The sequence below is a fragment of the Argiope bruennichi genome, chromosome X1, assembly GCF_947563725.1.
Source record: "Argiope bruennichi chromosome X1, qqArgBrue1.1, whole genome shotgun sequence".
Taxonomy (NCBI): Eukaryota; Metazoa; Arthropoda; class Arachnida; order Araneae; family Araneidae; genus Argiope; species Argiope bruennichi.
Window position 1 is genome coordinate 126,173,272 of NC_079162.1, and position 576,716 is coordinate 126,749,987.

The 576,716-nt window shown below is 29.0% G+C and overlaps 3 protein-coding genes, 2 long non-coding RNA genes and 1 pseudogene across 8 annotated transcripts; 3 read left to right on the plus strand and 3 right to left on the minus strand.

The window, feature by feature from the left end:
• The first annotated feature begins 67,074 nt into the window (after positions 1-67,074).
• On the plus strand, positions 67,075-105,485 carry LOC129958054 (uncharacterized). Its single transcript, XR_008783119.1, has 9 exons — positions 67,075-67,392; positions 70,052-70,190; positions 74,450-74,559; positions 85,277-85,636; positions 85,744-85,846; positions 86,597-86,668; positions 101,111-101,187; positions 104,316-104,362; positions 105,349-105,485. It is a non-coding gene; the product is annotated as an uncharacterized LOC129958054 (long non-coding RNA).
• A 25,229-nt stretch (positions 105,486-130,714) lies between these two features.
• LOC129958055 (uncharacterized) lies at positions 130,715-256,409 on the minus strand. Its single transcript, XR_008783120.1, has 4 exons — positions 256,187-256,409; positions 228,732-228,965; positions 132,486-132,632; positions 130,715-130,935 (listed from the first exon to the last, which is right to left on the minus strand). It is a non-coding gene; the product is annotated as an uncharacterized LOC129958055 (long non-coding RNA).
• On the plus strand, positions 144,437-327,800 carry LOC129958053 (hepatocyte nuclear factor 6-like). Of its 3 annotated transcripts, XM_056070212.1 has the most exons (4): positions 144,437-145,909; positions 176,135-176,206; positions 270,420-270,452; positions 326,910-327,800. In XM_056070212.1, the coding sequence occupies exons 1-4, from the start codon at positions 144,562-144,564 to the stop codon at positions 327,290-327,292; spliced, it is 1,836 nt and encodes a 611-aa protein (XP_055926187.1). In that variant the 5' UTR covers positions 144,437-144,561; the 3' UTR covers positions 327,293-327,800. The 3 variants fall into 3 exon arrangements, with proteins under 3 accessions (XP_055926187.1, XP_055926188.1, XP_055926189.1); XM_056070213.1 differs by lacking the exon at positions 270,420-270,452; XM_056070214.1 differs by lacking the exons at positions 176,135-176,206; positions 270,420-270,452.
• Positions 327,801-341,723: 13,923 nt separating this feature from the next.
• On the minus strand, positions 341,724-360,525 carry LOC129959000 (intracellular coagulation inhibitor 1-like). Its single transcript, XM_056071766.1, has 2 exons — positions 360,352-360,525; positions 341,724-343,329 (listed from the first exon to the last, which is right to left on the minus strand). The coding sequence occupies exon 2, from the start codon at positions 343,316-343,318 to the stop codon at positions 342,113-342,115; it is 1,206 nt and encodes a 401-aa protein (XP_055927741.1). The 5' UTR covers positions 343,319-343,329; positions 360,352-360,525; the 3' UTR covers positions 341,724-342,112.
• Positions 360,526-404,353: 43,828 nt separating this feature from the next.
• Positions 404,354-461,314, plus strand: LOC129958211 (leucine-rich repeat protein soc-2 homolog). Of its 2 annotated transcripts, none has more exons than XM_056070492.1 (14): positions 404,354-404,447; positions 423,776-423,922; positions 430,328-430,396; positions 430,493-430,708; positions 435,184-435,279; positions 435,363-435,483; positions 435,665-435,773; positions 436,094-436,187; positions 444,161-444,265; positions 444,358-444,472; positions 445,807-446,019; positions 454,012-454,149; positions 455,386-455,555; positions 456,695-461,314. In XM_056070492.1, the coding sequence occupies exons 1-14, from the start codon at positions 404,439-404,441 to the stop codon at positions 456,728-456,730; spliced, it is 1,638 nt and encodes a 545-aa protein (XP_055926467.1). In that variant the 5' UTR covers positions 404,354-404,438; the 3' UTR covers positions 456,731-461,314. The 2 variants fall into 2 exon arrangements, with proteins under 2 accessions (XP_055926467.1, XP_055926466.1); XM_056070491.1 differs by lacking the exon at positions 404,354-404,447 and adding an exon at positions 414,902-415,346.
• Positions 461,315-508,565: 47,251 nt separating this feature from the next.
• On the minus strand, positions 508,566-531,047 carry LOC129959399 (uncharacterized; annotated as a pseudogene).
• Between the last annotated feature and the right edge of the window lie 45,669 nt (positions 531,048-576,716).

Below are 576,716 nucleotides of genomic sequence, written 5' to 3' on the forward strand. Positions count from 1 at the left end.
ACTTCGAAAAAAATAAGGTCGTCAGGTTTTACATTTTCCTAATAATACCAAATTAAGTAACTTGAAACAAATAAAATACTTCCTATGGACACATTAAATGATTTAGACAAAAAAATATGTAGTTCAAGCTTATTTTAAGACTATTTATAACAAAATCATGTTATCTGATAAATACCGAGGGAGTACAGTGAGTAAAGAATATTCAGATATACCTGGTTGTACTGAAGACTTTTAACGATATCTTTGTACTAATAGGAAAGAAATTTAACTAAAACTCATGCCTTTTCATTACTTATATCAGAACAGCTGTTTTATGCAATTTAATCGAATTTTTGCTGTCTTGAATGCATTAGCTTACTTATATTTTCTGGTAAGTTACTTAAGTAATTGAGATAATTAGACGTGTACTTCAATGAATTACTAAAGTAATTGAGATAATTAGACGTGTACTTCAATGAATTACTAAAGTAATTGAGATAATTAGACGTGTACTTCAATGAATTACTAAAGTAATTGAGATAATTAGGAGTGTGCTTCAATGAACTGGATGCCTCACTTAAAAAGTATGGTAAAACTCATGTGAATAAGCAATGATTGAAAAGACAAATGTGATCTTGTCACATCAAAATGAGACTTAGACAAAGTACAGTTTCAAGAACCCTTAACATTGCCGTTGTTTTAATAGTCAATGTTAAAATGTATAGACATTTCGATTGTCAGATCAATTTATTCATTTAAACTGCAAATTTAAAAGTTACAAATAATTATTTGAATGAATCAAAAAGAAGAAATCTAGAGCAATGAAGGTTTATTCTCTTCCTAGAAAGAACTAAAAGAAAACAAGCAAAGATACTGTATGACAAAACAAAGCGATCGTGCAGGAGTGATTTTCAGATTTGTATACACAACGCGAATCCTGATTATCTAGTTTTGAGCAACCGTTTTTACACTTTCTCCGCAATCATTTGTCAACATCTCTAAAGATGTATTACATTTGTTGTGGTTCACTGAAATCATTTTTAAGTAGCTCATCGATTTCATTTGGCATGAAAAAAAAATAATCTTGCACTTCTTTCCATCAATCATTGAAACGCATATATATCCTCCATGTTTATGATTTTTTTTAAACTCTTGATAGATGTTTCGTGAGCTGTGGGATGTAAGCTTGCTATTCGTCTCTTTGTTTCTAACTGATGAAATAAGAAAATTAAAGCGTAAGGAATCAGTTATGATTTTTTGTTATTCTTCACTCAGCTTCTATTTTATATTTTTTAAAGGATATTTTTCTGCTTGAAGAATAATTTTTTTTAAAACTTATACATACTTATGCATAAAGTTAAATAATTTTTCACAATGCCTTAAATCCCCTAACATTTTCTTTTCTTAATATTTGATAGACTTTTTCATCCTTTGAAATTAAGTAAGGAAATCCATAATGGAAATTTTCGAGCGAAATTTTAATTATTAAAAGAAATTAACGCTGTTATTACACAGACGCGAAATTAAAATTCATCATAGCTTTTAATCATCCTACAACTTTTCTTCAAAATATATTCATTCATTTTAAAAATATGATTTTTTTTTTCTGGAAATTGCAAGAAAATTAAAACTATTTAAACGTATTAAAATTATTCTAATCACTGAAAGTAAGAGATTGCATGTATCCCCTTTTTTGTTAAGAAGTCATATTTTTTCATTTAAATGAAGAATTGGTTGCTGTGCATTTTGATAAATTAATCAAGAATTCAAGTTAATCTTTAACCTATAATAAGTTGACAATTAACTATTATTTCAATTTTTGAATTAAAAAAATTTCGAAATTCCAACAACGATTTTAAATGTGTAATATTTTCTGGAATATTATGCTTTAAAGTGTGAATTATTCTATAATCGAATGAAGTGTTAATATCGTTAATTTTTGTTTAGTTCCTACAATTTAAAAAAAGGACAAGCTGCTTCTTAAAGTTAGCTTTAGAAACGCTAGTTGGATTTGATTACCTTTTATACTGCATTGATTTTTATTGATTAACTGTATACTATATTGTTTGATTAGTCTTTATACTGTATTGATTGATTATTTTTTATACTGTATTGATTTACTTTTATTTGCTTGTATTCTAATGTTATTACATATGAATTGAAAAAATTTTAAAACTAAAAAAAAAAAAAAAAATCATTCTTTTTCGAGTTTTTCTTTCTTTAAACAATTTTAACATGTGAACCCCTCCTCATAGTTAATTTTTTATACTCTGAAAATTTAAGGATCGAATTATTATATCAAAGAATACTTTGGCAATCAGCGTTATATATTTAGATCTGAAAAGTTGATCTCCACTCCCTCACAAATTTATCTTAATTTTAAGGGAACAAATAATGTGATTATAAATAAATGTAGTGAATTCTTATGATTTTAATCAGAAAAGGGGGGGGGATTTGTGGAAAAACTTCAAATCACTATTATGATATGCCAATGATATGAACAGAATAAAAGTTCACATTGAACATTTATTCAGTGTCATGACTTTGTAATTGTGTGAGCTTATAAAAATGTCATCTAAACTTAACTGCATTAAATACGTAATTTAGAAACATTTTTTGACAAATTTTACTGATATGAAAAGCTTCATCATATTTCATAGAGATTATATTTTTTGCAATAAATTGTTTTTGAAAAGTAGGTGATGCAGATGAATTAGTACGATCAACAAATGATATGTAATTACCATTTTCCAAATATAAAGGCTGGAACTTTCGTTAATTTCTCTATTACTTTACCTGGCTGTTTCTTTTAATTTTTAAATTTTTTTTTAATATTTTAATAAATATGTTATTTAGTCAATTATTTAAAATATTTTGTAGTAAAGTATTTTTAAAGTATTAGCATTTTCCCATACATAAAGACTAAAATCCACTGGATGTAACATAGTTAATTACAGTTTTAGTCAACAATCATACAGATTTTCATGTTTATCTAAAAGTAAGAGTAGGAATTATAAATATCTTTTTTCAGATCTGTCTAACGGAATCGTTTTAAATTACTTACTACTCTAAACTTCTTTAACAAAAGTTTTGAACTATGAAAAGGTTATTGGTGGGGACAATATCGTTTTTCTCAGCAGTGAATTAATGTGCGACATCACCGCGACGTGAGGACTGTACAGTACATTCATCTTATAACGAGTAAACTGAGGAGTCAATCTTTAATGATTAGTACTTGAAATTTCATTTGCGTCTTTTGATTTCATACGTTAATAATATTTAAGGTAAGGCGAAAGGTTTCGTCTGAACAACCTTAAGAGTTAACAATAATTTATTTTGGAAGAGGATTATTTCAAATATGAAATTTCTACAAAATGAATCAGAATTTTTTACAAAGTACCGTTTTTATGTATTAAAAATCTTTTTAATCCCTCCTTTCAATAATATAAAAAAATTAGAATGAATAAAATAAATTGAATGAAAAGACAGCAGAAGCACTTTTTTACTCAGTTTTGTTAGAAAATCTTAAAATATATTGAATAAGATACGAATAATAAATAAATACTTTTAAGAAGAAATACAGAACCATTAAGCTTCTCGGCTGTATAAGACTATATAATAATATTAATTATTATATAGTCTTAGAACAATGCTATCGAATGAAAATCATTTTACGGCATAGATAAGTGAAACCTCCCCTTGAAAAAAAACTGATTATTTTCTTCCTGTAATATATATTGTCTATTTAAGAAATGCAGGCCTGGAGTCTTTATAGAAACAGTAGTGTTTTAAATAAACATGCCATATTACGATACTGTATAATAAATAAAGGAAGATTGAATTCAAATATAAGTAATTTGCAAAAAGATATCTCGGCCCCGAAGATGAATATTGCCGGCCAGATTAACAACTGAAAAATCTAATTGCAGTAATATTAGTTATTCAGCTGCTAATCTAGAGGTTTGAGGATTAAATTTAGGCAGAGCGATAACTGAGGAGAAAGTTACTAAACCTTGTTGCTTTACCTGTGAGATATTATTTTTAGAAAGGCTAAATATTTCATTGATTCTCATGACATGACTTCGGAAAAACTTCTACATATCTTCGTCTATCACTATTCCTAGTACCCAAAAGTCTATAGATATACATACACATATACCCGATTTAATAGTACAAGCTATAAGGATTGGTACAAGGCACTTTGCAATAATTTATTGTATAGGAATGTATGACCTCAAGTGACGAAGGGGGAAGCGCAAATGCAGGAAATAAGCAATGAAGATGTATTTATTAATATAGGCGACAACGTTAGCAAAAAATTGTTCAAAATTATGTCTTCCAGCAGTGATATATACTTGGCGGATGTTGGTGAAGGGATTTGCATGCAAGTTTAAAGACGGCAGATATTTTAAGAACACTTGCAACAGTTACGGATTTTCGAGTAACGTTATCCTCTCCCAAGTCAGATAGAGTAGCATGAACAAAATTCTTCAGATGTATTCATAAAAAATAATCAAAGTTGGATAAATCGGGAGATCGAGGTGGTCATGGGATTCGTTCACCATGCTCAATCCATCTCACCTCAAAACCCTCTATTCTCTTTCCTTTCCATTAATTCCATTTCTGCTATTTTAATCTCTTATTTCCTATGTCTAAGCCTCATCGCATGACTTCCGCCCATTCATTTCTTAACAATAAATGATAGTTACAATGTCTTGTGCCAACATTTAAATTTGTAACATGAATTCTAGATACCCTTCTATATGCGTGTTACCGTGAAAGACTGAATTTAGATAATGACAACATTCCCAGGTAAATATCGAATGTCGATATCTGCCTGTCTTTAACATAATATATATTATCGCACTTTATTGGTGGACACACGAAAAACATTGAATTAACAAATTAGGTAGCTACAGCCCGGGGACATTCCGTTTCCATTCTTTGTGTGCTTGCTTCAATCAAACTCCTGCCCTTTAGGCAGTGCTGAATACCTAACAAGACAGACCAAATCTAGGGTTGCTTGGCTGTGGGAGAAAGGCAAACAAATCAATTAAAGTAATGTTATTAGTCTAACTGTCAAATAAATAAATTTATAGAAATATAAATTATATATGTAAATTTTATGATTCGGGGTTACCGTAAGAATATATATTGAATTCTTCAAACCAGTAAAAATAAACTAAGGAATGATTAGTTATTTATTTATAATTTAATATAAAATTGATATTTCATTTAACTGATTATGTTATAATTCATTTAACAGATCCTGTTAAATAATAATTTTTTATTGTTGTATTTGTTTGAAATTTATTATAAGCTATCATATTAATAAAATGGTTTTAATTATAATTAAGGAAATCGTTAAATAATGTTCATGGCTATTTTTTCAAGAATTTTATTTCTTTACTCATCTTCCCGTAATATATTTCCATTTCCATGTGTGTGTGTGCGTAAAACATTCTTTGATGAAACAGATGAGGAATTATTTAACCCTTTTTTTCAGGAAATTGCCCAATTTTTCCTATCATCAAAATATTTTTTTAAAAGCTATGACAAGCACAGTGTTGCATATCGAATAGAAAAGCAGGAAGCGGGGAAGAGAGGAGGTCGCGAGAAAGGCATTTTAAACTTATATAATTTCAGAAATGAATTTTTTGGTTCCGTGGGAAGACACTAAGCCCATACAAATCAGAAATTAAAGTTATAGTGAAGTCGAGAGATTAGGAAAAATTTTAGAACTTATATCAATTAGAAATTATTAAAATTTCTCCCCTCCACAATCCTCGTAGCTGGATAGCTGGGCTCTTGAAATCATAAGTTTCTGCGAAGATGTAGCAGCTTAGTAAATATGTTTAAACAATTATTAAAACTTAATTGTTCACTGAACACGTCTTGAAGCAATTATGTAGTATGCAAAAATACAACAAAATAATTATAAATGAACAAAAATTCAAATACAAAAGAATAAATAAAATGGAGATGTAACATAACAATAAAATTAAATTGCAATAAATTATTTTAATTTCAATAAGAGGCAAACAATAATCCACCAAATTTATTTCAAAACGGGAAAAAATAATGTTAATGTTAAAATATGACGCTTTGATTAGGTTGTTTAGTCAAGAATTTATAAATTTTTCATAAGTATTTTCGAACATTATTTAATTTAATTTAATTATTTCCTTAATCTACGATTATTCTTTGTGACAATCTGTGGTACGAAATTTTTACGTTTAGAATTTGAAAAAAGCAAAAATAAATCTTTTTATTTCTCTAATTATGTAAGAAATAGTTTCGTTTTTATCTGTCATTTTTTAAAGTTAGCTTTTAATTTTTTATTAACTTTTTTTAATAGAAATAGCAAGAAGATATAACAGATTTAAGAAGACGAGAGATTATCGGCTACAGAAATGAATATATTTGGATTTTTGTATAATCATATCTTTACTAACCAACATTGCATATATCTCCTAAGAAAATATTTTTATTTTTTATTTTTTTTTGTAAATTAACTTCAATTTATGTTCTTATCTATAATCTATGGCAAACTTGGTTTCTAGAGGTATGAGAAGATAGAAATTCCAAAATGCTCTTTTTTTTTTGTAAGTAAACAAGAAAATCCTTTTCTTTAGCAATCAAGGGTAAAATTTATTCCCAGAGGTTTGAAAACAGTTGAAACAGAGAGTTGAAATTTTTTATAAGTAAAAACATTTGTTTCCACTTTAACGATAATTATAGCTTAATACTTTGCACCGAATTAAATGTTTACAGCCAAATAATATTTGTGAAATTTTCAAAAACAAGTAATGTTTTTTAGAATATATTTTGTAAATTTGGTTTACAAACATTTTAAATATATTTTTTAAACAAGCAGTACTTCTCAATGATGATACCAAATAATCATCTATGGAGATTTTTAAAATAGCAATAACTCAAAACATATAAAATAGAATTTAATTTATCACCATTATTAGAGGAAATTTTTTTAAATATAGTAACACATCACAGTAACACTAAAATTTAAAGTGTATCTTGTGCTATATTTCAAAATGTAAAAATGCTATTTAAATATCTTTCTATTCTTCAATGTGATATATCTTAAAACTCAAAATTTTTAATACACAATGAAAAAAGCCACATTTTTTCAAAGTAAAAAATTATTTCAATTTTTCAAATGCACAAACATTTAAATTAGTAAATTGAAAAAATCAGTACATTGAAAATGAGTTAAATATTTAAAAAAAAACATTACAAATTTATTTTTGACATTACTAATCAGCTGCATGTTTTAATGTTATGCACAACATTATTTTGAAGTTGCTGGAATAATGTTTTCACTTATTTCTTATATTATCCTGATAATTTAGCAGTAATATTTTTTCTATTAATTTTTGTACATGCTTGAAGATTTTTATGGTTTTAAATACAAGAAGATTTTAACTATTTTTTGTAGAATTTATCACTTCTTAAAAAAGCAGTAGGACTTCCAGAGCAATAAATTTTAAAGAAGGTTGAAAAACTGTTTTATTTTTTACTTGTAGAATAAACCATTATTTAAAAACATGTGCTGGCACCCAAGCACTCACCTTTTTTCCTGGTATCGGTGCATTTTTATGAACTACCTGGAGAACGGCAAAAATGGGATAAGTGTGGTAGATTTAACTCATAGTGGATTTAACTGTGCAGATAAGATTCATTTGCGGGCAGGAAATTATGAAAGTAGTTTGAAGTAGGGATTGCAATACCGGTATACCGAGATACCGAATACCGGTATTTTGAGGCATTTGTACAATTTTGTAATACCGGTATTCACAAGTTTAAATACCGGTTTTTCGGTATTTACTAGAAATTTTAAAAATTGTCTCCACTATACGTTCAGGTATCGCGAACATTGCAATATAGTATACGTTTTTGTTTTTATGTCTCCCTAACGGGCGAAATTAATTAGATAATTAATGGCTTAATTAATTGCTTAAATCTAAATTAGCGAAACATGGATTATACCTGAAAGAAAATATTGTATCCATAACGACTGATGGAGCAACAATTATGAAAAAAGTTTGAAAGTTGATTGGTGCAAATCAGCAGTTGTGCTATGCTCATGGAATTCAATTAGGAGTAATAGATGTATTATACCAAAAATATAAAGAACAAAAGAATCCAAATACTGTGGATATAGAAACTTCGGATTCCAACTTTGAAAAGAGTAAGAGTGAGAGTGATATTGACAATGAAGATAATGACAATGTAATTGTTGAAGAAGATATTGCTAATGAGGATGAAATATTAACCTATCAAGAATTGCTTCCTATAATTTATAAAGTTCGAAAAATTGATAAAATATTTAAACGTTCCCCTATAAAAAGGATATATTACTAAAATATATACTAACTGTAAATAAAACAGAATATATGTTAATATTAGATTCTAAAACACGTTGGAACAGTTTACTCCTAATGATGGAACGATTTTTGAAACTGAGAAATCCAATCCAAAAAGTAATAATCGACTTAAACCTGTAAATTAATTTTTCAGATAGTGAATTCGATGTAATATCCACAACTATATCAGCTCTACTTCCAATAAAACTGACTATTGAGGCATTATGTCGGAGAGATTCTAATTTATTAACAGCTAATGCAACAATAAATTTCATGCTGCAGTCACTGAAAGAACAGCACGCATTAGTATCTGAAGAATTATATATTACTTTGAAAAATCGCACAGAAGAAAGGCATACCGAAATAGAAAATGTCTTATGGTATTTACATAATTCTAATGATTTTAAAAATGAAAATGAAAAAGAAGAAAAGAAAAGAACCAATTCAAATCTGATTAAGTTTAGAGTAAATTTTCTCAAAATTTTTTACCCACAAACTTATCCACATTCAGAAGAATTCGGTTCAATTATCGAATATTATGATGTCACTACTGTCGATAGTGAAAATGAATTGTCTCTTGAAGAAAAATTAGAATTAGCGATAAATAAAAAAAATTTCAACGAACCAAAATACAATACAGAAATCAGCTATATTCAAAACCATCCGACGAGAAATCGATTTATTTGAAGATGAGGGATTTAGAGGTAAATACTTGGAAAAAGTATATCGTGCATTGCTAACAGTATCATCAGCTAGCGTAGATGCCGAAAGAGCGTTTTCGACAGCTGGTAATTTTTACACAAAATTACTTTTCAGGCTTAATGACAGTACTATTGATGCATTATGTTTTTTTAGACCACATTTCAAAAATTTGGAATAGTACCACTAACTGAATAGTGATATTTACACTTTTTTTGTGATTTAAATAAATAAGATGTTTCTTTACTTTTTTGTGATTATATACTGTTATAATTTATAAGTTACAAATTATTTTTTGTGATATTTACACTCTCTAACAAAACTGGCAAATAAAAAAAAGAAACACCTGTGTTTTCTTTCTTTTTCCAAAATTTCTAATACCGGTATTAAAACCGGTATCCCTGTATTAAGATTTAAAAAATACCGAATACCGGTATTGAAATTTTGGTCCGGTATTGCAATCCCTAGTTTGAAGTTTTATGAAATTTCAGACGAATAATTGAGGCACATTGAAGACTGTCTGGTGTGGTTGGTCAGTGGAATCGATATTCTGAAACTTTTTTTGGTCAACACTTTGCATTTTGTATTATCGAATCCACTTGCACTCTAATAGAGAAACAGACATATTTCCTTTGAATATATTTCTTTCAAAATTTGTAATTTCTACAAATTTGGTCCTAAGTTCATATACCAAATTTCATTTGTCTAGGTCAAAGGGTTTTTGAGTAATCGAGTTCACAGATAGATATAATGTCAAAAATGTGTTTTCGAACACATGGAGGTCTGAAACATGGAATTTCATTAAAATCTCGAGTTTGAATTTTTTGGCCATTACAATACTTTTTCTATACTTCGAACACGATAAAGTATTGTAACCGTAAAAAAAAAGCAATACAATGAATTTTACAACACTTCTTTATCAAAATGTAAATTACAATGCATCAGTAATGTAAATTACAATGCATCAATTCAACATTATCGCAAACCTATATTTAATCTTTATAGCGTTAAACACTAAGAGATTTTTATTATTATTTATTTATTAATTTTTTGATATTTTCGCAAGTTTAGTATTTAAACATAGTTCTATTCACTTGGTAAGCTACATGTTCTTATGAAAATTCTTAACTAAACACAAGATTATTAAATTTTACGGGGGATATATTTAATTTTAAATTTGTGTTTTATATTTGAGGATTTATCGCGTAGTAATAAATTAAATCGCGTATTGAATAACAGAATGAAATACATTCAGCCATTTCAACTTCCAAGATAATTATTTTATTCAGCTTTCAGATAAGCGTCATTGTAAATGCACTCCATGAAGATATAAACAAAAGTAATTCCACCCTCAACTTTCTTACATCATTTCATAACACGAAACGCTGTATATTTATTTTATGCTGTGAAGTCGGGTCCCTTTGCAAGATCAAAATTTGACAGATAGCTCGAACTGTGATGTCAAATACCAGTTTTACTTACTCGTATACGAAGTAATGAGAAAGCATTGTGATCGTCAAAAAATTCGAACTTGAGATTTTGACGAATCTCCACGTTTAAGACCTACCTGGATTAAAAAAAAAAAAAAACTCATTTTTAAAAAATGTCTGTCTCTCCATTTGTGACAAAAATAACACAAAAATGGCTTGACATACCGGAATGATATATGGTCCTTAAAAAAAATGTGTAGATTTTTATCAAATTTTGAGAAACTTCTATCAGAGGAAATCTGTCTGTCCTCCTGTTCGAATATAAGTTAAGATGAAAACTACAAAACGAAGAGAACTAAATGGATAAAATTCTGTGCACAAATTTAACATCTATAGTGTAGACACCTATCAAATTTTGTGCCAAATTCAACGAGGGGTTGAATGTCTATTGGTCTGTGCTTTCAGAACCATGTAAACGCGATCACTCAAAAACGCAACAACTTAAATATATTAAAAATTGTATGTGATTTTGTGACTGAAATTGTAGTTATGTATCGAATTCTGGTTTGGGGAGGCTGGTTTTCTTATCACGTATATGTACACTAAGCGTTATGTACGTTATGTATATGTACACGAAAAGACAGACCAACAGGTAGCTAACCAGTTAATGGATTTGATATAAAATATGATGCGGATCTACAGTTTGTTAATATAACTATGTATCAAATATCATCCGTTTAGCTCTTTACATTTTTGAGGGGAGTTATCATGTTCATATGTACAAGAACACACGTGCGGACCTCCCTTTGAGGGATTTCAACCAACATTTGACGCATATCTTAACTTTTAATGTTAAGATTACTTATTAAATTCCAAACTTCCATATAGTTGCGTCTCGGGTTAAGATAGACAGCAAAACATATATATATTCATTTTTTTTTTTTTACTCAGGATCATCTAAAACTTGAAGATTTATCAAAACAGGGTCTAATGATCAAGGTCGATATTTTCTTTTTTTATTACAATATGAAAAAATAAAAGTCGGAGAGCTTTCAAGATGACACAGTCTTATGCGCAGTGTGTTTCTAAACTAAGTTCGCGTCGGGTTAGTGCTACGATATTATACAAATAGCAAGATTCGTTGAAATTGGCATCTGTTTAATCTTGTAAAAATTAAGCAATATATAAAGACTGATTCGAAAATAAATACATACAGTGTGAACTAGAGGAACTTAGCGAAATATTTTATCTTAGTTTTTTCATCCCAGATAATTATTATGAGAAACATCAACAATAAACACTCGCACTTGATTAGTTATTATGATATCACCTATTTTATTAATGATCATTGTAATAAAGTTTCCAAATGTATCTATGTATGAGTAAATATAATACTACCACTTTACGAGCTGCCTATCATTACTACTTACGATCGAAAGTTAGTCTTCAAGACACTTCTACTATTTATAATATAAATATTAAAGAATTTTTATGACTTTTATTTTGTTGTAAAGTAACTTTTTGTCCGTATTCTTTATTATCATGCAATGACTAAAATTTGCTGTGTTGTATAGTTATTTTCGAATTATAAACAAACAAATACCCTCAAAATACGCTCCTAACAGTTGTTGGGGGGATAAATATTCTCCCGTAGTGGATGAAACCTCTCTTGGTTTTATTAACTAGCATGATGCCTGTTTTCGATAAAACAACCATAAAAAATGTCCGTTCGCCCATGAACTTACAAGATCAGATAATGCCCATGAACACTTCATACAGCCTCTATCACTGTAAACTTATGTATTTATGAGCCCATCGTTGAATGTGTATCTCGGTCTTTTACGTCCAGTTTCTCTGAGCTTAAAGATGGGTTACCGCGTTGTTACCATGACAACAGGGAACTGAAGAGTGTGGAAACAGCAACAGCAGTCTCTGTCTCAAGTAACAGAAAGGGAAGAGCTTCAAAAATTACCAAATTCCACAATCGGAAAAATTTCCTCTCTACATCAATTCGTGTGGATTATTTCGGTACAGTGCTGCCAAGGATTTGTATTTTTTTAAAAAAAGAGTTGTTTAACAATTTCAAAATCCTGCTTTTGTTTTAAAATTTCGTCTTATAGTTTCTAATGCTTTTTTTTTACTTGGTTATAAAAATGAATTGCATTGAGTTTTGTATGTTTATATTTAAGAGAAATAAATCCATGCAATATATATTACGAACTTTTTCTCCATCGTACAAACAATCTTTTTTTACATAGAATAAGAAAGTATTGGGTTAATCAGAAAAGTATTTTCAAGAGAAATAAATCTGCATAATATATAATACACATTTTCTTCTCCATCTTATAAATAATTTTTTTTGCAAAGAATAAGAGAGTATTGGGTTAATCAGAACAGTATTTTTTAAGAGAAATAAATATATGTAATATATATTACACAATTTTTTCTCCATCTTAAAAACAATTTTTTTTAAAAATCTAGAATAAGAAAGTATTGAGTTAGTCAGAAAAAGTATTTTCAAGAGAAATAAATCTATATTAAATATATTACACATTTTTTTCTTCATGTTACAAATCATTTTTTACATAGAATAAGATAGCATTGGGTTAATCAGAAAAGTATTTTTAAGAGAAATAAATCTATGTTATATATATTACACATTTTTTTCTCCGTCTTATAAACAATCTTTTTACATAGAATAAGAAAGTATTGGGTTAATCAGAGTATTTATAAGAGAAATAAATCTATGTATTATATATAAAACATTTTTTTCATCTTACAAATAATTTTACTACATTGAGTAAGAAAGTATTGAGCTATATCATAAAAAAAAAAAAAGATGACAGAATGTAAAAACTGTATTTTTCAAATAATGAATTAAAACACGGACTTAAAGATTTTTTTCTCTTATCTCTAAGTTTTATTAGTAGGACATATATTTATTCATGAGTAAATTGACAGTTAAAACTGATTAAGCATTTTAATCTAAGGAGACAAATAAGCATTTTCAGAAATTTTGCTAACTCTATTCGAGAAAAAAAAACTGCCTTCGAGGATTAAAATAAGATGTGTACTGATACATTTCTGATATCTAACAATGGGGTTCGTTTATCCAATACATATATAAAATTTAGAAGGACATTCAGTGTTTCTATTATATTATTCCATAAAATACATAAAACATAATATATAAATACACTAGTCTCGAAATATGATTCAATTTATTATAAACATTGAAGAATAAATAAAAAGCGTTTTGGAATATATTTTGATTTTATGTCCATGATGATTATATAATTATGAAAGCCACTGTGGTAAATAATGATTATATCAAAAATTTCATGTTCATTAATTAAAGAATTAACCAATCTTTAACAGGTTTAATATAGTTAAAAAGTCAGAATTCTAATTCCAAGCTTTTTTTTAAGATTTTTTATTAAAAATTCAGATATGTATAAATAAGTTAAAGACGCCCCTTATTTGACATATCAAATGACCGACATGACATGTCACTACAATAAGTTTTTCGTATTATAATAAATATTATGATACAAATTCCAGCAGAATTTATAATATAATGTTTATTATAAAACAAAGAATTTATTATGTAGTGTTTATCACAAATTATTTTGTAATATAATGCACATTACAGAACAAATAAAATATACAAAATACAAATATACTTTTCTGCGAATATCAAAAACTTATTTAAAACTTAGAAACGTCTATGATTATGTCGCTAACTAAGAAAAATTTTCGCTTAATTCATACAGATCTCAAACCTAATTGTCATATACATAATTCAGAAAAATGGATTATTTGAATTTGAATTTCATCATTATTTAAAAAATGTGAGTTTTCAGATTTATGGATTTGCTATTGAAGTGAAACACATTCATGCAATAATTAAGGACTTGTTTGAATATCAAACTAAAAACAATTTTAAATTCATTTTATGTATTTAATTAACTTGATTCTGATTATTTCTGATTAAATGCTATAATAAAGAAATGTTAAGATTCATCAACATTTTAGCATATAATGGCAAAATAATTTTCGCAATTCATTCAAAACAAATGAATTGTAAAATTTTTTTTCTTTCTTTTTTTTAGGCATTATCTCTCAGGGCAGATATGATAATTCCTTTGCTCAAAATAATCTACGAGAAATAAACAATTATACGATTCATATTATCCTTTCAGTTTGATTATTATTTTTTACCAGACTTTAATTTGCTGGGATTTGATTTTTGGCAGATTGTCATTATATCATTTCTGAAAGTGCAATTCGATAAGTTTTATGTAGTATAACCAAATTTGGTTTTTCCGACGATAAACCGCAATTTCCTATCCTCCTGAAATTGGAAAAGGTCGTATTTCAGAAATTGCATTTGATTAAAATTCACAAGCTTATACCTTTCCTAATCGCTAAAGAGTTCTAAATAACTAAACAATTCCGATTATACCAATGCTAAAAAGCATAATGACAGTACAATATGGTAAATACGTTAAATATAACATTGGAAGTTTTAAAAAAAATATGTGAATTCTGCGATTCAAACAAAAATTCTGTTCATCAATCAACAGTTAAACTTTAACCATTATTGGCTATTATTTTTTTCCCGCATTAGCGACTTGGTATCGATTGGCTATAAGAAAAAGTACCGACTAATTTATTTGAACAAACTAGAAGTTTTGATATATGACGTTGTGTACTTTCAGCGACGATATTATCATCCATACGGGATTGCAACAATTTTATAGTATTATTTGCCTTAAATGAAACTTGGACAATTTTTTCTTCTTTACATGATGGCACGATTGATTAAATTCAAACTTACCCAAAAAATATCGTTTTTAACATTTTTCTGAACTTATATCCCACTTCTGCCATAGAATTATCGATTCGATTATTGCCATAGTAATTTCTTTTTTCAAAGTGAGCCGCGATGGCCTGGTGGTAAAAGTATTGTCTGGAGAACCGGAGGGTTCTAAGTGCGAGACCTTATTTCTCCGAAACCCGTCATGTAAGCAGGTCTGGTGCACGTTAAATGCCTCGGGTCCGAATGCCCTTCCGCTGGTGTGGTGTGTAAGGTTGGAGAGGGGATGCCAGCTCAGGTGTTGTTCTCGTCATCTGCCCGAGCTTTAAAATTACGAGGTCCGTCCCAAACTTATATAGCTTAACTTCTTTTTCAGATAATTTTAAAACAATCAGTGAGCGAAATGGATAATTCGTAAAATTTCCTGAATATACATTTTATCCAGTGAAAGGCTTGCGCTTGGGGAACTCTTAATTTTTTTATTCCAACCCCCCAAACCTCAACTATTTTAAGTGTATTAATATAATCACTTTTTTATTTGCGCTATATATAAATTATTACGCATGTAGTATTTAAATTCATTAACAATCTAAGATTATTCCTTTTAGAACTATCAAAGTTCTGGGAAAAACTCAGAAAATTATCTTTTACCTCTTTTCGCCGATAGGAAACGGCCAAATAGTACAAATTTTTACCTCTGCGTATGTGTAGTAACAAAGTATGTTCGATCAGCAATGGACGCATGCTTACCAAAAAAGTTTTAGTCAAATTAAAAAAATATATATATCGAGGTTTTTCAGAATGGCCCCCAGAATGTTTTTTTTTTTTTTTTTTTTTTTTGTCCAAAACGAAGATTTTTTAATTACAAAAAAATAAAGAAAGAAAGCAAAATTCTGTTTTCAAGTACAAAAATGTATAGTTTAGAATACTAATCAACAATTAAATAATTATATATGTGAAATGTAAAATTTTGATATCCCGGGTAAGCTGTAAAATTATCAATTTTCTACAAGAAAAAAAAAAAAGATTTATTGTTGACGGTTTCATTTGCTCTTACTTTACTTTTTTATTCGCAAATTTCTTTCACCATACAAATGGAAACTATTTCAAAACTGAAATAAGTTCACGAAACCCGTCTTTTTTATTTTTTTATTTATGAAATTAAGTCTATTTTAGGAGCAAGAGAAAAAAAGAAACTGAATAAAAATTAAAAAGAAATTTACTAATAAAGGAATTATACATATGAATCATACATAAGGAAATATCATAATCATGAATAATGAAGGTTTCATAATGAAATAGAAGATACATAGAGAATTTTCAATTTGAAATTCAGAATACTAATTAAAAGTAAACAATAGTTTATCAGTTGTGCAAAATTTAGGTCTCCCAGAATCTGCATGACAACTTTAATATTTGTTTTGCAACCAAAAAAGCATATTTTCCACCCATCCATTAGAGTAATACCACGTCTTTTATTTATTGTCTATATAGCAGTGCGGCTTTTTGAAATAATGAAAGATTTATTTTGTGAGATAACGAATAACTATATTCAGGTATATGTCTTCTTGTTTCCCTATTACCTTGGGGATAGGTGCCAAAAAAATCCATTTTCTTTTTCTTGAGCAAGTGACTGTAAAAACAGTTCCAATACAGCAGGATTTCATCAAGGAAGTGCTTTTTTAAAGGATTCAAATATTACAATGCCAAAAAAAATCAGTTAGTAGTAATATATAAATAGATAGTTTTTTGTGAATGGGGGAAATGCTGTCAAGATATTAAATCAATTCGCGCATCAGAAATAATTATATTCATCATGATTGTCAAAAATACAAAACAATAAATAAAGAAGTTATAAAAGGTAAGTAAGAGAAACGCATGTCTTTGGCTGACGAATACAATTCAACAAGCGTTGGCAAGCAGAAACCCTGGTAACCACTCCCATGCAAGAAGGCCTTGCAAAAATTAGCTTTCTATTTATTTATTTTTTAAATTGAACGTTTTTGTCCAAAAAAAAATTCAAATTTCAGGGCCATTCCGGAAAACCTAAATATTTTTCTTTTGATTAAATCTTTTTTGGTCAATATGTGATCATAGTGACAACTTTTTATCGAATTCAAGTTTTAAATTTCAAAGAAAATTTTTTGTGATACACCCCAGTACACCAGTCCATGGGCAAAATGCATTTGTTTTGCGCCACAATTTTTTAAAATGTAGAAAGTACTGTTTGCAACATCACCTTAGATTCCAAAGGCGGTATAAACGGGTTTTAAAAATTTTCTGCAGTTGAAAATTCTTTCATGAATCTAAAATTTAAATATGAATTAAAAGTGACGGATAATAGTTTAAAAATAAAAATCCATTAAAAATGTTATACCGTGAATAATTATTCATAAATAAATACGAAAGTAAAATTTCTATATGTGGATTTGTTTTTATCTTCAAGTTTCATTATTTATTTTATTGCCCAAATGCGTTGAGTAAAATTTTATAAACGAAAGTAAGGAATGTAAGAAAACACATTTATTTTGAAGTTTAAATTTAATTGAAATTAATTTAAAATTAATTCTTTCTTTGCTAAAGCTTATCGTCTGTTTTGCAGTTTTGTTGGTTAATAATTAAATTATTCAGATCCAATGAGAAAAGACAAAATCATGTAGAAAGATATTACTGTGTATATAGGTTAGATCACAACACATTTTGAAGGCGTGGAAAAAATTTTCAAATCCATTTTGTAAAGCATATTTATCAAAAACACAGTGTTAAGAATACGATGCAATTCTTAGGCGTACACACGGTCATAGTTCTAGTTGACTTATACTAAGTAACAAACTCAACTTACATTGAATTATTAGGTGCTTGCATGTATCTTAATACTTTTTTCACTTTAAATAAGCATTTATTGAGAAAAATTGGTAATATATATATATATATATATATATATATATATATATATATATATATATATATATATATATATATATATATATATATATATATATATATATATATATATATATATATATATATATATATATATATATTTCATCATTTTCTACAACTTTTTCCCCATTTTCGTCCAATAAATCTTGCAACTGATAGTAATCGAATTTTTTTGGTCCTCGAGGTTGTTCTTTGTCATTGACATCGAAATCACCACTCTTAAATCGTTGAAACCAAAACCGTCAATTGAAATATGACGGAGCAGCATCACCATACATTTCTAAAAATGTTTGATGGGCTTCGGCAGCAGATTTCTTCAAATCAAACAAAAAAAAAGCAATGAATGTCGAAAATGCAATTTGGAGTGTTCCATGATTGGGATCTTTATACACTGAATAACTCGATAATACTAAATGGAAAACTTTCAAAATGCTAATAATAAAGTAATAATAAATTGGAAAAACTTAAAACCATTATCGTTTATATAGATACTTCGCATGTTTATCAATAGATGTCGCTGATTAAAATACATGCAAGCATCTAATGCAACTGAACTATTGTTTCGCCGAGGAAGAGAGCTAAATACGTAGAAGCGAGCAGAACGATGCAGCCAATCAGAAATCTTGAATTTGCATGAACTGCTATGTTTTGCCAACATTTTGGTCAAACACATACAAGGTAATAATCCACCGATTTTAATTTTTTTCACTGCTAATTTAAATTCATGTACTTATCCTAATACTTGAAAATTATAAGTTCGTCATATAATGAGTTTAAAAATATAATAGAAAAAAAAGTACACTGATAAATTATTAAACTTGGATAAAGTTTTGGAATTAAACTTTTTTAAATCAGTGTTAAATTTGAACTTCTTTGCATATATATATATATATATATATATATATATATATATATATATATATATATATATATATATATATATAAATTTAGGTGGGATTTAGGATTTTCCAGAATTTCTCTTAAATCTCTCCGATATAAAGGGAAAATGCGATTAAAAATTGATATTTCGCAGTTTCTCACCCCCCCCCTTTATTTACATAGTCCCTTATACTTTCCTATCAGCATTTTCGTTGTTCATCTGCTTTACTCATTGAGTGAAATCGCCAGTACTCGACGAACCAGTTTCGAAATTCCTTTCTGGCGGCCAAAAAGTCAAGGTCTTTATCGCATCAACACAGAGAAGTGACCAACGCCGATAATTAACAGAACAATGTCCGAAAAGTATGTGAACTAGACTCTTAGGATTCTAGCGGGTATTTTATTTTGAATGAGAAGTTTTGATTTTGCGTGTTTATTTTCGTTTGTTTGATCTTAGTTTCCTACGGAACAAACTTCTTCCTCTTGAATAATATTTCATCTTTTCTCTTTTCCCTCACGAGAACATCACATACAGTGAAACTTCGCAAAATATGTCTGCTAATGGCCCATTTTACAAGATATAAACAAAATATTTCCCTGTCTTATTATCAATTGAAAACATTTAACGATCGTATACATATACATATACTTACTGCACTTCTATATCTAAAAGTAAATAAAAAGAATAAATGAAACGCTAATTAACGGCAAATAAGATTGCATTCGTTTTAACAGACATTTCACAGATTTAATTGAAATATTTTAATCTCAAATATTTGGCATAGCTAGCTTTGTCTTTTAGCAAAAAAAAAAAAAAAAAAAAAAAAAAAGAAGACAAATTTAATACTGTTTCACTCCAATAAAGGGTAAACTACAAAAAAAAAAAGAAAAAAGAAAAACGTTAAGGGAGAGCAGGCAACCAATCGATTTAAAACTCGATGACATTGCTAAATAAAGTGGTAATTAGAGTTACAGTATGAAAAATAATATCGCTGCAATCTGAATGTTTCATACAGAATGAACATAGAATGTATACATGAGCATAAGATAACATTTGTAGCTGTGATCTGAGGTAATTAATGTCAATTTACGAATTTTTTTATTCTCGGATTCAGAAACCATCCATGTTTCTGAGCATGCGCCATGATGCGTTAAAAAGGTGTGAGAGGAAGGATGAATACATGTTTACATTTACATTTGACAATAGCGTTGGAATACATGTTTACATTTGGCAATAGCGTAAACTCGGATTATTCGTGGATTTAAAAGGCGTAATAATTGCTCATTTTTGTGTGCGCCATTCCTCGAAGTAGAATCGTTGAAAAGTGCTAGTCTGGAGATCCTGAAACGAAAGTAAAATCGGTTACTTAATGATCGTTATTCGAAATGTTATTTTACTACACGTTTTCTTGCACTTTGCAGTGATATCACGTCCTTCTTTCGCTTGCAGAAGCACAATGGCTCCCAGAATGAAATTGGGGTGCTTGATTATATCAGCCAATATCTTTCAGCAGAAGTAAATCAATAAATAGCATGTTGTTATCATTTTTTTAGTAATTTTCTTTGAAACTAAGTATTTTGAAAATGTGCAATGATTCAACCAGTAGACATTGAAGCCTCAAGACGATTGTCTAAATCAGATAGAAAATATTTCTTAGATAATAAATTACCGGAAAATAGTTTTGAAATATCTTAATTAAAATCTGAAAAAATATTTTTCTGTTATTGGAAGAAAAATTGTCTTGTTTGCATTGTATCTCGTCTGTCTAAAATCAAGAATGGGGTTTTGTGAGCTAAAATTTTCAATAAATTTGTATTCTTTTCTGCTACTTTTGCTCTTATAATTCGTTTTCAGTATTTAAAGTTGTATAGTGCATTTTAACTGATATTCTGTACAACATTTATACTGTTTATTCGAATGAAATGATATTTTTTCATCATTAACCCTAACGGACGATTATTTACAGTGGTAACTAGAACTTCTGAGCACTAATCTCTTTTTTCGGGAAGAAGGAGTTTTCATTTAAGCATATCCAGAAATCCTTAAATACAGCTTTACATTTTTTATATTATTTTTTAGACTCAAAATGGTAATTATATTAACATTTTAATTATTTATTAACAATTTAATTATTTAAGAGATTTACAAATATTCTGTAGATTTGATCAAATTAGTGCACCGTAGCATGAAAAGATTATTTAATATGAGCATTTATATATAATCTAATTTTAATATGTCCGAGGAAAACGAATGTAATGCATAAATTTCAAATATTATAATGAATATTAAAACTTCAATTGTACGATAAGACAGTCACTTAAATATTTTTGATAGAAATTTAGTTCTATTATGTCTCTACATTAAGGATTTCTTGTGGAATCTTAATCATGAACTGCAGCATATCAATCCTGCAAGCTTCCTATATTTCAGTTAAAGCAAACCTTCTGTAAACATTCTTTTTGTAAAGTTTCTGTAAAAGCAAACCTTTCTTTCTTATAAAGTTTTGCAGAAAAAGACGTGAATTACAAATATAATCGCAGTATAAACAGTATGATCAACAGTATAAATGAGCCTTATGTATAACTAAACGCTGTAACAAAAGTATTCTACCTTTAGAAGGAAGTTGTATTTTTTAAATAAAGTGAGGGTACTATAACAATTAAATAAACTTAAAGATTTATAATAATTAAAATCTAAAATAGGCTACTTAGCTCTTTTCACTTTTCTTTCACAGAGAGAATTCATATCTTTATATAAAATTCTAAAAAAAAAAAAAAAAAAAAAAAAAAACCTTTACAATCTAACAAAATCAGCAATAATCATTTAACGATGTATTTTCATCTTTATTAAATATTTTTAAAAAATAGAGATCGTATTTTCTCTATTTGATTTTTTCAAATAAGCTTATTCTCTCCAAATCAAATCAAGAATCAACTGTAAATTAGTCCGTTGCGCATAAATAAAATCAACCATCCACCCAACGTGAAATAAAAGATTTCTAGTGTAAAAAGAGAAGTTTTTGCTTTTGTTTAATTGAATCGATACTTTGGCGTCTTGAGACTCATATAGCTTACAAAGCTTTAGAAATAACAACCTTTCTTTGAAATGTTTGATAGAAAATATCGAATTTTGAATTGCAAATGAAATGAGTCTTTCAAAATAGTTATCTCTTTGAAAACTAGTTCACAACATTCAATTAAATCGTCTGACACGGTGTTTTGAACATAACAGTATTCATGAAGTCGGCGAAGTGTAAAATGTCTCTGTTGTAGAGATTCGGAATCCTTTCATCAAATAGTCTACAGTCTCATATTGGCAATTACACTTCGAGGAGAAACGAATAAACATTGTGCAATATTCGTTGGTGAATTATTCTAACGTGAGCAAGAAGCTATTTCTGAAATCTTAGAAAGGATTTATGCTAATATCATTGCAACCGTGCTTATTTTCATTCTTATAATGCTGTCCCATCTTATTTTTAATAAATTTCCACTTAATATATTTAAAATATTACTATTAGTTTAGAATATTTATAATAACTATCAAATCCACTGTGGTAATCCATAGATTATATAATATTACACACATAAGTGCACAATATCTAATTATTAACCGAACAACATTTTGTGCAATACTTGTACTCATTTTGCTGTGAACTCATGTTGTGTTTGCTGATAAACGTTCGAAGTACAAGAACTATTGTATTAGGAAGAGTGACAATGGACTATTCACGTTACGTCAGAATCACGTGACAAGCATAACTGCGCACATCGACTAATATTAAAGTGTTTAAAGCTTTTCCTTTTGGGAACTGTGCAATGGATTTCAACATTCTATTCGCGCAACGCTTTTCATATTTATTACATCAATATGAGTAGAAATTCTAAAAACTAGAAAACCATGCGCTAAATAGAACCATTTGCTGAACCATTGTTATGTTCATATGTTTTTTTCCCAATATATTCCTTTAATTTATATAATTTGTAACAAATAGAAGGATAGAACTCTAGCAGAAATAGAGGCGAACAGGCAGTCAACCGTTAGCCGTCAGAAATGTAGAATCGTTAGAATTTGTCTAAATTGTTTTATGTGTTAATTATGTTGCATATAATTGTTTTTGACTATAGATCATTAGATCTTAAATATAATTTTATTTGAATTAGCCAGCGTCTGTCATTCTTTAATCACTGCATCACAAATTGTGGGGCCACTACAAAATGTGACTTATGGTTATGGGACTTTTATGGGACCAGAATTATCACCCTGTGTGTCTTTCTTTTCCCTAAACTATTTTGCATTTATTTTCTCTTTTTTATAAAGAATGATTGTTTTATTTTTTTTTATTTAATAAAGGCTAATCATATCACTTTAAATATTTCTTGCTCACGTTTTGTGTCATTAGAACGAATAGTGCCTGCTCCACTGCTCTCTGAGTTGGTGAATTTTAATCTCAACAGTTGTGAACATGCGGTAATATAATTTATAACATGCGTTGCGCAATGTTCATTTTAAAGCATTGTCATAAACTTTATACATTTCATATTTTTTTGTTGTTGAATAAAATTTTAACTGACATTTAGTAATTTTTCAATTTAAATTTAATTCTTTTTGCCATAAAAATAGAACTCAACCATTTCTCCATGTTTTCATATTTCAAAATTATTCGTCATTTAACAGCAAATGTGTTGATCACAAGCCACTTAAAGTAGTTTCTCATCTATGCATCACAGTGGAAATTATTCTTACAACGGATAATTACTGCACTGGTCAAATAAACGTATAAAATTATTTTTGGCATGGCTAATTTTAATATGATCATGTGAAAATTACTAATTGCTTATATTCTAGCGCAGTGAACTTCAACCTTTGGGTCTTTCCCTTAAGGATTCATAAAGTAACAAAAAAGGAATAGATAGGAAAAGGTGCGGAAAACATTTATCTGCAGCCAAGTTGAATATATTTAAATATCAAATTTCAAAACAGATAAATATGATTAAGTACCACAAAAATATTTTATCTTTATTTATTTTAAATTCCTAAATTTATTGGATGGGGATCGTTCAGATTCGTATAAAAGGTTTGTTTGAAAAACAGTGAAGGTTTGGAAGCTGCTTTTTAACAAGTTTGGAGGATGCTGTTAGTTTTTATATCCAATATAACCCTGCTGAGTATCTTTTGGGGGGAAAACTTATCATAAACTTTGTTAATCTATCTTAAATATAATTTTTTGCTTCACTTTTATAATTGAATTTACATTTTGCTCTATTAAACAAAACTAAAAATATTCGAAACCGAATGGTGTTTCATTTTAATATGAATAAGGGTCTATGTGTCTATGTTATGCATGCATGTTCCACATCTCTTCCTCAACAGCTAACTGGGTCGAATTCAGTCAAATTTTGCACGCATCTTATACAAGCCTTGAGAAAGAATACTGTTACCTTTTCGAAATACAAAAAGTAATGAAATGTTCAATTAATTAGGAAATAAAAAAAAATCTTTCTTTCTTATATTTTGAGCTACTCTACCGCTAATTCCTTAAATTTCATTTCCTCATTTATAAGTCTCTTTGATATGTTTTTTTTAAATCGTAAAATAGTGTTTGAACCATGTTTGAAACTACGTCAATCGCTCAAATGAAAGCAACCTTCCTTTAAGTTTAAGGTTTGTGTATAAAATTTGCAATATTAATATAACAAATATTAACAACTTAAAAGAAAACTAGCTATCAGTTAATTTTAAAAATCGTCTGATTCAATTGATATTCTAATTTTAACTAAGAGCTATAAAAAGATTTTGTATATTATAATATTTTGCGCAAAAGTATTTTTTACGTTAAAAATATCTTACATGAAAGTATTTTAATCCCAAGCAACGCCGGGTATATCAACTTAGTCCTTCTTATGTGTCCTTAGTAAAGAAAGTCCTTGAACAAATAAAAACTTTCGACGTCGCTTACACTTGCGTTTTACAACGAAAAATCATAGAAGTATGCTCACTGAAAAACAGCTGTGGTTTGTTCGTCATTTTCAGTATTTGGATGTGATTATCACTTTCACGTTCTCGATAAACGTGTCTAATTTTAACTGAATGGCGAGTCTCTTTTCTTTTGTGTACTATTTTTAACAGAACATTTTGTGTACTATTAACAACAGAAAAAAATCCATGAAATATTTTATGATTTCTTTCTATCTTTTTAATTTATTGCTTCAAATCCTATGATAGAAAATACAGTACTAATGATAATATTAATTTAAATAAAATCAATCATTTTGGCTATGGATGTATATATGTATCTATATACCACATCTTCTCCTAAAAAACAGGTGGAATTCAATCAAATTTTTCGTACCTGTTATATTAGACATAAGAAAGAATACTGTCAACTTTTCAAAGTAAAAAAAATATTTAGTTAATTAGAAATAAATAAAAACTTAGCTTTTTTACTCTTTGAACTACTGTACCACTGTTTCTTTAAATTTTTCTTTTATTATAATAAGTCTTTTGACAATGCTTTTATAGTTTTAAAGTCTTGATTTAACTCGTGATTAAAACTAAATTTAGTTAAACTAATTGCCGTTTAAATATAACAAATGTTAGTAACATCCAGAGAAAATTAGCTGTCGATAATTTTTAAAAATCAGTTACTTCAATCAGTATTCAAACATTAATTAAAAGCAGAGATAAGAGGATTTTATATTTTATAGTATTTTATATAAAAATATTTTTAAGTTTAAAAGCATTATTCATGAAAGAATTTTAATTCCAAGAAACGCCAGGTATATTAACTAGCTATATGTAATAAAAGAAAAAATAATAGGGATAATATGCTTGTTTACGCATAAAATCAATTAAAACATCTTTGTTAAAAATAAAATAGCCTGTTTCAATTAATTCTTTTTTTTTACATCTAGAAACATAAAAATATTAATATTTCAATGAGCTTTTTGACTTTTGATTTTCCAAGTCTATCTTTTAGAATAAAATGAAAGTTTCTTCTTAATTTATAGTTTGTCCCAGACGACTCAATTTTATTTATGATATATTAATGTTTTTTCAATAAAAAGTAAAAGAAAAATCTAGGTGCAAATTTCTCTTGATTTAAAAAAATCCTATCATATCTTTGTTAGAAGGGATGTACAAGAAGTATAATAAGGAAATATTTTGCAAACTAAGTCTTTTCGTTCTCCAGAAATACTGAAGCATCAATGATTAATAAAACGATAACAATAATAAAAAGCCGTGAAAAATTATATTTGATGAATTTTTGGCATAAAATGTTTGATGTTTTTAGCCGTAAATATGCCATTTCCTACTTTGTTTTCAAAGATTATACAAAGTTTCAGGGAATAGAAAGTTTCAGTTTCATACAGTTTTCAGGGAATTTCTACACATCTTAGATGGCACTTAATCACTGGAAATATATGATAACATACTTAAAAGCAATATTCAAGGAAGGAATTTCTTATTTTATAATTTTCAGATGCTTTCTATAAAGACAAACATTAGATCCAAGAGCAAGTGCGTCTATGTCTAATCCTGTTCCAAATTTGTGGCAACATGGAAACCATCGATATCTACTCCGACCCACCCGAAGGCACATGGATGGCCGGACACTTCAACAGCATAAGCAGGAACTAAAGTTGAGTCATAATTTGCCATCACCGATCACCGTGCAACCCCTCCAATAGAAGGCACTTCCCGTCATCGATGGCCTCACATCCTTTCTGTGCCCACCAGAGTGGAGAGAATCAGCTACCTTATCGGAAACTTCTCATCTCCAGGTTTGAGGTGTCCCCCGGCGGGACTGAAAACTTGGAAAAGTGGGCGGAGACTCCACTAAATGGTAATTAATTAACAGCTATATTCTCTCAAATGCGGTTTGGTCTCTAAGAAAGGTAGGCGGCAAAATAATATAAGTTTATTACAGATAATCAAAGTAAGCATAGTTTATTATCAATATTTAAACAATCTTTAATTTTCTCTTTAAATCAGTGACATCATGGCATGCTTTTGAATGTAAAAGCAAGACGCCATTCAATATGTCTACAGATACTCAGAAGAATTGAACCGTCATCATACAGTGAATCCAAAATTTACATATGTTGATGAAGAGTTGATGTAGGTGGTGAGAACAAATTGCATCACTAAATAATGTTGGCTGGACAGAAAGACAATTATTAAAAAAAAAAAAATCCTAAACTTTATTTGCGTTAACGTGTGACTGATGCAATATTGGTGTAATCTAGTGTTTGGTATTCCTTTGTTTTTGAAGTCAATTTTTACATTGTTAAAAGATCCACCATTGCAAGATTTTCCTATGCGCTTTTAATTTTTTTCACTTCTAATTTAATAGATATCAAGATACATCATCTTCATCTAAAGATGATCAATGAATTTAATCTTTCAATTCAGTTGAAAAATTTAGTATTCAGTCAGAAAAGAATTTTTTACCTATCAGGACCTCTTAGCAGATAAAATGAATGACTTAATGTGTCTCTACTACTTGCAGTTAGTTATTCTTTTATTAAAAAAAAAAAGTGGGTGTGTACGTATAGAGTAATGAACGGATGAATTAGACATGATGCTTGAGGTTTTGTCATTAAAACTGCTAATCTCAGTACGGATTGCTGTGATTTAGCAGCTTGAAGTGATTGAATTGTTGTATTGAAAACTAATATTTAGACATCCGATTAAAAATTTCAGACTAAAATTTGCAAATTTAGACGTAATAATGTTTATGTCATCATAAATGTTATTAGAAAAGAACGGGAGTTTATGTTCTTAAAAATAAAAGTGTAAAAAAGGACAGCTAATAAAAATAAAAACTTAATTTTTGTCTTGAAATATAGAGATCAATATGATTTGTACAATTTTATTAATTCATTGACTTCCAAGTGCACTAATTGAAACACTGTCATAAAATTGAAAGAAGCGCCAAAACCAGTTCGATTTCAAAAGAAAGGACATATTACGATATAAATGATTCCATAAAGGCATATTTCATTCCGCTAAGCATATTGAACATGCACTAATGCCTGAGAATAAGATTTAAATATTAAAAGAAATGAAAAAACAGCGAGGCAATACAAAATGGTCCTAAAATTGGGTAAAATGCTGGAGCACTATTAAAAATGAAAAAAAAAAGAGTAAGGCAGTTAAATATCTTCTGAGTTATTTAGTTTTATTATTATTTGTTTCATAGGTGGCTAATAAACAATTAATAATAATACATGCTTAGAAAGGATAAATTATGTTTATTCTTATAAAGTTGTATTCAGCCGGGTTATATTTTAAAGGGAAATTTGGTTGACTGTTTATCTATTAAAATAAAAATTATGAAACCCAGCAAGAATCATTGAAAATAAAAAACAATTAATTTCCTTCAATTGATACTAATTATTTGTTAAAATTTCTAAAAGTTTCCATAATTAATGTAATACGGAATACATTTTTTATACACAAGCGAAATTCAATAATTGAGAATGCTCATTAGACACTTAATTAGGATCTCCAAATGGACTCGATCCCCATTCGTTAGTCTTTCAAGGACGAAAGAGGGAAGAAATGAAGATCACGGATAAGAAAGATTCTAGGCAATCCTGATGAACCGTGGGCGATAAATAGGTTTTTATCAGAAAATGGCCCACTACAATCAAGGAGGTGATGATTTATAGTTCCCGCTCATAATAAAACAATTCATCGAAGGAAGATACTTGAAGATAGCACCTAAACATCTTATTTTCTCAAGACTGTCAGATCAAGCATAAATAGCGCTATCAAAGTTATTTCTCCTGAGAAACTATGTGAGCATCCTCCAGTGTAGCTTATTTTAGCTGTATCAATGTCCCGTTTTTTAGAGAAACACTAGGGCTATTTTGGGATGGACCTCGTCATTTTGAACCGCGGTCAGATGACGTGGGCGACACCATAGCGAACATCCTTCCGCGTCTGACCCCTTAGTGAGATAAAATTGTCGGAAAAGAGTCCTCTCGGGATACTGAAACGAACAGTAAAATATTGCTTTAATTTTATGGTTTGTAAATTTCCTATCTTTATAGAAGAAAGGAATTCCTAATAACAGACATGAAGATAAAATTAAATCATTGTTATTCATACAGATGCTAATATTAAAATGAAGTCCATAAAATAATAACCTTAAGGGGCATTTAGCTTATTATAAATCTGCGGGTGGATTATCCACAAATTTTGATCCAAAATGCTAATTGAAAAACTTCATCAAAAATAAAAAGAGAGAGAGAGAGAGATTTTGATGCAAAAACAAAAATGAATGTCCAAATTTTTTATAAAAAGTAAAATAACAACTTGTAAATGCAAAAACCTTCTGTTTATTAAAACGTAATTGAATATATACAGGTGGTTATCAAAATAATGGAAACATCTGTGAATAAAAGCTACATTTAAGAATGCACTTCGTAAGCATTAAAATATGATGCTAGTGACCACATTTTTTTTTCTTTTGATATAAAAAATATACTTCATGGTAGCACCAAGTTTCCTTAGTGATGCTGTGTAAGTCTTGGGTTTATGTCAAAAGTGCAAAATGTTAGAACTTATAGACTTTCAAGGACCCAAATTTAGGAGCCCGATTAGCTGGAGCTACTGTGAAAGAAACATTATAACTTTTAGACGTTTCTGGAGTGTCTAAAGTCATGATAGCGCACATACTGCGCAAAAAAACAAGCTCGACAAAGCAAAACAGTGGACGGAAGGAAAAGTTGAGTGAAAGAGACCAACGGGTATTGAAATGGATTGTAAGATCTAACTTGTAGAAGTGATATCCCCGAAGTTTTCTCGCATATTCCCCAATAAAGTTCTTAACCCTCCCTCTTCCTTCTCCTAAAATTGGGGACATTAGTACTAAACATGGATCCACGGCGTGAATCTAGAATTTTTATTGAATCTATCTTGAGAATATATATTTTGGACGCCTTTTTGCCCGCCGGATAACACCAAAATTTGGCAATAAATTATAATTGTAATCACAAGATAATATACCGAATTTCATTGATTAGTCATTTCATTCATGATTTTTTGCGTTTAAATGCATACGAAAGTACATACTGACAGACGACCAACTTTTTGACAGATCTGGTAAAAATTTGTTAAATATCTACATTTAGATATGAAACTAATGTACCAAATCTTATCGACTTAGCTCTCTGCGTTTTGTAGTTGTCAAGTCCACTTGTACAAATCCACGAACAGCCAGTCTGACATCCTATAAATGGATTTCGTTCAAAATTTAATAGAAAACAACAAATTTTGTCTTAATTCCATAAACCAAATTTTAGCCATCTAACTTAAAGCGTTTTTGAATGAGACGGCTTGTTCTTGTTCACAGACAAACAGAAAGACTGACAGGCAGATAGACATAATATTAAAAATATACTATAAATGTAAATTGTTTTATTTCTGTGAAAATTGATTTATCTCTAAGGCCTCAATTTCAGGTGATTTTCGGGTCATGACGAGTCCATATTGTTGGACGAAAGTCAGACCCCTCACAGAAAAAAAAATCCCTTGTTTGAATCCCTGCCTAAGGGTGCCCCTTGAGAAGGATTTCAGGTCGGATTCTTAATTTCTTTTTTCATTCTTTTTACTTATATTAACTTAATATTTTTACTAATTTGGTTAAATACAATTGCATCTTCTTAGTTTGATTTAGAAATAATTTTTTAGTTTGACTCAGAAATAAGTTTTAATTGAGATTTCATAATATTTGTATTTTTGATTATTTCTTATAAATGTAAATGTGTCATAACATTAAAAAGCTGTCATAAGCTCCCAGAAAATTTTTGATGAAACAAAAACTTAGATATTTCAATGTCCTATCTTAAACCATAACGAAGTGTTGTGATTTGTCAATTAAATATTAACTAATTTAATTAATAGGTCATATTAATCTTATCTAAGAAGCTATTTTCCTAAACTCTTATCTTAAATCAATCCCATTCTCAACAATATGTTAATATGTCATTACTGGAAAAGAATGGCCATTTTAAAGTTAATGTTAGTTATTTTTAGACAGAAATCAGAGAAAGTAATGGTAATGAATTTCAAAAAAACTAGAAATTCACATCATTTGTACTAGAGTAGGTTATCTGTAATTCAATTCAATGTCTTATGAAGATGATCGATAATGATGTGTTTCACAGCATTAAATTGAAATCCTCTTTCCCTATTTTGATGAAAGTTAAAACCTTGTTTTTGATGAAATAAGGATCGGTGTCTATTGTTACTTTATGAGCTCATTTATTTTAAGGGTTTCTTATAAGATACTTTTTATCCTTATAATGATACAAACTATTTTATAATATACTTTGTATCATTATAATGATACAAAGTATCTTATTATGAAGAATATTTTGAAAGTTTTATTACTTTCCAACTAAATTTTAAATTTATATTTTATATTTGCCGTCAATTTTCAGTTATCTAATTTCATTTACTTAACATCTGGAAGCCTCGAAAAAATCCGCCAATCAATGTACGGAATTTTCTCAAGGTTTCTATTGAGGTGCCTAAAATAATGAAATTCAGACATGGGGTGATTTTGTCTTCTAAGGACCATGATCCGGGATCGATTTCAAAGTCATATCATGAGAACCATTGCAATAGGGAAATTTCTTAACCCTTTAAAGGGCCATTTTTTTCTAGTCATATTATGTTAAAATATTTTTAGGCTTGAAATTAGAATAAGAAAAGGGATTCATTTAACTTAGTAGATAAATTTAATTTGATTAATTAATTAATTTGGTTAATTAATAATTAAGTAACAAATCAAGGCACATCATTTTGTCTGAGATAAAGGACTGAAGCATCTAAGTTTCTGACTTATTAAAAAAAATTGTCAGAACTTATGCCAACCTACATAATTTCATACAAAGATTGATAAATTTGGTGGGAAGCATACTTTCCACGGCCCTAGAAAGGGTTAAAAGAAAATATAGAAGCTTTTAAATTAGTATAATTTGAGTGAATACCATAAAATATTTAGCTTTAGTTATAAGTCAAATTAAAAACATGTTAATTGAAAAATAGTAAATCAATCTACTTTCTACACAATTCCGATGGTAGAGATTTCCATTTTCCAACTATTCTTATTATAATATATAGATAGTTTCATTTCATTTTCTTACGATTCATACAGGATCCATCGAATATATATATTCCATAAAATTTCTCATAGAAACAAAGTAATATTAACCCCTTTGTATACAGTGACGAACCTGACTCGCGCATCAAATTACTGACTTTTTAATTTTAAATCTGCAATTAATCGAAATTATTAAGTAATTTAAAATGCAAAAATCATTCATAAACACCACAATATCTCATATGCCCTTAAATTATTATAGGAACTAAAATAATAATAAATGTCCCAAATGGGATGTGTCATCTAATTAGGAAGTTAACTAAATCAGTAGGTCAAGGGCTTAAGAAAATATTTCCTGTGAAACCTAAGTAAAAAAAATAAATCGATTCATGAAGAAAAGTATTTTGTGCAGAGAAAAATAACATAATTAATATCAAAAGAATTATAATTCTTTGCGCATCTGAACTATCTCTGATATCTTGCATCGGCCGGCGTCCTGGCATAGGGGTAGCACGTCTTCCCTGTGATATGGACATCCCGGGTTCGAGTCCCTTTTCGGATATGGTTGTTCTCCTTCTGTGTTCGATCTGTGAGATGTGTGAATTTGCCCACCTGTAAAAAGGGGTTGTGCAAACGAATGTAAAGCATGAAGTAGTTAATTCGTACTGTTGGCGCTACTTAAAAAACAAGAGACGCTCACTCGGCTTAAATCACTGACAGAAAGTGCCATAAGTAACAATAACAACATATTTTGTATCGATAATGCTATCTCTGGTTGGTGATTAGAAGATCACAGATAAGGCAGGAAAAATCAGTCCTACATAGGGTCCGTGGGTCTCTTTAATTCTTTGAAAAGTACATTTCAAAATATCTATTTCCAGAGGGATCGATTGATTAAGCATCAGCTAAATAAAAGTTTTACTGGAAAGAAAATCCCTTGATAACGAATTAAACTTTAATTCGTTAATTAAGCCATTTAAAAATAACGAATTCGTAAATAACAGAAAGTTTCTAGTAGAAAAGAATCTGAGCCAAACTTGTGTGTCAGTTTGGGTCAGTGCTAAAGTTTTGAGACAGAAAGCAAAAACTATATACAGTAAGAGGAGGCAATTCTGCCCTCATTTTTGCTCCTTTTGTCTAAAAAAAAAGTTTTCTCCTGTCAACCTATTACTAATCGAAATTTTTTTGAAGCAGTGATTGATTACCACTAAAGTAATTAAATTAAACGAAAAGTATTTTCCGTTCGAAAAATATTGTACAATTAAAAACGGTTCTTCAAGTCATGAAGATAATGACAAAAAAATGTAGGGGGGAGGGAAGGAAGAAGGGATGAGCTTCCGAGCTAATTTTCCTTAATGTTTTTCTAGATTTTATGACTTTTTAAGAATTTCTCACTGAGGATTTTTTTTCTTTGCTATTATAGCAATATTTGAATGAATTGCTTTTTTATTTTTGAATTGCAAATAATGCTAAAGATTTTTTCTTTCATTTCTTTAAGTTATTTAAGAATAATTTTCGTAACAGGTATTTTGGCATTTTTACTGCTCTCGAAAAAAAGTAAAGTTACATGTTTTTGCATTTTCATTAATTCAAAAACCTTTTATTTTGAGGTTTTAATTACGCATGTAAGATTTATAATTTTAGTCCATTATTATCTTTGTTTTTATACTATATCTCTTAAGACATTGATACCATTTGATCTATAACTGTGAGTGTGATAGTCATCAACAGATAAGTGAAAGAAACAATAGTAATAATTTTATTTAACAAAAGGTTTTATAATAGAAAAATACATAAAATAATTTAATATCGAATGCGCAATTTAAACATTTCCTTCAGTTTGTCAGGCAAGCTGTTTTATTGTCTTATCATCAGTTCAGTGTCAATTGAGTTATTTAAATTTGATGTGTTAATAAATAATTGCAATAAACGCAGTTAAATATGGTTAATTTATTAAATTTATTATTAAAGTTGAACGCTTCTGCCCTTCCAATTAAAAATCCACAACTTCATTCAAAGTTTGTCCAAGAAGGAACATTTTCAAATGAAAGATTAAGTATTGCCGCAAATAAAAACTGCTAGTAAAAATCAGAAAGTAGAAAATTTCTCACAGTTTTCGTGAAAACACCGCGTTTTTTATAGGCTTATAATGTCACAAATTAAAAGACATAAACACGCAAATTAAAAATACTGTTCATTCTTAACATTCACTTTAAAAGGACTGGTACTGTATTTAATGATACTTTAACAGCTAAAATAGGCAATGAAACCTTTTTCTTTTTATGTATTAAATACTTGAAATCCCATAAATTGCAAATCAATAATGTAAAATTTAACTTTCAGAAGGAACATTAGCTCTAAATTGCTAATGAAAAAAACCCTGAAAACACAGCTCATCTCACTGGAATTTATAACATGAATTTGTTATTAAATCATGGTATGAAAATGCTGCGCATTGAAGAATCGATGAGACTTTTTAAAATGCCGCAAAAAAACTTTTTTTTGAAGTATCGATAATTTACGAAAATTCTGATTGCAGTGCGATATCTTCATTTTCTATTTCAAGAATAATTTTATTACCAGTTTCCCACTCTGATGGTGAAAGTTCTCATTCCCCTCCCAAACAAAACGAGTGCTCAGTAAAAGTAAGACTAAATTGACATAGATATTGCAAACAAACAATAGTTTATAAGCAATATCTGGAAAACCGAACTTGGCTCAACAGTTTTTTTTATATGAATGTTTTTGAAATATATATATATATATATATATATATATATATATATATATATATATATATATATATATATATATATTCCAAAACTTTGTCTTCGTTTAGCCCATCGTAATTTCATTCTAAAATATTCTCTTATTTCGTGATCCAATTCCACTTTCGGTTTAATTAATTCCTCTGTAAAACTAATGCGCCATCATTACTACGCATCAAATGAAAGTGATACTTTTGCCCTTGTCAAAGGTCATCATATGTATTCCAACCACGCTTGGCCGAAAATCCTATGTTATATAAGACTAGTGATCATTTGTTTCGTCCCTTTTCGCTTCTTTCATACTTCTGCTTTTGTGTCGCACTGCATCTGCTTGTATATACATTGCTTACCGGAGATGGATATTAAAGAGAGAATAAAACGAAAGTAAAAATACAACGTCTCGTCTATGTCTTCAAACCTGCACTCTGCTTCAAACAAATAATGTTATATATATATATATATATATATATATATATATATATATATATATATATATATATATATATATATATATATATATATATATATATATATATATATATATATATATATATATATATATGATATATTAAACTCTAATTTAAATCCAAATTAATTCCCAAGGTTTTATCTTAATTTAGCCCATAGTAACTTCATTCTAAAATATTCTCTTATTTCCTGCTCTATTCAACTTTTTCTATTTAATTAATTCAAGAGAGGCTTTGTAAAAATGCTTCCGTCAGCGGTTCCCACGCTGCGAGTGAAAGGATAAAAATTGCTGAGCTAAACAAATACTTTTTTAAAAGACGTGGTTTCCTTGCCTGGTTTGCGCGTGTGTCGGAAATCCCTATCAGGATCTTAATAGTATATTAGTACTATGAAAAAATATTTTCCCTATCCATACCTCATGTTATATAAGACAGGGATAATTTATTTCTCCCTCTTTTTACGCACTTCTTTTGCCAAATCTGTTGCTGTGAGCATGCTTTGTCCGCGCCTCTTGTAAATAAATTATGCCTTAGATTAGAATTTGCCATTTCAAGATAACAGTCCAAGATTTCAACCCATTTATCATAATAAATACAAGTAGAATCAAAAGAAATTTATGTCATTTTTAATTTGAAATTCTTTAAATGAATGAAACAAAACTAGATAAATTTGAATTGTTTCTATAAATATTTCCATTTAAATAAAAATGAATAAAATCTACTAAATTCACTATTCATGGTCATTTTTGTTCTTCGATTCCAAATTCACACAAATCTCATCAAATGCCTCTTTAACTTAATCTCAAAATTAATTATTGTTAGTGAAAAAAATCAGGTTTTAAAGACACGAAGGTTTTACATATGATTGCTGTCCGAGTTATGTAAAAACATGTATATATATTTAAATTACTTCTGAACAACTGTAGGTTTACACATTTTCAAAAAAGCAAATTATGCTGTTGAAAAGGGGGTTAAAATCGTTTATATTGGCAACCAGGAATGTTTATAAACTTTAGGTATAACTTTTAGATTAAATTGACATTGTGGTCTGTATTATACATTATTTTTAGCATAATAAATTGCAATACCTTTAAATATAAGATATAACTATATAACTTTTCCAAAATAAACAGCATAATTTTGAATAAACTAAAGTAAAAGCAATGTTTGTCTCTTTCATATTTATTCGTTTTCGTAAAGACGATATGGAAATAAAATCGTGTCAGTTATGATAAATAACTACTCACGATCGACTTCTTGTTTCTTACGTAAGTGAAAAAAATTGTATTGACTTGTTAAAAATATTAACTTGTTCTATATGGGAGCGTTTGAATTTATCTTACAGGCTGGTGCGTTGGAATAATGGATTACCGGTCGTTTCCCAGATGACTCACAAGGAGAGGGCACGAGGTTGAAAATTCAATTCAGGATGAGATTGAGTATAAAGGTAGTATACATTTAGAATGTATATTACCTTTAAATAAATCTCCCTTGAAAATAAAATAAATCTCCCCTGAAAATAAAATAAATCTCCCTTGAAAATAAGTATTGAATTATAATTTTATTTTTAAGCAGGAAAAATAATTACATATATAACTTAAATGATCATAAATGTTAATTAAATTACGGAATAATAAAAATATTTTATTAATTTTTTATTACATACAAGAGAGAAAATGGTAATTATCGTAAAAACATTTCAAATAAGATAGATATATTTTGACATCTTGCAAAATTCATAAATAATGATTATCCACAAGAGAAACCTTTAAAGAATCTATAAAAAAACAAATTTTATTTACCTTCAAAAAATAATTGTTTTTCTTCAAAAATTCGTGTTGCGCACAAAGCATATCGTATGTTACTACAAATTTTGAACCAACTGCCTATGCATTCCATAACTTAACACCTGCTTCCTACTTTTCCTTTTCGAATATTAACATTTTGAATGTTTGCGGATATAATTTTATTTATTTCAGCTGCTCTTTTTAACTCCCAATATAATTACAGCTTCGTTGAGTAATTATAATTAATTTATTCAAATCCAAATATTTAGCACTTTTAATGATTTTAAGATAAAAATAGTTATTTTGAAATATTTTTATAGTTAAAAGTATATTTATAATTATCTTAACACTTAAAAATTAAATTATAATTATAATTCATGAGCAATATACATGAACATAATTTCTTTTCTTTTAAAAAATGTTATAACTTATGTATTAAGAGAAAATACATTTATTTTTTCATGTAAAAATTAATATCATATTAATTGAAATTATTTTTTAAATGTTAATTTCATTTAAGTAGTTCTGAATATTTTAAAAAATGCATTCTTGCTTACATTTATTTTTTCATAAAAAATGAAAAACGTATTAATTAAAACTGTTTGTAAAATGCAAAATTAATTTGAAATAAATTAGAAAAAAAATCGAATGAAAAAAGAAAAAAATGCTAGTCCAGGATCGAACTCGTATCTCCAATTCGCTACCCAGTTTCATAACCACCATACCTAGGTAAAGGCGACACATTGTTAGTATATTAGCTATGCAGAAAGTTGGAGGACCATTTTCTCGAAATTGACTGGCCATTGCGTTTTAATATTTTCGTGATGAACATTCTAAATGTATACTACCTTTATACTCAATCTCATCCCGAACTGAATTTTCAACATGATGTCCTCCCCTTGTCTGACTTTTATCACAATTAGAATGAATGTATGAGTATAAGATACATAAAAAATGCTGGTAAAAGGATTATTTGTTCAATATTCCTGTAAATTTTGTTGGTATAAAAATATATATACAAATACTGTGTCAATCAGTATATTTCTCAGACTGATCTATTTTATATAAATAGGAATACAGTGAAATTAATTTTTATCCTCTGTTGAATTTTTTCCGGATTTCTATAATTAATTTCCAATACTTTCCAATAAGTCGCTTGGGTAGAATTAATTTACATGTCATGCAAAAAATAAATAAAGAATGAATAAAATGCAGAATAATGGATCATTTCAAGCTTTTACCCCCAGAGCATTGCGCTAATTTAATCATTGCTAAAGGAAAAGTGACATAATAACATAGAAAATTCACTTGAAATTCACTTTCTTATGCGTCATTAGAATTAACACCATTAAGAGTCAATTCATTATTTGTATATTATACACCGGAATATCCACTACTAATTTTTCAAATATTTTGATAATTTCCATGAAAATGGTTATAACTTTCATTGCACTTTGAATAAAAGTAAAACAACTTCGATGTTTCTTCTTAACCCTTCTTTGCATGACGATGGAAATTTCAGTCATAACGTTTAGTGAACAAAAAATTGTACTCAAAACACGTGTATTGTAAATTGGTTGTTGCCGGCAACTTTTTTCACGACTATTGCGTAATAAGAAACGTTGCTGTAAAAAAAAAAAAAAAAAAAAAAAAAAAATCAAATGTCGCAATCATTATAGCGAGTTTGAACTTGTCATTGTTGTTGTTGGAAGAAACGTGCGATTTCTTGAATATATATTTATAACTAATCTGAGATTTTTTTGCTAATAAAAGCGGTAATAAGTGGAGAAATTTAGAAGAGGAGGACATTGAATATTATGTACAGAGTTTAACATGTAAATTTGCATGATGATGGATATTTCCATCAAACCGTTTTTTAAGTATTTTATATTATATATTTATACTAGGATTTTTTAAACATTTTCCTTTAATCTAGAGCATGTATTATATCACCCTGATTTACTTCACAAAAAAAAAAAGAAAAAAAAATTATGCAAAGAAGAGTTAAAATCGTGTGAAAATCAATTACTAATACTGATAAATTCTGATTTGATTCAGGCTATTTCACTTAGAGAACTTAAACATTTTTTATATATATCTCTTAAAATTGACATAGACTGAAAAATGACATAAATCGTTATAATAAAAAGCACGCCATTGACAATTTATTGAATATAGAGTCAAATAGAAATTCCCTCCCAAAAAAGAAAGCGATTGATTTAAAAATTGCAAATCAACTCTTTGTTTTTCTGAATCATCTAATTGATTGAAGATATTCGAAATAAAGACAGATCGCACAAATTGAACTCTTATTAAATAGCACTCGAAACATCTGAGAAGAAATAAAAGTTGTGGAATGAAAGATTTTTTCTTTTCTTATTATGTGCTTTCTTGGTCGATATGTCGATCAGATCAATCTTTACTTTGGTCTTTCCTGCTGATTAGTTTTCTGTAGTTGAGTTTGCCGATTCACTTACTTCTATTTTTTCTCTGAAAATATTGCGCTTACGTGTAATCACATTACCAACTACAACTAAGTAAGAAAAATAAAAATAGTGGATTGTACAAAATGGATTCCTAATTTAAGTTAGATAAAAAAAAAATCTTTGTTTTTTTATTATAGAACTCATTTTAAATTTTTCTTATATGCCGTTAGCGCATGAAATGACAACTAAAATAATTGTTGCCATTCTTTCACTCAAGTTCTTAGGAGTTGACTTATATCATTTTGTAAATATCGATCCGGGTACTTGATAGACTAACTGCATTTTACTATGGCTGGAGGATATAAATCATTGCAACAGAAAAATATATAGACCTGTCTATCTAGGCAATCATCATGGCGCCTTATTGCTTGATGACATCTGTAAATCTGAACTGCATTAATTCAAGTTTATAGAAAAATTGTTCTTCAAATATATTTCTGTAATATTCAAAAAGTTATGTTTCTTGTAATGCATGAAAAAGTGATTTCCTGAAATAAGGCTAAATTAAGGCCATGCTTATGATTTCAAAGCTATGGGATCTGATATCTGTTGGGAATAAAACAGGAAAAATATTAAGTAAATCGTATTGTTGTGTTCTAGAAAAAAGTTAACTTTTTTTAATTTCCATGTCTATTTTTTTATTTTATTGTGTGCATGTAGACTTGGAGGTTCAATAATACTGTCAAAGATACATCACTGGCAAAGAGAATGTTTTCTAACTGAAATAAGATGAAATATGTAAGGTAAAAGAAGTATAGCTTTTGCATATCAATTAATGAATGGGTTGAATTTGAGATGTAATGAATTTGAAGAAGTAAAGTTAGGCGCTGTTGTACTTTGTTTGAAAAGGATAGACTAATTTATTAATGCCTTTGAAATTATGAAAAAATGCTTTTGAAAGTCAACTTTTTGAAACAACTGGAGAGCTATTTAGGGAAGGACATCGTTGTACTGAACAATGGTAAGAAGGAGAAAATAATAAGTAAGAGAAGACAATAAGTTTTTCCAAACTTCTTCACTTTACTAGTTTAAATGCTTTACTAGGTTCACTTTACTAGTTTAGGCCGTTTGACCTCGAATGTGCGCGAGGCCCTCTTTCAGGGCGGATCTCCGGTGATTAGGAGTCTCGAAATCATGACCCTCCAGTCCAGTGATCCAGAATTTGTCACCAACCACCAATAGTTTATTGAACCAACCACCAATAGTTTATTGAAAAAGGTACCCTAGTGAAGCTATTCAAATTTATCAGGAATCATTAATACATCAGAGTATAATTTCAAAATAATTTTAAAATCATATATGTCTTTTTTATGCGCCTCTTTTGGAAACAGATATTTAAACAATCTGAAAAAGGATAAAAATTGACTTTTGACTACTTTTATATCATTCATTATATGTGCAGAAAGCTTTTCTATATTATTTTGAAAGCTTCTTAAATTTCATTAAAAATGATAGATTACTTTGGGGATTCTAACTTTAATTTATTAAAGGCAGTTTTTGAAAAGGATCATTATGAATATTACGCTTTTGTAGAGATGAAGCCAATAAATGTTTTTAATATTCTAGAAAATTACAAATATATGTAAAATGTGTGTTCTGATATGATTATTAAGAAATATCAAAGACTCTAAATTCATTCTTTCAAACACGTATTATTAAACTTTTTTTCCAAGACACATTGCAAGTATTGAGGTCATCTTTCCATAATCAGGATCTTTTTACTACATAGACATTTTATTATTTAAAATAAGAAGAAAAATGGTGAACCTAAAATTTAAATTTTGTCATTGAACAAGAATTGAAATAAATATTAATTATAAAATTTTATGAAAACAAATTAAAATTTTTTATGCATTTTCCCCTACAAAATAAATTATAATATTTTCAGTAAACAAATGAGGTGCCAAAGGCCAGCTTTGCTGTATGAGCAGTCACTTCGAATTCAATTTCTTTTGTTCCAGCATCAATCTTTCTATTTCCGAAACATTTCATTAAAATTTGGACTGTTATTTAATAAATCAAACATAAAGATTAAAAGTGGTATATTATATTTCAATGTACACTTTTTATGTGAATTTCTCCATTTGATATAAAATACCCGGCATTCTTTGAATCACTTTGAATCACACTTTTAAACCGGTTAATAAGATTAATCACTGATTGCTGAATCTATACGGAAATTGATTCCAACTTCTGATTGTCATCTGGATCAACAACTGAGATAAACCTCCTCCGCTTCTAAGATAACTCTGCTAGTATCAGGTGGATCCGGATATCCGGTTAAGAAGCTGGCGGAACTCCTGCTTTGTTGAAGATCATTTCATCCTCTTTTCTCCTCTCTTCCATAAATACTACAAGAAAAAGAAATTTATAATACTATCTGACATCAATTATTAAAAAAAAGAGTCTATGTATATCTATGCTAATAATAAAGATGAATGTGTGTGTATGTTGGTATTGTATGAGATAGACCATTTGACTTACAGCTACCAAATTTGGAACGTATATACCTTGAAGGGTAGGAATGTGCAGCTCTGAGCGATTTTTTAAAATTGTGATTAGAATTTTAATTATTTAAAAATGAATTTGAATTTTAGCGTTTTTCCCGATAGCTTCCGAAAATATTGCTGCACAAGAAATAAACTTTACACCGTTTTAAAATTCAAAAAAATTGTCTTTTGAATAATATCAGTTTAATAGTCATGTGAATTTTTGCTAAATTTTGCTATTTTTTAAAAAATAATTTTTTGCCTGATTTCTAATAAATTACATTATTATCCTGAAATTCAAAGCGTTTTCATTGTTTCATCAAATATTTAATCACTTGGATTTTCTTCCATTGGTGAACCTTAAAGAAGAAGGATTCTGTTTAATATCTGCGTATTTGACGAGACGGATAAAAAAATGAAGTTACATTAATACGAAATTTAGAGGAAAGATGAACTGGGTATTTATGTTTTTACTAGCCCTATGATGCTCTGGGACTGTCTCCGATAGAAAGGCTCATAAACGCGATTAACAGAAGTAAAATAAAGCAGTTAAAATAACAAGTCTTTAATGTAAATTAATTTGGAGGAATCATGGACATGAAGTTATATCTAAACGATTTATCTAAAAACTAATATATAATTAAAATGCCCAGCAAATAAATAGGTCGCCTGAGGCAACTATATATATATATATATATATATATATATATATATATATATATATATATATATATATATATATATATATATATATATATATATATATATATATATATATATGGATTATAAATCAGCAGTTATTAAAACCAGTAAAATAAAGCATTGCATTACAACTATGATATGGTACTAAAATAACAGCAAATATAATTTAACAGTTCAACTCTTAAGGGAATCCATACTTCCATACTTATAAAAAGAAAAAGGTACCATGTTATAATTCGTAATATTTTTAATTTTTAATCTTACTTTCGAATCTCATAACGCACATAACATAACGCACTGAAGTACAGATATAATTGCATTATGTCATTTCATTTAAAAGATGTATAGATGGAAAATAAACTTTAAATATTACCAGAAACAATCACATTTCGGTTAAATGTAAAAGTTCACCTGATTATTATCTCAAACGGCTCAAGCACTAAAAAAAAGTACTCTTTAATGAGTTGGTAACTTGTCTTTTGTAAATGCGTATTTTGAAACAAACATCTAAACGATTTATTGTAAGAATGAGATATTATAAATATACTTTTTATTCATTTAATTTTAGAGTAACTCTGTACATTTATTTTTCATAACTTCGAGTTTTTAGTAGGTTTTGTTAAGTTCTTCAAGTCAGATATTTGAAAGATTTTTTGCAGCTTGCACTTTTTCTTTTACCGTTATTTGAATTAGTTTCATCACAACAGGATCATATTAATGTACGAGTTACTATCGATCACTGGTCGAATTATATCATATAATTATCTGGTATATGTATAAATACCTTGACTGCTTTTTTGAAATTAAACGCTTTTTGAAAAAAATGCATGGTAGTGGTATCGAAAGATAATAGTTTGTTTGACCGATAAACCATGCATGAAAATCGAGGCAATGGCAAGCTGTTGGGCTGCTTACTGAGGAATATTTATCAGGCATCAGGATGGTTATACGGCAAATAATAAGGACCACTTAATTGAGAGGTCTTAAAAAAGCACATTACGAAAATGGAAAGGACAGTTTCTTTCTTTCTCAAAGAAAAAATAACATTCTAACAAAGAGATGGAAAAAAAAAAGGAAAAGGATTGTTTTACAACAGGAAACAAAAGTTCCTCTTAATCGAATGTCTTTAAAGAAAAATTTACGGATCTCATTTGAAAGCTCAATAAGTCTTTTAGCACTAATGAAAGAATAATATTAACACCAAATTTATTTTTTAAGAAATAAATTTAAAATTCTCAAAAAAATTATAAAACGTATTGAATAGCAAATAAACGAGCTTTACACTGAATGTTCAATGATAAATGGGCCTTAATTCAAATAAAATTTATTTACAGAAGAAACCGAAACGTAACTTTGAAGACATCTGGGAAGAAAGAAAAAAACAAAAAATTAAAATGAAATCTACGATCGCAAATTTCACGCTATCATGTGAGAACATTTTTATTTTGTAAGTCATTATTTGTCTTAATTAATTTAAGTCATTAATCAGTTTAAACCGGTTTGAAACAATCATGAGACTTCTCTATCAGTCTCTCTCTCTCTCTCTCTCTCTCTTTATATATATATATATATATATATATATATATATATATATATATATATATATATTGATAATTTTTTTAACTTTTATTTTCAATTTTTCTAGATGGCAAACAAAATTTTGGAGCTGGACCGATTTTGAGATGAGATAACAGCTATGATGTCATAGTTCTACGTCAACCTTTTAAAAACGCATCTGCCGTCAAAGAAGCATACGTAGTAATAAAGCAATACTGGTAAAAGCAGGTAAACCTTTTAAAAATGCATCTGCTTTCAAACAAACATACATAATAATAATGCAATATTGGTAAAAGCAGGTAAAAAATATATGCTATTAAAAGATGTTGATGAAAATTGCCATTTAGGCTTCATTCACTACGCGATTTCGAGCTTCAAAATCCTCTAGCCAAAACAACGTCATGTTCTCACATGATAATATATGTTCTTTTTACTTTTAACATCAGCATGAATTTGGCAAGGCTTCCAACTAATCTAGGAATATTTAGTTATAACAAACATTGTATCTAGTCTAAGTTTAATGCACCTGGATAAAAGAAAAACAATGCATGTTGGTTGACATGCTATGGCTGGCTTACTAGTGAAAGGATCGAGGGATCAAGTTGGGAAATTCAGTTCAGGATGAAATTTAATATAAAGATAGTATGTCTTTAGGATGTATGTTCACTCATAAAAATATTAAAGTACAAAGCCAACAAATTGTGAGAAAAAAACCTTTAAACTTTTGACATGCCTTATATTATAATAAACTGTCGTCATCGTTGAGTTAGTGCCATCGTTTTCGCACTGACTTCGTATCCGCGATGACAGGATTTGGTCATCCATGTGTTTTTAAAATTACATCCAAATTATTTAAATTAAATTAATTATTTAAATTAAATTAATTATTTAAATTAAATTAATTATTTAAATTAAATTAATTATTTAAATTAAATTAATTATTTAAATTAAATTAATTATTGACAAATAGTTTTATTTATGTTACTCTTTTTTATGCAAAAACCATTGTACATTTATCTCATACTTAAATTATAAAAAGAATTTAATTTTTAGTAAAATAATCATAAATACAGCTTTAATAATGATAAATAATTTAAATTACTATTTTCCTCTAAAAATAATAACTTTTTAATGTTTAGAGGGATAAATTATTTGTTTCAATCCACTCTCAGAAATGTGTTTGTCTCAGAAATTAAAAACAGCAGCTAATTATTCATTAAATGCATAAGGAAACGTTTCTGACTTTAATAATCGAAAGAAAATTGTAGAAAGTAGGTGTTAAACTATTGAATGCGTTGACAGATGGCCCCAAATTCTAATGATAGTTGAAATTCGAACGAAGGCTAGGAAAATAATGCTTTTTTCACAAATTCAAAAAACTCATTTCTACATCTAGATGATATGCAAATACGTACAGCAAAAAATAATATGATAAAAAATCCAAACAATGAACTGTTTCAGATCCCACTAGAAAAATCCTTTAAAAGCATAATAATAAAGTTTAAGCATGTATGGCACCTCAACTATATTCTGAAATTCTTGTTTTACAACTTTTTCTCTGGAAATTTTGGGCAAACGTGTCAATTCTTCTTGGATTTTACTATGACTGGAGTGTTGCATATATTCTTTTACTCAGTTCTGCATAATGTAAATAGTTAAAATATACGGAAATTCATATGCCTGTGACTAATTATGACCAATATATTTAATAAAACTATTTGCAATCTGTAATTTAAATTAAATAATTTTGAAAACAATAAAAAAGACATCTATATTTATAATTATTTTTTTATTTAAAAGTTAAATTATAATTCAAATATTAGGAAAATAATTATATACTTTTATTTAAAAAATGAAGTTATAATAATTAATTATGAACTCATTATAAATCGCTAGTCCTTAATTATGTATTCGTTATAATTATTAAGCCTTATTTGAAAATTGTTGATCATTTTAAATTTCGAAAAATTAAAAAAAAACACATTCATATTTATACGAATTTTTAAAAAAAAGATTAATTATAATTCAAGTATTAGTTGAATTCACATTTATTTTTACATAAAAAATGAGAAACTTAAATTAAAACTAGTTGCAAGTCGTTAATTAAAATAATTTTGAAAACATTTTACAAAATACGTCAAGGGTCGAACCCGGAGCTCACGGATACAAAGTCACTGCCTTGACGACAGCATTAATCGGCTGGTGTCGGGGTCAACCTACTAGCATATAAAAAAGTTTCATATGCCATTTTTCATATGCCAAAAGTTTGAAGCTTAATTTCTCAGAATTGACTAGCTATTGCGCTTTAATATTGTTTTTATGACATGAACATCTTGACAGCACATTACCATTATACTAAATCTCATCCAGCACTCCAGTATCCCACTCGTGCTCTTCCCTTATTAATAATCAAATATTTGGTTTTACTTTGGCGATCTTGGCAGCATTCAATCTGTTTCTTCTTTTTACTAATTAAAATATCTCTGATTGTCTACCAGTAGAAAACTGCAAGTTGTAATGAATTTTCAATCCAACTTACAATGTAACCCTTAGTATATAGTCTGAAGCACAATTCAATGATTAATTTTTTTCGCTCAGTATCTTTGTTGGTGAAATATTTCTTCTGATTCCAATAGCAGAAAATATTCACAGGAAAATAGATCCGCAAATTGCATATAAATCCTAGGTAAATAAAAAGAAATTTAACTTTGTATAAGTTCATGCGGTAAATGTTATGACAATGCTTTTAATTAAAATTATTTCTGTAAAATTTACTTATTAATATTCAAATATTTAACAAAAAGACTTAATGTAAGACCTTTGAGAATCGAATTTTTCTTCGAGTTTTCACGTGGTATCGTAATCCACTTTGGCGGTTCTTGGTCTAAAATTGAATTCATAACTTCATAAATTTGGAGAATACTTCTAGTAAAGGCGAAATGACGAGGAAATGACTCGAGAGTATGAGAAAATGATGTAACTAACGGAAACGATATGAGGAATAGATAATTAAATAGGCCACGGGAAATGTGTGTGTGTGTCAGTAATAAACAGTAGCAACTAACTTACATAGACACCATACTCAGAAAGAAAAAAGAAAAAGAAATGACGCTGTTGATAGCAGTAACTTCTGCCGATTACTAACAAAACACTTTTCTTGGTTTCGAAAAAATTACTCATTATCGTATCGACAGACCTCTAAATCTCATTCGGAGTAATGTAAAATAAAAAAAAACCTTCATTCGTTAACTAATCGATATTTCTTTTTACAGTAAACGTCACAAATGTTTCCTGAAAAAAAAGTATCTATTTGTTTGTATGTCTCTAAATTTTCTTTTCCTTTACTTAAATATCGTTTTAATTTACTTTTGGGGACGTTGGACAATTTTAACCAATCTCGATTTAAATGGTCTTATATATACAATTTTTTTTCATAATCTTCAAAATAAAAATTTTTCATGAAAATCAAATCAAAATAAAAAACTTTCATAATCGTGAAAATAATCTTAATCTTAAATGGAAATAAAATTTTTTTCATAAACTTGAAAATAATCTTAATATTAAATAAAAATTAAAAAAATTCATAATCTTGAAAATAATCTTAATCTTAAATCAAAATAGAAAATTTTCATAATCTTGAAAATAATCTTAAAATTTTCATCATCTTGAAAATAGTCTTAAAATTTTCATAATCATATTTCATTTGATATGTGCCATTGAAAAAGTATTACATTAGCCATAATCATCTCCTTCTCACTTAAAAAAGTTATTTTATGAATATTAAATTTTCATCTCCGTAATTTTCAAAAAATATCCAGTCTTATTTTTTATTTATAAATACCTTCTTTCTAAACGAGTCCTTCTTACCAACAATCGAAACTAGTAAGTTTCTGAAGAAACCAAAAAGAAAATATTTGTACCATTATTGTACCAAACCAGAAGGGAAACATTGCTGCGCCCTTGAAGCGTATTGTATAGCGGAGAAAAATTCGATTATATTCCTTCCTTTCCATCTTCCACGCTGCTGAGATTCCTACTGAGAAGCTTTCGCTTGGAAAATGTCGTTTAACCCGAATCCTAAGTATAACACCAAATCTCTGTAAATATGGAAACCCCCGCTGCGGCTGCTTTTATTTTTTACAAGGGTCACCCGCAAATGGTCGTTCGTATAAGTATGTTCGAAATGGCGAGAAAAAGCACGACATCTTATTCAGATTTAAATTATTCAAACAATTTCTATAGTTTATGTCGATTGTTATTTGAAATGGATTGAAAAAGAATTATTTCCGAATAAGGGTAAAAATCAGTGCTAAAACAAATTTTAATTCTGAGTAAATTAATTTTCAGTAAAGTCATTTTATGAATATAACTTCGTCTAGTTTTAATAATACAGATAAAGGTATCTTTCTGATTATCGTCTGATTTTCATTTTGATTTCAATAACGTTAAAAATCAGTGCTATAATAAATTTTAGTTCTGAATAAATTAATTTTGGGACAGTAAAGTCATTTTACGATTATAATTTCGTCTAGTTTTATCAATACAAATGAAGATATCTATTCCGATTATCGTCTGATTTTCATTTTGATTTCAGAAATTCCTTTGAAAAAAGAATCGAACATTTTAAAGCGAACATTATTTTTAAAAATTCTGAATGAGATTATTTAACTTTAATTTTACGAATTAACTAATATTTAAGAATGAAATTTTTGCAAATATAAGATAAATTCTTGCAACGGATTGATTCATTTCATAATAAAAGACGAGAGGTTGAAAGAGTATATCAGTATAAATTTCGATAAGTAATCATGTAATTGTGCCGATAAATGTGCTCAGATATAGTAATGCGTAAGTGCATGATTTCCTTCTACCACATAATTAGATAATGGAATCTGTTGATAGGTAACAGAGATAAGTAAACAAAATATATTTGCAGGTTTTTACTTATAACGCTCTTGATTTAATATCTTATTATGTAATATACAAACCACATTTAAAGACAACAAAAGACTTCATTGGCTGTTCTTAGGGTTCGTAAATTAAAATGAATGAAAGAAATCATTTTATCTCCAAGAAATAAAATCTCTTCGGTTAAGCTGGTATAAGGGTAAAGCTAAGAATTGCAAATCATTCATCAAACCCTCATTCATTTTTTTATTTCCAAAACTGCGGACAGAAATTTGTGTTTGGAAAACGATAAATGCAATCTTTTTTAGAGAAACAAGCCCGAGCTCACCAAATAAATGTACCCACGTTCAAAAAAAAAATTCTGCTTGGATATGAAAATTAAATGCAATTAAAATTCCACGGAACGAGAAAAAAAAATTGAAGCTTTACAGAAATTACTGTTCAAGTAAAAAGGAATAAATAAATAAAGAAATTTTTAATGTGTTTAAATTATTTCTGATTCTAGTGCTAATTGCTCTATGTAGGGTCACTTTTCTGATTTGTTTAAAATAAACTTTTAGGATTACGCATGTCGATTATGCTGTTAAATACCTCTTTATTGTTGATACCTCTTTATTTTAGTGCCTCTTTATTGTTGATACCTCTTTATTTTAGTATATTGTTATTGTTGATACACTGTTTTCCTAGATACCAATTTATTCTCAATAATTTCAATTTCTTAAAAAATCATCAGTATATAATGTTTCAAATATTCGATAGTACATTACCTTCTTAGAACTTTTAACCCGTTAATTTTCCTTTTTTGAGTTCCCCCCCCCCTCCCATACAGAACGCAATTATCCGAAGGTCAAATTCTTGTATAAGACATTCGATCTGAACAACTTCAAACAATTAAGACAAAATACCGTTGTTGAGGATTTTTTTTAAAAAATTTAATTCCATATAAAATGCGATTCGGTTGAGGAAATATTCCTTGTGTGATGAAAATGGAAATGATGAAGAAATAAATCATTCAACTAACTTTTCAAGACGTATTCGAGAATTTCTTTATATGCCATCAAAATACTGGGAAAAATTTGTAACTTTAATAAAATTTAAAAAAATAAGTAATAAAATTAAGAAGTAATAAAACAAGCATTTATTTACAGATTCCCATGTAAAAAAGAAAATAAATAAAGATGATATATTGAAATAAATATAGTTATATTAATATCTCTAATGAATTAACATCCTTCCGCTACTGTGGTGTGGTGTGGAGAGGGGGATGATAGCTCAGGTGTCGTCCTCGTCTTCTGACCGAGGTTCAAAATTACGAGGTCGGTCCCAAAATAGCCCTAGTGTTACTTTGAAACGGGACATTAATGTAACAAAACTAAACATAGTAATGTTCTGTTATAAAAAAATTAAAAAAACAAAGAAATATTCATATATGATTACGCAAGAAATATGATTACAATAAAGGTATTAGAGTTATCACATTATTTCATAATAAACCTCAAATTAATATTTGTAATTGAGGAAACTTCAGCCTCTTATTTAATTTCATATTTAAAAAATACGTAAGAATTTTAAAATTTAGAAATATTGTTTGAATTTACATGAAAAGTACTGTTAAATCCTATTAAAAATAGATTTGTACCTTTATATTTTACGGTAAAAGGTGGCAGTTTCGAATCAAAATTAATAGTAACTCTCGTTACTACGTCTCTTCAACGATGTACTAAAGAGATGTTGCTGTATACTGTAAAAAACGTTGCAAGTTGAGGAAACAGTGCACAGTCTTTTTTTATATTATTGTGTGACGTTGCGAAACCTCGTATGAATTTGAATAACTTATGATGCCATAGGGTCCCTAAATATCACATAAAAATCAATGTTGTATAAGTAGGCATTTTCTAGATATTTTGAAAAGTTCACAGTGATTCAGTTATTCAGCCATTCTTGGTTTTTCAACTCATAGTCCATAAAAATTCTTATTTTATAACATATAAAACATCTATATAACATGCAGCGTAGTTATTGCAGTGTTTTCTACTCGTCATGACATGAAAAAGGGCATTTTAGATGTTTTAAATTTTAAACCTAATTTCCCGGAGATACTGGAACACTCCCTTCCTCCGAAACATAGTCATCCAAACCTGAAAATCACATTAAGAAATCTACGACCAGACATTATTTGAATTATTAAATTTGTGGAATAAAATTGGAAAACATTGCAGTCAATGCATAATAAAAATAAATATATCAAAGAACAATTTCTAAATTTGCTTACGTATATATCTATGTCTTTCAATAATATCTATTCATATATATCTATCTGTTCCTATAATAAAATCTGTGGGAACTAAATTAGATAGAAAAATCCTGAAAACTGTAATACGGCATGTTTTTATTCAGGTGAATTTTCCTTTCCTTTATAGAGCTCCACTAGATGTTATGCATGTCAGATTTTTACTACATAGGAATGCTCATGATTTAAGTGCAATTTCATCTATTTTCACATACGGGTTCACTATTCCTAAACCTAAACTTGTCTTTGAAAGTTTTTTTATTTCACTTTAGTCTTTAAATTGTATATTTTATTTTCAAAGCATTACTCTCAATAGAATTATGACCAAATAATCTAGTAAAATTTTTGCTTCATTGGCATTTTATTTTTAATTTTAGCAGATTATGAACTAAAGTTGAAAGGCACTATATTTTGTGATACAGTATAAATATTAAAAGATATTATAAATTCAAGGCGAAGTGAATGTGAAATTTTTTTTTTTTAAATTTTAGAAACTATTCATAGCAAAGCTCAAATTTTAAATCGCGTGCCAACATGTTAAAAACAGACATGATTAATTTCCCTATAAAAATATCTGAAAATGGCCCGAGTCGGAATTTTGGATCATGGTACAATGCATCCTCTGTATTCCAAGGCCACATTGAGCTTTGCAGGGGTCTTTAGGCAATGCAAGACTAAGACCCCTCTCCCACCCCATAAAAACTTCAAAAATCCTATATCTTTTATTGATTTTAATTTGAACTTTATGTACTCAGTTTTTAAATAATGCATTTTGGAAAGAAAAAAAAACTGAAAGAACATAAGTTTAATTAAGGGTGCCTTACAGAGAATTGTTTTCTGTATCATGCGTATAAAAGATTAAAATAAGATTTTCAAAATTTAATTTTAATTATTAAACTAAATTGTGTTAAATATTACACAACTTTTTTGACAAATTCTAAATTCTTAAAAGCAAAAGTTACCAGTGCTGTTGACTCATTGGTCAGTCAATCAACAACCAAAAAAAAAAAGAAAGAAAGAAAGAAAAGAAAAGAAAAAAGAAAAAGAAAAGAAAATGCTGCTATGTAAGTAATTTTGAAAATGAGAAAAAAAATCATAAAAATAATGTTCTAATATTTAAATAATACTGAATTTTAATTTGAATATGTCGAGCACATAACTATAATAGTTAATTAAATGAAAGCATAAAATTGGATAAACCTAAAAATACTGCAAAAAAATCATGGTTCAGAATTTTACAAAGTTTCGAGGCTTCTAGGAAGTTACCTAATTTGTCTGTTTGTTAATCTGACCCTGCCTGTATATAGCCCATAATGTTATTTGTAAAATTTTCTTAATTTAGCAAATTATATAAAAAAATGAAATTAGAAATATTCTACAATTTTGAATGTCAATTTAAATTAAATTTATCTGATTTAAATTTTAAGGACAATAGCCTTATTAAAGGCAGCGATAGTTATAAAAAATTGGATTTTTAATTTCGATTTCAAATATGACTGAGCAAATAACTGTTTATTGTAAATATCTTGTATTTTATTCCACGGAAACTGTAAGCTTTTAGATCTATCTTATGTTTAATTTAGTGATGTTAAATCAATTTCCTGCATTGTAATGACTTTAGAAGCCGATACTCTATCACATGTACAGTAGCCCATGGAATTTTACGAATTTCTTTCTTATTTCAAAAATTTCATAAGATTAAATTCGAATTTTTTGCAAAAAAAAAAAATCATACGTAGTACTGAAAAAGAGCTCTATATATTTCTTTTTTATAATTTGCGGTGTCTGGAAACGCTTTTTGAAATGAAAACTGAACATTTAAGCTTTTACACCAATTCTAACGAAAAAAGAATCTCTTAGTGATCTTAAATTTGGAATATTTTGGCTTTTTCCAACGTCATAATCCGTCAAACGACAGCTTTTGTGTGCAAAGTGTCATGGGGATTTCTTATTTGGATATGCTACAGGTGTAGTTTTTCCCTCAGATGCAACAACCAAAAACCCGAAAGTTTATTTAGTAACGATATCAGGTTCTGTTCTATTTTTGAGGGATGCCGCCACTTCGTTAAACAACATTCTTTCTCAAAAGCGGGTAGTCACCCCAAAAAAGCGTTGTTTGCGAAACACTCTGCGCGGACATTTTATGTCGTACTATTTCAAAGATATAAGTTTTACAATTTTTTCTAATAATCACACATTTTGCATGATTTGAAGTAAGCTCATTTCTCTTCCATAATAATAAAATATTTACCAAAGAAAATTAAGGTTAAAATAAATTCTGACAAATGTGGAAATGATTCTTAGAAATTAACGTGATTCGTATGAAACCAGCAGTATGAAAAAAAGAAGAGGTAGCAAAAAATGATTTAAAAATTCATTTATATGAACGTTTTCTATCTCTCTTACTTAATACTGTCTAGTTTGCGTGTAGACAGTATTTTTAATCTCTTGCATGAATTTTAGGACATATTTTAATTACAAACAACAGAAAATTCAAGTACAATATACCATAAAAATCTGCAACATCTTTAAGTAATTATTTCCTGCTACAATATAATAGATTGCAACTTAATTGCTTGAAATAGCGATCTTCACAGTGCTTAAATATAATGAGATTTCGATAGGGATTTGGATTTTCGCTACACGCGAAGACCCAAACAAAGGAAACACAGAGGTCTTTTTTAAAAGAATGTGCTTACTGGACATTTTTCTATCCCTTCACGCGGAGCGTGTGAATTGCTGACCTAAGCATTTTACAAAGCTTCTCTTGAATTAATTAAATATAAAAAGTGGAATGCGATCAGGAAATAAGAGAATATTTTAGAATGAAGTTACTATGGGCTAAATTAAGATAAAACCTTGGAAATTAATTAAATTGAAATTAAGGTTTAAAATACCATTACGTATATATATATAATTTAAACATCTATAGGTGAAAAACTTTAACAAAAGTTAAAATCCCTACCGTAAATCTGAAGGTGCGTATGCCACTTCCAGTCAAAAGTGAGTTGGCTATTAAATTCCACAGAAAGAGGGAAAATTTTCGGATAGTCTCGTGACATGAGGTTCTGATGAATCAAGAGCGAGCGAGTAAGGTATTCTAGCAGTCTATTATTTAGATAATCTTTTAAATTAAAAAACTAGAAAGGATAACAGTTCTGCCTAGGCATCCGAAATTTTGCTGGTTACCAACCGAGAAAGGAACAACTCTGCTAAGAGAACCGGGTAGACATGGTGGAACAATATTCTAATATCACAACTCTTCCATTCTCCTTGCTTCAACCTCTGACCAGGCATAAAAAGAGAGAAAATCTGGACTAAATTTTGCCAAAATTCACGACATTAAAATTCCAAAATTTCATGTCTGTTTATCGAAAATCAATACAACAATCACCAACCGGTAGATCCATTAATACCTATGCTTATTCCTCATATACCAGAAAGTGTAAATAGCACTTAAAAGACCAAATCAAAAATTTAGCTCATCTTAGGAAAATTTTGTAAAAAATTTTAAACAGCACATTCAAGTTTAAATTCCAATTTTTTAAAGATATTTCTATTTTGAAATTTATCAAGATTAAAGAAATTCGGCACAAAGCTTCAGCTCCAATTCTACATCATATAACAATAATCACTTTTGTAAAAAAAGGCATGAAAAATAATTGAAACTATTTAAATAGTACCGTACAGAAAAGATACTTCTAGTTTATAATCTGCTAGAGATCTGAGAAAACACCAACCCTTAATACTGTTAATATAAAAGCCACTGAACAGCCTCAAAAAATTGCTACCGGGAAGATGAAAGATGAAATTTTAGAAGTCGGATTAGCGTTCTGCAGAAAATTCTGGAACCTTCTGAAACTTCAGCATTTTAGCAACTTTAAAAACAGAAGTTAGAGAGGAAATTTTGTAACATCATGGACATTGTCGTTGACAAAAATGCTTCAATATATTCCATTTCCTAAAGAAGATTAAAGCTTACAGCGATTGCAAGAACAGGCAACGGATAAAGAATGTGGATCTTTCAGCAGGCACCATTACTTCAGCATTAATTTATGATATCAATTGGGAGAAAACAATTGATGAAAACGTTCAAATAATTGTTGACAGAAGTAAGTTTTAAGAGAAAGATCGAAATCCAGACAAAATCTTCAAGAACAATCACCAAGGGAAGATAATGGAATTCTCCGAATATTCACTTCGATAATTGGGAGGATAACATTTTGGCAATGGAAAGGGCGGTAGATGTTCAACGAGAGATACGTTTCAGTTCTTCAAAAATTATGTTCTTAGGCATATGTTTATTGGTCAGTACAGAATATCAAAACAAAGATATTATATTTCTTCAACCAAAACATCTGAACTTGTAATGGTTACGTACTATGACACAGTTGTTGATACAGAGCATAGTTGAATTTTGTGTGCTTTCTCGAAAAGAAGATTGCTATATTCTTGCCGTGGATAATTTCAGCTTTCGGAAGGCATTTGATAAAATGTTTGGACAGAGCATTAATTGGTCCTCAAGAGTCCTCAGGGCCAATTAGCAAAATATTAAGCAACAGCAAGCATTTACCAATTAATAAAAAAAATTCCTGTTCCTACAATTGAAAAAATGTCAGCCATAATTTTAATATGGGCCAAAATCACTAATGGTATGTTGTTTGACTATTATTTCAGGGCGCAACTTGCCCAAATTTGCCTTCAAATACTCTAGAAAATTATCACATATAAGATGATTCATATCTGCCAACAATTGCTTCGAATTTACCTAAATATGAGACAGGCATCTGAAAATTTGAAGGGAATTATTAATATCATAATAAAATGCAATGTATATTTGTTTTATTCATAAAATGTCATCACATTAATTTCAAATTAAATGCAACCCTACTTTCACAGAAGCTCCCGTTCACCTACTTCACCTGTAAGCCTCTCGCGGTACAGAAGAGTTGAACTACAACAAATTCAGATACTAACATTTATCGAAATTATTATTTTCCACTGCCAGAAAATATTTATATAGCTAGGTTCATTGACGGAAAAAAGGTTCTCATATTTGGGAACTGTGCTTGCTCAAAATTCTGCAAGCTCAAGGAAATCACAGTATCATCTATCCGTAAGATGAAATGCCAAAAAATTTTAAAAAATCAATGCTGAATAATAGTTATAAGAAAGCATATTTTTGAATAATAAAAAGGAATTATTAATTTTGGTTGGTTACGTCAGTAATCACAGACAATTGTCGCTAAATGCAAAATATATAACATTTCTTGTAAGTAATAAAATTTTGAGGCTATCGGGGGAGGGGGGAATGAAGACGAAGCGCAAAGATTCAGAAAAAATGCGAGCATTGATATGCTAGTCAATAGAACAATTTTGCTACTTAGTGCTATTTATTAGAAATTTTTTTTAAATCCATTTAATCCATATTTTTTCGATCCACCTTAACATTTTCTTATTCGAATCATCAATACTTATATTCTGGGAGATCCGGTTCGACTCCCATCCTCCATAAAATGCGAATAGATTCTCATGGTGAGAAGATTTCATTTTCAGAATAATCAAAGTATACTTTTTATCTCGATCTTTAAGGGGATTTTCTTGTAAAAGGACTTTCTTGATTTTGTTTTGATCCATAAAAGTGTCAAGAATTGCAGGCTTGAAATTCTGAATAAATTCGTTTTCGGTAACAACTACGAATATCCCAAACACAATGAAGAGTTATTTGTTTTTAAAAGGGACCATGGTTTTGAGAGAGTTATTTTTAATAAGTGAGTCATTAAAGTTTCTAAACACTCTTGGCTGTGCATGGGATGATCTATCGTTGTGAATGTCTTTCGTAGACAATACAATCGTTCGGGATTTAAAGAATCTATGATTTCAAATTTGAACTAGTGTAATTTAGGAATATATTTTTGGAAATTTTACAATACATTAAGCGAAAACTTGAATTTTAAAATTATTGGGGCATCCAGAAATTTAATTTGATTTAGCTGAGTTTTTACATTATGAAAAGGTTTTCCCATAAGCAACTTTTTCACATATAGACATTTTAGTATCATGATTTTGATTTTTTTCATTCCATCTTAACACTTTTGTATATATAATGTTCTATCCATGTTATCTTGCAAACACGATAACTAAAGTAACTTTCATTGAATTCGAATCAGCGTAGGATATGTTGGAGGGAAGGTGAAAGACTCGGGAAAATACATTCAGACTATCCAGCTCGAAGGAGGTGAAAATATGAGGTTTTAAAATTTTCATTTATCTGTAAACTCCTTAATATTATCTTAAGATAGAAAGATAACATGCATTTGGATGGAGAACAATTGTGAACATTGTTTCTTCGGTTGACAAAAATTGGCATACTAATTCTGAGACTGCATCTAATTTTCTTGTACCAAGTCAGGTTTTTTTCTTTGTCGCTTATCTGCATGTGATTTCTTTAGATGAGACAGAGAAGATATTTGTCAAAATCCAAATGACTCCTTCCTGCGGAAAAGGATGGAAGACGATCTTGCTAAACGCTAAATAGTTGTTAGTTGTTTGGGATATTGTGTTGCACACGCTCATAGCGTGGTTTTAGGTGGTGTCTGTATAAGTTTTTATGTATCATGTCTGCCTCTTCTGTTTTTTGTCGGAATGCATAAACAAACCTAATTAACTTTGCGGCATATGTAAAAGTTTCACAGTTCTTAGTCAAAAGCTGAACATCAGTGCATTTGTAAAGCAAGTCAACTTCCCGGACTTTAAAGTTAAGCTCAGGGATCAGGACAAGACCATCGGCCTTTCATTGGGTGACCAAAGTAAACTCTCCATAAGCAATTTAGATGAGTTTATAGAAGTTGAGAAACGTAATAAAATAGTTATTTGGAATACCTACGATTTTTAAAAAGTCAACAGATCATGTAAGTGACTTATTTTTGCATACTGAAATCAACAAAGTATAACAAGAAAAATAAATTTAATATAAAGTGCCCTAATCTAACATCAGCTATACGTTGATGGTAAACTTCTTCAGCTGAAACTTCATGATCGGTTTTAATTTCAAATCTCTCGCTTGAAGTACAAGATTATAGTGATGAAATGTGTGATAGTAGCGATTCCGATTTTGTAATCGAAGAGACTATTTTGCAAGGATTTGATCAATGTGAATTGGGTGATTTGGTTCGAGATTTGGGACTGTTAAGAAAGTCTTCATAACTCCTAGAATTGCCAGAAAAATCGGTATGAGAAAAGATTGAGAGTATTTTTGTTGAGAATCAGAGAAAATGAATTTTTATAGCAGTTTAAAAGGGAGATCGGATTTATATATTGCAATAGTATAAAGTGTTTAATGGATGAAATGAGAATTGCAAAACGTACGCAACTGAAGAGCAAATGTTCATCTCCAGCTCGAGCAAAACTTAAAATGTGTCTTCTTTCACAACAGCGATTTATTTGGATCACTCTCAATTGGAAATTCTATTTCTCTTTGTGAGAAATGGGGAGATACAAATATAGCCATTCATTATAATACTATACACACACTATTTGGTCATATGTGTCAACCTTAAAGTAGTACGCTTTCTTCTTAAGCAGAAAATATGAGGCACAAAGTGATTTGGTTCATTGCATATATTAGATAACAGAGTAAGTCTTAACTGGCTTAACCACCTGATCATCAGATGTAGAGCATTTTTGCATCAGTTGCGTTTCATGGGCTAATAGGAAATAATAGAAGTGGTCGATTTTTTGAGTTGTCTAATTTTCCAATGCATGGAGAAAAATGGATAAGACACTTAAAAAAAAGGATTAGACTTTTTACTCTATGGCAGCATACATCAATGACTGGGAAGGATATTGTTGCAGCAGTTGGAGTAGGAAAATTCAATGTTTCCAGGATTATTATTTAGCAACCTAATTTAGCGCGATTTCTTTTAAATGGAAGAGTAAATGTGGACGCAAATTTAAGACAGCATCTCGGATAGACAAATTTCTTTACAGAATAGTAAAAGGAATCCTTGCAAGTTAAAAGCATATCTTCAGACAAAATTATTGGCTACTGGCATGAGTGTTGATTCAACGACGGCATGACGAAGACTATTGATGTAAGAAGATGGGCAAGAATACCAGTGCGAAAACTTTTATTAACACCTGAAGGGAAGAGGAAACATTTGTTCTAGACCAAGAAATATAAAGCCTGGAGGGCACAAGATAGGAATAAGGTTATATTCAAAAGCGAAACGAATTTTTACTTTCTCCGGTATATTGTAATTGTCAAAAGAAACTGAACTCAAGATTTTGACGAATCCCCAATTTCAGATCTCCCTGAGTTAGAAAAACACATTTTTGACCGTATGTATGTCTGTGAACACGATAACTCAAAAACGCTTTGAGTTAAACTTAAGTATATGAACTTAAAACCAAATTTGTAAATTTTTATCAAATTTTGTATGAAATCCATTCAGAAGAAGTCTGTCTATCTGGTTGCTAGACTACAACTGAACTCAATAACTACAAAATGTAAAGAACTAGAGCGATAAAATTTGGTACATAGGTTTTGCATCTAAAGTGCAGATGCTTATGAAATTTATATCCAAATCTGTCAAAGAATTGGATGTCTTTCAGTCGTCTGTACTTTTGCATGCATGTAAACGCTGCGACTTAAATCAATGAATTTCGGTTTTTTTGGCAACAACTGCACTTTCATGTCAATTTTTTTAATATATCAGAAAAAAAGCCGTCCAAAATACATATTTTTGAGTTAGATTCAGTAAAAATATTAAATTCAAGTCAAAGATCTACATTTCATAACTATCGTTCGCAAATGCCATGCAAGGTATTCACGGCTTTATCCAGATGCGGTTAAACAATTTTATGCGGTGAAAAGGGGGAGAAAAGACATTTATTGGAGAGTATTTGAGTTCATGGAGACATTCCCGCTTTTGTGTAAGAATTGCGATGTACATTTGTCAGGCGAAGCGCTGGAGAACTCACCAGGGAACAATATCTTAATCAAACAATTACGAAATTTCGAAACCAGTTGTTTTGGGATTATTTTACATCTGACGGACTTGCAGCTCAGAATTAGTTCAAGAAATGATGAACTCTAAAGAATACCATTAAATACTAAAAAACAAATTTGTACCTTTTATACAAACATTCGCCGGCGGTGATTATCAGTTTCAATAAGATCTTGCTCCATGCCATAATTCTAAGTTAGAAAAAAAATTCCAGATAAGAAACTAAAAGTTTGAGATTGATCTTATAATTCTCTAAGTGTAAATCCTTTAGAAAATTCGTAGAGATTTGTGAAGAAATGTGTGAGCAAGATGGACTGTCCAACCAAGAATAAAACGATACAGAATACCATAAAAATTTCTTTTCATAATGACAGGGAAAACAATTCATAATTTAAATTAATAGAATCCACGCCGAGAAGTGTGCAGGATGTCAATAAAGGTAGAAGAGAACATATTTTCCACTAAATTGCTGTGCCATGCATGAAAATGAAGTTATATTAACTAAACTACATAGGTTAAAATGTTTGCATTTGTCCCAATAAATTTGCACAGTACTGTAGAAGGAGCTCAAATCAAAATTGTTTAATTTATTTCAAAATGTAAGTTTAATAAAGTCAGTTGACTTTCGAGTTATCGACACATAATGAAGGAAAAAGATTCTTGAAGCAAAATAACAGTTTTAATCAAAAAATGTATCTCATGAGAGCTTGGTTTGATACTTTCACACTTAACACGTTGACTGCAGTGTCACCCATGTTTAAAGATGACAGAAAAAGTTCTTATACGGTGTAGAATTTGATGCGAGTAAAACACGCCAGTGTTCTTACTTTATATCTCCTTGTTTTAACAAGTCATTCACTATGTGAATAGTTGGTGATTCATACATACTACCTAATGAGACTACCTACATACTTAGATTTTCTCTTCTCTACTGCAATTAAGAAACAGCAAAGAAATAAGAATCTTATTAGACAATGGTCGAAATTACAGTCGTGAATCAAGGCAGCGAACGCGTTAATTCGTAGAGAATAGGGAATTTTTGTAAAGAAAGATAAAGACAAAAAATCCTTCGCATAACAAAAACGTGCTGATCTTTCAAATATGTTTAGAAATAGGAGGGACTGGCTTTACGTTGCACATCTAAAAAGTAAAAAGCCGATGCAATATTATGCAGAATCTATCTTGAAATGGATTCTCGACGACACTCAAAGCCATTCAAAAGACGCGAGTAAACAATACGGGTGATGGAAATGCTTGCAATCGGAATTGAAAATTGAACAACGTTTTATTGATGGCAAAACTCATGCGGGTGATTGATTACGATAAGTAACGGGCGAACTATCAACTGCGGTTGGCAAGAATGACAAGGACGATGTCAAGTACGGTTGCGAGAATTCGAAGAAAAACACATGATGCATAACTAATCCTTCGTCCACCATAACGATGCAATGATAAGAAATAATAGTAATAAGCATTAAAAATAAATATATTCAATTATATGATAGATCAAATAAAAGATAATGAATAAAATTGCTACAGAGAACGAAAAATAAAAACCAGCTATTGGAAATTCAGTAAATTCTCAATTATTTACGTGCTACTTTCGATCAATCAACATAAAAAAAGAGGGTTTTTTTTTTTAAATCGACTTATTTGTAGAAAAGAAAAGCGACAGTTTCTAAATACAGCAATCTAATGTTTAATAAATTATAATTTTTTGCATAGGGCTGCTACAGTAAAGGCAAATTTTTCAAAGGCAATTTCCTGTTGTTTGTGATCATTTTACTGGTTATCATTTATCGCTACCTTTCTCAGTTCCTCGAATAAGGCTGAGTAATTAAATATTGAGAAACATTTACATATGTATTTCGTAAACGTGACTTTTTTAGTACAATCTGGTTAGTTTCCTTAGTATATTTGGTGACTAAATCTGTAGTAAATAATTGTTTCACAAAATAGATCATATATATCAATTCAACTTATGTATTTCTATGCTAAATCGGTTATTCTAAATATTTATGCACATGTAAATTCGCTTTATTGAGATATATTCCAAATATTGATACACAAAATGTGCTTCCGCAATGTACATGCAATGGCATAAACTAATTTACACATTGGTGTCGCTATTACTTTTGAAGCATGCCGGACAAATTATGACTGCAATTTTCTTTAATGATACGACTTTTTCTGTATCTTTATAAATAAATAGAAAAGTCGTACTACCATTATAAAAACTTAATCCTGAAAAATATCTCGAAAATAAAATTTTCAAATCTTCACCCTTTAATTGTTCAGTATTCGATCAAGAGCCAAAGATTGAAGAAAATGTGGATTTCGCACACCGATTCATTACAGCCACTGAATTTCTATGAAAATCATTCATAAAAATTTAGTAGCTTAAAGGATTTGAACTTCTTTCCTCATTCATGTATGGATTTGCATCGGAAATGCGTTTGTTTAATATATTGATGGGGAAGCGCTTACAAGCAAATAATGGTAATAGGATAAAAGTAGTACAGTAGCCGTTAATCACTAGTCGTTTTGAAATAGCATTTCTTTCTACCTTTCAGGTAGTTTTTTAACAGGAAGATTGCCTATCGCAATGTCTCTATTTACATAATTTTAGGGGAAATGTTGACAATATCGCCGACCATGGCTCCTACAACCAAAACCAATTCACATCGGTAATAATGTGTGTGTGTGTGTGTGTGTGTAAGGAACTATTTTTGTCCCATCTTTCAAAATATAAGTACTTTCAATTTCAAAAACCATTTGATTTTGATCGACTGTCCTCATACCATACCATACCATAGAACATGTCTATGGTATTTTCTTTAGTTAAATTTGTCCACCATAATTGTGAAAATTTAGCTGAATTCCGCCTTAGACAGCCATTGATTTACGAAATATAGATTTTTTGTGTTCATACTATAGATTAATGAAGAAGCTAACATAAAACTGACAGATTTTACACTGTACTGATATTTTGTTTTAAAAAATTTCATTGAAGAAGGAAACGTAAAATGAACTTCCTATTCGATTTACCCCCGCCCCCTCTGATGTAGGGACCTGGGGCAACTGCCCCGTATGCTCCTGCCTTAGTCAGACTCTGGTTGTTAGAAAATTCTCATAAATTGATTTATCATCCATCCTCTTTCATTCTCATAGCTGCTTATGAAATTATATATGAAAATAGCGGGGGCGGTGAAATTTTCCTTCCGGTTTATATCCGGAAAAAAGGTGAAATAAGAATTTATTTATTTATTTTTGGATCTACCTATCCACATTCTTCTAAAAGCTGTGTAATGTGGCATTCATGGTTGAAAGGAAACGGATAGTAATTAACATTCGAAATGTTTAAGAGAACGCCTCCTAATGATGCTGGAACTTCAACAAAACCAGCGAGGATGTTCTTTGACCCTCGACTTGTTTATATACACACACAATTTCACGTTAAATTTCGAGTACAGTTAAGATAATCGATTATACAAATGAGCCTTTTTCCTTTGGCCCAGTGTAAACCGACAGACATTCGGCGATTTTGATCCAAAATTTGATCAACATTTGTAATTGTGAGATAAAAACTAAATGTTAAATTTTTCTTCTTAATTTTAGTTCTACATATTCCTAACTTTAGCTGATAATTTTCAATTTATATTCTTGAAATTAGTCAACATTTCAAATTTATAACTTAGTTATAAATAAAGTGCATCCTTCTTCTATATTTCAGTGTACGATTCCGTTATTTTATAGAATTTCAAATTATTTCATAACTGCATTCTGTGAAATAACGTATTTCATATGTAGCGATAACATATGTATGTTTCCAGTAAGTTTACAAATAATTAACAGATGGCACCACAGTATTATGAAAATCTTTTCGGAGCTTAATGAGGCATCAGGCACAAAATAGGGCTGAGCCGGGGCTCCTGCTCTGAAATACATACTGAAACGATTTTAATCCTTTCTTGGAGGCCCCGGTTGAGCCCTTTCTCAGAAATCTTTGTTGGTTCATGAGAGAAACAAATCAAACTACTTACCACATATATTAATTATATCAAATATGTTGAATTAAAAAAATAATGAATGATGATCACATGATGTCTACCTTAATAATTTATGAACTTCAAATGAAGGTAATATTTCTTCTTTTTATAGCAAATGAAATAAAAAAATTTAGAAATAATTGATTCACAATAATATAAGTTAAATACAAAAGTTTCAGGCATTTTTTTTAAATGTATTAAATTTATATGATGAATGTTCTACTTCTACGTTTCTTCTTTATTCAATAAGTAATTAATTTATAATTTCGAATGTATTGTTCTTAACTGCCAGACATTCTTGTTTTTCAGTTTCTTGCATTATTATTACATATTCCACTTTATCAAATTAATTAAAACTCTATTCGATTTGCAATCTCCTGTTAAAAAAATCTTAACTTCTTTTGGATTTAAAGAGAATCAATAAGACTTTTTTTTTTTTTTTTTTTTTTTCAAAATATAGACAGAGCTATAAGAAAAATTTACTATTCATAGTGATTAAAATATAAATAAATCAAACAATTTTTTAAAATTCTTTTGAACTAAAAGCTTTATTTTTTAAAATTAAAAGATTTCTATTAAATTCTTTTAATGTTGCAAGCGATCTAATTTTCAATTTTTCATTTGATTTGTTTATTATTATCATATAAAAATACATTTCGGAAAAGAAAATGCCGTTTAAAATTTTGTAATTCCATTTAATATTATCTATCAAGATGAAAGACTATTTACAATTATTAATTATGTGCAGTTAGAAAAGATTCTGGTAAAGATCTAAGCACAGAACCATTTAAATACTTAAAAAAAAAATTTAATATTCCATTATCTGTTTAGTTCGATTTGTGATATTATAAATAAATTAATTGAATAATTGGTCCAGCATTTGAATATAAATTGAAAATATGATTATATCTCATAAACCGCAGCTTAAGTTTAGTTAATATCTCTGGGAAGATTATTTTCCGCATTTTAAAATGCCTAGAAATTCTTTTAAGTTCAAAACGTGGCTAAAAAGAAAGAAAAAAATAATGAGTATCAGAAATCATCATTTTGATTTCCCTTCTTCTTTTAATTCCGTTGCCGATCTATGATTTCAATTCTTCGAATTTCATTCTTTCCTTCGGTTAGGAGGAGCTCACCAAAATCCCTTTGCGTGCCTTGACCGCAGTTCAAAAGAAGTGTAGCATACAAAGTAGTGGGACGGCTCACATTTCTTCTTCTTCTTCTTCTTTTTTTTTTTCCTTCCTTTTTTTTCTGTACTCGTTCTTCACATCTGGACACTGCAGTTTTATTGGGTAAAAGTATGACAGTGAATTATTTAGCAAGTATAAAGTGTAACTTTGTGAAAAGAAAATTTCATTTCAGTACGGATCGTTAATTAACCAATCTGAGAAACCATAATTCTGTTTTCTTTTACAGAGTTCGATACGTTATATTTGAAAAGTTTTTTTGCGCTTATATAATGGATCCTTTTTCTTGCTTTTCAAGCTATTTTTATTTGATGACAAACTTTTTCTGTATTATACAACATAATTATTGCATTATAGAGCTGAATTTTGCTGTTAAATTAACTCTAGACTTATACTGTCAAATAAACGACTGATCTCGAAGATTAATATTCATGAAGTGAAATTATTCGAGATAACTCAGATCTGCAGAAGTTATTTCATTCCTTCCAAGGCAATTTTTACGAAATTATGATATTTTGTTTAATGTTGAAATAACTTCCTAGAAACTATAAATTAACAATCGTATTATATAGTTTATTATTTAATTCACCGATAGATGGCGACGGTGGTGTTTCGTTCGAAAATTTGAAAACAGTTTAATTTGTGTAAGTAGTAAATTCATGAATTTTACTTATAAAATCAGCCTTTTTGAATATTATCATCATAAATTAGATTGCGAATTGTACTTGTCCGGGTATTTAAATTTACTTCTAAATGATTCAATGGTTTTTAATATCAAAATCAATACTTTTTACAGTGAAAGTTTGCAGGCGTAACAAAGCGATTTTTTTCCCTCCCAAAAGTTTTACATTATAAACTTTATTTCGCTTAGAAATTGTAGTATTAGCATATTTTAAATTGAAATATTTTTTTTCGAACATTCTGGATGAATCTCATTGTGTTATGGAATATTTTTTATTTGTGAAATGTTGAAACTTTTTAATTCTTTTTACTGAATATAAAACGATATTTTTTATAGTATATTCAGTAAATTCACTTACGCATTAAAAATGAATTTTTGAAAATAATTAATTATCATGAGAAGTAAAAACATATGAATTTTTTACTTACTCTTGAGGTAAGGAGTGCAGGGTTTGTGTTGTATACCAGTCAATCAATTGTTTGCAGATCAATATCAATCATTAAAATCATGGTAGAAGTGTTTTCTGCAGTGCGCGTTTTGAATCTGTGCAAATGAATAATTCTTAGATGTATTTTGTACCTTTTAAAAGATTTAAAGTAGTTTCTTATGAATTTAAAACCCAAGAATTAATTTTTCACTTAGGATAATAGTATGAATTTATTATAAGATTGTGATTATTTTTAAGCAACCTGCAATGCCCTTCTGCTATGATATTGTCATCAAGTTTTTCAAGTGATTTCTAAATCAAAATTGTGAATGTGAGTAAATAATTTCTTCATAATAATCTATTTGGAACATTTAAATTAGTATTTCCTGGTATATTATGGAAAATTCATATTTGTTTTTCTACTAATCAGTTGATTTTATGAGCTAGCTGAAAAATATCTTGATATAAAATACATTTTTCAGAAATATATTTCCTTGCCAATGCTTTTCCCCTTTTATTTGCAATTCAATGGATTTATTCTTACTGTTATATGATATACATATTTTGTAATTCATTTAATTGCTGCATTTTTTAGCAATGTAATAAATCATAGTATATTTGAATTTAACAAAATTTATGATTATAAAATTGTATGACTTTCCAAATTTTAACTAAGTAAATATTTTAGTGTTGTATTTACTTTGATATTTTAATCCTACCTTTATGTATGAAAAACAGCTTAATTTTTTTTTTCAAGTTTTCCATTATTCTATACAGTATATTAAAAATAAGATGAGGGTCATAGTAGTAAAAAGTTTATTGATGGTATTAAAATATTATTGAAATAAAAAAGTTTTACTGTAAAACTGAAATAGTATTGTGAAAATAATTATATTTAATTGCATTAATAATTAATTTATTAATTACTGGCAACTGCTAAATGTATGATAAATAAAAAGTAAATGATAATTGTCCAATCCTTAATTTTAGTTATTCAATTTAAATACTATTCTTTTTAATAATATCACAATTAAGTAGGACTTTTGACTTAAGCAGTAGCTCACAATTACATTACAGATGGAACTATTTACTGAACTAAATACATAGAACCAAACTACTTTATCCTAACAGATCAGTGGATCATTACACTTGTAGAGAAGAAAATAGTGGATATCCAAAATCAGTGAGTTAAGGCTGCTTTGTTTACTATATGACGATAAACTCTTGATGACCATCCACAACTTCAGGAGTATCCCGACACCAGAAAAAATTTAAATCCTTTTTGACTGAAATGGAATAGAATATTTCAAAGGGGACAAAATTTGGTTTGATATATCAGCAATTTATTTACTTTTAAAATTAAAAGAAATCTGAAAATAATTATAAAAGATCATTAATATTTTAAATTATGTTTTAAGGAAATTCAAGTAAATAATTGGAGTTACATGATCATTAGCTATAAATAATTCTCTGTCTTCTTTTTATGTTAAGTTACAACTTCATTTCACTACATATATTAAGCCTCTTATTTTTGAAAATATTAATTCTCTTAAAGGCTGTTTCTTACCAAATTTTATTAGTGTCTGCAAAATACATGGACTTTATTTAATGTAATTATTTATGGTGCAGTACTTTAGATGGATATATATATAAGTTTAAGCTATAACATTAATAAATTATAATTTAAAAAATTTGTTGCACTGAAATTAAAATTTTGAATAATATCAGTCATTGGTTAGATGAAATTAGTTTTGAAATCAAGAATGTAAATGACTGACGAGTCTGTATTTGTATAAGTAGGGGTGCCAATTTAAAGAAGCAGTTCTCTTTTCAATACTTATTTCTTTTACTATGTATAATCAGTTTTGAACAGAATGTATTATTCTTCTGGAACCCAGCATATCAGTAGTAAATGTACCACAGGAAAAGTAAAAAATGTTCCAATTTTCTGAAGTTCATTATGAGGATGGTGATTATTAGGCAGCACTTGGTGCAATCTTCTAATTGTGAAGAATTACTTTTTATAAATAAGCAGGAATTGGGTTTTCATACCTGAGAAAGTGGTTGATTACTCTGGCTTGTGTTTATCTTCTTTTTTTTATTTGTTCTTTTGAAAGATCTCTAGTTTCTCATGTGACATACAGTGTTAATTTCTGAAGTGTGTTTCTGCCTTTTTATGTGTCTATATTACTATTAGTACAAGTATTATACAATATTTATTTCTATTTATTGTATGATGCTGATTTTGTTTAATATTCTGAATGCTAGATAATGTCACAATATTGTGTCGAATATTTTGCTATCAGGGCTATACAGTATATAATATCTGGTGTCACCATTTCAAAAAGAAAAAAAAAAAAAATAATAATCAGTGATTCTGGGATGCTGGGCTCTAGGGATGTGTAGAAGTTATTGTCAGTAGCCAAAAAATATGTAAATAAATAAAAATTTGGGTATAATGAAAGCTACTTATTTAAGAATAAACAAAAATACATGCATAAAATCTTTAAATATTTTATTGTAATTTTTAAATTGTAAATGTGTAATTTATATATTTATTTATTTCAGCTCTAAAATTTTTACGCTACACAGAATCAACTGTGGATATTGATATGTTAGTTGTTTGAAAATCTTGTCATAACAAAGACAATTTTATATTTTCACAGTTGACATTAAAATCAAAGGGTCTTAAGTTTGAGCATGATTTCATCCAAGATCTATAATACATCTAGATCTAGTTTATATTAAATTTTACCCTAAAGATCAAGTATACTATTACTGGTGTGATGTAAAAGTTTGGAACAGAGTAGTCTTAACTCAAGTATTATATTGATCATCTAGCTATGATTCAAAATTATTAGCTTTGTCACAAGTAACTTTTGTGTTTCTTCAAGATAGGATGTTGATATAATTAAAATAATTTAATTCTCATAATCTGAAACTGATCAACATACATCTGTTTATTATAATTTACTTAAAATCTTTTGCAGTGCAGCTTCTAATTACCTGCAGTGATGTCAATCTTCCCAGATGCTGCAAAGATGGATGTTATTTTCGAACAATGGATATCATTTGAAAGTTATTTGAGAATAAAAATTCTGGTTTTTGCTGTCACTTAAAAATGAAAAGGTAAATCAGCTTTCTGAAAATTAAAACATTTTTTACATATTTTTATATTAATGCATATCATTTTAATTAATAGCTGCCTCACATTTTGAAATTTTTTGTTCATAAATTTTATGGTTTAATCTGATCTTGCCTTTCATTGAAGTTTTAAAAATGGAGAATAACATTATTTTATTCAAAATTAAAAAAAAAAAAAATGTTTTTTCACATGATTTCATTTTGCAGAAATTCTAACATCAAGGGAAAAAAAGATTTGAAATTCTAAAATCAGCTTTGAATCTTCACTCGCAATGCTAACATTTAATTTTTTAAATCTCAATTTAAATTCTTGCAAATACCAAGTTGTGGTGATAGCAATAAATATGCTGTAATATATTCCTAACTTTAACTATATATTTTTTTTCTTTCTAAATTTATATAAATTTATCAGAATGTGCTTGTTTAAAAGCTGAAAATTATTTTAATGAAGATAAAGTAATCTCTTTGAAAAAAGATACAAGTCAATAAACATTTACTAATCAATAACAATTATTTATAAACACTTATTTTGTAGCAGAATTGTTTCATTTTTTTTTTTCTGAAGACAAAAAAAATTGTTTCCTTTTCTCTACTTCACAGGTAGTTTATTTTAAAATTTAATATTCATTTCTGTTTTTGATATAAAAAATGATTTTCTTTTTATATGTTAATTCTGCAATACTTTTAATATCACAAGCCCTTTTTGTATAAATTTATTCTTATTTTATTGCTCAGTTAATTTTATTTTACTTCTCTGTGTTTGTATTTAGCACAGTTCATTATTTTATAAAGCTCAAAGAGGTTTTTTTTTTTTTTTTTTTCCGTTTTCTCCTTTGTTACAACTTTTGTTTATTCTTTCACATGGCAAAATGAATTCAAGAAAGTTTGGACGTATTTAGAATTCTTTAACAAATTGTTTTCCTGGAGGTTCAGCTTTTCTTTTCACTGAATTTTACGGTATCTTCTAGCTTATTTAACTGCAAGTGACTGCACCCTTTTCTAAAATATTCTCGTAAATTCTATTAAATAAAATATTTTACTTGTAAATGCAATTCTCTTAGCATTTATACTGAAATTGGAATTTTAAATTTTCACAGCACCCATTATATACTTTCTTAGCTCTAAATATTGTACAATATCATTACAATGTTATTCAATATTCGAAACAATATATAATATTGCGAAGATGCCATACTATTATTGTTGGGTATTTTCATAATCAAATATTGTGAGTATATATTTGTGATCTCAACTTTTTTAATTTACTAAGTAAGATTTTTTGTCTTGGATTTCTGCTTCAGATTGTAATTAACATTGAGTGCAAATGTAACAAATTTATTACCTTATTTGTATGAGTTTAAGTTTCAGTCAATAAAAATTTCTTATTAATATTGAAACTAAACTTACTGAAGTTCTGAAAAAATACTGAGCTAAAATTTTCTTTTAGAAATTCTCATTTTATTTGTCTTAACAGAAATTTTTTCCTATAACAAAAACTTTTAATTCATATTTTTTATTAATCAAACAGGCTATATCTGAATCTTTATATATGATTGTACTCTTGTTAATTCTTTGCCACAATAATCATTTTCAATTATTAAACTTATGTGGGACTTATTGAATCAAAAGTTCTCAAAAATTAGTTTTAAATCATTTTCCATTTTGTTCAGAAATCACGATCATTTGCAATTATTTTATATATATATTTAAAATATCTAATAGATATTTCATGTATTCTAGTCTTTTTGCTTTAAAAATATTGTAAATCAATTATTTATATATATTACACTACAAATACTTGGCACATTGATTTATTAATTTTTTTAAAACACTTTTAATCAGTAGGTAATTTATGAGCAAGAGTATTAAGTATACAGTTGTTATTAAAAGTATTTAAAAATTGTTTAATGTACCTTATATCAGGGCCTTCAAAGTACTAATTTTTATCCAGGTGCTTATTTTTCTTCCTTTCCTTATACTTTAGATCTCCCAAATTATATATATATATTTGTGGTCTTTGATGTTTCATCTCCGGTGGAATGATAATTAGCTTGGAGGTCAGTGTAAAAGGTTTTTCCTTGGTTTAGAGAAATACTGATACTGTGGAAAAATATGTCCCTTTCATTGGCTTGACTCTTTTTTTTTTTTCCCCCTTTAGCATGACTAGGTAGAGAAAAATTCATTTCTTTTCAGGGATAATTTTATGTATTCCCAGAAATGATACCAGTTTGTTTTTACATGATTTTGATTGGTTGTTGGTTTTCTGCAAGTTGTCAGGATTTTAATGATTTTTTTTGTAGTTATTTTAGCATTATTATTAATGAATTATTTAGAAACTTTTGCTGCAAGAAACTTTTGTACACAAATTTTAGATTTTTTTTTATACAATATATCAGGAAAATGTGTAATTAATTCATTGTGGACTTTTGAAATCAAATACACTGAATGGTTGAAGGCCATCAAAAATAGAAGTAAACAAGCAAACATTACTAAAGATTTGAGAATATCAGTAACTTCAACCAATTCAAAATGTCACCTATTTTTGGAAGAACAGAGGGCTAAAAAAAACTGCTGCCAATGACATAAAAAAAAGGAAGTTTGAGTCTGATTTCTTGATCTCTTTACAGAAAAAGAAATATATCTTAGAAAGCGAAATTGCTGAAATTAAAACTAAGAACTTGTTCATCAACCAGAGAATTTCTTTACTAATATAATCTAATTAGTTGTGGAAGGCTGTTTATGAGAAAATTGAACAAATGGAAGAGCAGGCAAAATAATTGTAAAAAAGTTTTGTTTACATAGTTAATAAAATATGCACGATTTTTATACCTTAAATAAACAAATCTATGTTCGTAATTATCATTTTTCTTTCAACTAATTGAAATGTTAATGAAGTGGCACTGTATTGCTTTTTCTCTAAAACAATTAACAAAGTTATTTTGGATGTGCAATTAAAATGCTTTAGTAAGATCTTTTATAAGAAATTTGCTGAAAAACAGTTTTAATAACTTAGCTACAATGTTTGTGAAAAATACTCAACAATTATGGTGATGTTTTTTGCTTTTACGTATAAAGTTGGATACTTTTTTGTTCAGTTTATCGAATTTCTAAGTAGTACATAGTTTTATAATCAAGATGACTTTATTAATGCTAGTTCATATTTATTCTTTTTTCTAAAGTTGCTTAAAAAGTACATATAAAGCCCTTATTTTTAAATTAAAATCTAACTACTCATCCTGATACAATATATTTGCCTTACTGAATGGTTATGATATAAAAAGTTACAATTTTTAAGCTTTCATATAAGAGCATGCAATTAATCTTATTTTTCATTCATTTTCCATTATTACTGAAAAAAATTCAATAAATAAGCAAGCAAAAAATATAGTTAAATCTTTTTTTTTTCAAAAGAAAAAAATATATATTTTTAAAGAAAAGTATATTTTTAAAGAAAAATATATATTTTAAAGAAAAAAATATATATTTTTACTCTTTTGCAGTTTTCATGTATTCCTGAAAGAAGTAAGATAAAAAAAGTAATACTGTAGTATCCAATAATATTGATTGATTTATCAATAATATATATTTATTATCACAATTCTGAACAAATTATGATAGTAGAAATGATTACTGTAAATACAATTTCTTAAAAAAAAAAAAAAAAAAAAAAAAAAAAACTGACATTGTTTCAAAAATAATTATCTTGGCAATATTATTTTATTCATATAATTCTTGTTTCTTCTCCATTTGAATTGCATTCACAAATTCATCTTAGTGATGCTGTTTGTAAAATTTAAGATATGCTTGTAGGCTCATTAATTTTTATTAATTTTATGTAACTTAAATATTTATCCTTAAGCGGGCTAAACTGTTATCACATTATTACAAGACAGTCAGGTGTAATCAAGATAATAAATGAATTTTTGGTATCCTATTTTTTTTTTCCCCTTAATAAATTTTAGACATGGCTTAATAATTTTTTTTTTACTATATGAACATTGAAAATATATCTTGCAAGTATTTAATACCAATAAATTAGGCAATATTAATGCAAGAGAATTTGTTTAATTCAAAATTAAGAATTAAATTGATAACCAAATCTTTAAATTTCTGATATGTGATAATTTATTGAGGCAAAATATGTGGTAATTTTATAATTAATTATGTTTTAAATCTTTTAAGTAAGATTTTTTAATAAGATTACCTATTCTGGAGTAAAAAATTCTGGATCTATCATTTCTAAGGTGACTGCTGACAGAGAAAATGCATCTTCCCTTCCTTTGCTGGAAGCATGCTTCGGAAAGTTCTTGACATTAATGCTGATTTCTTGCAGTTCTTCTGATTCATGAACCTGGTAAACATAAATAAATGTGTATTTCTACAATTGTTCCTAATATCTTATTATTTCTTTTTCTTCCCTCCCTTTTATATTGATTCATTTATAAATTTTTAGCTTTTTTTTTTTGCTTAGATTATTTCTTTTGAATATTTATTTCTGTATAAAAACAGTATCTTTCTGTCTGTTTACAGAATAGGTGTATCTGGGTCATTTTCAAAATTCGGTGCCATTTGGAAATTGAAAAGACAAAAATAAAAAAATTTTAATTAGTAAATTTTTTTAATATTATTAAACAGACATTATTTCTGTATATTACTTGAATATTTTTGATACATTTTTTTCTTTTATATATTTTTAATTGATGTTTTTTTGGTCAGATATAATGAAAATTGTCATGTCTGTTACCGGACATTTTTCTTTAAATTTTTGTATTTAAGTTCAGTGTACAATAATGTAAAGCTATATTTAATATAAGTATAGAGTCATTTTACCCATATAATAAAGACTTTCGAATAAAAAAATATTTCTTATGGTATTTTTATACTTTTGTTTGTCATGTCTGTTACTAATATAGAATTCTTACAAGGATTTTTTTAATATAAAATACTATAAAAAACAATTAATACAAAATGTCTGTCATTCTTATATATACTAGGCAGAGTCAATTAATATGTAACTCTAATTGTAGCAATATTATGTCAATTTAAACTTTTTAAGGAACATTTTGAAATGGTAACAGACATGACACAAAGTAACAGACGTGACACTGAGTAACAGACATGACATAAATTCAGGAGCCAAATTTTGATGTAAAGCTTGAAAGGTAGAATTATGCTAAAATGTGTTTCTCTTTTAGTACATAACTTTTTACTATAAAATAAAAAAACAAAACAAATATTTATATATTATTTGAAATTCACAGATACAGAATTGGAACATGTGTACACATTTTATTTTTTAGTATTTTCTTGAGTTACAATGCTATTTATTCAACATCATATTTGGAGAGATCCACATCAAACATCAAATATTGTAATTGGCGAAAAGAGCATCCAGTTAGATTTGGATATGGAAGTTTCATTACAATATCCTCTGCTTCAATATTATATTCTTTATCATCGTCTCAAAAGAACTTTGCATGATTCCTGACTTTTTTTAAATACTTAACTGTAAAATTGTTGTCCTGGATGTCGATTATTTCTGAAACGAAATATTTTATCGATCGTTTACCCTCCAATTTTACAAGTACGAAGCTTCCTTCTTGAATATCTTGTTGAAAATTGTTGGATAAAGGAGAAGAAAAAGATTTACAATTATTTTCTGCGTTATTTATTGTCATGGCTGTGCTTTCTTGTTCATTTTCTTTTAATGCAAATACATTAAGTGTAAAACAGTCACAGACATTTTTCTGTCTGCAGAAACAGCTTAAATCCCTAAAAAACATTGAGTCGTTCCCAAAAGAAAAAAATTGATGTACGCTCATCGTTCCTTTTAAAACCGGAATATCAGATGGAATTATTTTTTTAAACATTTCTACATCTGTTTCACAGATATAATGAAGCTGAATGTTTGTTTTATTTATTAAAACATTAAACAGAGTTTTTGCATCGGGTATATCTGTCCCCTGTGCAACTATTTTGTCAGCAGTTCTCTTAATGGCTCCCCCCTGTTCCATCAGCAGCACCCTTGCCGTGACCAGCCTCAAAAAAAGACCATGATCCATACTTATAACCATTATTTGCTATATACTCATTCAAAAGGAAGAAATTTTTCTTCTGCCGATATTGTGTGGTAGGGCTATCAGAAAAAAAAGTGGATAATTTCAACTTCGGGGGAAATTCTCTTAAGCTTGTTGAATATTGGCTGAAGGTGAGCCCAAATTGCTGCAGGACCATGGTCGTAACATTCGGAAATTGTGCAGAACGAAATTGGTTCATGCTGGTTTCTTAGATATAAAACGCCAGTATGCAGAGTTGCCTGCTTTCTCGATCCTCCGAAATGAAATGCCTGCACTTCTGTAGCATGTTTGCACACGTAATTTTCAGAAATAAAGTTTAATAAAGCAAATGATTTGATAACATTGCAAACATTAATCAATTCAGTAAATACAATGTGATAATAAAAAACAAAGAAGATAAGAGAAAAAATGAAAACTGTAACAAATATGCACTTTTCAAAAGTAAGAACTTACATTTATTCCCTCACCCCCCCCCTTAAAAAATTCTTCCTAAAATATCAACTAAAATTTAAACAAAACAAACCCAAAAATTGAACCATATTTCAAATCTTGAAACATGTCAAGTCTGTTAAAAAGATTGTCATGTCTGTTACTATATAGAGTAACAGACATGACATTTCAAAGTACAAAAATTAAGGAAACTAAATAATTCCATAAAAACATAAAAATACATTTTAATTAAAATTAAAAACCTAAAAATCTAAATTAATCAGTTGAATAAATTAATAAATAAATATATTTTATACAAAATATTAAGGTAACAGACATGACATGCAATAAAAATACTAACCACAAAAATGCTTCAGCTTCTTCAATCAAACATCAAACATTCAAGATGGCTGCTTGCATTTCTTTCTTAGAACATGTTTCATTGGTATACAAGTGTTGTCATTTCAAAATTTTAATCTTGTTGCTTAAAATGTTGAAAATATTGTATGGTAACAGACATGACTTAATGTCTGGACAGCTGTATTTAATTGGTAAAAATCATCTATTCTTCTTAAAAGGTTATTAAAACCTTCTTTATAACATAATTAAAAGTATATTTCACAATAAAAAAATATGTCAGAATAAAAATTTTAATTTTTGAAAAGTAATGCAGCAAAAAACATTTTGAGTTTTATGATTTGGACAGCTAAATTTTTGTTTCCTCTCAACTTCTTTATTAGAAAAATAAATAAAAAATCAGATGAATTATTTTAATTGTATTGTTTCTCCACTGGAAATTGCCTGCTAAAAAGCATGGTAAAAAGAAAAATCATTTAAACTTTATAACATCTTGTAAAAAAAATGTGTTTCACATGGACAACAAATGGCACCGAATTTTGAAAATGACCCATCTACAAAATTATTCCATTTACTGGTTCTGTAAATTCTGAAGCTTTCTTTAAATTTCATTGCACATATTATTTGTTTCAATACTAATTCCAAAAACTTGTATTCTATATCTACTGAAAAAATATTCTGAAAAATGTACTGCTGAAACTTTTCACCTCCTGAAATAATAGCTATGTTTTTTTATTGTGAATATGATTCTTTTGAGTTTAACTTTCTGGTGTGGAAGTATAACTAAATCTCTTATTGTTTTGAATTCTTCTATCTACAGAAAGTGTTGAGAGTATTTGAATCGAAATATTTTAAAATTCATTTGTAAATAAGAGTGATTTTTAGAATATTAAAATGCTGTATCTGCCTATTTACCTTATTTAGATATTTCACTTTTTCTAAAAAAGGAGTTAAATTAAAAAGACTATTGTTAATTAATTTGTTCTGGATGCTGAATTCAAACAAATAACATCATTTTTAAGTATGCATTTAAATTAAAAATCGTATCTTTTGTGTAGTTTCACCAAAGGTTTTTTAAAACTATAGATAACATTTTTGTGAATCTTTATGCTTAGTCATGGAGGGAAAAAGCGAACTTTATTGTGGTGTCTTTTAGGGTATGTTCACATGTAGCAGATGCGGCAGACAGCAGAACGCGCGTTGGTCTTGCTCACACGAAGTGTTTAGCTAAGCGGCGCTGACATGCGGCTTTCCATGTTCGGCTAGTTCGGTTCTGCCCATCCTTATTTTCTGAAGTGATGGACGTCGCAGCAAAAATACTGGTGAATCGGTAGAATAGTTTGCACTATTTGATATTAAAAATAACTTAAGAGCTCATGAACCCCCGAATGTAAGAGATAAAATTGCAAAGCTTTTTCGTTCATAACCCATTAGTGTTACAAAATGAAACAAATAAGTTTAAAATTTATATGTAAACCTTATTAAACACGAAAATATATTTGATAATAAATGTGACAAAATTTATTGTTAAATGCTTATCCAGCGTTCTCACGTTTCCTCATTTGAAGATTATAGTTCATTATACTACAAATTCAGTGACAGGGAAAGTACTGTTTTGTTTGTATTTGCCAAGATTTCAGAATCTTATTCTGTTGTTTAAAATGCATGTTAGGGTGGAACGAAAATGGCTTTTTTTTTGGTAATAGTGGGGGGAAAGCTGCATTTTAAGTTTAAAAAAACATTAAAAAAAATTCATTGCAATATTACATTATTTTGAAGTGTCACAAAGAGCTTGAAGTTTGTAAAAAAATTGAAAAATTATTAACTTTGATAAAATATTCTTTATGAATTTTTCGTACATTATGTTACAAAAGACAGTTTTAAATATATATATATATATAAACATTACAATTGAAAAAAGTTATTAATTACGAAATATAATAATAGTAATAAAATATTTTTTAATGTCAAATTTTTTAATTCTTCAGTATCTTGAATGGTTACAAATGTTACAGCTGCAAAATGTTTGTTTCTACTTCACTGCCACATTAAATTTTTTTTTTTTTGTATTAAATTTTGGCATATTTACACGTGAGTCAATTTTTGTTTTTATGTATCCTTCTCTTGCAATTGAACCGAATCTGTCATCAGTTTCACAGCTCTTTCCATTGCTTGCGTGTGGCAAGGAAGTCGGGGAAAGTTGATAACCGGGTGCGCTATACTATTTGGTTCAGCTTCAGTTGCCTTCCGTATTAAGCCTTTGAGAGAGTCACAGGAAATATATTTAAAAAGGGGGGGGGTCAGTTACGTTATTTTCAAGCCGTGAGATCGTGCCAATGTAATCTTTTGCATCGAGAGTTATTTTTGGAACTTTAAACTCTCTGACGCCGCCTCTATTTTCTGTTCTTGCTTTTAAAACACGTTATAAATGTTCTCTTTAAATTTTATGTTCATCACTTAGCATGGACAAAAAGATATTTTCTGGAGCAGCAAAGTACCTATTTTTTTTTTTTTTTAAATAATCGGGTCTATAATGTTTTTGAAATCATCAGCGTGATAAGGTTAAACATATGTTTGGAACCATAAATACATGCAGGTTTTAACTTAATATTAAACTACACAAGCACATACACTTTCACAATGTTTTTCAGCCAGTCTTATAATATATTTGAAGAATCTGGTTAATTTGCCTCTTCTCGTAAAGAACATTGTTTTTCTTCAGCGCTATCATTGTCGCCAGTAACCAGTTCTGACACACTAGTATTTTTTTTGTCCATCCTTGATTAAACTCAACTATTGTGTGTAGTTAACTATTCTCTGTTCTTTCTTCCTCAAAGCGCTTGTGGTAGTTATATCAGTATTGCTTATAACTATTTTTCTGTTTGAGCGTTGATCATTTAGAAACTCTTGTTCCATAACTGTTTTCTTTTTTCCTTTTATATGTATACAAGTAAAAAAGGTTTACACACTTACATGCAGCAATATCAAATAAACGTTTAGCACTTTCTCTAAATTTTGTGAGGCCGGAATCAAACTTATGTGACCCTTTTCTGATTTTAGACTAATAAATTCCAATATTTAGCATGTTAAGCTTTTACCATTTGTAAAATTATTTGGCTAGAAACAATTAGAAGTAGCTCTTGACCATATTTGTTCTATTTTGGGAACTAAAGTATGACATATGTCACTTACAGAATGATCTTCCTCTGAAGCAAATTTGAAGTTATGTCTAATATAAAAGTACATAACAGATTCGTAAGTAGGCAGTTCAACTTTAAGAAAATCACTAAATTTCCAAAACATGGGACATTCCGACATTTGTCTTGTCTTCGCTATTTTAGTCTGGGTCATTTTTGCTCAAAATAAAGCACACAAACTAACAAATAAGTTGCACATTAGACGGAGTGGAGACGCCAACTCAACTTAATTCGGCAAAGCTTCTTGCTTGACACCAGTTCTGAACTTGTCACCACATGCAAACAAATCTTCGCCGGCGATGACTCAGTGTTCTGTATTCCATGCCAATGTAACAGAAAAGCTGTTTTTATATTTCAATTTATATTATAACACCTATTTAAAACTTTTTATTTCTTAATCGAGGCAAGCAAAAATTTTTGAAAAAATTCCAAAAGTGTGTTTTTATGAAATTTTAACGTCCTTGCCGCACCTCAAGACGTACTGCAATATTTTTTATATTTTTAATTTATTTCATCTACACCAAAAGGCAATTTTTCGGTGCTATTACAAATTAAAAATCAAAAGTTGGTTATTTCGTTAAAAAAAAAAACTTGTAGCAAAAATTTCGATTTTAATTAAACTTCAACGTTTTTGCGATGCCTCAAAATGTACTCCAATATTTTTCATATTTATAATATGTTTTATCTACGCGAAAAGACAATTTTTCCACGTTATTACAAATTAAAAATCAAAAGTTGGTTTTTTTCGTTCCACCCTAATGCACATATTATTAAGACAATTGTAGATGAAACTAATTTTAATAATACTGTTTTTTTTTCTCTCCCTCTCAGTTTCATATATATAGAATGTTAAACTTGCTTGATAAATCTTTGTTTCCCACTTTAAAAGATTGTTATATATTTATCATAAGCTTAACGCTTACATATAACCTGCATATGCACTAAATATCTATTAATGAATGCATAAGTTGTATATTTTAATCTACAAAATGTGCGTTCATATTTAATTTTTGTGTGCAAGTATTTTAAGGATTATTAAGATTATTATTGTTTAAACATTCCAGTAAATAAAAATGATCTCAAATTCAAATAATTTCTGGTAAATGATATCTTAAAATTAATGAAGTACTTCTAATGAATTAAAAGCTGACATTTAGTCCACATACTCATTGAATTCTATTAATGTTTAATTATTATTACATTTGAATAAATTTCTATATTTAACGTTTTAAAAATTTTATACTGTGCCAAATATCTGTAATTAGTGTTAAGATAAATAACATTTCATTATTGTCAATTGTTATGTAAATCTAATGAAAAGCCTTTTACATGTTACATTATTAAAAATTCAAATTCATTTAACATGAATCCTTATCAACAGTTTATTAAGTACTACTTACTACCTAACAATGACTAAAAGTGCTGTTCAGTACTCATACAGACAGTGGCACATTATATCAATTTCTATAAAATAATGCATGTTTGCTGTTTCAGCTGTGCATTGTAAACAATTTTAAGATTTAAAAATAAAAAGCATGTTTAATTTTGTTTATGACATTAAACTCAGTGTGAATGTGTGAAAAAAGGAAGAGGGGGGGGGGACAACCCTGTTCATTATTTTCTTATTTTGACTTGGTAAAAATGATTAATGAGCGTCTACTGCTGTATGATATTCTACCTTGAAGCATTTGATTTTATCTGGAATGTCAATAAATTGTCTACTTTGATTATTATACTTTAAATTCTATTTCTGTTTCAAATAGTTTATAAGTATTAAAAAAATTAATTAGTTTTTGAATCATTTTAAACTTTTTCAATTAATTACTTTATGTACTAAAATTTTTAATATTTTCTCATGCTTTCAAAATGTATTTCTTCTCAGTTGAGTTGATTTTGATATGGTATAGCAATTATTTCATATTTTATTACATTTTATTTATAATTTCTATTTTTGAAATTTTGTTGATTGAAATTATTACCTCTTGCCTATTCTTTGGTCATTATATGTTGCTGCTTTAAAATGTTCTTTAAGTTTTTATTCTTTACTTGTATACTTTTTTTACATCACTATACATATTCACAGGCTTTTTTTTTTTTTTGAAATCATTTATGAATCATCATAATAACATATCATAACTGAATTTTTTTAATAACTGGTTGAAAATTATTAATGTTTTTCGGATGTATCCCAGAAAAGCGAGATCTCAGAAAAATGTAATAATGTTAATAAATCAGTTGAATATTAGTTGATATCTTTGAAACTGTCTATGATTTTGCATGTTCTCAGTTTCATGTTAGAAAGTCAATAAGTTGAATTTTACACAAATTCTCTCTTTCTAAGAGATAACTTGGACGATTTTTGTTAACAATATTCATAGTATATATTTATACTTATGATCTCTTATTTGATTTAATGACAAAGGATTGTTCAATTTATTCAAGTTATTTGATTGAATTTTTGACGGAAATTATTTCTCGATGCTATTATCTCAAGGTTTGCGATTAATCTTTATTCCATTAATGACTCAATTCCTTTTCAAATTTAAAAGCTTACAATTTTAATGAATATCACAAATGAAGGAATTTCATGTGCAGACGTTATACACTTTTTATTTCATAAAATTAATTCATATTGTGTTTAATATCGTGAAATGATCGACAATCTAAACAAAAATGTATCATTTCAGAAATATTGTCTGTATATGTTAGTGCAAATACCTTTAATCATGAATCAATTTACATATAGGGTGTTCCAAAAAAGTGTAACAAGCGTTTATTTCTTTAACTGTTGCAATTACAATACTTATATACTTCAAATTGCAAAGTTTCATCAAAGTTATGGAAATACTTCTTCAGAGGGTAAAAATAAACGATTATAAAAATTTTAATTTTTATTCGGTCTCCGTATAAAAAAAATGCCGATGAGCAAAATATTTTTCTTACACTTACAAAGTTTCTGTTAGTTTCAACGCAAAGTTGCATGCTTCTGCCTGTGATATCACGAGGCAAATTTACTGATTTAGATCATTTTTTCATTCTTGTGACCGGTTTATAAGCGATACTTTCATTGTATTTATCAGGGATAATATGCATACTACAAAAGACTTAAAAGAGGATAATCGAAAACTAATAATGCATTATTAAACTTATATGCAAAGCATATAAACAATACTTGTGTATATGCGATCCATTTCATCACTTATGACATAAAGGCAGGATTTTGGATTTGTCGACAAAGATCTCCAGAGTGTATACTGCCAAAACCTATTCATCCCTTATTTCAGACATTATGACGATCAAAACTAACTGAATATATCGATCATCATTTAGCATATTTTTGTAAAAAATGGACCAAAGAATTTCTAAAAATGACACACTACACATTTACAAAAAATTGCCCTGTGATTAATCTCTTGTACGAAGAATGGATTCTAATCTTTTGAAAGTGATCGTTTTGAAGATTAATGTTTTTATCTCCATTGTAACAACATTCATCTGTTGAAAATATATTTCACTGAAGAGAAGGACCTAATTTTCAAATTCTGAACGTCGATTTTCCATTCAACTGTTATCAATCCAAGGACTCCATAAATATTATATGGATACCAATAAGCACGTTGGAATATTTCCCACACTGTCGATTTTCCAGTGTTGAATTCTAGACTGATTGTTCGTACACTAGTGTGAGATTAACTTAATAAATAAACCAAAATGTCGATTTTTATCCCATTTATTTTGCGCCTCATCTTCGGGGAGTAGAGACACGGTAGTTTGCTATCGCACGGTTAGAGAACGGTTTTGCTATCGCATAAACCGTTCTGTAAACAGATTTCCTAGAAGGATTTCGATGATTCAGAAAACGACGTTTGTTTTCTTCGACAGTATTATGATTATCTGTGGCATCAAATAAGATCAGTACTTATTTCCAAACGCTCCTAGCTATGAAATATATACTTCTTTTAGAAAATGTACAGTTGTGTCCAAATAATTTCATTTTCGTATTCGGCAATCCAATATTTCTTTGCAGTTTGTTCAATATTCAATTGATCTTCTCTTTCTTATAAAGGCGAAGTTACAAATGTCGATCTATAAAAGTGAGCTACATTATGCATGATTAGTAAATTTCTTTTAAGTTAGATTTGATGATGTTACTACGAGACAAATACTTGCATATGACAGTTTTTCTATATTGAATAAATATGCATTTCTGAAATAAATATTTCTATTTAAATTTGTGATTAGTCCTTTCAAATTTAAATTTAAACATATCCCTGCTAGTTTTGTTGGTAGAAACCTGATTGTATGTGTGTGTGCGCGCACATAGATGAATGTAAGGGAAACATTTTATTATTTGACCTTTTTTGCTCTATAAGGGGTGTATAAAAATTTATTTTAACTTTTTACTCTCAGTCACCGCAAAAGTGACAGTGTTTTTTTCATACAATTTTCCACCTTGACTTTTTGTAACTGCTAATATGTGCCGAGGTGCAATATTTACAAAAATTAAAAGCTTGTTCCACTTTTTTAGGCCACTCTGTGTACATCAGTAAATGTCATAACGTGGTAATAATTTGAAGAAGTTTAACAAGATTTGACAGTAAAATAAAATCTCTTACAATTCATAAGATTAATTATATACTATGAGTGTTATTAGCAAAATCTGCCTTTTGCATAAAAGGTAAAATTTACATTAACAATCTAATGTGAAATTGAAGATGAGCAAAATCGCAGACAATTGCAAAATTGTATTTTAGTGATTAATAATTTTCAACCAGTTACATTAACGTAACCGAATATTGATCTGTTATTATGTTTCATATATATGTACCTTCAGGGTTAGCAAGAAATAGGTTTCACACTTCAAAGTGTTGTGGAATTTGTTGCTCCAAATCATATAAAATGTGAACTTCAGATAATTGAAATGATGTGCTAGACATTTATTAAATTAAAAATTTTAGTATTAAAATTCACCAATAGTTAGTTCTATTACACAAATGGTATTTATTTGCAGATATTAAAGATGTGAAACATTATTTTCATCCCAGCGGATGCTAGGTAGCATCATTCTTTGGATAAAAAGAAGGCAGATTCCGCACTAGTAGTAGTTTCTTTTCTGCACATCATGACTACGTTGCAAGAAAAAGCACTACTTGTAACATTGCTCTACCGGAACCAGTAGAATGTAACAGATTTTCTTCGTTTAAAGAAGATAAGAAGCTCAATTTCTCCATGTACAGAAGATGATACAGAAATTTGAAAAAAACGTGGCATTCTTCCAGGTAGAGGACGAAAGTGATAATGGCCCATCTAATAGTGTCGAAAATGTTCTGCTGCGGTCATTAAAGACATCAGTCAATCTCCGCATGGTAGTGTAAGTATGCTAATTATTTCTTATGTATTAGATATACCATATTCTACTGTACAAAATTTTTTTTGCATTTTTATCCCTACAAAATCAAGCCTGTGCATCTATTGCAGGATGGCTATTCAGAAGTCCGTGAAACTTTTGCACTTCACTTCCTTACTAAAATAGTGATTGATATCACATTTGGAGTGACAAAGCCCACTTTTGCTTCAATGGGTAAGTTAATATATACAATTATAGAATTTAGGCAGCTGAAAATCTTCACACTATACATTAGCAGTCTGAAAAATCACGGCTACCTTTATCATTAGACTGTATGTTTTTAAAGAGATAACTGTAAATGGAATCCAAACCATTTCTGTTATAGGACAACGGTATCGTGACGTGTTGAATGATTTTGTAATCCCACTTGGATGCCTCCTTTATCTTCTTTTATCTTCAACAGCGTGAATGCCCTCAAGATATTATTTTCATTCAGGATGGCACACCCCTTCACATTGACCATTATGTAAAGCAATTGCTAAGATAGTATTTGACGGATATACAGGTTATCAGTCGTCATTTTCTAATAGAAGGGCCTCCTCGTTCACCATATAACACACCTTGTGGCTTTTGGTTGTGAGGCTTCCTGTAGGAAATTATTTACCATCAAAAGTCGGCATCTGTGCCAGATCTGAAGGACAGCATTCGGTGCCAATCTTGATATTCAGGCATTATACATATTCAGGAAATATTCAGGTTCAGGAAAGTATGGCTCTGCGATTTGAGCACATTGCTGAGCATGAAGGGGGGCATATTGAGCTATCTGAATGCTGCTTTTTTTTACATTATTTAACGCTTCAGAGGCATATTAAATGTTTTATATGTATTACGGTACCATATTTTGGCTGATTTTTGTACCATGTTTTTATTTAATAAATGTTAAGCGCGACATTTGAATTATCTATATTTCACATTTTATCCTAGCTGGACCATTAGAACACATTCTAGAGCTCTCTGAAGTGGGAAACTTATTTCTTGCTGACGCTATGTGTGTGTGTAAGTAATTATATTTCTTAATCTAATTTAAATTCTAATTAATTTCCTATTTTTTTATCTTAATTTAGTTCATATTAACTTCATTCTAAAATGTTCCCTTATTTCCTCACCCAATTCCATTTTTTTTAAAAATTTTATTTAAAAGATACTTACATTTTCCTATCCTAAATCGACACGAGCCAAAGAAATCGCTATCAAAATCTCATTGTAAAAACTATTGAAGAGAAAATTTCAGTTTTTTTTTGCTTTTCTGTTCTTGTGTCGCCATGTAGACTGACGTAAATTATGCCTGACGGAATGGAATAAATCGAAGTTAAAAATTCAGAAATTCCTTCTATTCGGCCATGCGTCTGCTAAAATAGGTGTGTGTGTGTAATATATAATAAAATCTACAAATAATAAGTGTAAATACACAAAAGAAAGAACATAGTAAAATAACATATTCGACTACGATGATTTAAGTAGCATTTTCTGTAAAAATGCAATATTTCATACCAAAATAAACAATGCGTAGAAGAAACAAATTCTAAATGAAAGTATTTTTCAAAGTATACATAAAAATTTATTCTAATATTTGTTAAAATTAAAGGAATAATCATATGACAACAAAAAGTACATCATTGAAAAGATTTTATTTGAATTTTGAGATGGAGTGCAGAAATTAACCTTGTGCAGTAATATTTTGATTAACTGTTGCTATAATTGATTTTACATTTCTCTCCTCCGCAGATACATACTCATTCACTTTAAATATTAAAAAGAAGAACATAATCTGTAAATGTTTTAAAAAATTAAATGACCCAAATGCTCATACGTTTTTACCTGCTACGATATTCGATTTAGATGCATCAGATGCCGTGTTTGTAATTATTGGCCATTTTGCCCGAAAACATGTGAAAACAAGGTGTGAACATTGTCTCTTCTTTCCATGGGAGCAGGCACCAAATTGGCAATAAAACCGGTGTGTTCTCATTGGAAAACCAGGGTATACTTTGGACGCGGCTATTAGAAAGGGAAGCAACGTTGCGTTTGAACACCATCATTAAATAGTACAGGATCCTGTGTCGCCTACGAGAATCGCACGCACTGCGATACCGTCATGTGAACGTACCTTTGTGGTATACCCAGACAAAAAGATACTGCTTCAGAAAATTATTTCTTTTGTGAGATTTGGAGTCTAAACATTTCATAAAGGCTTGTCTACATATTGAAAATTCCAAAGGTAATGCCCATTTTTAATATCGTAAATAAATTCCTGATGGAAAAATTATTCGGAGTGTAAATTTTGGTTAATATACTGTGAGGTATTTGAGTTTTTTTTTTTTTTTTTTTGAAAGAATAGGAATTGTTTAGAAATTTTAGGGCGTAAGTGGAGGAGAAGATATCATTAAAAATTTTAAAGATAGTATTTCATTATGTATACTTCCCCTTGTGATTTTTTTTTTTTTTTTTTTTGTATAAAAGTCATGTAGAGAATATTCATTTTTTAAATGACAGACGTGAATGATTTTACGATGAAAGGTTCAGAAAAAGATTTGGAAATTCTATTTCTTCTTTTTCTCCGGCGATTGTACGCTTTACCCTCATTCAGTTGTTAACAATTAAAATATATATATATATATTTGTGAGAGTTTTTGAAGCAGTAGTATTGCAGTTTTTAAATCAGTACTCATCTTATGAGGGAGAAATCTTGAAATATTTTAATAGTTTCAATAATTCAAAAATTTCATTAGATTTCAAAACACTACATATTATATTACTTTCCGGTTTTATAGTAGTTTCTACATTTATTTAACTAATATAATACATTCCAAAAAAATATTTTGTTTTAGTTATTAAAGTTTGAAAAACTAATATAGGTGTAGAAGATCATATATTAAAAATAATTTATAAGGAGATAATTTAATACAGACATATTACGAAATAAATATTTTATATCGGTCTGTTAAAGTTCAAAAGCGGTTATTAATTCTTTTGATGTGTGCTGTATCATTTATAAAATAAGAATTAGCTGCATTTTATTTTAATTAATTGCATATTAATATAATCTGAATCATTTAAGTAAAAACCTTGTTTCTCTTTTCTTTTCTGCCCATCCTTCTTTTTCTAGTTTTTAAACCGTTTGTTACCTCGTATTCAATTTTGTTATGTGTGTGAGTGTATAAAAAAATTTATTGTTACTTAAATCAATATCTTGATTTCGCTTTAACAATGCTTAATAGATTATGCACAAATTATCTAGATAATCTGCAGTTTAATTGGATAATGAGAGAAATGAAACCTTCAACGAATTAGTCTGCATGACCTTCGCATTACCTGATTTTTGCATTTTTATGTTAACTCATTAACCGTTATTAAAATGCTTCTGAGATTTTCCTTTTTTTTTTTTTTTTTTTTCTTGATTATCACTTTTACTATTTAAATGCGTCCTTTAATTTTATGCAAAATTTTTATTAAATTAGCTTGAACTATATAATTTTTATATTAAATTAACCCATATATTTAATTTATACATTTCAGCAAAATGATATAGTCTTTTAAATGCCTTACAAATTTTGTTAAGAGCATTTTTTCGAAATGGTCCGTATTTGATTGATTACAATTATTTACAATTTTTTCGCAAATGACCATTAGCATTTCATGGTTTAAAAAAAATAATTTCCTCTGGCTTTTTGACGATTTTACTTCTAGTTTATGAAATTTAGTAAATGATGCATATTTTCGATTTTCTTCCTTTCATTTAGTGGGCTTTGTTCTACTAATCTAGTCACTTTATATGTAATGATACATTAGTTCAAGATTAGATTCTACGAATTAATGAGATTTTTATTGTGTAATGTAAATTCCAATGTAATATTCTCTTGATAACATTTTCAAATTATCAAACCTAGATGAAGAAGTTTATTTTTTAGGGAAGAGTGAGATTCATTAAATTATTTCTCTCTCTTTCCATTTTTTGGGGAATACTTAAAGTTTAATAATTTCATTTGTTTATAGTGTAAAAAAGTTATCTAAGTTTCCATAACTTGATTAAAGTATTTTTTGCTGCCTGACTCGAATTAGAATTGTTAAACTTTTTCGAGTTCTTTCTGTTCTGTTCCAAATGTTTTGCAGCATAGCATCTGGGTCTTCATGCTTATTATTTCCTACTACATTCATATATAAAATAGTTTTTTTCTACTGTTTTTTTCACTTCAATTTTGTCTACATTTCTTCAAATATCAATACTTCTATAACTGATTTTCAACTTCTTTTTATGGTGTAATGTTTCTAAACTCTGTTTGAAGCTTGAAGGAATCTAGGGTCACAGCATACTGATTATATTATAAATGTAATGAATGTTATGTTTTATTCTATATTTAACTATGCATATGTTTTGAAATTTTCCTTTCTACTGCAGTGTATTACAGCTAAAGCTAATTGGTATGTGTATAGAAACACTGCGTATGTTTTGACACTAAATATCAAAGAAAATATAGAAAAAATTGATAGATAAATACATTCTTACTTCAAATGTTATACTCTGGGAATTAATGCGTTTTGTAAAATTTGTTTATAAATAATATTAGTGAAATTAAGCTTGCATTTAATAAAAAGTAAGACCAATAAACTTTTTGTTGGCTCTATGACTGAATATTTTGGAGATAGCAATTAAAAGTCATTGAAATTAGAAATTTCCTTAAAAATGAATTTAAATATGCAGTTTTGAAGACAGTGAAAAGACTTTTGATTTCGTGACGTCGTATTATTTCATTTTCGATAAGCACACACAACACAGAACGACACAGAGAGGAATGAGGAAAACGCGAACATTTTATCCCTCGTCTTATATAAGCTGAGATTTTGATAGGGAAAATATTTCTACATAGTGCTAATATATAATGAGATTTCGATAGGGATTTTCGTTACACGCGTTGAAGAGGTAGGGGAAACACGGGGATCTTTTGAAAGAAGAATGTGTCTCGTCAGCGGTATTTTGTCCCTTCACTCGCAGTGTGGGAAAGTTAGGCTTTTAGCCGATTCAGCAATTTTACAGAGCTCCTCTTGAATTAATTAAGTAAAGACAGTGGAATTGGATCAAGAAATAAGAGAATATTTCAGAATAAAGTTACTATGGGCTAAATTAAGATAAAACCTTGAAAATTAATTAAATTGAAATTAAAGTTTAAAATATCATTACACACACACACACACACACACACATACACACACACACACACACACACACACACACACACACACACACACACACACATATATATATAATGAAATATTTACATGATTTTGAAAATGAGAGGAAAATCAGCATCTTAAGCTTGTGCATATAGCTTCACTATCTAACATGGTCGAAATAATCTTATAGAAACTAGTGATTATTCTAAAAGGACAGTGACATTGAAGTGGGGATGGCTGTAGCTGCTGTTTCTATTATTACTAGAATAAGATTCAGAAACTTTTATAGTTTAATATAACTATACGAAACAAGAAAAGCATTTGTGTTTTAAATGAAATGCAGATAATTTCATTAACCATAATTAAAGTTTGTATATTTTAATTGAAATCTTATAATTTCTTTTTGGCTTTCAGCTTATTTTTAATTTAAAAACAGATAGAAATGTGAGATTTCAAATGTCAGATATTTAGTGCATGTTTGTTAAGAAGGAATTTGCAATCTGATCGAATGATGCATTGGGATTAAATAATTAATATTACAAAAGTGACAAATTCTTCTTAATATAAATTGACAGGTATAAAGCATGTTGGCGAATGTATAATTCCATTTTTTTTTTAAATATATAAGGGTCCCCCAAATGAAAGTGGCACTATAGTTGGTTTGATAAGTAGTTTAATGGTACTAATATAAATTAGTATATAAAGGAACGAAGTACTGCAGAGTAACAGTTAGGCTAGCCAAGTTTCAACCTACAAGATGATAAAGTGTCCCAGCGGTCCACATGATGATGGATATCCTGGTTGAAGAAGCGCCGGGGTTGGTTGTGGAACCAATTTTCTACCGCAACTTGAACCTCATTATCGTAGCAAATCGCCGCCCCTTTAGAGCTTTCTTGAATGGACCGAAGATGTGGTAGTCATACGGCGAGAGCGGACGGAACGGTAAAGGGGATGTTCGAGAACATCCCAATGGAATTGCCGTAACAATGTTTGGCACGCCACAGCCACATGAGGACGAGCATTATCATGCAAGAGGATACCTCCGCATGATAGCAAGCCATATCGGCGGTTCTTTATAATCTTTTCCTGTTCAGGCAATGTGGCACCGTACGTGTCAGCTGTGACAGTTGTGCTCGTAGGTAGCCATTCCAACAGTAGGGGACTATCGACATCGAAGAAGCACGTTAACTTACCAGTTCTAGTTGACGAGTGAACCTTCTTCGGCCGTGAGGATGAAGGGTGTCGCCATTCTATGCTCATGCTTTTGATGGCTGGATGAAAGTGATGGCACCATGTTTCATCAGCGACAATGATCCTGGAAAGGAATTAGTTCCCCATTTCGCGATCTCGTATAAGGTGTTGCATGGATACAGACATACGATGAATCTTCTGCTCCCCTGTCAAGTGTTTCAACACCCATTACCTTTCGGTATTGTAAACTTTCATGTAATATTGTGTGAACACTTCCTTTGCTCATAGACATTTTTTTCGCTGTTTCTCGAGAGTTGATACGTCGATTAATTCTCACGAGACGATCCACATCTGCAACTGTTTCCTTAGTGATAATCACATGCTTTTGACCAGGTCGTGACCTGTTGTCAGTACTGCTTCTTACATTACGAAAATCCCTATATCATCGGAATACCGATCTATAACGCCTACACTGTGTCATACACATTTTGCATTCGACGATAGATTTCACTAGCACTCACATATTCCGCTGTTAAAAATTGCAAGACCGCTCGTCGACACCGTTTGAAGGCATCCATGATGCGAACGATGCCTTTTAACGTGCTCCCACGCTATCTATCACACACACACACACACACACACACACACACACACACGCACGCACGCACACTTCTGGCGGAATCTGAAGATATCGCATGAATTCCCAGCACTCTGGGAATTCATGTTATTACAGCAGTACCACTTTCATTTGGTGGACCCTTATATAAATAATGTCATATCTAGATTTTACTCAATCTAAGCAATATAAAACATTATGTAAAAGTTATATTATTACTAATAATTTATATATATATACATTCACTATTTCACAATCATTAGCAGCAAATGTGATTGGAGATTTATATATCGATGTTTGAGACTGTTCTTTCAAAGTTTCAACAGTATACTTGTGCTATGAAATAACTCACATATCTGAAATATATCATTTAGTTAGATTGAATAGAATATGAAATCATTCCTGTAGATTCATATTCTGCAAGAATATCTTCATGTATACAATTATTTCCTTGTCCTTCCTCAGAATTTGTGTTCCTAACATTCCTGTCATAAAAGATGCTGAACTAGGTTATTTGTAGTTATTTCTTTAGTCTAAAAATATAAGTATTTTATATAAATTAACATTCTTAACTTTACATTAGGTTGTATCAATTAATCTATTATTGAAGATAAATTTTGTAGTCAAGCTATATGAATTAGTTTGAAAATATTTCTAAACATTAAAATTTATATGTTTATTTGACCATTCTGTTAAATTTAAGAAGAGTTAACAAATGCATTACTATTTTCTGATTCCATTATTTTAATAACATTGTGATATGTCTATTACCTTTGAAATTTGCAACGAAAGATTTTTCCTACGTTGTGAAGTAGGAAAAAGTAGTCAAAGTGGATAAATTGACATTTTAAAACCTCTGTAAATTTTGTAGAAGAAGCTCAAAAGTTTCTATATCTATAGATAAATGTAAGAAGCAATTTACTAAGCGACGTTTTTACACTATAAGGGTACGCATAAATATTAAATTTTTATAACATTTTATTATCAATCTTCGTAGAAATCAATGTATATCCTTACAATTTCACACTTTATTTAATGAAATTTTATAGATGGAAGTTTACATCTAGGTGCAATATTTAAGGTAATAGACGCTTATTCTAATAATTGCACACATGATGTTCCAAAATGTGGAGCAAGTGTTTATTTCTTTAACTATTGCAATTAGATATACAGTTGTATATACAAGATTTGATTAAATAAATTACCCAAATGCATGAAAAAATTTGACTTCTGTAGAGAAGGAGAATAAAAGATTGCAAATTTTTTTTGCCGGGCGGCTTCCATAGCGAAAAAGTGTCAACGAGTGTAATGTTTTGTTTACTCTCCCATATAAAGATACAAAATTTCTTGCATCTGTCTGTAAATTTGTGTGAGATCGTACAAGGAAAATTATTAGATTACTTTTTCATACTGCTGACCGATGTTTAAGTAAAACTTTCATTGTAATTATCAGGGATAATATGCATATCACGAAGGATTATTAAAAGGTCTAAGTCAGGAAATAATAACGCATTTATTAAATTACATTAAATTTTAAAAAAAGGAACAGAAAATATATTAATTGAAGTTCTTAAAGACTTGTTCAAAAAGAACACCTTCTACACCAGTACAAAGCTGCATTCTTTTAACAATACTTCCTCATATACGATCGAGTTCATCATCACTTGTGACTTTAACCCTTTCTTGAGCCGTGGGAAGTATGCTTCCCACCAAATTTATCAATCTTTGTATGAAATTATGTAGGTTGGCATAAGTTCTGACAAATTTTTTTAGTAAGTCAGAAACTTAGATGCTTCAGTTCTTTATCTCAGACAAAATGAGGAGTCTTGATTTGTTATTTAATTATTAATTAACCAAATTAATTAATTAAATTAAATTTTTCTAATAAGCTAAATGAATCCCTTTTCTTATTCTAATTTCAAGCCTAAAAATATTTTAACATAATATGATTAGAAAAACTGGTCCTTTAAAGGGTTAAAAGAAACTTTTTGAATGCTTCGGCAAAAATTTAATGAAGATGCACTGTCAAATTCAATTTATCCCTTAGTTCAAACATTATGCCAATCAGAACTAACTGAATATAGCGGTAACCATTCAGCATCCTGTTCAAAATTGAACCTTCCGAAAAGTTTCTAAAAATGCAAATCACACACATATAAAAATGTTGCTGATAATGTCCTAGTACGAAGAATGGATTTTTCTCGATTTAAAAGTGATAATTTTGAAGATTAATGTGGCTATCTCGATTATAGCAATATTTGTCTGTTGAAATTATATTTCTCTGAAGAGAAGGACCTAATTGTAAAATTCTGGATGTCGATTGTGTAATTGTCCACATAGCTATTTTATCAGTCAGTGGACTGAAGATTATATGGATGTCAATGAGTACGTTGAGTTATTTTCTCCACTGTTCGGTTTTGCAGTATTAAGTTCTGGACTGATTGTTTGTGCACTAGCATGAAGATAACTTAAAAGAAAAATTTCAGTTTTTGCTTCATATGCGTAATGTTGTACCTTCCCGTTTCTCTCCGGAAGAATAACGATCCTGTAATTTGCAATTCCTAAACTTTTCTGTAAACACATCTAAAAGAATGCCGGATTTGTATTCCCTTTTTGCTAGAACAACAATATGATTACATACAATATAAATCGTCAGTATATTCAAACGTTTCTTGTTACTGAAATATGTTATTTTTTTAGTGCAAGCGAATAATTTTATTTTCTCGCTCGGCATTCTTTGAGATATCTTGAATATTCACTTTCTCATTTTTTTCTTCCCTTCTTTACAATGTCAATGTTAAACTCTCGAATAATAAAGAAGGCAACATTATGCGTGAATAGGAAATTTCTTCAAAGTCATGATTGTCTAGACAAATATTTAAATATGCAGTTTATTGAATAAATTTATATTTTTTCTAAATAATTTATCCATCTAAATTTTTGTTTCATTTCTCTTAATTTAAAAATAAGCATATCTCTTCAAATTTTGTAAATAAAGATGTAAAATTTTTTGTATTCATAGAAGAATACAAGATAAACATTTTATTAATTAACACTTTTACATTATGGAGGACGTATAAAACTTAAATTTTAAACTTTTTACTATCAGCATCCACAAGAGTCAAAGTATTTTCACACAATTGCCCATCTTATATAATAAAATTTTGTAATCTGGAAATATATGTCTATGTGAAATATTTAGGGAAATAAAAGTTTATTTCGATTTTTTTAAACCCTATGTGTGTGTAATGATATCACTTAATTTAATTTAAATCCTAATTAATTTCCTAAATTTTATCTTAATTTAGCCTGTATTAAATTCATTCTAGAATGTTCTTTTATTTCCTGATCCAATTCCCACTTTTTTATATAATTAATTTTACACGCGCTCCATAAAACTGCTGAATGCAGCATGTTCTCTTGCTCTGAGCGAAGGGATAAATATCCCTAATGCTTACAATATTCTTTTAAAGATACCGAAGACTCCCTTTCCTAAATCGACATTAGAAATCTCTATCAAAATCTCATATTAAAATCCTTGAAGGGAAAAATGCCAGCCTCTTTTGCTCTTTTGTTGTGATGTAGATTGACGCATTCTTTTGGACCATTGGTTTCTTGTAAGCCTCCCGGGATGAAATAAATCGAAGTTTAAAAATTTCAAAAAATCCTTTTTCTTGGCTAAGCATCTGCTAAAATATTTTTTACATTTAAAAGTCGATACGATGTAATTGACCAGAATAGGCGGGCTGTGTTAGAACAGCTTCAATGCTATCTGAGATGCATGACAAAAAACATGAAGAGGTAAATTAGGGTTATATAGCTATAACACTGATGTCTATTTAGGGAAAGAATTCTTAGATATCTTTAAAAAAATAGTATAAGAATTAGGGACTTTTATCCCTTCGCTCAGAACGTGAGAACATTTTGAATTCAGCAGTTTTATAGAGCACATGTAGAATTAATAAATAAAAAAAGGTGGGAATTGGATCAGGAAATAAGAGAACATTTTAGAATGAAGTTAATATGGGTTAAATTAAGATAAAATTAAGGAAATTAATTAGGATTTAAATTAGATTAAGAGATATTATTACACACATATAATATAAAATATGCCAAACGTAATTTTGCTGCTGCATGGCCGAAAAGAAGAAACTTTTGGAATTTTACCTTCGATTTATTTCACCACGGGCTTCGTAATTTATACAGGAAAGAGACGATGATAAACTGACATCTGTTTACATCGATATTTATGAGCTAAGTGCCGAAAATTTTCCCTTCAATGATTTAACTAAGAGAACACGTGTCGACTTAAGCAAAGGAATCTTAGCTATCTTTGAAAATTGTGTGAATGCTAGGGATTTTTATCCCTTCGTTCCCAGTGTGGGAACGACGGAATCAACTATTTTATTAAACGCGTGTTAGAAGTAATTAAATAAAAAGGTGGGGATTGGATCGGGAAATAAGAGAACATTTTAGAATTAAATTAACATGGACTAAATTAAGATAAAAATTAGTATATTAGTTAAGATTTAAAAACGCACTATCTCTCTCTCTTTTTCACACACTCATATATAACATAGTTTTACAAATGAGTGGCCGAAAAGAAGACAAGTTTGGAATTAACTTAAATTTATTTTCCCACGGGGTGGACAAGATTTTTACACTAGGATGATCGATGAAATGCGCCCGTTTACATCGGACGCGAATAGAAAAGTGTGTGAAAATTTTCCCTCAGTGCTTTTAATGGAGGGATTTCTTTGACATGTGTCGATTTACGAAAGGAAATCGTGGGTACCTTTGAATGAAATGTTTTTGGGCGTTAGGGTTTTGTCGTGAGAATTGTAGTGTCAGCAATTTTTTAGAGCGCTTCTTAGAAAAATTAAATAAAAATTGGGATTTCAGTGTGGAAGTGAGAGAAAATTTTAGAATAATGTAATATGGGCTAGTTTAAGATAAAAACAGGGAGTTAATTAAAATTTAAATTAAATCGAAAGATATCATCACATATTATACGTATATATACATGACTTTCAAGGGAAATGCAGAATATTATTCCAGCCTAACCGAAGTCATACGGGCGTCATTGCAGACTTTCACGAAGTAACCATTTCTAGTAACAGAGTTAAACAGTGCCCCACAGTTAATCAAAAAATCCAGTCGGGGACTATCAATTAACTCCTTCAGTTTAAAATATTCCAGATCACCACACAATAAAACAATCCCCTCAAGAAGATTGATCATTCATTCGCCAGAAGGCAGGGAGCTCCAATGGCTGTAAATTAAAAGTAAAAAATGTTCAATATCTAAAGCTGGCAAATAGCCCTTTTAATTTTTTTTTTTAAAGATTGGAATAGATGAAACGCTATTAATCAATTTTCAAGGTGATAGTTACAGAAATAATTTCTTTGATCAAAAAGATGACCATCGCATTCTTTATTAATGCTTTGGTGTGTTGCGTTTTCCAATTATCTGGACATTAACTACTTTTGCTTTGCCAGAATTCACATGTCTTAATGAAGCGATCAATATTTTTCACTACCTTTCTACGCTGTTATTTGTCGTCTTTACCAAGAAATCTTTCGTGGTGAGTTCTAAAAATCTCTTGTTCTGTAAAGATATGGTTGAGAAATGTTTTTCCTTTTATTCGATTAAAGTCAAGTTTTTTTGTTTAGATCCTTTTTTTAGCATAATTTTAACGATATCTCCATTCTACTTTAATTTTATTTCTGTCTTCATTTCTAATCTTGCTCTATTGTAGTGTATGTCTGCTTAATCTGATAGAAGAGCTGGTTTTGCCAATTTATCTCCTCTTTCTTTCCCTTTGTGCCAGAATCCACATTAGTTGCAAATAATCTTCTTTCTTTAATGTAGTCTTTTAATTTGTTTATTGTGTTTCTCCTGTCATTTACGGAATTAAAGCCTTTAACTGCTGAATGAATTTTAATTTTTAAAAAATATTTTCTTTTGCCAAGTCATTTGATTTTCTAAGTGCCTCAATTTCCGCAAAAAAAAAAAAAAAAAATTACTACTGTAACATTGTCTTTTTTATATTTCTATTCCATTCTTCTATTCAATGCACAGCCCACCGTATTGTCCATCTTAGAACCATTATCCTAAATACAGTTACAGCGTTACCTTCCTCATTACTCTCATAAGAGCATCCATGTTTTAGATTTAATCTTCCAAGATGACCTCCATAATCAAGATTTGCATTTCCATTTGTGAGTACTTTCCTTTTTGCTTGTTTAATATTTTTGAGCATTTTATTTTCAACGGATATTTTGATATCAATTGGTGGGCAACCACTGAGATTTTGGAGTGCTTCATTAAAAGCTGATTTATATGGTTTTATTATAGCAAGTTATGGTAAACTTTGAATTTCGAAGATTTTGATCCTTCGTGTTATTTGCCTGTTATTCCATATTTATGAATCATGCATTATCATTCTTTCCAAAACGTTTTTGTTAATTTCCTTTATATCTGTTGAATTGAACCCTGTCTTTAGTAATCCTTCTCAGTTTCCCGTTAATTTTACCAATTTTCTCTTGTATGTGATAAAAATGGAGAATAAAAGATAAACTAACGATAAAAGTAATTCCAAGGTGCTTAAGTTTTTTTTAATAATTATTTCTAGGGTTATACAATTCAATATTCGGGAGATAAATTATATCTTTAAAAAAAATGTACTGCGATGTTCCTTTCTTGATTTTAAGTTTTAAAAAATTGGCCCAGTCTTCTAATTTTTCTTATTCTTCCATGACTTTTCTTGTGCAAAGTGAGAGGTGATAGTTGATTTCATTAAAATGACAATATCATCTGCAAACGCTGACATTTAATAGTCTTCGTCCGGATCAAACGCATTTAAGAACTGATTGGCAATGAGTAACCACAACGGCGGACCAGCGCTTGTCTCCTTTAAAACGCCTTGGTTATATAATTTGGTTCATATCCTTATAATTTAATTTAATATGTATACACCACTTACACAAAGTCCTATTTTCTTACTAAGCATTTTTCTAGATTTGGCCATCTTAATAAATACCTTACCATCCTCATTCTGATGCTTTTCTTTGTGTATGAATTACTTGCGTATCCCCGAACTTTATCCATACCACTAAGAAATCCACTTAATTTCTGAGAGTCTTTCAAGAACTCTTTCAAGAAAAACAACCTCTGATTTCTCGAGGTCTTGCTTCATGAGCTGTATTCAGTTCAAGTATTAACTTCACTTTAATTTTGCTTGTTTTAAATTCTTGGTCTTTCCATCTGCATATCCGTTGAATCTTTGACTGGAAGAATGTGTCGTATAATTCAGAATCTAAAATATAGATCGTCCACCTCATAACCTATTTCCTGTAGTTTAGCTGCTGCAAATTTTACTCGACATAGGAAGATAGCCATTTCTTCTGGTTAATAATTCGTTCTGAAGAATTCATCTAATAATTGAATTACCCTCGCTCTTGTTATGGGTTCGAAATGGTCTTTAAACATTTACCACGTTACCGTCTCATCAGTCGTGTTCACGATCAGACTTATAAGTTCAGGACTAACATTCGTATAAATGAGAGTATCTTCGGTCTTTGCTTAATTGAAATCCTATTTTTGCATGTAGGTTGTCCCCACATCCGGCTGTGCTCTTTCCGTCTTTTTGATACACTGCCGGCCTCCATTATGCATCAGTATGCATATATCAGTATCTCCATTATGCATCAGACTTACATATCAGTTGTTAGACGTAAATGCTGGAATTGGGTTTCAAACTTCCAAATCTAGTGCAACTTTGATAGACGTTATACAAAAAGCTTTTCAATACTGGATTGGGCTTGAACTTGCGTATGACCTTTTTGATATCAAAATAACTTTTTATTGAAAATTAAAAAAAAATGATCGCAGTGTGTTTAATATCCTGACCTGAAATCGGATCAAAGGAAAGATGAAATTTGCAAATAACTGAAATTTATACTAAACCGGTTTGAATCAATTAGTTGGAGGTCACGGACAAAAATCGGATAATAGAAACATCGGTCTAAAAAACAATCATTTTGAATTTCAAAAATTAATGGCTAACATTTTTTAGCTTGGATTTTTATTTTAACAAGGATATTTAAGATTTCTCTAAAATTTGTGTCCCTCATATTCATAAATAAGTAACTATTTATCCGATCTACATGGTTGGTCAAAACCATGGTCATTTTTAATACTATTATAATTAATGTATAATATGTATATGTAATAAACAAAATTGTGTGTTTGTACAATACGTTATCAAATAAATGCATTTATCTAAAAAAAAATATATTCAAATTATCAATACACTTTTTTTCCTGTACGTGAGCAAGCTACAAATCTAAGTTCATTTTTTTTTCTAGTGCTCAGTTGTCTTATATTTAAACTTTAGTTTGGAATTTTTTACTAAGTAGAAATTTCTTTGATTAAGTACAACTTTAATCTTTCTTCCATAGATACTGACAGAAATGTTGGGCGATGAAATGTTTTTAAGAATGCCTTGAAATCCAAACCGTGTGGCCAAAAGAAATCAGTGAGTAATTATTTCAGTAATTTATCAGATTTGCTGAATCTATTCTTTAATCGGAAGATTTAAAAGTATTTCTGATCTCTTCTTTCTTCTTCTTCTTGAATTTGTTTTTCATTGTGGTCAATTACTTTATTCTTACGAGTTCTGTGCTAAAAAATTTCACACAATAATAAGGTGTGAATTACATCCAAAGTGTGTGTATTTTACCGACACTTACCCTTTAAAATTATGCCTAAATAAAATTCCGAAAGAACAGACTATCTAATGTTACATTTGAGATGACCTCAAACCGCAAGCTATTGAGACTGCCCGAAGCTCCCGAAAATTGAGCATATTGGTGAAATACAACCAGGAAAACTGTATACAGCAATAATCTGCAAGTTAATAAATGTTCTTTAATGCGACTAACCTGAATTCCCAAACATCCAGATGTTACAGTTCTTAAGGTAACAGAAGAAATTCCAGTATAGAAGAGAGAAAGCATCCTAATTTTGAATAAAATGCTTAATGCTACGAAAAATATATCGGCATTAACTAACCAACTAAAGAAAATAAAGCCCTTATGGGCAAAATATTTATCTTAAGCCAAAGTCCAATTTCAAAATTAAGTGGCCATTTGGTATACAACTAGGACAAACATTCTTACGTCACGTTTGAAAATATTCCCCACCCCACTTGATGATCGTATAGCTGACTAACAAAAAAATGAATTCGTCTCAAACTATTATGTAAATAATGTAAATAAAAAATTATTCTGCTTTATGTAAATTCACCAATTATTTTAAGTCCTCTCAGCGAATTTTGACACGCCATTGTTTTTCAAAAATAATTTAATAACTTTAAATATCGCATATTCGATACAATAGTAGGTGCAACTTATAGTTCTCAAGACACTAATCTTTCCTTCTATCAAATAGTTGGAAATTAAAATCTTTTGAGTCGTGCGTGCCACTAGGACACACCTGTATAAAAAGTTATGTTTAAAAATTGCTATTTTTAAAAAAATTGGAAATATCTGTTTATTTTCATGTAGTGGATATTTAATACCTACCTTTTTCGATACATTTGAAATATTTTATTCTGCTTTATACTTCATGCATTAAAACGGAAAACCCAAATGATTTCTAGTTTTTACATTTTTATCATCTGATTTAAATTATTTTTTTTCGAATAAATATTGGAGAAAAATATATTCTACCAAAGAAAAATCTTTACGCAATATTTAAATATTTGGTGCCTTCATTTTTGTCACCAAAACAATTTAACAATTTATCTCAGTTATGGAAAATTAAGTAATCATCAAAATATTTTTCTGTAATATCTGACAATGTTTTCTGATAGGATTATTTATAGTGCATATTTTGTTTTTAGATTATTTAGAAGTATATTTTAGAAAGTCTTTTAAGACTGCAACATTTAGGCTAACTAATACTTTAACAAAGATAATTGTAGTACTTGTGCATTTATTTCACTCAATTACATCATATAGTTTTACGCAGTTTCATCTTAAATTAAATTGGCGTAATTGCTTAATTCATTAAAAAATGTATAGAAAAGTTAAAAACAGTTTTCTCAAATGCATAGCAATTCCTCTAGTTATCTGGAGGACGTCAGATCAGCTATCAGGTTAGAAGAAGTTCATTTTAAAAACATTATAATAGTGCGATCTATTTATTGTACAAACTATTACAAAATTGTACTGGAAATTATGCTATTTATAATATATAATGAATGGAAAAACGGAGAAGCATCCTAACTTTTACCTCACGCCAATGTCACTAACATCGATATGCAACGACTCGAATTCCACTTCACACTCCTCATTCGCTTTTCTGAAAACGTCGACCAGTGCAGGGGCTTGATTGATGAAGTATCGGATTATAGAGACAACTGTATTCATGTATTATTTTAATTTCTTTGATATTTTATTTCAAAAGTTTGAAATAAATATCTTATGAATTCCTGAATTCGATTTCTTTAATGTTGCGTAGCTTTTATATTAAACGCATAATAAAGTAGAATAATAATTATATTTTACATTTTAGTATTATTAAGAATTAAAATCACAAATATTTTGACTCGCTGACTTTAATATTTAATTTCCTCCTTTTAGAAGCAAGGGTGTTTCTGTTCTTTTATATAATGTTTTTCACCTATAGATGAATTTTCACACCTTAATCTTGTCTGAATGTTACAATTCGTATTACACATATTTTAAGTAAAATTTCTATTTGTGAAATTCTTGTTTTATTGATAAATTTTTAAATATTTATTTCGCCATTTAACAAGCACCACCGCCTATCTCAATTTTCCAAATTTTACAATAGGTTAAAAAAAAAAAAAAAAAGAATTTTTTGCAACTAGTGAGGAAAGTTCTTTTTTTTTTTTTTTTTTTTTTTTTTTTCCCCTCTCGCATCGTGTATAAACATGAGGTTGCACGTTTATGCCGAATGTGAAAAAAAGTCTGAAATATTCATTACTTTTTTCAGATAATTTAGTTTCTTCTTCCTCTTACAGGCATTTTGAAAATTGAGATAGATGATTTACATAATTAAGGGACAATTTTTAATTATTAATTTTTATGAATAACAGTTCGGAGAGACCAAATATTTAATTTACTATTTAAATGTTGTAATATTCTATATCAATTGTTTCAATTTCCATAGTTTATAACTTCATTATAACGATAATATTGTTTGGTGATATTTTATAATTTTAAGCAGTTCAGTTGTTTAGTTTTGTTCTACATAGAAAGTTGCATTTGTTAAAGTAGAAAAAGCAAATACTTTTAACTGTAGACTGATTCATAAAAATGTGACATACGAATTGATTGAATATAATTATTTAATTGACATATTAAGAAATAGTTCTTAGTAAGTGTTTCGAAGTGTATTTTTCTCTTTTATTTATGCTTTTGAAGATATATTTGCATTTATATTCTTTCACAATAAATTTCTTGTTTGTCACTGATTTAGAACTTATTTAGTATGATTTTATGTAAGAAATTTGGATTTTGCATTTTTAGGTTAAGTTGTAAATTGTTTTTAAGTTTGCTTGTTAAACTAATTAAAACTTTTCTTATTTCTTTCTATTTTTGGTATGCCAAATAATATTTCTTCATATTATTACAGAAAATTCTTCCTGCTTTGTCTGTTATACGAAAGGCACAGAATTACAGGTTTGTAAATTATTAAATGCATGTTTTAACTTTTTTCAACATTATTCTCCCTACTTTTCTAAAGATCCACTGAAAGATAACTTTAAAATGTGCTTGTTCAGTAGGTGTAACAGAAAGCATGCTGCAAATGATAATGATATTATACTAAGCATAATAAATGAAGTTTGTGGAAGTTTAGAGAAATTTCAAATGAATTTTTTTTTTTTCTTTTCTGTTTTAAAATGGCTGTATTACTTTTTAACAAAGAATCAGTTGGAAACTTGTATTTTATTACAGTAATTTTGTTTTTTATGTGTGTTGCATCAATTTGAAACATTTTCCACATACAGATTTATTAAGGATATTAAAATACTTGTTTTATTTAAATAAAATATTTTTGAATTTCATTCATTTTATACTATTCCGTTACTATAAAATCACATGACACATTATGTTTAAATTCGCTTATAACTTTTTTTTAAATATTGCTATGTAATGTATATAAGATTATTTGATAATCTAAATTTCAAGAAATTTCTATCAAAGTGGCACTTAGTGACTTTGTGATGGACTATTCTAAACTTTAATATAAAATTCGTGAGTTTTGATTTTTAGTTTTATGAAATTCGAAAGCTTCTTTTGAATAAGCCGTTTTTGTGCAAAGCTACATTATTATGTGTTTTGCTGGAAAAGAGACATGGATTTTTTTTTTATTTATTTTTTGTATTAAAGTCTACAATCTTAAATACCAGATTATATGACTCATAATATAACAATTGCCTGTTCTCTCATTTTACACCATGCTATTATATAATGAGAGTTTTCTTGTATTAGTAATATCCAATCTAATCTAAGTATATTTTGTTTCTTTTTTTGAATTTTCCATGCTTATTAAGAAACTTTGTTAAGAGGGAAGAACGAAGGAATAGTGCGAACATATGTATTATTTTTAAAGTATATTTAACGTGTATTAATTTTTTTTTATTAAACTATATTTTCTTTTTCAGGACAGCTGTGCCAATCTACTCCATCTGTCGAATTTGAAATCCAAATTTTTAGTTTCTGAATTCGTCACTTTTCATAAGTGGTATCAGTTTACCTTCTTTTGTAATGGCTTTAAATAAAAAAGCATTTACTTGTAAAAATTCGTCCAAATTTCATTTAATCACATTATCATATACTTGTAACTAAATAGCCACGCTGTGTTATTTGAATACCTGAAGTTTCGTTTCATTGGTAAAGATTTTTGTGTGCAACATAAGAATCTTAAATCATATGAAGCTAACGTATGTCTATGTTATGCTGCTGTTTAAGATCTGAATTACCAATCGATGAGATGAACATTTGGGGGCACACAACTTTGAGGTTATTATTCTGAGCATATTATTATTAATATCATGCTAAGGTTTTGATTTTCTGCTTATTATTTAAAAGAATTATTTTTAGTTTGTAAATCTTCATAATATCTGATTACTTGTAGTCTGCTTGTCCATTTAGTTAATATATTAATCAATGTTTGAAAAAGTTCATTTTTCATGTAAATATTCAACAAATATTGTTGTTACCCATGTTATTGGCATTTCAATGACAGATTTATGTTAAAGTTAATATAATTTTCGTAAAATTCGGTCATTCACTGTGTTAATTAATGCTACAAAATTTTAAAATGTTGTAGTTAATGAATATTTTTTAAAATACCGAATTAAACGTTAGATCAATTATATTTTCATCATATAAACATACATTCGATTAGATAACTGACTAATGCTGTTACAAACAGCAAACCTTTTAGTTTATTAATATATACATTTTTGTAATTTTTATACTAATTTTCGCATTTTAAATTATTCTTTGTGTAATTAGAAAAGAACATTTGTGTTGCACCTTTATCTTGATTAATTTTACATTCTTTTTAAATCAATGATTACTTTTGTATTTTAAACAATGATTAATTTTATTAATTGCAAGAAGTAAAAAGATTATACTTCTGGAAGAGGTCGTCTCACTGAAGCAAAGGGTCACATATGTGAATTTTCTGAAACACTGCAAAAAGAAATTATATTTTGATTAAAAAAATTCCCTTTCAATAAAGTGGTTTTATGTCATTATTATGGCCTAACTCATGTTCATTTCTTTTTTGTAACAAAAAATTACAAAAATTCTATTCCCTTAGTGTTTTATACACTAAAGATTGAAATATTCAGATAATCCTAATTTCGAGATCTACACGTTTACTTTCCGTAACATATGTGTTTTTCAGGGGGTTTTTTTCTCCCCTGAAAAAACCATTATTACTAAATACTTTTAGATATATTTGAATATGGCTTTTTAGTTTTTATATTTATGCATTTGAATAATAAAAATTTAATGAAGACAAATTTTAATCGGACATTTTTATTAGTGTGCTAAATGTATATTTTAATTATTTTTACTTTTAAATCCTACATTAATTATTCATTTTCTGCAATATTATGATTTTTTTTTTAAGTTTACTACCAGGTTGCACACTCGTATGAAATAAAATTTAATTGCGTAAAATGAGTAACTTAAAATTAAGCACTGAAAATATTAAAATATTATTCTGCCATCAAGAATATGTAATTGTTCAAAATTTCAAAACTCAGCACATCAGAAATTTTTGTGTAGTAATCTGTTACAAAATTTCATCCTTACTGATATGAAACAAGTTGAACAAAAATCTATAAAAACTAATCCAATACTTGGATTGCACTTTGTGTTTTCACATGGAAATTAAAATGCTCTTAATGATAAGTGGAACTTTAATTTAACTACTGTGTTGTATTTGATTACACTATAAATTATTAGACTATTTAACAAATTTCGATTAAATTTAATTTGTTTTATTCAAATTTAATAAATTTCAATTAACAAACAATTACAAACAAACAAAACAATTACAAAATTTTTAATTTTTTTATTACGTTTTTATGAAAGAGCCATTATATTTAGTGAATGAATGTATTCACACAGAGATTGGCTATTTACATTTTACAACTTCTTTCAGCAAATGATTGATACATTATGGAAAAGAATGTAATATATTTCAACAGCAATTAATAATAAATTGTTAAAAATCAATATTAAAGTTGTTATGATTTTGAACATTTGAATAAAGATTTCTCTATGCATCATTTTCTGAGAATTTTTTTTTCTTGGTGGAGGAGGCGACTATAAGGTAATCAGGAACACTTATTTTGTATTCTAACTAAGGTAAGAGATTATATTTCAAATGATCAGAAATTACTCCTTATTGCCACAGAATTTATGTTGGTATCCATTCCTACTTACTCCAAAGCACTTTTTTTTTTACTGTTATTCAATAAAAATATATTCTATTTCATATATAAACTACTATAATTAATTAATGCCTTCAACCGAATAATTTATGATCATTCTATCCTCAATTTTGTTGGGAAAAAATAATCGGAAATAAATGACTGATTATTATAAGAAACGAAAAGAAAATATCTGAGATTTAGAAACGCTCTTTATTATGAGTAAAGACTAGTTTAACTTAGTAGTTGAAAATTCATTAATCCCTGCCGGAAATTTTATGTAACGAATAGTATAATATGTAGGTCCAATTCTTAGAATGAAATATGTCTTCGCACGTACGCATGCATACACACAACAGATAAATTGATGAGTAAAATCTCTATTAAAATGCTGAAATAAATTACTTTTATTTTGAAGTGATTTGTTGAATTTCAGTTAAAAATATAATAATTGAACGAAAGTATCCAGGTACTTTCAAAATTATACTTGATACAATGCACTTGAATTTTGAACTCATATTTTGCAATGAATATTCGTTTGCGAGAAAATTTTGGGGGGTGAGCAGAAATTGGTGGAGATAGAAAAGATTTAGATACATCCCCGTTTCACAGAAAGTTGCAGCAATAATCTGCAACTTTCTCCAAAGTTTTTGTTTGCTGTGTGCAATATTTATACGAATTTTAATAAAAAATAGCACTATATTCGGGAAAGTATAAGGGGTTTGTGAAAAAAAAAAAGTCCTAGATTTCCTTGCATGTTTTTTGCTTATAACATATATTGTTTTCAACCAAATCATACGAAACTTACAGAATATGTTCTATCAATATATTATAATCAAAAGTTAATATCCCTGAAAATATGAGTATTTGTACTTAATAAATTTTAAAAGCTCCTATGAAAAGCATAATATATTTTTAAATTCTTAATTTTAAAATCTGTAATCAACGTCTAATTGATAAAAATTTCCATTGGATATAGTTAAGATTCTGGCATTGCAGCAAGTTGAATTTTAGCTGCTCTCCATAAGGAGTTAAGTGATAAGGGGTTTTTCACACATTGATATTTTGTATACTTGAATCATTGAATAGCTGAATTACAATATATGTACTTGACATGCTCTATTTAATTAACATCGTCCCCATATCTTTAGATAATGGGAAATGGAGTCACATTTATGATGTTTTGTTGATTAGATGAGAATAAAAGAATGTATAACATTTCTATATTTCATTTATTATGCGAATGAAGGAATTTTTAATATGAAATGGCCCTCATCTTGTGTGCAGTGATATCTGATACTGTTAGGTAGACTATCCGTTAATTTCTGAAAGGATTGCACGTCATTCTTGTTAAAGAAAATTGGTAATCTATGTCATTAATGTGAACCGTTATAATGTAGCTCGAATTTTGCGTTTCAGTTGTTTTCACAAATATTTATGGTATTCAATTCATATTAGTTACCTCCACTTCGCATTAATTTGTGGCGTATTTGCATATAAAATATGCAAAATATAAGGTTAGCAAGCTGCAAGAATATGCAAAATATAAGGTTATCTGGATGTCTTTTAATTATATAGAGTATGTCGAGTTATATAATATTACAATTCTATAAAAAATGGGAATGAAGTTATAAAATGCTTTATTATTTATGATGTCTAATTTATTGAGATATAAATTAGATAATTTATACATATAAAAGGGAAATTGGCTCATTTCTGACCTTTATGCAATTGAATTCAAGTATTTGATGATTCGATATCAGTTTGTGGAAAATCCCTCTTCATTTAGAGCATCTTTTTTAAAGAGCAAATGAAATTCAATTATTGCAGTGCAAAAGCCCATCTGAACCATAATTGCCTTTAGCTTAATTTTGATATAAATTGTCTTATATCTCTGATTTTGAAATTATGAAATAAAAGACATGCTATGTTTGCACATATATAGTTAGAAATTATTGACTACACATACTCACATTCCCTGGAATATTTAAAGCAAAGTATTGACAATCTATTGTCACTTACTCTATAAGTTTCGTATGATTGAATTGAAAATAATTCATGTTATGAGAAAAAAAGATACAGGAAAATCTGGAATTTTTTTCATAAGCCCTTTATATTTTTCCGGAATACAGAGATAGTCAAAAATTTATACAAGTATTCCGCATAACAACCAAAAGCTTTGAATAAAGTTGCATATTATTAATAGTTCTTTATGAAATGGGGCGAGTTGACATTTTTTGTTTCTTCACCAATTTTTGATCGTCTTCTAAATTTCCTAGTTACCGAATCATGTCCATAAAATGTGAATTTATGTATATTTTCGGATTATCTAAATTTAAGAGCAGTTTGTCTAATTTTTATGCAAAAATACGAAAAAGAAAAAAAAAATGTAAGTTTGGAAGTACCAGGATACTTTTGATCGGATAATGTACTTTTCTGCTTGAAATTTCCTATTAGATACAAATAATTTCTTCTACTGTCATTAAGTGTCATAAAATCCTACAAAATTATCTTTATTTGAAACAACAGTCTTGTACCATATAGTAAGCAAATTTGAATTTTTTTTTATTAGTCGCTTAAAGGAAAATAATTTTCGCAAGGATTATTTCCAATATACCTAATTGATACTTTCCTCTACTAAAATGCTACTCGATATAGTTACAGGAAGTTTTTTTAAGAAGAAACTCATTTTTTCTAAGAATTTTTTTATTGAAGCCATAGAAAAGTCTTCTCAATCTCTCTCCTTTCTTCTTTTACACCGACAGGAAAGAATTTCTTCTACAAGAAGTCTTTTATTGTCATCGAAGCTACTAAATTAGATGACATGAAACGTAAATAATGCGTAAGAAAGTACAATCCTGAGTTCCTTTCCCCGAAATAATTTCTTCCACTTCACAGAATGTTATTCCAAATATGTACATAATATCATAGTGATCTCTTAGATAATCGGATTTATTCTATCGCCTTTCAGGAGTCATACAATCTTCTCTATAAATATCATAAAATTCCTAACATTTTGATGCTTGTTTGCGGATACTCAAGAAGTCATATCGATGTAACCAATCAGCCGCCTATCAAGATGTATTCAGAACATTGATTATACTAAATTTATGTTATGGCATTCCTAGTAACCGGATTCTCGACTGCTCAAAAGATGGGGAAGCTATTACAGTTAATTGTATCTCTTTATCCAAATATAACTTCATGATTTTAACCGGAATTCAAACTCAAAATCTAAAATCCTGAACTCTATATTTTGGTTTAAATAATGATAAATTAATTACGATTAACATGATTTAATTTATTTGTCAATAAATTATTGTAAATGCGTTTATAATATATATTAAGATTGCAAGTCAAATTGATATGAAAAAGAAAGCAGCGAAAAAATGTTGACTTGTGTATTTTTAGTTCAATTTGTTTTTCTTATAAAAATGAAAATTGGACCTAAAATGCAGAAATAGGCAAATATTTCCTTCTCGGTCCCCTCTTCTATAAGTATAAATTTAAGCATAAAACAATTTTCTTTTTAGGACGTGCAATAAATTGAATTATTTTTAGTTTATAACACAGAATTTTTATTCCTAGGTTTGATTTCTGAATGGTTTCTTAAAATCTTACCTTCTCAATTTTCAAGCTTCTTTTTAAACATATATAATTAAAAATGAATATAATTTCCGTTTTATTAATTTTTGCACCTCTAACCATTTGATATAACTGAATCACCCGAAAAATTTCTGATTGAATTCAAATTAAATTAAAAGAAGTATATCATATTTTTGATAGTCTCCTCATTACTCTGTAGAATATGCTAACTATAGGAATTTTATAGTTTCGCTTGAACTGAAACTTTTAAAGTTGTCTATTGAAACATTTCAAAACATTGTTTATAAAAGCAAATGTTATTTATTTTATTCCATCGTAAGAGACAGATTTGAAAAATTGTGTTTACATTATTATGTCAATCAACTTTCTGCAAACTTTAAGTTATAATAGGATATATTCTTATGGTGGTAAGTGGATGATATTGTTGTGAAAATTTGAAAATATTGTACGCCAAGAGAATAAAAATATAATCTCAACTGCACAGGATAATTTATCGAAATTTAAATTTTTTTATTTTGAATATGTCAGTTGTTTCAGAATTCTAATTCTCAAGCACCAATAAGTGTATTTGGCCTTACCAAGGACATTTAATTTCTTCTATTCTGCTACATGTTAACTAACGTTTCTCTGTAATAGAGAAAAAAAAAATATAATACATCGTTTGAATCACAGACGATAAATAGACATCATGGCAATTATAGTCATTATTATTTACGGGTAAATCAGTTTGTCACATTTTCCAAAATCGGCTATAGTGTGAAGAAAAAGCAAAATTACTCAAGTGGTTTCCATATAAAAGTGCGAAATAAATTTATGCTTACATCCTGATATAAACATGCTTATGAGAGTATGGATTTATTATAATCATTTTAATTCTTTATCAAACAGTCTAACAGCATATTTTTATAAAATGTTGCCAAAACAAACAGGCTAAATAAAAAAAAACATCATTCTAATCTACTCGGTTATATGATCTGTGATTTTAAACTTAAATTAAAGATCTAAACAAAAATCGTTCTGGAATATATCAATCATTCAAAATAAAACTCTGCTCTGTAATTCAATAAAATCTTAAATTTTGAAATTGGAATAATTTCAGAGTAATAACTTATAACTGAAATCTGACAGACTCACAATTATATTAAAACCTAAGATGCAGTCATTTAATTTCTTGCGTTTGAATCATGTGACTAATAAGATAAAACTGTTACATTGTTAACAGACAGGTTCATATAACAGGCTTTAGTAAAAAAACCAGCGCTATAAATAACACGTTTTGAATCTACGTGTTTCAAAAATATTTAAGTAATTAAAATGGAAAATGAAAACATAATTTTGATGTTTCGAACCTACGAGTTTCAAAAATATTTAAGTAATTAAAATGGAAAATGAAAACATAATTTTGAATTTTCGAGCCTACGAGTTTCAAAAACATTTAAGTATTTAAAATGGAAAATGAAGACATAATTTTAAGTTATAGAAATCCAATAAAAAAATAGTATAATATACTTCCTGCATATTGTGAGGTCTGTCTTGATCTACCATCAGAAAACATGGATAGAAGGTTGCAAAATCTACACAAGTTTGCACAATGAATGCTCAAACTCAGGAGGGAAATTTGCTCAATTTTTGATAATTAAAAAATACCAGTTTTGAGTTAAATTAATTTATTAAGAGTTATAGTTTTAACCCTTTAGACCTCCCTCCAGAAAACATACAAAACAGCTTGTTAATTAATTAGCATGGTGTCTTATATTTTCTAAGAGTAAAAATATATTAAATTTTTATCAGGATTGTCATCTTTCTTCGAAGTTAAATTCATTTTGCCCAAGATGATACTTTTTACATCATTTTATAAAATAGCAAAATAATATTGATTATATTAAAAAAAAAATTTGTCCAATTAAGGACAATATAAGAAAAGACTATTCTAATAATATATGTAAAGAAAAATAATATATGTTAACTTGAACTATAATTTTACATATATATTTAATTTATGTAAGGAAAAACAATCTTATCTCAAAAACTGAATTGAATGGGAATGGTCAATTGTTAACACCATCATCTTATTCCGGTCTCCTCTACTTAATTCTGAAACTCAAAATAAAAATTTTGTAAGAACAAGAATTTTATTTAATACTTTTAAAGAATACTTTAATCAATATACACAGAACATAAAGTTTTTAAAAAATAAAAACGCCTATCTCACACAAAAAAAAATTAGGATGACTTGCTTTTAGAACACCCTGAATTTCATCACGCCAAGCTATCAGCTATATATTAATAAAGATTAAATCACTCAAATGTTCGAATAATATTGTTGTTTTATTTTTTCTTCCGTAATCTGAAAACATATCTGACTTAGAGACATTCGTTGAAAATTACATATTTTGATATTTTCCTTAAATATGAGAATAATAACTCTAATTCCTTTTCTTCCTATTTTTATTTGTGTGATTGCATACCTATACTTATTTATCTCATAGCAAGTTATATATTTCCGCTGACTTTGCAAAGCCGTTCCATTTATCCTTGTGTCATCCTTTAACTTCAAGCAATTGAGACGTAAATAACATTACTGTTTACTCTTATCTCTTAGAGCAAATTATGGAGACATAAATCAGGCATTTATCATCTCTAATTCTGGAATCGCATATAAATAATTGAGCAAGATCCTGTGCTTTATATTTACTTCGATTAAAAGCATTTGTTGATGATTTTGAGAATTTCAACTTGGGAGACTATTGGAATGAATGCACAACATAGCAATTTTCGGTAAGTAAATGCTCAGCGTTTTAGAATGCCCGTATTGCTAAGATGTCATAACTTCTGATTTTATGCATTCACCAGAATTTACAAGATTTTTTTTTTTTGTTTAGGATAATTATTAAAAATTCATGAAATCATTCATAAAGTTAACAACAGAAAATTTTTAATCAGACTTTATTATTGATATATCTTATGCCCGCATTTTTATCCCTGCATATTAAACGAAACTGAATATATAAAGACTTGAACCCCTTCGAACTCGGAGCCAGTGTACACGTAAAGAAGGAAGCCTTTCCATAAAAGTTATTATTCTTGCTTTAAAAATAAATATTGTTATTTATTTTCCTTCCATACTGACGGTATTAAATGATCAATGAAAATATTCTCCAGGCACTGACTGTATATCAAAATTTCTGATTAAAAAAAACTACTCGCATTTAATTCAATAATGCATAAAAGGAAGCAAGAATTTTAAAATGGAAATATTTTAAATTACTGATACACGAAAATATTCATTTCAGCCCATTCGACAAAACTCATTAAATGCGGTGAATTATTTATTTAGTACTACAGATAGCTAAAAATGAATTCGTGAGCAGTTGTATTCCGTTCCTACTTTTATTGGCTTATCTTTCAGTAGTCAGATATGTATAAGCGAAGTCTCGTCTTTTTAATATTCTAGATTACAGCGATTTTTAATTTTTTTTTCTATCTTTCCTTCACTTAAATGAAACAAAGCTATTCAGTGGTGACTTAGCCCAGGGGAAAACTTATTCTCACATTAAAAAATAAAAGAAAGAAATTTTGTGTGTGTTCCAAACCCTTTCCTCCCCTCTCCTTTTCCTATTGTGAGGCCGACAGAAACCCCTCTCCTCGACTATTTCGTTGCTATGGCAACCAGCTGCTACACTAGGACCCTCTCTCTTTTCCCTAGTTTAATTATTTCTGTATTCTATGTGCCAGAAAAGCTGAAACATTCAACTCACGTAGAGTTAAGGTTGTAATCAGCATTGAAATAGATGGCTTTCATTTCTGTGTACACTTTTTTTTCAAATCCTTGTGTCATCTTAAATAAGTTTTTCTCTCATCCTTTATAATTTTTATTTATTTACAAACCTCTTCTCATTTTTATGCTTCGGTTATTAAAATTTCTTGCAAAGAGACTAAGCTGGGAAATTCTATTCATCTTGATTTCGACCGCGTCTCTTGTGGTGGTGGAATACTTTAAATGCTTATGATTTAAAGACCCTGAAATATTTCTGCATTTCATACAATTGCTCGGGAGATGCGATCATGCAGTAAACTCGACTTTTATAAGCAATTCCATACTAAGAAATGAAATGGCAATCGGTATTAATATTTAGCCCTGAAGTATTATGTAGGAAATATTATTTAATATTTTCATTTCACAAACATAAACGTTCTATATAGAATTTACTATGCTCAGAAGCATTTTGAGTTAGATAAAATTTCTTTTAAAATGCAATTTTTGTGATTTAAATGTTACTGTATATGTAATTAAAAGATTAATTTTAAGAAGCAAAAGAATTTTTTTAAAAATCTTGATTGTATTAAAATCTTTCTTTTACTTCGAAAATGCAACTTGTCTCTCTTGGTTTTTTATTTAGATTTTAAAAAAGGGCAAAATATCTTTTAATTTTTGATTAGTCTATTATTCCACGCTGAGTACTTACATAGACTTCTTTTTCTAAACATTCTATTTTTTATGGATGTCAGGAATTATCAAATATATTTATTGCTTTTAAAAGGATTGATGGTAAATTTTCTTTAAAAAAGTGTAACATTTTTTATCGATATTTCTTTAGTAGTTTTAGGAGGGGGAAACTTCATAAAAATGACTGACGTATTGATTCTATATATTTTCATTTCTTTAGGGAAAATTTCGACAAATGCATAAAGTGTTTAAAATTTTTATAACCAGTCTCCATAATATTCGTATATTAAATTTAGAAAATAATACCTCACATCATTTCATTTCTAGTCTAAATATTCAGCATTTAATAGATATAATTATCATTTATAAATGGAATTAAACTTAACATTTTATATTAACACACACACACACACACACACACACACACACACACACACACACACACACACACACACACACATATATATATTATATCAACATATATATATTTTATGTTAACATAAACTTTTATATTAACATATATTTTAAAGGAATTCATTGTGACTATCCGTAGGATTCAAAGACCATTACAGCAGCTGTGTTATTTGTTCACATTTTCAAGGATTGACTATGGATTTGGCTTAAGGAGATGATATAAATAAAAAATTAAAGATTAACAGACCACATGATTAATAATTGAAGCCAAAAATGATTAATAATTCCTGGAAATTTTTATGTCGTCCTATTGTATGGTAGATTACTACTTATGCAATAACTATCTTAATCATGACAATAATATTATTAGTCATGACATATTAATATTATGATCATTACAATAATATACGCATAATACATATTAATAATCATGACAATAATATACGCAACTTTCTTTCGTAACTTTCAGATGTTTTATTCTGTTTTTTTTCCCACATTGTGTCAAAAATAAGCAGAATGAATAGGTTTTTATATGTTTAAATTTCTTTAATAAGATTAATTTTGTCAATTCTTTGTAATTCATTATATAACAAAACTAATGCTTAGAAATATTCACACAAAGATGTGTAATTGAGAATTTTATGCATTAATAAAACGTATTTCCAGGGGAAAAATCATAAATTCTTATAAAAATTCGTGTTTTAATTTGCTTTGTCGCTTGTGTTCCTTGTATGTTTTTGAATAATATATATAAGTATTTAAGAAATATTAATAAAAAGTAGTAAGGAAGAAATTTATCGGTGAACATTACAAGAAGAAAGCAAGAAAAATTTTTTGAGCAAGAAAAAAACCCCTTTCACCACATAAATTCTAGAAAAACGTAGATTTTGGTATATTTTTCATTTGATATTAACCGGAAAAATATCTTGCAGGAAGCATCTTGTCTTTATTTTCTGAAATTTCAAATAGCATCTATTTAGTATTAAATGCTTTTTTTAGAGAATACATTTAATTGTTTTCCATACAAACCCAATTATGGATAAATTTGTATACTTTTTCCATTTGATTGATTGCCATATAATAAGCATTTATCTACTAGATTATACGAATGCTGTCAAGTTTATTAAAATAATCGTTCATCCAACGAAGCTCTTACAATTAGTGCGTTTCAACATTTATTATGATTCTCTCAATAAGTAATGAATTGGCATACTATGTAAATAACGTAGTCTACACAAATTTCTATCTTTTTTACGTCCACCTTTTTGAACTGTATTTAACATCTTTGCTACAATGTGCCATTATTTTATTGCAGAAATATCCAGCTTTTTAAGTTTTTAGGGAAGTATGGCGCTGTGTATTTCTAAAAGTGATCGAGTGTCATCAATTTCAAAATCTTAGCTCATTTTTTTAGATAGTTTTGATAGTACTTTTATTTACAAAAAATACAAAATATTCAAATAATGGATAGACATACTAGGAGTAACAGATTAACACTCACTTATTCTCAAAATTTGTAGTGATCTGTAAGATATATATATAATTTTGTCATAAAAGATAATTCAAATGACTTTATTTTTGTTTTCAACAAGTTTTTACTCTTAGAGTTCTGTAAATTGAATAATGGTAGTGTATTTTAGATAAAACGGAATTTTAAAAGGTAAAAAGTATAATAATATAACAATATTGGACAATCTTTGCAGATTTTTAACAATAGAATTTCTTAAAAATATGTATAAAGTTTGTCTAAAATCTTTTAATTAATTCTTCATATTTTTATGAGTTTTGTATTTCATTCTTCGAAAATTGAAAACATCTCAGAAATACGAAAAATATTTCCGCAATAATTAGACAAATAAATAACATTTTTATGGGAGAACTTTTAATTAAAAAAAGTGCGTTCACTTTTTTCCAAATAAATCAAAATATAGATATAATAATTTTTTTTTTTACTTTGACATCAGACACAGTATTGTGAATTAATGTCTCGAAATTAATGAAATTCAATACACTAATGAAATAACATTCAAACATGTATGTCAAAAGCTGAAGGTATTTAAAAAACATTTTTCAATTAAAGTGTTCTAAGACTATCCGCCCTTTTCGTGTTTCACTAGATTAAAATTCAGAACAATATTGATGATAAACCAAAGTGAGTTATCGATTTAACATGTTTTAAAATCGCAAACGTTATTATATTTTGTTAAGAGTTTGGTATAAACTATTTCGATGATTCGGAAATAAGGTTTCATGCATTCACAAAATTACTCTTCATTTCATAAGCTTTTCATTTCCAATTTCTGTTGAGTAAATTTACGGGAAATGAGTGTAAGGGACGTTGGTAAAATTATTTGAAAAGTTAATTCTGAACAGACTTGTAAGGAAATTAATTAATTAAAAAAGAAATTATTTTTCAATATTTCTTTATTAAAAAAATTTCTATTTTAATTCAAAACGTAGTTATTTCAATGAAATATTTTATTAATCGATTTTTAAATTTCCGAGAATAAATTTAAAAAAAGATTGAGGTGTAAATGGCCTAATAAGGCATTACCAATCAGTTTAAATGATCAGATGTTTAAAATAAAACCCCAATAAGCATCAGAATTGATTTGGAATGAAATGAATGTTTTATGAAACTTAAAGTTTTCACTTATGATTTAAAATTATTGATTGAACTTACTATTCTAAATAGATAAATTATGTCAATTAAAAGCAAATGGGTTTTATCTTGAGAAGTAAATTTTGAGTTTGTTAAAAGTCTCGGCTGTTTCTAGAGATATGAGGGGGCTGTCTTTTTGTCATCACATAATCATGAGATCTTAATGCTGGTATAAAAATTATATTAATTTAAAATGGCTCCATTTTCTTATAAAAGAGTTGATCTTATTGGTACAATATCGTAGAGACTACAGTGAAGGATAACAAATTAATATGGTCACTTTTTGTTTGAATGACTTTGAAAAATGTAGCAGTAGAACAGCAAAAAATTAGTTTTGTTTTAAATATAATAATATATAAATTATGAAAAAGCATTCGATGCAGAGTATTTACCATATCTATTATCAAATACTAAGACGAAGAATTATTTTAGATTTCAGTTTAAATACTGATTAATATTGCCACATTGAAGAAAGACAGTCGAATCTTCATGGCCGAATGGTCATGGCACTGGTCTCATAATCAAGAGACCTTAAGTTCGAATCCCGCTAGAAACAATGCGATTAATAGTATATGTAAATATTTAATCCCTTGGTCTTATGTTTTCATTTATTTCATGTTCCAGAAGATACTGGACATTTCTTTAATTTACCAGACAAGTGTTCTGGACTTTTCTTATTGTATCCAGAAAAGTATTCTGGAACTTTCCCTGCTAGTATATAAGCAGAAGATTTGTCAGTCACTGTATTCTCTTAGTTCTGAGTTCAGTTAATAAATCGGTTTAGCTCTATCTCTTGTGTGTGTGTCATTGAATTCTATACCATAGTATCTACGTGACAATATTTTATACAGCTTTTCTACTAAGATTCTTTGAAAAGGGCCTTTGGTTCTTCTGTCAAATCATATCAATCCATCTCACTTACCCAGAAGTAAGTTTTCACACCATGAAAACAACTCCCAGTCATTCTTCGTCTTTTGTTCCCTTTTATTTTAATCTTTCTTGCCGTTGTCATAAAAAAGAATTTTATTAACTCGGGGATTTCTCGCATTTAGCAAATTTCATAAATTCATTACCCGAACTCTAATCTTACTTTTACCTTCATCTGCTAACAAATATTCATTCCCAAAAACCATGAATATTGAACATCATTAAAAATAATTTTATTAACTTGGCTATTTTTCGTATTTAACATATTTTATAAATTTATTACCTGAACTCTAATATTACTTTTGTTTTCATCTGCTAAGAAATATTCATTAACAGTAAGTCTAAATAGTGAACATTTTTTTTGTTGATAATTTTGACTTATATTCGTTGTTTTCTCTCATACCTAAAGAATATTTCCTATGTATAAAATTCGATGCAACATGAGCTCTCAGTATTTAGTCATAAATTTATTTTCAAAATAGGAGAGGTCATTCGATCTATCCATGTTTTACACAACATGCTAAATAAAATTTAATAATCCGAATCTTCCTCAGAAGATCATTCAGAAACGATGCCAAAAATTTTGTAAGTAATTGCAGAATGCAAATAATAAAATGAAATGAACGATGAGAGAAAATATTCGGATAATATTTTACCCAAGTCTGTAGGTTACTCGTAAACCATTAATCGCTTCAAATAAGTAAATAGTCGAGCAACACTAACCTTATTAATTTTCAAACTGCCATACGAGCAAGAAGAATCGAAAGGCTTTGCAACAAATAACGAATTTTTCTGACTTTTCTTTTCTTATGAAGCATGAATATGCTGCCTTACAATCATGCCAGAAGTAAAAAGAAAGTCAGAACTATTTATTATTGATAGTGAAAAACTCAGTTTTTTTCTCTCTATTGTAAAATTTGTAAAATTGAGACGCGCGATATTGCTTTTGAAGCGAAATATTTATTTTAAATATAAAAAAATTATCAAACAAATTATTTTCTTTCCAATAAAATAGTTTTTGTTAAATTTAGAGTGGGTGATATTTTACAGAAAAATAGGAGCGCAATAATTCTTTGTACACTATCGTGGATTTTAAAATGAAGTTATAATTAGAATCAGGAGTGAATTATTTTGGGACCAAAGGAAACGATTTCTAAAATCTCAGAGAAACATTTTGTCAGACAAGTCTAAATATAATTGTCTGATTAATAAGAATTTTATTCAAACCGAAATAACTACAAAATACTCATCGCTGTGATATTTTAATCTATTTTCTTAACTTCATCAAATTTCAGTGACGACGTGACTGTAATTTTACAAATTTTTATGATAGACTACTATAAAAAGGTGGGCTTAAATTATAAATCCTTTATACATTTAATATAAATCATCTATTGATGCTTTACATCGGAATTAATGTAACAAATCTAATGTTTTTAAAGGATGTTATTTGGGAAATTGTCTTTCTATAAGATTATTTTCGAATGGGGTGATTCCTTAAGTTATTATCTTTTAGAGCTTATTACTATATCTATATAATGAATTCTTAATATTATTACAGAATTCTGCTCAACTTTTGAGTATACGTAAGTGTATATAAAAAGTTTCTACAATGAGTTTCTGTAAGAAGTAATAAATCGCTACATACGCGCAAAACCCATTCCCCACTTTCACTCTTACCAATTTAGAGTTTAAAAAAAGAAATTTGTTTTAGAAAGATTAAGATGGTGAGGTTATTATCGCTGCCATTTTTTGGATCTTTACAGAAATTCTTTATATACCTTCGTATATCCAAACATATGTAGTAAGATATCATTTGTTGGTTTCTATAAAAATTTGATGGATTCCCGAAAACAAAGGATAAAAGTTCAGTTGACCTTGAAGAAAATGATATGTTACAACTTGGTTACATGCTCCAGAAAGCATGGAAGATATCAATGAAAAAAAAAATTTCGATGTCAAAAGAAGGTGACCTCGTCAAGTTCAAAAATACGAAATCATCTTTTCTGAATGATTGTCTGAGTTAAGAGGACTGCAAGTTCAAAAATAAATTAATGAAAACTCTTTCTCTCAATTATTTTCTCTGATTTATTCAAAACATATATATTATAAATGGCCATGAAATAATACGCTATTGTAAATTCTAATTTCAATACATAAATCGTGCTATTCTATGCTTTTGTATTTTCGGCATAATTTCAATGATAATTCAGATTTCATTAATTGACTTTTAAGTTAATAATCAATTTTTAAAATGATACTACAGTTATTTTGAAGAGAATTTGAATCTCAATTAATTGTAAAGCATCGTAAAACAGCACTTCTCAACTCCCACTCAACAGTCGAGGGAAAACGTTTGATCTATAACGACAAATTAATTTGCATAGGTTCTTAAAGACTTCGTAACAATCTTCCGGTCACGATCTCGAGATTTTCTAGTTATGTTGCTAAGAGTCCTTCAAAGTTATTCTAGAAAATGGGCGTGATAATGAATGCTATTAAAGAATACTTAAGGGAACACGATTTGTATCAAATTTTGCTATTGTCTGTCTATTGTCTGCTATTTCAGAGGCATGATATATTTATTTTCAAAATTGTTCTTTTAATAATTGCTTACTACAAATGTTTCCAAACACCAAGCACTTTGCACTCGTGTAATCGAACTTGTATCAATTGCTTTAAATACAAATTATTCGCATAAATTGATTATTATTTCAATAGTATTAATTCTATGCGATAATGTTTGATCAATAATTGATTTGCCGTTTGGCTGTTAAAATTTTATTTTCAATAAAATGTAATGTAAACTTTTAGATATTATATATGCCATTTTTCGTCTCATATGAGTAATCATTATTCGATCCACTCATATAAAAATTGGGTATTATTTTTTGGACAGTTTAATACACAGTTTAAAACCTAAGCCTTTATTGTCAGTGGACTTAAGAATGAGGACTTCACACCAACTTGAGGAGACACTTAACAAGTTAATTGCTCATCATATCTCTTTAAACAAATGTATCTTTCAAATAATCTGAACTCGAATCCATGATCTAACCATCAAAGAGAAACTGAGCCAAGCAATGACTTTTAACCAGAATACGTTTAATTATGGTTTGAGATGCTTTTAGAAGTAGTTAGCAACGCGCCAGCATTTCAATATTATGAACTTTGAATTATTACTTAATTTTGAAATTTAATAATAGTCCATTTTTTTTGTCATTACATTTCAGTACAGCAAACGTGTTAACTGAAAGTGCTATACTGATTGTTATGAGATAAAACTCAGTAGAGTAGTATTTTTCTCTAAATAATAATAAGAAATAGATTATTTTATAACGAACTTTATTTTTGCAGTGATTAGGTTTTATTGATTTATTTTTCAAAATTTAATTCAAAAGCACTGATAAATGCATTCACTGTAGGCCCTTATTACGAGAAGTTGAAAGCACACACTCGCGCAAACAGCACGCACACATATGCACACGCACAAACACAACTACTGTGAGAAAGTTCGCGTTTATTTTTACTTTATAATAAATAACTGCATCAGTGGTTTTAAATAAACATGTATTGTAAGTAAATGCTGCACACTGGTTTCCGGTACAAATCTTCAACAAAAACTGAAGCGATGATCCTATTCTGTGATCCTCTCTGAAAGTCAGTAGTTTAAATAAACATGTATTGTAAGTAAATACTGCACACTAAATTGTAATGCAAATCTTCAGCAAAAACTGAGGCGATGATACTACTCTGCAATCCCCCTTCTGAATGCTTCCCCTCCACTCTTTGTACAACACGCCGTTGTTATTGATATAAGTTTGAACAGAAATAATAGAAGGCTCTGTCTAATTCGTGAAATGTCAAAAAATGTGTCTCATTTTGATGAAACAACGAGTTTAAACCGCAATTATGCATTTCGTTTTAAATTGTAGGTATCTATCTTTCGAGACCTGATTTACATTCAGTCTTTTAATTAAGAGATTCTTAAGTAGTAAATTTCATAACATAAATGACGCAAGTAACATAAAGGTAAGAAGAAAATAAATATATATTAATGCATAATAATCATGTTGGAATTCAAATCATGATAGATTCCATTCAAGCGACGATACTGTCACATGACAAACGTAAATGTGCAGGCTTTAAGTCACATTCTTTCCACCCAGCAAGAAGCGCATTTAATACCAAAACATTTGGTATATATTTGATGTACATCACTCGGATACAAATAATTTTCTTGAAGTTTTTGAGATTATCATAAGTCAGGAATTTTTCTCAAGTAAATGCATAAAATGCCAATATTTTCAGTCCCATTTTGCAGGGGGGAGGGGTTTATATATATTTTTGCTTATAAAAAGTACGATTAATAATATGGTTGACTTCACCAATCATCATTTCTACTGAATATTCCAGGAATAAAAGATATGCAGTTTTAGGAAATAAAGATGGCAAATAAATACTAAGTTACTTGTTTCCCAGCTAAAGAAACTACGTTATTTACGTCAGCTGACTCTAAGCGCTCCAAACCCAACGAAACCTCACAATGCTTTCATCCATTAATTCCGGTCAGCATTCCCCCAATCATTCTGTGAATTCTTCTGGAATGAGATCACCCAGTTGCAAAGTCTTGGCTTTGGAAACGGAATCTTTGGGAGAGGTTCGGATTAAAACCTTTAATCTTAACCTAAACCTTAATCTTAGCTCGAATCTATCCGAAGATGGGAAAGGCTCGAACCAAAATGAAAACGAGCTCAGTCAATACATACGAGTATGTTACTCGTTAATTCCTTCTAGAGTCAAATATCCTCTCACTTGTGCAGTGGGGAAATTTGGATTGGGTTCACTGTTTTAAATGTCTTGAGAATTATGAGATGCGTTCGAAATGAGCCCTTGGATGGCTTCAAAAAAGGAATGTTAGAATAACTAAATCTCCTAAACATTTCTTTAATTTTAACCAATTTCAAAAGGATCAGAAATATTAAATGTTGGTTTATTACAAAAAGCGTTCTAATCACTAATAGTCACTCTATATTTCTTCTAACAAACGTTTTTCCAATGAAATAGAAAGTGAACCTCTTTTAATAAGATACAGATGGAAAGTCCATTTTGAAGAGATTTCCAGCATTTTCTCATTTACGAAAATTACAAAATACATACACACTCACCTTGAGACTGAAGATATCTTGCATTTTTCTATTTACTTAAAAGAATTCAAACAGATATTCATTTCATTGTAAATGTTATTTTTTAATGTAGTCATATATGTGTGTGTGCATCTTTTCAGTAAATCGAAAAATAGAAGATATCTTCAATCTCAAGGTGTGTGCGTTTTTTTTTAAATATTTATTCATGAGGAAAGGCGATATATATATAATATATGTATAGTAATCGCTCTACTACTTAACTGTTTCAATTACTTTCATTTCCTAAGATAAAAAAAGAAAAATTAAATAAATTACTGACTGCATTTTAATATATCGCACAAGTGGTTGATTGTTTTTAACACTTTTCTATAAAAATTTAGCATTTGCAAATAATTTTTGAAAAGCAATTGCTAAAAGTGTTTGAACAAAAACTAATAATTTGATTGCAAAATTTGTTTAGAAATTTGTTTTGTTTACATGATGTTCCTATGAATAACCAAAGTGTAAAGAACAATTTGAAATAATTATTTATTTAAAATAATGTCTGAAAAAAATTGTTTGGCAATTTTAAAATTTTCCTTAATATTTCCATATTTTTTTTCCACTGAAAACGTTTAAAATACCAATTTTGTAAAATACATTGAAATCCAGGAATTATTCTGAAAGCTGTATCATTGGATTTTTGTATAAGAGTAACGGAAAGAAATTGAAACAAATTTCATGTTTCTAGGCTCTTTGAAGAAAGTGATATCACATATTAATAAATGAAATCTTATAATTTATATTAATATTATGTATAATTTAGAGAATTTATAGACTAATTAAAAAACAAAACTTTTCTTTAAAAACTTTAAAAAAAACTTCACATAATAAAAACTAAAAGCGTATTTTATTAGAAATCAAAAACGTGTAAAAACTCTTTGCATTTTGTGAAAAGAATAGGAATTTTCTTATATTTATTGGAAAATAGAACAATGCAAAAATTTCCTCAAACAATTCGAAATCCGATCAAAATTCTTAAAAACAAAAGAAAAAAGACTTAAGAAATAAAAAGTATTTTTAGAAAGCTTCCATGACACCTTATTAAGCACCATAATTTCAACAGAATATGTAATGATAAAAATATAACGATTGTGTATCGAAAACAGTTTAAAAAACTTATTTCCCTTCGAAATTTTTCCTTTTTTCGAAATCAAAGAGGAATTCTTTTAAGTATTGACTGTTATGAAAAGACTTACTTTTGTAGCTTATATATGAAAAGGCGAATATTTCCAACTTTTAATTATTTGAGACTTTTCAGAAGGAAACAGTAATTATGTGTTGATTTTTATCCAAGAGGGGATCAAATTACTTGACGCGCGTTTAAACATTTTGACACGCTAATAAGCATCTTCTGAAACGATCTTATTATTGGTTATTTTAACTTTCAAAACATCCTTGGCATTACTTTCTATTATATTTAAAAAAATTATTGCAGGGATAGGAAATATTCTTTAGAAAAGATCAACCATCAATTTTAACTTAATGTAACTCTTGATGCGTATTTTGGAAATCTAGATTAAAGTGAATAATTACTATAATTGTATTATTTACAATAGAAAATAAAATTTTAACTGTAGCATTTATAACTGCAATTGCAAAGAAACTTCAATATCTGTAATCTTGTATTTGAAAGGTGCGTTTTAAAATTAAAATAAATTTGCGAAGTTTAAATATCCAATATAATCTGAAGAGTCTTGCAGTTTTTATTTTTACGTAGATCCATCTCTGTTTTTTTCATCAATTTGTTTTTATTCATAAATATAATTTTGCATTCTGTAAAACTAAACGAACTAATAAAATACCAATGCAGAAAATCATCTAATGGTCACGATTAAAAACAGATAATATTCAATCATATACGGAAATGTTTTGCATGAATGATGTTTAGCAATCATTTAATATTCACTATTAAAAAATAAATAATATCCGATCATCTAAGAAAATGTTTTGCAGCACAATAAATGTTTTGAAATCATTAAATAGTCAAAATTAAAAAATTAATAATATCCGATCATTTAATGAAATGTTTTGCAATCATGCAATATTCACGATTAAAAAATAAATAATATCCGATCATCTAAGGAAATGTTTTGCAGTTCAATAAATGTTTTGAAATCATTAAATAGTTAAAATTAAAAAAATAATAATAATATCCGATCATTTAAGGAAATGTTTTGCAATCATGCAATATTCACGATTAAAAAATGAATATTCGATCATCAAAAGAAATGTTTCGCAGTACAATAAATGTTTTGAAATCCTTTAATAGTCATGATTAAAAAGTAAATAATATCCCATCATCTAAGGAAAGGTTTTGCATCAATATTGTTTTGCAGTACAGTAAATGTTTTGAAATCATTTAATAACCACGATTAAAAAATAAATAATATCCGATTATCTAAGGAAATCTTTTGCAGTACTTTAGATGTGGGTTTTTTTTTTAATTTTTTTTTTTGTGAAATATTTGATGGGTGTTAGGATCAGAACTCGGTTTTTGATTAAGACATGGCTAAAACAATATCTAATCTGTCATAACCCCAACTGAAATTAGCGCCACACCAATGTCAGTAATTCCTCCGAAAGCTCAGAGAAAAGGCAGTAAATTACTACACTGATTTTATCATGTTTGATTGCTTGCAGATTAATTTATTTTGATAAATTTATCATTTTCTATCACTACTTTTCAAATACCACTGTCTTCTACAATAGGTTTTTTTTTCTGATTTTCATTGTTTACTATTTTTTGCGACTTTTTTTTTCAAATGTAGTAAATGCATGCTTAGAGTTCCAACTTCTACAGCCATTTGCTTCTGATTAGATGCTTGGAGCTGTTTTATATGAAACTAAAGCATGAAGCTGACATTTTGTTTCTTGTGAAAACAGATAGCTTTTATCTTCATTGTAGATTCTACAGAGACAACTTTATTTTATTGAAAGAATTTGATGAAAATATTTTATTACATAAAAGTTTGTTTTATTTCTTTTCTCTTTATATGACTTTTACAGCAGCTATAAATATCAGAATGTACCGATTCTCTGGAAAAAATATTCTACAAAATATTTGCTTTTAAATTCTGAAAAAAATATTAGGAAACGAAACAAAATTGTGAAATTTATCTAAAAACCATTACCTAACAAGCATGCATGTTGTAAGAAATAAATTTATTGTAAGTGTTATTATAATGAAAAAACTTAATTCCTTTTCTTTTAAAGACTGCGATGCTTTTTCTTAAGTGCAGTGGGAAATAAAATTTTCTTACAGCTATCTCTTAATTGCACATTGCAGAGCCACCATCTGTCTGATGGAAAGATTTTTGAAAGTCGGTTGGAGCTCGAAGTTAGGTCTGGACTATTACAGATTTGTTTTAAAGATTGCCCGGAGAACATGCAATTTACAATGCATTAAATTCTCATCATTGTTACAAGGTGTTCCGTTTTATGCAAGTCTAGACTTAATCAAGAACGCTCTTTCGGCACGTGAAAGTATAATTAAGATCAGTGCGAATTGATGATGGAGAGAATAAACGATCTCTTTACGAATAATGATGGAGGAGAGATGCAACAAAGAAGAAAATGGATAAACTGTAGAGATAAACTCCGAGAAATATTTATGAAACCATATTTTAAATTGTTCGGCAGGAGGCGGTAGTGTAATATAAATATACAAGTAATTACCGGATTTTCTCTCATTACCAATACTTTTACATAATTTTCATTTTTAAAATAAGCATTAAATCTTTAAATATCAACTTAAAGCAAGTTTTTCAATGGTAAAAATTGAATTCAACACTAAGCTATAATCTTCATTCGAAAAACTGGAAAAGTGGGCCTAGTTCATCAGAATTGATAAAAAGTAGAGATAAATTCCAATAAATATTTAAGAAACCATATTTTAAACTGCTCGGGAGGAGGCGGTAGCGTAATATAGATATACAAGTAATTACAGGATTTTCTCTAATTACCAATATTTTTACATAAACATTAACTATTTTATTTTTAAAATAATCTCTAGGCCTTTAAATATCAACTTAAACAAAGTTTTTCAATGGTAACAAGTTATTCAATGGTAGCAAAATTTTTATATTGTATAAAGATAGAAATATTTCGAAATGATAAATAAAGAAAACACATAAAGAATAGTATACACAAAGTTAGTTATAATTTTATTTAGTTCAATATCGTTGGATATAGAAAATAATTCCAGAAATTACTCAGTATGATAGTACATGAAATAATCAATGTGTACAGACACGCGATAGTTATCAAACTGATAAAATGAATCTTTATCTTTTTTTTTATGATAAATGTACACAATGTTCAGGATCTTTCCTTGGTGAAGTTTTTTCAATAAGTATTAGAAAATGGCCAGTAAATCTTGATGGCAATAATGAACAGGGTATAATTTCTTATGTTGTTGAGTCTTTTATTTTTACTTTAACTCGTTCAATTATTTCTTCTCCTAATTTTTGTTTGTAGATGGGAAAGGTTTAACGTTATGAATAAGTTTTTGCATCTCAAGGATCATTCATTAAAAGGGTCATGCCAAGGTAATAAAAAAATGAATATTTTGTTCTTATGCATAATAAACTAGCGTGCATATTTACCCCGTGGTGATAATGGCCAGGATAATTCAGTGCATATTGTCACTGTGATGATAACGACCAGGGAAATTCCTCTAATATATGCACCCGTGATACAAATAGGTTAAGTAAGTAATAATTTCAGCAAATCCAACAAATTAAGCTGATCATCAGGCTGTAAAATTGATTAAGACATTTACTAATTTATCTCTAAGTGCAGCTTTTTGTAATTTTTTTCATACGTAGAGTAGAATGAAGTTAAAAATAATTCTGAACACATCAAATATAAAAAAAGGGCAGAGTTATAAACTTATCAAGAAGGCGAGGAGAAATCTTTCATTTCAATTGAATTTTTGTTAACTGAGTAACGGCTGAAATTTTTGTTACCCATTTTGAAAATGCTATTTATGCATGAAATGTTTATTATTTCCTATATATATTGCGAATTAAATATTCTGATTAAATCAATTTCTGTTAATATTAAATTAAATATTATAAAATATATTTAATTTTTCTATTTTAATTCAAAGTTTTGATTCATTTTTATCGATAATTTTCATAAAATTTTAAATTCAGTCTTTACGTGATTATTGAATCCATTATGAAATCCATTTTTTTTTCTTTCATATGAATGTGAGTACTTATTCCCCCCTTAACTTATATAATGGAAAACTCCCATATTTAATGTTTAATTTTTCAAATGAATTTAAATTTTAGAGATACACTACCGAGTATTTCATTTTATTATTTATAAAAAACTGAAAAGCTTTTGATTAATATGAATTAAATACACTTTCCTACAGAGGAACTCTCATTTTGCATTAATTATTTTATTTGCTTTCTATTCTATATTTAGAATTCTGTATGTGCTAACATGTTTGAAAGTACATGAACATATATGACTGTTAATTTTTCAGATTCTACGAAAAGAAAGACATGTAAAATATTAAAAGCAAAGGCCAGAGGTAAATAGATACCGATATCTTATAGGTAAAAATTGTTTACCTAAGAAAACTGCATTTTATTTTCTTAGTTTTGATTACGTATTTTATAACTTAGCAAAATGCTTTTAATATTTCTGCTAGAAACCTCTAATTGAGTATAATTTTTTTAAAATATAGCTAATTTCTGATACGAAATTTATTACAGATTGAATTTATCATATAAAAAGATATCAATCTTAATGCTCATTTAAAATAACTGAAATCTGCAAGGTACAGTAATACACGCACATATGTTCAAATAAGTAAAAATAAATAAATAATAACTACTTTGTTCATAATACTTTTTTGGGCCGTGGTGACAAAATTTTCTGCAATGGACTGGAAGGTTTTCTCTCAAGATCTTAATTCCACCAAAAGTCCATTCAACCGCCTTTTCCTCTGTAAAGTGTGGAGGTTTTGAAGTAAGTTCCGGAATCGTCCACTTCATCTGATTACGCTTCAAAATGACGAAGTTTTTCTCTAAACAGCCCTATTAAAGTTTTAAAACAGGACATTCATTAACAAATCAAATCAAGCAGTTTTCCGCACTTTAACAGACAGCTAATAAATTTAAAGATTTTAGAATTTTGTATAAATCACATCTTTGGCTTTCATCGTTGTCATGGCCAAAGCAAATTATTACTTTAAATAATTAATTTTAATGGTTAATCAAGAGCAACACATAACAACAAGAAGTGAAGCACTAAACAAAAACAACAGAAAAATATTTTAGTTTAGCTTTTTTCAATTATCAAACAAATATGCTTTCATTTAGAAAAATGATCCAAAAGAATAAAAACAAACCAAATTAAGAAGAATGTTGCTGATACAAACAAACATCAAATCCCTTAAAAGGGAAGAAAAAGAAAAAAAAATGGCCCTGTATTAAAGCTTTACTTTCTATAAAGAGGAGATGTTTTATCACATTTTACTTACATTCACAATTTCAAATAGTCATCAATGCGCAAAGAATTTCATTTTGGTTATTAATATTCTTACATTTTATTTTTATGTATATTTTTTATTATTTTTTAAAGATATTTTTTCTTTGAATTTGCTTTTCTACTTCTTTACTATATTTCACTTGATTTCAGAATTCTGCCTTTTCTTTCTTTAAATATGAATAAAAAAATAGTTTATATTATGAAAAGTGAAATGTTTGAACTTTAAAATTCTGTATATCTGTATGCATATTACTTTCAATGTGCACAAAATAAACAGAGTTCTTAAGAAAAAGAGCATTTCTCTTGCATCTTGAAATAAATTTCTTCTTAAATTATGAATTGAGGAAAACAACATTCTTTGCCCTTAAATATCTTTAAATGTTCATAAAGAGAGTGAAAACATTCGTCTCTCAGCTTTTTTTGTAGATTAATATTTGCACTTGACAAGCTGAAAAATATGCAAGGTAAATTCTTTGAATTAAGTCATGAAAAAACCGGTAGATATTATATAGATGCATTACAAATAGGTAGTTACAATTTTTCTGTCTTACAAGCAAATTCCAATCAGAGGTAATTATAAACTAATTGAATGTTAATCATGTTCAATAAACACATATGCTTTCCTGAGTCTACTTACATTTGAAATACCTTCAAACTTAAAAAAAACAACAATATTATTTCTAATTTTCAATAATTCCGTAGCATGGTTACTACGAAGGCGCTAACAACTAAATTTTTCCAAAATAAAAGTGTTGTCTTTTCGCCTTTATTTCTTTTTGGAATTTTTATTTATTTTTTTATTTTAGCTGAAAATATAAGCATACACATTTGTCAATTAATTTCTACACCACTCTGCCCATAATGCGCATCTTCTCATTTGAATGAATATGACTACAGTTTGAATAAAAATCTTTTTATTTTAGCTCATTTTTTAAATATTTCAACATATAGATACATATTATTGTATTAGTAACAAGTTGCTGACTTATGCTAATCGTATTCTATCTCTATTTTTGCGTTATCAGGATTTAAAGTAAAATCCACTTAAAGATATAATTTACTTTTTTTTATTTTTTAGAAAAATATAAAATATTACTTCATTGAATACCACTGAAGTTTAGCACGATTCCAGGTTGAAGATCAAATTCAGTGCAGCCTGAATGTTGCACCTACCAACTATATTATTGCTTTCACTAAACCAGAACTTAGATCGATTCTAGGAGTCCATGAATTCTCAAATAACCTAAAAATAATTAGGAACTTATCAAAATATTGCCTATAAGAAAATATAACTACATTAGAATATGAAAGAGAGAGAGGTTTCGTCAACTTTATCCTTCTTAAATATTTGATAAAATTTGGGTTCTTGTTTGATGACAAGACGACTAATGATAACACAAAATTTATACGAGAAATGCGTTTATTTTTCAACAATATTTTAAATCAGTAATTATCAGAATCCCAGAATTCAATCAAGAAATATTAAAATCCTTAATTCGCTATTTTGGATGGTCTCAAAACAATGTTTGATGTTTCTTCAAGTAATATTAGCGTTATGACTTGAAAAACACCAAATATCAAGAATTCAGTTACTAACAAGTATCGAGAATTCACTGACGTTATTCAACTAAATTTGAATTGTTTCTATAGAGCAATAAAAGCATTTACAATGAGCAGTTTAAGAAAAGACTCTGTTTATCGTATATTATAATTTTTATAAGGCCTTTTAAAATGATTTAATATGCAAATTAAAAAATGATAAAATCTGAAGTAAATGTTGCTTTCTAAATTTACCTTTGTTGTAATATTCTGCTACATATGAATTATCCTTCCTTGTTACATCATTTATAAATAACCAAATTTATTGCCAATAATATTCTTCGCCTGTTTATTTAATATCTACAGAAGTAATATATTTGTTTCTAACAATATTTATGTTTTTTAGTAAATGGAAGCAGATGAGGTACAGAGAAGAAGATGAAGATGAAGTTAAAAATGAAGAACAAAGATGAAGATGAAGTTAAAGATGAAGTACAGAGAAATATAATATTTTGCCGGAAAATAGAAAAAAAAAATAAACAATGAATTAAAGGACCGGTCGCTCATGCGTTTTTCATGCGTTCATCATACCTACTTTTCACTGCACACCATTATTATGGCAGGTTGTCCCCTCTTTGCTACATACAGTTTTAACTAATCTTTTTCAATTTGTGATTAGTCCCCAATGTGAATGTGAATCCAGCAGTTGTGTTCATCCAATACGGATACGGACACAAAGGCGGAGCCAGCTGCTTTTGGCATTAGGCAGCCTCACGCAAAGCATGTGACGCAACTAGGTACACAAGCCACTTTTGTAGCGAAGCGTTTGGAGTTTACCGAAAGGGAAATTCAGTTTTATGGCTTCAGGAGAAACAATACAATCTAACTTTTAAATGAGTGTCTTCAAATCAAGCCGCTTTCAAGCGCATGCATTTTTACCAGACATTTTTCGAGCCAATTGACACTTGACGCTTTTCTCTTGCAATGCTCCTTTTTTACGGCATGTATGTACGGGAAAGTTGTTTTAACGGTGCATTAACTCGTAGAAAGCAGAGATACATGTTTACTTCGTTCAGAGAAGCACATTCATTGTTTATTTGGGTTCCGAATTTAATTACTAACCTTCCCTTGAAAATTCATCGATTTTTAATGCTGAAAAAACCGGCAAATTGTTACACGTTTATGAGTAAATTACAAGAAAAATTAAAACATTAGATACAACTACATATTTGTTATATTTCGTTCTGAGAAGCACATTAAATGCTTATTTGGATTCCGAATTTAATTACTAACCTTCCCTTGTAAATTCATCGATTTTTTTATTCTAAAAAAATAGACAAGTGTTTACACGTCTATGAGTAAATTATAAGAAAAATCATAACATTAGATACAACTAACATCCTTATTTACAGTTTTTGTATTCGAAAAAATCCGAAAAACGTAACCATTGATTTGTTTTATATTATAATTTTTAATTTTATAATAATAATAATCAGATAAAAGAAATGATGACCTATAAGATAATTTTTTCGTTTGCTTTCATTTTGTTGGAAATCTAATTAAATGTTTATAAGAACTTACTTAGAAAGTTAGACTTTATTGCCAATGAATACTTACTAAAATAATTTTTGAATCAAAGGAAAGTATTGTTACGTTATATCCTGAATTTCTTTAAAAAAACTTATTTTCTACTGTTGAACTCTTTAAATATTAAATGTTTTTGAAATTTTTACAAAGTTTTGATAATGGTTTTATATCAAAGATAATTTTAATAATCATCCTTATTGAATTTTCAACCTGAAAAGTCAATCACTTTGCGGAATGAATTATAAAAAGGAAGGTAATGTATGGTGAGAAGTTTTCTTCAACGCTTGACTTAAACTTACAAATATCAATACATAAGTAAAAAAATGATTTCTTTATTCAGTTAACCCTTTAAAGGGCCATTTTTTTCTAGTCATATTATGTTAAAATATTTTTAGGCTTGAAATTAGAATAAGAAAAGGGATTCATTTAGCTTATTAGATAAATTTAATTTGATTAATTAATTAATTTGGTTCATTAATAATTAAGTATCAAATCAAGACACATCATTTTGTGTAAAATAAAGAACTAAAGCATCTAAGTTTCTGTCTTTCTAAAAAAATAAAAAAATTTGCCAGAACTTATGAAACCTACATAAATTTATACAAAGATTGATAAATTTGGTGGGAAGCATACTTCCCACGGCCCTAGAAAGGGTTAAAATAAATACGTTAATAAAAAAAAGAACCACAAATATGAAATTTCTTTCAATTAGATCGGATTGTCAAGCTGAAGAAAAATTGTTATGGCAAATTATTAATGCTGAATTTTTTTACAGGTGTATTTTTAACAGATGGACATCGATCCCCGGCAATACTTTCTAAGAAAAATAGAAATAATCCATTTAAAAGTTAAAATGAATATGAAATTGATATACAAATTTTGCATAATTACCTGACGAAAAATTATTAACGAATTATAAGGAAGGGGCATTATAAGGCAGTTTGCATTGATTTTTTCTCATATGTATTATCATATGCATTTTGAGTATATTCAATACATATGATGTATTAAAAATCTGAAATACTTATCTTGAACATATTTAAATATAAATAATTATGCATTTTCAGCATAATATTATATATTTAAATATTTATGCTTCGTATCTTAAATACACTTTAGTTAAATAAATAAAAAAAAAAATTATAGGCACTTATTGATGGAAGAAATGTATCGATTTTCGTGTTGCAAATTTTCTAAAACAAGTTTAAGAAAAATGTGTTCGTATATTATAAAATATGCATATCCAAAAATATCTGCTTATTATCGCTCTTAATTTAACGAGAAACAAATAGAATGAAAATACTCAGCGGGACGAAGTGATATAATTTTGTTACTAGTTGCATGAGAAATGAGAAAGGAAAGAAGAAAAACGATTATGGTTCTTTTTTTACACGAAATTTACTATGCGGGCAAGATCGAATTTTACCAACAAATGCAAAAGATTCTAGAGAAGAAAAAATGTTTCTTATACAGCATTTCCCATCATCATTTCATCTATGGAAATTCTACTATTGGGACAAACTATTCAAAGCAAACCCATAATCGCCACGCAATTCTTTTAGTTGTCAAGGAAACCGAAAAACTCTTCTAGAATTTCAAAGCATATCTAAAGGTACATTTAAAATGTGTTTATTTGATACTTGTTGTTTATTAAGAAAACTTTCTCTTTACAGTTATTGGCTTTACGTCAATCGTTGAAATATAAACGGAATATTTAACATCGGAATTTTTCCTATTCAAATACAGGAAAAGGAAACTCATTCATTCCGTCTTATAATGATTAAGGAGTTTTCAGGTTTAAAAATTTTATCTTCTGCCTTCATTTTTTTTTTCATTTGACATCTAATTTATATTTTTGATGTTATTTTTTAAACATTTAATGAAATATGCAATATAAAACATTTTAGTACATGCATAAGCGTTCAAAATTTGGGACAAAAGTTTTAAAAATTGTGGTTTAGTAGCAATCTTTTTGTACGTAGCCCTCTTAAAGCATATTCTCTGGTTGGATCTGATAATTTGTTAAAAAATAATAAATATTAAAAAAAATAAAACATTTCTTTTGCTTTTAAGTATATTAAAAATTAATTCATCTATTTTATTGCAAGAATATGTTTTTTTAGTTTAAAAGTTGCATCATTCATTTCAAAAATTATTATATTTAAAAAATTTTGTGAAAAATATTAAATATTTTTCGAAATTTTAAATTAAGTAAATCTTCGAAAATTTTAATATTTAATATTAAAATTTTCGAAGACTTGCTTAAACACTAAAACAAAATATTATTTTTTCCCTTCTTTGATTCTCTTTTTCCTTTCCCCTTTTTAAAATTTAATTTTCCCTCATTTTTAAAAATTTATTTTTAATACAAATAAATTGAGATTCTTTTCTAATACAAATTATTCGAGAAAAATACTTTTAAAACGAGTGAAAATAATATTTTCGTTATTATTAGAGTGGAAAGAAATGGGAAAATTACATTATCCGTTTTACTGAATACATGTCTATTGAATTGCTTTTGAATAAAAGGCATCTAGACACTTCAGAGCTTTTTACTTTTCCTTCATTTTGAATAACAGATCATAAATATTCAGCGGATGCGCAATTTTAATTAAACTAACTGCATATGCAATGCATTCGTTTTGAATGATTATTTTTTAATCTTTTTAAAGAATACTAAAAATGAAATGAATGATTAAAACTTATATTAATTCAGTCCAGTATACATAGATAAATGAACGTAGATGTACAACCTGAATAATCAGAAATTAATAAAAAGTATATTTAGAAATAATTTAAAGTGTATATAAATGTAATTTTTGAAGTCAATTCAATGATATTTTAATACTCATTTTTTAAATTAAAAAACTGCAAGCAATTAAAAATAAAAACACTTTCAAATAATTAAACAAATAAATAAGTCAGATAACTGCAAAAATCACAATGCATGAAGTAGAAACATGGTGGGGTGAACTTCTGGTGGTTTGTAGAGCGGTACCATTGTTTTAACAAAAGGACCCCCTCCCTTCCCGTACAAAGTCGATAACCCCTAATGACCCTTCACAAAGGGGGATCTTTTTTTCTTTCGTAGCATAACAAAATACTAAATTCTATAAAAACTGGAAAAGCTAGATTTTTTTTTTAAAAAAAAGGTGAAAGTATAACGGACCTGTTAGCAGAATGTATGTGAAGTTGCTTCTTTGCTTAAAGTTATTTATAAAGTATGTCCTACGATTATAGGCCACTAGCGAAAAATGGTTGAGTGATGTGCTCAAGAAAGAAACATTACTATCCATAGAATTTCAATAAAATAAGAAAGAAAAAGTGTGAAATTAAGCTTTATTGGAAATATGAAAGTATTTTTTCTTGGGGGGGGGGAGGAAAGGCTTAGATGAACTTCGGCATTGATATATGGCGTAATGTTCACTATTAAGATGATCAATATGATCCCAATATGAACCCTAACGAGATACACATGACCACTTTGAAGTCAGCGAAAATAAAAATAATGTCTCCATTTGAGTGAAGCAAAAAGCACAGTCAAACGAATCAAGTTTGTATTTGGACCACTTCTGGTCAGTCGATTTGAAAAGAGGGTCGAATATCAAACTATATTAAATTTTGTTTATTGACTTATTGTATTTTTGAGTTATCCATGAATAAACAGACGGCAGGCAAACACCTTCTGCAAGTTTTGAACCAAAATAGGATGCACATTTACAATTTTGGTGATAAAATATGGCAAATGTCACTTGTCTGGCTCTGCATGTTTTTGGGTCGTATTTATATAGATGCGAATAGATAGGTAGATAGACTTTCTTTTGGTGTATTTCTTACAAAAAAATTGTTATAGAGTTTATGCATAAACACCGGGTACCAAAATTCATCCGTCTAGCTTGTTAAGTTTTTGAACTATCGAGTTTACAGACAGACATATTTAACTCCAAATAAATTTTTTTCTTTACTCAGAGACATCAAAAACGTTATAAATTCATCAAATGTTGAGGTCGAATTGTTGATGATTTAATGCTTTATTTCTATTTTTGTATTCGAGAAAATAAAAAGTGTGGATGGCCATTTATTCTTTCAAAAAGAAAACTAAAATGGTAAAGATAATTTATCAAGAATTTCATGCAGAGATGCTGTTAGAACGGTATAGCAACAAACTAAAAATGTCGACATGTGGATGTGCGGAAATATCACAATTTTTACCTCAGGGGAATGTCCCTTTGAAAACAATAGTTAAAACAGCACCTGCTGTTTTAAAACAATATCAGTTTACATAAAAATATATCCGTAGTTTCTGTACGAGAGTATCGTCACGGTGATATTCAGAACAGATAAAAATAATATATACGAAACATTTAGATGCATAAGAAGAAATAAAATAAAATTTTCCGTTGCTATTTGCTAGAAATCATGATGATATAAAGTCAGAGAATTTAAAGTCGAAAAAAAAATCAATGTACAAAATAGGAACGCTCATTCTTTCAAATCCCTATAAAAATTAGTCATTGTCTTTAAATTTCTGACGAATTTTTTCTATTTGCTTTAATGACTACATGTGACTCCGAATGCCAAATCCATACCAAGAACACTACTGTCTCCCAAAGCTAATTGCTTCCCTTCTTGTTTAAAAAGATTGGAAAAATATTTCAAATTTTATAAGAGAAAAATATTCAGACCAATTTTGACAGTTATTGCATTTTCGTGGTCAGTGGTACTTACTTAGTTTTTCACTTCAAAACCCCTCGTTCCAGTCCTGAAAGCAGGTGTCTTGATATCCCGAAATTTCTTCAGGTCACATTTCGTGATACTAATATCATCGGTAACATATATCAATGTGTTTTTAAATTATTTAAAGTGGTTTAGGAACCACCATTTTTTTCCAAATTCAAAACTCTGATAATTGCTATACTTTGGAAAGGAAAAAACCTTTTTTGGCACTAAATGTTTTTTTATTTTTCCGTTTGTTAATTCACTTTTAAATCCAATTCCCATGTCTAAATCAATAGATTTTTACCAAACTCCACATTTTTTTTCTAAATAACTAAGCAATACTGAAACTAATTAAATTTTATTCAAATAAAAAAAAATTATATGTTTTTTGTTGACTAAGAGAATGTGAGGAAAATGATTGATAGTCTTGAAGCTGAGAAAACACAGAAAAGAGGACACAGATAAAATATATACCGTTGATGAAAAATATAACACACTTAGACAGTTTGAAAACGATTCAAATACTTTATTTTCTAAATTAGAATGGATTTTTTTTTAAATTTCTTCAATACTTTAGCAAACAAATATGTACTAAAGTTATTAATACACAGCAAATAGTTGTAATAAAAATGTGAATATTTTTAATTTCCTCTCAGAGTTTAAGCAAATTAAGACAAAAAAATTCATTCAGCTTCCAAGAAAGAAAAATAAGAAAGAAAAAAAAATCCAATCTTTTCAGTAACCTCCTTTGGATCACAAACCGATAAAACCGCAATTTTTAGACATGAAAAAATATGTTTAAGGTTATTCTAAAAATTGAACTAAATTAAGATTAAAAAAAAGTTTATTCAGCATCCAATAAAAAATAATAAAAAATCCAATCTTTTGCAGTAACCAGCTTTGAATCACAAACTGATAAAAAACCTCAATGTTTAGACATGACAAAATATCGAATGATAATAATGAATACATTTTAATTTTCTCTCAAAATCGGACTTAATTAATTGAAAAAAAATCTTTCAGCGTCCAAGAAAAAAAGTCAAAACAGAACCAAACCTTTCGCAGTAACCTGCTTTGGATCACGAACTGGTGAAACCGCAGAAATGAAGAATATGTGAAACTATCGAATGGGTAAATAAGATTCAATTAAATGGCGAAGAGGAATGTTATCGTGCCGTCGAATGCATTCCAATTCTTTCGTCTTTAAATAAGAATTGATTCTTCTTAAGTTTCTCGCAAAATTCAACCACGAAAATTGCTCCATTCCTACACGTTGAATCCACGGCGATTATCGATCCTTTGTTTCTCAATAGTAGAGGGAGAGGATTTCCCGCGTGGTATGACCAACATGCTGTCTTTGTTTACATTTTGCCTTATGCCACTGTCGTTCGAGAGGAATTCGATCCTGTGGATGAATCGGCACATTTTGCACCGTTCTTAGCAAGTGGGAGGAGGGGATGGTGTGAGGTGATGGATTGGATGGAACATTTAGAAGCGGAAAAATTGACTCGCACTGCATAGCGCTTGTTAGTTTGTATTCTCGTGTTGGACTGTGGTATTATGCGAGAAATAATTAAATACTGTTCATTCAACGAATAGGATCTTCACGGCGAGAATTTGGACACATATTTATCAAATATAATATATGATTGAGCAAAAGTATATTTTGCATGAAGAGCAAAAGTGCATTTTGCATGAAGAGCAAAAGTGCATTTTGTATGATGAGAAAAAGTGCATTTTGTATGATGAGAAAAAGTGCACTTTATATGATGAGAAAAAGTGCATTTTGTGTGATGAGAAAAAATGCATATAACATACTATTCATAATAAAAATTTTGAATGCCTGGTAAATTTAAAAAAAAAAATGGAAAAAAGATTGAATTTTTTGCCTTATTTAATAACAAAATAAGACTGCTTAAAAATACTAAAAATGCAAATAAGTGTTGATATTAACTTTTTTTAAATATGTTATTGTTCATCTGCATTTTGTTTTCTTTTTTTGTTTTTTTAAATAGAAAGCCTATTAAAAATGGAGCAGACCTTTCCAAATTAGGAGAATTTTGGAAGTATTTATCAAATATAATATATGATGGAGCAAAAGTACATTTTGTATAATTAGCAAAGATGCATTTTGCATGATGAGTAAAAGTGCATTTAACATGCTAATCGTAATAAAAATGTTATGCTTAGCAAATTTAAAAAAAAAAAAGCTGAATATTTCGCCTTATTTAATAACAAAATAGGACTGCTTAAAAATAATAAAAATGCTAATATTTCTTGATGTTAATTTTTTTTAAATATGTTATTGTTCATCTGCATTTTGTTCTTTTAACATTAAAAAAGCGTTAAAAATGTTAATAATGGAGAAGACCTTTCCAAAAAAGGAAATATTGAGAATATGTAAGGAAAAATTGAGGAAAAAAGGAAATATATATATAATATATATATAAAAAGAAATATTGAGAAAGAAATACTATAAAACTTTTGAGCAATTAACACGAGATAATTTATGAACAGACTAATGCTTGTTACTATGTAATTTTCATGGAATCATTAGAATAATAAATACAAGCGTTCATGATTTTAAACTAGTGAAAAAGTGGCTAATAATTAACTAACAGCTTATTGCAATTGTTTTAGCAATTCAAATAATATGTATATTAAAAATCATTAGCAAAAGTGAATATCCTATTTGTAGGTAGTAAAAACATAGAAATACAAAAGTTAAAATGTCACTTCTACCGAATGGATTCCATTAATTCTTTTTTAATTTTTCTACGGAGTTAATATATATTCACAAAGATTTTCAATTGGCATAAGACATCCATTATCCAGACTTTGAAATCATTTTGAGATACTTTGCTTTTTTATTTTGTTTTATCTTGTTTGTTTAAATTATTCAGGAAATGGTTTGGTTTTAGGTAATGCAGAAAATATGAAAATAATTTTTATTTTTTGATAGTTTGCACGTTTTTCATATGTATACTTAATAAAGTTTTCCAAAATGACTTTTTCACACCGATTTTTCAATAATTTTACCAAGAAAATAAATTAAAAAACAGTTAATGAATATAAATAAAAAATAGACCCCCTCCCCAAATTATTTGTTTTAATTTGCTTCAGGGTTTTCTTAATCTTTGCATAGTTTGAAAGAAATTTACCGAGATCTATTTTTTAAAATGAGGTGAACTTTAACAGGTTTAAAAAAACTCAAACGATAATTATTTAAAAATCAGGAATGCTATCAATTGAAATCGCGTTCACTTCTTATATTTCTGAGCATCTCATTTGTTTTTATTTTTTAAAGCTGAAGTTGTTACTGTCCACTTCCGAAAAATATTTTCTGCTAATATCTTTTGCCTTTTTTATCACAAAACTGTTAGATGAAACACTTAAAATTTTATTCGAATTTTTTATAAACAAGTTTATTAGAATTTTTAAAAAGTTGTTTTTTATTAGGGAGTAAAATTTCCGAAAACATTACACTTGTTCTAATGTATTAAATTTGAGTCTGGCTAAAATGTAAAATTGGAAACAAAAAATAAAGTTCTAACTTTTCCAAACATTTTTGAAAAGTGGAAATGTACTTCAAAGTTGACAATCACTTTTGCCCATGTGTGAATTTAATATCTGCAGATAAGTTTAACAGTTTGCATGAAAATATCTCACTAAATATAATAAACGCAATTGAAAAAGTTAATATGCAGATATTAAAACGACATAATTTCTACAAATACGATTGAGTAATTTCGATATTTTCCGAGTCTAAAAATACTACAGAATTTGCCCGGGAATTTCTTAGCTAACATTTGCAGAATATTTTGAGTAATGAAACTTCAATTATGACCTGGTTTACTCTGAAAAAGAAATGTATTCAGAAGGAAAAGAAAATACAATTATTCTTCAAGTACGTCCTGTTATGTACAATGTACTTCAAAATATCTTGAAATTTATGATGAAATAACATAAAAGTAGATTATGTTAGTAGAGATATTTGGCGTTAAAAATTCTTCTCCAACTAGTGCTAATTCAACTTTGATTAATCTGACACTGAAATTGCGGTTAAAATTCTAGAGAACTGGATAGGCTATTTTAAAGTAAAAAACAAACGGATTTAGTCATAAAAAATAACACCGTTTGAGGACTAAGCAATAGCTATAAGTCTCTAGTTGCCTTTACTTAATACGTTAGCGTGCTTGCAAATTTACGGAAAGATTTAAAACTATTCTGATCTTCTTTTAAATTTTAAGTGAATGATTCATTATTCTAATGAGTCTAAATTCGAAGAGTTAAAATATAAAAGAGAAATTGCGGTGACACAGAACTCGCACCATACTGACATTTTCTTTATGTCATTATTTAATAATTTTATTAAATAATATGCATTTCAATGATATTCTATATCTTAAAATATTGATATTTATTGTAAATGCTGCTTTTTCTCTTTTCTTGTATTATTTTAGCTTTTATGATATGGAAATTATTATAAAACTTCTTTGCTTTCTTTTGAAAACCTTTTATTTAGAAGAATGAAACAGAAAATGCGCTAAATGAAAATAATTTATTAATTTTTTGATTTAGAGGAGGAAAATATTAATCTTCTCATGCTACATTTTCCGCAATATATTGAGAACACAGAAAACTAAATAACTAAGAATTATTTTTTTTTCCAAAGATTAGTTGAAAAAAATAACTTTTTTTACGTTTTATTCTAATTTTTCTTTCTGTTCTTAATGTTTGATTAATAGTTAATATTAATAATTGAAAAAAAAAACCTAATAAATAGTGATTGTGCTATATTAAACAATCTGAAAAGGTTTAATATTTAATTCCTAGAAACCGCCTCCTTTTCCGAAGGCACTGAACTCCCACTAACTTTTCCGCAAACCCGAAAGATTGCCGTTTCTCCAGAAAAGCGAATTTAATAAAACAAACCCAAATATTTTCCTGTTGCAGGGAAACAAGTTTTCTGTTGAGTGTGCGACTGAGAAGCGTTCAGGGTAGGAAGGTATAGCGTGCCCTTTTAACGCTGTGAAAAAGAACAGGGGGTTGGGGGCAGACAAAAGGACTCATGGGGGAAGGAGAGAATGAACCAAACAAAAAAAGATTGGGATGGGGGAGGAGAGCGGCCGGGCGCGTGCGCAGCGGGGCCAGAAGGGAGCGTGCGTCGGGAGAGGTGCGCAGATGCGGTCCTCCCAGCAACAAACATGGCGGCAATCTCCTGGCGTCTGTGGTGCGCGCGGCGTGGATAAATCCCTTTCCCAGAAAAGAGAGCTCTCTCCCAGTGTGAATCCTCTCGATGTTCGGATGAATCGAGCCACCTTCTGATGAACGAGGAAATGGCCGAGTTGGTGGGTCGTGAGCGCATCTCTCGTGTCGTGGTAGTGTCCGTAGAATCAGAGAACAGCGCCCCACCGCTCGAAGCCGTCGTGTCGCGGCCAACCGACTCCGATGACGAAGAGGACGCGGTCGTCGACAACGTGGAGCCAACCGTGGAACTGCTTTCCCGATCTGACTCCGAGGAGGTCAGCGGCAACATGATCGAGGCGTCCGATTTCCGATCCTTGTCCGAAGGTCCGGCCTATGCTAATCTGAACGGCCGACTCAGCCCCGGTTTCTCGACGGCCTCCAGCTATGCTACGTTGACCCCTTTGCAACCTTTACCACCCATCTCCACCATGTCGGACAAGTTTACTCACTACGCCCATCACGGCAATGTCAGTGGGAGCTTTACTCTCATGCAGAACAACTTGGGAATGAATTTCCAGTACGAAAAACTGGGAACTATGGGAGTGATGAACATGAGCCCGACTCTCGGGGTCACACACGCGTCAGCAGTCTCGATGCTGGCAGCGAACGGACTCAACTCCCAGTCGCCGTCGTATTCTCAGAACGGTATCCACACTCCAGAGAAGTCGCTCAGTCCTACTGGATTTGAGTCGTATTCACACCGCGACCTGGGCTCGCCACAGAGCCCAGCTCTGCACACCCCAACCTCGATGATGCAGACTTTGAATGGCCTTAATGTACCTAGTAGTCCCCCACCCGCCCAAATACAAGTACCCAGTCCACAGAGTAAACCCTCGCCGGGACCCATGACTGTGCCGGTGGTCAGTTTGGCCCCTTCGGCTGCCCTTAATGTAGCCCTGTCCCTCGCATCGGCGATTCCAGTGCCGGTGCACGTGACTGTCCAACCGGCGGCCACTATTGTGAGCTCGCCGCCACAAACCCAGCAGGTCGTTGTGGCCACCCCAGTGGTCCAGCAACAGCAGCAACAACAACAACAACAACAGCAGCAGCAGCAGCAGCAACAACAGCAGCAATCTCAGCCTCAACAACAACAACCAAATCCTCAGAACTCACCCCCAAATATTAAGCCCGTGATGGTCGCGACGGCCGTCTCTCCATCCTCAGCGAAGAGCAGCGGGGATGAAGTCGAAGAGATCAACACGAAAGAACTGGCGCAGAGGATTAGTGCGGAATTGAAGCGCTATAGCATACCTCAAGCAATTTTTGCCCAAAGGGTGTTGTGTAGGTCCCAGGGGACGCTCTCAGACCTGCTGAGGAATCCGAAGCCTTGGAGTAAACTGAAATCGGGGAGGGAGACGTTTCGAAGGATGTACAAATGGCTAGAAGAACCAGAATTTCAGAGGATGTCTGCCCTCAGACTGGCAGGTAAGTTGTTGCTTTGCAATGCTTGTCCTTCTAGAATCCGTAACAGAAAATCCGACAATATTAACATCTGTTTCAGGGATTCATTCTACTAGTTTCAGCTGATATTATTTATATAATCTGTTACTGCACAATTTCTGCCACAATTTTTGTTAGATAAACTGCACAGACAATTTTTAAGAGTGTAACGTAGAGTCATTTTCATTGAATCCTGGTTTATATCGAATCATTTGAGTCATTCATTTCTCTATACTTAGTGAAATAAAAGAATTTCATGCTAAATATGTTGAAAGAGAATGGCGGTTGCTCTTTATGCTATTAGTATTTTACAAATGTTTTAAAGATTGAGTTTGAATACAGACATTGATTTTATATTTGTCTTCCTTTATTTGTTGTTTCAAGAATGTTAAAATAAAGTAGTAAATGTTTTCTGCCGGAATTTGTGTTTACTGATATAATGAACTATATTATCTTTTAAATTTCTCCTCATAATTTGATAAAGGTGACTTTTGGTATAAAATGTTTAAGTTTCTTCATTTTGGAAAGTTCTAATAATTGATATGTCTCATACGGTTCACATCATGTAACTATTATTCTCTCTTTAAATACAATGTGTAACAAAAGGATTTGTTTTCAAACTGGAAAATATTTTCAACACTCTATCAAATGCTTTATAGTTATTTTCTATAATACTCAGTTATTTTTAAAAGTCTTGTTACAAATTTAAACAAAATAAACAGTATATTGTTAACAGTGTTAATCTCCATGTATTTCAACATCTTCAACCCAGAAAAATGCTGATTTCTGGAATTTAGTATATATATAGTTTATATGAAGTATAGTTTATATTTAGTATAAATGAACAAGAACTGTTAGATAAAATTTAAAGGATACAAATATAGGGGAACAGTATGCTCAGATGTATCTAATTATTAGAAATATTAACATGATTTTATGTTTCGTTGTAAGTTCAAACAGTTTCGTGTGAAATTATCTTGAATGAGTTACAATAAATGTTTAATTAAAGCATTTATGAGATGAAGTTAAAGCCAAAAAAAATGTGCTATTGAAAATCATTTATTTACATTTATGTGTTTTAAAAATGAATGAACGTTTGTGTTTACATTTCATTTATTTATGTATTATATTTATTTAATGTAAGACATAGTAAAATGCTTCATTGTCGTTTTCCATATAATCTCATTTCTCTATAAAAAATGCTTATTTACTAAATGTTATAAATGTTTTACTATTCTTCAGCACACAAATAATGACAGAATAGTTGCTTTTCATGATATCTTTAAATTGGCATAAATGTAATGCCAATTATATTTTTCAACGTGTTAACTTTAAAATTTAAATAAGAAAATTTTTTAAATGTAAAGTTTAATGTAATGTTTTAAAATCTTATATTTTTATTTGTTAATAATTTTGGGAAGCAAAACTGCTTTTAAAAGCCATTTCCGTGGAAATAAGACAGCACGGATGAGAAATCTGTGTTATGGAGTTTTTTCGCACACTAAGTAATCTAGCAGTAAAACAGATGTACAGTTGAGCTTGGCATCGTTTGCTTCCAATAAAACTTTTCCCTGTCAGCTTTATTTATACAATTTGTAGAAAAAAAGTCTTTGTATTTTGTTTTTAAAACAATGGAGGGGCACCAGTGAGTTTTATTTATTCTGAAATAAATTTAAAATTTTGTTTATACATTTTCTTGACTTTATATTGATTAATAATATTGTGCTTATATTTTAAAGCAATAAGTGACTGTTAACTTTTAAACGCGAATCAGAAATAATTAAAATACATACCATCATATTTTCCCTTTCTTTTTTACACATCGGTCATGAGACAACACTTTTAAAATGTATTTTAACAAATTGAAAATAGCCCACACAGTGATGAAGTCTCTACTTTTGGGCTTCATTGCATACTAAGTAACCTAGCAGTAGAACAAATGCGCAGTTGAATTTTTCGTATGATAGCTCCAACATCTCAAATAACTTCATTTAATTATTAGTTCCTTTTTTTTCATTTTCGATTTAATTATTTTATTCTCATTAGAAAGGTTTGTTGATCTACTTTGCAAGCAATGTTATTTTGTGAAATATGATTTGGTTAAATATAACAATGTGATGTCAAGACAATCTCTTAAACTAGCATAGAATACAAAAGACGTATAGAATTCTTGGTTGGAAATGTTTCATTTGTAGTTCGGATCTTTTGTTTAACAAAGATTTGTAAATTAGGTCTGAATAAAACTGCCTCTTTTACAAGTTCCAAAAATAAGAGTTTATGTAATATCTTTCATGAAAATTTTATAATCTGATTTTACCATAGATTTGTCAAATTTGCTCCAAATAGTAATCAAATGAAAATGACCAATGTAAGTTCAATTAGCTATTTAAATTTCCATCAACTGCTTTGTGTCCTGTCATTTCAAATTTTTGTTTACATTCTTTTAAAATGAACAAAAATCATTTTCATTTATTTATCTTACCAATTTTATACGCGATTATAAAAAGGTTTTAAAAAAGTAAAAAAGTATTTGAATCTTATTCACCTTTTCAAGGTTTTCTAAAGTAATCTCAAACATTTAACTGTTATAAAAGTGAAGGTATTTAATTTATGCATATTGAGTGCTGAATAAAAAGAAGTGAATTTAATTCATAGTTCTTTTACTGTTTAAGAATACATATATATTTGTTTCGCATATTTTTTTTAAATGATGCGTTTATCTTGTAAAATTATATTAAATCACAGCATTCCTTATCATATTTTAAGATATGCCATTAAATAATATCTATAAATAAAATATATTTATCAACATGCCAACAGTCACAATAACATATCTCTTATATTACTTTCTACATATAATACAACTTGCATTTTTATCTTTGAATATGACCATTTTTTAATGTGAACTAATATTATTTCATAAAGTAAGTCCCAAATGACAGGCGATTCTCTTTTCAGTGGTTTTTTTTATCCCTTCCGTTTATATTTTAAATAACTATTATTTGATAAAAATTCAATTTTTGATCTTAAAAATCTGAATCTGATGAAAAAATGAATTGAGAATTTTAAATTGATATTTTCTGATTTAATTTAGAAACCTTAATGATAATTTTCAAAATAAATCCATCCTCAAAAGAAAATTGCCGAAGTCTCAGTTTTACATTCTCTCCATACATTTCAATAAACAATTAAAATCACGAAAAATATAAAGAATTATGAATTTCATCTCGTATAAAGAATTTAAATGAAAAATATAAATAAAAAATGAATAAATAGCATGAAAAACAATTGATGAAACAAAATCAGAGCAGCTCTATTATACAAATTATATCTATAAATGCCGAGTAGTTCCATTTGATTTTTAGAATGCAAGCAGACCAACTTAAATTTTTTCTGTATATCATGATTCTATGGAGGTAAATGATCAGAAAACATATTCAGAAAAATTCCTTAGTGTTTTAAAAAAGTTTTTTCGAAGTCTTTGATTTTACAGGAATTGTTAACACTGAAACTATGCAACATTCTAATTTAAAAAATAATGATATTTCCAAGATATTTTCCAATCATCAAAGTGAAAAATTTCATTTACACTTCGTGAAACGTAAGAATGAATAAACTGCGTGAAATTTAACAACGAAATAATTTCATGAATTCCACTTCTTATAACTTTTATAGTTAACTTTCTTTATATAGGTGAATTAGAATAAAAATAGACTATATAATATAAGAATAAAAGAAGATAATTTAATGAATTATATTTTAGGAAGCAAACATATCAAAGCAGAAATTTCAAAATCTGCTTTGATAAAAAATTGTATGTAAAAGGGCAATAAAAAGCATTACATTGTAGCTAATAAAAAATAATATTTACATGTCTTTACTCCATTTATAGCCTATTTAAAGATTTTAAAAAGCAAAATTATTATTTAGAATCTTTAAAAAGGCTATAAATGAAGTAAAAGTATGTAAATACAATTTTTTATTGGCTACAATGTATCCGTAATGCTTTTTATTGCCCTTTTGCATACAATCTTTTATCAAAGCAGCTCTTGAAATTTCTGCTTTGATAGGTTTGCTTCCTAAAATATAATTCATTAAATTATCTTTTAGAAAGCAAAATTATTATTTAGAGCTTGTGTTTCTTTTAATGAACCTGCATATAAATGGACACCCTCTTTCTTTTAACCCGACTGAGAAACTCACTTGTGATAATCTGAACAATAAATGTATTACTTTAATTAAACAGAAAATAAAACCGCCGAGACAGCTTAACATTTAAATACATTTATTTAAAAAATTCTTCATCTAATCGTTTTCTTTTCTTTTCGTTTTCTCCCCTGTTCGATCAATATGTTTCCGTATAATTGGCCTTAGGTCTTTATTTTGTTCTATGTAAACAATTAAACGCAATTACTTTCTTCCCAAAAAAATTAAAATTTTAGATTAAATCATTAATTTGAATCTTTTTGGGAATCGATCGGCAGTAAAAATAAAAGGCGGATTTTCCTCCTTCGGAAATAGCTCTATTAAGGGAGCATCTTGTTATTGCAAAGTAAAAACCGAAATCTATTAAGAAAACACCTGCATCATTGGAACTAAACTTAAGTTTGAATATTTTATGCAAGGACAGTTAAGGATGTTAATTTTATGTGCGAGTATAAGTTTTAGGTTACACGAGAATAAAATGGTTTCTACAGAATACTATGCAATGCGAATGCGTGTTACATGAAACAAAGCAATAGTAAAGAAGGTGAAATATCTCTTACAATGGGCTAGTCAAATAAATACAAGCCTTAAATAAATAAAAATTAATATAAAGTGGAAAAAAATAAAAAAATAAATATGTATAAATCAGAAGAAAGCAGAATTTCAAATCCAAGCAATATGTGAATAAAAATGTTTTCAATATTATCAAGAAATGAAAATAAAAATTTTCCGAAAATAAGTTAAGATATTTGGCTTATATATCTGCATTAAAGAAAGTTTTCGGTTGTGTACCAATTCAAACAAAAAGGTACAAAAACAATTTGGAATGTTACTTTCATTATACTAAATCGGAAAAGGATTAGCAGTCAGTGCCATAATGTTTAGCTTCCACTACCTTTTTTAGATATATTGAGAAGAATCTGGATTTCAAGATTATAAAATCCAATCATTTAACTTCTTAATTACTTACTTATTAATCACATTATATAGTCTTATAATCGTTTATCAATCTTTTTCTGTACTTATTAATCAAATGTTATATACGAAACAGTTAACGCTCATTTAAAATGACTCGACATCATCATTTATCAGTGTTAAATATTTGCAGTTATTCCCATGCAATTCTTTCAAAGAGAGAAATTTATCTATTTCAAATTGCGAATTTATGGTCATAAATTGGGAAGATAACAACAGGAGTAATATCAGTGTACCAGCTTTATTTTGTATTGAAACAAACGAAGAATGATTTTTATATTTTTTTTTCCAACGAGATTTCTTGTTACTGAAAGAGCTTTCAAAGGCAGCAGCAAACTGTACTTTTTCGGGAGCGAATCTTAATAATTGGGAGCATCTCACCGCTCTTTCAGTTTTTAAACTTGACGAATATTTTGGAGGTAATTATGTAGGTGTAGACAGTAGAAACTTGTGCCGTCGTTATAAGGAACTGCTGCCTCATTAATATTCCATAGAAATGAAAACAATGCAAGATAAGATGTGACATATTAATCAGCGAGCAGGGGAATGTTTTATCTTTTCCTTTCTTTAACAGTTGGACAAATGCCAAAACGACTTATTGGGACATCTTTTTCCAAAGTTTAAATGTGCAACACATTCTGCAACTTTGCATTTTTAAAGATGCTTATCAAGGTAATTGTAAAATCATTTTGAATGGTTTATTCAACGTACTAAAACAATAGTTCTCGTATCAAACTTTAAAAAAAGAGCTTAATTAACGTAGTGCAAACATTGTTGATTTCAAACGAAATTTGCCCAAAGTTCAAAAGATTATGAAATTATCAACTTAAAAAGGTTTGTCAAAGAATATACATACACTATTTCAAACAATTTTTTCAACAATGTGAAATAATTCTTCTTGCAAACTTTTGATTAAACTACAGCTAACTAAGAGAATCTAAGAAGAAATACTGGAAGATTTTCCTATTTTAAAATTGAATGTTTGTTTAGAAAACTAAAGTAATTCGAATTATAATGAAACGAATTCGGTTTTTGTAAGGAAATTATTATCTCCTCTTCCTAATCAATTTCATAACCCAATTCAAGCAGGATTTCTATAATGAAATAGTAAATGACTCCTTACAGAACTCGCTTGTCTGTCTTCTAAAGTTTTGAGAATAATTAACATCTCAATCGGATGACTAAAAGTAATTTTCTTGTCTTATAAAGAATTTCGAGACAGAAATAAAACACATGAAGAAGTGAAGCGAGTGCAATCTATGATTTAGACAGAGATTTTTGAAAATTCGAACTTTGCTTAAATCAGTGTTGATTTTCTTTGACAATATGTGAATTAATTGATAGTACTATACCTTTATTAATGTTAATAAATTGTTATTTCATATTTATAGCGTTAAACATTCGCTTACCTTATATAACTTATAACAATTACCCTATATACTATTTATTTGCATACATTATTCAGGAGCTACTATTTATAAAGTATAAAATATGCGTAACGTCATCAGATTACTAATCATTCGATATAATTTTGATAATTGATTACTTATTATCAATTTTTAACTTTCATATATAACGAGCTTATTAATTTATCCGAAATTATAAAAGTGAAGTATTTACGCAGGAGCAAATCAATATATGCCATATTTAATTATAAATTTATCACTAATGCCCGGGTTGGAAAATTTTTGTTTTTGCTTTAAATATGCTAACAACTTATATAGGTTTTTCAGCTTTTATATAAAAAAAACCATTCGATAATGTTTAAAATAACTACGGTTAAGTTTTGCATTCATATTTATTTTTATAAAATGCTTATAAATTTTAAATAACCCCAGTTACATTTTTCAAGTTAAGCTGATAATTCTTTTTAACATGAGCTAGATTTAAAGAGGAGCGTTACAAAATAGCCATTTAATTTGAAACGTTAATTCTCTTATAACTTTTTAGTCAGATCTCATTTTGTTTTATGATCTCAGTTCAATTCGTGTTTTAGATCAATGTAAACCGGATGGTAAAGAAGAGACAGCCTTGACTTAAAAGGAAAGCAAAATCTAAAAATCAAAAGATTTTTCTAAACTGGAAGGAAGATTTTAAAGTGTAATCATCGCCTTTTTCATCTTTATTTCTCTTAATTAAATTATTCTGAAGAATAGTTTAATAATACGCTGTCTTCTTCTTAATTTCATAAATTTTATACGTGTTTTATATTAGAAGTATTACAATTTTTGTACATTGTATGTAAAGCCTATTATCAGTAATATTACTGATTCACCAAATGCAAAAAGCTATCATCTTCACTAAAACTTCTTATAGAATTCTTTTGTTTCGTATTTAAATCACTATTCTTGATTTTCTTATCTATTTAGTTAAGCAGATATTATAATTGATAAGCAGAAATATTATTACCCTCCTTCCTTTATCTTCGTATTGTATCTTTAAAATAAAATCCAGTAGATTTGCCAATTTCAAATAAAATTTTAACTATTTTGATAAAAATCAGTATTTGACTTTTTAAATTTAACTACATTGTGAAAATAGCCAGTAATAAACGTAAAATAATAATAAAATAGTGATGACAAAGAATATTTATTCTTTTAACATTACTTTTTATATCTTAACATGTCAAACTCAAACAAATTTAATATTTGAAAACAATACTTCTTACCTGAATAGTTACAATAAAATAGTAATAACTGAATAATTAAATTTTTTCATTAAAGAGCATTGTTAAACAAAAATTTAAATGTTTAAATATGTTTGAGAAATTTATTGAAATAATTTTTTTAAAAAAATTTCACAAAATTATCCGAGAGCTTAATAAAGAGCTAAATAAAGCTTAAATTTTAACAATTACTCTTCTTTAAATTTAAGACAAATATGACACTTATAATCAGAACATAAAAACTAATCTATCATAAACATCTTATTTTCTTATTTCTAAAACAGTAGTCCCTTCTTAGATAGCACCGAAAGCAAATACGCTTCCAAAAATACAGAAGGCAAAAAAAAAAAAAATATTCGATCCAATAAACAAAATGAGATGAGTTATCACTCGATAAAAATTCCTTGTTTATATTCTAGATGCAGATGAAAACAATGAAGTCTAGAACTATTACTTTTACTCTTATCATGCTCATACATTTTGTTTATCTCGCCTCCTTGCCGAGCCACAGGCGTCGATTATAACGAAGATCTCGATAGAAATTGTTTCGGCGCTCGATCATAATCTTCATGGCCCGAAGAATGTACTTTATTCTTATCACTTCATTCAAAGGAGAGATCAATGCTCAAGACATGCGGCATCATCATTCTTAACGAGCCTTTCTAATCTCTGGCACCGAAATGGACTTTTCCTCGGGTTTTGAGAAATTGAATCGGAAAGTCTTGAAAGTTAAATATCAAATTATTGTTATTTATAAGCGTCAAATGATTATTTGGTTTATAGAGAAAGCACTTACTTTAAATTTTTGATTAAATTGTTTAACAAGAAAGAGTGAGAGAGAATGACTTCTGACAATTTAGCTTAATTGCTTTTTGTTTAATACAAAACATCAAGTTAAAATAAATATACTTTGAAATTTTAACTAACATATTATTAATTAATTATCTACTATTTTAATAAATTATTATATAAATCTACTTTCAATTTTGAAGATTTCTTTTAAAATCATACTTTTATAAATATATAATTAAATATTTTGTTGCCTCTTCAGATGCGATTTCTTTATAAGAATTTTATTTAAATGCTCTTGCAGTTGTTTATCAACTTCATAATTGCTTGATTTCATAATATAAGTTCATTGTTTGACAAAACAAAACAGAGAGCGAAGTTAATTTTTCGCATTCTTCTTTCCCAGTATGTACAGGAAAAACAATATTTGCAAATTTGTATAAGAAAGTCGCATGCTGATGCTGAAAAAATATTACGTCAATGCGCTTAAAAAATAATTTAACGTATTCTATTCATTTCGTTTATCATTTATTATTTTTTTAAATAATAAATATTAATTAATAACATTTTACTCTATTTTTAAAACGCTTTTAAAGTTCAGAGATTATTTCAAGTACGTTTTAATATAAAGCCCAGTTCTGAATTTTACTAACTTAAAATTCCATTAAGATAGTGGATTCCAGAAAATATTTTTCTGTATTTACTTTATGAATTACTCCTTTATATGTAGTACATTAAAATGAATGGAAAGAATTTCAGAATTTTTCAATTGCATATTATGCTATGTTTTGAAAATTTAATTTGTTTACGTTGCTGTAAAACTATTTGCGTGTCCTGCTTTAAAATTCAAGTAAACAGTTGGTGAAATACAAGAAAATATGTGTGAAATAAAGAGTAATGCGGGAGGGGGGGGGTATGCATGAAAGTATTGAATTGATAAAATCTATATCACAAATAATGGATACTTTTCAGAGCTCTTTGGCATTAGTCAGTGAAGTTATTTTGTAGTTTGGTGAAGGTAAATGTTTTCGTTCAAAAGATATTGTGTGTAAGATTTTTTGGAACCAGATTACAAAAAGCTAAGCACAGAAAAGGAAGCTCTAGTAATAATACAAAGGGCAACTTTTCTATAAGAGAATTTTTAGACTTCAAAATATTTTATTAATGTTTTTACTTGGAAAGTATCTTATATACTGAACTTGATACTTTGTAACAAATGCTATATCATTTTTTCCTCAAATACTTTCATTCAAATAAGAAGCAAAACCTATTTTGGAAATAAGAGGTGGTACGATTGTAAGAACACATTTGAAACATGTGACTTTCAAAAGAATTCTGGGAATAATATTGCTCTGAAATATATCAAACAGATTTTTATTTTGAAATCGATCTTCGGATTGCGTCAGATATGAAAATGAGTAATACTGTATTGATCATAATAATAAAATACTCTAATGATATTGATGTAAAAAGTATTAATCATTGCAGTTTGAGATTAAATAATCATACTAAGTTAGTTGTAACTATTTTTTCACCATAATGCTTATTACTGTTATGTCGTAGGATATGAAATTAATTTTTTTACAAATATTAGATTAAAATTGCTATATAACATATACTGTAATTTTTTTTTATTTTAGAATAAAAGAACCAAAAATCTTAATTTTCATCATTTTGAAAATAATAATTCTCATTTTTTTTTATAGCTATTCCGAATTTTTGTGTATAACTATATAAAAAAAGTGAAAAGTAGCATACACTTTAGAGTATTTGTAGGGTCATAAGAATATCGGATCTAAAATATCGCTTTAATATCTACATTACATTAATAGATGCTAAGAAAATGCAGTGCACTTTAATTTATAGTTCGTAATAAATTAATTCTTGGGGAAAATCAAAGATTGTTTTCTTTCTTTTTAAAATAAAAAACTTATGCTAGAAAGATACAAGTTTTAGTTTTGCAAAACTTCCAGAGCAGACGATTGCAATAATTGCGTCTCTTTTGAACCTATTAGAAACATAGACGATAAACAAAAACATATTCTATTTGAGTTGGTGGATGCACTCAGGGTCAAAAATAATTATCACTGTCTCTCTTCGCGCTATTAATAGCTTTTATCTTCGTATTGGCAATTAAATGCTCCAAGATAAGAAGAATTAAGGTATATTTCATTTTTTTGATGATGACTATAATTATTTATAATTGCAGATCGAGTGAAATCACATTCACAATCCAAATTACTTCATAATAAAGATTTTCCCCCTATATACTTAAGAATATCAGTGTCAATTAATGGATGTAAATATAGAAAATAAAGGTATTTGTTAGCTTATATCTAAATTATTAATAATCATCAAATTAAGCAATAGCCAGAAAAGAGCAAATTGATAAAAAAAAGCAATAAATTAGTTTAACAACAGAAGGATACATTATATAAAATACCTAGTGCTCAGTAACTTAAATGCTTTCTTTAGATTTAACGGCGAATTCAAAATACCTTTAAATTTAAATATTTAAAATACTGATGCAGTTTAAAGACTTTTAAATGCGTGAAAAATGATATCATAAAAATAAAAAAGGTATGGAATTGCTGAATTCGGGTGGAATAGCATATAAAAACAGATTATAAAAAACGCGTGACACAATTCTAAAGATATGAAATAAAAATAAATTTTGAAATTCTAATTAAATAAAAACACTTTTCAATAATTCAAGTTAATTTAATCTTTTCAATATGTTAAATATATAAAATATTTTAAAGGATTCTTAGAGCAATTTTAGATAGTAATGCATGATAATTGACTGGAATTTTGGACCAAAATAAAGAAGCAGAATAATACCTACATGCTAACAACGCTGACCGATGATCCGAATAAATCTATATTTGACTATCATCAACAATATTCAAACCCAAAACAGCCTATGTTTGACGTGTACTATTTCAACATGTCTTGTGATAACACGCTGACCTAGTTTAACAGTCTCGGTTTCGAAAGCGCAAACCTGTGACCTGATTAATTGAAGATCCGTCTTGTACATATTAAATTTATCTTGAGGATAATACGTTCTCACAATAATATGGTATAGGAAGAGGGAAATGTCACCCTCACCATTTAATCATACCCCCAAATAACCATATATAGCCATGTATAATTACAAAATGGGATGTTTATGCTATCATCAGTTTAGCTTCCTTACATTTAGCATTTAACTCAGAAATCAAATGCTCTTTTTCCCAAATGGTTCATAATGTCATTACAAAAATTCTGCCTTGTAATGAATAGAATATATCTTAAAAATCAAGAAACACTTAAAATTTTCTGAAGCAAAATATCAAACATTTCATTTCTTTACAGGCAAAAACTGATAATTTCCAGGAAAATATTCTGTATTATATATTTAGAGTTCGCATAAATTATTTTCCCTTAATGTCAATTTCTTTGATTGTGTTTTGATCAAAATATTGTAATCCTAAATTATAATCACACATTCAGTTTTATTTATTGACCAATTCTAAAATATTTTTTGAAAACAAAAATTTACTAATTTTTTATTTACGTTTGTTTACAAATAGAGATCTTTTAGATTTAGTTGTCAATTCTATTATATTAGATTACAAAATGGATAATATACTGTTAAATTTTATACTGTTTGCTTCCATTGGTTGATTTTCTTCAGTATCTTTGCATTAATAAAAATCTAGATATCAAATTATAAATATTGTTATAATCTAATTTAAATATCAAATAATAAACATTGCAATAATCTAATCTAAATATCAATTATTTTACACAAAATTTTAAAGCATATCGTTGTGGAAGTGAGATATTTTTGTTTTATAAAATTTCTTAAGTATAATGCATGATAGATTTTCAGAAATTGAACGTTGTTGTATTATTTTGACAACTTATTTTTCCAAATAAATTGAAACTGGGTTAATTTTAGTACATTCATTTAAGGAGCTGAATAACATGACAGGAAGGCTGAATAGTATTTTTCTTTAACATATTTTCATTTGTCATTACTATTGATTCTTTTTCTTAATTTTTTTTCATTCTACCGAAAAAAGTTATTACTTCTGTATATTTACCAAAATGGATTATTCTTTATAATGGAATGTGAAAGCAAAGCCTGAATTAGCTTCTGAAATTAAAACTTTATTAAGACCTAAACATTAGTGGTAATTTCAGATTTTTTGAAACAATTTAGAGGTATGAAAAAATCTTATACAGTGGCTCTCAAAAGTTTTCGTACTCTTACTTTTTCTATTTAATACTAAAAAAAATTGATATGTCGGAATGAGAACTTTTTTAGAATATAAAAAGCTGGTTTTTTTTTTTTTTTTTTTTTTTTAAACAAAAGTTTATTAAATATTTTAGGATGTGCAAACATTTTTATTTTGAAAAATCCGTAAGCAAAAGAAGTAAAAAGTTATCTCACAAAAGTCTTCGCATACTTAAAAGAAATCTATGCATACTAATGTTTAGGTGTTACATTGCGATATTTCGATAAATTGGTATTTAGCAGCACTTTCAACAGCTTTTAAACATCTGTGCATAGAGCGTACTAGTTTATTATTTATGTACAATATTCCTCCATTCTTAGATCATTACTGTTTTTAGTTTGATTTTCATATTAATGTTGTATCGTCGTATTCTAATTTCCAGTTCTCTCCAAATTTGTTTTATTGGGTTTAAATCTGGAGACTGAGGTGATGTTTTCAGTTCGTGAACACCATAGGGGAGCGGTGTGCTTAGGATCATTATTCTGTGGGGGAGGGGAAGCTTTCTGCAGTTCCCAAATTTTGGGCTGATGATTGTGAATTGTCTTTTAAAATATTTAAATAATTTATTATTATTTAAACACGTATTATTTTATTAATTAATACCAAATAAAATAGTCCTGAAATTGACTTGCACTCCCAGATAAGGACACTTCCACCGCCAAGTTTTACTTCACCAATTAAGTTATTTGTGTTAAGTCCCTCTTTTTTTTTTTTTTCTTCTTAATAAATTATTCATCCACCAAAACCAAAAAATTTACATTTGTTTTCGCCTTTAAATAAGACATGCTTTCAATAAGACGTTTCGGACCGATTTATCATTGATTCAAAAAGAAAAACCTAAGCTTCTTATTTTTTGCAATAAGAAAAACATTCTCCGGGCTCAATGTCATTTAAACACAGCTGATCTGAGCACTCGTAGAACAATTCCCTGTGAATCTGAAGAAAATACTTTTCTTCAGAAATCTTTACAGTTTTACAATATTTTTATAAATCACTTATTACATTGAATCAAGACTTTTATGCTAGATGATCTTTTCTCATCGTTTTTTCGATTCGAATTTCTTCTTCCAAGCGGTTTATGACAACTTCATAGTAGAATAAGATAAATTTGCTAATTTAGCGGTACGCCGAATTTATTTACCACTTTTGGGATGAAAAATAATTACTTTTCGAAAGTTGCTTATTGTTTCCTTACGACTATGACGTGTTTTAAAAATAAGTAGGACATAGAGAATTAAACAAGTCAAAAGTCAAACGATTTTTAAAATGTAACCAAAATGCAAAAATAAAAAGAATGTGGCAAACGAAAATTTTCGAATTAATTCAAAAATTTTTGGTGTACGAATATTTTTGTAACGAGCATTATCTCCGTCTTCTTACATTTGCATTTTTATTAAAAGAGTAAAATAAAATCTATTTCCTCCCCCCCCCAGAGAAATGACAAAATCATAGAAGATATGAAAAAAAATACTGAGTTTCACATTTCATTTCAGTTCCTGGCGACAGCACTTTTCTTTAACGTTTTGAAAATATACGAATACGTTTGGGAGCCACTGCGCATTATCTTCATCGTTTAGTAGTAACTTATTTTTTCAAAATAAATGTGTTCTGTTGTTTACCTGTTTTCGCGTTCCACTCTGTAACTTGATATTTGTGCTCTTAGGCTGGAGATTTTTAAAAGGCCACTTTAAATGAAACATTAAAAATAGCACACACAAAAATAAACAGTTAGATGAAGACCATTTCAGAATCTTATTTTTTTATATGATTATTAGATAATTCTAAAAGCTGCCGGTAATTCAACCCTACAGGCTTTGCATGGTATCTGAATTATTCACTAATCCGTATTCATAATGTATACTAACATTTATAATCTCTTTAAATTTAATGACAAATATTAAGCGTTATTTAAAATTAATATTCGGTGAAAAAATTAAAGAAAGAAACCTACGCAATGTTTATATTTTGAGAATAGTAGACTCTTACATCTAACAACACTATTTAAATTCTAAATCTTTATATATCATTAGGAGTTTTCTAAAATTTTAATAATAAACTACGATATTAAGTATATTGTCTGAGAGATGAAATCTCTTTTAACGTTTTTATTTATTATACAGCATAAATACGGCCACTTTGAAATTTTTTTAAAATCATAGAGTGAAAAATTATCCACAGGTTCTAATTTAGTCATTCATTGATTTTATAGAATTAAATGAAAAAATGTAATGAGATAAGCTTTTTTTACATATATAACATTATTTTATAGCATACGAATGGTAAAACATGTAAATAATAACACATAAAAAATATTGGAATAATATATTTTTAAGAACCAAAACAAATCATGCATACTAATGTCAAATTATGTATATCATAAAGAAAAATATTCAAAGATTTTGAAATGATTCACGATAGATAAAAGTTTTAACAAATTCTGAATAGAAAAACTGCACAAAGTCAAATTCTTTGAACCATTCAAAGTTGCAGAATTTACGGTTTCGTTTTGACTTTGACGGGTTGACGAATAGAAACTTTGATCTCGAAAGAAATTGGGGATCTATGAAAAAGAATGCATATGGGGATCAATACTAAGAGAAGAAAGAAAGACCACATTGTCATTTTTTTCTAAGTTTGAGGGTTATATAAGTATTTTTCGAATGACTAACATTCAGAGAATTATATTTCCAAGGCTTTTATGGATAATCAATGTTTATATGCGTAATTTTAAATTCGAGAAAGTATTTTTTATGACTATTATTTGTAGGCTTTTAAAAGAAAAAAAATTATTTTAAATCAACTGAAATATCTTATTGTTCTTAATGAAAAGACACGTATAGTATTAGTTTAGTCGAAAATACGACAAGAGATAAATATGTATAACAAAATAATTCCAAAAGTGTTTTTCAACATACTCTCGTAAAAATGCTCTATATACAATATATATATCATTGCTAGGAACTGAATTAGTTGAATTAGAAAAAAAGGAAACACTTTAAACAGATCAACAGAGTACAACTGCAAAGAAATAATTAATATAAAAATCAATATATATAAATAATAATATGTAAAAATTATGAATAAAATATGCCGTTAAATAGAAATGAAAAGAAATAATCTAATCATTAAGTGTTATAAATCATTAATAAAGGAAGAAATTAACTGAATCTACTGAAAGTAAGGGGGGTTTTTTGTCCTCTTATATAACATATACCTTGTCCTCTCGTATTAAAGCATGTACCTTAATCCAAATTTTTTCATAAACTACCTACTTCAATGGCAGAATTTTTAAATCTATATAATTTCACATATTAAAAAATGCTCTCTTTTATTAGTACATTTAAGAAGCAAAATACCTGTATGCTAGAAATGCCATATTGACTATTGCCATAGTCAGAAATATAAAATTAAATGAAAATTTGGAATATAATTTTCTTGCGATTCTTTGTTCTTTTTGTTCTTAAAATAATTTAGGGTAGTGATAATGGGTGGAAACAGAAAAAAAAGTCCTAAACGATCTCAAAAATAAATAATTCTGTTGCTGTAGTCAGAGATATAAAATTAAATAAAAATCTGGAATATAATTTCCTTGGGATTTTTTTTTTCGTTGTTAAAATAATTTAGGGTAGCGATAATTGGCGGAAACAGGGAAAAAATATTTCTACCAGGAATAGTATTTTTGCAATCTCCTTTTGATATCCAATTCCCTAAACCAAACTAATGCGACAAAAAACTTATCTAATCTGATAGTATAAAATACAATTACTGTTAATAATACATCTGTAAATTTTTGAAGGGATAAAATTTTAAAGCGGGTGAGTAAATAACATTTAAATTTGAAAACATGTTTATTCCATTATTTTTTTAAAAAGATTAAATAATGTTCTATTAATTTAATAACAAAAAATACCAATTTTTCAATCGATTCATTTAAAAAAATGTTACTGTTAAATCAAATGATATATGTACTTAACTAAATCGCTTCTCTCGGTAATTAAATGACTTTAGTTAATTCTCCCGAGCACTTTTGATTTGAATATTAGAAAAATAAATGTAGGTAATGCAACAATTTGTTCAAGTAAAGATTTCTTTCAGTCATTAGCGATCCGGCATTCATAGCTTTATTTTAAAATAAAGATTTTGATTCATCACTAAAACCTTTTTTTGTTTCTCATAATATCATTAAGTTCTTGGATCTGGATTTTTCTAAAATAGTCACGAAATTAGCAATTGTAATCAGGAAGGACAAGATTTCTTTAAGAACGCTTTTATGTACTTTCTTTTTTTCCGGGCAAAAAAACTTTTTTTCAATGTTAGAAATGACTTCATTTATCTCTTGCTCGTTAGTTGAAAGCTACATGTAAGCTAAAAGCATAAATGAAAAATTTATTTATTTTTCCTTTTGTCTTATGTAAGAACTTAGGAATTGCATTCATGATTCTTATTTTTTGCGTGTTTGCTCGCGAAAATTCCGAGACGGCTCGCAAAAACATTACACGATCATTCAACCTGTTTTGCGTTTTTCTTTTTTAAATTAATTTGAATTTAATTAAGTTAAAAGATTTCTGTATGTTAGGGGAGGACTTTTTAAATCCCTTTTAAGTAAAAAATACTTACTACCTCATACCCGTCAGAAAATTTTACAACTCTAAAATTGAATTATAAATAATGAAATGAAGCTTTAAATAGTGAGAATCAGAAGAAATTTCACTTAAAAATATATTTTATCCATTTTAACAGAATGTTTTCTGTTTAATATTTCAGGAAATTTTTTTCGACTTCCCATGTTGACCCAAAGTTACTCTAAAAGTGTCAAAATGTATTTTGTTTACAAATGATTTAAAATACGAGAAAAAAAAGGTTCTATTGGAATGTTCGTGACTCCAATATTTTTCTTTGCCATTCCAAGTGAGGTCGGTCTCGAACCACTTTTTAAGAAAGCTCTGCTTTAGAGTAAATATAATAGTAATTGATTCGATCCTAGTTATTTCAAAAAAGTATTTTAAATGTTTAAAATTTCAAGTTTAATACTTGAAATAAATTCAACGGTATAAGTTGAAATAAAATATTAATTTATATCAAACATTATAATGAATTTTTAAAAGTTTTTATTTTAAAATCTCTGCTCTACATTGACTGATATTGGTAAAAACTTTAAGGTTTTATCTAGTCCTAAATTCAAAGGTAATAAATAGGTTTGATTGTCTAAAATACTGACGGTCAGTATAGTTGTATTTAATATTTGAATAGAGATATTTTAAAATATGAAATCAAATTAGAAAATCGTCACGGTTCAATGGCTTATTTTCATGATCTAGTAACAATATGTCATTAAAAATAGTAAAGCTTTGCAATATTAGATGCCGATATTTCAGATTCTGATCATTTAGAAATGTCGGGAAATTTAGGCCCAAAATATTTAACCCATGCGGAAATTAAATATGAGATAATATAAATCAGATCTGATCAAAATGCCCCATTTCCCCCATTAGATCACTAAAACTTCGAAGCAAATTAAAAGCTTTGTTCTAAAGAACCTATTAATTCTGTGACAATTCAGAATGACAAGTTGCGTTTTTAACTTCTGTTAAGAACGCAAATTAGCCATTAGTTTGGGGTTCTTGAGATATCTGCCCTCGTGACCACTTTTCGGTTACAAAAGTATTCTTCACCACAGGCTATTTATCAATCTTTTCTCTATTACTCGACAATATAAGGTGAAGTTAAATTATATTTATAAAGTTTTATTTCAAATCAAAATAAATTTTTGAATTAATTTTCAATTTTATTTATTAATGGCAGAGTTTATTATTTTTAATAGAATAGAATTAGCAATAATTTATTCATATTTCCAAGACCCCAATATTGATGTTGACCACACTTGCGTTTTCAAATAAATATATTATTTAAAAATGTAGAAAGCTTGTCATTTCATTGCTGGTTATTCTTGAAGTATTCGTTAAAAAATTTGCTTTCAAAACTAGACTTGTATTGTACCGGAAATTGAATACTTATAAATATTTGGCTCTCACTGACTAAAAATCATTTAAATGCTTTAGCTGCTGATATAATATATTTTACTATCATTAAATTATCGTGATGATTTCTTGTAATAACGATAGTACATTGAGGTCCTTGAACAGACATTATACGAAAATAAATCGTTGAAACAAAATCAGTTATCATATTAGAATAAAATAATTATTATATTTATATAAAATCTTAACACTATTCTTACGATTCGTGATTTTTCTAATCTTTGCTTTGCTTACTCGTTCTTCATATGAATTAAGGGTGGTTCTTTGAACCAGTGCTAATAACGGATTTCGAATTTATGAAAGGTTTAAAAAAGTTTCTCTTTATATTTCACCATTTAAAATTATAAAATTAATGTATCCGTTGTAGTTAATTTATCAGTGAATATAAAATAGTGTATAAGTTCTTTTTAATATATATTAACAAACATTTATAGGTAAATTTTGATAAAATGAACGTTACATTTATCAGTTTGTTTTATTGTTGTTATTTTTTGCTAATAATATCATTAAATATTTCTGTAATAAGTTCGTGTTTGCTTAAGTAATAATGAAATACTTGTGTAATAAGTTTACGATAAGTTTCAATTTCTTTTATATTTTTCATTCCATATAACTAGTTTTCAAAAATCACATAAGTAATGTAATTTATGCATTTATGAAAGATATCTTCCATGTGACTGCTAGATGTTATGAGAGTTGATTTATGTTCTTAAATTCCGTTATTTTATTTACGCATCTTGCAATAATTGGAAAAGTTGTAGTTCTTGAATAATTTTATCTCTCGCAAGGAATCCTTATGAAGAAATACTTTCAAGCAACGTTATAGTATTTCATACATATTGCACATTATTTATAAGCAAAAAAAAAAAAAAAAAAGAGTTTAGAAAATATACGAAAAGTTTCAATTACTATATTAGCAAAATCTACAATAGAATAAAAAAGTTATAATGTTTCATAAACATTACAAATTATTTACGAGCATAAATATTATATACATATATTTTCGTGTGATGTATGAGTATTTTCAAGAATTTATTAACAAAATTGGCAATAGAATAAAAAGCCGATTTTTATAACAAATGTACAATTTTAATGAAAAAAATAACTAATAATTAGTACAATTTTGATTAAAAGTAGGTATATCAGCATAAATAATTTATTAGTGAATGTGTCAATATAAAATCGATTCAGGTGAAAATTAATTGTTTTTATTTAAAAAAATAATTCCCAAAAAATCTAATTATTTTTTTCAAACTCATATTCTCATTTATCAATTTTTAAACAAACTGTCAAAAAATTTGCATAACAGAGTTAGATTTTTTCGTAATAAATATTTCAATTTATTTAAATGCGCTTGACCTCAATATGTCTCCACAAATATTATAATAGAGTATATTTTATTGATATACCATTTGCACATATTAAATTCAAAATAACCTTAAAAATCTCTAAAGATTTTGTTTCTAATCTCTAAGTTTTCTATTTACCCTAATTAGAATTTGAATGTGTTCGAAACTAGCTTAGAATAATTAATAAAAGAGTAATGTAATTTTTAAATTTTAAGTTTACTTTCACACTAAGGTTAAGACTGCTACTCTTAAATTATGCATTATAATAGATAATTTTTATTAAATTAATCATTCACAGATATTTTGTACTAGTAGCATCAATTCAAAATACAACTTTAAACTAACAAAAATCAAGAATTGGCAATTGCAAACAACGACTTCAGATACAAATGATTTAAAAATTATAATATTTATCTTCCATTTTGCATACTACATCTATTGAAATGCTTAGTAATGTATAGTTAAATTCGGTTTACAGGAAAGATGCAAATTTTTAAGAACGAGAATTTAAATTATAATATCATTATACGCGCATATAAATTAATAGCTAACTGACATATTCTTTTGTGTCGTCGTTACACACATATAACACCATTTAGGTACTCCAATGACATAAGAAAAAAATTACCAGTAAAGTGGCCTAAAATATATCTTTTTTTTTTTTTTTGCTTATTTGTTTTATGAATGCATTTTTTCTTCAAAAAAAAAAAGCAACCAAGACGTGCAATTTAAATAAAATTTAAAATGTTATTTTTTGAAATAATTTATATCAAATCCCATTTTATTCAACAATTTCATTTAAAGTAGAGTATAGCTTTCTTTTACTCGATAGAAACGCTGCATAATTCAGTGTTCCTAAGAATAAATATTATATAAGAAATGTAAAAGAGTTCAAACAAAGAAAATTCACTGAATAATACAAGAAACTAGTAAATTAAATTTGGCTGGCTCAATTTTTGCTTTCTTTTGTACTCAAGGGGCGCAGCTTTTCATTTGATCGATTAAACATGGACAAAACTTTTCTATTTAAATCGGGTAAAGAACAAACTATAAAAAATTACTGAGCAAATTCAAATTGAAGCAACTAATACAGTACAAAAAAATCGCTTAGCAACGGATCAACAAATGCGTTTGGAAAGGTATTTGTTATATAATTAGATCAGGTCCATTAGTAACGAGCGGTTTGTTTACTGTTGAATTTCAAATGAATTTCCTTAGAGATATAATTTCTATATATTTCTCCATCTCTTTAGGATTTCTAGTAAGAAAGAATGATAGTGTAAATACTCATTTGTCCTTTATGTAAATCAGTCTAAGTTTGAAAGAAATAATGTAAATATTGCTTATTGTTAATTACTCTTGTGTAAACTGATATTTTCCCAAAACAGTATTGACAAGCAAACAAGTTTCTGACAATAGTTTTGTAAGCCTCTGAAACATTTAAGTAATTAATTTGGAAGTTGAACTCGTAATCAGCAGACGTGTCTGATTAAAATGAAAATTTGATTGGTAAATTTTCATAGTCAAGCCTCTTTACCCTTTTGAAAATATTCAAATAATTTCTTTTGATTTAAAAAAAACTGAAGACGACATTTTTGAAGTTGTTTGAACTTAGCCCAAACTACAATTTAAATCTTTGCCAACCGGTGGAAACAATGTCTTTAAGCATTTCTTAGAATCAATATAGAATCGACTAATATAAAGTGAAAAACAGTAAATAAAAAAATAAATAGTCTCAAATTTTATCATTAAAATAACCTTTCTCAACCAAAAACAAATAGAAGTTCATATCAAAGATACCGATTTTCTAGGAAATTACAGCAGAAGATCAAAATTCCCACAAATGAAACCTATGCTTTTTTTTACATCAATCAATATCTACTTTACTGAGTATTTGTCATATTTTTAGCAAATTACATTTTCGAAAAAAAGGCAAAAACATTTTAATGGCATTTATCTTTAAGTAAACAAATGCTTCAACAATTAATTCAAATTAACAATTTATCAGCTGATTAACAATTTATGAGTTGATTGCAGCTATCATGGAATAATATTTCACTATTTAAATTGTATTGCAATCTCCTTCTTATTTGTTTATTTCTGATGAAAATATGCTGTTAAGAATCAAAGAGAAAGTGCCGTTGGAAATCGGTATTGAGAATTGGTCTGAGTTACATCCGAATTATCGACAATTCCACAGATTCAGTTCAAAAATAATGTTGACACTTAAAATAATTATTTTACAACAAATCTAACCAAACAGTCCCGATAAAAGATATATTGTGATATTTTATTTTAAATGATGAAATTAAATATGTGGACCAGTTTAAAGGAAAAATGGAATATTGCTCTAGGCTTATACTTTTATTATGATATTCAGATATAAATCTCGGCAATACCGTAAAATAACGAAGTACTTGATAGTTTTTAATTGATTGTTTTTCGATAAGAAGTCTGATTTCTTGTAAAACACAAGACCGATTATTATTTTGAAACTGGTATTTCACGGTTGCTTAGATGGATGGTTTTCAATATACCTTGCTCTGATTCTTACTTTAAAGAATAGAAAGCAAAAATATGTAATACAAATGCAATAAATAAATAAATATGTAATAAAAGAAGTATAAATTTGTATTGACTCAATAATTCCTTTCAATGCTACAAATTCTCAGATTATCGATCTTATATTATTTACATCTCAAATAAAATAAAAATGACGTACCCATTTACAAATGAAGCTATGGTATTTACGTACAATCATTAATAGACTAAAACAAATTTTAGCAAATAATAAGTAATAGAGTATGAGAATAGAATAATTAATCTCATCAATAAAAATTTTAACATTCTTATTTCATTCCATAAGTAATCTTATAGCAGTTCAATCCATTTCCTGCCAGACGAATCAAACAAAGAGACGATAATCTTCTTCTGCTTATCGTAGAGCAGAAAAAAATATATTCCGCAAAAATATAAACATTCCTTTTCTGTGAAAGCCTTAGATCGATAAATATTTTACTCAAAAGAAATGAAATATGAGATTTCATTTATGACATCTTGTGCTATTTTTAGCATCGAGATTATAGTAGTAAACGGAGTTTAAGAATATTGAAAATGTGATATTTACTTACAATGATTATTAGACTAAAAAATATTTAGCATATAATAAGTAATAGAGTATGAGAATAGAATAATTTATCTCATCAGTAAAAGCTTTGCCATTCTTATTTAATTCTGCTAGTAATCTTATAGCAGTTCAATCCATTTCCAGCCAGACAAATCAAACAAAAAGCTGATAATCTCCTTCTGCTTTTTGTAAAGCAGAAAAAAATATTTCACAAAAATATAAACATTCCTTTTCTGTGAATGTATTAGATCGACAAGTACGATCAAATGTGATTAATCGATAAGTAGTAATTCGGAAGTAACGAAATATGGGAATTTCATTTAATCATTTGTGGCATCTTATGTTATTTTAACATCAGATTATATTACTAAATGGTATTTAAGAATAATGAAGACATTGTTATTTACATTTAATTAAATTTAATAGCAATATTATTGACTTTTTAAAATAGATGCACTCATTGATCGCAAATGGGCCAATCAATCTGTTCGAAACGAGATGAAATAACGAGCGTCTCTTTCGTCACACTGTAAATCAGTATTCTGAACATGAATCGTCTACTGGCTGTGAAGCAAAAGAAACTCTCACTCAAGAGAAAAACTCAACTCGGCGAAACTTGGCGTTGAACATTTTTCTTGTTAATAGAACGTTGCACAAATGCTTAAAAGTGCATAAAATATATATCTTGACTCGGATGTTTTATTTTATCTTTTAATCATGTCTGACCTTAATTATTTTTCTCATGTCAGTTTGTTTAGATTCCTTACATATATGTTTTTTCGTAAAATCATATGTTATTTGACATTTTTGTTATGGATTTAAAAATAAAATAACTATTAAATAAAAATAAAATGGGTTTAAATATATCTTACTTTAAAATTAAAATAATATACTTATAAAAAATAAATTATAAACTATAATAAATATAAAATGCATTCCAAAATATCACTTTGAAAACAAAACCATAAAGTATATAAATAATTCAAATTGAATTAATTTATAAATCACTTAGTTTCTTGAAGAAAGTTCTGAATTTCTTCGTTTAAGATGATTTAATAATAATTTTAAGAACAGTTTTGAGAAAAAAAAGCAATTAATTTTATTATAGTCACCTTTCAATAGCAGCCATAATCTTTTCTAGACAGTCAATTCATGTAAACTTCTTTCTTATTAATATCCATCTAGCTCCTTTGTTTTCAGTTTTCGGATAGTTATTAACAATGTTCATTCGCAAAGAAAGCACCTTAACTAGAATTTTAATATAATCTTATTATATAGAAGCCCTACATGTTTTACTCCAGTTAGTTGATAAATTTATAAATTCATTCAATGAATTATAAAGTTATTAGCTATAAATAATTAAACTGATACTGAAAAAGTTTGCTGTTTTATTTATTTTTGGAGAGTTCACCGAGATAAAATTCGTCGCTTCTTTTATTCTTCAACAGTTTATTTCTTAATTATTCGTTTAGGGAGTGCACTTTCTTTCCAATCTGAATAAAAATAAAATTGAATTCTTTGATATTTTACAAAATTAAATTTGTTATTTTATAAAATCTTTAGATGAACATGTTCAATTACTGTGTTTCATATATTTTTCATTAGCAGGGAATAAATAGCCTACACGATATTTAAGAATAAAGTTACTGAGAATCGAAACGAGAATTAATTTCGTCAATTTAGTGCAAGTTTATTCAAATTTCACGATTGATATTCCGACATGAACTTTCGATTTATTTAAATTTTCATTTTTATAAATAATGATTTTAAAACTGAAAATGGAATTAAATAATTAATGATATAGTTATGTGTGTGCGTATATGTTGTAGTTTATGAAATTATATTGAAATACATTTTTACAGATAAATGTCTTAATTCTTATTTATGTTTCTCAGTCTAATTATATTTAAAACCAATTTTATTACTATACGAGGGCTATTTTAATACGGATCTCGTAATTTTGAATCGTAAGCAAGGGACGAGGATGTCATCTGAGCTAGCATTCTCTCGCCAAAATCCGCGCTTCACCAACGACAGGAAATTTGATTTCGACGAATTTAGCATGCACCAGGCTCACTTACATGGCATTTCCTAGAGGGAATCGGATTTCAAACCTGAGGCCTTACCACAGACTCCTTATTATTGTTAGAAGTTTCTATTTAAATAATTATACTTTTTAAGCTTGTTAAATTGAATGTTTACATTTTCAATGAAATTTTAATTTTTATTCACTTAAGAAGAACTCTAACAATAAAGAGTTACGTGAATAAATTTTATTCCAAAAGTAGACATTAAAAGTTTCCTTTCTCTGCATAATTTTACTGGCTTATGAATATTCGTCCTTTTGAAGAATTTATTTCAAAATTAGAATAAATCATATTGCCATATACCAAATTTCATCTATCTCGCACAGTGCATTTTTGAAATTACCACGTTCGGATAGGAGGATAATTTACCTTTTGACAGATTTTTACGAAAATTTAACACGTTAATTAATATATCTAACAAATAGGAGAATAATTTATCTTTTGACAGATTTTTAAGAAAATTTAACACGTTAATTAATATATCTAACAAATATACATCTATCAAACACAGATAATCTAATTTTATACACCAAATTTGTTTTTTTTATAATTATATTACTCACGTGTATGAGAATTGACAACCAGACAGACAGTTTACCTTCCATGAATTTGGACTAAAATTTGATTCAAATATACAGTTTTATTGCAAAGATCACATACCAAATATCACCTGTCTAGCTCTTCGTGATTGAATAACTATACTCTTAAATTATCGTACCATGCTCATATAGTAAGCACAGACAGACAGTTATAGCACGCGTCTTTATCAATGCACTAAGAATCATTACGATAATTATATAATCAGAGAGCTGATACATACACAGTTTCAAAAATATTTTCTATCTGAATTCAGAGAGATATAATATTAATAATGTTTCGTATTTTCAAGTGCATATTTTTTGAGGATAACAAGGCTTTCTCTATGTTTCTTAAACGAGATAGTAAATAGGTTAATTAATTGTTTGTTGTTTTATTGTGAAATATCTTTATGAACAAGGAAAATAAACAGAACGAGCCTCTTGTTAGGAATCAATCACATATTTCTATAAAACAGGCTATCATTCTCATAATATATCTAAAATTTGTACAAATTATAAACTCCTTAGCCTTCAAGTGATGAATAATAAAATGACCCCGATATTTGTGATAATAGGTTTGAAATACATCATGAGTTTATATTACATATATTATACAGATACATTTGTATTTGAAAAATATTTTAGTCTTTTTATTTTTTGAGAAAATTAGCACATCTTAGATATTTGTACATACGCTGTAGTAAGTAACAGTTTAAATAATTTTATTTATGATATATTATTTCAAAACCTTGAAATATTTTATCTAACTTTGGTAAAAAATTGTCATATAGCGTCTGTCTAAGGAAGACAAATGAATCAATAATTAATTAGCATGGGAAAAAATGAGAAATTCCTAATAATTTTTCTTTAAATAATTCTTTTTCTTTTCTTTTCATTCCTAATAATTTTTCTTTAAGTTTTTATTTTTATAAAATTAAAAATATTTTTGTCTTTATGCTTTTTGGCAAATTTACTTAACAAAATATCTAGGAATTTAATAAATTACTTCGACATTTTTTTTAAATGCTATGAAACGAATTATTTAATGCTGAAAAATATTTTTGAAAACTTTGACTAAAAATGTTTATTCGAACCTAAATCTTGAAAATCATTTTAATTCCTAATAAAACAATATAATGATATTTTTAAAACAATCATAAATATTTAAAAAAGTATTCTGATCCTTTTGACTCCTTTAGAAGTATTTCGTAATTTAACCATTGTTCAAACTCATTGTCTTCCGAGTAGTCAAAACAGAATGGCAATATAAGCAAACTAACAATTTACAGGAAATAGAAAACACACTGTTCTCTTACAGGAAATTCGTTCTCTATTTCTTATCATTATAAGCAGGTAACTAAAAATAAGACTTCGTGTATATTGTTTTGCTGCATGTTTCACTCAAAGCTGTTATATTCAGGTCAAATATGTTTACATTTCTGTGAATATTAGACTAACACCATCAAATCAGTTAAAATTTCTAACAGTATTTCCTTTAAACAGAGGATAGATAATACATTGATCTAATCATTTTAAACGAGCATGAAAGTTCAAATGCTCTGTATATGTTAAATCATTTTTGACTGATTGATTTATTTTGAATGAGTGTTTGAAACTGAGCATTACTTTTCAGGTAAGCGTGATGTTTCAAAGCATTAAAATTTTGTGTTAAGGTAATACTAGCATGTACCTGCAACTTTTTCTGAGTTAATTAGATAATAAATTGTATTAAATAAGTTCTTTAGAATAGGCTAAACTAAGAATTGGAGAAAGAGTCTAGATAACATTTGAATTGTTTTTGAAATTTAAAAATAAAAATATTATGATTGTATACAGGTAAGTCTGTTTTAACTTACCTGTTTCTATTCATGTAATACATCATAATTTATTTATGCACAAAATGACTATTTATTGTAAATAATGTATGATATTTCTATATATGACATTTTGGTGTGAAAAAAGAGGTATTTATTATCTTTAAATTTTATGATTGTAGCTCTTATTGAAATCGAAATTACTTTGGATTGTTTTTTTAAATGTTAAGAAGATTATTACTCTTAATATGCAAATTTTATATTATTTTTATTAGCAATAATAATACATAGAAAATATGTGTTTTGTTATTTCTAAATAAAACTCCAAAATTATGAAATTTCAGCTAAAATTATTTTATTCGAGCATCATATACATAACACATGAATCACGAAAACATGCACACGAATTATGGCAAAAAGTGTGAAGCACAGCTAACTCTTTTTGCTTTCATGATTCAAAAATGAACCAACCCTTTTTTGTGACATTTACCTTTCCTTTCGATATTTTTCCTTTTTCTATTAATGCATGCCAGTATGCTTGTTGAATTTGTCATGGTTCATAATCCCTTTTTAAATGTTTTTCTCTATGTGCCCTCTATGTGTCAGCAACTTTATGGTGTGTTTTTGAATTATTTCTTACATAGATTGCTGATTTGTATTGTTTTATACAGCTTTTAATCTTTGCACTGCTTTTTCTTTTGTCTTTAGAATTTTTCTCCTCTAAGTGTTTTCACTTTTAAATGTTTTAAATTTTATAGTAAAATGTAGAATTTTAATTTCTTTTATTTTCAGTAATTTATCTCACTAATAAGCGGGGATATGTAGACATTTTGCGTAGTGATAATGCGTTGCTTTTAATATTAGTTAATGCACAGGAGCTTTGTTGAAGGGATTTTCTCTTCTACTCCTTTATTATATAACTGAGATAAAATCATATCTGAAAGCACATGCCTCCTTGAAAATACAGCAAAAATAAAATCACATAATTATTAAAAAAATGCCTATAGATGACATTTGGCTCCTAATTTTGCTTAAAATTGTTTTTAATTTCCTAGGGAATATAAAACTGAAATTGAATAAAAAAGAAATCAGTCAGTAAGTGAATAAATTGAAATTTTTTGGAAAATAAAAGTTGTTTTAAGAATTTATGAACTAACTTTTATCTACTTCTTCGCACTACATTTCAGGCAGATTCCTATAGGAAGACTACTTATTTTTTATACAAATAGTAGTGATAATCTTAAACTTTTTTAATAGTTTATTGCCCACATATTGCTTAATTATTTTCTAAATAAAAATGTCATTCTTAAAAATTCGCAGAAATAATTTTATAAATAATTACAACTACCTTTTTTATCATTTACTAACAAATGTAAAATCGAGAAAAACAAAATCGAAAAAACAAAATCAAGAAAACTTTCTGCTATTTATTGCAGACACCATTAAAAATAGAAATAAGACAATCTCATGCTTAATAAATGAATTGCATAAGCTTTCTTTACTAGGCCTTTTTCGACTCAAACACTTTTCGTAGTAGAAATATGGTTTCGGTTTATTATATTTTTCGCTGATTTAATTACTAAATATTTCACTCGAATGAGTTGAAACGAAAACTTTATTTGAAATTTAGGACACATTTTTTTACAATAACCTTTAATTTTGAAATACAGTTAAGACCGGAAGAAAATATAATTTGTAATCATACACCGAATATATTTTTTCACTTTTTCTTTAGAGAATTTCCTATTTTCACCTGATTGCGAAAAAATTACAGCTAACAAAAAACAGTATTTTTAGATTATAATAGGTAGCTATCATTCAACCCGCTCGATAGATTGATCGATAAAATTCAATCTTTCCAATATTTACTGTGTTTCTCGGTTCTAAATTTGATTTGAACGATTTAACATCGCGTTTTTGTAAAATGCAAGAAAAAATTTTCTATACAGGAACCTACTTTAGATTGTTAAATTTGCTGTTACTTAAACTAAACTTCAATAAATAAATATGCACTTCAATAATTAATGTATTTGTTTCCTTTACTGATTTTTAAGTGTCCTTAAATCAAAGTATGTCTGACATACTTTGAGTTAAATGTTATATATCCCAGATCCTGGCAACCCAGAGAATCTGTGGACTTCCTTCTTTTGAATGTGCCATATTTACCTCTTTTTTTAAGCCTGTGTTACCCAAAAGAAGCATGTCTTTTGGAAATGCATTTGTTGTGATCCTTGTTTAGTTTTGGTTGTCTCCTGGTAGTGATTTTGTGTTCTTTTGTTTTCTCTTACCCTTGCAGACGGAGGCTCGTTTTCCCGAATGTTACTGGACCGGCAACCCTCCTCATCTTCCTGCCCTTCTACGTCCACAGGTAGGAACTCCTATCACTACACACCACAGACATACAAACAAATCTAGAGATGCTTTTCAAAAGAGTACATTTCAGTCATCGAGTTCCTAGATCTAAAATATTGATAATAAGAGTTGTGTGCTACATTAACGATGAATCATATGATTCATCATTTATGAGTTTATGAACATATTTCGTTGATGAAACAGTTTATGAAAAAATAAGTATGGAAAAAGAAAAGGTATATATGATGCTCAAATTGTCTCATTTAATTGCAGCCATATTCGAAAATGCATATTAAAAAGTAGAATGCGATAGCAACTGTCGTAATTTCATTTGAACTAAAAGAGTAAACCAATGCTCTGGTAATTTTATGATTAATTCATTATTTTTCAAATAAAAGGTTTGTTTGTTTGTGTGAGATGAGGAATTATGAACTTCAGCAAATAATAACGATTATAGCATTGATTTTCATAACATTTAGATGGTGGTATAGTGAAGAAGTGAAGCTTACACATCATAATTTTTTGTAACGAAAATGCATCAAAAAAACCGTAAACAGGAAAAAAGAAATCGGGATTGTAATCACGACTGTCAGGAACTGAAATATTTACCGCTATTCTATCTCTGAACATAGTGCAAAATATAAACTTTTCGTGGAATTCTTTTCTTTTAAATTACAAGTTAATCAGGCAGAATTAATAAGTAACTTGAGGGCTTTTAAAAGTTATATGACAATTATTTTGACAATACATGCCAAAGTGCTACCTTGGAATAAATATTCCCAAAGGAAGTCTCAAATTAATCTTTTTTAGCCATTGTAGCTGCCTTCATAGAAGTCAATAATTGCTATTCTGTAATTCGTTCAACTCATTGAAGCCATTTAATTTTAGATTTCGTAGAAATAAAGCATTTCATCTATATCTACCTTACAAGGAAATTATTTCATCTAAAAATGAATGCAAACTCAAAATATCACATCAATTTATTTTCAACTGTCAGAGATTTTGAGATTATAACTGATTATACTTTTCAATTACTGGGAAATTTTGTTGTAAAGAATGTAATACAAATTCAGAAATTTACATAGGGATAAGATATGATTTCAAAGTAAGTGATAAAACTAGGAAGTTGGTGTGGAAATAACGTTATTTAAGAAAAATTTATAACAGAATCGCTGATAGCAGGATTTATAACGATGGCAGCAAATATTTTAAGTACTGCTATTTTCCGTAAGAAATAGCATAAGTCATGTCTCCAGAAAAACAATTTAGTTTTAGGAAGAAAAAAAATGCTATATCCTTCAATCAGTTTTACTCTTCTCATGTTCTATCATGTTATATAGCATAATAGAAAAAAATTGAATATGGAAAATTCGCAACATTATAAATTTAAATTTAAAGTGCGTAGATTTAGGAACTCTTTGACGAAAAGTACCTAGTTATAATTAGTTTCACAGTTGAGTAAAATTAGTTAGATATCATGTTATTCAAATGACACATATTAAATAATATATTATAGAAATTTAGAAATGTTAGATATTTTTAATTACTATGCATAAATGACAATAATTAAAATTATTTGAGTATTGTCATTTATATAAATATAACAGATAGTCACTAGAAATTGTAATTAATAATTCTGTACTTAAAGACTGTTTGCAAATTAGGAAATGATGCTTTTTTTTATATTCATATTTGAATATGGCTTACAAATGTGTGAAATATCTTTGAAATTTTAGTATATTTATTATAGCTAGAGGAAAATTTTGATAATAAGCTCAAAACGATTTTATTTCAACTTTCAAGATCAAAATTCATTTGAAATTGGATTTCATGGAATAAATGACAAATGAGAGTCACTTATTCGAAAATATACTACAAAATATTTGAACATTTGAAAACCAATATTAAAGACACGATATTAAACTGTCAGTTAAAGCGTTTATAAACATGTGAAATTAAAATTTTACTAAACTTCTTACCTATCACATGTCAATTTTGATTTGAAATTTTCTCTAACCGAAAATCCATTATCCCGTGATTATTTAAATGCTATTTGTTTACTCTTTTACATACAAAAAAATTTTCATTGTTTTCATTTTTTTAACAATTTACTGAAATTTGAACTGAAGTCAACAATTATTCAATTGCATCTGAAGCACATGTGACATTTCTATCGTTTGTTAGACTAAATATTAGGGGTTTCTGAATTGATTTGTATTTAAAAGGAAAATACTTGAAGATTGACGTCTTTGGTATATGGTATTGATTTAACAAATTTATGAAGAACAATATATAATACATTCATATCCAACACAATTAAGAAGAAAAATAAAGAGACAGAGAAAATTGTTTAAAAATATTTAAGAAATTTTAATTTACATGCAAGTAGACTTTCAGCAAATTTAATCTAAATAATGAATAAATGTTATCAAGGAAAATTAATGATTGTATTAGCCTTTTATGAGTTTTAAAATAAGCAAAGAATTCTTATTTTGTTTATATTAGAGGTTAACCACCTTCGGAAACCAGTTGAGTTTCCAGGGCAAATATACTGAATATTAGTACTTTGAAAATTCACAAAGGAAAAAAGAGCATAGTAAAATATTGTTAGAACAAAAAATGGTCTGAATTTTATAGCAGCGATGAAAAAAATAGCGGAAAATTATAAATAACAATATTATTTAAAAATTGCGAAAATTAAGAGAAGAAATTGCAGAACAACTAAATTAGTATTATTGGAAAGTATTTTTAATTACCTTTTTTTGAAAATGTATAAATATTATTTTAGATTTAATGTTTTCTTTAAATTTTATTAATATATTTTATGTTTAATATTCTTTAATTAACTTAATGTTTTGATATTTGTAATTAACTCAAATTTTATAAGAATAAGTCATGGATACATATTCCCACCTTTCAAAGTATGTTTATGCCGAATATCTTAGCGCAAGGTCCAATGGTCTGTCCTGTATAGCACCAAAATACACACATTCGATTTTATTATTAAAAGAGATTTAAAAAAACTGAATTCATTTATATTTAAAGACACTAAAGTCAAGCTTAATTAAAGAGAGCAATAAAACTTTACGCCTTTCTACTGTAAACAGTCCAGATAAAACTTGCAGAAATTCGTTTCAATGTCAGCTACAACAGTTTTAATAAAGAAAATGCGCTCAATAATAGACTAAATGCTATTCTCTAGTTAAACACATACAATTAATAAGGTTAAAATTAGTTTTAAAGTTTTAAAATTCTTTATGAAGCCGATTTCATCGGAATCGTTTGTCAAAAAAGTCTTCCCCTAGTAAAAAGTATTACGTTTGTTAGTTTCGAAAGTAGCGTCGGCGCCGATCGATTCAAAAAGTTTCTCCAGTCAATATACTTTCACCGAGACTTCAGAAGGTCAAGGTTTCCCGAGAGAGAGTTTCTTCTTTTTTTCCGTGAAGCGAAAATTTTTTTCACCGAGTTTCTCCTTTCCTTCTTTTTCTTATTTAAATTATTGAGTACGTTTTCTTGTGCCACCCAGTTTCTCAGTAGCGTCACCGATTTAAAAGTATGTTTTCTACGAAATGGGGAGTAGGGGAAAGTGTTGTACTTAAGACCGATTTTCAACATTCATTTTTTATTAGCATCGCATGTAAGTTAAAAATTCTGTTGCGAATGCTGATCTTAATTCTGTTTCTTTTGTAATCATTACATATTTTAAAAGATCAACATTTTCAATTTTAACTTCTTTAATTATTTTTTAAACATCTTATATGGTAATAAATGGTGTTGTACCTTTGGCCTGCGCTTATTCTAAGAACACATATAAGTGAAAAAATTAATTTTAATAAGATAAAATGATAATGTAGTTATTTTTAATTAAACCTTTTTTTATATGTATAACAACAAAGAATTAACAAGAATTCATAGTTTTTAAAAATTTCCGTTTAAAATATATTGATTGTTACTATTTAGTGAATGAGCAAAATATTTATTGAGCTTTATCATTTGGAAAAAAATCTCTAATTTCAGAATTCATTTTAATGAACCATTTTTATAAAGCATCGGAGTTTTTATTGAGTCCTTTTTTTTTTAAAAAAAAAATAGTTTTGGGGGCATTCATAACAACCATTTAGTTTCACTGCCTGATAAGCTAGATTTTCAAGACTGTCAGTGGTAATTGACTTAATCTTTGCTTAAACTTTTGGTCTTTCTTTACTTGTTTTTATATTGTGTTGAGAAATAGAGAAAGGCTTTTTATTTTCAAAGGATATCACTAAAGAGGTCAGTGGTGTATTTAGACTGACAAGACTTCGGGTCAGAATCTGTGTTGACGAAGGATGAATCATGCATGAGATGCGAATGAATCACCAACCTGTCAGTTATAGATGATGGCAGAAATTCATCTTCAGCAAAAACATTCTATCAAAAGAAAACAAAACTTATAACCATTCGATGACATCATTTGAAGTCAAGTTTCAGTAGCCTCATCGTATATTGTAATCGGTTTACCACTACTACTTGTTGTTAACATTCAATTGTTTCATGTCTGGTTGTAATCATTTTTGAAGGGACAAAATAAGTCTAACGGATGCATTAAACGATTGTTGTGAGGGTGAAAGATCCGGAAAATCACGCCGTTTCTGCCATCTCCATAACAAGAATAGTTACATGAATTTCGAAAATGTCGAAGTCTAACAGTGCGATTTCTTAAGACTTAGCTGAATAAGATTGGAAAAAGGCTTAATAATGGGAGAAATGATGTCTTGTAAAGTAATCTGAAAGTATTCTTAAAATCTATAAGCTATCTTAAGAAAAGAGTCATTGATAAAAGTAACCTAAAGATTAAATGACCTGAAATTAATATATTGCTATCGTATTTCAAATTATAGATTGAAGTATGTTTAAAACTCAGAAATATTTTAATGAATATTGCTTTCAAGAGTAAACTTTCAAAAAAGAGGAATTTATGAAAAAAGGGAATTTATTTCAAGTTCCCGAAACATATTTAACTTCCCGCCATGACAAGGATTTGTTAAGATTACGATGAAAATCTCTTGTGATAGATCATATGACAAAAGATCAAATAAAGATGGTATACATAAATTACATTATTCTTCACAATCTGAATAAACGGTCTTAAATGAAGTATCCCTAGTTTCCTGTAAATAAGAAAGATTGTACTGCTGACCAGGTCAAAGGAGTAACACATCAAGGTGCTCAAAAGGACAACAGAGTACGTTTTCACATTAAAACCTCTACAACTCATTTTTGTTCAGAAATAGAAAAATCAAAATGTGCAGAAAATAAGAATATTAGTATGCTTACACAAACAATATTTCTTAATCATATCAAAAATGCTATGGAGCTAAAGGTAATGTTTGTAATACTTATGTTTTAACAGTGAAATCATCAGAGCAATCATTTATTTAAAATAACAACAAGTGAATTGGTTCACCTTTGTATTAAAACAAAAACAAAAAACTTTTAAATAATATGTACGTGTTCTCTCTGTGCCCTCTGTAGCTCAAATAGTAGTGATCAAAAATATAACACTCTCCCCTATCTAATCCGAATAAAGAAACCAAGACAAACGTTAAGTTTCAGTGACTATGAAAGAGAACTCCCTTCTTAATTTTAGATTACAAAGTTGTCACAGGAGAAAAAAATTCTTTTTAGTAAATAGAGATATTTGAAAATGGCATGAATAAACTTAATAGAAGTGAAAAATGCATTTAAATGCTCATTTTTATTCATTGAATGGTTTAGCATGAAAATAGCAAAAACGACCAAGATTAGAGAACTGGATGAGACATTGTTTTTCATCAAGACAATATAAAACCGTATGTTGCATTGGCTTTGTGAGAAAAGGCTTAACACTTTCATAGGGAAGTCCTACTATATCCTCCGTACTCCCCAGATCTTGTTCCGTTTGACTATCAAATGTTCCCATCATTAAAAAAAATTATATCTGTGATAAACGGTTCCTATCTGTAAGCGAAATAAAAACACACATCGAGGAGCATTTCGGAAACCCCAAAAGGTTTGAAAAGAGATAATGATGAGGCTTCCTGACAGTTGGAAAAGGATGATAGAATTCATATATAATGAAAAAATCAACCTTAAGCAACAATTATTGGATGTTTATTTCAAACAGAAAAAAAAATTAATGAGGCACCCTATTATATCTAAAACGATGGGACGTTAGATCGCAGGCAAATTTTTAAAATGTTTAATCCCTGTTTATATACTTTTAAAATGGATATCTTTTGTTTCATGAAGAATGTAGATCCTATTTTCATGGATTACGTGTTTTATACAGATGCAATAAGGCAACCGCTAAAAATTCATGCTGAGTATAATGAATATGAAATATCCCTTCTGAAATTACCTCATGATAAATGAATATGGATTAGAACACATTTTGCATTGAATACTGAACATTAAATAAATGAAACGAATGAGTGCTTCCTTTTTTTAAAAAAAAACTAGCCAAATGAAAGAGAAAATGAAACAAACGTCAAATCATTTCGTTTTTTCTCCTTACACAGATTAGATGGAAATGAGAATTTTTAAGTGAAGTAATTTATACACACATCGGCTGTTTCCATTTGTTTAAACCTCTCAAATTTAATAAAGACATCACTTTAGAACGAAAGATAGTATAAACAATTTATAAGATAAATCAATTGTTTTATTTATTTATTTGCGAATGATTCTAACTTGTCAGTGCGCAATAATGCTTTGAAGTTTAATGTCCAAAAAATAGTGCTCCCTTAACTTAATATAATATTATAAAAAGTTCGTGAATTCTATAAAATAAAAAAATAACGTGTTGTAATTTCTTCATTATTACGAAACGAATAGTTATTTTTTTATCGAAATTTATAGGTGCACTATATGAGAACAATGAGTCTACTCATCTGTTTAAGCTCAGACATAACATCTGATGCATACGCATTGACATTTTCATTAAAATCTGCTAAATCAATCACTAAGGATACATTTTTTTCCTCCAAAAAAGTAGATCATAGTTTAAATTTGGGAATAACGGATATTAAGGGTTTTGATTTAATTTTAAAATCTGTTTCTTAAAAGCAGTGATTTTAAAAATTAAGAATGAGTATTGTTTGTACTTCATTTTTAAATTAAAATATTTTAAATGCAATTTTTGATATAATTATAAAAAATCTATCTTTTTAGTAAAGAAATTTTTCACGACATGGAATACATTTAGTTCAAGAAATTCATATAGTTATATCCTATTTAATTGGACACTTACCTTTTGTAATCTCAGAAATGAATTTTCTCAGTATGGATGATTTACAATAATTACAGCAAAGCAAAATAAACTTTCATAATCTTACATTTCAACGAAAGGCAACATTTTGATTCGCTATTCATCAATTAGATTAAAGGATTTTTTTAATAATTTGAACGAAAAATGAATGTTGGATAATACAAGTATTTCTGAGAATTATGCATTAATGTTTGTTTCATAAAATTTTGGCAAATATATATTTTTTTATAAAAAAATTTATAAATATTCGAAAATAATTGGCGCAATATATTAGGTTTAGTATTTAACAAACGTATTAAAAAAACGCTAATAGAATTTTGCATAAAATGTAAAAATTTATAACTCGGCACAGTTTTTTTCTAATTGTGTGGATTATTTTCTACATTTAAAAATTTGAACTTTTCATGTAGAGCAATCTCTGAAAGGGAAATATTCGACTTTTCTTCAATATTAGGTTTAGTATTTAACAACCATATTTTAAAAGGTTACAGAATTTTGCATAAAATGTAAAAATTTATAACTCGGCACAGGTTTTTTCTAATTGTGTGGATTATTTTCTACATTTAAAAATTTGAACTTTTCATGTAGAAGCAATCTCTGAAAGGGAAATATTCGACTTATCTTCAATATTAGGTTTAGTATTTAACAACCATATTAAAAAAGGTTACAGAATTTTGCATAAAATGTAAAAATTTATAACTCAACACAGGTTGTTTTTTTCTTATTGTGTGGATTATTTTCTGTATTTAGAAATGTGAACTTTTCATATAGGGCAATCTCTAAAAGAGGAACATTCGTCTTTTCCTAAATAAGTTTTATAAATAAAATCATCCAGATGAATTTTGGAAGTTACCGTTCTTTAAATAATATATTACACTGAAGCTACAACGCATTTATCCTTACTTGATACGAAAACAAACTCAAAATTATTCAGTGATGAGAAGCTTCAGCTAGCTTATATTCACCCAATAAAGCAATTAGGGGAGCGTAGATCAGGGTCTCAAATGACATGCTCTTTTTTTTTTTTTTTTTTTTTTTCCGCTCTAACAAGTCCTATGAATTTTGCTGAACAAAACGTTCGTCTTTTCAGAGTAAAGAAATAAATGAAATAAAAGAACGCAAACCTCTGCACTTGGAAATGATTCTATTAACCAGCTGTTTCTGAGAGGGGGGAGGGACGTACTGAAAGGATCTAGGCACGTGACCTTTTCAAGCAGTGGGTGGAGTCCATTGAATGAACTGAGTCACCCTCCCCGGTCACGTCTAAATATAAAAAAAGGGGGAGGAAAGTAGTAGAGACCGTGATGGAACTGCCCTATGAGAGTAGAGGCATAATGAAATGCATTCAGTTTAATGTTAAAAGTATACATAACAGAATATATATATATATATATATATATATATATATATATATATATATATATATATATATATATATATATATATATATATATATATATTAGGATTCAAAGAATTCCTAAAAGAACTTTAATAGACACTTTTTAATTTGTTTTCGACAATTAAGAAGTAGAAGTAATATTCGTTAGATTTATAAAATAAAAGGATCCTGTTTGAATTCCTTATTATATAATAGGGCATAATATATGCTTTAAAAGAGCATTTTTGAAGGTTGTTTGAAAGACAAAGGTTTTTTTAACCTTGAAAAAATGAATCCTTCAGAAATTTATATATTATTTTAAATCAATACTACATGTTTAACTTTCTATCAAAATTTGATACATAAGAATATTTTCCATACTTATAATTTTTCGTAAGCACATTTTTACCATTAAGAATTCTACTTGATTTCGTTATTTCACAGCTGTTATGCGAATAAAATAATTAAAAAATCAAAAACTGTGAATGAATAAAAAATTTAAAATTACAAAAAAAAAATTATTTTACTTATATATTACTTCATCTTTGCTTTAGATTGATGTTTTTTGACGTATATAAGATATTAAAATATTGAATGGAACTTAGATTTCTTTATTTATTATTATTATTATTATTCATTCAAAATTTTCTTACGGAAGCCATATATAAAATATATATATAATAATAATCTTTCTCTCTCTATATATAGGTTTTCTAGAAATGTGGTCAAATATGGCTTCCGATACGAACCAAAAAAATATTAAGTTATTTCTAATAACAGGGATAAATAAAAACACTTTTATTTGTTCATAAAACTTCTCCAAATAATATTTGGATGTAGAGTCAAAGGGAAAACAGTGTATTAAGTTACACATTGTACACAAGTTAAAGGAGGGAAGGAGGAAAAGAAACTATAAATAAAATGAAAGTCTGTGATAAATTTAACTTTAAGAATATTATTTCAACATTTGATCGTTGGAAACCAAATCCAACAAAAATAAAAATCCATTGAAAAGAGTAGCGAATTATTTTGAAAAGGGATATTATTACTCATTTCTTTTCTTATGCAATATTGCGTGTTGAATGAATTGTTTCTGACTTCCATTCATAGAAGTCTTTTTCCAGAAACCGCAGTTTTCAATTTTCGATTGTTTTAAACGAAGGAAACGATTGTTTTAAACGAATTCTTTCATTCTTTCAATTTATACAATTACACAAAGAGACTACAATAGTAAGGAAAGTTTGAACGATAGTAAAAAAATATCTAACTTCCATTAAATATTTTGATATCTTATATACGTAAAAAAATATCAATCTAAAGCAAAGATGAAGTAATATATAGGTGAAATAAATTTTTTTTTGCAATTTTAAATTTTTTACTCAAAAATAACAACAGTGAAATAAAAAATCAAGTAGGTTTTTTAATGGTAAAAATGTGCTTATGTAAATTAATAAGCAAGGAAAATATTCTTATGTATGAAATATTCTTATGTATCAAATTTTATTGGAAAGTTAAACATGGAATGTTGATTTAAAATCATATATAAATTTTTGAAGGATTCATTTTGATATGAAAAATTTTTTTCAAGTGGATTCAAGTTTAAAATTTTTTAAAAAAAAGCTTTGCATTTCAAACGACTTTCAAAAATGCCCTTCTAAAGCATATAATATGCCCTATTATATAATAAGGAATTCAAACAGGATCCTTTTATTTAACAAATCTAACGAATCTTCTATTTCTTAATTGTCAAAACGATTTTCGAAGTGGCTATGAAAGTTCTTTTAGGAATTCGTTAAATCCAAACTTCTCTTTAAACATTCAGTTGTATGATAAAGCTAGAAGGTTATATATATTTTTTAAAAAATATAATAGATCAATAATGTGAAATATTGAGAATGTTGAACTCTTAATAAACATATGGTCGTATGACAGAAGCGAAAAGGGCCACTCCAATATATGTTTCATATTGAGTATTAATAAAAATAAAATTCGAATACTCAAAATTTTTCATTTTATCTACTTAGATATTTACTTATTTTAAGGCCCTTTTATAAAGAAAAATAAAAACCGCTTACAATAACTGAGTGTTCAGAAAACTCTTTCTAAATTATGCCAAAACAGTATTTAAGTTTTCCTAATATTTAACAGGCATTTTGCGTTTTTTTTTAATAAGAAAATGAAATGGAGTCGAATTTCTTCGTAATCATTATGTTGACAATTTAAAAGGAATGAAAACATCCGCGTATATCATCATTAATCAATGCTCATCTTAATTAGTATTATTTCCTCGCATTTGAATGGAATGCAGTTATTATTTTCTCTTTGTATTTATTCTGTTTTCTATATCTTTTGTTAAAACCTTAAATAATCAAAAAGTAATTTGTTACTTTCTCAGCTAAAAATAGCAATAGAAAAAAATTATCTTACTGATAAAAATAAGGAAAATTTTCTATTCAAAAACTTAATAAGATTCTTTTCATAGCTTTTTTTTAAAAAAAATACTGCTTTCTTGAAAGATATATTTCTGTCTTAATTAGCCTTTATAAGCTAATGAAGTGATGAGTAACATAGAATAGAAAGAAGCTAAAAATAAGTTTGATTCTTATTAAAAAAAATTTCAATTGAGTATTCTTTCAGATTACCCGATTAAATTGAAAGTTATTTTAATTAGAAATATTAATAACAAGGAATCTGACTTCTAGTTGCTTCCTAATTTATTTCCAGATTTAGATTTTTTTTTTTTTTTTTTTTTTTTTTTGAAAATCTGTTTCTCTGAATTGTCTAAATTTCAAATCAAAAATAAACAATATTCAAGCATTGCAGCATTGCGAGAAATGCCTTAAATTTTGAATTTTTTCATGTTTCTCTTTATGTTTCTGAGTTTTTTCTTTATTCCTTTTTGCCACTTTCTTTAATTTTCCGACTAAACAATTTTTCTATGCAGTTCACAAGATATTAAATGAATTACGAATTGCTAGATAGTTTGTTTTATTCGAAGTTTAGTTAAACCATTATTATTTCATTCATCTTGAGTATTATTATGACTAGAAATATAAATCAATCATGCTTATTTGATATGAAATAAAATTTATGCAAGCAAAATAATAATAGTTTTCTAAAATCTCTAATTCAGTAATATATTTAAGGGGGAAAATATTGCTTGATGATGAGCTAAATGTTCATTAAGAAATTTATATGTTTCAAGTGCTTTGTGTATTTTGAATGCACAATGTTTTTGCAATGTCATCTGCATCTATATTTTTCAAATCTTTTTCGTGTATTTGTTTTTACACATTTTTGTCTTTTTACATTTATATTTAATGAAAATAATTTTTTCATGTGTAATTTTTGACTGCACATTAAATAATTTTTTTTAAGAGGAATAGGTTATATCTTTAGGGGCATGTTTAAGCAGCTGTATATGATTATAAAATGAAACCGAAACTAATTAATTGTAATTTAAAAAACTACTCGAATAAGGAGCAGCTTCTTTACTTTATTAAAAATTGTTCAACAATAATTTATAGTGAATTGGACAACTATTCTGCTGCCATAATTTACGTGTTAAACCCAAAAAATAAATGAATGGCATTTTAGTGAAATATTTATTAATAAATGATATTTAATAACATAAGATATGTAATAAATTTTGCCATATAATTTCATAAGTTTTATTTTTGAAAAAAACTAATTCATTAATTCATACAGTTTTATTTCCTTCAAACTTTCAGAAATATTTTCCTTCTTTCAGTCCTAAGTCACAGTAAAATCCAATTTATGTCTCTATTTTCTTTCCATCGGTCTTTCGCTTAGTGCTTTACCATCCCCCCGCAGTAGCACATTACGCTCATTTTAAGTAATGTATTAAATATAGGGCTTCTATCAAACGTTGTAATAGTTATTTTTTTTCAAAAAATGACGTTGAAAAAATATCTATTTTATTTGAAATTAATGACTACATTAAATTTCTTCATGTCAAACGATTTTCATAAACTACAGATTGAGTTATTTTAAACATGACATTTTTTTTATTCCTTTCTTTCTTTAAAAGATCATAATTTAACGCAAGTCATTTTATTAAATAAAGTTCATTGTCATATGGCAGATACAGAAGCAGCGGCTCATTCTGAATTTAAAAACGTTTTGTTGCATGCAAATTCCACGAAAATGTTCATGTAGTCTAATGTAAAATAGACCACATGAATTGTAATTGTTTAAAATTATTTTTATTTATTGTAAAAGAAATTAATCAAATAGAAATTGCTGCATAGTATTTTAAATATTTACATAGTATGGAAAATACCAGAAAGGATGCTAGTATTGATTATTACTCATTTTCCCGCAGAAAAAAACTTTCTGCTTTTCGAGTAAAGTCTCTGCAACGATTTCAAACAGCATTTATTTACAACAGACGAAAACTCTTAAGAAACGGAATTATAAACTGATGTAGCATCTAAAATATGCAAGAAAAGAAAAATGTTTGGAATAGACGTAAGCATTTGATGTCGACAGAAATACGAGTTAAAAGCTCTCTTTTACGTATTCAAAAAAAACATATTTTTGGAAATCAAATAGACCAAAATATTTTCCAGAACACTGATTGAAAACTTAAATATAAATGTGACAGCAAATCAAGAAGGATAAACTTCATTATAAATTCACATACACAAAAATGATGCAATATTATTTCAAACAGTCTATTAGAGGTTTCCAAAGAATGTTCAGAAATAAAATTAATGAATTTTGTAATTAATTTAACAATTTTCTGACATTCTGTAATAACAATTTTTGTTCAAATATTCAAAATAACGCATTGATTAAACAGGGAATAAAACAGATGTAATCGAAAGATTACTTTAATAAATTTAATCCCTAATATTTTAATGCACATATTGGTGATTTCCATCTCATTATTTGTATTTAAATATTCATTTGCATCTCTCGTAGAAAATATTTGTATGGCAGCAATATCTGTATTCAAGATTTCATAGTTCTAAGACCATATAACGACATTTTTGTTCAGTGACAAATCTGAAAAATATTTTATGTTATTTCAGATATTGTTTTGACTGAAACGATTTGTTTTCGGTATTTTCATCCCCTAAATGTTGTTCCTAGATGCATTTTAATCGCAACCATTTTGGAATTGTAAATAATATGTTAATTACATAGACCCTTTTATGCGTTGTATTAAACCTTTGTTTTGCAATGAGTATATTTTAAAATAATTTTCATTCAAATAAAAATGAGCTTTTTGCATGTAAATTGAAAGCTTCCCCTATTTCCAATGGAATTTTTCTTTCATTTTTTAATGGAATCTCTCATTTATTTTAATAAAAAATAATATTTTATGATTATCAAGAACAATTAACAAAAATAAGCAAGCTTTTTTATTGTTATTCTGATCATGCAGATAGAAAACGACATCATATCAGAATATTCTAATTCATTTGCTTGAATAAATTTAATAAGATTTGAAACTCCCACAAAATTATCAGAACATTTATTCCTTTGCATACTTTTTAAGACAGTCTGCATCATTTTTTCCTGGTCGGAGAAGCTAAATAAATAAAAAAAAAAGCATTCTAATTAATGCATTTACGAGCGTTGAATTTTGTAATTTTTCATACTGAAGGATTAGATGCATTCAGTTTGTAATGTCTGAAAAAGCATCAGGCATTATCTAGATGTATGTAGAACAAGGAAATAAAAACTTTTTTTTTTTTACATTTCGAATAAAAGAATTGAAAAATACTTTATTTTATTTCATATACTGACTTGATTTAATCCATTTGTTTTCAGTATTCCTTCAAACTGCTTCCTTTTACATATATCAGTAATGACCTGTTTCATTCTTATACATTTTACGAATTTCGGGAATCGTCTCTTTCTCCCATTTTAATTTTCGAACAAAAACTGAAACAAAATATTTTCCCACAAACTTATCTGTTAATGAGTTATTTTCATAGAGCAAAATTTTTTCAAAAGACTGGGGCTTCATCAAGTGGATAAAAGACTTTTGTGAAACGGCATATTGACTGCTGAGTTCTCTTTACTTTTAGTTAAATGACAAGCTCTATTTTCGAAATATGCATTCATTTTAATTCAATTAAGAGTCCATAGAATATTTTTGTTGTTTATATTTTGCACTTCATTTTTGGGTAGCATTCATTTTAGGTAATAAGTTTAAAACTACGATATGCAGAAATAACTTGCTTATAAGCCAATGAATTGGTTAATAAAAGCAACATTTTTCAAAATTTAATTAACTTTGAATAAAATTAAATAAGAAAGATATTTTACTTGGAAACAAACGATGTCTTATCATTTGATATTAAGTTTTCTTCCATTTTATAGCTGTTCAAAAGAAATTATTCTACTAATTATCAAGAAAAATGTGAATAATATGCCGTTGTTAAAAAAAAGCTTTCGTTCACCGAAGCAATTACGTAAAATAAGTTTTGGCTTGTATAAATAACTTTACATTAAAAATAAAACCTTAATTCTTAAAAAAAAATAGAACAAAATACGAATTTAGTACTTTTTTTAACTGCAGCTTTCCAAAAATAAAAATATATTACAAAAAAATTTAGCTTCTCGCTGAAAATACAATCCATTATGGGGAGATTTCTGAAGAAATTTTAAAATTGAATAAAAAGTACTATGAAAAGGAAATTTTTCTTAAATCATGTCGAGCTAATCTTCCTCACTACATATAGAAATATTGAGAAAGGGTGTCAAATGTAGAGTACCTAAGCATTTAAAAATATCTAGAAAGGTTGTCAAATGTAGAGCACCTAAGCATTTAAAAATATCTAGAAAGGTTGTCAAATGTAGAGCACCTAAGCATTTAAAAATATCTAGAAAGGTTGTCAAATGTAGAGTACCTAAGCATTTTTAATGAATAAGGACTTTGTGAAGCTTATTTATCTTCAAATTTTAACTTTAAAAAAACTTCAAATTAACTTTTTAAGAAATAAACTTTAAAATAGGAAAAAAGCAGTATAAAAATTGTGTCATCAGTCCAATTAATGAAAGTGATTTCCCCAATCAGATCACTCATTTCTTTAAGCCAAATGAAAGCAAAAGATTTATTATTCTAAAATTCACTTTAGTACATAATGTATATACGTAAGAACGATATTTGCACTGTACAATCTCTTTTTTTTCCTCGTATATGGTATTAAAACCTGTAAGCTTAGTTTTTTTGTACCAAATCCGATGTCTTTCTTTTTATTTATTTCCGCTTTCACTTGTTCCTTTTCTAATTTAAGAAGTCTATAAATAATTACAACTGCTTCCTGGCAATTTCCTCTAGTTCAAGAAAATATTCCCATTGATTTAAGCAATACAATGTAGGCAACTGTTTGTATTTCAATTTCAGACTCTTTGACCACAAAGAAAATATTTCATGCACCCTTCACTTTAATCTATTTTCATTAAAATTATTACAATAAATTAGAGTAAAATTATTACAATAAATTACTCTGAAACAGTGTATGGACTTTTAGCCTCTTTTTTAAATATCTAATTGATGATATCTAAATATTCATACTTGTTTCCTAACTGTAACCCTATAGAGCTTTCTCCAAAAATAATTTCACAAACTTAAGTTACGTTTGTTGCAACATAAATTGCATATTTTACGATCCAAATATTTAAAAAGAATTGAGGCTACGAAATGGATTCAATATACGATGGTCCATATCTGACAACTTTTCCTTATTAGTGTTATATATACGCGTTATGTAAATAAATGAGTCTTTTAATACTATTATTATGGTTCATTATTATATTTGAAAGCATTGTGTTTTTAAGCTTTTTTTATGACCATTTAAGAGATTTTTATTGAAGCAGTTGAAAAAAACTGCATGTCTTCTAAATTAACTCATTTTAATAATCACTATTTTTACTAATTACTAATCACTGACTTTTTTTTTCTTCCGGAGGTAATCATTCTATATAACAGAGTAATTACCTCTGGTCATTGAATTAGATCGTTGCTAAGAAAACAAATTAAATTCATTAAGCACATAACATTGTTATATTCCCTAATAGCATTGTTTACTCTGGTCTTCAGCAATATATTGGAAGTTTGACTCATTTTTGGAAAAATGAGAGCACATTTTTTGATCCTATGGACGCTTATGTCATTCCTGAATTAAGGAAATCTTTATATTATCCTATGAAAATATTATTCTATACATGTTTTCTCATTTATAATCCTTTCAAAATATTTACTTCATAGGGAAGTGTTTCGGTTAAAGCATAGCAGATTTCTATGAGTATCTTTTGATTTCCATGTATATCTGCTTATCACTGACATTAGATGATATCAAACTCAAGCGATTTGATTCATAATAAACATGCAGAAACTGTTCATCCTCACCAAAATAACACTAATGAGATGGCATGAATAGTTTCTTAGTTTATCTATTGAATATTATTCTTTATTACAATTTTAACACAAGCAATTTATTTTCTGATTATTGCTTTCGTTTACCATAAAATGTTATCATCAACCTCAAAGAACTTCAGATCCATCTATATTCAGAACACAAAATACGACAAGGAATATTCTCCATAAGTCTTTTAAAACCAATTCTTCTGTTATTATGATGATATCTGTTTATTTATACATGGGTGAAATCATGACATTGAAACTCGTGTTATGAAAGAAAAGAAATTATTAAGAAAGGACAAAATGATCTTGCTATGTATTTCAGAATCGAGAACACATTTTAAGCCATGCTCTCTTCTTTCCAATGCACCAAAAAGATGCAAGATGCATACAGAATTTATAATAGAAAGGAGAAAATACGATTTATCAGTTTACATTCAGACAGCAAAATAAAGATGCATCGTTGCCTGATCAATTCAGATAAAGACGAAAAATATATATGTTGGAGAAAAATCTTGAATTCGAAAAAAAAAAAAAAAAAAAAAAAATGGTGGACGCATCAAATGAAAAAAAAATACAACTGTCGCAGTGATTTCTCGCCAATTATAATTGTCTTGTCTTATGTAAATGAATCTTTTACTAAAGCAATGCAAATAAATCATTAATTATCTTTTAAATAAAATCTAGAAATACATTTTTACAGCAGGCTCACAGTAAAGTATCATGGGAATCTAGAGATAACACGTCCTAAGCTTCAACTGAGACCCAACCCATCACAAATTCCGAACGCGTCTTCTCGCAGTCCAGAAAGAAGCGAGCGCACTTTATTTGTGGCAAAATAAAAGATTCGGCGTGTGGTAGCGGCCGCGAAGAATTCCTATCCTGATGGAATCTCGTCACCATCCGCATGTGATAAAGTAGGAAGGGGAACCAATCAATGATTTCCAACCTTGACCTTGAGTGGAGGATCAATTAAAAGGGGAATTGTTGTCTTTCTCTCAGGTATTCATGAAAAGAGGGAGGAAGTTGACGACCCCAAATCGATGTTCGCCATGCATTCCTCCTTAGGAAAGGGACCGCGTAAACATTGAGGGCGGCACCATAACAAGGGAAATCAATTGACCTCGTTTGAAATCAAATTAATAAGCCTGCGTTACGCCAGCAGCTCTTTTGGTTCCATAAGAGTCTTCGAAGATTCTTCCTTGCAATTAAAACACGCGCGGTATGAAAATAAATTGATATAAGCAGTAATGTAATAAATAATGATATAATTCTATGTAAAAGATTATTAAAATTAAACGTGACCTATCTTTATATATATTATTACCTATTAACCTGGTAATTAACTTATATTCCGTTCGTTTTACTTTGAAATATTTCATCATACGTAGTTAACAGGTTAAGGTAGATATTATTTTTAATAATGGAAGTCATAACAATACTATCACTTAAATGCATGCAATGTTAATTTTAAAATGTAGATATTTCTATTTAAATATAAAAATGCGAGAAAATGAATTATTATGAACTCGTTTGATAATTCTATTTTACGATTATAAAATAAAAATGTTTCAATTTCTTATAAAATAGTTATACTTTTCTATCATGTTTGGATTTTGATTTATCCAGATACTTTAAAAATGGTAAATTCAACCAAAGATTATTAGAGTTGTAAAAATGTTTATTCAAAAATTTACCCTCTTGATATGCGAATTTCGTAAACTTCCGAATTAGATAACACAGCCAATATGGGACAATTATTATTATTTTAATTCTTGTAATAATATAAGGACATTTGAGATATTGAGGCGTTTTTAAGTGATTTTTACATTTTAAATTACTTGATACTTTCTCTAAACGGCATATTTAAAATTAAAAATTCAATCATTTGATGTACGAGTCAGATTCGTCATTGTAAGAGAGGAGGTTAATTATCTTTTGAAATAAGTACAAAGGTTTGAAAGAAAATATCTCCAAATAAACTTTATTTATTCTTTTAAAATATCATACCCCAAAAATGAGCATAAAAATTTTCTACAAGAAAATGCGTTATTTTTTAAAAACTATAAAATTATATTCGTTTCATGTTGAACTATAATGATGTATATCCTATTTATTATTCCTGTGATTCTGTTTTCTCAACTAATATGAAGTTTGCATATTAGTTGAGAAAACAGAACTAATTTCTCAACTAATATGAACAAGGAATGAGTGGATAGAATTTTCTCTGACTTAATATATCCATCTTACTTTAAAACACGTCGATTGTTTAAAATCTAAGAGAAATCCACCCTTTTAGATGAAAATCAAGTGCAATATGCTGTAACCAGCTATTTGTTCACCCCATTTCAGTAATAGACAAATTGGTATAATCGGGCATATCATTTCTACTGTTTTATATATACACTTCACCGAGTATTAAATTTCAAAGACTAAATCATTCTTTGGGAGGGGGGAGAGAGGAAAGGTTGAATCTGCATGCAAAAGGTTATTGCATGGGCTTACTTTATTCAAAAACTGTATTTCATGTAGTATTAATTCGATTATAAATACATATTCGATCTGTATTTCAGTCACTTTTTTTTCTTTTGTCTCTTTGCTTTTAAATTACTAATTGGAATTCCAAATTTTTTTTAAGTTCTTTTGATTGGTTTGCCTATTTCCTTCTCAGTCTTAAAAACCTTGTTCATTTTGAGTAATTAATACAAAATCAGATTCCGCCTATAGAGTGTATATTTACATGAAAAAAAAAATATTAGACAGATTCAATTTTAAATATATTTTCGGGAATATAAAGTAGGGCAGGGCCTTATTTGAAATTTCAGAATTCGATACTATACTTTACACAATTTGGGTATAAAATAATGCATTTACGAATACAAATAATATCACTTAAAGAATAGGGAGAGAAAATATCGTAAAAATAATTCATACGCGAGATTTTGACAAATATCCACATTTCAGACCTCTCTGAGTTCGAAATGCACATTTTTGGAACTGTGCCTTTTGCACTGTCTTTCTGTTTGCCTGTAAACATGATAAATCAAAAATAATTTGAACTATATGGATGGAATTTGTGTATGGTCTTTACTACAAACTTGTATATTTCTGTCAAATTTTCAATGGAATCTATTTACAGTAATTCCGTCTGGTTGTCGAACTACAAGTGAACGTGAAAACGACAAAATGTAAAGAGCTAGATAGATAAAATTTTGTACACAGGCTTAGCATCTATAATGTAGATCCAAATTAAATCCTTCAATGGGCTGATATGCACTTTACATGCATCTAAATGCGATAACTTAAAAACGCAATGAAATTTAGTATGTGACCTTGTAACTATGTTAAATTTTGCTTTCAATCAAATGGAGAAGAGGCATCTAAATGTGTAAAAATGTAAAAAAAAAAAAAAAAAAAAAAAAAAAACGTACTTTTCTTTTTTTTTCATATCACTGAAGCATTAAAGATGCTCTGTTTTCAAATATCAGCCGGGAATTGAAATGACCAAACGCTATCATATATAATTAGATCAAGTATATTTTGATTCGAGTATTTTTGAAAATATATATATAATCCTTATTAATTATTTTTAAGAATATTGAAATGAAAAAAATTGAATTAAATCCATCACACTAATGCATCAAGTCAATGTAGAAATTGCTAGCATAAAAGAAATTATAGAAGCTAAATACTAGTTAAATTCGATAAGTATTAAATTTTGAATTTTTTTTATAGCTGACATAAGCTAAAGTAATAGAAGCATTGTTTGAAAATAGTTTAAATAAGTTCTACAGGAGTTGATTTAATCATATTTCCAATTGTAAAAGTTTTTAGCTTAAAAGGATATTGAATCCATTGGATAATTTATAGCGCAGAAAGGTACAACAGCTCTAGAAATAAAAGTTTAGAATTACGGAACATTTAAATATTTGAAATACGAGTTTAAGATGAATTTCAACAAAATATTAAAGTTAAAATGGGGTGAGTTTGTTCCAAGTAACTCATCAATCATTTCTTGAACAGTTGGTGTTGGGTTCCAACATGAATGCATTAATGCGAAGACCGTTCAATCGATACCCTCTGTTTGCTCAGGGAGATTTTCTTTTAAAATGCATAAAATGACCTTAGCGCCGAATGTAAAATAACCTTCAAGAATACTGTCTTTATATATATTTCGATTAGAAATCTAGTTTTTTTACAGATTCCTTTCAAGCGTAACGGCCGGTATATTTGCTAAATCAATATTATGTAAATTAAACAGAAAAGAAAAGTTTATGTTGAATGTATGATAGAATTATAATACATGAAAACGTAAAGCTATAATCTTGTACTTATTATTCACTATAATTACATGTGCTACAGATATGATGATAATTCAGAAGTACGTGATTGGCAAACATAAAACACTTAAAATGTCAATTTTAGATTAAAACAAGAGTTTCATGTTTGCCTAATCATGTATTCCTGAATTATCATCATATCTGTAGCACATGTTTTTATATGAATAATAAGCACAAGATTATAGCTTTAAATTTTCATGTATTATAATTCTATCATACATTTAATATAAGCTTTTCTTTTAATCTAAAATTGGTATTCTAAAAGTCCATCGTGTCATAAATTCTAATATTCTGTAATGAATAATTATGTAATCAAATATTCTGTAATCTAAATAAATTATATTATGCGTTTATATAGAAATTGCACATTTTCTTATTATGAGATTTGAAAAATTATGTTAAAATAATGTTCGATATCAATGTAGAAAATATATAGAATATACAGTTTAACACTGAAAAAGAAAGTGACGTGAAATAAATTAAGTGGAGGCCAAAGTTAGCAAAGAAAATGTGGTTAATTTTACTATTATGCTATGGTTAATGAAGGTATGTAATAAGTATGATGTATAAATGGACGATTGGTTTTGAAATAATGTATTGAAATAAATTGGTGCCATTGACCAAAGACGTATTATCATCATGCACGAAAAGTAACGAATCATTCCCGTATTTAAAAAGAATGTAACACGGGCTAAATGAAATTCTTAAAAAATACAAAGCAGAAAATAACAAATGAGGATAACAATAAATAAAAAGAAAAGTGTTTAAAAAAGTGAAATTAATTTAAATAGTTTTACCTTAAAAAAGCTCACTTTATTTAAGAATCATTCGTATTACAAAACTAAGCGATTATGTTATCCTCAATTTACTTCAGGATTAACATAAATGAAAAACATTTCGAAAAATTCAGCTGAAAAAAAAGCGCCATAGTATCTGAAATATTTTTACTTAAAAAGGCTCCTTTTATTTTGGAGTCATTCATATTACAGAATTAATTATTATATTATCTATTATTATATTATCTATTGAAAATATTGTTAAATTAATTAATTATATTCTGGATAGTACCAAATCTGTAACAATAGAATGGATGTTGAGCTGTAATTTAATTTGTAAAGAACCACAGCAATATTCGACTTTTCTAAGTTCTTTTCAAAGTTTCATTCTAATGAAATACGTTAAAAACACTATACATGATAACTGATTCCACAACAGAATTTAGAGAGAAATTTATTTATTTTAAATGTAACTCTTGGTAGTTAATTTATACAATTCCCAGACAAGAAAAGTAAATTAATTCATAAAACGTCGTTATTAAGTAGCAAAAACTAAATCTGATAACAAAAGAGATGCATTAGCAATATCTAGAAAAAGAAAATGTGAAGAAATGTATTTCATTGATAAACTTTTCTTGATTTAGAGCATATTTTTTTGCCTCTTGATGCTATTCGCTCAAAGATAATTCTTTACATATTTTACGGCAACAGTTTTTCAGGTTATCTAATAAACGTGTTTAAAGCGTTCTTATGAAGTACGGAAACCTTCCAAAAGATTGAACGAATCTAGCTATGGTGATCAAGAATTTTAATTTACACAGAGTTCTCATTGCTTTATTTTATATTTGTAGTAACAATCTTTTCATACCTTATGCAAATCCATAAATATGTTTAAAGTATAAAAGACTTGTGTAAATAATTAAGTTTCGGACCTTTTCGCGTTGTTTATATTGAATTTACAGTGAAAACTATAAAGAGGCATTTTACCAGAATATTTTGAAATAAAGAACTCAGAAATAAAAAAATTCGAGACAGTTCTAGAGGTAAGAACTCGCCACTTGGAGCTAAGTTGGGGAAATCTCAATCCCAAATTCGGGTCAAGATATTAAAAATGGCCAAATGACTGGTGGAGCCATTTTGCGTAATGCAGACGAATGCAAGTTTAAGTGAGCGGCCAGAAAAAGAAAATAGACGCAGGCTATCGGGAAAGAAGTCTTGAGTATCTGGTCTCGTAATGAGGTCAGCACAGAAGCCGTGACGGTGCTTTTCGTTTTGCCGAGGAACAGGATCTCATTCATGAATCCCTGAAGACATATTCTCTATCCCAATTCCTTTCTGGCTCTGTCTGAAAAGGGAAGAAGCATTGGAATGTACCATTTGCTCTTCTTACTCGATATCTTTATTTATACAGCACAGGAAGTCTTTGGCATTTAAGTTTGCTTTTTCCAAACAACGTGACTAAAGCGTGAATTAACAAAAAACATCTGCGTTTGAAAATCAAAACGGATAACAATTTATATTTAAAAAGAAGGCTTTTAGATTTCTTCTGTTAATAGAAAGGCTTAATATATCTTCGTTCCGTAAAAAACAAAGCTCATTAGATTGAGAATTAAAATAAAAATTGCGGTTGAAAATCGAAACGGATAACAACTTATATTTAAAATAAGGCTTTTTCAGGGGTTTTTCTGTTAACAGAACGGTTTAATATATCTTCTCATTTTAAAAGCGAATTTCATTAGATTGTCTACTCTTTTTGTTGTATTGTTTGTAAAGAATTTTAAATGTTAAGGGTGCATCGCTACTAATTTGTAAGATAAGCCAAATTAATACAGATCGATGCACCAGTTTACAAGAAATTTTTGCGTTTTGATTTTCTTTACTGCAACGTTTGTGTGTGTGTGTGTGTGTGTGTGTGTGTGTGTGTGTGTGTGTGTGTGTGTGTGTGTGTGTGTGTGTGTGTGTGCGTGCGTGCGTGCGTGCGTGCGTGTTTTGAATATAAATACAGATATTTCTAGATTCATTATTAACACAGAATTCTATTTTCAAAGGCCTTTCTAAATGTTTTAAAATAAAAATAATTAATTGGTACATAATACTGATATAATAACGACATATAACGAATATACGACATAACGAATATTGATTTAATATAACAGCGATTAAAACTCAATTGTTATTCAAAACCCTTTGGCTTACTATAGAAACACAATGAATAAAAGATGAATAATTGATTACTCAAATTAAAAAGACTATTTTCAAGCATGCATTGATATTAAATGACATCTACTTCGGCAGTTTTAACAATAACCTAGCTTCGGTCATTAACAGAATAATAAATGAAAATTATCATCTCCATTTCCTTGATATTGACATATCAAATGAATAATTGTGCACATAGGGAAAATGTTTTATATGAATCATCTGAATTTGTTGAATCTTACTGAATCACCTGAATTTGTTGATTATTACACTCATTTATAAGAATTTTTAACAGCTTTTCAAATAGAAAAAACTTTCATTAAAAATTTATACAATTTCTTAAAAAAGAATGAGATAAATTCAGAGTAAAGGTATTGCATATTTAGAAACAAAGTATTATGTTATATTATGTTTTTTTATAAAAACTCCTTTTTAATTATTGATGTCTTATAATAACTTTATAGTATACGAATATTATGAAATGTATTTTAAGTATGAAATATACTTATCTCAAAGCTGTATAAAGAAAGTATTACAAAAAAGATGTACTATCACTGAAATAACTGATGTTCTTAACTTATTAAACCATTTAAAATCTAAATGGTGCAGAGTTAATAGATCAAAAGCTAACTTTAATAATTTCTGAATATGTTTAGCACTTCTTTCAAAATTAAACAATGAACTCTTTATCTAAGTGCAAAAGAATTTGAGGAATTCATTATCTTTTGTCAACTAAAAAGAATTCCCATTGCTTTAATTAACGAAATCATAGCGATTAAAACGTATCTTTAATATCTAATCGGACAACATAATATGAGGGCATCTTATTAAATTTATTCACTATTCATTTAAGAAATTGCGACTCCTGTTTTAAAATGGCAATTAAAATGTTAAATGAGTTCTGGCATTGAGTTGTTGCAAATACAAAGAACTGTAAAATAATTGATAATTTTGAGAGAATAATAATAAGAATAATGATAAGAAAGCGAATAAACATAATGTGAGCACATTTCACTTTTTATATACGAATAGCATCTCTTTATCTCTTTCATTACAATAACTTATTTAAATAAAATAAGACTTAAAAATTACTCAGTAAAGCACTTTTTTAGTTAACAGAATATGTTACAAAGATGACGGTTTGTTTATGTTAGTTTGTTTTCTAAAATTAATGCATTTGCTTCCCAATATTTTCAAACGATAAGTTTCAGAAAATTAGATAATTGGTCCAAAAACTATTTGTTTTAAATTTTAAAAAAATATTAAAAACCAAACGAAAAAATGAGATGTTAAGAAAATTGCTTCTATTGAAGTCCATGGCATAAAAAGTGTTAAAACCAAACGAATAAATAAGATGTTGAGAAAATTCCTTCGATTAAAGTTAATTGCATCAAATTTTAATTTACACTGAAAGTTCGATTTTAACTGATGATTTAGATTAGATTCTTTAGATTATTACTTTCTTCAATTTTTATTTCCAAACAACCAGTAATCTGCTATAAACAAGAATTTTTGCAAAGGAGATGAGAAATAAAAATAATAGTTAATTTTGAAAATTTATTCAAAAAGATTATTTTATTTTATAATGATAGGGAGCAGAAATCCTTTTACTGATATTAAAACTACGATCATTTTCCAAATCCTTAATATTTTTTTTTCTCTTTTAAACACACATATACTGAAATAGAAAGAATTTTCACAGCAAAATTGCACTGTTTTTTCTTTGCAATATGATAAATGAAGAATTGCCTAAATTGTTACTTAAGGATTAAGGATTTCTCTTTCACAAAGCAAAAGAGAAACTTTTAAACTCATCATTTTAACTAAAAAGCAAATATTAATTGTTTAACCTGATTTTTGGAATAGGTAATTTTTTTAAAGACAGCGCTCCATTGCATTGAAACATTTATAACAAAGAAATACTATATTCTACGTCTGTTATTGCATAAATATTGTTAAGAAATCAAAATAAGCAACTATGTTAAATTCAAGATAATTTGATGTAAAAAATTAAAATCTTAGGTTGGAATGCAAAGAATTTTTAACCAAATTATGTAAAATGATGCAAAGAAGTTTTAACCAAATTATTGTTATTTCATGCTTGTAAAATTTGCATTGAAAATAAATTCTTTGAGGAAATTATTTTTAGTTTCCCCGAATTAATTAAAAGAACGAATGCTTAGAATCATGGTTTCACGCATCGCATCTTACAGATAAATTAAAACCAAATCTTTTTTAAAAATTACAATAAAATCCTTTTTTTAATAAAATAAGGCAGGAATATGTTTCACTCTCGCTTATCAAATGCCGCCATTTATTAGAGCTTTCAACCCGCTTTGAAAGAAACTACTTTAAAATAAGCAAACAAGACATCAAAACAACCTTATATACAAAATCACCAAACCCCACAATTCTGTCTTGCAATGCGAAAATAATGGTATAAGAGCATCTTTTTATCGAGATGAAAAATATAAAGTTTTCTCCAAGCAATGTCAACATGAAGAATAACATGATTCGCGGCAAATACGTTTAGCGTTCAGCGTCGAATTTCGAGACACTTCTCTAAAGAAGAAAAGAAATCCTTTGCCCCTTTTCACTAAATGGGAGAATCCGTGTTCTATAGCTGAGTCAGATGGGTTGCTAGGCAACCGTCCCCACCCAGCCTCCTACCTGTCCCCAGCTGTACAGTAGGTGTAGGTTTGAGCCTTTTGCTTAGCGGTGGTTGAGCTTTTTATGAATTCCTTGTAATTACGCAAGCGTTAGCTTGGGATTAAAATGCCTCACTTTTCGATGTGAATGGAAAAGGGATTGCACTGAAAAATGTACCTGCCCAGCGAGCTGACGTTTATTACAGAAGCGATAACCTTTGACGATTTTTTCTCCCTCCGCAATTTCTGATGTATTTATTTTAAACTTGGAACTGAAGTCATTTGAAAGGGTAGATTCTTGGGAGATGGAATGCTCAGTTTTTATTTGAAAAGGTTAATACTCATTTTATCAAACAGGGGATATTTATTTTCGCTTAAATGCTTCTCCGCTATTTTAAGGATGCATTATTTATTATAGATACGTAATTTATTTTTTAAAAGTGAAATGTCACTCAGATAGTGATGTTATTATTTTTTTTTTCAATTTTTCGGATTTTTAGAGGATTTTCATTATTGGTGTAGCAATGAAAATTTACACTTGTCTCATTACCTAATATATTAATTTTGAAAGTTAAGTTCTTTTGCACAGCATTTAACTGCGGAATTGAAAAATTTTTGATTATAAAAAATCAATTACATTTAATTCTATTTACAGACTGTTTTTGTCTCACTGCATGGTATTTTTTTATTACCTTATCTTGTTAATTAAACATTAAAGGGTTTTAGCTAATAGTTGCAATGACTTTTCTTTTTGTCAGCTTTTAAAATTTAGTGTTTTAAATTTAACTTAAGGAATTTTGAATAGAATATAGATGCGAAATAGAATGCTTTCTTTCGTAAAAATTCAATATTCATTTTTATAAATGGAATTAATCATTAGTGTTTTTTATTCTTTATTATTTTATTATTCTTAATTAAGAATTCAAAATTCTTTAGTTATTGATGCATTCTTGGTGAAAATATCAGACATATTTCAGACAATTTCTAAATGTTTCTTTGTCTGCTTACTCTTAAAGATGTTTAATTAAATTTGAATAATAACAAAATTATTTAACCTAAAATTGAATTTAACTTTTAATAATAATGTTCTTTATTTGGTAATAATTCATGCAAAATTTTGATGCTGCTTAAAAAAATATAGAGTTCTTAAAATTTCATACATTGGAAGATATTCTAAAATAAAAAACTTAGACAAGTTTCCAACTGATATCTAAGATTTAAGAAAGCCTGGGGGGGGCATTATCATTGTCAAACATCTGGCATGAGATAACATTAATAAAACACACATGAGTGATATCTCTTGAAAAGAAAAGAGCTTATTGTAAACTTGTACAAAATTTTTATAATTTGCATAGTGAAATATAATTTTATTCGTAATCATTCTCCGTGTTATATTTTTTCATTGCATTCTACAATTAATGAAACTTCATAATCCTAATAAAAGGAAAATTTTACCACGGTCTTTTGAAAGCATATATAAAATATTCTTTTGCACAATAGCATTCATCAATTTGCCGTCTCTTTATATACATTAATTGTAAATAAGCACCAAAAATATTAAAATAAGAAAGAAAAAAAATGAAGAGAAAAGCAGCAAGATGTATCACTTCACAATAAACCTTTACATTATATATTATGATGTAGCGTACATGATATCAACTAATAATAGAGACTGAACACCTAATGTCAAGAACTGATTAATTTTTCCGTTGATTTTAGATAAATGATATTATTGCTTTAAATTTATGATCAGAGAAATGGCAAAAATAGTTTAATAATGAATATTAATTACTCTTCTATTCTATACTTTTGAGTCACAAACAGAGAAAATAATTATCCTAACTTCATATCACTTTTCATTATCAAATATTTAATTTATGATGATTGAACTTAAATTATTAAAGTAAGATTTTTAGATCAATGTAATAATTAACTTCAATAGAATAAGATTTCTGTACTCGGAAAAGATAATTGATCATTTTCAAGTCTTTATTCATTACTACAAATAACTAATACTTTCATTGAATTAAAATGAATCTATTGGCTAAATGATAATTAACGGAGTGATAATTAGGCTCTTATTTTAAATATGCAACCATGAAAACTTGATCTATTTAAATCTTAATGAGGGAGGAAATGGTTCAAAGCATTATTATAATCATAGATAATGAAATTCGATTTAACGTTACCTAAATTCTTTTGACTTCATTATTTCAAAATTCAACTCGGTAATTTAAAGAAGACACATTTAATGTATAGAAAATTTCACGATGAGCAAAATATCTGTTTGTATTAGTTTTTGCATGTATTTTGATCATTTTTTTTCTCTTTAAAAAGGCATTTATTGAGAAAAATTGGTATAATATATATCAATCAAAATATTTTCCATCATTTTCATCATCTTTTTCCCATTTTCGTCCAATAAATCATGCAATTGATTGTCTTCAAATTTTGTTGGTCTTCCAGACCGTTTCCTGTCACTGACATCGAAATCACCACTCTTAAACCTTTGAAACCAAAACCGACTATTGTGATATGACGAAGCAGCATCACCATACGTTTCTAAAAGTGTCTTAATTTACTTCAGCTGCAGATTTCTTCAAATCAAAAAATTGAATGTCGAAAATGCAATGTGGAGTGTTTCATGATTGGGTCCTTTATGCTCTGAATAATTCAATAATACTAAATGGAAAGCTTTTTAAAAGATAACTATAAAGTAATAGTAAATTGGTAAAATCCAAAACCATCGTCGTTTATATAGATACTTCGCATGTCTATCAATAGATGTCGAATAATCCTAAGAATAATAATCCTAAATTGGAAAATCTTTCTAATTCTAATCAAATATTTTGAAAACTTTTTATCGTGCTTCAAGATAAATTTGTCTCATTGTTACAAATCAACTTAAAATTTAAATCATTATAATTTTTTGCTTTAGTTTTCAATCTTAATAATTTAGGATTTTCCTTGTAAATGAGCTGATTCCGTTGTAAATTTAATAATCACATATTGTCTTTTCATTCAAAAGGATATTTTTGATTTCAGATAGGATAAATAAATTAAAGTTATAATATTAAATGTGCATGTGTATTATATTTTACTTTATTTCAAACGACAAACAAAAGAAAGTAAAAAATTTTCACACTTTTATCATCGCAGTTCTCACAGAGGTTTTTACAAATCGTTCATTAAAAAATAAAAAAACTTACATTAAAAAAACACTTCGTAATTTTTTATGCTCGTTACCATTTTGCCAACCATATTCTTTAAGTTAATTTAAATACATGATAAAATTTTTAAACAACAGAGGAAAAGATAAAGACCAACTACAACAACATGAAATGTGTATTATAAGATTTCTTAACCAGAAACAATAAAATGTATTAGCAATGTCTAGATAAATGTAAGGAACCGCTGTTATTAAAAATGACCTTCCTCTATTTAATAAGAATTTTAAATGTATATTTATTTACATAAAAATTTGTAGACAAACAACTCTTCTGAATGTGAATTGCAATCTTTTCCATAATTCTATCTTTATATGTAAAATCAAGCAATATATTCTTGCAAATTTACAGATAAATGGCACTCTTGACAATTCCAATCTTTTCTTCTATCCATATGCATAAACAAGCAATATATTTGTGAAGGACTGTCATTTAAAGAAAGTAAAACTTTTATTCTGAGAACAATTTGGATACAAAATACGTAATATGTAAAATGTCTGAAAAGGCCATGGAAAAATCAGAATTTTATTACGTAATGGGCAAAACTAGTAACGGTATAAAAATGTCTTTGAAACATTTTTAGATTTATAACAAACAAAGAATGGATTTGAAAAGTTTAAAAAGGATTTTAGTTGTAATAATTTGGGAGAAGTATTTTAATTTAAAATGAAATAATCAGTTGGTCTATTAAAGAGATAACATGTCATATAAAATAATTGATACAATTTCGTTATAATCGATCCGTTATAAATCCGTTATAATCGATTTCTTACAATTTAAAAAAAATGATTCCATATTCTTATATATTTTATGTTTATCACGTATTTTGACAATTCTTCTTAATAACACTTGCTTTTTGAATAAATTTAGGCTAAATAACTTTTTTTAACTGATGAGGCTTTATTAATAACTGTAATATATCTTTAAGTAAGTGTTTCACATTTTCCCGAGATTTTTAAATTAAAATAATAATTAGTTAAATGTATTGTGGTTAGGAAACAACTTTCTGGTATATGATATCAAGAATCAAAAAGTTTTGTTTTCTGCAAAAAAGTAGATATTTTAACAAGTTTAACTCAATCACCCCCCTCAGAGTTTAAAAATGCTTCAATGAATCATCTTAGAGCAATTTGTAAGAGTTATTTGAATTATCAGACATATAATTGCAGTAATTAAGTATCGTCATTTGCTTTTCTTGAAAAATCAATTAGAATGGAAAATAAATTTCTTCTCATTCGTCTTAATAAAATTTTTTACTATTAGATAATTTTTTTATTATAGAATAAATAATAATTAAAAAAATTTTTACTATAGAATTAGGGAATTCAGTAAGTGATAAAATTACTGGAATGAATTGAAAGAATTTTTGCTGTAATGTGTACTGTAGTTTGAGAAAAGAATATTTTTGCCAGATGAGAAAGCCCAAGTGTTTTTATTTTCAAATAGCAATAGTTGCCATGGAGTTCCCAAACAAATGCATTTGTTTACCCCAAAAAATGCAGAATAAGTGTCTACTTATGATATTAGCTGGATCATTTGAATTCAAACCTTCGTTTTGTTTTTACTGTCTGATATATATTTGAATATCCTCATTTTGCAAGGTAAGCAGATAGATTGCATCTCCTTGGACACTCTTCATGAGCAATTTTCGAGCAATTATTAGCAATCTATCGATTTCGGCAGAAATTCTTTTTGAATTTAAAACTCCTTTTAAATCTGAAAGGGTTTTTTTGGTTCGTTCACGTGACAATCGGCGAAACGAGCTATGTTATTGCTCTTTCATTGTTCAACTGAGCACTAGGTATCACGATAGACTTCTATCGATTTCTTTTTGGCTTTTATCATTGTTGCGTGATTCAGAAACAAGTTTTTGAATCTTATTTCACTGTTTATTCTGTTTATGGCAACACGTTGCCTCATTTCCAAGTGAATTTTGCCACACAGCAGATGATCATGATCAAATTTAAATAAATAGTTTTCAGTCATAAAATGAAAATTCGAAACATTCTTTTTATGCACGAACACAGAGAATGGATTTTTTTAATGAAAAAATCTGAAATAAAAGGAATATTTTATGTTCGCTTTTCGTACTTGGAGATGTAATTGCAGTCTCGCTTTATTAGAAATAGAATCCTATTTTCTCTTTCCTTATTAATCTTGCTTAATGTAAAAATAGGCCTATAATTTTATTTTAAAATATTAATACACTATTTGAAATAAATCGGGCGCTTTATTATAGACGCTGCTTCTGTAATAATGGCAAAAATTATAGGCAATTTTTTCTTAAAATTTTTGCATTTCGAAATTAATTTCATGTTTTTTAAAATCTTCTTAAATATTTGTTAAAAAACACTTTTCAAATCTCTTTTATAAAAATTAATTGTAATTACTATTAAAAATTACAACTAATATTCTAGAAAGTATTTGTATTAGTGTTTTCATAAATAAATAAATAATAATAATAATTTATTATTCAGAAAATAAATTCAACTACAGTAAAAATAAAGGTAACTTCTAAACCCAGGAATAAATCAAAAGATTCAAAATTTGTAATTCCACATTTATGGTTAGAAACAACCAAATGAATGCCATAACATGTGAAATTATTTTAAATTGACTATTTTCTATTTTATATTAAATACGATATATAAATATTTATATTAACAAATTATCTAAATTTATCATTATTAAACATTTGTATGAGATTGACTGTATTTTATTTAAAAATAGGGAGTAAAATAACTCATCAATAAAAGCAAATGCCGATCGAAAAAGTTAACCTTTTTTTTTAAGGATATAGTAATGCGAATTTTATAACATCCTGAATCGATGAGATACTAAGTCAAAAATTTATTATAAGTTATTATGAGGATTTATATTTATTTTTACATACTGTAAGCGTTATCTTTATAACATTGCATGCCTTTTTTTATATAACTGCTGAATTAAAATATTAATTTTCATCGTTTAGAAGAACGACTATTTTTATATAAATTTCAGTTCATAAAAAACGAATTTTTCAAGTGTGCACAAGGTAATTTTTTAATAAGAATTTTTCTAATCAGAAGCAACTTTATGAAAATTTTAAACTATCAGCAATTAAAGTTGAAATGTTGTAAATCCATAGGGTGGAAGGAAAAGTCTGGTAAAGTTATCTGAAAAAAATTCTTTTAAGATATGGCACTGGTAAAGTTAATGGCATCTTTATTTCGATGATGCAATATATCGAAAATTAAAATAATGGACTATAAAATCTTACACATAGCCCAGGCAATCAACCTGGGCAATTTATACATGAATTTGCTTTTAATAAAGTGAAATATGATTTGAGCTTTTTTTTTTCTCTCGAACTATGCCCGAACTTGCTGTAAAGCACATTTCAGAAAACAGGGTATTTTTTTTCTTTTACTGGAAAAAAAAGCGAATATCTAAAAAATATCGCGTAAAAAGAGCTTCTTTTTGTAACAATGTTATAATTCTGTACTTGACAGCTAAAATATTACGGCAAATGTAAGCAAATTTGTCATACTTTGATATTTCAACTACCTCGCAGCAGTAACAATATTTTACGTTGTCATTTGATAGAATTCATAAAAGTTTCATTCTCTTTTCGTATTTTTTTTTTAAAAAAACACCCGTTTTTAAAATATTTTAATAATAGAAAATTGCATATCATATGAAATTGTTAAGTTAACAAAGTGAAAGAAAATATATTTTACTATGTTTCTAACGTCCACGTATTTTACGATGTTACGTTTAAAATTTCAAAAGTAGCATTATTTGCCCTCATGACTTCATGCTCTGCCTAAGTCATCTTAATGTTTCATATCCACGCAATACAAACATTCCAAATGGCTTTATAAATTAATTTATTCCAAGTTAACAATAAAAGTTTTTGTGCCACAAAACAAGCATCATGCTCAATGACTTCAAATGCCTTGAAATAAGTTGCAAGTGACTGAAAATTTCTTCAAGAAAATTTAAATGTTACAGCTAGGAAGCATGAAGAAAATTTATTCAATTATTTCTTTTAATTTTTCGTTGCTTTAATGCATTGAAAAAATGAAAAGAAAATATAAATATGCATTTATTTCGCGCATAGTTTTTAAAATATATTATAGTATTAGGAAAAGTTGAATGAAATCAAATACATTTCATTTTTGTAGTCTAAAAATTTAGCAAATTTAATTTTTATTTTGTGCATAAACGGAAGGTTTCGGAGAAAGTAATTTAAACAATCATAAATTTTAGTAGTAGGGCAGACATTTTAATCGTCAATCAAAAGCCATTACAATAATGAAAAGTTGATTTTGATTTCATTTATCAAATAGAAAATATTTCCCAATAAACTTTATTTCTGAAGGAAAAAGATGAGAATAATTATAATTTAATCAATCATTTTCGAATCAATTATCTTCCAATAAATAATTTTGAATTAAAATAATTGGTACCAATTAATTAGTTTCTAGGAATATCTTGAAGACAAAATTAATTCTAAAGGCATTTGCTTGCTCATAAACATTTATATTCTTATAAATTATAATCTGAAATTATTTTAAATGTTTTCCATGAGCAAATTTCGAATTTTTCTAAATGCAAATACTTAGATGATTTTTCTCAGAAATGAAGAATTAATTCAAAATTGAAGATATATGAATCGACTTATAAATATTAAAATATAAAATAACCAATTTTAGCCGAAATTTTTTTATTTTTTTTATTTAAAGCTCTACACAGAACATTTGTCGAGGCAAATGTAAAGTGATATCGCAAAAGGACATATATTTAAAAAAATTAAATTTATTGGCAAAAGTTTCAAATTTTTGGAATCTTCTTTTTGTTTAACATTAACTAAAGATTCACAACTAAAAAAATTTTTTTCGTGGTCTTTCCTTTTAAATCAGATGAAATTTATTTTATACAAATGTGGAAGAAAAAGAGATCTTATTTGTTGATCCTATTTAGCTTTTCCGATTTCGGTTACAGTAAAGATTTCTTTCAAAGAAATTGTGTTGAAATCGTAAATTAAAAATAGAATCTTTTCTACTCTATTAAACAAATTGATCTAAAGTGGATTACCTTTGAAAAAAAGCATTTAAGTTTCAAAATATCATTCTCCCATTCTTTTAAATTGAATAATTTGGATTTAAATTAACTCCGTTTTATTCCATTAAAGAAGCAATTGGAAAGAATTTTTTTTTATTGAATAGAGGAAGAAAAATCCACTCCATTTTATAAAATAAATTACTTCGTGAACGCAATTGTCTCAATGAATTAAAGCACTGAAACCGTTAGTAGTTTTACAATAATGAATAGTACAAATATATGCTTATTTTTTAGGTTATAAGGAAATATTTTTAGACATTCGGAATGGAAGCATTTTAAGCATTCTTTGGAAACTACCTTATTTATGAGGATAAAATCTAAGTAAAAAATTCCTTTTTTTAAAAAACTCGGAACTTTACTTGAATCTATAATAGCAAAATAAATACTAAGAAAACTTGAGGCTTTAGTATTCAATATTCATGAAACATCGGTTTAAATTCTTATATAATGATGTTTTTATTTCAGTATATCAATCTTATTACTTTAACGATTGTTTGAAAGAAAATTTACAATATATTTAAAATAAAAAATGCATAACGAATAAACATATACTACTGGAATAAGAATTCTAAATAATTGGATGAAAAAAAGTGATAAAAATTAAAAGAATAAATATTTTCAATCTTTCATTTTTTATAACTAGTCTGATAAGTGATACAATTTTATTATAATTTAAAAATAAAGACTTCGAAATTTTGAAAAGTTTTTAAGCAACTATAATTTTTTTCAAATCTTCCTGTTTTGATATCAACATTAAAAAACATGACAAAATGAGTATAAAAGCCACATATAAGTAAATATAATGTTTCTTAGTCATTTTAAATAGAAGAATCTGCCAAATATTTTTTATAGTAAAGTCATGTTTCAAAGAAGTGTTCCTTCCATTTTGCTTCTTGTACCTTTCATAATGCCGTTCAATAGATGTGGAAAAATCGCCGAAATGATAGCACGTATATGAGAATAAAATTACTTCATCTCCTTCCCCCGATAAAATGGCCAATGCAGCACTTTTGAATATACATTTCATTTCCTTATAAGTTTTACAAGGCGAATGGAAAATGCCAAAAAAACGAGCAAGCGAAAAAAAAAAATGGAAAAGAGAAACTTAAATATTAACTAATAATTTGTGTTTTTGAAAATGCCATTCCTAAAGAACAGTAAACAATCTATCCATTTTAAGAATTTGTTAATCACCTCTACGCAACAGTGCAGGGTCAACCCCACGCGAGAGTCAGCGTGCTGGCTTTTTGCATTAAAAACAACAAAACATTGCAATCGAATATGCAATTTATTCTTGTGTGAACTGAACCAGTCTATCTAGTCGACAACTTGTCAACAGATAAACAGAATGTTGTTGCTAAGGAGACAAGTGTCTGATCATAAAAATAGGAATAAATATCGTGAGAAATAAAAACCATTTACTTTGGGGATCATAAAAATATTGAGTTGCTACTATTACTCTCTTCATTAGAGACCTAATTGCCATACCATAAGATAGATTTAACCACAATTGTTTTTTTAACTTTCAATAGGCACAATTTTATTTAATGTTGATGCAATATGAAGAAATATATTCAGTAACTAGTCTACTATGTGAGAAATAAAGCACTTAGAAGGCCAAACAAATAAGAAAAATAACGATGCTGCAAAATTAATTTTTCTAAATTGGGTTAAGGGTGTTAAATTAATTTTTCTGGTAAGGATCTAATTAAACAAAAACATAAACTAAATATTATAAAATTATGGACATTCGTTAAGCCGTATGTTCTTTACTCTTCAATAATTACTTTGTATATAAAATTTTAAGACAACTATTTTCTTCCCTTTCTTATGCCTAAGAGATGGAAACAGTAGACAAATTTATCCAATATATCAAGCAGGACAGCGTTTCATTTTTTCGCATAATAATAATATATTTATTTGTTTGTTGAGCGATTCTCAAACATGCTATTTGCATCGCATTTTAATACTAAATACAAATTTAAAATTATTAAAGATCATTTAATTATGTTGACACTACTGCCTTTATGAAACCTGCAATTATAGCTTATTCGAGTGCGATATATAGTAAATATTGATAAAGATGTCCGTTTAATTAACAATTAACAAAGAATTGAATTAACTTGGGATAACATTTAACCTAATGTACGTAACAATAATTTCTTTAATTATAAAAATGGGAAACCTCAAAAACTGAAACTACCAATTCTGCTTTATATAGCAAAAGAAGATAAACCGGGAAGTCCAAAAATATGCATTATTTATGAATACTTTCAGGCACTGCATTTCTTGAAAGACTTCAATTTCTGCTTTGTTGATTGAGGAAAAGGTGATTATGGCGAATGAAGAATTGCTGTGTAGTTTTTAAACAAAATATTTTTGAAATTGAAATTAACTACTACTTGTTGTAATAATATAACATTTAGAGAGCTCAATGGTTTGAAACGGTAAAATATTAAGGAAGATTTAGACACATGCAAATATTATAATAATAATAATATTATAATATAAATGCAAGTATACTTCTTACATCTGTCTATATTTTAATGATCATGTTTTTCTATATTGTTTTTTAAGCACTTGACACTTATTTTGAAACATAAATTTCAATAAATCTTCTATATTCTGCAAAACACACGTTAATACACACACACACACTACATTATCAATTATATCCGGATACTTTATGCATTTTTTCGAATCTCTTATAATGTATGGCCGAGCTGTCTTTAAACTTAGGTGATGTAAAAAAGGAAACAAAATAAAAATAAATAAATAAATATATGAATTTACATTGAATTCGATCATAAGGACATTTAGTGGACCGGCCACAAATTGATGAAGAAAAGGATTTTGGAGAATCTATTCGTAGAAAGTAGATAAAACAAAAAGTAGAAAGATTATACAAAATTATAAAATGAATTCTATAAATATAGAGGAAATATAAGTATTTTTAGAAGAATATTTTTAATTGTTCGTTCTCGAAACATAGCAGAATTTTTCTTTTCTAATTTCAAAGCCAGAAATGTAGGACAATTTATATAATAGAAGTTTCAATTGAATACCCTTAAGATTCAGAAAAATGTTGGTATTACAGTAAGCTGAATTTCATTACTGTCTAAAAGAAGCTAAAACGACGGTTTTTTACAGATTGATATTTTTTAATTTGAATAACCGAATAATTATATTGAATTCTATAAAGATTAGAAATATATTAAATACTTCAGCATACTTATAAATTAAGTATATATCATAAATTTCAGTAAATTAGGCATCATGAATGATAAAAAAAATTACTATATTAGTCAAATTAGAACTCTACCATTTTGTATTTAACTTGGTTTTCAATACAATAATAAAACATCCGGGCACTTTTATAGTTTTTTTTTCCCCTTATTATTTTTTTTTTTATTCTGAAGATGTGTCGATTACCAGCATGAGACCAACCACCTTTCTCTGAAACAAAGGCTGCTATTCTATAAGAACGGCTTTCCTCTAATTTTTAAAATATTTCTGAAGTAATTGACCGCAGAATGTTAATTAGCTCTGCCACTGATGTGAGTTGGTGTGATTCAGCTCGAGTTCAATGTTTCAACGCTGTAGCAAAAGGTGGCTCCATCTCTTATTACCTTACATATTTAAAATTTAAATCCAATTATTTCTTTAAGCAAAACAAAAGTGATTCCGGATTTTTCAATTATAATATAAATTATGTTATATGGTGTTAGAATTTTAATACTTATGCAACTGATAACGAACAAGATTATAAATATTTTCAGTGTATGCATTTAATTAATAAGTACATACAATTTGTGTTATGTACTTATTTTATAAGTATGGCGATATTTAATATATTTCTACCCTATACAATTTTCTGTAACTGTTCGACAATACGAGTTTTAAAAATATAAATTTGTTTAAAACTCTTCGTCACTTAGCTTCTCTTTAATGTGTTGTGTCAAAAATTCTTCTGAATCTTATTAATAAAATGTAAATTTATGTACATTATTTCCATCATCTAAGTTCAAAAAATGGTTCGTCTAGACTTCCTGGAGAAATTGTAAAAAACTAATATTCCGAAAGTATCCGGATACTTTTATCTCATAGTATATATATAAATAGAGATCTCATAGTAAATATATACATATTGATTTCATAGTATAAATACAATCTGATCAAAAGTATCCAGGCACTTTCCAATTTTCTCATTTTTTCCGATTTCTCCAGAAAGACTAGACAAACAAAATTTAAATTTCGATCATGTAAAGAATATATACGAAATCGCATTTTACAGAGAAAATTCGGATACATTTGGGGAACCGATGCGAAAATGATGAAAAAGGAAATGATTTGGTCCCGCTCCATTTCACAGAAAGCCGATAATGATTTGTAACTAACAGCAATTTTGTTTGCTGCATGCCATATTTTCCTTAATGCAATATGCATTTTTAAAACTACAACTATTTGCTTGCTATCTTGAAAAAAATCCAAATTTTTCGCACGTTTATTGTTTATAACATGCAATCAAATCCTACGAAACTTTCAAAATAAGTGACAATATATTATCGATAAATTATATTAAAATTGAAATGAAATATGTTGAATATCCTAGGTAATACGAATATTCCTAAAGAATAATTTTTAATTACCCATGTCCGAAACATGAAAAATTTTCCCTTTCATCGCTTCAACGATAGATATATAGAGCGATTTAATATAAAAATTCCAATATCTATATTTTGTAAACTTAAATTTTCAAACAATATTTATATTAAATTCGTATAAAAGCACAAAATATGTTAAATATCTACGAATAGTTATAAATTAAGAGCATAATTAAAATCGAACTTTATTTGGCATCATAAATAAAAATAAGCAATAGTAATTTCTAAAAAATCCCTCATCACTTAGTTTTTTTTTTTTTTTTTTTTTTTTTTTAGAGATCAATTGATATTCAGTCCACTGCAATACAAACATCTTTCTGAATCTTAATGATATTCATCTAGGATATTTATAAAAAAATTTCTATCTATTTACCTTCGAAATTGTAAAAGAGAAAATTTAGAAGTTTCGTGTTCGTGCTATTCTAAAATGTTGATTACAAATACTCCCATTTCCAAGATATTCAAACTAGCTACTTCTTTTAATGTAGTATATTGAAAGCACATTGTAAACTATTGTGTAAGTTTTTTTATTATGTGGGTAAAAACTTTGCATGTTAATAATATTATATATACAGGGTGTCTCAAAAACTTGACTGCGGCTTTTATTCCTTAAATATTGATCATAGACATATACTGTAAATTACAAAGTTGCTTAAAAAAAAGGGGGCAAAATGTTATGAAATTGATTAAAATTTTCAGGGGATAAAGCTTTTAAAAATACAAAATTTAAATTTTTATACGGATCCCTGCAAAAAAATTTCCAATCAGTAAAATGTGCCCAATCCTTTAATAAGGTCATGTACAAAATTTCAGAATTTTATCATGAAAATTCTCAAAGATATGTTAAAACAAAGTTGTAGAAAGATCAATCACAAATTAAAATATAAATGTTTACAGCTTCAGCGCAGATGACGCGACGCAGGAATGCATCATAAGAAAATTAAATATGCTTCACATCTTTAGTTTTAAATAAAAAAAAATTTTTTTAATCTATGCTTTCTGAAAAATACTTTAAAATTTTATATCATGTATTGCAGAATATAACTTAAAAATATTACAGTCAGTGAACTTGTAAAAAATCTTATGTAATCTTTCCTTATGTAATCTTTCTTTTATGTAATCTTTCCTTTAAGTTATTATTTCTACAAATTTTTAATACCTTTGAACAAATAAATAGTTAAATTATTATTTATTTATTCAATCATTACTTTCTTTGTTAATTTGTGCATGACCCCGAAAACACGAACATCCGAGATGATTTTTTCTCTTTGTGAATTCCTATCCAGGCATCGAAAAGGTGTTTAAGTCAGCATTTATGTAGTTTCATATCTTTGAGACCTTTTGTGATAAAATGCTGAAATTTCGTACATGACCTTATTAAAGGATGTGGCACATTTTACTTAGTGGCATTTTTTTTGTACGGGGTCCGTATAAAAATTTAAATTTTGTATTTTTTAAAGTTTAATGCCCTGAAAAATTTAATTGATTTCATAGCAATTTGCACCTTTTTTTACGCAACTTTGTTAATTTACAGTATATGTTTACGATCAATATTTCAGGAATAAAAGCCACGGTCAAAGTTTTTGAGACACCCCGTATATATAACAGATGAGAAGAATGGTGATTGATAAAAAATGTTGGTCTATTCTTATAACTGTTTTCTATAAAACAGCATTTATCTTCTGTCTTTTAACATTATTAGTGAAAGGAAAAACGTATTAAATGCTTACTTTTTTTGTCTAAAACACTACGTAAATAAATTTAAAAAACACTTAATAAAACTGATTTTAGGAAAATTCGAATAGAATTACTATAAAACTTGCTACTTGTAAGAGCTGTTAGATTATACAAATTTCCAAAATATTTGTCATATTAAGAAACGCTTCGAAATTAAAAAGACGAAAGATTTCTATTAAATGCTCTTTCCTGTGTAGCTTTGAAAATTTTCTGATCTTTTCCGATTCCCCCGGAGGGCATCTCAAACATGGAGGGGAGGGGAGCTTCCGAAATGATGGTTAGTTCTCCCCAACCTGGTGGGTATAGAAATGGTGAGGGGATGTACCCCCTACAGATGACGAGACATGCCTTCTAGAATAGTCCTACAGTGGTCGGTGATGGCCCTTAGGATTCAACCTTTATGCCTGCGAATGTAATCGCGGAGGCCCAGTCATTCAGATTTTCCCGTGTGCCTTCGGGCAGGTCGAAGTTTGTCAATTTAATAAAACCTGCCTCTCTCCCCGATTATACGCGCAGTTTTTTACGAAGCTATATTAAGAATTAGAGAACAAAAATGATGCCAATGGTAGGATACCGCTTCCATTGGTCAAAATGTTCAGAAAAGTAAACAGATCTACGTTTGACAAATGCGCGTTATCAGCAAAGTCGAGTATAAATTCTTGCTCTTAACACAAATATTCAGCATCAATGAATTACTCTCATTCCTTTGCTATTGTAATTCTGCTTATCCAATGATCGGGAGAAGTGTCCGCTATAATTTTGCAATATATAGTATGTTGTCAAACATTTTTTTCTATTGGGTTATGTTTCAAAGTAAGAGTATGAAATTACCTAAGATGCAATAAATGTCCTTTTTTTGCAGAAAGCTTTTAAATACCATTTATATATATAATACTGACAAATATTTCATTCTAAATGCAAAGCTTAATGACTTCTTACTACCGAAATAGGCAGTCGGAAAAAAACTTTTAAGTCCATTTCCTATTTCATTTATAATATTTTTGTTCATTTAATTTCTGTGGTTGAAATTGATTAAAACTTAAAAAAATACATTAAAATATGAAAAAAATTCGTGGAGATATGTAAATTAATATTTGAAAGATTTCAATTAATTTAATTTTATAAGTGTCGCATAATATCAGATTTCTAAGTCACTGGAAATCTGAAAGTACCGCAGGATGAACATTTCTAATCAGAATCAGTTGAAAAGAAATTTATGTTGTAATCATGTATACGCTAGAAAAAAACAACTCCTTTTTTCTAACCTTACCGCTGAAATAATCAAGTAAATAAATGAAAATCTTACCTGGAAAGGCAATTGAATCAAAGTCATATCAAGAAAATTAATTAAAATTCCCTTTCTTGCAACTTTAGAAGGGTTTCATTAATTCGTTTATCAATTCCCTGAATTTTGAAAAATAGTTAAAAAGATCGATTTGAAATATTTCCGAGAATATTAATTATGAACTTAATATGATAGTTTAGTCTTTTTACTTTAAAGTAAATGAATTTTGAGCTAAAGTTCCATTTATTTCAAAATAAAAACTAACAAAATAAAATCTAGCTACTAACAACTAACAAAATATATCTAACTACTAACAGAGCATATCTTTCCCCTATTCTAAGAAAATACGGGTAGCTTTATTTCTAAGAATGCTTGATCGATACATCGTTCTCTTTACTTATAATATAGTTGAATGTGTGTATGGTTGTTCAGTAAGCTGGATCGTTTGGTCTAGAGTTACTAAATTTGGTACATATATACTTTAGAAGGTTGGAATGTGCACTTTTGAGCGATTTTCTTTATTTTTATTTATTTATTTATTGAATTCCTGTTGAAATCAAACAGGATTTCGACGTTTCTCCGTGATAATTTCCATAAATATTACAGTACAAAAACAAGTTTTATGCCATCTTAAAATTTTAAAAAATTATCTTTTCAATAAATATTAATTATTATTTTGCGGTATAATTTATATTTTAATTTTTAAAATATTTTAGGCATAATTCCTAAGAATATATTTCACATAAAATAAAACTAAAGTTTAATTCGCAAGAACACACTACAACTATAGGAAAAAAATATACATTATACCGCATTTATTTATTTATTTTGAAATTTTAACTAAAAATCAAACAGATTTTTGGCGTTTCTCTGTGATAATTTCCATAAATATTGCGGTACAAAAACGATTTTTACGTCATATTAGAATTTAAAAAATTATCTTTTCAATGAATATTAATTATTATTTTGCGGTGTAATTTATATTTTAATTTTTTAAATATTTTAAACATAATTCTTACCAATATATTTCACATAAAATAAAACTAAAGTTTAACTTGCAAGAGCACGTTATTTTTGTATGAAAAAATTAGCTGTTATCAAGGTATTATCATAATGCACACAAAAGCTCAAATTAAAATATTAAGAAGTTAATTCTCTTTAAAAAATAAACCTAGGAAAGTTTAACTTTTAGCTCGTGTCCGCGTGAAATAAAATAAAGATGAAACGGTGCAAGAATAAGATTTTCATGCCTTTTAAAATATCTACATTATAATTAAATGATTCAATGTTATTCAAAGCAAACATGATTTAATATGACGATGATGATATGAGTTATATGACTTACAAAATCTGAAGCTTCAAAATATTTTTCTGAGGAAGCCATTAATACCAAATTACACAAAATATTTATTTGAAAATTTTAGTGACCATTAATCTCGGAGAACCAGCTGATCGCCAAAGGTAGCTAGTGTAAACTAAGGTATCTCTGATGAAATATTTACACACCAGAAAATATCCAAACTAAGTATTTGGATAAAATATTTACATGCCAATAGAAGCAATTAGTTCAAGTCGTTATAGCTGAAGACAATCTGAAAGATGCAAAAATGATGCTGATAAGTCTTCAGTTCTGTAGAATTCGATTATACGACTGAAATCAATTTTATTTGTGAAGCGAAGAAATATTATAAAAAAAATTTATTGAAGCAAAAATATCAATAAATTATATTATAAAATTATTTTCTGGACCCCCCCCCAAAAAAAAGCCTTAAATATCTATAAACTGGTGCAATATCAACTGCCTGACAAGTTATGTTTCTCGCAACATCTATTTCATACCGCTTTTCCAGTTTCATTAAAGATAATAGTTCCTTTTAACCCTAACAGGCAGAGTATCACTTTGTATAAATGAGGTGAAATTCTGTAAAGAAATATTTCAGGGGACCTCCATATTATACAAATCATGCATCTCACAAAGAAACTGAGAAAAGCACAAAATGCCTCGCTATCCATCTAAGAGTAACATAAAATATAAATAGCTTGACATGTAATTAATGCAGTATAGAATGTTGCAGTGAGTCACCGAACTTGCAAAGATTTTCCTCAGGGCGACGCCCTTGCGTGTCCTGATTTCAGGACAAAATCTGTGTTGTCCTGAGATACACGGAGCTTCTCATTACAGTCACATAACATCTTTTCATTTGGAATGTAGTCAACATTATGACCAAATTCGATTCTGGGCATTAATTAAATGCGCTTTGCTACAAGAAAGGATGCTAAAGCTCTCTCATCACTGCAATTTATTCTGCCTATGACTATACGCCGATAAACAAAACCTTCTCTTTGAAATTGCCCAGCTATGATAGAGGAAATTATTTTGTTTATCATGTTTCAATAGAGGCTTTGAATTTTTTAAAAACAAATTTATAGTAGTTCTCTTCAAATTTTATAAGCTATAAAGCGAATGAAACATTAAAACATTTCTGAAGTATTGAATAAAAGACGAGTTGGAAAAATGAAAATATTTCAAAATAATAGCTGAATGTTGAATAATATTAACTTGTGCTTGTACATGAAATAGATAACTCAGTTAAAAATTTAAACTCCACGTCAGTCATTAATGGCTGATACTGAACTTTCCATTCGGACCGCATCAGTAGCTAGTGACTGACATTAAATTTTCCGTACAAATAGCGAAAATCCGATACTATAAAGTACGATATAAAACAAAAAATAAACAAATTCTATTAATAAATTCGCCGAAATTTTTCTTATCAAAAAATTTTAATAGATTTCATTAAACCACGATAAACATCTTGCATGTAGGATGAATCTAAAGACCGAGAACGGTGGAGAACGCGGGCCAAATGGAAAGGAAGGTAATGCCGGGGTGGTGCTTAACATATTAAGATAAAAATAAGGATAATTTCAATATTATTCCAGGAATTTTTTAAAAATTATACTTTTACAATTTTAATAAATAGAATTATTCCTTATTCACATTTTCATAATTCCGTGCCAAATTTTCATTAAAAAATTTGTTTAAAAATTTAATGCTAGTTATTAATTTATCAGACTCTCAATTCTTTTTAATACAGTAAGGAATTTTAACTATTATCCTGAGGTCTCACGACATACTTTAATTGCAATTATCATCATTGTTAATATGGCTATGTACTTACCATCATTAAGAAAGTGTGAAGACTATATTATACAGATATAAGGAAATAATACTTCAAAACGTTTCTTATGAAAGAAAAAAAAGGGAGTAAAAAAATGCAGTAAATACGATATCCTTAAATTATGGAAAAAATAACATGTATTATTGGTCATGGATAAGGATTAGAAGTAAGAATGAAAATCTTTATTTTTGATACTTTTAATGGTTTATGAAGTTGGAAAAACGCGAAACTGCGGAAATTAGAGACTGTTATTCATTCTTTTCTTATAGCATGAGACGCTTAATTCTATTTAGCATGTAAGAAAGTACAAATTAAAAAAAACAATGTAGAAAAAAAAGCTATTTTTCTGTGAATTATATCTGCAAATTTAAACGTATAATTCACGATATCTGTTACCAATCTTTAGAAGTCTAAAATTTGACAGCTTCAAAAGCATGCATTTCGTCTTTAGTTTTCTGCACTTTATTTTAATTCTTCACCCTGTACCGATACGCATATATGTAATGTCAAATTTAAAGCGTTATTTTGTTGTCCAAAAATCTAAATTGATATCAAAGATGTTTTTGATAAATCGATATATTTTTCTTGGATAACAATTCCAAATTCTGCATAAATTGCTCTTTCTACATCCGTTTGGACGGAGTAACAGAAACAGCAGTTGCAGTAATAGTAACCACTTAAACCTTGCATACTACAAACTTGCAACTTGTTTCTTATAAATATTACACATCATGAAATTTCTTTGTATATTGCTCTAATATTTGCGCTCCCTTTCAATTTTGGGCTTCCATCTTAATCAAGAGCTTAAGAAATTTGGCTCTAAAAGCATATAAAATTCAGAAAAATTTAAACCGACGAAATAAAATGAACGCTCTGGTTGAAAGTGAGTTGAAAATCCATTCTTAATTTAGTGTCCTAATTCTTCATTTTACTACTTGAACCTCGTAAATTTCATATCTTTTGAAATATGGAAACTAAAAATTTAAGATCGTCAAAGGAACGGATGTATTCAATGTTATCTCGTTAAGGCTCCACAATTGATTAGACAAAGTAAAACGGCACATGTACTCAAGAAAACAATCTAAATTCAATTGGAAATGTTACTAAGCTTTATTGATTTGCTTATTTTTACCCTTATAGGAGCTTTTAAATTCTCAATTACTTCCAAAATGCATTTTAAAATATTTGATTTCCCTTACATACATCAAATAAGAAAAATTTAACTTATAATATTAATAATTTTTTGCTGAAGTATATTTTAAACAAAAACCTTTGATTATATCATGTGTTAACCATTTGCAGTGGCAAAGGTTTCACAGAGGCGCGTGTCGAAATAGTTCACTGTAACTCGCAGCAAGAATATCAAAGTATTCCGATACCTTAAAGAAATCGAAAAAAGATTTAAGTCTTCTAAAATAAGTAATTTTCGACCTAAGATTGTGCTCCAGTAAACAATTTTAATCGACAGGTAGCGAACATTATTTTTACATCTGTGATAATTGCCTGCCAATGTGCACCTCACGTCGTTGGCGATTTTGTGACAAAAGTATTTTGACGTGCGTAGCACGTTCTTCCTAGCGCGAAGTGGTTAATTCAATTCATTGTAGCATTTTTGTTCCAAGAATCACGTAAAATAATTTTAAGCTGGTGGAAATTGACAGATTAAGCTTGAGAGTTCATTTCGAATGCACGTGCAATCCTTTATCAATGTTCCATTCCGTCCGTACCACACTGAACACCACATGTAGTTCGCCTTTCACAGAGCTAAAAAGTTTCAAACTGCCTTTGTGCATTTTAATCATGAAATGCTGTCATCAATCATCAAAATGTTGGTGATAATCCGATCCCAGGTTTAATCTTACAAAATTATCTTTCCCGTAGCCAGCTTGTTGAAGCCAGTGTCCCCGCTTCACTTGACCTTAACCTTCACCTAGTTGTTCTCTCTTCCTGTCGGCGTATCGTATCGATCAGCTGGTCACCCTTCCGGAGTCTGAGGCAATCGTGTTTACATGAGCCATCAGATGGATCGAAGCTGAATATCAACAGCACGTCCAGAAGCTGAACAAGTTGCGCTTGTCTCAGAGTCAGAAGTTGAAAGGCCTGTCAGCTGCGTAAATGTTGAGACTTGAAAGGCCTTTTATATTTGTAGGAGGAAAAAGATGACATAGGTTTCTTAGATTTCAAGCTAAGATATTAGTTTTTATCTCAATTTATTGAGAGGAAACGAAAGGCTGACGAATTTCCACGCTGTGAAATGATCATCCACGTTTTGTCATGTTCTTTAAAGATAATTACTAAAGACTGAAGTTATTTGAAATTCACCATGAGTCAGGATAAAAAAAGTTAATTATACACAGTATAGAATCCAAATGAAATTGTATTATTTTCCAAAATAAATATTAAGAAGCGTGCTTATTTTTGAAGAGAATGTGTGAAAATAAATGCTATCACGATGTGTGTTAAGAAAAGCTGGCATTACATGATTTATATCAAATTGGTATGCTCCGAGGTATTATCTTATAATGAAAGAATCTATTATTACGATTGAGTTACAATTGAAAAAAGCAGAAATATATTAAAATAGCAAAGGTACCATAACAAGACTTACCATTTTGATCAATTAAGGCTGATGCGTACTTAGTATCTGTTTTATCAATGCGTCAAAATAATACGATTTTCTAATAATATTAAATACGTTAGCTAACATGTAATTAAAAAAACAGTGAATATGTTTTACTGATACTTTCTTCAAATAAAGAAATATGAAGTTATACTGTAATATAAGAATATTTTTTACCAAACTAGTTTCAAAATGAAGAAATGCATTTACCACGTTTTATAGCACAAAGAGTGACATAAAACGGGCGCGGGGGGGGGGCAAGAAATTTTTTAAAAGCTATTTTAATAAATTAGCTCTGTATTTCGTATAATCGAAGGATTTTAAATTTCGTCAATCTTCATTTGTAGCTTTGATTTGCTATGACTCTCAAACTTACGCAATATTTAAAACTAGATATCAAATATAATAAGCTTCATATTAAATTAAAACACTCCTTTAAATACGATTCGATGAAAATTCAATTATACACTGATAAAGTTGTAATAATAGATGAAAAATAAAATAAAAATTTTACTTAGATTTTTGAAAATCTGTGATAAACGGCGCGAAAACTTGAAAGTGCCAAGTGCCAAACCGTTTGGGCATGGAAAATTTTATAATAATTTGCTATAATTGACTCGAGCAGCTATTACGGCATATGCAAGGTCCGATGTTTTATAATAGTATTTTCAAAAAGTATGTTAACTTTATTTTTGTAAATCGCTATGTTCGGGAAACAGTAAATCTAATGTACATATTAAATTTATTATTTTAAAACTTCTAAATATCTTGATATTAGTAATATTTTATTTATCATGAAGAAGTAAGGACGATGTAAATATATTGCATGCAATAGCAGAATTCAGTTTATGATTTTGCGAATGTGCTAAAATTGTAAAAGCAAACCTTTTCTTTGATTTAAATGGTTTTAATTGTAATCTAGTACAAAAAAAAGTATATTTGAAGAGAAATTTATAATTTTAAGCTGTGTTAAATTTAAATACATAAAGTGATGTTAGGTTTAAAATACATTGAGTAAAGCCAGTAACTATAAATATACATTGAGCTTTTCTCGCTTTCATAATAAATTCTATCATAATAAGCAGTCTATCGCATAGGAATAGGTAGAATCACGCTAGAAAGCGTCCAAAATTGATCAGGCGAAAATCCTTGAAATAAAAGAACTGACCTTGAACACTGAATGCCCTATACAAAGATTTGAACGTAGTATCTACAAGGAACATAAATACAGTTTCTTTCATGTCCTGTGTGGAACTAAAAGAGAAGGATAAAGGCTGAGCACGCGAGTAAAGGAATCCAGTCCTAGTAGTTGCTGAGCAACAACATGAGCGTGAGAGGGTACAATGCGTGTTCTCGGCATTCCATTTGCAACTGAAGCAGCTTCTGTAGGGAAGTGGCGGAGTGTTGTTGCGTTGGGGAACCCTACAGAAGAATAGGGACATCGTGAGATGAGTTGAAATGTTCGTTCTTGCGGGCCGCCACTTCGAGGAAGGACAATGTATATGCTGGGCGCAGCAACATTACTCAGCTTGTGCAGCATCATTAACAAACATTAAGCAGAAAGGAAAGGCAAGCGTTCCGTTGCCGGGGCCAGCGAAATTTGCATACGCAGCAACTGTGCACAGCGGATCACTAGGGTGAGTCCACCAACGACAAATAATTAACAACCGTAACAGATGATAGCTTGGTAAAATTCATTTACGGCTTCTTTTTGAAAGAGTAGCATTTGGGGGAAGAGTTAAAAAGTGAGCCAACTTGATGCAGCTTTTCACAACTTTTTAATGCTCAACTAGACCCTTTTTATGTTCTTTTCTTGAATACAAAGAATTATGTAGAAGTCGTTTATTTAATATTTGACGGTTTCTTGAATGCTCAAATAGATCCTTCTTATGTTTTTTCCTTGAATATAAAAAATTATGTAGAAGTCGTTTATTAAATATTTAACGTATTTTTTATATCCATTAACTAAAGTATACTGTCAGTGCGAATTGTGATTTTAAATCTTTTCTCATATTTATTCCAACATAACAAGCCAATTTATAACAAGAAAAAGTCCATAAATTTAACAAAAAAAAGTTGACAGATTGAATGATTGTTTGCAGCAGAATAAATCAATTAAAGATTACTATCAGTTGCGCGAAAAAATTGCATTAAATCGAAGCAAAATTAAAAAATGCTCAAAATCACAGGAAAAAAAATTAGGAACATAATATTTTACTTCCTTAGACAGAATTCAAAGAAATAAAGGAACAAAATCCTTGAAAAGAAATTTTCCCATTCTCCGAAAGACGAATTTACCAATTGCCAGAAAAGAAACCGAAATGAAAAAGCACAGTAAGCAAAAGCCATAAATTCGGAGCCAGTTAGGAGAATCAAAAATCGTTCAAGTATAAAACAATTCTAAGGATAAGGATTTCTGTTGCAATCCTGATTTATTGCAGTACACAGAAAAATACTTCTCTTGCACATGAATGGACAAACACACACATACAATTGGGAAATGCAGCTTATGCATAAAAAATTATTTGTAAATTTGAAAACTATTTTGGAATCAAGAATTCACTTGTTTTAAATAATACTTAGTAATTGGTAAAAACATGATCTATGTAATCATCTTAGATGTGTATCAAAATAATGAGAGTTTATGAAAACCCGAAAAAATTCAACTGATGATTTTCTTTTATTACCAACAGTTAAAATAATAATCGGTTATATTATTTTCTAAGCATATTTCAAACTTTGTACAAAAAATTTAATGGATCAGATATTTTCCAAATGAATTTTTTATGTAAAACTATTAAACGTTTAGTATTCGAGTCAAAGGGTAACGCCCCATTAGAAGCAACATGAGGGCTATTTGGGAATATATTTCCCAATTTTGAACCAATGTCAGATGACCAGGCCAACACCTGAGCTGTCCCTTCTCCACTTCCAAAATTTGGCTCCGCACCAGCGAGAAGAGATTTAGCTCATGATGTTAGTTTTGCCTGGACAAGGTCTATTTACTCAGCGAATCTTGAGTAGAAATGGATTTTGAGTCTGGTATCCTCCGCTTCAAAAGCCAAGACCTTACCACTATGCGACTACGGCTATTCGAATTAGAGACAAACAGATAAGTTGGTAAATATATCTGTGCAGTTTGGATACATTTGCATCCCCTTTTGAAGTAACACAAGGGTTAATTTGGAACATAATGATAACATATTAATAATTAATAATGATAACATATTAATAATTAATAACATATTGATAATGGCACCTGAACCTCACCCCTTCTTTAAGCCTCCGCGTCACAGCGACGAGAGAGCATTTAATTCTGATGGGTTTAGCTCTCACTTAGCCAAATTACATGGCGGTATTTCGATGGAATCAGGTTCCGAGCAGTCGATTCCGAAGCCGAGGTTTCTCCATTAGGTAATCACGGCCCCAACAACGTTGTAAAGTTGTAACATCACCAAACTAATATTTAATAATAATAACTAAGATTTAAAACCAATTTAATATTCAATAAACGAAGATATAATTTAAATACATGCAGCACTGAATTACACAGTATTACATATGGCTCTGTAATTAAAATGTTACGGCTATTTGCATCGACAAGTGGGCACCCTAAACATGAGAATGAGCAATTGTCGGCATGATGGATAAAGTAATGGTACTGGGCTTGATAATACAGATAATTAAACATACCTTGTACTGGAAGGATAGCACCATGGCCGATGATTACCAGTAGGACTCAACCATAGTTCCCGTCAGAATGCCGTCGTGACGATGATGGTCATTCAGTTTTTCCCGGATGCTATGGTAGGAAGAGGATAGCTTTTTTTTGCAATTATGACTATTTAAATAGTGTTGAAGACATGAAGTAGAGAAGGCAACGGAAGATGTTTGCTTGGCAGCCTCTTTATTGGTTTTCTTTACAAGCTGTAAAAAAATAAAAAATAAAATAAAAAAAATAATAAGCGAAAGATGTGTAATACATTGGACCATTTAAGAAATTTAACACAAAACGATTTTTAGATATTGATGTAAAACTTATGGAAATCATTCTGGTGCAATACATTCTGCTAAAATGTGTACAAATCAGAATAATCCAAAATAGAATTGAAATGTAAATAACAAAACTTTAAGTATAAAACCTATGACGGTGAACAATACATACAAATACACTTGCAAAAATAAAACAAAAAGACAAAGAACTAAATTTGAAACAAAAAATACAATTAATACTTTGCAAATAACATTAGCAAAAATACAAAAGAATCAGCGGGAGTCGTTTTCCAGACATTTTTATCGCACACTCTAATAAATGAGTATTATTAACCGTATATCATTGATAAACAGTAATGGCGAAACAGCCTATTAGATGGTAATCTTTGATGATAAATACTTGGAATGCTGTTCCAGGTATTCAACAGCGCTAGGTATCAATGTAGGTATCAAATGCTGTTCAACAGCGGGCGTGGTCTCCCCGAAACTTTCTCGCATACTCTTCAATAAAATTCCTATCCTTTCCACCACCATAAAATTGTGGATTTGGGATTAGACAGCTTTACATGGCATTGGCTAACATTAGCTATGAAATATAGGTTAAGCGTGAATCTAATATTTTGAATGAATCTATCATGCGAATATCTATTTTGAACACCTTTTCGCAGGCCAAACGAAATAAAAATTTGACATTTAAATACAATTGTAATCACAATATCGTATTTCGAATTTCATAGATTTAAGTCATTGCATTTATGAATTATTCCATTTACATGAATGGTAAAATCCAGGCAGACAGTCAACTTTTAACAAAATTTTGTTCAACATTTTACAACTACATTTTAGGTGCTAAATCTGTGCATCAAAAGTTCTCTCTAATTATCGAATTCACTTGTATTCGAACAAACAGACAGACTTCCTGAGAATGGATTTCGTTCAAAATTTGATTGAAAGAAATTTGCAAATTTTTAAGTTTACATACCAAATTTCATCAGACAGATATAATGCCAAAAATATGTTTTGCGAACTCAAGGAAATCGGAAAGGTGGAGATTTGTCAAAATCTATACTTCAAATTTTGTGACGATTACAGTACTTCCTTAATACTTCGTATGTAAGAAAAAATAAAACTATCTACGTTACAGTTAGCCATTTGGGGGGGGGGTGATGGAGGGGCAGTCTTATTTGGTAGCGCAGAACTGTTTTGTGTCTCTAGATTGTAAACCCAACAGACTTTTTTTTTTTTAAAACAAAGCTTTATTTTATACAGATAGGATATTTAAGCATAAAAGATGTTAATTATATCATGGATTAAAATAACGCTAAGTGGAAAGTTAAAATGCTCCGAGTTCAAGGCTGTTTTTTGAAGTGGGATTTTATTTTACTATTCTGATAGCTAAGGCACATTAAGCACAGAGAAAAGATTTTACTCTTTCATTTTGCATGTTAGGCTTTACTTTTGCTTACGTATGTTTTATTAAATGCAAATATTTATAACTGACATATTCAACATTAATTGAAATTTGGGCCCAATTCATTGTAATAAGAGCTCAATTTTGTTTACAATAAGAGTTTATAAGCTCTAAAATGTTGTTTCCAGGAGATTTTGAGTTTTTATGAATTAAAAAAAAAATAATCACTTTCTATATGGATATGAATTTTTACTACTTCTTCCCATGTCTAAGAACAGATGCTTCAGACAACTATAAAATAAGATATGTAAAAAAATAATTTCTTGATAAAGCAGTTAAAATAATGAACAGAGAAATGATATATCATCATTTCACTTTACTTCTTTTGTCACAAATAATTACATTTTGTTATTCTATATTGAATTTGGCGATAAATTTTATTGCAGAAATTGTATAAATATTGGCATGTATAGAATGATAGGAACGCCTAAATAAATAATTAAATTCTAAAGGCATCATAATTTTGATAATTATGATCGCTAGCAAATGAGCTTGGATATTTCAATTACTATTTCAGTCAATCGAACAGGATTTAAATATTTGGATTACCAGTAATTCATTTAAAAATCAACAGAATACTTAAGTTTTCATTTTACAGTTTTAACGCTAAGGGTGACTATTTTAATATTTATTAGCAAAAAATTTGACACGATCTTAATAAACCTCTTGGAAATAGCATGGAATAAATGTGATGTAAGAGCTTGCTAAATATCAAACTAAAATAAATTTAATGTTACTTTTAATAACTCCCTCTGATGGTTTGATATCCTGGAGTTACTAGAGTTTTCAGTAAATTCACAACATAAATAAGAAGAAACATGTTTTTGGTTGTAATGGTTGATTTGGTTATTGTATATAATACTTTAAAAAAAACCTCACATTTTTTTTTTTTTTTTCATTTTGTCAAATCATTCTGAAAGTCAAGATGAAAGCATCTAATTTATACCAAATCATAATTACGTGGTTTATATCTGAAATTATTAAAATATTTAATTTTAAAATTTAATCGTTTTAAATGTTGGGTGGCTATCATAAACCGTGAATATGTTGTACTTCATTTAGAAACTATAAAACCATCTCATTTTGATGAGGTTAGTTCAACTGTTATGAGTGTTATAATTGGCGCTACTCTGTTCTAAAGAAGTTTTTTTGTAATTTCACCACAAGTTAGCTAACTTTTTGCGAATTCATTTAACCATGTGTTCTTTACATTTTCGATTTAAAATCAAATATTAAAGGTAACTTATATTACCCTTCTAGTGTTGTAATGCTTTTTAGTAAAAAAGTTCGCATGCTTTCTATGAGGAAAATGCTTATTTTCAGCTAAATTTTGAATACAAAAATGTTTTATATAGTTTCATTAAGTGCCTAAGTAATAACGTTAGTTTAATCCTATATCCGCAAGCTCTAGTAGTACTAGTAGATGATGAAAACGATTTATAAAAACGCCAATTTGAAGGGTGTGATTATTTTAGAATATCCGTTACTTAGGAGTGAATCTTTGTGACCTTTAATAATAATATTCCCATTTCAGTAATAAACATTTTTCTCTAATTAAAATTAAATATTTTAGCAATGATGATATTTAAATACTTTATATATTAAATATTTTAGCAAGTTTCTTATTAAATATTTTAGCCAGCCTTAAATGAATTAATATAGCGCCCGCTTCTTTGAATAGATATACTTCAAAATACATTTCAATCATCAAGCTGAAAAAAAATTAGTTTCTTACTCCTGAAAAGTAAGCACGTTTAAGTGCATTATTTTTAATTTTAATTACGTTGAAACTTCTTTTCAGAAAATACAAAAAGTATTTATGGCTTGAGTGTAAACATTTGATCTAATAAATAGGTATATAGGTATAGGTAGGTTTTACACAGGTACTGAAAAGAATAATTAAATATGCTGAATATATTTGCATTTCTTTCAGATTTCGGAAATGTACATACTCAATTCTCTAGAAATTATCGAAAATTTTACTGCTTTTAAGTATGTTTTCTTAGAGAAATATGTAGAAGTACTATGGCAATAAAATAAAATATATTTTGTTTAGAGCATTTAAAATTAATGCCTTAACTTCTTTGTAAGATTATTTTTAGTCTTGATATGGGAGTCGATTGCGTTGTAGTGTACAATTTTTAAATAATTATGCACATTTTAAAGATATCAAAAGTTTAGGTAATGTTTCAACAATAATGCTTTAAATTTATGACTGGCGGCACCAATAAACTCGATCTAAAAGCTCACCTAATAAATTCTACTTTAATGAATACTGCTTGTTTAAGCATATAGTTTCTGTATAGTCGGTTATAACTCTAGCTCTAAGCATTGAAGTTTTAAGATCTATTTCGAAATATGCAGTTCAACTCTCCATTCCGTTGACTATTTCAATAACTTTACCCTTGTTGCTACTTTTGGCAAGAAATTGTTTTTCATCATATTCAAACAAATCTTATTTTGGTTGATGTCTAGAAATGTGTGACAAATTTATCCCTGACTTTCTCTATGCAGATTTGCGCAACCTATGTCTAGACATTATATCGCAATAATTTCCTTTTATGATTAAAAACGGTTTGTTATTTCAAACTAAGTAAGATAGATTATTGTACAAATAAAATTTCTCTATAATAAGATTAAAACTAAAAAACCAGACAATATCCTTTTCAGATTATTGCATGATGTTTCAATAAAGTAACCCCCCCCCCCCCTTCCTAAAACCTAGTAATTTAATATCTTCTTTAAGTAAATACTGCTTCGATTCTTAAAGTATTTTTCTGCAACAATGTCCTTCGATTCTTAAAGCATTTCTCTGCAACTACGCAATTTTGGTAATTATATGTGTAGGTATAATTTCAGTTTGAAGAAATAAAATTTTGTGGAGGAGAAAGGTCATTTTCTTTTTATATAATCATAGCTAAACATCCATTTTGTAAATCTAACACCTCAATAAAAAAAGGCAAAATCCGCGAAAAAAAGTGCAATTTTTTTTTCTGTTTTTATGCCGGAAGAACTTCTCTCAAAGATTCTTCGACGATATTGATTTTTCGATGATAAGTGACTTTGTTGTTGGTTTCCTGAGCAATCTTTTTCTTTAACTTCCCTTTCTTCTAAACATCTGAAACTATTGGTGACTAAAATAGATGCAACTATTGTATTACCTATCTTGTTTGCCAGCAGTCTTACTTTTTATCTTCAGCATTTATAAATAATCAGGACTAAAAAACTACAGAACTAAAAAAATTCCATTGGATTCTTAAAAATAAACTTTCTGCAACAATGCATGTCTGTTTGAATAATAGAAGAATGCAAAAACTCTCCGAAACGTTTTATTACTATTCAAAGTTCATTTTTCAAAAAAAAAATCATCGTCGTATTTTTATCAATATAAAAGTAAATAAATATTAATCAAAATAATTTTACTTTTACATATTTATTTTTAAGTTGTTGATAAAATGAGTTAAGTTGTTCAAACAGAGCAAAGAAGAAAAAAATTAATTTTGCCAAGAAATAACACAAAGGTGGCATTAAATAAATTATGGACAATGTCAAAAATAACTCCATATATTAGAACAAAGTGAACTTTTAGCAATATAATTATTTTGAATGCAGTTATTGTAGTTAAAAATTTCGAAATTTCTTTCGTTTTCTCCTATTTTCATTTGAATGTCAAAAAATAGAGATATTTAATAACTAGCAAATTAGATTACATGCGAATAAAGTTGAGTTTTTTTTATTTGAATACAGATTCTTTAAATTGTCATCGGTTTTAGATCAATAGAACTTTAAAATTTCAGTGAAATTTAATTTTTTAATGCAATTTTTCCTTTTTCAGTGTTTTTTTACTTCTTTTGTATTTTTGACAGTATTAAAAACATCACATAGATTAATTAAATATTGCAATTTATCTGCATAAAATTTTATCTCAGTAATTTTAAAACAAAAATCTCTCATTTTATGAGATGGACACATTTGATTGATCATTAATAAGAATAGGAATTTTGTTAACAAGAAGAATTTTGTTAACAAGAAGAGTTCCACTGATTTTTTCGCGATTCATCATTAAATGAAAACTCTTGTGGGTGAAAATTATTCATATTTATGCTAACTAATTAATTTATGCAGCGAATAATTACTTACTTATTAGTTAGTTACTCTATAAAGGCACATTGGATAATGATACTACAAGAGAACATATTTATAATAATATATTTCGCCAAGTTTAGAGACATTTATATCTCTAATTTAACAGCGTTTGTTTAATGCTCATATATCTTAATTCATGAAACATAACAAAAAACATCTTTTGAATCAAAACATTTATTGAAATTATACAATTTAAGGCAGCGAATAATTGAAATAAATTTTATTTATTATGCAGAATTTAGCACTCTCAGGTGAAAAGGCTAAGATCAGGGGGATAGAAAATAACAATCATAATAAAATAAAAGATGGTAAATTATTCTGTTGTATTTCGCTCCAATTATCAAAGCATTTTTGATCATTACTAGATCACTGATTCAGTTAAGTATTTTACCAAAAAATTTTAATTAATTTAGAAACTGCTGTTTCCATGGAACAAAAAATAAGGAACTAATTGATAAGCTTCCAAATTAGAAAATAATTAAGAACGATTAGAACAACAAGAAGTGCCAAGCCTTCTTAAGAATCTCTTCTATACTTAGCATTGTTTCTCAGACAGGAATCTGAAGTACATTCACATTTCCAGAAACATTTCGTTTTCTTGTGAATTATTCTTTTTATGAAGGACGCAAATTCTTTCCTTGTTAAACGATATTTGACAAAAATAAGCTCGCGGCGAAAATGCTATTTAATATTAAAACCTCTTTTTTTTCGATAGAATCTAACATAACTTTCAATTTAAAAGAAATTACACACTAAGGAATTTAAGTTAAAAAACGCCGACTTTGAAGTTTTATACACACTTAAATATACAAAGCTTTTATTTTTCTTTCTTAGGTTCTATACTCCTCAACTGTGTTACTTTCTGTATTTTATCTTTTATACCAGTTGAGTTGTTCAAAGATGAATTATCTTAGTTTTAACAACATTTTTGTTCGAATTATGTTTTTTAGTAATTCATAGTTAACTTTAAGACTTTGATCTAACAAATCAATGTATTGTTAATTTCCACTTAACACTATAAAATGAATCCTTTTTAGTTAATTTTGCTCAAAATTTGTGATTCATCCCATATCCGCAAAATACAAATACAAATGGGATATAAAAAGATGAGGAAATATTCAGAAATAATATTGTTCAAGTAATTTCAATCACATTAAATTGCTCCTAGATATTTTAGAAACAAATAAAGGTTAGAATTTTATTTCTTAAATTTGAAATTGTTATTGATTATTTGACCTGTAATCAAATATTTTACACCTCTCTATAAATTAAATAATAATAGAAATTAAACGATGTAGATCTGAATATATTTCACGCATTCTGCCTTATTCGTTTGAGGGCAATCAGTCTATATGCTCTACATTACCGAAAAAATCTTGTACAATTATAAACAATGCTTCTTTTGTTGCTCATTTTTATTACATGTGATGACTAAACAACTAAAAATGAGTGAAAAATGCTCTACCAGAAACAAAATGTAATTTAGAACATTCACTACAATAATGTTAAAAGCGAATTTGATATTTCGAAAAAAAACCCAGCTACAACAACTTAATTTAGGTACTGAATGCCTAATGACGTTCTTCACGTTATCCCATTGCCTTGATAAGGTGAATTCCTGTTTCTTACTTTCCTTTTTTATTGCGCTATTTAAATATTTAAAGAAATATTTCGCTTAAGTTTGCATTAATATTCATAGGATGGCGACGTTTTAACACGATATGTCAGAAAACTACATTCATTCTTACTACAGGGCTTTTAATTCTTCTACTGAATTATGCTCAGTTCTGTATCCATTCGATATTCTGAGAACAAAGTTTTAACTTACTGTATTATACAAGTGTTGTAAAGCATTGTATTTACTACAGCCATATCTCGATAACGTTTCTTTATTTATAATTAAGGACTTTGTTAACAAAAGATGGTAAATATATATTTTTAATGAAAAAAGAATTCCTTTTTTCACATAATTTCATTTTTTAAATTTATAATTTTAATAAATATTAATTTTTATTCTGTTTTGTATCAAGAATTCGTGTATCCTTTTAAAACCTTAAAAGTGAATTTGAAAGATTTTCAGTTGGATGTAATCGAATTCTAGTGCGAGTTCAATTTGATAGAATTCAGTTTAGTATCTCGTTTGACAGTTATTCTGTATCTATATTTTGGACGAATTATAATCAGATAACGGGGATATCTATTTCAAGACAAATTTTAAAAGAGTTTGAGTGCCTGAATATATTCGTGCCAATTTTAAAAAGCAATTCAAGCATTAAATTGTATTGAAATTATTATACGAATTTGAAAATTTGCGTGTTAAAATATTTTCAGGATTAAAAATACTTGTCATTGCAAGCTATTAGTTCCATTTATGAAAGGAAACAACTCTGCTGTAAGACCTCGGATTACTGATATTTATCTTGAGTTCATATTTGAAAGTAATCTCTGAGAAAAAGTTTTTCTTTCAAGTTAGAAGAATGATAATAGAAAAGTTATCAAGAAGAAAATAAGGATTCTTTTTTATTTTCTGGGTTCCAAATAAAATTGCATTTCTATAAAAATAAATATAAATGCTTTTACTTTGTCTTCTTTTTAGTGACCCACATAAACCAAGGCCTGGTTTAACGTTTGAATTTGATGTGCTTACTGTAATATTTTCATGCAGTTTACATTTCATTCATATACTAAGACTAAAAGAATTCATTCCCACTAAGGGAACACTTCAGATATGAGTATGAGCAGTTGCCTGACAATGTAAGCAGGTTCTCGCTTCCTTGGTAGGTATAATTATTGGTAGTGTTATGCCCTTGACCTGTCTCTGCTGATTGTTTTGACTTCTGAATGAGGGAAGACGCATGGGCTCTTCGTACTGCAAATCATGTTGCATCGGTCACGGAACGCGATGTTATTTGTCTCGGAGGTAATTTTTTGTGTTTAAATATTTCGCAATCGCCTTTGAAAAAATAGCGAAATCCTAACCATTTTTTGCCTGTTTCTTCAAATGTTTGCTTTGGAATCATCTTTTTGTTAATTTCGTGTTTGCGTTTTAGAATTTAATTAAATACTAAGAGTAAGATAAGTTTTTATAACAAAATATTTTTCACTGATTTCGTATTAGTGACAAAATATTCGTTATCAAATACTTCAGCACAACGTAGTAGTTTATCATGTATGTGTATTAATCTTGAGTAAGCAGAAGCGATTGAAATATTCATTTTCTTCCATTACCTGGCGGCGATCTGGATTAGTTCAACAACCCTGAAGCAGATTTATAAGTCTTCAAATGCATACATTACTCTTTTTGATATTCCTTCTTCCCTTCACGTAACATTTACATATGTGGCGTCAAACAGTTTTTGCGACGCTGGTTCATGAAGAAGAGAGAACGTGACATATTTAATTCCAAAACATAAATTAATATCAACATTCAGTCTATAGAATCTATGTAATTTTGTAAAAAAACGTTTTACAAATCCGAAATAGACTGAGAAAAGTTGCAATTTCAGAAGGAAAAAACAGGAAAAATCGTTGCTTCATTAATTTGTAGATACAGGGGGAAAAAATGCCTTTTTTCATATTTAGCAACAAAATATTGATTCAAAAAAAATATATATATTTAAAATAAAATATCTATAGAACAACGGAATGATCAAAAATGCCATTGAACAAACTCATATAGAGAATAAATAGATGATACACAATTCAGATAAAGAATTAATCATTTCGAAACGAATTATTTGTCATAGTTTGAAAGTAAATAATAAATTGTTAACTATAGTTTCATTTTAATAACTGAGCTGATATTTATTGAGAAAAATGTCCTTTTTATTTATTTGCTTTTTAAATAAAGAAAAAATCAAAGCAGATCGCTTATATCTTGCATTAAAAGTAATCCCAAGAAAAATCTATACAAAATGTATATTTCGTTTCAATTTAAGGAAAGAAATTAGGAATTTGAAGGGTTGAGTTAAAGATGCTATTTAATTAAAAATTTAATGTTGTTATTCTAAAACATTGTCATATAAACAAATACGAACTTAAAAATGTTTAAAGAAGTTTAGTTAATGATATATTATTAAAAAATAATTTTTGAATGACATTAAAAATTATGACATTTATCTTTAGCTGAAAAAAACAGTAAAATAAATAAAATGCTTTAATATGCATGAATATTTATATGATACACAGGGATTAAATAGAGCTGCTTCAAAGCTATGCTAGAGTTATTTTATCATTGTAAAAGTTCCCAGCACTATTTATTGCTGAATAAATGCCAAAAATCTATTTACCATCATATACGGACAGATTAGATTGCCTTGTATTGACTCTAAATTTAAGGTCAACTTTCTTTTGCCATTAATGGAATTTAACCAAAGATATTTATTTTATTCTTATTTAAAATATTAGATTTAAAACATTCATATACGATCTTCTGCTTCTTGAATATGACGTTTCTAAATTGCATGCACTGAAATTCTTGCCTTTCAAAGAAGGTTTATACATAGCTGCTGGAACTGCGCTGATAAGAATTGATTCCCATTTAATTCCTTAACTCAATACTTAAAAATAATTTCTATAAGTATATGGTTTCGTTTAATTTATTTAAGAAAAATTAACAAGGTGTATAGATGCATTTGTTAGCTTGATCAACTAACAAATAGAAGCACTCAGAAGTATAGCATGAATTATCTTCCTTAAAATCATCCAGGCAAAATATCAAAAATAATTACATTGGATAAATTAAAATATTTCTAAAAATGTATTAATATTTCTAATAAAAATTTCTAATAATTCATTCAAAGAAGATTTTTCTTTAAAGGTTTATGGCTAATTTAACTTAAAAAATTATAAAAAAAATATATTATATGCATTTTCCCCAAAATGCACAATCGAAACTTTCACCCTGAGAGACAAGTAATAATACAAGTGGAAAAACTGTATAAGAAAAGAAACTTATAATAATGACTGATGTTCTCTCAGAAAATAATCTCCATAGATATGAATGATGACAAAGGATGGACACAGTAGAGGACAAAGGATGGACACAGTAGAGGACAAAGGATGGAAGGCGTGATAATAAACATTAATCTTATACATTCCCCCCTTTGATTTCAGTTGCAATATTTCTCTCCATTCTACTTTACAACAGAAAGCAAAGCAATAGGTTCAGTTTTTGATTTAAAAATGAGCATATTAAGGGGAAATCATAAAATTTTAAATTATATCTTTAAGAAAAGAATGGATAAAAAAACACATGATTCAGTAAATGGTTTCTACCCTTTGCCCTTATTTATATCCATATATAAATAATAGATGATTTCTATAGAAATAGCACTAAAACAGCTAAATAACTTTTTTATTGTCGAAACTGCTGGGGGTTAAATTTGAAGAAAAAATTAATTAAAATCACCTACTCACTCAGCTCAACAGCCCTTTATCAACCGAAGCTAAAGAGGCGTTTTCACTTATAACTTTGAAAATGTATCTTTGGACAGGAAAGATTCCGGATTCTATTTTATTCGGTTTCAATAACAGCTTATCCGTAATAAGCATTTAAACATATAAAAAAGAAAAATATCCTTGCATAAGTATCTGATTCTCAATCTTTGAGTAACTTTATTCGTATTCCTTCATAAATTAATATTATTACGTATCAACGAGATCGTTTCAACCTATGCATACTTGAACCTTTAGTGTTTAGTCACTAATTGATAAATATATCCGTCTTACTGTTTATCGTTTCCATCAATTAAAGGATAAGCATATGACTAACGAAATAATCAATCAAGTTATCTTTATATACAAGATCAAAAAATTAATCAATGATAAGTGGAATGAATTTCACATTAAAATTATTTAGTGAGAAAATGCTTAATAACTGTATATCTTTCAAATAATATCCAATTACTTTAAATAATCTTATATTATCAATATGAAAATAATCAGTTCAAAGGGGAAAAAACCACGATAGATTTTAAGAACAGATATGACAAAATGATAAGATTAAATCCTTAAAAATAGTTAAATTACCAGTTTTATATCAATAAAAAATTATAAATTCCATGCAAATAAATATTTCTGAAGTTTTTTTGATTACTTGTGCACTTTACAAAATCCGTCTAACAAATTAATTAGCTCAATATAAACTTCCAACATGTACATAAAAAAAAGTGACTAACAAAATAGATAGAAATATTAAAATGCGCTGGATCCCAAAGTTATTGAAAGAATTCTGAAATTGAAATGACGAGCTGTTAGACAACAACTTATAGCTCAGTCGCCTAAATTCATTTACTTTCTTCCATTCGCACCATTCCATCTCAAACTTCCCACTTTCCATCGACATGCCATACTCTCCGCGATACAACAGAAGTTTCGTTTTCATTGATGGAATCATCACTATTCTAAAATGAAGTGTGTGGCACATTCAGGGATGGCATCATCCCATCTTTTGCTATTCCTCATGAGTCACAGCTGATAGTGTATGTATCATAGCGAATGCTCCCTCCCTCTCTTCCCCCGCCTTTGCTGTCTTCCCCATCTCCTCCCCCCACTACAAGTGAACTCCTTAAACCATGAAATCCTGGTCGCCTCTATTCCCCATTCGAGTTGCTCCCTCCTTTTCAAAGTTGATCTGGGGATGGGGAGAGGGGGTAGAAACATTATCCTACTTTCTGACACTATTTGTATCCTGTCGGTAACCAAGGCAACCGTTCCTCTCCACGCCCATGACTACCGGTCCCATACATATACGTTCCCATCTGATACTTTGCGCGCTCATCAGCTCCATGAAAAGTTGGGAAAATCAAAAAAAAAAAAGTAAAGACCGGAGTAAGGCCCTGGTATTTTCAGATTGTGCGTGTAGCGGTTTTGCGGTTTTTTTTTTAATGGGCTAGTATTCAACAACCGTCGCTTTTGTTTCGTTAATAACGTTGTATTAAATTTATAAGGCTATTGCGGGCTAGGAAAGCGGAATCTTTTGGATAAGATTAAAAAGGTAGAGGATGTTTTTCATGCTCTACAATAATTCTCTTCCTCTGTACCTCCGTTTCAATGCATGAACATTTCTTTGCGGAATTTTTCCTTGGAAACGTCAGTCATCCGGAAGAAAAGTCAAGAAAAAAGCACAATAATTACGAGAACATTTAATTAATACTCAAACTGGGACTTAATTTCTCCCCTTCTTATTTTAGAAACTCTTAGTAAATGATTATGTCTTTATTGTGTATTAAATTCATTCGAGATTACTGGCGATACTTAAGCAAGATCCAACGAAGAAAAGTCAACTATTTCAGATGTTTCGATATTTAGGGAAGAATTTTTCTTACTTAAAACATTAGATATCTTTCTTTTCTAGCTAATACATTTAATAATCTTGATATGTTACCAGTTTTGAGTTTAGGAAAACTGGTAAAAAAATACTTTAGGTAATTAATATCTGAATTATTTCAGCTAGTGCATTATGAAACAAAAGTCCACTGTAAATTTATCAACATAAGATTTTATTTCTATTTTGACCCTCATTTATTTCAAATCACTTGAATTACTATGCTCCTTCGTATTCTCTTTAAAAAACTGAAATGGAATACATTTCAGTTTACTTTTATTATAATATCTCCCTCAAATAATGAATTTAATCTTGAAAACAGATGCTTGATGGTTTTAGGTGGGTAAACTATAGCATGTTCCGAATTTGGTATTAGATAAGAATTTTCTTTTTAACTTTCTTTTAAAACAATGGAAATGAAAATAACTGATGAATAAAATGTGAATTTCAGTGTGCTCAGAAGTACTAAAACACTAAAATTTTACTCAGTAATGAATCGACCCCACTCAGAAACACTAAAAGTTTACTCAGTAATTAGTCGATCACACTCAGAAACACTGAAATTTTACTCCGTGATAGTAAAAAAGTAATGTACAATAATAAAGTCACACTAAAAATATGACAGCAAAAAAGGAAGATCAAATAATGAAATTTACTGCTTTAATGCCTAAAAATGAAAAATTCGGAAACTGAAGTTTCCAAGAATATATTTTATATACGCAGTCATTTCAGAATTACAATCTTTTAAGCAAATAAACCATTACAGAGATGGAGCATGAACAAAAACATAGAAAACGCAAAATCAAAACCAGATTAATTGTAAACTCTCTGCTGCTAAAAGAGGGAGAAAGAAGTAATTTCCTTCTGGTCTAAAAGTATCTATCAAAAGAAATACAAACAAGAGAATCATAAAACGAACGTCTCGTTGATTGATCACGTTAGAGCGGGCTTGCTTTTCTTTGACACAATCTTGTAAGTAGCTTAAAACCACTTGCAGCAATTGATGGCCACTCTCTGCCTGCCTGAACCAACAACCAACTGCTTTCCTTTTTGATGCAAAGAAGAACATGACTTTTACTTAAATCAATATCTTTATTTGTGGTCAACAGTTTTTTCCGTAATGACACCAAGATTAAAAATAAAAGAAATTTTCTTCTTGTTTAAGAGGAAGAAACAGGATTACTCAAATTGCTCGGCAAATCAAGCTTACATCTGTATAATAAATGTCATTAAAGCGACTAGGTTTCCCCATACCATTTTTGGATGGAAAAAAAAAGCGTTTGTTTGTTCGTTTTTCAATTTTTACATATGACCCCTAAGCTTTAATAAGTCTAAATATTTAAAAAAATGTATTTCAGCAATTTTTGGAAGTCTTTTGAGCAACTAAAATCTGTTAATAAATTGCCACGTCCACTGTTTGACAGCTAAAAAAGTTTTTTTTTATAGTTCATTACATTAAAAATAACTTTAAATAATATAAATATATTTGAATTCGGAATAGATGCATATTAATCAATTTTTATACTAATCATTTAACATTTTGGGGGCTTCAAACTAAATAAAGAAAATGAGTTTCTAAAATTTTATTATATTTAAAATTATGTATCCATCGGATTATAAAGCCAAAATGTTCATGTTTTACCTTAAATACATGTAAAGGGTTTGAAATAAATAAAGAAAGCATTTTATTGACTGAATTCAAATTTATAGACTTTTCTTAAAACGGCTGTAATCTCAAAACAAGAAAAATGATGAGTTTTCAACCTACAAAATCCTCCAGGTGCTTCATTTTTTTTCGAACTCGTTGAAATTTTATATAAATGTATAAAAATTTGTATGTGCATTCTAAAATCTTCTTTTATTCACTAATTAATTTGAAATTAAGGTATTTATATTCCCTTTCATATCAAACATTGAATATATTTTCTCCCCAAATCAACAGTTTTGTGTTATCATATATATTTATTTTGAAATTTCTTTCTCAAACACTAAATTTATTGCTAAATTTTGCTTGAAAAAGGTTAAAGTAACTAACGAAAAAAAAAAAATTATTCCCAATAATTTTAGAGAGCCCGGAACATTTATCATAAAAGTTATTAATTATTATTAAATATTGTATTTATACCCATATGTCAAATTGTTATTAAATGGTGTATTTATACCCATATGTCAGCAATCAACAAACATATTGTAATGAAATTTTATTAATTGTCTTTCACAGTGTTCCTCTTAATGTTTGTGAAATTTGAATTTGATAAATTGAAAATTAAAAAAAATATATCTATTTTGAACATCCTTGGTCACTATATAATAGTTAAAATCCTTGGTTAATATAAAATTGGAAAAACAAATTATTTCCACTTTTTGTTTATATCTAAATAAAGTCCCTTTGTCAATTATCCTTTCTCTCCATAGTATAACATATTTTTGTCATTATTCATAAGCGTTGGTAAGTTCCATTTCTAAAGCCAACATACCATAAAAACTGACACAGATATAAAGTCTTGACCCTTCTGCTACCATAGAAACCACCCTTACACCTTTTTCGAAGAAAATTCGAAAAAGGTGAAGAAAAAATTCTCGAAGAAAATTCGTTCACATAATGGCGTAGTGAGAATAAGTGTAGCCAGGGGGCATGGTACATTTTTTTTTCTCGCACCATAACCTATTTCGCTTAAAAAATGGCATAGAACGCACAAATGTTTTGTTCCCGTTGCTCGTTTCATTCACGTTTTGTCTCTATTCGCTCCCTAAGACTAGCAGCAACATTTATATTCCTTTTATCTCTCCCCTCCCAATCACTATGCCAATGCGTTCACGTACTTAACAACCGACGAACTTCAAGTGTCTTACATACAATTTAAATAGTACAGCAGCTGTCACTATCCCTACAATTCAAATATCATGACTATTAAATGACTGAGAAATTTGGGATAGAATTTTAGCGTTTACGTTACATGATTTTAAATGATTATGGGTCAGATAACTTGCCATTTGAAAACTATTGTATCCTTTAAAATATCCGTAGATGGTTCAAGTATTAATGAAGTCTAATATTGAACAGCATGTTAAGCCATCATACATCCCTCGAGTAAGAGTTTTCAGAAAGGGAAAAGGCATCAACAAAGCAACATTTTCGCCACAATGAAAACAGTCAATGATGATTGGAGCATGATAATTTTACTTCATTGCTGCTCTTGCTTTTATTTGTTTTAATTTTATTCAATCTTCATTATCTACGTAATGAGTAAAATAACTGCGAAAAATTTAATATAAACTAATAATTTACAATTTTCTAAGCAAATCATCAGCCATATTTTCCACAATTTACATTTAAATACAGTCTCATTCTCTTAATAAATTATTCTCCTTATCTATCCCGCAATAAGCCTTCATTTTTGGAAATCACAATATTATAATAAAATGATTTTAAATTGAACATCGGTGCATTCCAAATTTCAACGGCACAAACTCCTCTACAGCAAGTGGGAAGGCCATAACAGTTGGCACAAATCCAAACTCTTTCAAAGAGTCTGGATTTGGGTTGCTTTTACTTTTCTGCCTAGTTCTGAATGGTTACCAGGGACAAAACTTACTTCCACATAGTAACCGGATGATTCAAATTTGGTGGTTTTCATCTCTTTCCAAGTTGTTTCTCTTTAGTTTTATGTAAAATAAACGATTCTCGATGGTTTTTTCCACTAATGATATTTACAACTAGAAAGAGCGAGCTAATCGGAAAGTGGGTTATCCTTTCGGATTATAGCTGTTTGATGAACCGGTAAAGATGAATCGTATGCTTCTGAGCCACTATCAAATGACGCTGGTGACATCATCATCACAATTATCGAGCATAACTTATCAAGAGCTGATAGCGCATCCATTCCTCTATTGCAACAGACTTTGGTAGTTTCAAACAAATTCTGGCTGATACATAAATAGAAATGCTGCTACTAAATTTTGGAACCCTTACTAATAAAAAATACATTTAGTTTTAATAATTTTGTATGAGCTGTTTTTACAAATTTCTGTCATTTATGATAATAAAATGCGAAAATTATACTATCTCTTAAAATTTTGATAAAATTAAAGAATAACTAATGAAATTAAAGAAACAGAGTAAAAGTTTGAGAAGTTTGGTATCAAAATGCAAATTATCTTTAAACGATAATACAATTATTCATTGATGTAAATCGTCACGGCTCTTTTATGTAACGTTTGTTTTATTGATACCAACTTTCTTTCAATTTTGTCCAAATATTATTTAATATTGTATTATTTTATGTAAGCGCACATAATGTCAGGAGTTAAATCTTATTTTTGCTTCAAGGCATGGTGAGAGGGACAAGATCTAATAGCGTTGCATTTCTCAGAGAAATCGATTCAAATCTAATAAAAATGAGTGCTTCGCAAAGTAGTCTTTAAACTGCTAAGAAACCGCATTACTCTTAAAAATAACAATCTTACAGGGAAAAAAATGAACGAACTGGTTTTTTTCTCCTCCGATTAAAATTCAAGTAGCATTTCAAGCAGGAAATGTATTGTATTGAAATAAATGTTTGTGAAAACCTATTAATTAATAGTTATTAAGAAATTTCGTAGACAACATTTCCAGTAAGAAAAGGAAAATTTAGGCAAATGAAGCTCCAAACATAACTGCCTACACACAGCCATTCTAGTCTAGACTAGTCATTTTTATGAAATGGGACCATTTTTTCTTTAAGCTTCCATGAGATGCGACAAGCAGAAAACATTCAAAATGGCATATACTGAAAATGTTATAATGAAGAAATTCTAGCCTCCGTATTACTTACTGCAAATGCGTTTTAAGGGATAATTTTTATGCTTTGTTTTAAAAAGTATTTCAACCATTTTACTTGTTGTTAATTAATCCATTCCAGACGAATTGTGCATTGTATGTGAAAAAAATATCATTGCAATTCAATATCTGGAAAAAAAATGCGCCGTCTCGAATGGGTTAAAGGAAAAAAAATGAAAGGGAAATTTTAGTTCTATTTTGCAATTAAATTATTCAGTTAACTGTTTAAAAGTATCATTTACCCTAGTTTATGAAAAAAAGTAGCTTTATATTAAAATATTTGTTTGGAAAAAGAAAGAACGGGCGAAAATCATTTTGTATACTTTTAGTTACAACATGCAGGCAACCAAAAGCATACAATAATTGAAGAATTGTTTAAAAAATAACGTAGAAAATTTAATCCGTTGTTTGAATCCAGCACTTTTAAAGAATAAAAAAATGGGATGCTATTGTAAATTCGTTAAAACAACCAGTCGAATTTGATTTTTTTAAGACTTGGAAACACGATAGGGAAATTTTTGCAAATGCTAATTGAGTCCGTCATTTATATGCAAACTCTTATAAACATTTATTTATGTAAAACAATCGTCTAGTTGTTTTTTTATTACGTGCATTACTGCTAAGAATTGTACACTTGTTCTAATTATTTATTAACTCAGAAGGTTATGGAGGGTTCTCTATTAATCCAAATAACCCAAAAACTAGCCAATAAGTAAAAACTAGCCTTCAGATAATGCACTCTTCATATCGATGATGTACTGCTAAAAGTGGTAATATAAAAAAAATAGAATTAATGATTTTTTTTTTTTTTGCTTTAAAATTTCATTTCTGTAATAACCTATCAAAACATCGTCAGCATACACATATGAAGCACATATGTTGCAATTATTTTGTTATAGAGATTATAAAGTTAAACAACAAGGACATATTAAACCATTTTTTTCCTTTTGAGATGGTCACTTTTAGCAACATATCGATTATATTTTAAATAAATAATACATAGTTTCGCCGACAGTTGACCTTGTGCGACGCAAAGTTTATAGAGGCAAATAAAATACCTTGACCACCTACGCATGAAAGACTAGACTAGACTGCAGAATTCATTGATCCTTAATCCTTCTACTTTTTCTTCTTATTATGACAAGATCTGCAGGCATTCATACTGGGAATCTTCTTACATAACGCTATTAGACATTTATTACGATAAATTTTCACTGATGAAAGGGTGATCAACCATCATTTCGTAACAGCTTAGCAACCTCGCTAATCTCATCTTACTCAATATGGAAGCTGATTTTGGATTTCTTTCTCTATTTTTTTATTACGTTTGCTATCCCTATTTTTTCCTCGAATTTTTATATTTTTTAGGTATATTCCTTATAGGAAGACATCCTATTGTAATGGTTCTCATGACGTGACTTTCTGAACATTTCTGCAGATGTTGCCAATTTTGAAAAAAAAAAAATGAAAGAAAATTTCTACTTTTCTTTCATTTCCATAATTTAAAATTGTTTAAATGCTCGTGGAGTAAAGATTAAAATCTTGAATAAAATTAATTAAATGAAAATAAAGAAGAAGAAAGATTTGATGGCAATATTAGGTAAAAATGATTAATTTAAAAATTTCGAGAAGTGTTTTTTTTTAATTCTTTCGAATACATTTATTGTATAAAGAAATTACAAGTGTATACCATACGCCGCCATGCACTCGATTTTTTTTCCATAGCTATTTCACCTTTTAAAATAAACCAAATTATTTTCTAAAACTATATTTTCCTCTTGACAATATACACAAGACATGCTGATTACATGATCTCAGTAATAATTTGGGATTGAATTGAAATCTATCAATAAGTGTTTGTTTTAAGTGTAGTAGGCTGCGTCTTTAAGTTTTATTAAATACTGTAGGGAAGATTCAATTTATACTTTCCTATTCAAAGAAAATAATTATAAAATTGATTGTTACAATAATCAACCAATTTGCTAACAGGATATCAATTATCTTGCAAAAACATAAAATGAGTTACTGCTCACATTTTGAACTACATTTCTTAAATTTATTATAATTTTTCTTAAAATTTGGCATATTTTGTGCAATAAATATTAGTTGTGTTATTTAAATGCATTCGTTATTCTGGAGCTTTTGTTAATTTGGGGTGCTTTGGACTGATGTCTGTCGCGTTACTGAGAGCATACTGTATTAAAAAAATACAACCCTCATAGCTTTTACTCAAGTATGGGTACTTGTACTGAACGCCTAATAGCGATTAATCACTAAAGATATGATAGTTTATTGATTATGCTCGCCAACGGCATGCGGTTAAGTCTAAAGTTCGCCAATAACCTGCAGTTAATACACAAATGCCGAAATATATTTTTTAATCTGACGATTTTTAAAAGCCTTACTTTTACTCCAATTAATAGTTATAATTGAAATATTCAAAACCACAATTAACAAATCATAATTCCAGCATTAATTTTAAAAAGCAGATGAATTCTCCCACCAATATAATGGAAGAATTAAACGATAAATTCGTATTTTCTATGATAAACGGTATCATCTGCATTTAATTGAAAAAAAAATTGCAAACGGCAATTCAAATATGTTTAAAAATCAGATATATGCTTTTAATTCTTGCTAACTGATACAGACCTTTGGATTTGTTTAAAAAACTTCAAAGGTTTTCAATAATATAAACTTTGTAACAAAACCTATATTTGTATATTATTTCATTGTTTTTGTTAAAGAATTGAAAAGAATTTGCAAACAATAACTTAGATGGGGAAAAAATCTATCTTTGTTTACCAGCTTCCTGAGAGGATTTTTTTTTAATGGCAAGCGCATAAGCTATTTGATCTGAAACTTCCAATTTTCTCTGCTTCATGTTCTAACCCTCCAACACGAAGATCAACCCAAAAAGATAGATATTTTACTGTTAAAACAGCTCAATTATTGGAGATATTATTTTATTTTCAATAAATTCTCTACTTATTCTCCGTAAACTAATTATTATTTCACTGTATATGTTCATTCTTATCAAATCTTCTTTCGATTACGTTTATTTTTCTTTTAGACTTTGTCATGAAACATTCTAATAAGACTATAAAATTTAAAAAAAAGTTTTATATTAATGAAAGTTTGATTATTTTTATGTTTTCTTAAAGCTGTGAAATTATTTCAGTGATCTTTGCTAAATTGGCATAAATATTTCATTTATAAAATATTTGGTTTATATTTCATTTTTCTGACAATGAATGTTTATCTTTCAAATATAACGAAAGACAACAAAAATTATAAAGAAAGAATATTCTTAAACCAGTATTGTAGCTTCTCTATAAAAATAATTGGCCTATAAGCAATACTTAAATAATAAACGAAACTAATGCAAATTAAGTACAGATTCTTTAGCAGTATGATTTAAAGTGCTTTATTGAAAACTAGTTTCCTTTTTTCCTAAAGAAAAGCACTCAGCATTAATGCTCTTCAGTCGAACTTTTGAATATTTCATCACAGAATCTACCATAAAATTTACAATGCAAACTGGAAAATAATTGGAATCATTTCTTAAAATTTAAAAATTGATTCTCAACTCAATTATTGTAATAACGCAAACTTTCTTCTTTGTTGGGAAATCGTTTTGAAGAAGGAAACCCTTCGACGGCTAAATGAAAGATCTGGAGGGTTCTTCAAAAGAAGCCGCACGCATGTATGTGACAAGAGGGTAAGATTCATCCCTCACTAGAGAGGGAAAAAAACTCCACACGCTATCCGACTGAATAATGTTTGTTGAGGGGTTCTTGAGGGCGAAACTCAGTATGCTCTGCCAGACTTGTTAAAAACAGAATAGCAGGTTGCAGAGTGACAACAGAAGAGATTGCTGAGGACGGTTAGTTTAGGAAGGGCTAGTAATGGCAAACTGGAAAAAAATACAGAAGTAATGACAGCTTTTCTACCATACTATAAGGGTTTTGCTAATTATTTTTACTAGTTTGGAAAATGACAAAAAAAAAATCTAAATTTATTCCTCTATAAATGACTTCTTATACTATATATGCTATCCGACTGAATAACGTTGTTTGAGGGGTTCTTGATGTCGAAACTCAGTATGCTATGTTAAAAAAAAAAAAAAAAAAAGATAGCGAGTTGCAGAGTGACAACAAAAGAGATTGCCGAGGACTGATAGTTTAGCAAGCATTAAAAATCACAAATTGGAAAAAAAAACTACGAAAGAAATGACAGCTTTTCTACCATATTATAAGGGTTTTGCTAATTATTTTTACTAGTTTGGAAAATGACAAAAAATCTAAATTTATTCCTCTATAAATGGTTTCTTATTTTATATAAGCTGGAACCCGGCGCTTTGCTGCCGCAGAGGAAATAATTTTGAAAATATCGTTTGGAATTTGAAATAGACCTGTTCTTTAATTAGGAATGATAGAAAGAATGATATTTATTTTCTTATCGACAATAAATACATTCAATGAAATTGAATGATATATAAAGGAGAAATATAAATAGTATCTACTCTATTTTATTTTTTTGACATTATTATTCAAGTATACTTTAGAGTAGACAATATTTTTTTATTTTATTTTTCCGTCTTCAGCAAAAACAAATAAATTTTGTGGCTGCCCGACTTACGAGCACCCAACATACAACTGGCCATGTGAAAAACATAGATTTTCTAAGTTCAAAGAAATAAGTTAGCGAAGTTTTATCGCAGTCGGATGAGTAGTTCGTCAGCGCATAAAATACGAACAAACAAAAATTCATTTTTATATATTAGATATGTTTTCGTGCATGATCTTGAAAGATTGTGCATGCAATCATTTAATAAATGTGCATTCTAATAGCTTTCCTCGTATGAATGCTATCTTTTCATGAATTACCATATTTCATTTAAGATTCACAATACAAATTATTCATCTATGAATAATATTTGTTTATAACCGTCAGTCTTGTTTTATTGAATGTTTTATTCTTTCTAAATAGATTCTGAAAATCACTGCCATTCAATAGACGAAGTATTATTATGAGATTAATATGAAACTTCGAGCATATCATACGCTGCCGTAGGGTTCTACAAAATTCCATTTATGTCGTCAAGTAAACATTTATATAGATACTGATATTAAATCGAAATCCTCTTTCCGAATATTCAGTTCTGTAATCAAAATACGGATCTTCGTAAGCCTATTTATATTGCCAAGAGAAATTTCATTTTAGTTTATATATCAGTTTTTTAAGAATATTCCATGATTTTTATACTCTCCCGGAACACATTTATTCCTATTCTAATATTTAAAACAAAAAAAAAATTCCTTCGAATGCATTTAGGAATTTTCAATGGATTTAAAATCAGAATTAAGAGCAAAACGTCATAAAAATTTTAAAATTTATGTGATCTGAAAAAAAGAATTATATTCAAAATTGTCAAGAAGCAGGGCGAAGTTTCAGATTGCTCTACCAGACTACAAAGCGGAAGAAAACGCAAATTAAATTTATGTTGTAAAAATAAATTCAATCTAGGTCGTTTTGGCGCCGCACTTTATTTCTCCGACACCTTACTGTCTAAAGAAGAATCGTAATCATTTATAACAAATGATTTTGAATACCGTTATGAAACTACCCTTATTATGATAAGGGAAGTTTACTGTCTAAGGCTTTTATTTTCAGAAAAAATTTGCTTTCAGTCTGGAAACTTATAATTCATTTATAAAATTTATTATATAGATTAAATAAATGGATAATTTTGGAAAAGGAAATATTTCAATGAAAAAAAACATGCGCGAAGTGATGTTTACTTTTTAGAAAGAAGATAGAATTTTGTTAAATGATGCACAGTTTCTTTCTAGGTATTATTTTCATCTCATAAATGCAGACTGAATGCATAAATCTCATAAATACATACACTGAAAATTCTCTAAAATTTTGCTTTTCATTCTCATTTAGAATATAAAAATAATTTAATAATTCCTAAATAGTTTAATGCTAAAGCAAAATATTAAATCACATAAAACTGCAATTAATGCTTATTGAAATTTTTACATTATTTATTAATTGAATTCTAATCATATGAATTTTATAAATTTCATTCTAATCTTATGAATATTGGTTCATTGAATTCTAATCATGTAAATTTCATTCTAATCATATGAATATGGGCTGATTGAATTCTAATCATATGAATTTCATAAATTTCATTCTAATCATATGAATATGGGTTCATTGAATTCTAGTCATGTAAATTTCATTCTAATCAAATGAATATGGGTTGATTGAATTCTAATCATATGGTAATCTCGATCTATTCTGATTTCTCTGGGAAGCCAAAAAAATAATTAATAGATGAATAATTATTTTTAATTTGAATTTTGAGAAGCACTAAAGAAATCTTCCATGGGCCAAAAGATTGCGCATTTGTGATCAGAAGAGTCTCGTGCTAAGCTGAAACTTGTTATATTTACCCAATAACTAAATTTTTTCCTAGAAATTCCCCCAGTTTTGAAAAAATGGAGAACTTCGACTACTTTGAAATCTTAAAATATGGATATTGAGATTCTAAATACAATATTTTGCTTTTCATATCAAACTATATTATAAATCATTAAGATGATGAAAATGTTTGAAAATGATCACTTATTTCCGTTCATCCAATAGCAATTTTTCGATAATACCATGAAAACTGTGTCTCTGTAAACTTGCTTTCTTAGAAGTACAAAATGATCATGCACTCAAATCAATCTTAGAGTTATCTTATTAACATTATCGATTAAGCATTAAATTACTTAATTGTACAATGTGTGTTTTAACTCGTTTTATAAATAATTTATTTTTATTAACATTAATTCATTGACATATTTTATTACTAAAGTATTTACACTTCATGGCTAATTCTTTGATACCGATAAAATGACAAAGTATTTAATTTTATTTCATATGCATGCCATTAATAGTAAAAACTACACAAAATTTATAATTTTTTTCATTAAAAAAGACTTAAAAATATTTTAGTTGTGTGAATGTGAAAGTTATTTTAATTATTTCTTTTTTTAATGAAATTTGAAACGTAAATAGGTTATATAATTTATTTAGATCCTTAATACGGCCCCTCAAGTGGTGAATAATAACGGCCCCTCAAAAATAATGCAATAAAACTATATATAGACAATTAATAATTAACTTTTTTTACTTGATATTATCTTGGCTATTGTCGGATACAATTTTCTACTGCAGCATCATTATCATCACTATAAAACTATTTTTATCAGTACAAAAGCTTTCATTAAATCAGTTTTCATGATTTCATAACACATTTTAATTTATTTTTCTGGGGCTTTAAGTTCAACATATTTAACATAGATTTTAGAGCATGTTGCATTTATGCTACGTGTTTTCAAATAATAAATAATTACAAGTTGTTCTGTGTTTTATTATTGTACAGACATTAAAATGCAGAATAAAGCATATAATGCAAAATCTTGCTGCACAGTCAAAAAATTCGAATTCGAGATTTTAATGATTCTCCACGTTTCAGATCTTCCTAAGTTCTAAAAAAAATACTTTTGGCATTATGTCTATCTGTCCGTGAACAGGATAACTCAAAAATGCTTTGAGCTAGACAGACAAAATTTGGTGCATGGACTTCCAACCAAATTTGTAGATTTCTATCAAATTTTAAGCGAAATCTATTCAAACAAAATCTGTCTGTCTATCTGTGTCTTCGAATACAAGAGAACTCCAAAACTTCAAAATGTAAAGAACTAGATAGAAAAAAAATTGTTTACAGATTTAACATATAAAATACAGATTCTTTTCAAATTTTTGAACCAAATCTGTCAAAAGATTAACCTTATTTTTGTCTATACTTTTGCATTCATGTAAATGCAATGCAATAATTATAAAAAACAATGATTGAAATAAATGAAATTTGGTATGTGATCTTGTGCTTACAACTGTAGTTCTATGTCAAAGTTTGGTTTCAATAGGTAGGAAAAAAGGCATCCAAAATATATATTAGCTCAATAGATTCAGTAGAAATGCTAGATACGCGCCAAAGATCTATATTCTTTACCATTGTTCATCAATACCACTCAAGATATTCGCGGTCTTACCGAGGTTCATAATTTGGGGGGGGGATAAGACCTTTAGTAGAGAATATGAAGGAAAATTTCGTGAAAACCACTCCACCGGTGTATTAACAGCATCTCAGCGATTTCTACTATGTCACTATTGCTGGTCAATGACACACGGTCAATAATATATATTTATTAGAGTATATGTGATGAAGTTTTAAATCTTCATCATAGACTCAGGCTGGTGTATTAACAACATTCCAGCGGTTTCCCGTTAAAGATCGCATTCTAATAAGCTCCTTCGTTACCATTTTTCTCTAACGTGGTTATATATCAAATGCTCATATGCAACAGAAAATCAGCTGAAATTGTTTACATTTGCCAATAGCTCGAAATTTTCGTATTGTTTACATGTTTGCGTCGACGGAAAAATATAAAATAACATTGAAATTGAACTCTCTAGCATTAGAGGATAACAGACTTTGCTGCTAAAACTACCAATTTATCCATTTCATCAATAATCAATTTTAAAACGTTGAAACTGGAAATAACATTGAATTTTTTTTGACATAATAACATTTCAATAACTTTTCCTTGTAAATTTCAGAATTTCATAGCAAATACATTTTACCAATATAAATAGACCACGCAAACAGACACAGACATCCAAATGGAAATTAATTGCAAAATTCCTATTTTATCACATATATTTTTTGGCAAAAATAAATAAAAGGATACATTATTGTATTATAATTTTTTATATTAATAAGTCTATTGTGCAGTAGTTTGATTGGCTAATTGTATGTATTTTGCAATTTTGAAATCGAAATGTATAAAATGTTAGATTTTTAGAAGTTCAATTTACTATAACAATATTTTTCAAGTCCGCCATTAATCAAACACAACTAAGTTTTATATAAAAAAGAGGATATTTTTTCTGTGAGAAATCAGATTAAAAATTGACCCCTCGGGATCCTAATATCTCGTGTAGTTGAAAGTGTCAGATAATTAGTACGCAGTAGAAAAATCAGTGGTAAATAAAGAGAATCAGTTACCAAGTTCTCGCCAAGGTGAAAAATATTATAGCCAAACCTATCAAAACTCTTCAAACTGATTAGCATAATAAGATATTTAGAAAGTAGTAAAACTCTTGGCGACTTATCGTTTTAAGAAAGTTACAACTTGGCGCCATTAGCCGCCATTGTATCCGATTCTCCAATATAGATATTAATCTCCAATATAGAAAAGTAAAGATATTTACAAAAATTAAGAAAAACATACGTAAAAAGAAGATAAACCAACAAAATGTAAACATACCAAATACTGCGAAATGGAAGAAGTAACAGATGTCCAGAAGTTAAAGACACATCTTTATGGAAAAACCTAGCAACGACTCACTATGACGAAAAATGGACACGCGTATTAATTACAAACCCTAGCGTCATCTATAAAAAGAGCAGCCCCTGCAGAAGTTATTTTTGTAACTGAGGGATGCTCTCCTATTAAAGAAAATAGCCTATTAAAGTTCTGCAACACATGCCTTATTGAAACCTTCAATGCTGCAATAATTTTTCGGGAATACAATTGTTGTGTACAGTAAAACCTGTTTTTGTGCGGTCCTTTTTTATGCGATTTTATTTTTGTGCATTTTTTTTTTTTTTTTTTTTTTTTTGATGCGGTATATGAATTTCAATGGCGTTGGTGCTGTTTTCTATCAGTGTACATATACATTTCAAGACGCTCTGTTCATTTATTTTAAACGGTCACCCGACAATGTACATTCAATTATTTTCGCTCGACGCGCTAGCAGCATACGCTTCGTATTCCGAGTTTTATCCCCTATTCACGTAATATTAAGGATTCATTTTATAATGAGATTAAGGTAATAAATTAATTACCTTTGTTTCTACTTGTATATAGTTTTCATGATTTTTATTTTATTTTCAGATATAATTCCTTTAAAATGAATAATTGTAGCAAAAAAAAAAGGGGTGGGGGAGACAATTCCATTAGAAACAAAAATTCTAATATTAAATAGACTAGCAGTCCATCTCCGTTTAGGATTAGCAGTCAATTATGCAACGAGTAGCAGTAAATTATGTAATGTGCCTTTTGAAAACTTCTCCATGTATAAAATGAGTAATTAAACTTTTTTAAGTTTCGTTAAAGTATTGTTTAAAAGTTAACGTTAAAATGTTTCCATGTGTAATTTAATTATTTATGTTGTTTGGATGCGCTTTCTCGTGTATTTCGTAAATAATTGGCGCATTTTCTAAGTGCGGCTTTTTTTTTTATGCGGTCCCTGTTCGCCGCATAAAAAAAATTTCAGTGGTATGTCGTACAAAATTGTTTATTATATGTAAGTATTTATGAAATTTCCGGATATTATTTTTCTGTGGTTTCTTTTATGCGGCCACTATCTGTCGCATAAAAGCACGTTTTACTACAGATTCTTAAGAAATTTATCTTTTGCCTTAATATAAGAATCTCTATATTACAATTTTTTAAATTCTACTATATTCGGGGGAAAAATTGTTTATTAATTTTTTAACACTTAAGTTTGAATGAAAGTTACTAATTATGAATTGAAATCAAATTTTTCTTTTCTATCATAAATTCTTAGAAATGTACCACATTAGTCTTGATAAATCAAGACTAATGTCTAAATAATTTCCTTTCTCTTGAGTTTGATTAGTCTTATTCAGATTTAATTATTTGAGTAAAAGCTAATGATAAATTCAGTTTTTCGATTTTTAATAAAAAGCAAATTATCTATATATCTAAAATCATTTATTTTATTTTTTCTACTTTCGTACTAATGCAGAAAGATATTAGTCAAAGCGCTAGAAAAGGTCATTCCCACTGGAATTCCTTTGATGAGGCCGTAAAAATTGACTCCGTTAAAAAGATAATTTTCCGAAATATTGAATTTACAAACCTCAGTGCAATCAATTTTCCAAATAACGTCTTTATATAAAATTTCTTCGAACATAGATCCACTTGCTTCCAATAATTTTTCATGTGGCAAATTGGTGTAAAGATTCTCGAAGTCGAAGGCATTCACGTGAAAAATAACATTTATTGTTAAAGTGATTGTTACCTATAAAGTGACGTATTGTTGTTACCTATAAAATTGTCCTATAGTTTAATTTTATCCAGCTTAATATTCAATAACTTTCAAAAAATTATTTCCTCATGTAGTAATTGGAACTTTCGGAACTGCAAACTACGAATCCGCATTTTATTGGCGTTTTGTTAAATTTAACCTCTAAGCATACTATGATGAATTTGACCCGTGCCCATATTGAATATTTTAATTTTAAATCTGCAATTAAGTATTTAAGTAATGTAAAATGCAAAAATAACTTAAAATAAATAATTATTTCAAATGCCCTTATATTACTATAGGAATTGAAATATTAATGGTAAAAGATATCGTCTAATTCTTCTAAATAAGATGTCATCTAATTAGAAAAGTAAATTCATATATCAAAGGATTAATGATTGTGTTTAGTTTAGTTATATTAACGTCTCGTTTTAAAGCAACACTTGGGCTATTTTGGGACGGACCTTGTAATTTAGGAACCGCAGTCAGATGAGGAAGACGACACCTGAGCTGGCACCCCTCTCCAAACTTCCACACCACACCAGCTTGAGGACTAATGGTTGGGAAGATATATGGGTAATTCAAAGAACAAATCTTGATCTTGACCTTTTTTTGCATCTTCTTTTCCAATTCTTTCTTACTACTCTTAATTAAATTACAACTTGCATTAGAATCATATTTATTAATTAAATTCTCTTTGTAATAATATTTGCACATTAGACAAAAATTATTAGTTGCACTACACTACCATAACAATAAACTTATCCTTTAGATTTTTGATAGCATTTAAAATTAGTATGTCAACACAGAAGTCTCTTTCTAAAAATTATTTAATTTAAATTTAACCAATTTTTCTAAAAACCTTTTGGTGGCCAGTGGCACCTTCTAGCTATTACAGATATAAAAGTACCCAAGTCTTTACCAGTGGACGACAAAATCGTTTAATGATTTAATTCTCTCCTTATTCAGAATTTAGTTCCATTAAATCTTTTGAAATTTTAGATTCGATAGTTTTTAAGTTACCGATTATAATATTCCCTTTGTTCTTGTCAATGCATTCCTTACATTTATCGTTACTACAATAAAAGTATGTATTATTAATCTTGCTCAATATTCTACTAATGTAGTTATAATGTCAAACTCGTTTTTTAAGGTTTTAAAGTATCTGTAAACAATCGAAATTTTGTCCGTTCCCTTAAACGAAAAAAAGAAAAAAAATCATTTTTATCATATACTATTCCGGGTATTTCTAAATCCTAGAATAAGATATCCAGAAATCTTATAACACAATATTCTTTATGCTGACTGTAGCAACCACCGAACAATAACTCGTTATCTCCACTTTTGAGTTTAAATTCAATCAAATCCATTTTGAATCCCCATCTGAAGGTGACCCTTGACGAAATCTCTAAGATTCTTGAAATTCCGATTTTTCCCATTTTTATATATAAATTAATGTTTGCATTAGTTTTATAAAACTTATTTCAGTTATCCTGAAAATGGAATAACTTATTCAACTGTACTTTTTTTTTGCTTTATATTAAAAATTTGTCACATTTTATCGCTGCATTTAAATCAGCCCTGAGAAGCAATGCTTGTTTTCAAACTTTATTTACAAGATTAAAAGGCTTTCATATCAGTTAGATACGAAAGCGTCTTATTTCTTAACAATCATTGAAGCCATTTCATATTTTTACATCAAGGTTGGGTTAGGGTTTGTAAATTCATGTCACTCAACGAGCCAAAATTAAGATAATAGATTAGAAGGGACCCTTTATTAATTTTTATTTATATTCACTTAATAAAACATTTTTATCCTCCAACATGAATATGTATATTAACTTTTTATTGTATTCTATATTTATTCATTAGGAAATAAAAATATTGTTTCCATTCTTTTAAATTTATCAAGAGCTTTGAACTGCTTTAAAATTAGAGAATTCTTGCTTTTTTCATTTAAATATTTTAATAACTTTGGCAAGTGAAATTTAAAATTTTGATAGAATATTTTATTAATAAAATAAACTAAATGAATATTCATTCGAAATCATCTAAGTGGCAGGAATATCTTCTCAGTTTTTATCTATAATAGATAAGGCCAAAGAAATCTGTAACGCTGGATGGAGTTAAAAATGTCTCCATTCCATTAATCTGCGTTATCATCGGATGCACAGATATTAATTATTATTTTAATGAGTAGTTTTTTTATATTTAAATTGACTAATTTATCGATGTACGAATCAACTTGAATAAAAATTAATTATAGAATCATGATCTTCCCTTTTTATTTACATTTTTTATGGTGGATTGTAGCAATGGTCAATTAGCTGAAGTCTGCAATTTCTATTATTTCATATTCATGCTGATTCATTGGACATTATTGCTAATATTTCCCTTCACCATCATTGCTTTCTCGTATAAAAAGTATAGAGAGTGTATTATAATTGTCAAAAAATTTAAACTAAGACTTTGACGAATTTCCATATTTCAGACCTCCATGAGCTCGAAAAACATTTTTATTTTACATATGTCTATGTCTATCTGTGACAAAGACAACTCAATAACGCGTCGAGTTAGACAGATGAAATTTGATATATGACCTTTACACTAAATTTGTAGATTTCTACCAAATTTTGAGAAAAATCTATTCAGAGAAAATCTGTGTATCTGACTATTTGAATATAATTTAACACGTTAACTACAAAAAGAAAAAACTAGATGGATAAATTTTGGTGCACAAATTCAAAATATATTATTTAGACATTTATAAAATTTTGAGCCAAATCCAACTAGGGGTTGAACGTCTGTCAGTTTGTATTTTCAGGAGCATTGAAACGCGATAACTCATAAACGGAATGACTCAAATATATCAAATTTGGGATATGATTTTGTGACCATAAGTGTAGTTCTGCTTCAAATTTTGATTTCAATCTGCTGGTAAAAAATATGCCTAAAACATAAATTTGCCTTTATTCGGGAGTGCGCGAGAAAGTTTTGGGGAAACCCCTGCCGTTGTCTTTTATTTGGTATTGCATTTTTTTTTCTCTTAGTGGATCACTATTTGTTTCATTATAATCTTAAGTAGTTAGTTTTGATTTGAATGTTCGCGAACGTTATGGGTAGAGAAAATCCCATTGCAAAGAAAAATTTTTATTGTTACTATATATTTACATTTAAAGTCTACTACAAATAAAAAAAATATTTTTAAACACTTGACCATTATTCATGAGATTTTCTACTACAGCTTTCGTTGGTTAATTTGCGGCAATCATAACTATGATGTTGTCAAAAGGATAACAACGCGTCTAGATAGACACATCTTCTAGTAACTTAGAACCATTGTTCAAAAGGACAGCAATCGTAAGATAAATGAAATACTCTTCATTAGTAAGAATAATACCATACTTTTTTCAAATACAAACGATTGTTTTTTAATCAACTTCGTAGAAGTTATGTACAACACCATAACTTTCATTTTATTGGTAGAAATGCTTTAATTTAAGGTAATGTAATTGTAAAAAATGAGTTATGTTGAACTATCATAACAACTAATACTTAATCAGTTAATAGTTAAAACTTAATGCCAACAGCTAATACTTAATCCCTTCGAATCCTATTTATGGCATACATTAGAATAAAAAATAAGATAATCGTTCGTTGGGAGAAAGAAATATTTCCCATTCAGATATTCTCCGAGCAATTTTTGCATTATAACTGATAATCTATTATTGATAAATACCTATCATAAAATTTAATTCGTACGCTGGAGTAAAACCACATCATTAAGCTGGAACCATGAAACTGGAAACCACTTCAAATATAATGAATGTTAGATTACCGTTTGAATTAAAAACAGACGACTCTAAAAGAATGCGCTGTCTTAAAATGATGGAGACCCACATTTTTGCAACTTCCATGTTTTATAAATCTGAGATGGAGCATCAGTTTTTCTAGAATTTGTATTGCCAAGATGGCTTTAACTTCTTCTTCTGAAAGATAATTGATATCCAGCCGTTATTAATTATAACAATTAAATGTACTCCTTTCACTGAATCATTGCTATTTGTAATATTATTAATATACTGAGAGTCCATTTCCTGTAATAAATAATCGTAACGTATCGTTATGCTACGCAAATAGAATTTATACAATTAGTTTCGTTTATTTCGGTTTATAAGTCTCATCAAAAGAGAGATAAAAATCTTGGGGATTTTTGTTGTATGCCAATAATATATATTGACGAGATGGCATAAACCTCTTATTCTGAAAGAGAACTGGGCATTATTTCTGGGGAAAATCAGGCATTATTTAATTATAACAGTGACGATTAACAAGAGTTCTTTTACTGAATCATTGCTGTTTATCATATTATTAGTACACAGAGAGTCGGTTTCCCGCAATAAACAATCGCAATGAATCATGAATTAAGTTACTTGCGTTTGTTTCGGGTTATAAATCTCATCATAATAGAAGCGAAAATCTTGGAGATTTTTATTGTAAATCAGTAATTTTTTTAATTATGGAAGCTGACCTTAAATCTGACGGCGTACAAGAAGCTGAGGACTCGAAAATATTAATTACTATTGATTGTTTCAGATACTGGTACGCAAAAACAATTCAAAGATATATATTATTCCAAATCTTTCATTAAAATATTATAAAAACATTATAATTAATCGAATTTTCTTTTGTTCATCTTATTAAACGCTTTTCTATTTCTTAGGGCGAGAAAAAGTTTTTTGCGTTAAATGAATCGAAAAAAGTTTCAAAACCTTTTCTCCAATTACTGACTCTTTACTCGTAAAATGAGATATTTTTAGGAACGCATCACTTAAACTTTCATTTTGAAGCAGAATATTTATATTTTATACTTTAAACACAAGAAAAGTTCATGTATTTTAGTTGATAATGAATAAGGCTCTCAGTCATCATGTTAGAATAAAATGAAAAAGTTTTAATAATAGTTAAACTAAATTATTGTTCTCCTTCGATATTTTAAATTAATGCTTTTTACTATAGACTAATCATTCAATAAGTTAAACAGTTATATTATTTTATCACTATAGACTCTGCGTATTCAACATGTTTTAGAGATTCATAAAAATAAGATACTAAACTTCAAAAATAAATTTAAAAAAATAGCCGTTTTTCGCACTTATCTAATAAACATTGTTTAGTTTTGTACCTGGTGCAATGAAGTAATAAAATGAATATGTGTTACTGCATTTTACCTGATTTTATATTAAAGCTTGTTTGTCTTGATATAGCCAAACACCTAATATAAAATATAATCAATGCAATAATACAAGACATACATTTATGAAAAAGAACGAACGAATCCTAGAATGGAATGCAATCAAGCACTCGGTAAGAATATCCCAAATACAATATTAAACTATTTTGGCTAATTACCTTCGGTTAAGAGCATTCAAGTAAAATAGATGCATCATAAATATTTTTAAAATAAGGTTCTCACACGTAAAAAAGGAAAAAAAAAAAAAAAAGCTTGGAAAAGTTTAAGTAGAATGACTATCAATGCATGTACTTAAAGATACTTGATTATCATTTGGTCACCTGGCGACAGTTTGTGACCTTTCCCAATGATATTAGAGGAGGATGGGTGCGGTTCCCTTTGTGAGCATCCGATCACTTCTTGAGGATATTTTGAGGCCCTTTTCCTTCCATAGAAGTCCTGACTACGCCCCTGCTGTAGTTTCCCTACATGGGAAAGCCAAATCAGGTGTAATCTATCGGAGAGTGGAAAATGTATTCATTGTTGCAGTTAATTTATGTCAAATCTATCCTAATATCTTATAGTTGCTAACTTAATAAGGCTTTTAAGTAAGCATTGTTACTTTAAATTGGTATATTTTAATAAGAATAAAATCTGATTGGGTAAAAGCATCCTTAGTGCGAAGAGAAAAATTCGAGCATTATTTTACATGGTGATCGGTAAAGTCCTTTTAAGCCCTTTAAATTCAAAAGGGACTATCGTGTAACCAAGGAGGTGAAATGTACCTATAGTAGAGTGATTATGATGGATTTATTTAGATAGCTTATAGCGCTCCTAGAAGTAAAATAATGAAGTTACAAAAATAATTTTAAAAAAATAAAAGAGAAGGGCCAAAAAATCCAGTTGGAAAGATGTGCTTAATACCATAATAAAAAAGGGGAAAACTTTCGTGGTTGTTTTCAGAGTGAACTGCGAAATGAAAATAAAGCAATGAAAAAAGTAAACACAAATAACAAAAAGAAAAACAAAAAATCTAAAAATACACTGGGGGGGGGGGGGTAATACCTGAAAATACATTTTTCAATTTAGGATAAACTCTTTTTCAAGTCACGGAGAGTTCCTAATTTTAATTGAGAATATCTTTGCCAATTTTACAGATAACTCCATGAAACTTTTTCCTGTGTTTTTATTATGGTATAGCATGTATTTTTCTAAATGAACTTTTTGGCCCATCTCCTTTATTTCTTTAGGTATTTCTTAGAATTTCCTTAGTTCGCTCATAGGGAAGCTGTAACATATCTCAATAAATTCAGCATAGTCACTTTATTATAGGTGCACAATACTTTCCGGGCTATACGAGACGCTGGTTTTAATTCAAAGGGCTTAAAATTACTTTATCATTTAACCTGTATATCCAGAGCTCTTTGAGACAAATTGCTGCATTTCACGTATGCATGAAATTAAGAAATGAAATAAAACATGAAATTAACTTTCATAATTTCGAAAATTTCCATGTACTTAAAGCATGCTCTCATTTCTAGTAAACTTCTTTATATAAAATGTTTGCAAAAAATTTTAAAGAAAACTACTGAGGAAACGCTGTACTGATGCACTAAATTATTTATCACCAAAGTGAATAAATTATAAACAATAGTAATAAAAAAATCTTAAAGATGATTAAAATATTACAAATATGTTGTTGCAAATCTTTAGTTTTTCATTAAACATGCATTCGCCTTTTCATTTATTGTTGAAATTGTGTCTTAGTATTTATTTTGAGATACATATACATTATATTAAAAATAATCATCAACCAAAAGATCAAAGAAACAAAATTCCTGCCATTTATTCGCCATGAATTTTGAACCATGCTAATTAGCACAAATAGAAAAACAAAACCAGGAAATGAAGAATTAGTTAAGGAAACAGACATTTATTTAAGTTGTAATATCTTAATGATTTTTTTAAAAAATCAAGGAGCTTTTGGGATCGTAGCAAGAAAAATGCGCTATTTTTATCGATCTTTTGATTTCCCATTTAATGTTTATATTTCTAGCAAAATGTTTACAAAAGATTTTTAAAGAATCCTTAATTCTCTTTATAATATTATATAATATATGAACGACTTTCACTCATACAAGATTCAATGCTTTTACTCGGTTATTTTTTATTCAAATTAATTTTTTGATCTAATATATACACAAAAAAATAATGAATTGAATCAAGAATTTCTCCACCAGATGTAAAAAATTAAACAAATTTTTTTTCTTGCATGTATTTGTCTGTACTTATAACACAACAGTAGTTACTGTTATGGCGTAGCATTTCAAACTCTGTCCTAGCCAGAGACTAAACAGGAAGACTTAATGAGGCCTCACAACACAATTGCGCCTGTCAAGGGTATATGAAAGACAAACGTCCGTTTCATCTCATATCTTCTAGAAGACCATGCACATGTCAAAGCGTTATGTGCAAAATACCAGCCACCCAGACTCTCTACACCGAAATCTCCATCAACACTGCCAACAAATCATTTTTTTACATTTGTAATAACCATTCGAAATATAAATCAATTACTTTAGAAATGAAACAAAAAATAAATCAAGTCAGTTCCATAGACAGTAACTCTGATAATGCTCTTAATTGAGTTTTTAACCCGAAAATATATATTTATAATCCTAGTAGCTCACAAATATTGTAAAATATTGTATGACATTAAATCTATATTCGCAATATGTTTTTAAATATTGTAGAATATTGTTTAATATCATATAATATTGAAAAATATTGTGCGACAGGCTGCGATACCTGGAAAGTGGACATCTTTCGGCTGCTATCCTACAAATCAAATTTATTTTTCATTTTTCTATAAAACACAATTTTGCATTGTATGCTCAATTGTTCTCTCATTTTAATCTCACTGGCAAACAGCTGTTTTTTCCAAAAATTCAATTTTGGTGTTTATCGCAGATACCCTTCTTTTTCTGTCTGATTAAAATACAGATCAAAATGATTCCCATTCTCAAAGTGACGAAACAAATTTGCTCAGATGCTACCACAAAAAATGACAATACACACTTGAAAACTCAATTTAAATTTGGCCTTCAATACTGGAAATATTTCATTTAACACTCTTACTGAAATCAACACATTTGGCATTCAATATGCTTGGCATTTCATTTCGGCAAATGAACAAATTTGACAACAAATTCGAAATAAATTTTTAAACACTTCTGAGTATTAAATGTATGCTGAACCCTATTTATTTAACTTATTATTGAATTCAAAAAGCACTTCATTTAAACAAAATTATTATGTGATAAATTGATTTTATTTTTATGATTTTACAATTAGAAATTTTTTTCATATCTAAATTTTATTCCTTTTAGGAGGATTATTTAAGGTTTTCTCACCTTGAATTTTAACTTCAACTAACTACTTAATTTAACTACTTAGATATTTTTGCTCCTTTAAAATGCAGTGTTTCAGATACTGCATTATAAAGGAGCAAATACTGCATCAAATTTTCATTTCTGTTTTATGACAAACATGTCGTGCCTCAGGTGCTTTCTAAGTATTATTAGTTATGAAAAATGTTCATAAAACTAATGCGATATAGTTTAAATACATTCTAATATATAATTAAAATTGAAATAAAGAAAAATGCGAACTAAACAATTAAGAGCTGGATTTTAAATGCACTACTAATATTTTTTTTAATAATCAATGATCAAGTTACTTCCAGGAAATTTAACAACAATGTTGCTGTTTAAAGATCCGTCTTTATAACTTTTTAAAAAAATTATATGATTTATCCTCTTACTAATCCAAGAGGCAGAGTCTTGGTGATAAGGTTCCGGACCGGAGGAATTTGGATTCCACCGAAGAACTGGGCAGTGTAAACGAATCTGGTGCTTCTTAAATACGCCTTGGTCGGATCTTTTCGCTGGTATGACACGGAAATTGAAAAAGGGACGCCAATTTAAACGTCGTTCTCGCTGCCGTAAGGCTAAAGTCCAAACAAAACATAAATATAACTAGATTAAACTAGGGTAAAGGGACTTCGAAATTTAACCGTTACCTTTCCATATATCTCTATGTCATTAATATATTGATACTTTTATTAACATTTAGAAAATCCTCGAAATCTCTTTTCACGATTGAGCTTCGAGACTTTGTGCCTTAAAGCCTCTAAAATGCCAAACCAAGATTAGAATTCCAGGGCAGAAAACGTTTTCATAATATATAGGTATGTTAAACCAGTTGAAAGAAACCGGCAAATTCATTTTGGGGGGAGGGTTAATAATGTAAATATTGTTCTAGTCTAAAAAAGTTTTTTTCTTGTTGAATTTTTTCCCTCAAGGCAACAAACAAAGCTTCAGAAACTGAGTTATTAATATCTAAAGTTTTATTGCTTTTTATAGCATAAAATATGCTGGATTTTTCTACTCCTAAGGAGATCTTATTTTTTGTTAAAGATATATTTAGTTGGCCATTAATAATTTGACGTTGAAAGCTCGCTTCATGCCTTGGGGGTGATGAAAATTCTCATTTGACTTGCAAACTTAAATATATTCTTCATCAAACGAGTATTTCAGGCTATTAAATTCTTATCCATTCTTAAATTAAATATTATTGTTATTTTAAATGCAAACTAATAAATTATTTTTTGAACAATATCTAAAAATTTGAGTTGAAACTAACTGGAAGCAGAATAAATCATGTTGTACAAATAAATGTGATTTGAATTTAAAAGTTGGTGGGATAAAAGTGGATGAAAATTGCAGTTGAACTGTTTTATTTTCTTTACGATCTAATAAGATGACACCTTCTATTTTGGGAATATTTCCTTATTTTGATTCAAATGGAAATCCACTGAATACTTGACTTATCTATGCATTCGAAGTAATTTTAAGAAGATTGAATTATAATGGTTATGAATGGTTTATTTTTTGCTTATAAATATCAAAATTCGATAAATCGATGCACATATGGCATTCGGTTAAATACAGTTAAGCGCTAATAAGGGTTTCATCATAATTTCAATGAACGCATTGAATTAATAGAATACTAGAATCTTTTATAATTGACTAATTGAGGATAATTGTTAGAGATAGTAAAACTTATAGATTTTAACATATATAATACTATCTAAGTTACAAAAAAATGTGTTTATATAAAAAAGGATTGGCTATTAATCGTATTATCTTTATTCGCAAGATTTGGTATGTTTACCTATTCATGTTGCATTATATTTTGTACTTCAATTCGTTTGCATTTAATCGGGTGTCTTATCTTCATTTTTTTCCATTCATTTTCTTTTTCTAAAACATTTTTCAAAGTATTCAATACATAAACATTTTTATTATGTGTCCTATATACAATTTGAGAAAAAATTGAAATTAGTTTGAACATTTTCCTATAAAAAATACAACAAGCCTTTATGTGCGTATTCATTTAATATTACAGGAAATAAGGTGATTGAACGCTTAAATTTATCTCCGAATGAAATTCCATGAAATACTGAAAGATTCAAAACAATGGATGTCAAATGATTATCATTCAAGAGACTCGAAAATTTAATCTTTACTTATATTTTTAGTTCACATTTAATAATTTTCTTAAAGAACAAATACTTTCCTCCTTTGTATAAAAATTTAAGTGGAAGATAAAAGAGAACCATAATTCCCTCGAAAAAATTTTTTTGCTTCGAGTTCATGGGTTGAGATGGTATGGAAATTGGAGAATTGCTGGAAATAAACCATAATATATGTATCGCCAAATCTAACAAATTCAGTCAGAGTTGTTACGAACAACCAAGTATGTGCTTTTAGGAACTTTGTATCTGAAGTTGCTTAAAAGTTGGAAAATCAGTGTAAAGAAATGATTGTTGAAATAATTCATATTGCTATTAAAATTTGTAGATAAAAAATATCAGCCATACATTTAACATAGTTTTAACAAATTTGGAATGCAATTTATTTTTCCACCGGAGGGCATAGTTTGTAAACGAGGCGAAGCAAGGAGACGCGTCTGTTTATACCGAGACAACAAGGGAAAAGTGAGAGAATTTTTTTCCTTACTACTTTTACTAAGAGACTTTTATAGGAATTTCTTTGACTCGTGTTGATTCAAGAAAGGGAATCTTAGACATCTTTAGATATTATGTCGTGGGTGTTAAGGATTTTTATCCCTTCCCTTCTAACGTGAGAACTTAAAGCGTAAGCAGTTTTTTAGAGAGCATGTTAGAAATAATTAAATAAAAAGGTGGAATCTGGATCAGGAAATAAGAGAGCATTTTATAATAAAGTGACATGGATTAATTTAAGATAAAAATATGAAACTAATTAGGACTTAAACAAGATTAAAAGGTATCATTACATACACATATTGGATTAGCTTTAGTTTCTTTTACTGAGCATATCATGGAATTTCAACTTGGGTAATAAAAAATTAAAAGCATCTAGCAAATAAAAAACATTGAAGAAATGAAGAAACTTCTGTCTAAAATATTTTTCTGGCATCTCTTTTTTCATCGAAGCAAAAAATGTATCAGAGAAACTCTGTTTTACTTTCTTTCATCAGAACAATGAGAAAAAGCAACTTCTTTAGAAAACATTCATTTTCTTTGATATAAAAGAAATATCGATCCCCATATTTAATATTTGCGTCTCCAATTTTTTTATCTTTTATTTCTATTTTATTCATTTATTTTGGAAAATCTACTCTTTCTTTCAAATCTAAATTCAAAAGAAGATTTTTTTTTCAACTCTTAACAAATAGATTTAAAGTGATCTCATTCGAAGTTGAAGCAATTTATTAAAAATTTGATTAGATGTTTTTGCTAAGAACTGAAAGAAAGATATTTTTGATTAAAACAAAATTATTCCTGGCATACTTGAAAAGTTTTGTGTCTATCTCGTTTTGAGCTTAATAATAAAACCTCTAACTAACTTTTTTAATAAAATAAGTTTTAGATTATAAATTTTTTTAATAACTTCTCAATATTCTAAATATATTTCATAAAAATATATCATGTAAGAAAAATTTTCAATTAGAAAAATATAAATTTAAGAAAATACAAAAAATTGTTTCTAGCATAGTGCATGATCCATAGCGTCGTGTTTTGTGGTTTTAAAGGATTTTTTATGAAATTGTATTATAGTCAATGTATTCGTATATATCTCCCTAAAAAGATTTTTGTTCAACAGATATGTACCTTCTGAATGAAGACATCCAAGCAGGTCAGATTTTTTTTTACTTATCCTGATGTACAAAATTACGTCTACAATTAAAGTTCATCTATTCTAATTTAACGACAGTGAGACTGCTGTTCAATTCTCATTAAATTGTCTGTGAGAAATGGCATTATTACACCGTTCAGATAATCCTGTGAATGGAAACTTGTAGGATTTAAGCTTCTAATTGCCATTAAATTAAAATCGTTTTCATTATTTCTGTTATAATCTAACGAAAAAGTATTTTCATAGACAAGTACTTTATAGCAGAAAACAGCTGTCAAAGGTATCTTTCAAGTGAATATAAGTTTTAAATGCCTAACATTTATTAAACCATGTTTTTATATTTTGCCTATCCAAAATTTACTCGACTCGCTTAAATACTGAGTTCAAAATTCTTGACGGACTTTTAATTCTTTTTGGCTGACAGAGAAGCAGTTTCTTTACACGGTAGCGTGTCAAAGTGGTCAACGCTGTCTGTTGCAGAATCTATCCTGAAATCTTAGCATGTGACATGACCTACTATCCTGAAATTTTAGTATGTGACATGACCTACTATCCTGAAATTTTAGCATGTGACATGACCTGATATCGTGAAATCTTAGCATGTGACATGAGCTGCTATTATGAAATTTTAGCATGTGACATTATGCTGATTCATCAAACGTCAATTTATAAGACAAATATATTTGTAATTTTTCAACTACTTCATTTTTCTTTGAGTTTTCTATCCAAAATCTCTCGAATAGATGAACTTTAACCGTGGACAACTCCTACGATTCAGGATATAGAAATTATTAGCTTAGTCTTAATCTGTATATCTAAGAATCCTTTTAGTAAGTTTTATAGACTTTTGCGAGATTACAGAGAAATTATCAAAAAAGCAAAATATGATGCTTTGAAAGTGTGTAAAAGTGAAATAGTCATTTAAAATGCATATCATAAAAAATTTTAAGATAATTTACGAATGCTAAAGGGATTGAAATAGCAGAATTATTTATTCAACAATTTTTGAAATGGAAATATTCCAGTAACTCCCTTATACATTATCATCTCGATTGTGAAATTGAGAATATCAATATGTATCTTTATTTTTATGTTACATTCAGTGGATGGACTGAAATAAACAATTAAGATTCAAATGAATGGTATATCTCTTTTTTTTTTTTCTTAAGCTTTTTGTACAATGCAGCAAACATTTGAAAATTTTTATTTTATCACGAGTATGAAAATGAAATGAAATATTAATTTAGAATAAAAAATAATAAATTTATTTTAATTTTTAATGGCGCAACATGTTAACATAAAGCTATTACAAAGAAGTATAATTTGTCAATACTATCAGGCAGTTTATACTCAGATATGAGCACTATGGAATATTTTAAATACAATTATCAATTCTCATTTAATTTGAGATTATAAGCCTGGCATTGTTTTCATTAAAAAGGCTTTGGTTATTGGAAAAAATTTTTGAAGAAAATAAAAATACTTGCTTTAGGAAAATTAAATAGTCTTGATAATCTTCGTTTCTGTGTCCTGTTAGTAATTTTCATTATTCTGTATCTAAATTGTAAGATTAGTATAGTATAGTATAGTTAATTATTGCATATACTGTGCAATATTGTGATATCTAAAAAGGGAAATTACATCGAGGTATTTCATGCTATGACTTAATCTATTATTAAAGTAAAATAAAGCGAATCATATGCGGATAAATAACTTTTGCATCCCATGCTTCAGTTTATGATTCACCTAAAGTAAATCAGACTGCAATGGAAAGTATTAAAAAAAATATAAAGCTTTATTTGTTTCAGGCTCTTGTCATATATATGTTTAAAGTCCCATTTTGTTCCCATTTCTATAAGTTTACATTCTAATAAGACATTTGTATGCCTAATTATTTAAATAGCTTATCAAACCACAATGAAAATGGATAGGTTTTGTTACTTCCATTAACTTTACGACAAAAGACGGGTCCATATAGCAAAGCCGTGATTAGGAAATAACAGTAACCATCTGTTTAACTGCTTTCTCAACATACCGATTTATGCATTTCAACTTTTTATTTCTTTTGGTGAAAAAAAAATAAAGAATAAACATTTGAATGATAGGAGATATATGATTTTACTTTTAACCAAGGGGAATAAATACTTATTAAAAAAATTTAGACTGTTTAACTACCGAATATCCTTTCAAAATATTTTCAATAGTTCAGTTGTTGTCTTGCGAGATAAATACAAAAAAATATTTCTTTTAACTTTAACCTTTTGCACTCGGAAAAGTAATTCGATGCATAATTATTCAACTAATACAAGGACTTCTTTATTGATTCGAAAAATAAATATATATAATTTTTTTAAGTTGAATTCTCCCATTTAATTAATTTGCATCTTCGTATTACTCTGCAGGTATTTTTAACAATCAAAATTAAATAAATAAAACGTCAAAATGTTGTACCGTTTTGAATGGTGAGTGAGAGTCACCATGGAGTGCAAAGGGTTAAAATAAAATGAACGTTTATTAAGTGTTGTAGTATCTTAATTAGTCACAGATGTTTTTAGTAGGTTGTTTTAAGAAAACTTCAATTTCTTGTTGGCAATATTAAATTCAATTTACACATTTTTATTATCTTAAAAGTTGATTTATTAATAGATTTAAATTTTTTAATATGGTTTAAACAAGGTTAAACCTATTGATATATCAAATATTCAATCATCAAGTCTTAATGAAGAATTTGCTACTTCTAAACATATCTAATAATCTTTTTATTCATAAGAAAGGTATTCTTATTTGAAACTTTACGCATAAAATAAATGAAGGAATTTTTATTTCTTATCATACCAAATAATGGTTCATGCATCCTATACCTAATTAGAAAAAGTCCAACAAACTATTAACCTTTTGCACTCGGAAAAGAATTCGACTCAAAATTATTCAGCTAACACGAGGAATTGTTTATTGCTATCGGAAAAAAAATATTTATTATAGTTTTAAGTTGAATTTTACCAAAAAAATAATCTACATCTTCTTACCATTCTTTAGGTATTTTTTATTAAATTATTAAATAAATAAATAAATAATAATTAAATTAAAAAATAAATAAATAAAACGTCAAAAGGATGCGCCGTCTTGATTGGTGAGTGAGAGGCACCATCCGAATACAAAGGGTTAAGGTTTTTTTTTTTTTTTTTTTTTTTTTTTTTAATGTTACGTATTTTTTACATTTATGGAATTCTTTTTATCATTCATTCAACTACAAGACGCTTTTCCATAAAAGTAATTTGTTTGTTTCTTTAGAATATTTTCACAAAATATTCTATTGAACATTTTGCTCTTAATTGAATCATTTCAACATTGGATGGGATTTCTGAGCTCAATGAAGACTTCTCCTTCCCTGCAGGTGGCATCCCAGGAGAACGTTTAAAAATGTTTTGTATTCATGACTTTTGATCCTTAATTTTTGTTTTTTCTCCTATTTTTACATATTTAATAGATATTTTTCTTTTCTGATTTTAAATAAAATTATTTCAGTCCTTTGAATCTAGAAAGAAAATATCCCTACGTAATACTGACTTAAACGTGTTATGGAAATTTTTTTTTATAAACACATTAGCTGATACCTGGGGCTTTGCTGCCGCAGAAGAAATAATTATGGAAATATTGTTTGAAATTTGAAATAACTATCTTGTTTAATTGGTAATGATAGAAAGAATGATATTTATTTTCTTGTCGACAATCAATACATTCTTGAAATTTAATGAAATATAAAAAAGAAGTATAAGTCAAGTCAACCTTCTAACTCTCCGACCCGCCCTAAGGCACACGGATTTAAACCATAGAACTGAATGACCGGACCGCCGCAACAGCAATTGGCGGGAACTGTGGTTGAGTCCTAAGGGCCGTCACCGGCCACGGTACAACCCTCCCCGAAGGAAGTACGTCCCGTCATCGATAGGGGGAGTCAGATCCCCCACCTATTAGTGTACCCTCCAGGGTGGCGAGATCCAACCACCATGCCGGAAGCATCTCATCCTCATTTCGAGGTGCCCCCCCCGAGGGTAAAAAAAAGTATAAATAATAATATAATAAAAAAAAATAATATAATAAATAAAATAATAATATAATAAATAAAATAATAATATAATAAATAAAATAATATAATAAAAAGTATAAATAATATAATAATATAATAAAAAAGAAGTATAAATAATATTTATTCTATTTATTTATTTTTTTACTTTATTATTCAAGTGCTTTAGAATAGACAATACTTTTTGATTTTCCGTCTTCAGCAAAAACAAATGTCTTGTGGAAAACATGGATTTTCTAGGTTAGTTCCCACACCTGAAGTGATTGACCATCCGCCTGATGGTCATCGAGAAGAAAACGAAAAAAGAATTAGCGCTTGCACTAAAGTTTTCGATTTTTTTTCACTCACATAGATTGACATCGTTGATGATAATTTTATTTTGTTTCATATATGTGCGATTCATTCCGAATGACATGTTCCGTTTGCCGTTTACTGTTTCTCTTTTCTTGATTGTCAATCTTAAAATAATGTTGAATTATAGAAACGTATGGAACGATTTGTTTTAAATTTTGTTGTGTTCAAAATAACTGTTAATAACTGTACTATGCCTATAACTTTCGCGCAAATGCAAGCAATAAGTTGGTAAACTTTTATCGCCATCCGATGAACGGTACAGCAGCGCATACAATACGAACAAAAAAATTCATTTTTATGTATTAGATTATTCTTATTTATCTTATAGTTCCTTCAAGTTAGAAAAATTATTCAGTTTTCAAAGTGTAAGATAATTCTTTAAAAATCTAAACTAAGCTGATTGTTTTCGTAGTTAAATCTTATTCCAGTATATACAGAAGTCACTACAGATTAAAGCACTCAACTCAGAACTTATTAAAAAGAGTTTGCATAAAATAACAATTCAACAAACTTTTCAGAATTGTTTTCTTTAGTAGCTGACAGTGTATGGTTTACAATTCTTTCATCTATTTGTGAGAGTGGTAAAAATTGTTCTGACTAAACTACCGTAACTTACAAATAGCTTTTTATTCGACTCCGTGGATAATAATTTAACTTTGATCTTTCCTAAATTCAAATCAAACTGATTAGAGTTTTAACCATACTATCCTACCCATAATTTATTGTTTTATGATATGAAGAGATATAGCAAAACATTCCTATATCTGTACGTTTTTAAAAGAATATATATTATATTAGAATTATTAAAAAGGAAAAAATTCTGAATTAGCTTCATTTAACTTAATTGTACTAACACTATTTTTGGGGGGATTTTTTCCTTTATTAGCATAAATATATAATAAATCTGAGGTATTTTAAAGGAAAAAATTGGCAATACCATTTTAGTCTTTTACCCTTTATAGAGCATAATTCCGGAGCATTGACAAATCAAACTTTTTTAGATTTATATCATGATAAACTGACGATATAAATAATAAAACATGAAAAGTTCTTGATTTGCCTTTTAATTTATGAAATAAGGGGTGGTAAATATACGTTCAGGGAAAACTGAAAATGGTAAGCATATTTACCCCTGAGCGTTAAGGGTAAAAATATCATCGAAAGTTCATTGGTAAAAATACTTAGCACTTTATTGTAGGTAATTTCAAACAACTTTATATAATTTTTTTAGTTAGAAATTGTGGAACTCAGATTCAGTAATATCTTATATTAAAGTTTGAAGCTCATTTTACATTTATTAGGCTTACTGGAAGGATTGCGACTATATCGTATGAAAATAAAACTGTTGCAATCTGATGCAATTTTATTAATAACATCTTAGCCATATTTGTCTTTAAGAAATAAACTAAAATGTCGTAAACAAGAGTAGTATTCAAATAATCAATACATCAAAATTGAAGTCAAAATATGCATAAAGTCTTTAACAGGAAGATTCCTAATTTTAGAAATTCCAACTGCATCAACAGTTTTTTCTCCTTTTTAAAAAGGAATGTTGAATTTAAATTAAATAAACTCAATAACAAATAATTATAATTAAATATAAGAATATCTTAGACGTAAGAAACACAACATACTGGTATTTCCTGTCTGAAAATTTTTCAGGAATTAAAATTTAATGACAAACGCTGGAACTTAATGTCACTACGTAAATCTTAACATCGTGAACGGGCAGTGGTAAGCATATTTACCACTTTTGAATTTAAACGATACTTAATAATAGACTTTATGTATTTTGAGCTATAAATGTAATTCAATCAAATCCTAAGCATCTGATTATCCTATTTATCATTTTAAAATTCTTTTTTGTGCCATCATAAAAAATCTTTTGCAGGTAGTAAGAATATATACCAGAGAACTATATAGAGTTAAACCTTTTACCAGGCATCTGCAGGAGACTACCCTTGCTATGAAGCTACAAATTGCATAGTAGCTTCCAGCATAGATGAACAGAAGCTTTTGTAAGGAACCTGAAGGTAGCAATTATTGCCTCCACCGAAGCTGGGTAGTGTCCTGTAACCATAGGTTATAGTTTCCAAAGCATGATTACCTATGCTTTGGAAGACCTAATGAGAATCTTGTGACATCTAGTAGAATAATGTAGTATATTTATATGGAGTATTTATTCTGTTCCAATGTGATCAGAAGCATGTGTATGGTTTATTGTAAACAAAATTCTAAGGTTTGTGAATTGGCTAAATATTTGAATACTTCGGGAATATTCGTGAATAAATGCAAGAGAGGGCATGTAATCACAATGCCTTTATTCACAATTCATAGCAGATTGTCCATGCTTTGGATGGACTGATGAGGATCCTGTGACATTTAGTAGAATAATGCAGTGTAGTGTATTCGGTTCTAAAGTGATAAGATGCATGTATTATATAAACAAGCATCTTATAGCAAATGTATATTGTTATAAGCAAAATTCTGAGATTTTCAAAAAGGGTAAATATTATAAATGTTTAGGAAGATTTGTCAATAAATGCAAGATTGTGCCCCACTTTCTTCCGTAACAAATTTCACAAAATATTCGCTACAGTAGACCTATTTGTGAAGAAATGGACAGTCTTTCTTATTCGGAAATATCTCAAATGTTCGTTTTAGAGCATAAGAATTTTATCTTTAAAGATAAATTCAATGCAACATAAGTGTATGCTCGTATTGATACCCGTTTTGACGCTCCGTAAACATGAGTCCGATATAAAGATACATATTTGAAACATTCACATTAATTTTGTCTCATTTTTTATGATCGACCAATGCTTCCATGAAATATTTCAAGATAGAAAAACTCTATTCTGAAAATATTCGAAAATGTGTCGAAAAAAGCGAAAACTACGGGCTTTTGGTAATGTACTCGCAAGATGTGGAAAATGGTACATATTATCGAAATTCTTAAAATGTTAGGCTCATTTTTATAATTTACAGAATCTAGCATTATTTACACCTCATTTGCCGTGAAAATATAATTAATTGGTTCTTAGATCTTACTGATACTTCCAGTGGTTTCTTTTTTTAAGTACATCATTTCAATTTAGTTAATAATTTACTTAATCAATAACATCACCTAAATTCATTCTACAGTTGAGTTTCGCAATGAGCTCAATTACACAATGTAATTATTCATTACATAATTAAAACTACCTTATTTAAATTCATTTAATAATGTACCCAATCAATCAACTCGTTTAAATTCATTCTACAGTTGAGTTTCGCAATGAGCTCAATTACACAATGTAATTATTCATTACATAATTAAAACTACCTTATTTAAATTCATTTAATAATTTACCCAATCAATCAACTCGTTTAAATTCATTCAACAATTGAGTTTTGCTTGAGTTGAGCTTTCAATACCTATAATACAAATAGATAGTTGGTCCTAAAGGGTTCAATTTAACGATTGAGACAAATAAAATTTAACGTTAGTATAGGGAGCAGATTCTGATATATAATTATTCAATGTAGTTTTAACCTGTAAAAGAATAAAAAGAAAATCTAAAGCATTTCCACCATATTGCCCTCGAATCAAAATAGTATGCTTCATTCATTTCAGTGTATTGAATTAACATACAATCAGATAGAATACTACCCTATTGCCTGCACTGCTGAATTTGACTAGGCACAAGTTAGAGGGTGCCCTTTGTAACAACAACAGAAATTATTCTAAAATGACTTTAGAAAGTGTTCTTTTTACAATCTGGTTGATTCAGCTGCCTATATCTAATCGTTCTATTTAGTTACCAAGCAAATCACACTCGTTTTTAACAACGCAATAGACTACAACGGGTTTTTTTTTTATGTTTAGCTATCCCGGTTTTCTATCTGGGAATGATAAATTCAGGTATAGCTAATGTCGATTAGCTATATGTAATTGCAGCTAATCATTTTCTATCTATACGTGAATGTCCGAATCGAATAAAAGCCATATGAGTAAATGATAAGATTTTTTTGTGCCATCGAAATATTATTCCCTTTTGCGTATAGAATTTCTAGATTAACAGCTTTATCCATGTTATACTTTTGCAAATGCTAATTATTCAAATATTGAGTTTGAACCGATGAAATATCTGATCTAAGATTACTTAGAATATTTATAAATTCATCGGTCTCTACTATTACAAAGTCCCTTTTCATTAAATATGTCATAATCACTTTCTATCTAAAGGGAGAGAAAGTCTAGTAATTAAATCAACAGAATTTTTATTGTTGTTTCCAAGAAAGAAGGAGATAACACTTTCTTATTCAATAATGAGATATAAAATTCATTTCAGAATATTTTTTACAGCAATTGAAACATTTTAGTGTCTCATACTTAGAATGTCACCATAAGTTAGAGTCATATTCTAGTGACATAGTGTGATTATATAAAAATCAGATACGTTGTCTGAAAATCATGACGGTACTGAAAAGTTATGCGAAAATTCTGATTTTTTTTTAATATAGTTACGTAAAAGAAATCGTATATGTCCAAAATGGAAAAAGGCGACAGCTAATAGTAGTGACTAGTTTACTGGCAATTCCATAACGATATGAATGGAAGAATATAAGGGAAAAAATGAGTTATCATTTTGAATCAGTTGCTGTGGTATAACGTTATCGGATTTTTCTATTAAGTTACATTGAGTCTATAGCCTGACTCTAAATATTTTCAAATTGAAATAACATACTATAATAAGGAATGAAATATAATTATATCAAACTATTTTACAGGGCATTGCAAATATGATCAAACTGATGCCACAAATTAGCAAAAGCGACTTTCACATAAGTATATCTTTTACAGCTTTAATACGATGTTCACAGTGTTTTAATGGAGATATCAATTACCCAATTACCCCAGTAGAAAAGTTTATCATACATTCATTGCAAAACTAGGCCAATACGACTTCTACATCCACATATAGGCCCGTGCATCCACTGAGTATAGAAATTTTAATGAAAAAGTGAAGGAAAATAAAGCCACTATGAATTATCGTCGGCCGTTTCCTATGATTCTCACCCTTATTATTTATCATGACACATTGTTGCTGTAAATCTGTAGAAGGCTAATTAATTGCAACCTCATTTTATTCTTTTAACAAGAGACAGGCGAGATCTTGGTTTGTGATCGAGTGTAAGATTCCACTGAATAAATAACTCGAAACAAATACAATTGCTTGTGCTAGAAGCAATTGTATTTGCTATCAGGAGCCGACCTTTCTGAAATCGATGCAATATGACGCTTGACAAAGACTAATGCTTGCTGCAGTCAGGCACGGCTTACACTGACAACAAAATGATTAGAGAAATTGCGAGCCATTGGGCCGTCAATAATATAAATGATAAAGGTTCCTTTGGTTAATGTCTTCCCCCTCTCAGTAAAGAAAGAATTGATTAGATCAGATGCGAAGTCACAAGATTTATACAGATTGGGAATCTCAAAGTATTCTAGATCGGAATTTGACAAATTAGCAAGAAGTTTTGAATAATCATTTAAGCAGAGAATAAAGAATCGGTGAATAGATCAATGGAAACATTCTTTGCGGGCATTCTATAGAATGCTTTTTACCAAAAGTTTGTCATTGCACACGTTAAAGCAGGATTATTATAATTATATATTCATAGAACATTTCAAATTTAAAAAGTTATGTGTTTTCTTTTATTTTCTTTTCCATAATATTACGAAAATTGAAGACTGTATAAAAATTAAAAATCTAAAATCTTGCTCGACAAGCAATGAGTATTTAATTTCAAAATGCATATTTAGAATGTTCAAAAGTTTTTTTTTTTTTTTTTTTTTGAGAGAGAGAGAAAATAAAGCATCAAATTTGAAGTTTAGATTCTTTTTGTAATAAAAGTAAAAGAAAAATAGATAAGACTATTTTTGCCAAAGAAATATATCGAAATCAGTATAGCAAGAAATGACTTATAGTTCAAATACATAGCCAGTTTGACTTTTCCATACACAGGAGAACCGGTTTTTATGCGGTAGATAGAGACCGCATAAAAGAAACCGCACAAAATATATTCGGAAATTTCATAAATGCTTACATATAATAAACAATTTTGTACGACATACCGCAGAAATTTTTTTTATGCGGCGTACAGGGACCGCATAAAAAAAATGTCGCGCTTAGAAAATACGTCAGTTATTTACGAAATACATGAGAATACATCCAATAAAACATTTAATTTCTCATTGTATACATGGAGAAGTTTTCAAAATACACATTACTTAATTCACTGCTACTCGTCGTATCCAAAATGGAGATGGACTGCTAGTCTATTTAATATTATTTTTGTTTGTAATGGAATTGTCTTACTTTTCACGTTTTCTTGGCTACAATTATTCATTTTAAGAGAGTACCTATGTCTAAAAATAAAATAAAAATCGTAAAAACTATATACAAATGGAAGCAAAAGTAATTCATTTATTTAATCTCCTTATAAAATAAATCCTTAACCACGTGAATCGTGGATAAAACTCGGAATACGAAGCGTATGCTGTTAGCGCGTAGAGCGAAAATAATTGAATGTGCATTGTCGAGAGACTGTTTAAAATAAATGATCAGAACTTCTTGAAATGTACATGTATATATGTACACTGATAGAAAATAGCACAAAGATGGCAACACCGTTGAAATTCATATATCGCATAAAAAAATCGCACAAAAATAAAATCGCATAAAAAAAAGGACCGCACAAAAAAAGCTTTTACTGTACCAGATAACACCGAGGGTCGAAAGCAACAGGGAAATATTAAAATAATGTCAAAAACGAAATCCTATCTTCCTTTCATTATATCCCGGATCAACTCTTATCGACTAATAATCATGTAATGTATTTACAAAATGATCATTTTGATTCCTTTTTGTATAGGTCATTTTATTCATTAAAGATATCTCCTTTAACCTGTAGGTCAGTGTTTAGTTCATATCATGATTTGAGTTCCCACATAATGCAATATTTCATTCGAAAAAATTATTTTATTCAATTTTACTGGTTTGTTAATGTAATTTGAATTGAAATATCGATTCATTTATCATTCTTTGAGTATTATCGATACTCCGAAGGTTCAAAAATTTTTCAGTGAGAAATAATGTGAAAGTTGCCTATCTACGAAGTTTTTTTTTTTTTCAAATTATTTTTATCTCTAATAATTAAGGATGGAAATAATTCCAACGTACGCAGCCAGGTGCTCGGTTCCACGCGATTACTGTTACATTTGATTAGCATCCACGTGCAACCAACGGTTGTAAACACGACAAGACCGTTACACACGCATGCATCACACATTCTCACTCCATTACACGTGGGAATATTTCGTGCAAAAAATATTGGGTAATAAATGCTGTTTACTCATTGTGAATATCATACTACTTTTATTGTGAAAAGTATTGATTGGGCTGTTGCAAAGCATAGAAATACACAAGAAAAAAATCCTTTCAAATATCTAATACGCAACAAAGTATAGAAGTCAGCTACATTGTTTACTTTATGAAAGTGTGTTATTTCTTTTCAATTCGGAAACTGTGCGTAATTCACAGTAATATTTTAATATTATGTCTCATTGCACAACGGAAGGTAAGGCTTAAAAAACAGTTATTTTCGATTAAGAACAAAAAAATATTTTCATTTTTTATGTCTTTTAAGTGTTGCAATGAATTTTTTTATTTTTCAGTCATTACAAACAAGCCATAAAGTGTTAAATAATCGTTTTCTAATAAAAGAGTTTGCTCTACTACGGTACGATTGAATGATCGTTTGGTTTAATGTCAAAAACAATAATTGAAAAATTAGAATGATTTTATTATCTTATATGATTTTCTGTCAAGGCTTTTAGTTGGTAAGGTTTAAAGGAAACATTTTACTCGATTTTATGAAAATAACTGAAAGTAAAATATTCTAAATGCATTAGTACATATTTTAAACGAAATATTGTGATGATGCTTATTTATTCAAAGAAAGTATCAAATACTTTCGCACTTTTAAAAAATCGATTAAGTCTAAATTAAAAGTTTTACTATGATTAACTTAAAAGAATTGAGAGATTCTTATTTATTTATATTTTTCGCTTTGATATATTGCGCTTTATACATGGCATGATGTTTTCAAAGAAATATTTCTATGGAATTTTAACTAATTGATTTTTGGCCATAGTTTTTTTAACCTTTTAATGTTTCTTGTCCAGGAAAAAAAAGAAATCTAAATAGGGTATCTTTAGAAAAAGAGTTGATTGAAAGTTCTGTCTGAAACGAAAAAAGAACTTTTTAAATAAGAATAGAAAAATTTTAAATTAAAGAAAACTGAAAACGTCTTTCTTCTACCTTGAGCTGTTGACTTTATTTTAAACTAGCCGCCTTTGGCGACCAGCCGGTTCGCCAGTCTTAATGTTCGTTTAAATATTAACAATTAAATATTTTACGCAATTCCTACTTTAATAGATTCTTCATCATAATATTTTAAAACTTCAAATTTTGATAGTCATATAATTTACTCATAATATTATAAAGGCCTTCAGTCATAACGTAATATGTATCTCTCTAATTTTCTATTAGCTCTCGTAGAATTTATGCTTTAAATTAAAAAGGAAAGAATTAATCTGCAATTAATATAATATTATTTTTTACTGAAATAAAGCATTTTTTTATAATATGATTACTGAAAACAGAGTCACTGAGCGTTTAAACTTTATGGGCACAAAAGAATATCTACCTTAATTTCTGTAATATCTCAAGAATTTGAAGTAACTCTCTTTGAGTAAATAGAAGTAACTCTCTATTTGCTCAGATTCATCATGAACAGATCGATTAATTAGCAATGTTTAATTTTAAATGCATCAAACACTAAGAAAATAAAATGAATCGTTTAAAATAATCGGTCGAAAACAGGTTTAAAAAAACTACTTAAAAAACGATACACTTAAAACTATAAGAATATACAAAAAATATATAACTAACATAAATACAATTTAATTACAAAAGCAGGCAACTAACCTAAAAATAATTTAAATAAAGAATTATCCGTTGATAATATTGTCAACAATCAGAACACAATGCGCATGCGTGAATTTTCAACGCCAGTTACGGTAACGCAAATGCGTGAATATTTCTACGCCAGTTGGTGTAACGCTATGCAGATTAGAAATTTTTAATTTCCTTTATTCTGTGTTATTTTAATTCAAAAGTACTTCAGAAGGAATCTGAAAGATCGATTCATTAACAATGTTTAATTTTAAATGTGTCAAACATTAAGAAAATAAACAGAATCGTTTGAAATAATCGGTGAAAAATGTTAACCCTAGCCTCATTACTGTTGGGAAAAAAAATAAAGCCTTACTCATTTGGCGTTGGGGAAAATGAAAAGATTTTTTGGCGGGAAAGTTAGTTTTTAATTAATAATTAAAATTATAATTAAAAATTCAAAAAAGGGACCCCAGGTGTACATTCCCGACCTCTAAGGTATAAATGTACCAAATTTGGTAGCTGTAGGTCAAATGGTCTTTTCTGTAGATCGCCAACACACACACACACATTGAGCTTTATATAAGTATAGATTGCATTTCGTTTCAACATGGATATTTGGAAAGGGATAATGCAAAAACTGAAGTGTAATAGTTACTTCGTTGGTATCAATTACGTGGCTTGCAAATTTCTCTTCCTTTTTTTTTTTTTTTTTTTTTTTTTTTGTAATAATAATAATAGGAAGTTTATAAATTCTGTAAAATAATTTTGGATAGTTTCATTAATCAAAAAATATTAAATACTTATTTCCATATGCATTATATAAGATTAATAACAGCCAATCAGAGAAAAAAGAACAGAAATTATACCTTTTGCATCTAAGATTCTTATTAATACTTTTACTCAGTAGCATACATTAAGTGTCCACAAATAAATTTAATCTGTAAAAGCGTTTCTCATGATTACAAATTTTAAAAACAGGATTAAAACGATTAAACCTAATGTTTAGAGGCGAAGTCATTATCATTATTGTAATCTATTCCCTATATGCATATATGTAATAAATATTTTCTCTCAGATAACCTGCCCAAATTTTCCGAATTAGATACAAGAGTGGAATATGGGAAAAGCGATCACAGCTTTTATGCTTTCAAAACGGGAAAAACCCATGAATGTTTCAGGATCTGTCTCTTTATGGGGTTCAAGTTGGTTAGTTGGTTGGTTAGTTTGGGTTTTTTGGCACAAGGGCCATTCTTGGCCATACTGCGCCTATGGGGTTCAAGATAACATTCGCTAAGTTAATTCAATGTTAAAAAGTTAAAGTTACATTATTCAGATTTTAAAAGACATGGAGAAAAATGAACGGTTTATTCCTCTCAAATACTAAAGTAGGAGTACATGCATTAGTTAAAATAGAAATGATTTAATTTTTTTAAATGCAGTTAAATTGACTTTAAAAGCTGGGATCAATTGAATTTATCTTCTTTACATATTAGAAGAACAATGCATATTTTATAAAGAGAATTTATAAAATATTCATTGATTTTTAAAAAATTTGATTTAACCCTTTTAAAGGGCCATTTTTTTCTAGTCATATTATGTTAAAATATTTTTAGGCTTGAAATTAGAATAAGAAAAGGGATTCATTTAGCTTATTAGATACATTTAATTTGATTAATTAATTGTTAATTTGATTAATTCTTTGGTTAATTAATAAGTAACAAACCAAGACACGTCATTTTGTGTGAGATAAAGAACTGAAGCATCTAAGATTCTGTCTTTCTAAAAAAATTTGTCAGAACTTATGCCACCCTACATAATTTCATACAAAGATTGATAAATTTGGTGGGAAGCATACTTCCCACGGCCTTAGAAAGGGTTAATAAAAGAAAATACACTAGATCTTCTTAACGAAAAGAAATGAAGAAACATTATTTTACAATAAAAATTAAATATTTTGTTTCGTCGTCTTACTTAGCATTATTACAAGAAAATTTTTATTCCACCACATCAGTTCATATTTTTTACATATAAATCTTGTATTTTAATAAAATAATTGATTTAACTGGTATGTTTTACGTAAGAAAAGTTAAAAAAAAAAAGAGTTTTTCCAATTTTACAACTTCTGTTATCTTTTGTCTAAACACTGGCTATATTACCTATCGTTTCTACGGCAAAACTTTTCATTCATAAAATAAATCTTTCAAGTATCAACCAGTTTCGAGAATAAGTGGATTCTAAGAAAAGATCAGGAGAATAAATGTGTTTCCCAATAGAAGAAGGAAGCTGAGTTCTTGGAATGCCAAAGTTTACCAATAAAGATCGCTACAAAACAAACCCAACTTTATCAGTTTTATTATCTCGGGTGACAAATATTTCAAACAATAAATTCACACAATCTAGAGAAAATAACGATATGAATGAAAGGATTTTTATTATAGCTTTTTTCATATGTAAACAATCAACCTGCTTAAAGGAATTACTCACTTTACAGTTTTCAAGAAAAAGAGAATACTGAGACTTTCTGAGAAAAAAACTGAAAAACAATAAGGCGAGATTTGAAATAACCGCTTAACTGTTTTTCCCGAGAACTATACGTGCATCGATTTATCGAATGTTGATAGTTGTAAGCAAAAAATAAACCATTCATAACGATTATAATTCAATATTAAAATTACTTCGAATGCATAGATAAGTCAAGTATTCAATGGATTTCCATTTGAATCAAAATAAGAAAATATTCCCGAAATAGAAGGTGTAATCTTATTAGATAGTAAAGAAAATAAAACAGTTAAGGGGTTAATAAAATCAGAAGTGGGAAGGACAAAAACCATTTTGACTCAGAAAGCACCATTCGTAGATTATTTGCGCTTAGAGAAATGGTTTATCGTATATATGAAATACTTTCTTTCTTTACTGCATTAAAGATGTTCAATTTCCCCCTTTTTCCAAGCCGATAATGTTATTAGGAAGATATGAACATATTCCATTTTGGCCTTTTAATGCGTGTTTATCTAGTTTTATTAACTGATTTCATAAAATCTGATAAAACTTTTACAGTATAGTTTCAGTGATAAAAGATATTACTTATATTTGGTAACAATATTTGGAAAACGAATAAAGGAATGATCCATTTTGTCGAGGAAATATTTCATTTGGATTTAGGTCTAATTTGATTTATTTAATTCTTTGCTTTGTAGTGGCACTAGGTACATTTTGGAAGTTAATAGTGATTTTAAACCATGGTTATAAAACTGGGATTATATCTGAATCGGCAATCCTTCGCCCAACTTCCATATCATAGCAGCAGATTGGTCCGTGGGAATAACAATGTAGAGCTTGAACAGGAGAATTTTGATTGAAATGTGAAAACTCGGCTTTTTTTCGTGTTCTAAAAGACAATCTATGAACTGTTTACTACAGTCTTTCTTATGTTATTATTTTTTTTTTTTTTTTACGTTTAAAATTCAAAGAGTAGTTCTCGTGAATTCTATATCAGTACTCTACATGTACAGAGGAATATCAAGCACTACAATTTAAATAATTACTACATTTAGCAACTAAATCACTTTTAATAAATGATAATATTATCTTCCATAATGATGGATTTCCTAAGTACCATCATCACTTACGTATCCTTAAAAAAGAAAAATCTTAAGCTTCAGCGTTCATCTCTCATAGTTAAGCGTCATTCACCACATCGAATCAGAAGAACTCAAATATAACAATTTAGATGAATGTTCCATTAGAATTTTAAACCATACATTAGTTAAATAACATATCACTTAATAATAACTCTCAATGTTTTAAAGATAATATTATTTAAATTTTTTCTTCATGTTTAAGAACAAGATTAACAATACCATTTCGTATTAAAATAATTCACATTTTTGTAATAAATATCAGTTTTTTTTGTAACTCGCATTTTACTCAATCGAATCATTCTGATAATTAATAGAGCTTTTATTGCGAATTACGTGATTATGTTAAATGAATTATTCTCTTACATAATTGAATTAATTAACTTTCTTATCATTTACTTTAAATAAGAATAGGGTACTTTTATTGCTTATTTTCGTTCAGTCTTTCATTCCTTAATAATATATCCGCGCACTATCAGATCATTCACTCATTCTAGATCTCACGAATCGCATTAATTTTGTTTCTTCCTTGAGCAAATGTGTAGTATTTCCTTAAGTAAATGCAATGGAGTGGCTCATTAATTCTGACATAATAATTATTGAATATACATATTTTCGGTCATATATGTCATGCAAAGTTCTGCGAGTTTAATGAAACCATAGTTAAGCAGCAAAAAAAAAAAAAAAAAAAAAAAAAAAAATGTTCAAAATGATTAGAATTTAAATGGCTGAAGAAACAACGTAGATTTTTTTTCTTTAGAGCCGCATTCAAGTACCTTGTTTAATATATAGAAGGTGTAAAAGAATGTTGCAGTTTTGAAGAATTATTTAATATAAGTATTGTTAAATGTCTTTTTCAAAATCTTTAATCTCACGTTGTAATATTTATTTTTAAAAACAATTTCATTTGAAATAAATTATAAAAGTTAAACATAAAAGAAATCCACATTCTCTCTATATTAAAAGGGCATAAAATTGCATATCCGGACTGTTAGAAAATTCGCAATGAAAATTATATTTGTGTTTAGTTTACCTCTCTAAATTTACATTCCCTTATCCATATATAATATTTACTTCAAGTATATTATTATATTTAAGCATATTATCAAGCATATCAATAATCAAATTATTGTACATATAATTTCGGAGCAATAAACAAATCCTTGTATTAGGTGAATAGCAACCCACCTAATACAAGGGTGAATAGGTGCATTACTTTTCCAAATGCAAAGAGTTAAAAGGGAATTTAAAAATAAAATTATGAATGTTTACTTTTTCATTATTGGATTTAGATTCAATCCATTCTTATTATTTTTACAAATATTTAATTGCTTGTTTTTAATCCATTGCTAGAAATTGTAATATAGTTGTTTCTGTTTATTTTTGGATAACGTGATTTGCAGATCCTGTACCTTTATATTAAACGTTATTTCCATGTACTTTGCATTCTAATCAATTTAATATTTTTGTCTATAAAAATAACTGAAAGGACATCGACAATAATATTTAGACAATTTAAAAAAAAAATTAGAACAGGTATTAGTATTCGGGAGATGAAGAGAAGAATGAATATCGTTATTTCAACAACCCTGAAAATTAATTATTTGCTGAGAAAAATCGAATAAAATATTGCATTTTACAGATACCGCATTCAACATGATTAGCCAGCATTCGATTTCTTTGACTGATTAGTCATGTAGCTATGAGAAACAAAAAAAAGCCGGCTTAATTGTTGAATACTGGCCTATGATCTTCAGGTTAGTAAACAAGCATTTACTAAATTGAATTAAACTGATCATGCAAAACTAACCCGAACCGCTTATATTATCCCTCCCGGTCGTAATATAATGCGAAACCGGCTATTTAATTTCCTTCTTCTGACTCTCTAGCTAAAAGTTTTATGACAGTTAATTAACTGAAAATCTGCACTTTGTTGCTGGAGTTATAAGCGGATTTAAACTGTTGTCTTAAAATGTCCAACTGCCACAAGGAGTGGTTTGAAATGGCATAAGTCATCTTTTAGACTTATAAAATTCATCAGGATTAGAAATTTCATTTTTATCGACAATATGCCAAGATGTTCAATTTAGTCACAGAAAATTCAGTAAATGGATTGCCTTTAGCAAATTAAGTCAAATGAATTAGAAACCAACATTTAAAATCAAACTAAATGGAACCTAAAACCATCGCGTTCTTCAAGGAAATACTGAAAATTCCCACTAAGTAACTCCCACTTGCCTTGAATAATCTCTAGTCCTAAAAGGACAGTTTGAAATTTCTACAGAAGCTTAATGAATTTTACTAAATCTGTTAAAAGCATTTTAATACCTATTTGAAATGTGCTTGCAAATAAACTTTCATCCGTAGATGCAGTGTACATAAGTGCAGGACCAGCAAATAATCTTCATTTTCCAAGAACGAATTAGAGGAGTTCTCAAACTATGTATCGTTAACCCTTTATACTCAGATGTTTCCTTTCGGGCACCATTAAAGACGGTGCATCATTTAGAAGTTTTATTTATTTGTTAATTTTGATTATTGAAAATATCTACAATGTTGTATTGAGATGTAGACTAATTTTTCGGGGAAATTCAAGTGAAAACAATTATATATATATATTTAGTTTTCGGAACAATAAAAAAAGCCCTTGTATTAGGTGAATAATTTTGCATCGAATTACTTTTCCGAGTGCAAAGGCTTAAAATCAAGAACCCAGAATTCGAAATCTGTAAGAGCTTTTAATCCTCCATCAAAATATTTTGATGCCACGGATTATGTTCAGCTCATAGAATGGATTGAATGTAATCGATAGCTCTCTCTAATTACGAAAAACTTGAAAAAATAATGAAAAAATTTCGGAAGTTCAGCAAGAAAGAAATTCTGTTGAGTTTTATTTTTTAAATACCCCATTCCAAATCCTAACTATTAAAAGATACTTCAACTAGTCACAGAATTTTCAGAAAAGTCTGAGGATATAGATACAGGATAGCTGAATTAGATCAACTTTGCTCTCAAAATCCATAGTATCAAAATCTGATTTTTTTTAAAATCTGAATTTAAGAGAACATCTTTGATTGAATAAAAATAATTGAACAAATCCTAATTGACTGAATACTTGAACAGGATTTAATTGAAACTCAAATTGCGACCACCTCCTTATAGTGAGTTTTGCATCGTTTCATAAAGAATTATGAAACCTTTAAAATGATAATGTGAAATCTATAAAATTTATTATATTATTTAGAAAAAAATTTTAAAAATTATTTAGAAAAAAAGAAGAGGATTTATTTTTAAAAGTTACCGATTATTGAGAAAAAATGAATTATTTTGAAAAATGCTATAATGCTTTTGTTTGTAAAATAGTAAAATCGTTAATTTTTCACCTAAATTCTAAAACGAGTACTCTTTGTAAGAGCTCAAAATGCAACACATAATATATAAACATAATTTCTCTGAAAATTGAGTGACTAAAATGAAGTACTTAAACACCATTAAAAAAATCGCAATATGTGTAATTTTTGGGGTAAAAGTAATTTGTCATTTTTTTCTTCTTCTATTCTATGTTCTTTTCACTAATTGAAGATTCAAGATATAATTTTTTTAAAAAAATATTTTCCCGTTGATTAGCATTCAAAGATGCTAATTCTGATTTCTATTAGAATTTCTTCCTTCAAAAATCTTTTTTTTTTTTTTTTTTTTTTTTTTTTTTTTTTTTTACTCCACCCTCCTATACATTTATCCTTGTTCTCCAACTGGAGCACATTCCAATGAATTTCAAAGTAATTTTTGATGTGAATTGTTTGTTAATAGTCAAGGAGTTAATAAAACTTTTCCACTCACTTGGAAATCTCGTTGGACATTTCAAATAGAATGTACAAATTTTGCTCCAAGATTACGATAGTTCCTGCCTAGTTTACATGGATTTTGATAATTTCGAAATCTGTTTTTCCCGAATTTGAATCTTTCTCATTTCTATAAACTCTAATATAAAAGATGTTCAACTCGAAGTAACTAACACCATAAAAAAATCCCAAATCACAATTGCGTTAACCCTTTCTAGGGCAGTGGGAAGTATGCTTCCCACCAAATTTATTAATCTTTGTATGAAATTATGTAGGTTGGTGTAAGTTTTGACAAATTTTTTTAGTAAGTCAGAAACTTAGATGTTTCAGCTCTTTATCTCATACAAAATGATGTGTCTTGTTTTGTTACTTAATTATTAATTATCCTAATTAATTAATTAAATAATCAAATTAAATTTATCTAATAAGCTAAATGAATCCCTTTTCTTATTCTAATTTCAAGCCTAAAAATATTTTAACATAATATGACTAGAAAAAAATGGCACTTTAAAGGGTTAAAGTAAAAATCTTAAATAAGAAATTTTTAGAAATTATAGTTGCTAACAATTAATCTTCTAAAAGAAATGTATAATTATTCTCTAATATTTTTCAGAATTTATATTTCTGTATGAAATTTCAAATTTGTTCTCAGTTCACATTAAATATCGGAGAAATTTTTAAAAGATTATTTTTTAATTTTTAAAGCGAATACCTTTTATAAAAAGATTAATAAAATCCATTAAGTGTTCAGTAAAACCTATTTAAAAAGTAGTGATTAATATTTTGTAATATACATATAAATAATTTAACTGAGATAGTTAAAATTAATGCAGATACTTTATTCTTCAGTTAATGTTCATGCATACATATTTCATAATATTTAACCAAAACCCATTTCCTTGATATTTTGTCAATTCTTCGAAGAATTAAATCTCTTTAAAATTATTTTTCCTATTTCAAAATCCAAGAAAACACATTAATTTGTTCGTGAATCTCCTACCCTGAATTCTCATGCATATGAATTTTATAAAAGTATATCACAATGAAAGAAACCGAAACAGATTAATTGATTACGAGGCAATTTAATTGAAAATATAAACTAATTGTCCAAAATTAAAATATTTGAGAAAGTAATTAGTGAAAACTAAATCGAAGTATTGTCGCTTTGACTTCCATGCATGTTTTAATATCGGACTAATTTGAAAAGAGGAAAATCGATAAATAAATGTTACGATAAAAATGGTTTTCAATTCTTCTCGAAGAATTTAATTCCCTTAGCAAAATTTACTTATCAAAATTGTGTGGTTTGTTTGCATTAACGTTTTAATTTCGGTTTGATAAAAAAACCTATTGAATGATTTGAACAAAATTACTGTTTTATTCAAAGATATTTTCTAATTCTCAAACCAAAAGGGCTTCATAATAATAACATTTCATTTTGCATTAAAGTTCTTTGTTTAATCATATAAATAAAATCTGGTAATTACTATTACTGTGACATGATTTACTAATTATATTTGTCCCAAAGGAAGCACCTCAGACATAGGGATGTGAAGTTACCGTATAAGTAAGCAGATTTTTGCTTCCTTTGTAGGTATAATAATTGTGTGATATAGTTACCTTCATTCCGATGATGGGAAGGATTTCTTAGTTGCCGGTTGGATGAATGGGTTGCGCCATATTGATCATTATTTTGAATTTACAGAGTGTATATATTAATTATCATATGAAATGTTATCAGCTTAAAGACACCCCGAACTTTATCAAAATAGAACCAATAGAGATGCTTTAAAAATTTACTCAAAATCTATAGTTAGAAAGATGAATTATAGGCATAATGCATGATAATGCATAATTCATCAGCTTTCGCATTTGAATTCATTCACGAAATTAATGAAATTCATTTGAACTTTCTAAATCAAAGACTTAATCCATTCTTATTTTCTCATATACGAAAAAATTCGAAATCAACATTTTGACGAATCTATGCATTTTAGACTTCACTAAAAAGGCATTTTTGGGATTATGTCCGATTGTCTGTGAACGCACTAACTCAAAACCACTTTGATATAGACGGATGAAATTCGGTATATGGTCTTTACACCAAAATCCAAATTTGTAAACTGCTATCAAATTTTGAGCAAATTTTATTCTGTAGAAGTCTCTCTGTCCGGTTGTTCGAATACAAGTTGAAAGGATAACTACAAAATAAAGGTAGCTATGTGAATAAAATTCGATACATTTTTAACATCAATGTTGTAGACACTGCAAAATTTTGCGCCAAATCTAACAAGGGATTGACTGTCTGTCGGTCGGTACTTTCAGAAGCATGTAAACGCGATCACTTAAAAACGCAATGACTTAAATGTATCAAATTCTGAATGTGATTTTGTGACTACATTTGTATTTCTGTTCAACTTTTAGTTTCAATCGGTTGGAGAAATCGTGTCTAAAACACAAATTCGATTTTGGCGATTATAACAGCGATTAATTGCCAAAACCCTCGCCAAGGATCAAATGATAGATTCAAGAAGTATGCTAAATTGACGTTACAGATTAATATTTCTTAACTAATTTACTCCAATTCCATGGAAGGTATTCTCTGCCTTACCCAATGTCCACAATTATTTGCGGAGTGGTTGGAGGGATAACACCTTTATTAGAGAGTATGTGAGAAAATTTTGGAAAACCCACCCCCGCTGGTTTCCATTATCGTTGAAATGTTCAATCGATTTTACGGTTAATGTGTGAATCAAGCAAATACTTTCTAGTTCTGTCCTGGTTTTATATTACAGCAAGCTTCAATTTTGTTGAACATATAACTCATTTTATATAAACTGAATTTGTATAAGGTGATTTGAGTCAGATGCATCATCTTATCTGGGCTTTTTAGGACATATCTACCATTAATCCTCTCTGGCCAGTTTTCGATTTAGAGGATTTTGTATTTCCAATAAAAATATTACAGTTTCCAAACACTTATAAATGCTCAAAGGAAAGACGTTTTCTTTTGTCAGTTGCTCTTCCTTCATTGTACTTTTTTAAGAAATGACACTCAGGATTCTCGAACTGTATGAACATTACAATGCATTCTTAGTAAATGAACTCGAGTTATCATTTAAGTTTTACTCAATTTTATTTTTCATGTATGTGATAACCTATTTAAAACAAGTATTTACTAAACAATTATTTGTTCTTTTAGAACAAAATTTTGTAAAGTATCTTGAGTAGAACTATATCTTTTTCGTTTCATATAAAAAAATGTCAAAACTAAAAGGAATTGAAGTAAATGATGTTAACCTTCATTAATGTTTATTAGCATTTTTAATTGGGGTTTATGGTGACTTATGATAAAATTCGGCTCATATTTGATGGAATTGTCGAAATGAGTCACTGAAGATAAAACTTCTTCGAAATATTTCGTGTCAATGATAAAAATGTGGGAAAAAAACATAGTAACATTTTATAAATAATAACATAAAGTAAATAAACTGTTTTATGTTTTTATTCAAAATAACAATTAATAAAAAAAAGCTGTTTATTTTCTTCTCTAATTTTGTAAACTTTTTACGAATTTTGCAATACATTGCAATATCGCAACTTTTAAATAGTTGATTTTGTGTAATATACCTGCTATCTTATAGAAATCTTCGAAAAACTTAAAAATTCTCGTTTTCTTGATTTAAGTGTTCAAATAATCTTTAGAATTGAACCTGCATGTGCTTAGAATCCGTTTCACAAGTTAATGTATTTCAAGAAATCTTAAGCATGTTGAAAGCGATGAAAATAGGGTTTTTGCTAATTTGGTATTAAATATCTTAAAGAATGAATCATAATTGACTTCTTTGCTCTAAACTTCCTTATCAAACTTAGTAGGGAGGGGAGGGAGAGGAGAACAATTTAAAAACCATAATGATAAATTGCTTAAAAGATCTTTATCTCTATCTTGAAAGAAAGTTAAGTAATTTAGAGTTTATGCTTTAATTTTCAAAAAATATGTATCAAATCTCAATATCAAATTATTTTATAATTTTTAATTTAAAAAATTTGTTTATTGACATATCCTTAAGGCGACAATGTTTAAACTCTCTTCCAGTTGCTATGGGAAGATTAATATATTTTTAATATTGAAAATATAATCAGATAATTTGTTTTTACTTATTTTATTTTTAACTCTTAAATCTCTTTCCTATTTTACTCTTTCTCTTTTACACCACTATCAATATGTTCCAAATTTCAAATAATCTTTTAACTTTTGCTTCTATATTTTTATGTAATTTTTAACCACTACTTGACTTAATATGAATTTTCATTATTTAAGATAGTTATTTATAAACGTTATTTCATATAATACGCACTTTCAACGTTTTGTTTAAGTTTTAACGCGTAAACTGCATGCTTAAAAACTTTTTTAATTTAGAATTAATTCATTATTTAAATTCCAATACAACCATCGTCATAATATATGTTGATATTCAGGCATTTTCGATTTAAAAAATTCGGTATGATACACCTAGTTGACTTCATAACTTTTACTGCACAATTATTAAATATTTATGGTAAGTGTCGATATAATTGCAAAAGAATATTTTCTAAAACATTTCGCTTATTATTCCTTGAATATATAATTTTAAATTCCAGTTTGTTTCATTATATTTCAGTTAACAACATGCATGCATAATTTAAAATAAAATTATATAAACCGTTTAATGAAATCGTTTAATGGTGAAAGTAGCATGATATCAGTCTTACGGATTGTCTTTGGGCTGAAAAAAAATTCAATATGATATTAAATGTAAAAATATTTCCAAGAAGATTATTTTATTTTTAAGAGACATTAAAAAATAAACCAGGCATTCAGTATGAAATTTATATCTATTAAATTCATTTTGTAAGTTGAAAGAGTTCTTAAAGATTTCATATTAAAAGAAAAAAATCATAGGAAGCATTATATATTATAAATCACGAGTTCTTTCATTAGTTTTTACCTCCGCGAAATCCATTTTGACAACTAACTGCTGATTTAATTACGCAGACATACTTGAGATAAAACCTATGTATCTGCCTTATTAAGGATATATGAAACCCATAAGACGGAAACGTAACATCATTGAAGCAAAATCTTGAAACTAACATATCTCAAAGTAGTGAAACTATTCTGAATCGTCATATATCATCGAATCCACATCCATTCCACCAGATGCCAGATGTTCGGCTAGATGCCAATGCGAGTGATTGCAGCTTTCATCCATCAGTGTTGCTGATAGTTTCTGAATGGATTCATTTACTATAAATGAAATGAAAACTCTTTGGAAGAACGAAATATTTTATATTTGTACTAGTATCATTAATATCTTAAATGACATGCTTACGCTATTCAGGAAAGTAATCCTTATGGAATTACAGTCCGATTAAATATAATCTTTCAGTTTGATTGTTCTATTTCGAACACACTTAAAATGAGCTTCATGTATTATTTTATTTTTGCACTAACAAAGTTCTTCACTTCTTGTTTGGATTTCCACGATTAGGATTTTTCTACGTCTTCTCTTCCTGCAGTAACAGAATCAATGAAATGATGAAATCCTAAGCAAACTACAATTGCTATCTAAACAAGGCGCGTGTATAATCAATATCTTATTCCACATCAATGAAGCTGCTGAAGTCTTTTTTTTTTTTTTTTTTTTTTTTTTGCATCAGCACTTTTAAAGAGCTTTTTTTTTTTTTTTTTTTTTTTTGAGGAGGAAGTTTAATTTATTTTCAGATACTTAATAGCAATGAGTAAATTTGATCAAACGTATTTTGGGGGTGTATATCCCAAATTAAATTTCTGAGGAAAGCAATCTGCATCCGATTGAGTGAAACCATCAGTCTTTACGTAGTGATACACCTGCCTTGGTAATGATGCTTAAAATAAATTTCGTGGGTTTTTTTTTTTTTTTTGCATTAAAAGAGTGCATAATTTTTTGTCTGGATTTCCATAATCAAGGGGGTTTTTTTTCCCCACATTTCCTCTTTTTATAGTTTCAGAATCACTAAAATGATGAAATTCTAAACAAATCACAACTGCTATCTGAACAAAACGCATGTATGACTGTCAATATCTTATTGCATATAAACTATCAACATCATTTTTCTGCATCTGAATTCTTAAATGGCGATTTTTTTATTTTTTTTTTTGAAAGCACAATTTATTTTTAGATACTTAGTGGCAATGAGTAAACCTTGATCAAACATATTTTGGGGATTTATAAACCATATTAAATTTTTAAGGAAAGCAATCTGCTTCCGATTGAGTGAAGCCATCTGTCTCTGCGTGGGCCACGGTGGTCTGGTGGTAAGGTCTCGGCTCGTGAGCCGTAGGGTTTCAGATTCGAGACCCAATTCCACCTAAGAACCGTCGTGTAAGGGGCTATGTGGCACGTTAAATCCGTCAGGCCAAATGTCCTCCCGCTGGTGTGGCGTGGCGTGGTGTGGAGAGGGGGTGCCAGCTCAGGTGTCGTCCGCGTCATCTGACCGCGGTTCAAAATGACGAGGTCCGTCCCAAAATAGCCCTAGTGTTGCTTTACAAAAGGACGTTAATATAACTAAACTAAACTAAACTGTCTTTACATAGTGATGCACCTGCCTTGATAATGATGTTTAAAATGAATTTCATGCATTATTTCATTTTTGCATTAACACAGTGTAGCACATTTGTCTGGATTTCTATGATTAAGGGTTTTTTTCAAGTTTTCTTTATTTATGATTTCAAAATCATTAAAATGATGAAATCCTAAACAAACCACAACTGCTATCTAAGCAAAACGCGTGTATAACAATCAATATCTTATTTCACGAAAGATATCGGCATCATTTTTCTGAATCTGAACTCTTAAATGGTTTTTTTTTTTTTTTTTTGAACACAAAATTTATTTTTTGATACTTAGTGGCAATGAGTAAACCTTGATCAAACGTATTTTTGCGATGTGTATGCCACATTAAATTTCTAAGGAAAGAAATTTGCTGCCAATTGAATGAAATCATTTGCCTTTGCTTAATGGCGCTCTAAAGTGGCTTCACGTAAAAGGATTTTAAAAGAAAATGAAAGAAACGTTTTAAATTAAAGATTTAAAAAAAACTGTTGGTTTTCAAAGAGGAAGACAATAACTCTTTTCTCTCGTACAGCGCTTTGAAAGGTTCTGTTTCATCAGTAGTTTGAATGGGAATGCATAAAGCAAAACTTTCTACTTGACCGAAGAAAAAAAGATTGATTCTTACCGATAAGAGGAAAACAAAAAAAGGCAAAAATTTCTCTCAGTGGGAAATGAGAAATTTGGAAATTTTGATTTTAATTACGAAAATTCAAAAAGATGGTTGAGTTAAACTCAGCTAATTTTTTTTCAATTCCTTTCAATAAATACAATAGTTTGTGTTAAATATTCAAGAATTTTTAATATATTACAGTTTAAATTTTTATCTTAAAAAAGAAATTTAAAACAGATGAAAGTCTTGCAGTTATAATTTAACTTGAAGTCAAATATTTGAAATAAAAAGGATTTGTGTGATACTATATGTAACTTATTTATTTTTACTCAATTAATTTCTTAATATTCACAAAATTACTTAAATAAATTTATCTTACTATCTTATTATTTATTTCTTTTCAAAAAATACTTATCTTACTTCAGAATATTTACCCTTTCGGGAAGCATGCAGAAATGTTACTTAAAATCAATAATTTTCAATCGGTATGTGATAGGAAAGGAAGCTTTTGATTCAATAATTATTTTTAAATTATCATATAATAGATTTAAATTATTTATATCGTCATAGAAATTAATAATAACATACTTTGTCGTCGTTAGAATAGGGGCAAGGAAAAAAAAATTTAATATCGATTCATTTAAATTTTACTATATCAAAAAATGAAATGAAAATTGCTATACCACATTTAAACAAAAAAATATATATATGAGTTAGATTTTAATTTATGTGGTTTTTTGTAAGAAAATTCTACCAAAGATTAGAACTTGAGAAAATAGTATTTAAGGACGTAAAAGAGCATTAAAATGTATATAAATGCAAATATAAAAATCAGCTCAAATTTTCCAAAAAGTGGTCTAAGAAGCGAAATCGGAACGCTTTTAAAAAGAAAACAGCTCAAACATTTTTTTAAATATAAATTTTTTTTAAAAAATTCACATTTTCGCAAAAAATTTACTTTTTTACGTAGTCACCGACTTTAAAAATTTTGCTTTCAAAATCAAACTTGCTGAGATGGATTATCTTGTATGTTAATAAAGTGTATAAATATAACTTTGAAATGTAAGCATAATATATAAAATAATTTTAAAAACGGACATTTTAAGAAATTCTTATTATTTTTATACCTATGGACCGAAAAGGCAAGGCAAATAAAACCGAAACTTAGTTCCTTATTGATAAGTTTATGTAATTAAGAACAGCCATTCTATCTGAAAATGTCAATCGTTTTATTTGTGTCTTGCATAAAATATATCTAGCGTACAAGATAAAACGAAATTAAAGAGAATTTTATATCTGCTAGAAATATATTTCAGAGGGACGAAACAGAAATACCTTTTTTTTTAACATTTGACAATTTATTTTTAGTTGGCATTTTATCTTTGGATTTAACAAATCATACTACTTCTAAATTATATTTTAACAGCAATATAAATCTTAAAATTAATAAATTCGCATTTTAATTTATATCTAGTTCTCTTTTCTTTAAGTGTATCGTAGTATACGAGCCAAATTAGAAGATTTTCTTCTATTCAATGTAAACTTAATAAAATTTATATAAGATAAATAAATGTTAAATGCATTTAATAAAGCATAATTACATATCTAATAGGATAAAGTTATAATTATGTTTCTAATAACGATGAATTTGGCATTCTAAATCTAAAACATTTATGCAAAGCATTTTTAAATTTATAGCTATTACACTTATAAAAAAACCCATTTCGGTTGCCTTTTTGATGCTTTTATAATAAAAAAAATGTTCTCAAAAAAGAAAAGTAAAATGAAAATAAGTTGTAAATAATGTTGCTAATTAATAAGTTGTAATAAGTTGTAATAATTATGCTAATTTAAATATTCAAAAACATATTTATTTAAAAATATGTACCATTTTTACAAAATTTTTTTACTTGATTCATGTTTGTAAAAATGACGATGAATTTTGTTAGCAATATTTCACTCACTTTCTGATATACTAAAGTTTTGAAATTCTGTTCACCTCTCTGTTCTCTATGGCAACATACAATTTAATATTTTCAGAATTTAATTATAAGATAAATTAGTAGTTTGATTCCATTATGGATTCCATATGGCTGACACCACCTAGTTGTGTATTTTAGAAAAATTCATTTCGAAACTCCATAATATTAATAATAATTAATTATATATTAAAAACTAGAAAGAGGAAAATAATTTAAAAATTCTGCTTTTTAATTCACTAATAAAAGTGTGTTTTTAAAACAGTATCAATAAAATTTATGTTTTTTGAGTCGGAAAATGGTTTTTCATAAAATGGTTGTGAGTAAATATGTTAATTGGTATATTGCACACAAATAGTAAACAATGCGTTTGAATTTAAAATACTGTTACCTTCATTTTCTAGAAAAAATATCATAAATGAGTGGACTCATACCAGAAGAATTAAAAAGATACAGTAGACTCCCGATTATCCGCGGGCGGATTATCCGCGCCTGCCGCACTAAGTTTTATTTATTTTTTTATTTTTTTATTTATTTATTTTTGCTTCCAAGCAAAGAGAAAATGCTTCCAAAGCAAGAAGCAAACACAAATGATTGATTTCTTCAAAAAAGTGTAGTTTTACAGTTATGCTTTTGTAATTACATAATGCATTACAGTATTAAAACAGTACATATGTATTAATTTTTCTGTGTATCCTTGACGCCTCTCGTAAGTACAAAGCACTTTTCTGTTTTCATTCACAAAATGCCTTTTAGGCTAGTTTTGAGTGATATACTAAAATATTAAGCGTTAATTAAACATTTCCTGCTGTTTATTTTACGTTTTATTGTACATAAAACGATTTTCCAAAGTTGGAATGACTGTTTTCTCTTTTGCTATACCCGTTTTTAGCTTTTTTTGGATTATCCGCGATTTTTGTTATCCGCGGCGGCCGCGCCACCCAATTCCGCGGATAATCGGGAGTGTACTGTATTTCCAGGACTATTTTTAATTAGCAATTGAAACTGATTGAATCGGACTACCTTTTAAGAAATTCTTTTTTTCATTTTAAGATTTGAAATCATCAGTGAATTCACTACTAAGTTTCTTAAAAAGAAATTTCACCAGCTTTATATTGTAAAATTTAAAGGAAACAAAATTGTGGCCATTCATTTTTGTAAGATTAAGTCGGCTATCTCTCAATATTTTATTTTAAAAATTCATTTCGGTGAATCATTGAATAAAAAGAAAGTCAATATTTTTCATGAGGGTGAAAAAAAATACTCGTTATGTAGATATGAATATCTTGCACAAATAAAAGAAATTAAGTTTAGATTTTTTCCCCAAATATTTTCATTTTCTAAAAAAAGAAAATTTGCTTTCTTTAACATTATTCTTTGTAGTGGTATTCATAAAATAAACCGGGAGGAGGTAACTAAAATCTCTTGAAGATTGTTATCTAAATTTACAAAAGAGGAATTCCTTTTTTCCTAGGTTTTTCGTTTTCGGAAGCTGTAGGGCGAGATGCACAAAAATTGGAAGAAGCATTATTTTATAGTATCTTTCGCTACTTTAAGTTCCTCTAATTATGCTTGTAACAGAATTAAAAAAAATTGTTATGAATAAATAGTATTGTTTCAATGGCTGCTTCCGAAAGGATTATAATATACAGACAATTGAACAATAAAGGATTATAATAATGGATTTGTAATACACCAACAACTGAATGATAAAGGATTATAATAGTTGATTTGTTATACAACAACTGAATAATAAAGGATTATAATAATTTATTCGTAATATACCAACAACTGAACATTTTTATCTCTCAGCTATTTTGACAAGAAACAATAATTTAATAAAAAATAAATTATGGGCAATGAATCTTTAACCACTAACTAAAGTTGTCGATTTTGAAGCTGCACAGACCATCTAAAGGCAGGAAAATTTCATAACTTCTTTTCTAAAAACTATAGAAAAATTCTTCCAAAATATTTATTTCTTATATCTAATGATTTCATCTTGAATTAATCAAAAAAAATCCAAACATTTTAAAATGCAAAGCTTTATTTCCAACTCGCTTGAAAATTATATCTTTGTAACGTATGAAAAAGCGATTTTCAAAAAGAACACAGCCTGAAGTTGATGGTATCGTTTTCAAGGAAAATCTGAACTAAATAAGAAAGCTTTGTTCTAAGCATGTCATTTAAACATAAAGTCATAAAAAATTTATGGGATAAAAAAATGAATGCTAATACTTTAGAAGGAGATATCGTGTCTAAGAAAAGAAAAGGCCGGTGTCTGCCAAAAGCAGGTGCTAATGAAGGTTATTTTAATTGCAGTACATTTACGCACTAGAGATTCTTATAAAAATTAAACTCAGCTAAAAATCATGCTCGCACCTTTTCTTTCTCAGTTTAAAGCTCTTTTATTCTCCTACAACGTTTTTTTTTCTTTTAAAAAGGAAAAGAAAAATATGTAAGCATCTTGTTTCTCAGTGGAAAACTAATATGCAATCTTTATGTTCGTTTAACTGCTAAAACATTTTTCTTGCAAAGATTATGCATAAAATGTGATTAAAGTCGTTAAATACATCAATTAATGGTTGGTATTGTTTCTAGATTCGAACAGCGGTAGCCGAATATGAGAATTCTTTCAAAATCAAAAGTTCCAGCTCCTATAATACCTTACATCACCTTCGTATATGTAAGTTTGATAGAAGATTCTCAGTGTAAAACTCACACGTTTTGTGTTCGTTTTTGAGGCTAAAACATTCTTTTTGGAAAAGTTATGCAGGAAATGCGATTGAGGTCATAAAATATACCAATTAATGATTGGTATTGTTTCTAAATTCTAAACGCTGTCGTCGAATATGAGAATTCTATCAAAATTATGAGTTCTAGCTCCGACCTGTATACGCCGTTCTGGCAGAGGGTTCGTTGTAGAAGTTAGGGTTTGGTCCTGATTTAAATATCTTTTGGGTCAACCAACAGTGGCATACTACAAAATGGTCAAATCAGATAAGTGTTCTATTTTGAAGCTGCACAAGGCTGTTTGGAGATTTAAAATTTTGTACGATGATTTGATGACAACGGTATTATCAGTGATAGTACGTGTATCAATGCAAGCCGTAATACATTGCGAATCTTAGGTGGACCGAAGAATATTTATGTACGATCCTCGTAATTGAGGAATAAACATTCTCTGGAATTCCTGTCATTGATTTAATTCAGAACAGAAATTTCTTGTAAACAAAATTTAAATAAAATACAAAACAATAAAGCGTTTTGGTCATTAGGTCATAAAAATGTTATAGCCTTTTCCATAAAGTTTAGGCCATCAAATCGGTGTTCTGAAATGGCACATTTCAAACAGTCTGGATTATTTTACATTATACTAGAAACTGTAACTTTAATCGTAGGAATAATACAAATAAGTTATTATTGCGAAAGATAGCATGCATGTAAGATAATGCAGGTGATTTGCCACGTGAGCTTCAATGTAATTACTTAAAGCTCAAGGCAGTTCTTGAAATTTTAAACCATGGCAAAATGGCATTTGAGCCTGCATCCAATTTCCACACAATTAGTTAACGAACACCAATAGATTTAATGTACTTCACCCTCATGTGCGATGCATCATTTGATCCCATTACTGAAAATCGACATCTTATATGAATCCATAATATGAGAAAAAGTATTACGTAAAACTTTACCAATAATTGTAATTGGAATCGTCCTCATGTACGATACATCATTTGGTTTTGCAATTGAAGATCTGCATTTCGTATAAATCCATAACATAAAAAAATGCTATTAAGATTAAATATTTTTTATTAAACAGAATCTCTTTTAAAACTGTATTGCAATATGTATTAATACTATTACACTAAATATGTATTGAAATGAAGTAACGAAAGAACATTTGTATAGGAAATTAAAGCAAAATAAAATCGAGTATTTTTTTTTTCAGAAACTTATAGGATAATGATTAAATAAAATTGTATCAAGAAAGAATTCTAAGTTTTGAGAGTCATTCTCCAGAAATATTGAATAGAAATAACTTTGAATTTTAGCAGTTTACTTTTTGTGCTACTTATCTGTAAGATACAAATGTCTTAAAATTTCATTTATTATTTTTATACGGAATATCGTAAAAATATGTAAATGTTATATGGAGTTTCAAATAAGATGTAACAGTTTTATCCATAAAAGTTTAAAATGCAAGTGTAATTTTTTCATATGGATATAAAATAAAAACATAAGAGACTGAAAAAATACTTCCCAAGAGTTTCATTCTGTAGCTGCCTTGCAGAAAATAAATTTTATATTGGCAAAACAATGTTGCAAAAAGTTGGCAAACAATGAAAAGGAAAATAATTCGCCAAAGAAAAATTTTGAAAGCAATGTTGCAAAAAGTTGGCAAACAATAAAAAGGAAAATACTTTCACTTTAAAAGAAAAGTTTTTAAAAAATTGGAAACACTCGAGGAAGAGACTCGTTCATGTCAACAAATCGCTGCAAAATGCCAAAAACAGTTTGTGTTGAAGATCTTTTTTCGAAAAATCTTACCAAAAAAAGATTATTTTCCTGCTGCAGACTTCCTGTTTTCAATATGAAACGATTCATAAAAGGACATTCAGTTATATTAATATCTTTCTTTAATCTATGAATTGCGTTTTGTCAGATATTGTTTGCGTTTTGTCAGATATTGATTCCTATTAAAATCAATTACATTCTGGAGAACTATCTGACATCTGCTGTTCGAAAAAAGGAATGTATTTTTTGTCTAGAGAGTGTTTTGTGAAAGAACGATACATTTTTTTATTTGTATAATTTTCGCTTACAGAGATAAGAATTTCGTTAAGGAAGTGTTTCTTATTCATCTTTTAGAAGAATAGTTCTATAATATAAAAAGATTAATAAAACAATGTTTGATAATATCTTGTATTCTTCTATTTTGCTTCTTCTTTAAATTTCTTAAGAATAACTTTTTATACTAGTTGAAAATATTTTAGAAGCCTATTTCTTTTAGTGGTGTAACATCACTGACATAACATCCAGTTTGAAAAATTCTAGTTTTGTACATTTAAGATGTAAAGAATTATATTTTATTAACCCCTTTACATACAATGACGAGTTTGACTCGTGCACCGAATTACTGAATTTTTAATTTGAAACTAAGCGAAGTAATTTAAGATGCAAAAATCACTTAAAACCTCTTCAATATATCAAAGGCCCTTATATTATAAAAGGAGTTAAAATAATAATAAATGTCCCAAAGAGGATGTGTCATCTAATTAGAAAAGTAAATTCGCAGGACAAGAGGTTAAGGATATTATTATTATAGATAATAAATGACAAACTTCAATCTATTGAAACACGTATACTATTTTTGCATTTTCTACAATAGAAATGCAAAGGAAAATAAAATATTTGTTTGATTTCCTCGCCAATAGCAAATAAGTTGCTTTTACTTTATAGATCATCTTCTACGTGGAATATTATCAAAATAATAGTTTGTTTTATTTTAATAAGGAAAAATATGATTGGTTTCTTGAATAAACGCCTTATTTAAAAATAGTAATTATAAAATTGTATTCAATTCAAAAGTAGTAACTTAATTTAGAAATAAAGATGAATTATTTTTTATAATTAGGATATGTAAAGTAATAAATGTAATAATGAAATATCTCTGCTACGAAATAGTAATTGAGGAGATAATATTAAAATAAAACACAAATTAAAATCTCTCCTCCACGATTTTTTTACAAACAATTAATCAATAGTTGATAAAGTCATTTTTTATTTTCCTATTTGAAATTACTATAAATATAGGTTTTTTTTCCTAACCTTTCAGTTATTCAGACTTAAAGCCTAACCAGAAGTCATCAGATAGCATTATATAATTCAGTGAAATCATGTGGCAACTGTTCTTGAATCAATTATCAACTTATCTTTTCAAAAAATCATTTAAAATTAGAGCAGAATGGAAACAATATTTTTCTTATATCCATATGTATGATTTTTACCACAAAAAGAATTCTTTTTATCATTGAATTTATGTCCTTACTATTAAGATTAATCTCCAAGAAAGAATATTCTAATTCTAAAACTCCAAAATGGAAATGACATTTTAAAAGTTGATGAATTAGAATACAGTATATTGTTAAACATTTATATCTAAGTGTTTAAATTTTTCATTCCATTTTATTAATGAAATGAAATCCCTTTTATTATAGACATGCTTCAATAAGGCTTATGTTATATTTTTAATCTTCTTTCAATATTTTCATGTTTTACCCTTAGCTGCCACGATCTCCATTTGGAGATTTTGGTATTTTATGTATACTACTCGGCGTCAAAAATATATTTGGTACGTCTGATGGTTTAGTTCCATTTTATGTATATCAGTGAAAATTGCGAATGGCAGAAAGTGTGTATTCTGTGCTTTGTTTTTTTACAAGTTAACAAATTTGAAATTCGTTGCTTTTCATATTATAATAAAATACCGTACACAAATGAATACCGTACCATTAATTACCGTAATATATAATTTAGAGGTTGTAGCAACGATCTGATAATTACTTAATTTTTTTTATCGAAATGATTTTATTGATCATTTTATAACGATACCGTTCTTCAAAAATATCAAATATTTTCAAAACAAAATATAATTTTATGCAGTTACACAACTTTTTGTGCATATATATAACTTATCTAGCCAAAAAAATTTTTTAAAAATTGACAGTTAATGTTATTTCAATACCCAAAATACATTTTCCATAAGCAAGAAATGCAGTGTGAGAAACAGGCTAAGGATGATTATATATATATATATATATATATATATATATATATATATATATATATATATATATATATATATATATATATATATATATATATATAATACCCAAAAATTTCTTCAGTCGCAATACCATATAGAAAACTGACACGTTAAAAAGATAGAAAGAGAATGAAGTTTTTGTCTTCAGGTCGCGCATCAGGTGCCTTAAAAAGAAAAAAAAAAAAAAAATGTTGTTTTTCGTCAATTGTTAAAATTTTCAACTTGTCCCTATATCTTGAGTTCAGCTTGAGTTCTGGTTTCCCTAAAATTATTTTTAAAAATGAATATTAGCCATTGCCTTGCACGATTTGCGAAACGCAAATTGTGGAAAGGGTTCTAGTAGGATTCGTGATGTATTCCCTTTCATTTTCCGCTACGCATCTTTCCCTCTCAACAGACGCTCAGCAATACCTCATGTCACTTTATAACCATTTACTCTATTAACAGCTGCCTCCCGTTTATATTCAATGCTGGATTGTGAAGTCATAGAATTATTACATTAAGACTGCATCGAAGAAAATCATCCCAAAACAAGTACCTGAATGTCACACATTTGATTATCCTACACATTTTGTATCAAATAAGCGTCTCACACATGAGAATGTCAATTGGCGGCGTTTTCAAGATAAGTTACATTTTTCTGTTGATTGATGGCATGATCCTCAACGTTGCCCGAAAAAACAATTGCGCAAAATCGACAGAATCTATTCAAAACTTCAGTTATGATGAAATTGCATAGAATATGCATGGTATATTAGACCATTTTTAATACTGGTCAGTTGGTTTGGTTGTATAATGGTTTGGTTTTATTTGTTTTGAAGTCATACATGCCAAAACCAATAAATATTTCTTAGGTGATCCGAAGCGGGGTCTTAAAGCATTTGAAACAACTATATCAGCCAGAAAATAAAAATAAAAATGATTATTAGCTTAGTGCATTTTTTAGTCAGACTGAAAATTTGATGTTTGCCAAGACAATAGAAAGCAGAAACACTTTAAAAAGCTCTACATTTATTAATGGCGTGAAAAACATTCAATTGCAGAAAGAAAAACATTGAGAAATTTCATAACTCCCAAAGTCATTTGTGAAGCTGCAAAGTACGTACAAGTCATCCAAAGGAAATCTTGCTAATTTTTTCTTCTTTCGTAGTTACAAATGATCTGTAAGATCGTTGCTCTGCATGTGATTATGAAATCGGGTATTCCTTTCAGTCTGGTACAATACCTAACTTGCACGTGAACATATTTGCACAGACGATTTGGAGAAGTGTCAAATACTTAACATAAATATTACAAAAGGTTTTCGGAAAATCCAAGGATGGTTTCATCAGGGCAACGGATCTGTCGAGATCCAGAATGCCGAATTCCATCCTTAAATTGTGCTTCAAAATACCATCTAGTGAGAAGAAAGAGTAAAAGAACATTCCAAAAATTTTAATGAGAAAAATGTTTGTAATAGATTAAACGTTTTTTCACTTGTTGGTTTGTTTTTGTAACCTTCTGTAATATGGTAGCTTGTTTTGGCTAGCATATAACATGACTAAGACAGACCTAAAGAATCTTTCGTTACACATGTGCTGCATTACACTGCTGAAAATTGCTGATAAAATCATGCATGAAGGTTTCTGAAGTCACAAATATCAGAAAAACAATATTCTGACAAAAGATATCTAAACGCAAAACTTAACGCTAAGAAAATAACACATTTCTGTACAAATTTGAGTTGTATAAAGAAAATAATTCCTCGTATTTCTTTGTATGTTATTGGAGCTCAAAGTGAACACTGTTATTGTCTATAGATGAACACATAGTAATTAATCTATTGCCAAGTATTCTATTTGAGGTGTTATTAAATGAAATGTTTCAGAGATACGCTATTTCAATTCATCCATAAGCTATCTTCTTGCTACCATGAAATCATTTTAATGAAGCCCAAAGCAAAAAAAAAAAAAAAAAAAAGATGACAGTGAAGAAGACGTCTGGTTTAATATCTGGATGTCTGGTTAACGAGACTGTGCCATTTAGTGCTAAGAGACTGAAGTTGTAGTTGTTGCGAAAAACGGATCAAAGTATCTGTTAACAGTGCACATGCCCAACCTAGATTGAATAATGAATTAGGATTAAACTCCTATTAACCGTCGTCTGGTTAACACAACTGTGTCATTCAGTGTTAACGGGCAAAAGTTTGTTTCGAAAAACAGATCAAAGCAGTTGTTGACCGTACACATGCCCATCCTTGATACAAAAGTTGAATAAAGAACTAGGATTAAACTCCTGCTTATGTGTCAGCAATTTCATAACTAATCGTAAGTGGATCTCTCGGATGAAACTCTTGATTTTAGGTTACTTTAACCCACATATTCAGTATTGTTTTTCAGTTTTGGATGGAATGAGACAGTGGAAAGAGTTGACCTATTTTGCTAATCTTTAAAAGTAATCGTAAAAGCAATCTTAAAAAAAAAAAAAATTGTAAAGTACTCTTAATTTTCAAAAATGATCTTAAGTAAATGGTGCTAAACATTTGATTTTTATGACATTTCAGGTTGTACCTAACCCCAAAATAATGATCAATCATCTTGCCTTTTAATTTATCAGATCTTGCCAGTTCAGAAGCTTCTCAAACTAAAAAGAAAAAAAAGTAAGCTTACATGCCCAACCTTGATAGAAAAGCTGAATGAAGAACTAGCATTAAACTCCTGCTTATTTGTCAGCAATTTCATAACTAATTGTAAGTGGATCTCTCAGATAGAACTCTTGATTTTGGATTACTTTTGCCCACATATTCAGTATTATTTTTCAGTTTTGGATGGACTGAAACAGTGGAAAGAGTTGACCTATTTTGCTAATCTTTAAAAGTAATCTTAATAAAAAAATTTTTAGTGAAGTAATCTTAATTTTTAAAAATATTCTTAAGTAAATGACGCTAAACATTTGATTTTCTCCAATTTTTATGACATCTAAGTATGTACCTAACCGGAAAATAATAATCAATCATCTTGCCTTTTTACTTATCAGATCTTTCCAGTTCAGAAGTTTCTCATACTAAAAAAAATAACATTTTTTTTTTTACCCTCCACCATTATATATGAGCTACATATTATAAAGTTTTTTTAAATACCACTGTTATATAGTTATACTTTAGAAAGTAAAGTAAGTTACTGGTGCTCAAATCTGCTTGCAAATAGTCTTCCTAAGCAGAATACTTCAATCAAGTTGAGTATATGTTAATTTGCGATAAAAAATGCTAATATTTTTCCTTGTATTTCCATGTATTAATTATTATTATTATCTTTTCTTTAAGTTTCAAAATCTAGCAATGTAATTATAATGTTAGCCAATGAAATTCCCTGTATTTGTTCCATATAATGATCAGATAGGTTACAAAAATGCGATCTTCATTTTTCTGAGCTTTTCTTTTCAAAGTATCTAGCTTTTTTTTTTTTTTTTTTTTCCTTTATTTCTCAAAATTATCGTGTCCTTCATAAGACAACGAATCATCACTCTCACGAAAAAGAAATTAGTTGTTTTCAGTATCGTAGAAATATAATTATTTTGTTGTTTAATACATCAATGAGCTTTGAATGGCGTGCAATGTAATAGAAGACTCCACTTAGAATATAATACAAGTTGCGTGCAAAAGCTATGTAAAAATGATTCTATGTATAATGCAATGCATTTGCAGGAAAATAGTATGCAAAATGTTGCAATCGTGACTAATTCTATGTTTCTTTTTTTTTTTTCAGGTAAGTTTCGTCGATGCTGCTTTTTTATTGTGCTTTTTGAAGTAAGTTATCTTCGTTAATTTTGTTTTTGCATTCATCTGCCAACTGCAATGATTGATTGATAGAGAGACTTAAAGGCAGCTCATTGATTATGTTTCATTGTTGTTACTTCAATCCACATCTAATGATACAAGCCTTGGTGTTAATGCTAATGCTTCTAATGTGTTTTAGCCATTTTAATGTTGTTTATTTCATGTTGGTAATATTATATTTCAGAATTGTACAATCAGATTCAAATAATGAAAATAAATCAGTCATTATAATATTATAATTTCATTTACATTTAACAAAACTAGAGAATTATCTTTGTCTTTTGACACTTCGTAGCAAAAGTATTATCCTAAATATCACTTTCAAAGTGTAACTTATATTTTGTTAACTTGCAAATGTACCTAATTACATTATATTATTACTTTTTAGAATAAACTGTTTAAATGGACTATCAAATTCCCGATTTTAACTATAAAAAGCATTATATAAAAAACCCTTAGCTGTCATTGTGGTTTTTTCCCCTTTATTTAAATTAAATATTTTACCTATATAATTAATTTAAATTTGGCATTATTTCTGAATAACTTTAAACAAAAACAGGATACTTTATTCAAAACTTTTTGATTCAAGATTTTGAATAAGGGAGAATAGGAAACAATGACTATTCTTGCATTTTATTATTTATAATATTTTTCACAGTTTTATTGATAGAATTAGTCTTACACTACTAGCGTTATCCCTCTTTTGTTGCAATTTTTTGTATACTCTTATTCCTTATAAAACTACCATATAAAATCATCAATTTATCTCATATTGAGATGCTATGTATTATTCATCTTAAATATTTGTGGAGATTGCATTCCCGAAGACAGAACTCGCCACATTAGGGTCCATAGCTGCGTAACATAACCACTAGACAAAAGTAATCGCCCTTGTCCGGAGTCTGATAACTGGCTTCTGAAGCTACCACCAGATATTCTTTAAATAATACTTTGGTAGAAAAAGTTGTTTCCACCAACTTGTAATTTACAAATGAATCTCTGGAGTCATTCGAAACAATATATAGGGGAGACTGGGGAAAGTTGTCGAGCGGGACAAGATAAAGAATCTCAGTTTATTTTCATATTACTGAGTATTTACTATCTTGTTCGCACTTCTAACTCTTTTTATAATCCTTATTTATTTATATCTATTCTTACTAATCCTATCAAAAATCGAAATCTACTATCGTTTCCAGTGGGGGGGGGGGAAATGTCGGAAGTGATGATCCACAAACTGTTTCAAAGCATGCTATAAACAGTTTGTTAAAGATTGTTAATATATGACCTATAGATCTATAGGTCATATTTTAACAATCTTGCTTTTACACGATATGTTAGTTCCGAGGAAACACATAAGACACAAAAACATTTAAACCAATAAAGAGAGGAGGCCCAGGATGCAAAGATAGGAGTTCGTTACACATTTATTTTCTTGATTCTCATAACATGAGTTGAAATTTTCTCATAAAGTACAATGTAGCTCTTACGAGATCTATTTTGATCCTCCATCAGGAAATTGGAATAGAAAGTTGCAAAAACTATACATGGTAGCAAGAGGGATGCTCAAACTTAAAAAAGAAACTTATGTTTATTTTTTTTTATAAAAAAAACCCATCAATGATGATTCATTAATTTATTATAATTTGGAGTTTTAAACACAATAACATTTCCAATACATGCTGTTTCAGAAAACGTGGCAAATGCTTAATTCATTAGTGTACATTTTTTATCTTCTAAGAATAAAAATGTGATCAACATTTTTCAGGAATGTTATCTAGCCCAAAGCTCAGAATCATCTTGTCTAGTCCGAAGAAAAATGACATTTCTGTATTATCTTTTAAAAGCAAGTCAAAATAATAATATCATGGAAAAATAATAGTGATTATATTAAAATAAAAATTTATCTAAACAGGTACAATACAAGAAAAGGCCATTCTGATAATATATGCAAAGAAAAACAATTTACTTCAAAAACTGAATTCATTGATAATGGTCAAATGTTAACATCGTCGTCTTGTCCCGTTCTCTCCTATATTGATGATCAATCTTCCCAGTTGAAACTTGCCTTTGGTGAAGATATTCAGGCGTCTGAAATAACATTTTAAAACTGGTTTCTACCTGTAACCCTTTATGAATTGCTTTATAGAAAAATACCAATAGGAAAATTGCGCAAAGCATTTACAAGGTTTTCTTTCCAACATATATATTAGATGCTTTCTCATAAAAAAATAACCAAATGTTCCATTATAGTTTCATTTTGAATTTTAAAAGTAGTAACAATGCATCAATTTATTTTTGAAATTTGCAAAATTATAAAAATAAAATGTTTCTTAATCATTAAGAAGCACTTATCATGGAAAATTCTAAGCAATATGTTCATGCTTTTAAATTACTAGTATTGTATGTTTATAGTCTTTAATGTATGCTTAAATCTCTACAACTCTTTCTAAGTTCATTTCTTCAAACATAGTAAAAATATTTCCTTGGTTTGTACTCTTTAACCTGTCAAGTGCCCTCCCCCCCCCCACAAGCCCACAATAAATAATTGTTTATTCTCTTTAAAAAAATTTCAAGACTAGTTTGCAAAACAATTTAGCTTCTAACATCAATTAAGCTTTTCTCTCTTTCTTTTCGTTTGTTTTCTGCCTAGTACATGAATTTTAAATTTCGACTAAACAAACCGACAGAAGTTGACATGCATAAGTTTTTAATTGAATATAAATATCAAGCAAACTATATCAAGTATCAAAAATTAAATATATTTCAAGATCTTCTATCTCACATCATTCATAGAATGCAACAAAACTAGATTTCTGTCTCTGAATTTTCTAATTTACGACAAAATGTGAACATCATACTTATTTTTAAATTTGCCAGTTCTTGTTGAAACATTGTTTGATTAATATCTCTGAATTGTGGAGAATCAAATCAATAGAATATTTTGAATAGTTTAGTTGTTGTTTTCCAAAGAAAAGGTTCAAGTTTAATTTAAACAGCAAGATGTACAGATAATTTTCCGGGTACTTTTAAGAATATATTTCACTTAAATTTAATATTTTAAATTGATATATGTAATTTATTTTAAAAAAACCACAATAATACATTAAAAGACACTTAAGCTGACAGATTCATACAAAAAACAGTCTTTACTTTTCATTTATTTATTCTTGTATTCAGGTTTAGACTTTATTGACAATTTGTAAATAAGTAATTTAAAATACTGATGATATCTATAAAGTTTTATTAAATGCTTAATACCTGCAAATATTTTATTTCGTTTGTTAATAATTCAAAAATAAAAAGCTTTTTTCTGCAGCAATTTTTTTTCAGGTGCATTTTAAAATAGAAAATTATATTTCACACAATATTATATTCATAATAAATAAAGTTAATTTTCAGAAGCACTCATTTCAGTTTTCAACTTATCCGAGTATTATGAGCTGAAGTTTTACTTTATTATTCTTGTTGTTGTTGTTCTAAAAGAGGGAATTAGGAGGGGACTAAGAGATAGGAATTCTTTAATTTCACAGGATTAAAGGACAATTAAAGCATACAAGTACAACATAAAAGCTTTAAATTAACAGCCAGCAACGAGAGAAGAATGCATTTTTGCTGCTGTTTTGTTTTAAAAGACAGTTAATGCAATGCGAATTTCATTTCAAAATATATGCAAATTTATAAGCGTGAACAGGGAATTAGCGGACCATGACTTTTAATTCTATGGCGCCATCTATCGAATAAAATATGAACTTAGTGTTTGAGTAATTGCCTAAAATTCTTTTACTGACTTTTAAAAAATTGATTAAATTCTTGAGCAGTATCCAGCTTCGGAAAAAAAAAAAAAACAATGCTATGAATTGTATTTAAATTTAATATTGCTGAAGAATTTCTCTAAAATGGAAATTTCCTCGTATTTCCTTAAATTTGTATTTGCGCTATCTTTCGAAGTAAGGTTGAAGGAAGTATTTATAACTTATCATTTTCAATAAAACAAATTTTTTTTATAATTAACTATAAATTTGACATTATCAATGCTGAAAAAATTATTTATCAACAAAAAGCTTCAATTATAATTTAATAATAATAAATTATTTCTTTATTGAAACTGAAAACTTCTGCAACTGTACTCATATATTTGTTGATAGTATGTATGAAACGTACACATTAAATTACTCAAAATAAAACTCAAATACAATTATAATAAAAATTTTATCTTCGAAACTAATAAATCAATTAAATAACTTTCTTGTTGATATATAATAAAGTATTATATAGACTTTTATATCTCTATGGAGAGAAAGGTGAAATTTCTTGCTATGTGATATTTTTAATTAAAATGGTATTCTTTTTCATGTGATTTTATTTGAGAATTGGTTTATATAGAAAATACCATACGTGTAAAAGGTTTTTAAGCATTTGATCATATATATAACATGAAATATAATATCAGTTCATTTAATAAAATAAAAGCGTTTTATTATGAACTGAAATAATAAAATTATTTTTTCCATTTCCTAATAAACATGTCAAAATGATGATTTGCTTATAAAATCTATTTCATTATTTTTTTTGTTTCTAAATTATACAGTAAAAAGAGCTCAAAAGACAAAAGCCTGACTAGCATCTAAAGAATGGTAATCATTAATAACTTATTCAAGAAAATATTATATTATTCATTCGTTATTAATATTTATTCAAAGGAAATTCGCCACCACTTCGAGAAATCTTTTTTCCAGGGATATAATATTCATTAAAATATGCTTTGAACATCTCTGAATACTGGATGCCTCAAAATATTTTCTATTTGATAGTGTGTCATTTGTAAAGTCGTCAACAAAAATAATGGAACACCTCTGTAACTTCGCGATTTATAATCGCATTTCCATAAAACTGGTGTAGATGAAATGACTCAAAGGGACAGATTTGTTTAGATAGACATATTGATTAACTAGGTTAATTAACATAGTTAATAAATTTTTTTCGTTCAATGGATTACTCGTCATGAAATTAGCCACCAAATCTTTATAAGCTTCTGATGAAAATTTCGGGAGTTATAAAGTTTTGAAAAAGGGGCATCCAATGCTAAATAAATCATTAAAGCTTGTATGGATATCTCGGAAATTATAATATATTTCTAACCTTTTTTTTGGTTCATTTAAAGAACATAATTTTATTACACAAATGTATGAAATAAATTTATGAATATTAAATATTAATATTTTTTTAAATCTTAACCACGACTGTGATAAAGAAAATGCATTAAAACTTTTGCATGAAAGCAAAGTTGTAGTTCTAAAGCATCAGAAGCCTAAAAGTGACGTGCTTATCTGTAATAGTTTTTGAAATATTTACAAAAAACTGTAGATTTATATATTATAAATCTGTATAAATATTAAAATTATTATTTATATATCAAAGCTATACTCAAAATACTTTCTCGTACTCTCTTTTCCCTGCTTTCTGCCTTTCTCTTACGACCTGCGTCTCCTACTAATCATGGTTCTCATAACGAATAAAATTCTTAATAATGGATAAAAACTGAACTTTTTAAATAACTGCCTGAAGAATAAAAGATATTGTCAATTTTGCCTGCTTGTCGTTAAATTTTTTAAAAAAATGTTTTACATGTGTAAATATATTTCCATTTCAGACATTTTCAAAATAAAAAATTTAAGATATGGATTGTCTAGAGAAGTAACTAACCAGTCCATTTTCATCTGAACCTTGATAAATTTCGTCATGCTTTGAGATTTTATTTTTATATTCATTAAAACCTAATTAATACCGATAGTAGCAAGAAGGAAATTCACTGGCAGCAGAAATCTAGGAATCAAAATATGTGTTGTGATATTTCAGGAAATATTTTAATAGCTTCGCAATTTTCATTCAGATTATGAGAAATTAAATGCTTGATTCCAGTCAGTGACTTAACTGGGGTGGGGCAGTCAGGGCAAGTGCCCTCGGCGCCATTGTCAGGGAGTGCGAAATTGAAGAATAAATTATTTATATTTAAGATAAAGGTATTTTTTTATTTATATTTATTTTTAAATTCTTATTCATCAAATTCTTAAAAGTCAAATCTTTTTTCCCTGCCATATCAGTACCACGAGGTAGGGGGAGTACCTCGTAATTGAGGAGAGAAGCTTCCGGCGTGGTGGTTGGTTCTTGCCACCCTTGTGGGTGTATGAAAGGGTGGGGGTAGCTACCACCCATCGATGAAAGGACGTACTTCCCAAGGGAAAGGTTGCACCGTGGCCGGTGATGACCCTTAGGACTCAATCACAGTTTGCGACAATGTTGCTGTGGCGACGATCCGGTCATGCAAGTTTTTCCGTGTGCCTTCGGGCGGGTCGAAGTAGTCCGTCTATGATTCCCTCTCGTATCAGCATTTCGAAATATTCCTTTTATCTCGAAATTTAGGGAATTTAAATAACTATTCTAATCATTAATTATTCAAACAACATTAATTTTATCTCTGACACAGACAAACGAATGATGAACGTTTGAAAATACTTTTATTATCATTTTTATATGCAGAGACATATGTATCTCCATAATATAAACGAATCTCAAAATAGTATTTGATAAAACTAAATTTTCTTGGCTCTGCAATCAGAGGATAAAAGAAAAAAAAAAAATAAACATGACATCGAACTTGATAAATAAGCTCATTAAGGCTTACTTCTGTTCATCAAACCTTCCCATTCATCAGCAAAAAAAGGGGGAAAAAATTCGATTAGAAAGTATTCAAACGTATAAAATAAGAAGCTATTAATCGGATGTTTTTGCTACTACTTGAGTCTGGATTGAATTTCTCTCGAAATCGGTTTCAATAGCAAATTAACGATGACAGAAATACCGACAATTTTTGATCACCTTCCCACCCACATACTCACCCAAAAAAAAACCCGTTAAAGCTGTATTTGAAAGCGAATCCTTTTCCGGGAATTGAGCTCTAATGTATAAGCTGGTCCAGTTTGAGAATTTTTTGTATAGTTCGTTTCAGTATTCTGAGACGACCACTTTTCGACGATTCTATCTCATTCAGGGGAGAGGAGCGGAAGGATGAGCGCATTTCCGGAATTCTTCGTCATTCTTTGACCTTGATTTTCGCACTATTATACACTTTTTTATTCAATTTCTCTTTCACCTGTATGTGAGTATCGTGTCGTTTCTGATAGTATTGTTTTAATTCAGTCCGCGAATAATCCGATTTTATTTTATTATATCCGATTTTATCTCCTCCTTTCATTTTTCCTCTCACCCCTATTTTGACAAATTAAACCCATTCTAACGCAAGCGCAAACGTGGAGAGTTTTAGAATCCATTGTCAAATAATAGCTAAAAGTGTGGTGGAATGAAGATCATTATCCGTGCAGTGGAAGGAAGAGGACGTATGTTTTCGGGAACACTTCTTAAATGATAACATTCCCCACAAAACAAACACAAACACGAAAGACAAGACAAGACATTAACGAGCGCACACATAACAGAACATCACCTCATCTCCTTTTTTTAATAACAATTGCAGTGCACTACGGGATGCATACCTAATTAGGTATCGCCATCTATTATCCAAAGGAGAAGATAGAGTAATGCAATTACCACAAGATTTGTTAAATATATCGTTTAATTAAAGATCTAATTACAGTATTTGACGGTGAATAATAAATCCAGCAACTTCTTCGCAGTTACAGAAGCTCATTGAAATCCAAAACGCTAATGAAAAGTATAAATTTCACAAAAATTAGAAATATTGTTCAATACTGAAGGAGAGTGCCGAATTCTTACTTTTATTTTGTTAAAAAAAATACAGCGTGTTCATTTTATTATTTTCATTTAATTTAAAATAATATTTTTGATTTGTTTAAATAATGCTTCAGTAAAAAATGTTATTATTCCGTATAAAAAGCAAGGACTTTGATCACTATCCTGTACTCTATTTTTATATTTTCAATGATTATAATATCGATATCCAAATTATTATTATAGATTCCATTCAATGAATAGATGATCCAAATTCTTGAGCTAAATTTCCTTTATAACATCGTATGTCGAAAGTTGCAATGATATCTTCTCCCAGTTCACTTTTCATCTCATTATTAAAGTAAGGATACTGATAAAAAATACTGCACTAGTAAAAAGAATAGAAAATCAATAATCAGTATATATCTTACATTATTAAATGCTAACTCTAATTTGGTTTTAAAAATGCTAATTTATTTTTAAAAAATAGGCTCTTGAATTCGATTTCTATATTCTTCGGTTTTGTATATTTCCATTTTTTAAGTTAAAATATAAGAGTTATTCTTTATTAAAGAGAATTTGTGAATTCTGGTTTGCGACAAAGATCTGCATATTTAAGTTTCTGGCGTTAAATTGATACCTCTCTATGTGCAAATTTCTTAAAATACGTGCTTATTACATTAGTTTTTTTTTTTTTTTTTGAGAAAGGACTTTGAACATTTTATATGTAAATCATATATGAAGCACTGTTAAGTAATCACCCTTTACACTATTAAATAGTGGTTATTAAAAAATGAAATAAAATTCCGGCAAATTACAAAACATTATAAACATGTGAATTTTTTATAAATGAAATAAAATGTTAATATGGTTGTCTAATATAAATAAACTATATACTTATGTTAATATTTACTTACACGAAATGCATATGAAAATTTTAAATTAAAATGGATCAGAATCCAATAATTAAATTGCATTCATTTCACAATGTCAACTCATTTCAATTTAATTTTTGTCATGCTTGAAGCAATAATTGCTGCAAAAAAGTACTCTTAGAAGTAAACTGGAAAAAAGACAAAACCAATACTACATAAAAATACATTACTGTTAAGTTTTAATGCATAGATAAAAAGAAAACGTATTTATTTTTTACAGCCAATGGCTTAAGAGAATTTTCTTTTGATTATGAAATACACAGCAAAAAATAACTATAGCTTCAAAAGAAATGAAAATCTAAATATTTTGTGTATTTTTTTTCGTGTATTTTCGTGTATTTATATTTGAATATTTCGTATTCAAATCTAACACTTGAGAACCAACGAAATAAAATTATCTTATGCTTAAAGTCATATCGAAAGAGAAAGGAAAAACTTTACTGCATTTTAATTTCTTAAGAGTAAAATAAAATGATTGATTACAGTCATTGAATTTCTGTGTTTGTTTTTAAGTATTTCTCATAAACTCATATAATTTGTTAATCAAGAACAGATTATCTAATATTTCAGTTAAGAAACAAAAACTTTAATTAAAAAGAGAAAATCTCTGACTATTTTGTACCAATGTCATCAAGAAGTTAAGTTAATTATTAAGCATCTTTCATAAACTCGTCTAATCTATTAATCAAGTACAATTTATCTAATGTTTCAATTTAGAAACAAAAATGGTAATTAAAAATTGAAAATCTCTGAGCCTTTTGCACCAATGTCTCCAAGAAGTTTTTCGAGGATTCAAAATTTTTAAAGCGTTTTAATGAGAATAATATGTAAATACTCAGATAATTCATATATAAAATTAGATTTTATAAATGAAATTAGATTTTATAAATGAAATTAGAAATTAGATGTCACCAATTTAGATTTTGTCACTCTTCTCTTACATATTTTTAATTAGTTTATTATATATGCAAGTTTATGGACAGCTAAAATGATTTTAAATACATGATTCATTTAAATTATAGTTACTATTTGAATATAAATGTACAATGTAAGGAATCATACCAAACATATGGTACTTATTCCTTCTTACTTATGGTAGCGCCACCAAATGCAGAAAAAGTCACGTAAGTTGGAAAATGTTCTCTGGAATACTAAACATATTTGCAAAGAAAATAATCAAAAAAAATTTAAATTGCTCAGTTTAATTTAAAAAAAGATAATTTTTTTTCACATCGGAGGTGTCATTACTTTGAATATTATCCCGCCTTTTTTCATTCGTAGTAGGTGAAATCTCACACCATTTTCAACGATTCAACAGCTCTCAGAACCAAATTTAATAACCGTGACCTACTTCCAGATGGATACATGTGCACTGAAAAACTTTATTAGACTTTTAACGCCTCCATTATTTGTACAAAAAATAAATTCGATGCACTTTGCAAAAAAATAACGAAAATTCTGAAAACTCACAACCTTCTGTAAAGCTGCCTAATCAAAGAACAGGAGGTTTTTTTTTTTGTACCTACGGATTTAGTTAACGATAACAAAGTTAAATGGCGGCATTTATATATAAAAACTTTCAGCTCAATTAAATGTCAACGTATGAGAAAATGGTCGACATAATAAATTGCTTTGAACAAAATTCAATGTTAAAGTATTCAGAATGAAAGCTTTTATTTTTATTTGCGAATATTTTGCTAACGGTGAAGGTTTCGGAAAGGTTGTGACTCATTACATGGCGTTACCATGGTTACCATTCTCCCGCCTTTTCAGTGCACTATTTTTAAATTCTACAGAATCAGACTATTCATTTGATGTTCTTGTTAAAATATGTAAATGGCGAGGTTTTCCCTCTTATCGTCTGACTGAAGAGCATCAGAGATTCTGGAAATCATCTTTCAAAGAAGGATGAGGTCTCTTTTGTTCTCATTTCTGTTTACAAATGATTTATTTTTCCGTTTGGAATGTAGATTTCGCTTTCATATTTTTAACATAACACATTCATAATTATAAAAACACTGCAGCGTTCTTATCAACGTGTTTGGGTTTTTTTTTTAATGATAAATCATAATACTCTAAGGAAATTCAGAAGTTTAGTTGTTTTTATTAATGCTCGACTGTTTTAATTATTAATTTTATTTATTGTTTGGTTTTAATGAAAAACAATTTGCTTTTACATAATATGTATAAAATAAACCATTTGCCAAAAACCTGCTTTCGAATGAAGACGGGTATAGAAAAAAATATTCTTTAAAGCATACAGTTTTCCATTTGCTGCCAAGTATCCTACCCTTTGAACAGATAACTGTGAGAAATCAAAGAAAAGATTTTTAACCAATTATTTTTCAATATTTTTAATAGTAAATCAAACGAAGTTTAGTTATATTAGAGTTCCGTTTTGAAACAATAGTAAGGCTATTTTGAAACAGACCTCGTAAGTTTGAACTGCAGCTGAAGGTGGGTTTACACTCAGTCAGTAATAAGATTCCAGTAATATCATGCATGCGCAGTAGGAAGATTGCTCATGCATTGAAAGAGCGGACAACAGCAAACTCTTGTCTGGGCAAGTAGTACTTGCTACAGTACAGTTTCTGCGCATGCGTGTTCCTATAGATGGATTGTAGCTGTGTGGATATAATCCCTGCTTGAGGCGACGTGGGAAACACATGAGCTAGCACCCAATCTCTAGCTTCCGCTAAACACCTGCTCGTACACTGTATCCATTTACATCGTGGTTTTTTGGTGGAATCAGTTTCGAGCAAGGAACGCACCATCGTCGAAGCTGACACCTCACCGCCAAGCTACCGTTCCCAAATGTCTGAAGAAATATATTTCATAGTGTTAATCAAGATGACGATTTATTTGTTCTATTCTTCAAAGTTTTTAGTTTCAGAGCCAAATCTGGAGAAAAATCAATATTGAAAGTAAGGAATGAATAAAAAAATTTTTTTGTCTGTATTCGTTGCAGAAGAAAATCATTTATTATTATTATTATTCTATTCATTGAGAATATATTTTTATTCTTGCACATTATTTGAGCTTTCGGTGTCCCTAAAGTTCGGTAAGTTAGAAGTTTCATTCAATAAATCTTAGTGTATTTCAATCCATATATGGAATTTAAGGTTTCTTTATGTATTGAATCTAAAATCGAACAAATTTTAACAGTAGATTTATTATATAGATAAAAAAAAACCTATGCCGAATGGAACTCAGGCTGGTGAATGATATTAATTTCTTCTGTTCAATAAACTTAGAAATCCAAAATTCAACCATTTACTTTTGCTGTATGATACAACATGCACATAAAAAAAATATGATTTCTTAACTTTTTTCCAAATACTATTATAAAAATTTAAAATAAGCAAGAAATTTTAGATCCAATTTTACTAAGTGTTAAAAAATTGTATCGAAAAACTCAGAAACTGGTCTAAAATTTATTAAATCTTACATGGTCAGCTTTGACCTTAAGATTTGACTTCATTTATTTATTTATTTATTTTGAGTTCTTGTGGTGTATTATAAAATACTTCTAAGCATGTCACAATGTGTACTGATTCTCAAAGAAGTTATAAAGTTATTTATATACAACAGCTAACAGATAGCAAAGGGGTTGAGTAGCTATCATTAAAAATGCAATAAAATAGGCTTAAAATAAATGTTACGAAAGCGAATTCGCAACCAAAAATTGGTTTTCAGTAAATTGTTAAGCTTTTACAAGCGTTTTTTTTTTTTTTTTTGACGTTAAATATGAATAAACATGCCAATTGCCTGAAAATATTAAGCAAAAGGCGAGATGTAGTTTAATGAATTATAAGTTATTCTAGCACTATCGCCACAGCAAGTCATTTGAAATGTCAAATTTTATATATTTTTGTAAAACTTTAATCTCTATCAGGTATCAGTTTTATTGCAATTACAAAAACCATCTTTCGTGCCCTGAGGATACCCAGGTTCAAAGAAGCCTGTATGTTATTCTCTTCTTAATTTTCTGAAAACGTAGCAAAATATCATAATGTATAAAGTGCAATTTAATATTTATTTTAAAGAAGTGGTGAAGAATATTCCTTTTCTAAGAATGCGAAAATCCTTTAACTCTTTATTCAAAATATTTGAAAAGCAAAAATGTTATTTTATCGCATTTTTAGCATTACGATATTTTCCAAGCGCAATTTTTCGATAACTTTCTAATCTATTCAAAGCTTTGAAGACTTTATTTTTATAATACGGATATCTCCTTATAAACTGCCAAATGATTTCTGGAAAGTTGACACTCAATTTAAATCTCTTCTTATTGTCAAAATATATAGTTTTTACCGATTTGTTTATGCTTGAATTTTCAAAAAATCCTAAAATTGCCTAAGTTATTTTATTGTATTAACATTCTATTCGCCTGGAATGCAATGCGAAGCTTGATATTATTAGTGCTAAAAAGCCTTGGATAAAAAAATCTTTTGTAATTATTTTTGAAATTCTGTATTCCTTTCAATTCAGGCAAACAATTGTACTTTGAAGAATGTTAGAGATTTCTGCCATTTTTCATCTTCTAACCATAATGTGTTTAGTTCAATTTTGAACTGGGTACATTTTTTTTATTTCATTCAATACTCATGAGGTAATAGAAATTTGATAATCAAGTACACTGTTGCTCATTTATTTGGCAGAAAATGCAACTGTGACTATATAATAAAGGAAATTGAAATTTGCGAAACCGAATGTTTAAGATATCCCATAGAAATAGTGGAATAAACAAGAGATTAAATGATTTGCTCACAGTTGAATGCATAATATTAAATTTGCCAAAAGAACGACCTACTTCAGTAAAGACAAACATCTTGAAATGTTGTATAATCGTAATGCTAGCCTAACTGTAGGACAAGCTTTGTTTTTGGCATCTTTTAAGGAAGTGCATTTACTGCAGAAAGATTTGGCGATTGCAAACTATCAATCCTCACTTCCCTAGGAAGATAAAGAACTGTACAAGTGATAGAGAAACTGACTTTTGATTTATTTTTCAGCTTACCTTTATGTTAGAATACAAACAATCCATTCAAAAATCAGTATTCCAAAATGTCATCACATAGAACACTTCAATTTAGTAACTGGCATCCAGGCAGCATTCATGGACTCCGTGGGTGTTATAATCAGATTAGGAGTGACATCTAGGGATTTGCAACCAGGGCGGAACTTCGAAAATATTCAGAAAGAATCAAATCTTTCTTTTTCTGAGAAATATAATCTGAAGAGATAAATGTCGCTTTAATCGAGATAGAAATACAAATTGTCAAAACTATCATTTTTGGAATCGTGGAAATCTATTCTTAGTATGAGTATAAGCGGCTAGTTATCATTTGCATAATAGTACATTGATTGGTGAGCTATATGTTTAACTAGTTTTGAACGGCTTACAATTTTTTGCACATAGTCGCTTTCTGTTGATGAGGCAGATTTTTGCTGACAAATTCAAGAAGCTTATCTTAATGTCGATGAACTCGAATGCTTTATACGCATATATTTTTAGAAGAAGGCAGCATTTTATAATTGTTTGACTTTTTAAAGAAATTTAATTAGAGTTAATAAAAGCATTTCTATTTTCTGATTCCATCCTTTTAATGACTTGTTTTAATATTGTACTATCCCTGTAATATTCATCGAAAGATTTTTTTAAACACACGTTTGAGGTATATAATGAATTATCTAAGTCATTAAATTTTCCTTTTAATATCTTATCAAATTTACAGACCAAAGAATTAAATTTTCTCAATTTATCGATAAAGATAGAAGAAACATTTTACTAATTGCCATTTTCTCACTATAAGAACCGTATAAAAATTTGATTTTTGTAATATCTTATTATTAACCTCTGTAAAAATCAGAGTGTTTGCATATATTTGCCTTCTACCTTATTTAATGAAGCATTGTATTTCGCAATATATATTTAGATGCAATATTTAGAAAGATAAGCACTTGAATGAAGCTCATGAATACATGTAACTCATTACCAGCGAGTTACGTAATACCCTTGTTGCCAACATTGACTTCAAAATGAATTATTTTTAAAATTAAAAAGAATTTTGCGATGTTAAGAGCTGGCTCATTTTTTTTTTATTTACATAATTTTCTCTAGGTACTGCTTTGCTTTAATCATTTCTACTGATTCACAAATTTCGTACTTCATTCTGTGAAATTCACAGAATGAAGCATGGTTAAAAGTGCACATGATCAAAGTAAGAGAAGCTAAAATGCATATTACTATTTCATATGTCGATAAAATATGTAGGCAGTATTTTGATAGAATTTTCATACTGTTGTTTTAAAGATTCCTTCAAATGATTCATATCCATAAACATATATTTAACTGCATCGTTCATCTTTTTGTTACAGAAAATTTATAAATTTTAATGAAGCATTCTTTTCAGGTTTTTAAAGATTTTTACTATCCGAGTTTCTGTAACATATACGTTGATTATTTTACTCTATAGATAACTTATTGCGGAATTGAAATTTCTAAATTTTGATACTGTAAGCTATGATTAGCTTAATACCTGTGCATCTATACTACTTTACTTTCACAATATGTAATTAATAACTTAGACATAAAATATTTCCAAATTTCAGTACAGTATCCCTAGTAGAACACATATATTGTACAATATTTTATGATATAAAACAAAATTCGCAATATTGTATAATATCGGTTAATATTGAATAATAATATCTAATATCGGTTAATATTGAATAATAATATCTAATATCGGTTAATATTGAATAATATTATCTAATATCGGTTAATATTGTGCAATATTTTGCTACAGGCTGTGTTACCAGAGATAGAAAAGATATGAAATTTCTTACATCAGAAAATCCATAATGAATGATGACTATTAAAAATCTGCCTGAATCTTAATAAGCAACTGATGATTGTTGTAATTATATTGTAATAGCCACGTGCTATTTATTGTAATAATAATTTGTTTGCATTCCAGCTTGCAAGCGGAAAGAAGACCAACAACAGGCCAAACAGCAGAACACACCCAAAAAGCCCCGACTTGTGTTTACGGATCTCCAGAGGCGGACATTACAAGCCATCTTCAAAGAGACGAAGCGGCCTTCAAAAGAAATGCAAATCACTATCTCTCAACAGTTAGGACTAGAGCTCAGTACGGTCGGTAATTTTTTCATGAATGCCCGGCGAAGATCTCAGGACAAATGGCAGGAAGAAGTCGAAAGTAAATGCACGCCAACAACGGCAGCTGCACCCAAGATTAATAGCTCAACCACCAATAACAGCAGCGATGCCACCAGCCCTGATTTGATCAGTACACCGGCGACGACGACCATTCTCACAACTATAGTGACCACATCGTAACCAAAGGCTCTTTTCATGACTCGCAGGGTGGACAAGGCAAATAAATTCCTTTTTTATATATAAATATATATATGAAACAGAGGTAAATGCAAGTTATTTCAAACTATAAAAAGAATTAATGATAAACTTCTCAGAAAGACTAGTTCGTTTACCTAAACGTTCTAGCACCGTTTGAAAAGAAGTATGAAAGCAAATGTCAGCAAAAGACCTCTAAAACACATCGAGTACAATTGATATATTCCCCGTTTTTTGAAGTTACTATGCCTCGTTATTTTAACGACATTTCTAAGAAATTTTATACCTTAAAAGTTAAATACATGCAGATGAAAACTGAAAATCGCTTTTCAGTCCTATTCAAAATTCTTTTTGCTAATTTCTTTGATAGATGTTATGCATTACATCGTTAAGTAATACATTATAGCGCACAAGAATTATCATCATTTTTGCCGACAAAATTACTTTTATATGAAATTCATTTTTTTATTAGAGATTACTAACATCTTTTTTTCTTCACCAAAAAACATAAAAGTAAACTTTATCTTGTGTCTTTCTCTTTTATCTTACCTTTAATAGTTTTTCCAGTTATTGAAGAGATTCAACTATGATAGATTTTGTAAAAGTTCTGCTAATTCTATTGCTAACAATCATATGAATTTTGTATCGTATCATTATTTTTTCCCAAAACTGAATACGGATTTATTTTTCCTTTCACCCCCTTTTTTTTTAAAAAAAATCAGCTTTAAAATTTTTTTAGTCCTATGAAAGTTAGCTTTAAATAAAAATTTCTTCCTTATTGTTAAACAAAATTACTATAATAGAATTGCAATAAAATCGACAAATGTCTAAATTTTTCTGCTTTTCAAAGATAAGTTCCTCCGTTTATATCAGAGTCTATCTATATATACATATATTACTTTTTTTAAATGCTATAAATATTTTTTTTAAACAACTGTCTTAACATGTCTTATCTTTAGATTTTATTTCAATTTTTAGTTTATCTGAAACTTTCAATAATATTCTAAAAAAACTGATGAATGATTCAATTAAAGTTATCACTAACTGAAATAAAGCAAATGAATTTGAACTAAACAACAGCAAATCTTTTGCATCGAATTTTAAAACAAAGAAATATTATTTATTGTTTTTGTCTAGTATTAAACAGATATAAACTAAAAAGAAATGGGATAATTTCATTACTATAAGAGTTGAGTAGCGCGACACAACAAATTTTTCGAAGAGTTTGAATGATTTTAATACAAACTAAAAGAATCTGGTTCCATTTTTGATGGATTCTCAAAAACTGCTTAAATTTTCGATGATGGATTGGAGGTCTTTTGCGTCACATCTCAACTGAAAGTGGATCTTGTGAAACTACAAGATAGCTTTCTGAAGTTCTTTGTTGAGTTAATGAACTCATACTCACACCTGTCCAAGCACAAGCTAGACTCGCATAGAGTCTAAGTAGAAATTCATAAATGTATATGTGGCAAGTTCACTTTGTTGCTAAGCCTAAACTTACCATTGCTCATCTGTGTCTGTCAAAGTGAACAAGGTCTTATTTAAAATACGTTTTCATTGAAGAATATATACGTCATTTTTGACGTTAACTATGCAATAAAATAGAATGAAAAAGTATTTAGACAGTGGTCACAGTATTTATGTATATTCAACAGTTCATCGTAATTCTCTTACAAAGTGGAAATGCAGCCGATATTTTGCTGTATGCCTCATGTCTTCTTTGGCAAGAATTACGCTTTGGGCCACTTTTGGCAGCATTTCGGTTCTCTTAGATACTTTATTTAACTAGCTTTTTAAAGTTTCGAATTGAGTTAAATGAATTAATTAGGAACATGCGCTTTGATTTTCATTGTCAACCTTGTTCACTTTACCTACCATTATTAAGTTGGAAATGCTCTCAGAGCGAATATATTTATGCAAAGTCTCTGTATTTACTTCAGGAGGCGCTAGAGGTAAGTAAATACGCGAATAATCTTTAAAAAAAATAATTGAATAAACATTCCAGCGCCTTCAACTGTGTGATAGGTAAATTAGCAGAGTAGATGTCCTACTATGGAGCTGAATTACATCGCTGTGCTGTTCCATAGGTTGATGGAGAAATGTGTCTAAATAGAATAAGCCTGAAAAATCTAGATTATAATAGAAAACTATGGTGTGTTTCAAAATAGAAATTTAAATTTTTTGAACCATTCAACTCTGTTTGATACAAATACATTCAATGAAATAGTTCTGCTGGGAGAAATTACATCTACATTTTAACTATGCAATGAATTGTCCAAAAAAAAAATTAAGAGTCGGCCGTCCATAGATGACGTCACGCTGAAAGGGGGGAGTAAATTTTGTAAATATTTTCTGATTTAGCCTATGAGCATAAAAGTGGGAAAAATAATAATTTTAGTTTATTTCAACAATTTTCGATTAAATTAGTTTTTATGCATATTTCATTTTCGATTTACTTTAAATTATTTTAAATTTTATTTTTGCTCCCATGAAATTAATATAAGCAATAAATATCGATCAAAATCTTAAATTTATAAGTAAGAAATAGTAAAACGATTTATTATTAAAATAAATATGAGATTAGCTTTATTTTTAGGATTTTCATTTTAGACCTTAATTTCAGTTATTTAACTCCAAAACTTTTTGTTTATTAAATAGCCATCAAATAAATCTTTCTTTTACTTTAAAATTTTTAAATGCTTTGCGTCAATGATGGCAGATGCTCCATACAATGAAATTACTGTAAAATATTTGTAAATGGCGTCATCTATAGCTTTATCCAATGAAAAAAATGCATTCAGTGCTTTTTATTGTCAGATGAATGTGTCAATGAAATTTTGTAGAGATTTATTTTTGAATTCGATATCATGACATTTGCACATTAAAAGCGAGTTATACTTCTCTCTACTCATTAATATTTCTCAATTTAAATGCAATAATCTAATGAGTGAGAACTTTCATTTTCTGAAGAGATTATATTTCTAAAGTTGCCTTATGAGGTGATTTCTCAGTAGAAGGAATTTCATATTGACAATTCTTTCTTTACTTAAATCATATTGTTCAACTAGTAAGACAAATCATTCTTAGCCATTTTACTTTTTACTGCAAGTTGCAGTTTGAACCCTTTTCTAATCTGTGATCCAATCTACACTAAGTGTATGATACAAGAAGTGTATTGTTTTCAGAAGTTTATAATTAGTATTTAATATTAACATTATAGCGAAATATCAGATGACTTTATTCTTTATAATTATAAAGTTATTTTATTATTATCTTCTTTAAATCATTCTATTCTTTCTTATTTAAATGCAAAAAAACATTCCACTTTCAGTTATTTAATTCATAAATATGTTTTGTTAGAAGATAAATATTTGTAATGCAATAATATTTCAAAATTAATATATTACTGAATGCATTTCCTCTAGTATTCTCAGACAGGCAGAAAATGATCTGTGCTGAGATCGCAGTTTTGGTGAAATGAATCGTTATCAATTCGAATGAGATGCGAAAGCTTTTATTCATTGTCACTAATGTAATATTTTGTAGATTATATTGTGACTGTGTTTTGAACACACCCTTCTTTATACTTGCACCACAATACGTTGTTTTTCAACATTACACACAATAATGTAAATTTGAAAATTGGGAAGGGAAGTCGCATATTTTTATATGTCTCTAAGGCGTGTTATAGATTCAAGAATTCTCTTTCATCACTCCGACTTTCAAATAATTTCAAATTACATGTATAGTGGAAATCTTTCATTCATAGTATCCCTCATTAAGAACGAAGTTTCTAGGAAATCAATCTAATTATGATTATTAAATTATTTACAATCATTTTTGAATGATAATTACAAAGTTGGAAATTTTGTTAACAAATTACAAAGTTGGAAATTTTGTTAACAAATCAATTATTTATTTGAACGAAGATTCGTCTTTTATTTGGTAACTAAGGGCTGATGTAAAGAATCCCTCAAACTCCACTTTCAGAGGGTTAATATTCAATAATATTTATAGACACTTTCAGTAGTCATTCAATTCATTTTCAATGTTTTATTTGTCGAATTTATGGTAGTTGTGGACTTATTTAGAAAAACAAATATTTATTTGAAATTTGCTCCAAGAGTGGCATGCAAACTGTTAATAAAGTTATGATGTTAAAGTTGTAGAGGATGAAAGTTACCAGGAGAATTCAATACTGAATATAATTCAAATAGAAAAATAATTTCTCAGTGCCTTCTAATTCTTGAAATTATATACAGATGTTTCTGTTTGGTGTTTGGAGTAGAACCAAATTCAAAAGCCACTTAAAAGAACCAGAATTATTTAGACTGTGATAATATAGCATTTCTGCTATAAACATTTCAATCTATTTTCTTTAAGAACTGGCCCTAAATTAGGATGGTATTCGTTTAGAAGGGAAAAGTTACTTTATTTGAATGTTAGTGCATTTTCATTATTTAGGGAATGTAGCTGATTTTAATGATTTATTTCGTATGTATTTTAAACGTCTATTTGAAGGCTTCGAATGATCTATTATGCTTAATATGAATGTCATTTTTATCAGCATACTGCCTTTTCCGCTTATCCAAAGTTGAGTTCGAGGGATTCTTCAGATACCAGAAGGAAAATGCATAATGCAAACATTTTCTGAAAAAACTTATTCTTGGAGTGAATTATGAATGAAAGATAACACGTCTCTACAAGCTCTTGATGTCTTAACTACGGCTAAAAAGGGCACTTTGGCAATTCAATAATACCTAATTCACCCCAGAGCAATATCTTTGTATAGTTGGAAGTCAATAAGATTTAGCGCATTCCCAAAGTACACTTCAATGTCAACGTAGATGTGAAATTGTGCACACTGCGCTAAAGGCTTTGTCTATATCAAGCTAGAGTTTTTTTATGCTTCTAGTTTTTACAGAAGTATAATGCATAATGTAAATATTTGTGTTCATACATATGTAAATGTGAGATGAATTTGTTTCCTTGGTTTCCTTTCACTACAGGCCTTTGACAATCTACTTACTTTTGTAAACACAAAAAATTTAAATTTTTAGGTAAAATATGCCTCACAGATGAGAGATGTGTTAGACAGACCATGCGCGTGTCAGCAATAATTAACTTCTCTTCTGTTTTGCAAATGATACCTCAGGATAATAGGACAAAGTGTTGTTCTAAAATATTATGCAATTTTTCTCATTGTTAAAAATGCATTATGGACAGTAAGAAGAAGCTTATTTTTTAGAAAGGAACAGTTTAAAGATATAAATGCCTTCTAAATATGCCTAGAGTAGACTGTATCAATCATGATAGAAGCCTTAAATTTAAGACACAGGGTGACTCAAAAGAGTTTCGCCCTTTTTGAGTAGATTGTTGAGAAGAATATTTGTTTAACATTCGGTGTAATGTTATCAGTCAGTCCATGAGAAGAAAATTCATACCGAAGCAGTAATTTAAAAAAAATTAATGTCTAAATTCGATTTTGAAATCTCATTGCTACTACGACCAATACCGAAGCGATTTCGAAGCTAAGTACTTAGCAGTTGGATAGTTGTAGTCAGCAATACGAAATCTTTTATTCTTAAATTCAAAAACTATTCACAAGTATTTATGCTGAAAGGGAATTGCAGTTTTTTAAAACATCGGTAATAATGATATATTAGGTAATGGTAACAATCGTAAGTGTAAAACGATCGTTAACATGGTCATACTTTTTCAGCTTGAATTTTCTTTCCATGGCATTGTCAAATCCCAATGGAGCAATGTAACGAAAACAATGAAACAATGAACTAACTATGTTGTAGAGTAGGTTGCTCAAAACTAATGAAATTTAATTGCATTGATGGCAATTATTTATGACTTAGAAAATCAGAAATAATTGCCCTCAATCTACTGTTTTCTAGTTTCATATAATTATTTGTTTAATAAGACAAAAATAGAAATGTTCAGTATTAAAAAATTTTGTGAGTATATTGGTCTGTCCAACATACATCTGGATGTTGTGACTAACGCTATGGCCTGTCCAATAGCAAGGCTACGAATGCGACATGCAGCCAAGAATGAGTTATTCGCATTGATATGAAGGAAGCTTGAAGTTAGTGTTTCACACAGAACTTTTTTTTAACTACATTTTACTCACACCCAAAGTGTGAAGTACGAGTATTTTGTAGAATTTCGCTCAATTGTATGAAAAAGATTGTCACATTTTTACTTATTTTTTTGTATGTACATATGTCAGTGTGTCTGTTCTGACCATAAAAATGGTCAGGCCAAATTGTGGTAAATATGAATTTACTATGCCATCAGTACAAGAACTGGATTATTTATTTAAAAACTATATAAAATTGAAACTAAAATGATTCTCCGTGTTGAAAGCAAAAAAAAAAATTCTATGTTTCAAAAGAGTATGTATTGATATTCCCATCCAGGTGGTCTTAGATATTGGCTTTATTTACAATTGTTATATTGTGTTTTTATGTGTCATATGTTATTTTCATGCTGTTATTTCAGATTATGTTTTAAAATAATGGCTTTGTTTTTATACGTTGTTTAATTTTTACTCAAAAGCATCCTGTGAGATACATTTTCTCCATTTATTTCATAAATATTTATTGGCATTATCTGTGCGTGTGGTTATAGGATTAAAAATAGCTGAAGAGTTGATTTCGACAAGCACCATTTTGTTCTTCTGATATTTTTAATATTATGGACTAATGTTATTAAAAGATAATATTGAGTTTTTGAAAAATTGTTCTTCATTAAATGTGATCTTTCCAATGTAGATAGCTATAGAAAAAAACGTTGCAATAGTGGCGGGCATCCATTAGGGCGCAGAGCTTGCAGCACCCCTAGAATTTATTTTTAAAAGTTAAATTTGGTATTTTTGTTAATTTTTTTTTCTTTCCCAGTTTGAAACTTTGATACCTTATCCTTGCTTTGTCACTCTGAGTCCGTTAATCAATGAAAATAAAAAAAATAAAAATTTTAAACTTGAAAATGTGCCAATAAGTAAGAGAAATGCAGGTAGGGGCTTATTATTGCGTAGCCCATGAAAACCCAATGCGCATGTAACTGGTTAATTGATTTTTAAAAAATACAATCGTTTTCTTCCTTTGAATTTCGAGACCCTGGAGCTGCAATCAGTCTATTCCAGGCTTGGAGTTCTGATCATTTTATTCTTTCACACTCTCATCCAAAGTTCGCTCTGGTTCTCTCGGGTTTTTTTCTTTGTTTCTCTCATTGAACGTTTATGAATTTTGGTTTCGATTTTTGTTGTTTGATGAAAACACATCTGCTTTATTAAATATTAATTTTTTTCTGTTAGAAGTTATTCTTCGAAAAAAAGATTCTAAATTCATATTTCCAATTTTCTAAAACGTTATTCATGCGAAACGTTTTAAGGGGAATCGCTTATTATTAACTAATGTACATAAAAGACGATGAAGGTTGTAGATTATTTACTACACATCTTATTATATTCATGTTTGGTCGAACGAAGATGGAGACCCTGATAATTTTATCTGTTGAATCTTGATATAATATCAATAATAAGTCCATTTGAAACATTCACATAATTTTCTAAATTGGTTATTTAATATGTTCGAAATGCAACAACGTATGTAAATTTGAATGCAAATAGCTTTTGTGTAGTTTTATTTCAAGAATGTGGTATATAAATAGGACATTCTCATCAAATACAATATTTTAGAATGTGAACAATTATCGAAAGTCGTCTCATTCAACATTCCAAAACAGGAGAATATTCCGCTAAATTAATACATCCTAACGTGATAGTATATACTTATAACTGGCCATTTTTTTAAAAATTAATTTATAATTACAATTCAAAATTTGCTATTGCAAAAAAATAATTGAATATTTATATACTTAATACATTTTGCCAATAGGAACTTTGCAAAAATATCTTTTGCAATAACAGCAAATTTAATTTTCTTTCTTATCGTAAAATTTATAATTATAAATGATCATATTATCTAATCATAACAATATGTATTTGTGTATCTTATATGAAAATAACTTTTTACAATAAATTGTGTTACCTTGTTCTATTCGAACTTGAAAGGCTTTGTGACAGACCCAATTGTCTTTTAATTGAGTTATAGAAGAAATCTCTTTTTCATTCGTCTAGATATTTCAATCAAAAATGATATAATAAAAATAAATTTTTGACCCGAAAATAAATATTTTTACTGTCTTCCGATAAATCATTTCTTACTTTTTTTAATCATGAAATGGTGTTTGTTTTCCAAAGCAAAAATGAATCATTGTTGCTTTTACAAAAGGCAATTAAAATTCGAATCTGTATCTCACAGGATGCGATTTATGAATGAACTTTTTTAATCGTTTCTTTTGTTTTTACTTTGAAAGAGCTTCAAAATGTGCGATGAGAAAAGTTATTGTTTGTTGTTGTGAATCGTGAATGAACCTAGTCATTTATTCTTATAAGTATTTTAGTGCATATATTATAGATGTTTATTCCAGTTAATCGCAATTATGTGTTTTAAATTATTCTTGTGGTCGTCGTATTTATTAACTTTTCTATGATATAATTCAATGTAAATATTGTATATTAATTTTTTTCAATGATTTTTATTATGTCTAAAGTTATTTATACAGTTCGCAGTTCTTGTTTTACTGTCTCTTATTTTATCAAAACCTTAGAAATTAGCAAGACTGAATTTCTGTTTCTATTTCACTGAAAATCCGAACCATAAACTAGAAATTTCATTACTGTTCTTCTAGTCACTTTGATTTTCTTTTTCTTCATATCTTTTAACCACCTGAAAACATATCAGTTCCATTTTTGGACAGAAGGCAATAATTCTGTGGTCTTTGATAAGAAATTCAGCTGTACTCTTTATTATGTAAGGTACGGTATTATGAATGTGATATTATTGTGTTATATTCCCGGAAAGAGTTCAAAGCATTTCTCTATTTCATTCTTAACTATGCAATATTTCAATGTGCATCTTTCAGTGATGGCTCAAGCGTAGCATACTCCTAATTTTGATATAAAAAAGTTGTAGGTCATAACAAAGGAAAACGAAATACAATTTCATTTAGTTTAACCATGTATTAATTGACCTATATTGTGCAACTCTCTTTTAATGTTTGTAATACAGTGAAAAACTTCACTATTTTATACATTTTCGATATGTATTATTATCTCAAAAGTTTTGTGCTCTGTACACTTCAATAAGCAATGACGCTTTTTATCACTTGAATGGCACATTGGTATATATGTTCACGATGTCTAAATATTTTGTTATGTCCAAATCTCACACAATATTCTAGTTTACTTCCTCCAAGCTGCGTGATTAAAAGGATGCTGGCTCGGCTTGTAAGCCAATGGATATTTTTGTAACTTTCGTTCATTTCCTATAATTCCTGTCAAGCCGAAAAGAAAATTCAGCTGTCATGCAAGAGCCTTGTAATTCAAGCAGTCACTGTTTTACTTAAATGTCGAGACCGTAATAAAATTTAGGAGAATAACAATCATTCTTTGTAGTGTGTTTGTCATTTTATAAACAGTCAATGTCAAACGTCGGAAGATAAGACTGGTGAAAAAAGTAAGATTTTCTTTAGCTCCTGCTGTCAGCTGCATTGGAAGGAACTAATAGGTAAGACTTTCCATTTTACTAATTACTGACACTGGTCGGTATTTGCTACACATGTTATTCCCAGATTTACACAAGTCATTTAGCAAAAAGATAACATTTTCAAAATATTCAAAAGAATCAGTAACATATATTCCATATTAAGTAGAAATTCAGGTTATATATTGAAATAATGAACTTAATACCAATAATGATTTAGTAAATATCTTTACAACAGTTGAAAATCAAAGTAATGTAACAAAAGTTTCAAGAAAATCCACAAAACAGTAGTAACATAAATCTAAAATATTTTTTATTCACCTGCAGACAATGTGCACATTTGACTATTTTATTGAGAAAGTACCTTATTAAACGGTTCATTACAAGTATGAAATGGATTTTTTCATTTTTTTTCTTTTTAATATTACCAATAATAACTTAGTAAACATCTTTACAACAGTAGAAAATCGAAGTAATGTAACAAAAGTTTCAAGAAAGTTCACAAAACATTTGTAACACAAGTTTAAAATATTTTTTCATTCACCTGCAGCCAAAGTGCACATTTGACTTTTTTATTGAGAAAGTATCTTACAAGTATAAAATAGATTTTTCCCTTTCTTTTTTATTTTCAATATTAGTCATTAATTCCTCCTTTTGAGGAAAACATTTAAAATATTGTTTGAGCTAATACATTTCTTTTAATTAAAAGTTAGTTTATAACTTACACAACTTTTTGCACATTTATCTTTTTATAGCATCTTATTATCATTAAGCTAATTCAGTGGGCGCAATTTATTTTTTTACTTCATAGAGCTTATCTTTTAAAATCTTTCAAATCAAACCACTGTTTTGCGTCATCATTGAATCTTTTTCGAACATTTCATTATATATATAAAATATTTATTTAAGATTAAACAGCACATTTTGGACTGCATCTGATTGTGAAAAATTTCTACTGATTTTTAGAGTAGAAATATTTAGCCGCCTTGCATCATTTTGCATAACAACCGCAATCATGAAATTTCTTAACATCTTCAAAGCAAAACTGTTTTTTTTCTTTTCGAGTCAACAAAGCAAAAACTGTTGTCATTAAAGTGGTTATCACGTTATTTACAAAAAAAGTTCAGAAATAATTCTTTCAAGCTATTGAAAACATTCGAAACAGCTACGAATAAATCATTTCTTTGTGATAAGAAAACACCATTTTTTTCACCATAATATTACAATTCTTAATGAGAAAGTTTTATTTTTGAAAAAGGTATGTGTGTATTAACTTTTCTTTGAAAAAACAGAAGTTGAATTTCGTTTCTGTAATTAGTATGATTGATGGCATAAAATTAATCAAGTAAGATACATATATTGTAATTAGATTAATACAAGAAGTATATACAATTAATACAAGATGCATATAATTAATACAAGTAAGATTGGAAAACCAAATTAGTGGCTTTAAAGAGTTCTGAAAAATTCATTTGCTTAACTTCAAAACATCTTCATAACAATATACCTACATCTTTAATACGCTTTTAGTAACACTGTATAATATATAAAATAATCACATCCTATAGGTAATGCTATAAGTTAATAAATATTCATTAAGATTTTCATTCTAAGGAAACAACTGCTGTTTAAAATCAATTTTGAATTTTTGAAATTCTTAAAACAATATCAAACACCACTTTATTTCAAAGAATAAGTTCCAAAATTAAGAAAAGTTATATATCATCACAGTGTCTAAAACTGCAAAATATCATATTGATTTTAAATTTAATAATTCACAAGACCTCTTTGGATAACGTATCAATGTTGAAATAAAATTTGGTTTATAATAATTGTTTATAATATTTTTATTATAATTATTATAATAATTTGGTTTATAATGTAAGATTTCATTGCAACAATCATACATTTTAACTGGCTCCGATTTCATTCGAGAAAGCATGCCTTTTTTAGGTACATTTAAGCATAAATGTATCAGAATTATTATTTTAATAATATATTATTGTTATAAGATATATTTGCAGTTGATTATTTAAACCATATGAAAAAGATTTATCAATGTTTAAACGTTTGAGTAATTTATCTATTTGATAACCACACAATGCATTAATTAACGAATGATTAAACATTTTAACTTTTGTATATTAACAAAATCTATTTGCCTTTCTGCATTTATGTGAGAGTTGAACCATCATGCAAAGGTAGGACAAAATCTGTGGAGGTGAGTTTTTTTTAGCATGACTCTGAAAACCAAAAGAATGATAATTTTTGGATTTTTTTTTTTTTCGATATAAAAAAATTTCTCAGAAAAATTGCTGTAAAAAAGATATAACTCAAGAACTTAATTCAAAAAATGTAAATTATAGTTGAGCAAAAAATTAAGACTCTTTTTGTATTTATTGACAGAAAAATCGAATATTTGAGCTAGCCAAACCCGAATATTCCCGATCTTATAAAATCAAGAATATTCGAGTCTCTTTTTAAGTTTATAATAAATTTGAATTTCTTGCGGAATAATATCATAAGAGGTTTCATAAGAATTTCATCAGCGGCTGACTGTTTTAAAAATATCCGAACCACTTTTTTATGGATTTTATAAATTTTCTCGCCAATGTTCAAGTGAACTAAGGACTAAAAGCGTAAACGCTGAGAAAATGCTAGAAACCATTCTTACTAGCTGCAGATTTAGTTTAATTGTTTTGACGCCGAGCTGGCACCTTTCCTGTGGAGGCATTATCAGTGCACTAACATTAACAGCGATCTGACTCACCACATCACCAGGAAAGCGTTTAACAACGATTTCTGATTTAACGTGTACTAGGCCCATAGGCAGAGTGGAAAGTTTCAGTGGAATCGGGTTTCGAACTTAAAACCCACCTCTCCCAAACACCAATTAACAAAAACATGTTCGCACAAATGACTTTTTAATACGCTGTTTTGATGTACTCAGATAACTATCGGTACTTGTCACGTTTATTACATCATAAAGCATTACTTACATGATATCGTAACATCAAAAAGGTTTAATTTAAATTTGTTATCTTAAATTTTTAACAATTTTCTAAGCCACATGTAATCCTTGATACGGATATGGAACTGAAATGCTTTCGTTTATGTTCTAGAAGAAAAAGTTCATCATGAAATACTTTATAAAAGAGTCTAATCGTTAATAGTGATATTTTAATGATTTTTAAATGTTAGATTTGTATAATGTTCCTTGACAATTTCCAAATAAAAGTTATTTACAACGATGCAAATCTTATTTAATTATATCTTCTTATAAAGGGAAAAATAAATTGTTAATACATGCGATTTTCATTTGTCCTATTTACAGAGAAGACTCATTGTTTTGTTGACTCTCTGTATTTATCTGTAGATTCTTTTATATCAAAATTTAACTACGGTTTTAAAATTTTGATTTTCCCTGGCATTTATTTATAAATTAACTGAAAGGCATTTCTTCATTATTAAATAGCATCAAAGTAATAAAGTTATACTATTCTAGAACCCAGTTCACAAAGCAAAGGAAAATCAATTCAAAATTTTCAAAACAAAAACCAGTTTTTTGTATTTAGAACAATAATTTCACATTGATATTTATCTTACTTCTTTAGAAATCATGCTGTTAACAATCTATTTCAAAATAAAACTGCCATATTAGTTAAAATAAAAAATAAAAATTGAATGACTTCCCGTTTAAATTTCAGCATCCTACCTAAATTTTGTTATCATTATAACGGTTCATGCTGTATAAAGCACATTTAGCAATTCACGCAGAAAATACCTTGATTTATTCTATACAGAAAATAACCTGATTTTCTCGTAATTTGTAATGCAGTTTGCTAGATATTCTGCTTATAAGCGTTGATCTACAATACAACGAATCCAAAAACTACAAAATTTCACACAAAAATATGAGCATGACAGTATGTACATGAAAACTTCCATTACAATTACATGAAACAAGCCCCGAGGTGAAAAAACTTGAAAATAATTCTTTCATCTTGTTAATATCTTAAATGAATTATTCTTAATATCGAATATTTTTGTCGTAACAACTTAAAAGAATAAAAAACTTTAGCTTCAGAGCAGCAAATTCTCGTCAATCAGAAGTTCTGCTTTCAAACGAAAGTTGCTGAATTTTTAAAGTGACTCATTTCAAGTTTATAATTTTTCTGATTCACTGATTTTTATTCTAATATGAAAATAGAATTTTAAAATATGTTGCCAATTCACAGTATAACCTCTTTTAAAATTTTTATGGTTGTCTATATTTTTTTTATTTCTTATAATAGTGTTGAAGTCAACCAGAGAAACGCAAATAATTAATGTAAATATTCATTTTAATATATTTTCTAATATATAAACAGTAATTTATACTATAGGTTATAGTATAAATTGCTATAGGTTATCGAAGCCTAGCTGTTGAAATTTACTAAAAGGATTTTAAATCCTAAAAAACATCGTTGCACATTTACATAGTTTTGATTTTTTCATCACCTTTTCTTTTTTCCCACCCTATTTAGTAAAAATAATAATTGAAATAAACAAAAAACAACTTTAAAATAAATCACTAGAATACCCAATCCAAGCTCATGTTATTTGAAAATTGGCTAAACACTGTTTTATCATTGTTTTACCTGAGCCTCTTGGTATATACGCTTATAGAAGACTGGTAAGATTTTTTACAGTTGCTAAAAATTTTGGTCTAATGCAGTCGTTTTTCTGTTTCGTTCTAATAGGATAAAATTCTGCAATATAAAGTAAGTAAAAAAATTTAATGATAGACACACTACCGATACAAAAATTTTATTCCTTAAACAATACAATATTTTATTCTTCTATTTGAATAAAAAAAATCAACAATTATAAATAAATGGCTTGCAATTCAAAATGTGACAAAAACATGATGCAGTTATATAGAAATTCAGACAATAAATACTTTGTTGCTAATAATATACATTTGCCGATCAACAGCAAATTTATGAAAAGGAATTTATTGCACAATTTGATTTAATGTTTTTAAATATTATCCAAAGAAATAGCATTTCGCGCTTTGTTTATGATGAAGTAGGGATAAAAAAATGGAATGAATTCAGAATGATTAATAAAGTGATACAAAATTCAAAAGAAGCACTGCAGTTTAAAAAACGTTTTGAGAGTTACATATATCAAAATTTTTCTATAAATTAGTTACCCTTCCCATAAAAAGTGTTGAATTTAATTGCCGGTCCTGTATGAAAAATAAAAAGGGATGATCAGCAGTAAAAAGAGGAACAAGCGGACCTCCAGTCCGTACTCCAGCAGACACCCCAGTCACAGCAGCAGCCTCCCCTCCTTCTTCATTTACTTGTACGGCACACTTGTGGAGCACTTTGGAAATGTACAAGCCTTGTCTGGAACTAATTCCAGTTAGATCTGCTAAACTGGCATCAAAGGCAGTATGGACACCTAGTAACTTCATAAGTGGGATGAGATCGTATTCCTCGGATAGACTGAATCTCGGTAAAGTAACTTGAACAGGCACTTCTCGCAAATTCAAGGGAAGACTTGTCAGTATATCATTTGACAACGTAGATTCCATATCTGATAAGCCATCTCGTCTCTCTGGAAGCAAAATGAGCATCTGTATTCTATCGCCTGCAAAAGGTAATTCTAATACTTGACTTTGAAGTCTTCTATCAAACCCATACCTCAGTTTTCTTTTTAGTCTCATCATTGGTACTGTCTTTGGTATACGTCCATCGTTGTAAAATGTGTCTGGCATGGTTAATCTTTGATCGAATTTAGTCTTCCAAGTTCCCTTGAAGTATATTACATTCATAAGGAATAATTTTGTCAAAGGATCCAGTGGTTCTTGAAGAACTTTTGTAATTTTATTGTTTGTTTTCCAAGCTACCCACCCATTCACAGAATCTACAGCAGCTTCTGGGTGAAGAGAAAAACTTACACTTTCCACTGCGACATCGAAATAATCTCTACTTAGATCTTTGTAAGATTGCAAGATATTAAAATCTCTATCAACAAGCATCGCATTAGCCATTTCCATTTGATAAGGAGAAGGTGCGGGAACTTTCCCTTCTGGTGGTTTCACAAAATCTAATATGGTTTTAAACGCATCGTTGACAGCCAGAGGAAACTGCATGGCTGTTTGTATTTCATCAGCTGTCGTATTTTTTGCCCCTGAATACACGAGACCCATAGACATCGCAATACTTAATGGTGAGAGAAAGACATTTGTTGTTTTTTCCAAATTTGATAGCACTTTAAAGCCCAGTTCATTGGAATTTCGTATTATTGTTTGCACGTCTTGAATGTATGGACTATTACGGATGTTACCGTCAGCAAATACAATCATAAAAATGATAATCACTGCATGGATCTTCATATTTTCAGCAACTGTAAGAAAAAAGTGCACTTTAGTTTATTTCTAAACTGCTTTTACAAGTATAATTGCACTTTCAGTGCTTTCTTTGTAAAATATGATGGATGCATAGAAAATTTTAAAAGATTATTACTGTTAAATTCTGCAAAAAAATTCTTGATCAATCCCTTAATTTTTTTATTTTTTTTACTTGATTCGGTTTCACTTTTAAAATTGTTTATTATTAGAAATAACCGAAAAATATTTTCCTTTCTTTTTCCAAATTTCTAAAAATAAACTTTAACACAATTCTTTAAAAAGTAAATTGTATATTAATAATAGTTGTAAAAAAATTGTATATTGTTGTAAAAAAAAATTGTATAGTAAATGGCATTGTAAAATTGTATATAGCAACGGTTAACAGTTGATAAGTAGTAGCACAAGAAAAAGTAAGAGTCATCTTAGAGAATTTGGGTGTTAAAACAGAATTCATCGACTATTTTGCAAAATTCAAACTGTATATTGTGCTTTTAGTAGAAAAAACATCATAACGAAGAGTATAATCTAAACTGCAGCTAGGAAGAAAACTGCTGTTAGGACCTCAAGAGCGAAATTCTGCAAAAATTAGAGCTTGCGAAATTAGTAAAACTTGTTCTATTGAAATTATCTAAATCCTAGTCGAAAAATAAAAAAGCTAAAAAATTGCAAAATTATTTTAATAAATCAGATCTGGAATTCTGAGTCAAAAACCATCGACGATTATTAAATCTTATAGAATTTTGAAAATGATTGCCCAATTATGAAAATAAAAAAACAACTTTCACAATTTTTCTGAAAAATTTCTTTATATAAACTGAAAGCTTTAACTTTTTAATAAAGAAGGAGAATCATAAATTTTCTAGAAAATATTTTCACTCATTGAAGAAAACATTTTAGAGTTTAAAATGTGTTGGTTCAAAAGAAAAATTCTGAAAACCTATGATAATGAAAAAAATGATTGAACAAAAAAATTTATCTACAAACATGCATTGATTGCAGTCTTTGCCCAATATCCTGTACAGTATATAAAAAATATCAATCGAATTAAAACTACGTGTGCCAAAGACAAAATCGATGTAGTGATTTAGAAAACATAGTATGAAATTTCTAAATAAAGGAGTCTTAAATAAATTTTATTTGTGTTGTTTTTGATACAAAATTCAATGCTCTCTGCTTCTTCAAACATATTTCACCTTCTCTACTTTCAAAGATTTTTCAAGTCATGTACCGCAGTGAGTAGTGATTTAAAGAGCCAATGAAATTGCACCAACTCACTTTATCGAAACTGTCAGGCATCAAAAAATCAAAATTGATTGGCATTCAAAGTTTTACTGAAAATTGAGTATAAAAGTAAGAATCCAAGATTTTGAAGATATGAGCGGGAGATTTTTTTTTTATTTTTCCAAAAACAGATTATTCCTTCAATACTGTATTAAAAGAACAAATTAATTTCAGAATTTCTTTCGAATAGGCATTAAAAACAAAATGAGGGCAAATTGAAAAACATAAAAATCATATTTTCATACACATTCTGTCATTTATTTTTTAAATAAATACTTAATACGTGTAACATTTTGCAATACCTATGGACATTCTAAATAACAAACACATTCGAAAAAACAATTATTTGTTAAAAAAAAAAACACCAAACTTAAATGGCTTCTAAAACCCAAAGATCTGTCTACTGTATATTAATACTGAAGTAGCCATGAACTAATATTTTGACATTTTTAGCAATCTAGAAATCATAGAATTATTGAAGTTCATCAGGAGCGCATGAATTAACGAAATTTGAAGAGATATATCAAATTACATTTGAACTTTTGACATTTATTCGTTAAATTATTCACTTCTTTTAATATTACAAAAAAATTATAATAATAGTTTACCATGATTTTTCATATACTTTCTTTATCATGTAAAAAAGCCGTATTCTATTTACTTACATGAAAACAGGCTTAAATGACAAAATTTAAATTTATTAATTCGTAACACAGAATTATATGAACAGAAATTAAAAACAAATTTCCATGTTTATTTCAAGAAATTAGTAAGAAAAAAGACCACGTAAAATAGATAACATAAAAATTGTCGCAAGCTCTCTCAAAGAAGGGACACTCATTCATTTGCATTTTCAAACTTTGTCAGGGGTGCGTTGTAACACATGAGAAAACTTCGCATTCAAAGTAAAAGAGGGAGACTGCTTTGTTTTGAACTCGTTTGTGAAACTAGCAAAGCATTAACACTTTAAAGCAGCTTTCTTAATAATTTTTTATTGATTTTATTTATTACAAAAATATGCAACATAAAGAAGTTAATGTCATAACAAAAAATGCGGCATTTTATTGAAATAAAAAGTATTGAACATTTTTTGTCATTTAAATAAAAAAGATATGAACAACTAATTTTTTAAATTTTATTTATTCATTCTCATCTATCTTATTTGTCCCATTATAATATGGCACTGAAAAATAAGATTCACTCATTCAGATTGAAAATCCAATTTTTACTGCAATGTTTCCACATTATACGCAGTTAAGATACTTTGTTTGGTAAAATATAAAAGGAAAAATTAAAGCATCGATTGAAGTATTTATCAAAATTTTTCAGGCAAGTTTTGAAGTGCTCTAAAGAGCAGAGTGCTTATGCTCATTGCCATAATTAGGTGCTTTAAATTTCTGATTACTCTTTACTTCACTTCAATGTCTGCATCTTTCTGAAAAAAATCATTTGTTCTTGAACTCATCTGTTGAATTTATCAATTATACTAGATGAGAACAGAATTTTATATTATTTACAAAAAGGCTCATTCAGTACTTTTGAAGTGGATTCAGCTTCGAGTATTTACGGGTCTTTTTGAATTATTCCAAAGACAGTATTTCATTATATTACTACTTTTTTAATGGCATTTGTTAATCTGTTATCGTATTGTTAAGATTTTCTTTTACTTCAGATCAGAATTTTAGCTATAATAATATAAAGGAAAGATTTCTTGGTGCATAAAAGGTAAGGAAAAACACTTTTAAACCTTCACGTGCTCTTCCTATAAATCTACTAATAAAAGGACTTAAAATGCTACAAACATTTTAAGTAAAACTATCTTTAACTATCTGAAAAAATTATCCTTAGCTTCAAGATTAAATTAGAATTTCTTTAGAAATTTTGAGAGAGCAAATCACGCAGTTTTGAGTGATATCGACTATAAAATTGTGCAAGTAAGTGAGAGAACATGATATTGAAAAGCACAGCAAGATATATATAATGGAGAGGTATTTTAAAACTCTTTTATTTTATATCATACATTGACTTCATCCTGATTGAAATAAGATGCATTGATTCAATAATAAATAATTTATACTTCATAAATACTTGTAAAGTAAAAACTAAAAAAAAAAGAGAATCAAAATAAATTTGTTAATTTTTGTCTCAATGTCCTTATTCAGTTTCAACAACATAATGTATAGCTGAAAATTTGAATTCATAAAGTAATAATGTGAAGACGTATGCCATTTTAAAATTATAGTTACTGAAATAAATACGAATCAATTTTGATCTCGAAAATAAATAACCAATTACTATTAAAAAAAAGTAAATAATAAGACACAAAACATTTATTGCATGCTTCTTCCGTACAACTTAAAAAAGCGTGTAAACATTATTCTTATTTTTAGACTTAATTCTAAATCATTTTTAAATATCCTATTGAAGGAGAAAATTAAGATAAGACATATGAAAAATTTCGTAAAATTAAAAAAAGTGTGTAAACATTATTCTTATTTTTATATTAAATTTTAAATTATTTTTAAATACCCTATTAAAGGAGAAAATTAAGATAAGACATATGAAAAATTTTCACTAATTAGAATGAAGAAGTCATTTTACCTACATTAGAACACAATGTTATTAATCCTGAAACATATATGTGACTTACCCAAAAATGCATTCAATTAATAGCGATTTTAACGCAAATTTCACAATATATCAAAGCGTATTCCATATAAATAAAGGAATTATTTGCAAAAAAAGGAATAATGAAAACAGCAGAGAGTAGAGAAAGAAAAAGTAATAATTTAAATGAAAGTACATTTCCTATAATCTTGCGAATAAATAAATTGGTGATACAGATTCAAATATTATCTAAAACATTATAGTACTTTAGAATTTATGCACAACTATTAAAATACAAATCCAAACCTTTTCTTATAAACAACATCGAATTTCTGTTAATTCTCAATTCTTCTTGTATTTTAATAAATTTAATTAAAATTTTTAATTTAATTTTTATTAATGTAGTATGTGTCAGATTTTTTTTATTATTATTTCCTACTTTCATATATGACACAGACATGAAACAAACAAGGGAAAAAAACTGAAAAACTGGACTAAATAATAAATCATGCCAACACGGAGAAATAAAATAAGTTTGATTAATTGAACGATAGAATAAAGATACACAAAAAGTGCTTGTGATATTAAAAATATTGTAAAATTATTCTTTATAAGAAAATTAATGGATTAAAAATAAATTGCTTACATAAAAAATTTCGTTAAAACAAAAACTGTATTAAAAACTATAAAAAAATTAAACAAAAGAAACATCTGCATCTCACTAAAAAATACGGACATGTAAAAACTTTGTTTATTATATATTATCTTTATGGTTTTCTTAATTATTTTTTAGTCAAAAACTCAATCTTTTTTTATGTTTCAATCTACTATTTTCCTCCATTTTCAAATATTTTTTTATATCTTTCTGTCTTTGATTGGGTGTTCTTTATTTCTTTTTTCTCGTCTGTTGTATTTTTGGGAACAAGTTCGTCCTGATGACATTTTCCCGGGAATTGTCAATTTTTACACAAGCTACTATCATTAGCATTTTGCAAAAAAAAAAAAAAAAAAAAAAAAAAAAAAAAAAAAAAAAAAACCGCACTTTTTTTTCTTTTGTAAACAATAGATTTTTTGTTATCCATCATTTTGTATTTTACTGTCTTAATCGAAGAATATGTTTCAATCTTCTTAATATTCTATATGTAAGAATATGTTTCAATATTCTTAATCTTTTATCTGTTAGGTCTGATATAGCCTTGAATACGTTGCCAACTAGAGACTATGAAAATTACCAATTACAGCTTTTACCATCTTAGTGGATGTAATTTTTCCTCGGTGAATAATTTAGACTACAAAGTGTCTATGGGAATAAGTTTACCTGAATCTGCAACAAGAAACGGCAGTTTTAAATCAACTTGATGCTGATCAATCTCCAGGGTATAAGCTTCTTTATTTTTAGTGCTTGTAAAACATTGACACGCACTGAGGATGGGACACATTATATATTAAAAAAATAGCAACTACTGTAGCCTCTTAAGTGGAACCGCTTTCCTCTAACAGGTGGATCAGTTGAGGAGATGCGATTTAATAAAGGACTTCCCATAGATAATTTCTTTTTAAAATAATCGGCAAAGTTTGCATACGCTTTTCTAACTTTATAAAGATATTCTTCCTTTATATACAACCATTAGGACCATTTAATATGATAGAGTTCAAGAGTCAATAAACATTTTACTCAAACCTATATGATTCCCATCATTCATTACATCAACGTTTAAAAGGGCTTTTGAGGTTTTATTTCGCAACAGTTCCTGCTTCATAAAGAAAGATAAAAAAAAAATCAACAAATATCTGTCTTTGTTCTTCAGACAGTTTATGCCTAAGCTGTTGTTTAGACTGAAGCATGCGAAACATAAAAATGGAGATTTACGAGCGTCTTTCTCCTACAGTAAAATAACTTCTGGATTACTTTATCTTTTCTTCCCTTTCCGTTTTCAATTATATTTTTTAATGTTAATTTCTTCAGCTTTTTCTTCATTTTTGCCTTATGTTCTGAATCAACATTTTTGTGGTTAGAATATATTGTAGAAACTACATAGTTTATCTCTGCTACTGGGAAATGAGTAAAACATATGAGTCGGAGCTTCAATTCAGTTTCATTTGCTCGTTGTAGCATTGTAACTTGACATTTAACGATGAAAAATGACATTTATTACAGAATGTATTATAAAATTAATATGGAACGTATTTCAAGAAGTCATTTTACAATGTCACTGACCCTTTCGTATCATTAACCCTTCTTTGCATGATGGCGAAAACTTCCAACAAAACATTTAGTGAACGAAAAAATGTACTCAAAATAGGTGTACTGTAAATTCGTTGTTGCTGACAACTTTTTTCACGACTATTGCGTCATAAGGAACGTAGTTGCCAAAAAAAATTAATTGTCACAATTATTATAGAGGGTTTGTCATACCAACTCGTCATACCGTTGTTTGTTGTAGTTGGAAGAAACGTGCGATCTCTTGAATATTTTTATTACTAATCTGAGATTATTATTATTATTATTATTATTATTATTATTTTGCTAATAAAACCGATAATAAGTGGATAAATTTAGAAGAGAGGGACATTTTGTACTGAGCTTAACATATAAATATTTCCATCATGCTTATTATTTTATTTTATATAGTAATACTAGGAATTTTTTAAAACATATTTCCTTTAATCTAGAACATGAACTATATCACCCTTATTTATTTCACAAAAACAGAAAAAAATCATGCAAAGAAGGGCAATTTCATTATGTTTTCAAGCCAACAATCAAAAAGCAAACAAAAGTTTCTGCTGGAATTGTGGTTATGAATCACCATGAATATCCAATAAATAAGGGGCATTTTTTATCCTATTTCCTCTTTTCTCCCTTTAATAACTCTGAGAAAGATCCCAGGAAAATATATATAAGATTTTCCCAGAGAATTTTGTTATTTTCAAAAATCTTAAAATTCCTTTCAAGATGTTTTCCAAATTTATAGTTACGACATTTAGAGAAATCTGATGTTCTAGCACAGTTCTATTTACAGAAGGGAAAAATAACTTGCCAATAGTGAAAGTACTCTCATAGTATCATTGATTGTAGCTTCATCTAAATTCAATGAAAATTTTATTGCTTATAAATTCTTCAAGGTTTTGCAAAAATATTTTGGAGTCATCAAATTTCATTCTGTAGGATGCACAATTTTTGTGTAATTATAAATGATTAAAAACATTTTTTATTTTCAAATAAGTCCTTGCTAACCTTTCCCAGAACGGCAGACATTGAAAACAACAAATTATGTTCCGCAATAACACTCATAATTAAGGATTCAGCCACTGAAGCTCTATCATAAAAAGAGCTGTTGCTGCTGCTGAAAATGATAAACGGCTCGGAAAAAGAATTGCATGATAAAGAATAGAGATAGAATCAGATAGACATAGATAAAGAATCGTTTTCTTTGTAGACACCTTCTTCGTGTGCTTCCTGGTTTTTCAGGGTCGGCTATTGCACCAAACCTTCTATTATCATAAAAAATAAAATTATTGCAAAGAATGCAAAACACTTTTGCACTGACATCAACTTTTTCTTATATATTTTCTTGAACAGATATACTAGTTTCTTTTCCATCAAGTTTTAAATTGATGTGTTTTTTCGAGACAGTTACAAAGAATCCTAGAGACTAAGAAGAGGGGATAGGATTCTATCCCTTCTTCCGTTTTCATCAGTGTCCCGCAATTCCAAACTGTCTGAAACGATAACAGTCAACCTGATGTAAAGGAACAAAAACTAACAAATTGAAATCTAAATAATTAAAAAAAGCAAAATAATGTTAAAAAAAGATCGAAATTGTTATCTTCCCAGAGAGCTAACAGTCTTTTTCTCGTACGCTCAAAATTGAGAACCGTTGCTCCCCTTCATTCAAGATATTTCCTGACTGGATAAAACGAAAAGCTAGAAAGAAAAGAATACACCCCTCTGGCATTCCTCCCAATATTGAAATTTAATTTCAAAACTCGCCAAACCTCCCCCTCCCCTCCACTTCTCCCGTGCGTCACTCGGACTCTGAACGGCTTTCTGTAGGATTAAGCAGTATCTTATGAATTCGAAATTTTGCAAAACGCGCAGTTTTGTCTATGTGCTTGTTACTTGCGTGCACAACTCTCCTTCTTCCAACACACTAACAAAATTTTTATTGCAAATTTTCATCGATGCCAAGAATGATAAAATCCATTCCAAAAAAGCTGAAAGCTGCTTTTCCGTGGAATAGTGCCATGTCCATCAATCCTTAATTTATAATTTTTTTTTATTAAAAATATAATGTAATCTTGGAAAAAAAACTTTTTTTAAAATTAACTACCAGATTACGCAATCGACGGAACTCATATGGAATGAAAATTAATGAAATCAATTTATTACTGAAAATATTAAAATGGTATATTGCCGTCGAGAATAAACAAGTGAACAAAATTTCAAAATGAGTGAAATTTTGACTGAGTGATACTGTTTTAAAACTCTATCTTTAAGAACATGAAAAAAGCAGAGACAAATAAAGATAGTTTAAACGTAAATAACAACTTAAAAAGAAATTCACCTAGAAAATATTATTATTAAATGCATTTTTAGTAAGTTAAAATAACAGAAAATTCATTGTTCATAGTAAACTGTTTTGAGCCCCCTCTTCTCCCCTTTCAACTAACTTCGTTTCATGGAGATTCCAAAAACACGATCGTTTTTACAAGTGAAAAATATTTTTTTATGCTTTTATAAAAAAAAATAATAATAAAAATAAATCTCTATTTTTGTTAGAATGGAGTGGAGGGCCAAAACTACATTCGCTTAATGTAGAGAGATTGTGAATATCTGACTTTAGAGTGAAATAAATTCATCTTCGATTGAATTTGCAACTCCTGCATCATTTTAAAATTTCAATATGTCCGTTTTTAATTTTAAAATGTATAAAATAATCAAAATAATTTCCTTAATATATTGTATGCGATATAATTTAAAACCAGAATACTAACCACATATGAAAACAATCAAAACTACAAACATACGAAACCAAAGCAAATAATTCACATTACAGTTCGTCACCGAATTCAAAATAATTTTCTCGAAATATTGCTCCAGGTAAAACTTTCTTTCTTAAAAACAACCTTTCTTTTTTTAAAAAGAATGAAAACATTTGCAAGGTTTTAAAATGTAAATTAGTTCCTCAAATTGTAGATCGAATGTCATTCATGTGGTAAAGAACGGTGGCATGAAGAGGAAAAAAGCTTATTTTATAGTATTTGACAAGAGTTTATCATTTGTTGCATTCATTTGAATGTATGTCGAAAAAATTCCGGTTTCTTTAAAATTACCCAATTATTTAAGAAAAGAATTCTCTTATGACGCTTTAAAACAACAAAGTTAAATCTGCTTCCTCATATTTGAATATTCTGTTCGTATACTTATTTGTTATTCAAACTTTTCAGAACTCAAAAGTCCCACTTTTTTTTTTTTTCGTATTTGGATGAAATGAGAAAAGAACTATATTAACCACCAACAAAAATCATTAATTTATTTATTCTTTAAGTTTTTATATCTTTAAATGCGCAAGTTGACATTGTCAAACAGTTGCTTTCAGTGTCTTACTATAAACCGTTCAACTAAAAAAATCGATTACACGAGCTTTATCAAATGAGTCAGCCACTTACTCATCTTATCTCTCTATTTAGGGTTCTTAGAACTGTGTCACTCAGAAAATGATTGCAATCATAATCAACACAAAAATTCATAAGTAAAATTAAAAATATAATAATAGTAATAATAAATAAAAATATTCTAAGTTAGAATTCAAAAAGGCATACAATTCCCAACCACAAACTTCACTCACAACTTCAAATCAAATTTTCAACCTCCATTAATTTAACCAACATTTATTTAACAATTTCAAGAAATTCTACTAGATTCGTTAATTGAAATTTCAGTTTGCTGTTTTGATTAAAGAATGCAAAAAATGCTTCACTTTACTTTTATAACTTTCAAATAATTCAAAAAATCTGATTGTGAAAATATTAATGCATTTCTGTCACAAACGAGGAAGACTTATTTTGAACAATACAACAAATAAATGTAATTGAACTAAAAGTTAGAAATATTTTTAATCAAAGAACAAAAAAAAAAGCGTTTCAACTGAGTGAGAAATCAAAAGTGATAAATTAAATGTATGCAAGATATAAAAGTGATTCTTCCCAGGAAATGTGATCAGCATGAGTTTCAGGTAAAGCTTAAACATTAAGCTAATTTTAATATATTGATTATATAATTTTATTAGAATTATTGTATCACTTTTAATAATATAAGAAATTTTACCATATCAGTTCCTCAATTTATAGTTCTATTCGATTATTTATTTTTCTATCTTGTTTAACTTCCCATTTATTACGTTTTAAGAATTATTGTAATGATTTCCGAAAAATTATTGCGTCAGCAATCAAGAAGTCTGTCTTATAGCCTTGTCTGCAAAAGTTTACCGTTTTGTTATGTGACGTCTCATTGATTGACTAATTTATATTCTAATTTATTTGCAAAAAAAAGTATCCAAATAATCAAGGTTATTAGTGTATAAAACTGTTTTTGCATCAAAATACAAATAAAGTGATGGAATAAATACTAATTATCCTTATAATACAAAAGCTCTGAAAGATAAAATCAAACTGTGTATATATTTAAATGCATTTTCCAGAACACGGGTGCATTTTTTTAACAAACAATTTTGGAATTAAAAGACTTCTTTTAATTTTTTGACTAATTAATAAGATGAAGTACTTTACAAAGGATTCAATGAATTTGTTTCAAAATTCGATTATAATTAAGTTTCGAAATTTTTGAAATAGGCAATAAATATTAAAATCAATGTAAACATATAAAAGTAATTCAATCTTTTGCACAAACTCAAGACAAATACTACTCACATTGTTATAAACTTCCCCCAGAATGGAATAAATGTAGAAATTTTCTGAGTATATATAAAAATAATTTGAAAATACTCCTTTATTTAAAACAGCATTCATTTTACATGAATAAAAATAGGTCATTATGCTCTCACAACTGATCTTCAAATTTTGCCAAAGGATCCAAATGTTCAAGGTTATAAGAGTAGAAAGTTGCTTTGTATCAAAATACAAATAAAGCGATAGAATAAATACCCTACGGTCGGTGAAAAATATTTCTCCTTTAAACAAGAAGTGTATAAGTTTACAATGGTATTTTCTCAAAGCACAAATTAATTTTGCTTGTGTAAGGATCAGAAAGTTTGGCTTCATTCAATTTTATCAAACATCTACATTTCATTCATAACACAACATCGAATTTCACTTCAAAATGACTAATGCTTAACCCTTCTTTGCATGATTTTTTTTTTTTTTTTTGTGAAATAAATCAGGGTGATATAATTCATGATCTAGATTAAAGGAAAAATGTCTTTAAAAAATCCTAATATGAATATATAATGTAAGATAATTAAAAAACAGTATAATTGAAATATCCATCATGATGCAAATTTACATGTTAAGTTAAGTACAAAATCTTCAATGTCCCTCTCTTCTAAATTTCTCCCCTCATTATGGCTTTTAATAGCAAAAAAGTCTCAGATTATTTATAAAAAAATATTCAAGAAATCGCACGTCCAATCCAACTATAACAAACAATGGAATGACAAGTTGCAACCCGCTATAACGATTGTGACATTTGATTTTTTTTACAGCTGCGTTCCTTATTGCGCAATAATCTTGAAAAAAGTTACCAGCAATAACCAATTTACATTACACCTGTTTTGAGTACAATTTTTTGTTCACTAAATGTTATGACGGAAATGCCCATTATCATGAAAAGAAAGGTTAAACATTTCAAGGGAGGATTCAAAAACGTATGAAATTTGTACTTTCTAATGGTATGCTACTGTGATAATGATATCCTAATGTGTTTATTATGTGTTTAAAATACTTTATCAATCAAAATACTCCAATGGAATTATGAAAGATGATAGGATGACTATTTGGGATATGACATTTGACCAAGAGCATTTCAGCTCTCATACTAATTCAGAAAACCATGAGAAGGAAGGTGAAATTCAATGATAGAGTTATTAGCCAATATTACTATTGTTTGCTATTCTTATTAAAACTCCTTCTTTATAAAGCTTAAAGAGAAAATTGTGGATTGATTATAAATAACAAAAACCTTTCTTAAAATTGCTGCATTATCACTTAAATTGACAGCATTCATTCTGACAAAACATGAGCTTTCGTTAAAAATATATACGGTACGGGATTTTTTAAAGCCATTGACAATTTGCTTTTCGACAAGAAAGTCACTTAACCAGAATTTAACTTAATCTTACAAAATTTCTTTTAAAAATTATCATTTGGTTGGACATAAATACTTCTAAAAACTACGCTACGGAATGCGGACTTATTTGCAGCAAGTTCTCTAAATGAGTGGTGGGTAAGTTATGCATTGCTCTGTCCTGTTTGCAATGCATAACTTATCCATCACTAATCTCTGTTTAGAGGTCCTGTCCTGTTTGCCTCTTACTTATAGAAATTTATAGAAATTTTACAGCCATTAAAAAGATTACAATTATAGTAATGTATTGCTTTTAGAAATGCAGTGATATATATATGACAACTTCATTCATGGTTAATATTAAAGCTTAAAAAAATATTTTTTTAATGTTTTTCTAGTTTTATAATAAATTATATTAGCAGGTCAATTTTAAACCCTTTCCGACGAAAAATTTTTCTATCCATGTATCAAATTATTCTCCAGAATAATAAAATCGAAAGTTTCTTTTTTCTTAGTTATAGGTACATGTTATGAGAGCCGCTAAACGTTTCATCAATTAATCAGACAAGTATTTACAGGATAATCATGAAATCTTACACTAATTTAAACAAGGGGGGATGGGTGGATCTCTCCAAAAAGCTCTTACATTTTCTATAATAAAGGTGAATTGTATTTTAAATACTGAAACCAAAATAGGATCCAGAATTATAATTACAGTCACAAAATCACATAATTTTTTATATATATTTAAGTTATTGCGTTTTCAGGTGATCGCTTTTACAGGCTTCTGAAAGCAGATTGACAGAAGTTCCAACTCCACGTTGGATCTGGTCCAAATTTTGATAAATGTCTAAATCTTCGTTTTATAGTTATCGTGTTAACTTATATTCGAACAGTCGTACAGACAGACTTTCTCTGAATAGATCTGTCACAAAACTTGATAGGAATCTTCAAATTTGATGTTTAGACCACATATCAAATTTCATCTATCTAGCTCAAAGCGTGTCTGAGTTATCTTTGTCATAGACAGACATAATGCCAAAAATGTGTTTTTCGAACTCAGGAAGGTCTAAAACGTGGCGATTCGTAAAAATCTCGAGTTCGAATTTTTTTTGGCAATTATAATACTTTATCTATATTTCGTATTCGAGAAAGTAAAAATTCATTGCTCGAAAACTACTATTCTTAGACACGTGTTTTTTTATAAATTGTGAATATCTGGATTAAATTTATGAATAAACCTCAGCAAATTTCAACGTGTACTTCCTTCCTAATTAGAAAAAATGTCAAGGTGCTATATTTAACAAATGTTGTTCAATATTTATTACGCAGCATGTGTTATTCTGACCTTCAATGCTTGAATATCGGGAACTGGTGTAGCAAACATGCGCAACAACGTTTAAACTCCATTTGAATATAAATAGCTGGTTTCATATCATAAACTGCATCTTTTCTCTCATCAACTCCGTTTCATCAAAATTTAAACTTACATACACTGTTAGATGAATGAATTAGCGGCGTCACTAGAAAAAAAAATAAGAGCAATGCAATGATAAAAAAAATTTGTAATACTGCCTTTAACTGTTATCTCATACTTATGCTTTGTAATCAAGGAAATGCTTTGCGCTCATCCTGTATAATAATCAGTTTTATAAAAATGAAAGGCTGAAACATTTCATGAAGTATATCAGTCAAAGAAAGCATGTTTTACCAACAAAATTTACATACTTTGTCATCATTGAAACGACCTCATATAATTTTGTAACTTATGTCTTCTAAATTCCAATTAGAAATGGATAAAAATGTGTCTACTAAAAAGTTAAACTTGGCATGAAACATATAAATCAGGGAATGCATGTTTTACAAACAATTTACACTTTACATAATTTGCCATTATTGAAACGACCTGAGACAATTTTGTAGGTTATGCCTTCTAAATTCCAATAAGAAATGTATAAAAATTTATCTACTGCAAAAGTTAAACATGACATGAAGCATATAAGTCAAGGAAAGCATGTTTTAACAACAATTTACATTTTACATGCTTTACTTTGAAACAACCCCAAACATTTTTGTAACTTATGTCTTCTAAATTCTAATTAGAAATGAATAAAAATGTGTCTATTAAACCTTTGAAGATTATAACGTAACTTAAATGGAAGAAAAAATGTCTTGAATCTCTTAAATAATATCGGGTGACGTTCGTGCAGTAAATATGAAAACAGACCTTTTCTCAAATGTGATTAATCTACGCTAACAGAGAAAATTATTCTAAATCGAATAATTTCACCAGTTTGTCTCTGAAATTCAAAGAATTTGCTTTTTTTTTAACAAAGGTACATACTGAATCGTAAATAGAGTGGTATAAACAGTTTAAATTTCTGGAAAAATATCTTCTGTCTCTCTAATACTTGAAATAAAATAAAAACAGAGCTTTAAAAGCTGAAAAACTTCCAAATATTTTCCACCTATGCGCCTTCTGATTAATGGTTAAATTTCTTGAAATGCTCTAGTCTTTGGAAGTGGCCTTAAAAAGAATTAAAAGAAAAAAATGTGAGACAATAAAAATGGAAGACATTGGTATAATGTTCTAGAATGAATGTTAATTGTCTTTATACAGTAATAATTTTTTTAATGTGTTCGTAAGAGTTTTATGTTTATAACGAGTTTGAATTTCTCATTTTCTATCCTAAATATAGTTTAGATTACATTTAGATGATATTGCAAAATCTTCAATTAAAAATCTTAAAATATTTAATCAATTTTTGGCAGTGGCGTAGCGAGGCTAGCAAGCTCCTGGGGTATAATGTAATTTTTTCGCCCCAAGTCGTAATCAGTGATTTAGTAAATAAGCAGGATGAACGATTAAGTACTTAAGCCCTTAAGCGATTAAGTAAGCCCTTTAAATTCAAAACGGTCTCTCGTATAGCTTGGAGGTAACCTGTACCTACGACGATGTGGCTGTGCTGAATTTATTGAGACATATTACAGCGCATCTAGTGGCAAAATAAAAAAGTTACGAAAGTCTTTGAAAACTTTCCATCAGTTATATATGTTCAGTCAAACATTTTCAATGTCTCAAGCCCAGAACCTAGTCTCCCACTTCCATACATAATATGGGCTTTAAAACATGACATGTTTGATGACAACTACGGAGTTAAAATCTTTAATACATTAGGATCTATAGAGAAAAACTCTTATATTATAATAATATATGATGGAATAATACTCTAATTTTCAAAGAAGAAACGGATATTTTTTAGCCATTTTTTAAAAATGATCTAAACCAGGGATTCTCAAACCCATTAGTGACCAATTTATGAAGTAAAAAATGTTCGCGATTTCATTTCCTTTAAAAATGCCACAGCATTCCCATGTATGGAAATAAATAAGAAAATAATGCATCATAAAGTGACATATATTAAAAATTTTATAAAAATAGTTATTTAGTGAAATTTAATGCAACTTTTTAAACAAAGATGCTTTTCTTAACTATTTTGATCAGAAATATTGAGGAAGCAGAAATCAGAAAGCCCTATCAGAACCTTCACAACTCTAAAATTTTGCTCAGTGCTTACACTCGAGATTGCGACCTACTAATTAAAAAGTCCACTCAAAATAATAGCACGCTTAGATCTCATCAAGTAATTCTAGTTTCTCTTCTATATATGTAGTAGTTAAAAATATCTTAGAGTTATGTTTTTAATTTCAAAAGGCATTTTTTTAAAATTAATTCCTATAGTTAGCGTTGCTTTCTCAATATAGAAAAGAACGATATTTTATAAAAAAATAAGTTTGTGAATAATTTTTGATATTAATTCTGAACTTTTATCTGATATAATAAACTATAAATATAATAAAGATACAATAAAATAATAAAATATAATAAATATACAATAAAATAATAAAATATAATAAAGCAAACTAAGATATAATAATATAAGCATAAGATATAATGAAATAAACATATTCGTTTACATTATTTTATATTGCAGTAGATTTTCTGAAATAGAATTGTAGTAGCTTTTCTTTTCACTCATTAACCAAAATCTAAAATACGAAAGGAAAATTGCATTTTTCCTTCAAATAGCATATAGCATCTTTCATAAAAGTTTTCGAGAAAATGAAATTTAAACAACGAAAACATTATCTTACCAACAAAAATGTACATTGATAAAACATTTAAAAAAAACAAATTCAAGAAATTCAGATATGAATATGTTTTATTTCTTCGTTCACTATAACACTTTGCTTATCACTTAAAACGCAAGATTTTCCACGAGTTTGAAATATTTTCGTTGAAAAGAAACCAATTTTATGCATCTGCGTGAAACTGATGCTTTTATAGGTGAGTTAACATTACTAGTTTTGTTATCTTTAAAAAATTTATTAACTTTTGTAATTAACTCAAAAAACACATTAAAAATAAAAATTTCATGAATTATAACGTTATTTTTAAGGTCTAAGACATCATTTTAAAAGGAAAAATTAGATTAGACAATAATAAAAGTTAACGAATAAATCTACCTTGTTTAGATCTTTTTTTTACAATATCCTATATCTACAAATGCATCATTTTTCTTGATCGCAAAACCAAACTTACTGCTACAATGCAGCAAGCCTTAAGAAAATATTAAAATAATGAATAGATCTTAATAATTAATTGTTGTTTTTTTTTTAGCGGTACACGAAAAATAAAAGTTTCACTTGAAAAAAAGTCCAATTTGAGAAGATTTGGTCCCTCTACATGGCTTTCACAATCACAGCGAAAGATATGAAGATCCAAACTGTCATTTCTTAAGGAGGTGTTAAGCCAATCACTTACCTTGCCCGTAACCTGCTTGTACGGCAGAAAAAGTAGTTCTGTTCCGATGGGTTCCCCAACAGCCACTAGCTACAAGGGGGAAACCGGTTCGCTTTTCATTATCACCATTCTCTTTTTCTTCTTTGGGGATGATAGATTTCGTCAAGGTTACAAGAAATACAGCAATAGTGTTATTCTACTTCCTAATTCCGCCAAGATCAATGTGGGAATTAAGGACAGTCTTTTTGACTGCACTCATCGGCACGATTTCCCACATTTTCCCAAGAAAAATTTTACATGTTGTGTTTGGTGTATTAAAAAGGGTTTCTTTCTTGGCTCGTTTATCATTTATTATAAAAGAAATGTGGAGGAAGAGGAACTGTGTGTTCTAAATAGTGCGTACAAAGGTTGCCGGAAATGTAACAATATCATATTCCACTTTTAAAACCCCGCCAAAATGAATGTTTGTTTTAACGCATCTCGTTGCTCAACAAATCAAAACTTCTAAAATTTTTCCATTTAGAGGTCCCCTCCCCTCTCCCCAAAAAAGAAAGATTCGGAATCCCAAAGAATATTGATTCACGAAAATAAGTAAAGCATTTTCCACTAGGCATAAAAATTATTTTATCTCCCATTAAAGAAAAAAATGAACATTTATTTTCACAATCTGAAATTCTCAAGATGCAAGAAAGAGGATACTTCTCAAGTTTTCTATCATTACCGCTGTTATCCTAATCTTATTGCCTTCAAAGCCTATCAAAAAAGCCTATCAAAGCAGGACACAAAATATCATTTCTTTACAATGTTTGGATTATAATTGTAACTAAAATTTTAGCTAACTCTTCTTTCTTACTAAGTAGTATCTAAAAAGAAGTACATATCCCGATAAACTCCCAAAGCAATTATAAAGTTCCAAGAAATTTTTGTATGTATAAAAAATTTTTGTGTGTGTTTTAAAGAAGAACATTTCATTTATATTTATTTTATTCAAGTGATATATTATTTTTTCATTTACCACAGTAGTAATATTTGTGTTCCCGATAATGCCATAATTTGATGCTTTCATTCGTTCTGCCATCATTAATTCATCCAGTTCTGAGAATGAGCATTCTAAATATCTTTCTGCAGTAGAATTTGTAATTCCGATGCAATCATAAATGAATGCTCTGATCCTTTCTGGCAATATAAAGTCATCTATTCTCCGTCTTTTTTTTTTTTTTTTTTTTTTTTTTCCCTTCGAGAGTAGAGGAGTCAGTTATTAAGTAGTGTTTACTGATTCTGTAATCGTGAATTCATCTGATTCATGGAATTAACGTTTTCAATGATATCTTTGATGTTTTCTAGAAAGTCATGAATTTGTTGCACAGGTTCTCAATGAATATTATCGAATCAGTAGAACTGCTTTTTCATTTATAATCTTTGCTTTATAAAGATATAATACGCAACCTATCTAATTCACGTATCATTTGTATAGATCTACCTCCGCTTTTCTTCGTTATTTTGCACTCATTTCATTTTTAAAATAAAAAATATAAAATTAATTCGGAATATATTTTTGATTTACAATTCTTTAACCCTTTAAAAGGCCATTTTTTTCTAATCATGGTACATTAAAATATTTTTAGAATTGAGATTAGCTTTAAAAGAAGTGATCCGTTTAGCTTATTTGATTAATTAATTAATAATTTAATGACAAATCAAGACACTCCCTTTTGTGTGAGATAAGGAACTGAAACATCTAAGTTTCTGTCATATTGAAAAATGTGTCAGAACTAACTCTAACCTACATACCTTCATAAAAATATTAGATGAATTTGGTGGGAAGCATACTTCCCATGGCCCCAGAAAGGGTTAAGGTACTTCCTATATCTAAAGAAATCAGAGTCAGCCTTCCGAATATCAGTTTTCATGTTAAATATTCTGTGAAGAGTATCAAACATTGCATGAAGATTATGTTTTCATTTATTCAGGTAATCTTGAAATCGCGACGCAGCACCATTTTTTTAATAGAAACTAAGCCTAAATCTTTGACTTATAACCGTGTATGTACTAAAGATTTACAGTGTGAATATAACTGGTGTTAGTGAAAAGTCGGGAATCTCAAACAACTATGTGATATGTAATGAGTTTGGTTTGGACATCACTTTCATCGTCTGGCTGTGGCTCAGATAGAAGAGATTTTTTCAATAACCCTGACATATATCTAAAACAAATATTAATTTTTCAATCATTCAATAAATCCAAAAATTCCTAATGTAATTTTTATTCCCTTGGTTGATGCTTAACTTTTTATAACGTTAATAATAGAATAAACGGGAAATTTGAAATATATGAAGATTCAACATTATAACAGTTATTTTTTATAAAGTCTCGCCTTTCAAAGGCAGACATTAGGTTTTAAATACATTCCTAGCACATCAGTCTTTTTAATTTTATTGTTAACATTATTTATATGAAGTGAAGTCATGCGAGAAATTGATTTCTCAACTCAAAATTTTTTTCATATCGCTTATTGTGTTCCTACATGAGAAAATCAAGTAAATTTTTACATGAAAGTTAATGTGGTTCTAGAAGATAGACTTAGCCTGTGTAACGTATTTAGAATCTAGCCTCATATGGGTAGTATAGATAAGTAGGGAGTGATTTGGTGTCTTTTTTTCTCCTTTATTATTCTAAAACCGCGGTAATCTGGTGGTTTGGAGGACTGAAGGATCGAGACTCGATTCGTCATGGCATGTGGGTTTGGTGCACTTAGGGACGTCTTATTAAATAGGGTAATTGGGCTGTAACTCTGAGGCATCAATGATCCAAGGGGCTCTAAAAATTTACTTTACAGATTTTATTTTAATTTTGAATGAAATCCTTGGAATATGACGTATTTCAAAATATAAATCAAACCAAAAAGTAGGGAAGAATTTGTCACAAATAAATGATAACAAACATATTTATATCAATCAAATAAATCATTTTAAAGCGTTTAATAAACTATAAAGTATTTATATATGTGTGTATACAAATTATTGTTATATTATTTTATATATCATTTAAATATATAAAATCTGTTTGAATAATACATCGATATCCGATTCATCTGTTCTCGAATAATATATTTTTATGTCATAAATAAAAAGCATACTTTTGTGCTAGTCACATAAATAATTTTTAGATGTTAATGTTAGGTAAAATAGAAGGGTTTATATATGTTTTGATAGATTATTTTAAATATTAATTATGTTATTATATTTTTGTATTAAATAAATATATAGGAATAAAATTTTAAATATATATATATAATGCAATTGTTATAATTAATTATGTATACAACCAGGACTGGTTTATAAATTCCATTTTGAAAAAGTGCTGATTTGCAAAATAAATTGTAAGGTAGGTAATTAGGTAGATGCAGCTGACTTTTTTTTTCTATGAAATAATTTTAAGTATTAATCCGTTATAATTTTTAGGTAAGTATTTTTGTTGGGCCATCGGCGCACAAATTCCTAGTTAGGATTCTGATAGTGCGCGATGGGCTCTCAAATTTGCTCTGAGTGCACTTTAAATCTATCGTGGTAAATGAAACGTCCCCTCGCTAATGTAGCGTGGATATTTGGAGAATGAAGTTAACTCTCCAAATACCCATACTACGTAGGTGTCACAGTTCAAAATGATGAAGTTCATTGGCAAATAACACGTGTATAGCTTCAAGATGAAGGAAATGCGAATTAAATAAAATTAAGTTTGCATCCCTGGAATTAAATGCAAATTATAGTTTTTTCTACAAGTTTTCATTTCTGCAGCATGGATCAATACCGAATTAAATCAAATTATGCATTAATACTACCCACTAACTATGCATTATATTTTATTATTTAATGAATTTTCAAGGCTTTCATTGCTCTATTTTAGATTGAAAACTCTCCATATATCCATGCTACATAGGTGTCATGGTTCAAATGGGTGGAGTTCATCGTCAAGTAACTCGCATAAAACTTCAAAACGAATTTTATGCGAATGAAATAAAATTAATTTTGCATCCCTGGAATTAAATGCAAGTTATAGTTTTTTCTACAAGTTTTCATTTCTGCAGCATGGATCAATACCGAATTAAATCAAATTATGCATTAATACTACCCACTAACTATGCATTATATTTTATTATTTAATGAATTTTCAAGGCTTTCATTGCTCTATTTTAGATTGAAAACTCTCCATATATCCATGCTACATAGGTGTCATGGTTCAAATGGGTGGAGTTCATCGTCAAGTAACTCGCATAAAACTTCAAAACGAATTTTATGCGAATGAAATAAAATTAATTTTGCATCCCTGGAATTAAATGCAAGTTATAGTTTTTTCTACAAGTTTTCATTTCTGCAGCATGGATCAATACCGAATTAAATCAAATTATGCATTAATACTACCCACTAACTATGCATTATATTTTATTATTTAATGAATTTTCAAGGCTTTCATTGCTCTATTTTAGATTGAAAACTCTCCATATATCCATGCTACATAGGTGTCATGGTTCAAATGGGTGGAGTTCATCGTCAAGTAACTCGCATAAAACTTCAAAACGAATTTTATGCGAATGAAATAAAATTAATTTTGCATCCCTGGAATTAAATGCAAGTTATAGTTTTTTCTACAAGTTTTCATTTCTGCAGCATGGATCAATACCGAATTAAATCAAATTATGCATTAATACTACCCACTAACTATGCATTATATTTTATTATTTAATGAATTTTCAAGGCTTTCATTGCTCTATTTTAGATTGAAAACTCTCCATATATCCATGCTACATAGGTGTCATGGTTCAAATGGGTGGAGTTCATCGTCAAGTAACTCGCATAAAACTTCAAAACGAATTTTATGCGAATGAAATAAAATTAATTTTGCATCCCTGGAATTAAATGCAAGTTATAGTTCTCCCTACATTGATACAAATTTTCATTTCTGTAGCATATATTTATAGTTTCTATAGATTAATACCGAATTAAATCAAATTATACATTTATACTACCAGATAATTATGCATTATTCCTTACTGTCCAAACCTATCATTCTATTTTAAATTGAATGAATCAGAAATTAAATTAATCTCATCCAAATCCCCGTTTCTCTATTTCTTTTAGAAAATGGCCGAATAGTTCAAGATATATACCTATTTATTTCTTTGAAGTACTGTTTCCTTTTTTCTATAATTGCAAGAATAAAAAGAAGTCATGTTCAGCTTAGTAAGAGTTTTTCTCTAGTGATACACATATAAGATATATTTAATGGTTAAAAAATAAAGTAAAACTATTAATTGTAATTAAATCATATTTAATGGATTGCAGAGATCTCCAGAAATCGAACATGGAATTTTTATTATTCAAATCAAAAATTTTAGACAAGCTGTGAATGATTGAAAAGAATACTTTAAATGGTTTTCTTTGCGATATTGCAAAATTCATCGATTTCTGTACCAGACATCTAAACATTTTAATGATTTTTTTTTTTAAATAAAAGAAATTTTATGGCATTTTTTTAACTTTGCCAAAACATGCCATCAAAATGCCATTTAAATACGCCAAAACATGCTATCAAATAGTTGAAAGGCTATATTATAGTTAATATATAGTTAACACTCAAATTCGCGATTCATTTTTTTAAATGAACCAAATGAGTTGTTTAATATGAAATAAACCCTTATTTTTTGTCTTTGATAAATTAACTTGCAAAATCTTCCTTTTCACTGTTTAAAAAAAATGTTCATTTTTTTTCTTTCTTTTTTTCCCTTTTTATCCGTCAAGCTGTGGATATATATTATGAGCTCTCTTATTTTGCTTAGATAGATTCTAGTTTATGCTCCCACTAAAAAAAGGCATACTAGATTTAAAAATTGTATTTTTATTATAGATTTACAAAAGACATTAACTCAGCTCTTTTAATAATGTTAAATATTTTCATTAACATAAATCAGAAGTCTTCATTTCAGTTTAAAATTTTAAATCGTCCAATCTTCAATTTATCAATTTTTCATGTCTTACACGTTTTTATGTTTGTGCTGCAGAATTCTTAACAAAACTCAATCATTCAAATTTGCAGCTTTTAAGATCTGGTAAACCAAAAGAATCAACGAAAGCACTTGTGAAATAAATGTGTTCAAGTCCTTCGGTTATAGTCGCAGTGGTTTTAGAGTACTCTTTGCGTGTATTTTTAAAATCTATTTAGAGAAATTAATTCATTGGAGCCTGTTTGCCATCTATGTATGAAGTCACATAACTTCCAGCCTGGAAAACCCGCTCATTGAAAGATCATTCGAATGATTTGAAGTTGATGTTTTTGGAGCAGTACGTTATTCAAGATACTTTTTGATCTAAAAGCAGCTCTTCTTTGATTATTTTCAGTCCTTTATTACTGCAGCACTGGTGCGCAGTAAAGCCTTCAGTAGTCGCTTGTATACATTTCTTGCCATACAACATTTTTGCTATTTAAAAATCAAAAGACTCAGTGACTAAACTTTTCAGATTAAATTTTGTTATTGTTTTCAAGCAATTATTAAAATTTAAAAAAAAATCCTAGCACATTTTTAAGAGTTTTAGTGTTCCAAATTTTCATAGAACAGTACTTTTTGGTAACGCCTAAACATTCTTTTTAAGTTACTTAACGAGTTTGTAAATTTAAAATATTTCCCTTTTTGTAATATACTTCAAAGAAAATGAAAATAATTAATTTATTAGAAACTGATCACAGCTTGCGTTCTTTTTATCCTTCTTTAAAACACTATATTAGTTAGAGTTTGATAAAAATCTTGATTCTTTATCAAGATTACTAATTGTACGTTAACCCTTTCTAGGGCCGTGGGAAGTATGCTTCCCACCAAATATATCTTTGTATAAAATTATTTAGGTTGGCATAAGTTCTGACAAATTTTTTTAGTAAGTCAGAAACTTAAATGCTTCAGTTCTTTATCTTAGACAAAATGATGTGTCTTGATTTGTTACTTAATTATTAATTAACCAAATTAATTAATTCATCAAATTAAATTCATCTAATAAGCTAAATGAATCCCTTTTCTTATTCTAATGTCAAGCCTAAAAATATTTTAACATAATATGACTAGAAAAAAAAGGGCCCTTTAAAGGGTTAAAGAAATATCCATTTACAAACATTGAAGAGGCCAAAAATAATTAATGTGTTCTATGCAGTTAAAATAAAACAGAAAAAATTAGAAATAGCAAAAAAATGGCATTCTTTAAAAAATATTACTTTCAAAAAATATCCATGTATGTATTTAAATCGTAATCTTTGTTAAATAGAAACTAAACCTAAAATCAGGAATAGCAATGTTGTAAGATATTCTTGACCCTTTCCAGAAATCAATATGAAGTTTCATGGACATATTTTCTCATAAAATAATTGCGCAATGAGAAAAAAAGCATAGCCCTGATGATCGAAAAGGTCAATGAGCTGCATTTAGCTAAATTTGTTACCTGCAACCACGCGAAAATTGTTTTCAAACCAGTTCGAACCGTAACCTTCAAACATTTTATTTAAACAAACCTTTCTTCTCTTTCCTGGTAATGAAAGATTAATTATGGGAAATTTCATCTGTTTTCGCAGAATTCTTGTGAAACACATTTGAAGAATTTTCCCTAGCGGGTCTTTCTACGAACAATTAAAATAAATGTTATTTATCAAGTAAAATGTAAATTCTTGAATAATGACACGAAGTAGGGTGTTTAGAATAACATATAACACGTTATCAAAAAGGGGAAAACCGAATTGGAAGAACGCTGTGAAACACATTCTATCCATTGTTCTTTGAAAACAGTCATTTTTAAATAACATTTCAATAATTCTCTAGATAAATAAGCGTCATGTGGTTTAATGGTATGGCTAAACAGCCAGTTCAAGAGATAAATAAATTTTATATTTCAAATCGAATCCCGTTTTAGAGATAATTTCAATTCTAATGATTAAAATCAGCTCTCCTCCTGGAGTATAATGAACGAAACATTTTGTCTAAGATTTGGAATGACGTTACTGATGAAACATGTTCAGGACGCATTTATTAAAATTTTCTCTTCTGGAAGTGAACTTTTGACCAAATTACAGTTCTCATTAATAACTTCTTATTTTCCGTAACCTCTTTTACAGTCTACAATAATAAACATGATTTCAAACCTCTTCATGTTTACTATTTTAGTGGGGAAAAAAAAGAATTAAAACTCACTTTGAAAAAAATACGTCTTGCAAAAACAAAATCAATTCTTCGCCTTCTTTTTGCACATGTGTGTATAAAGAAATATTTTGTTATCAATATCAGAAATATAAACCCACAACAAGCGGTAACTAAAAGAAAAACGTTGCATTTATTAAATGCTCTTTGAAATTCAAATATAATAATTTTAGACCGGAGAACTCTATAAAGAAAAGTATTATCATAAGCGGACTAATAATATTCAAGATGCTTATTAAAGAAGCGTATGTTTATTGATAAGTTTGCTCATTGTTAAATTATTTTGATTTAATAATACTTAAAGGAACTGGGGCATTCTCGATAAAGAAAATATCATAATGACTGTTGTAAATAAAGAAGATTTTATCGTACGTAAAATTTAATATCTGATATTAAATTTAGGGCATATAGAAAGAATGATTTATTCTAAATATTAGACAATAGAAAAATGTTTATTTCGTAAAGCCTTAGTTTTTAATCACAAATCGAATATGTGTTGTAATGCAATAAAGTTCATAACCACGAATCGATACTCATAAAAATTAATTATGAGTACAATCCCTAGAAAATTAGCCGAAAATATGAGAATAGATTTAATAATTACGGTGAACTTATTTTTATTTAAATATGTTAATAATAAAATTTTTAAAAATTATGAATGCCGTGCGACATGAAAATCTAAAAAATATATGATATTGTTCATGCTAAATGGCTTCTAAGGATTAACACTACAGAACAGAAAAAGTAAATTTATGTTTAACAGATGCGCAATGCTTCTATTTATTGTTGTATAAAATTTCATACGATTGTAATGAATAGAATGCGTTTTATGCTTACCGAAATTTGAAAAAAACAACACGTCTCAAGAAAAAAGGGGGAAAAAATCTATCTTTCAATCATAGGAGCTCCTATTAAATCCATTGCTAAAGGATAATTTATAAGCTTTCAATTTTTCAAACCTATATAATTTTACATTTCTGTAATCAGAGAAATGTCTCTTATTTTAATAAAATAGATTAAAATTGAAAAATAAATTTTTTGAAGATACAAATGTTCCAGTTCCCTGAATTTTGTTTAAATTATGACCAATTGAAAAAAATACCAAAATTTTATTAAATCTGAATAATTTTTGATGACACGCCAAGCTCCACCAATGAAAAATCTCATATTATTTAAGAAAGAATGTTACCAATTTTAGCAAATAATTTTTTATTACATTTATGCTTTCTATTGCGTTAAAAAAATTTTTTAACTACACAATTTTCTTCACCTTGTTTGAATATTTATAACATAACATTTGTAAATACTTGATTCATTTTTTGTTTCATATAAAACTTTCGTATAAAGTGAATGAATTTCTCGAAATGAATTCGAATATTTATGATTTAGAACAATCCGAGTCATATTTTCCATTTCAAACTACGACCTTATTGCAAAACTTTAAAAAGAATTCTTAATTTTTCATTTTTCCATCATTAAAAACTATACAGCTTTCACGATATTATCTATCTCATCCCAAATATGTATTCTAAACATAAAATTTACGAGGTTAGAACATATTGTAGGAAACCGGAAAAGAAATATTACACAATGTGTAGGAGTGGGAGAGGATCGAACTCCATCATCTCGATGTCCGATCACTCGATTTCTCGATATATCGCGATTTTAATATTTATTTATTTCAATTGTAAATTATAAATAGTCTTTCTTAACATATTGACAAATCTCTCCAAACAAAAAGATATTTCAATTTACTTAATGAATTTTCATGTTATGTAATTAAAATAATCGTGCTTTACCTGCCAATAAAATAATTTTAAAATAATTCTGCTAAAATCTCTTCAATAAAACATGTCAATGTCAAAGCAATGTCTGCATTCTACAATGTACGATTTTTATTTCATTTCTTTAATAATGAAATGAGAGAATTTGAGAATATTACCTTCTTTACTACTGAATTAGAAAATGCCTTTTTTTTTTTTTTTTTTTATTCTCACAAAAGAATGCAATCAACAACATATTAATGCCTTTCTCACATTTCACCATATTAATGCTTTTAGTATCTGTATATGAAAAATTGATTCAATATATGGATAAAATCATCTTTTTTATTTTAAAAGTATTAATAAAAAATTTAATTTAACCCTTTATATGTTGATGGAGCTTAAAAGTACTGTTTAAAACCTAATAATATCTTTGCATGATTAATATTTTTTCTGACGGTTTTCAAAACGACACGTAGACTGTAATTCTAACAACAAGCAGTAGTTATTAGTTACAGGCAAAAAAAAAGTCTTTAATTATTAATTAAATTAACTAATTGTAATTAATTTGAAGGGTTTCTTTGATCTTTCCTAGGCTTATTCTGCACCAACAGCTATATAAAGATGCAAACATAAAATTGAAAAATTAATTGTAAAGTCATTTTGTAAATAAAGGGTAAATTAGACACCTAGAATTTTAACTCAATTGATAGATTAGATAATAATAATTAAAAAAACTTCAATATAATTTACAATTCCGAGATGGAAAAGAGATAAAAAAAAAACTAGAAATAATAAAATGAATAAAGTATAAATAGCAAATATTATGAAGTGATCACTCATTTATGGAAGAATAATGCATTAAAAATTTTAGAAAAGATGTCCGAATTTTTATTTAATTATGAAACAACAGGGTAAATAAAAGAAAAATACGCCATTAAACACCATCATCAATGTAAACTCAACGAAAAAAATCCAATATTTAAATAAAACGTTTATATTTCTGAATATTAAACCGGTTATTCTATAACCAGATAGGAATATTCGAATGGAAATGAAAAAAATAAAAATCGAAATAAAATACGAAAAAATAAAACGAATGGAGAAGAATGAAACAAAAAGTGTTACATAAAAGGCAATTATAGGAGAAAAACTGCCACTAAAACTAACGTATATTTTAAAAACAAAGTAAAAAAAAAATCCCACAAAAAATATTTTATGTAATTTAAATGAAGGGCATTTTTAAATACTGCATGTTTGAAAATAAAAAAAAAGCACATGAATAAAGAGAGAAAAGAAAACATTTACTGTGTGAAAATGTTAAAAAAATATATAATAAAAAAGCGCAACAAATATTCCTATTTTGTAAATGAAATAAATCCAAGTATCAAACATTTTTCATTCCTGCAACATTTATTCTTGCCATCACTGTCATGTCCCGAATCTAATACTACTCATATATTCTTCTCCCATATAATCTGAAACAAGTCTGAATAATAAAGATCTATCATTCCATAGCAAATAGACCCCTTCCTGAAGTGGTTCGATGCCTCCGAATCAAATCGAAAGATATTGCCAAGACTGATTCTCAGAAATCATGAAAATTCTATCAAAATAGAAAGTTTGATAAAACTCGATCAAAATCGAAAATTTGATCATCATCGAAATCTCAATTGTAATCGAAAGTTCGATCGAATTCGATGAACATCAAAATATAACTATTATTTTGATATTTTTTACTTTTGGTTCGTAGATTGCTATCAAATGGCAGGTGAACCATTCTACCATTAAAAATAAACTTTATCTTTACGGCGAAATAAAATAATTTAATAAAAAACACTATGAAATAGAAAATAGATCATTCTTTAAAAGATATAAAACTAATAATTATACTATTATAAAAATATAAAAGCGCATATGGATTTGAAAAATAAAAACACACCACTGATACACAAAACAATGCTTTGAAATCCTGTTGTAAAATATTACTAAGATTGATTCTCGATGAAAATTCGTTCAGAACCAAAAGCTAGAGTAGCATCGAAAGTTCAATCAGTATCAAAAGAAAGGAAATCAGGATCAAAAGTTCTATTAAAACCGATCAACATCGAAGATTTGAAATACTTTTGAAAGGAAGTGGAGATTCTAAGAGTGGCTAATTAATAACTTATTATCGTAGGGCTTGGTCTCTATTCCCTGTATTAAAGCGATAGGGAAGGGATTCCCATTCACAAAAATCATTTACACAGAGTTACAGTTCACGTGTTTTATTACCATTTATGAAGAAATCGTATTTTAGAACAAGTACAAAGCATCATATGTGTAGAAAAAATGTTATGGCTGGTGATAAAGTTTTTGTATTGTAATTCTACTTACAATAGTGCTTAGCATAGTGCTAAAAAATTATATCATTCTTCCTTAAAATTATTCAAAGACCTCCCAGAGTTTTTGAACAGAAAATAGGGTTGCGAGCTATTGTAGAGACCTTAGAAACTCCTAAGGCTGTTGCATTTTTTACTCAAGATCGTATGAAATCACATTCAGCTTCATACATATACTAAACTTTAACTATGTTTTTTTTTTTCAATGTGAGAAGAAATATATATCCTTTATACATGAAACATTTATATTTTATATAAATATAACAAAAATTGAATGGAAAAGAAATACACGGAATTAAATCGAAAATCGACAAAGCCTTAATAATTAAACAATAATTTTATCAACCAATTCATTTTTCTCTTTAGTAATCAGTTTCAAACTTTAAAAAAAAAAAAAAAAAAAAAAAAAAGAATCTTTTATTATACAGCGATTTCTTTTTTATCCTGTAAACATATTCAAAATCAAAAAGACAGATTAAAAAAGGAGAGGAAAGAAAAACAGTTATTGTACATATTTATCTAAGAAAATGTTTTAAGTTTGCATACGTCTTTTAAGAAAATGAAAAAAATCGATAAAAATGGGAAATTTCCACAATTTCAAACGTCAAAATATAAAAATCTTGACATTAGAAAATAATGTGAAACTGATAGCAAATAAATTTCAATTTCAGTTTCTTTAGTCAAAAGAAGGACAACAATTAGTCAACATGCAATAATTGCTTTGCGAAGGTAAGTATGATATCTGAAAGAAGTTATTAAACCGGAGGCTTGAAGAATTATTAATTGCTTAGAACAGGGTCAAATATAATCCTCGACAGCGAAAATTGCGCGAGTAACATTAAGTCCAGGCTTTAGTTATGCACACTGATGGCCAGGAGAAAGTCATAAATGTGCATAAAGGCAATATAAAAATAAACATTAAACACTGATTGTTTCAAAACTTGGAAATTTGAATACCGCTCTTATTTAACTACACATTTGCTTGCAGGTCTACAATAAGCATTTCATTCACAACAGCAAACAAAAAACAAAACAAAAAAAACTGCGGTTTTATCATTTTCTGCTTGCAACAGAGAATGGGTAAAAGAACATATCAATTGGAAGAGGCAGAAACGAAGAATTAAGTCGTCTCTGATGCTGTTATTGTTGCTCTCGTGTCCATGGATTAGCAGCAACAAAAAAAAGACAAAATGGCAAGAAATAATCAAAAACACCCTATACTCTTCAAAATATATAACTCAATACACTAAAACCTTAAAAACAGGCAATACCTAAGAACACTCAATTTCTTAAAAAGTTAAAACTCACCAAAGAAAAATTTAAAACACGGTTTCAGTATCAGATTTCCCCCACAGGTTCGAGCAACTGAGGCCACCAATTCCGGTGCCTCAGGGCTATACAAGACTTCCTGTAGTGGATCAATCAGTGGTGCCATTCCGAGTTTTAATATATTTATAGCTAAAGCCTGGCACTCAAAGATATGTTTTGGTGGAAGCTGGACTTCGGGGCAATTTTTACAGTGAATGTATAATTTGTTTTGTCCAGATGAATTCTCATGCCCTTATAGTGATTTGTTCTTAATCTAGCTATTACTATCATGTTTCTATGTCGTTTATGTTTATAGGCAGTCGAAGTCTGTGATAAGAGGCTTCTAAAAGGTGCTCTTCTCTGATAAGACTCATTTTGAGGTTCTTCTTAATAATTCGCGTATTATCATCAACATAAATATGGGACTCGAAACTATTAGGCTCTTGTGCAAAAGGAAATAAATAATGGTAAAAACAAGATTCTGTTCCATACCAATATATTTATTAATGAATGCAATTATTATTACATCATTAGAAATGGATCTCCTAAAAACTTAGAGATACAGGGACGAGATTCTTAAGATTCCTTTATAGTCCCGTACACTGTAGCAAGTAGCGGATTTAGATATTTTGCGGTCCTAGGCAGTGCCCTCTATAAGGCCAATTTAATTTCACATTTCAACACAATATTAATTAACAATTAATGTTTTATTTTAGGGTATTTTTATATTTCAATATTTTAAAGTGAAGCCATCTTTTTTTCTTTCTTTTTTTACTATGACTCATGATTGCGCAATATCCACAATTGTACACAATTATGTTTAAGCAGATAATTATAAATACTGTAGAATTAAATGAGTGTAATGAAACAGATAAAAAAAAACTTTACAAATTTTACTAGACTTAATGTTACTTTCATTCTAACATTTATAAATCAAAATTTTGTATTATTTTTACAGATTTATATGAAATTGAGGTTTTAATTGTGGAACCAGCACATCATTTTTAATCTATTTGCCTGCGACCCCCTCAGCGCCGCATTAAAATAGACAGCTGCCTACTCTAATATGGTGCTGACTGCATAGTCAGATATCCGCCATCGGTTGCAGCTATCAGAAATGAATTCATCTTTAAAATAACTGAAATATATTGAAAGCGGTTAGAGCACGCTTTCTTGGTGGTAATGGAATCATTAAAACGATTTAGCCAGCATAGGAATTCAATATTATTAGTTTGAAACACACTAAATAGACGAGTTGCTGATCGATTATCATTTCCAAAAATTATTCAAGAGTTGTAAAAAGAATCTTCGATGGTGTGAGACATAATATACCAGTTTCTCGTTAATATTATTATATAAGACCATTCTAAATTCATTGCACACTCCAATTTTTTTAAGTGTTAATTTTAAAATTTTAAATTCATTTTAAGGATAGTTCAGGCATACAAAAACAAGAAATGTTTTTTTTTTTAAAAAAAGCATGGGATTTCAAAATTAAAGGAACACAAGGATACTCTTTGCTAATGAATTAACTAAAAGAAATGAATACATTAGATAAACTGGGCACCACATATTTAAATAAATACGAATTCACAATAGCACAATGCATTTGTAATATTACATGTTATATGCATGATAGATATAATGGTAAGTAGAACGGAATATAAACAACAAATCTTTGCAACAGTTAAAATGTTTAAAGGACTTTCCATTCGAAGATCTGCATGCTGTAATTTATTCAACTTCATGCTGTAAGGTTAATGTAGCTCTGCATTTCATTAAACCTATTTTATGCTTTTTATCTGACATTTCTTTCTTTTAGTTAATTCTCTGATAAAAAGTCTAATCTTTTGCAAGGATACTGTTTTTGTTATTATTGTTATTTATCATCTGGGGGGGGGTTCTGTATCATTGCAAACATTTCTTGTTTCAGTATGCCAGATTTTTCTCTTAAAGCTTATTCTATGAATTTAGAGTCACCCTGAAGATACCATGCCTTACAAATTTGCAACGTTTCTCTCCATCAAATGGTAACCAGACTTATATTAAAAGCCTCTTTTTCCACAAATCGCATTTTTGTGCGTATTTACCAAAAAAATTCAATAACATTATTTTTGTTTCATTCTTGTAAAAATGTAAAAACACTGTTCATTCAGATCATTGGAAAATGTTTGACACAAAGAGGAGAGAACTACTTAACTTTTATGCATTATTTAAAATGATCTTTAGGTTCTGTTGCAGTCTTATAGCAATTCTTAATTTATATTATTACAAGTGTGATTAAATTATTCCACGATAACAAAAGAAACATTCTATGCTTATTAACAGATGCATTTGAATTTTTAACACCTTTGTATCACTCAACTTCCTACGTTTTTCAAAACAACTAACCAATGAGTTTTGGTGTTGTTATAGCCATAGTTTTTTTCTACAATGAAATAAAATGGGATATTTCAATTCTAAGAGCAGATATATAACATTTTTTAAAGATGGCAAGAAAAATGTTCATTAAATCAGCAAATCAAATCAGTCAGTCTGCTCTTACAATAGCAGCTTTCAAATATCATTACATTCCAAATTATTCAAAAGAAATAGCATTTGAATATGCTTTAAATGTCACTTTAATATGATAAAAGCTTATTTAGATTGTTTTTACTTTTTATTAATATTTAAATTAGGGTTTGGCTGGTCAGCTTTTGACTCACAATATGATTAGTATTTGAATAAAATTTCTCATTTACTTTCCTGTATTAATTATTCATCAAATCAGTTTTAAACTTACTCAAAACTATTGTTCAAAATTAAGTTTTGGTAAAATTTGATATTTTACAAATGATGGAATTTAACTAGTTCATTTCAAAATCATTCCTGAGAAAAAGAATAAGAAATAACAAGTAAAGTAAAGGATTTTTATTAACTTCCGACTATTTTTATTCCGAAAAAGAAAGCATCAAGACAATAATAATGAAATTATGAGCATGAAAGAGTTAAATGAAAAATAAATGGAAAGAATTCCGAAATGGCATCGCATTAAATTTATCCCAAACGCTTGGGTGCTTTGCAAAGAACAACTGAAATCATTTAAATAAGGAATCCAGACACCCTAGGAGGCACTGAAATATCTTATAGACAGACAATAATTTGTCAACAAAAGTTAATTAAATATTAAAATTTCTTAAACATAAATTTAATGCATAATAAAATAATACAAATCACATTTTAAGATTTTTATCAGATAATTTTTAAAAAGCTTCGCCATCAATTATTTATTGCAATCTAAATCTAAACATGAACTAACTCCATTGCATTTTGTAACATTAAATTAGTATTTGTAAGGTAATATTTTTCTAAATTTATTTAAATGCATAATACATAGCAAATCATTTTAACATTATCATTTTCTTAATTTTGTATGATCGAAAAACATTACATTGAATTCCTCTAGCACATTTATAGTTATATTTCATTGCAAACAATATGCTTCAAGAAATACTGACTTTTTTTAAATATTGAAATATTGATTATTTATATTCAAATTTTACAGTCGATATTTAGTAACGGCCATGTTTAAACAAAATAAATTTTTATCATATACTGTTGCAGTCAAAAATTTTCAATGCATAATGAAATTTAGAACAAGCGTCAGGAACTCATGTGAAATCCTTTAAAATTGCTATAAATCCTTAATTTATATATATTCTTCAGCAAAGAAAATGATGTGAAAAAATCAGTATTCAAAGGCTTGGCGATGAAGGTTAATGAAAATGCATCTGCCCCCCTTCCTCCGATTTTCTCCCAGTTGAAATTTCGGTCTTATCAATCGGTATATTTTGAAACAATAATGGAAAGTAATATTTTATTCGGCATATCAGCGGCACTTGCGCAAATATAAATGTAGCCTTAAAAAAGTAATGTGAAATTTTACATATCAAATCTACATTTTTGCGAAATGTTTATTGAAAATGTTTGCTTTTGAAAAGAAAAAAATTGTTGACTGCGAAATTGGACTTTGAATTTATTGGATTTTTTATTTATTGACTTCGCAAAGTTATGTGTTGATAAGTACATAGGACATATTGATATTTTAACCATCTATTGGTTCTCTTGAGTCAGCATATATCGGATTACATAATCGATAAGATTAGTCGATAAACGATAATAATTCTAAAAACAAACGACTGTAAGGAAATAAATGGTATGACGATTACTTAAATTATGTGGGATTATATTCCGAAAGAAGAAAATTCCACCAATAAATTCTTTAAATGTACCTTATGTAATTTCAATAAACAAATACTTGTTTTACTTTCCATAAACTGTAACAATGTTTTGAATTGTACACATTTTAAGTTTGATGCATCAAAATAAGAAACTAAAGACAGATTATTGGTTAGTTCAATTATAATACAACAAATCGGATTGCTCAGACTCTACACGTAAGCATAATGAAAATACCCATTCTGAAAAAAAAAAAAAAAAAAAAAAAAGATTGCACAGCTTAATTTCTTATATGAGAATTTTGAGGGAAGAAAACGAGGTACTGATTGCTTGGACGACATTGAGCCTTCAATTTTTTATTAAAAGTTAGAAAAAAATCAAATGTTACCACCGTCCTCAGATTCTTGAAGTTACCCATGCTTCTTCAGCTTCTGGAAATTATTCAAACGATTTTATTTATAGAGCAACTTGGCTTATTGGTTCGTTTCTAATTAGCATTTGTCGATTATATTCGATAATCATCGATTATTTCGATGTCCAGGCTATAAATTATATTTATTACGAACTTGCTTTCATTATTTATATAATCCGTTCCTTGTGTCTTAAGTGATTGTTATAAACTCCCTTCATTCACTTAAAAGATCATTGACATTTTTTTAATAGACATAGTCAAAATTACCTGAATGTTTTGACATTAAAATAAAAGATTTAAAAATGCATTTTTTTCGATACGATTAGCTACAATAAAAATTTAGTGACTGGAAATCTATTTCAGACACATTTCAAACATTTTTTCAATCTTTATCTTCATTTTCCTGTTATCACCTATGAATTTTAATGTTTTCAGTTCAATTCCACCGAACCAATAGGATTGTGAAATAACATTTTGGCATACTTATGATAGTTATTTTCAATGATGAAAATAACTGTCATTAACTTCATGTAATGAAAATAACACTTGAAAAAGAATTTTTGCACACATATTCTTACTATAATGCTTACTATAATTACTATAATGATATTGTATTCAGTTTTTTTTTTTTTTTGAAGATGATTAAAATTGTTCTATAACTAAAGTTAATTCCATATTTCCAGAATTAGTTACTATGAAACATAATCTTAAAATGCTTTTGAAGAAAAAATGTTTGAATTATTTTTTCTAGAAATCTATAAACATTCCAAATAAGAACATCAATTATAAAATTAAGCAACAAAAAAAAATCGATTGAAAACAAATAATATTTTAAATTCAAATAGTGAAGTGTATTTCATACACTTTACAACATTTATAATTAATATAAATTAAATAGCTTTTCAAATAAAGTAATAATCTCTATTCATTCTACTTTCATTCACTTATTTATATAGTAAAATTTAATTATGAATCTGGTGTTATCGCACTCTTTCATCATTATTTTCTATGCTTTATTATCCATGCAAAGATGAAATTCTTTCAGATAAGATGCCTATAATATTGCAAAAAAAGAAAAATTGTTGTTGCCATTAATACTTTCACATCCGGTGGCACAGAATACAAGCCGGCGATTGTTTTTCGGCGATATCAAAGTGGTACCGTTGATATATCGCCAGCAGATGTCATGAATGCTATTCACATCAAATGAGAAAAATCGCAAATTCGATGTAAAAATTTTGCAAAGCTGCCTTATATTTGGGAACTGTTTTGCTACTTATCAGCAAAAAGAGGAATATTAAATAAAAGCATAATTTTATTAAAATGGAATTATTTTATTTTTAAGTTTATATAAAAATAATATGTATGTATTTTATATAAAAATGCATTTAAACTAGAATATATTATGATACATTTCTTTCAATATCCTCTGTAAATCACATTTATTTATATGTATCAATTCATAAAAAGTTATTCTGTTGTAATGAATTTTGTGCTTTAAATTTGTACATTCTAATGAACTAATGAATTCTTTTTGTGAACTGTGCGAAAGTGAAAATTTCATAGTGAATGAAAGTTTCTATTTTTAATTTTGCTTGTCGGATTTCTAATATAATTGTAAATTTCAATTAACATTAGTAATATAGTAATGAGACAAAAAAAATTCATCAGAAATTATTTTAAAATTGAGATTTAAATTATCTATCTTAAATGTGTTATTTGATTTCGATTAAAATATCAGATCAGATATTTTAAATCTATCCTTTTCTATCTATTTCCTTTTAAGGAAATAGATTTTCTATTTCCTTAGAAAATCTATCTTAGAAAATCTATGCACTCTTATCTATAAAAAATCTATTACCTTTTAAGTTATATTTACCAAATATCTTTTAGTATACTAAATTTTTGATGCTGGAAGCATCAAAGAAAGGAACAGAAAAGAGCTTCTCATATGAATCCCAGTGTTTATATAAGGATGCATATTTTAAATTATCAGAATTTGAATCAATATTATAATCTACAAAAACTGACCCTTTAAAATGCATTTACATCAGCCGCTTTCGATTTAATTATTTTATTGTCTTGCCAGTTGTCTTTCTCCATAAGGCCCACAGTTTTTGCGGGCAAAGTATTGTAATCAGTTAAATTCTCTCGAATAATGATTATTTTTTAAATATCTAACACAACGGGTGCGATGCTTTTTAATGAGTGCATGTTAATTTGCGAATTTTTTAACAGCATTTTTCTAGCTAAAATGCATCAGCTAACTCTATCAGTGAAAGACTTTTCAAATTTTCACTTTCCATTAAAATATTATATAAAACCACTATTATCTCAATCTAAACCACTATTATCAGAATTTGAATCAATATTACAATCCACAAAAACTAACCCTTTAAAATGCATTTACATCAGCCGCTTTCGATTTAATTATTTTATTGTCCTGCCGGTTTTCTTTCTCCGTAAGGCCCACAGTTTTTGCAGGCAAAGTATTGTAATCAGTTAAATTCTCTCGAATAATGATTATTTTTTAAATATCTAACACAACGGGTGCGATGCTTTTTAATGAGTGCATGTTAATTTGCGAATTTTTTAACAGCATTTTTCTAGCTAAAATGCATCAGCTATCAATGAAAAACTTTTCAAATTTTCACTTTCCATTAAAATATTATATAAAACCACTATTATCTCAATCTAAACCACTATTATCAGAATTTGAATCAATATTACAATCCACAAAAACTAACCCTTTAAAATGCATTTACATCAGCCGCTTTCGATTTAATTATTTTATTGTCCTGCCAGTTGTCTTTCTCCATAAGGCCTACAGTTTTTGCGGGCAAAGTATTGTAATCAGTCAAATTCTCTCGAATAATGATTATTTTTTAAATATCTAACACAACGGGTGAGATGCTTTTTAATGAGTGCATGTTAATTTGCGAATTTTTTAACAGCATTTTTCTAGCTAAAATGCATCAGCTATCAATGAAAGACTTTTCAAATTTTCACTTTCCATTAAAATATTATATAAAACCACTATTATCTCAATCTAAACTAATGGATTGATATAAAATACTTGTACACATGTATAATCATAATATTGATAGAATAATTAGACTTGCTATAATTCGAAAAAAATGCTCGAGGTTCTTCTAAATTTGCTCCGCTCTAAAAATATTTGACAATTCTAGAAAAGAGAAATTCTTATTTGATTAAGTCAGTAAAATCAATCATAGAATTTCATTCAGAAATTTTTTTCAGAAAAATTAGGATTTTTTATTGAATTAGAAATGTCTTACATTTAAATAAAAACTGTTTGAATTTTGTATATACTTCAAAAAGAACATTTAAGAAATATTCTATTATCAGCTTTCATTTTGGCATTACATTTATCTTCAGAATTTTGCAAAAGATAATTTAGTTTGGTTGGAAATCGCAGTAATGGATAACGGTTAAATAGTAGAAAAACTTCTATTATTTTGTTATAGTATTATTTAGACTGTTACTCGAAAAAAGTTGAGAATTGAGCAATGAACATTTGGACTGATTAACTTTGGTCTTTTAATTAAAGGTATTACGAAAGACTTGACATGAGCGATATAATAAAAAGAAGAAAAAAAAAATCTCACTGTAGAATAAAAGAGCAAACCAAAATTCTAAGTTTCTTTTTATAATAAAAATTCCACATATTATTTACTTTTAAGCATAAAAAATTATTTCGTGCAAATTTTTTGTCATCATTTTCACTCATGAAATTCATTTTATTTTCAAATACTTTTTCTGTATACTTCTCAAATCTTCCGTTTATCCTTTCTCCTATATTTTTCTGGGCTCTTTGATCGTATGCAATAAACTTTACACTCGATACAATTTTTCAGTTTTCGAAAATAAAAAAGCTAAAAAATGATATGATGAAAGACATGAAAAACGATAAGATACTTCTCAGTAGGAGCACATTTCCATATGAGACATCATGAAAAAAATGTTCTTTTATCGGCTATGTTTATCAGCATTGTCAATGTGTCACACCGCTTCGATAGTGAAATGATCGCCACGGCGCAATTAATATTAAAAGAGAAAAATATCATTAGAGTGTATAAAGTTTATAAAATAAAAAAATTATCTTAAAAAATTCTCCTTTATTTAATAAAATCACAAAGACATAAGAAAATTGGAAAAATAATTGTACTTTTTCCAGTGACATATCTTGAATGTGTAAGACACTCAAGTGTAACTTCAGTGTCTTAAGTAAATCTTGAGTGTCTTGATTAACTAACACTTGAGTGTGCAAGGCTCGCGCCAGGACCATAAATGTAAGTTGGGGGGGGGGGTTCTTTTGGGGATGGTTTTAAATTACTTATAAACTAACCCTTAAGTCATGCTCAGGAACTCAAACGTCATTCACAGGAGTGACGCTTGTCGAAATTCGGAAGGAAATAGTGCACCCCCTTTCTATCTCAAAAATAAACAAAGCGAAGCAAACAGAACTCATTGCTGTTTAGAAAGAAGCGATTCTAATGACGTGTCTGCGATGTACTGGAAATTGGTAATTAATATTTTCTATCTATCTCTACCCCTTCCATTTATGTCTTGTAAAAAGACAAGGACTCCAAGGGAATACTGGCTCCATTGAAATAGGGAAAGAGTTCATGATTGCGAATTCCGGATTATGATGTTATTTTCTTAAGACGTTTTTGAAAGATACTTCAAAATTATTCAACAAAAATAACTAAAAACGTCATTTTAGTTTGAAATATTTCATTTAAACTTTTCATATAATCTAATTTAATTTAATATTTCTAAGAATCTTAATTTTTTTATACATTTATGAATATTATACATTTGAGATCGCGAAAAACTTCTCATGCCAAGATGAATTCATAGAAGTTTTAAAAAATTATAAACTAAAAAGAGCCGTGTATAGAAAAAATTGAAGATCCGACATATAACACATCAAACACATAAGAAAAGTTAAGATCAGAATTTTTTTTTCTACAGTATGGAATCAATTGGATGAAAAAGTCGAAAGCAGACTTTCATCTTTATATTTTATGTTAATTTAACGAAAGTCTCGTGAAGCCTTCCTTTCATTGAAACTCTTTTAGATTTTGGTGTTAGAATGCCTTCATGATTTTTTAAAATTCTTGAGATTTATCTTGAGTCCGAAAATTCGTAAGAAATGAAACACTTCTATAAATTAATTTATTTAATCAATACTTAATGATATCGATACGTAAGAAATAAATCGCAAAAAAAATGAGATTTTTTTAAAGATTTATTTAGGAAAAGATTTATTAAGTATCGTTCGGAATAAAGAAAAAAAGGAGCAAGCAATAGAAATCGTTGGGAAATTTTCTTTGTTTTGTTTTTAAGATGGCAATATATAACACTTTCATATTTGGTTTATAGAAAATCTTTTTTAACTGAGTAACTCTTTAATCATTTAATTTAATAAGTAATTTTAATGAAATAAATGTCATTACGAAATAATAAACTCATTTTTTAAAACCCGGAGAGAAGTTTCCCTAAATAATGAAAATTTAGAAATAATGAAAATTTTACTCTCGCTAATAATTATATAACAAACTGGCCGAGATTGCTGTCTTTCCCCAGTAGTTTTTAGTCACTAGGAAACCAGAGAAAGCGAAAACAGACTAGCCGCATTTGGTCCTGTCATCATTATTTGTATTCTTTGATAAGAGCATCTGTAGTATAATCATCTGTAGAGGGGATGTGATAAGAATTAAGGGGCTGAGTTATTGTATGACCGGGTGATTAACTTTAAATAATTTTTGAGAACAGGAAGCTTTGTTTTCGCCCCTCCCCTTTTACTACTTAAATCCAGACTGAAGTGAATACTAGAAGTTTATCTTAGTTTTTAAAAGTTTACTGTTTCTTTGTTGGTTCTATTATCTTCAGTCTAATTATTATTTTTGTTTTATTACAATAAATAGTTACATTAGAAAATGTGAATTAAATATTTGATTTATTAAATTTCTTTGGCTATTTTGATGGCTGGCATTATTGTTAATTCTTTTCTCAAGATACAAAACAAACAACATTCTACTCAGTTCTTTCAAAAGAAAAGAGGGAATTATTTATCCATTTTAGAGCAAAAGAAACAATTTTACAACAAAATTTTTATTATTTCATATACTAATCTGTTAATGTATTGTACTGTATGTCACGGCGGGGTTCTAATTAAAATACCCGTTTAGAGAATTTTGTGATTTGACAAAACTATCAGAATGATATAAAATTTCAGTTACATACTATTGAAAATTTCGAACAATTACAATTTTGTATTGTAATAAATACAAATGCAGACTAAAAGAAAAGAATAAACAAAGTAGACATAAAATGACTAAAAGACAATAAGACGTGATGTACATTTTAATAAAAAATGCCATAAACGATTTAAATTTCATTTCTTTTAGAACAGAAAGGAAAAAAAATATTCTTGATGGTTAGTCTCACAGTGTACAGGAGAAATTAAATATCAGTATTATTAATTTAAAGCAATGTTTTATATGATTTCTCCATTCTGTAGGTAAAAAAAAAAACTAGAATCAATTCACTGAACATTGAACAACCGACTGCAAATAGTTATCTCTATCGTTTCCAATGGTAATCTTCTTTCTCAAGATAATAGAAATCTTGATGTAAGCTTCTTAGATCACAATTTTTGCTAATTTAGCCCAATAGATGAAATTCTTTAAAGAAAAATGAACCAAAGATAAATGTAGGTTTGAAGACGCAATAAACACTATAATTTAGATTAGAGCTTCAGGAGAAGATAGGAAATTTCTTGAATATTGTTCGAATATCCTTTGTCTAAATACTGCAGTTTTATCAGCAGGATCTCCTGCTAACCAAGATTCGAATAGGGTTATTTCGGTAAGAAAGACAAATGCATGCTCTTCTCTGTAAATGACAAAGAAACTGGTTACAACTGCATCATATTAAAAATAAGAGAAGCTAACATTTTCAAAATTACGCACCCCACGATATGCAAGATATATAACTGCTGTGGGACGGCGTAAATTTCTGGAAGCAAATGCAGAATGAACGAACTGATAAAGCACAGCTGCAAAAACATATTCAACAATTTTGTTGATGTTATATATTTCTGTCTGCCACCCGGTTGGACTGTGGAGAAACTTCTTTTTGTTTACTCAAGTGGCTTTATTATTTTTCTAACATTAACATAATCTGAAACTTTAAGCCTCGTAGGAAGCAACGATGTTATTTCATCTATGGAATTATCTTTATTCACAGAACTTTTAAATAAAACTGTGTTTATGAAAATGTAGCTGTAATTAACAGCATGCAATCTTTGTTATTTCTAAAGTCTATAGTCTCTTGCTTTTTCTTTTTCTCTAATATTGCAGAGAACTGATAATTTTAATACATTTTGCATATGTTTTATTTATTCATTTTTCTTGCTTTCTACTTATATCTGAAATCCAGTAGAGCCATTTTTCAACAAAAAGCTAGTTTTGGAATTATTTATTTTTGGATCAAAACTAGTTTCGAAACTTAAATAATATAATCATTAAATTTGATAGTGGGATCGGATAAGGATACTTGATCAATATTTGCCAAGCCTTTAATTTTCTCGCAGAAAAAAAAATGATTTGTAATTCTTAAACGTTATCTAAAGATTAATGCAATTTTAATGCTGCAATTTGTTATAATTACAGCATACGTTTGTGTTTGTAAAAATTAAAAAGACAGACCTTGTATTTTTCAAAATAAACTTAATCGAACTTAACTATGCGAGAATTCTGTAAATGATTGTGAAATTTCTAGCACGGTTAATATCTTATTCATAATTTGTATTTGTTCAAACTTTCCAATCGACGTATAAGAATAACATTATTTTATTCACATTTTGTTTCAGCAATTCGGATATAAGCACATTCACACATAAAAAAATAAAAAATAAAAAAAAAATCGAAAATTTAGTAAGAGGGTATTTGTTTGTATAAAAATAAAATCTTGGCCATAAAAATTAAGAAATTCCTTTTAGCAACGAAAAAAACTATTTCAATATCAATTATTCAAAGCTTCTGAGAACATGAAAAGGAATCACGTTTTCAACTGATATCGAAAATTAGCTTCCAAATGATGAAAGTTTGAAAATCTTTACTTGAAGTAATTAAATTTACAGAAATTAAGAATTATGTTGATTCCTGTAATCTTTTGTTAAAATAAAATTTATTTTGAAATGAATTATTTTTGATTTTTGGTAGATTACAATTATTTTTTTTCTCTCATATGCTCTAATCTTCGTGATACTTTGAATGGGGATTACTATTGCTTGTGTTTTACACTTTTACTTGAAGTTCTCATTAAAGATAGAAGATATATTTGGGTTAACATGTTTCAATGTTGTCAAAATTTTCGTTAACATCTTTTAAATATTTTATTTTATTACTTTTAGAACATTTCATAATCTTTTTATACTTTTAAAACTACAAAGGAAATTATTTTCCTCATGTAAAATTATTCTTTCTTCATAAAACCACATCATTATTTAATTTACTTACCATCTTAATTCGAAATTCGTCTTATGAAATTTAAATATATCTATTAAAAGTGAATTTTAAAATTGTATTGATAAGGTAATCCAGAAATCTGTAACTCTAAAATACCAAATTGCAAGTAATTTTTAAATGATGGATCAAAATCCAGTTAGTTTTCTATTTACATACACATTTTGAATTCAAAGCTCAGAAACTGATTAATAAATTTTGCTCCTTAACATTGAAAAAAACAGATTACAACTCTTCCTTTGCTATAAAGCTCTTTCTTTGGCTAATGTATTAGTTACGCAAACAAAGGATAAAGAAAATGCTGAAATGAACTTTATTGAAATGACAGACAAAGGTTGAAATGAACTTTAAGGGCTTTTTATTGTATTTCAGCTACATATAGGCTGGTCTTTTTTTTTATTATTTTAGCTACCTACATATAAAAAATAGGTGACAAGCCTTCAGAAATGTAAAATAGTCTCAACTTATCCTGATGTCGGAGAGAGAAAAGTTTGCGGGCAGTTTACTATTATTCTTTGTTAAATATAATTGACCATATTATACATACTGTAAAATATGTGAAAAGACTTTTTTAGAAACTAACTTATAAAAAAACGAATCGAATAATTCCTTTTTATTATTTTAATATTATTTTTTGACATTTAAGTAAAAATCATTTCAAATCCAAGATGAATTTTCAGTCTGGAGCATTGCGGAACTCTGATACGCAATTAGGAATCCTGGCTAAGCAGATGAAGGGTGGTATTGGCAAAATCAAATATATAAATAAAACAAAAAAATTTTAAAAAATTAGAAATAATCATCTAATTAACGTTTTAAAGATTTCAAAAATCAGGAAGATATTAAAAGTATTGCATATATTTATTTTACTGTATTGCTGTATTATTATTGTATTAAATATTATATATATATATATATATATTCTGTATTTTACAATTCAATTCACCATTTTTCCTTCCGACTAATTTATGCACATTATCATATTAAGTTGGCTATATTCCATGTTTAGAAAAGCTGAGGAATAGAATTCGTCCGAACATCATTTTCGGAATAGCTATATATATCTTTTCTTTTAATATGGTACAAATGGGACATTTAATCGAAATTTAGGGTTTTTTTTTTCTTCCAGAAAATCAGAAGGAAATTAAGAACATTCCAACTACCCTGTGACATCAAATGATTTTAAACATATCAGATATGTAGCAAGAATTGGAAAATTAAACTTAACTTTTTTTGTATTCTTCTCAAATTAAATCAATTTAATATTTTTTAAATAAATAATTTACATATAAAATTAGGGAAAATCAGGGACATTTTATTAAAATACGCTCTCAGTAGTAAAATGATCAAGTGAAAAAATTGAACCCATTCTTAGGAAACGATCCGAGTTCTTACAATTTCATAGGCACATAGACGGGCCCACCCGGATGGAAAAATTAATAAACGCAATTATTGTTGTAAATTAATTAAACAAACGCTAAAGAAATGCTGTAATTACTGAATATTGCTTACTAATATACTTAATTATTCACTTACCCCTTTTAAATTACAGGATCCTCTAAAATTAATTAAGAGAATTATAAGAGCAATTAAATGTCTAAAAAAAAGAAATGCTCCGAAAATTAGTAATAGTAATGAGTTCTATGCTCTTAGAGTACTAACATTTGTGCGGGGTTCAATACGGTTTGTTACGGCCATTTTTCTGTGCAATCAGAAAACATCTAAAACGTCTAACTCAAAGAATATCTTTTCTAAACATGTTTGGATGGCAGATGTTTACGACCCCCCCCCCCCCCTATGGTCTTCGAACTATAAGCAGTATCAGTTTTCGGAAAACCTTATCGTTTGGTGGGTCGGGTTGACCTTCCGAAGGTCACAATCCCTTCTATCTTCGGGGATTAGAAACTACTTGTTTTTGAGTGAGTGTTATTCGGCTTGTCAATCAAACCGCTTAAGCCGCTTCAATAATTTGGTCAACGCCTTGAATATAAACGATTTCGTGGACATCGGGATTTTTTTTTTTTTTTTTTTTTTTTTGTATTTGGAACTTTGAATGAGGAAAACTCGTCTATAACTTTTTTCATACTACATAACTTTTAATAAATAAGACACACAAATGACTCTTATTATCCGCAAACAATTCTTGACGCATTTTAGAATAGAAAATGACATTACAAATTGGCATGGATTTCCGCCAGATTTCAAATTGGAGGAAACTAAACAAAAAGTCACTAAATTTTTCACTTAAATATTTAATTACTTTTTGTTACTTACTATATTTAGAATTTTTCCACCAGAATTTAGAAAAAGCGTTGCGACATTTTTCTCGTTAATTTAAGTGATCTTATATTTTTAAAATGGAAAGTATATGGTTTGAGCTACGATGATACCTTTGAAGAAAAACAAAATCCTTTTAACATTGGCAATACAGAATTTAGCAAGGAAAAAATTTTTAATATAGCACCGGAATTCGATGATCGATGTAAATGATTATTACTCAAAATTAATCCCTTTTATTGAATGAAAAATAGACTGATAGATAGTATTTTTATGCTTTTAGCTTAAAAGGTACTAGCTGTCTTCGGCGAACAGTCGTTCGCCCACCATATTAAAAGTAATAATTTAGATATGTCTAGTTAGCTGCATTTTATCGCAACAAAAATATTATTTTAAATCATACTCGCATAATAAACATAGAGCATACTATGCTTTCAAAGTGGGAAATAAATTGGAGAATAAAGCTGGCTGGTTATTAAAGGAAGGTTATGCTACAGTTTAATTTTGCGAAATCTCTTGAAACTGGGATTGATCATTGATGACTTATTTAAGATCATAAGTTTTCATGTGAAGCAGAAACTGGCGAAATTGGACGAATGATTGAAGTGTGGAGACTGATTAATGGATTTTCTTTGTTATTTTAAATTTATAGATTGTGATTTAATTATATCATTTTTTCATCATTTTTATATCTTAGAAGCTCTCTGAATGACCAGGCTTTTGAAATTATTTATTGATTTTGTTTCTTACTCTGTATTTCCTTGAGTTCGTATCCCTCCCTCAACGCTTCATTTGATTCTTTTTATTCATTCATTTTCTTTCTTTCCTTCTTTTAAAGAAAAGTGGAAGTGTGGGAGGATTCTAAAGAAAAGACCGAAAAAGAGACTACGAAAAAAAAAAAAATGTTGTCGGCTTAGTACTGCGATAAACATCGAACAGATTTTGAGACCCCTATGCAAATCTCAAATTACGAGACAACTGACACTACCTCCTGCACGGAAAACCGTTACTGATTACATTTCGTCTTTCTACCTGCTTACTGATAATTCTTTGCGTTATGTCATCAGGATTTGTAGGAGGCGGATTCTTTCCATATTGCAAGTGGAATTCACTTCGATTTTCCGCTGCCGCCTTTAGTGTCTATCGTTCATGTATTTAATATGACGACTTGTATAACCCGCTAATGCCAGTAATCGGTCGAAGGCCTCTCTAGTTATCTGCAATATCTTTTCTAGAAATGTTCATATGCACCATCTTTCGATTAAAATGCAGATTGTTTTATTATTTGCGACAGACCAATTGCGCATATTTCATGATTTCATAATTCTAAATGTTATCCATGTTTAAACGTTGCTAGCTAATGTATATTGTACTATATAATGTGCATATTGTTTTCCAACGGATTCTAAAACCCTTTCTGCGCATGCGTTAGGATGGGTTTAATTCTACAAAATAGGAGTGAGAGGAAAGATGAAAGGAGGAGATGTTTACATTTAACAATAAAGTGAATTCCAGAAATGCGCACTTCTTTTCTCTTCTCACCACTTCGTGAAATAAAATTGCCGAAAAGTGGTCTTCTCAGGATACTCAAGCGAATAGTATATGCATTTAAAATTCAAGATGGAATACCTTAAAAGCGGACGCAGTTATGCAAATAGAAATCAACTATTGTTTTGTAGATTTGCGATTCATCTTTTTAAACTATATCTTGGTTTATCTTGTAAAAATGGACTGATTTCACAAAGTGGCTGACTTATAATTCATTAAGGAATTCTGGAAACGTACAAAACTCAAGATTTTTTTATAATGTTATACGAAAATGACTGCATCTCAAAACACATGCATCCTGGTATACTTCTAATCGTACAGCTACATCCAAATAAGCTTTTTACGAACATTTTATATCAATTTTTGGAACATTTTGTTCTGCTTTTCTTTTTTCTTAAAACCCAAAACTAATCTGTGTACAAATTTTTATCAAATTAATTGTGTAAATATACAGAAAACTGATGCATAGCTGTTGCATGAAATAAACTAATTTGTCAGATCTCTATAATTCCTTGTTTTTTCACCATTTTATCACTATAAAGTAATAAAATTAATTTAAATTATCAATATGCACTTTTCTCTTTGAGCCTTTTTAACCCATCTTTGTATGATTTTGTGTGTGTGTGAAATAAATCAGGGTGGTATAATTCATGCTCTAGATTAAAAGGAAAATGTTTTAAAAAATCCTGGTATAAATATATAATACAAAATAATAATAAAAAAAAAACAGTATGATGTATCTTCATGCAAATTTACATATTAAGTTCAGTACAAAATCTTCAATGTCCCTCTCTTCTAAATTTCTCCACTCGTTATCGCTTTTATTAGCAAAAAAATCTGATTGGTTATAAAAAAATATTCAAAAAATTGCACGTTTCTTCCAACCTCAACAAACGGCGGAATGACAAGTTCAAACTAGCTATAATAATTGATTTTTTTTTTTTTTTTTTTTTTTTTTTGCAGCTACGTTCCTCTGTACACAATAGTGGTGAAAAAAGTTGCCAGAAATAACCAATTTACAGTACACCTGTTTTGAGTACAATTTTTTGTTCACAAAATGTTATTACGATGGAAATTTCCATCATCATGCAAAAGAAGGGCTAAAAGTCTCTGAGTATGCGGGAAACCAGGAAATCGACAGAATACTGTCGACAAGTACTTACTATGCAAATTCATTCTTTTTCAGTTATCAAATAAAAACATTTTAAAATATAATTTTTTTAAGATTTTTTTTTAATTAACTATATGAAGTAATATTATTTCTAAAAAGTTTTCAACTTCATCTTTCTTTTTACCCATTCTGAATGCCTCTGGGTGCACGAAAAACCAAGAAACAAACAGAAAACTGTCGAAAGATTCAGATAAACTATTAAGATGAAAATTCATTCTTTTTCGGATATCACGCAAAAACATTTTTAAATGTTATACTTAAAGATTCCCATATTAACTGTTTTAAATAAAATCGGTTCTAAAAATGTTCCATTTATATCTTCGATCTTAAAAATGAATTAATTTTCTTGAGTAACGGCATTTTTGAATGAAAAAAAGCTGACTTCTTTTTTTAAATCTCAAAACAACTTCAAATTTATTTATTTCTCTTTAATGAATAGAATCGCATTATGCATTAGCAGAGAATACAAGGAAACATGTAAGATAAGTAAAATTATTATAAGTTAAGCATGTTATCCTTTAGAAATTCAATCATATCTTCACATTTAACATCAATTTTTAAACATTTCTAGTTATTGATGTTATTCATTATTTACCAACAGTTCTTAGTCCTGCCTTATAAAATCCGCCCAATATCTATTGAAGAAAAGTCGTACTTGGCGATATTCCGATTGAAACTTCCGCCAGGTCTTCAGTTCAGTCACCCTGCATTCGTATCAAAATAGAATTTCAGGTTTATGGATCAAAGAAGCAAGGTCAAACCTCCTTTAGGTAAAAACAAGAGAGAATTGCCCATTGCCCCTCTTCGTGCTTAGAAGCAACAAGTAGTATTTGTTGAAGTCTCGTTTTTAATTTTTGCGATCGAAATCGCATTCCTTTTCTATTCCAGTTTCGATAATCGCTTTATCCTAGTTTAGGGCTGGGATTAGCAGTAGGAACAAAGTTCGTATCTAACATTCACTCTAGTGCGCCTTTTTATGTGTGGGCTGCAGCACTTGACTGAGGATCGGTTTTTGTTCTTCGCTCTTAATTAGGCCAGGTTGTCTCTCAGGGTAAAAAAGTCAGCCTCTTTCAGTATTAATTGGCCTATTAGAATTGTTATTTCCGAGGAAAGTTTCGTATGCAGACATCGTCCAAACATGTGTGGTCACATTACAGGGATAAAACAAATTATGAATCATTTGACAGGAAGGCATAAATATATTTTTTCAAAATACAGTGACAACAAATGAATTGTTTAAAATAAAAGAATACATCCGTTTTATGAATAGTATATAAATATATGAATTTTTTCCAGAAATTCTACTCCAAAATGTTTTGTAAAGTGTATGAGCATTTAACGTTTGTTAAATTCTTTCTGTCTGTATGTAAAAGAAAGCGAATAAGAATCTCTGGCAATGTATCAAGTATTTGTAGAAAGAGATCACTCTACTGTTTTCAGAAAAAAAGTCGCCTTTTATAAATAATTACAAAATGGCCAAGAAAATTCTTCAACACTACTTCCTCATATACGAGGTATAGAGGAAGTGTTGCAATCGTCAAAAAATTCGAACTCGAGATTTTGATTCATCTCCACGTTTTAGACCTTCCTGAGTTTTGACATTATGTCTGTCTGTTTATCTGTGGACACGATAACTCAAAAACGCTTTGAGCTAGACAGATAAAATTTGGTATATGGAATTACGGCCAAATTTATAGATTTCTCTCAAATTTTGAAGGAAATCCATTCAGAGGCAGTCTGCCTGTTCAAGTAGAAAGGAGATTGATGACTGCAAAATATAAAGAGATAGGTACGTTTTTACAGAATTTGGAACATGGATTTACCATCTAAAATAGATGTTCGTATCAAATTTTGAACCAAATCTGTCGAATAGTTAACAGTCTGTCTGTCTGTACTTTCACATGTATGTATACGCGATAATTCATAAACGCAAAGATTTAAAGTGATGAAATTCGATATGTTATCACGTGACTACAACTGAAAGACATTTAACAGTCATTAATACATTTAATTCTGAGTCAAATTTTGGTTATCAATCGGGAAAAAGGCGTCCAAAATACATATTCTCACGATAAATTCAATAAAAATGCTCGATTCACACCAAAAATAAATCTATATTTCCTAACGATTGCTCATCAACGGCATGCAAGATATTCTCAGCATCCCCCAAGGTCCACAATTTTATGTGAGGAGAAGGTATAAAAATTTATTGAAGAGCATGCGGAAAAGTTTCAAGGAGACCCCTCCCGCTGGTTTCATACTATTTTGATGGCATATTTCAAGGCAGCATTACGGGTCATTACACGGCAGTAGCTATTTTCAGAATATTGGGAGTTCCCTTTATCTTATGAACCTCTATCTAATGGTTATTTTCTGTACCAGCGCACATAAATTCTATTAGACAATATATTCCCGTGTAATCGAATTTGTGCAGTGCATTTATTGAAAATATTTGATCAACTTTACTTGCGAGAGAAAGAAAAATTATATTTAAGTTCAGTTGTGAAACATTATCACTTTTTCTTTCTGCTTGAAAAGCATAAACAGAAGCGGCTAGTTCATAACTGCAGTACGGTAACACCCCAAGCATGTTTCTTTGCATATTCTTAGTAATTAATATATTTTATTTTGCAATTCATATTTATATTCATATTATTGTGTTATATCTAACAGCAATAGAACAAAATTAAATAGTAAGAGTCTTCGATCTTCAAGTGACATGAAAGAAAAAATTGAAGCAGAAAGCTAAGTTCCCTAAAGTTATTGATTTTTTTTTTTTTTTTTTTTTTTTGCTTTCTTTTTAAAGCAAACTAAATCAGAGAGAGTGGTCTCCCCAAAACTTTCTCACATACTTTCCAATAAAGGTGAATTTGTATTTTAGACGAGTTTTTTCCCAAAACGAGCAAAATTTGACACAGAGCTACACTTATAGTCACAAAATTGCATACCAGATTTGATAATTTATGTGATTGCGTTTTTAGTGAGCTACACTTATAGTCACAAAATCGCATACCAGATTTGATAATTTATGTGAGAGCGTTTTTAGTGAGCTACACTTATAGTCACAAAATCGCATACCAGATTTGATAATTTATGTGACTGCGTTTTTAGTGAGCTACACTTATAGTCACAAAATCGCATACCAGATTTGATAATTTATGTGAGAGCGTTTTTAGTGAGCTACACTTATAGTCACAAAATCGCATACCAGATTTGATATATTTATGTGATTGCGTTTTTAGTAACCGCTTTTACATGCTTCTGAAAATAAAGACTGACAGATGTTCAACAACTTGTTGGATTTGGCTCAATATTTGGTAGGTGTTTACAATATAGATGTTAAATCTGTGTACCTAATTGTATCCATTGATTTCTCTCTCTCTCTTTCTCTCTCTCTCTCTCTCTCTCTTTTTTTTTTTTTTTTTTTTTTTTTTTTTTTGTAGCAATCGTGTTAAATTATATTCGAACAGTCTGACAGCAAGACTTTCTCTGAATAGCTTCCTCTGCTTAAAATATATAGATGTGGTGTAAAGACCAGATACTAAATTTCATCTGTCTAGTTTAAAGCGTTTTAGAGTTATCTTCATCACAGAAATGCAGTCATTTTCCAAAAGTATATTTTTCGACCTCAAGGAAGTCTACAATATGGAGATGCGTCAAAATTTCGATCGAATCTTTTGACAACTATAACACTTTATCTATATTTCATTCATAGGAAAGTAAAAATAACCGCTCTAAAAAACTGTAACTTCTACCATTACCGAATTCGACATGCGTAGACATTCCCTACTTTTTCCTGTTATGTTTCTAAGCTGAAAGAGTTATTGTTGAAATGGGCAGTATCAGTGATACTAAACCAGAGATTTTAGCGTTTATCTACCTTGGAAATTTTTTTGTGTGGGTGTCTAAAATTTGAAATAAAGGATATTTAGTGATAATAAAAAGCTAACTGAAAATAATTTTATAATAGTTAAATTGAATAAGATTTCTGGCAATCCAAATAGTTTTTTAGATAATTTTAAGTTTCAATTTCGAATAAACTCGCTTATCTTCAAACAACAGAATTTCTTAAATAAAGTTACTAAGTGTATCCCCATTTTAAAAATATCACTGCACATTTTTAAATAGAGGTAATAGAAAAAATTAACCATTTTCTTCTTACATCTTGGCACTTCCTATTATTACATCAGAGCTTGAACTCTATTGTTTCACGTTAAAAAAATAATAAGAAGTATTCTGAGGCTTACTAACGATTACATGTGACTGCTTTTGTTTCAATAAGCAGAACATTTCCCAACAGTCATACAAATATCAGTTAGACCTTTTTTTTTCTTTTTTTTCTTTTTTTTCTTCTTCTTTTTTAATCTTTTCGTTTAAAGCCAAATAAGAATGATAGATTTTCAATATCATTAATGAATAATATTAGATAATGCTTATTTTTACATTAATTATGCCTAGGGATTGCAATACCGTACCAAAATTTCAATACCGGTATTCGGTATTTTTTAGATCTTAATACTGGGATACCGGTTTTAATACCGATATTAGAAATTTTAAAAAATGAAAGAAAACACAGGTGTTTCTTTGTTATATTTGCCAGTTTTATTAAAGAGTGTAAATATCACAAAAATAATTTGTAACTTATAAATTATAACAGTATATAAAGAATAACTAAAAAGTAAAGGAACAAACAGTATATAAAGAACACAAAAAAAGTGTAAATATCATTATTCAGTCTGTGATCTATTACAAATTTTTGAAATGTGATCTTATAAAACATAATGCATCAATTATACTGTCATTAAGCCTGAAAAGTAATTTTGTGTAAAAATTACCAGCTATCGAAACGCTCTTTCGGCATCTACGCTAGTTGGTGGTACTGTTAGCGATGCGCGATATACTTTTTCCAAGTATTTACCTCTAAATCCCTCATCTTCAAATAAATCCATTTCTCGTCGGATAGTTTTGGATATAGCTGATTTCTGTATTGCATTTTGGTTCGTTGAATTTTTTTTTATTTATTTATCGCTAATTCTAATTTTTGTTCAAGAGACAATTCCTTTTCACTATCGACATTAGTGTCATCATGATCTTCGATAACTTAACCGAATTCTTCTGAATATGCATAAGGTTTGGGGGTAAAAAATTTTAAGAAAATTTACTATAAACTTCATCAGATTTGAATTGATTATTTTCTTTTCTTCATTTTCCTTTTCATTTTTAAAATCATTATAATTATGTCAATACCATAAGACATTTTCTATTTCGGTCTGCTTTTCTTCTGTGCGATTTTTCAATGTAATATATAATTCTTCAGATAGTGATGTGTGCTATTCTTTCAGTGACTGCAACCTAAAATCTATTGTTGCATTAGCTGTTAATAAATTAGAATCTCTCCGACATGATGCCACAGTAGTCAGTTTTATTGGAAGTAGAGCAGATACAATTCTGGATATTATGTCGAATTCACTATCTGAAAAATTAATTTACAGAATTAAGTCGATTATTGCTTTTTGGATAGAATTTCTCAGTTTCAAAAATCGTTCCATCATTATGAGTAAACTTTTCCAACGTGTTTTAGAATCTAATATTAATATATATTCTGTTTTATTTTCAATTAGTATATATTTTAGTAATATGTCATTTTTTTATAGGGGAACGTTTAAATATCTTAATGATTTTTCGAACTTTATAAATTATAGGAAGCAATTCTTGATGGGTTAATATTTCATCCTTACTATCAATATCTTCTTCAACAATTACATTGACATTATCTTCATGCATCTATCTATCTAGAGTAAGAGTGACAATGTCACTCTTACTCTCTTCAATGTTGGAATCCGAAGTTTCTATATGCACAGTATTTGGATTACAATTTTTCGAACTGTATAAATTATAGGAAGCAATTCTTGATGGGTTAATATTTCATCCTCATTAGCAATATCTTCTTCCACAATTACATTGTCATTATCTTCATTGTCAATATCATTCTCACTCTTACTCTCTTCAATGTCGGAATCCGAAGTTTCTATAACCACAATATTTGGATTCTTCTGTTCTTTATTTTTTTGGTACAATACATCTACTACTCCTAATTGAATTTCATGAGCATAGCACAATTGCTGATTTGCGCCAATCAACTTTCCAACTTTTTTTCATAACTGCTGCTCCATCAGTCGTTATGGTTACAATATCTTCTTTCAGGTATAATCCATGTTTCGCTAATTTAGATTTAAGCAATTAATTAAGCCATTAATTAGCTAATTAATTTCGCCCGTTAGGGAGACATAAAAACAAAACCGTATACTATTTTGCTATGTTGGCGATCCTTGAACATATAGTGGAGACAATTTTAAAAATTTCTAGAAAATATCGAAAAACCGGTATTTAAACTTGTGAATACCGGTATTACAAAATTGTTTAAATGGCTCAAAATACTGGTATTCGGTATTCCGGTATACCGGTATTACAATCCCTAGTTATGCCATGAAATTTTTTATTATCAATTGATAAGAAAGTTATTTTAATTCTTCAGTTCAGTATCATTTTATTGTACAACTGCAATTAAGTATATTCTTATAAATAAATTTAGAAAGGAATACAGACAAAGGAACATAAATTCGCTCTTACCTTTTCTATTTAAATGAATTAGTTAAAATATTTAACCATTTTAAATAAAATATTGTCCATCTTTATAAAATAAATATTAAATTACACAAAATTAATGAAAAAAAAACGATAAATGTCAATGGTATGAACACACTTCATTATGCAGTGAAGTATTAGAAGTTTCATTATACCCATGATTGCATTGCACGACGTCAACTGATATTTATTTTGTGCATATTTATTTATCTTCAGAATTAAAGCATGCTTTCCAACATCAAAGATTTTACTTCATTGAAAAACTCACAAAAATGTTACAAGAATCTCTTGGGGTCTCATATCTGTATAAAACATATTTTTATTCATAAATTGTAAATGAGAAAAAAAAATTCAAGTTATCAAGCACTTCCAGATCTTTCGACTTTTTTCGATGGTTTTTGACATTTACGAAAATGTTTGGTTGCATATTTTTAATGTTTGTTTTAAAGTTAACTGCTTTCCTTTCTGTCTAAAAAATTCCAAGATTTCCTTCCTGTTTAAAGACATGAAGACTTTGGCGTTTGCTTTTCCTACTGAGTTTTTTATCTATCATCGGAAAGCTAGTTGAAAGATTATATGTAAGTCATCATTCATAAATCAAAAGGAAAATATTATGCACGATTGCCAATACTGCTTTAAAGTGGGAGATGTGAAATTACAGCTCAAAGTTTAATTAATATTATTCAGAATCAAAGAGCAACAGAGCACATTGCCTTCAATTCCAACGGCATAAAAGCAGCTTTCGATTACAAGGAGTGGTCGGTTTTATTTGATCTACTTTAGGAACGTAATGCATCTACATTTTATAGAAATTTTACCTTTTATTACCTCAAGGAAAGGACAGTTATATTTACTAATGGAGTTTCAAAGATTGTTGGAATGTATTGTAAAGCATATTCTCATGAATCTGCCATTGCCACAACTGTTAGAAAATTTTTTATTAATAATATTTAAAAATTTTAAATTTCAGACCTTTACTGATGACCTGGCACTAATATCCTGATGCAAGACTAGGAAAAACCAGAAATTGCAACCAATCCCTTCCTCAAAGAACAAACTAAATTTATATAAAATTGTATTGTCCTCTGAAAAGTACCAGGCGATAACTTACAGAGCTACGAATACCTGCGAGGTGGAAAAATCAGCAATTCTTAAATCCTTACTAATTTTTTTATATTAGCAATAAAACTTTTAAAAAGGTGAACATTATCAAATATTTGGAGATTATTGATATAAATTCACATGAATCGACCATATTTTAAATTTCCATAAGAAGGCTATTACCATTTTCTTATTCTCATTACTATATGCTGACATGATGTAGATTACAGATAGGTGATATAATGAAGATTTTTTTTTTTTTTGCAATATATAATATTCAAACAATAGGCTCTCTCATTTAAAATTCTTTCCATGCCTATCTCAGAGATTATTTATAGAAGTGCATTTTCATTCAAATAATTGGTATAATCAATTCTCCACCAGCCTCTCTAGCAAGGTGTGTAGCCAACCTTTCATTTCTTTTCCGTAAAGCGGTATTGTTTTTTCAGATTCTTATACATTCGTTTTTAATAAGAGCGACAGAAACTAATCATAAACATTTCATAGAAATTAAATATCTTTATATGACCCTATAAACTACAAATAAATAAATAATTTTGCTTCAACAGGCTTTTATTGTTCTCTTTCTTTTTGTCTATATATAATATAAAATTTTAATATTTAACTTTAATTTTAAAATATCAATAAATTCAAAGTAATTTGTACTTTTTGCCAAAACTCTTAAACTTATTATAAAACATAAATTTTATGTAAATAGTTGCCACTTTGAGTAGAAAATAAACATATATCCTAATTATTTATTTTTCTTAAAAATTGATGCTGGGAGATAAATTCTAAAGTATTTTGTACAACAAATCATTCGGAGGAAAATTTTATATTTTTATAGTTTATTAGGAACTGACAGGCTGTTGTTGCGTTGGATAATTTTATAGCTCTTCCTCCCCACCCCTGAGTTCTTATGATGAGCAAATTTTGTATTTTTTTCTCTAAATACGTTCTATCATAGAATATCTGCCTTTTTTTCATAAAAGTTTCTACAACAATAATTTCTTATTTTGGATTCTTTTATTGTTACAATTATTGTTTTCAGTTCTTCGGAACTTTAGTAATATAGGAATTTTAAAATATCGTCCATTGTTATCATGTAGCATCGTTTTTCGAGATTATACTAAATAGTTACTGATTTTTGAAAGATTTTGTTCAGTATTGCCATCAGTATCAATTCAAATTTTTAATTAGTTTTAAATTTTCTTTATAAACACCACAAATAGGTCAGATTATCACGGAAAAAAAATCTTAATTATGAAATTCCTAAAAAAAATTATCTTTTTCTGAAGTCTAGTTATGAGTGGTTGACTCCCTTTTTCTGCTTCACTTCTCAAATTCCTGGTATTTTTCTTCCGACCCTCGATATCTCCCTTTTCGGCTGCATTCCAGGGGTTTTTGACCTAGAGGAATGGAGGGTTTAAGATGTCACCAGAGGAAAAGAGACAGCATGATTGCTTAACTTTTCTCCCATCTGGTGTGCTAGTAAAAGGGGCTTTTCGTGCCCCTGAAAATATGCATAAGCCAAAAAAAGAAGAAATGCACAACAAGTATTTGACACTATGATAAAATAGATTAAATATATCTTTTATAATAATTTGATTTATTTATAAATTTATGACTGCTCTGTTCACTTGGTAAAAAGATAGGCATTTGGTATTTTTGTGTAAAAAATCAAATTTTAGCTGAATTTTTTATACTACGCTTCTTGGTTGCCTTCATCTTCTGTAGAGTTATTCAATCGTTTGCATCACAATCATAGAACCAGAATAGAGAATTTATGAGACATGTTTGCATGAATACTCATGGATTATTAAGATGCCTTGTAACACTAATTTTGATACAAACTGCTAATTATAACTGAATTTCGAAAATGGAAAATTTACATTCAAAATTACATTTATTTTGTCAAGTTTCATTCGAACTCTTTCATGTTGAATAAAACATCTATTTATTGCATTGTTGGTGTTATCTTGGGCAGCAATTAAATTAGATTCTTGAATTTTTGTAAACTGGATAAATTTAATTCAAAATTTGAGTTTGGTATTAAATACAGAATTTATTGAAGACTACTAAAGAAAAAAAAACTTTTCAAATTATGTAGGATAGATCCTGAAACCGACTGTTTGTTTTAACAGCATTTGAACTTGCTTGTTTATTTGAGTTTTAACAGTGAACACTCTAGAAAAATAAATATGTTACGAATAATTTATATGTCTAGAAACTTATTCATTTTATTTTTTCGAAAATCACTGCAGTAAAAAATAAATTTTCAAAATTTCTTACTTTGGAAAGAGATAATGACTAAAAAATAATTTTTGACCAGCTTCTTCATAATTTTAAAATCTTATTGTGGAATTTAGTGTAATAAGAGAGATATCAAGAGAAGAGACATCAAATTGTGGCAACAGAAAAAGGGAAATTAAAATTTGCATTTATTGCCATTATTAGTAGTTATTTTCAAATTGCCTTAGGTTCTAAGATCAGAGGGTTTGAAGAAATAAATAAATAAAACTTAGAAATATGGCATGCGAAAAGAATTTAACGTAGCTTTGACAAAAGTTCAGGAATCTATATTGTAAATACCATATTTTGAAAAAAAATTGAAATATGATTTTATTTTATTTTTCAGCATAAGTGCACATAGGATCTTTTATGAACAACAGCGACCTGATAGGAAAGCCTGAGATAACGTAGTAATATTTAATGTTGTTTATTATACCTAATTTGCTACAGTTTAAGTTATAGACGTAATTTACTAATATACATTGATAATTTGCATCTTTCTAACCTTTATATTATTTAATATAAATATTGGTAAATTCAAATTTAAGATGTATTAATTTAAGGAAAAGCACGCAGCATTAGCTACTCTTAAAGAGCAGCTGAAATTCAGCTTGATGCAATGTCGATATCTTTCCAAATGTTAATGTTACTCATTTGGAATTTTATATAAGCTGTTCATTTTTATATATAACCTTGAAATTAGAAAGATAAATTGTATTACGTTTCATATTTGCTCAGTTAAGAATTATTTGATATAGATGCTCATAAGTTCTTGAATATTCGTTTTCCATTTTGAATATTCGAACTTTGGAGGCATTCTGGCACCTATTGGCATAGTTTGGTTGGGAAAAAAAAATTTGAAAAAATTGGGAGCTTTTATATTTTTCTACGTTATATGTACTGATTTTACAAAATTGCTTGCAAGTATGCATAATAGAACAAAACCACTAATGAAGTTTGCAAATAATTATCAGTTTAGTTTAGCTATATTAACGTCCGTTTAAAAGCAACGCCCCGTTTAACGCAGCACTAGAGTTATTTTGGGACGAACCTTGTAATTTTGAACCACGGTCAGATAACGAGGACGACACCTGAGCTGACACCCATTCTCCAAACTTCCACAACAGGCAAGCGGGAGGACGTTTGGCCCCGATGGATTTAACATACACCAAACCCACTTACATAACGGTTGTTCGCCAGAATCGGGTCTCGAACCTGAAACTCTCCGGTTTCGAAATCATACAAACAGGGTATCGTGGCTTTGCAAACAATTATCAAATTTCTATGAAGTGAGGGATGCAGGAATTTTGCGGTCGTAGGCAGTGCGCAGCATAAGACCCCTTTTTAATAACTTGATCTATTTGAATATTAGTCTGACATTAGTTATTTTCATTTAACTTTTCAACTCATTTTTAACATGATAATGATTTGTTTTAGGTCAGTGTTTCTTATTTTATTAATTTTGTGAAAATGCATAACCTTTTATTTATCTATTATCACTACGTATAGCTCGGCACCTATGCTACTATTCAGTACTATTGAAGTAGACTTTCAGTGCTTATAAACATATTATATATAAATATATACCTAAGTGGATGTAATGAGACATATAGAATTCAGTTTAGTTACATTAACGTTCCGTTTTATAAAGCTATACTAGGACTATTTTTGCAGCTGATATCATAAATTTGAACCCCGATCAAATGACGAGGACGACACCTAAGTCCGCAACCCTTCTCCAAACTTTCGCACCACACCAGCAGGAAGACATCCGCTCCGAATTAGCGTGCACCAGACCTGCTCACACAGAGATTCGTCGATGGAAGAGATTCTCGAACCTAGAAATCTTCGGTCTCGAATCCGAGACCTTATCACCAAGCCACCGCTTCCCTAGACACATAAAAACTATTATACTTGAAAAAGTGTTAATAATGTCGTACTATATTATAATTAATGGAATTTGAATTTTAAATACAGACATTTATTTAGCAAGTAGAAAAATAAAGTCTTCTTTTATCTACCTTAAGCAGCTGCCTAGTCGGAAATCCGCCACTGAAGCGAAGTGAACTCAAAACACTTTCTTTTTTGTCAATCTCTGTTCGATTTCCCTAAATTTCCGACCCTTCATTGTAAAATATGAGTTCAAATTCATTCTTTATATAGTCAAGGCTCAAAGGCAGTTTGTCTATCCTATCGGGAGTAATTCGATGGATTCGGTAAGTAATAAAGATTTTTAATAAAAAATACTAAAATTTTCCGTTAATATTTTGCTTAAAAAATGTAGAATTTTCAATAAAATCATGCAATAATAGGTGGCAAAGTATCAAGCATTAAAGTATTATATTAAAATCTAGTAAATTGATAAATATTCAAGGAAATATGAATATTTTTAGTAAATAATTTTTAACTGTGCACATGTGAAATATAGCCTATTTTTCCTTTCATAATTTCAAAGCCAGGTACGTAAGGCAACTTGTATAAAAATTTAAGGCGAATATCATTAAGGTTGAGAAAAATAGCGGCATTGCAGTGAGCAGAATTTCAGTTGATTTCCAAGAGAAGCCGAATTACGAAAGATTTTCCACAAATTGAAATCTTTCTAACTTGAACCGTCGAATAGTTACACTGCATTCAATAAAAGTTTAAAAATACACTAAATACCTTTTTAAATTCATTAAGTTAATTAATAAATTATATTGAATTGGGGATCGTGAATATAAAAAAATTGTTATTATTTGAGCAAGAATTAAGCTAATAACATTGTGTAACTTGATTTGCAATATAAATAAAAGCATCCAGACATCTTTATGCTGTGTTTATAGTGCAAATCTGTCAATTATTAATGTAAGGGGATAACACCTTTTGCGCTATGATGGTACTATGAACAAGGCTGTCCACTATTTTTTTATGTTTTTGCAGGAACTGAAAATCATTCTTATATAAAAGACGTTATGGTCTATATTGAATTCGAAGTCTCAATGAATCCCACAGGTGTAGAAGAAATAGACTGGCCTGCTCCGTAGTACGGATTTCAATCTGGATTAGAAACATTTCAAAAGCTAAAAGAATAGCTTTCCTCACGGTCTAGTAGTAGTCATTGCAGCAACAAAGGCAACATTGCAGAATCAAAAGAAGAAAAAAATTTATCGTGTTTTTTTTGTTGTTGTTTTTAATTATCTACAAAAGTCAAGGAATTGTTTTAGTTAAAATTTTCTTGATTTGTGATTGTTTTAGCCGTAACAGATGGTATCAAATGACAGAATCGTGTTTCTGTTGCAATTTTTCTTGCTTTAACCTAAAAGTTATATATTGTAATTTTGAACATTTTCAGTTTACAAAATGAAATGTTAAATGATGGAACTCTGTATTTAATCGTATTCCAAACACTTTGAGATGGACTGATGATTGATTGAAATGTGCTAATTGATATTTTTAGCAACCGAGGCTGTTATCTTCTAACACCAAGAAACAATTAATCGAATTCAAAAAACTTCAGTGACTCAAGAAAAATTTACTATTGACGCTTATTAAAAACGGTATTTTGTAACAGAAATTAAATGACAATTTATTGATCAAAAACAAGTTTGTTCTAGAGGTTCATTCTATATTTCAAATTGTACAAAAGTATAAATTCAATACGATTTTCTTGATTATGAACTTGACAATGAGAGCTCTCGTGACATATTTATTCAATAGAAACGAAGAAATACCCTTCTATGTTAAAAAGCGTGTTTGATTTATATCTTGGAGCAAGATTTTCTCATAATATACCGTAACACCTTCAGCGGCAATTCATTCTAAATACGGTCTCGACAATTTAAGGGAGAGAATTCGCCTTTTCATTCCAAGTGATATTTCACTATTCTTGCATTTAAACCTATAAGAGTTTGGGATTGAATTTTACTTCAATTAAGATATTAAATCATTCGTAGAATAACTTAACATATATATGTGACAAGATGATATACCCGGCGCTGCCCTGGATTAAAAACATTTTATCTGTAATTTCTTAACCTAAAAAAAAATACTTTTCTATAAAATATTGTAATATTTGTATATACAGCCCTGCCCTTTTGCGGTATTTTATGTCTTATGCAGTACTAAGATAACAAATCAGCTTATTGTCTGAAATATTCTTGAATTAAAATATAAACTGAAGCACACAATTTTAAAAACCGCCGATAGTTGTTTCTCGCCATAAGTTTGAAATATTTGTTATAAGAAATGTTTAAAGATCCTTTTGACAGAATTTCCTGGTACGAATAATTAATCCTCTCTGGTTCTGAAATTTCCTCTTGGAATTTTACTCGTGTGTTTTGGCAACAGCTCTTCATATGTATTCTTGTTTATCAAAAATAAACATTTCATTTGCTTACTAAAGACAAACTTTTTAAGTTTTTGTTTGAATCTCAGTGGTGCACTCATATTTGCCTTTGGCCATCGTTAAATCATTATTTTAAAACAAGTTAAAAAACGTCATTTACAGATATGCTATAAAAGATAAATTTTAAAAAAATGGTAGAGAAGTTAAGTCTTAATTTTGCCTAGCAACGGAGTACCTATAAATTTCCTTATTTCAGAATTGTCTGCGCTAATTTTTTTAAAAATTATACATATTGAAAAAATTGCTCAGGAATGAAACTGATAATGTTGAAAAGGTATATATTTTAAAATGGTGTAAAAATATATATTCTTAGATAATTGTCTCCTAAATTATTACAGAAAAAGACACAATTTTAGTTATTTCTCATAGCCTGAAGCCGCTGCTTTCAATGAGCATCTGTTTCATTTGTTCACAAAAGCTTTACGTTTCCTGCCTCCATCTGAACCATTGTTTTAAGCAATAAGCAACGTGAAATCATTGTTTCAATGCCATTAAAATTTATGCCAAAATATGTGTAAAATAAAAAAAAAATTAAAAATAATAGAGTAATTCAAGGTCTTAATGTTGCCCAGCAAAAGAAGACATATAAATCTATTTCAAGACTATCTGCATTATAACTTCTAAAGCGTTAATCGAAATCAGAAGAAAAGGTCTCCCGAAATGAAATTGATGTTGTTAAAAAGGGAATTTTAACTTCAAAATGGTGTAATTTGTTTTCGGATAATTTCTGCAAAAAAAGGGCAAAATATAGTTTAATTTTTCCCAAAATGAATCGGCTGCTGTCGGCGTATCTGTTTAATTTGCTTGCTAAGGCTTTACTTGCCTCAGTTTGAATCAAGCCATCTCTTAGGCATTATTCAATCACTACTTTAAAGAAAACGAAGACCTGTGGAATAGGTATGTGTTAAAATAAAGCGAATTAAAAAAAAATAGCTGTAAAATAATTCACAGTTAATTTTGATGCTTTAATTTTTTTTTCTATTAATAACAGTTGAAAGAAATATTGTGCCAAAATGGAATTGATCACTGAAATGGTTATATTTTGAATTTTAAAAAAATATTGAAATATACGATTATTTACTTCGAATTTACTATGGTTACGAAAAAGTTTCACATTTTAGGCTGATTTATAATTTATTGTATATTTAATTAACTTTTGCACCTTGAAAAGTGATAGTATTCTTTCTCTTTTCCTGAAGTGTGCAAAGATTGATTGAAATCGGTCCAGTTGTTAAGGAAATGTGGAATATGCAGGGTGGTTATAATTAAACTTCCCCTATAAACAGCATCCTACAACGCGAACGGATTGCTGCGAAATTTGGTACATAAACTACATACGAGATGCGCTCACGGAATTTCGAAAAAAAAAAAAAAAATTCCAAAATGACCTCCAGAGGCTACTTTATTTTTTAATCAATTAATGAAATTAGAATTTTGATTAGCAAATATGAGTCTATTCACCTATTTATATTTATTTGATAAAATACCGTGTAGATAATTTCTCGATTCTTTTTCCGAGAAATCTCGGATCAGCAATTTTCATTCAGTTTATTTAGGAAAACCAAGAGCGGTTCTGTAAGTCATAATTTGAACAGCGTTGAAGACTGAATAGGGTTTCAAAAAATTTATTAGCAATTTGAACAGTTTTAAAAAACAGTCTACCGATACTATTATTGGAGACATTGATGGATCCTCTGTTCTGAGACCACATATTTTTAGGCCATAAAGTTTAGAGTATTGATTTTTTAAGAGCTTATGATTTTAAGTTAATATTCTTATATATAATTTTAAGTAAGATTCTAAGTTATAGTTAGAGATGTTTTTTTGGAAAAATTATTCCTAAATTTTGAACAAATTGGAAAATTCTGTATATGTGTTTCAAGGTATTGATTGTACCTTCTTGAAAGATCGACTACAGAACATTTTCTGGAATCAACATTGAGTGTCTAATAATCGAACCATTTTTTACATCGAATTTTGGAGGCGTGAGATTTCAGTTATTTGAGAATGAGATATACGTATTAAGAGTTAAAATTGTCATTAGCAATTGCATCCAGCAGTCCATTCCTTCTGCGAGAACATCAGAAAAGTCAGCCAGGTCGCGTACAGAAGAAAAGAAGGATAACATGTTTCCTTGAGGCAAAACTTTCTAGACAATTTTAATATTAGAAAAAGCATTTCTCCTAATAAATTGTAGTATCAGATTTAAAGGAAGTTACAAATGAATTAGGAATATTTCGAATAATTTCCGATTGAAGACACCTTAAACCCTTGAGTACACACAAAATCATATCAGCTTCTGAAGTCCAAACAATGCTTTAAGCAGATAATTGATTTCCCTGAAGGAAAGGAAACCATTCATGAAGGATGGAATATAATTCTTATTTAACAAATGTTGGACATTTTTTTTGTGTTGGTCTTCTTTCAAATACTTTTGAAAAGACAAGTGAGAGGGTGATGGGTCTTATTTAAATCCAGCCATTTCTATTAAGGTTGCCTTGTTGCAAAAATTCTCTGAGGGCCCTGAAATATTTTTTCAAACGACAAAAATAATAGGATTCAAAATAAACATTAAATTTATTTGATCAAAAATGTATTGATTAAAATGTGATTCTTAATTTGTTGGTACGTTTATCATATTCAAAAAATTTATATAAATTAAAAATTGTAATTTTTAGCTTAATATGGCCAAAGTATCGAAGCAATTTTCCTTCATGCTTGATTGGAGATCATTTTTAATTAATTTTAATCAACTGAAAGTACATTTTGTGTGTTCTATGGTAAATAAGCTAAAAAGAAATTTAAATACTATTCCCAATTTGAATTTATTACAATCATAAAAAATGTATATTGCAAAATATCTTTAGTGTTCTTAAAATTTTTCCTGGTCCACTATCAGTTCCCTTAACAAATCCCTTTTTTTAGATTAGATCTTCATTTGCATCATGATTAAGAAGTTCTACGAAACTCCTTAATAGAATTTCTAGTGCGTGATTTTTCTATTTTTAATCGGTGATTAATTTAAAATTGGAAACAATATTTGGCGTATTTTTTATACCTTTCGTCTATTTCTATTATTACAAAATTAAGTACTACCTTAAATTTTACATTGAAATTCTGCGATTTCTGTAGATCTTCTATTAGTACAGAATATAACCTTTTCCTTCTAATACTTTTCTCAGAGAAGTCTGTCTGAAATGTTTGAGATTTAGACTATTTTCTTTATGCAACGTCAAAGAATGTCACATTTTGATCCTAAGTTTTGGATATCAGAGTAAACTCGGTTTATTAAATTAAAAGCAGAGTCGATTGCTTTTGTTTGCAAAAGTTTGTTCGTCTTAATTGAATGTATTGCAACACGTAGTAGTGCTGATAGTAAATGATTGCATTAACCTATTTTTTAACCATTGTCGACGAATTCAATAAAAACTACAAGTTAATTAAAAGAATTTGTTTAACATACAGAAATTTAATAAGTACTAAATATAACTAACATCACTATTTTAAAAAAATTATATAAAAATAGGAAAATAAGTGTAACTAATGTTGATTACCGGGGCATCTTCAGATCATTGAACCGGATGCACTGTACTCGCCACCTCACCCCGCAGGTGGTCGACCCTGTCTATAGGAATTTTCATTTAATTCTTATTTGGTTTTGGAACTGGAATAATATTCGAATATTTTCAATAACTGAGATTTGATATTGAAAAAATTCCTTTAAAAAAGTAGGGTTGATTTTCATTAAGTTTATGATACTTATTCTTTAAATCAGTAAGCTGGAATGAAATTTGCTTTTTGGATAACCTGCAACTTTTTGAAGGTGAATAGGAAAGCCAAAAAGTGGTATTTTATTTGAATCTCCAACAAATTCAAGAGATATTAATTTATGCATCGTAATATTATCGGAGGATAAAATCGACAAAAAGGTTACTTTGTCAAAGTGATTTCGCTATGCATTGATAATTTGCAAAGATGGGAGTTTTAAAAACTTATTTCTTGCTGTGAATGATTATATACTTTATTTAGCATCGAATAACAACTTCGAGAATTTCCAAATATCTCACTGTAGCCACCTGCATTTAATTACATTGGATCTCTTTGTTCAAACGCGGTTCAACGCAACCTCTAGACACTTAGAAATTGCATCTTTCTTCTATTGATGCTTTGCACAGTACAGTCAATCTTTCGTTAATTGCTTTCTCGAAGTTATTTATAGTAACAATTGCTTTAATTGCAACAGGATAGTTTGGATAAAGGGACCAATTGAACATGCGTCTCGCCTTTTCTGTTATTCTATTGTTATATGGTGTGGGTGGGTGTTACTAAGCAAGTGTCTTATTTGATGATAAATTCTTAGGGAATGTTGGTAGGCAGTTGCTTCAACTGGAGGAAGCAAAGCTATGTAACTATTCTTATTAAATGATGCTTTGATTTAACATTTGTAACTAATATTGTTCAGAGAATATTTCCGAGATAGATGTTGAATAAACACACAATGCTACGAGAAAATTGGAACCTACCTCCACAACACACAAGTTTCAGGGATCACATGTAGGTTTTTAAAAATTATTTTGAAGAAAAAAGAATTGTTTCCCTAAATTCTAAATTAACTTCATTTTTCCATAATTAAAAAGAATTGTTATGGTATCACAATTGCTTATGGCATACATAGAGTATTTTCAGCAACTGTTTTTGTACAGAAGTGTGAAGACAATCTTTTATGTGCCCCTCCCCCCTGTTTTTAGGAAATATACGTTATTAAAAGTGCAAATGCCTATCAAGATGACAAAAATGTTGATGTTCTCACTAATGACAATAGAGAACAAATATGGGAGGGTCAAAATTTCACAATTAAACAATCATCTCTGTAATCTCTTGCACGGTATGCCTTTTCAGACGAATTTGCTCAAGATTAATATGACACTATCCATGTTCTTCGGATTAGCTAGGAATTTTTCTTAAGAAATAACGGACATCATAATTTCTTAAAGTATTATTTCATTTAACTTCAGTTTTCATGATCTTCTGACCCACTCTGCGTATTTAATATCTCCTACAGCTTCGTTTTCAGTGTACCCATTAAAAAAGGATTATAACAACTGATTTTCACTTCGAATGAAGTATGTCCAAAATCTATCAAACTTATGAAACGTCGAACCCTTATTACAGATATCTATGTGTTTCATATGCCCTCCATCAATAGCATATAAAATGCTTTCAATATAAATATCCGCGATACATGGTTTGAAAATTTTGTATAAATATTCCAATTCCTGCTCGGCATATTTAATGCTTATTCGGATTCTATCTTCACCAAACAGAGGTAATAGAAAATGGCGTATGTTAAAAAAAATACCGTTTCCTAAAATTGCTTTGTGATGCTGATTCACTGGAAAAGTGTTGATGGATATACTTTAGCCACATATCTTGATTGCACTATCCATTAGAGCCAATGATTGCAACGTTTCATTTTTTTTTAATTTGAGGGTATGAAAATCACCAAGTTCTATTCTATAGATATCAAAAGCTCCTTCTTTTACGACTATGTGGCAATTCATTCTTCAATCTCCTCTAACGTCATTGCTTTTTGAAATGAAACTTGGATTTTTTTTAGGAGAAGCTGATACTGTTTGCCATTATTTCCCTGAAAATTGTTATCTTGTTGAATTCTTCAGTATCCGACTCCTGAATGCTGACAAGAGCTTGTAAAAGCAGTACAACAAAAATTTTGCATTCAATCACAAAAATGGTGAAGGTCTGTCAATCCTTTGCGTCCTTTCACTGCCATCAAGCCAATGATTGGGGCTCTCAAAAATGTTCGTGCTTTTCACCAATGATTGCTAAATAGCCAGACCACTTCAAGTACCAGGCGAAAACACTTTTAACAAGTAACATTTTTTAAATTCTTCTGCTCCTATTATAGTGTTCATATTATGCATATCTTGCTAATACAAGATATCTCGGCTCTAGGGTTAAACTTCTAGAATAAATATGATATACACAGGTGACTCAGACTCGCATAGCAGTGACTGATCGGAAATGCTTGTCAGAGACGGTAGATAGCATTGCCTGTGAGTACATGCTCAAAGACTATTAATTTCAGCATTTCGTAAAGAAATTCAGTGATCAATACAAATGGTGTTATACTTGATGACAGCAGGCGAAAATTAGATCCAAAACGCACAGCTCGTATGAAAATAGCAAGACATTTTCACATTTGACTTTACATGCACCATATACTTCTATGGTGCAATGATGCTTCGATAGCAATTAAAATACTGCATGAAGAGGTTCACTCCAAATATATTTCCCCCACCATAAAGGAAAGATAACGTGCGAGTGAATGTCACATTATTTTCCTTTAATTCCAAAAATAATAAAATCTTGATGACACCATCGATCAAAATAAAGACATAAATATATGGGATAAGGAAAATTTTTCACGTGAACAGTGAGCTATTCATTTTTTCATAAGTACACACTTGAGCTATTCATCTCGAATTTAAATTTTAGGTCTGCCGATGCCACTTGTAGTGCCATTGCTATGATCATGTTCTGTTCATGAGAACATCTGTGATATCAATGGGTGTGATCATTGGATCTTGCTATAGAATGCTGGAGGCAAGACTATCTGCGAAATACAACTCAATTTACCGTGTATGGTAAGCATTTCTGACCCAGCGTTGCTTTGCGATTCCGAGTCCTTTAGATTTACCTTACCTCTCCAAGAAATTTGTAACCTTATTGATGATTTTCTGTATAAATGCCCATAGCATACAAAAAGTGGCAGCTGTCATAGATATAACATACCCTTTTGGCTATAATTTGAAGATAATTTAAAATTTCCATTTGTTTATGATTTAATAAATTGTCGTCCGTGAATAAGCACTTCAAAAAATTGGTTCTAAGTTTAATTGTAGAGTCACAGCGGTTTAATATTTGGAGGGAGAACAAAAAATATTCCCGTAAGTTCTTTAACAGATTATCCTTAGTTTTCAAAAACCCCAGACCTATCAATGTTATCTAGAATCTTTTTTCATCTCGGCTTTAAGATGATAGGGCAAGTCAATCATGTCCAGTTCAACTACCACCATAGCAATACCGACAAAAATATAGACTTATTGCTCAGGATAAGAATGACCTGATATGATCTTATCAATTGAATTCATTGTATATACCATGTTGAATACTTTTTAATACACTCCTTTACATAATGAAACCTATAATTTTATGAACGTATAATAAGAGAATGCATGACAGGCGAACAAGCACATTTTCTAAGATGGGTAGAAATACAAAATGGAAAGCATTCTATTAACACCAGATATTGTACGACATTTCTACGATGATGTTCGATATTCTAAATGTATCGTATCCTGAAGATATTGAAATAACTTTATAGAGCATCTTATATAAATAAAGCAGGCCTTAAAAAATAAACAGGATTTCAATAAATACCTCTAAAGTCTTCGGATCCCTCGCGTTTCATCAAAATGAGAAATGTAACTAAAAAGACACAAAAACTACTCTTGCTATACCGTGATGCTTACTTCACAGCTGCATTATCGCGAAAGGCGGGTAATAATTTTTTAAAAAGGACTTATAGAAAATTTTGAATAGATTTCTCTAAAAGAATGTGATATTTTACCAAAATAAATATTTTTTGTCGCTGCAGTCTAACTTGGTATATTATTAAAACGTCAGTTATGTATTCCTAGAATTAGACTCCATGATTGAATGGCATGAATTCGGCAATACATACAGCTATAATTACAAACCGAAAACAGTGAACTAATTAAATCTACTATGTTACAATAAGCTTTCTTGCATTTTAACTCTTATTGATCATTGCCATAAAACAGTTTTGTGCCATTTCCTGAGCGATTTTTCGAAAACATTAACATATTTAGATTAGTCTTCGGAACGTTCTATTCTAAAACGAAGTTAATATATACATATATATAAATGCTGCATGATTTAATGAATATGTTATGCAATATTTGAGAACATCGATAGTTCAACTTATATTTAAATTTACCTTGGGCGTCATCTTATATTTTGATTCTAACATACCATTTAACATTTTGATTTTAGATGATCATATTCCTTTCATTTCATAAATCTGAAACAACTGCTAACAATTTTTCTCCTTAAATATATTTTATTAAGCTAAAACTGATAAACTACGTCTCAGTAATTCAATATTAGTAATTACTTTTGAATTACTTGCTAAGCCACATGACCCTTTGATTATGACAAAGAAGAAGCTGATGCTACATCGCACTTAGTTGTTTTGATTTGGGATCGTTATATATGCATAAATGTATGAGATAATCAATGAGATATAATTGAATCTGAACAAGAAGATCTGAACTTAACTAACATTTTAGATTTCCAAAGTATGCGGAAATCTCTTAAGTCTCGTTCAGAGAGTTCTACCAGTTCATCTATTGCCGCTGAAAGACTTGCTGATTATCGCGGGGGCTGCAGCAGTTCGGCTGCCGCCACAAGCTCTGGCAATACAGCCGCGTTTGGTTCTGTTAGCCCTAATCTTAGTCCTAATACCCCTGATGGTGAAAATACCAGCACGACTAATCAAGGATCAAGATCAAACTCTACATGTTCCACTCTAATAGGTAGAACAAACATGTCTCATGATTCCAATGAATCAGTGCTGTGTAATCAGCTAGAACAATCGACGATTTCAAGCTCTAAAGAAGCTGGCAAAGTAAGAAAATAATACTATTAAAAATTAAAACGTTAGAAATGTTCAGATATCTTTCCCTCAGCAACAGACTGTTTGTTTTGTTTAGGTAAATATCAGGCGTGTCTTTTATCAGAAGTAATTTCTGAAGCAATTTCTATTGGTTGCAGCAAAAATAAACATTACTACACTTCTGAAATTGAGGGGTACAAAATACAAAAATTCTTGACGCCGGGGAGAATTACGCAGAAAGTAGATTGTTGACATACATCTTTGTGATATAAGTTGTTTGGTTTTAGTAAAAATATTATTAAAGAATATGATTTTAAACGTTTTCAAAAATTTTCTGATTCTCAAAAAAAAAAAATCGTATTCTGTATTAAAATAATACATAAACAGTAATTCTGATTCACATGGATTACATATTAAATTTACTTCTATAGTGCTAAAGTTTTTCCACGTCTTTTTCCAGTAAAAATTAGCTAATTTTATTGAATTGTATTTCGAATATTATGAAGTAGTATTGCCTTATTTCTTTTTAATATTACACTTAAGTATGTATATTTTGTTAGTCGCCCTATAAAAAAAATAATCGATTTCATTTAATTTACATCGTATCTGTATTAGTTAATATGTATAAAGTTATCACATTGTTTCAATGGATCCTTTTTTAGCAGAATATAAATTTATTAATTTAGTTTTATTCACTTATGTAAATTTGAATGCTTTGGCAACTAATTATTTGATTTGTAACTTGTATGCTTTCAGAACAAATCTGTATTACCATATTTTTTCCTCAAAAAAGTTTCAAACAGAAAAATACAAAATTTTTAAAAAAAAAATATTTTTTTCATAATTTATTTTGATATCTGCTTGCTAAAGCAGGATTACTGACTATATCATCTTTTTTTTTATTTTTATCTAAAGATGATGTAATTAAAAAGAATATGAGTGGAAATCCTTAATTTTAAAGGAGAAATTGGCTTCTGAAAATGAATTTCAATTTTAATCCATTAATTTTTTCAATTAAGTATATATATAGTGTCATAGACATTTAATGCTTTAAGTTATGAATTATCAGTATTACTTTTTTTTTCTGTATAATTTTTAATATCCAATTTTAGTTCTATAGTTTAATATTAAGTATTGAGATGAACAATTTGCCAAGATAGTAATAGAATTTCAGATTATATATTATATTAATATTTTTAATTTGATTTTAAAAGACCAGTTATATTTCCTTTAGAATATTATCACACGAAAATATTTTGCTATATATTTAACTTCATATATGTTGGTTTATCATTTTGATTAGTTTCATTATTAATTCATATAATTATCTGGAATTTGCTAGGAGCTTAGTGAGAGATATGTTGCATAATATTTAGAAACACATAAGCTATTTGCTTCTGTTAAGTCTTTAAATAAAATAATTAAGTTCATTTATCTGACTCAATATTCATTCCATAATAATCGACATGTAAAATAGAATTTTTGCTTTTTATAACATTTTTACAATCATAATAAATATGTCAAAATTAATATTTAAAAAATCCTGTTTTTAAAATTTTTGAAGTTCGAAAAATTGTTTAGGTATTTCATGAAAAGCTATTGCTTCCATTTCATACTGTTTTAATTTTGGATTTTTTTTATTGAAAATACTTGATGTATATAACAATATTTTAGCTCAGCATGAGAAGGAATCCAGTTGGGTCACACCTCTGACATAACATTTTCTTCTAACCAATATTATATGTAGTTGGAATTTGAACTAGAGAAAGTATAAGAGAAGCTTTATTGAGAATTTTTTTGGTTAGAAGGTTTTTACTTTGAGAAATGATGGATAATTTTTCCCCTTCTTGTATTTTATCTATATAATAGACCTCAATATTTCAACACAACATTTGTTTATTCTTCGGCTTCTTTTTTGAGGACTTGCATTCTTCTTATATTATTCTAAATGCATTCAGTTTTATGCTTCACTAATCATATTTGATTTGGTTCATAAAATGAATTAGAGTATCCAAAATACTGCAGATTTTCTCGTTCCTATTCATAATTCTATGTTCAAATTCATCTATTTGAAAGTTATTGCCTTCAGTAAGATCTTGGTTTGTGGATCAGTTTTCTCGGTATAATGTTTGCCCAACTTTTAATGTGTTCCAAATTTTCTTTAAATCTTTTTTTGTAGGAAAGGAGCTTTTGGCTACTTCATTACCTCTAATTGTTAAAATAACTATTCTTAATTGTTTCTGAGGTTTACGAGTGGGCCATTTGAAATTCTTATTTTGGGTTGAGGATGTAGAGGTTTGAACTTTTGTTTGATTTGTGAAATATATGAAACCTTTTTGCACTTTCCATACATATGAAAGGTAATCTAGTGCAGACATGATATTACTGACTTTATCTCCTGTATGTTGAGCTATGATGAAGTATGAACTTGCACTCACTGCGAGTTGTGCAAAATTTAGTTAAACTAGAAAAAAGTTTATTATTTTAAAATAATTTAAAAATTTTAAATAAAATTGACTTTTGATGAAAAGCTGATAATTTGAAAAGATTTTCCCCCTTTTAACCTTTAGCTTACGGGCAGTACAACTATTGTACCACTTTTTTTACCTTTCCTTACGGGTCGGTACAACTGCTGTACCAGCAATGAGTTTGTATTTCGTTTCCTTAAACTTTCCAGCTGAATCTTAATTCTCATAAAATCCCTTCCCTTTTCTTTCATACCCCTTAGGGTCAGGAGATTTCATCCAGCAGTTGTTATAATTACTGTTGGTGCTAGTGAGTTTTGTGAACCCTGCTTTGGTGATGTTTATTTAAAAATTAACATTCCTAAGAGGTATTTAATGAGTTTGTATAATTTTATTACTAAGTAATACCGATTGAAAACTTTCTTCTTTTTCCCCGCTCCTTAATTTTTAACTTAATAAAATTTTGTAACTTTATAATAATATGTGCTTATAGTTGGGCCTGTCTATTCGAATGATAAATATTTGAACCAAGAATTGCTTGAAATTTCATTTCTGACAGAATGTTGCACTGAAGATAATTGGCGCCCTAGGCATATTGTTACTTCTTCGCTCCCATTCGCCACAAATGATGCAGAAAAACTAAATGGAAGGTGGGATTTTTTTTCCCCCCTGTCATTATATTTTACATTGAAAAGTGCCTCCCTTCCCATCCCCGCCGTGACTGTATTAGTCACAGTATTAAAGAATTGATGACTTAATCGATTAAAGAATCTGTGCAATTTTCTTCAGCTTTAAATTTTAATACTTGAACTGGATATATTCCTGCTAAAATTACATTTTGGTTTTGATTTTTAAGTAAGCTGTCGGTTTCATCATTATTTTTCATGATTTATGAAAACGATTTATTTAATAATTCATTAAAAGTTATAATTCTAATTTTAAAATATTGAAGGAAGTTCTTAAAATCTATCAAAAATAATTGGAAGTTTTTCTTTTCTTTTAAATATCAGAAGAAAAATATTAAATCCTTTATAACTTCATTTGAATCCACTGAAAAGTTAATAGACACTTAAATTATTCCGGAAATATTTATATTGAAATATAATAAAGTAGATGCATAAAAAAAGTCAATAATTCTAGATTTAATTTTAAGCATTTCTGAAAGACAAGCTTAATCATCTGCTAGTAAAAATACCTGTATTTAATAGCAAATGTTGATCATTTAGAATGCTAACTTTATTTTTTTCAGTTTTTTGTAATTTTCTTCATAATTACTTTTTAGTGTAATATCGCAATGAAACCTTATTTCTTGAATTCTAAGTAAACCTATCTAATTTTACTTTCGTTAAATTGCTTGTCTTACCTCTGTATCGGCAAATTTTTCTGTAGAAATTTTTTTTATTATAATTCAGTTTTTGATTGTCTACAAAATTGAGAGCATATTTTTCGAAAATATTGTACTGCAATGAGTAATTGAAATTCTCAGCAAAAAAAGTAATAATAAATAACTATTAATTCTAAGAATCGACTATAGAATAGGAAAATGTTACTTAGTTCAAATGTTTTTTTTTATTATATTATAAATTACTATCTTGGGAATAAAAATTATATTCGATTTCTGTGAAAGAAATATGTATTGCAATTAATATTAAGATTCAAAGATATTTTAATCTACAAAATAGCAGAGGATTATTATCTGTGTTGTGCACAAAGAAATGGGAATATTTTGAAAAAGAAAATATAAACAATTAGGATCTTTATGCCTGATATATAAATCGTCACAATTTTTTCAAAATTGATGTTTGAAGAATAACAAAATAAAATTCACCATGATGTGTTCCAGCTTTATAAGAATTAAATTTACAGCCTCAGCAATGCTTGAAATTTAACTACAAATATGATTAAAAAATTGACAACATTTTGTTTAATGCGCTCAATAACTATACAGCAGTTATCTTATTTGCAATTTATTTAATGTCATAAAATTTAATTCAATACTTTCTCCTACGGAATTAGTAAACAAATGTTTCAGAAAAAAATAAAATTGTGATAAAAAGCTTTTTCTAGAGTTCAGACACGGTAAAACCACAAGAAAACAACCTCGTTACGATGGAGAGAACCGATGACTAATTACTACTATGGGTGGTCGAAATCGAAGAGATTATTTTCAACAATCTTCTTTAAAAGAAGAGAAAAGCATCTTCTAACTTTCTCGCATTCAAAGTAACTTTTCCGAGTTTGGGTCCCCGAAGCTTAAAGGTTAAATATTTGAAATTTTAAAGAGTTTATGTATAAAATATATTTTATTCTTTCAAATGAAGTCTTCCTTTTTTTATGGTATATCAAGAGAATTTCTTTTGCAAAATGAAAGATTTTTAGTACAATATAGATATATTTGAGCAAAATGTTATCTATATCGGTCCAAGATAATGAGTCTTGTTTATTCCCTACACAGATGATAGATGAATTCTGATTTTTGTCCCTTATGGTAATTAACTTATAAATATTGTGATATTGTAACATAATTTCTAAAACAAACTTGTTTTGAGTTGTATTAAAATTTTCTAAATGAGTGTATTAATTTTCTTTTCATATAATTTTTTATATTTGTTACTCATGTGTGTATATATAAAGATGTTGAATTATTTTGAAATAAAACATGATAGTTAGGACTTTGATTGTCCATGTACGTGAAAAGTATTTTATCTGTTAAGTCCCCCCCACATTGTTTAAAATACTGATTTTGAGTACTTTTCCTTTTTAATAGTTTTAATTCATTTTTATTTTTTTAGCATTTGAACTAAACAAATATGGTTCTTTGCGAAACCAAAATTTTCAAAAGTATTCCAATGCATTTTTAATATTCAAAATGTTTACTTTCATATTGACAGTTTAAAAAAGTATAGAATTTTATGAAATTGATTTAAATTGTCATTAATAATAAAATAGTTACACATTGTTGCTTTGGGATTATTTGAACATTATCAGAATTTTTCATTATTTATGTTAGAACTAAAAGCAATGCTGTTTCAAACATTGTTATAATTTATCGCATTTTGTCGATTAAGTTTTTAGAAAAGTTCTGTTCTTTTTATTCAATTCTTTTATTTCTTTGAAAAATAATCGTTGCCCTGCATTTATATTAAAATCAACCCATAAAATACACATCATTTATGATTATCAAAATACTCGTGTTAGAATTTCTTAAGTATTGTTTATCTAGAAAGATTAAGTACAAATTTTGGTGGTTGTGTTAAGATTCTCTGTCTCCTCCTCAATTATACGTTGTTAGTAAAACTAAAATTTTAAATATTTTTTTCATCAGTCTTGTAATTTTTATTTTACAGTAATTTTGTTTATGCAAACTGTTTTGATGAAGTTTGACAAATATTCAAGATACCATAAATTAAAAATACTATCATGTGTAAATTAACATGATTCCTGATTTCCTTTTAGCTAAATATTTATGGATGTTAATTAATTAATTTAATTTTTTTCCATATTTATAAGATTTAAGAGTTATTAAATATTTATGTTTGTAAATACAGTTACAGGAAAATAGTGTAGGTATTGCAGTGATAAATAATATTGAGATAGGTTCTTTTATTAATAAATTCTGGATAATGTGTTGGTGTTACAGAATATTATAGAAAAATATTTTAAATAAAGTTTTATATGATAAGGTTGTTTTCAATTGGATTTGCTTTCTTTTGTAAGCTTAAGTATATCATTTTCTTTTCTCTTATCACTAGCATTGCAAATTTTTTTCTTTTCTTCAAACAATTTTTTTTGTTAGGTATTCACTTTTTATCTGACTTATTAATATATAAGGAAATCAACATTCAATTTCTTCTCCTGGCCCTTTGTTTAATACTGATGAAATTATATATCTTTTTATCACAAAAAATATGTCCTAATCTTTTCAGAAATCAAATATGGCTTATTTTTAAGGCTGTGAAAATTATTTTATACAGTAGAAATTGTAGACTTTGTGGTTTCTAAATTTTCACTTATAACACAAAATTTACATATAATAATAACTTCAAAACAGTAAAATGCAAAATATGTGAAGAATGAATCTCTGCTATACTTATATGATTTGTTCTGACTGTGCCGGCTTTCGTCCGACTGTTTGTAATATACTTGCTTATTCGCTTTGGATTGGTCATGTTTTTCTACGTTAGATACGTAGAATTTGGAAATCTCGCCTCCACTTCTCTTCCTGCAGGATTTTTCCCCAGCTTCTTTTTATCTATAACAAAGACAAATTGATAAGCAAGAAGCAGATGTTATTTTAATGAGTTTTAACCTGGAAGTATCGATTCTATCCTTTAATTCTGTTAAAATATTTCCATACATTCTTGAAAGAAAAGACTCAAAGTTCTATTATAAACGGAAATAAATCAAATTTCTCAATTAAGAAAAAAAATTTAATGAATTCATTGTACATTTTTAATATAGAATGCAGGTAATTTTAATGAAAACTTGAATATAGGTAAATTAACACTGCAATTTCATTTATATAGTTATTCTTTAATTTATTATTTTTTTTTCATGATTGAAAGAGTAAGTTTTAGAAAAGTATTGTGAAGGATTTTTAATATTTTTCTAAAATATGTGTATTGAAATATGCTCTTTTATGTTTACACCTCATATTTTTCTGATAATTAAGTGCATAAATTTGGACTACTCCAATTTGGTTTCTGTATTTTTGCATTGGAAATATTTGGGATTAGATCCAGTCATTAATTCCTACTGTTTTGCAACTTTCTTTTACTGCCATTCTTTTTGATAATTTTAAAAAGTGTTCCAATAAGAAATTTCCAAGTTAATTTTATTTTTATTTCATATTAATTGAAAATTAATGCACTTAATAGCAGTTTAAAAAAATATTAAATGTAATTTCAAATCAAGTTTATAACTGTGAACTGTTTATGTTAAATGAGCTTTTTGTTATATAAATTATACATTTCAAGGGTTCTCCTTCAGTAATGAGAAGCTGCCTATGTAAATATGCTGGTACTATGATTGTCTTGTCTGTTTAACATGTTGTTGCCACCCTGAATTTTTCACAATGTTATTTATATGGACATACCAGTTACCAGTGACCTCCATGGCAGTCAAGATATTAAACAATCCCAGGTTGTCCTAATAGAGCCATATTTTGCTTTAATTCCAATGCCTTTTTCTAATGATCCTGTCATTCAGTTAATTTTTATGCCTGAGTTCATTAGGCTTTCTCTGTTGTTGGTATTTAAATAATAGATTTTTTAAAATAATAAATTATACTTTGTATCCTTTTGAGATTTGTCTGATATATTAAATTAGTATCATTACTGAAATATTTTACTATCTCGCACTGTAGAATTTTAATAGATGTTTGTAAGGAAATGTTAGCTTAATGAGGTTACATTATTATGTGCTTCTTGTTATTTACTATGTTGTATATTTATATAATTGCATCTTTGCTTTTTTTAAATGTTGAACTAATTTATGGCTACAATAACTACTTTAGTGTATTTTTGACTTGAAGTAAAAAAGTTAAGTTTGATTTTTATTAAAAAAACGAGTTATTTTTTATTTCTTATATCCATATATGTAAATTTACTTGGCTTCTGTCGGAAAGTAAATCTTGCTTTTAAAGGTTGACATCTGTAATAAACAGGGCTGTCGAGGATGAATATTGTTCCATACATCATTGGAATGCTTGGCCAGGTGAAATTCATCACATATTTAAATCATGTTAATAGATGTTGATCTTTCTTATTTGGAGAAATTAACTCATTCTATTCTATATCGGTTAGCTTTTTTTAAAATACTATGAAATTTATTGATTTTTATCATCTTGGTTTGTAAACCCTATAATATAATTAATGGGTATTATGTATCTAGCAAAGTAATAGATTCTCAGTTTCTTTGAATTATTTTATATAGTTGCACATTTGTCATAAGTTTATATTTTCTTGATAATATTAGGAAAAGAAATTGAGCTCGGGTTCTTTAGGAAGAGATGAGAAGAGTGCAGACTTTTCTGCTCGCCCAAAGCAAGTGACAGTCACTCACCCAGGAACAAATAAAGCCAAGAGGACTTCAAAGAAAAAGGGTTCTATCCAGGCTGATTTGGTAATAAAATTTACTCCTATGATATGAAAATTAATTTATGTGTCATGGAATATGCTGAGTTTAGGAAGCATTTAATATTTGTCTGAGTGTGATATATACACTTAGAAGTAATTCAGTGAACATCTGAATTACTTCTAAGACATCCTTCACTTAACATTCAGCCAAGAAAAGAATTATCACCTTTTTCAATTCTAACTCACGATTATTTACTCCTTTTGAAGATTTAAACTTTCTAAAATTGGCGCCCTGCCATCACTCATTTTGATTAGAATTTGAGCACAAACATTTAATACTTATTTTAGAAATAAGTATTTAATTTATTAGGAATTTAAAATTTGACGCTTTTAAATATACTGCTTTGTTGAAAATGTATTTGGAATGTTATAAAACAAAAGGTATCAATTTATTGGTCAGTATTTATTACATCTTTCAAAATAATTTCTTCTAACTGTAGTGCACTGCTTTCATTCCTGGGAATGTGTTTAAAGTCATTTTCATGAAATCCCTGAGGGGTTCATACCAGTCATTAAAGTTTTATTGCATCATTAGTCCCAGATTTGTGACCATGAGTTTTTTGGCGGAGGGGGGGGGGGGTCATAGTATTATATCTAGTTAATATGGAACTTGTGGGATGAATTTCTGTTTATTGAATTTTTGGTTAAAAAATTCATAAACGTTAATGACATTATAAGAAGAGGCATTATCATGATGCAAGACCTACGAGTTGCTGCACCATAATTCAGCGTGTTTCCAATATAGGAACTTGTTCAGTAATGCCTTTAATTGCCAAGCAACCATCACTTACGGTCAGTTCTGATTTGATCCATATTTTAATGATTAGAGTACATGAGCAACCAGATTGATTCATCTGCAACATATTTTCTACTCCAAACATTTTGCACTGCTCATACTCTTGTTTCTTACATATGTTACGGCCAAAGCCCGAAATCGGCCAATTCGCGTTTTGGCCAACGTTGCTGTAAACTTACCTGTTAAATGTCCGATCTTTTCTTGATTTCGTGCTTTGGCCTTCCAATTCGCGAAGTGACTTGGGACGATCGGCCAAAGTAGGAAGAAAGAAATCAAGAGCAGATTGTTTTACACACTGTTAAAAATGAAGTATTTAAAAATGAGTACTTTAGTGTACTGTTTTTGTTAATAATGAAGTACTGTTGAAAAATAATGAAGTACAATTGTTTCAGAAACGAGTTAAAATATAAGTGATACCCCTGAGTTAAAAATAAGCTTGTAATATATAAAAATATAATCTCGTGTTATTCTGTTCTCATATTAAGCCATAATAGAAATTATTCAGTGAACGTATATGCTGTAACAACGTGATAGCGTGAAGATTAGATTTGCGCCCTTCAAAATGGCGAATTATATTTTGAGCAAATGCGCTGCGTATCGTCTATAAATACAAAGGCAAATTGAGTACTCAATTTGTCAATTACCTTTTAAGGATTATCCTTAGACTTTTTCTGCTCCATAGACCTAATGTTAAAGATCCTAGATCACATTGTCTTCTGAAATATCGCTTCAAAAAATATGAAATTTTTTGCAAAGGTAAATAGCAAATATAAGGGCTAATTAAAACAAATATGAAGGAAAAATAGTTTTGTTGTTAATATTATTTAAAGTTTTCTTTGTTGGCGCCATCTGTCGAATTTCACCGACAACATGTCCTTATTTATATTTTATACATAAATGTCATTATATTTCAATTTACACTTAATATTTTTTTCCCCCTTGTAAAAAAGTTCGTAATTTATGAATCGATATTTCGGAAGAGAATGTAATCTGGAAAATTGAGCATAGGTCTATGGGGCAAAAAGACTTACGATGACCCTTAAAACATTTCTTGGAATACACTGTTCTTGTGCAAGTTAGCCTAGTTGGCAGCGCAATGGGCTGCAGGGCCTTGAAATTAATCCTTGATGAATCCATCTGGGTCCAACCATGTCAGTCGAGATTTCTTTTTGCATAATTTCAGCAGATTTGAAAAAACACGTACTCATATTCGAATCTCTGTACGTATTAAAAAAAGTTAGACTTAAATTTGTGAAATGCATCTACTATTTTATTCGGAGCTATTATAACAACATGGAGTACTGAAGAATGAGTACATTTTACTTATTCTTAAGTATTCTGTTTTAATAGTGAATTTTACTAATTTCAAATGATTAAAACAATTACAATAGTGTTAAGCATCATTTATTACAACAAGTTGAACTTCCATGGCATTTCAAATTGCATAAGCGTTGATTCTTCCTACATTTACAGATATTTGTTCCGCTCTTGGTATTGCAATTACAATACCATTATCACATCGGCTTTGGCAAAGGATTCCCAACCACTTCGCGAAATGGCCAGCCAAAGTAAAATATACAATATTAATTATAAGTGCTTCGGACTTTGGCCAAAACGCGAATTGGCCAGCCAATTCACGGACTGGCCGAACTTCGGGCTTTGGCCGTAACATATACAGCATTTAAAGTAACATTTAACATAAAGCATTTAAGTAAGAACTTATTTTCAGATAATATGAAATCAAATTCTAAATGTTGCCAGATGTTTAAATAAACCATAAGTTTATTACATTTAGATTGCAAATTCTAATTTTTACATAATTTAAATGAAGCATTTGCAATATGGTTTGCTCGCAGTAGTATACCAAAATCCTACAGCTGAAATTTTAAATTGCGTCCATGAGGATATAAATAGCCATGACTTTTCTTCAAACTGTTTCAGAACTTTATTGTTCTTAAATGAAATAATAAATTAAATTGCATGCCCCCCTTCCCTCCCCACATTAGCAGACAAATTAACAATTTCTTGTTTCATTTCACTTCTCCTATTTCAGTCAAATTTCTTAGAACAGTATGTTCTAGTATAAGTTTAAAAATAATTTGATGGTTGATTTTTGAATATGTTATATAAATCGGAAGTTTTAATGTATTTGCCTTTTTAGAAGAACCTAGTTGTGACAGGTTTCAAGTTGTAATAGAAAATTCTACAAAAATCAGCAAAAGAATAATCCAGAACCTGGAATTTAGTAAATAAGATATCTCGACTCTTGCCAACAATTATTTTCTAGCGAACTTGAATAGTTAAAATTTCAAAATTTTTTTTAAATTATTAGATTAAATTATATTAAAACAAGCACATCATAAACATATTTCAATGCCCATGTTGTAAAGTAATGTTTCATTCTTTTTATGTGCATTGTTAAAAAAATTAGTAGTTTTTATTTAGAATTGTCAAAGAAGAAATTTTGCGATAGTTAAAGAGTATCTTCAAATATGGTGTGTTATGAGGAAAAGGTCACTTGTTGGAAAGATAAAGAAATCTGTTTTATTGATTCTTTTTTTGGTATAAAAAAAATACATAGTTTGTGCATCTTACAAAAATTAATGTTGTAAACACTGTTAATGTTACTATTTACTATATATTATCAAAAGCCTCTGATACTAAGGTGACTTATTTAAATGCATACAAAAACTTTTTTTTTTTTTTTTGCATTTGTCCAGACTATTTTAAATGAATTATTACACCCCCAAGTCTTTTTTCAAAATTTTGGAAAATTGAATAGCTATATTTAAGTGAGCCGAAGAAAATGAAAACAATGATTGTGAGTGAAACAGGTTCTACAAAGGTGAAAAGGTTAAAAATAAAAAGGCCCTGAAATTTTGGCTTAAACTGTATGAAAGTGTGACACCTCAATGGTGGTCAAATAATGTTTTAAAAAAAAGTTGAAAATTTAGCAGTAAACATGGATTAAAAAGATTTCTCCTGCAGAGGTGATCTCATTTTTTCAGAAAGTGGGAAAATATTTGTTTTCAGACAAACCCATAGAAAACTGAAGGCGCTTGATGTTGTATTGGCAGATCAAAGGGTGGAAAAAATGACCAAAACTCATTTGAATCAAATTTTGTATACAGTTCACATGAAAATCTTCTCAAAGAGGTCATAAAATATCAAAGGAACATGCGATTATACTATGTTGCATTAGTATAACTGGAATGAAATAACTTTTAGGAAACAGTAGAAGCCAAAATCCATGTTTTGAGAATATGAAAAAAAGTTTCTAGTTTAATACTTTGTAAACAACTCTGCTTGGAGGACATCCAGCATATTCATTAACTGGCTACTGTAGTGGGACAACTAACTAAATCGCAAAATTCTGGTTCTGATGGGCAACCGTACAGTCCCATTGCAGCAGCTACAGCATGTTTTGAATGTGTCTTTAAGACTCGTCAGTTTTGCATTTTTGCCTTGCTACATCATCCTTAATACAATATTGCAATCATGGAATAATTTGCAATCTATTAAGATGTATTATTGGCAAGGAATGAGTCGGAGATTTGGCAGTGATGATTGCAATATATTGCAAATAATTGGCTAAGAACAACTCTTCTGGGAGTGGTACTTCTCTTTACATACTCCTTGTATTGGGTATCAGCTGGCAGAATCTGAAACTGTTTTACCCATGTAGGCTTCTATGAAGCATTAGATGAAAAACTTTCACTTCATATCTCTGAAGGTATTCGAGAGAAGGTATGAAGAGTTGCTGCCCCAGTGACTTGGTAACTTGCCAAGTTTATAAGCAAGACCCAGCAATAGTGATTCTAATGAGGATTAATATGTTCAAGAAAACACTCAAACTAACACCAATACGAGCAAGCTCTTGATATTTTGAAACATGATGTGCAGCATTGTTCAATAAACTTGAAAAAAGCCATATGAATACAAAGAATATATAAGGAACTAGTAAGGAATAATTGTTGACAAGCAACAAATAATGAGTTTTTTTAAATTACTTTATATGAAGTAGACTATAGATAACCTGGAGATAAGTTATAATGGACTTTTCCCAATTTAGTTATTGTTGCCAGTCATTTAATGCTATCAGAATCCTTATGTACTGATGTGATCATATTAAGCAGCAGTTATTGTAAAGCAGTTAAAAGAAAATAACCTTTAATTAATAAACCCAATTAGGAAAATAACCTTAATTGGGGCTATAGGTAATAATAATATTGAACACTTGTAAATTATGAAGTCTCTGATTATTATTGAGACATGCAAGTCATATGTCCCCCCCCCTTCCAAAAAGTACTTTCTATTTCTTTCATTTGAACCATTTAAGGAGGGGGAAGAATGTAGGTGCCAAGCGGCTTGTGTGCCTAATATATTCTATTGCATTCATACTGACCAAACCATTCTAATGATTCCTTTGTTGTTAATGAGATATTTGCTGGTTAAATTTTGTATGGCTTGCAATAACTGTTCATTAAAATGAATTAATCTGGGATAGTTCTGCATAAAAGATAATCAAGAATCTCATCCTTGTACTGCAGTTATCTGTATATACATTTCTGATGATATAAAAGTAATTACTATCATTAATAAATATAGTGCAAAGTAATCTACTTCCTATATTTTTGTAACTCCTTCACTTGAGTGCTGGATAATTTAGTATTGCGTTCCCTCCAAATGATATATGCTTATTATCAGGATGAGATGTGCAATGAAGAGCATTGCTACAGTCATTTCTGCTTTAATTATGTTAGCACACTTTCCACTGGTTGCATGGTGTCTTGCTATTAATGAAAACATGCCATATGCCAAGCATGTATGCATATATCAATTTGCTTTGGTAATTGAAACTGGTTCCCTTTGCTGGTGTATTCTTGGAGGCGAATTTCATATTTCAACATCTCCTGGCAGTCAACATTTTACTCTTTTCTGGCTTTGACCTGCTGTTCATGGATTTCCAGTCACCAGAAAATGATTCTAGTGCCTGGAAACTATAATTTGATTTCTGTCATTTTGGTGTGTGTTTGATGTACTAAAAATATCCATTATCTATTGGTTCTGATTGGGGTAAATGTCCTCATTTAAACAACCACCACCGTGTTGATACAAAGACCTAAAATCAAAAATTTGCATATTTATGCATTTAAAAATGTGAAAATTTTGCAATTTTTAAAGTCATAAGTAATTTCATAGTAAATTAAAGTTCATAGCTCTCTTTAGTCAATCTAAAACTTAAAATATTCTTAAATTATTTTGAGCTGGGTGTTATTGTAATATGAAGGAAGTATTGATATTTTTGATGAATGAAGTGATAACTTTAGCTTAAGATTTTAAATTTATTTATTAGAGAATATGTACAAAGACTTTTGGGGAACACCTTCTTTTAAAGAAATTCTCCATGTTTTAAATAAAATTTATCTGAAATCTTGTGCTAGTTTTCTATTTTTATACATGTAGTATAATATTTGCATCTTACTTTTTCTTAATCAAATGTTATGCAAGTCTTGTTTGAAATGCAGCTGTATGTTTTCACTATTATGATAGAGAATTGTTAAAATGTTCATTAATGAAATTATATCTTTATAGGATGTTGCCAAAGAATTTTTACGTTGTAAGGAAGAGGGTGCAACAAGATTGGATTTAAGTAAATCTAATGTAAGTAACAATAAAAATGTGAATATTCTCAATTTTTTGCAGAAAATAAATTGCTGTATATACATTGATTTGTTATGGTATTTTTTCCTTCTGTAGATAAGTGTTCTTCCATCATCAGTGCGAGATTTAACTCATCTGACTGAATTTTATTTGTATGGCAACAAACTAACTTCATTGCCAGCTGAAATTGGCTGTCTGGTAAATTTGAGAACACTGGCTTTGAGTGAGAATTCATTGACTAGTTTACCTGATACCCTTGTAAACTTAAAGTCTTTGAAAGTTCTAGATCTAAGACACAATAAGCTCAATGAGGTAAGTAGTTATAATTGTAATTATCATTGTATGTTCCATATGAAAATTTACACATACAAATAAAATTAAATGCAAAAAGTTCAGACATATTTTTTATATGTATAACGAAAGGACTTATAATTATTAGTATTTACTTTTTTTTTTTTTTGAAGCTGCAGGTAGTAGAAAAGACATGACAATGTGAATCAATTTAATCTATGCTTTATTAATTTAATGCAATTAATTCATTAAATTGTTCCTTTAATATCTTGATTTTCTTTTTTTGCTTTGTAAGCAATTAAGCTTAGGATAAAGTTTTGAAAAAATATTTGCAATGAATTTGTTCTATAATTATGATTGAAGTAAAAGGTTTGATCAGTTACATCACTGGTAAATAGTGTAATCTGCGTTTTTATTCATCTTAGAGCTATGTCAAAGCAGCATAGTATTAAATGTTAAGTTTTATTACACTGCAAATTGACGATGGTTAAAACTGATTGTTCAAAGATATCACTTGCTTCTAAAAGCTTCCGTCTCCTATTCAATATTATTTATTCCATTCATATCCACTTGCGGGATAGTTACATTTTACTTCTTCACTTTATGGACAGTTACATTTCACTTTCAAGTCTAGATTGAATGAATTTTCTTCTCAAACTCTTGCACACTTTTCTTTTGACATCTACAAGGAGGTACCTAGAAGTTTTCAGAATACTGCTGCCATGACTGAAGTTTATGTAGTAGTCCCCCATTAGGGGTGTATTTCTTGAGTTTTGGTCTGCATATTCTATTGCCTAGGAAGGAAGGTGTTATCCATCTGTAGGGAATTTTTCTGCCAAAATTGTTTTGCTTCCTCCTCATTTTTTTAAAGATAATTAAATTAAATGAATTATGAAATTTTGCTTCGTTTTTGGAAAAAAGTGGTAGAAATTTTGTTAAAAATACCTTTGGAGAAATTTGAGTATAAAATTGCTTTTCTCATTTCAAAAATGGCATCATATCAATAGATGATGAACCACATTTTGAATTTTCTTCCACTGCTCAAGCAGATGAAAATGTTGAAAACAATTATGAATTTGAAGACAAATGGAGAACTGAATTTGTGATGGAGTTAACTGGATTGTTTTGGAGCTTGGTTAACAAATTTTAACTGAAATGGTGGGAAAAGGAAGAGTCATTTTCAAATTTGTGATTATTTTTCTGATTAATCAGCAAAAAGGAGTATTGAGTGGGAGCATGCCATGGTATGAAAGAAAACTCCAAATTGACTGCAATTTTTGTGATCATTTGTAGTGTTTAGTCATGCTATGATTATAACCTTCAAACCAAACAACAAGCAAGCTAAAGGGAACCATCACTGTCACCTCAGCAATAAAAAAATGCGTATCAAGTTTAGAAAAACATCAAAACTATGTTGCTGTTGTTTTATGTAGGGGATAAATTATTCAAAGTCCACTCCACCAGATCAGATTATTCTTCAAGTTTTTTATGTGGAGGTTCTAAAAATAGTGTGTACTACGTGCATAAAATGGTTTATGGCACATGAGGGTTTGATTTTTTTTTCCATCAACACAAAACGGTTTTTTAACATAATGTCATGAATTTATTTCCGCACGTACCTTAAACTTCTGATCCATCTCCATGCGATTTTTATTTGTTGGTGTTATTTCTGCCCTTTCCAGGAATGGAATCGCTGATTGGTCAAACGTAGTAAGTGTATTAAAGAATACTCTGGATATAATAAGGTAATTTTGCAAAAAATAAAATAATAATCCTATAAAATCAGTTTTTATTCCTTCGTACTACACATCAGCTGGATTTTTAATTCAAGTGTCAATTTTTTTTCCTTCAATGGTAATCGGACATCAAAAGTAAAAGCTTTATTTTTTAACATTTTATTATATTTGAAAACCTTACAATATATATATATATATATAATATACTAGTGTGAAAAACTTAAGAAACAGGTGCTTTTTTTGCCATAATTCCACGATAATCATCTGAGATGAATGAAATTCAGAAATGAGGCAGCAGTTTGTACTTAAACGATGGCGAAAGCATAGTTGCGCAAAAATGAATACAATGCTTGTAGTATAGAATCAAAGAAAAAAAAAATGCTTTATTGAACTCATAGTACCGCTACGCATGATTGTCTGTTCAAGAGGAACAACAAACAGATGTTACTTAGTATGGAATATGTCCTCCCCTTACTGCAATGGTTGCTTTGTACCGTCTTTCCATACTCAGCACTAGATTGTCCAACAGTTCTTGAGGTAAGTGCCCATTCCTCAATCAGCATCTGTGTTTTAGTTGGGTATTCCCCGTAGGATGTAATCGTGCCGCAAAGCGTCTCCCCAAAGCATCCCACACATGTTCTATGGGATTTAAATCGGGAGAGAATGCTGGTTAATCCATTTTAGTGGCATCTTCACTTTCCAGTAGCTGCTGAACATCAGCAGTCAGGTGTGGCCATGCATTGTCATCCATAAAAATGAGGTCTGGTCCTATCCTCGGAATAGGCGCACATGGGGAAGGATCATCTCCTTACAATAACGATCTCCTCTGTCGAAAGCATGAGAGAACCTCTGTCGAAAGCATGGAACTCAGTCCGCCCATTCAGCATTCCTCCCCAACGAAAACACCAGAACCAGGCTAGTGGTTTCTTTCCATGAAGTTACTGGGATGAGAATAACTTTGTGGCACTGAAACGACTGTCATCCGTAAAGAGGACACGACTCCAGTGATGAGATGTCCAGTTTTTGTGCTCCTTACACCATTCTAAACGGTGCCACCGATGTCCAACTTTCAAAGAGAATAGCGTTCAGGACGGTGGGTGAATAGGCCACCTTTAGGAAGGCGTCTGACCGCAGTAACCCCGAAACTTGTCGCCCTGTTGCTGTACACAGTTGCTGAGCGGTAGCGCTTGCTGACTGGTATCGGTCTCTTTTCGCCTGCAGAACGATATATCGGTCATCCACCGCAGTTGTTTTCCTAGGGCAGCCACCACTAACATTTCCAACAACTATACCTATGGTTTGGAAGGCTTTCCAAGCGCGCAAAACGACACTTTTGTTGATTCCGAACTCTTCAGCTACACTGGTCAAACTGCGCCCTTCCTCAAGCTTTCCGATCATTCTTGCACTTACAGCAAAGTCTTTAAACTCACGCGTTTTGCGTACACTCACGTCGCCTATGATGTTTTGTTCCTGACGTTTGCATACGCATCACCTTTCTACTGAATTGCGTATTCGTTGTACTGATTGCAATAATCCCTTTTCTGCAATTTCATGGCTACCTGTTTAAAATTTACATTGTTGCTTAAGTTTTGCACAGTGTGTGTGTGTAAAATATAATATGAAGTTTTTAAAATTACTTCTCAACTTAGTTTTTCTCAAAGAAATTTTTTTTTCTAGAATTGAATAGTATTTTGTTATTTTGATTTTTTTTTTTTTTTTTTTTTTTTTTTTTTAATTTAGAAAGGTATTGAAGTCTTATTTGTGTTTAAAGGATGGACAAATAATGATGCAACACTTTCTTATAATGTTTTGTGTTCTCTTTGACTTGCATCATTTTTTTTCTCCTCTGATTTTGAAAGATTTTTTTGTGAATTTTTAAAATTTAAAGAAGCACTAATCTTCATAGAGAATCGATCTAAAGTATTGTTGCATTGTTTAGGGATGTCGGTCTTTTGTCTTGTCAAGGTTCATTTTCCTGTAAATTTGCAAATACACATAGGTCACCACACCTGAGATTCTGTTTTCTTGAATGACTGTTTAGCTACGTTCTGAAAAATATTAATGAAGAATATTTCGCTCAGAATTGTTCATTAAGAAAGGGGGAGGAATTAGTGATTTTATAAATTGTATGTTATACAATATTAAATATCAATTCATATTTGGGAATGTCACTGTTTTTTTACGAAATTTGTATGAAATGAAATGTATTTGCAGTGAACTGATTATTTATTAAAGGAACTTGTTATTAATGATGAAATAAAATTTAATTAATGGTCAGGCCAGATAAAAATTTTCATTAATATCCCAACATTACATACATATGCCTGTTAGTAAAATTGATTCCTTTTATTTAGATGATTATAAATACACCTTACCCATAATCTCCCCCCCCCCTCTCCCAAGCAAAAACGCATGTTAACATAGATATTGCTTACACAGCTAAAAAATATGGGCAGAATTTTTGAATTGCATTAATTTTTGTATTGCTGTAGATAATGGGAGACTTAATGTATAACTTTATCTGAAATAGTTTCTGAAGAAATTGTGTTCATTTCTAAATATTTAAAGTATAATTATTTAAATTGACTTGCAAGCAACTTGACTTTATTTAATCTATTTTAAAGTTTTCTATTTCTGTGTAGAGTAACTGCTTTCTCTTTCTATTTTAAAAATTTTAAAGGCCTCAATGTTGGGAAAGCTGATATTCAGAACTAAGTATCATCAATCTCTTGCATAATTTAAAAACATTTCTGTTTGCAGATACCTGAAGTGGTGTATAAACTTACATCTTTAGTCACTTTATACCTGAGGTTTAACAGAGTGCGTTATGTTGGAGAAGAAATTTCAAATCTGACTGTAAGTTATACTTCTTATTACCGTTTCTTTTGATTTAGTTATGAAACAATTAATACAAAATTCCTGTGATTTTTATTTTGTAGAATCTTACTATGTTGAGCCTGCGTGAAAATAAAATTCAGTTCCTGCCTGCTGGTATTGGGAAGTTAACTCAGCTGGTAACGTTTGAGGCATCTAATAATCATTTGAAGCATTTACCTCCTGGTGAGTTACTTACTGTGCATAAACCTAAAACTTTTTAAATTTTCATTCAACTAACTAAAATAACTCAAAATATTATGTTTCTAAAAGTAAACAATGAGCAAAAGGCTTCATTTTTTCTGATACATAAAAGCATACCCTTGAAATAATTATATTAAAGCATATAATCATTATATATTTTCAGAAATTGGAAATTGCACACAGTTGTCAACGTTAGATGTTCATCACAATGAATTAGCAGACATTCCTGAAACTTTGGGAAAGTTGGTAAATCTTACCCGCCTTGGTTTAAGGTTGGTATTTTTTTAATTAACGTGTGTTTTGGTTATTACTTTAAGTATTTTTGAAATTAGCAGCAATATTTGTCTAGGGAACTTTGCATTCAATCTAAATAACTCTTATATTTGACATCTAAAACTTTTCCCTTTTAATTTCATAAAAACTTCTATTTTTTGTATTGTGTAACCGCGCCAGATTTCAGACTAGGCAACTAGAAGAAACTTTACAACATCTCAATTCTGTGCCAAAATGGTAATCTGTGAATGCTCTTTCTATGATGATATACAGCATGATTAGATTTTCTAACATTTTGATGTAATTGTTTTCTTTGTAGGTACAATCAGTTGTCTGAAATTCCAAAATCTCTTAGTCAGTGTGTAAATATGATGGAATTCAATGTCGAAAATAATAACATAGCAGAATTACCTGTAAGTACTGCTCAATTATCGCTTCATTTTTATTCAAAAATATCGTAAGTTTAAGATTTTGAATAGCACTGTCTGTAATTACTCATAATAAAACGTGTTTGTGTAATAAATTGATTTCTCCTCTTAAAGATTATTACTTTTGTTTGTAAAATATTTAGCTAAACTTTTGGGTGTGCATATAGTGGTTGCTTTTCCCTGTATTTCTGTGACTTTTATATAGTTATGGAAATTTTCAATTTGTCACAAAAAATGCATTCATCGATGTCATGACCATGAGGCATTTCATAATTAATTTTTGTTGCATTAAATTGATATTTTTCAATTTTCGGTTTCGATGCTTCAATTTTTGTTTATTTGGAATTTCAATCTATTTGTGTGAATCCCACCTATCAAAAAACGGAAATGGCACAAAATTTGATGAAAATTTAAATAATAAATTTTGTTGTCTTTTATTGTTCTTTGTACATAATTTTTGTTTTTTTGACAAATACTACCATATTTTAATATTAAAAATATTTGCTTTAGGCATGTTATTTTGAAATTGTTTTCTGTTCCCAAAACTGAGAGATTCCTGCAACAAATTTCTGTTTCAGTATAATAAAAGGAAATATATTTCGTTTATTTCGGGTATATTTACAGTTTAAGCAAATTTTTTATGCTTTATTTTAAGCATCCAAAATATCTTCCAGAAATAATGGTGAAGTAGTTTTTTTATATAATTTTCAATAACTTTATTCATAAAGTTTAAAAATCATACAAATACCTGGATTCCAAATGCATCTGTTTAGCTGCTGAACATTAAAATAGTTTTTATAGAGTTTATCCAGTTAAGATATCATGATTCAATTAAAATATCAATTATCATTAAAAATACAATTATTTACATTTGAAATTCAGAACAAATATTCTAAATGAAGTATTCGATTGTTGTCATCTATTTACAAACGTATTTTAATTCTTTCTATATTAGTTTTATAAGTCTAAATTTCGTAACACATGAAAAATTTACTCGTGTTTATACATTTTTTAATTGCAAAACTAAATTTGTTGTAAAATTCGATTTAAATGAAGGTTCTTATTTCGAAAATTTTTGCTCTAATTTTTCAAAAGCTGAAAAAAATAATTTATAATGATAAATTTTTTTAACATTTTTACTGTCAAAATTGGCACTGTTTATCTTGCTCTAAATTGCCAAGGGGACAAAGCCCCCACCCCAATAAATAAAAATTCTTATTAAATATATTTCAAATTAAAATACAACTTCCTTTAGTATAGAATAGAAATACTATATTTTGCTGCAAGATAATACATTTTTAACAACTAATGTAGCTAAGATTTGAAAAGCGACTGTTCCACGGAATAAAAAAAGCTATTCAAAATTAGTATTACTGATAGCTTACAAATTCTGTTTTAACAGTTATAATTATAGCAGCGCGAAACTGAAATTTTCACGAGTGCATTGGGGTTAAAAATTTAGTATATGTATGAAACTATGTCATTTCATAAAACCTAGGATTTAAAAAAAATAAAATGCAACAGCCTTTTGAAGTCTTTCAGATCTTCCTTTTGATAATACAGTTAACTAAGATTGGTATAAGCGTTTTTAATGCGAGACACAAAAGCTTAATAGTCTGCCATTAAATCCTTTTTACACTAATAATGTATGCACTAGTACTAATGGGTTTTTTACAAAAATGGTAATGCCATGTGAACTGAAATTGTAAAGGCCCTTTTTGTGAATGGGGATCCCTTCCCCTTTGCCTTAAGGGACACAGAAATGGACAACTGAAAGGAAATCGAATGGTCTTCTAAACATTGACCATCAGTGTCTCTTAGATTTTCAACTCCTTTCATAACTAGTGGAGTGTTCAATCTGTCTTGATTGAATATCCGATAAACATTGATTTTTCGTGACTATCGGGAATCGGGCATGCCAATATTTCAAGACTGAATATCAAGGCATTGTTTTGTATATCAGTAAAAACTGTGTTGATATTTTTAACTTTTTTATCTCCATGCTTTTCTGTAGTAAGCACTTTTATATTTTTAAATTTATTATTTCTTTAGTTTTATATCTTGTGAAATTGAAAAAGAGCATTTTTAAGTATTTTTTATTAATTTTATTTTGTGTTTAAGATAAAGATTATTTTTAATGGATAAATGTCCGATTTATTTCATTTTATATAATTGGAATATATATTATACTTTTTCAAATTTCCATGCAATTAAAAATATTCACTTTCCCTTTTTTATTCATGTGCTTTTCATAGTTTCATATATGCAGTATTTTGAATTATTAAAAAGAAAGCATAATTTTGACATAATAAATCTTTTGTGGAAGATTATTTTACTGGTAATTTTTCAATCTAAATATTTTTTACATAACATTACCCTTTTTATCTCATTTTGATATACTATGCCAAAATATTGATGGAATAATCAAATTGTTTTAATATTCAAAAACAAAGCATTTTGAGTTTATAGTAATGGTAATATATAATTGTGCATTTTTCTTTTACTTCACCATATTTCATAATTAAACGAAAAATCCTTTTCTAAGATTTGTAATGTGTTGCATCGTTTTTGTGAATAAACTTTAAACTTCTTATGTTATTCATGTTTTGTGCATTTTGGAATTACTGGTTCTCGTCTCTTTTTGATTTTTAAAGTGATAAATTGCATGAAAGCCTCTTTAATTTTAATTAAATTAAATCTAATCGATAATACTTTTTAAGTAAGAATAAAAATTTGTTATTCGTTTACAGAATACATTTTTCTAAGTATTAGACTTCAGATGTCAAATTCAAGCTTTTTTAGAACTACTTATTTGTTCCTGTTTAAAGTATTATTTTGCTTTTTTTTTTTTTCCTTCCCCTTTTAAATGAAGAATGGGGGGGGGGATTGTTTTCTAAATTAGCAATGAAGAACATAAAATTAAAAAAAATTTCTGTATTATTGATAAAAGGAAATATGAATAGTAAAATGCAGACATTGATTTGACATTTACCCACTTTATTGAAGGTACTTTAACACAATTATTTTCTAATTATTTTTATTGAAAAAAGGCACAATTTTTTAAAATTTAAAATGAAAATTTCTTTTTATTTATATTTGTTCTGAATAGTTAGGATATTAAGAGATGCTGTTTATAATAGCAATAAATTAATAATGAAATAAAGATATATCATGAACTGTTGATATTTGTTGGACGAATTATCGCGATTCTGGAATTCAGCAATCACTTAACTCTATTTCTGACTCAATGTACGTTCTTCAAGAGTCTCCTATATGAAAGAGCCTGTCTTTTGGTATCGGCAAGTGTTGATTTGTGCTAAGTGATCTGCTTTGGTGGCCTAACGTTAAATTACTCATGGCTTCAGTTAGATTGGAATGGGATTTGCCTGGTTAATTTAACTTAAGCTTATTTTTAGTACAGTGAAACTGCAACAGCACCCTCCATTTTAAATCAAATAAAATCAGTCACTCTGATGGGTTTTCACTTTTGGGAGACAAAATAAATATTGAAATAAATTCGCGACTCGGGGAATTTTAAAGTTTACTTTTAAAAGATTAAAAAGAAAATAGTTACATTTCTTTGGGGGGGGGTTGCGGGTTTTTTAAGTAGCTCTTTCAACTTTCTTTTTTAATTGGAAAAGTAAACTCTAAATTGAGTCATTGGCATTTGTTGTGGAATATTATCTGTATTTCCCAAAATCCATTGTGCTGAAAATTTCACTTGCTATTGGTTGAAATCCACATCGGAAGGTCCTTCAATCTGCATTAGTATGTGAAGGATACAATATAAGGATATCTGGAAAGTTATAATACCAATAACTCATATATTTCTAGATTTAATTGAAATTTTTTAATGAATTGCCTTCTGCAGAATCTGTTTGCAATAGGCTTCTTCAGTTGCCATTATGGCCGCTGCTCTACGCACGTCCATAGAATCATCTTGTTTGATATATACATGATTGTACTCCATTCCAGGAAATTTAGAAATATATTATCATTCATCTCTAAAACGCAGAATAAATTGAGCTGCCTCTGATTTCTTTGTCATAAATTTACAGCTAAGAAAACTTTTAATAGTATCTTAGTTTTTTTTAAAGCACATTCAATTCACATTACGTGACAGCTAAATTTTGTTCATTAGCTCACTAGCACATTCATATGTAAATTACAAATCGCCCTGCGTACATTTTATAATGTATTTAGATACCCTTTGATTTGGTGGAAGTTATGAGGTTGTATTCAACAGAATGAAGAGTAATTGATAGTATCAGTTTGGTTCAATTGCTTTGTGTTTTATTTTAGTATTGCATTGTACATGAGAACTGGCAGTGTATAAAATAAGGACTTTTCTTTCCTGTTCCTTCTTTTTCCATCAGCAGCCATTTTTCAAAAACTGAAAATGTTGCTGTCTTTTGATTTTAGCATACCATGAAACTTCAATATGTCAGAACTCTTTCCTTAAAAAATCTTGGCCCTAGTTATCTCCAGATGACTGCAGTAATTTCACAGTGGCTGCTTTTACACAACTATTGTGTAAATACAGTCAGCTGCCATTTTTGTCTTTTGCTTCTATGCATTTTTCATTTGAAATTTTCGGTTTATAAAAACATGGAAACACAACCCAGTTTCATTCATATTAAAAGTTTTGTCTTCGTATACTGCCCAAAGCATTGCAAAATACTCTATCCAATCTTTATATGGATTTCTGTCGTCATCTGCTTCTTTGTAAAATTGTGATTTGAATTTGCGTTTTTTGCTACCTATGGCTGGCTATAAACTGATGGTGAAAAAAAATTCGATTCCCTAAGTATCTGTTATTTCTTTTCTCTAAAATTAAAGCATTATTCTTTAAAAAGAATGTTCTTTGTTCTAGCACTTCTAAATCATTCTAAAACAGTCAGTAGACTTTTCCTGATACATCCGTTTGACATCTTGAATAAAATTTTCTTCCTATCATTTATATTATGTTCTTTATCAATTATGTAACTTTCTTGCGATTTTCCTATTATCTTACAGACAAAAAAAAAAAAAACCCATTAAATCCTAGTCTAAACTCAAAAACTTGCATGGACATAGTTCAGAGATTTAAGACTGTGCATGTGACAAAAATAGCCTTTTGCTCTATTTTTAAAAATGACAGCTGTTTGAGGCCCTAATCTTAATTAGAGGACTAAGTTCACTGCTTTCTTCATATAAATAAAAATGCAGTATTCAGATAAATATTGTATTTCCATCCATGAATTTTAGCATTCCGGTGATAGTCTAATCCTGACTCAATGTACCTCCAAATTTTAAAATTTCGCTCATAAAATTTTTAGTTATTTTGTGTTCTGTCTATAGTTTTACTCGTTTGCCCGTCGTATTGTTTCTGACGATAGTAGGAGGGGGGGGGATCGCTGCATTGTCTGTAGAAATGGTTGAAATTCTGATGAAATTTTTTTAAATATTGTAAAATTTTCCAAAAACATGATGTGAACAAAAACTGAAATTCCAACAATCTAATTTTATCTTTTTTGGATAACTGGAATATTTTCCTTAACATAAAGCAGGAATGATTTAAAATGCAGGATTAAGATTTTGTTAAAGAGAACAAGAAAAATATTTATATTGTATCTCCCAGTTATACATTTCTAATTATGCAGACTGCAATATGCATTGAATTGCTTTATTGGTGTGACTGGATTTTTCCCCCTGAACATTATTCTTATACAATTCACATTCTAATAGAATTGTTTGTATTGAAATTTTTAATTTAATAAACAATTTTTATTTATTTTATTTATTGCGTGTTATTCCATTTGTGCTAGTCATAGTCAAGAAAATTAAATCTGTAAAATAAATCAGCGTTGCCACGCCATCGGGAAAATGCAGGAAATTTTAAGTTTCTTAGTTATTTTTATCCCATTTAAAAAAATGGCTGTTCTCTAAAGATCGCAAGAATAAAAGATCATAGTCATCGCGTCCAAAAACGAAAAATATCATTCATGTTTGTGTAATGCAAAAACTCGCACCTTTTCTCCCTCCCCCATTTTTTTGTTAGATCACTACAGTTTCGATTTCTGAAACAGTTGTTCTTTTTCCTTGAGATTTCTGAATTGCAGCTAATGAGCACGCGCGTGACTTCTGTAACTGTGTGAATACATTTCTCTGGCGGGAATAGCAACATCCAACCTGCGGCTGCATCGCGGTTGTATTAGTCACTCGCACGTGAATTTATTGAATGATTTGTTTATCACTTGAGACGTAAGGTTATTTAGAGTAGATTAGAGAATTTGTTTAAACAGTGAGCTGCTTAAAATAGTATTTAATATGAATTATTCATATTAATATCCGTATTTAATATGAATTAATAAAAAAAAATCAAACCTGACTTTGCTGAAAGGGTTCGAAAAATCCCGCAAAATCCATTTGTTGCTTACTGCTCACTTTGTACGATAAGAATGAGCCTAAATAATATGGAAAAACAGCACCTTATAGTCATGCCAAAAGAGCAAAACAAAATTGCGTGTCAGTTAAAAAAAAAAAGTCATCATTAATATTAGACTTTGTATCTAAAAGGAATGAAGGTGATATATCCGAATACGTCATATTTAATGTCCGAAAATAAGCCGATTTCGAACTTTTTCGTCCGAGAACAATAATCTAAAGCTGAATTTTTATGGACGTTAAAACTTGTTGCGTCACATTCGCCCTTTAATGCATTCAATGGTGTATCGGAAATATTTTCACGTATGTTCACTGAAAGTGAAATAGTTAAAAAAAAAAAAAAATGTAATTAGACCGTATTTACCTTATTTGCTAAGGATTAGCTCCATGGAACTGATAGATGAAAGATCTGCAAAAATTAATGCCCAAATACATAAATTGGCAAAAATGAATAAATTTTAATTTCTCTTTGCTAATGTTTTTTAAAGTAATCATTATCACAACAAAAATGTTTTTATTTTTTTTATTTCACCCAAGTCTTTAATTTTGTGACTTACAACTGAAGAGCATGAGAGGTAATATATCCCCCTCCCCCGTAATATATAAATTTTGCCTTGCTAAATTGTAGATGATAAATGAAGAGATTTTTTTTTGTATGTAAATATCAATTCTTTTAATATGCTAATATTTCAAATAATGTCAAGTTGTTTCTTATCACTTTTTTTTCACTCCTTAAAATCATATTACATTATAACTAGCATATGAATGCTATTTTTGCATTTCCTCATATCTTGAATACACGTACAAGGAAAACACAGGGAATTTTTTTTCTTGATTTGAGTGGAACCCTGATAAATACTACGACTGTTTATGAACATATTTGTGTATCATTTGCAGCATATTGCGATTCTTTTAATCATAAAACCCATCATGAGGGGTTTATTGTAGTGTATTTGGGGCCTTCCTTTCTGTGCCTTTCCAAAAAGTTTAATTAGTTGTTTACCAACGGTTATTTTCGCTTCATGTCTAGGAGTCAAATTCTGTGTCAAATGAAAGTGACCATTGAAAGTGATATCCACTGTTAAAGGATTTACTGTACTTTATCTCTAACATTTTACTAAGCTATAATTTTTACAATTAAATATTTTGAAAAATGAATTAGTGTTTTATATGTTTTTCTTAATTAAAATAATGGGAATATTTCTGAACAATAAAATTCTCATCCTTTTCTGCAATTCTGGTTTCATTTTATATTGCCATATCACAATACTCAGCATAATTTCACTTGTCTTCTTTAAAAGAATGTATTTATCAGTAAAAGAATTGACCATCCATTTTTCATTTTTTCTTATGACTTTTTTTAAAGTTTGGTAATATATTTTTGTTTGCCATTCTGTTTTGCTTGTTTTTAATTTTTCTTCAAAGAAGATTTTTGAATATTTTTTTTTTTTTAAGTTTTATATGGCTTTTTTTTTTTTTTTAAACATCTTGTGGATTTTTTTTCTAATAACTGTTCCTAATAATTTTTTTAGGAAGGATTGCTGTCCAGTCTTTCAAATTTGACAAGTCTCACCTTATCTCGAAACTGTTTTACATCATATCCTGTTGGTGGACCTTCTCAGTTTTGTAGTGTATATGTAAGTTAAATATGTCATTAAATATCTGCTTTTGTTGCTGATGCATGGACTTGTCATATAATTTTATATATAACTTTTATATATATTTTCAGACTGTAAATTTAGAACATAATCAGATCAGCAAAATACCTTTTGGGATTTTTTCACGTGCAAAAAATTTGAACAAGTTGAACATGAAAGAAAATAAAATATCTTCCTTACCTTTGGGTAAGTTATTAGTTTTGAATCTGTTTCTGTTGAATCTAGAGATTCAAAATATGATATTGTGAAAATTGCTGTGGTTGTCTGTGCTAAACTAAAATTGAATAAGAATTTTTAGTGGTTATATCATAGAATAGTTAGCATAATAGTAAAGGTTGTAATAATTTAATTCAAAAACATAATTACTTTAAATTTTATAAACCATTACATTTTCAGATTCATTTTTATTTTTTGCATGTAGACTAAGGACAGAATTTTTTTTTTAAGAGTAAAAAAATTGAACTTCTAAATGTGGATGAAAATCAATGTTTCAGACAACTGAAACTACAAAAATAAATTTTTCAGATTTCTTTGTGAAACTTTTTGTCTTTATTCATGTGCAAGCTAGCGAAATAGAAGTAATTATGTCTATTGATGTTTGTGTAAACATGATTATTCAAAAATGTAATAAGTTATGAGAATGGAATTTGATATGTAATCTGCTCAGCAAAATTGCAAACTTTGGTCCTGATCTGTTGACTGAAAGGTTCACTTTATGTACCGCTACTCAATTTTTTTTTTGTTTTTTTTTGTTTTAAGTGGGGCTGTACAATAGGTCCTTTATTTTGTAAAGGTTTTTGTTAAAAATGTTCATTTCCCAATGAAGATGAATGAATTTATTATTCATATTTTTAATTATTGTATTTACCTGTTATTTATCACTCGCATCCAGGGACAATATATTCAATTTTTAACCCATAGACCAACGACTGTTTCACACCTGAATCTCTCTAAAAGAATATTTGATTGTACACAGAATGACTTTCTATGTTCCAGCTGTTATGGAAAAACTTGTTGGAATGAATTTTATTGTTCTAGCCAGCAGAAAGGTTAACTGCCGTCTTCCAAGGAAGAAAGAAGGATTTTGATTATAGCATTTATTTCCATGAGTTTTTCTGTTCTGACTACTGACTTCATTAATATATTTGTATGATTTAAGTTTTTTTTAAATTTGTTTTTTAATGAGCAAAATATTAACATAATATTCAAACTGATTTCTTTGAAAAGGAATTTTAAAATGATGCAAAAATCATTTTCTTTCAATTATAATTTAAAAATTTATTGTCACAATAGACCAAAATTGCAAAATCAAAAGCTATGATAAATCATGCACGAAATAATTTTGGATGCGATTTAGGCAATTCTTATGGCTACATTAGCATGATCATTTTTTTTTTTTTTTTTTTTTCCCCTGTTAAGCGATGTTTTTATGATGGAGTCTATTAGTAAGTTTAAATGAATTGGCTATTTCTTTTATGTTATGAATATTTATGGTCTGAATATTTAACTTTGTGTTGCAGATATTGGAACATGGACAAATATGGTTGAGTTAAATTTGGGTACTAACCAATTAACAAAAATTCCTGATGATATTCAGTTGCTGCAATCACTTGAAGTTCTCATTTTGAGCAATAATTTGCTTAAACGGCTCCCTGCAACAATTGGTAATCTTAAAAAGCTGAGAGTCCTTGATCTTGAAGAAAATAAACTTGAAAGCATCCCAAATGATATTGGTATGTATATCGGGTTTTTGTATTCCCCTCCCCTTTCATTTGCATGTTTTGTTTTGATTTTTTTCTCCTAAAATAGACAATATTGAAGATTATCAATTATTAATCACATTTTTAGAAAAATGTATTTAAAACAGTTTCTTTATTAATGACCATCTTAATTTATTCATTTCTTCAAAGGAAGCTGTGTTATTAAAAATTATACATAGTGTTAAATTAATTGTAATTTTTATAGAACAAAATCGGGAATAAACATATGCAAAAGCGCTTTTTTATAGGGAAGGAAATGTAGTGTCATTGAATACGTATTGCAATTCTTGAAGTTTGCTCTTATGAATTTCATTGAAATATACTATGGAATAATGAAAGTTGCCATGTAAAATAGTTGAATAACTGTTTTTAGGTCTTATTTCTGAATTTTATTTCACTTCTTGCAAGATATGTTGCTAGAGTTTGAGTAAAATAGATTGTTGCTTCATTTCTGTAAGCAGTTCTTTTTCAAGCTATGATGATTTATTTTTTATCGTTTCAATTTTCATTTACATGTAGATACAAACTTCTGATCTAATCTGCTCATATATGATGCATTCTTTTTCCCCTTTGAAAATCAAATTAACCTTTTCCTAAATTTATATAGAGAATTAAGTATAACATTAACTGTTTTATGCATTCTAATTCCTGAATTAAATTGCAGTATATTAGCTCTAGTGGTATTGAATTTTAGAATTTATTGCTTAATGTTTTTCACCAACTATTTTGATTAATGTGCTAGGCATCAGCAACAAATGTGAAGCCACTTATGAGAGATATGATTGCAAAACGCCATCGATAGTAGTTCCACAACCACAAAACCTGATTGTGTTTAGCACAAGGAAAAAAGTTTTTTTTTTAAATCCAAATAATAGTTCGCATTATTTGCCTCAACAGAGCATGAATACGACCGGAAAATGCTTTCACAAGCTTATAATCCGGATAGTCTTCATCAGAGCTCCCAAAACCGTCTTTCAAAGTTTGGTCCCCCCCCCCCCCCCTCTTCTACTTGAGGCTCTAGGAAACTGACTTTTCGATGGATCCTGGAAGAATAAACGAAATTTATATTCATTTTTTTAATGAGAAAACCAATTTGTGACTAGGTTTTTGCTTTTTTTTTATTGAAACATTTGTAAAATCCCCGTGCATCACAAAGTATCACACGGGGCTTACAGATGTCGACAATAAATTTACAGAAATTTTCAAAAGCGTTTCTGGTGGTAATAAGTTGGTGAAAATCTGGAGGCCAATTTATATTAATGCCCTTAAGACTGGCTCTCAAGGGCATTAATATAAATTGGCCCGTATGATACTTTGTGATGCACGGGGATTTTATAAATGTTTCAATAAAAAAAAAAGCAAAAACCTAGTCACAAATTGGTTTTCTCATTTAAAAAAAATGAATATACACTTCGTCTATTTATCCAGGACCCATCGAAAATTCAGTTTTTGAGAACTTCAAGTAGAAGGGGGTGGGAGAGAATAAAGTTTTGAAAGACGATTTGGGGAGCTCTGATGAAGACTATCCGAATTATAAGCTTGTGAAAGCATTCTCCAGTCGTATTCATGCCTTGTTGAGGCAATTAATGTGAACAACTATTATTTGGATTTAAAAAAACCTTTCTTCCATGTGCTAATCAATCAAGTTTTTGCTTTGAGAATTCCAATGGAAAATGACGGAAGTCTCAAAGTGTTTTATTTAAATTGGCTGTTATTGGAATAGTGTCAATCACTTTTTCCCCTCAGTGATTGAAGGAGGAGGAGGGAGGGGAAGATAAATATGATTACCCCTACAATTGCCAAGGAATCTTGAACAGACCAGCGTTAATAACTTTATGGAATTTATTGTCATCAAGATTCTTAGATTCAGAACCAAAATAGTCGTTGAAATGCATGGTGAGTGATTATTGGCATAATTCTTGCAGAGGCATTTCAGATATCTTAGAAATGCTCTCAAACGGCGAAATTACTGAAAAGCTCCGAGATAACAAAATGCTGAAACCTTCATGGGCCATTCCATAGTGAAGATATTTTACGAAAATTCCGTAATTGTAAGTAAAATATGCATTTGAAAAAAGGTTTTATGTGTCTTGAATTCTTGATGGATGGCTCATTAGTAAATTATCTGCTTTGCTTTGAAAATTCTTTCTGCATTTCATTTAAACTGTTCTTAATTAATGTAGGTAGCTGTAGCCTACCTGTTGTCAGCAATTCATTTAGACAGTGCGAAAGAGTACCAACATGAGATACTGAAATTCATATTATATAGCGTGTATGATTTATTCAAAAATTTGTGAGGCCGAGGGAAGAATTACTTAAAATTTTCAGATAGCTGGAAATTTCTCAACATTTTGTAAAGCCAGATGTCTAGTATCTACAAACGCTGCTGAACATGCAATTAGAATGTGGTATTATATTTTGAGACTGTTGTAGAAGGCCAGTTACATGCACAAAAATCTAAATCATATAATAGAAAATGTAGCAGATTTGACCTTATCTCTTAAACAGGTTATCTTCCCATTGATCAAAGTTATATAACAATTTAACATTCTTTGCGCGAGACTGTTCACTTTTGCTATTTTTGGTACAGGTTATGTAAAAAATAGTCCCTGGTTGTTTGAAAATTTTCAGTATCATAAATTCTGCTCTTGAAAATTTAACAATTGTAAATAGTATTTCCATATTTGATTTTTTTCACTGAAGATTTATATGCCGAGATCAGCAAAGTCGATATAGAATTATTTGGAAACAGTATCTAACAGTTTGCTAGTAAGACTTATTAATCAGAGAAAGAATTCGGGAAAATAGATAAGATTTGGAACATGAATATTAGGACTTTGTGTATGCCTTCATTTGTTGAGTTTTGGCCGTTCCCTCTCAATTATGAACTTGCCAGGAGTATGAGTTAATTAGATCCTATTATGATGACCAAACAAGCCTATTTTTGCTATAATAAGATAAAAGTCTTCCCCCCCCCCCCTGTTCTTATGAATTGCAAGCAACTGTTTAAAAAACAAAAAATGCGATTCTAGTTTAATAGAATTAAGAGTTTTTGTAATGATGTATCTTGCAATTCAGTAGAATATGAAGATTTGAAGTATTTAGAAGTGATTTTAGCAAAATATATAGACGATCAATAGTCTTACCCAAAATTGTAGGAACTGAGACTGATTATACTATCCCATATCTAAGACATATTTTACAAGACATACAAACAAAATGTGCAACCTTTTTTACCTGTTCGTGGACCGGAAAAAAGAAAAAAAAATTCTTAAAACGTTTTACGATTTCAGATGGTCTTTTAATTCTCAATTGTGAGAAGAAAAAGAAAAGTAGAAATCAAATTTAAAATGAACATTTTATTTTCTCATTTATCATGTTACGACATTGATAACAGTTACGCTCGGGGACACTACTATTTAACGTTTTTTGCAAACCAGTCGCCACTATATTTTTATTTCCTCATAGTTCTGATAATTATTACATAATCAGAAATCGTAGTTTTTGAATAAGATTTTTGTTTGAGCCTCGGACAAATAAAAAATAAAACTTGTTCATTTTTTAACAGCTGTCTTTTTGACAGATGAGTGTTTTGAAAATTAATGCAGATATCAGTCTAAAAATTTATTAGGCATTTCCTTCTGTTTAACACATCCTTATATAGAACTATAAAACTTCCTCTCAAGTTGAAAAAAACATTTCCAAATGTAAGTTTTTTTTTTATGATAGCTTGATATATATTTAATGCTCGGTAGCATTTATAGGCCTGTTTAAATGTACATAATTTTCGATCTGAGCTTTTCCTCTCAGATGAATAGCTTTTAAATAAGGGGAGAAAAAAAAATGCTCCGACTTTTTCAACCCCCCCCCCCCGCCGCAATTTGGTAACGTTTCAGATGTAAACTTTGCAGCTTGTTTCAAGGGCCAGTTCAACTTTTTTTCTATATTTCCATATCTTGACACCTTTTTATAACAATTTAACGGGACTATTAATTTTGACTCGGAATTTCACTAACTGAAAAGGAATATTGATATGGAGGCATTGTCAGTCTCAATCTTTTGTCTCTGTGTAGTTTGAAGGAAAAGGAAAGAAGGTGCAGCAAACAGGATTGCCTTACAAGAAAGTAATTTTCAATTGACCCAGCATCTGGATATATTCTGCCTTCACTGAAATGGGCTTTGAAATTCGGGGAGGAGTTTTATTCACAATTGTTGTAAAGATGTTTGTATATTTATTTGACTTTGTTCCATACATTGAGTCTGGCTCATCAAAATGTATATAGTCTAATGGTTAATGAACATCAGACAATCCTTGAAACAAGGTAAATGAATTTTTACTTGCCATTTTGAAAATGGGGGAAGGGGAGATTGAAACTAGATATGTGGCTTCATATTTAATGGACCATTCCATAGCTAAAGATATTTTATGAGGTTTTCGTGATCTATGAAAAAATTACATTTGAGAAATTTTGTTTATCTTAATGGAACACTCATCATTAAATTAGAAATTTTTGACTTATTGAACGATTAAATTAAAAAATGTAGCCTTGTTAATAAATGAATACTTCTGGCCTGCGAGATGAGATTTGAACCTCTTTATTTATTTATTGTGTGTTATTTATTCAAAAGTTTGCCAGCGAGAAGAGGAAATTATACTTAATCTTTAGAATGGGAAACTTCCGAAGAGTTTTGGAGAAGCAGGTGCGTAGAAGGCCCAAAAACTGTAAATTGATTTTTGAGAAAGACTTTTATGCTGTTAATCAGATAGTTTATTACTAGTTTCTTCGACAAAATGAAAAAAAAAAGGCGTATAAATTAGGTAGAAAAAATTTCGGAAAAACAGCCTATAAATTTGAAACATGAATGTCAGTACCTAGAATGTTTTATTTGTAAAATTTTAGATAATTTTCCTTTCCACTATGTATTTTTCAGAATTATAAGTGTTCATATTCAAAGAGTAGCTATTCAAGCATCACACATAAGAAGATGAAAGCCATTCTTCCTGTTCTTATGAATTGCAAGTGCTTGCAAAAAAAAGTGATTCTATGCTAACCCCATCAATTCAGAAAGGTTGCAATGCCATTTCATCAAAAAACTATGCCAGGTGCTAGAGACACCTGGTTATCACTGCAAAATTTCTCTCTCCACTCCCTTTTTTAGGAGTGATTGAATACCGATGACCCCTGCTTTGATCATGAAAAGCACTCGCCCATTGGGACTGAGTGGATTTCTGAGAATTCTCAAATATGCCCTAGCATACATTCAATAACATCAATTAAGGGAAGGGGCCTCTTTTGTTTATTGGCCCATTAAGAACATAGGCTGCTATTAGATTTTGTGGGAGATAACGGCAGGGAACTTTTTTTTAATCTTTGAAAGAGAAACTTGTGCTTTCTAATGCTCTGATCTTAGAAATAAGAAAACTCAATAGAATTTAATAATTTTTTTGAATGACATTGCTTGCTATTCATTAGAGTTTGAAACATCCAAAAATTGAATTTACAAGTTTTCATCAAAATATTGAATTATAAAAACTTATATAGGCAGTAAAATGTCCATTCTAAATGGGTAAAAGAATAAACTAGTGAAGATTACAATCTTGAAATGGTGAAAAGAAAATGAAACGCATTATAGATAAATTGATTTAAAATCGGAAAGGATGAAAATTAAAAAGACAGTTTTTAAACGGCAGAAATCTGTGAACAAGTTGAAAAAGTAGATTATAGAGATTTTCAGTGTATAGCAGAATCAAATAGTTTTAGGAATTGAAGCTTCAACAATATAATTTAAAATATTTTAATGGTGCATTGTTTCCAATTCATTTGTTTAAATGTTAATAGAAAAATTTTTAAGCTTGTATCTTTCTCTTGCATTTTCTCCTTCATATTACCAAGCATTGATCAAAAGTAAAGACATCCTTAAGGAATAAACATTTTTCAACAAATTTTGTTTTAACTATATTGTGAATGTGCTTATGTTAGCATCCTTTAGTAGCTTGTATGAAATTAGCATTTGCTGTATGGTGTCCAGCGATTAAGGTGCTAACCTTGTTGCTCACTTTGAATTGAAAGTTTTAGCTAATTAACTAAAGATGAACATAACAAATTTCTTATTGCTCTTCTTTTAAACATTTAAAAGTGGCAAGTGAGAAAGCAATAATTCATTTGAAAATAAACAGTGAAAATATTTAATTTAAATTTATTGTTTTTATTTCTATATCTAATATATGGAATTTTATGGTTCTTGTAAAGTCCTTGAGTGTTTTTCTTCAATAAGAGTGGGAACTGAAAATGGAGAGATTTTACTTAAATAAAAGTATTGAGGAATAATATATAAATAAGTTTGCAATTAAAACAATTTGGAAATTTTATAATTGGAGAATTTCCAAAAATTGTAAAAATAAATAAAAATTATAAATGATATCTACCCGATAAAAACAAATTAAAACTTAAATGAATTAAAATAATAAATTACTAATAGAAAGCATAATATAAAAGTAAATTTAAAGAATAAAAACATGGAAAGATCGCGAAAATTCCTACTTTCTAATGCAGCATGTCATATGAGTTTCCACGCATTTGTTCTTAATATTATGAAACCTGATAAATTGGCCTCTTTGTAAATTAAATTGAGTCACATAAAGTGCTGAGTATTGAAATTACTATTGTCTCTTGTGAATTAGGTATAATTGCTGCTTTGTGTAATATCAATAACTTGGTTAAATTAAACAAGGTATAAAAATCAAATAAACAAGACCAGAATAAAATGGCTAAAATAATGCTTTTCAGGTTGATGAAGCCAATCTGGTTTGGGTTAGCCTTGCTATAGTTCTATTTTCTACAACATAGCTTCCGTAAACAATATCTTATGAAACATATTAAATGAAATGTAAAAAGAATGTTTAAATTGGTCATCTACCATTTGTTATGGGCACATTATTCTAGCTTAAATATCGAATTTGGTGACGGTGAATATTGGTTTATAACATAAAATAATAATAAAAATTTACAGTACACTCCCGAATATCCGGCCTAGTTTTCTTTGTTTTTTTTTTTAAGTATACCACATTGAAGTGTAAATTCTTGCAGTGCAGTTTATAAACATATATAAACTACTATTACAGAGCCTTCTATTTTAACTCGACACGTTACCGGCAACTGCTTTTATGATTCACGGACCGCGGCCGCTTTCACATTCTACGTGGCTTGAGGTAATCGGAGTACCATTAAAGAAGTGAGAAAATACATATCATAACAGTGAGTTTTAGCTTAAAAACTTTGTCGTCTTGTATTGGGCGGCAAAGAAATGAGTTCATAGAACTTCGGCTTTTTTGTTAACCGGCCTAACCTTCCTCCACATTAGGCCGAATACTAGGGAGTGTACTGTATTTTAAAATAAATGGATTTCATTTGTGTAAACGACATCCTTAAGTAACTAATAAGAAATGAAGTCATATATAATACCAAAAGAGCAGTGCTTAAATAAATGTAAGAATTTAAAAAGGGCTTTATTAAAGGGCATTACTTATTATTATTTTTTTAGGCATCGGTGAATTTGCATGATCGAAACATCATATTTTTTACAGTATTACGAATGAAAGTGAGCAAACTCATGGTGACCTGTTACGTTTTATGCTTTTATTATTTGATATACTTTATTGCATTTAAGTTTTTCATAGTAATTTACTTTTTTTTTTAATTCATTCAGCTTCAAATTACGTTTATTTAGTAAAATTCAATTAGATTTTTTCTTTAACTCGTTTTAAATGGTGTAATAGGAAAGCAATTATTTTTATCTAATATCTAATGCTGAAAAAGAAAACGACATTTTTAAGCGATTCATATTTCATCTATCTGGTGATAGTTTCCAAATAAGCTTTAATTGCTAATTTATCTATTTTTTGTTTATTGTTATTAACGATTTATATTATATGTATTCATACATAATGGTATTTTTCTCTTTTAGGTTACTTATGTGAGCTTCAAAAATTAATAATTCAAAGTAATCAATTAACAAGTCTCCCAAGAGCCATAGGAAGGTTGTCAAATCTTACGTTGTTAAATGTTGGTGAAAATAATCTTGCTAGTCTTCCAGAAGAAATTGGTAAGTATAATCAATATTTTAGCTATAGTTAATTCATTTTCATAAAACTCATAGAATATTTGATTTGATTTGCTTTGTCAGAAAAATATTCAGTGTCACTTTTTTTGCCATGTAATAAATGGCCTTTTTTTATATATTTCTTGCATTAAAATATAATAAAGAATACTGAACCTCTTATGTAATAAATTTTAAAAAGTTGGGAAGAGGTTATTTATCCACTTGGTAATAGCTGAATATAATATCTTTCGCATTCAATATTTTGTGGTTGATGATTTTGACAAATTATATTTTAATATAGAAGAAAATTTAATTTAAATTACTAACATTCAGTGGATGTTTATTAATTATTTGGATAATTTAACTTTCAATATTGATGGGATACTTATGTACTAAGTAAGTTTAAACTAATTTTCTTTTTACTAATTTAATGAACATAAGTTCGCTTCCTTAATGTGAAAATATCGGTGAATGTCAAACACCTGAATGTTAAAATAATTGTAGATTGTTTTTCAAAAAGAGATATGGGCAAATAATTTATTTTGTGCTTAAATATCTTTCTTTTTAATAAATATGGTATGTCCTAAGCTGTGATTTCCAATATCACAGCTTAGGACATAAAATTTTTATCCTGTTTGAATGAGTAAAGTTATTGTCAGTAGAATTGGAAATGTAGTTAACCTTTATTTTATTTTCCTGGATATAGTTGATAAAAGAGCAGGGATTCATTTCGGGAGAAAGCGATTTCATCTAAGATCAGAAAGTTTTTCTTGAAGCATTGCAAGTTTGCTTTTAAAAAATTTCTTGGCCTTTAGTAACTTTATGCAATATTGTTTTAATTGGGCGTTTGTTACAGTGCTTTTATAAGTTTTTAATTTCGCTCCTTTACTCTTGATTCATTATAATATACCAGCAGAACTTTTTCTTACAGTATACAAATATAACTGTCAGTCAAATACAAGCAGTTCTAATTTTTTATAGTATTAGAAATTTTTTTAACTTTTTGTCTAAATAAAACAAGACTAGGCATCTATAACATTAGTAAGATCCAATCTTAATAACTAATTCGAAAATTTTTATTGTTCTCTGAAAAACCAATTTTGTAATTTAAAACAAGGATAAAAAATGTGCTTATTTCAGTTCATCATATTATCTAGATTCTTTTTATGCAAGATCTGATTGATACATTTTAACTAACAAATTAGTTTCTTAGTCTTAACAGATGCCTTAATATTACAGGAACACTGGAAAACTTGGAAACTCTTCTAATAAATGATAATCCTAGTCTTCATCATCTACCATTTGAACTGGCTTTATGCAATAGCTTGCAAATCATGGGAATAGAGAATTGCCCATTGTCTCAGATACCACCTGACATTGTTAATGGTGGACCATCATTAGTCATTCAAGTAAGATCTCGTACCATAGTTTTACTTCATTTTTTAAATAGCTCTAAAGTAGTTATATTGACGGGTTTTTTTTAAACAAAACAAAGTGTGTAAAAGCGGTATTCTATAGTATTTATTTTATCAGAAATTGCACTCCTAATTGGAATATATTTATGCACCATTCAAATCTTAATTAAACAAACTACTCAAAATCAGATGTAAAGATAAGCTATATTTCATTTGCAGCGAAATTCCATTAATAAATGTTTACAGATTGCTGAGATTTTAATCATTTATCATATGCTAAAAAGATTGCATCTTCAAAAATCAATTTTTAGCTTTGCACCTTTAATAAAGTGCATAGAATTTAAAATCTTTGTTGTATAATGTGCATATTGCAAGTGTGATTTAATGAACATCATGTCATGCTTGGTTGATGTTAATCCTGAGCTTGGATTTAAAGTGCTATTTGTTTAAGTATATTTACATTAAGCATGATTGTATTATGTAAAAAAGAACAGCTTCTAGATTTTCTTATAGCTTAACATATAGAAAATTTTACTCATCAGGGAAACAAAAAAATACTTTCTTGTTAGTGACTGAAGTTAATAAAACAGGCTAGTGTTAAAATTTAAACTTGTATTCAATCACAATTGCCTAAAATATGTATAATTTTTTCTGCTTAAACATTAAGGACAAAATGGAATTGATTTCAATGGACAAATGGAAATAGTGAAATTCACTTGTAATGTTAATAGATGAATTATATATATTTCGTTATATTTATTGATGTTTTTTATTAAAATTATTTAAAAAATTAACGTCTCTTTGTGGGAAAATTAAACTATAACAGATAGTAAGTTCCTAGCTCTGAAAGTGGAAAAATTAACTAGTAACCTTTTGTGGAAAAGGAATTTATTGAAACCTTGAAAATTTCTATTAAGGTTATACATTGCATTTTGCTCCTTTAGGGACAGAACTTTTTATCCAGAATATATTATTGATTAAGATTACCAACATTATTCATTCTCTATTTGCATGCTTACTTTCGTTCATTTTTAAGTTTGGAATCTTAACTATGACGTATGACATTTCAAAAGAAATGTACAATATTGAAAAATTGTTGCTGTATATCAATATTTATATCTGTATATTTTTAGTTTCTGAAGATGAAAGGTCCGTATCGTTCAATGTGACCCTCTAAACATCCAGAATCTGATTGTGCTGCTGGTTTTATGTGTTTCAAACCCTTATTGGACCATATCAGATGTCTTTGTGAAATGTAAAAGCTTGATTACTGAAAAAACTGAGAAAGCTCCTTCTGTGTAGTTTGCTATCCTGCTCACAATTGTGCTCAGTTGTAAACTTATATGTATTTTTGCTGCACTGTGTAAGAGGACTTAGTGTTTAAATGTTAAATGTGCATGCTAAGTGTCCTCATATAAATGAGATGTCAAGCTGCATTCCAAAGTTCAGATTGCAAGTCATACATACATATTGAAATTTTATGAAGTCCTTTTTATATTGTTCATTTATTATATATTTATATATACATATACTTATAATATTTTCATTTCTAAAAATGTTTGCTGGATCTCTGAAGATACTCTGTGAAAAATATGCACATTGCACTATGTATTTATGTGTGTCTTTTCTGAACTAATACCCTGGTATAAAAAATGGCTGGTAACTGTATGAGTGTATATATATTTATATGTATGAATGGTGGAATGTCTGGGCGGAGCAAAATGAAAAATACCAGTGGTTCGCGAGTGAAGCAAATATTTGATTGTTTAGATTGTATACATACAAAACATTCTGGAATATTTATGTACCGAAATTTAGAAAACAGTCAGTGCATGTAATATATTGCATTTGAAGACTTTTTAGCATAGCATTAAAGGGGACAATAGAATAATTATCACAGTTTTTGTAATGCATACTAACTGGGATTGAACAAGATGTCTTTCACTGCTGTAAAATATAAGTACTACTCTTGAGGGTAGTAATTTATTCATGTCCAAGATATATTTGGCGATTAGATTATGATACCTATTGAGGTTCTTTTGTGTACCACAAATTATGTGCTTCATACTGTGCATATTACATGTTTGTGCAAAATTCCTTGCACTTAACATCTATGTGAAATTCCTTTCACTTATCATCTTTACAAATGGCTGTTATTGGTGTATGGATTTTTTGGATAAAATACTCATGTTTTTTAAAGCTCATTAGCAGTTTTGTATATTATTCTGTGAGAGCTTTATTCGTTAAAAATCTCTTAAGTTTTCCGAAATCGCAAATTTTCTTTAATCTTAAAAAATTGTAAAATCATTTTTATATTGTTATTACTAAATGTAGTTTGACAGCATTCTATTAAATGAGCTGAAATCGATTTCTGAAATTTCATCAAAAGAACACTGAATGAGGAAGTTATAGTTGTATAATTTTAGTTCCATATTAGAAATAACAGTTCAATGATATGATAAATGCATATGAAACATGGCTATAAAGTGTAACCGCACTGACTATATGCAGAAATTTGTATTTTTTAATTGAAAATCTTCTAACCCAGGTGCTTCAAAACTAATGGGTAGTGTATATTGAGCCAAGAATAGTGAAGTTATTTGGAAAGCCGGTATGGTATTAAAAGATTTAAGGTTTTGTAATTAAACGTGAAGCTTCTAAATGTTTTTTGTATTTATCAGTCATAGCTATTGCCATGTTAATCTTATTTTGCTATCTTTAAATCAAAGTGTAAGGATTACAATTCCATGAAAGGAAGTGTCTTGCGTGTTTAGCCGTACTTAAGATTGAATTTTAATGCTTTTTTAATCGTATATTAAACATCAAGTCCTGTAAATGCGCATATTTTATATTTTTTTTCCCTCGTACAATATTACTTTAACCCTTTTAACCCCTTGAATTTGTTTCAGTTTTTATTGTAATACTAAATACTCTTAAGTTATCTCAATATCATGGATAATATGAAATCAATGAATTTTTGCATTAAATTACTGCTCTTAAATGTCCAAAAAAGTGTGCTCCAAATGAAAAAAAAAAAAAAAAAAATTGTACTCAAAGGGTTAAGAGTTAGTACTTTTCCTTTTCTCCTTCTAGCTATATACAAAATCATAATACTTAGATTTACGAGTACGAGGATGTTTAGTTGATTATATTGCTCTGCAGTAGAACTCTTGTCATTCATTTAATGCAGATAGGAGGTTGTGAAATTATTTAAAATGAGAGTTCATCGATTTGGATATAGGTGCTCTAACATAAAATTTCCATTAATGAAGTTATATAAATCGCCGAATATTTCTCCATTTTCATAACACTTTGTATAGATAAAATAATTTTCTTTCTTAAAAATGTGGTAAAAATAAGTCCCCCATACTTATCGGTATTTCAGATAAGAAGTGCAGGAATGAAATGTCCAATGTATAAACGAATTGTCCTTAATAACGCACAAAAGAGCTAATTTGAGTTTGACATCATGTAGAATCTTATGGCAGTGGGTTGTTTGTTAAATATTGTCAATTTTTCATAATTAGACCTAACGGTGCATACAATTACATCCCATAATGCATTCACATGGAAAAATCCTGTTGGGTTTGTCTCTTAATGGTTGACTATTGATGTTAACGAGTGAAAAAGTATGATGTACCTCATACACCAGCTGGGTAGCTTTTTAGCATTTATTTTGGTTTTTTGGGGCATTCAGTTCTTTCAGAAAGTGTAAAAATTGAAATACTCTCGATTCAAACAAATCTTAAGCAGGGGAAGAGTAATATACATTGTCATAATACTTATTCTTTCATGATTTTAGAGGTTCTACTGTGTTGATTTTAAGGTTTTTGCTGTAAGTGTTTATTAGAAATGGTATTAACGAGAATGTTGCAGTTTGACACCATAGTATACTTATCTTTTAACAATTATAAAATTTAAACATCCCATAATCTCAATTCTCTAATTAGGGTTAAGGATGGTTAGGATGTTTAAGAGTTGAGTGATGCAATGTTATATCTGTGATAAGATGCTGATGGGGGAAAACTCGGAAATTAAATAAGTCCGATAACTAAGTTTGATTAATCTTTTCACAGATTGGATGCTCGTTTAAACGTTTATAGTTATGATTCATTTAGATAATGATCTGTTTTTCTGCTTAAAGTAGTTATATTTAGAATTCGTAATGTTTCTTTTGAAATGTTGGGCATTCATTTATTAATATGCTGAGTTCAATTAATTGTTTTCTCATTATGGAATGTCATATTAGCATTGCTCTGTTATGATTATTTAAAGTGAGTTGATTATTTTCAGTAAATTGATATATAAAAGATTTTCATATCATTATGTACTTGGATACTACGTCATACAAAATAATAGTGAAAATCTGGACGGTTGTAAGGTCTCTATCGTCTGGTAGTAAAAGTTAGCTTGCATGCTTTATTTAAAGAACTGTGGGTCCAACACCTTAATGTCTCCTTTTTTGATATCAAGACACGTACGGAAATTGAATTTTGCAATGGATGCGTTTGTTCTAATGGGCAAGGATTTTATGGGTAATTTATTGTTAATTTTCAGTCTGCCTGTGTGTGTGTGTGTTTTAATTTTCAGAAAAATCCATATTAATTGAAATGATATCTGGCATTTCATTTACAAGCAATAGCTGTATAAACTTACCTTTTTATTATTTTTTCCTTTGTCTTTTTTTTTTTTTTTTTCTCTATCTTTTGAGCAAATTTTACCTGTGATATGTTCTTTTTCTTATTTCGTGGTTTTTACTTAATTTAGTAACTGTAACTAACCGAAAACATGACTTGCTTTACATCTCCGCCTTTTTTAACCCATCTTTTCAATGTTAAGAGTATTGGCGTTTATCGACTTGCCCTCCCCCTGCACACATTTAAATTGGACGCGCATGCTTTTTTGTAATCATCTTATTCGCAAACCAAAATTTTCGAAAATAATTTAATCTTTTAGTGTTTTTCGTATTGCTTTTTCATATTAACTTATATATTTTAGTAGCATCCTATTGCTTTTTTTTTTTTTTTTTTTTTCCAGAATTGATTCCAGTTAAGTATTTAACAGAAATTCAGTACATTCTCAAAATACGTTAGTAGCACTAATATCATTGATTGTTTATGACTAAACTAATTCATAATTTATACATTTATTAAAGAAGACTTTTCATTTAATATATTTTCTGAATATTCCAACTGATATTAGGTTAGTTTTCAATGAATTTTTACGTATTTCCATAATATATGAAGTTTCAAGGGGAAACAAGATCGAGTCTTGTCAGAAAACGTATTGTGACGAGTTTTTAAAATGTTTTCTGAAAGATTATTGCATTCAAAACCAGATTTTGTAAAAAGAATTAGAATTATTTTCAAAAATACTTTTTGATTTTTACATCTTGGAACTTTTTCCAATGCTTTTCAAACAAAATACTTTACGCAATAATTCATTTGATTTGTTAAGCTCTTCTTACTCGGTTGGTCCTAAATATTTGAAAATTCTAAGCTGAAAGAAGCAAGTAATATCTATGACAAAATATTTCTGTATGAAAAATAGGCCTTGATTAAATTGTATAGCTATTTTATTAACATTTGAAGTAACTTTCATGCGATTAATTAATAAATATCATGCAGTTAATTTTTAAACAATAAATTAATTGCATGATATTTAATTTTTGCAACAACTCTGAAATGTAATTTTTACTTAAAATTCCACTATTGTATTTTTTCCTATAAACTCAATACATATCATTTTTTTTTTTTTTTTTTTGCATCGTTTTATTATCGAAAAATCTTTTGTATACTTTTAAATAAATTTGCTTTTGTTTAACGATTTCAGATGAACTAATTTGGATTTTTAATATTTACCTTCAATTGTACTTTCTTTTTTTTTTTTTTTTTTCATTTCTAATGCGACATTCATGGTGTTTTCCATAGTGTAGCCTAAATGTTTGTTTAATTTACTTTGAAATTTTGGACTTCACCAATAACTTATTGGTAGTAAGAAATACGATGAAGGTGTGGAAGTGCAGTTGTATAGTGATGCGATATTATTTCCATGCATCTGTTCGAGATTTTTCCTATCTCGTAAAACTTTGTTTTTTCTGCCTTTTATCGTGTTTTTTGTTGTTGATTTAAGATTTATCTTTAAATCGTTTAATAATTCTTTCTTAATTTAATTAAATTTTAATTTTATTTTACATATGTGTTAATTGAAGTCATCAGACATAAGTGTACAGTTTTAAAATAATTAAATCATCTCTCTGAAATTAAGTGTTTAGCAACCCTTCCAAATATAATTATTTCTTTTTATATGAACAAAATGTTATGGTTAATTTTCTGATCTGCTCTGTTATTAAAATCGGGTTTTTTTTATTATTATTCAAAAGGAACATTTCATCTTAATACTATAAAAACAAAGACTTGAGATTGAACTATCTAATTTATCCTTTGTTATTAAGATAAAACATTAAACGGTTCATCTCTTTAAAATAACTGTGATAAGTTGATCAGGTTTCTCAAAACAGTTATGAATAATTTTCTTTAACTGTAAACGTCTGGTCAGCATGTAAGAAATATGCCATTCCTTTTGAATGAATTGTTCAAATATGATTCATTGCATGTTACTGCAACTTTCAGTGTGCTAATACTCATATGTCGATATTCGATTGCTCTGTTAAAGAACACTCTTTATTGTTCCAGTGTTGCAATGAAATTATGTATCGTATCTCTAAATGTTTGCATTAAAGCTATTGTGGATGATGCATTTTTTAATTGTTGTCTTGTAATATGTGTTGTATATGTATTTGTGTTGGTGTGTATTGTGAATGTTAATTGTACTATTGCTTCACAGAAGCAAAGAAGCAGATTAATGCAACAAGGTGTTTAAAACCAAAAATATGAATATTTGTTCATTTGATAAAAGCATGATAAATATTATGTGTGAAAACTTATATTCCTCTTAATAGTGTTATATCTGGAATATATATATGTACTATGAAAAGTTATTGCTGTTTATAAGTCGTTTTCATATAGACTGCATATTTGTCTTAATTTAATGCTAATTTAAATACCTCTTGTCAGCATTATTAAATGAATTTACTTTGGTATTACTTACTTACTGTCGTAAAACTTCATGTTTTTTTGTTATCCCAGTGTTTTAAAAAAATGTTATTCCTAAGAAGGTAATATTAAAGATTGTGCTCTTTAAATGTTGTGCAGTTGTTTTACCTGTGTAAACTATTGGAGGTAAAAGGACTTGAATGTTACTTGAGATTTGATATTGTTATGTTAGTGTTCTACAACTTTTAAAAATGAATTAATCAAAATTTACAGTGATGCATTTGTGTTTAAGTATTTGATCATTGGAATTCGATGTACATTGCAATTTTAATTACAAAAGTTGGATATGTTATAGTTGATCATGAAAGATTCGTTTGAAAAAATTTAAGTTAATCAAAATTTTCATTTCATTTTTATAATATAAAATGTGAAAATACCTGGATAGTTATGTGTATTGTAGTCTTGATATATGTGTTAAATTTACAAAGCTATCTTTTTATTTTTGTAATATTGCAATTTATTGCACAGTGAGATAAAAATGAAATATTCCAAAATTTGGGGTTTATAACTGAAGGTTAAAACTCCAATAGTATGTGGGAAAAGAGAACTTTTTCAGAGGAATGACTGAAATGATATGAAAAGTTGAATTTAGTGACTTGTGAGTCAATGCATATAGTGTTCATGTGATGTTTTTATTTTGTGCTAAGTTACAAATCTGCGATTTTTTTTTATTTCTACTTTATTCTGAATAAAAAGAATTTGTTGATATTAAAATCTCCTTTTTCTTCTTTCCAAGAGATATTAAGGTGTTACGAATATAGTAACGAAACTGCATTTCAGTTTGCTGTTACATGACAAGGGTTAAAAAAAAAACTCATTCGTATCGGCAATGAACATTTCGATATTAATTTGTAAAATATATAAATTTCTGGCTCTGTATGCTATTCCAGCTCTGTATGAGTGAGTCTAGGGCAGGATCAGCTAGTTTATCATCGGTTACTTCATCACTGAATATTTATCTCAGTGTTATTATTTATATGCATCTAGAAACGAATTCCGTGTGAGAGAGAGAGAGATTATCTACTGAGTGTTTTAGTGGGCTTTTACACACACCTCCGATTTTCAGCTGCCATAATTTTACTTGTGCAAGCTTTCTGCATTTAATCGTGTCGACGTAACAAAATTGGAAGACTTTTACTATTGAAAGCGGGTATTTGCAATATCACAAATCTGGAAGGAGCATCCATGGCAATATGGCTAAAAACAGTCTCGAAGCAGGCGATAAGGTTTTTGTGTGATCTGTTACTGACTTCTCAAGTGTTTGTAATTGTGCTCTGAAGAGTGGCCAGAAATGCCACGGCACCAGCAAATTACAAGGAATTTAAGAATCATCTAAAAAAGGGGGGAAATTTGAAAATTTCTATAAAAACTGGGAATATTAGGTTATTTTTTTCTTTTAAATACCAAACTTTGAACATTGCAAGAATAAAATATCGTAACCATAGCACCATGTATGGAACTATGTAATCGCGGAAACTCGCTCCTTTTCTACTCGCCCCCCCCCCCGCCCCGTATATAATATGCATAGATCAGTCTAATTTCGATTTCTGAAACATTTGTTCCCTTCCCATGAGATTCCCGGAGCGATATCTGTAAATAAAATATATAAATTCTGACTTTGCTGAAGGACTACAGGAGAGGACACGTCAAATTTGATGTCCGAAAGTAAGTCGAGTTCCTATTTAGTTCAAAAACAATTGCTTAAGGCTGGTTTCGTCGCATTCGTCATTTAATGCATTCATTGATATATCGCAAATATTGTTCACCTATGTTCGATAATAGTGAAATATCCAAAATATGTACCTTGGGTCGCAATAAAATGACGTCCATTTTTTGTTACGGATTAGGTCGTTTTTTTCAACAAACTCTTAAGAAATCTTTAAATAAATTTTTTAAAAATGTGCAATGGGCTTTGACAAAAGCTTTGAACCGCATTTCACAAAAATGTCAAATGAATCTTTTGTAAGATGTTGGTATGCATCAACCAACAGTCTCCACAAGATGTTGGAATTCAATACCTTCAAAGCACACCACTGCTCAAAAATTGTTTGAGAATTTGGACGAATTTATATAAAGTTTCGACATACGGTTACTTTTACAAATTTGTATGGATGGACCAAATGTAAATTTAAAATTTTTAAAACATGTCAAACAACTTCCGTGTGAAAATGACTAAAATTTTAGGTCTAGGTTCTTGTGGACTAACATTATCCATTGAACGTGTCAGTACGAACATAAACGGGATGGAAAGTCGATGTTATTCTAAGAGCATTGTATAGAACATTTAAAGATAGTGCCGATTACCTGGAAATTGCAGGTTTATCCGAATTTCCATTGAAGTTTTGTTAAAAATTTACTTGGATCTGTCACGAGTGCTAATATTATAAATACTTGTCAGATAAATTGATTCTGCTAAAATTGGCTTCTTCACTTGTATTGCTAATATTAATCAGCCATTTGTTAAAAAGTTTCAGACATCTGAACCAACGGTGCCTTTCTTATACGAAAATCTTTTCACTTTGTTAATCAATTAATGAAAATTTTTGTCAAAAGAAGTGTGGCAGAAGAAGCAAAAACATTTGATACTAATTTATTGATAGAGATTGATGATCCTGAAAATCTGAAGCTGAGAAAAAATACTTATTTTCGTATAATGATTACAAATTATTTGATTATTAGAGAAGCTACTGAAACTGTTTAAAAAAACCTTTTTCGCAGAGTGGTTTATATTTGTGAAGAATTCAGGGTGAATACAAATGATGGACCCGATTAAAAAATATATATATTTTCGAAATTACAGCACATATTACAATAAGTGATGCGTGAATTTAAAGAGAAGTTTTCAGTCAAGTTTTTTTTCAGTTACAAATGTTCGATGTTTGACCCTCTTGTTATATGGCATACGTCTAATCTGTAATCCAGTTCGTTCCAAACATTTTGTAACATCGCTCTGTCAATAGTTCTGAATGCTGCACAAATGCTTTCTTTTAAGTTCTGGCATTGGTGGTAAATAAACAATGTCTTGTCTCAATGATTTCTTTTTTGTGGGGTTATGTCAAAGATAACAAACAAAACAAAATGTTTGGAACGAACTGGATTACAGATTGGACGTATACTGTGTAACAAGAGGGTCACACATTGGACATTTGTAAATGGGGAAAAAAACTTGATATATTTCTCTTTAAATTCGTGTATCACTTTTTTTAATATGTGCAGTAGTTTCGAATTATGATTTTTTAAAATCGGGTTCATCATTTGTACTCGCGCTGTACTACAAAAAAAAGATTTTGAGCGCATTTTGTTATGCATCTCCAAAAATTTTACTGTTTTAAAAACTACATCTTCTTTGAATCCACATTTATTGAAGAACCTTGCTTTTTTCACTCATTAAAACTTTGGTGTATTGTTATTCCATTATAACTAACGCATGAATGCTTTACGCGCATTTCCTGTTATATTAAATGTACGTTCAGCCGCCAAAAAAGAAAATGGAACGCCTCTGCAACTTTGTTATTCATTTTCGCATCTTTACAGATTTTGCCCCGATGGAAATGACTCGACGGGACAGGTTTGTTAAGATATATAAACTGATTAACCAAGTTAGTTAACATTGTTAATTAACTATTATCTCGAAATGTTTCCATTACGGCATCGTTTTTTCCTGAATCGATTTGTCGTAATGAAATTAACCTCTCAATAAAATTTTACGGAATTCTGATGATTTCGAGAGTTTTTTCTCAATTTGAAAATGACGCTTCCAATGATATTGCCGAAAGTTCATAAGATTCATATATCTCGGAAACTATAACATATTTCTTAAAAAAAATTTCACTTGCCTAAAGTAAATAATCAAATTTCATAAAATCACGATATAAATGCATACATAACTCTAATTTAATAATTTTTATGATTTTTTAAAGATGAAGCGAATGAAATGAATTGTAACATTATAAAATTCTTACTTGGGAGCGAAGCTAGCGTCCTAAAATTGCAGAATCCAAAAAATTGTGCACATATCCCAAATAGTTTTGGAAATATTCACAAAAATTGAAAAATTCCGGCAGTCGATTTGCAACGCCCACTTTTTGAGGACCGTATATTAAATTTATTTGTATTTATAGATCTACTTTTGATAAAGCGCGAGCTTTAATGGCCATTATAACATCGCGCTTAGTTAAGTATTAAATTTATTTTCAGATCAAACGATTTTCTTTTTATATAAATTCTACTTTCTTTAAAAAAAACGAATGTTTTTTTTCCCCCGCTCAGATGCTATAAAATTAGATTGCACGACAGATTGACTGTTGGAATTTTTAATTATTTTTTACTCGTTACCGCCCGTTATCGGTTGGAAATAAATGTAATAGATATTCAAGAAAATCTGTTTCATTTCTTATCATTCAGTAAATTAATCAACGCTGAAATAAGAAAATTAATTAGCATCTATTATTTATGTATTTAATAGTTTAATGCTGAGCACTCATTCACAAATTTCTTTAAATAACTGGAATGTATTTTAAAAATATCATTAAAATGATTCCTTCAGAATTACGAAGTAATCTCCTCTTTGAAATTGTGTTTTTGGAAAAAATAAAAAAAAATTAAAAAAAAAAAAACCATTGATTTTGAATTTCTAGTTCGAGAAATTGTAGAATGATAATGTGTTGCCGAAATTCGTTTGTATTTATTTGTCTTGATGACATCAACAATGGGGTCAATTCACGGTCACGTGTTAAGTACCAAACAAACCGCTTCTGTTCAGTTTTCAACCGTTCTGCGCATGTCGTAATGTCTGCCGATAACGTTGACAAAACCATTCTATAGTAAATATTACGCTAGCCGATCAATTATTAAAAACTTCTGATTTTTTTTAAAGATATTATTTTGAATTATTTTCTCCAAATTTTCTTAGTTATAAAATTTTATTTCTTATATTAAAATGTTAATTAGTATTTTCATTGGAATTATTGTTTTTGCATAATTAATTAACATCGCTTTTTAATTCGTTTGGTACCGTTTTATTCTTTCCTTTCCCATATCCTTTTTTATCCAAAGGATACATTTTGACAAATGACTATAGCAGTGTTTTTGAAAAATTACATATGTTCTTTTTTACATATTATTGAATCTTATGAATATAGTTCTTTTTAAAAATGATTATTACTCTTAGATAAGTTAATATTTTAAAGCTTACTACCAAAATTATTATATATTTTTTTCTCATGTAATCATTTTTATTAATATTGAGGCTTTGATGTTTTCAGTTTGCTCAGAGGAAAGAACATGAAACTCAAATTAGTATATATTGAATAAATTATGTTTACAATTTCAAATTATGAAATATAAAAGGTATGGATACCTTTTTTTTTTTTAAATCTATGCAACTTATGAATAAATAATTTCATTTTAATTTGTAGAAATCATTAAAGGAAAACAAACAAAGCACGCTTTCATAATTTTTATTTACACATTATATATATATATATATATATATATATATATATATATATATATATATATATATATATATATATATATATATATATATAAAATATATGTGATAATTTTTGAAAAAAATATGATCAAATGTATGTTTTAATGTAATTCAAAAAACTAAAAAAAACTATTTACTATTTATCAACATTTATTTTTCTAGACACTTAGAAATAATATAAACACAGTATGACAGGAATGTCAATGTAAACGATGAAATCAATTTTATTCAACAGAAACATCCTAGATACTAAAGAACAGGTTTTTTTTATCCTTAATAAAAACATAATGTTGAACAATATACTTTTAAAGCAGAACATTTATGAAATTTTATTAAATGCTAAAGTTACATTGATAAAAATTACATTGAATGAATATCATAAAATAAAACAAAAACATACAATACAGTAAATTTAATAAACAAGAATAAGGTCATTATATATATATATATATACACACAGAGAGAGAGAAGTTAAATAGGATATAAAGAGGAGTTGAAAGAAACATTTTTATGCTTTCACAGAATTTTTAAAAATGATTATAAACATGCATGTAGCAATGAAATTGGGAATAAAACTTATATAATAAATGCTGATATTGAAATCGATCTTCAATGAAAAGACCTTTATTTATTAAAACAGAAATCACTGAGGTGCACAGTGTTATAACAGGATATTATGATAAAAGTCAATTTCAGTTTAAATACAATAAACTATTGACATTTCATGTTTAAAAATAGAAAAGTTGTAATAGTTAAATGAACTTTGAATCCATCACAAATCTGCAAATGTAATTAGAAAACTAGTAATATTCACTTCCACCTAAGTTTAGCATTATAGCAGTTGTTATTTTTTCAACAGAAGTTTGTTTACTTACATTAATTAAATTTAGATAAGATTCTGTAAAAAAATGCAGTGTAATACTCATGTAAACATTTTAAAACCTTCTAAGCATATTCAAAATTATCAGAAATTTCATCAAATGTGAATAAAGTAAATTAGAAATGCACTCGCGATTTTGTTTGATTGTTTTTGACGGCAAATCGCTTACCGATTTCTTTTTCTTCGAAGAGTTTTTGTAACAAATTATTGGAACAGCTATATTTAAAAAATGAAAACACACTGAATGAATTCTTCAAAATGATCGGAGCATATCACCGACTTTGAAGGCTTGAAAAAATCTATACCAAAGCTATCAACCCAAGTCAGGATTGTTGAAAGGAAAATAAGAAAACATTTTATCATGACAGTCACTCTTGTGTTTCGCATTAAAGCATGCATCCATCAGCACACCAGTATTTCCTCTGTTAACACATAATAAGAGGAAAGAAAATGACTAAAAAATTATAACTTCAAATGTAAACAAAAAAATCCGCTTCATACTTGGCGGAGAACGTTAATGGCAGACTGATCGACGAAAGTGGTGCGGATGAAACTTAAATGTCATGCGCAAGAAGTACATGACATGTGACTTTTATGTCACATGAATTGACTCCATTGAATAATAGAAAGAATACCCTTCATTTTGTTATTCTTATAGTGGCTTATATTAGTAAGTTTAATAAATCTTTTATCCGATTAATAATTGTTTCCACCGGGAAAAAAAGCCCATCCTTTTAATAAAACCGATAATTTCATTGGCTTAAAATGTCTTTACGGTATTCGCATTTCACCGATGAGCGACTTTTTAAAGGACAAAAAAAAAAGGGGGGGGCGTATTTTACACAGTTCATTACAAAGATTAAGATATACCTTAATTTCGTAGGGAGGGATCAACTAAAAGTAGATTAAATGATGAATTGATTTTTAAATTAATCGAAATGCTTCAATATTTAAATAAAAAGAAAAAATGTATTTATATTTTGAAAAAAAAAAAAGAACCTACTTCTATTAAGGATAAATCTCAATCATGTTATTTGGTTCTCCCAAATTCCTGAGATAAAAACGCGAAAAAAAAAATCTTATCTTGCTATTAAAAAGCTGAGATTTTCTTAATATACGGTCCCCAATGAGTTACATCTTTCTGAGCTGAATTTTCACTCACAAGATTAGGTATATCTCAAGAACTACTGCGAATTTCAGAACGAAATTTGATACACGTACATAAAAGGACCCGCTGAATTGAATTATTAAAAAAATTCTCGATTTCCGTAATAGAAAATTTTTGAGATAGTAGTTAATCAACTCCGTTAATCAATTTGTGTGTCTTAAAAAACTGTCCTTTTAAGCCATTCCCGTCAGCATCAATTTTGTGAAGATGCGATAAAAAATAAAAAAGTTACAAAGGTGCTCCTTTTTTGTTGTTGACAATTGTACAGGGAAAACACAGTGATTTTTTGTTTTTTCAAATTTGAGTGGCAACCCTGGTGGCGTTCTTGTACTTTTTTTAATGCAATACTCGATAGTTGTATCATTTGTAGAATAATGACTTGAGATTTATATCTATTTGTTTGTCATTTGATCAGGAGTTCTGATTTATTTTTATTTATTTATTTATTCATAATAAGAGCCATAGCGACACTTCGCTATAGAAGAAGTTGACTCCATTTGTTGGAAATGAAGTTATCACATGCTCCATTGTGCCTTCTCTTTTACACGTTAGATCAGCTCATAAGTTTTTTTTTTTTTTTTTCCCCTACATCTAACTTTAACCCGGATTCTTCTTCAATAAATAAATATGTCTTTGGACTAATAAAGTTTTCATATCACTCAAATACAACATCTTAATTCCATATTTAGATGATTTATTTGATATATTCTTTTCGTTGACTTTGAAAAGAATCAGTTGTTCGTCTTTTGTAACATTTTCATATTCATAAAGTTTTGACTGAATTTCTAATCATTCCCCCACCCCCCAAATTTCCCGTAAAGGAGAAAGTTTATTTGTACGACTGTATTGCTGGAGAACTGATTTATTATCAAAGTATATACTTTGCAGAAATTTTTTATCCATTTTGGAATTATTAATATTGCCGCATTGAAAATAGCCAGTCGCCTTTCCATGGCCGAATGATCTTAGCACTGACCTCATAATCAAGAGATTGTGAGTTCGTATCTCGCTAGAGACGATGTCATTCACATTCTGTGTAAATATTTCATTACTTGATTTTATGTTTTCCTTTATTTCATGTTCCAGAAGATTCTGGACATTTCTTTAGTTTACCAGACAAGTGTTCTGGACTTTTCTGACTGTCTCCAGAAAAGTATTCTGGAACTTTCCCTGCTAGTATAAAAGCAGAGGATCTCTCATTCACGGTATTCTCAGTTCTGAGTTCAGTTAATAAATTGGTTTACCTCTACCTCTTGTTTGTGTCATTGAGTTCTATACCATAGTAACTATGTGACAATATATAGTGCAAGATTTTAAGTACCTTCAAGAAAAAAAATCGGACCATATTGAGCCGAACGATATATTTGTACAATTTGAAAAAATTTATAGGAAATATATGAATAAGAGAATCCTTTTCAGAGAAATAATATCCTCACTAACATAGTCACGACATTTCTATAAAAGAACATAATACTGTCATTTTTCATAAGCAGTATGAAAAACGTTTCGGGTCCTAACAGAACAGCAGGGATAAAATATTCAATTTTTAGACGTTTTCAGACAAAGAGAAAGGATATTCTAGTATGCAGCCGACCTCCCCGGCACCACTGAACGAAGCATTATCGACAGGATTGGTTGTGGCCGACTGCTCGAGAAAGAAAGGGTATCGTGTGGAACAGGAGGTATTTTTTATTTTGTTTATTTTTGCAGCAGTTTCTCAAGCCAAATTATTCCACATTAGATCCCCGCAATAGTCTAATTAATAAGAAACATGGCTATTCTGCTCACTGATAAAAAAATATTACAAGCTGTATAAAGGACTTCTGTATTTTAAGTTTGTTAATTAATGCTTCGAACAAATTCCACTTTCCTTAAAGCGAGGATTTTAATTCTTTAGAGGGAGTTAACATCGTACAGTAGCTCTTTCTATACCATTCCAAATATTCTATAGAGAAATTGATTCAAGCAATTTCATTACACTGTTCGTAATTAAGATTACAGTATTTTCAGAACTTAAGAGTACTATATTCGAGTAGAATTTTTTTAAAAACGTTCTAAAGTAGTTAGATTTTTGAATTTTCGTCTAAAAAATTGAAAAAATCGTCTATGAAACCAAAATATAACAGCTAAATGACAAATTTTAAAAAAATGGAAAAAATGGCTTTTCGGCGGTTAAAAAAAGTTTTAAACAAAAAACTTTTAATTTAGAAGTTTACTAAATGATTTGCTTAAAATTTTGGTGATAACTTACGAAACATAATACTTATTTCCGGAATTAACAAGTAAACTGTATCCTATCCCCTCTTTAAATATTGGGGTTTGACTAATAAATAACAAGAATTTTTTTTCCTAGTGAAACATTCAAATAACAAAAGAATATTTCTAAATGAATAGATTCGTTATTCTCTTGCTCAGGAATTGCAGAATTTATCGAGAAATTATTATACCAAAATTTGAACGAAAAATATGCATTGGATTTTATTTTATGAGGACTTTCGAAAGAAAATTCTACCAAAGATTAGAATTGGAGAAAGTAGCATTAAAAGTTATAAAATTGCATTAAAACGTATGTAAATGCGAATATAAAAATAAGTGTAACTTCCTCAAAAATGGACTTGGTAACAAAATTCAAATGATTTTATAAAGAAAACTGTTCAAATATTAAATAAAAAACGTTCTAAAATATTTAAATTGAACATTAAATTAATAGAATGTTAAATTTAAAAAATGTTATTTTCGCCAAAACGTTTTTTTAATGTAGGCATTTATCTTAATAATCGGTTAATGTCATAGATGGTATGCAGCTACACGATTTAAAAGCTTTTGCCCATCGGGAAGTGAAAAATCAGCTACAAAATTCTATTTTAATGTGCCTGAGAAAGGGTCGATAAAAGTGTTCTACATTTCTTTTGATGTTTTTCCGAAAGCGTCTCATGTTAAGGTCATAGAACTTAATATTCGTGGCATCAAACCCCAACGAATGTATTCCGAAAACAGGACCCAAATCAAATGTAAACAAATCAGTACAGCAATGGGTGGCCGTTCGGCATGACTCCCCTTTTTTTAAAAAAATTTCTTTCAACAATCTAGCGATTTTTTTTTTTTTAATTTTAAAGGAATGACATGTTGAAAACCACTTTTAGATTCAGAATCTTGAATCATCGATGAAAATGGTGTAGCTCCAATCTTGCTGTTATGTGTGTGTGAAGGGTTTATAATCCATCAAAAAGTATCTAATGACGTCTAATTTGTCCTAATAAACGCGAACATCAATCGCCGTTTGTCATTTAATAGAGTAATGTTATTTTAACATACTAATGAATTATATTTACACGAGACCATTTTTTTTTTCCTAATATCTTCGTATTTTTCACAATAGCAATCTAATTTTATCTCCATGCTCTTAACTCTTTGTGCACAGGTGCGGCAGAGATTTGCCGACGAGGGAGCAAGCACAGTATCTCTAATTTGGCTTCAAAATAATTCATAATAATTAATTTTACATTTGATTTAAAAAAATCAAGTATTATTTAGCTTTTTTTATGCAGATGCTGATCCTTTCTTTAATTGTTAAAACTTTACAAAGATATTTGTTAAAAAGTGTTGTCAGTTTCTTTTACTGACTATCAAAAAAATGTCAATATTTGAGTATTTCTTTATGAGACTCTTGAGATTTAATTTCTCTGACATCTAATTTTAGAAAAAATATTGTTATATTCCATTCTAGATTGTAGTATGTAGACAGAAACACGGATTGCGCGAGAATGACGTGCCATGCTAAATGAACAAATGCATGCGCTTACTATTTTTATCAGAAGCTATATAAAAAGAATGTTGAAACAAAAAGTTTTATAAAATAAACTTTTTTAGAAATCCAGAGTATTAAATAAAAAAATGTATTCGTTGTTTTCGCCTAAAATTAATTTTCAGCGTAGTCTCCTACCTAAAATAATTTTTATAAGAAATGCAATAACGAGCAGAAATTCAGATGTATTCCGAATCTGAGGCGAATAAACGCGCGTGCGCAATAAAAGTTTATAATAGTTCGGACACGAGCAATATAAAGTGTGGAAAAGATACAATGATGTTGTTTCTTAAAAAGGCTGGCGAAAAAATGTTGTTTGTAAATATATGTACAAACTTACTATTTTATGTAAAATATGAAACATATTCGTATGAAAAATGCACTGCTTAAACGTTAGATCACCCATGTATTTATTTTTCAATATCTCTTTAGGCTTAAAAAACCAATGCGTTCTATTAAAAAACAATTAGATCTTGAATATGAATTACCCTGTCTCCATTTTTAGACATGCGTTCTTATGGTTAAGTACTTTTTTTAATTCGAAGTTATTGCAAACTAATATTCCTCCCAAAAAGTGAGTTTTATCCTCTCAGTTGCATGCATTGGGTTTATTTTAATCCCTTCGTATACAATGACAATACCAGGACTTATAAAATACAAGTAGGCATGAACTCAAATGTCACGGTATGTAACAAGAGATCTCTTGATTTTAAGTTCATCTTGAAGAAACATTTCAAATTGTGAAACAATATAGTTCACTATAGCTTTAAAATTAAAAAATAAAATAATTTTATTAAATTAAAATGCCAAAAATAGGCATACCAACATAACATCTTATGATAGCTAAGCAATGCTAAGATTTATGAGGTTGATTATATATAATTGTATGCTTCAAAATACAATGCATAATTACATAGGTATTTTACTATATACCTATGTATATTACCTAGTATATATATATATATATATATATATATATATATATATATATATATAATATATATATATATATATATATATATATATATAATATAGAAGAATGGAGCTGCTTTGAAAATTAGCTTACTTTGCCTAGATTAATGGTGTGAAATTAACTATATAATAATAAATAATTCAAAACTGTGTCTATATGATCATAACTGGATAAATGTGAAGTTTAATTAAACACAAAAAGGGAAAGAATGTGATTATACATAATATGATGCACATTAAACCAATAAAAGAAACCAAAATGTCACCAGAAGTAAAGACATAACAGACCCTTTATTCCCATTTTTTGATCAAAATATTTTCTCACATTAAAAAAAAAAAAAAAAATCTTTCCTGACCAACATTTTTTGAAATTTAAATATCTACAGGTGATTTTTTTAATGAAGTTTTTCTTATAACCTTCATCATTCCACAGGAGAAACAAAAGAAAGAAGGGGGAGGGGGTTAATAAATACCATGCTAAATATTTACAGCAAAAAGCAGCATCCAAACAAAAGCATCTATTTGCAAAATTAAATATTAAAATAAAATGAAAATGTGTGTCTCCATTTTTGTATCATTAATAATAAAAAAATTATTTTTTACTAAATCCGAATTGAAAATTATTCTTGGACTCAATGCAAGTTATCTCATCTCCTCAAGATTAAAATACATTAACATTAATTCTTTTCCCCCTCCTATATATTATAGAGAAAATCCCTCAATTCATGTTTCATGAAAGTATTTTCAGGTATATTCACAACTTAATATTAAGTCATTGTGAAATAATGCAGTGAATTTACTACAAATTCTGTTTTAAAGATATTTAATTTTGAAATTTTCAAGTCAAATTATTTTTAGTAAGGATTTAATTAAAAAAAATTATAGAATTTATTTGGAAAAAAAAATCACTCGGAAACATTCTTTACACTTAAAGCATTCTGACCCACACATACATGCACAAATCATGCCATATTACACTATATTAATTCAAAATTTCATTTAGAATAGTTCATACGCTTCTAAAATTCACACCATGTAATTACAAATACATGGAAATTCAAATTATTTTTCAAAGTATTAGAAGAAAATAAATATACTGGTAGACCATAAAAGGTTATCAGAAAAGATTTTATTTTCTTAGTATTAAAAACTCAAAATAGACAATATTGTTACAAACTTGTAATTTGCTTCCCATCACGACTAGTATCACCGTAAGAAAGACTGTTGTAAGATCTGAGCTGAGCGGTTGCCACGTCAATGACCTGAGAGCTTGGCGACCATTTGGCGACTTGGCGGTGAATTTGGCGAGTTTGGCGACTAAATGGATACTACCAGAAAGTTCGAGAACTTTCATGACCCATCCAGTAATAACAGAGATACACCCAGGTACGCCCTGATTGGTCTGCAGTTTCTAGCCCCGCCTCCCGGAACTATAAAAGACGAGCACTCTGAAGCTGCAAGGAAGTCGGCTTCGGTCTCCAGTCATGGAGGGAGACGGTCGTGCCGCGAGTAGATGCTCAAGTAGTTCGATGAGCAGCAAAGGCTCTACTAATGCAGTAGGATTTAAAGATAGATTACACGATAGCGCTTCCCCTAGGGGAAGCAATCACTCTTTTAAACACACAACACCATCGAGATCTGACAACAAGTCAAGGAATGTTCCTAATCCCAGAGAAAGCAATCCTACCAACACTAAAGAAAAACAAGATTCTCCGGAATTTTCGATGACCGCATATCAACAGGAAATAAGAAAAGCATTGGAAAATATTAGAGCAGGGAAAAAAGTCAAAGGCAATTATCCCAACTTTGAGATTGACCTAGATGTCCAGGACGATAAGCAAATGGATACCGATAACTCATCCCAAATAAAACACAAGATAGACGAAGAAAATACCGACAACTTTCAACAAGTAAATCCAAAAAAAGCAGCCAAAATCAAGAAAACGGAGGAAATCATTGAAAGCATGGACACATCAAACAGATTTGAAATCCTTAGCCAAACCCATGAAAACCAAGAAATAACTACCAGTAGACCAGCTGCAATAAACCTGAAACTATCAAGTAACTACAATATCACCCTCCAAGACATCCATAGAAAGTTCCCCTTAACCGAAAATAAGCTAATCAGAAATATGGTCTCAATTCACCCCGCAACAGAAGATGAAAGATCCAAAATTATAGAATTCCTAACTGAGAAAAAAGAAGAATTTATCTTATCAGAAAATAACGATGAAAGACCACTAAAAGTCATCCTTAAAGGACTCCCCTTAAATGCAGATAAAGATGAAATTAAAAAAGAATTAGAAGAGAAAAATTACGAAATCATCAGAATCTCCCAACTCAGAAACTACAAACTACAATCCCTATATCCCATATTCCTGCTGGAAGTAAAGAAAACCAAAAATGCTATCAACATATATAATGAAAAATCACTACTCCATCTAATGATAAAGGTAGAAACCTACCAACGAAAAGCAACTGCAACAATGTGTTACAACTGTGCTGGATTCTACCACTCCGCTAGAAATTGCAGATTAGCACCCAAGTGCATTAAATGCGGTGGAAAGCATGCAACAAGAAACTGTAATATCGCTGAAAAGATCAAGGATCCAGTGTGCGTCAACTGTAATGAAACTGGACACACAGCTGCCTGGAAAGGATGTTCCAAATTCCCCAAACTGACAACTATTAATGGAAGATCATCATACGCAGAAATGACGAAGAAAAACGTTAGAAACCAAGACACTCAACCCATCCCCCCACCACGAAAACAGAACACGGAGCCCACTTTCAAAGCAACTGAAAAACTCCCTTCTCTCCTAGAAACCCTCCAAATTCTTAAAGACCTCAGAGAAATACTGAAAGAATTCCCAAAATTAATTGAAGCAGCCAAGCTCGCAAAGAAAACTGAAAATAATGAAGAAAAAAAGATGATAATCCTGAACGCACTGATCGGCTAAGTCCTACCAAAAGTAAAGTCAATCCTCTGCAAATTCCCAGCCTTCAGATTGGTCACCTACGTACAATAGTTTATCCCTCACCGAACTCCGAAAACTCTCTGCATCACCCTCTCCTACTCCCCTGACAACCTGCTTTCCTATTGGCCGAGACAACTCTCCCACTCTCCCTCACCTCCAAAAACCAAATTTCGTTTGAAGATCCATGCCACTTGCTCTCCTTCCACCATCGAGTCAAGACCCATCACAGTTATCATGGCAAAATACTTAAAGTCATGTTCTCCACCAGTTATGTCATTTAAGGGGATAGTCCTACTCCAAGGACGGGTACCCCGATAAGCTACCATCGAGATCGAGATCGCTGCAAGGAAGTCGGGTGTATCGGAAGAAGTCGTGTGGATCGTCAGAAATGGTGTGTGCGAGTGGTCGGAGTCGCCGACGAGTAAACAGATTTGAGAGGATCAGACAGCAAGAAAGCTGCTGAACTTAGAGATTAAATGTGCTGAGCTATTACAATTGATTAGCGGTATTTGTTGTTGAAGAAGAAAAATTTTGTAACAATATAAATTAATACAAACCTCTCTTCTTTGTTTATTTGGTCAACAAAACCAACAGCTTCAACCACTGTTAACTTCAAATTGGAGGCCTATTCACAGACAGATAAAAAAAATCAAAATAAGATTATATATATATATATATATATAAAATGCTCAAATCAGTTTTTAAAAACAAGTAGAAAATTCATATGTACCATTAGTTTTTGTCTTTAGCATCACACTGGCAAATTATGAGGACTTGGGGACGAATCAAATGTAGTATTGAGTAAAGAATCCATCAAAGTAGACTTCCCAATACTTGTTTCTCCGAAAGATTTAATATATATTATTTATATATATTATATTTAATATATATAAAGATACACAAGTTTAGCTCTTCACTCACACTTTGATTTCTATTTGACCTATTTCATTTTTATCTTAAAAATTTGGCTTAAAAGACTAAAAAAGTTGTAACTACAGCATAACATAATGACTTGGTGCAAGTCATAATACTTAATTCCAGACATAACAAAATATTTGCTTGATTCACATCATTAAATATCACTGGTTAAAGTATTTGCCACTTTTGTTAGAAATTCATCAGTGTTGCCATTTTATTCATTTACAATTCTCTTTTTCAATTCCTACTAGTAGTTCACTCTCTCTCTATATATATTTTTATATCTTGTTCTACAATTCTCTTTTTCAATACCTACTAGTAGTTCACTCACTCTCTATATATATTTATATATCTTGTTTTCAAATTTTCAATAATTAATAAAATACTTTTTATTCATCCACTCAAGTTCAAATACATTTTTTAAAACTTGTAGTGGATGACGATGTTAATACAGTTTTTTTCAAATATTAATTCATTAATTATTAAATTTAATTAATTTTTAATACTTTAAATAGAGTTTCAGCAGTTTGTAATGAAAATTGAAAGTAACAGGCAGTACCTCAATCGGTAAAATGCAAGGATTTCAGTATTTTTCATGTGAAGGTGAAGAATGCGAGTTCAATTCTTGCGAAAGTAGGAATTCACTTTTAAAAAAAATTATATTACTTGTTTATCTGAATTATACAAAACATTTCAAGGACCAATGAGATGGTTGGAGCACTAAAACTGTAGAACATTGATGATGTAATGATTATAATTTTCTGTTAAGTTTGTTCAAGGGGAGAGTTTTAGAGACAGAAAGAAGAAAAATGAACAAACAGGACATTAAAAAAAAGGGGGAAACTTCATGGTTCATTACCAGAGTTTTTAATTAATTTTTTTTCAAACACTTTTATGGAAGAAATACATTCTAAAATGCAGAGAAAAATATTTCCATTGCTGTTAAACATAATGTCTAAAACTCTTAGTGAGATTTTATGCAAAATCTTTAATATTGTATCAAATAATATGCCAATTTAATCTTTCACCAAACTCAATAAGAATATTACAAACTGAAGCAGAAAAATGATAAAACATGAAATAAAAAAAACATTTAAATATATTTTTGCCCAGTTAAATGCTTTTTTTTATAAATGTATAAACATTTTTTGTTTGTGTAGGATTATGTTTTAAAAACTCTTTACTATTGTTTCAAGTTATAAGGATTATTGCAGTATTTTTTTTATTTCAAATGTTTTCAATAATATAAGAAATTTAAAACAATATTTGAAACATAGCAGTGGATACATGCATTAATTTCCACATATGCAAACATCATATTTAATTTACTTACTGAAAAATTTTCTTTTTTGATGTAATTCAAAGGATTTATTTTTTATTCTTATTAAAAATGAATTTCAATTTCTAAATTGAAATAAATTTTTTCGTCTGAAAATTCACATATCCTTAAAAATTTTACTTGTTTTAAAGTAGTCATTAGTTAGAATCTTTAATTTTATATTAGTATTTTTTTTCAAAAACTAGAGTTTGTTATGTTCAGAAATTTCAATTGAAAGTTATTTCATCAGGTATATATGATTTCAAATTATTAACAAAATACAGCAATAATGATTTCAAATTTATATCTCAGAAGAAAGTTGAACCAGATGGTAACCAAAGGTGGCTATTATAGAAACAAAATAAAACATGAAAAAATTAACATGCATTTAAGTTTTATACTTCAAGTTAACACACACAAACACAATAAATAAATAAAATAAAATTCTAAAACATATACAACTAGAATCAATATTATATTAATCAACTACTGATTAAGAAGCTTTAAGATGGAAAAAATATTTCACCATCTTTCATTCAGAAAATAACTTCGAAGTTCTTCAGACATCAGATATGAGGATATTTCACATCTTCTTCAACCGGATTTCAGGATATTTCATATAACTATAATCGTTGTAGAAATAATTAACATTGGAATCATAACATAAGTTTTTCATTCGCCATTTTTCTTAAAGAAAATAGATTCGAAGCATCTGCTTGCAACTATTCAGAGGAGATTTCAGATAACTATAACCGTTTTAGAAAGAATGAATAGTGGAATCATAACATAAGTTTTCGTTCGCCATTCTTCTTAAAGAAAATAGCTTCGAAGCATCTGCTTGCAATTATTCAGAGGAGATTAGGAAAAATAAGCAGCTATACAGTTTTAATTTTATGGAAATTTTTACAAAATTAACCAGAAAAAATAAAAGCAAATATATATTTTTCATACAAAATTTAATTTAAATATTAATCTTTTTAATTTATAAAGATGAAATGAATGATAATGTTGTAAAGAAATTTGATTTTGATTTGTAAAGAAATAAATCCTTTTAACTAATTTGAAAAAAAAAAGAAAATGTTGAGTTAATTTAATAAAAGTGATAATGAAAACTAAAATTAAAGAATTGGTCATAAATCTTTTGAGGTTCTTAGGTTATGGTTTAAGCATTAATCTGATTGAAATTCGCATTTCAAAGTCAACGATCAAGAGTTTGAATTTCAGATGGCTTACATGAATTAACTTTACCTATGCTATCTTCTTCAATTGTAAATGACTATAGTAGCACCTCTTTTTCCCCTTGAGCAGAGAGCGCCCGCCCCCTTGTGGCGTTTACAGACAAGCAGTTGAACGGGAGACCTGCATCCTGATGTCGACTTTTTTCTATGCGCAACCCTTGCGCTAACGCCGCATGCTTTCGGTTGGAAACGGTGGAATCCCTCCACCATACTGTTTACTTTAACCTAATTGTCTATGTGTGTTTCTAAATTTTGTAGTGTAGCTGTGTTTGTGTAAATTAAAAATGTTATATTTAAAACCGGGCAGTTCATTAGAAAATCGCAACACACTCACTATAAAATGTGGCGCCAAAACTCCAAGGATTAGATAAGTACTTTTGTTTTGTTTCTAAAAATAATAGAAAAGTTATAAAATAGCTTGTTTTATTCTAATTTAGAAAACTGTAATGTAACTTTGTAAAATAACTTTTGTTTTAAGAAACCGTTCTGTAAGTAACAGAACCAGGTAATTATGTTTGGATTAAACACTTTTCTTGTGCTTGTACTACATGAATAAAAAAAATTAACAAATGAATTTCTTAGGATCTTGTGCCAAATAAAAGAATATTTATAAAATATATTTAATGGAACCTGAAATCATGTATTTTATCTCTGTTATCAGCTCTCGATATCACTCGCAGAACATACTGAACTCATAAAAACTTTCAATATTTTACTGGCCGTTTTCTTATTATAAATCATGATTGATTTAGGTTCTATTTTGCAATAAACACTTATCCTTTAGTAAGTGAAATACGAAATTTCTTTCAGAACTTTATGCAGTACTTGAAAAATAAAAGAAAAATTAGCAGATAAAGAAAATCTCGACACTCTTATGTCAAAATATAAATTTAACAACGCTATCTTAACAGATATGCATTTGTGTAATGACTTTTAGTAAAATATTTTTATATGGATGAACTTTGATACAAAGTAGTTTTTTTTTTCTTGCATAAAAGAATAAAAATTAATCCGTGTTTGTTTTATTCCTTTGATTATTTCCATTGTTTATTCCATTTATATTTAAGATTGTTTAACGATATCTTTTTATATGATCATCAAAAACATTTTGCTTTGTTATGGACAGAAATACTTCATTTCCGAATGCAACACAAAGACTTTCTTCCTGTTCATTCACGGATTCGAAAAACCTTCGAACATGTGGGAATGTATCAGGAAACCCTTATTTTATCGGAAAAAGGAAGAAGAAGGAGGTGAGAGGAAAGGGGAAAGGAGGGGAGGTTTACATTTAGTATAATAGGGTGAGCTCAGATTAGAAGTAACAACCACTCATCCTTCTACCTGACACCCCTTAGCGGAAAACAATCATCGGAAAGTGCTAGTCTCGGAGCCCTGACGCGAATGGAATAGTGTCACTTACGCTTAGTCGCATTAGCGCTGATGTTGAAAGTTTACGGGAATTTACCTTTGACAGGAACACTGCGCGAGCATCTTGAACGACTGTAGAGAAAGCATATTTCTCGTATTGATAAGAGAGGATGGATGGTTCAGAGTCCTTTATCATGGAACAATAATCTTTTACTTATGGTAAAATTGATAATTACCTTTTAAGAACGCGAGAAAAGTCTTAGAAATTTTATGTCTTGATTTGGTTTTGGTGCTACTTCTTTTTTCGTCAGTTCCTTTGAATTGATTTGAAATATGAATAATACTATTGAAATTTTCGAAATATCAAAAGTAAAGCCATCATCTGAGTATAATAAATATCAATATCGTCAATATCGCAGTAGCCTTAAGAATACAGTTATATGCCGCTGATTTAATGAAAAATCCGAAAAGCATAATGAGCGTTTGAAAGCATATTACAATAGCGTTCACTCCGAAATTACCTATTCGTGCAAAGCTGAATGAAGCTAAAAGTCAAGAAATATATAGTAAGAATTAAAAGGAGAATTCTGAGACTGATGAATCTGTCTCAAAAATGTATCTAGTGGAAATGTCTCCTCTTTTTCATAGAGAATATGAATTTTTGACGGTTGCAAGCGTTACCCCGACCTAGCCAGAAGCCATGCGGGAAACTTGATGGGACCGCCGAACAGCAACCCCACGTAGCATGAAAGAACAAACGACACTTGATGATATCGGAAACTTGTAAACAATAAAGGACCTTCTAGAGAAAGTGCATATTGGTTCAGAAAAAAAGAAAAAAAATTACATTTTTACATTACATATTAAATTGTATAACATTGACGGCCGTATTCATCAACCGTAGTTAAACATCAGCTGATGATTAAACGCTGATCAGCAGTCAAATCGGTATTCATCAGACCAAACTGATTGTCGATTTCCCCCTGTTTTGCCCCATTTTTTTGATTCACGGACTTCCGATGATCAAATTTGATCAACGGTTTTCCACATGCGCAGTTCTCAAGAAGGACAAATGTTACATTAGTTTTCAAACATGGAGGATTTAGATACATTGGAACTATTGCGGTTGATATCAGATAGGAGGTGAATAATTTACACTGATAGAGTTTCTGATTTGGACTTGTTAGATGAATATGATTTTGTTTCGAAGTACAGACTTCCCCGTAATTCTGCTGAATGCATTTTATCTTTGAGAAGGAAAAATTAAACACCAATATTTTACGAAACAGTGCTGTAACTACTGAAGAGAAATTGTGTATTGCCTTACGTTTTTTTGCTTCAGGAAGTCATCTACATATAATTGGTGATTTCAATCAAACTAGCCAATCATCATGTTACCGGGCTATAAATGAAGCATCTAGATGTATAGCTGAAATGAGGCCAAGATTCATTTACCTACCAAATAATGAATCTGAGCGACTTGAGGTATGTTTACATTAATCTCTTTTATATCCTTCGTATGGGTATCCCTTTTTATTATTATTATATCCGAGTAGATTTTTGATTATTATTTTCTAGAATTAAAACTAGAATCTGTCATTTGTATAATTCCTTGAACATTCAATTTTTTGAAGCAAATGAATTATAATTAAAAGAATTTGCTAAACTTATTAATACCTTTTAGAAAACTCATCAAGTTTAGTATGATTATACTGTTTTTTGTCAAATGATTGATCCTTAAAATGCTTCCATTAAAAACATTTTATTGCATGTTTTCTATCTGGTTAATCTAATGACTTGCTAGTAAAATAAGTTGTTTCATATCTAGACATATTCATATCATTTGTGTAGTCTTATAGTTTTTTAATTATGTTATTATGGCGATATAAGTTATTAAAAATTGATAATGTATGTATGTAATATTTTTTCAAATCATTTTTAATTAACTTTTAATATTACTTTTATAACTAGAGTTCATCTTTAACAGTTTTTTGCATTTGTCATGCTATAAGAAAATTTTCCCATTCTTTACTAAGACAATGTTACATGTTAATCAATTTTAACCTTGTTCCTTTTATTGTTCAATTTTGTAAATCTGTAAAAATATAATAAAGAATTCAAGTATTAAAGATTATTTGCAATATAAACTTAAAATTTTCATTATGCTTTATTCCATATTGAAAAATTCTTATTCCTCCACCCCTACCATTATACAGCTGTATATCAAAGATTATGGCAGATTTTTGTATGAATATATAAAGCAAGAAGGATTTTTGAAAAACAACCACCTAAATAATAAATATGTTTTCATTGAATAAATAATATTTTAAGATTAGGTAAAAAAAATATATATATATATTCTTTCTGTAGAATATTTTCCAAAGTTATCTGAAATCACTTACAAATTTTTTAGAATACACATTTCTAGTGATTGAGAATAGAATATCTTATGTCTTTTTTTTTTTTATAATAGGTGTACTGTATAAATGAATTCTAAATATTTATTCTAAATTTAGATACAAAAAATGGTATTTTTGACTTATATCAAATATTTGTGTTTATACTATCAATTTTTAAGTATGTCGTGTAAGTATTATTGTTAAATTAGCAATTTTTTTCATTACAATTATTTATAATGTTATAATTAATTCTTATTTCACATTTCTCAGATTAAAGACTTGCCAAGATATGGAAGAAATAAAGAACTGCCTTTTCCTTTTGAAAAAAAAAAGTAACAAACAAAGAAATCTTTTTCATCTGTTTGGTGATGATTATACAGGTTTGCTTTTTGTGTTTTGAAACTTTCCTGCATGACTCATTTCCATGACTGTACACTGTTTTCACATGAATATATAAGTTTTTTTTTAGTAAATTGATTTTTTATGTGATTATTTATTTTATAGAAAAAGAATTATTGCAGTTTTTATTATGATTAATAATTAAATTTAAAGAAATTACTTCTGTTATTTATAAATTGTGTGATATAATAATGTGCTTAGTCACTCAATATAGCTAATCTCTTTTATAATATCAGTTTACTTCAGCTTTAATCTTCAACAATGTGTATAAAATTAACATTTTTTAAAGAGATCAAATCATGACCTTTGTTATCTGCTGAAAATGATTCCCAATTTTTATTAATGTTTCCTTCTCATTACACAACAAATTTTAACATTACTTCTAATGTATTCTCTACCTAATTATTTTTTGAAAGATGTTATTTTACAATTTATCTGTATAGAAATGACTAAATAATTCCTTATCCTTATTCCCATCTTTGAAAATCAAAAATATTTTTAATTTGATGTTCTTTTTATGATTTATAGAAAATGACATACATGTATGATTCACATCAGTGTAGTTCTTTCCTAGTGGTTTTATGTGCTCATTATCTTATTACAATCTGTATATGTATTAGAGAAATAAAAAGACACATATAGAAGAATTTTGTATTAAGAATCAGCATTAATGTTGCATTTTAATGTACCTTTATTGACTCTTCCTTGTAATTCTTGTAGAAGAATTTTGAATTAATAATCAGCACCAATATTACATTTAAAAGTGCCTTTAATGGCACTTTGTTTTAATGCTTGTAGAAGTTGTCTCAGTCAGAATTTTCTTTTTTAATTCATATAATATGTTACATTTCGAGTCAGATTTGAATAAAATAGATTTTTGTATAGAGAAGTCCTTTTTTAATTTTGCATATTTTAAGACGTTCTGAGAAGTGTGTAAAGAACAAAGAAAATAGATTAATTGAGATTTGAAAATTTTGGAATTTTAAAAACAAGTGTAGATAATAACTTATCCGAGTTAACTCAAATTTCTACAAATTATGATGCAAATATAAAATTTTTAAAAAAGTAGTTTTTATTTAAAAAATTCATTAACTTAACTGACAGTTTAAATAACCTATTAGAATAATATTTTCTTTACGACTGAAAGTGACTTTTGCAACAGTTTCGTTAGAAAGCTATAGCAAGTCCGAATAGCAAAATATGTTAATAATTTGCTTCGACCGAGTTGCGAGCAGCGACAGCAGGAGAAGTAATTCAACTTTAAAAGCCTTCGAACAACCGGGTTAATATAGTGGAATTGTACTTTTTTTTCAAGAAAATTTCATTAATTATATTATGATTGCATTTACGAATTTTTTTACCAGTTGATAGTTAGATGGTTGTGCTCATAGATTTATGATTTCAGGAAGTAACGATTGCCATGAAGATATGAATAATTAAAAACATCATTGGAAATTAATATAATAAATGACAGATATTATTCAAGTATTCGTAGAAACTAAATATTAAAATATCAAAAAATTAATAACTTATTTGGTACAGAATTCTGGGGGGAAAAAAGGCAAGAGCTTGTTGAAACAAATGGGAAATATCACATTTTCTTGAAAGATTTAAAATATCATTACTAGTTTCTGACAGGCTAATCAAGTTAACATGTGTTGCTTTTTCATTAAGTTTGAATCATAGTGTTAAAAAAAATTTATTGTTAATTGTAGATGTTTTGCCACTCAATTTATTTGAACAAAAGTGAATGCTTATGATGTGCAAATTAAACATTTATTTTATTCAGGGATATCAATTCTAAAATAAGTATGGTTCTCATCAATATTTATATTATTTTTATACAGATTTGTAATGCCAAAATTGTCAAGTACATGTTCTCAAACTAACAATTAGCTCATTCAAATTTAAAGAGTTGTTAAATTCATTGTTTACAAAAAGTTTTAGATATGAGGTATAAATGAGCTTCTTCACTTCCACAATAACAATATATTATATAAATTTATTGCATGAATATTTATTTTGGTGAAATAGCTGTTGTCTTCAATATTCATATACAATTTTCAATGACTTTTGTTTGTATTTTGAATCTTCTGATTTGCAGTGTATATTCTGAATGCATATATTCTTCTAATATGTATATATTCTGACATTTATATCTATAAATTTATATCTTTTTTAGCAATTATACATGTAAAAATTTAATATTTTGATAATCAATAAGCATATTTTTCCATATTTGCTTTTCTTCAGAAATAAAAGCATAGCACAGAATAAGCATTTTTTACATTTTTTCAGCTTTAAGAAAAGGAAAAAAAAAAATGTTATTTCAAAAACTACTGAAAATGTAGACAGCTAATACATATTTAAATATTGACACCAAAAGTAATATTACTATTTTTTTCAAATATAACATATTTTGGAAATATAATACATATTGGAAGCTTGTACATATTGTGGAAGTTTAAAACTTATTTGTTTACAATAAATACTGAAAGTCAAATAAAGAGAAATTTGTATTATACGTTATAAACTTCATACAAATAATTATATGGGATTGTCAAAGATATCACTGCTTTTAATTGCAATTATTGTAAAATAGCCTTTGGAAATTTAAATTTTTTGTGTAAATGAAAATAATTTACTAATATGAAAGTCATAATACTTTGTAAGTAAGAATTTATACACTATATTTCCTCCCTCTTTATTATATTAAAAATTCAGGATACTAATCCATTGCTCATTAAAATGCACTCTAACAAAATAAACACTTTAAACCAAAATGTTATAAACATTTTGTGAATTCCTTGCCAAAGGCAAGGGAGTTGCTTTGTTTTAACAATTTGTATGATTATAATTCATTACAATATAAAGAACATGGAAAGATCATAAATAAGAACAAAGATCAATATTATGATTTGCTGGTAATACCATTCAACTAATAAAATTTTGATGTTAACAAATCAAAATAAATAAATCAATGCCACATTTTGTAAAAAATGCTGAAGTCTGAAAAAAATATCTACCAAGTTTCAAATTTTTAACTAGTTTATAATTGATAAATGAAAGTCATGCTTTTTTTTTACTTGTTCAAATATTCGTCGCATTTCTCAGAAATATAATTTACAGTTAATGATAATTTACTGGAAATTCAAATTTTGTTAAATTCATTGTTTAGAAGAAACTTCAGTGAACTCCTCACTTTCAAAATCAGTTTGCAGCAGTTTGTTATTTGTGTTGGAAACAAGGACTTAACTGTAACCAGTTTTGACTGTAAAGAACTTTCCCTTCTCGCCACCAGGGGCTTCTTGACTTCCTCTCGTTTTGGCGGCAACCAACGAACGCGTTTTATTCTCTTCTAATTTTGTAAATATATTCTTAATCATGTAACATATAATCAAGTAACTATTAAATAATTTTCTTAAAGATAAGTTCCCCGTATTAATGAGTTAGAGTCACTGAACCTGCCACTAATTAGAAATTTGAGATTTTCAACTGCAACCAGATGGAGAAAACAACATCAGTATGTTAAAAAAGAGATTCCAACCAACAAAACAATAAAGGTAAGCGCTTTTACTTGCCTATAATTTAGAGATTGTTCGTGTTGGAATATTATTTGGCATCCCTGCCGGGATAATTGGTGTGGTTTATTCAAATTTAGACCTGAAAAATATATATTAGAATTTTGAACTGATTTATTATTATTATTGAATTTATATATTATTGAATCTTACTGAATATAAATTTCGAACTGTTCAATTCTAAAAATAGATGATAAAAGTGGCAGGTTAAGAAAGAAACGGGGAGTATTGATCACATCTGTTACCAAAATTTGTAAAACTATTGAAACAGAACTAACGAAAACAGATGTAAATGTCGATATGTTAGAAGAAATGTTAGAGCAGCTTCCTGTTGAGTCAAGTGAATTAAAGAATCTAGATTCACAAATTGAAGAATTCGTTTCCAAGGACAAATTAGAAAAAGAAGTAGCGGAATACACCCAAAAAATTATAACTTAGAAATTTAGAGCGACCAAAAAAATACGCGAATGAACAAAAAATGTTGATTCTTTGAATGTTCCAAGTTCCTGTTATAAAGAATCATCGAACATTAAATTGCCATTGTTAGCGTCGAAAATAATGATTTAAAACACTATTTTAGATAGATCATTGACCTCGGGAGCCAGAGGTCGTATGTCAGCAAATACGTAGCGGATGTAATGAAATTGAAGTGTCTTGGGGAACAAACGGTGACTCATGGACTTTTCGAAGGACTGAGAAGGCGGGAAAACCACAAGATGTATTCCATTAAATTGCGTAATACAGAAAATAATTTCTGTTTTAATGTAGAAGTAATGGATGGGAATAAAATTTGCACTTCTCTTTCCAAATTAGATTCTAAAAACATCGAAGAAGTAAAACAATTGGGTATATTTGTTAGTGGTATTTGCTTAGATGAAAATCTTTGTTTTTATGAAAACGATCCCAAGGAGATTCACATATTATTAGGGGCACAAAAGAGTTGTGTTTGGAATCTCCTCCAGTCTTTTCCTTCTAGGAGCTACATTAGAACTTTATTTAAAAAACGCTCCAGATAATCTCAAGGAAACAGCACAGCAACTTATGAGGTCCTTCTACGTTGATAATTGTGTTTTCAGGGTCAACAGAAAAGAAGAACTCGCTAGATTTATTTCGGAATCGCAAGCACTATTATCTACTGCCAAGTTTGAACTTCGAGGGTGGGAGCATTCTCCTACTGAAGACAAAATTGAAGAAAGGCAAGAAGACCGAAAGGTTCCAGTTCTTGGGCTTCTGTGGAATTTACCAAAGGACACTATATCTCTAGATTTAAAAAGTTTGATGAAAGAAGATAAAGGACCTATTACAAAAAGAAAAATCCTGTCAGCCGTTCATCGAATCTTTAATCCGATAGGATTTTCTTGTCCAGTGACTCTAGAGCCCAAATCTTTGTTGCAGGAATGCTGGAAATTGGGGCTGTCTTGGGATGTTGAATTTCCTCTGCTGATAACTGAAAGATTCGAACGCTGGAAGATGAAGTTACCGAAATTGAATGATCTTGAAATACCAAGATGTGTACGTGAGGACTTTGCAGAAGATTCCAAATTTTCCATCCATGTTTTTTGTGACGCAAGTCAGAGTGCCTACGCTACATGTATCTTCTTGAGAGCTGAATCTGCTGATAGCACGTCTTGCCAGTTAATACAAGCTAGAAATAGAGTTGCTCCTTTGAAAAAGATCTCTATTCCACGCCTAGAACTTTTGTCCTGCACTATTGGAGCTAGATTGGCAAAAGCAACGATATCCGAATTTGGACTTGAGAACATAGCAATCTTCTACTGGTCTGACTCTATGAATGCTTTGTATTGGATCAAAAGAAATTGGAATTGGGCCACGTTCGTTTACAACAGGGTACTGGAAATCCGTAAACTCACTAATCCTGAAGACTGGAGGCACATAAGTGGAGCATTAAACCCAGCTGACCTTCCATCACGAGGTTCCAATGCAGAGGAACTTGTGAAATCTCTTTGGTGGAAGGGTGCAAATTGGCTGAGAATGCCTATAGAAGATTGGCCTGTTTCGGAAACTATGCCAGATTTCGACGTTGTAAACTCCGAAAAAAGAAAACCTATTGTGTCTGTCACTAACACCACGACAGAGCAATTAGAGTACTTTTCTAAGGTATCTTCTTTCCGAAAAATGTCCAGAATCACGGCTTGGATTTTTCGTTTTTATAAAAATGCTAAAACTCAGAAAAAAAGAAAGAAAATGCGGTACTCTAGAATTTTGAAGAAGTAGAGGCTGCAGAAAAGTTCATTTTAAAACAAGTTCAAAGTCAATGTTTTTTGGGGAACGAAAAACTGAACTTACTGACATTCCTGGATTCAGATGGTTTATTAAAAGTAAAGACCAAAATTTCTCAAAGAAATGATCTATCGACATTTAGATTTCCAATTTTGCTGCCTTCAAAGCATGATGTTATCGGAAAACTTATTTTTGAAAAGCATGTTGAACTTAGACATGCTGGGATACACATTTTGATGTCGAGTTTAAGAGAGAATTATTGGATCTTAAAAAGCAGAAAGACAATACGTCAAGTAATAAGGACTTGTGTAATATGCCAACGTTTTTCATCTCGGCCATTAGAAGTAGTAAGTGCTCCACTACCCGAAGATCGCGTCAGAGATGCTTATGTTTTTGAAGTAGTAGGAGTTGACTTGTGCGGACCACTATATTTGAAAAATAAAACCAAATGTTGGGCTGTACTTTTTACATGCGCAGTTTATCGTGCAGTCCACATCGAGCTGGTAACTAGTTTATCAACAGATAGTTTTACGACGGTTTATTTCTAGAAGAGGAAGACCAGCTACAATTTATTCAGATAATAGAACCAACTTAGTGGGTACTTCTAATGAGCTGAGATCTGTTGATTGGGGGAAAATACAAGAATATGCCTCAGTAAAGAAATTCCTATGGAAATTCAACCCCCCATCAGCCCCATGGTGGGGCGGATTTTGGGAAAGGCTTATAGGTATGTTGAAATCTATCTTAAGAAAAATTCTTGGAAAGGCTTCCTTACAGTTTGAAGAATTGTACACTGTACTATGTGATGCTGAGGGCATTATAAATTCAAGACCTTTGACATACTTAAGTGAAGACAATGAGGACCTTGTAGCATTAACACCTGCTATGTTTTTGCAAGATGTAAAAGAAATAGGAGTTCCAGATATAGATCAAATAGATGCTAAGAGAATGAATAAAAGATTCTTCTACAGGCAAAAAGTGTGTCAAGATCTCAGAAAACGTTTCGGAATCGAATATCTTAGACATCTTAGAGAATTTTCAAAGATTCGTAATGAATCTAAAATTAAAGAAGGAGACATTGTTCTCATCGGTGATGGTAACGTCAAGCGAATAAATTGGCCTTTGGGAAGAGTCATCAAATTATATCTTGGAAAAGACAAGAAAGTTCGTCTCGTGGAAGTCCAGATCAAATCTGGATCTTTCCTACGTCCAATCCAGAGACTTTTTCCTCTTGAGATCAGCCAAAGTGAAAACTCTGCTATCCCATGTCTACCAAAGTGTGATTCTCCATCCACAATAATGATTCCTGATGGTACACCTACCTCTAGTGACTCTCATGCTGTTCCAGATGTGAGACAACCAAGAAGATCCCGTTATGGCCGGCTTTTAAAGCCCAATGTTCTCCTGGACTCATTTGTTTGAGTTTCTAAAGTCCTTTACGAAACTCAAAGGTGGGAGAGTGTTGGAAACAAGGACTTAACTGTAACCAGTTTTGACTGTAAAGAACTTTCCCTTCTCGCCACCAGGGGCTTCTTGACTTCCTCTCGTTTTGGCGGCAACCAACGAACGCGTTTTATTCTCTTCTAATTTTGTAAATATATTCTTAATCATGTAACATATAATTAAGTAACTATTAAATAATTTTCTTAAAGATAAGTTCCCCGTATTAATGAGTCAGAGTCACTGAACCTGCCACTAATTAGAAATTTGAGATTTTCAGCTGCAACCAGATGGAGACAACAACATCAGTATGTTAAAAAAGAGATTCCAACCAACAAAACAATAAAGGTAAGCGCTTTTACTTGCCTATAATTTAGAGATTGTTCGTGTTGGAATAATTTGTATTGTTTATGTATATATTCTATTATTATATATTAAATATTTCCATATGTAAATGAACTCATTTTGGTTAATCTGCTATTCTTTTAGAAATTTAATTTTCAGATAGACCTTTTGTAAAAGTTCAATTCATTGGAAAACGATTCGAAACACAGCTAAATATGCGTACTCTCAATTCAAAAGACAGCAAATGCTCAAATGTTTAGTTACATAACACATTGGAAATTTTAAATATACTTGCTTAATAATGTATAGTCAGAGAAACAATCCCACGAAAAGCTTAATAATATCATGTAAGGAAATTGTCGCATGAATCCGCGATCTTCGACGAAGCGAGTAATAACTCAACTTCTACTTGGAATCAAAAACTTGAAAAACTGAATAACGTTGTGATCAACAGCTGAAAAGATTCTGAACTATTTTCTTTCGGAAATGCAGTCATTTAAATTTAATATGTATGTAGAATAACTTGTCTTTTCGTAGAAATAAATGTTAAGTTTATTTTTTCAAGGAGAGTAGTTTTTTTCAATCACAGTAGAAGAACCCGTGTACCATAAGCGAGTACACGACAGAAAACGATGAGATTATCAATAGACAACATCACATTGTTTTCTCGTTTGATCGTCCCACATTTCTTATACACATCTCGGAAAGAAACAAAATAACAATAAAAACATGAAAAAGAGTCAACCATCAGCTGATAATCATGTGATATATCTGGACCAATGAAAATCCATTTCCGGTTGGAAAAAGCAGGAAAAGCTGCCTTGATGCTCAGTCGTAAAACTAATGTTCGTGAATACCAATGATCATTGGTTGATGATTTGTCATTGATCATGAGTTGAACGATCCATTGTTTAGCAACCGGTTTGGTGAATACGGCCGTGAGAATGCATCAAATAAATTAAATTACGTTAACGTTTTAGATTAGAAGAGAAGAAAAGACAAGAGCTTTGACAAAATGCCATTAATAGAAGATTTAATGGCTGGAACTTTTAAGAGTCATTCGATGTCAAGGGACATCCAATTTCTTGGCCATCTGATCTCATTATGGTATGATCATAAATTTTAGAGCATATGCAGGGCTCTTGGCATTAAAGCCTCCATTTGTTAGTACTTTAAAATTTCGAAATTTTATGAAGAAACCTTCTATCGTATCTATGCATGTTTGGGATATCTTCACTTTGAGGACAGTGTACCGAAATAAATAACACATTTCCCTGATTTCTTTCAAGCATTATCGCTACCGTGGCTTTCTCTAAAAAATGGGGATATAATTTATAGTCTTCTTTATCGCGATAGCTGCACTAGACTCTCAACTCAAATAAATTCCTCTATATGTCGGAGGTATGTCAGTCATATTTTTTTAAATAAATAAAATTCAGAAATTGCGATAATGTCAATATCGCATCTGAGAAAATCCTTCTCAAGAAGAGCCAATACCGCAAATGCATGATTTGCAGACTGGAAGGTAGGTATCGCACACCACATCAATTGAATCAGTACAGATACCCTCCGATCTGTTGTGGAGCATGCCGTTTTGCGCTTCCAATTAGTAGCGGAACAAGGCGGAGGGCATAACGAACAACTTATGCTTTAAACACCCATCAGTAAGGTGTTTGTTCCATGAAGCTCTTTTTTTTTTTTTTTTTTGGTCATTATCACTGTTTTCGCTATAAGCATGTATTCTTGTCTTATTGCTAATAAATTTTTAGTGAACACTTGAACTCTATTGTTTCTTTTGGGCTAACAATACTTCTGTATTTAAAGCATTCATTTTTGGTTTTTCCCTTGACAGCGCCATCTATCGGCACATTTTGGAACTATCCCCCCTTTGCCAAAAAAAAAAAAAAAAAAAATTCTATTGCCTCACGATTGTTCTGCTAAAATATCAAGTCATTCTGACCAGTAGCTTTAAAATTATCGATATTTGAAATCATAACTTTAATTATAGTCACCCTGTGCATTGAAAAATAAGTACATGAGAAACCTAATAGTTCATTTTTCACAAGTACATATTTCATACTTTACATAAAATATTAAGTTTTTAAATTACAAAATAAATTACATTAGTTACAAAATATTTTCTCCAACCTGCTTAAGAAACATCTTTTTACCTTTTCCGCATTCTATATTGTTCGTGTCCGAACTATTGTAATTTTTTTTTTGTACACTCGCTCTTATTCGCCTCAGATTCGAAATACATTTGAATTCCTGCTAGTTATTGCAATTCTTATAAAAATTATTTTAGGTAGGGGACTATGCTAAAAAGTTGATTTTTGGCTAAAATATCGAATATTTTTTTACTTATTATTCTGGATTTCTAAAGACTTTTTGAATTTAGTTTCTTCACTCATTTTAGTTAGTTTTCATGATAAAAACATACATTTGTTCATCTAACATGACGTCATTTTGGAAATCTGTGTTTCTATCTATATACGACAATCTAAAATGAAATATAACTATATTATTTCCAAAATTAGATCTCAGTACGAGTAAATTTCAAGAATCTCATAAAATAAATATACTCAAATATTAACAATCTTTTTGATGGTCAGTAAAAGAAACTGAGAAATTTTTTTAGAAAATCTTTGTAAATTTTAACAATGAAAGAAAGGCTCAGTATCTGAATTAAAAAAAACAAACTAAATAATACATAATTTCCTTTAATTAAATGTAAAAATTAGTTATTATGAATTATTTTGAAGCCAGATTAGAGAAAGTGAGCTTGCCCTCCTCCTGTCGTATAATAATAAAAAAATACTTAAATAGTAAAAAATATTTATGCAAAATATTCTGTTCTGTCGTTGAAATTAGAATGAAAGCCGATTGAAACTGGAATGCGTTAGAGTACAACATCCTTGCAAATCAAAATAAGGTGCCTGTTTCATCCAAGAGAAAAAAAAAGCATTTGGATCATTAGTTTAGATACATTATATTTCACTCGGCTAATAATAATATTCGAATCGTATGATATTGCTAATCATATCGCAATTTGTTTAGAACAAGTGCTTTTGATATATTGGTTTCCTCCAATATCTTATATTTTAGAATTTTTTAAAATATCACTGCTTTTGAAATGGTTTATTAATCTGGGTTATTTTTTGTTGTTTTATTTTGCTTTTGTATTCATGCTTATTTCCCCTACGATTCGCTCGATTGTTCATTTTCTTTCAGTTTTTTCCTTCCTATTCTTTTTAGAGTAAGGGGAAAAATTCGTGACAATTAGCCTATAATGGAAAAAAAAAAAAAAAAAAAATCTCGCTAACTCAATATTGCAATGTAGATTTTGGAGCCCCTCTAAGTCTCGAACCACGAGACTACCGTTCCAACACCTGTGTGGAAAACCGCCACTGATCGTAGCATGATAACTCTTTGGGCTTCATTCCTCTATCTTTATTTTATTTTTTAAATTTGCTCTCTTCTAGTAAGCTCATCAAAAACCGTATTGAATATCAGCGCAACATGCGAGAGCATAAATCCAATAACTTAAATAGTAAAAAATATTTATGCAAATTATACCTTAAAATATTTTTTTTAATTTATTAAAATTATAACAAGAATAAAATTAGTATCGCCTGAAATCTTATATTTTAAATGCTATTTATGCAAGCTACTGAGGAAACGCGTTACAATCTAGATTTTACTCATTTTTATTTGAAATTTGAACTCCTCGTAGTGGATACCTGCATTCATAAAGAAACTACGACCCTGTAAAATGTTTAAGACAATTTTTGGTTTATGCAATCTCAGTTTACCAATAGCATGCAAATGAATAAATATTATCAATTTGTTAATTATTCCATCAAGTTGTTTACAAGTGAATAGAAGATATAAGTTCACAAATTTGCGTGCGGCATTGACACTTCTCTTTGAGAACAATTGAAAGTTATTATGATTAGCAAAACATTTCAATGTAAACAATGATAATTTATTTATTACATTAGAAATGATATACATGTTAGCATGTAGTATTGATAAATAAGTGATGTACAAGAAATTCTAGGAAAGAGAGAACTGTTTGAAGAAGCTAATAAATTTTGAATTAATGAATTTAGAATAATTAAAGAGAGAAAAATATTTACAACATTATAACACGCAGTTAAATACATCTCCACACATAATAAATATTTGAAATTCATCCAATTAAATTCTCTGCCTGAAAAATTTTTCAAACAGCATTTTTTCATACAGTGATTTGAAGCTAAGCAGCAAATACTTTTTTAAATAAAAAAAAATTATAAAATAAAAGTGTTTAGAAAATTATGCACAACTTCAGTCATTGATTATATAAATTATTAGGATATACAAATACATTTTAAACATCGCAGTTCTGCTTTTCATTTTTAGTACCAAATTATATATATATATAGCAAGCAGTCATAACATATTAATTAAAAATATACGAGGGTTATAAGGAAAAAAGTTTCCAAAAGCTCTAAAAGATGGCAATGCAAAAGGAACAAAACGCGGAAGCACAAACCTGATAGATTGTGGGTGTGACTAACATATTCGGCAGTTGTAATTTCACGATCGCATACGTTAATATCGTTGTAGTGCGCAATTTATGTCGGCTCTTGTTTCTTTTCCCGCCAACTGCGAGGTAAGGTCAGTCGTAAAGTTTTGGAATGCACAGAGAGTAGCGCTGATCGAAATCCATCGACAGTTTAGTGTATGGACCAGAGGTGATGAGCAAACAGATGGTTCCTCGTGTCAGGAAATTTCTGAAGGTAGGCAAAATGTCCATGACAAACAGTGGTGCGGCTGGCCAGCTCTCATGGATGATGACTTGCTGTAGTTCGGCTTACGTTTACGAAACTCAGTAGCCATTCCCCATAGGTATTACGAACTGCAAAGCAGGAAATCGTCACCAAAACCTATTGTTCCGGAAATTGAACGCCAGGTGACTGCCAAAATGCTTTACACCCGAACAAGAAATATTTGTTTCAAATGTTTCGCTTGGATATGTTTGACCACCCATACTATAGTTTTGATCTTGCTTCTAGCGACTTCCACCTGTTCCGTCCTGACCACGTGCATCTGAAGAAATATGTGTCCGGGCATCACTTTCCCATACACGAAGACTTGCAAACAACTGTGACACGTTGGATCCACTCTCAGGCAGCAGATTTCTATGACAGTGGACTGCAAAAATCTATCCCACATAATGACAATTGTTACATTTCCGTTGGTTTTTATGTGCAGAAATAACTGATATATTGCTCTATCTTTAGCAATAAATCTTTCCAAGTTATTGTATTCTGTTAATTTTTATAGGCTGTGGCAAACTTATCTTTCGGATGACCCTCGTACATACAACAAAGAAATTCTTAATATTATAGTAAAACTCTTATGGTGATTAGAATTGAAAAATTCATATTACACCCACAGTGTCATCAAGGCGACACCACTGACAATTTTAAGTTTTGGCAAAAAGAGAAAAAATATTTACATTATAACACACAGTTAAATACATCACACATAATAAACATCTGAAATTCATCCAATTAAATTCTCTGCCTGAAACATTTTCAAACAGTATGAATGAAAAAATACATTAATTTCAAGCTAAGCAGAAAAAAATTTTTAAATTAAAAAAAATTTATAAAATTAGTGTGGTAGAAAATTATGCAAAATTTCTGTCATTGATTGTATAAATTATAAGGATATACAGGCGGTTATCAAAATAATGGAAACACCTTAGATTTATAAAGAATCCTTTATTAGTATGGTGTAGGATCACCTTTGGCATGCAATTCAGCTTGGAATCGCCCAGGAATCGATTCATACAAGTGTAAAATAGTGGAGATATTGTGAAAGTTCTGGGAGAGATATAGGTGGAGGATATCGATTCAGTATTGAACGCTCTAAAATAGACTATAACGGTTCAATTATATTGAGGTCAGGTGACTATGCGGGCCAAGGTAGATGTTTAACTTCATCCTCGAGTTCATCAAACCCTGATTTGACAAGTCAATCTGCATGGATAGGTGCGTTATCATCCTGGAAAAAGACAATCTCTTGCAGGAAACAAAGTTTGCATCAATTTATGCCGGCACTTATTCCTTCTCCCGCCAACCAGGTGAGGTCCGTCATAAAGTTTTGGAAGGCACAGAAAAAAGCGATGATCGAAATCCATCGACAGTTTAGTGTATGGACCAGAGGTGATGAGCAAACAGATGGTTCCTCGTGTCAGGAAATTTCTGAAGGTAGGCAAAATGTCCATGACAAACAGTGGTGCGGCTGGCCAGCTCTCATGGATGATGACTTGCTGTAGTTCGGCTTACGTTTACGAAACTCAGTAGCCATTTCCCATAGGTATTACGAACTGCAAAGCAGGAAATCATCACAAAAACCTATTGTTCCGGAAATTGAACGCCAGGTGACTGCCAAAATGCTTTACACCCGAACAATGTACACAGAAAGTAGTACCGATTGAAATCCATCGTCAGTTGTGTTTAGTGTATGGACTAGATGTGATGAGCAAACAGATGGTTCGTCGTGTCGGTTGGATCATGTCTGAAGGTAAGCAAAATATCCATGACAAAAAGCGCTGCGGCTGGCAGGTCTCATCCATGATGACTTGCTGGAGAAGGTACGGCAGAGCATTCTGAAGAATTGTCGTTTTACGTTTACGGAACTCAGTAGCCATTTTCCATAGTAGTAAGAATTGTAAAGCAGGAAATCGTCATGAAGCATTTGTTGCTTTGAAAATTGTTCGCCAGGTGAATGCCAAAATGCCTTACACCCGAACAAGAAATATTTGTTTCAAATGTTTCGCTTGGAGATGTTTGACCACCTATCGTATAGTCCTGATCTTGCTCTCAGCGACTTGCACCCGGATAAATATTTATAAGGGCATCACTTTCCCATAAACGAAGACTTGCAGACAACTGTGACACTTTGGAATCAATCCCAGGATTACTATGCAAGTTGGATAAAGGGATATCTAAATGAACCTTATAGTAATTTTTTATAAAAATGATTCTAGAATAGTTAGTTATAAGATGACATTTTAATAAACAGCAACTGAATTATTTTAATTACTCACATTTTTAACACCAAATTATTAGAGGTTTCAAATGCAAAAAGAAGTTTCAATATCATTTCATGCAGAAGATTAAATGACAAACATTAATAAACTTCAACTATTTACAAGCCATATTCTTGAATTTTTAGAATAATATAGATGATTTGAAAAGTAAAATGAAGGGAAGAAATACAAGTTATTGAAGGATGTTAATTAAGCAGACAAGATGATGAAAATAAAAAGTTTCAAAATTAGTAACTAATTAAAAAGACGGCAGATGTAGATGAAGATACTTTCTCCCAAAGATTGTAGGTGTATGAAGCACTATGAAATGGTAACGAAGAGATGGATTACCTTTATAATCAATCCACCTCTACATTACCATTGCCAGTATCACATTTGCATTGTCAGACCATATCAATGGTACACTCGAAAAGTCACACCTTCCCAGGAATTAACATGTCATCTTGCTAAAGAAAAGAAAAGAGGTTCATTAATTCTGTGCCTTCAATATAACATAAATATAAGTAATGTTTTAGAGGATTATTCTTTATATACATTTCTAGTGATGAATTTATTTTCATTCTCTACCCAAATTAAATAAATATAAACTAGAATTAAATAATTGGAAGTTTTAAAATACAAACCTAAACTAATGAAAATTTTAATTAAATGAAATTAAACTGATGAAAACAGAAAGAGGAAAAACACGTCACATATTGTACCAGAAAGTCATAGGATTAGTTCAGAAGGTATCCAAATCTTTACATCTTAAAAATCAGTTTGATGAAGTCATTTGTTAATTTCTCATATACGAAGAATATAACGAAAAAGTTTTGTAAAAATGAAAACATTCAATCACTACATTTTGATACATTTTCACATTTCAAACTGAAACACGCACGCACGCACACACACACACACACACACAAAACATATTTTGAATAATTTCTACCATCGGTCTCGCTCTGTGAACACAGTACACAGATATGGAATAGCCTACAAGATATTGGGATTTTACACATAAGTCCTGAATGAAATCTGCTTACAGAAGGTCCTCTTGTGTGTATGTGAAAAGAATGACTAAAAGATTTCAAAAACTAAAAGAAAGAAATGAAACATAAGGTTTTATTATAAGAGTTGTAGACTTGTAGGTATCAACAATTTATGACAAATTCACCAAAAGACTGACAGTCGGTTACCTAGATATCTGTGTGTATAATAACTAGATACAATAAATTTGATACTATAAGATTAACAGAGTACAGAAAAGATTTAAGAATATTGTGCAATGATTCCCGACGATTTTATAAAGTTTTTCACTGTCCTATAGAAAGTTGAAAATCGTCAATAAAAATTCCTTTTTGACGGGGATGGGAAATTAAAAGGCATTACCAGAAACATGAGATTTTTCGAAAATATCTATGGGACGGATACTTTCCAGATAATTCTCAAAGCCTTGAAATCCCTTTTTAAAACTAATTTAAACGGCCTTTACTGTCTGTACTTCCAAAAACATATAAACTTGATAACTCAAATATACAATGACTTAAATGTAGCAAATTAGATATGGGATTTTATTACTACAAGTGCAGTTTTCTGTCGTATTTTTGTTTCAGTCGGTTGAGAAAAACGCGTCTAAAACACATTCGATTTTCAGGTACTATTAACTGTCAAGGATTAATCGCCAAATAATTCGCTAAGGATGGCAAGACAGATTCAGTAAAGATGATTAATTCACGTCAAATTTAATATTTTCTAACTATTGTACACCAATGTCATGTAAGGCGTTCTTTAGCATAACATGTTTATTAGAGAGTATGCGAGAAAGTTATGGTGAGACAATTCGTGCAGGTTTTAATCGAGAATTCCAACAAGATTGCGTCATTTCCATTATGACAGTCTTATTTCCAATTCAATGTAAATTTTTATTCAGGAAATTTATTGATGTTTTCATTTTTTTCTCAGTTATTTTATTTTACAACGTATCTGGGTAGAAAAACAATAGGATCCTTTTATGTTTCGTATATTTTCTCTACAATTAATTGTTCATGATTTTTCGGGTATAATTTCTTTTACAGGATATTTCTTAGTAATTTCAAGTTCATTTAAATTTTTGAAAGGTGTATTTTCAAGAGAACCCGAGACTTTGTGCTTTTTCTCGGCTTTCATTTATTACCTTTCGTTTTTTAAAGTGGAGTCTCATTTTATAAAATTTTAAAATAGTTTTTATTCATATATATTTAGAAATTTTAAACTTTTTTTAAATTCTTTACTTTTAATTGAATTGGTTACATTTTCGAGTTGTTGCAAATATAAATAAATTTTAAGAGATCATATCATTCAAATGACAAAATTGAGCTCTTTTGTATATTTTTTCAGCTTATTCCCTCTCAAAATTAACTATTATAATTAAAGCTGTTATTTTTAATCATATCATCATTCTTAAAGCTTATTACCCATTCAGTCACATTTTATATAAATACCATATGTTAAAAAATTTAACAATTTTTTACGGTAGAAGCTTCAAGTTCTTCATAACTCTGCAATCAGCGATTATCTCGAAATGCGCCAATGCAAATTCAGAATTGATTTCTTTCATGTGCAAAAATAAGATTTCACTTTCAACCATTGAGTGTATTTGTTACTTTTCCGATTGTATTTATACTCAATTTTTTTTTTTTTATGCATGAAAATCAAATTCATATCTAATTTCCAAAAGTTTTCAATGATAAACACATAATTTAATTTTTGATATTGAGAAATAGATTTCCAACGAACTTTATGATCATCCATCAAATTAAATTTCTTTACATTTTCATTATCAGAAATGAATTTTTCTGACAGCTCTTGATAAGCTATTATAATTATTCTACCAGTTGATTTTATCTTGAAAATATCTTATAAAATCTTCCGATAATTTCTGATTTTGATAAATTAATTTCCAATTAACATCTTAATTTTTTAATCAAATTTTCTGTCGGACCAGGAGTTTTGGAAACTTCTTCAGTTTTTATTTGTCATGTCTATTTATTAAAGAAATTTTTTATAAATCTGCGTCAGATATTTTCTGAATATAAAAGTAAGTTTTCAATCGAGCCGATCCTAAGGGGTTATTAGATATTATGTCTAAGGAAAAATTCCTAATCATATATACCATATTAGTAATGATAACATGATTTATTTCATTTACTTTTCTCCTATATATCAAATCCCCATCTTTAACGAGTTTGATATCAATTCAAAGATTAACATTTGTAATTCATGAAGCATTTATTTATTGACATTTATAATGATTTCATCTAAAATAGACTGTAATTTTCATTAACATTTTTGTCGGGAAACGCACTTCAGGAGTTAATGAAGTAGGAATTAATACTTTAAAATCGACTGTACAAGCATCTCGATTACAGCAGCTTTAAAATCTGAACTTGACTTTGAAAATCTTTTATAGTAGTCCAGAAATTTTATATTCTACATAATGTCTATCATGATCTCTCGTTAAAAGATAATTAATCTGTTTACTATTATTGTTTGTTTTGATTTTTATCAGCATATTGTTAGGGATTTGCATTATTATTATTATTATTATTATTTTGAGGATTTGGAAGATGTTTTAAAGGAATACTCTTCCCACCATAAATTCTTCTTTTAAAATCAAAGGTTTTTTTTTTTTCCTTTTTTTTTTTTTTTTTCCCCTAAAGTGTTTAAATGTCTAATATAGTTTATTGATGACGTTTAAGTTATTCACTGGATTTTTAACAATTCTTATAATTTTACCTCTTCTATCGAAATAAGACTTTCTTTTTTTTTTTTTGTAATTCAACCATTTTAAATTTCAAATATATTAGAACTAAATCAAATGAAATTTTGTGACTATTAATCGGATCACTTACATTTTCATTGCCATTTTTTAATATCGTAATTCTGTCCTGTTAGTTTAAATTATTTTCTGGAGGGATCGAAGGTCCTTTTCTTCATTCAAGACAATACCAAAAGGATACTATATCATTCAATAAGGGTGAAATATTCTATTATAGGCATATATTCAAATGTTTTGTTATATATCTTCATTTTTCCCTTTCTTTTCTTTTTAATCGAAAATAATATAAAATTTGAAAGGTTTTGCTGGAATGACTAGATACATCAATTTAAGTAATTAATCAAACATCCACTTTCAGAGTTGTTTGTATTTAAATAAGATATTAAATAAGTCTTAAAAACATTCCCAATAATTCAGTTCACCTTTTTTGAAGCTTACATTGTAATCGGGTCGAGGATATACTTCATTATTTATAGTAATACACAGGTTGTCCCAAAAAGATTGAAACGTGGTTTAATTATTTACCTATTAGAACTAAGTGAGCAATGTAAATTCTAAAGCAGTTGAAAATAAAGCATGAAATTAAAGCATGTTAATAAAAAAAATTTCAGTTAATTTTCCAAAAGTTACTCTTTTTTAAAATTTTTATGTGACCCCTCTAAACAAATTTAGTCAACTAAAAAGCTTTCATTTTTTTTTATAAAACAATAAAAAACAAAACAAAACCGCATACTTGTATGTTTCAAATTAAGTGAGTTTTACTTATTTGAAAATGGAACACGCTGCATAAATATAAATTTTTTTATAAATTATTCATACAAAATGTACAATAATGTTTATATTAAGCCTTTTTTGAATGTTTAGGGCATACTTGCGGTACCATCACGTACTCTTAAGATTTTTTTAGGTTCAGACAGTTATTTTTATTTGTGAAAATTAAAATACAAAATAAATTAACTTTATTATAATTTTTCAAAATAACAAATTAATTCTCAGGCGACTTATTTTCTTTCATTTAACTATAATTTAGCCGTTTCAGTTTTTTTAAAAATGTAATTTGCATAGCGAAATGCTAACGATTTTCTTTTAACAATTTTATGAAAAGATTTTTCCAAAATATTTTTCATAAAATTTCTATCTGTTGCATGATTTTTTTTTTATTGTATGCACCAATTGCAAGACACCATAAAATGGAATTTATAGCCGCATGCCAGCGTAGGCAGACCATTGTTTATCTCTGTCCATTAAAACTTTAAAACCATTTGGGATATATATAAAACGCTGTCCTATTTTTGATCTAAAAATGTTCGCAATCAATTTATATATGGGCCCTATTTTTACCGAAAAAACAGTATTTTAAGTGATGTGAAGAATGGCATAAGTCAACATCAGAAATATTCATTTCATATTGGGCAATACGCTTATCTACATTCAACTTAACATAATTTTTATAATAATTGAAAATCTATCCAATCGAAACAAAGGTATCCATATTTTATGCAAATTATTATTTTTCTTCACTTTTTATGTCATGAAAACTTTTATTATACTTTCTTTCAATTTAATTTTCTTTTAACCCTTTATAAGACAATGGGGAGTATGCTTAAAATTAAAATCATTAATCTTTGAAGTTATGTAGATCAGCATAAATTTTGAGAAATTTATCAATAAGACAGAAAATGGGGTCAATTTACGGTCACGTGTCATGTACCAAACAAACCGTGTCTGTTCAATTGCAAACTGTTCTGCGCATATCGGGATGTCTTTCGATAACGTTGTTAAGAACATTGAAGTTGAAGTAGAAGTTAAATCTTACGCTTGCCGATTAATTAGCAAAAACTTTTGATTTTTTAAACTTTGATTTAAAAAGAAATTCATATTTGAATTATTTTCTTAAAATTTTCCGTAGTAATGTAATTTTATTTCTTAAATAAGAATTTTAATTAACATTTTCAATGTAATTTTTTTACATAATTAATTAATATCGCTTCCTAATTAGTTTGCTGTCGTTTTATCTTTCTCTATATTTTTTTTTCCAAACCATTTTTTTTTTTTTACTGTGGTATGCGTTTTTTTCCCATGTGCATTATTAGTTTGTCTAGTTCACAAAATTAATAAGTCTTAGATTATTTAAATTTGTTTTCATTTCAAATTTAATTCGAGTTCTATTATTTTTTGTTAATAATTTTTTAATTAATATGTACACTATGTTATTGAAAATCCTTTATGCCTAGAAGAATTTGAACTCCAGCATATTTTAGAATATGCTGAAAATTATTCCACTTCGACGGGAAATAATAGCGTTGTAACGCGAATAAAACAAGGTCTCCAATTATACAAAGACAAATTCCTCAGCGACTTAAGATTTTTCAGCGGATAGGACGACAAATTTAGGACAGCAGCTGATGTACGAGCAGAAATGAAAAATAAGGTCAAGTATCAGCCAGTTTCAGAAATGCAGATAGATTGTAAGGTTAATAAAATTATTATTATTATATAAATCTAACAAATAAAAAAAATTGTTTTATTCATTTACTTTAAATAATTTTTATTATTTTAATTTTTTATGTATGATTTATTATTGAAAATTTAAAATCTCAGTCGTTTTTTATTTTATTTTACAAATTCTCTATAGATAGAACGAATCTTGTAGGAGAATTTAATTTATTAAACATAATTTTAGTTTACAGAAATATTAAAAGTACGATTGTCTTAAAATTCTGAATTTAAGTTCATCAAGAAGATATATAAAAATTGTAACAAAGTCCTACGCTTTGTGAAATTTTTGTAACTTTTTTAGAAAAAGTATTTTAATAATCTGTTAAGTTGTGAATTTTAAAATCCCCCTCCCCCATTACCACATTATCATCACTTGTAGTCTTTTTAAAAAAGATTATGGATAGTAAAAATACATTCACAATCTCAATTCCATACTGAAATTTAATAAATGTAACAGACGATACCATTTTAGTGCAGTATATGCCAGAAAGACAAGGAAAATTTCTACAGTTTTATTCGTCATTATTTTTAGTTGATTAAAATATATTATACTCATTAAAATTGACTCTTACAATAAAGAATATGTTCAGAATTCCAACTTTCTATATGTAAGCAAAATTTTTTTTAATTAACTTGGAATTTTTATCTGTTAAGTATTAAAAAATTTTAATCATTAGTCTGTATTATTCATATTTTATATCTATTGACTATTTATTTCAGATTTCAAAAGCTGAATGTACATGTGCTGTTGGGGCTGCTGATTCCATTACCAGCAGTTGTTTGCACCAATATTACTCTAATGAATAACTTTCCTGATTCTCCAAAACATTTTAATTTTCAAAATGCTGTACACTAAGGACCTCTCAGAATTGCAAGACATAGAAAGAAAAACAATAAATCAAAAAGGCACAGAGTGGAAAAATGAAAGGAAGATGTCTCACTGGAAGCAACATTAAAGATATCATTTGAAGGTGAAAGACTTAAAAAATTTGGCAGCTTCTATCAAAAAGTAAAAAGACACGGACATCTCCTTTATTCCAGCAGTTGCTTAGGCATTAAGAATGAAGATTATGTTCGGCAGTGGTATATAAGACGAAATCCCAAGCATGTAGTTAGAAAAACCGGAATTCACCCCTTTTACCAATATATAGCTGTGTCTCCGGACGGTCTAATTAAAGCAGGAGAAAATTACATGCTGTTGGAAATTAAATGTATTTTCGATCCCACCAATATGACATTAATAGAACTCTGTCAAAAAAGAGTAGGATTTTGTTTAAGTGAAAATAATGGTGAAATTACCTTAAAGAAAAGCCATAAGTATTATTACCAAATACAATGTCAGCTGGCAGTGGCAAATCTTAATGAATGCATGTTTGTTGTTTTTTACAATGAGAAAGGATCAACTGATGACAAAAAAATTTTTGCCCAAAAAATACATTTTGACAAATTGCTATGGCAAAGTGTTTTTGAAAAATTGCATACTTTTTTTTTTACATATTATTTAAATGTTATTGAATACTGAATTTTATAAATATAATCTTTTTAAAATAATCATTACTCTTAAATAAGTTAAAATGTTGAAAGTTACTAATAAAATAATTATATTTTTTTTATGAATATCGAGACTTTGAGGTTTGCAGTATGCTCAAAGGAAAGAGCGAGTATTTCAAATTTGTATATATTGAATAAATTATGTTTGTAATTTAAAATTAAGAAATAAAAAAGTATAGATATCTTTTTTTTTATTATCTAGGCATCACTTATTTTAACTTGTAGGAATTATTAAAGAAGAAACAAGCATGATTAAGCCTTCAATATTTTTATTTAAACATTATAAAAATATATAGTAGATAAAATACATATGATAATTATTTGAAAAAACATGAACAAATGGATGTCTCAATAAACCTATTGAAAAAAACTCAAAAACTACTTATCAGCAGTTATTTTTAAGACACTTAGAAAGAACATAAACATAGCATGATAAAATTGTCAAAATAAATGAGGAAATTAACTTTATTCAAAAGAAACATCCTAGATACTAAAAGAATAATTTTTTAATCTCCAATAAAAACATTATCAATAATAACACTTCTGATTTTTTAAATTAAATAACATTTAATTAATGTGAATAATGTGTTTTAAAATGCTAATGTTACACTGGCAAAAATTATATTAAATGAATATCATAAAATAAAACAAAAGCATACAATACAATAAATTTAATACACAAGAATGAGGTAATGATATTTATATAATTTACATAGGATATCAAGAGGAGTTGGAAGAAACACTTTTATACTTGTGCAGAATTTTATAATGATTCAAATTCAATATATTAAAGAAACAGAAAAAAGAGTGAAATATCCATGCAGTAATGAAGTTTAAAATAAAAATCCAGCAATTTAAAAGAAATTGAAAATAAAAAATATACAATAAATACTGATATGGAAATTGATTTTCAATTAAATGGCCTGTATTTTTAAAAATGAAATCACTTAAGTGCACAATAGTATAGTATGATAACAATCGATTTCAGTTTAAATACAAGAAACTAATGACATAACATTCTTAACAATAAAAACTGTTGCTGGACATAAATTCTCCACTTTAAAGCAATCATAAATCAGCAAATGTGTTTAGAAAACCAGTAATAATGTTTTTAGGAATCAACCATTCATTCATTTCACCATGATATTGCGATAGTATTGATAACCAAAATTCAAATCATCATAAAAAGATAAATAAGAAAAATTTTCTGACTGGTTTTGCTATAAATAATTAAATACAGTTTTTAAATATGGTTGCAAGTGATACAGTTAATTACAAAAATACACTGAAAAATTATTTTTATAAGTAATGCAATGAAGAAAAAATGATACTTATCAGAAAGAAAGCTCTAATAAGAATAACAAATTGATATTTTGTTATTAGACATGATTACCTAGCAAGAATCAAACAATATTAATTGCTAATAGATAAAGGGAATTTTAAGGTTAACAATACAAAAGTAAAATTTTGTAATGCATTTTATTATAATGCTAAAAACTAAAAATAAAAAATTATTTAATGTTAATTAATAGGATTTGAAAGTTACAGAACATGCAAGAAATAAAAAATATAGAATTGACATTATGTAAACAAATATAAGATAGAGCCCCTGCAAAATATTTGTACATTTTAATTCTTGAAATAGCTCTTTCTACTGTAACTCTTACATTAGATATTTTACAATTATCAATTCTTTAAGTTACATCGAACTGAATACAGTCCCTCAAAAATTTAGGACATTTTAATCTACATCTTATTTTTAAAAGTTCTTGTTCCATTGGAAAACCTTTATCTGCCATCACACATCATTTGGTTCTAACATATCCATCAAATGGCTTTTAATAAAAAGCTCCTTGTCAGATAAGCTACCACAGTATAAAGGTGAAATAAAGCTGATGGCTCCTGAAGGCATTATGCCTATCAAACCTTTCAAAGTATTTGCATTCTTATAGAAACTAAAAGTCATTTGCTGTTCTGCTGGACTGTTAGGTTTCTGTATAAGAAATTCAGTGCAATCAATAATGACTCGGCAGTCCTTATTTTCTGAACGGAACTGTTTCGGCATGGTTTCAGTGACTAATGACTTTGGAGGAAATATAGGTAACAATTTCAGTTTTTCATACAAAGCTGTTGTTACAAAATTAAAATACCTTGAAACAGTAGAATCTGAAATTTCAAATAAAAGGGATAAAAATTCATTTGAAATTCCAGTCCTTAATTTAACAAGGAACAGAAAATATAAGTCAACTGGACGCTTCGACGAATTCAATTTTTGAAGATCTGTTTCAAAATTCAAAAAAGAAAATACAGAGAAAAACCTTTCTTTAGTGAATCCTGTCAATGCCCTCATTTTAATGTCATCAACAATATTCTCTGGAATGAAGGTCTTTCTTCCTACAGAATCTGTAAGTTCTTGCAACTCATTCTGCAAATTGTTGATCTTGTTGATTATTTCAGTAAAAGTCATAGTTTGGGAAGAAACAGGGTGCATTCCACTGAAAGCAGAATTCACATAATTTTGATTAATAATCATTTCTGTGGCATTTATATGCTAAACTAAATTATATGCATGCATTTTCAAAATATATACTTATTTCTTATATGCAGCATTTAATTTATCAAGTTAAGAGCACTTTTAATAAATACATCAATTATAAATGCTGGTAACAATCAATAACAATAAGAAAGTTATATTTTAATTCGTTAGAGAAGGATTAACTTATTAAATAAATCCTTAAGAAATTTATTCACTTCAACTCAAGTTTAGTATTTTATCAGGTCGTAATTTTAAACTGGGAGTGATATTTTTTGCAACAGGAGTTTGTTTACTTACATCCATTAAATTTAGATAAGATTTTGCAGGAAAAATGTAATATAATATTCATTTAAACATTTTAAAACCTTCTAAGAATATTCAAAATTATCAGAAATTTCATCAAATGTCAATAAAATAAATTAGAATTATACTCACGGTCTTGTCTGATTGTCTCAATTTGTTACCGATGGCAAATCGTTTACCGATTTCTTTTCCTTCGATTTTTTTTTTTTTTTTTTGAAAATTACTGCCACTGCTTTGGATTTCAGTTTTCGACAGTTGGTAAACGGGCACACACTGAATGAATTTTCTTCAAAATGGTCCGAACATATCACAGAAATCGAAGAAGGCTTAATATCTATTCCAATGTTAACAATCCACGCGTTCAGTAAGACAGGATTGTTTAAAGGAAACTTTAATGTTTTGTTACAACAATCACTCTTGTGCTTCGCATTAAAACATTCAGGAACACAACAGTACCTCATCTTTTAACAGATAATAAGTTGAACGATAACGACTCAAAATTATAACATCAAATGTAAACAAAAAATCCGCTTCATACTTGGCGGAGAACGTTAATGGCAGACTGATCGACGAAAGCGGTGCGGATGAAACTTAAATGCCATGTGCAAGAGGTACATGACATGCGACTTTTACGTCACATGAATTGACCCCATTAGATGCTTTAGTTACGTATCTGGCACAAAATTGTATGCATTGATTCATTACTTAGTTATTAATTAAACAAATAATTAATAAATCACATTAAATTTTAATAAGGTAAATGAATCACTTCTCCTTAAGCAAATCTCAATTCTAAAAGTATTTCCATATACCATGACAAAAAAAAAAGTTTTCTTAAGGGTAAAACTATTTCTTTTTTCATTATCTGCATGAGTTCCTACAAATGTGAAAAAATTTCTATCTGCTATATCTTTACAGAAAAACATGTTGGTTGCTTCAGGTGATTCATAATCCTTAGTAAAATATACTAATCTTGTAATCCGATGAGCGAGATATGGGTTTTGAATCTCTTCAATGGCTGATCCTGAACATATGTGTGGTTTGGTCCTGAACTGCATTTCACAAAGTCACATTATCAGCAATTAACGTATTATCGGTTTTTGCTAGTTTTACATCCACATAAATGTAATCAATTGAAAATAAAATAGTGTTATTTATATCTATAACCATGAATCAAGAAAATATGAAGTGGGAGAATGAACATAATATATAAAAAGCTATTTAAGGAGACATTAATGTTGTTTTATACAAAATGATAGAATTTTAAATGTATTCACCTGTGTGGTCTTGGCTCACCCTTTCCCTCTCTCCCTCCACCACATCGGACGGATATCCTGAAAAGATATCCGTCCGATGTCATAGGATTACATAATATAATTTTTTTTGTTATTAAAAATGGTAATCCGGACGTTATTGTCCGAATACTTATTTTTAAACTCTAATGAAAAGAAAGGAGCGCGTACAGGCATGGTAGCAGAGCCGGCCATCTGAGGGATGCAGCAGATGCTATGCACCTGGGCCCCACGATCAGTGGGTCCCAACATGATCAAGAACTAAAATAATTGTAGGATAATAGAAGAGAGTAAGAAATTTAATTGAAACAATCGACGAGTTTGGAAATTACTAAGTTTATAGATATATTGCAGTGTAGTGCAAGTGTGCAATATATTATAAACATAAGGTGTCCGGACTTGTGATTTGAAGATTTACGGACACTTCCCTCATCTACTAGGTTAAATTGTATAAAATATCTTAATAACTTATTCCATAAAACGTTTCATATTGTTAGATCTAATCATGCCAAGGAAATGTCACTCTGAGTGTCAAAAAAGAAAATTATTACAAAAGAAAAAAAAAATTAAATTTTAAGAAGTCACAAGTAGATCCATTTTCTTGTCTATGAAATAATTCTGACAATGAAATTGTTCCGACTTCAGAAGTTCTATTCAAGCTTCAACTGGAGAAGAAAGTTTTGCACAAACTATGCAGTCTTACAATGAAACTGCGAAATTTATTGAAGTATCGTATGTTTATTCAAATATGATCGAATCAGAAAATGACAATAACAATTAATATAACAAGTGAATATAATGCTCTAGGTTTATGGCTAAAAATAACAAGTGAATTTAATGCTCTAGGTTTATGGCTAAAAATAACAAGTGAATTTAATGCTCTAGGTTTATGGCTAACAATAACAAGTGAATATAATGATCTAGGTTTATGGCGAAGTATCATAACTGTTAAGTTTGGAATAATTTGTGTTAAAACCGGACCTTTACAATACAAAGGATTTTTTTGTTAAGAAGGCTGAAAGTAGATTATTTTCCACTACGTACTAATTAAAAAAATATCAAATGATGAAAGCTGGTTCGCAGCTGGTTAATTCATTTCAAAATGCAGGACCTTATATTTTGTTTCTTTTGTACACTATTTTCCAAAAGAAGCGGAAATGAACAACCTTCACGATTTATATGTGACTATATACACAATCATGATCATTTATATTTACACAAGTATAAATGATCACCTACTAAATCAGACCTGCCGTATAGTTCTAAGGGTAAAAGGGATAAAATGGAACAAAATTTATTTCAATGCAGAATATACGTGGAATGTAAGTAGAAAATGAAATTTTATTGGCTAACAGTGTAACAAAATCTACTGAAGTAATATAACTTTTAATACACAAATTAAGCATACTATCTACACAAATCTTGAAAATATATGATTAAATGCATATTTTCAATCTCACACATGCAAATCAATTAAACATTTATCATGATTTTATTGCTTATTATTTTTAAAGTTATAGTTCTCCAATAATATCAGTCGAAAATTAAATTATTAAAGCTGGTATGATAGAAAATTATACAATGCAGATATAGTTTTTGTAGAATATGTTATATAGTAAATGAACATTCTTATAAAATATAAAATTGTGTATTTCAAGGTTCATATGAAATCTTATTGCTGTGGGGGCTCTATTGTAGCATCAAATATTTAACTAAAATTGCCTTCTACGTAAAAGAAATCAATCTCTTTATTGCATTTTAAAATAATAAAACATAGGTAAAAAGAAAAGTAGTAGAAAAATTGAAATTATTTTTTAAATTTGAATTTGCTCTAAATTCAGTATATTTTTGCAAATGTTTCTGATTATTAGAGACCGATTTATTATATGTTTTATATACAAATGTTTCCTCCGAGATTTGAATGTCTGACATTAAATCATTTAATTTAAATTCATTTTTGTGATACATATTTAATTTTAAATCCTTTATTCAAATCAGTGTCTGAAGCAAGAATTTGTATCTTTATTTATGGTAATTAAAAAAAAATTTAGTTCCTAAATGTCAATGCTTTCAAAAAGTGAAGAAAAATTGTAACTGAAAATTCTATCGCCTATGTATGTGAAAGCAGAATTTGACACCAATTTTTCTTAACAGTATTAAAAAAAAGTTTTGCAATTAAATTAGAATTATTTCTAACAATTATTAAACAATTAATTATAATTATTTCCATACATTCTATAAAAATTTATACAAATAAATAATAAAACTAATGTAATTCCATGAAATTAAAAAATAATTCACAGAAATACGGCATTGCAACCACATTTAATTTCATGTGGGATTTGATAGTAAGTACTGAAAGCCATGATTCTGTGGTGTCCTTGACAAATCAATCACTTATTCTGTATAATTTTTTTCTGTCCGACAAAATTTAAAATATCGAATGGTTTCTTTTTTTTTATTCGCGGGCAAATGTGTTGTGAAAAATGGTCAATCATATGTATGATCTTAGTTATCAATCTAAGTATGTTTCACTCGGACATAGATTCTTTACTGTGTAAAATATATAGTTATATAGAAATAATCAGTAATCAGTTTCAAATAATTTGAATGAGCCAAAGGATTTTTGAGTCCGCTTTGATGATGAGGCTGTGTTATATTTTTTTTAGTCGTCCCAGACACTTTCCTACCTTTGTTCCTTATTTCGTTATAGTAACAACAGCAAAAAATGAATATATGGCGCTCTCAAAAAGGAGCCTTTGATTTATCTTCTCAGCATTGAGATTTAAGTTAATGCTATTTTTCATAAGAGAGAGAAAAAAAAATTGAATTATACATACCTTTCTGGACACTCCTCTTCCTCCTTACTCGCTTCGCTTTGAGAGAGAAAAAAAGCAATAATATGAATAAATGTCACAATTCAAATATTAAATTAACCATGTTAATTTTTTTATAACTCTATATAAAAATCATGAGTAAACGAATTCGAAAACCTGCCCTTCTGTTAATAATTTCAGAATACCCATACCTATACAATCTGTCCTATTCACGCGATCAGACAGCAAAATAATACTTAAAAAAAAAAAAAAAAGAGAGAGAGAAAATAAATTTAAATTCTGAAATGGGAATTAAAAAAATTAATTCTACATTTGAAAATACATTTCAGTTTTTTCAATGCTACTACTAATGTAGAAAAATAGGACACGGAATTGTATGGATCTACGCAAAAAATCCTAACTTTCAATTGCTATGGTAAAGATTCAGTTGTTCCTTTTCGGGATGATTCGTCTTTCTCCAACAAGTCGATTTCTAAAATCAAACCTTCTATACAAGTAAGGCGCTTTATAATTTCTCACATAAATCAAATGCAAATAAATCGACAAGAATTACTTTAGTAATCAACGACTTGCATCCTCATATTTATGTTTATATTTCATTAAGAGGGTTAAACTGTAAGAAGGAAACAAAGCATTGAAATTCCCTTCACAACACTTGGAATGTTACTAGATTTTAATTAAATTTTTTACTACAACACATGCCTAAATTTACAGAAGATCCTAAAATTTCTATTAAAACAGATTACCACCATAATTAATGAAATTTAAGATTGCAAATTGTTCTCAAATGAGTAAGGTATACTCCGTCGATTCTGTTTTAAGGCAAAATACAATTTATATGACCATTCCTCCCCCCCCCCTCCTCCTAAGCCAACTTCAGCAATAAGTTCAAAATCTTGATTTATTGATAATAAATGACAAAAAGACAATTTCCCTCACCATTAGGAAATTTTAAAGAAGAAATTTTACTAAATTGATATATTGTAAATTAAAGAACTGAAGTTACCTTTATTTTCATCTCGATTTTTCGCTGAACTGCGAAGCTGTGCTTCTCGAGCCTCCTTTCCTGCAATAAGATTAATTTGCTGTTAAAAATGTTAGTCTTTATATTAAAATTTAACCCTGAAGTATTGCCTTTTTATGCAATATCCTCACACAGTAAAAATGATTTTACGCTTGTGGTGATGATTTTTTGCGAAAAATTTCTGATTTGTTTCTTGATGCTTTGAAGTTCCGTACACTTAACGAATTCTCAACGACAATACACTATTTCAATATTTTCAGAAGAGTTAACTTGGGCTTTACTTCGATATTCATAGTGAATTTAAAAAAAATTCTTATCAAGGACTCCATACTATCTATAATAACGAATTTCTCGAATAAGCAAAATTTCTGAAACGCCCTATTTTGTTTCTAAGCATGGTTTCTGGCGAAGGAAACCTTGCTCCTTGTTGCCTATTTGCAACATTAGGTTTAAATAGAGCAAAAAAAAAAAAAAAAAAAAAGAGAGAGAGAATATCGTTAAATATAGACCTAAATATCTTGGGTTTCAAATAACAACTTTAAAATCAACACATCAAAATGGAAGCTAGTATTAACTATCGTACAAACAAAAAATTGTTGTGACTAGGGATTGCAATACCGGTATAACAAATACCGGTATTTTGAGCCATTTGTACAATTTTGTAATACCGGTATTCACAAGTTTAAATACCGTTTTTTCGGTATTTACTAAAACTTTTTGAAATTGTCTCCACTAAATGTTCAGGCATCGCCAACGTAGCAAATTAGGATACGTTTTTGGTTTTATGTCTCCCTAATTAGACTGTGAATACAAAGTTGCCTCTATAATAAAGAGAAGTGATAGAATACTGTTTGACAAGGGATTGCAAAACCCTCCGCGTTTTTGCGCAAGCTTTAGGATGGGTTTGATTCGATAAAATAGGAAAGATGAAAGGAGGAGAAGTTTACATTTAACAATGAAGACTCGCGGTTTTATGAGACGTAAACATTACACATAATTAGTAATACAGAAGGGAAAAGGTACTAATGCACAGTAGAATATTTCAGAGAAATCTTTATTTAATATAAGGAACATAAACATTAAATTATGAAGAATAAATAAAAAATTTCTGTTCTTAAAATTTGTTAATTACTTTTTCACAAAATAATAATGATATTTTTTATATTAAAATGTTTCTTTTTTATGTTATTAAATTTTTTCAATAATATTTTAATTCCTGCTTAATTTTCTGCTTCATGGTCACAATATTTAATGATATTATGTAAAATTTTCTTCGTACCATTCCTAAAATATTTTTTATCACTATTGGCTACACATATCAATATGAAATTTTGAGTTAAAATAAAATGCTGTCAGAAATAACAGAACACTCACATACACGTGAAAACAAACCGAACTAAACAGTATCTAATGGGGGAAATCCAAGGTCAAGGGTGAATACTGGCTGTTGAGGCATTATATCGGAGATATTCTAATTTATTAACAGCTAATGCAACAATAAATTCCATGTTACAGTCACCGAAAGAAGAGCGCACATCACTATCTGAAGAATTATATATTACATTGAAAAATCGCACAAAAGAAAGGCAAACTGAAAGAGAGTATGTCTTACGGTATTTACATAATTATAATGATTTTAAAAATGAAAATGAAAAAGAAGAAAAGAGACGAACAAATTCAAATCTGATCAAGTTTATAGTAAATTTTTTACCCACAAACCTATCCACATTCAGAAGAATTCGGTATAGTTATCGAAGATTATGATGATATTAATGTCCATAATGAAAAGGAATTGTCTCTTGAACAAAAATTATAATTAGCGATAAATAAAAAAATGTCAACAAACCAAATTACAATACAGAAATCAGTTATATTCAAAACCATCCGACGAGAAATCGATTTATTTGAAGATGAGGGATTTAGAGGTAAATACTTGGAAAAAATATATCGCGCATTGCTAACAGTACCACCAACTAGCGTAGACGCCGAAAGAACGTTTTCGACAGCTGGTAATTTTTGCACAAAATTACTTTTCAGGCTTAATGACAGTACAATTGATGCATTATGTTTTTTAAGATCACTTTTCAAAAATTTGTAATAGTATCACAGACTGAATAATGATATTTACACTTTTTCGTTATTTAAATAAATAAGATGTTACTTTACTTTTTTGTGATTCTTTATATACTGTTATAATTTATAAGTTACAAACTATTTTTTGTGATATTTACACTCTCTAATAAAACTGTCAAATAAAACAAAGAAACACATGTTCTTTCTTTCTTTTTCTAAAATTTCTACTATTGGTATTAAAACCAGTATCCCGGTATTAAGATCTAAAAAATACCGAATACTGGTATTGAACTTTTGGTCCGATATTGCAATCCCTAGTTGTGACCAAATTTTGAGCAAATTAAAATTTTGGTTCAAATTCTTCAAAAATTTGTGAACAATAGAAATTACCTCATTTGTCATCTTTTCGGCCTTCTCAGCCTCCAATACAGCATTTCTGTATTTTTTTGACGATACAGATTTTCTATTTTTCTGTATCTGGAAAAGTAAGAGTTTTTTTTTTTTAAGAATGTATTATGTGTATATAATACATATGTGTACATTTAAAGTAACATAATAATGAGATAGAATTCAGTGAACCTAATACTCTTAATAATTTTTTAGGTGAACTCCTAATAATTTATTTTTTAATGCTTTTAAAGATGCTTAATGAATCTTTAACATGAAGACTAATTAAGGGATAATATTAATTCTATTTGTTGAAAGGGATTTAGAATAAAGAGACGGAAAGTATAATTTTTTTCCCTCTAGTAGCAAAACAGAAGGAGCTAACTCAGCTATCTATACATATGAGTCTTGTCATTGCTTAAGATGTAGTTAAAAGCACGACATCGTTGATAAAAAATAATAGGGAGGATGATTTGTTTTAAAGATAGATAAATTTTTTTAAAGATAACCGCCGTTGATAACTAGTCGCTAAATCCAGACCAGTGCGCAGGGACAGAATTTCAATCTTTATTTTTATTCATCTCGTAATCCCAGCAAAGTGATTTTAAATATCAATAGACATTCACTCATTATTTCAGAATCTTACACTGCTTAAAAAAAGTGGAAGGACAGTCGTTTTCTGTAAATTTTCTTTTATATTTTTATCTTGGCTAATAGATTCTTATGCAGGTTTTATTTAACAATGCTTTCTTTATTTTCATGTAAAAATGAAGTAGCAACTATTTATAATTAAAAAGACAAGAATATACGATTTACAGTGTGTAAAAAAAGTAGGACACCAACTACATTTTTTATTAGGTGGAATGTGACGAATAGAAGAGTAAGTATATACTTTTTTTAATCTGTTTTTCTTCAGAAAAAAGTATTTTGTTAAAAATTTCACTGATGCTTTAATTACAGAATGCCTAGAGGTATACCCTTAAATGATTTTCAAAAAGGTCAAATTGTTGCACATAAAGATAAAGATTGGTCGTGTACTGCACGTCAGTCCCAATACAGTTTCTAACTTTATTAAAATTCTAAACAGAAAAGGAATAAGAAAGAACACTGGTAGGCCTAAAAAGTTAATGCCTCGTGATGAAAGAAAACCTGCCCATGTGCAGTTTAGACAGTTTCAAATGAACAAAACCATTTTTGTTGTCATTTACACTTTATTTTTGAACATCATGGTAATGATACTAATATTTTTTTCGGTGAATGATCTAAAAAATAATTGCATTAAAAATAACAAAAAGTCTTATTTAAAAAAAAACTAGTATCCTTTTACTGTTTTTATACAGTGTACATCCGTCCTCTTCATTAAGTATTTACACAGTTCTTTTTCTATCATCTCCTTTGAAGTTTGATCTTTATTTTGAAACGAGAAATGATTTAGCTGTATCTTTCTCTCAAATTTTTGTCCTCTCAATAATTTTGCGTAATAGATCAAATACTCTCGTAAAATATGCAGTGTTTAATAGTAGAATCACATTCATCGTTGTTTTTATATATCATATTCAAATCTAAATAAAAGACAAGACAGAAGTCGCATTTATAATTCAAACTATTAAGTAATGATGAATTTTTTTAAATTCAAAATTAAATTCATATCCAATTTACACAAAATTAAAAAATTAAAATGCAAGCTATGTTTAAACCAAATATTTATGCTAAAGCTAATTTAACGTAAGGATATCACGCAATTTAACGTATTCAATAAACGAAACGAGCGAAATCTTTATATCTTTGATAATAAAAAATTGAATTTCGTTAAAATAATAAAAATCATTGATATAAATACATAAAAAATACAAATATTTATTAAAATAATTATCAATATTTATTAAATTTAATTAAAAAATTTTATTTTTATTAAAATTTCAGGAAAAAGATTTATTTTAATTGAATGAAGAGACAAAGGGTATGTATGCCTCGTCCCCTATTTTCCATGATACCATGAAGCTACAGGTGTTTATATCTAATCTGACATTTAAAGAGATTTCATTCAATGTAAAAGGAATAAATTGATATCATAAAAGGAATAAATTGAGATCATATCTTGTGGATACAGCGGAAATTTTACGACGTGTCATTGCAATGAAAATAATAGTTATAATACAACGGAAGCAGTTGTACAAGTTTTATTTCTTATAAAACGAGTAATCAATCAAGTATTAATAAAAATAATTTCGATTAATATTTTTAAATAGAGAAAGTGCCCATCTAGACAGACTGTTATCCAGTTAACACTATGTCAGATCGGATAATCACAGATTTACTAAAGAAAGTTGTAGTAGAAAAATATCGCGTACATTGGCAGAGTGCTGAAGAAATGAGTTATTTTTTTCTTCACATATAGTTATTTTGATGCAACTTCACAATAACATCATGAATTTTGATTCATTACAAATGGATTTTCTTTATTCATAAGGTACAGGAATACTCTAATAAAAACTAATCACTAAAATCGGATTGAAATAAATAATAACCCACTAACAGAAAACAATGCAATACCGAATACAAAATTAAAAATGCTGATAAGAAAATATTAGAAATAACGTTCAATTTGGTACATTAAGGGAAAGCATGGAGAAACAAATATAAAATAGAAATTGAAGACATGAGCTGCTTGAGTTTTTTAAGTTATTTATACTTAATTTATATTATAATTTAAAGGATTCAAATATAAGGTAGAGCATACCGGAGGTGAGAAGTGAAATTGTCTGATATCTATAGAGGCAAGCCAGGCTCTAGAAGTAGGAGTGTCGAAGAACCCAACGTGAAATTTCTGAAAATAAAGTATATATGTATTATCAAAAATACTTTGACCGGCTTTTTTCTCAAAAAAAAGTAATATATTTCTAATATAATTTTAAAAAAAATGTAACTGACAATTTAAAAAATCTTTTAAAACAGTATACATAATACTGTACATTATACTGTATTATTTAATACAGTGTTATGTACAGTATTATTTACATAATATACATAATTTATGTACATAATATCATAATACTGTTGTTTAACAGTACATTTTTATGCATAAAATATAATGAAAATGTTAACAAATTACTTCTTTTCTAAATAAACTGAAAAATAATTCTACGAAACATTAAAAATTACTTTTGCAACACAATAACGAAGAATTGGTATTTCTAACCTTTGCTTAGATATAACAATTCAATAACTAATTAGTGCTCTTTGCACAACTTATATTTCAGCAAAAATACAAAAAGATACTAAATTATTTGTATCTAATATAGATTTTAACTAAGATTTAAACAAGAGAAATGGCCAAATTATTATTCCTTACACTAATCATAAGAAATCAATTATTCTAATCAAAAATGCTTTATAACAACTTAATATTTTTAAAAGTGTTCTATACTTTCATTTATTATTACAAATAATGTTAGATATAAGAAAATAATTTATAATTAATAACTCAAATAACAAATAACTATTGTTTGCTTCTTTCTCTTAAAATGCAAAAAATACTAACAATTGTTAATTTCAAATTTGAAATATCAATTATTAATACTAATAAAAACAGCCTTTATTTAAAACAATAAAATCTATTAATAAATTAAACTTAAATGTTTTTAATAAAAAGATTCTAAGGTTCTTTTGCAAAACATGGAAGCTGACAAATTCTTTCTCAAATCTTCCTGAACTACCTAAAAAATTTCTTTTTCTTTTAATTCTTTCAGCTGATACGCTGCTTCCCTTTTTCTTTTAATCTTTTTTTTTTTTTTTTTTGTTTACATCGGGGTTTTTTTTTTTTTTTTTTTTTTATCATGTAAGAAAATGATGTTGTTTTGGACCCTAAAAATGCATGGGCAGAAAATTGGCGATTTATCGCTTTTGAGGCATCAATTTTTCGCTTTTCGGGTTATTAGAAAATGTTAAAGAAGATTGGTCACATTTGGCGAGTTATCGCCCACAAAAAGTTACTACTTCGCGCGAATGACCGTCATGAAGGCCGATTCTCCTATCTGGCCAAAATAAGGCAGGGTTACAGGAAGATATTGCCCGAAGAAGCACAGAGAAATAAAAATGGGAATGAACACGAAACTGCGACTGGAGCTATTCTAAAAATTGACGATTGCGCTATACAATAGTCAAGTGATCATTCCAAACAAAGTTTAAATCGGATTTTTTCAAAAACTTACTGCGCCTGCCGCACTAAGTTTTTATTTTGCTTCCAAGCAAAGAGAAAATGCTTCCAAAGCAAGACGCAAACACAAATGACTGATTTCTTCAAAAAGGTGTAGTTTTACAGCTGTGCTTTTGTAATTACATAATACATTACAGTATTAAAACAGTACATATGCATTAATTTTTCTGTGTATCCTTGACGCCTTTCGTAAGTACAAAGCACTTTTCTGTTTTCATTAACAAAATGCATTTTAGGTTAGTTTTGAGTGATATACTAAAATATTAAGCGTTAGTTAAACATTTCCTGCTGTTTATTTTACGTTTTATTGTACATAAAACGATTTTTCAAAGTTGGAATGACTGTTTTCTCTTTTGCTATACCTGTTTTTAGCTTTTTTCGGATTATCCGCGATTTTTGTTATCCGCGGCGGCCGCGCCACCCAATTCCGTGGATAATCGGGATTGTACTGTAATGCATAACAGAATGCAGAATTCGTGACTCTCCAAATTGTAATGTTTTAGTAATTAAAACAACTTAACAATAACGTTAATATATTATTTGGATAATATAAATAATAACTATATATTATTAATAACTTCATATTTAAAAATAAACCCATAAATTCAAAATACTGTTTAACAAAATCATCAAAGGTTTTAAAGATCGTAATTTGTAAAAGTCTCCTCCCACTTTTGTGAATTTTATCCTTTAACAAGCTAATCCAGTAGAGATCCTCATGAATCTCTTTCTATTTACATAATTTTCGAAAAAAAAAAAAAATCTCTCTCTTGTTGCTTAGCTGCTTAAATATACTATTTACAAATAAAAATACATCATAGCGGTATTAGTAAAAATAAGTGCATTAAAAATCATAAAATTTCATTAATTACAAAATATTTATTAGGAAAATAAAAGTCTATTCAAATTACCAATTTTAAATGTTAAAATAAATGCTGCTTCAAAAAAAAAAAAAAAAATTATTGTATCTTATCTATGTTTTCTAGAAAATTTTTTACAAATTGGTTACTGTTATAAGTAATGCACAGCAGAATACTGTGCTCGTGACTCTCCAAATGTATAGTTTTAGTAGTTAAAAGAATTTAACATTAAAGTTAATATATTATTACGATAACATAAATAATAACTATATATTATTAATAACTTTATATTTAAAAATAAACCTATAATTTCAAAATAGTGTTCAAAAAAATCATTAAAGGTTTTAAAGATCGAAATTCGTAAAAGTCTCCTCCCCCTTTTGTGTATTTTACTATTTAACAAAGTAATCCAAAAGAGAGCCGCATAATCAATTTCATTCCATTAAGATAATTTTCGAAAAAATCTGTCTCCTGTTGCTTAAATGTTCAAATATACAATTTATAAATAAAAAAAACGTTATAGGGATATTAGTAAAAAAGATATTCTCTATGGCTTTTTTATTTTTTTAGTGTAAAAACTAAGCTGAGTCTATAAGATATTCCCAAATAACGCGCATAGTACATAAAATTAGTTTACACTAGTTTAATATATAAAATAATTCCCAAGTTTGGTTTTTGCAGAGCATTAAGAAAACTTTAATAAATCTGATGAGTTAAATACAAAATTGGAAGCTATTCGAACAAAATTAAATCAGCTGATGATTTAATTTAGTTTAATTTATAGACAGAAAAAGTATACCATCTAAGAGATTCCTATCCTCCAAATATCTGATTTTATTTATATCAATAAATGATAAGTATAAAAAGTTTTCTTTAATCATTTACAAAAACAGATAGAAGGTTTTTATATGTATCTTATGCTTAAAAATGAGTTAAAATGTTCATGATATCAATCGCAACGTATATATAAACGCATTAAAAAACAGTGTTATTAAATTGCACTTTTTTCTGGAAAATGTTTATCCGGTCAGTTTAAAGTTTCCTCAGTTCAATCTTTGAGTTCCCACAGAAGCAGTCGACGGAGCCATCAATCATTGTCAGAGAACTCAAATCCCCACAGAGAACATCTGCTGACAGAAATCAGATTGACACCTCCGAAAGGAGTGTAAAGATGGAAAAGAAAAGTTGTCCCCTGCAGGAGGACAGGGAACGCCAGAAACAGATGTTTGGCCTTAATTTCCCATTCCCCTAATTAAAGTCATAATGGGTAAGGGAGAAATATGTGAATGGTCTGAAAAGTGAACGTACCAGCTATTCTTAGAATTACAGAATCTTTGAAATCATTCGAAACCGCATTTCATGGTAATTGGGGTTATTCACAGATAATGTTTGCAAGTGTTAAGTCATTGCTTGGTCATTGGTATCAGTGATTTCTTGACTTCAGTGACTTCGCATTGAACAATACCAGTATCCCATGAAGATAATTTATAATTGCTTATCACATGATTTCTATTGGCATTTACTTTTTTGCCACAATGTATTGGTAAAGCATAGAACTAAAGTAAAAATTTTAACAAATAGCATTTTTTATTTTAATATTTTCTGAAAATGCTTTACTCTAATAAATAAATGATTTCGAAAAAAAATCTGAATTAAAACTTTAGCACAAATAAATATATTGTCAAACACACTTCATATAAATTAATAAATAAAATATTAATTATAATTAATAATTTGTAATTAAAAGTGTGATTAAAATAATAGCTATTTGGAACAAATATTTAAAAATAACAATAGTGAAAATATTTGTTATTAAGAAATCGTGGATTATGTATCTCTATTTAATTTATTTAATTCTGTGGGAACTTAGACAGAACTGGGGAAACGTTTAGTTGGCCAGATAAAAAAAGTAATTAAATACCAAGATTTTTTAATGTGTTTTATTATTGCGATTGACATCAGTAATATTTAACTCATTTTATGCATTATATATATATATATATATATATATATATATATATATATATATATATATATCGGATATTTGCAGGACAGGAATCTCTTAGATGGTATACTTTTTCTTTCACAAAATACAATTTTAATAGAAAGATACTCAAATGTTAATTTTATCATTAGCATTCAATTGTTATACACTTTTCTGGTGTTCAGATGCATCACGATTTTCCAGATAAAAAGCATTTCCGCAGGGATGAAGAGTGTGGCTGCTCCCTCTCCATTTCCTTTCAACCCAGAATGAAGTTACAGTTATTACATCTAATTTGGCATTTAATAACAAAGTCATCAAGTGCATAAATGGAATAAATTGAGATTACGAATCTTGTGGATACAGCGGGAACTTCACTCTGTGTCCTTGCAATGAAAATAATAGCTATAAAACAACCGCAGCAGTGACACAAGTTTTATTTTTTATAAAACAAGTAATCAAGTGTTAATAAAAATAATTTCAATTAATATTTTTAACTAGATGGATGTGCCCTTCTAGAGAGGCTATTGTCCTTTTAACACTATCTCAAGTCTGATTTCACAGATTTAATAAAGAAAGTTATAGTAGAAAAATATCGTGTATATTGGCAGAGTGCTGAAGAAATGCTATTTTTTTCTTCACAAATAGTTACTTAGATGCAACTCCACAATAACATTAGAAATTTTGATTCATTACAAATGGATTTTCTCTATCCTTAATGTTCAGGAACACTCAAATTCAAACTAATCACTAAAATAAAATAGTGACCAACTAAAAGAAAATAATGCAATAACAAACATAAAATTTAAAAAAAAATATGCTGATAAGAAAATATTAGAAATAACCTCCAATTTGGGAAAATGTAATGAAAAAATATAAAATAAAAATTGTAACTCATTTACTTCGGCTATTTATTCATTCTTTTACCGACAAATTAGTCAAGTTATACATAATAACACACTCGAGTCAAAGCTATTTTATACTAAGAATTACAACTTAAGTACTTTTTACTACTAAAGGATGTCCCAGAATTAACGCAACATTTGTATTTGCCACCAATCATGCAGTAAAGTGTTAGAGACATTATCAAGAAAACCATTTGACAGTTGACAGTTTAGGTTTAGTAAAAATGAAGCCTTACACGCTAAAACGTGTATTCATTGTTGAATAATATTTCAAAAATAATGAAAAGTCTGGTGGCCACAATTCAAAAATTTGAGAAATGGCATGTGATTTAATACCATTGGATTTCATTTTAAGGGGTAATTTGAAATTAAAGATTCATACCAACAAGCCCACAAGCATGAAGGAGGAATTCAAAGCTGCATCAACAAAATTCAGCTACATTTATGCAACATGATCATGGAAAATTTCAAGTAACGAGTGTGTATGTGCCAGCATAGCTGTGGAGGCCACTTTCCCTTTGTGTTATTTTATGCATAACCTTATCTTTACGATTCAATAAAAATATAACAATTTCAAGGAAAAAAAACTGTTTTTTATTTAATTCAAATCTTGCGTTAATATGTTGTTCTATTGGGTAACGTTCCATTTTTACTAACCCTATCAGCTGCCAAATGGTTTTTAATTGGGTTGTCAACACTTTACTGCACTAATAGTGGCAAATTCAAATCATGCATTAATTTTGGGAAACCCATTACTAATAATAACAGCTTCCAATCTTCCCTACTTAAACAAAATTTTATCTCATTAAAATTTCGTAATTATACTGATTAGTCTCAAGAGTTCAAAGTAATTGAATTTCAATCATCAAAGTATTAGTTTTTCATATATTAGTAGTACTTTTATATCCAAAAATAATTCAATATCATGGGCAAATAATTATAGTTGATAGCTTTTCTATAGCTACACTAACAAACGAGCTCTGAGCTGCGATCTGTGATGGAGGAAAACTAAAACATGTAGTCTCGACGCTTTTATTTTGGATGTCCCTTCAGTGTTTGGTTAGCAAAGAAGGATTAAACAATTCCCCTTTTTATCTTACAATTCTTATAATCGGATACATATTCAGTTACCCAAATATGCCTCCTTAAATATCTCAAGGCCTCAGTTGTCAATTTCATAAACCATCATTAGATAATAACAGTGTATTCGACAATACAAATACCATTACTTAAGATCTAAGTGGGAAAAAAAATGATATCAGATAGTATCTTATTATCAAGCAAGCAATTACATACAAGAAGACAAGACTTGATTTTGCATACATTATACCGCATTTTAACAATCAATAATTTTTTCATGATTTCCTGGTCAAAAATGTTAAATAATTTATTTGTGATGAAGTCCTGCAAAAATGATTAAGAAATAAATCAGCCTGTAAAGGAAAGACATCTTTTATGTCTTCTTGCTTTTATCTAAATAGTTAAATATCCAAAAAAAGCAAGACGGTTTTTTCATTTATAAATTTTGAATTTTATTCTAATTTTCCTTCATTTCAGCCTCAGCTTCTCTGCTACCTGCATCTGCAGGAGGCTCAGTGTACCAGATTCAAGTAGAAAAAATGTTATTATTGAAACTGATGATAAAAGATTAAAAAGTACCATTTTAAAATATCAAGAAATATTAATTAAGATCTCAGAAAAAGTCAAAGAAGAAATTGTGCAATCATCAAATAATTCGAACAGGAGAACTTGCCGCATTTTCATGTTACACAATTCCATGAGTATAAAAGCACATTTTTGAAATTATGTCTGTCCATCTGAATATAATAACAGATCTCAATTAAGTGTATGAAATTTGCTACATCATCTTTTCAAATTTCTAGTTTCCTAACAAATTTTGAAAGAAGTCTTTCAGAGGATGTTGTCTGTCTGAATACATGTTAACACAAATAAATACAGAATAGAGCTAAATCGATAAATATCAGTACATGGATATAGCATCAAAACTAGATTATCAAATTTGGACCATCCATCAATGGTTTGCCTATCTGTACTTTCTCATGCATGAAATTTTAGAAATGTATGTAGGCCTTTGCATCTAAAACTTATGATGAAATGTAACCAATTTTCATTAATAAACTTAGGAAGACATGATAGATCAAAAATACACAAAAAACATAATATTCAAAATTTCATTAATGTGCCAGTATCAAAATGCATACACAGGAATGAAAAATATAGTATGGTACTTGCAGAAACTAACTGTTTAATTAAAAAACTGACTTGCCGAAACTAACTTTTTAATTAATCACATCAGGGTCGTTAGACTCATCGTCAACAGTTTCAATTCAATCTGCTGATCTTCCATATGCATGTCATTAGGATAAAAATCTTTTCTTGGATAATATTTTCAATATAAAAATTTTGAGAAAAATATACAAGAGAAGACAAAAGAATTTTAGACAATATACCATTTATTGTCTAAAATTCTTATTGTCTATTTTTAATTAAGATTAAAATATCAATTGAATAATAAATTTTAAAAAAATTTAAGAACTAATTTTTATTGTAAGTTAATCATTTCTTATATTGGCTCTACAAATTTTTTTCACAAATATAAAAATAGTATAAAAGTTGTCTCCTTTTAAGCAATTTACTTAAACTAGCTTTTAAACATTGGTAAACCATTACTTTAAGACAAATAACAGTAATGTCAACAGGCATACTGAAATAAAAAAAAAAAAAAATACTGGTAGAGACAGTGTAAAAAAATAACTTGTTATTTTCTAACCAAATGAATATTTAATAAATGAATACTTTCAAAAGTTGACAGTTTTCTTTTTCATGTCTTATATAATAAGAGTGCAAAATTTGGCTGTTTTTGATACAGTTGTTTCAAAGGAGATGCGAGACATTTTTCTTTACATATATAACCAGAAAGAATTTTATTGGTATTAAGATTATATCAGCTTCCACTACTTTTTGTGCAAAATTTAACTTCCTATGCTGTTTTTAATCTGCATGTGAAATTTGACTTATTACTTTTAAAGTTTTAATTATCAAAGTCTCCAAATTAGGAATTAATTAACGAATAACCTGTACATTCTTCTCCTTTTTCAAGCCAGTGCAAATCTTTAGGCTTTTATGTACACTTGTCTTAAATGTATCCATTTCAATTAAATTTCCATTACAAAAGCTTCCCTTTAAGACAAAAATATCACAAGAAAAATTTTAACCTTGAGATTGGATTATGCTTTATATTACACTTTAATAAATAATGAAATTTCATTTGAATCTCTGCAATAGTATATAAAATCCAGAATTCATAAGTCATCTTTTTTTTTTTTTTTAATACTTTGATTGCAGCCACTTTTACAAAATGAATACTAAAAAGCAAACTTTTTTTATAAAAATTTACTTTGGCATATTTTTTCAACTCCAGAAGTTGAAAACTAAATTACTTTCATGCTAGAATCAATATAAAAAAAAATCAGAATTGGATATTATTCTTAGTGAATAAAAAAAGTTAAGGATTTTGTACCCCAGTGGATACAAATGATTAATAAAGGAAAACATCTGTGGGTTTTTGAGTACATTGACAGTGTAGATCATAGAATCTAGAATCATGTTCAAAAACATACTTTGGATATTGGGACTGTGCATCGACAACACAAGTACAATAATACTGTACACAATTAACGGTTTCAAATTCTTTCAGTAAAATTCCCTACTTGACACAGTACTTATTTAAAGAGCATGAGTTATTTCGTTTCACGAAAAAAATGGATTAAGTTCTTGTGCAAGTGTTACATTATGCAAAAACAATCTGCAGAAGAAAAAGAAAAATCTTTTTTTATGTAAAACACAAGAACAGCAAACAGCTTCATAGTATCATACCAAAACCTTCTCAATGAATCTGGGTTTGTTTCAAAGAATACAATTTTTACTTGGTTATTGAAAATTATAAGAAAACTTTAGGTTCTTACATAAATTTGATTATATAATGGTAGCCATATGATCATATAATTAAAACATTTAAAATTAATATGCTAGAAATGCGATATATATGTAAATGAAACTTGTCATACAAATGATTCTAGAATATGCATAAATGAAATTTGATAAAAACGGAATTGAATTATTTAAATTCCTAGCATTTGTAACACTAAATTATTAAAAATTTCAAATAAAATAAATAGCCTTGGCTAACCAATATCACAGACTTCAGTATTAAAAAACTTGGGTGTACTTACCGCTTTAGAAGTATTGATTGTCTGAATGCAAAATGAGAAAATATGCAGAGAAAATGTGAAAATGAAATATGAAGAGAACATAAAGAATGAATTGAAAATACGAAGAAAACAATAGCGTATCATCATGTTTAAGATTAGCGTGCAATCCTACCAAGATTTCGAGACGCACTCTCCGGTAGAAAAGAGATAAATCAATACTGCAGATGTCTGCCGAAGAGACGCTCAAGGAGAACGAACATTCCATTATAATCGTAGGTGGGGAGAGAGAAAACCCGCAACTGCACGCGTGGCATAGTTATAAGCATGTAGTTGTTTCAAACGTCATATCATAAGCGTGCGAAAAAATTTTAATTGGTTTGGCCGGGGTTACGGATTAAACTTACTATGGTGCAGTCTTTTTCAGTCAGATTTTGTTACCCTTAAAAAGCTAAATTTAAAAAACACAAAGATTTGGGGAGGAGAAACTATTATAATTATAAAAGATTTTTTTATACTTGAATAAAGAATAAGATTTGAGAGAAGTGAAAATTAATATTGTATCATGTTGTAAAATATTTCACTTTGTTTATTTTTAGTTTTATTTATGTGTTCAATTTATGATTGTGCAATATTATTTTCAATATTTGAATACAAACCGTCCACCTATAACCTAAGAATTATTTGTTTCGTTTTGATTTAGCTTGTGCTGTATGGCAACATCTTGTAAATAGTGTAGTTTGTTTTTTTGAATGTGTTTGTCCGTTAATAAAGAGCTGTGATATGCAATCAAGGTCGTTAATTGCAATTAAGAACACTGATTAATACACTTTTTCGTGAGTATATCACTCATCTGGGGATCTTTTGATCATTTGAGTGAATTGTAATAGAAAAGGCGTCCGCAACGATATTTTTACTGACACTGTTTGCATTTCTGGCGTTACGCGACAGGACATTGTTTTTGAATACAAACATGATTAAAACAGCTAAGGGCTTCTTGAAATTGGACTTGTTGTTTGTAGCAGAAGAAATCGGAGAGACACTGCCTGATAAGGTAAAAATTTCTGAACTGAAAGATATTATTTTGAAAAGCAAAGAGTATTTGGATGATCCAGACTTTGTTACAAATATTTTAGTAACAGCCGTGAGCCAGCGAAAACTTAAAAAAAGCAAAAGCAAAGAGAATTTGAAAAAGGGGAAAGATTAAAACAATTAGAATACTAAGAAAGTGGAAAAATAAGAGAACATGAACTGGAATTGGTGAGAATCAGAGCAACGTTGCCAATTACAGGTGAGTCTCAAAATACTGTTATATCTGGCGCTAAAAAGAAATTTAATCTGCCAAAATTAAAATTTAGACAGTTTAATGGCGATTTTAAGGATTTTCTACAATTCTGGAGCCAATTTCAACACATTCATGGCGATGATGAAATCGCGCCTGAGAACAAATTTCAATATCTTGTGCAAGCTACTGTAATTGGATCACGAGCACGAGAAATAGTAGAAAGCTTCCCCGCAAAAGCAGCCAATTATGCCAAAGCAGTTGAAAGTTTAAAAGCGCGATTTGGGGGAGATGAACTATTAGTAGAAGTTTATGTTCGGGAATTATTAAAGCTGATAATTTCTGTTCAGAAACATGAAAAAATATCGATGACATCTCTCTATGATAAATTCGAATCTTATCTGAGAGCCGTAGAGACTTTAGGAGTAACTACTGATAAATGTGCTTCAATTCTTTATCCCATGGTGGAGTCTTGTTTTCAAGAAGACTTTTTGAAAGCATGGAATAGAAGTGCTTCTTCAGCAGTCTCAACTGATGCTAAAGAACGTTTAACCAACTTAATGATTTTTCTTAAAGCAGAAACGCAGGGCGAAGAAAGAATTAATTTGGCTATGGCTGGTTTTGGCTTGGGAGCCGATGAAAATCGCCAATCATTTAAGAAAAAAGTAAGAGATTTTCCAATGAAAAAAGTACATACAGCTGCCAATTTATTGACTACACCTTCAAAAGAAGTGAAGAAAGAATGTGTTTTCTGTACTGGGAAACACTCGAGCCCAGACTGTTTTCAAGCTCAGAAGATGAGTTTGGCTGAAAGATATAATATTTTAAGAGAGAAGCAATGTTGTTTTGCTTGCTTAACACCAAAGCATACATCTCGTTCTTGTAAGGTATTTTTAAGATGTGTAATATGTGGGAAAAAGCATGCCCCAATTATGTGTGAGTCTCTAGAGCAGAGGTTCCCAAACTTTTTTTTCTCGTGGACCACTTTTAAAGTTTTACTATTTTCGGTAGACCCCCTGTTGCTACATTTCTACTGTATTCCCAAAACTCCTAAAAATATCATCCTAAAATGGGGGTGTTAAGAAGAAAAAAAAGTAGCACATTTTCTTGTGTCCTATTTATTAAAATAATACTTGTGGTTATACAAAATTATAAACATTTATTATTACAAACAATCAACAATTGACTAAAAATCAACAATGAACTCTGAAATGTAACTCAACAATAAAAAATAGTCATACTTTTAATGAGACGAATGTATTTGATGAATTGACAGCAAATTATCAATATTTGGCTTCAATTTTGTAAGAAGTAATCTCAAATCTCCCCGTTCTGTGATGTTCAATCTGCTTCTTTTTTTTTTTTTTTTTTGTTAACAGGTTGATAACGGCACTAAAACTTCTTTCGACAAGATATGGCGAGGGAAACGCTATCAAAAATTTTCTCGCAATTTCCCACAGCCCAGGATATTTTTCGGGGATTTCTGTCTGCAGCCAAAATGTTTGATAGCCTTTTTTAAATTTCACCTTCAGTTCCTCGTTGGTGCTGAGATCAAGTAGCTCCTCTTGTAATACCACATTCGTCTCTTCCGTTTCATCAAATGGGGTTATGATCCATGGTGGTATTTCCATCGTCAGAATATCTTCAAATCTATTTTTGAAGTCATCATGGAGGGTATTTAAATGTTGAGCGTATGTATGAATATCCTCATCAAGACATTCTATCTGCGACAAGTGCGGAAACTGGGAGAATTCGCACCGACTAATATTTTGCTTCATTAATTTAAATTTACCAAGAAAAGCCGAAATTACACCCTTTGTTTTTATTAAATTAACTCTGTCCCCTTGTAACTGCAAGTTAACGTCATTGAATTTTATGAACAAATTTGTTAAGTACGCAATGTCCGCTTTATATTTGATCAGATTTTCTTTTAAATCTGGTGTTTTAGTTTCCAGACACTCTATCACTGATTCGAAAAGTGAGTAAAATCTCGATAAGCATGCACCTTTCGACAACCAGCGTACTTCAGTATGTAAGAGCAGTCGTTGGAAATCTTCATCATTTTCATCACACAATAGTGCAAATAAACGGGTATTAAAAGCATTGCTTCTTATTTTATTAACTGCGTTAATCGCAAAGCGATTGGTGCAATCTATCACTCAAATTTTTCGCTACAAGGCGTTGTCGGTGGATGACACAGTGAATTGCAATTAGTCCTGGTATTATTCTTTTAAGATGGCTTATAAACCTACGATATCACCCGAACATGGCAGGAGCTCCATCTGCTGCCACCGAAATAATGTTTGTAAATGGAATAGATTTTTCTGTAAAAAAATCACTCAGGACATTAAATATCTATTGGCCTTTAGGGTCCGACTTCAAAGTTTTTGCGAATATCAGTTCTTCATGGATATCTTCGTCCATAACAAATCGAACATATGCCAATAATAATGCTTCATTACCAGGCAAAGTAGACTCGTCCAATTGAATAGAAAAATAAGTGGTTTGCAGATAATTACACAAGAAGCTTTCTATATCAGAGCTCATTTCATCAATACGTCTTTGTACAGTGTTGTTACTTATCTATTGTTCTATTAAATTCTGTGTTTGAACTGAGTCTCGAATATTTTTGAGTACCTACCTAGTGAATGATGCTACCTGCCTATGTTGATAGGTAAATCCAAGCCAAAATTTTTGTTCTTTATTATGGAAACCAGACAATTTTTCGTGAACCCCCACTTACAACTTGTGAACCCTTGTTTTCTTTTCACGTCTACTTGGACCCCCGTGTGGTCTCCTATGGACCCCTGGGGGTCCACCTGGACCACTTTGGGAATCTATGCTCTAGAGGCTAAGAATCAAGATTCATACAGGAGTGAGAATAAGAGTCCAAATGTTGAAATTAATATGGCCAACAACACTTCTAGTCCCAGGGTTTTCCTCAAACATTGAAGTTAAAAATGGTGTGCGGTAACAAAGAAATCCCAGTTAGGGCAATTCTAGATTCTGGGTCACAAAAGACTTATGTATTAAAGAATGTAGCTGAGAAAATGGGATATATCCCTCTCAGAAAAGAAATTCTGATGCACTCATTGTTCGGGGGTATTAAATCTGACAAGTGCGAACATAATTGCTATAAGATAAAACTAAAAAATCAAGACAACAGTGTTACATGCAACCTGGAAGCATTAGACCAGCCATCTATTTGCGACAGCATTTCATCAGTAACTCCAGGTTCATGGATTACAGAGCATCATGAGATGAAGATCAGACTATCAGATATAGGGAAGGAGCCACAATCTGTGCAAGTGCTTCTTGGGTCAGATGTAATAGGGAAGCTCATGACTGGCCAGCGCAGAGTTCTATCCTGTGGGCTTGTTGCCATGGAGACATTACTTGGCTGGACTCTGTCAGGTAAAGTTCCTGAGAGTGAGATGTCGTCATACAATGCTATGCTGGTGGCCTCTCTATTTGTGAAAGAGATGGATATCTATCAATTATGGAGATTGGATTCCTTAGGGATCCAAGATCCTTCAGAACAAAAAACCAAAGAGGAGCTTCATAAAGCGTTGATGGAGCACTTCATAAGAACTGTCAAGGGCGATGAAGAAGAGCGATTCCTTGTCTCCCTACCGTGGCTTGACGGTCATTTGCCTCTTCCAGACAACTTCAGTTTGGCACTCAAAGGGTTGCAAGTGACAACCCATAAGCAGAAGAGGAAAACTTATTTTAAGAATACGGTGATGTCTTTAAAGAATGGGAACGAGAAGGCGCAATTGAAGAAGTTCTTCAAGAAGAAATAAAGTCTGCTTGTCACTATCTGCCCCATCGACATGTGGTGAAGCCGAACAGCACTACGAAAATTAGGCCAGTCTTTAACGCTTCATTAAAACAAAAGGGAGCGGTCAGCCTAAATGAGTGTTTGGAAAAGGAATTGATTGAATTGATCCCTTCCATGTTAACAAGGTGTTTTGATTTAGCTTGTGCTATATGGCAACATCCTGTAAATAGTGTAGTTTGTTTTTTGAATGTGTTTGTCCGTTAATAAAGAGCTATGATATGCAATCAAGGTCGTTAATTGCAATTAAGAACACTGATTAATACACTTTTTCGTGAGTATATTACTCATCTGGGTATCTTTTGATCATTTGAGTGAATTCTAATAGAAAAGGCGTCCGCAACGATATTTTTACTAACACTGTTTGCAAATATTTTTTATATGTAGAGAGAGAGGGGGGCGGTGGATCAATATTTTATGCATAGAATCAATCAGAGTTACAATTTATAGAGATGAGAATCAAGTTTTCAAAATTTTTTATGAATACATACTCATTTTTCATTGAAATGAAGTTTAATTCAAACTAGGTAAATTTAAAGTAGAGGCATAGAGTTAATGAAATATAAAAATATATATGGGCTATGAAATAATTTTAGATATGGAGAGGGATAGTGAAAGAGATTAAGATTAAAAAAAAAAGGCATACCCAGAGCTTGCATTATTAAATATAGACTGCTCGAAATTCCCATATCCAGTAATTATTTATGGAAGGGGGATAATCTCATCCTTCCCCCAATACTACATCTCTGCAAATGAATGTAGTGCATGTTATTTATTTTGCCAATAAATGGAATGTGGGAATGAATTTATATAAAAGGCAGTACATACAACTGAATTTTGCTTTTTCATTTGGTTTTGATAAATTGGGGTTATTAACATTTATTGGAGTTATGTCAAGTGACCTTTAACGTTTTATGGAAAATATGTGCTTAATACCTTACACAAATAGGACATCGTATATCATAAGATGCATATTATTGGATATCACTCATAAATCCGTGAATGTATCAAGTGAGTGTTATTCACTTTTTAAATAAAAAAATAAATATCTAAGGTTAATTAAATTAATATTTGTTTAAATTATTTTTATTCTATTTTCAAGTTTAGAAGATTCTATATGACATAAGTGCTTTAAAAGAATATTATATTAGTGATAATATTTATTTTATCCCCATATTATATTCTTATTTTATATCTACCACATATTATCATATGTGTATTAATTATTTATCTTTAAAACCTAATGAAAAGTGAGCGATACAATGTGAAATATAGAAATGAAATGTTTTCATTGTATTGTAAATACATTTGACTTAAGGAGGAATATATTTTTCAATTCATTTTGATACTACAAATATCATGCAAAATGCACATTCCTCTCCGTTTTAGGTATCTGCCTGGTTTCGGAGGCACATTTTAAAAAAATCCTTTGATTATCTATTTTAGTAGATTTTATTGATGATTATGTCTCACAACAACAAATAACATTAATTAGAAAATAATTTAATTAATTAAATTCAGGTATTTTTGGTAAAATTTGATGAAAATAGAGCAAAACGCAAAACACTCTACACTAAATTCAAATTCTCCAATTTAAATTATTTTTCTACACAACATAATTATTGTACTTGGTCTGGCTTAAAATCCAGATTCCATTTGATAAAATAACGACGGACCAGTGTTGCCTTTTTCTAAATTATTTATTGACATCACACAAGACAACACAAAACATTAATATAGATGACAGTAAATTTTCTTATTGTGGGTTTCGATTCATGCTTTAGCACCGTGATTACCCACGTCAGTTATTGCCGAAATCGTGACGGCGTCTGCCGGGTTTCCCCTTGTTTACACTCGTGATCACATGACCGGTTGGGAGCGCGCATGCGTAACATCCCGCCCGGCCTTGCTATGTTCACATGCAAGAACTTACAATTTTTCACACATTTAACACAAATAAATAAAACACCACATAAATATTAAATAGTAAATAAAACACTACATAAATATATAATACATTTATACAATTATTTTGTGCAGAAATTATACATTTCTAAAATATTTTTCAGTTAATATTCAAAGCTAGTTAAATATGAGAGCAAATAACATAATAACAAAGCACATCAATCACAATGATGAAATGGTAAATAAATGCAATTTGAATGTAATAAGTAATACAAGCTAAATATATTGAACAATGTAATAATTTTATAAAATATTTAATTTTCAATAGTGTAGAGCTGGTTGTGTGTATTTAAGCCAAGGAAAGATGCCTTCTTGTCTCTTTTCTTATTTATTTTGCACACACACACATATAACAACACATGGACGATGACTTCACATATATAAGGTAACACATAATACTATTACAATTAAAGTAGAAATTGCCGCTAACAAAGAGCGAACGAATACTTCTTTTTGCCGCTAACAAAAGAGCGAGCGGTGCCTACTTGCACCAGTTTCACACCAACTCTCAGGGAGAAGTGTTTACAAAAACAGCTTAAGTGCGCTTTCCCCACATTCCAAACATACATATGGGTTAGCGCATACTGCGCCATCTATGTTCAGTATTAATCTTTACTGTATGAATACATATACAAAGAAACAAAAATACAAATAAAGTAATTAAATAAAAACAAAATATTATAAATAATAAAATCACATAAACATACTCCCACCCATCAAGAAGTCATTCTTGATGCACAGGTAAGATACACAGTTTAACTATAGACCTTTTAAAAAGCCCTTTCAAAGTTTTTAATGTAACTACTCTTATGGCCCCATCCTTACCAGGATGTATAGCTACAACCTTACCAAGAGGCCATGTTGCTGGGGGAATATTGTCTTCTTTAATAATTGCAATATCTCCGATTTTTTTTGTTTTGACATATTACTTCTAAATCTACAACATACAACACAATTTAATGCACATTTTCTAACTATTCTTTTAACATTTAATATCCAAAATGTTTGGCGTAAAATACCCATTAACAAATTACCACATGCATGCAAATTTAAAATATGAAAATATTGTACAATCAGAATACTTAATTTATGCTGGTTAGGTAATATGATAGGATGTTTTGCATTATACTGCAAAGATGTATTTTGAAGACGCCCTCCCACTCTGAGCAACCCGTCCTTATCAATGAATGGACAAAGTGCTGATAGTGGGCTTTTCTTTGGCATTGGTTGGTTTGACCTTATACAATTGATTTCAGCATCAAAAAATACAGTTTGAACATATTTTACAATAATATTACGAGCAAAAATTCTTTCCTTTGAAGTTATAGGTTCAATTATACCTGTAGAATTATTAACTTTACCAGTTTTACAATTATTTATAAATCTAATACAAAAACATAATACATTAATTAACTTAGTATATGACGAGTATTTTTCAATTAATGAATCTATTAAGTCATTTTTCAAAATTGCAGCAAATACACATGCAGTTTTTTCCTTTCCTTAAGGACAGAGTCATTGGTTTTGAATACTGGTTGCTTTGGCCAGTCAGCCTCTGATGATGACAGGAAAGTAGGGCCCTCCCACCATAGACGACAGTCTGGCAGATCCTTAGGAGACAAACCTCTGGATCCTATATCTGCTGGATTTTCCTTTGACGGTACATACCTCCATCTATTTTGAGGGATGAGGTCCAAGATCTCTGACGTCCTGTTGGCAACAAAGGGCTTCCAATTTCGAGGAGGTGAAGACAACCAGGAAAGAACAACTTGAGAATCTGTCCAAGCATATATATTAATAACATGATCATTAAAAGTTTTAATAAAAACAGATAATAATCGGGCTAACAGGAGAGCTCCATTTAACTCCAGCCGTGGAATGGATACAGGCTTTAGCGGAGCTACCTTGCTTTTAGCTGCTAAAATAGTGACTTTCGTAACACCATTATCAGTTCTTTGAACCGCATAAATTACACAGGCATATGCTGATTCCGATGCATCCGAAAATCCATGAAGAGTAATTTCCTTTTCTGTAGTTAGAAGCCATCTCGGAATAGAAATGTGACATATTTGCAGAAATTCCTTTTTGAATTTACGCCACTTAACTGCAAAATGTTCCGGTAAGGCACTGTCCCAATCAAGTTTCAGCAACCATAACTGCTGATAAAAGATTTTTATTAATATTGTACAGGGTGAAAGAAAACCCAAAGGATCAAATAGCCTTGCTGATTGTGACAGAAAAGATCTTTTGGTGATTTCATTCTCAAAATTGAAGTCAATTTTAAAAACAAAGCAATCAGTAGAAGAGTTCCAAATAAGTCCCAGAGTTTTAGAACAGTTTTCGGGATGAATTTCCACATTAGATTCATTAGCACTCAGGCATTCAGCTAAATTATTTAAGACATGTGGAGAATTAGAACGCCACTTTCTTAAGTGAAATCCTCGGACATCTAGAATTTCCGACAATTTTTGAATTAACGCGATTGCTTCTTCATTAGATTTTGCTCCAGCCATCAAGTCATCCATATAAAAGGAATTTTGAATTATTTTAGATATTTCAGGATTTATAATTTGAGAATCCAAGCCTATTTGATGTAAACATCTAGTAGCTAAAAATGGAGCGGATGAAGTTCCATAAGTTACAGTAGAAAGTTTGTATTCCTTAATAGTGGAATCAGGTGAATTTCTCCACACTATTTTTTGCAAATTTTGATCTTCTGAATCAATTAAAATGTGTCTATACATTTGCTTTATATCGGAAGTGAAAGCAACTTTATTTAGTCTGAATCTGACAAGAATAGTAAATATATCTGGTTGCAATAATTTTCCTACCCCCAACATTGAATTCAACGAATTAAAGTTAGGCGGTTTCCAGGATCCATCAAACACAACTCGAAGTTTGGTTGTAATACTGTCTTTCTTTTGCACAGCATGATGAGGAAGAAAGTAATCCGGTTTAGAAGAATCAAAATCTTTATTAGGTGACATATGCCCCAATTCTTCATATTCTCTCATAAAACTCTTGTATTCCATTTCAAATTCTGAGTTAAACTTAAATTTCCTTTCCATAGCTAGAAGCCTAGAAATAGCCATTCCCTTTGTATCTCCTAACTGATTAATGTCCTTATAAACAGGTAATCTTACAACAAATCGACCCTTATCATTTATTCTGTAAGTCGATTTAAAATGATTTTCACAAAATTCTTCTTCATCTGACATAAGAAACTTTTTATCCGGCAATTCTTCCATTTGCCAAAATTTTTGCAATACAGAATCAATGTTACAATCACTTTCAACGGAAATCAGATGCGATTGTGTGTACGATGATGAAATAGAATCTCTTCGAATCTGACCTGCGACAACCCAACCAAATATTGTGCTTTGCGCAATTGGTTGTCCTTCAGACCCACTAATTTTTCCATTACGCAGGATTGAGAAAAAGCAATCAGAACCTAAAATTATATCACATACTGATGGCCTTGAAAAATCTTCATCTGATAGAGGGATCCCCTTCAAATAATCTAACTCTTTAATGTTAATATTCTCAACTGGGATTTGAGAAGTAACCTTATTTAAAATAAAAGCATTAACTGTCAAACATTCTTCACTAAATCTTGACCCAATTTTTAAATTAACTGAGCCACGTGTGGTTCCTGCTTGAACCCCACTTATCCCACTTAGAGACACTCTAGCATTCTTTCTTTTTAGTCCTAAAATATTTATTACATTTTCACTGACAAAACTGGACTCCGAACCACTATCTAGTAAAGCTCTGAATAAGAAAGAATCACCCCCACTATTATACAGTAAAACCTTTGCCGTGGGGAGGAAGGTTATAAATTTGGAGTTGTTTAGACATGTGCTAGAACTAACAGGCCTTTGAATTTCCGCTGATTTATTGCGTTGCGTTTCTCCCCCTTGGCGGATGTCGTCTTCGGAGGGGTGTTTTGGGGTTTGATCGTTAGGTTCGGGTTCGGATTCTGAAACACGTGCACTATTTACTACCCTTTTAACATCTTCATGCAAGAGTGAATTATGGTTTCCTTTACATACGGTACACTTTAAATGGCTGTTAGTGCAATCCTTAATTTTATGAGAATTCAAACATAAAAAGCAAAGATAGTTTCGCTTTACAAAATTCTTCCGAGCATTCAAATCCATATTTCTAAATTTAATACACTTAAACAATTTATGCATTCCCGAGCATTTCAAACAATTTTTATCACTTTTATTTCTTTGAATATTTTCACATGCAACAAAATTAGACTTAGTAGGAATTTTAGCATCAGATTCATTATAAACCATTAATTCAAGAGATGAACATCTGGTATTTAAAAATTCCAAGAATTCTTCCCACGTAGGAAATTCTATTTCTGACGTTTTCACGGACCAAAGTCTTCTTGTTTCAGGATCTAATTTTTGCAATAACAAATTAATCAGCCATGGATCTCTGCTAGATGCCTCTTCTCCTAAAGATTTTAACCCTCTCAAAACCTCATCACTCGTGTCAACTATATTTCGCAAATTCGTTGAATTGGCTTGAGAGATGCCTTTTTGTTCCAAAAATGTTTTGATTAATGCATTAATAATTTTCTTCTTCTTATCATACCTGTCCATTAATTTTCCCCATGCTTCTTCATAGGAATCATTGGACAACGGTATGTGCTTAATTAAAGAAGCGGGTTCATCAGACAACAAACCCTTTAAATATTGAAATTTTTGGCTATTGCTTAGTGAAAGCTGCGAATGAACTGTGGATACAAATAAATCCTTAAAGTTCATCCAATCTTCAAATTTACCAGAAAACACTGGAATAGTAAGTTTTGGTAAACGAAAATTCGAAATAGATTGCACTGAAGAATTTTGTGTTTGAGCAGAAGTAAATTGAGATCTATTAAAGACATCAATTTTATTTTGAAACTTTAATTTCAAGGAAAAATATCTATTTTCGAATTCCTCTATTTCAGAATCCTCAATAGTTAATTCTGAATCTAATTTTTCGAATTCTTTCAAAAGTTCTTCTAACCTCTGCAAACGAATCACTACTTCATTTTTTGATTCTAATTCATCTGCAGAATGTTCTAATCTAGTTAAGGAGGCCTTAACCTTGCCTCTTGCGACTTTAATTTGCGTTATGTGTTCCTTATATCTTTTCGGATCGTCCATGTTGAAAAGAAATTATATAACAAATCGTTTGCGAAACGGAACCGAAACTAAAGAAAATTATGTTCGCTCGCAATTCGAGAACTTCTTATTAACTCTTCAGATGTTCTTCTCTTTAAAAACATCAAACTAATAATCAATAATAATAAGAAATAAATGAAAGAAACTTATCTGTTTCTCATGCTGACATCTCGTCGGTGCCTCCAATTTTTATGTAGAGCTGGTTGTGTGTATTTAAGCCAAGGAAAGATGCCTTCTTGTCTCTTTTCTTATTTATTTTGCACACACACACATATAACAACACATGGACGATGACTTCACATATATAAGGTAACACATAATACTATTACAATTAAAGTAGAAATTGCCGCTAACAAAGAGCGAACGAATACTTCTTTTTGCCGCTAACAAAAGAGCGAGCGGTGCCTACTTGCACCAGTTTCACACCAACTCTCAGGGAGAAGTGTTTACAAAAACAGCTTAAGTGCGCTTTCCCCACATTCCAAACATACATATGGGTTAGCGCATACTGCGCCATCTATGTTCAGTATTAATCTTTACTGTATGAATACATATACAAAGAAAAAAAATACAAATAAAGTAATTAAATAAAAACAAAATATTATAAATAATAAAATCACATAAACAAATAGGCAATACACTCAATTTATTTATGGATCTTTTGTAAATACCCTTACTAGTTTTAATATCTACCACTCTCACTTTATTATCCTTTCCAGGAAAAAGCGATATTACACGTCCCATTAACCATTTACAGGGAGGGAGATTTTCTTCCCTGATTAATACCATGTCTCCTATTTTTAGATTTTCTTTATTAACTGACCATTTTTTTCTTTTTTGTAAACTATTCAAGTATGAAAGACTCCATCTCTTCCAAATTGTTTGGACTGACTTAGTTATTCTTTGCCAAACATTAAGGCGATTTGACTCAAGATCTATTAGAGATGGCTCAACTATCGCTGTTATTGGCCTCCCTATTAAGAAATGTGCTGGAGTTAGCACTTTTAAATCATCAACATCAGTTGAAAGTGGCGTAATAGGACGGAAATTTAGAATCGCCTCTATTTGGGTAGTCATCGTTAGCAGTTCTTCGTAAGTAAATTTTGAGTTTCCTGCTACGCGTTTCAAATGGTACTTAAAGGCTTTGATATTTGCCTCCCACAGTCCTCCCCAATTTGGACTTCTAGGAGGAATAAAGGACCACTCAATATCTTCTTCTGCAAAAAAGGCATATAAAGACTCATTTTTGTCTTTAACTAATTTATATAAAGATCTTAATGCTCTGTTAGCCCCTACCATGTTAGACCCATTATCAGAAAAATCTTACGACATTTACCCCTTCTGGAAATAAATCTTTTTAACGTAGAGCTTCAGATGTTAAATCACTGATTATCTCAAGGTATATAGCCTTTGTTACTAAACAAATAAATATACAAACATACACTTTATTTTCAGGACCCTTTCTTTGATATTTATTTTTGATAAAAAATGGACCACACAAATCTATTCCCGTTGAATTAAAGACTTTATCTGGAGTTATTCTTTCCTTTGGCAAATTGCCCATTTTTTGAGAATACTCCTTAGGATTATTTTTAAAGCAAATAACACAATTATGCAGATTTTTCTACATATATTTCTCCCATGAATAAGCCAATATTTTTGTCTTACCTGAAAAAGCAAATGTTGGGGTCCTAGATGAAAATACTTTTCGTGACAATATCTTACAATAATTTCAGTTAATTTACCCTTTGAGGGTAAAATTATGGGATGTTTCCCTGAATATGACAACTGGGAATTTTCCAATCTTCCTCCTACCCTCAATATATCTTTATCATCTAGAAAGGGAGATAAATTTAAAATCTTAATCTTATTGGAAATTTCATTATGAGACATTAATGATATCACTTCTGCAGAGAATTCCTCCAACAGACATTGCTTCAATAAGTAATTTTCTGCTTCTGACAGTTCCTCTGATGTCAGTGGGCCCTTTTTCTTATCTTGCTTTCTGCAATTTGACATAAACCTGAAAAGATAACTTAATATTCGAACTATTGTTAGAAATCTATTACTACGGTTAACAAGATAATCAAAAAAAGGTTCTGTTAGAGTTTAAAGTCAAAACAATATTTGAGTTCTCAGATTTAATTTCAGGTAAGTAATCCTTTTCATCTGGCTCTGGACACTCACAAATAGTTTCAGGAAGTTCATCAGATAGTAGAAATGATAGACCATTCCACCACTAATTTTCACATATGAGAGATTTAGCACTGAGTCCTCTAGACAAGAAGTCTGAAGGGTTGTCCTTTCCTGGACAGTGAAACCAAGTATTAGGATTTGTCAACTCCGTGATTTCCTGAACTCTATTTTTTACAAATTGTTTCCACTTTCTATGCGAGCCTTTTATCCAATATAAAAATATTTTAGAATCTGTCCAGTGGAACACAGGCAATTCTTTTTTCTGGCTGATGATTCCTTGAACTTTGGAACTCAGACGAGATGCTACCAATGCTCCCAGGAGCTCAAGTCGAGGCAATGTAACACTTTTCAGTGGAGCCACTCTAGCTTTTGAAGTGATGAGGTTAACAAACACTTTGTCTTGCTTCTTTAATTTCATATAAACTGAAGCACCATAGGCAAGTTTTGAAGCGTCACAAAATATGTGAATTTCTATAGTGTCGTTTTTCTCTTCAGTTGTAGAATCGAGAACTAATCTTGGTACTTTTAGTTCATACAACAGTGGTAACTCTTTACACCACTCCAACCATCTTTCTACAATTTTGGGGGGTAAAATTTCATCCCACGTGATTTTCTTTTCCCAAAGTTCTTGGATGAGACACTTGACTCTAATAGTAAAGGGCGTAAGTAACCCAAGTGGGTCAAATATTTTTCCGATGGCTTGCAAGAGGGATCGTTTAGTAATTTCATTGGCACTAATAAATTCCAGTAAACTTGTTGTATCTAGAGTGAAGCAATCGTCTTGAGTCTGCCAAGCCATGCCTAGCACTTTTGTCTTGTTACTTCCTAAGCAGACGGAAGTGTCAATGGGATAAGTATCAAAAAACCTCTGCTACCCACTGACTCAACAAAGCCGAATCATTACTGATCCATTTTCTCATTTCCATTCCTGTTTCCTTCAAGATATTCTTAGCATGGCGAGAAATAAGAAGAGCTTCTTCTCGAGTGTCTTGACCCGTAATCCAGTCCTCTACATACATGTAAGAATCTAGATATTTTACAGTAATAGGATACTCTTCTCTATATTTCTTAACGTGATGTTTTACTATAGCTGCAAGTAGAAATGGGCTAACATTTACACCGAAAATCACTCGGTTAAAACGATAAACTTCAAGAACTGGTCTTTTCTCAGTACAAGGATCACTTGGTGTCCATAAGAAACGCACTGCATCCTTATGTTTATCCGCCAAGCAAATTTGAAGAAACGCCTACCGAATGTCGGATGATATTGCTATTTTGTTGAGCCTAAAATTTATTAACACATCTAGAAGGTTTGGATATAAATTGGACCCTGGCCACAGACAATCATTCAAAGAAAGCTCGTTAGCTTGATGAGATGTAGCATCAAATACTATACGTGTAGAAGTTGTGACCCTACCTTCTTTTTTCACTACTTGATGAGGCAGATAATAAATTGGTTTATCTTTACACAGTTCAGAAGTACTACCTTTTCTATTATGCTCTTGTTTAGATACTCCCGAATAATTTCTTCATATTTTGAATGAAGATCCATATCTTTCTGTAATCTCCTCCACAAATTTTGAAATCGTTGTTTAGCAACAATAAGATTACCAGATAACTTTAATACGTTTACGGAAAGGTAACTCTACAATGTATCTGCCGTTGATGATTCAAGATCAAAAAATTGTTTTAATATGTCTTCTATAGAATTATCGGTGAGACGAAAACACGATTCTAAAGTATTGTTAGTTTTCGCCTCTTCTAGTCGTCCACTCGCAATCCAACCAAATTCTGTTTCCCTAAATAATAATTCCTCATTCACCCTGTAAAAGTTATCTTTCATTATTCTAGAGAAAACATCCGCATTCAATAAAGCATGAATCTCTTTTGCCTCAAAAAACTGAGGATCAGATAATTCCATAAATTTAGGAATTTTCATTTTTGGAAACATCTAAAGTAACGTTAGGAGTAAGACCTATTATTTTTTCTGTTACAAGAAACTCAGAATTTTCCATAAAACTTCCATTTTTATTTGAAATTAGAGTGTTTAGCCTTCCTTTTAAATTTTGTTTCGTTGAATTAAGCCCCGAAACTGAAGTTTGGATTTTTTCTAGTTTAATTCCAAGAATTTCGCTTATTTTCTTACTCATAATATTTATATTTGACGCGGAATCAAAAATACAAGTATATTTTATTAATGTACCTTCTTTATTCTGCAAGAAAATATTTACAGTTGCCAATAGAACACTTTTCTTTTTTTGACGTGGCAAGCTATTTAACGCTGTACTACAGAGCGCAGAAGGAATTTTGTTCTCCCCCATGTGTTCAGTTTTTTTATTTTTTATTTCCGACTCACCCCAAGAAGGGATCGGGTTGTTTACATTATCCGAAACATATGTCTTTCGTCTCTCGCTTGTCTGTCTGAAACAGATCGTTTTATAATGCTTCAGACCGCAGCTGCAAATTTACTTCGAATTGCATTAATTTTTCTTATGGTTTTTACGGAGACATAACTCACACAATTTATGCATTCTTACTAAATTAAATCTTTTATCTGGGGTTAATTCTAGGAATTTAGGGCATCGATATACTGGATGTGGATTTTTTTCACAACAAATTATACAGCTTTTATGTTCAATATTTTGTTTAACAAGTAGAGTTTTAGTTTCAGTCGAAAAATTGAGAGGTTTTTTGATGAATGGTTTTGTTTCCACGGCACAATTCCTAATTACCGATAAAAGTACGGCTTCTCTTTTTTCTAAAAAATGCAATGAATTGTTCAAATGTAGGAACATTTTTATGATCTTGGCTTAATTCCAAATTCTTTCGAGTTTCTCTATCTGATTTTTTCAGCATTATGCTAATTAAGAAAATATCAAATAAATCATTTTGTTCATATTTTAGCAATTTTAACTAGGGATGACGAATATTTTCAGAGCGGTTATTACGTAACCAATATCAAAAAGTCACAAATACAAGTGATCAATACTTTTCAAAGAGGGATGAGATTCAAATCCTTCATACGATCTTACTGATGATATTTCGATTACAAGTTTTGGATCACGATAGAAACTAACAATCGATACGATATCACTGAAATTTGCCGGAGTGGTGACGATACGATCTGTCCAATGGAAGCTCTCGAAAGAAATCTGTGATTGGATTGAAAAGTGAACGGACCGGTTATTGGAATTATCGTATCGTATCATTGAATTGCATATCACTGAAATTTATCGCAGCGGTGATTTCACCGGAAAGTGCGAGGCTTCATTGGAAAGTGCGAAGTCACCACTCCACTTTACGGGAGTGACCGATATTCGTATTTGATGATGCACTATTCCATACAGATCATTTTTTATTGCTCGTGACATGATTGACTTTGATTACATGTACTCTGTTTACTGCTGGCGCCATCTATTGGTAGAATATAGGACTAAAGCAAACATTTTAAAGAAATGACATATATTTTTAACTCATCTTTTCCAGAAAATGGTTCACTCTAATAAATAAATAGTTTTGAGAAAAAAAATAAAATTTAAGAAGTAAGCTGAAACAGATAAATTAATTCAATCACACGTTAATTAAATTAGTAAATTAAGTATTAATTACAATTAATAAATTTTATATTTAATATTAAGTAATAATTTTTAATTAATAATATGATTGAAATAACAGATATTTGGAACGCATATTTAAAAATAACAATAGCAATATTATTTGTTATTCAAAAAAATCGTGGATTATGCATCTCTAATTTTAACGCTCGCAGATTTTTTTGAATACAATCGATCATTTCGCGTATTTCTTTTGGATTCTCATGCTCTGTCTTCTTAAAATCTAATATTGACTATACATGAATGTCAATTATTAATCTTTTATTATCATATCGAGATTCTAGGGCTTTATACAAAGAGGTAAAAGTGTCAAATGAAGATGCAAATTCTTTAACTTCATTAGAAAGACAAGAATTTAAATAGTACAGTTTTTGCGACTGCGTTAGTTGTTCATTTGATGTAATTAAATCATCGAATTGACTTCTAAAATTACTGAACTGTTCATAATTTCCCGAAAATGTGGGCAGTATTATCGGCGGGATCTTTGTCGGTATATTAAAAGTTTCAGTTTCGTTTTTGGAATTTGAAGTCACAGAAGGAGGTTTACAAGAATTAATCAAGGTTTTAATTCTTACCTCCAAATCCTCGAGGCGGACATCACATTGCTCCAATTCTTCTTCAAGACCTGTTAATTCAGTTACATCAGCATCATCCAATACAAATGAATTTCTTCTTATAATGATGACATTTTGCTGCAGCTGGTCGATTTTTTTCTGTTTCACTTCTAAGTCCATTAAGCTTTTGTCTTCTGACACTTTATCCGCAAAGTTTTCAATTCTTGAAATACTTCCTTTTAGGGAAGTTTTTGCTTTCTTTAATTTAATTATAGTGTCCATGGTTCGTCTCACGATCGACTGGACCAGTACTTATAAAGGTAATGAACTAAAAGCTAAAAAAATATACAAATGAAAAAAAGTTATGGGTCTTCGAGCATTTTATGGTAAAAATACTGTAAAACTCACAGGTACTACTGGCAAAAAAGTGCTAAAAAATATTAACATTAGATCTAAATCCTAAGTTCATTGCCTTAATAACACTTATGGTAATATATATACGAAATTTCAAGAAAATATATCCTTAAGTTTTTATGAAACTATGTTTTGTGTAATAAAATTTTGACAAAAAACACATTTTTAAAAAAATGCATTTAAAGCTTTTTTTAGTATACATCTACAACAATATTTCATTTTAAACACTTAAAAATCACCACTTTTGCAGCAAATGACTTCCTTATTCTCTGTTTTATTAATTTTTTTTCTTTCTAATAGCCCTTTTTATTTTTCTGGGCAATTCTGTAACAGGCAAAGAAGTGTTTTTGCAGTAACAATTCGCTCGTTGTCGAATCTACTGTATTGTGTTAGCATGTAATGACTTGGAATAATACCCAATTCATTAAAAATTTCTATTATGCCAGAAAAAACTATTAATAAATAATAACACAGCTTTATATTAGTCCCTAAACGCAAAGTTTTCAACTCAACAAACGTATTTTTGAGAATAATTGTCCATAATAGATTGTTCAAACTTTCATTACCATTTTGTGTTTTTCCATGAAGACATTTTTTCAGAAGATTTTGGTCACATAATTTAATATAAATAAGATTAATAATATTCAAAATATTTTTTTGGGAGTCCTATACTTGAGTGTTTATATTTCTGGTTTTTGAAAGTGCTCGTTGGTATTTGCACCAAGAATCCTTTCCTTTTGGGCGTTGTCCATGTATTGACTTGTTATTACTGGAACAAACATGAGCAAATGCAGCAAGTGTTGCACTTTGAATCTGCAATAAATTACCAACATTGGATGTTATTGCAACGCCATAATAGTTAAGTAATTTATTTATGACATTATCTGTAAGCTTTCTTTTACCCCCAAGACCTTTAATAGATTTTTTTAAAGCTCTCAATTGAGTAACCACTCGCTTTTGAACATGCCCTACATATTGACATTTCAAACAGAACTTTTAGTGAATTTTAATCAGTGAATATTAATGATATTAAAACGCAAAAAACTGACTTCCGGTTATTTCCGTCCTACTTCCGGTTTCGTTTTCGTTAATGTTGATTTAAAGAAACATCTACATCTTCTGATATAATAATCGTAGAAGCAAAACAAACACAGATTTGGAAACGTAAATAATTGGTCTTTCAAAGGAAATAATAAAAAATATTGTGATATTTAGTCAAAAACTGACAGATACCTTTATTTAAAAATTGTATTGTAATAAAAACAGGAAAGATATCTTATTATATATATATATATATATATTTGTTAGAGAAAGAACTATCTCAATTTTTTAAATTTTTTTATTATTTTTGTTGCTATAATATTTTGATAAATACAAGTCAGTATTTATGAAAAAACAAAAGTTATCTTATAAATTAAATCGTTAGCAGAGATGAGTTGGTGGCATTTCCTTTGGTTTACTGCTCTTATTTGCAAATTTATTAATTATAGCTTTCCACCAAATATTATTCAACGTATTGGTTCTTACTTAAATAATAGAACATTCCATGTCAAGTTAACAACACAATCTCAGACAAGCATATCATCCAATCAGAAGCTACAGAGGGATCTTTAAATGTCCCAGTATTACATCTTATTTTCTCAAATAACTCCTCTAAACTAAGCTGGCTGTCTATTCAGGTGACACTGTAATATTCTCCTCCAATAAAAAAAATGCAAACTTGCCGTTATTAAATAAAATAAACATTTACATCAGTTCTGTGAATTTCCCCAGATTTAGAAAATCAAAATTAATGTAGACAAATCCATTGCAATAATATTCACACAAATGTATCCAACCACTTATGAAGGTTTTAACATTCAAATTCAAAACACTAATATCCTCTGAATGCAATAAATTTAAGTGTCTTGGGTCTATTCTTGAAAACAAACTCGCCTGGCTTCCACCTATTAAACGTCAAAAACAAATTTAATATAGCAAAGACTTGCTTTTCCATTAATTGAAAGAAATAGTAAAGTTTAAATTGATAAACTTTACTATTTCTTAACTTTCATCTATAATTCTTATCTCAACCCCGTAATAACTAATGCTTTGCCAGTCACTTTTGTATTGCGCTTAATCCAGTATCAGTAAATTCGTTCAACTTCAAAATTTTACTATTACACAAATAATTGATGCTTCTGTCTGCTTTAAAAACGACCAAATTTGTAATAAATTAAACCATCCACCTCTTATTAAATTCATGCACAGGACCACGCAATAAATTTTCACAATAGCATTTATATTCATAATTTTGAAATACTCATGAATTTGGCACAGTACAATTCTGATAGCCCTTATAATAGGAAAAGGTCCAGGGCTGTACTTTCTGTTCAGTTCGAATAACCCTCCTTCTACCAAGCAATTTTGTCGTTGCTTCCTATCCAAAAAGTCAAGCATTCAATACTCAAAGACAACATTTTTCAGAAAAATGATGTCTTTGAGTATTGAATGCTTGACTTTTGATACAGAAAAATTTAGATAAGTAATTTTGTTTTGTTTCTGAAAATAATAGAAAAGTTATAAAATAACTTGTTTTATTCTAATTTAGAATTGTAACTGGTATGTAATTTTGCACAATAACTTTTGTTTTAAGAAACCGTTCTGTAAGTAACAAAACCAGGTATTTATGTTCGGATTAAACACTTTTCTTGATAAGGTTATTGAAAATACTTTGTGAGTATTCATTTTTTAATGAGATATCTTTTTTGAAACTTATGAAAGCTTGGTTTATGTGCTTCATTTCTGTACTCCATCAAAACATAATTTTGTTTTCATTGAATCGTTTCGTTTTGAGACGAAACAGATAAATTATTACTTTATTATAGAATGCTTTATTTTTTTTTTATTTAGCATATCAGGTGTTCTATTTTTTTTGTGTGTGTGTGTTTCAATCAGCATTGTATTTAAGAATAGGCTATTAATTAATTTTGCTTTATTCCTTTTATTAAGGGAAGTTTTCTAAAACAAAAAGAAGGGAAAAAGGAAAGTAGATGAGAGTATTCTTATTTTTTTTTTTCTCGGAATAGGAAAAGTTCCAAGAAGAGAAATTGTTTTATTGATATGTTTTATTAATTGTTTTATAGTATTTGAAATGTGTGTTCTTTTTCTCCATGGTACTCCAGTACCATGTGTGTTCCTTTTTTTTATTCAATAAGAATACATCTTGACTTAAATTTTACTTGGCATTATTCTGAAAATCGTATTTTCTGTTTTTTTAATGATAATGTTTACGTTCTATTTTATTCTTTTGAAATTTGAGTATATGATTCTCTATTTTTATTTTGAGAAATTCGATAATATATCCCAAATATAATTTTGTTTTACAAATTTTTTTAAATATATTTTTGCATATTGAAAAATGAATTAGAAATTGTGTATCAGTAAAACGTTAATATTGATTATTTCTTTTTTATCGTAATTGCAAATTATATTGTTAGTATTTTGAATTTAAAGTGAACTTTTTATGGACATTGACTTTTATTTGAACCTTTCTCAACTGACTGTGCTTAGAGAAAAATAACTTTTTATTTGGTGTCGAGTATAGATAAATGTTCAATATGGCATTTATGTTTAAAGGTAGGAAACAAGATTTAATAAAACTTGCCACAGAACTTGGTGAGGAGGTGTAAGGTGATCTTAAAGTTATTGAATTACGCGAATTAATATTGAAAACGTCAATTTACAAAGAAGATTTAGACTTTGTGAAATATACCCTAGAAAACATTATGACTGAAAGATTAGAACGTGAGGAACGAGAACGTGTCGTTGATGAAAAAGAAAGAATAGAAAGGGACAGAGCTTACGAGTTGGAGAAACTCCGTCTGCAGGTGGAATCTCAGAAGTTGGAGCAGACTTCTGGTCTTGAACTTTTGCCTGCAGACCAACAAGCTACATTTAATTTGAAAAAGTTGCTCCCTGACTTTGACCCGCAAGATGGGGACATGACTCTATTCTTAAATCTATTCGAACGTCAAATGAAAATTCTAAAAATAAGTAAAAAGGACTGAGTTGCTCATCTTCTAGGGCTACTTCCCAATAGTGTGGCGCAGCTCATCGCAAGAGAACCAGGACGGGAAGCACATAACTTTGATCATATTAGATCCATGTTACTTCAGCGGTTTAAATAAAGCACTTAGAGGATGCGACAACTCTTTGTAACTCACAAGAAAAAACCTGAAAGCACATGGAAAGACTTCCATTTTGAACTGCGCAGCTATTTTGAAGCATAGCTAGCAGAATTGAACATAACAAAGATTGAAGAATTAAAAGATCTAATGATCCTGGATCAAATGAAGAAACGAGTTCTTCCCGAAGTCAAGAACCATTTTATTGATGTATGGAGTGAATGGGTTACCCCAAATGATCTAGTGGAGAAATTGGACAGTTATGACAACTTACGCTCTGTAAACCTAAAGCTTCCCTCAAAGCCATATGAAACAAAAGCTATTTACCCAAAACGAAATCAATATCAATCAACCCGATTTGAACAAAGAGATGACAGACAAGGTCTGCCTTGGATTCCCAGTCAAAGTAGGCGGGATCCCACCTACAAAGACAGAACCCCTCTGTCATGCTATGGTTGTGAAGCGCCAGGAGTTGTAAAGGCAAAATGTACGAAATGTAATCCTATGGTTCTAGGAGACAGCACTCAACCTTCAACCCTTAATCACATGAACTTTTATAGTATCTCAATGGAAAGCCAGCCATCAATCATTATTGAAATTACGATTTGTGGTTCCCAAGCACAGTGTATGCCGACACTGGGGCTACACATTCGGTTGCCGGAGAAAAACTTTACCATTTCCTCAAGAATAATGGACGAAGATTCGAAAATAGTATTGTTGACATGGCTCTAGCCGACGGGCATGTACAAAAAACAGATATACTCACAACAACGGTAGATATTGGTGTGGCAGGAAACGTTATCCCCACAAAAAATATAGTCTTGAAGAATTCCAAGGGAAACCGAATTCTTCTCGGTACAGATTTTCTGAGAGAAGCAGGTATCGTCCTGGATCTTCAGAAAGGACTTTGGTATTTCTCAGAGGCTCCTCACCAATTTTTTAACTTTATCGAACCTCCGGCTGATATTAAATCTCTCCTGTTTGTAGCTGTTGCATCACATCCCTGTCAACTTCGAGAAAATGAGGGTACCCATCTCTCGGACGAACAACGGACAAAATTCAATTCCCTGCTCAAAAGGTACGAGAAATGTTTCCAACCAGGAGGAGAACCAACTCCTTTCATCGAGCATCGAATCAACACTGGTGATCATCTCCCAGTCACCGTACCACCGTATAGGACGCCTCCAACTAAAAAAGAAATATTGAAACAAGAAATTGATCGACTCCTTGCTGAGGGAATTATTGAAGAGTGCGAGTCACCATATGCCTCTCCAGTGGTCCTAATTCCAAAAGCCAACGGTACAATGAGACTTTGTATAGACTACAGGAAACTGAATTCCATCACTGTTACAGACTCTTTTCCATTGCCACGAATGGACGATCTTCTACATGAGGCAAAGCAGAACCCTTTCTTGTCAGCAATTGATCTGAAAGCCGGTTATCATCAAGTAAAAGTCCATCCAGATGCCCAAGACAAAACAGCGTTTGTTTGCCCTTTTGGAACATACCGCTTCAAACGGATGCCATTTGGACTCAGAAATATACCGGCAACTTTTCAAAGATTAATAGACCGCTTCCGTAATTGTCTGGAAGATATCTTTACTCTAGCTTACCTAGATGACATTATCATTTTGTCAGAGACATTTGAAAAACACCTATCAGACTTGCAGTGTGTCTTTGAAAGACTGATCCTCTTCAAACTTCAAACCAACCGCGAGAAGTGCTGCTTTGCATCCTGCAAAGTGAAATATTTTGTTTTTGGATAACTCAGAGAGGAATAGAAGTTGATCATGAGAAAATTGTCTCTATCCAGAGCATCCCACCTCCGCAGAATGTTAAACAGGTCCAATCATTTCTACAGACTTATTCCTGGTTCAGAAGATACATACAAAATTTTGCCGAGATTTCACGGCCCCTCAGTGATCTCACAAAAAAGAAATCTTCTTGAAATTGGGGATTTCCCCAGCAGACCGCATTAAAAAGTGCCTTACAACCGCAGTGTTGAAGCAAGCTAATGGCACTAAGCCATACATTATCCGGACTGACGCAAGCCACTATGCACTTGGAGCTGTTTTACTTCAAGGTACTGGATCAGAAGAACATCTAATTGAATATGCAAGTCGACTGCTCACTCAAGCAGAACGCAATTATTCAACAACAGAACGGGAAGCTCTGGCTGTTGTTTGGGCTTTAAAGAAATTTCGTGTTTATTTAGAAGGTTCTGAAATCACTGTGGCATCCGACCGCTAACCTTTACGATGGTTCTTAAATTTAAAGTCTCCAACAGGACGACTTTCTCGATGGGCTTTAGAAATTCAAACTTTCAACTTGAAAGTTTTGTATGTTGCTGGAAAAGCCAATGTAGTTGCAGACATGTTCAGTAAACCTGAATGTGATGAGAAAAAATCTCCTTATGAAGTGTGTAACATAGCCATTGTTGACCTGCCTGTCAGAAGTGCTAAAGACATGCTAATGAAAATCTGAAAAAGATTATTGCCAGTTTCGAATCTACTCAGAAAACAGAAGATTATGCCAACTGGACAGAACGTGGGTTTTTAATGAATCAAGGTGTTCTTTACAGATATTTGCCAGATGCTGATTCCGAAGAGGCACAACTGGTAATTCCTTCTTCAGAAAGGGATTCTATAATGGAAAAACACCATGATGATCCGATGGCCTGTCATTATAGAGAAGAAGGTACGTTTCAAAGAATTGCTAGACGCTACTATTGGACTGGTATGAGAAAATACATAAATGATTATGTAAAAAACTGTCCGGAATGCAACCGATATAAAGCCAACAACCAGAAGCCAGCTGGTTTATTGCGAACCCCTGTCTATTCTCATAGATTTGAGATAATCTCGATCGATCTTTTTGGTCTATTGCCAAAGACTGAAAATGGTAAGCAATGATATTTATTATTGAGGATTGTGCAACTCGATGGGTTGAACTATTTCCACTATCTCAAGCAACTGCTATGAGTGTGCCATTACACTTATTGAGGATGTATTCCTGAGACATGGAATTCCCAGACGAATCATTAGCGACAATGGGTCTCAATTCGTCAGTGCTGTTCTTCAACAGGTATGTTGCACCCTCAACATTAGCCCAAATCTCATTCCTGTTTATTTTCCTCAATCAAATCCTGTAGAGAGAAAGAATAGAGATTTAAAGCCTCGACTGGCCATATTGGTTGGAGATGATCACGGAAACTGGCATTCGAAGTTACCAATGATTCATTTCGCCATGAACACCGCAGTTTGTGAAACCACTGACCATACACCTGCATTCCTCCAATTCGGAAGAGAATTAAGGACTGTTGATGATGTTGTACGAGATTTTAAAGCAGTTGTCGAGAATGACAATTTTGTACCCGAGATAACACCTTATCTTAAAAGGTTTGCAAACATCATGAACGAATTAAGGGAACGGATAGAAATGAAACAAGACAGACAGAAGATATATTACGACAAAAACAGGAAGCAAGTATTTTATTCTAATGGTGATAATGTTTGGGTAACATCACATCCCACCATTAGTAACAAATTTAAACGTAAAACGTAGAAATTTGTACCACGTCGAGATGGTCCATACATCACATTAACGCAGCGTTCTCCAACTATTTATGAAATTGCTAGCCCAAGTGATCCATCCACCTCCTTAGGAACATATCATACTTCAGCTCTACGTTCGTACAGTCAAAACATGGAAGCGGATACACCACTGCATCTGATTCGCAAAAGAGGCCGACCACCAAAACTTAAATCCCTTTCCTCAGGAACCAATAGACCTCCAGAAAATTCAAATTCTGTCTCCTTGCCGGGACGTCGTCTGAGCCAGAGGGGGAGATTGTAGCACCTCTTTTTCGCCTTGAGCAGAGAGCGCCCCCTGGTGGCGTTTTACAGAAGCCCCTTGTGGCGTTTACAGACAAGCAGTTGAACGGGAGACCTGCATCCTGAGCTCGAGTTTTTCCTATGCGCAACCCTTGCGCTAACGCCGAATGCTTTCGATTAGAAATGGAGGAATCTCTTCACCATACTGTTTACTTTAACCTAATTGTCTATGTGTGTTTGTAAATTTTGTATTGTAGCTGTGTTTGTGTAAATTAAAAATGTTATATTTAAAACCGGGCAGTTCATTAGAAAATCGCAGCACACTCATTATACTATATATTTATTTTATTTATATTTTTATCTTTTTGGTTCATTAAATTTAAATTTCTTTCTTTCAATTGGTCCCATTATACCACTGTAGAAGCTTTTAATTATGTTATCTGTATTCGAGGATAGCTGCTTTATCAGATCTTTTCCTTTTCTTTCGCACATTCAAATATTTATAAATATAAATAATAAGCATATATTTTCCTCTGAAGCGACAATTAAAAAGTCTAATTAATTCCCACGAAAAAGAGCATAATGAATACAGTATATTTAATATATGCTGATACAGTATATAAACCTAGTAATGCATTGCAGAAAAATGTTTTGGTAAAATATCCATGTAGCACAAAAGTTGAAAATAAATTTAAAAAAAAAATCCCTCAATTTTATAAGAACTGAAAATGAAAAAGACATAATAAAGCTGGTACAAAAATTGGTTTTCCATAAAATGACCTATAAAATTTTTTAAATCACTAATCAATGAAATGAACTATGATGTTTACATAATATTTAATTCAAATAACCTATTCATTAATGTCAGAAAAATTATAATTTGAGTGCAAAAATAAATCCTGTAAACCCATCACCAGACAAATTCATTTATCACCTAAAAAATAATGGAAATCCAGAAAATTTGCTATTGATAAACTAAAAATTATACTGAAGCAATATAAACATTTAAGAAATTTTATAGTTGAAGTATACAGCACTACAAAATGATATTTTAAAAATTTTGAATAAATAAATATGACTTCATGTTTTGTTTATATATAGCAATTGACGATTTGTTTTTATATAACAGCTTTATAAGACAAACATTCCATGTATATCAATTTTTAATGATGATATATAATTTTGAAATTTATGACCAATTACTTATATAATTAAAAAATAACAAATTCTACATTCGTGATAGATAATTAAATTAAATTTAAATAAACATAACCATAAAATTTTGTAGAATTGAATAAAACTTTCAAACATTTTTATGTATCAATATTGCTTTCTAAAAAATCATACTACAATTTACAATATACAGGTAAGAAAATTCTAAATTTCTCTTCAAAGCAAGAATGTTTAACAGATTACCTTAAATAAAATCAAAACATAGCAACATAATTTTTATTTTCTTCAAAATACTATTCTAATAATTTTCTTGTAATGAACAGTAACGATAAATTTCAGTTTAAATACACGTCAAGTGCGTCCGAAAAACAGTTGATCAGAATGTGATCATTAGTTGCCGAATGATCAAAAAATAGGGCAAAACAGGGGAAAATCGACAGTCGCTTTGGTCTGGAGAATACCGATTTGACCGCTGAGCAGCGCTAATCAACAGCTGATGTTTAACTGCGGTTGGTGAATACGGCCTAAGAGAACTACAAATGACAACACGTTGACTTCACGTGGGTGACATATTGGATTTCCTCGTGTTGGTTATTCTATTGTGCTTTCTATTGCGACCCTGCTTTCTCATTGCTCCTGACATTATCTTTTATATTTTGTCTAAATATAGTTTTGTATACGTACTCTTTTCTGTGTGTGTGTGTGTGTGTGTTTGTTTTTAAATATTTTTCACAAAGGCGGCGGCAGAGATTTGCCGACGGGGGAACAAGCCAAATCTGACAGGGGGCAAGCAAAATATCTCTAATTTGGTTTCAAAATAACTCATAATAAATAATTTTACATTTAATTAAAGAAAATCAAGTATCATTTTTATTCAGATGCCAATCCTTTATTTCATTGTTAAAACTTTAAAAGGTATTTGTCAAAAAATGTTCCCAGTTTCTTTTGCTAACAATAAAAAATTGCCAATATTTGAGTCTATTTCTTTATGACATTCTTGAGATTTAATTTTTCTTAGATCTAATGTTAGAAAAAATATTGTCATATTCCATTCTAGATTATAGTATATAGTTATAACCAGAATGATGTGTCATGCTAAGTTAACAAATGCATACTCTTATTATTTTATATCAGAAGCTATATAAAATAAATGCTGAAACAAAAAATTTTATAAAAGAAACTTTTTTAGAAATCCAGAATAAAAAATAAAAAATATTCGATGTTTGCGCCAAAAAATTGATTTTTCTTCATAGTTCCCTACCTAAAACATTTGTTAAGTAAAGATTGAAATAACGAGCTGGAATTCAGATGTGTTTCGAATCCTAGGTGCGCGCACTCAACAAAAATTTATTATAGTTGGGACGCGAAAAATATAGGGTGTGGAAAAGATACAATGATGTTCTTTTTTAAGAAGGCCGGAGAAAATATTTTGTAAATATATGTAAAAACTTATTATTTTATGTAAGATATGAAAAATATTCTTATGAAAAATGAACTACTTAAACGTTAGATAACCTTTATTTTTCTATATATATTTACTTTTTCTATATATATTTTTATTTACTATATATATATAACTCTTTTTAGAATGCATATTCACAAGAGTGTCAAAAGGAAAGAGTGCTTTATTAAATTTAGTTTAACCATTAACTGGATTTTAGTCAGACAATTCTCATAGAGAAAGGAATAAAATAAACTTATCAGTTCGTTATCGAGTAAGTAATAGTTAGATGAATAAGATGACAATTTATTTTGGAACTTGAATTTGAATGATGAATTATGGAAAGCAATTCTATCGTCCTATTCTTGAATATAAAAGCATCAATTTCTCTAATTATTTCACTTAAAATAATAATCCGATGTAATCGAAGTGCCCAATGAAAACAATTTTCTCCCCATAATCTATGATAAAATCTTAGCCGAAGGACAAAGATTAAGCGGGGAAAATGTGACGTCTCATTCATTTGCAAGCTTATTGATTATTCTATTAAATATAGTATAAATTATTTGCTGAATGAACATTATAAAATTTAAATAAGAAGACCGAGAATTTGGATTTAACGTCGTCGACACCCATCGCACTGAATTCTTTGTCGATCGATCAAAATTTTTTGACAAAATGCGACATGTCTTATTCACATGTCGCCTTGGTTATATTGCCGGAAGTAATGCAAATTAAAAGCTTGATGAACGACATTTGAACCAAATGTCTGAAAATCTGTGGATATAGTCTTCAATATTCATCACATTCAGTTCACACCAAAAATTGCCAGCAAGATGAGACTATCACCTTGTCGATATCTTATGCACTTGTTACCTTGTCGGTTATATTGCCAAAAGTAGTGCAAATTATAAGCTTAATGAACAACATTTGAATCAGATGTTTCAAACTCCCCGAACTTAACGTCTTCGACATCCATTGCTTCAGTTCTTAGTCGGTCTATCAAAATTTGTCCGCAAAATATGGCATATTATTGACTTACCACCCTATCGATTATTTCGTCAAATATAGTCAAAACACTTTAACCTTTACCTTGGATATTTCGACTGTTTACAATGTATTAACTTTAAAGTGGTTTTTAATTACTCATATTCAATAGTGCGCAACTCTTTACAACCATCCTGAAGTTGTGAACACTTTTGCCGACGATACTCTCAATCCCTAGCCGACGGGAGGGGGCAGGCAAGAGGCTGCCGACAAGGGGGCAATTACTTCCTGCTACCGCCGCCTCTGAGGTGCGGCTAGTGATATATATTGTCAAGCCGAATAAATACTAGCGAAAGTGGGAAGTTTGCTGGTAATACCATTCAACTAATAAAATTTTGATGTTAACAAATCAAAATAAATAAATAAATGCCACATTTTGTAAAAAATGCTGAAGTCTGAAAAAAATATCTACCAAGTTTCAAATTTTTAACTAGTTTATAATTGATAAATGAAAGTTATGCTTTTTTTTACTTGTTCAAATATTCGTCGCATTTCTCAGAAATATAATTTACAGTTAATAATAATTTACTGGAAATTCAAATTTTGTTAAATTCATTGTTTAGAAGAAACTTCAGTGAACTCCTCACTTTCAAAATCAGTTTGCAGCAGTTTGTTATTTGTGTTGGAAACAAGGACTTAACTGTAACCAGTTTTGACTGTAAAGAACTTTCCCTTCTCGCCACCAGGGGCTTCTGGACTTCCTCTCGTTTTGGCGGCAACCAACGAACGCGTTTTATTCTCTTCTAATTTTGTAAATATATTCTTAATTATGTAACATATAATCAAGTAACTATTAAATAATTTTCTTAAAGATAAGTTCCCCGTATTAATGAGTCAGAGTCACTGAACCTGCCACTTATTAGAAATTTGAGATTTTCAACTGCAACCAGATGGAGAAAACAACATCAGTATGTTAAAAAAGAGATTCCAACCAACAAAACAATAAAGGTAAGCGCTTTTACTTGCCTATAATTTAGAGATTGTTCGTGTTGGAATATTATTTGGCATCCCTGCCGGGATAATTGGTGTGGTTTATTCAAATTTAGAGCTGAATAATATATATTAGAATTTTGAACTGATTTATTATTATTATTGAATTTATATACAGGGTGTTTATAAAGTCCCGGACCCATTTTGATGTTTAATAACTCGTAAAATAATAAAGATATAAACAAACTTATGGCATTTATTGATGGAATAACTCATATATTTTCCTTTTCAGGTTTGAATATTTTTACTTTTGTAAATATCGTCTGCACGTGTGGTTATTTTCAGATAATTTCATTTTCCAGTCTAAATATCTGTACTTTTCTAAATATTGTCTGCTTATTAATTGCATTTTTCTCTCTTTTATTTTTGTCAACTATTGCAATGTTATGTTTACTTTTGATGTGTTTGCTCTATGTAGTACTTTTGTATGTGATGTTTTATTCAAGTGGATATTAAGGAGAATGCGTACACCACAAGAGAAAGCACAGATTTTATGGTGGTTCATAGAAATGAAATCGATAGTGCAAGCACAGAGAAATTTCAGAAGAATTTACCAAAAAGATCCTCCATCCAAAAACAGCATCTTGCAATGGAAAAAGAATTTTCTAGAAATTGGAAGTATCGAAGATAAGAAACGTTCCAGACGTCCTTGCACAAGTGATTTTGATGTTGAGCGTGTCAGAGAGACATTTTTACACAATCCTAGAATATCTGTGAGGTCAGCGGCAATAGAATTGGATATGCCAATTTCGACGGTGTACAAGGTTATTAAGAAAAAAGTAAGACTGCATGCATAGAAAGTTCAAATTGTTCAAGTTTTGGAACCGAACGTTAGGCCTAGGAGGATGGCCTTTGCAACAGATATGCTAAGGAGGATAGAAGATGCTGCTGATTTTCTGAAGAGCATAATGTTCTCCGATGAAGCATCCTTTCATGTTTCTGGCATTGTTAATCGCCATAATGTGCGCAAATGGCTCTGTGGATGCCGACATGCTTGTCGCTACCTGGCGTGAAATTGACTATCGACTTGATATTTTCCGTGCGACGAAGGGGGCACACGTGGAAGTTCATTGACAAGGGTCATGAAACTTTTTGAGTCTATTTAACCATTTATGTTATTAATTTTAATCTATCTTTATTATTTTATGAGTTATTAAACATCAAAATGGGTCCGGGACTTTATAAACACCCTGTATTATTGAATCTTACTGAATATAAATTTCGAACTGTTCAATTCTAAAAATGGATGATAAAAGTGGCAGGTTAAGAAAGAAACGGGGAGTATTGAGAACATCTGTTACCAAAATTTGTAAAACTATTGAAACAGAACTAACGAAAACAGATGTAAATGTCGAAATGTTAGAAGAAATGTTAGAGCAGCTTGCTGTTGAGTCAAGTGAATTAAAGAATCTAGATTCACAAATTGAAGAATTCGTTTCCAAGGACAAATTAGAAAAAGAAGTAAAAGAAGTAGCGGAATACACCCAAAAAATTATAACTTAGAAATTTAGAGCGACCAAAAAAATACGCGAATGAACAAAAAATGTTGATTCTTTGAATGTTCCAAGTTCCTGTTATAAAGAATCATCGAACATTAAATTGCCAAAACTTGCGATATCTAAATTCTACGGGCAATCAAGTTTATGGCTTTCATTTTGGAACTCCTTTGAATCAGCCATACATGAAAATCATTCATTAAGTGAAGTCAGTAAATTTAATTACTTAAAAGCACACCTAGGTGGTTCTGCCCTTAGTACCATAGAAGGATTTGCGTTAACACCAGAAAATTACGAAATCGCCATAAAATTACTTAAAGAACGCTTCAGAAGATCAGATGTTCTCATTAATACCCATTTGAATAATTTACTGCGTATCTGCCCATTAAAGAACTCAGATGATATTGTATCATTCTGAAAAATGTTTGATAATATACAGACGGAAATCCGATCTCTTGAATCTCTTAATGTTTTGAAAGAAACCTACGAAAACTTACTTTGCCCAATCCTGTGAAAATGCCTTCCCCCCGATCTCGTTTTAGAATATAATAAAAACATGAAATCGGATAAATACGAAATAGATGAATTGCTCGACTTCCTGTCTCTTCAGCTGAAAGCAAAAGAACGATCGTTAATGTATGCTTCTCCCGTGAGTTCGAAAAAAGAAAAGTATTCATTTCCCCCGTTGCGTTATGACTCATCGAGCGTAAAAATAAATAATCCTAGCTGTTCCACTGCAAAGAGATTTAGCAGTTCAGAATTGATTAGTTCTGAAGTAAAAATAAAAACACCGGAATGCTTATTCTGAAATAAATTTCATGATGTTGTTGATTGTGAATACGTACGTACTTTAAGTTTGGAAGAACGAAAACGTATACTGTCTAAAAAAGCTGCGTACTTTATTTGTGCAAAGCAATTTCATGCTGCTAAATTTTGTAGGTTAAAAATAGTTTGTTCTCTCTGCGGTAAAAAACATTTATCCATATTGTGCAATCAAGATAATTCTGTTCCGAAAAATAATACTTATATTAATGAAAGTAAGGATGAGAATAATCTTTTAAATGAAAATTTCGCGTTGGCGAATAATTTATGTTCCAGGGAGGTTTATCTGCAGACTTTAATTGTTAGCGTCGAAAATAAAGATTTAAAACACTATTTTAGATAGATCATTGACCTCGGGAGCCAGAGGTCGTATGTCAGCAAATACGTAGCGGATGTAATGAAATTGAAGTGTCTTGGGGAACAAACGGTGACTCATGGACTTTTCGAAGGACTGAGAAGGCGGGAAAACCACAAGATGTATTCCATTAAATTGCGTAATACAGAAAATAATTTCTGTTGTAATGTAGAAGTAATGGATGGGAATAAAATTTGCACTTCTCTTTCCAAATTAGATTCTAAAAACATCGAAGAAGTAAAACAATTGGGTATATTTGTTAGTGGTATTTGCTTAGATGAAAATCTTTGTTTTTATGAAAACGATCCCAAGGAGATTCACATATTATTAGGGGCAGATACAGCAGCCAATTATTTACAGGAGAAATTAAAAAACTTTCGCCTGATCTAATTGCGATGAACACCAAGTTAGGGTGGACAGTTATTGGAAGATCAAGAATTAATAAAAATGATAGTTCCAGCACGCTAATGTCGCTACTTGTCAACGACGTAAATATATCCGATCTTTGGAGGCTTGATACATTGAATATCAATGACCCTGCGGAAACTCAAAGTAGAAAAGAACTAGAAGAAGCGGCTAAGGAACAGTTTGAACACGAGATAACGAGGGGTGCTACATTGTCAGTCTACCGTGGATACATGATCATCCACCTCTTCCTGATGGCCGAAAGATAGCTGAACGAAGACTTAACAGTTGTATTAAAGCCTTAGAACGTGCCGAAAAGCTGGCCGATTATGATGATGTTTTTCAGGATTGGCAGAGTGAGGGTATTATTGAAGAAGTTGATCCTATGCAGGAAATCAAAGAAGGACAGCATTTCTTACCTCATCATCCTGTCTTCAAGGAGAATTCGACGACCAAAGTTCGACCCGTTTTTGATGGTTCAGCTAAAGAAAAGAATGCACTTTCTATTAATGATTGCCTCGAAAAGGGACCAAATCTTGTAGAACTCATTCCATCTCTCATAAATCGCTTTCGTGTTGGAAAATATGGAGTGATATCTGACATCAAGAAGGCCTTTCTGCAAACTGGATTACAAGAACGAGATAGACCATATCTCAGATTTTTATGGAAGGATAGAAGAAAAGACGGAAATATCAAGATCCTGCAGCACAAAAGAGTTGTGTTTGGAATCTCCTCCAGTCTTTTCCTTCTAGGAGCTACATTAGAACTTTATTTAAAAAACGCTCCAGATAATCTCAAGGAAACAGCACAGCAACTTATGAGGTCCTTCTACGTTGATAATTGTGTTTTCAGGGTCAACAGAAAAGAAGAACTCGCTAGATTTATTTCGGAATCGCAAGCACTATTATCTACTGCCAAGTTTGAACTTCGAGGGTGGGAGCATTCTCCTACTGAAGACAAAACTGAAGAAAGGCAAGAAGACCGAAAGGTTCCAGTTCTTGGGCTTCTGTGGAATTTACCAAAGGACACTATATCTCTAGATTTAAAAAGTTTGATGAAAGAAGATAAAGGACCTATTACAAAAAGAAAAATCCTGTCAGCCGTTCATCGAATCTTTGATCCGATAGGATTTTCTTGTCCAGGGACTCTAGAGCCCAAATCTTTGTTGCAGGAATGCTGGAAATTGGGGCTGTACTGGGATGTTGAATTTCCTCTGCTGATAACTGAAAGATTCGAACGCTGGAAGATGAAGTTACCGAAATTGAATGATCTTGAAAGACCAAGATGTGTACGTGAGGACTTTGCAGAAGATTCCAAATTTTCCATCCATGTTTTTTGTGACGCAAGTAAGAGTGCCTACGCTACATGTATCTTCTTGAGAGCTGAATCTGCTGATAGCACGTCTTGCCAGTTAATACAAGCTAGAAATAGAGTTGCTCCTTTGAAAAAGATCTCTATTCCACGCCTAGAACTTTTGTCCTGCACTATTGGAGCTAGATTGGCAAAAGCAACCATATCCGAATTTGGACTTGAGAACATACCAATCTTCTACTGGTCTGACTCTATGAATGCTTTGTATTGGATCAAAAGAAATTAGAATTGGGCCACGTTCGTTTACAACAGGGTACTGGAAATCCGTAAACTCACTAATCCTGAAGACTGGAGGCACATAAGTGGAGCATTAAACCCAGCTGACCTTCCATCACGAGGTTCCAATGCAGGGGAACTTGTGAAATCTCTTTGGTGGAAGGGTACAAATTGGCTGAGAATGCCTATAGAAGATTGGCCTGTTTCGGAAACTATGCCAGATTTCGACGTTGTAAACTCCGAAAAAAGAAAACCTATTGTGTCTGTCACTAACACCACGACAGAGCAATTAGAGTACTTTTCTAAGGTATCTTCTTTCCGAAAAATGACCAGAATCACGGCTTGGATTTTTCGTTTTTATAAAAATGCTAAAACTCAGAAAAAAGAAAGAAAATGCGGTACTCTAGAATTTTGAAGAAGTAGAGGCTGCAGAAAAGTTCATTTTAAAACAAGTTCAAAGTCAATGTTTCTTGGGGAACGAAAAACTGAACTTACAGACATTCCTGGATTCAGATGGTTTATTAAGAGTAAAGACCAAACTTTCTCAAAGAAATGATCTATCGACATTTAGATTTCCAATTTTGCTGCCTTCAAAGCATGATGTTATCGGAAAACTTATTTTTGAAAAGCATGTTGAACTTAGACATGCTGGGATACAGATTTTGATGTCGAGTTTAAGAGAGAATTATTGGATCTTAAAAAGCAGAAAGACAATACGTCAAGTAATAAGGACTTGTGTAATATGCCAACGTTTTTCATCTCGGCCATTAGAAGTAGTAAGTGCTCCACTACCCGAAGATCGCGTCAGAGATGCTTATGTTTTTGAAGTAGTAGGAGTTGACTTGTGCGGACCACTATATTTGAAAAATAAAACCAAATGTTGGGCTGTACTTTTTACATGCGCAGTTTATCGTGCAGTCCACATCGAGCTGGTAACTAGTTTATCAACAGATAGTTTTACGACGGTTTATTTCTAGAAGAGGAAGACCAGCTACAATTTATTCAGATAATAGAACCAACTTAGTGGGTACTTCTAATGAGCTGAGATCTGTTGATTGGGGGAAAATACAAGAATATGCCTCAGTAAAGAAATTCCTATGGAAATTCAACCCCCCATCAGCCCCATGGTGGGGCGGATTTTAGGAAAGGCTTATAGGTATGTTGAAATCTATCTTAAGAAAAATTCTTGGAAAGGCTTCCTTACAGTTTGAAGAATTGTACACTGTACTATGTGATGCTGAGGGCATTATAAATTCAAGACCTTTGACATACTTAAGTGAAGACAATGAGGACCTTGTAGCATTAACACCTGCTATGTTTTTGCAAGATGTAAAAGAAATAGGAGTTCCATATATAGATCAAATAGATGCTAAGAGAATGAATAAAAGATTCTTCTACAGGCAAAAAGTGTGTCAAGATCTCAGAAAACGTTTCAGAATCGAATATCTTGGACATCTTAGAGAATTTTCAAAGATTCGTAATGAATCTAAAATTAAAGAAGGAGACATTGTTCTCATCGGTGATGGTAACGTCAAGCGAATAAATTGGCCTTTGGGAAGAGTCATCAAATTATATCTTGGAAAAGACAAGAAAGTTCGTCTCGTGGAAGTCCAGATCAAATCTGGATCTTTCCTACGTCCAATCCAGAGACTTTTTCCTCTTGAGATCAGCCAAAGTGAAAAATCTGCTATCCCATGTCTACCAAAGTGTGATTCTCCATCCACAATAATGATTCCTGATGGTACACCTACCTCTAGTGACTCTCATGCTGTTCCAGATGTAAGACAACCAAGAAGATCCCGTTATGGCCGGCTTTTAAAGCCCAATGTTCTCCTGGACTCATTTGTTTGAGTTTCTAAAGTCCTTTACGAAACTCAAAGGTGGGAGAGTGTTGGAAACAAGGACTTAACTGTAACCAGTTTTGACTGTAAAGAACTTTCCCTTCTCGCCACCAGGGGCTTCTTGACTTCCTCTCGTTTTGGCGGCAACCAACGAACGCGTTTTATTCTCTTCTAATTTTGTAAATATATTCTTAATCATGTAACATATAATTAAGTAACTGCTAAATAATTTTCTTAAAGATAAGTTCCCCGTATTAATGAGTCAGTCACTGAACCTGCCACTAATTAGAAATTTGAGATTTTCAGCTGCAACCAGATGGAGACAACAACATTAGTATGTTAAAAAAGAGATTCCAACCAACAAAACAATAAAGGTAAGCGCTTTTACTTGCCTATAATTTAGAGATTGTTCGTGTTGGAATAATTTATATTGTTTATGTGTATATATTCTATTATTATATATTTAATATTTCCATATGTAAATGAACTCATTTTGGTTAATCTGCTATTCTTTTAGAAATTTATTTTTCAGATAGACCTTTTGTAAAAGTTCAATTCATTGGAAAACGATTCGAAACACAGCTAAATATGCGTACTCTCAATTCAAAAGACAGCAAATGCTCAAATGTTTAGTTACATAACACATTGGAAATTTTAAATATACTTGCTTAATAATGTATAGTCAGAGAAACAATCACACGAAAAGCTTAATAATATCATGTAAGGAAATTGTCGCATGAATCCGCGATCTTCGACGAAGCGAGTAATAACTCAACTCCGTATTGAAACAACAACAACTTGGAATCAAAAACTTGAAAAACTGAATAACGTTGTGATCAACAGCTGAAAAGATTCTGAACTATTTTCTTTCGGAAATGCAGTCATTTAAATTTAATATGTATGTAGAATAACTTGTCTTTTCGTAGAAATAAATGTTAAGTTTATTTTTTCAAGGAGAGTAGTTTTTTTCAATCACAGTAGAAGAACCCGTGTACCATAAGCGAGTACACGACAGAAAACGATGAGATTATCAATAGACAACATCACATTGTTTTCTCGTTTGATCGTACCACATTTCTTATACACATCTCGGAAAGAAACAAAATAACAATAAAAACATGAAAAAGAGTCAACCATCAGCTGATAATCATGTGATATATCTGGACCAATGAAAATCCATTTCCGGTTGGAAAAAGCAGGAAAAGCTGCCTTGATGCTCAGTCGTAAAACTAATGTTCGTGAATACCAATGATCATTGGTTGATGATTTGTCATTGATCATGAGTTGAACGATCCACTGTTTAGCAACCGGTTTGGTGAATACGGCCGTGAGAATGCATCAAATAAATTAAATTACGTTAACGTTTTAGATTAGAAGAGAAGAAAAGACAAGAGCTTTGACAAAATGCCCTTAATAGAAGATTTAATGGCTGGAACTGTTAAGAGTCATTCGATATCAAGGGACATCCAATTTCTTGGCCATCTGATCTCGTTATGGTATGATCATAAATTTTAGAGCATATGCAGGGCTCTTGGCATTAAAGCCTCCATTTGTTAGTACTTTAAAATTTCGAAATTTTATGAAGAAACCTTCTATCGTATCTATGCATGGTTGGGATATCTTCACTTTGAGGACAGTGTACCGAAATAAATAACACATTTCCCTGATTTCTTTCAAGCATATCGCTACCGTGGCTTTCTCTAAAAAATGGGGATATAATTTATAGTCTTCTTTATCGCGATAGCTGCACTAGACTCTCAACTCAAATACATTCCTCTATATGTCGGAGGTATGTCAGTCATATTTTTTTAAATAAATAAAATTCAGAAATTGCGATAATGTCAATATCGCATCTGAGAAAATCCTTCTCAAGAAGAGCCAATACCGCAAATGCATGATTTGCAGACTGGAAGGTAAGTATCGCACACCACATCAATTGAATCAGTACAGATACCCTCCGATCTGTTGTGGAGCATGCCGTTTTGCGCTTCCAATTAGTAGCGGAACAAGGCGGAGGGCATAACGAACAACTTAGGCTTAAAACACCCATTAGTAAGGTGTTTGTTCCATGAAGCTCTTTTTTTTTTTTTTTTTGGTCATTATCACTGTTTTCGCTATAAACATGTATTCTTGTCTTATTGCTAATAAATTTTTAGTGAACCCTTGAACTCTATTGTTTCTTTTTGGCTAACAATACTTCTGTATTTAAAGCATTCATTTTTGGTTTTTACCTTGACAGCGCCATCTATCGGCATATTTAGGAACTATCCCCCCTTTGCCAAAAAAAAAAAAAAAAAAAAAATTCTATTGCCTCACGATTGTTCTGCTAAAATATCAAGTCATTCTGACCAGTAGCTTTAAAATTATCGGTATTTGAAATCGTAACTTTAATTATAATCACCCTGTGCATTGAAAAATAAGTACATGAGAAACCTAATAGTTCATTTTTCACAAGTACATATTTCATACTTTACATAAAATATTAAGTTTTTAAATTACAAAATAAATTACATTAGTTACAAAATATTTTCTCCAACCTGCTTAAGAAACATCTTTCTACCTTTTCCGCATTCTATATTGTTCGTGTCCGAACTATTGCAATTTTTTTTTGTACACTCGCTCTTATTCGCCTCAGATTCGAAATACATTTGAATTCCTGCTAGTTATTGCAATTCTTATAAAAATTATTTTAGGTAGGGGACTATGCTAAAAAGTTGATTTTTGGCTAAAATATCGAATATTTTTTTACTTATTATTCTGGATTTCTAAAAACTTTTTGAATTTAGTTTCTTCACTCATTTTAGTTAGTTTTCATGATAAAAACATACATTTGTTCATCTAACATGACGTCATTTTGGAAATCTGTGTTTCTATCTATATACGACAGTCTAAAATGAAATATAACTATATTTTTTCCAAAATTAGATCTCAGTACGAGTAAATTTCAAGAATCTCATAAAATAAATAGACTCAAATATGAACAATCTTTTTGATGGTCAGTAAAAGAAACTGAGAAATTTTTTTAGAAAATCTTTGTAAATTTTAACAATGAAAGAAAGGCTCAGTATCTGAATTAAAAAAAAAAAAAACTAAATAATACATAATTTCCTTTAATTAAATGTAAAAATTAGTTATTATGAATTATTTTGAAGCCAGATTAGAGAAAGTGAGCTTGCCCTCCTCCTGTCGACAAACCTCTGACGCAGATACAAAGATTTTATTCGCGAAATGCGCGCAGTTTACTTGGGAAGATGAAAGCCTTGAAAGTCAGTACTATATATTTTTTCTAGTTTTATACATACTAAAAAAAGGTTAAATTTTGACACAGAATATAAAAAAATACATATAATTTTTTATAATTATTTCACTATCCTTCTTAAAGAAGCAAATTTTACGAAGCATTCTTTAAAATTAAAAAAAAAAAGCGCATATTTTTTACTACATAAAAAAAAGGACAAAAGCTTCCAAACATTTTTTTTTCAAGGAAATGAAGTGTTTGTATCAAATAATATGACAGTTCTTAAATTTGCTGAAACAATTCATGGTTTAAATATTTTAATTATTAGCATGTTACACATAACATGATTTGGTTTATAACGTATATCTATATTTAAAGAGACTATTACTTCAAAATTTCTGTAATTAAGAATTTTCATTGTTTAAAGGTAATTCACTAAACTTGAATGCCTCTTTCCTCTTTTTTTTTTTTTTTTTTTTAACCTAAATTTGAATACTATTTTCAGAAAAGGAAAAAAAAAAAATCATAATTTAGATGGCGAGAGCAAAAGAAACTAATGCATTAAAATAAAAGGCAGAAGAGAAAAACGTTTAAATGAGAAGCTTTTGAGTGCCCATAATTTTATTTTAAGAAATGTTAGTATTCCCATAAATGGGTTCATTTTAATAAAAACTCCACCATTTAGTTAATAGTAACTATTTTTCTATTGAATAATACACACCATCCACATGACTTTTATACCAAAATAATAAAAATTTCGTGATTTTTTCTTAATATGTATTTGAAAACTTCTACTCTAAATATATTTTTTAATGCTTTTTATGTTTGAAATAATATTAAGAATATACAAAAAAAAAAAAACCTATTGAATGAATTCTTTTAAAATGATTTTAAAATAGGAATTTATAAATATTTATGATAGCTGAGAAAAATTTCATATTTTATTTTTAAAATCCGTATTTGTTTGCCTTTATATTTTAAAAGATGCCAAGAAGTTGACTATCTTCCCAACATTCAAAAAAAAAAAAAAAAGAAGTGCCAATATCTTATTAGAATAATGATGTGATGGAATTGTGGACAGATAGGAAACAAAAATACATAGAAGTCTCTACAAAGCAATGTACTCCGCTTGGCACAAGGAAAGGGGGGGGGGGGGTCAATGTGACACCCTTTTCTCCGTAGAGGGAGAAAAGAGTGACATTGACATTTCTTGTAAATGAAGCCCCCAACCCCTTTATTTTATCATAACTGAGAATTATTGACTTCTGAGTCAGTTAGCGAAAGGAAGCAAACTGGACTTCACTGCAAACGAATTTGAAATAAATCTTAAGAAAAATATTCTGTTCTGTCGTTGAAATTAGAATGAAAGCCGATTGAAATTGGAATGCGTTAGAGTACAACATCCTTGCAAATCAAAATAAGGTGCCTGTTTCATACAAGAGAAAAAAAAAAGCATTTGGATCATTAGTTTAGATACATTATATTTCACTCGGCTAATAATAATATTCGAATCGTATGATATTGCTAGTCATATCGCAATTTGTTTAGAACAAGTGCTTTTGATATATTGGTTTCCTCCAATATCTTATATTTTAGAATTTTTCAAAATATCACTGCTTTTGAAATGGTTTATTAATCTGGGTTATTTTTTGTTGTTTTATTTTGCTTTTGTATTCATGCTTATTTCCCCTACGATTCGCTCGATTGTTCATTTTCTTTCAGTTTCTTCCTTCCTATTCTTTTTAGAGTAAGGGGGAAAATTCGTGACAATTAGCCTATAATGGAAAAAAAAAAAAAAATCTCGCTAACTCAATATTGCAATGTAGATTTTGGAGCCCCTCTAAGTCTCGAACCACGAGGCTACCGTTCCAACACCTGTGTGGAAAACCGCCACTGATCGTAGCATGATAACTCTTTGGGCTTCATTCCTCTATCTTTATTTTATTTTTTAAATTTGCTCTCTTCTAGTAAGCTCATCAAAAACCGTATTGAATATCAGCGCAACATGCGAGAGCATAAATCCAATAACTTAAATAGTAAAAAATATTTATGCAAATTATACCTTAAAATATTTTTTAAATTTATTAAAATTATAACAAGAATAAAATTAGTATCGCCTGAAATCTTATATTTTAAATGCTATTTATGCAAGCTACTGAGGAAACGCGTTACAATCTAGATTTTACTAATTTTTATTTGAAATTTGAACACCTCGTAGTGGATACCCGCATTCATAAAGAAACTACGACCCTATAAAATGTTTAAGACAATTTTTGGTTTATGCAATCTCAGTTTACCAATAGCATGCAAATGAATAAATATTATCAATTTGTTAACTATTCCATCAAGTTGTTTACAAGTGAATAGAAGATATAAGTTCACAAATTTGCGTGCGGCATTGACACTTCTCTTTGAGAACAATTGAAAGTTATTATGATAAGCAAAACATTTCAATGTAAACAATGATAATTTATTTATTACATTAGAAATGATATACATGTTAGCATGTAGTATTGATAAATAAGTGATGTACAAGAAATTCTAAGAGAGAGAGAACTGTTTGAAGAAGTTAATAAATTTTGAATTAATGAATTTAGAATAATTAAAGAGAGAAAAATATTTACAACATTATAACACGCAGTTAAATACATCTCCACACATAATAAATATTTGAAATTCATCCAATTAAATTCTCTGCCTGAAAATTTTTTCAAACAGCATTTTTTCATACAGTGATTTGAAGCTAAGCAGCAAATACTTTTTTAAATAAAAAAAATTATAAAATAAGAGTGTTTAAAAAATTATGCACAACTTCAGTCATTGATTATATAAATTATTAGGATATACAAATACATTTTAAACATCGCAGTTCTGCTTTTCATTTTTAGTACCAAATTATATATATATATAGCAAGCAGTCATAACATATTAATTAAAAATATACGAGGGTTACAAGGAAAAAAGTTTCCAAAAGCTCTAAAAGATGGCAATGCAAAAGGAACAAAACGCGGAAGCACAAACCTGATAGATTGTGGGTGTGACTAACATATTCGGCAGTTGTAATTTCACGATCGCATACGTTAACATCGTTGTAGTGCGCAATTTATGTCGGCTCTTGTTTCTTTTCCCGCCAACTGCGAGGTAAGGTCAGTCGTAAAGTTTTGGAATGCACAGAAAGTAGCGCTGATCGAAATCCATCGACAGTTTAGTGTATGGACCAGAGGTGATGAGCAAACAGATGGTTGCTCGTGTCAGGAAATTTCTGAAGGTAGGCAAAATGTCCATGACAAACAGTGGTGCGGCTGGCCAGCTCTCATGGATGATGACTTGCTGTAGTTCGGCTTACGTTTACGAAACTCAGTAGCCATTCCCCATAGGTATTACGAGCTGCAAAGCAGGAAATCGTCACCAAAACCTATTGTTCCGGAAATTGAACGCCAGGTGACTGCCAAAATGCTTTACACCCGAACAAGAAATGTTTGTTTCAAATGTTTCGCTTGGATATGTTTGACCACCCATACTATAGTTTTGATCTTGCTTCTAGCGACTTCCACCTGTTCCGTCCTGACCACGTGCATCTGAAGAAATATGAGTCCGGGCATCACTTTCCCATACACGAAGACTTGCAAACAACTGTGAAACGTTGGATCCCCTCTCAGGCAGCAGATTTCTATGACAGTGGACTGCAAAAATCTATCCCACATAATGACAATTGTTACATTTCCGTTGGTTTTTATGTGCAGAAATAACTGATATATTCTCTATCTTTAGCAATAAATCTTTCCAAGTTATTGTATTCTGTTAATTTTTATAGGCTGTGGCAAACTTATCTTTCGGATGACCCTCGTACATACAACAAAGAAATTCTTAATATTATAGTAAAACTCTTATGGTGATTAGAATTGAAAAATTCATATTACACCCACAGTGTCATCAAGGCGACACCACTGACAATTTTAAGTTTTAGCAAAAAGGGAAAAAATATTTACATTATAACACACAGTTAAATACATCACACATAATAAACATCTGAAATCCATCCAATTAAATTCTCTGCCTGAAACATTTTCAAACAGTATGAATGAAAAAATACATTGATTTCAAGCTAAGCAGAAAAAAATTTTTAAATTAAAAAAAAAAAATTAAAATTAGTGTGTTAGAAAATTATGCAAAATTTCTGTCATTGATTGTATAAATTATAAGGATATACAAGCGGTTATCAAAATAATGGAAACACCTTAGATTTATAAAGAATCCTTTATTAGTATGGTGTAGGATCACCTTTGGCATGTAATTCAGCTTGGAATCGCCCAGGAATCGATTCATACAAGTGTAAAATAGTGGAGATATTGTGAAAGTTCTGAGAGAGATATAGGTGGAGGATATCGATTCAGTATTGAACGCTCTAAAATAGACGAAACGGTTCAATTATATTGAGGTCAGGTGACTATGC

What these genes read in the sequence shown, in the direction of transcription:
- LOC129958053 (XM_056070212.1), top strand. Translation starts at nt 144,562, where the DNA reads ATGAACGAGGAAATGGCCGAGTTGGTGGGTCGTGAGCGCATCTCTCGT. An exon ending in GTCTGCCCTCAGACTGGCAG is followed by an intron (nt 145,910 to 176,134) that starts GTAAGTTGTTGC and finishes TTACCCTTGCAG; the next exon opens with ACGGAGGCTCGTTTTCCCGA. An exon ending in CTGCCCTTCTACGTCCACAG is followed by an intron (nt 176,207 to 270,419) that starts GTAGGAACTCCT and finishes TTTGTTCAACAG; the next exon opens with ATATGTACCTTCTGAATGAA.
- LOC129959000 (XM_056071766.1), bottom strand. Translation starts at nt 343,318, where the DNA reads ATGAAGATCCATGCAGTGATTATCATTTTTATGATTGTATTTGCTGAC.
- LOC129958211 (XM_056070491.1), top strand. Translation starts at nt 415,020, where the DNA reads ATGCGGAAATCTCTTAAGTCTCGTTCAGAGAGTTCTACCAGTTCATCT. An exon ending in AATATCTTCCTTACCTTTGG is followed by an intron (nt 444,473 to 445,806) that starts GTAAGTTATTAG and finishes TTTGTGTTGCAG; the next exon opens with ATATTGGAACATGGACAAAT. An exon ending in AAGCATCCCAAATGATATTG is followed by an intron (nt 446,020 to 454,011) that starts GTATGTATATCG and finishes TTTCTCTTTTAG; the next exon opens with GTTACTTATGTGAGCTTCAA.